Source organism: Enhydra lutris, unplaced genomic scaffold (genome assembly GCF_002288905.1).
Source record: "Enhydra lutris kenyoni isolate GAN:26980312 unplaced genomic scaffold, ASM228890v2 scaffoldscaffold26, whole genome shotgun sequence".
Taxonomy (NCBI): Eukaryota; Metazoa; Chordata; class Mammalia; order Carnivora; family Mustelidae; genus Enhydra; species Enhydra lutris.
Genome location: NW_019154110.1, coordinates 15,155,013 through 15,621,286, shown reverse-complemented (window position 1 = coordinate 15,621,286; position 466,274 = coordinate 15,155,013). Strand labels below are relative to the sequence as shown.

Sequence of the window (466,274 nt, the reverse complement as noted above, 5' to 3'; positions counted from 1 at the left end):
GAGACAGCAGAGGCTCAAAGATCTTCTGATGTCCTTGGACCCTGAGTGCATGACTTACCCTTAAGCCCGTGTTCATCCTGTGTGCACACTGTGATGTTGTCCGAAGCTTTGTATTAGGCGCCTCCCCAACCTCTCCTCGCTTGTAGCCGGGTTTCACTGTGAGGGGGAGTGAGAAGCAGCGTGTGCTTGAGAGTATGCACACACACACACACACACACGCACACACCCCACTACCACCACCATCACCTCCACCACTATACCAGCTAATTCTCTCCTTCGTCGTCGAGAGTCTGCCCCGCACTGTGTCCGCACAGACTGGAGCTGACGTCCCACACCGAATTGGGTGTCCTTCCCGTTTCTGTGTCCCATGGGGGAGCAGACAAACGGACAGAAGGAGGTTGACCGTTCCTTCCCGGCTCAGCCACCTCCAGATGAGCTCTTCGGCAGGAGAGGAGGCTTGCAACCTGTTGTCCCCGTGTTCCTTGTTTATTTGCTAAAAGAATACTTTGGATAATTAGTCATTCATGCAAATGTTTACTTACTCAACAGATATTTTTTGAGTTCCAAGAGACAGCAGAGGCTCAAAGATCTTCTGATGTCCTTGGACCCTGAGTGCATGACTTACCCTTAAGCCCGTGTTCATCCTGTGTGCACACTGTGATGTTGTCCGAAGCTTTGTATTAGGCGCCTCCCCAACCTCTCCTCGCTTGTAGCCGGGTTTCACTGTGAGGGGGAGTGAGAAGCAGCGTGTGCTTGAGAGTATGCACACACACACACACACACACGCACACACCCCACTACCACCACCATCACCTCCACCACTATACCAGCTAATTCTCTCCTTCGTCGTCGAGAGTCTGCCCCGCACTGTGTCCGCACAGACTGGAGCTGACGTCCCACACCGAATTGGGTGTCCTTCCCGTTTCTGTGTCCCATGGGGGAGCAGACAAACGGACAGAAGGAGGTTGACCGTTCCTTCCCGGCTCAGCCACCTCCAGATGAGCTCTTCGGCAGGAGAGGAGGCTTGCAACCTGTTGTCCCCGTGTTCCTTGTTTATTTGCTAAAAGAATACTTTGGATAATTAGTCATTCATGCAAATGTTTACTTACTCAACAGATATTTTTTGAGTTCCAAGAATGATAATAATTAGCACTCACTGAGTGCTTACTCCGTGTCAGGCACAGTGCTAAGCCCTTTGCAGTCTACTGTGAGCCAGATGTTAGGAAGACAGAAATAAAAATGCACGAACTGCCTTCAAGTTGTTGAGAGGCCAGTAACTGACATTGTGTTGTGTAACCTTCACAACAACATCCCCGTGAAATCTTATCCTTGAGAGGAAGTGGGTATAATGGTTAAGAGTAGGGACTTTTATGTCAGGGACCTGGATCTGAAACCTGTTTAGATCACTTTTTAGTGGTGTCGCCTTGGGCATAGTACTTAACCTGTTGAAGCCTCAGTTTTCCCATCTGTACAATGGACGAGGAATTAATAACAGCTGTGCTTTATGGAGTCATGAGGATTAAAGAAGGTATTGCATATAAATTGGTAGCATAGTGCTTGGCATGTGATGAGTTATTATTAAGGTACTGTGGATATTATTACTATTAAGTAACAGGTACTAATACCATTAAGGTACTATTACTAAGGTACTATGGGATCCCAGGAATTCACTTAGGATTATATTAAATTAAGGCCACCTGAAGGCATTAATACTCACTGGATTACTGGGAGACAAGGGAAAAAGTGGAATTAGGATAAATGATTATTCTGGTCGGAAGCCCAACATTGGCCTCTAGCCCTCCATTAGTATTTCTGTGTGATAACACACACCTCTTCAGTTCCAGGTTCTGCCAGCGTAACACAGTGTGTGATTACAGTAGGCCTTGGAGAAATCTCTTCTTGCTTCTGAGATTCGGATTCTCCTTTTTTTTTTTTTTTTTAAATTGAAGTGTAGTTGATGCACAATGTTACATTAGTTTCAGGTGTAAACCACACAGCACTTCAACCAGTCCAGTGTTCTGTTAGGCTTAGCTCCAGTGGGGGGGGTCCCATCTGCCACCCTACAATGCTGTTACAGCTAGATTCCTTGTGCTGTAGCTGTTGTCCCCATGACTTACTTCATTTGGATTCTTCCTCTTTCACAAAGTAAAGGCTGTAACAGTCCCACTTAGGAATTTATCCTCCAAGTGTGTCCACTTCAGCATTGTTTACAATGGCACAGACTTGGAAGTGTGTCTATTCGCGTCTATCAATGGGGAAATAGTCCTGAATTATGACATTCAGAAAGGAAGGCTATGTCACTGCTAAAAAGATAGAGGTAAATCCATGCGAGCTGCTATGGAGAAACTACTCTATTGAGCCGTAACTTACATGCAATGAATACACCCACTTCTGAGCATGTAACTCTGTGCCTTTTGGCAAATGTATTCCCCTGATACCATTACCCCATTGAGCTAAAAAAATGATTTCCATCCCTCTAAATATTCCCTTATGCCACTTTCCATCAATCCCTCCCCACCCACAAAAAGTCATCATTATTCTGATTACTTTTTTTTTTTTTTTTTTGAGATTTGTACATTTATTTGAGAAAGAGAGAGAAAGTGCAAATGGAGGGAGGGGCAGAGGGACAGAATCTGCAAACAGACTCCCAGCTGAGGGTAGAGCCTGTCACAGGGCTCCATCTCACAACCCCGAGATCGTGACCTGAGCCAAAACTAAGAGCTGGATGCTGAAATGACTGAACCACCCAGGCGCCTCAGTCATTATTCTGACTTCTGATACCATAGATTCGTTTTGTCTTTTCGTAAACTCTGTGTTTTTGGAATTATAGTTTTAGAAAAAGTAGTCAGCCATGTTGTTGCGAGTAACAGTAGTTTCCTTTTTGTTGCTGTTGTGCCCAGTGTATTTGTGTCCCGCTCACCCCCCAACCCCCACCCCACCCTGAAGCTTTAAACTCCAACACCCCATCCCCAGTGTGGCTATATTTGGAGATGGGCCCTTTAAGGAAGTAATTAAAGTTAAATGAGGTTATAGGGGTAGGGCCCTGATCCCATAGGATTAGTATTTTTTTTAAAGAAGAGATACCAGAGAGCTTGCTGTCTCTCACTCCCTCCTTCCCTCTCCCCACTTTCCTTCTCTCTCCTTCCCTCTCCCTCTCTCCCTCACCATCTCCCTCCCTCTCCCTCTCACTCTTCGCCCTTCTCCCCTTCTTCCTCTCCTTCTCTCCCCCTCTCCCTCTCTCTCTCTCTCCCCCTCGCCCTCTCTCTCTCTCTCCCTCTTTCCCTCTCACTCTCTCTCTGAAGGCACAAAGAAAAGGTCATGTGAACACAGAGCAGGATGGTTGCTTCCTATAAGCCAAGAGAACAGGTCTCAGAAACCTACTTTGCCAGTATCTTGATCTTGGACTTCCCAGGCTCCCAAATTGTGAGACATAAATTTCTGTTATTTAAGCCTTTGGTATTTTATGGCAGCATGAGCAGACTTTCTGAGTGGTATTATGTGGTTTGTTTGTGTACTATAGTTTCTTTATTCTCTAGAGAGGGACATTTGGGCTGTTCCAGTGTGGGGCAACATGTATAACGTGTGTGTGTGTGTGTGTGTGTACATGAGTTCTCTTGGGTGTATACCTAGGGAGTGAATTTCTGTGTCATATGATAAATATATGTTGAACTGTATTAAAAACTGTCAGTTTCCCTAGGTGATAGTGCCATTTCACACTGTAACCAGAAATAAACGAGAGTTCTAGCTGCTCTTGACAGCACTGAGTATTTTCAGTCTTTTAAATTTTAGCCATTTCACTGTGTATAAGTCTATCTTATTGTGGTTTTAATTTAATTCCTGATGACAAATGATGTGGAACAGGTATTCTCTTGATTATTAAGTTTTCATATTTTTGGAAATACTTTATTAAGTGTTTTGTCCTTTTTTTAGATTTTATTTATTTATTTGACAGACAGAGATCACAAGTAGGTAGAGAGTCAGGCAGAGAGAGAGGAGGAAGCAGGCTGTCCGCAGAGCGGAGAGCCCAATGTGGGGCTCGATCCCAGGACCCTGAGACCATGACCTGAGCAGAAGGCAGAGGCTTTAACCCACTGAGCCACCCAGGCACCCCGTCTTTTTGTCTTTAATTTGTAGTAGTTTTTATATACTCCAAATATAAGTCCTTTATCGACATACATACCTCAAGTATTTTTGCTGTTTGTCTATTGACTTTCTAAATTGTATGCTCTGAAGAACAGAGTGACACACAGTTTATGCTTCTTTTATGGTTAGTGCCTTTTGTGCCCTAAGAAATTTTTGCTTACGGTGAGGTCATGAGGATATTTCCTGATTTAGAAGATTTTTCTATAAACCTTAGTTTCTGCTTTCATACTTAGGCCTCTGATCCATTTGAGTTAATATTTGTTTTTTTTTTTTTTTAAGATTTTATTTATTTATTTGACAGAGAGAGACAACAGCGAGAGAGGGAGCACAAGCAGGGGGAGTGGACAGGGAGAAGCAGGCTTCCCGAGGAACAGGAAGCCCAATGTAGGGCTTGATCCCAGGACCCTGGGATCATGACCAGAACAGAAGGCAGACATTTAATGACTGAGCCACCCAGGTGCCCCTGAGTTAATATTTGTGTATGGTGTAAGGTCCAGCTTAAGGCTTGTTATTTCCAGTATGGATATCAAGTTGTTCCAGCAACATGTGTGGAAAAGACGATCTTTTCCCCATTGAATTACCTTTGAAACTGTAAAAATTCAATCAGTCCTACCATGTGTATTGGTCTGTTTCTGGACTTTATTTTGCTGCCATTCATCTTTATGTGAATACCAGAGTAAATCTTGAAAGCAGGTAATACAAGTCTTCCAATTTTGTTGTTTCTCATAACTGTCTTGACTCTTCTAGGATACTCTCATTTCCATATAAACTTTAGAATAAGCATGTAAAAAAAAAAAAAAAGCCTGCTGAGATTTTAATTAGAATCTACAGATCAATGCATTGAATGTATAGATCAATTTGCAAGAAAATTGATACCTCAACAATAGTGAGTCTTTCATTCAATGAACATGGTATACCTTAACATTTATTTAGATCTTATAAATTCCTTTCAGGAATGTTTTGTGGTTTTCCTTGTATATGTCAGTTTTGTTAAAATTTTCCCTATGTATTTAATTGCTTTTGGTATTTTTGTTTTTTAAATTTTGTTTGTCAGTTATTCATTGCTAGTATATAGGAATACAGTTGATTTTTGTATATTGTCTTTGTATCATGCAAATCCTCTTATTAGTGATAGTGGTGATTTTATAGACTCCTTTGGATGTTCTATGTATTAAATCATGTTATCATGAAAGAGTTAGTTTTATTCTTCATTTTCAATTTTTATATATTTTATTTCTTTTTCTTGCCTTATTGCACTGATTAGGACCTCCAGAACTATGCAGTTGTGGTAAAATACACATCTTTGTTTTGTTCCCAGTCTTAAGGTAAAGTGTTCAGTCTTTCAACACTAGGTAGGTATTAGTTATAGGTTTTCATAAGTGTCCTTTATTAGGTTAAGGATTTTCCATGTTATTTTTGTTTGCTGAGTTGTCTTTCTTTATTATTTTTTATCTTGAATCACTTTGAATTGTTGTTTTTCCTGCATCTGTTGAGATGTTCATATATTTGTTTTCTTTTATTCTGGTAATATTGTGAATTACACTGATTGAATTTTGAGTATTAAACCAGTCTAAGCATTCCTGGGATAAACCATATTTAGCCATGATGCATTTTTTTTTTATGAATTAGTGGATTTAATTTGCTAATATTTTGTTTAGAGTTTCTGTGTTTATGTTCATAAGGGATTTTGGTGTAAATTTTCTTTTCTTATAATGTCTTTGTCAGACTTTGATATCAGGATTATGCTGAGATGGAAATTGTTTTCCTCTGTTCTCTTAAAAAATGTTTCTATAAAATTTGTTCTATTTCTTTCTTAAAATTTTAATAGAATTCACCAGTTAAGCCATAGGGACCTTGAGTTTTCTTTGGGTGAAGGTTTTCTTTTTGAGAAAGTGAGAAGGTTTTATTTTTATTTATTTATTAAAAAAATTTTTTTTAAAGATTTTATTTGTTTATTTGACACACAGAAAGAGACAGCAAGAGCGGGAACACAAGCAGGGGGAGTGGGAGAGGGAGAAGCATGCTTCCTGCCAAGCAGGGAGCCTGACTGGTGTTCCATCCCAGGACCCTGGGGTCATGACCTGAGCTGAAGGTAGAAGCTTAACAGCTAAGCCACCCAGGTACCCCTGTGAGAAGATTTTAAATTACGAATTCAGTTTCTTTCTTTCTTTCTTTCTTTTTTTTTTTTTAAGATTTTTATTTATTTATTTGACAGACAGAGATCACAAGTAGACAGAGAGAGGAAGGGAAGCAGGCTCCCTGCTGAGCAGAGAGCAAGATGTGGGGCTCCATCCCAAAGCCCTGGGATCATGACCTGAGCTGAAGGCAGAGGCTTTAACCTACTGAGCCACCCAGGTGCTCCTGAATTCAGTTTCTTTAGCAGATACAGGATGAGTCAGATTTTTTACTCCTTCCTGGGGCAGTTTAAGAAAGTTTTGTTTTTCAAGGAATTTTTCTATTCCCTTTAAGTCATTGAACTTGCTGCTGTAAATCAAAGTCAAGATGGAATAACAGGGATCAGATTTGCCTTCTGCCTGAAGGGACCAACCAACCAAACAAACAAAATATGTGAAACAATGGTTGTCATTAGATAAGACATCAGGCAGCAATAGTTAATGACAGTTGAGAGTAAGAAAACAAAAAGGTGAGCCTCCTACAATTACCTGAACTTTTTGCCTGGGGAAAGATTCAAGACCCACGTGGAGTCCAGCCATTTCCCTGAGTTGAGGGGACAGAGCTGAGAGTCTGGGAAGGTAGAGGCGGGTGGAATTTGCAGGGCAAGGTACTAGAGAAAGCAGAGCTGTGTGGATGTGCATACACAGGCACACGCAAGTCTTCAGCTAAATCCCGGCTAGTGCATGCACCTGAGGAAACTATCTGAGGCAGAAGAAAGAACTACCCAAAAGCATTAGAGAGAACAATTCCTGAAGTTTTGCACGGAGCTTGGAATAGGACCTGTTCTCACCAAAAGGGACTAATTCAGAAAAAGCATTCCCAGTCGATGTCCTCAGAAAAGTCTTTCCTCCATAGTGGGGCAGCATCAGATCTAGACTAAACGTTACTCAGCACCCACCTGACGAAGTTTAAAAACAAAACCTGAATCAAACTGTGTCTAACTAACTTAATCACATCACAGAACAAAGGTCCAGCATATTTATAGGAATAGAAAAATAGGTAGTCATTTTTCATTACACTCTGGATATTATGATTAATGTAGAATAGAGACTGTGCGGTTTTGCAAATCCTCTGCTACCCAGTGGTGAATGTTGTTTTGGAGGGCAGTTAAATTTTTGATGGGTCACCTTGCCCTTGTCGAGGAGTGGTTTTACTGTTTTGTTAAGGTGGGTCTAGTTCAGTGTTGCTCTTACTCCTGGGGCAGAGTGCTCACTTCTAGGGCATGGGCCTTTTTCCTAAGAACTGTCTTCCCTGAGCCCCGTGTATTTCTCCACTCTGGCCGTATCCGGCCTCCCAAGTTCTTTTCAGTATTCTTCACTGTCTACGATCTCTGTATATCTCTCAGCTCCTCAGCTGTTCTCCGCTAGACCTCATGAACTATGGCCCCGGGTCCTGACAGCCCTTCACAGATTGCTGGGGCCCCCCCTGGGCAGTTAGGGTTAGAGCGGCACCCTGTAAGCCCCGCCCCTCAGCAGTCCTGCGCTCTCACCTTGTTCCCCACTCCGGGCCCCTGCTTTTCTCCCAGGGCAACCACTGCTCTGGGCTTGGGCCCTGCTTATGTCCCTGAAACTTGGAGACTATCTTCCTCCGAAGAAAGCTGCTACCCTTCTATCAAGGCAGCCCCTCAGCCCCTGCTCAATGCCTGAAATCCGTCGCTTGGTATCTTTTGCTCACTTTGATAGTTACTTACAGTGAGAAGTTAAGGCTGATGTCCGCTACTAAGTCATGGCCAGGACTAGAAAACCCGTGATATATTTTTATTCATTTATTTTTATGGAGGTAAAATTCACAAAAAAATGAATCATTTTAAAGGGGACAATCCAGTAGCATTCCAGGGTGAATGATGTTCACCCCGTTGTATGACCACCACCTCTGTCTAGGTCCGAAACATTTTCATTACTCCCAGATGAGACCCTGTGCCCATTAAAAAGCTCCTGGCAACCACCAATCTTCTTCTGTTTCTGTGGATTTAGTCATTCTGGGTAATTCATGTACGTGGAGTGATGTGGTACGTGGCCTTTTGCGTCTGGCTTTTGCACCTGGCATGTTTTCAGAGTTCCTCCACACTGTAGCATGGATCAGTACTCCATTCCTTTTTATGGCTGAGTAATAATCTATGGTATGGATACGCCACAGTTTGATTGTCCAAATTCATCAGTTGATGGTCATTTGGGTTGTTTCTTCCTTTTGGGCTACTGTGACAAGTGCCGCAATGAACAGATGTGTGCTTGTATTTGTTTGGGAATTCTTTGCAGTTCTTCTGGGCATATAACAAGGAGTGGAATTGCAGGCTCATATGGTAATTTTTTTTTTAATTTAAAAATTTTATTTATTTATTTGACTGGGAGAGACAGTGAGAGAGGGAACACAAACAGGGGCAGCGGGAGAGGGAGAAGCAGGCTCCTCACTGAGCAGGGACCCCAGTGCAGGGCTCGATCCCAGCACCCTGGGATCCTGACCTGAGCAGAAGGCAGATGCTTAACCACCTGAGCCACCCAGGTGCCCCTCATTTGGTAATTCTATATTTAACTTTTTAGAAACTGTCAAATTATTTTCCATAGCGCCTGAACCATTTTACATTCCCATCAGCAGTGAACAAGGGTTCCAATTTCTCTGCTTCCTTGTTGACATTTGTTATTTTCCATTAAAAATATATAGCTATCCTGGTTGGTATGAAGTGGTATCTCATTGTGGTTTTGACTTGTGTTTTTCTGATGACCAATGACTTCAGGTATGTTTCTGTGTGCTTACTGGCCATTTGTGTATCTTTGAGGAAATGGCTATTCAGATCTTTTGCCCATTTTTAAATTATGATGTATTTTAACTGAGAAGAGTTAATATGTATGCGACGATCCCAGTTTGGTAAAATAATGAACATTGTGGGTTATATGTGTACACACATATGTGTGTATACATGCATAGAACATAGTGGTTCGATGCACAAACTTTAGGGTAACATTGCCTGGTTTGTAACCTCATTCTAATATCACATGTACAACCATGGACAAGTTACTTAATCTCTCCCTGTCTCTTACCTTTGAGTCTTACCTTTGAGCTGGAGATAAATAACCTGTTTCTATTGTAGTCAGGAAGAAGTGAGGGTCCATGCAAAGGGCTTAGAACAGTGCTCAGGAACGCTGTAACTACTTGTTAGTGTTTTTTATTCATATAATAATAACAGCAGTGATATACAGTTATACACTGGCATATGCATAGATAAAAAGTGGGTAAGGGAAGACAAATAGTAACAGGAATTTCTGCTGGAGACTAGGACTGGAAGGGGATGAGGGCCCTTCCTCTTTCTGATCAAGGTAGTTTTGTACTGTTTGAATTTGTCAAAACGAGCATGTATTAAAACATAAAAAGATTTTTTTTTAAACTTAATGATGTAAAAATAAGGGAACTTGCTGCTTTAATATTTAACTTTAACCGTAATCCTCTGTTCAGGCTCTACAACTGCCAGATGGCCTTATCTTTTCTTATGGCTTTTCTGAGGCCGCAGTTTGAAGGCACTTTCCGGAGAAGGGCTGTGAGGTGGCCCCTGTGGGCCTCTCTAGAGACTCCCCCTCCACTCCCCATCTCCATTCTCCAGCTTCTCAGAACTTCTGGCTCCTGTCACACCTTGCCTTCTTATGCTTAGGAGACTTTTCATTCTTTGTTCCCTCTGCCAGGAATACTGCCTCGGACTCCACCCAACACTCAACTATTCTCCTTGAACTTACTTGCTTGGGTTGCTTGCTTGGGAAAGCCTTCCTTGAGCTCTCTTCCAAGCTGAGTTGTGTGTCCCACCCTTCCCCGTACTTGTCTACTGCTTTGTGTGATCCCAGGTCTACCTCTCGTTACACCACAATGGGACTCTACTCTCATAGTGAACTCGTAGAATAGGAGCCATATTTATTTCCATCATGGCTTTGTGGCCCCATCCTCAGAGGCTACATGTGACTGGAAACATGGGAAGTGCCCACAACATTTGTGGAATGAAAGAATGAAGGAGGGTAAGATGTGGTTCTCCAGTAAAAAGCCCAAGCTTCAGCCCTCCACTGTGTATCTTGGCTTATTTGCTATCCCTACATACACCTCACAAACACAGAGCTTTCAGGATCCAAAGAAAACCTTCTAGAGGAAATTTCCCCAAGTAGAAAGCTAAGTAGATCTTCACACAGTTGAGTTTCCAATAGATTCCAAAGAACCGATGATTATCACCCATTCAGTTCTCCTGGATATTACGGAACAGTCATATCCTTCCTTGAAATAAAGCACGAGGGTTTTTTCCCCCCCATCAAGCCTATGAGTCTCAAAACAGCCACCCCCTCAGGTTCCAGTGGTGGTGCAGCTGTTCTTTCAAAAAATAAAAATAATTAGAAACATATTTTTACTTCCCTGTGAAATAAATAACTTGAAGCCTCCAAAATTTCCAAGAGAAAAAAGTTAAGATGTACTGGCTGTCCAGTACATGTTCCTGGCATGGGAACACCCTAGGGTCGAGAAGCTAACCTTGAGGTAGGCCTCCAAGCATCCTTCAGAACAATGTTGCCCAAATGAGGCCCCACATAAATGCATGACCAGAACAACCGAACTCCCATGATGCCAAGCCAGGGGAGTACATCCTTTTAAAAAAAAAAGAAAAAAAAAAAGATTTGTCTATTTCTTAGAGAGAGGGGAAGAGAGGGAGTGGGTGGGGCAGAGGGAGAGAATCTTAAAACAGACTCCCCACTGAGCACAGAGTCTGATGCAGGGCTTGATCTCACAACTCTTGAGATCATGAATTGAGTCGAAACCAAGAGTTGGATGCTAAACCAACTGAGCCACCCAGGTGCCCCAAGAGTAGTAGAGCCTTCTTGAGCCAATGTCTGGATCAGTGTATTAATACTAAACTTGAAAAATTCATTGTAGGTTACTGTTACTATTACTATCATTGGTGTGAGCTATTCTAACTATGGTTATCTTTGGCTTGTGTGCTTGACAGCATGTATTTAGGTGGTTGTAGCGGTGATGGTGGGGTTGACTGTGTCTTCTGCTTGTTATTTTTTAATTCTCCTGGGATTCATGGGATTCTGGTGAATAGTGAACAGTGGCTCTTGTTATTCTGTGTGAATGAATCCTACAGTTATAGGTGCAGGAATGATCAGGCTCTAGAAGAACTTCCTGTATCCTCATGTAAGTGAGGTACTAATCATGGCCAACTTGGGAGAGACGCTCAACTTGTCTTGTCCCATGGGGTCTGCTGAGGCCCACCTCTTGAGCTCAGCTGCCCCAGGGGCTCACAGGAGATGAGCAGACCCTCTTGCTGAAGCGCCCTTGCATCTCTTGCTGCACACTTGTCACCTAACAGGTAACAGTGGCTGGGAGGCTGGCATTGTCGCCTGGTGTCCTAAGATGCCCCGGCTCCCAGCTGAGACTGGAGCTGGTCTCTCTTGAGATTTCTGGAGCAGCCAATGATACAGGTCTGGTCTTCACAAAGGGTCTTTTTGTAGCCAGGGTAGCTGTAGTCTGAGTTACATTTCTGCTTCTTAGTATCCAAGACAGACCTGAGAGTCTCACAGTGCCAATAATATTAATATTAATCACCACCACCAGCATCACAGCTAACATTTGAATGTTTACTGTGTGCTGGGCATTCTGCAAAACACTTGAGATGGAATATTTCATATGATCTTCCCAAGAATCCTATGGGGTTTACCCCCATCTTACAAATAAGAAAGATTATTTGTAAATAAGGCCGAGCAACTTGCTCAAGGTCACCCACCTTGTAAGTGGCGGAGGTGGGTAGCAGTTTGTGGACAGTGGTGGGCGTACCCTATGGGGACATCCAGTGAGTCATGCCTTTGCATAATCCTGCCCCCTTAATTGTGGGCAGAACCCATGACTCGCCTGTAATACACAGAAAATGCCAAGGTGATGGGCATCACTCCTAGGATTACACTGCCTTATTATATAAGACTCTGTCCTAGCCCACTAGAGCAAGAGAGAGCCTGCTGATGGCCTTACAGAAGCGAGCACCGGTTGTGGACTGTCTGCGGAGAGGGCCACATGGCAGGGGACGGTGGGCAGCCTGCGGAACCTGAGGGCCACCCCTCGCCGACAGCCAGTAAGAAGCTAGAGCACTCCCTCATCCAGCCTCAAGGGGGTGAATTCTGCCAATAACCCGTATGAGGTGGAGAGCAAATGGTTTCCTACGTGAGCCTCCATATGAGAACACGGCTTCACAGCAACACCTTGTTTATAGCCTTGGGAAACCTTGAGCAGAGAACCAACTAAGCCGGACGCAGCTAATGCCTGGACTCCTGGCCCCGGGGCCCCGTGAGCTAACAGTGTGTTATTCTAAACCACTACATTTGTGAGTCAGTGATGCAACCTGGAGACCTTGACCTCACACACAGCGCGTTTCACCTCCACCATGCCCACCTTGAAGCAGGTGTCTGTGCGCTGGTGCATACATCCTCCTGCCGAGTCCAGATTTCCCTTGCCAGGGAGTTCCAGCCTCATTTTTTGAGAAAGATTCAGAGCAAGGGAATCCCGAGCTTCTCTCTGATAGGAGGCAGAGAAGCAGGGGACCCAGGAACAATCAACTGTTTATCTGAAAGAAGATTAGCGGGAAGCCTGTGGAGCCCTCCTGCCTTGTGACATTTCTAGGCAAGCAGAGACTTTGGGTTAGGATTAAGGCGTAATATCCGAGGACTGAGTCTAGCAAAAAATGTGCTCTAATGATATTATACGGAGGGAAGGGGAGTAGATTGAAATTTGAACCTATAGTTCCATGATGATGGGGTTGAACTGGGCTAAGGCCCATTTCGCCATGACTTCCAGAGGTGGCATTTAAAGGATGGCCCGCAGGCTACATGGAGCTGGAGTGGCACGGCATCCGTGGGATCCTTGTAGTTTTTCGATTTTGTGGAGCATGGCACTGAAAGCCAATACTGAGGGACAGGACTGCCTGCGTGATCCTTCCAGCCCTATGGGTGGGGACTGAAAGGAGAAGATTCCTCGTGCTTGTCGACCACATGTGTGCTCCGTCAGGTCCGTGCAGAGCCATGTTAAGCAGGCCTGCTGTGTCAGGTCATTTAAAAAGGCATTTCCAGGATCTGCCCTGATCCCCCCAGGACATTAAACCCTTCCATGCATTGTCACCAGAGGCTGGGGGCCACGAGAGGGCCCACCCAGGGCAGGCCTGCCCTCCAAACCCTGCTGGGACTGTCCTGGTGGGCTAAGAAATCACCTTAACTGATCATATCTTCCGAAGAAGGGGAAGGAACGCCCAGAGCCTGAACGCGGAGGCCCGGGCTTGGAGTTGGTGTCTAGGGAGCTGGCTGGCCCAGCCTTGGGGTGGCGATTTGGTTTCTTAGTAAGCTGCCTCAAGAAGTGAGAACAGTTACTGATTCATCTCTTCATAGAAGCCACAGGACATTGGGGCCCTGCCTCTATGTGCATCTTAAAGGGACAAAACCCTCGCTTGTTCAAACTGTCTCTTATAGACATGGCGACTGAACAAGGCTGTCTTCCCTGCTATGCCCATCCGCTGTCCATCTGCCTTCCTAAACCAGGATGGTCTGGGGAGGTGGCGAGGCTCTGGGAAAGTGGCGGGTGATCAGCCTCAGAGAGGCTAGGGTGAGGAGGGCGCCTGAGAGAGCCTGGCCCTCAGAGGGCAGAGGATTCTGGGCTTCTGTCTACATGTGATGCAAGAGGCTGGGCCAGAGCTGGGTGGGTTGTCTGGGTCCTGGGGTCCTCCTGGGGAGATCAGGCACAACCAGTGGAATTTGTGTCAAGCAAAACCGAGACAGGCGTGAGTGTTAGCCAAACACTGATACGCACCTTGAGACAGAGGAGAACCACAAGACAAATACACACAGTTGTACAAAACCCAGCGTGCACAGCTCCCAGCCCCATCTGTGAGAAATACGTGAAAGAAACTGATGAAACAACAAATCTGCCAGAGGCCTTCGGAAGTACGAAGGTGGAGTGGCTCCCAGATCTCACTACCTGAGACAACAAAGGTGCGGTGGGGCTCATGGCACAGATTCCTTCTGAGCGCGAAGCTCCTCCTCCATCCTCTCGCCGTGGACCCACTCAGTGCCAAAGTCCGTGTGTGTGCTTTCAGTGTTTCCGTTTTGTGTGGATCGAATGTTCACATTGGTGCGTCCTCGTTTCCTATTCCCTGACTTCGACCGGTTGGGTCAGCTTCCCGTTTACTCTGTTTCCCACTTGCTCAGCTAAGGAGTCCTAATGAGCTTTCCTCGAGGGCATTCGTCTCGCCATGGTAGGGGTCGGTGTAGGGGCCCCGAGGCAGTGGGGGAGCGGTGGGTCGGGGGTGCTGGGCACGTCCCCATTTAGGAAAGTGCAATGGTTAAATGAGGGGACCCTCCCTTTCCTTCCATTTCAAAAAGAGCACAAATTTCTCTACTATTATTTGAAAATAACAGGCCAAGTGAGGACAACAGAACGCACATATAGACGGTATGGGTCCCCAGTGACCGAGGAGCCTCCATGTGCTCCCACGACCACCTACTTTAGGGTTTATTTTACAAAAAAGGAACAGCCTCTGTATCTGCCTCCGGTATTTGGGATTTTCTGTTATAGGCAGCAATGATGGATTATACTGTTCAAACATTTCCTCTCTATTCCTGTGGAAGGATGAAATATTCCCATTTTATTGAGGGCAGGCCTGGCCACATGTCTAGCTTTAGCCAGTGAAGACTTGGCAGAAGTGACCCATGCCATTTCTAAGAGAAGCCTTGAGAGCCACTCTGTCATTCCACCACATTCCCTTTTCCTGTGCCACAAGCCCACGAGGAGACACTCTCACTGTCCAAGTCCCAAGGTAGAATGCAGATGGAACAGAGCCTTAGCCCCCACCATGGACCAGCTGTTTAAGCAGGAACTACATCTTGTGAGCCCCTGAGATTTTGGAGTCACTTGTTAACACACATAACCCAAACTATTCGGACAAATACAATACTCAAACATAATCCTAGTTACTGGTGTTTGTTCCTAAAATTGATCTTACTCAACAATGGATCATGTCCTCTAACTATGTAATCACCACCCTGGGCTTACAGTTGCCCCCATTTCCCAAGAAAGCAGTGATGAGGACATGCAGAGATTAGGTCATCTCCCAGAACCGCACAGCCCGTCGGGGGAGCAGAGCCAGATTTCAAACCCGGGACTCGATCCCTTGATCATTTTACTGCAAGCAGCTGCCTCACGAGACAGGAGCAGCCTCTCCAGCATCACAAGCCTCGGGTTTTCTCACCCAGGTCCTTTTTCCTGGAGTGACTTATGTTTCTAAGTTTCTGATGGTAACCCTCGGAGTCTGATTGACTTATCACAAGATAAGGATCCCCCAGCCCCCAAATTTTCCATGCTTTTTCAAAAAAAGACAAAAAAGTTAACTGTGGGTACCCAACTCCCATTGCCAAATTGGGCATAAAAATGAACATTTAAGTTCAAGCACTCCTTACGCTCTGAATTAGAGACCTGAATAATCAGTTTTCTGAGTTTAGGGGGAGGTTATCCTCAGGCTCACCTTTGTGCAGTAATTCTAGGCTTCTTGCAAGACTCAGATCTCAGGGGTATATAGTTAGCAGAACAGGGTCCCCATTATCTGGGAGCCTGGGGCTTACTGACTCTCCTGCTTCTCACTTCTGAGTTTGGCAGAATGGCTGCCTCCTTCAGGAAACTCGGGCCGTCCCCAGCCGTCTCCCTGGGAGAGAGCAACACTTTGTCAAGGGCGCCTTTCATGAGGGGGAAAAAAAATAATCCAAAACCTCACAGTGGCATAAACCTAACCATTCAGGGTCCCCTCACAGATTTTTTACACAGGACTTCTCAGGGGGAAGCAGGAGGTGGGAACCCAATGGAGAAGATAGAAGAAAGGAGCTCCTTGAACTTGATTTTGAACATGAGCAAGAACTCTGTGCAAGTTTCAGTTTGATGGGGGAGGGAGGGAAGCAGGGGCAAAGCATCAACATTTCCATAGACAAGACCATCCATTTTTATCTTGATATTTTCTCTGTCTGAATTTTTATGTAAGTGGATTTCTGAATCTCTGGGCTATAATTTGGGGCATATTTCGTCATGAAAAAAGTTGGCTTGGACCAAAGCACACTCAAAAGCTTTGCTTCTCTAAAGCTGATTTATTGCCTCCTGCTTCTTCTCAGGGACAGTGCAGTTTTCTGATCAAGGCTCTTTCTGACTTTCATGTCTGTTCTGAGCTGTACAAATTAGAGACTGCCTTCCCCCAGGCTGGGCACAGGCCCACTATAGGGACTAGCGGGAAAAATCTGGTGGGCTGGAAAGGGTAAAATAAGGGTGGGCCAAGAATGGTATTGAAGCACCAGAGGTCAAAAATCATTTAGAGTGTTTGGGTTACTCTCTGCATGGTGGAGAAGGGGCTTTTACTAGCTCACCCATGAGAGAGGTGGGTGCCCTGGGATGGGTGGAGCCATCATATGGTGGTTTGGACTTGGATCATTATTTTTGAGATGGCTTGAAAAGTCAGATGCTGGGGCACATGGGTATCTCACTGGGTTAAGCCTCTGCCTTCGGCTCAGGTCATGGTCTCAGGGTCCTGGGATTGAGCCCCACATCGGGCTCTCTGCTCAGCAGGGAGCCTACATCCCGCCCCCCACCGCCTGCCTCTCTGCCTACTTGTGATTTCTCTCTCTCTCTCTCTCTCTCTCTCTCTCTGTCAAATAAATAAATAAAATCTTAAAAGAAAAGAAAAGAAAAGCCAGATGCTAAGAGGTATCTAGAATCACGGCACCAAGATGGATCACAGAACCCTAGAAGAATGAGACTGGTTTCACTGAACTCCAGGCTTAACCTCTTCATGTTCAGCCTTTGACCCTATCAGGTAGCCAGGGACAGATTTAACAGAAGAGTCCCTGGCCCTGAGAAGTTACTCTGGGTTAATGGCACGGATGTCTTTAGAGCTTGTGGGTTTCATAAAGGCTCAAGCAAACCCCAATATCACCAGTAAGACTTTCAGCAGGACTCCTTACCACATACTATGCAGAAACAGAGGAGATGGTAAACCTCTCTCCCTGGTATTTAAAGCACTTTCTCCCAAAGAGAGGATGGGTGGGGAAGAGGCTCAAGTCACCTCTGTAGCAGATGGGGTATGAGTGAAGGACTGTTGTGTAACCACCTCAAAACAATAACGTTAGTTATTCCTCGAAAGTCTGTAGAAAAACTATGGTTCTCTGGCGTGGCCTAGATGAGGCTGATCATGGCTTGGCTTGCTCATGCTCTTTTCTCTCTTCTCAGCTGGTACGATGGCTAGAGACTGACTAGTCTAGGATGGCTTCAGTCCTATGTTAGATGATTGGCTCGCTCCTGGCCACAGCAATAGGGTTGACTGAGTCAAGTGTCTCTCAGAATCCAGCAGGTCAGCCCAGGCTTGTTCTCTGGGTGGTGGCAGGGTTCCCAGAGAATGAGAAGAAGTATGAGAGGCTCTGAAGAACCAGCTCAGTGTCACTTACTATGCTCCATCAGCCAAAGCAAGTCTTGTGGTCAGCCTGGATTCAAGGATTGGGGCAATCAACCCCATCTCTTGATTGGAGGAGCTGTGAAGTCCCATTGGCAATGGCATAGGTGCAGGCAGATGGAGAATTAGGGACATATTTGTAATCAGCCTACATGGAGGAATAGGCTGTGAGACGGCTGATCCAGACCATGGGTGTGTCATGTGACCTGGAACCCAAGCCATCTCTGTGTGAAGTGAGAAGACCGGCAGAGGAATCAGACCACAGCCCTGAACTCCATGGGGTTATCTCCCTAAGCAAGCAATGGCAGGGCCAAAGGATGTCCCACATTCGAAATATCTTATAGGGGCACCTGGGTATCTCAGTTGTTAAGCATCTGCCTTTGGCTCAGGTCATGATCCCAGGGTCCTGGGATGAGCCCCTCAGTGGGGTTCCCTGCTCAGGGGGGAGTCTGCTTTCCCCTCTCCCACTCCCCCTGCTTGTGTTCCCTCTCTTGCGATGTCTCTGTCAAATAAATATATAAAATCCTAAAAGAAAACAAAAACAAAAAATATCACCTATGGTTTCTTCTCTCAGTACCTTCCCGAGTGCTTCTTGCATTTTATAGAAGGGGAGGCCATAAAATCAAGGCATTGTTTTTTCATGAATATTTCTTTTTGAATTAAGATTTGAACTCACTAAGCATTGTTTTTTTTGGAAACACCCCATCACAGTATGTCTGCTCTGTAGTTTGATGGGTTCTTGCTGACTTCCTAAGACACTCTACCCATGGAAGAGGTAGGAGGAGTAACCTAAGGCTTGTTGCTGAAGGGCTGTAAATCAAGCTTCATAAATCTAGGTCACAGATGTGACCTACCAAGGACAGTAGTGAACCACGGCGCCCTGTCCACAGTTGGTAAGATCAGAGCACTCCATCATTTACCTCGTATGTATGAGTTGGTCTTGAAATGACCTTGAAGATCTCTAGGGCCACCTGCACAGGCCGATGATTCCTCCATCTCTGAGAGAAAAGTAGCAGCACTGGGGCGTGGGAGGGGGCAGATTCCCTGATCACCCCACTTCCACCCTACAGTGAGCCTATTGGAAAAATGGAAAGGTCTTCTCACCAAAAGGACAAAACGGCAGATATTGCTGGTTGCCTGCCAAAAAGCTCTTCCTTACTACCTCCCCTCCCATGCCAACAGAACATGACTTTGGTTCCAGTACAGTTAGCAAAAGCTCCGTGTTTCGGCAAGGTGGTACCTTCATTCCTACCTTAGAGAATGAATGATGATTGGTCCAAGCCAACCACCGCACTCCCTCATTGCTGTGCTAGTGACTGGTTTAAGGATGGACAAGTGACCCAGTTTCTGGCCAATTAGTACTTAAGAAGTCAGCTGAGGGCTCCTTGGAGAGATGTTCCCCCTCCTGAAAAGAGAGATGCAGCGAGCAAGACCTTCACTCCTTCCTTCCTGCTGTTAGGCTTCGTCGTCAGGTGATGAAGTGATGTTTTGAGGCATGGCACTCAGTGACTCACCACAGAGGGAAGGCCAAGAGAATCTTTTCAAGCTGACCTACGCTCTGACGTCGCTGAGCTGTGGAAGCAACCTGGAACCAGGACCAGGATTGTGCAGACGTTCTGAGGCAGCAGCAGGTGAGTGTCACTGTGCTATCCGTTCGGGCATCGGTTCTGATCTGTCAGCACCTGTGTGATACTGACTGTTGAGTGGTTTTTTTTTTTTAATATATATATATTTTTAAAGATTTTATTTATTTATTTGACAGAGAGAGATCACAAGTAGAGAGGCAGGCAGAGAGAGAGAGGGAAGCAGGCTCCCTGTTGAGCAGAGAGCCCGATGCGGGACTCGATCCCAGGACCCTGAGATCATGTCCTGAGCCGAAGGCAGTGGCTTAACCCACTGAGCCACCCAGGTGCCCTGTTGAGTGTTTTGAATACCACCCTTGTCCCTTACTTGGAACCAGTGGCTCTGGATTTATTGAAATTTCGTTGAAGCCACATTAATTGAGTATTCAGTTACTTAGAGCCAAAAACATCCTAACCGATGTGCTTAGGGATCATGGGAACTTGGTCATGTCTTGAACATGCCTGTCAACTGTGAATATTTCACTTGTAGGCTCTGGGGGATGGTAGCCCTATCAGCAACTCCCCTATTCCTTCCCCCACCCCCGTTTCCAAATATTAGGCAACAATAATGTTTCCCCCCCATGTTTTGGCTCCGTGATATGTATATATATTTAAAGGCAGTGGTGGTGGAGTAAAGGCAAGCTATCTAATATCTGTGCTTGGAAAAGGAAGCTATCGCAGCTTTATCAGTGCACTGTATCTGCTCTTCATGGAAGGGTTGAGATAGAAATTTATCCTCTTTGGCAGAAAGTAGGAGACTTAGCTAAGTTCTACTTAATCTGTCCATTTGCTGTTTTGCTATACCATTTGATTAGCCATATTGATAATGTCCTTTTTAGGAATGAGGCTTGGGTATCCATCAGTCAACCAGACAACCAATCAATGCCATTGATGCACACCATCGGTAGAACAAACAACTTCAGGGTTAAGGTCTATGGACCCGCTGACTGCATTGTCCTGCAATTATTTTTTTCTGGGACCATCTTCCCTGTTGGACTGTAAGCAACTTAATGGCAAGGACCACGTCCTTAATCTCTGTACTGTTAAGTTTGGCAACAGGGTCTTGCCCATACAGGGTACTTGATAGATGATTTGTTGAAAGAAAAAAAGAACGTATTATGTACAAAATTATTTTAAAATGCACATCCTGCCAAGAGTAGATTACTTTTATGGCCACAGAATAACTTACTTTCTATCTGGCTGCCTGAAAAAATTCTAATTAGGGATAATGGAATATCTTATCCTGTTTTTAAAACCAAGACATTAAAAATGCACTTCAAGGGGAATCAGCTTATCTTTCCATGTGCTTTTTGTGGCATATTTGTGCCTGGAAAGCCTTTTCTTATGAGAAGGATGATGCTTCCTAAAGCAATGCTGTTCCTAAATGAGAGGACGAGAAGCGGAAATATTCTTAGGGTTAAAAAAGAAAAAAAGATTTTCTATGAATCACTAAGTAGTGTGTTTGAACTAACTTTAAAAGCTGACTTAAGAAACTAGATAAAATATATTCCTATCTCCGCTAACCATCTCTCACCATGTCAGCTCATGTGAAGCCTTCCTGAGATCCGTGAGGGACAGCATGTAAGCTGTGCTTTAGATGGCCATCTGAAAACTCATCAAATAGCAAGGTATGAAAAACAAAATCACCTCCCAAACTTTCGAATTGCATTGATCTGTGGCATAAAGCCCTCGCCACAGGAAGGGAAATGATGGATTTGAGACTCACAGGAGGGTTCGTTTAAAGTGCTTTGTGTGTGTGTGTGTGTATGTGTGTGTGTTTAATTTATGTATGGAATTGCCCAGGAGTAGTAAATAGACTTTATTTGCTATATTTTGAGGAAGATAAAATTATCAGGACTGTCTGTGTATTTCAAAGCCAGGGAAAACAAAAACAGCTTTGAAGCCTCTCCTTCTGGATTTTTTTGTCCTAATCTTCTAAGAGATGGTCTTGATAATGTTTATTCTTTTCTTCTTTCTAAAACAGCTGAAAGTACTATTTTTCTCAGTTAAAATAGCAATCTGATTTCTAATTAGGTCAGGTAAGTTACCCATTGAGCACCACAGATTATCTAAATGATTGCAAAGAGGCAAGCAGGAATTTCTGACTAGCATCTCCCCCCTTCTCCCCAGATCTCTCTCCTCCTCCTTTCCCTAACCTTGCATGGCTCCCCCTGCTCTTTGTGGGGTGGGCTTCTCATTTGGATTTCTAAACACCATCTGGACAAGTTTCTCTGCTGTATTTCCCCAATAACCAAAGAGATAAGCCATTTCCGTCTGCTTGGAGATAATGTGTAAAGTTTTTATTTCAGTTGGGTGCGGGGAAGGGGACACACAGCCCATACTTTGTGCAGCCGCCCAAAGACTGATGGGCGGGGCTTTCTTTTCAGTTTTCACATACTAGGAAATATCAAGTTTTCACCAAATCCCCTGAGATTATCCCCCACAGCCTGGAGCAGTGCTGGCAAACTTTTTGTGTAAAGGGCCAGATGGCAAATACTTTAGGCTTTGTGGGACATTTGGTCTCTTTCACGACTACTCAAGGCTGCACAAAGGCAGCCATAAGCACATGGAACTGAATAGGCATGACTGTGTTCAATAAAGCTTTATTTACAAAAACAGGTCATGCTCTGGCTTGGACCATCTCCTAGTGCTTTGCCTGATGGGGGCCCAAGCCATAGTTTTTTGAGTGATGGTGCCCTGCCTGCTCTCATGGGTTGGGGTAGGGTGGCCCAACAGTTGTTCTGACTCCTTCAAATAAGCCCATTGCACCACCTGACCTGTGCCCAGGCCACACCTTTGCTTGATGGAGACCTGGTGGGTCTTATAGCAGATAGACCCTTGGATTAATGAGCTTGCCAGCTGTTCTCCTTGAGACCCTACTAATGTCCCACCCCAGTCATGGTGATCAGCTTCTCCCCCCTTCCAAAAATTCCATTCTTTGGCCTCTTCTCCACACTCTCAACTAGGGCTAGCTTTCTGGAACACAATGGAACTCCAATCACAGAGTTCTTACTTGAACAATGGCTGATAAAGAAAAGTCCAATCACATCTAATCATGGCACTCTAGACTCTTTCTAAGCTGGTAACAGGATGACTTCTCCATTAGGCCTCGTATGTATAGTGCCTGGAGCCCACGATACTTTTAGGAGCCTCAAAATATGCTTCAATTTATTTTGAAGTAGGAAAAAATGAGTATAGTAATAATAATGAATATATAATGAATCCAACCTCACTCTTAATTCAACTTTATATCCATGCTGTCATAAATATAATTTTTTAAAATTTCATAAATGAAGAGGCCCAAGAATGCAAAAGTATATAGGGCCTTTTCTAAGATTACCATATAAAAGATTGAATGCCTGGTTAAATTTGAATTTCAGATAAGCAATGAATAATTTCTTAGTATAAGTATACTCCCAATACTGCATGGGACATACTTATGCTAAAACGTATTTGTTGTTTATCTGAAATTCAAATAAACTGGGCATCCTGTGTATCTGAAGTTTAAGCTTTTATTTGCAAAATCTGGCAGTGCTATGGGATTGTCCTCCTGGGGCCCCGGCTGGCACCAGCCACAGCTGCAGCCTTCTCTCCCATGGTTCTGGAGCTAAAAGTCTTAGCTGTCAGGTCCCCAGGAAGCAGATCTTAAGATGAGGATGTATGGGCAAGTAATTTATTTAAAGAAATGCTCCTAGGGGAGACTCATAGGTGTGCGTAGGAGAGTAGGAGCATAGGGGAGAGAGGTCGAGGCAGGCCAGGACAGGGGAGGAGGCTGAGCCAGGCTCTGGCAGGCGATGTGGGGTGGTGCATCAGCCTGACCCCACAGGGGAGTGTGAGTTGCACCCCAGGCACGTCCCAAAGGGCAGAGTGCTGGTATTGTCATCTACGCAGGCCAGAAAGAAGAGGTTAGCCTGAGTTAAAGGCTTGGGAAGAATAGTCGCTCTGACCCTGTTCGCTTACTTTCCTTTGGTTTTACTCTTTAACCCACAGGCGATCAATGCAAAGGAGAAAGATGAGGTCAGCATGGGTGATGGCAGGAACTGAGGGTGCTCTCTCATGTCCCCCCAGATCTCACCGAGGGAGCCTCTCAGAACGCAGAGCTCCACCTTAGTGTGATCACAACCTTTTCTCTCTATGGGGTGCCTGGCTCTCTCAGTCCTTGAGAGCATGTGACTCTTGATCTTGGGGTCATGAGTTCAAGCTCCATGCGGGGTGTGTAGCCTACTTAAAAAAAGAAAACTTTATTTTCTTTCTTTGCCACTGTTCTTAGCTCTATGTCTTAACCCTTGCTGCACCATCAAGCACGTTCGACATTTAGTTCTGCGGGCTGACTGAGACTCTGCACCGCTGCCAACACCCCCCACCGCCACTCACCCAGCTCCCCATTATTCTCCATAAGTGTCACTCACTTTCTCGCCTCTGTTGTTTTCCTTCTGTCATTTGCTCTGCCTGCAAACCCCTTCCACTCTTTTCCATCTGGCAAATTCCTGTCATCTCTGCTGGCCTGGGAACATTCCCTCTCCTCTGTGATGTTTTCTCTTACCCCTGTCTTTGAGGGACACGTTGCTCCCAGGCCACCTCAGACACACCTTCAAGGTCACTGATCCCTTGTGCTACAATTATTCACGTACACATCTGTTTCCTGGCTACCTCTGGCCTCCCCTCCGTCAGGGATTTGGTTTTAGTTGTCTGGTTATACCCAGTACCTTGCCCATGGTAGCTCCTGAAATCTTTGCTGGGTGAATGAAGGAATACAGAAAGTCATTTGGTGGCTTTGCACACATGAGCCCCGTGCTGTGACCCACCGGCCCCACACTCCTCTAGGCAAAGTGTGAGCGTGTTTACAGCACCAGCAAAGCAGAGACACCAACACTGTAAGTGGGAACATGAAAAACGGTCCCCCTCAGATGCCACTGAGCTCCGTGAAGCTTCATTGAAACTAGATGGAGGGAGGGAGCAGTGGCCCCTGGAGACGTTGTCTCAGTCTCTTTTCTGTGTGTCTGGGCTCCCTGATGCGGGTGTTCCCAACTCCCACTGGAGCGTACCATCTGATGACTTGAATTCTGCCTCCATGTCCAGGAGCGGGAGCCTGGCTCTACTATAGCTACAGTTACGGGCTGGGGGCTAGTCTTTCCAATCCCCTCTTCTGAGGGCTTCTTATGACACCCTGAATTCCCAGCTCTAAAACACCCAAGCCTGGGGTGCCTGGCTGGCTCAGTTGGTTAAGCATCTGACTCTTGATTTTGGCTCAGGTCACGATTTCGGGGTGGTGAGAATGAGCCCCACATCGGGCTCTGTTCCGAGTGTGGAGCTTGCTTAAGATTCTCCCTCCCTCTCCTTCTGCCCCTGCCTTTGCCCCCACCCCGCAAATTGTACTCTCTCTCTAAACAAAAATTTAAAAACAAACAAACAAAACACCCAAGCCTGATGGATAGTAGGTAGCCTGAGATGAGGAGCACCATGAACTCCCACGGCCAGACTAGACCCTTTGGACTTGGACGTGAGCCTTACCCAGACATAGGCTCACCCACCCCTTTGGATACCCACAGGGTCTGTGTCTTTCCCCTCAGCTTGCTGGGCAGCCCGCTCCCACAGCCAGAGGCAAACAGATGCTGGAGTGGACCCATCTGGTTGAACATTGGCCCTGGCACTAACCAGTGGGAGGAATCTTGGGAAAGTGGCTTCATCTCCATTTCCTCACCCGCCAATGGGAATAATGCTGTCTCATAGGAAAGACAGAATTAAGTGAGTTCACTTAGATGCACAAACAGCATCAGTTCCTTTCCCTTCTATTTGGGGGGCTCCACCTTTTCCTAGATTTCTCCCTCCCTTTCCCCTCTTGGCGCTTGAAGGCCAGGGTTCAAAATGCCTCATGGTCTGAAAGAGAAAAGGAAAAAGAAGCACTCTCCCAGAGTCCTGCTGCATAGCTGAACTCTCCTGGGGGTCCCCCCTCTCCTGCTCCCTGGGGAAGGCAGGGCCACATTAACCCCAAGGACCATAGAACACGGGGAGCTGAATAGGGCACGGACTGCGCAGCACATTTCAACCAAAGTGAAAAGAGCCACATTATTAGGAAGTGTCACAATGGAATATTCCTGCTGATGTGAGTGGGCAAAAGGGGATGAAATGACCCAGGGACAGGGAGGTGGAGGAAAATGGAATTTTCATTTTCAGGTGAGTCTGCAGTCCCTCAGGCTGGATGGGAGGTTCCCCTCGTACCAGATGGAGCGCCGGTGGCTTTCTCGGAGACGCTGGTAAGATTCACTGTGTGATCAGTTCAGTGTGCACAGGGCAGGGTCCTTCCGGCAGAGAGGTACTCGGTAAAGGCGAGGTGTCCATTATGTCGTTACAATTTCCCACTCTTCCCACTTGCTTCAATTTCTGATTCCTTCTCTACCTCTTTCCTTTCACCACAGCCAAGTAAGTAGAATGACTCAGAGATTCAGTGACAGCTGCTCTCAATCTTCAATTTAGTTCAGATAGTTTCCTCCTGTGCACCGAAAATTTCCCAGGTTGCTCCTTCCAGACAAATTATTTGGTTACTTTTTTGTTTATTCTCCCAAATCACATGCAGGGGTCAGGGGTAAGAGGAGCTACTCCATCCCCACATGGTCCAGTAGGAGAGACAGGGAGGTAAATAAATGATCCAGGACATGTGCTAAGAGCTGTCACAAAGTGCTGTGTGAGGTGCGGTGGGAACATGGAGAAATGAGTGACTGAGGGCCACAGAAGATTGTGCACACTTGGACAGCGTCTTCAAGGGTGAGTCCAAGCTTGCCCAGATTGACAGATGGGGCAGAAGACATACCTAATGGAGAGACCAACGTGTCCAAGGCTTCCCATGCCCAGGTCGGTTTGGCTAGAATACAGGGTTTTTAAGGAGAGAGCAAGAGCTGGAGCTAGACAGGCTGAAGCCTGATCAATTCACTCAACAAATGTTCACTGGGTACCTCCTGGGCACCAACAATCGCACCCCGTGCTGGGGACGAAACAAGGTGTGGTGCCTGCCTGCTCAGGGCGCACCCATCATGAAGGAGACACAGGGAATCCAGTGGTCCATGCCCCACCCTGAAATGCCTTTAGAAGCTATTGAAGGAATGTGGTTTTTCTGCAGTAGGAAATTAGGAACCGTTGAAGGATTTTGAACAAAAGAAAGTCACACCCATTTTAACATTTTAATTGGTAGAAGATGGAATGGAGATAGGTAACACCAGGGAGAAGAAGCCAGGTAGGAGGCCGCTGTGATAATCCACATAGGCTATGACAAAGGATTTAATTAGTCAGTAGATGTTTATCAGGAAGTGATCTGGCTAAGCAGTCATAACCTGACTCTTTAACAAAGACCCCTCCTTTTTTATGATGGTAAAATACATATAACATAAAATATACTATTTTAACCATTTTACAGTGTACAATTCGGCAGCATTTAGTACATTCACAGAGTTGTATAGCTATCTCCACTATTTAGTTCCAGAACATTTTTATTACCTTAAAAGGAAACCCTATAATTATTAAGTAATCACTCCCTATTTCCCTTCTCTTGTCTCCTGGAAACCACAAATTTACTTCCTATCTCTATGGATAGGACTACTCTGGATATTTCATGTAAATGGAATCGTATAATAGGTGACCTTTTGTGTCTGTTTGTTTTTTTTTTCCACTTAGCATGATGTCTCCAAGCTCTATCCACATTGTTATATCAGTAGCTCATTTACTTTTTATGGCTGAATAATATTCCATTGTATGGATATGCCACATTTTCTTTATCTATTCATCTGTCATGAACATTTAGGTTGTTTCCACATTTTTACTATTGTGAATAATGAAGTCATAAATGTTAATGTATAAATTTTTTTATTGCCTTTTTTTTCTTTTTTGGCACTCCTGTTTTCAGCTCTTTGGGGCATATACCAAAGAGTGGAATTGCTGAGATTCCTTCTTTTAACTTAAACATTTTAGTTCCCAGAGAAATCTACTTTTTGGAACACATACAGGAAAGTTTTCTTCACCTGCCTAAAGATTATAAATGCCAATGGTGGCATTTCTTTCGGTTTATGATTTTAGTGGTATCAGGTTCAATCCTAGACTTTTGTCTAGGGCCTGCCTCCCTCTCATCAGCAAGAAGTGATCTTCAGGAAGCGTCTGGGTTTCTGAAGTGGTCGTGGAAGCAAATTGACTTAGATTCCTTGACCTAAAAACATATGGTCAAATTCTTTGAATACAACAGAGTCCATATTGTTAGTCCTGATTTGCCTGCCTGGATTATTCAAAGAAGGCCTGAGGGGACCAGTGTTGATAATTAGAGACTCTCAGCTTCTGACCTCAGCACCTGCTTCAGGATGTAGAATTATCATTCCATGGTCATTTGAAGGATAGATGCAACACTGTTTCTTCCATTGGCCCAAGTATGGTCTTCTACAATGGCTAAATTAAATGTTGAAATACCTTAGCCCTCTTGGTTTTATATGTGTGTTTGGGGAACAGTAATGTGCCCAGATGTTTCTGTCTGTACTGATGTGACCTAGTGGGAGGAACACTATCTTTGGACTGGACAGAACTGAGTTTTAATCCTGCTACTTCCGAGTTGTATGACCTTGAACAAGTTCTTTAAATTCTCTAAGACTAACTTCCCTCATTTGTAAGAGAAGTTGTAATACCATCAGGATAAGGATGACTTAGTTTTGACTAATGCCCCAAAATGCTGAGAAAAAAAAAAATAGATGGCAAGAATCTCCCTCATTCCAAAAGTGAGGTGCTAGGACACATACGCAGGACTTACAAGAAGGCATCCTGGAACCAATGTTGTGATCCCTATCCTCTACCTACCGCTACCTCCCTTGCAGTATACAGAGCCGGAAGCTGTCAAGGCCAGAAGTTGAAATTAGATTTCTTTGGATAGACTTGTCCCTGGGTAAGGGTTGTACTCTTCCCTTGGGAGAGAGCTAGGGAATGTCTCACTCCCACTACAAGTTTGATCAGAAGGTTCCAAGGAAACTCTAACTCCTAAAATTGGGAAGAAGGCAAGACTATGTGCTCTCACCATGGCTTTACAACATCTATTGGAGTTCCCAGCTAGTGCAATAAGGCAAGAAAAAAAAAGTCCTAGATTGTAAAAGAGGAAACAAAACTGTCTTTATTCAAAGATGACATAATTATATACATAGATGATCTCAAAGAATCTGCAAAATAAGCTACAAGAGCTAATAAGTGAGTTTAGTAAGATTACAAGGTAAAGATTAAAACCCCCAAATCAACTGTATTCCTATACATTAGCAATTAACAGTTGGAAACTTATGGATTTTAAATACTATTTCTGATAGCATCCCAAACCACAAAATCTTTAAGTATAAATCCAATAAAATTTGTATAAGATCTATATGCTGAAAACTACTAAACACTCATGAAATAAAAAAGACCTAATAAATGGATGGCTCATGGATTAGAACACTCAGTATAAAGATGGCAGTTCTTCCCCAATTAATCTATTGATTCAGTGCAATCCCAATCAAAATCCAGGAAATTTCTTTTTGTAGAGATTGACAAGTTGGGGGACACCTGGCAGGCTTGGTTGGTCTACCAACCATGTGACTCTTGATCTTGGGGTTGTGAGTCCAAGCCCCACATGGGGTGTAGATATTACTTAAAAATATAATCTTTACTTAAAAAAAAAAAGTAATTAAGGTAGAAAGAATACTGTTAGGTACTCACCTAAGGAGGTACATAAGCAGTTAGCCTAAAAGACGTACTAGCTGGGCCAAAGGATTCAGTTGTAGGGGAACCTGGAGATCCCCATGGAAGCCCATGGAAGAATTGCCAGCCCTAGGCATCTGCCCCAGTGGCACCACTGTCATATCAGAACTTTTTTGCCCTTGATCGTTCATCTTCTCATCCCTGTGACCCTGGGAGGCCAAACAGAATTTCGTGAGGTGAGTGGAGGTGATGGGAGGAACCCTCAAGGGAAAATCATCAGGTAAACCTGCAATGGATTTCTGGAACCTCTGGACCAGGAAATCAGTTTCTAGAACTCAGTAAGAGATGAAATGTAATGAAAGTCATTATTTTTTCTTTTAGATAAACATGAATTATTCACCAAAGACCTAAATTCTGTTTTATTACAGCTTCACATTTATCAAGGAGATAGAACTTTTTTTTTGTCTCCATCTCTGGGAGGGAATATGACCTCACCTTGCTCAGTGGAACAAACACTGAGTGTCGTGGTCACTTTGAATTGTGGAAGAAGGTGAACTGACCATGGGCCAGGGCGCTAAACATTGTGGTTATTTACATACTGCTTGCGTCTGTCCTGAATGATAATGCTCTTATTCCTATGCTGCCTGAAAGTGGCGAATTGTCCTCGCCCACAGAGAGAAAAATATACGATTTTTTGTGATGATCTTAATGTCAAATTTTACATTCCTTTAAGAGGATGTTAATGGTTTGATTGACTTAACGTGCTGATTTGGAAGTCTGCCCATAAGATGGAAGGTAGGAGGGTAAAGTTCTTTCTGAACCTGGTTGGGGAGGAGGATAAAGAGGAAATGTCAGGGAGTTAAACCCAAAGATGGATTTGAGCCCATGGCTTGATTGAACTCCGGTAAGTAACTCCATTTTCTCCAAGGGCTGCATTAGTCTCTCATGACAAGGGTCTTCTAGAGGCTCAGTCACTTTCGGAGGTGACTGAGGTACATTTGTGGAAGGGAAGAAGGTGATTCTAACCCCCAGGGGGAGAGAGCCCTCAAGTGTCTGAGCTCACTTTATCGGGACACTGCAACAGTGTTTGTCAACCCCAAGAGTGATGTCAGATTTAATTTTGCTGTCAAGGGCTTCATAAACCTATGATGAAATGTATCCCAGAACCTAAATTACTCTTGTTGTTGTGATTGTCATCCCTGAGATCTGGTCTTTTGTGATAATCTTTCATGACATCGGGTACACCCACACCTCATTCCCCATCTCCCCTGTGAAGGATGACTGCGTTGGTCTGTGAAAGCATCAAGGTAATCCATGACTTTCTCTCTTAGTTTTAATTTATCTTCTCTGAGATTTGAGACCTAGGATGGGATAGGGGAAAAAATTAAAAAAAACCTCACTTACATGTGTCCTGAGTATGTTTAAGTACATCCTAAACACCCACATTAATTTTAGTCCTCATCACTTAGCTGGTACAATAATTATTGAATTATTTTTATGTGTCCTTGTATTAGCTAGGACTCCTTTTTGCAAATATTAGAAATCCAACTTGAGGCTCATGTAACTGAAAAGACCAGACATTGGGTCAGGCTTCAGGCATGACTGGATCCAGGGGTTTAAATCAGGGCTTCAGGACTCCATCTCTAAATTCTCTCTCTTTAGGCTCATGTGTAAACCAACTACTGCATCCAGGAGGCTGGAATAAAATAAATGGTCATATCCTCAGTCCTTGAACCCAGGAACAGATAGTTAGCTCCAACTGACACACAGGACCAAATGTGAGAAGGGGAGAGACTCCCCAAAGGAAAACAGAGTGTTGTGACCTGGAGGAAAGGGACTGGAAGTTGAGCAGAAAAACTTAACATCTGTTAAGAGCAAATCTTGGCTCTGTCTTTTCTGAGCTCTGCCAGCTTGGGTAAGTTATTAAACATTGCTGTGCCACTTCCTCATTTTTAAAATCAGGGAAATAGTAGTCGACACTCAAGGATGTCAAAGGATTAAATCAAGTCATCTATGTGAAGTGCTTAATACAAATAGTAAACAGTTAAATGTCAGTTATAATAATATCAATTATTACTATTTTTGTTAAAACTCCCTAACAGTAAATTAATATTTATATTTCTGGCATCTCGTATAATGCCTAGCACATAGTAAATATGTAACAAACGGCTGTGGAGTAAATGAATGGATGAATAAGGACACATGAAACCTTGAAATCATCACATTATCTCTGATTATAAAGAAAGTATACACATACACACACACATCCATATATACATACATATATGTATGTATGTGTATATATATATATATTTTAAAGTATACATAGTTTTATTTTATTTTGGATTTGTTTAGGTTAATTTTATTATTTTGAAATGTGTCATACACCTAAGTGAGTCAAAAAAACCATGCAAGTACATGCTAAAGAAAAATAATGAGTTGAGACCCAAATGACCAGCAGCTAGGTCAAAAATGAAAATTGGTGCCCTTCCCCAATTGCAGTCTTCTTTATCCAGCAGACGTATCCATTATCCTAATGTTTTCTAGATAATTAGTCTCTTGTTTTACTTTATGGTGTTACCAGTTCCATATCCATCCCCAAATAATATAGTCTTACCCTTTTTTTTTTTTTAAGATTTTTTTTTTAATTTATTCATTTGACAGATAGAGATCACAAGTAGGTAGAGAGACAGGCAGAGAGAGAGGAGGAAGCAGGCTCCCCGCTGAGCAGAGAGCCCGATGCCGATGCCGGGCTTGATCCCAGGACCCTGGGATCATGACCTGAGCCGAAGGCAGAGGCTTTAACCCACTGAGCCACCCAGGCGCCCCCCCCTTTTTTTTTTGTAACTGTAGAGACATCAGAATCTACTGTATGCAGTCATTTTTGTTTGGCGTCTTTTGCTTCAACATTGTGCTTTGAGATTCTTCTTTGTCGATGAGTGGAGTTATAGTCCATTCCTTCTCAATGCTTTATGGTATTTCATTTTAATTATATATTTATTGGGCATTTGACTGTTACTAATATTGCTGCTACGATTATTCCTTACATTTCTTCTGACATATTTTTGGGAAAGCTTCTCTAGGATTTATAGCTTAAAGTCAAATTATTGGGTTGTTTAGGCATGTATATATTTGACTTTACTTGAAAATGAACTTTTCCGTAAGTGCTTTGAAAAATTCGCACTCCCACCTGCCATCGATGAATAGCGGACAATCCCATTGCTAAACACTTTCTGCAGTTGTAATTATCAGACTAAATTTTGCCAATCATGTAGGTATGTAATGAGATCTTCATATGGTTTTAATCAGAAGTTGAGCCAGTTTTTGTATGTTTATTCGTCATTCATGTTTCTCTTATGTAAAGTCTGTAAAGTTCAAGTCTTTTGCTTGGGGAAGATTATTTGTTTTCTTAAAAATTCATAACAGTTATTTCTGTATCCGGGATATTTCTTCTTTAAGAGTTATATATGTTAAAAGCAGAAAATCCAATGTAAGCAGAAGGAAGGAAATAATGATAAGATCAGAAATTGCTGATATACAACATAAAAAACAGTGGAGAAAAATCAATGAAACCAAAACCTGGTTCTTTGAAAAAATCAATAAAATTGGTAAACTAGGCAGACTAATGACGAAAAAAAAAGAGAGAGAAAGAAGACATAAATTATTAACACCAGGAATAAAAGAGTATCAGGAGTTAAAGATGTCATTTTGCAGACATTAAAGAATAATAAAGGAATATTATGCCAACTTTATGCCAATAAATTCAAGCAATTTAAATGAAATGCACAAATTGTCTTAAAGAACATGAGTAGCCAAAGCACAATCAGGAAGAAATAGATAATCTGAATAGCTCTAAATCTATTAAAGAAATGTCTACTTAGGGGCATGTGGCTGGGACATTTGGAAGAGCAGACAACTCTTGATCTTGGGGTTGTGATTTCCGGTCCCACGATGGGTGTAGAGATTGCTTAAAAATAAAATCCTAAAAAAGAAAGAAAGAAATGTGTACTTAAAGTCTTCCCATAAAGAAAACACCAGTCCTAAATATCTTCACTGATGAATTCGAACAAACACTTAGGAAGAAATAATACCGATTATACCCAATCTCTTTCAGAAAATAGAAGATGAGGGAATCCTTCCCGACTCATTTTATGAGGCCAGCATTACAAAGATAGCAAAACCAGACAAAAACACTACAAGAAGGGAAAACTACAGGCCAATATTCCTCAGGAACATAGAAATATAAATCCTTGACAAATACTTAGCAAATTGAATGCAGCAACATGTAAAAGGATAATACATTCTGAGATCAAGTGAGGTTCATCCTGAGAATGTAAGATTAATATGACCTTCAAAAATCAATGTAATTCATATTAATGCAGTAAAAAAGAAAAGCCATATGCTCATCTAAATAGAAAAAATATCTCACGAAACCCCACATTCATTCATGATATAAACTCTCAGCAAACTTGGAATAAAAAAGAGCCCTTAACTTGGTCAAAGATGTCTTCAGAAAATCTACAGTTAACATTATTCCTAGTGGTGAGATGTTGAATGCCTTCCTCCTAAGACTGAACAAAACAAATGTGTCTACCCTTCCCACTGTATTCGAAGTTTTAATGGAGGAAAGAGAATTAAGCAAGGGGGGGGGGAAAGGCGTACAGATTGGAAAAGAAGAAATAAAACTGTCTTTATTCACTGGTAATGGATTATCTATATAGAAAATCTTAAGGAATCTACAAAAAAGCTACCAGAACTAATATAAATTCTATAAGGTCACGGAATTCAAGTTGAATACACAAAATTCAATTGTGTACCCATACTACTAGCAACAAAAAATTGAAAATTGAAACTTAAAGATCCTGATGTGATTTTGATTGGGATTAAATTGATTCTCTAGATCACCTTGAAGAGAATTGATATCTTTACTAACTTGTGTCTTTCAATCCATGGACATGATATAACTGACTGAGCCACCCAAGTGCCCCTTAATTTATATCTTAAAAAAAGATTTTTATTTATTTATTTCAGAGAGAGAGAGAGAGAACAAGCTGGGGAGACAGGCAGAGGGAGAGGGAGAAGCAGGCTCCCCACTGAGCAGGGAGCCTAATGTGGGGCTCTATCCTAGGACTCTGGGATCAGGACCCAAGCTGAAGGCAGACACTTAACTGACTGAGCCACTCAGGCACCCCAGTAAATAATTTTATTAAAAAAAAAGAGTGGGGGGCTCCTGGGTGGCTCAGTGGGTTAAGCCTCTGCCTTCGGCTCAGGTCATGGTCTCCGGGTTCTGGGATCGACCCCCACATCGGGTTCTCTGCTCAGCGGGGAGCCGGCTTCCCCTTATCTCTCTGCCTGCCGCTCTGCCTACTTGTGATCTCTCTCTCTGTCAAATAAATAAATAAAATCCTTAAAAATAAGAATGGATGGGGGCGCCTGGGTGGCTCAGTTGTTAAGCGCCTGCCTTCAGCTCAGGTCATGATCCCAGGGAGCTGGGATCGAGCACCACGTTGGGCTCCCGGCTCAGTGGGAAGCCAGCTTCTCCCTCTCCCACTCCCCCTGCTTGTGCTCTCTCTCTCGCTATCTCTCTCTCTGTGTCATATAAATAAATAACATCTTAAAAAATAAAAAAAAATGGATGTTGAATTTTATCAACTGCTAATATAGCTAATGATCACATGATTTTTCTCTTTTATTATATTGCTTTGCTTGTAATGCATTGTCCTTTTCATATATTGCTGATTCACACTGCTAATATTTTAAAAAAGATTTTATTTATTTATTTGACAGAGAGAGTTCACAAGTAGACAGAGAGACAGGCAGAGAGAGAGGGGGAAGCAGGCTCCCCACTGAGCAGAGAGCCCGATGTGGGGCTTGATCCCAGGACCCTGAGATCATGACCTGAGCCGAAGGCAGAGGCTTAACCCACTGAGCCACCCAGGCACCCCTCACATTGCTAATATTTTGCTTATTATTTTTGAACCTACGTTCATGAGAGAGAATTGCCTGAATTTTTCCTTTTTTATACTTTCAGGCTTGGATATCAAGTTAATGCTAGATTCATAAAATTAATTGAGGGAATGGGAGCTCTTTTTAAAATTCTATGAAATAGCTCATACAAAATTATAATTATTTATTCTTTGAATGTCTGTAACTACCCACATCACCAGATCTGTAGTCTACTGTGTAGGCAGGTTTAAATTTACAAACTCAATTTTCTTTGAGGTTACAGAATTGTTCAGGGTTTCTATTTCTTGAATCAGATTTTCCCAAGAATGTGCCTGTCTCATAAAAGATCTCAAATGTAGTGACATAAAAACTTTCAACAATGTCCTCTTACTTTGTTTCCATGTCTGTAGTCTCTGTATTTATATCACTGTTTCATTCCTGGTATGGTTTATGCTTTTTCTCTTTATTTCCCAGTCTTACCAGAGGTTTGTCACTTTTATTAGTCTTTTCAGAGGATCAATGTTTGGCTTTGTTAATTTTCTCTATTGTGTTTATTTTCTGTTTCATTAATTCCTACTATTAGCTTTGTCATTTCCTTTCCTACCTTTCTCAAGTTTATTTTGCTAATCTGTTTCTAACTTCATAAAATGGAGGCCAAGTTGGATGGTGATTTTTTTTTCTTTTCTTTTATTAAACATACTATTTTAGGTCTTACATTTCCCTCAGTATTATTTAGCTCTATTCAAAGGTCTTGCTGTGTCTTTTCACTACAGCTTAGTTCTTAATATTTTCTGATTTCTACTATGTTTTCTTCTCTGATCCCTTGGTTATCTGAACATGTGTTTCTGAGTTTCTACGCATAGAAGGGGTATTCTAGTAACTTTTTGTTGTCAGAGAATGCAGTTTGTATGATTTTAGTTCTTAAAAAAGGCATTGAGATTTATTTATGACCCCAGTATATAGTCCATTTCTGCAAATGTTCTGTGTATACTTGAAAAGATGATATTTTTGCAGTCTTGGGAAGTGGTGTTCTAAATTCATCTGTGCTGCAGCGAAAAGGTGCCACTCCGATCTGATAAAGATGTCTATGGATGTCATGATCATGTACACTTCAGCTCTCTTGTTAAGGGGAGCATAGTCGACCGGAGCCCTCCTTGCCATGTGCCTCTGGATCTACCAACACATCTTTGCGGAGACACTCTTCCCCTGGGCTGTTCCCAGCAAGTAACTGAGCAGATCAAGGGCTTTATAGCGCAAGTTCATTCCCCTAATGGGCAACTTTGGCTGAGAGCTACGCCATCAGTCTGGCCAACACATTTGTAGAAGCACACTGGAATCTGAAACTCTTCCTGCTTGTTTTTCCTTCTTTCTCCCCCTCCTTTCAGACCTGTCTACCACTGCTTCCTTCCCTCCTTCTTCACAGGCAGTCTCCTCAGTAAATGTCTGGAACATCTAATCCCATCTTGGGATCTATTTTCCTGAACTGACCTAATGTCCATCGGGTTGTTCAGATCTCCTATGTCCTTATTGATGATATTTTACTGTTTGTTCCACCAGTTAATGGAAAAGATGAGTAAAGTGTCCCATTATGATTGCTGCTTTCTTTCCCTTGGTAATTGTCATTTTTGGCTTAATATATTTGGAAATTTATTGAGTATATAAATTTAATATCCTGTTTAGCTGAATTGCTTAACTTTCCTTGTCTGAAGCATGCTTTTTGCCTTAAGTTTATCTTGCTTAATATTAAGATAGCTAAACCTTTTCTTAGTAATCGCTTTCATTTTTTTGCTTTCAAACTCTGTATGCTCTCGCTTAAGATACATTTCTTAGGGAAAAAATGTGTTTCTTAGGAGCAGCATATGGTTAGTTTTTAAAAAAATATACCCAGTCTGACAAGCTCTGTATTTTAGGGGAAGCATTTAATTCATTTACATTTGTTATAATTATTAATATTTTCAGGTTTATGGCTATCGTGTTTTTAATTTCCTGTTTTTTTATTTCTGTTTTTCACACAAGTTCCACTTATCTTTCTATCTTCTCTTGCCCTCGTCTAGATTGATTTGTTGTTTTTTCCATTTTCTTTTTTTCCCTTCCACTGGCTTAAGAACTGTTTCTGCTCTGTAAGTGGTTTCTCTAGAAACAGCAGTAAATAACTTACCAACATCAAAATTACTCAATAATTTTAGTCTTCTGAAAAATATAAAAACCTCACCACCTCCATTTATACTTTCCTGATGTCTATTCTGTTATTGCTGTGCTCCTTAATTCCCTCAGTTTTCCTTTCACAATTCCATGCCTATTACATTGTTGCTTTCTATAGTCAACATTCTACCTGCTTTTCACCTTGTATGTGCCTTATTCCCTCTTGCTTCTCACACCTTACGTCGGGACTCATTTTTCTTTTGCCAGGAGTGAAGGTTTGGTACCCAAGTCTCTCATTTTTTGTTTGTCTGGAAGTGATTTTTCCCCTTTCATTACGGATATGGAATTGACAGCGACCATCATTTTCTCTCCACACACGGAAGATATTATACCCTGTCTTTTGATTTCTGTTGATACCAGTGAGTAGTAAGTTGTCTCTCACTCCTTTAAAAATAATCTATCCTGGGGCGCCTGAGTGGCTCAGTTGGTTGAGTGTCTGACTCCGGGTTTTGGCTCTGGTCATGATCTCATGGGGTGTGGGCTGGAGTCCACTGACGGGCTCCGTGCTCCGTGCTCAAGCCCCTCACCCCAATGCTCATATTTTCTCTCTTTCAAATAAATAAATCTTAAAAATAAAATCTGTCTTTTCCCTCTCATTGCTCTTAAGATATTCTCTTTGTCTTTGGTGTTTTGCAATTTCACAGTGATGGATATTCATATTATATCATGATGGTGAAATAGCAGAACACCAAAGACATACATCTATCAATCTATCTATCTACTTATCTACCTATGTGTCTACTATCTACCTACCTACCTACATAGCTTTTCCTTGGGATTCCTTGGATTTCTTGATTCTCTGGGTTGGTTATTTCTTGAGTTCTGACAACATTCCGTCCCGTCTCTCTGGATGTTGCCTCTGCCCCATCCTCTTTTCCTTTCCTTTTGGAACTGTAATTAGACATTTGTTACAATTCTTGATCTACCCTTCCTGTCTTTATTTCCTCTTTCATTTTGTCTTGGTCTCCCTGTGCTGCAATTTAGAAATGTTTTTCAGACCAGTCTTCCAGTTTACCCATTCTCTTCACATGTGATTTTTCTAATAAATCTGTCCATTGAATTGTTTGTTTGTTTTTTGGGCCCACAAGGGCTCTTTTGGTTCTTTTCCAAACTCACTTGATCATTTTTTATAGCTTCTTTTTTCTTGTATGTGTTTTCATGCATGGACTTTGTTTGTACCCAACTTGTAGACGTGGTTATTGTATAGTCTCCATCTTACTGTTCCAGGATCTGAGGTTGTTCAGGCAGGTCGTTCCAGGTACCGACTGCTTCTTACTCTTAGTTCTCAGTGCCCTGGTCTATGTGTATTTAGTATCTTCCTTTCTTTCTTTTCTCCTTCCCTCCCTCCTTCTCTTTCTCTTTCCTTCCCTCTGTCATTTAACTTTAACCTGATCATTTGCCTTGACATTTTATAGGTGGGACTACTTTGAGGTCTGGGATAAATGTGGCTTTCTCTATAGAGGACTCCCTTTGTCTTCTGCCAGGTGCCAGAGGCGTTTCTATATCCTGGGAAGACTCCAGTTACATTCTCCACTTGGGGTGTTCAGGCCACCCAGATAGTGTGCATTTCTTGCTATAAACTGTCATGGACAGCCTATAGTTTGAAAGTTTTGTGGTGAGGGACCTGGGTGGCTCAGTCAGTTAAGCAACTGTCTTTGGCTTAGGTCATGATCCTGGAGTCCAGGGATCGAGCCCCACCTTGGGCTCTCTGCTCAGCGAGGAGTCTCTTCTCCTGCCCCTCCCTCCTCTTGTGCTCTTTCTCTCTCTCATTCTCTCTCTTTCAAATAAAGAAATAAAGTCTTTTTTAAAAAAAAGTTTTGTCAGCATGGAGGTTCCTCAAAAAGTTGAAAATAGAGCTACCCTATGACCCAGCAATCACACTACTGGGTATTTACCCTAAAGATACAAAGGTAGTGCTCCAAAGGGGCCTGTGCACCCAAATGTTTACAGCAGCAATGTCCACAATAGCCAAACTATGGAAAGAGCCCAGATGTCCATCAACAGATGAATGGATAAAGAAGATGTGAGATATATATATATATATGAATACTATGCAGCCATCAAAAGAAATGATATCTTGCCATTTGCAACAACGTGGATAGAACTAGAGGGTATTATGCTGAGCAAAATAAGTCAATCAGAGAAAGATAATTATATGATCTCCCTGATATGAGGAATTCAGGTGGCAAAGTGGGGGGTTTGGGGGGTAGGGAAGGAAAAAATGAAACAAGATGGGATCGTGAGGGTGACAAACCATAAGAGACTGTCAATCTCACAAAACAAACAGGGTTGCCAGCGGGAGGGGAGCATGGAGAGGGTGGTTGGGTGATGGACATTGAGGAAGGTATGTGTTATGGTGAGTGCTGTGAAGTGTGTAAGCCTGACGATTCACAGACCTGTACCCCTGGAGCTAATAATACATTATATGTTAATTTTAAAAATCCCTTCCCCAAAAAAGTTTTGTGGTGATTCCTGGCATGTATGTGCATGTGCACACACACACTCATACACATCTATCCTCTCAATTGTAAGGTTTGAGGAAGATTTTCCTTGCCTCCAGGAGGAAGTTGGAGGTATTTCTGAATCCATGTTTTCACTACAGGAATAGCTTTTGGAGATATCCCATCTTTATGCTGGAGGATCTCTTGTTAGACTCCCCATCGTGGGCATACTTGGGGCTTTGGCTCCTTTTTTTCTAAGTCTTTGAGGCCCTGAATGTCAAAGTTCAAGTTCACCAGGTTCAGCAAATGTCCTTGGAGTGCTGTGCTCAGTTTACAATTCTGAGCTCCACATCGTTCAATCCCTGGGCTAAGGATCCTTAACTTTTCTGTTCATTTATTGATGCCCTTCAATTATTTTAAATCCATAATGTTTAGTTGTTTTCAGTAAGTATATTGATTCACTTATAGTAAAATGGAAATGGAAATTAGTTTCATGGAAAAAGAAAACACTCATGTTTTATTATTCAGTAGTCTTCATGTAAATAGTACAGATAGTATCTATTGAAAATCCATGGCATTTTTGTAGATTAATCATACTGTGTATTTGAAAAGAGCTTTTAACTTTTCAAATTGCTTTCACATGTATCTGTGGTTCTCAAGGGGGGTGGTGCTGCCCTTCAAGGGAGTTTTGAAAATCCGAAGGAGTTGTTTTGGTTGTCATTATGAACTGGACCTTTAGCAGCCTTCAGTGGGGGGGGTGGGGGGGTGGTGAGCGTCGTCAGACTCCTACAATGCATAGGAGAGCCTGCCCGAAAGATAATTGTTCTGAGTCTCCTATGGCTTTTGAGTATCCCCCGGACCTTGAGACCCTGAATGTCTGGAGAGATTTCAAGATAGGAGGTGTGTTTCTTCTCATATTTTTTTAATAGCTTATCCCATGTCATAACATACAGAATTATTTTACTACTATACTTTTTAATAGAGCCTAGCTTATTTGGGAGAGTATCTTTTATTTTCTCCATTTTGATAATTTTTAATCTGTCTTGGTATGTTTTTCTTGCTTCAATTCAGGTTCGATCTCTCTGTTTCTTATCCTATGCCTACAAATTCAGTTTGTTACCACTTCTCCTGAAATTAACTTCATTGTGGTGGACACCTCTGCTTCTTGTTTTGTAAGTTCTATCTCCAAACTAATATGTTTGTTATGACCCATTGCTGTCATCTTACTCCCTCATTGTGCCTCATAATGGCATCATGCCAGGGCATTTATAGATTGAACTAGAAATAGCCACAAATAACTTGCCAAGATACTCAATAACTCAATGTACCAGGAGAGCAGCCGTAGTGATACATCACCAAATGGGGGGTTGCACTGCAATAAAACTTTATTTACAAACACAGGTGGTGAGGGCCGCCTGGGTGGCTCAGTTGGTTAAGCAATCATTGGACACTTGATCTCAACTCAGGTCTTGGTCTCAGGGCTGTGAGTTCAGGCCCTGCACTGAACTCACAAAACAAAACCAAAAACCAAACAGGTGGGGGGACAAACAGGTGGGCTATTGTTCCCCCACTCCTGCTCTATATCATGCCTTTCTAAGCTCTCCAGACAGATCCACAGAGATAACCAGGAAAATCATTATAATTCTCCCCTTTGTACTTCTTTGTATTTCCCAAATTCCCGAACGTGTATTGTTACTTTTATGCATGACTTTTATATGTGTGCATTGATTTATTTTCACAGGTCCCTTTATTTTCTGGAATGAGGCCTATTCCATAACTCATGGACATAGTCCAGACTAAAAAGGCACAAAGACCGTATTATGAAGAGTCTCCTTCCCACGTCTGTTCCAAGCCACCTATGTCTCTTCCCCACAGGTGAGCAGTGTTACTCTGTTCTTTGTGTTCCCAGAGACATGTTACCACGTGCAGTCACGTGTCCAAGAGACCCCATTTATATTGAGCTCCTGGGATGCCACTGACATAGAATACAATGGAATTGTGTCCCCTGGAGTTGTGCCATGCGGTGGTGTGACCAAAGTTTATTGTGTATATGTGTGTGTAAATACATGCTTACACATATACATAGATATGTATGTGCATGTGTATTTTTTCTACCCCTCCTTTTCAAAACCAAGGCTAGCATATTATGTGCATACTGCTCTACCTTGACTTTTATTTCCATTTAATAGACCTTGATACTTATTCTGTATCAGTTTGTAAATGTCCTCAATTCTTTTGGATGGTGGTGATGCCAACAAGAAGGGTGGCGATGGTGGTCCCTTACTGAGTGTTGTGTGTGTGCTGGGCATTATTCCCAGTACTCTGCCTGTATGAGTCCTACAGCATTCACAACAAGCCCATGACACAGGCACAGGGAGCTTGGGACCTAAAGTCATAGCTGATACGTATTCACCCTTGGAGGTTAAAAAAGAATTCTCCCCTGATTCCTTCTAGTCCTGGTGTGGGGCTGTGTTTCACACTTACATTTCTTTTCCATTTGGAGTTCTTCCTGGTATAAGGATGAGATCAGGAGCCAACTCCATTTCCCCTGATGGTTCCCAGCACGGTTTCCCTGCTGTTTCCAGATGCCACCTTTCCCGCACATGAAAGTCTTGAATGATGTGGCCTATTTCTGGACTTTCTATCTGTTCTATTGTCTGTGTAGTCAAGTGCTGGCGCCACACTGTTTTAATTCTTGAGGTTTTATAATTTGTGTTACTATCTTGTAGGGTTTTATCTCCCTATTACTTTCCTTTCTCAGAGCTATCCTGGATATTCTTGACTTACTTATTTTTCCACATTAATTTTTTTACTGTGGTAAAATAGACATGATATAAAGTGTCCCATTTAACCATTTTTTAAAAAGATTTTATTTTATTTACTTATTTGCAAGACAGAGAGAGATATCACAAGTAGGCAGAGAGGCAGGCAGAGAGAAAGGGGAAGCAGGCTCCCCGCTGAGCAGAGAGCCCAATGCCGGGCTCGATCCCAGGACTCTGAGATCATGACCCAAGCCGAAGGCAGAGGCTTAACCCACTGAGCCACCCAGGTGCCCCTCATGTAACCATTTTTACGTGTACAACTCAGTGATGTTAAGTATACTCACATTATTGTGCTGTCATCATCACCATTTACAGAACTTACTTTTAATCCATTTCCAGAACTTTTTAATCATCCCACACTGAAACTCTGTACCTATTTAACAATGACTCCTGTTCTCCCCTCCCCTCAGACCCTGGCAGGCCCCATTCTACTTTGTGTCCCGTGAATCTGACTATTCTAAGTACCTCTCATCAGTGGACTCATACCATATTTCTCCTTTTGTGTCTGCCTTATTCCACTTTGCATGATGTCCTCCAGGTTTCCCGACACTCTAGCCTGTATCACTTCTTCGTGGCTTTTCATAGACGCATAATATTCCATTGCATGTATGTGCCCCGTTTTGTGTATGCATGTATCTGTTGCTGGACACAGGGCTGTTTCCACCCTTGGGCTGTTGTGAATAGTGCTGCTAAGAGCTTGGGCGTGCTCTGCATTGATTTCAGAATCAGTTTGTTCAGCCCCACTGTTCTTTTGCTTTTATGATTACTTGCTACCCCAAATCCCCCCATACATATACCTTCCAACTGTTACTTATACTTCGTTCAATCACAACATGCCCCAAATGTGTTTCTGGATTCCTCTTCCATCACTGCAGGGTGGACGGCTTGTGCTTCTGCCCGACATCCCCTCTTTCCTCTTCCTCTCCAGAAAGCTGTGAGATTGCTTTTCACTCTTCTCTGCTCTCTGGTTCTGGCTTCTCAGATCGGTTCTGAGGGACTTTTATTTTTTTTAATTTTTATTTTTTTTTAAGATTTTATTTATTTATTTGACAGACAGAGATCACAAGTAGGCAGAGAGGCAGGCAGAGAAAGAGGAGGAAGCAGGGTCCCCGCCGAGCAGAGAGCCCGATGCGGGGCTCGATCCCAGGACCCTGATATCATGACCCTAGCTGAAGGCAGAGGCTTTAACCCACTGAGCCACCCAGGCACCCCAGTTCTGAGGGACTTTGCTGGAACTTCTGGTAATAAATTGTTCTTCTTGCACTTCTTGCAGACCCTACCCTCCTCCAGCCTAATAATGGAGCTCCTGGGCATTCCCGCCCTGGCCTCCCTGCCTCTGGAAAGCTCACCTGGCTAGCCACCTCAGTGCTGGCCCCTCCTGGAAGCCTTTTTGCTTCTCCCTTATCTGTAACTGCGGGGCTGCTGGTCTCCTTCCCTTGCCACTCACCCCCTCACTCTTGTTGAAGAGCCACTCTGCTTGGGCACTGTCCCTGCCTCTCACCCCCTCCATCACCCACTGCAGGTGGCACAGTGCTTTTTGCATAGTAGCTGCTGATTTGAATTGTGTTAAACCAAGATCATCTTCCTCTGCACGCTTGGGTTCAAGTAAAGCACCCAAAGCCCTCCCACTGCACGCACAGGACCTCAGGGAATTGCTTCTGACATCATCCTGTTGGGGATCTGTGATGTCTGGGCATAGCCTACTTCCCCTTAAGGTCCAGCTCTCCAGGTCTTGATTTTGGGGTCTTGGGGTCCTGGGGTCCTGGATCCCTGTGCCTGAGTTACCACCTTCCCAGGTCAACTCTGTGATGAGTTCTGAAAAGCAGGAGGCAGATGGGCTACAACTATGATCCAGTTCATGCCTGGGTCATTGTGTGGTGGGCTTTCTGCCCTTCAGGCCACAGTTGTTATCCTGAAAAGTTCTCTGCAATCTGATTTTTTGTGAACGTGTGTATGTTTGTGTGTTTCATTACATTTCCTGTGCATCTTAATTTCTTCTTTCTCTTTATTTCTGAACATTTAAATTTCACTTGTTCAACAACTGTTTACTGGGTACTTCTTTTGTGCTGGGCACGTGCAGTGAACAAGACAGACAAGATTTCTACCCTCATGGATTGTACATCCTTGTGGATGGGGGGAAGGAGCCAGCAATTAACAAGGAATCAGAAATTAGTGCAATAATTTCAGAGAGTGAGAAGGGCAAAGAAGAGAAACAAGGATAATGTGCTAGAAAAGGATTTGGGGATGCTGGAGAACATTTTGGATTTGGGTGTTTCTTCTTCTTCCCTTTTGAGATCCAGCTTCCATGCTGTTAGGAAGCCCATGCTGCCACATGGAAAGACAGAAATAGAGGCTAATTGAGGCCCTCAGCTGGGCTCCCAGCAGGAAATAAATACGGCAATGAACTAGAAATCGATGGATGGGGAGGTGACTTTAGAGAGGCTGAGCAGAAAAGGCATTTGTGAGGAAGTGATATTTGAACTAAGATTTGGAAAGTAATAGGGACGTGTCCATTCAGTGAGTGGAGAAAGAACATTCCAAGCAGGATGAATAGCATGTGCGAGGGCCTCAGGAGCGAAAGTCATTTATTTTGTTTGAGAACTGGTAGGGGGTGATGGCATGACATAGATTGGAAAACCAGGCCAGAATCAGATCACGTAGGGCCTTTTAGGCTACACCAAAGGGCTTGGTTGCAGTGGGAAGCCACTGGAAGGATCGGATTTGTATCCTATAGGGACCTCTCTGGCTATTCCAAGGGAAGTCCCAGAGGGTAAGTAAGAGGTAGAACTCATCTATAAGGTGATTCCCTTTGCAAATATTTAACCTATGAAAGAAGCCAACATAGAAAAAGATACATTGGATGGGATACAGATGGGGAAACTCAAGTCCAGAGAAGTCAAATGATGGGAGCGATTGTAGAGAGCAGATCCAGGAGTTCACGTGGGACTCATGATGTGGATCAAGGAAACTGGGGGATACACAGCCAAGGGCGCCATTTACTTTAATTCCCCCAATTTTTCTTCAGTTACCAGTTTAGTAAGAAGAGAATTTCAACCATCTGCAAATAATCCAAAAGCCTTACTAACCTGCCCTCCCACCCACCACCACCCCACCCCCCAAAAAGAGAAAAGAAGCCAACCCCAGAGCTTGTATGCCTGTATTCTCCACAATCATTTCTCTGTATTACAGCTCTCGTCATCTTGCATTATACATGAATAACTAATCAACCAAACACAAACCCACTGATGAAAAAACACATGTTGGATCTAGAATGTGAGCAGGGTAAAGAGTAATATTAATCTCACTGGTAAATAACAAAATGGGAGCCAACATGAGGGATGTTAAGACAAGAATTGTGTTTCCAAACACTTCTATGAAAGGAAACTTCCCAAGGGACATGGGGAAGTGGAAGACTAGGATCAGGTTCACCATATTGGAATGAACTGCCGCCATCTTTTCTTCTTCTGGCTTTCATAAGCATAAGGAATATCATGGGCCAACAACCGGCCATTTAAGCCATTGTCTACCTTACCCAGCTGGACAATTTATGTAATAATCGTCTACTCTTCTCTAATGATTGTATAGGTGTTAGTTTTAACTCACTAGTCATTACTGAAGTGGGTTCCAACAAAGTCTTATGCTTTTCCAATTTCCGCAGTGCATAGCACCATGCGAAGTGTGCAGTAGGTGTCCAATAAATACATCCTTCCACAAATATTCTAAATGAAGTCCATCTCTGCCTCTAGCATTTTTCCAATAAGGTGTTTCTTGACCAGTAAGGATGAACTCCTAACCTCCACATCCAGGGAGTGGTTTGGAAATATTTCAGCTTTTCTCCTCTTCCTCCTGGATTTCTTGGTGGCACCTGACAGTGTGGAGACCTTTCAGCAGTCTTCCGTGACTCTGAAATTTCCTGGTTCTAATCTTTCCTCACTCATGGACTCTCCTCTCTGACCTCCAACAATTCTTTTCCTTTGCACTTGCAAGTACATATGCCCTAAGACTCTCTTTTTGTCTCTTGTCATTATTTCCCGATAAGAAATTAATTACATCGGGGTGCCTGGGTGGCTCAGTTGGTTAAGCAACTGCCTTCGGCTCAGGTCATGATCCTGGAGTCCCAGGATCGAGTCCCACATCAGGCTCCCTGCTCAGCAGGGAGTCTGCTTCTCCTGCCAACCTCTCTCCTCTCATGCTTTCTCTCTCATTCTCTCTCTCTCTCTCAAATAAATAAATAAAATCTTTAAAAAAAAAAAGAAATTAATTACATCTCATTTCAAATCAATGCATGTATCTATTATCATCTGTCATGTTATATGCAAGATGCCTGCTTACGGGCCTGTGGCTCTAACATAGACTAGACTCCAGGTGCCCTCATGCCCCACCCCGAGCTGGGAGCAAGGAGATGCTCAGTATACAAGCCCAACTGAGCAGACCTGCCTGATCGAGGGAAGAGTAGTACCCCCACTCTACAGAAAGGGCACCCCATCCGGCTCAGGGAGGCTAAGTGAACACTGAAAGCACGATTCTGGGTCCTAGCTGCTGAGATTTTGTCTTTAATGCAATACGCATTCCGATTCTGCCAGTTGTAAAAGGACTGTCAAGCTAATCTCGATGCTGTCTAAATACTGGCATCCAGTCCTTTTCATGCTCTTCTGAACAGGCTCGAATTTGCCAGTGCCTCTCTTAAAATATAGCCTGCAGGACTGAGCATAAAACTGCATGTGGCCTGACCTGCCAGCACGCGCTGGGATTATGGCCTCCCTCCTTCCACACTCCGCTGTTCTATTAATAGAGCCTAAGATTGCATTAGGGTTCTCAACAGCCTCCTTGCGCTGTGGGTTCACATCAAGCTTGTGATCAGCTAACCCCCCAGGTCTTCCTCACGAACGCCTTCTGTCAAGCCAGACCTCCCCATCAGCCACTTGGGCAATTGATTTTTTGAATGTTCATGATTATCTGTGATCCAGACTAGAAGATACAAAGCCGGGGCTCGCCCTCTTTTCTTGTGTAGCATCTGCCGAGTGGGTGATGGGGTCTTGGGGCCTGCTCAGAACCCAGAGGCGTGGCCATCCACTGCTGGGGGCCCTCCAGCATCATCGGATCCACAGAAGCAAGACGATGGTGACAAAATTAATTTTCTGGTTCGCTTCAAATTACTCTTATGTTCATTCCTTCTCCTCCTGGGTGATGATCCTTTCTTCATCTTGTTCTAATTCTGGGTGTTTATATGCAGAGCCTCGTGTTCCTCCCACCCATGGGCACAGCAGCCACACTTTTGTTTCTTATGCCCTCTCCAAGCGGCATTATTTTTAGCACGAGTATCTTACTCAGCAATTTGCTGTAAAGTCTGTCCTCTATTGTCCTCACTCCTGATCTTTTCTCTGATTCCTTTCTTCCCTCTGTCTCTGTGGGTCCACACCACGTGTAGCTAAATAGATGGAATTTCGGCCAATTTGAACCCCCTTCGGCGGTTACAGTGCTTTCTCCCTTCCCCACCCTTCCCTTCATTTGTTTTCAGCCACTTGGATTTGGTAACTGTAGAAATTGCAGTGGTGGGTCTCGGTTTCAACTTCAGGAAACCTCAGGATCTGCGGGGCTTGGCTCTCGCAATTTGACGGCAGGCCCCAGCCCCACCCCCCAGCTCTGGAATCTGGGGCCTGGAGGCGAGAGGCAGCCTCTCTCTCTCCACCGCCAGTAGAGGGAACTGAAACGCATGGGCGCAACTGGCGTTCCCAGCATCCACCAGAAGAGGGCGTCATACACACGGTCCTCCAAAGCTGGAAGCGCTCACACAAGAAATAGATCCTGGAGGGGTTGGCCTCCAGAAGACCCAGAGATGTGATGGGATGACACTGCAGCCATACTTCCTACTGATGTTTTGGCCACCTCTAATACTGGATGAATGGTAAAAAGCAAAGGATTTTGAAGACGTGGACCGAACATTGGTCCAAACTAATGGGTGGTTTTGTGCATTGAGCTAGGAGCTGGTTGCTGGCACCCTGGCAAGCTGATGGGCTCTGGGGTTAGACGGTGAAAGCCTAGGGGAGTGTTTGGAGGTCCCAGACATAACTACGGTGTGTGTGAGGGGGCCTGGGTGGAGGGACCGCTGCACGTTTCCAGCTGTCGCACCGAGGTTTCTGTTTGGCAAGGCAGAGCCCGGTGGGGATGAGGCAAGTGCTCTAACGGATGCAGAGGCCTAAGGGAAGGTGACTGCGGCACCAAGTCAACCATTTCCAGGTGGAGTTGAAAGGCATAGCCATTTTCTCCTGAAGGCCCCGGCACCTTTCATCAAGACCAAATTGGTAACTGATTAAAAAAAAAGAAAAAAAAGAAGAAGAAATGGAAGATTAAGCCCGAGAGGCCAGAGGAGAAAATGGTTTCCAGGTGGAAAGGACCACCGCTCTATTAACACCAAGGAGCCCGCTGTTTTCCCACCCTCCCGGGCAGCGCTGGTCACCCGCCAGGTCTAAAGGCAAAGGGCTCCCTAACTGCCAAGCTGCGGAGACGCTTAATAAAATATTTACCTACATGTATAAGAATAATGATGACTGAATGACAAATGGCTGTTAACCAGCTTTCAGCTGCAGGGGAGAGCTGCTCTGGGATATTACCTGTGAAAACGGGAACTTTGTCTTTGATTCCAGAGGCTTCTCTCCTGTGCCTGCCACACCTACACTCAGGTGAGGAAGCCACGGTTGGGGAGGGGCTCGGCAGCCTGGCACAGGGTGTCCCCTACAGGGAGCTGTCACCCAGAGGGGCTGGAGCCTGCCTCGTACCCAACCCCAAGCTACTGTCCACCTCTTACAACTCCTGACGAATAGAGATGCCCGGAGCCCCTGTCCGCCACTGCGCCTAGAAGGAGCCTCGCTGCGGTCACTCCATAAATGATGTTGACATTTATTAGGAGTCTGACTTTTTCTCACTCAGCTAAACTTGTAAGCAGCATCTGCCCCGTTGGATGTGATCATTTTGAGTTGGGAACGAGGAACGTGGAAGGCAGAGGGGACAAAAAGGAGCAAAAGTGTTCAGCCACCACACTAGATTTCTAGCTGTGTCCTATGGGAACATGGAAAGGCAAAAAAGAAAAAATTCAGCTAAAAATGTGTCCCCTACCCCTCCTTCCATTAGGGAGCTTTTTTGTTGTTGCTTGGTTTTTTTTTTTGCATTTCCTTCCCTAATCTTGGAAAGAAATAACAAAGTAAAACAAATTTTCTCCATCGTTTAAATAGACTTTTATGTCTCTAAGTATACCGGACAATGCTGGGAATAAATTCTACATAAAGATATTTATATGTTAGATAAGTAAAGAGTGTTTGAAAATAGTTTCACTTTCAGCCTCATACCCTCTGCCTTTGTTCTTGTTCTTCCCAGATATTTTATACCTCCAGTTACGACTGTTAGAAAGATACCAATCCTGGCTTTCCCATTTTACATCGATCTGGAATAAGGACCAGCCAACGAAGGGTGTGTATGCACATGCATATTTTCCATTTCTTGGAAGAAAACAAACTAGCTTTGAATTTAAGAGCATGCTCAGAAGTTGTAATTCTTAAGGAAAGAAGCTATTTATTTATTGAAGGGAAATACAAAGGGCCCATTACTTCCAGACACAAAATTTATACTTAGTGAAATTTTCATGAATAAAAACTCATTTCACTAAATAGTTTCTGGTAAAAATATGGTTTGCTTTTTTGGTGCAAAGTCTGCCATATCTATTCTTAAAGGGAGGCTTGTAAGAGACTATGAGAGATGAAGTGAACACACTCTTTAATCAGAGACACACTTGGCTTGGCAGTGAAATGCAATCCTAAAAGTAAATAAAGTACATTGTGTGAAAAAGAGCAAGTTTAGATTAATCTTGCTTTTCCAATTTGAAAACATGCTCACGGTTGTTAGCAACTGAGTCAAGACGTTTAAATCATATATATACTTTTATATCTTGACAGTGACCTTTTATAAGTGTGCAGTGGGGATAAGATGATGAGCAAAGCGATGCTCCAGAAAGAGCATTTTAGGTAATTGAACATGAAATGTGTTGCAATCTGATAACATTAATAATACGCAATCGCTACTTTATATCTAATATGCAGTTCATTTGGCCTGAGTCTAACTAAAACACTCTATAAATGTTAGCATATGAATCCTGGTGCAAGCCTATAAAGTGAGCAGCTCTATTTTAGTGCGTCGTGAAGTATCTTTGTATTCGTTATCTATTCTGGACAACAAATTATCCCAATTTAGTAGCTTCAGACAACAAGTCTTGACTATCTCACACAGTATCTGAGGGTCAGGAATTGGGAATGGCGTAGTTGGGAGGTTCTGGCTTAAGGTTTCTCACGAAGTTGCAGTCAAGGCATAGGCCAAGGTAGCAGTCATCTGAAGATCTGACCGGGGCTGGCAGATCTGCCTTTAATGTGTCTAGCTCACAGTCCTGGCAAGATTGTGTTGCTGGTAGCAAACCTCAGTTCATCTCCACGTGGGCCTCTCCACTGGGCTACTTGATCATCTTCATGATATGGCAGCTGCTTCCCCCAGAACAAGTGATCTAAGAGAGAGCAAGGCGGAAGCCAGGATGCCTTGTGTGACCTAGCCATGGAATTCACCCCCCATCATTTCCCTCACATGCTGTTCATTAGAAAGCAGTCACTAAGTACGGCAGACACTCAGAGGGAGGGGAACCAGGCTCCATTTCTTAGAGGAGTATTAAAGAAGTTGCGGTCATATTTTAAAACCACCACGACCCCCTATTTACAGATGGGGCAGTTGAGATGGGTGGTGGCTTATCGGCTCAAGGTCACCAAGCTACTAGTATGATCCTATGTGCCAGGTGGCAGGCTGTTTTATTTTCCCTCTGCTGTGCCATCTACATACAAAAGCAAAGCAGAAAACCTCACATTCCTAGCATCACTGCACACAGAATCAAAATCTCTCTCTTTAAAATGGCCAAGATTGTCTAAAAGAAGTGGTGGACTTTAGGTTTAGAAATGGATGAAATGGACATTAGACTGGGAGGTAGGCGTCGGGTATCCTCTGAATCAGGTCTGTGACTTTGTGAAGAAAACACTTCTTTCGGGGTTGGTTTCCTCCTTTGTAAAACAACATGGGTTAGCTAAATGGTTTCCAAACTTGGTTTCCCATCTCAGTCTTTGGGGGAATGAAAGACTCACTGGCCTTGTAACTTCCAGGAATCTTTTTTTTTTTTTTCCCTTTCTTTTTAGAGAGAGAGAGAGAGAGAGCATGTGCACATGTGTGCCTCTAGGTGGGGAGAGGGACATAGAGAAAATCTTAAGCAGGCTCCACACCCAGCACAGAGCCCAAAGCGGGGCTCAATCTCATGACCCTGAGATCATGATATGAGCCCAGATCAAGAGCTGGATGTTTAACTGACTGTGCCACCCAGGTCCCCAGTAATCTCCAGGAATCTTTATAATTAAAAGGCCCTTGGGAGTCAGATGGACAGTTTGGTGTATGCGTATGCTGAGCTAGATTACTTCTCATGCTTTCAGCTCAAACATTATTTGAACGCTTCCCTTGGACTGCATGTGCCCAGGAAAATCAATGGTGCTCAAGCCTGCAATCATCAGGGAAATGTCAGAAAAATATGATGCCTGGGGCCCCACCCCAGGCAAAAGACATCAGACATTCTGGGGTAGAGCCCTGGGATCATGATGGCTTGCTTGTTTTCATCAGTATGTTTTAAATAATTGTGTTTAGCCTCGGTTGCATATTAGAATCACTTGGGAAGTTTTAAGAAAGACCCCTGCCCAGGTGGTCTCTGAACCAATTAAATCAGAATCTTGTGGGCGGAGCCAAGCATCCATATTTTTTTAAAGTTTCCCAGGTGATTAGAATGGATAGCTGTGAGATAATTCCAAGGCCACCTCACCCATAAAAGATTATTCACAAGTTCAACTATACTTCAATTTAAAATAACAATTAAAAAAAGATTATTTAGAGAAGAAATTATTCAGAAGTCTTAGGTACCGCAGTACATGAAGAAAAAATGCATTTGCAATGGAAGACATTAAACATTTGAAATGGAAATGAGTTCCATTTCTGGCAATATGGCGGATGAAATGATGTCAATCATCCTCCCACTATAGCCCATCTCTAACCACTGGTCAAAATGCAATAACCCCTCACTGAAGTGAGCTCATGAGACAGTAAGGACAGGGCCCCCGGTGCCAGAAGCAAGAGGGAAATGGCAGTTAGGATGGGTGAGCTAGTAAGTGGAGATGGAGCAGGTCTTGGGCAAATCCACATGGCAAGGAGACTGTGGCTTGGGCCCATTCAAAGTGAGAAGGTGGTACCTGGGATTGAGATCCCCACATTAAGCTGGAACCCTCAAAAGGATGAGTCATTTTAGAAATAATTCACTGGGGGAAAAAAATCGCCCTAGGGGTGCAGGGAGATAAGAAAATTTCACTGTCTTGGCATGACTTGAAAGTGGAGAAATTATAGCCATATCAATTTGGGGCTGGAATTTACTCTACCTGTATGATCCAGGAATCAGGAACCCTAAAACTGAAAAGCGAAGATAAAGATACAGAACCTACTCCAAACTACAGAATGCACATGGATGTAGTCTACCATAACCAAGATGTAGGAGACACAAGTGTTCCAAGAACCTCAGGAAACAGAACTACTGGACAGACTTATAAAGTACGTAAGTTTAAAATTATGAAAGACATAAAAGAGCATTTGGACCATGAGAAAATAACAGAATTTTTAAAAGGTAGATTGGAAAGAGAACTAAATGGAACCTTTGGAAATGACATATATGGTCCCTGAAATGAAAAGCTCAGTGGATGAGTTGCGCCGCGGATTAGCCATCACTGAAGAAAACAACTGAGGAAATTGTCCAGGAAGCTTCATAGAGAGACGAAGTGAAAAAAAGTCTGAGAGAAAGGTTCACCTTTACAGGCACCAGAAGGAGAACATAGAATGTAGGGGACACAGCATTTATACAAAGACTGTTGGCAAATTTGATAAGAAAACATGTATCCTGGGATTCTGGACGTACACTGAATCTTGAACCAGGTAAATAAAAACAAATTCACATCTCAACACAGCATGTTAAGACCATGGGGAGCCAAAGACAAAGAGAAAATCTTAAAACCAGAAAGAAAAACCAGATTACCTATAAGGGAATGATAGCAAATGTCTCAACAATAGAGGAACAACGAGATGTGTCTCGAGGGTAAAATCATTTTCTGTCTAGATTCTCTCCCCAGAGAAATCATCATTCGAGGATGAGAGGGCAGTCAAACCATTTTATATTAATGGAGAAAGTGGGTCACTCACATAACCTCCCTGAAAGGAATACTAAAGGGTATGTTTCAAGGAAAAGAGCTAGTAATTAGAAAAAAGGAATGATATGCCAGAAACAAAGGTGAGGAAATTGGTAAACATGGACAAATCTATACAAGAACGGGATAAAATGAAAGGGACAACAGTGATTAAATTCAGGGGTATTAAAAGCAGGTGGGGCCTAAAAAAAATAACAAGCAACAGTAACATGTATGAGGAAGGATATAGTTGGAGGGGGATTGTTCTTAGTGTATAGTTGTAGTGGGGTTGGACCAAGTGCATATGTTAAAATTTCTAAAGTAAAAAAAAGTTTCTAAAATAACCAATATAAGAATAGAAGTGGAACTTACAATTTCTTTCTTTTTTTTTAAAAAAGATTTTATTTATTTATTTGAAAGAGAGAATGATGGGGGCGAGGGGGTACAGAGCATGAGAAGGGGGAGGGTCAAAGGGAGAAGCAGACGCCCTGCTGAGCAGGGAGCCTGAGGCAGGACTCAAACTCGGGACTCCAGGATCATGACCTGATCCGAAGGCAGTCACTTAACCAACCGAGCCACCCAGGCGCCCCAGAACTTACAATTTCTAAATTAAGAGGAAAGGGGGACAAAGAATTCTTGATCAATTCAATAGAAAAGAAGAAAGGAAGTAAACAAAAACCTGAGAGAAACAAAATAAGCAAAAGGTGCAAAGTGAGACTGAAGGCACAAATTCCAAAACATTGGTCATCAGTAGATCAACAGGTTCTCTTACATGTTGCTAGTGGGAGCACACACTCAAACAGCATTTTGGAAAACTGGTTAGCATTATCTTGTATACTTTTACATTACATACCTTATGACCCAGTCATCACTCCAAAGAAAAATTCTTGCCCACATGCACCAGAGGACAAGAATGTTCACTACAGCGCTGCTCATAACAGCAAGAAAAATGGAAACAACCCAAAGTCCTGTGACAGAAGAATGGACAAAATAAACTGTGGTAGCGGCACACAATAGAGTATTATACAATCAGAAATAAGAATGAACTACAACCAGGCGCGATTGGGTGGCTCAGTCCGTCAAGCATCTGCCTTCAGCTCAAGTCATGATCTCAGAGTCCTGGGATCGAGCCCCATATCAGGCTCCCTGCTCAGTGGGGAATCTGCTTCTCCCTCACCCTCTGTGTGTGCGCATTTGCTCTCTCTCTTTCTCTAATAAATAAATAAATCTTAAAAAAAAAAAAAGAATGAACTACAGCCAGATGTAATATTCTAGCTGAATCTTAACAATATGATGTTGGGTAAGAAAATATAAAACTCAGAAATATTTCGTAAGAGCTTAAAACAAATGTGTGATAAAAATTTGGTAAAAATTTTTAAAAAGCAAAAACAATAATAAGTACAAGATTGAGATTAGTGGTTACTTCAGATGGAAGAAAAGGTAAGAGAGAAGCATACAGGTAGTTGTAAGTTGTTGTTCTCTAATTGAATAACAGGTTTACAGGTGTTAATAATATTAAAAAAATAAAATAAGGCCATGAATATACCCAATGATGACAGTGTGTTATGTTAATCCCAGAGACTGTGGATAATATATTTTTGTACCCCTAAGTTTCATTAAAAACATCACATTATATGTAAATGGACAAAACTTACTACTCAAATGAATAACTGAACGAGATCTAGCTATATGCTGTCTATAAGAGACACACCTAAAACTTAAAGACATAGAAAGGTTGAAAGTAAAGGATGGAAAAAGATATGCCAGGCAAATGCTATGCTCGTTAGAAGTTGGAGTAGTTGTATTTTTCACAGGCAAAGCAGACTTTAAACCCAAAGTCCTAGGGTTAAAGATCATTTGTGTATAGTTGATCCTTGAACTATGCAGGGGTTAGGGATGATGACTCCTAAGCAGCTGAAAACCTGCATATGACCTTTAGCTCCCCCAAAACTTAACTACCAATAGTCTATTGTGACTGGAAGGCATAAACAGTCAATTAGTATATATTTTGTGTATGTGTTATATACCATATTCTCACAATAAATAACAATTATATATTTTATATATGTATTATATATGGTATTTTTACAATAGATAGCATTAAGTTGATTAACACATACTTTGTATATGTATTCTATACTGTAGTCTCACAATAAAGTAAGCTAGAGAAAAGAAAATGTTATTATGGAAAGAAAAAGAAGAGAAAATATACAGTAATTTCACAGTACTATACCATCTTTATTGAAAAAAGTCTGTATATAATCAGACCTGCACAGTTCAAAAAACTGTGTTGGTTAAGGGTCAACTGTACATATTTAAGAAACAATTCACTGGGAAAACAGTATATCTAAGCTTGCATGTGCCTAATAACATAGCTTCAAAATATACAAAGCAAAAAGTAAGACAAATAAAATGTAAAAAATAGAAAAACTGCACAGCCATAGTAGGAGATGTGAACGAACAGACCTTTTTGACATGCCTTATCACATACTTTTAAAATGCAGAAAAAATGAAATTTGAGGAGATTTTTGGGGCGCCTGGGTGGCTCAGTGGGTTTAAGCCTCTGCCTTTGGCTCGGGTCGTGATCCCAGGGTCCTGGGATCGAGCCCCACGTCGGGCTCTCTGCTCCGCGGGGAGCCTGCTTCCTCCTCTCTCTCTCTGCCTGCTTCTCTACCTACTTGTGATCTCTGTCTGTCAAATAAATAAATAAAATCTTAAAAAAAAATTTGAGGAGATTTTTAAGAGAAATTGGCAAATTCCATCATAAAAGGAGATTATGACACACTATGATAAACGTGATAGATCAAACAGACAAAATATTAGTAAGGCTACAGAAAAATCTGGAAAACATAATTAAGAAGCCTGATATAATAGGTCTATATAGTATGCTACACTTAACAATTAAGGGATACCCATTCTGTTTGTTTTTTTCTTTTAAGTAAGCTCTCTGCTCTCTGCCTGACATGGGGCTTGAACTCTTGACCCCAAGATCAAGAGTTGCATGCTCCACCAACTGAGCCAGCCATCTGGAATATTCTTTTCAAAGCCACATGGAATATTTATAAACATTGACCATTTGGCAAAGCAAGTCTCAACAAATAACAAGAATCTGTTTTATACAGACTACCTTCTCTGACCCTAATTCAATTACGTTAGCTATTAATAACTAAAAATCAAAACAAAAAAACTTGTGTTTAGAAATATGAAGATACACAGGTATTGAGCCAAAGAAGAAAACATATTTGAAATCTATTCTTTGCCTGGGATGATAATAAAAATTCTCTATATCTTGTGGAATGTCGTTTGAGTGGTACTCAGAGTGAAATCCAGAGTCTTCTATGTTACAATCAGAAAACAGAAGACTGAAAATTAATTACTTAAGCCACCAATTAAAAAAAATGTTTAAAGAGCAAGAGAATAAACACAAAGAAAGCAGAAAAAAATAACACCAAATATGTATTATATTCTTACATATTAATATATTATATTCTTACAGGTGCTATATATTATTTGTATGGTATATATGCTCTTATTCTCTTATACAAGAATATAATATATATAATAATATATAAAGATAAAAATTAATAAAACTAAAAAATAGTGTTAGACAATCTAAAAGCTGATTCTTTGAAAACACTAGCAGAAATATTAGTTAAATAGAGGGAGATCTCTGGCACCACTAATCCAGAAAAAGAGAAGACACATATACAATAATACTAAGAATGAAAAAATGGACATGATGGATAGATGCAGCAGAGATTAAAATATATTAAGAGGAAATTATCAACAGCATTTTATTAATACATTTGGAAACCTAGTTGGCATGAATTATTTCTTTGAAAAGTATAATGTGTAAGAACTGACTCAAAAAGAATATAAAACCTAAAGAGGGGGTGCCTGGGTGGCTCAGTGGGTTAAAGCCTCTGCCTTTGGCTCGGGTCATGGTCCTGGGGTCCTGGGATCGAGCCCTGCATCCTGCTTCCCTTCCTCTCTCTCTGCCTGCCTCTCTGCCTACTGTGCTGTCTGTCAACTAAATAAATAAAATCTTTAAAAAAAACACAAACGCAAACAAAAAAAACTAAAGAGATCCACAGCCACTAAAGAAATGGAATCAGTATTTAAAAACCAACCTAGGAAGTGTTTATCCCATACCCAGACATTTTACTAGAAAGTTCAACCAAACATTCAAGGAACACACAATTCCAGTTTTATACACACTGTTCCAGAAAATGAAAAAAGAAGAAACATTTACTAGTTCATTTTATGAGGCCACTATAGCCAGACAAAGGCAATACAAAAAGGGAAAACTGCAGCCAATTTGACTTATGGACACAAATATAATAAATCCTACAATTAAATTAGATGTTGACATTCATTCATTTGTTCATTCATTCATTCATTCACCCTTTCATTTGTTCAACAACTATTTATTGTCAACCATGCACTAACAGGCACTGTGCTAATATGTGGAAGGTAGAGCAATGGTTTGATGGAGGTAATGTAACGGTGCCTTCCAAGGGGGATTTGACCCGGTCAGAGAATGCTTTCCAGTTACACTAATGGAGGAAGAAATGGTTTGGGAAGAATGCTTAGAAGGTTATTGCAAGGGCTCAAGTGGGAAATGTGAGATGCAGCAGCAGCAAAGACGAACTTGAGAGACACTTAGGAAGTGAAACCCACACACTTTCATGACGGATTGCATATGGGAAGACATCAACCTGGAGTAGGGCCAACCTTGTCTCTAGGATGGCTGGGATTCTGCTGACCCATATAGTGAAATTTAAAAGTTTTAGGTTCAAGGGGAAAACACATGCATGTGTGTTTGGACATGCATGTTGAGTTTGGGGTACCTCCAGGAAGGTGAAGTGGAAGACAGTGAATAGGAAATTAACCAGAGCCTGGAGCTTTGTGGAAAGCTCAGGCCGGAGATTTTAACTTGAGTAGCATGGGCAAGTAGGTAGTATTTAAACCCTGGGTGCAGAGGAGCTCATCCGGGGAGGGTGTGTAGCTGGGGAAGAGAATGAACACTGGTATTTAAAGGAAAGGCAGAGGAGGAGTCAGGGTAAAGAGACGAACGAATGGCTGGAGAGGTAGGAGGAAAACCAAAAGAATGTGGCCATCAAGGATGCCAAGGGAAGAGTGAGTTACGTGTAGGGAGTGTCTAACAGTGTCATGGGCAGTAAAGAAGGTAGAGGACTGACATCGCATGCTGCTGGAATTCTCCTGACCCAGGGGCTGCATTAAGCAAATGTGCTGGAGAAGAAATGCATAATAAATAATTAGTTATTCCAAATAACGTAGTGCAAAAGGGCAGCAAGAGAGAATTTTTTGGGACAATGGAACTCTTCTGCATCTCAGATGGGTTATCGTGGAGACAGCTCAATTCTATGCATTTGTCAAAAACTCAGAGAATTATAGCCCAGGAAGAGTAAGTATTACATACACCACATAAATGAAAAATCAATAAGTAAAAACAATGTAGTCATGGAAATAGAAGATCAAGCTCTCTCTCCACCAGTGACTTTATAATTGCAGTGCTAGCCCCTCTCAGGGTTTTAATTCAGTTCAGTGTCAGCCTGTGTAGGTCGACAACAGGGAACAAGGACACCCCACTCTTGTCTTGTGAAGGACAAAATGAATATGCATGTAACAGAGCCAAAGGGCATCAGAGTGATGGCCGCAGCCCCTCTAAGGAGCTGACTGGTGGGGGTGGGGTGCACCCTGGAGAGCTTGGCTCCTCTGGGACCCTGATGAAAAAATGAGAGGGTTGGATCAGAAAAGGCCTTTCTACCTCTGAGGGTCTGTGGTTCTAGAGCAAAAATCCCAAACAAAATCCAATTAGCTCTGTTGTCTGCATTTTGTTATTGAGAATAGTCATAATAAACAATCACCATAATAAGCAGCTCTTCAACACACGGAGACCCCAGATGATTTGGGAAGCAGCTTGGAGTGACGGGAAAATGCTTGGGTTTGTGGTCTGAGGCTCTAAAGTGCCTTCCAAAAAGTCACAGTAAGTGATGATTGATAATAAGCACAACCTGCAGAGGTTTCCAATAAAAAAAATAGACTTTTATATTTACTTACTTCAATCTCTCCTTTCACTCCATCAATCCTGTCAGTGAGGAATTATCCCAAATTTAGGAGGCAGGGAGATTAAGAATCTGGTCATTTAAGGCTTTGGCTAGTGTTGGGATTTTCCAAATATTCCACTTTGCCACGACCCACAGTGGATTTGGTATGGTTTTGGTGTTGAGTGTATTCCATTGTGTCCTAATCCTATGAAAATTAATGGAAAGGTGTTAATTGGGCATCAATTCATACTTAAGATTAATCTGAGTATTTGATGAACCACAACTTTGTGTTGCCCCTCATGCCATATTAACTCAATTTATTGTAATAATTTAAAACAATATGGATAATTGTATCCTTATTGTTTTCAATATCCCATAAATTGAATCCAGTCTGAATCTGGCCAGCCTGGAAACTGCTGGGGAAGTGTGCGATGACTTTGGGAAACTACCAGCATCGTCTTTTGGGGGTTTTCAGGGCGGGGAAAGATGAATCCAGTACTTATTACGCACCTACTGTGTGCCAGGACCTGTGCAGCACCACACTGCTACCAAGGTGGTAGAGGGTGAGAGTGTCTGAAGCCTTCTGCTATCCTCAGCCACCTCCCCAGATGGGGGTGGGGGTCCTAGGCTACTTCAACCTCATGCATTTTACTATCTCAGCATAGAAATAATAAAGATATACAAGGAACCGGTTGGAGAGGGGTTTCCTGAAAACAACCACCCTTCCCAGCCATCCCAGAGATGCTTCAAAACTATTGCTCACTATAAATAAAAATTTACTTTGAACCCCAATCATTTGACCTTGACCCCTATAAATCTATTTTATTATATTTTTTAAACTCTGTACGATTAACGCGGAAACCCTTTCTTCGGCACTTTCTCACCCCTGGAATCGCGTCAGTTTCTCAAAGTTCCAAAATAACCTTTCCCCGGCACGGATTCGTACCTCTGCCGGGGAAGGGCGGGGAGCGGCGCAAGACGTGCCGGTGTGGAGCGAGAGCCAGAGAGAACTTCCAGCGCCAAAGGAAAATAAAACTTGTGGCTGCTGTTTGTGCGGGAGGGTCTCCGCAATCCTGAAGCTCCCCAATCCTGGGGGGTCTCGGGGCCCGCCGAAGAGCGCCAGGGTTTGGGTTTGATCCCGACGTCCTTGACCTAAATTTCTGCGCGGCGGCTGGAAAAAAAGGGCGCAGAGCTGGGCAGGCGGCTAGTGCCATCCCCGGATCCCGGAGGCCGGGGCCGGCGAACTTGAATGGAGAGGCCGAACTAGAGGGGGTGGGGGGCGTCTTCTCCCCTGCCCGAGCGAGGAGCGGCGGCGAGCTCCCCGCGCCTCCCCCTCCTCCGATCCACCCGCCCCCCGCAGCCCATGTGATCCAGGGAAGTCGGGGTGCGCTCCCCCTCTGCCGGCGCCTGGCCCGCCTAGAGGCGGGGCCCCCTCTGGCCGCGGGGTTCGCGCGCCGCCCCCGTGGGTCCGGCCGCGGGGGGCCCGAGTGTGTGCGCGCGCGGGCAGGCTGGGGCCGCACCGGGGTGCGTGACGTCACCGGCATTGGTTACACGACGTTCTAGAACTCCGCCCCACGTGCGCTGGGGAGGAGGGGGAGGAGGAGGAGGAGATGGGGGTGGGGAGGAGGAGGGGGAGAGGTGGGGATGGGCCGGGGGGGCGGGGACGGGGGGGTGTGCGAGCAGCGGGGCTGAGCTAAGCCGAGCCCACGTGTGACGGCTCTCGCCGCTGCCCCGGCTCCGCCGCTCGCAGAGAGATTCGGAGGAGCCCGGGCGGGGGGGAGGAGGAGGGGGAGGAGGGAGCGGGAGATCTCGGGGCTCGGAGCCGGCCGCCGCTCCGCTCCGATCGCTGTGGGGCTCGGTTTTTTGGGGGTGGGGGGGCGGGGGGGCTCAGATATGGAGGCAAATGGGAGCCAAGGCACCTCGGGCAGCGCCAACGACTCCCAGCACGACCCCGGGTAAGTTTCCAGCCGCTGCCCACCGCGCCGCCTCGGGCTCGCTCTCCTTGCAGCGGCGGGGACGGCGGTGCGCGGAGCCGGGCATCTCCCGCGCCCCCCCCGCCCCTCCCGCGCGCCCCCCCCGTGGAAGTTACACACCTTTGGATTGCATTTCGCCGTCACCTTCTCCCCCACCCCACCTCCCGGCTCTCGCTCGCTCGCTCCCCCCCGCTTTCCTTTTAGCTTTTGTAAGTTACACGTCAAAATGGCCGATCTGACATCGGTGCTCACTTCTGTTATGTTTTCTCCCTCTAGTAAAATGTTTATCGGTGGACTGAGCTGGCAGACCTCACCAGGTAAGGGAGGGAGGGGGGGACGTCTGGGTCCCCCCCTTCTTGGCTTCTTTATTGCTCTTTGTTATCCCGGTGTAGGAGCCCCCCCCCGCCATTGGCTCCCCACTTCTCCTGTGCAAGGTTATTTTTTTAAATAGCAAATCCTTTCCGAGCCCTCTACGCGACCTCTGTTGCCGAATTTCCCCCGCGTGTGCAAAAAATGCAAAAACAAAACAGAATAACAACAGAAAACTACTTTTGGTTTTTGTCCTTGATCAAAATTTGCATTGCTTTTTTTTTTTCCACACCTTCTCTCCTCCCCCCCCCATCTCTCTCTTTCTCTCTCTACAGATAGCCTTAGAGACTATTTTAGCAAATTTGGAGAAATTAGAGAATGTATGGTCATGAGAGATCCCACTACGAAACGCTCCAGGTAAACCATTCCCTTCTGGATTTTGTCTTTATTTTAGAACAAAGTTTAAGTGTTATTTTTGGAGGTGTCTTCGGAAGTAGCTAAGCGGATTTAGAATGGGGCTCAGGCATGTGGCTGGTTTCGAACGTCTCTCTATTCCACCCCCCACCCCCGCCCCCATCACCCGAAAGGTTATTGTTAATTGGGGCTGAACTCTGGCTACGGAGATGCCCATCTCTCTGCTTTAAGTCCTTTTCCCGTCGCTTCTTTTCCTCCGGTTTAAAATGACATTCAGCTTCATTCACTTTCTACATAGTTTTTTTTTTTTTTCTTTTAATGTATGCTTTTCCCACACTCCCAGCTCCCTAAACTCTTCAGCCCCTTTTAGAAAGCTGGATGAATCTCTTCTGAGCGCCGGGTTTTCTTCGGAATAAAACAAAGCGTTAAGAAAGGGAAGGGGAGGAGGAGAGGAGACTGAGGTGGCGAAAGAGTGGAGACACCAGCATTTTCCAAGTTACCTCCACCGCCCTGCCCCCGTTCCACTTCCCCCGTTAACCTTGATGGGTTTTCTTGCGAGGGGGGAGGGCTGTGGGCAGCCAGGGTGCGAGGGGGCAACTTTGGCTCTCCATTCTGCAGGAGGGCTCACTCCTTGTTGCTTTCAATGGTGTCACATTTTCTTGTTTGTTTTTCTCCCTCTTTGTCTCATTTCAGAGGCTTCGGTTTCGTCACGTTCGCAGACCCAGCAAGTGTAGATAAAGTATTAGGTCAGCCCCACCATGAGTTAGATTCCAAGACGGTAGGTTGCTTTCCTTCGTTGTTGTTGTTCGCCCCTGTTCAGGACCCATCTGGGCATTGACAGCCCCATTTAAAGGGACCGTGCTTTCTTTTGCTTCTGTGCTGAGAACCGGGTAGTGATGAGCAGGGCTGGCGAGTTGGCTCTGAAGTTTGCTGCCATGGCTGGGGTTGGGGTTTTCTCTGCAGAGCCTGTCCCACTGCAGCTCCAGATGCTGCCGATCTCGGGCCTGGGGGAGGGGTCCGCTCAGGGAGAGGCATCTCGCCGGCCCAGGGACCATGCAAAGAAACTGCACGACAGAGCCAAGGCAACTTTTCTTTGTCAGCCGAGCACAGCACGCGTTACCAACTGTGGCTGTGGGCATTGTATTTTAGAAGGCACAGCCTGCTTTGTGGCCAGCGGAGAGAGAGAGGGATGGGGGCCGTCAGGAAGGCAAGGGGGGGCGCTAATCACAGGCCCAGGCAACAGGTTCCTCCTGGGGCACCTCGGATTCGGAATGCGGTTTGAGAGGGGAAGGAGACCTCCCAGAGCCAAGCGGGGCGTCCAGGGGGTGACTCCAGATGGAGTGAAATCTAACGCTGATAAGGCCTTGGGTTTCCAAGTGATTTGGTTTTGCTTTTTTCCCTCAGATCCTTTATTTTGAGTGTGGGTACTTTTATAGGATTAGAAGCTTTCAGAGACGTGTGTGGGGAGGGGAAAGTCTTTAGGTAGAGCTTAGAGAAGAAGGGAAGAGATATTAGTACAATCATTGGGGGGGGGCGGACAGCTCCTAATGTTTTATTTAGACACCTGTGTTGGCTTTGTGGCTTTCCCCCTTCCCTTTATGCCTGTGAGAATCTTCCCCTGGTTTTTATACATCCCTCAAAACAGGGGCCCGGAGGTGACATTGGGATCCAGTGCTGGGCTGCTTGGGACTGGGGTCGGTGGTGGGGCAAGGCAAAGGATCAGGTTCTAGTCCCGGCTGCCCTTTATGAACTTGGGCAAGTTGTTACCTGCCTTGGGCCCTCAGTTTCCTTTTCTGTAAAATATAGGAGTGGAATAGGGTACTCTTCCAGCCCCTTTGGCTTTAACATTGAGGGGAAGTGGGAAAAGGGCAGGAAACCTGGCCACCTTTGGTGCAGGTGGATACATTTTGTAAATTAACCCTTTTACTCTGATCAGAGGTCACGTGCATGTTCCCTGGCCCCCCCAGAGAGGACCCCAGACACTTTTTAAGTTGCTTTATGAATTGTGCTGGATTTGTCATAGCTGGCAGCCCAGCGTTTTTACGCTTTTAGATAATTTAATTTTAGGAACAGTCATTTGTAGGGTGATAATGGATGTCTCAAGAATTTTTTTTTCCCCTTGACTTCTTGGTCAGACGTTTCAAAAAGCGAACAAAATTAAAGAGGAAAATATTTCAAGGCAAATTCAGGAATTTATTATTCACTCCGTCTCCCCACCCTGGGTAGGAGAAATAGTATGTGGTTTCTATGGTGCTTGGGGGGTCATAGCCCTCAGTGTCAGGTGCAAAACGTGCGGTTTGTCCCTCTGTAATTGTTTGTGGATATGTTTTGGTCGCTATTATTTAGTATAACCTAGATTTTGACTTTGTTTCAACGTTCAGTGCAGGAGGCAGAAGCGGTTGGTTTATTGACATGGAAACGAGGATCTTGTTTACCGTTACCTTAAAAGCTTTGTTTAGGTAACGGCCATTCACATCCAAAATAGTACCCTAGTCTTTTCCTAGAGGATTTGTAGCTACAGTAAGTAGAACTGTACCTAACTAACTAATGTTTTAATTTTTGGTAGCTTTCTTTTTTGTTTGTTTAAAAAAAAAAATAGTTGACAGGGATGTGCAAAAGGTTGGGATTTGCCATACTTACCTTGACCTGGCCTCTCCTTTAGAGATCGCAGCGTGTAAACTTTGCACTCCGATAAACACGCCTGGTGGTCTGACACGCTGCTGTCACAAACCCGCCATCCAGGAATTCTGAATTGGCTTTGAGTTTTGTAATTTTTAGTTATTTTTTGAGTGTCCTGCTATCTTCAGGTCTTCCTGTCCCTCTCCTCCAGCTCCTGGTCTCTCTCACGACTGTGTCCCTCACTTTTTACTCCATAAACAAGGTGACCTCTTACCCGCAATTGTGTGCTGGTCAGCTCAAAAGCCGTAGTCAGGGGCGTGTTTATAAAAAGACACACCTGTCTTACGTTTGGTCAACAGAATGGAAAATCCACACCTGTTGTATCTCTCTCGTAGACAGCTCTACTCAGTGCTGAACACACCTGTAGATGCGGTAATGTTAATCCTGATTGAGAGGGTAGTTTCCTAGATCAGAGATTTTTGTCTATTTTAGTTTTTGAAAAGTAATCCCTCATTTCTCAGGTGATGTTTGAAGGTTAAAAAAACAAACAAAAAACCCAAAACAACAAAACCATGCTATGGAATTTTATTAGGTCTTTAAACCACCTTAGTAAAAGTGGTAAATCTTTGTTTGTTTTACCAGCTGGGGTGTCCTAAGGGACGTAGGTCTGGGCTCAGGAACTCTCTGGTGTGCTTTGCCCCTGCTCTGTGCTTCATCCCACAGCCTTACTCTTTTTGCTGCCCCATGGCAGAACTGAAAACAAGGTTCAGGTTTACATTTTAAAAGGGGGCAGATTGTACTCTGAAAGCCAGAGCCTATGAATAAATAACTGGTAGCAATATTCTGTGTTGAGTTTTACCCAAACATTCGTGACATTTAGAAGTCTAATGAAAACCAATAATGGGGATTTTAAAAATTCTTTCCCTCCCCATATTTTCTGTCCAGCGACCTCCCCCACCTCAGATCAGCCTATTAGATTCAAATGCCTCCCTGGGAATTGTTTTGCATTTTAAAGCCATTCCCCTTTTGAGAATCATGTGTTCTGCTGAGTGTCTGATCTGGGGTGGAGGATGTTTTACCATTCTGATTGGGGTTGGGGTAGAAAGAATACCCTAATTGTTACAGTAGGTTCTAACTTCTTTTTTTCAGTGATTTTTTTTTTTTTTTAACCCTCTCCCCTTGATGGCCTTCCTTTTATAATTTGGGTTTAGGTTGCTCATAGAATTCTACCCCCTGTGATTTTTAAAATCCAGGTGGTTTTGGCTTATGTGTTTTCTTGTATTATTATTATTATTATTATTATTATTTTTAAGAACTGGGTTAGGCTCCGTAGCTTTTGACACTTGCTTTCTCTTGCGGTCTAACTACAGAATGAACTTTTTGGCTAACTCAGGTGACTGTACTTTTGGCAACACGAATGAATGAACTCAAGCTGAGCCTCGTGTTGGATGTCTATGGGGAGTTTTTAGATGTTGATGATTTAAAAAATTTTTTTGAATCCCCTTTTCCACCTGCCTTGTTTAGTTATCCTCGGGGAGAATATCTCCTATCTAGTTACTGACTGCTGAAAAAAAATTTTTTTTTTTAAATTTTAAAGATTTTATTTGTTTATTTGACTGAGATCACAAGTAGGCAGAGAGAGAGGAGGAAGCAGGCTCCCCGCTGAGCAGAGAGCCCAATGCGGGGCTCGATCCCAGGACCCTGGGATCATGACCTGAGCCAAAGGCAGAGGCTTTAACCCACTGAGCCACCCAGGAGCCCCTGAAAAAAATTCTTATGTTTAATTTTTCAGGTTATGATTTTTTTTCAGGGATGATGTCCCCATCTTTTCTCCTAGTCATGTACTGCCAATTAGATATCGGTACCATTCAGTGTTCAGTATCTGTGGAAGAGAAACCTTTGCTTAGATAAGGACATGTGAGATCTGATTTATTAAGACCATCGCACATTGAAATACATGGTAGGATGTTTCAGAGAGGCTAGCTTTATTTATTACATTGCGGGAGGGACGAGTAAAGTTTGGATCAAAGTTTAAGGAACTTTTGAGTTGCCTGAGAAGTTACTAAAAGCTGGGTTATAAGCCTGAGAAATGAGTGATTAATAATTAGGTGATTTTTTTTCTTCCTCGCCTCCAAATACTGGAATTGACTCTTCCTTTCCCATTTTCCCCTCCAGATTGACCCTAAAGTTGCATTTCCTCGTCGGGCGCAACCCAAGGTAAGTAGGAGAATCAGTAATAGGATTTTAGCCCTCAGAGATGGTTGCCAAGGATTTCGAATTTCAAACAGAGTACTGGCAATGAAGTGTTGAAACCTGGTGCCTTCAGGTTCCTTTACGGTGTCAGCACGTGGCTGTGAGAGTCCAGGCCAGGCCAGGAGCTCCACGAGATAACTGCGTGCGTCTGCAATTTAGCTCTCCCGAGGTGGGTTCTGAGCCTCCAACAGGGGGCAGGGGCAAGCCTGATCCTTGATGGCAGGACAGAGCTCCGTCTGTTGCAATATTTATGCAAATGTTCTATTTATTTTTTAAGCATTGCCAAGATCTTATCGGGAGAACTTGGACCCTAATTATTTTCCCTGTGACTGTCTTTCGGAGGGTTCTCTTTGAAGGCCCTTACAACTTGGAGTCTATGGAGAGGAGTAGAATTTGAGTACACAGCCTGTCTTTTCTTGGAAAAACAACTTCGTAGGCCCATGAAGCTCTGATTCGGACAGAGGCGGCAGCGGAAGTCTTGGTTTCAGGTTGGTGGGATCAATCAGGCCACGTTTGAGACCATCTGTGCTGCCTCTGTATGCAAGTGCTGGGGTCTGGGAGAGAAGTTCTGAGTCTATTATAACCTTGGAGGAGTGGTGCTACGAGATTTGCCTGGAGGATTGAGATCGGCCTTCACTTTTTCACAAGTGTGTGGCTAACACAGTTTTCGCTGAGCTTGCCAGCTCTGGGTATGAGAACAGAGCTACCTGGAACCGAAGGTGAAATTTATGGACTTGACATGTTAAAATCACACATTTTAATGATTTTTTTCTTCCCTGTGTAATATGGAGAGGGACACTTTTTCTGTAACCTGTGGCCTTGGCATTCCTTTAGGGAAGAGGGGAAAAGGTGATGCTTCCGATTACAGGTCATAAAGGGGAAAGCGCTGTTGCTTTTGCAGAGTCCCTGTATTTCTTCAAGCATAGTCTCCCATAGGTGGAACCTTTTCATTGTGCAAAGGGAGGGATGAAGCACTTTAATGAAGAAAAAGTTGGCTCTTGTGGATGACATTTTGAGAATTTCAGGTCTGGAGCCTGCCATGTGATCCATCCTTCCTTCCTTCACCCCCCCCCCATGTAATTTTTCTTTTCCTTTTCTTTCGAAGGAAACACAAATCTCTTAAGTAAATAGAGCAGAAATACTTTAAGGCATTTTTCCCCCCTAATGATTAAGCAGATCATAGGAATCAATGAACCAAAGAGGTTATATTATTTCTGTACTGAGCACAAACTTTGGGACTGTTAACTGCGTAAAGGTTGCTTTTCAAACTGTGTGTGATCCTTGACATTTCAGAGGCTTTCCAGAATTAGCAGTATTTCCTGGGTTTGGAAGAATTGCTGTTTCTTCCATAAGTGTGAATCTTCAAATTTCCAGGTTAGTCATTTGATCACCCAGAACTAGGATCTGATTACCCTAAAGGGAAACTGGAAAAATCCCTGACTCGGTCAAACCATGGGTTTGACCTGTTTTCTCTTCCCTCTTGCTGCCCACCCTTCACTCCCCGCCACTTTTTTTTTTTTTTTTTTTTTAAACCAGGAAGGCTATATTTCATTTTAACATACTCTGGCATTTGGTTTCTCAGTGATGCATTCAACTTGAAAACGAGACAGACTATTTCTCGAACTTGTCGAAGCGTGCACCTCCCCCCACCCCACCCCAGAGTCTGGGATGTTTTAGGTGGATTGTCAGACTTTTAGATGTGAGCAAATATTATACCAGCTGGGGGAGGACATCTTTCCGTGGAGTTCTAGAGGTTGCATAACAATACCTTGCTTTTTATGGCACCCTTTCCCAAGGACTTCCTTATCTGTTATCTCCATCTGCATCTCAGGTCCCGAGACACTGAGCAAACCTCTTTGCTCCTCGGTAAAACACGAGCGATGGAAGTACCCCTCGCAAGGTTGCTGTGAAGAGTGCAAGAGCCCTGGGCTGGGTGAGGAACCCATCCCTCCTCATTGTCGCTGCTACCATTAATTTCCATTGGTTTAATCATCCTTCTTATTGTTGTATTCAAGCACCACAGCTTGGGTTCAGATCCTGGCTCTGCCCCTCATTTGCTGTGTGGATGTGGGCAGATTGTTTGTTTTTTTTGGAATTTCATATACCCCATCTTACCGAGTTTTTGTGCGGATTAAATTAATACAAGTAAAGTGCTTAAAAAGAAAAAAAAAAAAAAAAGGACCTGGTACGTGGTAGTACCATATGCATTACCTGCTGTTTTTACCATGAATTTTGTTAGGCTCTCATACCAATGGCCAAGAGAGGTCTAGTGATCATAATGACGTTAATTGAGCTTATGTGCCAGGCACTGTTGTAGGCTTCTTACGTTTACCAACTTACCCAGTCTTCCCCTGTGTCTGGAGAAGTGGGCACTAGGATTATGTCCAATCTATAGATGAGAAAACCGAGGCACACTCGGGCTGAGAAGTGGGGTGTGGGCAGCCTAGCTCCAGACCCGGCCCCCCGCCCAGTGTGCTGTCCTGTGTCAGGATCCAGGGGTGTCACCTGTCCGTTCGGGCAGAGGACGCAGCTCAGGATGGTGGTCAGGCTTGGAGGAGCAGAACCACAGCGCGTGCAGACTTAGAAGGTCTCTGGTTGGGTGATTGGCCCAGCCCCCATGATGTCATCCCGTGAGGTGACTTGGGCTGGCTGTGTGGAGGGGCACCCTTTCACAGAGCTCTGGGTTTGCTCAGCTCCAGGGAAGTGGCTGGGGAATTGGTGAGGTGTGTGCTCGTTGGGAGTTGGGGCAGAGTGGGGAGAAAGTGCCTTTCTTGTCAGTGGTTATTTTCCAATAGAATTTGAGCCCGGCGGGGATTTCAGACCGAAGTTGGTGTTGGAGGCCAAACCCTGGCTGGCAGGGGAGTCTGGGAGTTTAAGTCAAGCCTTATTTATTTTTTGTGCATCTCCCTTCAATAAAACTTCTGTGTGTGGCTGTGTAAGGGTCCCGGTGCAAGGAGAACTGCGCCCCCTCCTCGGGGGCTGGGTGAGGAGCTTGTAAATGATATGTCAGCGTGGGCTTCGGTTAAAATGCATTTCTCTGCTTTCTGGCTGTCCCTCTTTTGCTAGCACTCGCCAGAGAAATATTCGTGGAGGTGTTAAAAACAAGACTAGTGGAAAGAAACTGTAACTTAATACGAAAGCAAAGCTGTGGCACTGAGCAGAGTTCACATTAGTACTGTCATAATATTCTTTAACGTATCATATAAATAAAAACCCATTTTGACCAGAATTTTAATGAGCGACCCGAAGGAAGGGTTTTGAATCCCGCAGTTCATTCATACCCCTTTGCCATGTAAATGTTCACATCTCAAGTGAAGTATAATGGGGCTTTATTAACTAGTCGAGGGGCGACTCTTTGGAGACTAGTGGCCGTTAATTAGCGAAGTACATTTTGATCAGAAGACGATGGGTCCGTTCTGTGTCTTCCTATTTCGCCGGATGATTATTTCATTTTGTTAAATATGCAAGAGTTTCCTCCCCTCTGTCTTTTAAAAAATTAAAGTGGTCGTGCTCTTCTAAAAAGGACGACTTAATTTGAAGCTGTTGGAGGAAACGGGCATGATTGGGATCAATCACGTCATATCATTTTGTCAGTCCCTCTGGGCAGAAGCGTTGGCTGCCTTCAAGAGTTTTGCTCAGGCTTGTGGGTTCTTTTCCTCGTGCAGAAAAACCAAGAGGCTGTGGAACCTCTTAGGGCACGGGAGAGTCTGGGTGTAATTCCCCATCTGCCCCAATTATCCTCGTGCGTAACAAAGCCTTCTCTGCTCCCCCGGTTGCCATTTTCCTCCTTACATGTTAGGGGCCAGAAACTTATCTGTCGATCGACGGAGATCTCATTTCTTCAGCCTATTTCCAGTTGCCTTCAGCGGCAGCCGGGTGACCGTTGGGCACCCCATGTGAGCCCCTCTGTGCCTCAGTTTCTTCCCGTTCACAACAGGGGTGTAGTGCCCAACATGGGGTAGTATTCAGCCTGAATGCAGAGCTCTTTGCTGGGAGCCTGACACAAGGGATTGCCAGCAGGTGTCTGCTGGTATCATTAGTATAGGATTATCTATCATTACTATGGTTTTTAAGTCATCTCTGTGCCCAGCGGGGGGCCCGAGCCTCACCCCAAGATCAAGAGTCACGTGCTCTAGCAAAGGAGCCAGCCAACCCCCTACCGCCCTGGTATCAACTTATCTTTGTCGAATAAGAAAAGTTACAATGGAAAATGACCCAAGAAAAGTCCTGATTGGAAGGTAAGTCCCCTGTGAGCAGGGGGCTGATGATGGCCGACATCACCAGATGCTGACTTCCGTCCCCCAGGTGAATCCAGCCCGCCCTCCTTAGGGCGGAGGCACCTGAACACGCAGGGAAGTGAGGTTTGCAGCTGCAGATCACACAGCTAAGTTGTGGCAAGGCTGAGCGAGGGCCAGGTGTTCCTGCTCCTGTCTCACCCACTGATGAGCTCTGGGGCCTGGAAGGTTCTCTGTTACACACGTATCCGTCCAGCTGGGTGCAGCACAGCATGAGCGATTTGCACACGCGCCTCCTGTTCCGGGGGCGTGGTTCCTTGGCAGCCTCTCAAGGGCGGGCGAGGGGTGAGTTTTCGGCATCTGGCCTTCCCCTGCCGCCGTGGGTTGGGTCCCTCTAGCGTCGTGCCATCTTGGGTGATCTGCAGCTGTCACCTCACTGGCCACCGTTAGCCAGCCTGCCGGTGGGTTTCTGGTTCCCAGTGAGGATGTGGTGGTGTGTGTCTGCAGCCTCGTCCACAACCGTGAGGACCCTGGGGGATTCGTGGCTTAGCTGCTTTCTTGTTGGGGAGCGAGGCTCCATCCTGTCCTGCGTCCCCGTCAGCAGCAGGTGTTAGCTCAGAAGGAGGGGCATCTCGTCCTACAAATGTCCTTTCCCGAGATTTTTGCCTTTCCTTGCGTGCTTTCCTTTCAGCGTGAAGGTCAGTCTGCCGAGAAGCCGGAGCGCCTCTGTTCTGTGTCAGATGTTTTTGGCAGGTGGGTGAGACCCCTCTGCCTCTCCGAGAAGAGAGGAGGCGGGAGGGACTCTCTGAGGAACCAGCTGACCCTCTTGGGTGCCCCTTGAGGCAGCATCCGTCCTTCCTGTCTTTTTGTATTTTTTAAAACCTGAACATTCTCTGGCCGAAAGTCCCAGGAACCCAAAAGGGAGATGTAGTTCATCATCTCTTTTCTTTTGTTTGATCTGGTATGTTCACTGAATAAGAGTTTGTTTAATTGTTTTTAATGGCTGACTCTGCACCCACTTTTGGGGGGATTCAGGAACCCCTCGAAGCCCATCCAACAAAATCTGAACTTCTTAGCCAGCCAGTTAGGGTCCTTCAAGATCTGTACAAGGAGTCTCGTCTTCCAACTTACCTCGTGACTCTTCTGCCTTTTGCTGCCTTGAAACTGCACGTTTCCCCCTTATCTGAAGAGCGACCCTCGTGGGTATCCCCACCTGCGCCGTCCTCTCTCCTCTGGCCCTTGTACGACACACTTCTCTTTCAGAGCCCGACTCGGGTTACCTTTTCCACAGAGCTGTTTCTGCTCTCTCTTCGATGTAATACTTCTTTCTCTGGATTTCCTTAGTGGTTTCCCTTTTCTTTGGTTATGCCAAACTATAATCATAACAACAGTAAGACTAAGTTAGCAAAGAACAAGAAATAATACATTCGCAAAAAGTTTCTGACGCACTCATCAGGCACTGTGCTGGGCACGGATGCATTCATTTATTCAGCAAACAGTTTTGAGCACCTACTGTGTGCCAGGGCCTGTACGAGCTTCTGGGGACAGTGGGGAGAATAAGACCACAAAGTCCCTGCCCTCCTGGGGCTTTCACTTTGCCGGCGGGGTGGGGGGGTGTATATGAGTAACGAGCAAGTGGCCAAGTACTTGACATGCTGACAGGTGCGCAGCCGCAGTAGGGTGAATGCGAGGGTGGGGGGTGGGAACAGGCTGAATCTCCAGTGCACTCCGTTGCAGTTCTCCATCCTTTGGCAATTATTTACCAAGTTTCTGCTTAGCACCAGGAACTGCGCTAGGCACTTTGTTCTGAGTTTTATGGTTCTTTAGGTTCATGCCTTACTGCCTCCACTGGACAATGAATTCCGAGGACACAAACATGTTTTATTAATTGCAAAAAAAAAAAAAAAAAACCTCCGCTTTTCCTGCTGCTCTTTCATGTACCATCCGTCTCTGTGCAGGTGGAATGAATGCAGAATGGCAAAGGTGACTCGGTTCTTGTCTTCAAGGGTCTTAGCTTCTGGTTGGAGGGGGAGTGTTACCTGTGGTCCAGGAGAGGATGTGAAAAACACAGCAGAGCTGCAGAAACGGGCTTCAGAGGAAGGAAGAGCTAAGATAGCTTCTCGGAGGAGGTGGTCTTTGCCCTCGATCCTGCGGAACAGGAAGGAGGGAAGAATGGCAGGAATGTGAGGGGCTAGGAGAGGTCAGCGGGCCAGGACAGCGAAGGGTGTGTGTTGCACAGCACTCGGGGCGGAGGCGTGGAGAGCAGGCTGGGACCAGGTGGTGTTGCCTTGAATGTAAGGCAAAGCAAACGAGTCTGGCCTTTGTTTGTCATGTTCTGGGGAACCTGTTTTGTGTGTGCACGATCACCGAGATGCCCCGTACAATGTTCTGAGCTCCTTTGGATCCATCTGGAAGCCGGGGTCATGGATAAGACTGTGGCTGATGTGGTTTCATGGAGACCCTCCCACTCTGGACTGGTGCTGTCAGCATCACTCATACTGTGCTCTCTCTGGCTGGAGACCCTTATCTAGGAGTGATGTTCTTGGCAGATAACCACCCCTGCTTTTTGGGGTGTGTGGCAACTGCAGAGAGAAAACTGTGTTTTTCTCTTGCTTCTGTCCCCTCCCTTGCTCTCTGCTTTACCTACTTAACTAGGGGCCATGATATAGACAAAAGCCCAGAGTTCTATACTCTGTCCTTGCCTAAGCCGTGATCTTGACCTTGCTATGTGTAGACGATGAGATGTCATTTCTGGGTGTGGAAATCACAGATTTTCTGTTTATCACCAGGCTGTGTACCCCATGGCTCAGAGCGGCCTGAGTTGTGACATCGAAGTGGCTTGGGGTCACATTTCGCTTGGCGTGGCTCCCTGGTGTGAGGAACATGAGATTTTGGAACCATGAGCTGTGCCTACCGCATGATACGAGAGGTGTGAGCACGTGTGGTCTTGGGACTGAGACCTCGTGGTGCATGGTAGGGGCAGCAGGCTCTAGGTTGGTTGGTCCTACTGGGGCACGTGTCCCATTGGGCCCCACGTGTATAACAAGATACCTCTGTTCTCTTTCTCTCTTTCAAGGGTAGATAACATCAAGTGCCCAGTGATCTGGAAAGTTATTCTCAGGGGGTGTGTCTGCCTGCTACACTTCTTTATTTTATTTTGAGACCTTCAGTGATGAAGAATCCTGGCCCAAAATAATGGCTGTTCCTTGTTATGAGTTGGTATGTCGGAGGCAGTGTGCTAATAAGCCTGTGTATGCTTCATCTCCTTCAATTTCATCCTGACATGGCCCTTTGCCGTGCCTCGTGTTCTCACCACCTTGCAGAATGGTAAACTGAGGTCCAAGGAGGGTAAGCAGCTTTCCTGGGGCCGCACTCCTCGGAAGGGTCAGTGTAGGCCTTTGGATCAAAGTCTGTCTGAATTCCAAGTCCTTGCTCTCTTAACTTCAAAGCCCCGCTGAACCCAACCTCAGCGGGTAGATTTTAGGTTCGTGAACTTTGCCCGACAGCTATAAAGTGCTCAGGCTGAGGAATAAGAATAGATTTCGGTGTAGTCCGGCCGGGAAGCTTCAGGTTAGTTACTGTTGGTTGCTTTGTAAGAACCTTTTCAGCGTAGTTGAACGCCACTTCCCCACGAAGGAGTTGTGGATGAATCGCTTCATGGTGTCGTGCCTCTATTTCTTCACCTGTGAAATGGGGCTTTTCACGGTAAGTCCGTCCTAGATTTGTCCAGGAGATTACATGGGTTAATGCACATGAAGGGCCTAGGGTGACCCAGTGTAAGTATTGGTTGTCTGTTACTGTTCCCAAGGATGGCGCCGGCTAGATCGCACGAGGGCCTTACCTAACGGCTGCGGGTACTGTTGTCCTTTTTCGGGGTGACGTATAGAATAGCACGTTGAGATTTGGGAAATGGTCTGGTCTGGGAATTGGCTGCGTCTGCTCCCAGGGTCCTGGCTCTCGAGGGGGGAGATAGCTTGCATCCTTCATTGTGGGGCTGCTTTGGTGGGCATGGGGAATGCATTTCCTTTTCTGTTATCTGATGGCTGTTTTTGCTGCCTTTGAGAGTGAAGTCCTGGGGCGCGGCTAGGGGACAGCTAAGGCACCGCTGTGTGAGAGGTCTCTTCATGAGCCTTCTCTCTCCCAGGCCTGGTCTTTATCTGCCTGGGGGTAGTTCCACCAATGACTGATCTGAAAGCATCACATTCATTTATTTGTCACTGACTGTGACAGGCAAGTTAATGCTAATGGATTCTTTTTTTAGCCTGTTGTCTGGGATGAGTTTCTCCCAAATGTCCTGAAATCTAAGGCATTAGGGGAATGTGTAACTTTTATGGCAAGGGAGGATTTAAGAGATAAATAGGGTTTTGTGTGCAAGGGTCTTAAATTTAGGTTAGGGGCAAGAGCGGCCAAGGAGGGGATGTGGGGGCCAGCCCAGAATCTTCTTTTTAAGAAATCCATTCGGAGCTCTCAATTGCTGTTTCTGTTTCAATTATGTGACAATTTCAAGGGTTTAGAAAAATCTAATAAAATGGTCTTGATGATGCATTCTGGGGAGAGAGTGCTTTAGAACATCCAGGAGAATAAATTCCTTGGGGTCAAGAGATTCTCATTCCTGCCACCTCGGGCCTTCTTTTGTCGGGGGAGTTTTTACATTTTTATTGTTTTGAAGGGCAGAAAATGGTGTTGGAAATGTATTCAGGGCTTCATCCATATCCTCCAGCGAAATGAATTATTCTCTTTGGGCAGTTGCAGGTAGATGGGCCACAGCGATCACTAGCTCTTTCTTTTTTCCTTTCCTTTTCTTTTCTTTTTCTTTTTAGCTGCCATGTTGTAAATGACTTTCAGAGCGTGGTTTGTGTGTGTAGTGATTTTGAATAAAGCAACCACAGAGTAAAAACTTGGAGGGGCGAGCAGAGAGGGCTTCTGGAAGTTTTTCTCTTCTCCAGTCAAAGCTTTTGATAGTTTCCCAAGGAACAGAAGTTTACAATGGAAGCCGGCTTTGGGCTGCCCACGGGAACAGCGTGCAGAAAGACCTAGTGTAGCAAAACCCGATGCTGAGTGACATTAATGAGATGACCGCTCTGGTGGGAGGGAGGCAAGGAACCAGCAAAGCAGCAGTTCCCATGACTGGCTCTCTGCTGAGTGTGTCTCCTTCTGCATGCTTGCGTGGGCTTGTGTGTTTGTGTGTTTGTGTGTGTGTGTGTGTGTGCGTGGGTGCGCGTGCATGTGCACACGCTCTGCTTCCCAGGGACCTGTGGTGAAAGTTGGAGCACCAAACCCTGCTCTGTTGGCTGCAATATTCTCCATCCTAGAGAGGCCATGTGTGGCGGGTTCTCAAATTCCACCTACTGAAAAGTAAAGTTTTAAACCTGGGAGGCATTTTGCTTTACCTTCCGGGTACCTGCAGGAGCCTGGGTGGGCGGACGGGGAGGCTCTCATCACAGCGCTGGGGCCAACTCTTGGGAACACCAAAGCCAAGAGGGTGAAGAGTCAGTATTTGTCGCTCTGGAAATGGATTCCAGGGAGGCAGGAGGAGAAAACCTGCTCACTTAAAATGTTTCTTTCTTTCTCTTTTTAAAGCCCTACCCTGATAACATTTCATGTTGGTGGTAGAAATGGAGCATGGTAGCCACTACTTCTTAAATATTTTAGTGCCCTGGAGTGCATTCTGTATTTCCATGTTGCTCTTGGGCAAGACTTTCCAGTTCCTCAAGAAAGCAGCCACATTTCAGGTAGATGAGCTGGTCAGGAGGTGAGGAACCTGCTGTCGCTGCCTTCCCAACAGGACCTTGGGATTCTCAGTCTGCTGTCGCCCATTCCAGGAATGAACCTGCTGTCCTCTGCCTCTTTCCTCGGCATGGCACTGGAGTAAGCATCCTGAGTGTCCCAAACAGTCCTGGGCAAGGGTTTGAAAAACTGCTGTGAGATCTTAAGCAAAAAAGCTCGAGGGAGCCTGGAGTGGGGAGGGGTGCGTGGACATAGTGTATTTATTGATGGTTCCCCGGTTTATTTTTTTAATCCCTTCAATTCTGTTCCCTCTGGGATCTCTCTCAAGTGTGTCCTTTTTGTAGTTAAGGGCAAACAAACAAACAAAAATGTTTAAACTTATACACATAACGCTTAATAAAAACCAGCTAGTAGGTTTACCTTCTCTTCCACTCAGGGAAAAAGGATCGAATTGGGGTTGCTTGAGCCTGGACAGAAACCGGGCTGTGAATCTCCACAAGACTGTTATATGTGTATGTTTCCTCTTCTGTTTTCAAAGCAGATAATTGGTTTTAGTAAGAACTTCTGACTTGATTAGGGGACCCTTAGGAAATTAAAGTGTGTTTGAATTTCACAAGTATAATTTTAATTATACAAATTTTGCGTTTTCCACTAGGGAGCTAGGTTCAGAACTTGTTTTCCTATACTAATAGGGGTAGTAAAGCTGATTATGGCAGAATGCCTCACTTAAATGGCTTTGAAAATAAAAATCCACGGATTGGATCATTGTTTTTCCCTGCAGAACCTGACATTCGGGTTCATGTCCACACGCGTTCCCATATCCTTGTTAAAAGTGATTTTTCAGTGGATCCACAGAAGTGGAGAACTGAGTGACATAGTTCGGGGTGGGGGTGTACCTCATTATGAATTTTTCTGCTGCACTTGCTGAAAGAATTCAATTAAAGTGCTTTTGAGCCCAAGTCCTGCCTGGGCAGCTTGTGTTTGGCACGTTGCCACGTTGGCATGTTGTGATTGCCTTTATCACCCTATCACCCTGTTTGCTCAGAGCCTGTGCATTCACAGCATTTTAGCTCTTCTCGCTGCCCCTCTCCAGCAGGACCCCAGTGGATTAGAGCAGAAGGCACCGTGGAAACAGTCACCTGAGTTCTTCCCCAAGCTGCAGAGAGATGATGGAGAGGGGATGAGCAGACCCCCCCTGGGCATCCAGGAGAAGGGCTGACTGCGTTAATGGGAAATGGCTGTTTCTCAGGGCCATCCAGACAAAACCCCCATGTGTCAGGGAAATGCTTTGAGGTTGGAACTCAAGCATCCTCCAACGTCTCCCCCTGTGCAGGGGCTTTCAAAGCTGCCTGGAGGCCGGCTCCTTGGTCTTCCTGGGCTCTCGTCTCAGATTTTCACAGGAGAACTTGAGCAGAACAATTGTTCACTGAAGAGGAATCCTGGAAACAGCTTGTGGGAGAGGTGGCATCATCTAGGTCAAGGCCTGAAAATTGGAAAAATAAAGCTCCGGCGGTAGACCTGAGCCCACCCCACGGTTAATCAGCCACTTCATTTTTCTTTTTTCTTTTTCTTTTTTTTTTTTTTTTAAAGATTTTATTTATTTATTTGAGAGAGAATGAGTGAGAGAGAACATGAGAGAGGAGAAGGTCAGAGGGAGAAGCAGACTCCCCAAGGAGCTGGGAGCCTGATAAGGGAATCGATCCTGGAAGTCCAGGATCATGACCTGAGCTGAAGGCAGTCGCTCAACCAACTGAGCCACCCAGACGCCCGCCACTTCATTTTTCTTACTCCTTTCTCTTGCACTGGTGTTGCTCAGTGTTGAAGGGCCTGGACTCTGGAAGCAGGCTGAGTTTGAATCCTTGCTCTGTCACTTCCCAGTTGTGTGACCTTGAGCAAGTCACCAGAACGTTCCAGGCCTTCGTTTTGTTGTCTGTGAAATGGACGCAAGAATAGGATCTCCTTTCTGGGGTTGTTGTGAGGGTTCCGTGAGCTGACAGAGTGCCAGTGTCTGGCACGTAGTAGGCGCTTTGGGTGTGTGAGTTACACTATTGTGAGGAAGAGTCAGGCAAAATGCTGACTGTCTGCCTTGGTAGCTGGGAAATGATTCAGTGACGCGCTCTCCCGCCTTATGTATTTTTTTTCCTTCAGCAGTTGAGGAATTCAGAAGAGCATACATGTGCGTATGTGTGCGTGTGAGAAAGAGAATGTATGTGATTGGGTGGAATCACGGTGTAATTCAGATTCAGAGGTGTCCCGTGCCATCCCATCACCCATGAGGCGTGTAGTTTGGCAAGCTCCTGGCCCTGGGGCTCCAGCCTCTGGAGTGAATTTGGTGCTGCCGTTAACCTGGTGACCTTGGGAGAGTGTCTAAACTTTTCCAGGCTTCAATTCTGCACCTGAAAGCTGGGGCTAACGGAGTTGTGGGATGAGATGAGACCCTGTCACTCAAGCACCCAGTGTGGTCGGCACAGTGGGTCGGCACTTAGAACACGTGAACTCCTTCTTCCACACGGAAGGGGGTTCCTTCCTTGTTTTTTTTTTTTTTCTTGGTTGTTGTTGTTTTGTTTTGTTTTGTTATGTTTTTGTGGTATCTTGGAAAGTGAGGAAGATAAAAAGAACTCTATTTGCTCTTCCTGGAGATTCTGGAGTTAGTGGCTGAGTCCCTGATAAGCTGACTGTAAGAGGGGGTGCTCTTATCCTTAATCTACATGCAAAAGGGCTGTCTTAGGGACTTTGTTTCACAAAACCCGAATTTTCCAGTGGTGGGGAAATGATTTTGTTTGGTCAGGAACCTTAGATGGTGTCCACAAGCCTTTGAAGGTGGCTTTGTTTGTTCCTTTGACACTTGGTGGTAACCGGAAGGACAGGGTAGTGTGGTTGAAGAGGTGTGGGGGTTGCTTGGATTTCCGACCTCGACTGAGGGCAGTGGGAGGGGGGGAGAAAGTCAGGGTGGGGGATGGTGTCTTTTCACAGAACCTTTCCTTGGGGACACAGATCAGGAGTAGGGTTTTGCTCTACAGACGTGAGCACCAGAGCTCCGGGAAATGCCCCCTGTGCCCGGCCATCAGTCTGGTGAGCCTGACCCTCCGATCAACTGGCCTGGGAAAGGCCCCCCGAGATCTTGGGGCATCTGCAGTCTGTGTGTTCAGATCTCGGTGCTCATTTTCCAGATCAGCCCCCTCCACTTCAAGCCCATCAAGTGGAATTTTCTGGATGTTTCCAGGAATGAGGAGCAAGACGATGGTTATGAGTGGATGCTAGGCCGGGAATTGGGTTGTATGAATGTGAGTGTGTAGAGGATGGAAGGGGGTGGCCAGGAGGAGGGGAAGAGTGGAAGATTACACTGACTAATTATAGGGAAAAAGCCATATTTGCTGCTCCATTAAGTGATCGCTAGGCTATGAAGCAGTTTATTGTAATTAATGCAGAAACAGCAAATAAGTGTTAAGTTTGGAGTGGAGGGTCTCCAGGCACCCCTACCCCCTCTGCTGCTCTGTTCACTGACCCCCCTTCATTATCCTTGGAGGTGAACAGTCTTGGGGGACACCTTCCTCTGAAGGACCAAGGTGGAGACTTGGACCAGGTTTCTGCTTCCTGGTTTAGTCAGACAAGGAGGATGCCTTGCTCGATCTCCTGCAGAAGCTTCTGCTGGGGTTTTTGTGTTTTCCGAGGATGCGGGAGGAGGGCCAGACCCGTGCCGTCATTGCTATTTTAATTTCAGCTCATGAAAGCGGCAGGTTACACGTCCAAGTCCATCGAGCTACGGGCCGTGTGGAGTTGTGATTGCTTTCCTTGATGGTTTCTTGTTCAAATCAGCGGTGCTCTTAATTTTCCAGATGAAGTAAAAAGAAAATTGGAGACTCCCCTCCCGCCCTGTGTCTCTGAATCCAGGCTTTTCTGAGCATGACTCTGATTTGGAGGGTTAATATTAATTAGGAGCCAGTTCAGACCTCGCTTGCTTGATGAGGGGAGCTGAGGCCGTGGTGACACGGGTAGCAGCTTCTTTTCGTGGGCGCCTGCTCCTTGTGGAAGTTTCTGGATTTAAAAGCCAAAGGGGTAAATACAGAGAAAGGCAATGAGGGGCTGCCCCTAGAGAACCGGGACAGACCCTCCCTGGCCTTCAGGGAGGAGCTGGATGGATGGGCCTGCAAAGGAGTCTGGGGCCCGAAGAAGTTCTGCCTCTGTCTACCCACTCCCTCTCACCGGCAGCCGGGGCCTTGACCACATGGCTTTCGCTGCTCTCTGCCTCAGTTTCCTTACCCGCAGGTGTGTTTATTTGGCTTTCAAAAAGAGGCAAGGACTCATGTCTGTAGTTTCCAAATCGGATGACACTCGGATTTCTCTGAGGTGGTCCCCTGTTCAGTGCCATGTCACAGAGAGGCTCTTAGTGTGAGCAGAGGCTCAAGATCCCTGCTTCCCAACCTTTCCCAGGGCTGACTGGGTCTTCGCAGGGTGGGCGATGCAAAGGACAAGGACACAGACAGCCGGCGAGCTCTGCTGCACAGTTAGGAGATAGGAGACCTAGAGAGGAAGTGACGTGCTCTCCTTAGGTTGGATCACGTTAGGGATCCTTCTTCTTTGGCCTGTGGGTTTGGATTGGTTCTCTTTTTGATGGGGTGCTTGGGGCCGGAGGAAGGATGGCTGACTGTGGGTGTGAATGTTCCAACTGTGGTAGGAGAGACCTGGCTTCTCATTCTTAGCTCGATGCCGAATAGCTGAATGTGACCTCGTACCAGTTGTCTTGCCACTGTCTGCCTCAGTTTCTCCATCTGTGGACTGAAGGAGAATGAGGGAATATATGGTGGGAATCAGCAGTGCTGCGGGTTTAAGAGAATGGGCTCAGGAGGCAGCATTAGGGTTTTGTTTCTAGCCTAATGATTTTTTAGCTGGGTGACCTCAGGAAGTTCGCCTAACTTTGCTAGTCCTCAGTTTTCTGACCTGTAAAGTGGGGGGAAGAGGATACTACTCTCTACCTGACAGGGTTGTTGCAAGGACTGCGTGCCACAGTGTTCAGACAGCGCTTAGCACCACGCATGAAAGGGGGTTAGTGCTTTCTCTGTGGGAGCTGCTCTCACAGCTACGTAGGGATCTGGCCAAAGATTTCTGAGACAGGAAGGTGTGGAGCAGAAGGGCCACAGCAAGAAAACAGTTGGGCTGTGAAGGTTGGCTTTCTGATCTGGATGGAGCTTCCCACAGAGGCAGATTTGTGCTCAGAGAAGCAAGGCCCCCCGAACTGCCTGGTCTGGGGCCTTGGGTACTGGAGGGCCTGTGACCAGTCCCCGAGCCCAGCGGGGCGGAGGGACATCAGGAGTCGGCCGGCCCCTTGTCCCCAGCTAGAGGTATCCAACTGTGCTGTGGGCATGGGGATCGGGGCCGCCCTTGTCTGACATCTTAGTGCCCCAGCATCAGGAGAAGGAGGCGAGGGAGAAGTGGAGGGGAACCGATGGCCGAGGGATGTGAAGACCCACGTTCGTTTTTGGAAACCTACGTCTGGTACTGTCTGAAATACAGAAGCTTTGTGTGACGGAGGCAGGACTGATCAAAGGCCATTTGCAATTTCAGAATGTTCTGGAGTGTGTTTGGCAGACGGAGTTCCGTGTTCAGATGGCTTCCGCTCCCACGGTACTCCCCCACTTTGGTGGGGCGATGCTGGGTCGGCAGCCGTGCCTGCCTCTCAGGCCTGTGTGTGCGTCAGGGGTGCCAGAGTGGGGGTGAGTCTGGGCCCGGGGCAGCCGGGTCCCTTCAGAGGCTCATCTGTCTCCTTTTGGAGGGAAGGCCTGAGTAGGTTTTGAAGATGGGGAAATCCTAGGAGGTGTCATTAGACTATTAATATTACTCCCTTGAAGGGAGGGTGGAAAGAGGGACTGTGTGGAGAGCATCTTGTGGGTTCAGGAGAAAAGGATATGCTTGCCCACGACGCAGGCCAGGTATTGGCCAGACAGAGATGCTTGGGGGCGCCCTCAGGCCCTGAGGAGCCAGAGCCGAAGATGTTGTAGATGCTCGCCTTGCCCTCTGGCTGCTCACAGGGAGGCAGGTGTAGAAACAAGGCCGTGTGCTAGTGTGGGGTTGGCAGCTGTGTGTGTCTGCCACACACAGGGGACACAGAGCAGGGAGCAGGCAGGGCAGGCCTCATGGAGGAGTTCCCCCGTGAGCTGAATCTTGAGAGTGGGGAAGAGCCTCCGGGCGAGCCACCTGTGGGAGCAGTTAGGAAGCCTGGCCTTTGGGGGGTGTGTGCCAGATTGTTCGTCACAGGCCAGAGCATAGTGTGCAGAGGAGGGCGGCCTGAGGGAGCAATTCACCACCACGCAGCAAATGTCTGCCCTGTCCTGAGCCAGGCCCTGGAGCTGGGTACTGCGGTCCAGCCGTGAGGAGGCTCACCCCATCCCTGAGTTTGTATCTGGCAGGGACACATTGGTTAAACAACCTATCATGGGATCCGTTATTGGAGTACAGTTACAGGGAGTGCTACGAAAACCCGTAGGCTGTTTCAGGGGGTGTGTTGGAGACACCGGGTCTTCTGTAGGGTTTCGGGAAGGCTTCCCAGAGGAGTGCCTAGAGGCTGAGTGTAAGCATGACCTCAGGATGGGGGATCGGGGTGCGTTTCTTGTGCTGGAAGGCAGAGGGCAGGGCGTGGAAAGCGGCACAGTGAGTCTGGGCCATGTGTGTGGGGTTGGGTTTTATTTTTACCCCAAGGGGGTTTTGGGGGGAGCCCGCTTAGGGCTCAGGAAGGGGTGGGAAATGATCAATTCTGAGTTTTGGAAAGATCTGTGTGGCAGTCTATGTGGGGAGGGCTTGTGGTTGCCCCGGGCTGATGTGGGGGGACCGGTAAGTGACTTGCGTGAGGAGGCAGGCAGCCTGAGTTCTGGGAGGTGGAGGTGGGCAGAGCGACGGAGGTGTGTTGGTGAATTAGCACAGCAGCAGGGTGATTTGGCAGCTGAGTGGGCAGTGCTAAAGGGGAGAGGCAGGTTGGGCTGGTGTGTGTAGACAGAGCCCCCAGCCCTTGCTGAGGTCAGGAACGTTGGTGCCCACGGCAGATGGGCAGGACACATGGGCCTGACTCAGGGTTGAATGTCACCTTCTGGTGGGAATTCTGCACACTCATGGTGATGTACCCCTCTTGGTAGACCTTTATTTGAATGTATACTTGTATACTTACTCATAAATGACATACACGGGCTATTGTGTTGAAAGTCTACGTTCCCTGTAAGTCATAGGCAAATAATTAAAAATGAAAAAGGATGAGAAAAAAGTTAAACCCAGGGCACCTGGGTGGCTCAGTCAGTTAAGTGTCTGCCTTCAGCTCAGGTCATGATCTTAGGGTCGTGGAATCGAGCCCCACGTTGGGCTCCCTGCTCAGTTGGGAGCCTGCTTCTTCCTCACCCTCTGCCCCTCCCCCTGCCTATGCACACGCTCTCACTTTCTCTCTCTCAAATAAATAAATAAAATCTTAAAAGCTAAACACACAGGAAAGTTCGTCTTTTCCCCCTAAACCCTACCTTGGGGACTGTAGCTTTAGGCCGTGGACAGCCATTAAGGAGCTAGGGTGGGGGTGTCCTTGTCAGGTGGGTGTTGGGGAAAGAGCATTCTGCAATCTAGGGGTCCTTGGATGAAGTCTGTGCATGCCAGGGGTCTGTGGGGAGGTCCCTACACAGTTCGGTCATCCCGTGTGGCCTGCCTAGTTGGGTGTGGGAGCACGCAATAACATCCCCGAGAGGAAGCTGTGGTGTTGCAGGAGGGTGGGCTCCCTGGGGCTCGGCCTTTGCTGGTCTGCGTGGGCTCATCCTCTTGCATACATAGACACCCAGGCACACTCCCATGTGGACCCGGTGTCGCCTGTCCCGTTCAGTTGAGAGGGCCAAGGCCACCCTTGGCCACAAAGAGCGGATCTTTCAGAGCGAGCTTGGCGTAAGTGAGGGATGTAGATTCTGGCCCCGGCACTTCCGGTACCTGCGGTGTGACTCCGGCCAATTCTGAGTCCTCCTGGGCCTCTCATTCCTTTCGTCCGCTGGGATGATAATAGTACCTTCCTATCAAACTCCAAAGGCTGAAAATGATTCAGAGCGAATTGTTTCTGTCTTTGCGGTTCAAACGCATCTCTGACTTTCCTCTCCCGGTCGCTTCCAGCAAATTGGTCTTGCTACTCGGAGGGTACGGCTGGGTTCTTGGAGGCTAATTCCGTTCCAGCCCGCTCCATTTAGCTCTTCCTTCGAGCAGAACCCGAGCGGGGGATCTCACCTTCCAGAGCGTGCTTTAAAAAACCCTTGTTTCTCCACAGACTGAATTTCAGTCTTTTTCCCCCGAGCGCAGCCGTGCTCAGCAGAGGCCTCTGAGCTGTTTTTACATGTGAGAGGTGAGCAAATCAAAGGTGAGCCCGTTCTGCCTCAGTGAGGCCTTTTGTGTGGAAAGGCCCTTCTGGAGTAAAGCAGTCAGGATGACTGACAACCGCCGGAGCTACCCAGTGACAAACCCGCTCCGTGGGGGGATGCCAAGAGAAACCAGGGCCAACGGCAGACCAAAGGACGCCCAGCACCCCAAGTGGAAAAGCCTGATGGAGATAAAACGAGCCCGAGAGTCTGTCTTCAGTTCGGCTGTTCCACGGAGCCGGGTTGAAGTGGCCGACCGAGGACGTCAACAGTGACAATTTGTCCCTGCGTTGACTTCTCTGGCTTTATTTCCTTTGAGATCAAAGCCGGGAGACCGGAGTTGCTAGCCCCAGGCTCGGTTTCAGTCCGCGTTGGTGTCCCTTGCTTTGTGACCTTGGGGTTTCATGTCTTTGCTTGGGGTGACTTTGTTTCAGACACAAAGTAGGAGGTATGTTGCAGTCTTGTAGTTAGAGGGAGCTCTTAGGAGCGCCTGGAAAGGACTCGGAGAGGACCAGGGAAGCACCCTGGAGGGCCAGCCCCGTGTTTTCCAAGGATTCCCAGATCTCAGGAGTCTGGAAGTTTCTGTGTGTTAGCCACACTGCTCCTCGGGGAGGCCGTCCTGAAGGCACTGTAGTTCTGCACGGAGAAGAGGGACAGGCCTGAAGAGTCCCTGCCCCCTGCTGCATAATAAATCTGATACTAAAATTAGTGCCGGCCTCCCGAGCCGTAATTCTTGCTGAGGTGATAAAGAAGCATGTGTGGCCGGCTTGTCTTTCAGGATTGGGGGATGAGTGTCCAGGCCTCAGAATCCATTTTTTACGCAGTATCTCCCCCATTTGCCTGCTTCCTCCTCCTCCCCTGTGTTTTGCAGGGGTGGGAGGAGGTGGGGGTGGCGGGTAGAGGGGAAATATTTGAGCTCCACTTTGGGTTTTGCATAACTTGCTGTCATAGTGGGTAGACGTTCCTTGAGAATCCTTCTGAAGTTTTTATAATTGAGTCTTTTACCTCAGCCACAAGATATTACTCACTTTCCCTAAAGCGTTTACTTCATGCTCTGTGGAGGGAGGGAGAGAGCGAGACTTTTTTTTTTTTCCTGGAAAAATATGTGTATGGGAGAGGCTTGCCGTCCAGGGCAGTTGGGTGGCCGACTATTAAAGTCTGAATAATGGGGGCGGCGTCTGGGTCCCTCCGTGGAAGGCAGCCCTTCTGGCTGGGATGATTTTGCTTTTAAAGTAACGCGTTCACCTTTAACTGCTAACGGCTGTGACAGAGTGGTATTTAATTTTAAATTGCCCATGTCCAGAAACCCTCTGCTACTCTTTAAACAATAAAATGTTTTTCATCTTCCTGCAGCTGCGTTCTCTGTATGGGGGCTTGCCGTTTTTGAGGGGGAGAAGGAGCTCATGTGTCCCTCTCCACTCCCCTCCTTTTCCCTTTCAGAGTCATCAGGGTTTCTAGAAAGCTCTGTTCCACTCGATGTGGAGTCCCACCTGTACGCTCTGCAGAGTGAGTGGCTGGGAAGTTTATAAGCAAAGGCCAAGTGGGGTCAGGCAGTAACGTCAGCCCCTGGGGCTGAACTGCTTCCTCTGTGGGTAGAGCCCAGAAGTCAGTTTGTGTCCCTGACCCTTTCAGGGGGCCTGTGTCTGGTTTTGCCTGCATCTGCCCCCCAGCTTCAGGGGACCTTGATTTGTTTGTGATAACCAGAAACAGATTTTGGCTCCTGGTCCATTATAGATGTGTTTGAGATGGATGCCAAACCTTAAGCCATGTAAAGAGCATGTGAAAATATATTTAGATAAAAGAAGGAAAGGAAGAAAGGAAAGAAACAGGCTCTTCCAAATACCCCTGAACCCAACCAAAAAAAAAAAAAAGAAAAAGAAAAATCCCGAAATGACAATATATATAAGAGCAACAAAAAAAGGCCTCGATCCAGGTCCCAATGAAGAGAGAATTTGGCTGGGATGCCTGGGTGGCTTAGTCAGTTCTGCCTTTAGCTCAGGCCATGATCTCGGGGTCCTGGGATCGAGCCCTGCCTCTCCCTCTCCCTCTGTCCGTCTCCCTGTTCATGCTCTCTCTCTCTCTCTCTCCTCTCTCAAAATGAAAAAATAAAATCTTTAACAAAAAGAAAGTTTTGCTCCAGAGCCAGCAGAATTGGTGAACAATGTGCAAAGGATGGGGGACGCTCGTGGCCACCTAGAGACGTGGTCTGGGGGGGTGCGTTCCCAGAGTGCGGGGGGCTGTGTGTGCCCCAGGCTTCCCAGCAGAGGTGGCAGGTTGGTGGGGACACACTGGGAGCATTCACCCCACTCCCTCCCCCATCGTGCCCAGCAGGACTCTGTTTCTGTTCAGGATACCCTTGAGTTAGGAAATATCGATTGCTCTGTATTTGTAAACAGTCTTTAAAGGGACCCAGTGCCAACCAAAATAGCCAACTTCGGGCGATTAAAGTGTGTTCGGGGAGGCTCTCACCAGGGAAGCCCCTTGGTGTGATGTTCTGGATCAGCGTGGCTCCAGATTTTATTTTCCTTTTTAATTCTGAAAAGGGGCCCGCGGAGTCGAGCCATGTCCGAGTATCAGTGTCTTTTCATCCTTGTCGAATTTTTTTCTCTTTAATGCGAGTGCTTGATGGGGCCCCGCTGGGCCCTGCACCCCAGCGTGGTTGTCCTGGTGATGCCTGGCCTCTTCGGTGTCTTTAAGGCTTGCGTCCGAGTATGCTGGCTCCCCCTGCTGCCCCCGCCCCGGCGCAAAGTTTGCAGGCCCAGCTGCTGGCCCAGAGCTGCTAGCCCTGTGTCTCTCACTCCAAACAAAAAATAAACCCACTCTCTGTATGTATCTTAGAGGTGGGTGTGTGTGTGTTCTCTTGACAGGTTTGTTCCCTACAGCTGTGCAGCCGCAGCTGGCTTTGAAATCTGGAATTTTTTTTTTTTTTTTTTTTTTTTTTTTTTTTTTTTTACTTTAAGTGACTGGGGGTAAGGCTGGAAGGAGGAGGAGATGGGACGGTGTGGTTTGACTGCAGTCACACCTCAAACACGCGGACACTAACTTTTTAAGAAAGCACTTAATTAGAATATTGTAAAAGACAGTTTTTGAGAAGGAAGTTTTTGTTCAGGATTCCTGTGTATCTTGGTTGAGGAGTGGTCCGTGTGTTTTCGGTTGCTATAGAGATGAGAAGCATGGGGCTGCGCTGTGCCATTTTCTTCCCCTATGGTGGGTGCGGGGGTGGGGGTGGGGGGCGGGCCGAGCTGAGCTCAGGGACATCTGTGGGGGACAGAAGAGGGCTTCAGCTGGCTCTGGCCTCTGTACTCTTTGCTAGCATGAGAGCTGCCTTTTTTACCTCAAGGAGGCAAATTGGAGGAGTGATCAGTTTCTGGATGTGCCTTTGCCTTCACCTTTCTAGAAGCCTCGTAGCAGGAAGGGAGGTTTCTGTGCCCAGATCAGCTTCAGTTTCTCAGAACTTTCTTCTTTGCAACTTTTACAAAATGGCTTGCATCTCTCAGCTGGGACCCGTCTTTTCAGATAAGGATTCCTCGTCTTGGCTGTTGGAGCCGAGAGCAGAGGCCCGCAGACACGCTCTGTTCTCAAGGTTAGGGAGCAACAGACACGCAGGGGAGGCGAGTATCAGGGAGAGTTCTTTGGGTTCAAGGAGACGTGTTTTCCCCCCTCCGAGGAAGAAAGCCTGGGTTTGTTTTCATTTGCTTTCTTCTTCCAACTGCTTAGAGTGAATAGATTAGCAAATGGGCTGAAACTGAAGGAATAAAGAAGTTTGTGATGTGCTCTGTGCCAGGTGGGGGGGGTTGGGAGGGGGTCTGGTTTGTATCTTTACAGTCTCCCCTTGACCCGCATGCTTCCCTTTAGTACTTGCAAATCAGAAAGAGAAGAGTGGGTCCCGCAGGGTTTCGGGACTGAGGCCCAGGTGGTGGGGGAGGCATGTGGAGCTGTTGAGCCCTTAACCACCTTCAAGGGGAGTCAGCTGTGGAGGACAGGGGCGCACCCCCAGTGGTATCTGGGAAGCTGCTGTGTCCTCGGGGCCTGTTTTGAATTCTGTGGTATAGAGCTGACTGTTGAGAAACAGTTACAGGAACATCTCCCCAAAGAGATATTCCCGCGAATTTCTGTGTACCCGGAACCCCATTTTCCCAGCAAGCATCATTATATTTTTAGAAATGTTTCCTTTTCTCGTTGCCCTGTCAGTTAGCAAGGCTCTGAGCACGTTTGGCCGTGTCGTTGTGACTTCCTGAACAGGTGTTTGGGTGGGTGAGGGGGGACGTGAAAGAAAAAAAATACTGCAGGATACTTTTTGTCTCAGGAATCAATACCTTTTCATCCTCACGGATGCAGTGGGAGTGGGGACCCAATCTGTTTTCTGTCCCTGCCTCCCTGATGAGGGCAAGAAGAAGGGTCACACTGCTCATTGGAGCCAGCTAGCTTCCCTCCCTCCCTCCCTTTTCTTTACTTTCTTTCTCTCTTTTGACAGATACCTAACTCCTTGTCCCGTGTCCAGGATTTTGAGAGAATGATTTCATGTTGGCCAACAGCATTGGTGGCTGTAATTTCACTTGTTTTTTTGGCATTTTCAGGAAATAAATTACCAAAGCTTTTTCTTTAAAGGCCGAGCACAGACTTTTTAAGGGTCTGAGGGAGAAAACTCCGAAGGTGGGTCTTGGGCGATTTTTTGGGGGGCCCCCCTCCTTGAAGCTGTGTGCCCTTGCGTGTTCCTCGAGGGTCGCTAATAAGAACTGCTGGCCTAAATCAGTGTCTCTGAGAATCATTGACTCACTAATTGCTCATAATCGAGTCCTGGCTTCCCCCTCCTGCTGAGAACGCTTTTGTTTTCCAAATTCTGAAGGGGAACTGGACAGATTTCTGGAGTGTTTAAGAGGTACCCCATAAAAGAGCTTGGTGTGCCAGTGTTGCTGGCTGTGCTCTCAGAGGTGACCACACCACTTGTCTCTGGGCTCCAGGAACAGGGGCTGCCCGTGACCTTTCCCAGGGTTGCTTGTCTGAGGGGGAGTGGATTCCCCAGCCCGCTGTGGCCTCAACTTAATTTGTTCCTTTCCTAGGGCAAAATGACCTCGCAGTAAACCTGCCCTTTTTTTTTTTTTTTTAAAGTGAACAAACAAAATTAGGAAAGGTGTGTTCTAGTAGAAAGCAGGCAGCTTTGGGAGGAAAAACCAGTAGCCGCTCATTAAAATGCCAAGGGTAGGGTTAGGCGGATGGGAAGTGCAGGGCTCTGCACATTAGAACGAGAGGCCGGGGACAAAGAGGAGGCCCAGAGAGGGCTGGCCTGCAGAGAAACAGTGCAGGGATTTTTGAAGCAACATTTCTCTTGGCATTGGGAATTAGAAAAAAAAAAAAAAAGCAACCCCATTTGCTCCATATTCATGGTTTCTTTTTTTTTTTTTTTTTAAAGATTTTATTTATTTATTTGATAGACAGAGATCACAAGCAGGCAGAGAGGCAGGCAGAGAGAGAAAGGAGGAAGCAGGCTCCCTGCTGGGCAGAGAGCCCGATTCGGGGCTTGACCCCAGGACCCTGGGATCATGACCTGAGCCGAAGGCAGAGGCTTCAGGCACCCCCATATTCATGGTTTCTATGGACTCTGCAAATTAGTGGTCTCAGAAAGCTCTTTTTTGTTCCTTTCCTTGTCTTTCTTTTTCCTTGTCTTTACTTTTTTTTCCCCCTTGGCTAAACTAGGGTATTAAGACCCTTCCCTAGGGTGTCCTGAGGAGCCCTAGAGTAGCTCCTTGCTGTGTGAGTGTGGGAAGTTGGTGCTGCCCAGGGAAAAGGAAGCGCTATGCTTCCTTCCATGAACACCCAGCCCCGGTGGGGTCACCTGAGTGTCTTGGAAGGTAGTGAGTTTGGAACCCCCTCATGCCTGAGTTTGGGTACCGTACGACTTGTTGACTTTCATCTCTTCTGCAAATCCTTTGTGGTCAGTCCTGGGGGAAGTGTAGCGAGGAAGGAGAGCACGTCAGAGGGGGTTTTCTAATGGAAGACCACCAGCGGAGAGGGGTCAGTCCAAATTTGGATCCTGGGTCCTTGCGCCTCGAGTGCTGATTCTTCCGTGACTCAGTTGGCCGAACGCTTCTTGGCTGTAGCGGTTGCTTTGCATCTGGTGTTTGATGTTCTGCTTTGCTTTGGGTGTCCAGCCCGAGTTCCTAGCCCTACCTTTTGTGAGTTACAAGCAGTCGAATGGGCTCCCTCCACGGGGAGGCAGGATGTAGGTTTTGGTGGGCTACGGGTGAAACCAGTCCTGTGTTCCGTCCTTTGCTCCTGGTCAGGCCAGAGAGCTCCTGCTTGACAGTGCCTTGTGTCAAAGGACTGGAGGGTCACAGCGGGCCATCTTCCTAAAGGGACCTTGTCGTCGAGATGGAGGCGGTCAGACTCTCCCCTTCTGGAAGCAGCTGGAGGGCTGGTTGTGGGAGAGCAGTTCTGCGGGGGAGGTGCTAGGAGCAGCAGAGTAGCCCAGGGGATTTGGGACATCCTCTTTCTCTATTTCTCCATCCCTTTGTGCTGGGATGTTTGGGAGAAGAGATGCAATGCAGTGTGGTGGGTAGGGCTTATTTTTGAAGACACTTCTGGGATCGAGTCCCAGCTGTGTGACCCGGCCAGATTACATAACGTCTCTGAGCCACATGTGTGTCATGTGTAAAATGAGGATATTAAGACTTACTTGGTGGCTGTGGGGACAGGTACACCTTCAGTAGAGCACCTGGTACAACGCCTGGCATTCAGTTGGTGCTTACTTAGTGCCAGTTCAACTGGGCTGGATCCAGCCGTTGATGGGAAAAGCAGGAGGTTGTGCAGGAGTCCCACTTACACTAGTCGGTTCATCCCGCTGACTTGGCCCGAGGGGCCACGGCCTGCTGTTGAGGCTTCTGGGCCCTGGAAGGTTAGTTGTTCCGTCCTCTCTTCTCTGCAGAATCTCCCTGCACCCTCACTACCTCGGGTTTGGCCGAAATGAGGATTCACTTCCCAGTCGATCTGAGACCGTCCCAGCTTCTGGGAGGCCCTCCCTCTCTCCCCTTGCTCCAGCGTCGGAGGGAGGCTAGGGCTCTGCACGCAGTTCACAGGTGGCTCTGGGCTGGGGTCTGACTCTGTCTGATTTAGTGGGGGTGGCGGAGACCGGGGTGGTGCAAGGGGCAGAGGCCGTGGGAGGATCGTGTGAATGTGAACATTTCATTACTGTCAGTAATTAGCCCAGGGTTTCCGGACTTTGGCACTGTTGGCATTTTGGGCTGGAGAATTTTGTGTTGCCGAGGTTGGGGAGGGAGGAGTGGTGGGGTGTGTCATGCATATGGGAAGATGCTTAGTGGTATTGGCTGGCTTCTACCCAGCGGATGCCAGGAGCACCCCTCCCCAGCTGTGACAATTAAAAATGCCTCCTGGGGTGCACGGTGGCCTCTGGGTGAGAGTCACGGGCACAGCCTCACAGGAGGCTTCCGTACAGGTGCAAGGGGAAGGGGTGGTGTGTGTGCTGAGGTTCTGTTTGGCATGGGTTGGAACCTGGATCATGAAATATTCATGGATTTTAGGAGCTGGAAGGCACCCAGAGAAGTCACCTGGGCCGGGCCACAGACCCTGACGGTCCTCTCTGTGGCCAAGGGAAAGGGCAGGGAGAGGGACATTTTCCTGGGCCGGCCTGTTGTGGCAGCAGCTTCGTCCTGCTCCGGGGCTCTTGGTGCTCCCGTGTTTCCAGCCTCTAGTAGGGAGAGGGGCTGCGGGCTTCTCTGAGTCTGCTCTGCTCTCTCCTCCCCTGTGCACAGGGGTTTGGAGGAGCTCAGAAGAACGGGTTCCTCTGTGCACACAAAATGGAGTTTTATTTGAAATGAATTCAGTTGGGGGAAAAAAAGTTTCTCTGGCCAGGACTCTGCTGTCCCCTCTCCCCCTTTCTTCCTTCTCTGTCTTCTGTTAAGACAAGCCTGGAAGGTGCTGTCTGGTGAGACTGGTGGGCCGAGGATTTTCCTAGACCCTGATTTAAAGGCAAGTTATCCGATGGAAGCTGTGTGTGGTTCTTGTGCTTGTAAAAAAGTCAGTTGTGGGACTGCCTGGGTGGCTCAGTGGGTTAAGCCTCTGCCTTCAGCTTAGGTCATGATATCAGGGTCCTTGGATCGAGTCCCGCATCGGGCTCTCTGCTAGGCAGGGAGCCTGCTCCCCCCCGCCCCCCGCTTGCCTCTCTGCCCACTTGTGATCTCTCTCTGTCAAATAAATAAAATCTTAAAAAAAAAAAAAAAGTCAGTTGCGTGCAGGAAAACCCATTACGGCTCCTTTGGTGAGAGGGAAGAGGGCCGGGAAATAGTGATGTGAGTTTAGTTTCCAATGGTTTGGCTTCCGTGCTGGGGGAGGGTGGCCTGTCGTTACAGCGTACGGGGATCTTGTTTTCTAGTTTTGGTAAGCGAGTGAGGGAGAGGTGTGCGTCATCTGGTCGGCGGGGAGCTTAGAGCTGGGACCGAGGTATTGCTGCAAGTTGCCAAGCTGTAGATTTGGATCTTAAACTTGGGGGAACCAGATGGCTTTATGGGCTGGAGGTGGGGCCCGTGATGTCTCAGTGACTTTTGCCTTCCGTTTATTTAGAACCAAACACACTTGGGCTCCGAGAGGCAGGCTAGCCTAGTGGCTGAGAGCACACGTGTAGGGGACTGGACTGGCCGGCCAGGTAGACAGGGCACATTATGTCATCCCTCTGTGCCTCAGTTTCCTCATCTGTAAAATGGGGTGAGGGTCACAGTACCAGCTTCAGGGAGGTTGTGAAGAATTAACTGAAGGGGCAAACCTAGAGCCTTGTGGGGAGTAAGGAAGTCACTCTCTGTTACGTTGTGAGTAGTTCTGTTATTCTGGAATGGACGGTTAGCTTTGCTTCCTTGGTTCTATGACAGTGGTTCTTACACGGCTCTCGTGGAAAAAATCACACGGGCCCTTCCGTGGACGTGTGGAGATTGGGGTCTCAACGGAGGGACCCAGGAATCTGCACTTAGCGTCTTGGGGGCCACCGAGGCGAGGCTTTGCAGAGAATTTGCTCACTCTAGAAGGGCAGCATTTCTCAGACCCTCAAGGATTGAGGCTCCCCCATGTCATCACGGTGTCCTCCTTTATCTCACATGGTCCGGACACCGGCTGCCAGATCTGGGCCCTGCCGGGTGTGATGGGTGTGGACGGTTACAAGCCGCCTGCTTCTGCCCTGGCCAGGTCCCGCCTGCGACATCTGAGCACAGGGCCGGCCCCAGCAGCCGTGGGCCAGGGGAGGACCGGCCGGCCTGGCCTGTAAGCACATCCCCGTTCTGGCGAGGCCAGCGTCCCACACCTCACTTTGCCGGCGAGAGCGGCGGGCCTGTGTTGCAGGCTGTGTCGTTTCAGTGGGGCGCTGGTGTGTGTGTGTGTGTGTGTGTGTGTGTGTGTGTGTGTGCGCGCGCGCACGCGTGTAAAAGAAAACATCAAAATGTTTGGGGAGTGTTTTAGGAAAATAGCAAGGAGCAGATTGCCAAGACTCGCTTATATGTTTCTTTCTTTCCTTCTTGCTGGGTACATGTGTGATCAGAATCCCGGAGCATCTGAAATATAGCTTTGGCTTTTCTTACCCCAACTGTTCTTTCTTAGAGTGGAGAGGATACAATTCAGCACCAATAATACTGAGCAATAAATAACCCAGAGAAGATGAATAGCCTTGTGTGGTGGTAAATTAAAGTTGATTTATTGCATATAATGTATACAGGTGCTCCTAATGTAATTAAGCAGCGAGCCTTTTAATGCCGCAGAATCTGAAAGAAGACCCAAGAAAATTGGGTCTTAATAAGGCTTATTGAAATAACAGCTAAACATGCTGCTTAGTGCCGTCACGGGCTGCTGAAGGATGGGTTCCTTTTGCTGCTTTTTCTTGTGCGTGGCCGTGACACGCCTGACCCGCTCTCAGCAGGGCGTGCACTGCAGCTGTCTCCCCTGCACTCCCACGGGGTTGTGTGGAGCTCTGTGTGCACTCTGGCCTCGCCCCTCTTGTGACCAGCGGTCAGGTGGCGAGCCACGGAAAAGGCTTTTTGCTAGCGAAGGGCAAGGCTGCCCAGGGGTATGGAGCTCATGACCGTGGCCTCATTAGCATCCTGTTCTAACTGACCGAGAAGAGAGGGTGGGTGAATTGACCCACTGACCCTTCCTCCCTGCCCCTGTGGGCTGAGCATTGTGTTAGAGATGGGGAGACCCTAAACAGCCCCCTTCCTTAGACCTGGAGAATGCTGTCGTCAAGGCAGAGGCAGGAGAATAGGGGAGGGGATGACGTCATGGGGAAGGTGCATTTGTGGGCAACGATTGGGGGCTGGGAAGACCTTTGGGGATACTGTGAGCGCAGGCCAGAGAAGTGGTACAGTGGTCTGGGAGAAGGGGGCTGGAGGTTGGTGGGGTCAGGGTTTGGGTGGGAGAGGAGGCTAGACGGTGGTTAGGGGCAAGAGCAGGTAAGATTTTGTGTTTCAAACCAAGATACAGAGCCTGGACCTGAAGGCAGTTCTGGAATTACGGTTTGTGAGCGCCAGCAGGACCAAACTCATGTCTTAGAAAGAAAGTTCTTGGCAGCATTGTAGGGATTGGGGGAGACCAGTTAGCTGAGAGGGTAGGGCCTGCATGAGAGCTGGAGCCAGTGAGTATGAAAACGGGGTGAGGGCCAAGATCCCCCATGTGCCCGAGACCTACTGACTGCAGGTGCGTGGGGCGGGAGCATCTGGTGAGGGGAGGAGACGGTGCTGAGCCAGTGCTGCTGTAAGAACTTCCCCTGGGAGCTTGTTAGAACCAGAGATAGGGGGGCCCTCCCCTGGGATCTCCAGCTGCTGAGGTCCCTGGTGTCTAGGACCGTAACCAGGGCCCCCAGAGATGCCACCTGGAGAGGCGGCTCCAAGCTTCCCTTGGGATCAAATGGGTTATTCCACAAAGAGTGTTTGGGACCAGGAAGGATGGAAGAGTTCCTGCAGCCTTTCTGTGAATTGCCTTAGGGGCTTCAGACTTTAGGGAGCTGGAGGAAGGGCCCGTGTACCCCAAAACTCTGAGAAAGGACCTTCCCTCTCACTGGTGTGCCCCACTTTTAAGAAAACCCATTATAGAAAAACCTTGAGTTCCGGAATGAGCGAAGTGAAGGAGAGATCATTATTCCTGGTACCAAAGGTTTTAGAATAAGACCCTTTTGAGCCATGAGCCGATCTTTCACACCAAAACATGAGATTCTGTTTTCTCTGTGGAGGGCCTCTATTGCAAAACGGAAGACGTTCAAACAGTTTACTGCTTATGTTCAACAAGTTTTTTGTTTTGTTTTGTTTTTTTTTAAAAAAAAAGGTCCATCTACGTGGTCAGCGGTCTTGAGTGCCAGTGGCTTTCCTGGGCGCTCCTGGGTGAATCTGGAGTGGAGTTTGCTCTGGAGCCTGGGGCGCAGCTGAGAGGATGGGGAGAGAGAGATCAGGGCCCTTACTGGTGGAGGGACCTTCATGTGACATGTCTCGCTTCTGGCGTGGAGTATGGAACCACCAAGAGGTACATGCAGAGTTTGGGGCTCCTTGCCCTGAGGGGCTGCTGTGAGCTCCCGGACTGTGAAGGCCTTCCTCCCACCTCTAGCCCTCTCGCCCCCCACCCTCACTCCCCCAAGGCCAGGACAGTGCTTGGCTCTACCTTGCCATTATTTGATTATTTGCAGCATTAGAAAAGGCTTCAGTATCTGACTATCATTTTTTTCCTGGGTACATAATACATCTGTGAATATATAATTAGTGCTTCCATTATTATTATTTTTTTTTAAAGGAGTTCGGGATGTTAGATGTCACAGATGGATACGTGATCCATACTGCCCTCTTTTGAGGATCGGTCAGAGAAACTGAACAAAGTTCCTGTGTCTCTCTCAAGTGTATTTGGTTCTACCTCTGGTTCCATCTGTGTTTGTTTCCATCTCTGGTCCTGCCTCTCCCCAGGGCTGTGGGGTGGGGAGCCAGGCCCCGCAGATGACCCAGATGAAGGCTTTCCCTGAGGCGGGCTTGTTTATTTTTGACCGGTAGAATGAATCCCAGCCTTGGGAGCATCCAGCTCCCAACCAGCACCAAATCGAATATTCGTCTGACCTTTTTATTCCTGTGAGTGGGAAGAGATCGGGTGCTCCCATTATCATAAATCTTGCCTGGCTGTTTGCTCTGACACAGCACTCCAGTTGGGTGCTGTTTGAGCACCTGGCTTGGGGGTTTAAGAACCGGCAGGTGCAGGAGGCGGATGAGTGAGTCGAGGCGTGACCCCCTCAGGGTGGGCATCGTGGGAGAAGACCGAGTTGAGTTTGTCCTTGGGTGACTTGGCTGGTTCTCCGGAGTGCGTCACACAAAGCCCAGCCCAAGGGGGCTCCTCGCTGTGGGGCGGTGAACTTGACTGGTAAAGTCTCTGGGCACTGCCAGCTGCAGGTGGGGGGGCATGAGGCGTGGGGTGTGGCTCCCCTCCCCCCTGCCTCTCCCGCATCCCTTCAAGACGGAGTTGTCTTGTCTTTGAACCTTCGGATCACAGCCACAAGCCAGTGGATCCGTTCTTTGTGCTCCCAGAGGACTTGGCAACTTGGCTAACAAGGAGCTACTTGTTGGTTCATTTCTTCATTCATTATTCATGCAGCGAGTGGTGATTAGCATTGAGTAATGTGGTTTCTGGGGGTAGTTGAGTTGTGTTCATTCATTGAACAAACATTTGTTGATCCCTGCTCTGGGCTGGGTGCAGGGCATGGTTCGAGGGTTGCAGAGATGGGGAAGGGGCCTCCTTCACTCTGGAGGGTGCGGTCTGTTCGGGAAGGCAAGTCACCAACAGGCATCAGTGCTGAATCAACAGCTGAAGGATACTAGAGGTGTAACAAGTCCTGGGGGGGGGGTCCGTGTCGGGGAGAGTGGGGGAAGGCTTCACAGAGGAAGTGACATTTGACTTGGGCCTTGGGGAGCAAACAGGAAAGAATTACAGTGGGGGAAAGTGCTCACCCTCCAGGGCAAACACGGTTCTTGGGGTTTTGTTTCCCATGATGGATGGTCATGTGCCTTCCTGTCCTCCTTCCTGTCCTGGAGCCTGTGTCACTCAGGGGGAATTAATCTGGTGGTCCTGCTCCTGGTGAGAGAGGGAGAGAAAAGGGTGCCGATGACTCACCCAGGTTCCCCGTGGCTAGAAAGAGAGCAGACTTCAAAGCCCAAGGCATATCAAAGATGAATTGTGTCACACCCACTGGGCGTTTTACACAAATAAGAACCCGGTTTCTGGCTCTGCAACAAAAAGTTGGTCTGCTGTGGGGAGATTCTGTTTGTTTGTCTGTTTTACAAGTGGGATAGGTTGCGGAGGCATCATTCAGAGGGAAGGGGGCTAAGTTGGTATTCTGATGCTGGGGTGCCTCTCTCTCTTTTTCAAACTCTGTTTTTCTTTGTTCCAGCCAGTGTTTTATTACTGATAGGAATCACGGAGGGGCTCGGAGGGAGAGAGAGAGGAAAGGGTTTCTGTATAAACAGCTGTCTTGCTGATTCAATCTACAAAGTGGATTTTGTAGCTAAAGCATTGGTTCTTGCTTTAAAATGCCAAAGAGCACTGTCATTTCCTCAGCTAAAAGAAGGGTCTTTGAGAATATGGGGGCCTTTTCCCATCACAAACCTCTCTTATGGGGAGAGGAAGACGGAATTCCAAAGAACTTTCTTTGAATCAGTTGTTTCTCAAATAATCTTCTGCTCAGAGGAGAAAAAATTTCGAAGTTGGAGTTGCTGGTTTGTGTACCTTCCTCTTTCTGCCCTTCTGCAAATTCTGGTTAAAAAAACAATCCTCATCCTCTCTGGTCATCACAGCTGACTACCTGCTTAATGTTTGTGTGTAGATATTCCATTTTCTTTTTTATGCAAGATTTCATCTTTGCATGATCTGAGATAGTCGGTTGCCCTGAGATTATTAATAAATTGAGACGGTTAATGGTGTGTGACTCAGAACATATATTTAAAAACAAGTTGGAATAAGAAATAGGTCTTTTACAAAATTAATTTTTTGTGAGGCTCCTCTCTTGAGCCCTTTTGTTTGAAGCCAGCTTCCTTTGTAATGTTCATATATGCCCGGTTGCAATTAACATAAATTACTTTTAAATACCAGTTAGTTGCCGTGGAGAGAGGCAGGGTTGTGGCTGCTTAGGGAGGGTTAAGAGGTTTGGTCATTGTCTGGGTTTTAATCTCACTGTAGATCAAATTCTGTTCACTTTGGAGGCTGGCAGATTGTGTCAAGGATTGCTTTCTTTGATGATGAGGAGAAGGGCTAAGTCTTTGCCCTGAGTGCCAGGACGTTTTCTTAACCAAGAAAGAATAAATAATCATAAAATGCTTGCTTGTTTGAAAACGAGTCATATTAGATGCAACTGTGGTATCCTAGATGGGATCCTGGGCCAGAAAAAAGATATCAGTGGAAAAACTGGTGAAATCCAAAAAATGTTTGTAGTCAATAGCACTGAATCAAAGTTCTTAGTTTGCTAGAGGTATCATGGTTAACGTAAGGTAGTAACGTTAGGGGGAGCCGGGTGAAGGGTATGGGGGGATAGTCTATCTTTGCATTTCTTCTATCACTCTAAAATTATTTCAGAATAATAAGTTTCAAAGAGAAGGTGTATCGGGGGTTTTCCTTTTGTCTTGGTTGGGGTTATATTTGTCTCAGAGGCATCCAGATACCGTCTGCCTACAGGGAGGGCAATTTATTCCATTACTGTTTTAGAAAGACCTGAAGGTATGAGGGAGCCCCTCACTCCTGGCTTGTCCCCCTTTCCATGCTGTTCATCCCCGCCTTTCTCCGTCGAACCCCATGGCAGATCCCTCCCTGCCTCCATACCCTTCTGAAAACTCGGTGGCCTGCTGACCTGTCCTTCTCATTCCACTGGCATTCATTGCCTGACACGGACAGCTGTTACTCTGTGACACCCCATCCTTCTCCTGGAAGGAGTTTGTGGTTGGATTATTTATGTTGTCTCATTCCTCCCCACCCCCCCGCATGTGTTAACTTGGACTTTCAAAGCCAGATTGGAAGCTCCCTGAGAGTTGGAATTTTGTCTTGCTCTCCTTCTTTTAAAATTTATTTTAAAAAGCGTCTTCATTATATAAATAATGCATCTTCATAATAAAAAATGAAACATTAGAGAATTTATAGCATCCAAAGTCAAAGTTTTCCATGGGGTGCCCTCCCCTCTCTACCACTGTTAGTGAATTAGAATACATTCTTTCATACCTTTTTCTTCCTGTATAAACTGTGAATATGTATTATGGTTTCCAACTGTGAGATCCTGGGATACATATCACTTTGCAGCCACTTGTTTCAGTTAACAAAATCCCTTTGTATGGCTGTGCATTTGGGCACCCTGTCTCCCCCTTTTTGGTGACCGCCATTTTGAAGAGTGCCATTGCTAGGCTGTAAACGTGCAAGAGGTATGTATTATTATTGTTATTATATGATTTGACAGAGGGCACATAGTGGGTGTGTGTGCTCCGATGAGAAGTTGCAGGGAGATGTGGGAATGGTTTATGATAGTCTTGTTTTCCCTGGGAGACAGATGTGTTTCTGTGCTTGGTACCTGGGATCAGCTTCCTGGAAGAGATACAGCATTAGAATTTCAGGAGCTCGAGTTGTGACAGGAAGAGGACACACCAAATCCTGGATCACTTGTGCTGTGGGTGGCAGACTAGGGGTGGATTCTTGGCACTTCGAGAAGATGACTGGAGGCACAAGAGATGGACATTTGGCCACCAGTAGTTTTTGGGGTGTCCCGGAGCAGAGGGGGGACGATAGTGATATGAAGAAGGTTTTGCCAGATCAAAGGGTGAATGAGCAGAAAACGATTAAGAATTTGCTGATGTCAAGAGGGTGAGCCCTTTGAAGACTCTCTTGGTGAGGGAGCCCGTTTCCACTGGCAGTGCTACACGAGAGAGGCTTGCTAAAGGAAGCTCTAGGAACTGCCTGCAAGGTGTCCTGCCCGCAGAGCGGGGGACGGAGTCTTTCTCTGACCTGCTAGGTCCTAAGAAGCCTTGCAAAGTCCTGGTTCTTCCCTGCAAGAGGCACGGCACTCCCGGGAGTGCCCACCCGTGGGCGCTCCAGGCTGCTGTGCCTGGAGCGCCCACGGGTGGGAATCCTTGCGAGGAGAAATCGCAGACACTGTCCATGCTGACGGGACCCCTGTGAGCCATGTGCTGTGGTTGCAGAGATTTCACTAGAGTAGATTCTGCTTTGTGGTATGAATAGATTCATTTCCCTTTTGGTTTTGCATCTCCTTGATAGAATTTTTGACTTGACTCGGGGGAAAAGGGTGGTAAGTAAGTACTGAGAGCCCTTCACAAGGTAATTCCTTTAGAGAGAGTGAGAGGTCCCAGAGGGGGAGTGGTGGTAGGGAGAGGGAGAGGCGTTTCACCGGAGTGTAGTTGATTTTTATTCTCCCCCACTTATAAAATGTTGCTTATATACACACACGTGAATGCATGTGTGAAGTATGAACAACGATAGGTACCTCCATGCTCACCGCAGGGCTGGGGAGTGGAATATTGCCAGGCGCTCACTCCCCTCCTGTGGGAGCCCCCCAGCCACCCACCGTGGGTAAGTGTGCCTGCTTCCCACCTTTATAAGAATAACTTTGTTTTATTCAGCTGAATGTCTGCGCCTCCACGCCTGTTGATGCTCATAGCTGTGGTCCGTTTGCGTGTGGTGCTGGATAGGGTTCGCTGCAGCCGTGGGTCATCATTCTTTTCCCTTTCGAATGGACGTTCGAGTTCTTGGTGGGGTTCTTTGTTCACTCGGTGTCGCAGTGCCTATGCTTGTCCACATCTCCCTGTGTATGTATTCCACAGTTCCCCCGAAGACACCCGTAGGAGCAGGGCTGCTGAGTTGGGGTATGTATAACTTTAGTTTACTGGAAATCGTGTTCTAAAGATCCCCCCTTGGCGGCATTGGTTTTTTTTTTTTTTTTAAGATTTTATTTATTTATTTTAGAGAGCGCCCGCATGAGCGGTGGGGGAGGCAGAGGGAGAGGTTGAGGGAGAAGCAGGCTCCCTGCTGAGTGTGGAGTCCGACCAGGACCCTGGGATCCTGACCTGAGCGGAAGGCAGACACGGAACTGACGGAGCCACCCAGGTGTCCCGCCCCTCCCCCTCTGGCAGGATGGGATCATCGTCATTGCTCCGTATTCTCACCAACAGTTGGTATTATCAGACTTCTAAACTTTTGCCAGTCTTGTGGTATCTCGTTGTGGTTTTAATTTGCATTTCCCCAATCAATAATGAGGCCGAGTGGCATGCTTGTTTTCTTAGGGAAAGACGTGGGAACACTGAAACATATTTCTTATTCAGCGCTGCAGAACCCGGTCTTTTGGTAGCACTCATCTTCCCGAATGCTGTTTTCCTGCCTTGGGACAGAATCAGATGCATTCATTTCATTTAGTGGGAGAACTTGGGGGAGCATCTGTTAGCTGGTGATGCTTTTCTTGGGTTCTGTGGAGTGTGTTTGAGGAACCCAGCGGACGCCCTGTCTTGTTGACCCTTTTATTTTATGAAAAGCTCCTGAATGACAGCAAGGCGGCCTTTTCCTTGTTTGATGGAAGCGTGTTGTTCCTTTTCATGCAAATTGGCAACTAAAGGAGAGTCCGGGCAGAATCCCTGGGGTGTGTGGTGGCAGCAGATCCTGGGCAAGGGAGTGGCTTTCCGGAGACCCTGGGGGATAGTCCCAGGTAAACATCAGGAACGGTGGTGATGACTGGCTTGCTCTTGAGTGAGGAAGATGAGAGAGGGAGAAGTCATGCACTTGTATGTGGGTACAAGAGAGAAGTGGGACCAGACTCCCCTGGGGGGTGGGGGGAAGTGAAGGGGAGGGTCAGAGATCCATGAAGGGTTGGGCAGGATGGTTGGGGTACAGGAGTTGGGTCTTCATGGGGTGGGTGCCAAATGGGCACCAGGGACTTGTTGACCGGAGAGGATCTTGCCATGGGTGAGGCTTCTGGGGGAGGGCAGACTTTTACTTCATGTTCAGATGAGTGCTTTCATGTGAAAATAGATCTTTGATGTTTTGGAAAACGAGAAAGAAAATCTGCTTTAACACCTGGGGAAGAGAAGCTGCCTATGGAAAAAAAAAATACTCTGTTATGAAGAATGGAATTGCACAACTCGACATATGCTGGGTTGGTTGTTCTAGTAACCCCATGAGGAGACTCGCAGGACAAAATATAGGCTTCCAGTCCCCAGTGAAAGCCTGTTGAGACACATAGTGTTAAGGGGGACTATCAGAGGCTAACGTTGTGTTTATATTATGAGCACAGCTATGTTTATAAATCTTACCTGTGCTGTGGACAAGGTCTGGGAGGGAGCCGGGAAAAATCACACCAGTAGATTTTGTGTGAGAGATAGTGAATGTTGTAGAAGCTCTTGCATTATTATCGTATAAGAGCAAGACTTAGCTAAAATGAACTTGGCCTCAGCAGCTTGTTCTTTAGGACCCCGCTCAGAATGCCTGTCGGCAGGCTGAGTTACCGAGTTCCTGGTGTGATGGGCACTTGGAGGAGGAAGAGCCTAGTTGCTGTCTTGAAGAAGCTTACCCAGGTTGTGAGATCCTGGAATGTAAAATCCCAGGATGTAAGCGTTGGTTTCCCAGTAGGGTCATGCGTGTCATGGAAGACGATGCCCGGGTCACTGCGAATGAAGGGGACAAGAGTGCAGGCTCTCGTTGGGGGCTTCCCAGAGGACCTCTCTGAGGAGATGGTCTCCAGGGAGCCCTTGGGGGCACCTGGGCATCTGAATTACATGGAGGAGGGAAGATCATTGGGAGGGGAAGGGAGCGTCATATGAAGGGAAGAGGCCACGAAGGACTCCTTGATGGCTAGGGCAAAGGGGAACGGGTAGGAATTCACCTCCTGCCATGGAGCTCAGACTTTGTCAGCAGTGTTAGGCTCTTTTTGGGTAGGTGGCCTGTGAGTGTCTGGTGAAACTTTGGGCCCTCTCCTAAGAAAAGTGGCCGCATACACAAGCACTGAGAACCACAAGAGGCCCCCGCCCAGAGGGCTTTGCCTACAGAGAGGATTCTCATCCTTGAGGAGCCCAATTCAGTGTAACAGACCTGTAGTGAGCACCTACTGTGAGCCCAGCGTTTTGTCGGGCTTGGGGTGTGCAGCAGAACTAGATGGGCCAGGTCTTAGCCCTCGGGGGAGCTTCTGGTCTGATGGGGAAGGACAGACCCTGTGCAGAGGCGATTCCAGGCAGGACCGTGTTCTTAGGGGCACACCGAATGCTTGAGAAGGACCGTAAGTCACTTTGGCCTCTGGGGAAGGTGCCCTCAGGATTCAGGGCTGGGATGGGTGGGGTTCAGTGGTGCAGAATCCCACAGGGGATTCCCCAGAGGGACCTGGGGTGTGTCTGGCAAACCTTGTCATGGCTCAGCGTGCGGGAGCGAGAGCCAGTCCGCCGGGGTCTCAGAGAAAGCAGGTGTCTCTGGGGCCTGCGGCGTTGAGGATGAGGGTAGGAGCGCTATTGTTTTCTGGGCTTTTTTTCTCCCTTAGCAACACCCGCTCACCTGAGCCGGTGGTGCATTCTTCTCCCAAACAGATAGCTTTCAGGAAGAATTAATAAATTAATCTTCTGGGAATAGAATCTGCCTCAGCAACCCCGGCCGGGCCCCTGGCTCATGTCGTCAGACACACGTTGATCACAGTGAGTCGTTGCTGACGAGGCGAAGGGCAGCTGGCTGCCCGCCTCGGACATGAGGCCCTCCTCCTTGTGAGTCTGCCGCTCGGGCCGGGGAGGAGAGAGGCAGCCAGTGGGTGTTAAGCTGGGTTCCACAGCAGCCATGTGAGGAGATGGTCCCACTTTCCAGAGGGGGAATTGGACGCACAGGTTAAGACTCCCTTGCTTATAAGTCAGAGCCATGGCTCCCCCGAGGCCCAGGTTTGTATGTTCAGTTTCTTTTCCACCATTTGGTTGGCCTTCTTCCCTCGATCCCATTCTTCTAGCTCTGTATAAATGGGTAGCACGACGCACACGGTAGCATGAAAGGCTCTGCGTGAACTGTCTCTTCCAGCTGGAAAGGCATTTCCAAACATCCACTCTCTATTTGGAGAGGATATGTTGCCAATACTGTATTAAGGTTTAGATATTCACAGAATGTTGGCCGTGTGAATGACACCAGCAAGGAGCCCAACCTGATGGGCCTTGCCTCCTGTCCAGTCCTGCTGGAGTAAGAGAGGCCCGGTGCCCGCCTTCTGGGGTGGGGAGACACGGCGGAGCCTGGGGTAGGCCCCACCCTTTCCTCCCTTGGATGAGGACGAGCTGATGTGGCGATCAGGCTGCCTCTCGCGTTTGAGTCTGCTGTCCCTTACCGCCCGCAGGCCTTCTGGGGCTTGGAGTTCACAGCTGTCTGTAGAGAAGGACCTTTCCTGCCTGCTAATGAGAGAGAGAGGGAGTCCTACTGAGATCTGCTTGTTAAAAAGTTACACTCATCTGCAGTTTCACCAAACGGACGATGACCTTACTGTGACTGAGTAACCAGATGGGGTCTCGTCCTCTTCTTTGTGTCCCCTTTGGGGACATCCTCCCATGCCCTGTTGTGCTCCCACTCCTTAGGTGTGGATCCTGGAGTTCTGGGCAAGGGTCTGTGGTTGCTCAGATGAGGGTGAGGTTGGGAGGGTCAGGAGGGATGCTGCTGTTTGTCCTAAGGGATGGGCAGCAAGGAGTCTGCTGAGCCACTGGGGGTGCCTGGTGATAGGGACACACACAGTCCCCATCTTCTTTTGCTTGTCACTATTCAAATGCTCTGCTGCCAGCCTCCACATTCCTTGGTGGACACGACTGTGACTTACAGTGAGAACATGGTATAAGTACTCCTCCCCTATCATGTTAAAAAGCAAGTGATGGACTAAGTAATGTTTTGTTTCTCAGAAGGATTCGCTGGGGCTCTTGTAGCCAGGGCATCCCTCATACAATTACATGAGGACTTGTTCTTTGATGAGTATGTTTCCTTGAGTTTTGAGGAATATTTTGAGCTCTCATGTCTGTGTATTCCTTAGGCTTTCCAGTATTTTCCCTAAATCCCCAGGTTTCTTCTCTGTTTTTCCTTAACACTCCATATACCCCTTGATGGTTAGTGGCCATGGTGCCCAGTTGTTGTTCAAACCACTGGTCTAGATACTGCTGTGAAGGCATTTGTAGATGTGATTACAGTTTCTTTGAAAGATTTTATTTATTAGAGAAGAGAGAGTGTGCACAAGCATGAGCAAGGGGTGAGGGAGCAGGAGAGGGAGAAGCAGACTCCCTGCTGAGTGTGGAGCCTAATGCAGGGATTGATTCCAGGACCCTGAGATCATGACCTGAGCTGAAGTCAGACGTATAACCGACTGAGCTTCCCAGGCACCCCAGATGTGGTTAACATTTTTAATCAGTTGACTTTCAGTAAAGCAGCTTACCCTCAACTGTGGGTGGGCCTCATCTAATCAGTTGAAGACCTTGAGAGCAAAGACTGAGGTTTCTGGAGGAAAAAGCAATTCTGTCTCTCAGACTACCTCTTAGAAAAACCCTCTATGAATTTTCCATCCTGCTGGCCTGTCATGAATTTTAGACTTGACTGCTCCTGTAACTGTAAGCCAATTCCTTGAAATAAATCTCTACTTCTCATAATATTATATGATACGATGTGATGTAATATAATGTAATATAAGAGGAATCTTCTCTGGGTTCCATTTCTCTGGAGACCCCTGACTAATCCACCCCCTGTCCAGTAATTGCTTGTTTAATTGTCTTTTCTCCCTGTTGGACCATCAGCTACATGAGAGCAGGGACAGTGTCTGTGTTGTTCACTGTGCTACTACTACAGGTGCCCCCCCGGAGCCTGACCCATGGAACGTGGTTAGTAGATCCATGAAGGGCGAGTGAAGGCGTCTGCATGCACTGAGAGGCAGTGGGATTTTGCCCCTTTCTGGTCACACAAACCTGAGTCACAGTCCTTGGCTCTACCACATACTAGCTCTTGGCTCCCCGGTTCCTCATTTGTAGCTGAGGGGCAGTAGTATCTGTCCTCCACGTGGTTGTAAAGACTGGATGAGGTGATGTGTCTGCCACGTGGGCGTTGTAAGCCAGAGGGTACCAAACAGTCATAGCAACTCCTGTTGCCACCACCACCACTGTCATTGCCACCCACCATCATTTTCAAGGTCGTTTCAAGGATTCATGAGAGTGACATCATGAATATAACCTTCCCAGCACACAATAGAGGCTCCTAAGTGCCGGTTCCCTTCTAAGTACCAAGCTCTTTCCTAGGCATATTTTCATCAGTTTCTGTTTAAATCCAAGGAAGCAGTTTTAATTGCTCCCTGTTCGTGACAAAGAAACTGAAGCCTAGTGCTGGGGTAAGTGACTTGTCCAAGGTCACCTGCTAGCACCTGGCAGGTTTCCTATACTGAGGGCGGCCTGTCTGTTTGTCACAGCATGGGGAGAGCGCGTCCTCAGCTGGGAGCCTGTGTGATCCTTCTGGGGAATGCTACCCCATCTTGTCTGTGGACTGGAGAAAGCCTTTGGAAAGAAACATTAATGCTCTTTAATAAGTTAAAATGTACCGCACAGAGACTCTTTGAACATAAGCACGTCTATAGATCATCTATTCTACTGGGCTTAATAGTCACAGGGAATTTTAGCCTCAAGTTGGGAGCTAAGGAACTTGTCCCTGCTTCTCTCTTTTCCACGAGGTGGAAGCTGTGTTCAGAGCAGGCTCCTCTGGTTACTTGGATCACCCCTCCCCGCCTCTCCCCCCCTCCCCCCACCGCCCTTGCCCGTTTATTCGGAAATCTCTTTGGGCCTTCTGTGATAGCTTACCTTCCGCTCTGCCGCCAGGTATGTTTGGGTTGGGCTCGCAGAAGAAGCGGCTTCAAACCTCTCTTGGGCACTCGTTGTAGGTCCCCACCATGGGGAAAGCTGTGTGATAAAACATGAATATGTGTGTGTGTGTGTATGTGCGCGTGTGCACACATGCGTGTGCATGTGGTATTGCAAAGAAGGTGTATGCCATAAGCATCCGGAAATACTTGCACAAATAAAAGGGGATTTAGTCTCTGTGACTTACTCGTCCTTGAGGGGAATTCCTTCTCAGAAAAGCAGGTGTCGGCTCCAGATGGTCACGTGCTAGTTCCCTGAGATCCGAGCCGCTCGGGAAGGAGCTGTTGGGGAAGGGGAGGCTGGGCAGGCCCTGCCTGTGGAGGCTCGCTGGAGGGCGGCCAGGCTGGAGGAGGGAGAAGTCACGACTCGATGGCAGAAGGGTTCTTGAGGCCAGAGTAAAGTGCTGTTCGTAATCAATAGACTCAGGAAGAGCCTGGGCCTGCCGTGAGACACAGGTGGGCAGTCTCTGTCTGGTGGCGTCAGCCACTGTCCTGGTGCACGTGGTGGTGGGGTCGGGAGGGAGGGAGGCGCCGTGGGCTTCAGCGAGGGAACGCGCTCACACGTGTGTGTCTGTGCAGCCCGCGCTGGCCTGGACGTCAGGGTGGGAAGGGGTGTGTCTCCTCTCCATGGCCTGTTTCCATCCTCCTTCCTGGCCGGGCAGTCCTGCCTGGACCTGCATCCCGCCTCAGCCCTGTGGGCTACTGCTCGCCTGCTGCCTCCTGTGTGGGTGGGCTGGGGGCAGGTGTCACTCGGCCCCTTACCCTGGATGGGGCTGGAGCGGAGCACCTGCAGGCTGCCCGCCGCAGGCCCGGGAGCTGAGCTCAGCAGAGACGTGTGGGCCCCGCAGACCCTGGCCTCTTGGATTTGAGGCACTGGAAGGGACTGGTCTTCTCCCTCCAAGTGAGGGGGAGGTGCACTCTCTGCTTCGTGAGTCCTTGTTTTATCCAGCAGGGCAAAGGGGGGCTATTGGTGAGTGGCCCACCTGCCTCTGTCCGCCACTGGGGTCCCATACAGATCAAGGGCAGACAAGGAGAGGCCCAGAAGCCTTGCCGGGGCTCTGCCAAAGAGAGGAACCTTGGCGTCAGACAGGGCTGAGTTCAAATCCCTTTTCTGCTGCTTCACTCTCTGGGGATCCGGGACAAGTTGCTTGCTCTTTCTCAACTTCGGTTTTCTTCCCCCTATAAAAGGAATAACATTAGGCAAAAAAAGAAAGTAAGAATAAAACCAACAGCTAGTTTCATCGAGTGGAATGGTGATGCCTGCCTCTCAGTGCTGTGAGGATTCCAGGAGATTCTGGGTAACGCATGTCAAATTCCTGCAGTGCCCAGAACACAGTAGATGCTCAGGCAGGAGTGAGTGACCCTTGGGAGGACTCCTGCTGCTGTGGTCCTGGCTGGTGGGCTGCAGAAAGTCATGCTTGCTGGCCTGTTCCCGTGGTGGTTGGTGCCCACGGAGGTGAGGAGAGTTTTGGCCATTGAGACCAGCTTTGGGTGCGTGTGAAGCATCATGTCTGCGGTCCCTCCTTAGTGCGTGATGGAGGGGAGCTAGAGAGGAGATCGAGTAGCTCAGGGATGGACATGCTTCTTTGCTAAGGAGCAGGTTTCCCTGGATTTTGAAATCCCATCTTGCAAAGGATAAAGAGAGGAAAGAGGGAAATTATAGCAGTTCCTTGTGCAGTAAGAGACCCTGCACTTGGGTTCTAGGAGGTCCAACAGACTGAGGATTGGAGGTATGATGCCCTTTGCTCAAGAGAGGTGGGAATTCTCTCCATAGGAGCGCCTGGGTGGCTCAGTCGGTTAAGCGGCTGCCTTCGGCTCAGGTCCTGATCCCAGGGTTCTGGGATCGAGCCCCACATCGGGCTCCCTGCTCTGCGGGGAAGCCCGCTTCTTCCTCTCCCTCTGCCTGCCACCCCCCCTGCTTGTGTTCTCTCTCAAATAAATAAAATAAAATCTTCAAGGAAAAAAAAAAGAATTCAAGCCATAGTAGTATCTTTGACATCTGCTTTCTCAGAAGACAAGCTGTCATGCTCACATCTGGAAGGGTAACTGTTGAGTTCAGGTGGGAGCAGAGCTCGGTGGGAGCTGCTTTACCCTCAGCCGTGCTGGGGAGCCCCGGCTTTGCCGTTGGAGTCATGGAGAGTGCCATGTCGGGGAACCGAACCACATTCATTTATGGTTTATTGGTGCCTGAAGGCAGCTTCACAAGAAAAAGTGCCTGAAGTATGAAGCCTGTGTTGGGATGGGTAGCATTTCCTACCTCCCCTCTACATCCCCTCCCAGATCTCTTGCTCTCAGACAAGCAAGTGGAGGAAACCCGCTCTGGTGGAGTCTGGGGGGCTCCGGGTGGGCCCAGACCTCTGGATTCAAGGCCACAGGCTCCCCTGGGGGGCCCCAGGTTGGAAACATTCCCTAGGGAGGCACCGGCCCAGGGATGAAATGCTGTGCCGGAGTTTCAAGGCTGGCCAGCCTCATAACCTTCAAAAGAGCAAACCCTGCAGTCTTCAGAGTATAAATCGACCCCAAATAAAAAGTGACCCTTTCATATTTCAGGCTCTGTGTGAAAAAGAAAAACAAAAATTCTGTGACGGTGCTTGGGCTGTTCCTTACCGGTGTGGAGGGCGCTGTAGCTTTTAACTCAACTCGCCCCTCTTCTCTTTGAACAAGAAGGGTCTCGCTGTTTTATATTGGTATGAATTAATGGACCTGTTTTGGATCCCCCTTTACAGCACAGGTTTCCGGGCTACCGTCTTAGCTGTGAAGAAGAAGTAAGATTTCCCTTTTGCAAAAGGTGGACGTTCCTTCTGTGACATGGCAGCCGTGCTTGCAGACTGGGGCCAAGTTTAAACACAGTGAGGTCAGGCAAGGGCTCGGTCCTAGAGAACACGGTTAAAATGTGTCCATCTGATTTTCTTTGCTTTCCTCTCCCTGCAGGCCGGGAAGCGGCAGCCTAGACTCCTCCCTGCCCAGCGTTCAGTTACCACTGCCTTTTGACAAAAGAATTACTTTCTCTTCCTGGTTTTGAATCAGGACCTTTTGTGTATTTACTGCAAATGTGATAAATGCTAGTCTGTAGAAACCAGCTGCCCCTGGAGGCTGGGGGCAGCATTTTTAACACCTGGCAGTTTGCATTTCAATATGGTGGCTTAAAAACCACACACAATAAAAACAAAACTCAGCTCAAAACAGTGATCATTCTTGGCTGCCTACCGGGAAACCAGACCCGGGGAGGCTGCTTGCTGGGTGCCTCACCCCCATGCCAGCCGGCAGGGGACCTGGTGGGAAGAGACAGTCCTGCAGTTCTGTCCGGTTCACATTTGTGGGCACCTTCCCTGTGCCCTGCGCGGCGCGAGGTGTCCAAGCCCCGGATGCTGGGGGGACAACTCACGTGGAGTGGGGAGTCTGAGGAGCAGGTGATGGCAGGACACGCAGCCATGCCTGCAGGCACCAAGGGTGGCCATGGTGATGGGCTCGCTGGGGTCGGTCAGGGCCACCTCCCAAAGGAGGTGGTGCTTGGATTGGCTCAAGCAAGGAGGTGACTTAGTTTCCTAGGGCTGTTGTGACAAAGTACCCCTCACTGGGTAGTTTACACAACAGAAGGTTATATAGTCTCATAGTTCTGGAGGTCAAGATGCCTGCTGTAGGCAGGGTTGTTTCCTCCTGAGGGCAGGGAGGGAGGGATCCATTCAGGCCTCTATCTTTGTCTTGTGAAGCAGTGTCCGTCCCCTCCGTCCCCCCCCCCCCCCGTCTTCCCTCTGTACATGCACATGTACCTGTGTTTGTGTCTACATTTCCTCTTATAAGGACACCAGTCATCTTGATTGGGGACCCACCCCGAAGACCCCATTTTAGCTTAATTCTCTCTCTAAAGTTTCTCTCTCTACCTCTAAACAGTTACATGTTGAGGTGCTACGGGGCTAAGATTTCAACCTAGGAATTTTGGGGATGGGGACACAGTTCGGCCTATGACAGATGGTAGGAGATCTAGGAGATGGGGTAGTTGTGGGAAAAAGGGCTTTCCCACCAAAGAGAGTAGCAGGTGCTCAGCTAACAAGGAGAGAAATAGCTCCATGTATTTTGGGAGCTGTATGCGTTTTGGGGTAAATGAGCTGGGCAGGGGCAAGAGATGGAAAAGGGAAAATAGAGAAGTCGGATCGTAGGTGTCTTGAGCCAAAGAGTTTAGGCTTTGATTTTAGAGCCTCGCAGCTTGGAGAATGGTCTGTGAACCAGCAGCAGTAGCAGCAGCAGCAGCGAGCCCCCTGTGAGAAGCAGAATCTTAGGCCCCACCCCAGACCTGCTCAGTCAGCATCTGCGTTTCAACAGGATCTCCAGGAAATTCAGGTGCACGTTCATGTTTGAGAAGCCCTGGTCTAGAGGGTCTGGGGCCGTGGTTCTCAGCCTGGGTCGCCTGGGCGGGAGGGGGGGGGGTGAGGGTTTGGGGGAGTGGTAGGGATTCCCTCCCAGTATTCTGATTCACTTGGCTTGGGGTGTGGCCTGGGCTTTGTTCTATGCTTTTGGGTGTCTGCTGCCGGGATTGAGAACCACTGTTTTTGGGTAGTGGGGAGCCATGGCAGGATGCGGTGTGCGGGTTAGAAGGCACAGAAATGGCTCCTGTCCTCTCTTTCCCTAAGAGCAGGAACTCCTAAGCTTCAGAGGGAAAAGGAGCCCCATCCTACCCCAGTGACGGTCCTGCTGTCTTTTGCCTGGGGCAGGTCAGAAGAGTGAAGGGCAGACCCCAGGCCCTGCTCACCTGCCTGTGTCCGGGGATGGGGGTAGGGGAGGGCCTGACTTGAACGTGGCTCAGTGATGTCAGGGGGCATGGCGTTGCATTCCACCGCTGCCAACACTTCAGGTCCTGTGGAGGTGAGCCTCTAATGGGGGAGGTGGGGCAGATGTGTGTGGTTGGAAGAGGAATTCCCAGCCCGGTTCTCTGGAAATGGTATTCGTATTTCTTATTTCCCATAGCACTGAAGGTTCTTGAAGGCTGAGCCCACTCCTCGGAAAGGATGCTTTTTATGGCTGTTGCACACACCAGATAAGCTCTCTAAAGCCCACTGGTGATAAAGGTGATCTAGAGAAAACAAACACGACTGAAAAAGCAAACAGACCCAAACACCCAAACAGCGTTTATCCCAGTTTAGCGGTGAGACTTGGATTAGGCAGGTCATATGGCCCACAACTTTTCTTCAATCCTTGGGAGACTTCTTCCGTGGAAATCTTTTTCGGCAGCTTTGCAGTTTTGATTTTCAGTTAATTAGATTTGTGCTGTTTGGGAGACTTGGTTAATGCATTTCACCCCACGGAGCTAATTTGCCTCCGTCTAAATTAGGTCTTTGCCACGGTGGAGGGTGTACATGGGATATGTGAATATGGACTCTCACAGGGGTAGAGGCCTCCAGACAGTAAACAGGAGAGGGCTTTGAAAGCACCACTTGTCGTCATCATCATCATCATTCCAGAGTTTCTGGGGGCCCACTGAGGGGATGGAGGTGTTCTTCAGAGAAGGGCAGCCTGTGACTACCGTGTGGCCTTGTTACGTGCTTCTCGAAAGACAGCCGATGTCCTGTTGTCTTGTCAGCCCAAGGTTGCAACGGTGACGACGGGAGAGATCTGTTTGGAAGGCACAAAGTTGTAGATGATGCAAAGCATAAATGCACCGTCCTTCAACCTCTTGGAACTGAGAGGGACCTTCTGAGCTGGATCTCTGCCACTCTGTCCTTCACAAGCCCAGGAGGATGAGGCCGGGGGTCATTCCTGCTCTTGGCTTTGGAAGAGCATATGCGTTTTTGCTTCCTTTTCCTTGTGCTTGCCTCTCCCCGACCCCTTTTGTCTTTGGATGGACATGAAGCCAGGGAGGGAGGTTTTATCTGACTGTGTGGATATTTGAGAGGTGGCTGTAGGATCAGAGTGACAGCGTGGGGTCCAGTTTTATGGATTCATCACAGATTCTGTCCTTTGTTCCCTTTCTCCTGTGTCAGAGATTATAGACGGCTTGTTAGTGATATGACACGAGGCATCATAATTTAATAATTTACATCCTGCTGATCTTCTCAAAAGGCTTTGAGGCAGCAAAAAAGGAAGGTAGATAGAATCAGGCTGTTTGTCTCCACTGTTCATAGGCATGCCCGGAGGCCATCTGTGTAGGTGGGCTGTTTTTGGAGTACCTGTCAATGGTTGGGACTTGCTTATGTCAGTGTTCTTGGGTACCTTCTAGACTAGGGGCTTAGATTCCCTTTGCTTCCCCTCTGCCATGTCTGATGGATTGGAAGTGGTTTGCCTGCCGGAGTGCTGCTGATCAGCCAAAGGAGCACACGCTCGATTAGTCATGCCTGTCAAGGCCAGGAGGTGGGGTGGCAGCGGGCCTGCCCTCCATTGCCAGCTCCTCAGCCTGGTCACCAGATGAGACTGTGATGTGTGGCATTTCGAAAAAAGAAGGAGACCTAACCTCTGTCCTTGGGGGAAATCACAGTCCCATCAGGGAGGCAGAATATATGCACAAAGAGGCCTTAATGCCTAAAAGAATTTCGACATTCTCAATTAGCACTATTAGCATAATTTGGTAATAACTGCCGTCTAAGACTAGATCACATTTTGTAGTTTTGACACACGAAGTGGGTAGGACAGAAATGGGGTTTGATGACAGACAGAGGAGTCAGGACACTGAGATAGGCACTTCGTTCCTGAGGCCACACAGCTGGCAGCCGTGGAGCCCAGGGTGTGCAGAGCCGTGGAGCCCCATGGCCTCTGGCGTGCCTCTTGGGAAAGGTGCCCCGAGCTGGGGTTTACAGCAGGACTGCAGGTGGGCAAGGGGGACCCCGAAGGGGAGGAAGGAGGTCCAGCAAGGGTTTTCACTGCTGGTGGGTGGGCGTTCTCCTCTGGGTAGTCTTCTGGAGCCTTTCTTCCATTCTAGAGTCTTCCCTGGCTTTATCTGCGTCTTCCTCATGAGGCAGTGTTCTGAATGGCAGTCTGGGGGCTCTTGCCTTACCTCAGAAGGAAGAAGTAATGGCCTTCCAGGGGCTTCTCCAGTGTCATTTTCCTCCCCTCCACCTTGTTGCGGGGGCTCCGGAGGGGCCAGTGACCCAGGTGGGTGGACGGCTTTGAGGGTGCTGGCCTTGTCCATGAGTAGCTTGAGCCGAAACCACCGTGGGGACCTCCTGTCTGAACCCTGGGTAGGAAAAGGTGCCTGTGGGGGTCTTGAGGGGGTCGCCAGACATCAAAGCACTTCAAGCTTGTCCCGAAATCCAGGTCTTACAGAAAAGGGAGTGTCTGAGTTGCAAGTTTCCCCTTTTGTGTTTTCTCGTGTTGTTTTGCCTTTTAAGTGCAAAGAAGAAACTGCACAGCAGGAACATCTGTGCTCCTTAGGATTCTGTGGCTGATTTGTTAAATGTAAATGTCCTAATGTAGGTTATGGAGCTGGTAGAGGAGAGAAGCAGAGAAGCTGGCTGGGGAAACAGCTCTCTCCACCAGGCTTCGTGTGGTGCCTGTGGCTCCTGGGCCAGCCTTGAGGAAGGGCAAGTGCAAGGCCACCGCTCCCTCTTTCCCCAAGCTTGGCCCTCTGCCGTGGGGTGTGTGGGCCCTGAAAGGACAAGAATGCGTGGGAGCGGCGGCCTTGGTGGCGCCACCTTCCAAGCTGGTGAGGGGGCGGCCGGTGGTCATGCAGAAACAGCGCCTTCTGGCCGGGTGGGCTGAGGTCATTCTTCCGATGGTTGTGAAGAAGGTGTTCCAAAATACGCAAATCCTGTACCGTCACCGGTGACTGGGGATCCTTGTTAGAATTTTTATTATTTTAAAAAATTTATTATTTATTTAAAGTAAGCTCTGTGCCAAACGTGGGGCCTTGAACTCAAGACCCTGGGATCAAGAGTCGCGTGCTCTACCATCCAAGCCAGCTGGGCGCCCCCAGAAGTTTTAAACGGTTATTCTTTCGGCTCACAACAGGGAAACCGAGATGGAAGGCGAAGTGACCTTCTCAAGCTCACACAAGTGGTTTGGTGGCGCGGCCAGGACAAGAACTTGAACGCCCAGATTCCCGCTGGAAACACATATCATTTCAATTCAAGAGGCATTTTCATTTGCATTAGAGAATCAGGAGGCGTTGGGTCAGGATGGTGGATCTGGCAATCCAGGGGGCCTTGGATTCAACCAGATGGTTTTATCAAGAGCTTGCTTTATGACGGGTGTTGGGCACAGTGCTTTGGACGCGTTTGCCTGATTCCATCCTCAATAAAACTGAGCCCTGTTGAGTAGGCTTTTTTTGGATGCCCATTTCTGAGAGGGGGGGAAGCCTCAGCTCCTCTTCCAGCCACACTGCTGGTCCGTGGCTGCGTGGCACCTCCTCCCCAGACTGCCTTTCAGAGGGACCGGGGTGAGGCTCGCTCCTCAAGGCTGGCCTCAGGCGGGTTGTGGGTACGAGTCCTCCACCCTCCCCCGCCCCCCGCCCCCCGCCGGCCCCTGCCGACCCCTGCCTCGGCTCCGTCTTGCTCTCTCCTCTGGCATGAGAATGCTTTCTTCCTTCAAGTGGTCACCAGGCTGCCGCCTGTCACTTTTCAGGACACTCGCTGCTGAACTGTGTTCCGATCGAAAGAAACACAATTACTCTGAGACTTGAGGGCAATTGTGAACACTTGCAGTCTGCCTTCTTGTTCAATACTTCGTGGAGTGTCTTGTCTCGAGAGGACTGGGAAGCCGTCTCTGGGTGGAGAATGACCCGTGTGGCATTGGCTCTATTGTGGGGACTGGGATGGTCAGCTTTGTGCCTCTGCAGGGGGAGGGGAGAGAGTTATTTTTATTTAGGCGTTAATGTGGGGACCGGAATCTGGGCCCGAGGTGATACCTCACCTTCTTTAGGTGCAAGCCAATTTGTAGGAAGGTAGCTGAGGGGATTGTTAGGTATTCGGGGGCTGTTCGGAGAGGCCTCCGGGGAGGGGACCTCAGGGGGAGGCGCTGTCAGATGTTCCTTGCAGATTTGCAGAGTGCTTGGAGGTAATATTTCAAGACAGCTGGGGAGGGTCAGAGGTTCCTACTCTTAGAGTCTCATCAAAGAGCTAAGTGACACCCAAAGGGTATGAATAATTCTTCCAGAATTCTAAGTCCCAAGCTTCCTTTGCTTTCTTCTCTTCGAAATAGGCGATCGTGTAGAGGGATGCCTCTGGTCCCCAGCTTAAGGTGCCGATAGAAGAAGATAGTAAGCAGACTGCCATCTGTCTTTGTAACTACGCAGGGGCCCTATGGTGGATGGCCCGGGGAGGGGAGGGGACAGGAAGAGACATGGGGGCCTAAAGGGCTTTGGCAGCTGCCTGAGCCCTGTGGTCATACCCAGACATGGAAAAGGGGCATCTAAGCCTTCCCCTTTCCCGTTCCCTGCCGCACTGTTCTACTTCCATCTGGGTCCTCTTTCCTTCCTCCTGCCCTGCATCCAGCCCCTGTGGACCAGGGGGTGGAGGGTGCAAGGACACTCCACTGGTTCTCTTACTTGGGCTATAATGGGGAGCCATTGATTTGGAGTTTGGAGGCACTCCCTGCTTCCCATGGACCCTGATTACCCCCGAACCTTCTGAGCGTGGCTTGGACAGACAGGCTGGCAGGAGTGACCACGAAGGAGCCTCTTATTTTAGCTTCTGAGAAAGCCGTGTTCTCGTCGAGCTCACTCCTGTGGCTTCCAGGCCTAATCTCTCCGTTATTACTGTGCACCATCAAGCAGATAGCAATGGTAATTATAAACACTTTGAGAGCCGCCATTCGCCTTCCTTGGCAAGGTGACTCAGAACATTAGATCAGAATTAGGGAAGGAGAAACAGCAATCCAAGGAAGCCCCCCACCCCACCCTCCTGTGACGTCCCAGCTCTCCCGTGGCTGTCCACGATATCCCGTGGCCTGTCCACGATATCAGTCATGGAAATAGAGCCAGCTTCTCTGGAGACACAGAGCGCTGTCATAGCCAGCTTCGTTCAGTGCTTTCTTCTGGATGAGGCCTGTAGATTTTCGTGGGGGGGGGGGCGGGGGTTTGTGCCTGCTGTGTGTGTGTGGCGGGGGGGCGCAGGGGTTTGTGCCTGCTCCCCTGGGGAGCTGTCAGATTTGTGCTAAAGGAGCACACCCGGGAGGGGAGGGGAGCTGGAGAGGAAGATGTGGTCTTACAAGGAAGGGCCTGACTGTTCGTTGGCTGTTCTTATGCAACAGGCAACAAAGAAATCCTTTTGAGTTGGGCTGGGAAGCTTTGCCGTAGTTTTAAAAATTTTAAGTTCGTGAGGGTAGGTCAGGCTGGGTGTTGTTTGCAGCTGTACCTGCAGGACCTAGACCAGAGCTTGGGAAGTATTTGTGAGAGCAGGATTCGGGAATGGACCCAGCACGCCACGAAGCAGGCAGCTGCTGCGAGCTCCTCCAGCCCCAAGGGCAGGAGCAGACGGACCTCATCCCGTCTCTTCGGGTGTCCTCTGCACTCTGTGCTCAGGTTTTGGCCTGCACAGCCTGATTAGAAGGACTTGAATGGAAAAATTTATTCCTGTTTCAGGAAAGGGCAAGAAAAATATTTGTTCCCATCATCAAAGGGGAAATTTAAGTCAATGACAATGGAAACTATTTCTGGCCATTCACAGACTAGGAAGAGGCGGGAGTGGGTTGACTCAAACAGGGCGGAAGAATTCAGGCACTGTAAATTTTAGGGGTGAAATAACAGCATAGAAATAAAAACTCCCCGAGGAAACATAAACCAGCCCTTAATCAAACATAAACAGCCAGCCCCAGGCGACTCTCTGGCATCACTGGCAGGTGGGGTTTTGAGCCCGGTTATCGGAGTGAGGTGTCGTGTGGGAGAGCTCCGGATATCTGGGGAGACCTGGGTTTTCTTCCTTCTCCTGCAAGGGAGCTGTTGATAGCAGCTTCTCAGAGTGCTCAGAAACATACCCACTCCTTCGTACCCTTGCTCTGTTTTCAAGCTGGAAAACCCGGTTGTGAAGGTCATAGGTCTCTCTGGATTGGTTGGACACTGGAGGGTTTCCAGATCACCATGTGAGGGGTGCATGGCAGGGAGCAGAGCCCACTTGGGAATTGTGTGTCATGTGGGTTAAAGACCGGTTGAGAAAGAAGCCATTGGTTAGGATAGTCTGGTCGCTGCGAGGCAGATGAGGCAAGGTGGACCTGGCGTTGGTAGTGATTGATGCTGGGTGGTGGGTACAAGGGGCTTATCGCATTAATCTCTTTACTTTTGTGAATGTTTGCAAGCATCCATAGTACAAGGTCATAAAATAAAAGAAGTGGCTGACCCCAAGAACCCCTGGCCCCGCTCCGGAAATCACCCCCTCGCGTCAACCATAAGTCTATTTCTTCATCTCTTCTACACAGACCGACTCTTCAAAGACGCAGGTCCCAAATCCTGGAGGGAAGTAGGAAAGAAAAAAAAAAAAAAACATGAGACACGCTTTTATCAGGGCTTTGACCAAGAGCATCACTTTGTCCCATTGGACTTTTTTTTAAATTTTATTTATTTATTTGATAGACAGAGGTTACAAGTAGGCAGAGAGGCAGGCAGAGAGAGAGGAAGGGAAGCAGGTTCCCTGCTGAGCAGAGAGCCTGATGTGGGGCTCGATCCCAGGACCCTGGGATCATGACCTGAGCCGAAGGCAGAGGCCCTAACCCACTGAGCCACCCCCCCATTGGACTTTTGGGAGATCCATGCTTTTGGAGAAGTACTTTGGGTTTTCCTTGCCCCCAGGGTTGATGGAGTTGGGTGAACGTCCAGGGAGGGAGAACGCCTAGCCAGCTGGACACTGGGTAGATCCTGCCAAAGCTCCAAGTTCCCAGTTCCAGAGGAGGCCTTTGCTGTTGCCCTAGCAGCCTGTTGGGGGATGTGCGCTTCCTCTCATGGGCACCACGTCCCTGGCAGTGCTGGGGCCCAGGTTCCCGGGGGGTCACCATGGCTGCGTAGGAGGGCTCTTGTCCAAGCCAGTGCCTTGTGGCCTCAACAGGAGGGACTCTTTCCAGTTGCCAGGGTGGGTAGGACAGGAGGGATGAAGGCCGGCAAACCTTCTGCCCCTGCAGTGGTCAGGAAAGGCCTCCGGGTGGACCATGCACTGGCTGTTGGCTACACCAGTGCTCGCTAATGTGAAACACTCTCTAGGTTTTGAATTTGAGTGTGTGTGCATGTATGTGCATGTGTGCTTTTGTTCATTTACTCATCGCCCCCGTTGGTTCCTGCTCTACAAGGAGCCTTCTTCCCACAGGTTCTCCTGAGATGGTTTTCTTTTGGGGGATGGCTCGGTTTTGCAGGGGATTATGTTTAGGATGATGAAAGGAGGAACGGGTGGTCCCTGTTCTAAAGGATTTGGAGGTTTTGTGTGTGGAGCCTGAAGCTGCGGGCAGGGTGGGGGCACCAGGGGTGGCAGGTGGGTCAGGTGGTTCCTCCAAGTGGTCCTTGGCCTGGTCCATCACTTCCTCTCCGTCCTTTGATGGTGGACCCTTCTTTTCAACCCTCAGCTTTTCAGTACCTGGAGGTATCGGTAGGTAAGTTGGGGTATTAGAGGGGGGAAGAGCAGTCTCCCAGATGCCGCTCGGAGCTCTCCCGTCTCCCTGAAATAACTCCTCTTCCCTGGCTTCAGGCTAGGGTTCTGTTTTAGTTGGTTTTGCTTTCCATTGGGGGAGGGTAGTGACTACATCCGAGTGGATGGCTGTAGGTCATCTGCACGGTCAGAAGAGGCTGACTCCATTCCGACCTTGACCTTCACCTCTAGTATCTCCTGGTCGCCCTGCTCGGCAAATGGAATGTCAGCCCCATGGCTCAGAAGGACGGGTGGCAGATGCTGTCCCCACCTCTGTGACTCACTGCTGGGTCTTCTCAGACTTCTGAGATGCAGGCGCCAGGACGGACTCGGGTCACGTGTACCTGACCACTGTACTTTCCCAACCAGCTGTAACCTGGAGGAGGGAGGGGAGAGGGAGTAAGGATTCGGGCTGCTGCAGCTCACATCTGGGGCTGTTAAAATTGTCACTTTGTCCCTTGGTACATCAGAACGTGGCCTCTGAAAAAGGGCCTCGGTGAGACCTTGCCTGTGACAGGTCTGGGCTTTCTGGCACTAATTACCTCCTCAGCACAGTTGGAGGTGAATGTGTGCACCTCGAAGGTGCTGTCCCTTCCCTTCACTGCCTGCGTGGCCTGCGTTGGCATCACTGTCTCTTCCCTGACCGCAGGCACAGTCCCCTGGCTGGGCACCTCCTCCCTCTCTTCCTCTTCCTGCCTTTTTACTGGGTGGCCACCCAGGGGGATTTCACAAAAATGCCAATCTGGTCCTGTTCTCCCTGCTTCAGATTCTGAAGCTGAGGGCACTGATGGGAGTTCTTCAGGGCTCCTGGGCCATTCAGGATCTGACTCTGTCCTCATTCCCAGCTTCTCCTCCTGCCCGCCCCGTGCACACGTCTAAGGTTGGACCCTTCAGCCTGTTGCCAGTTCTGAACGTTCTCTGCTGGCTCTGACCTCCCCGCTTGTGCATCTGCTGGCCAGAAATACGCACCCACCTAGTTCACCGGGGTTCCTGTTGCCCGTTCAAGTTTCATCTTCAGTGGTGCCTTTTTGGTGAAGCCTTTTCTGTCGCCCGCATTTGGTTTGCTGTTGCTTTATTGGAGGACCCCTGATACCTTGTGACTATATGGCATCAGTTTGCCCTGTATATACGGCATGTGCACCTGTTACCTGTCTGAACAGAAACATCTCAGCCTGAACCTGTCTGGCTCAAGGGCTTTGGATAAGGGAGCATGGACCTGTATTTACTGGTTCAAGTTGGCTTTTTCCCACTAGACACTAAAGGTCTTGGACTGTGTCCTGTTCAACATTTTCGTGTTCCCTTAGAGTCTTCAAGAGTAACTGGCACTGTTAGAATAAATACACAGTAAGAGTCCATTGGATGAATGGATAATAACAGCTAGCATTTATTAACATTTATTAAGTGCTCACTGTGTGCCCGGCTTCGTGTTAAATGCCCGCTTGTTTCCACTCATTTGACCTTCACAATGGTCTGATAAGAAGGTACTTATTTTATCCCTGTTTTATAGATGGGGAAATTGAGGCAGCTGCTGCTTAGGTAGCTTGCCCAGGATCGCATGGCCAGGAAGTGAAGGGATAGGACTTAAATTCAGACAGCCAGATTTTGTTTTTTTTTATTATTAACATATAATGTATTGTTTCAGGGGTACAAGTCCATGATTGATCAGTCTTACACAGTTCACAGCGCTCCCCATAGCACATACCGTCCCCAGTGTCCATCACCCAGCCACCCCGTCCTTCCCACTGTCTTCCCTCCCAGCAACCCTTGGTTTGTTTCCTGAGATTAAGAGTCTTTTATGGTTTGTCTCCTTCTCTGGTTTCATCTTGTTTCATTTTTCCCTCTCTTCCCCTGTACTGTCTTGTTTCTCAAATTCCACATACCAGTGAGATCATATGATAATTATCTTTCCCTGATTGACTTATTTTGCTTAGCATAATACCCTCTAGTTCCATCCACGTCATTACAAATGGCAAGATTTCATTTTTGATGGATGCATAGTATTCCATTGTATATAGATACCATATCTTCTTTATTCATTCGTCTGTTGGTGGACATCAGGCTCTTTCCATAGTTTGGCTATTGTGGACATCACTGCTATAAACATTCGGGTGCACGTGCCCCTTTGGGTCACTACATTTGTACCTTTAGGGTAAATGCCCAGTAGTGTGATTGCTGGGTCATAGGGTAGCTCTGTTTTCAACTTTCTGAGGAACCCCCATACTGTTTTCCAAAGTCAGGCAGCCAGATTTTTAACCACTGGGCTCCTCTGCCTCCATGGAGGCTTGGGGTGTTGTGCTTAGTAGCTCAGGTGAAGTTGTAGGAGAACGTGGAAGCATTGTCTTCGCTCTCTGCCTTGTCTTAACTACTGGGTTTACCGTTTCTTGTTGCCACAGAGTTGGAAGAGTATGTTTCATCCCTGGAGCATTTTCGATGGACTAGTAAAGGGATTGGATGTAGGAATTAAAAAAGAAGAAAAATCTCCGTGGTCATTGAGTGTTTTCCTGAGTATGAAATGGACTTGCAGAAACAGATCATCTAGAGGAACAACTATCTTTGCATTCACCTTGTCCAGCATATAGAAAGATGACAAACCTGAGACCCAGAGAGGTAGAGTGACTTGCCTGAGGTTGCACAGCTGGTGTGCATTGCAGGGACCCAACTCTGATGCCCCGCTCAGTGGGCAGGTGCCTTTTCTCTTGCCCCAGGACAGCCCCTGAGGATGAGGGCTAGGCTGTGTGGTTTTCGGCCCTGACTCTGGAAATGCTGCGGTGATCTGTTAGTTCGTCGGCTGACCACCTGAGTCCTGAATAGGTAGCAGACAGAGTCCGAGAACACAAGAAATGTTCCACACTCACCACTGCCTTCTCTGCAGCATCAAGGAGGAGTGTGGGGTGTGTGTGTTGGGGGGACGGGTGGGATCTATTCTCTGAGCTTAGCGCAGACAAAACTGAGGATTGATCATGTCTATTCCAACAGTTACGGTGGCAGCTGCTTTTATAATCATGTCACAAAACCAGAGCCTCTCCCAGATGCCCTCGAGGTTACTGGCTGATTGGGTTGTACTGGGAAGGCCCTAGTTTGTGAGTAGACCCTGCTAAGAGGGACCTGTGGCACAAGCTCCTCATTCTGTTCAGGACCAGAAATTTGCCCTTGACTGCAAATAGGTAGAGACCAACTGCCTTTTTCCAGAATGGGTGAGAATTTGCCTCCCCCCAATTCTTAGCAGATTAAGTATGCAGAGGCTTTGCTGTTAGTGGGGATGGGGGCAGGGCACGGATTTGTTTTTTTCTTGTTTTCTTTATTAATGTATTTTTTCCAAAGATTTTACTTTTAAGTAATCTCTGCACCCAGCGTGGGGCTCATACTAACAACCCTGAGAGCAAGAGTCACGTGCTCCACCAACTGAGCCAGCCAGGTTCCCCATCTTTATTCATATTTTTTACTGCCCGTTGTCCTCAGCAAAGTTCATGCTCTAAAAAATACACTGGGCTCAAAAGTAATGTAACAGAAAAAGATCCATGATAAAATCTCCCAAAATACCAATATCAGCTCTTACCTATCTCTGTAGTCCATGCATCTGGCTAGCTGACTTCTGTATTTCTGTCCTTCTAGGTGCTCCAGTGTAAATATAGATACAACTTTGCATATATTTCTGTTCTTTAAAAATAAAAAAAAAAGACTTAATTTTTAATTTTTTTTTTTAATTTTGTTTATTTTTTTGGGAGAGACAGAGCATGAGCATGAGTGATGGGTGGGGAGGGGGCAGAGGGAGAGAGAGAAGCAGACTCTTCACAGAGCCGGGAGCCGGATGCGGGACTCAGTCCCAGGATCCGGGGATCATGACCTGAGCCGAAGGCAGATGCTTAACCGACTAAACCATCCAGGACCCCAAGATTTAGTTGTTGGTGTTTTGTTTGTTTGTTTGTTTGTTTGTTTTTTAAGATTTCATTTATTTATCTGAGAGAGAGAGCGAGAGCGTGAGAGGAGAGAGGTTAGCTGGAAAAGCAGACTCCCTGCCGAGCAGGGAGCCTGATGTGGGACTCGATCCTGAAACTCCAGGATCATGACCTGAGCCGAAGGCAGTTGCTTAACTAACTGAGCCACCCAGGTGCCCAAGACTTAGTTTTTTAGAGTGATGTTAGGTTTACAATAAAATTGAGAGGAAGATTCAGAGATTTCCCATCTATTTCCCCTGTCCCCACACCCGCAGAGATTTCCCCCATCATCTATACCCCCCACCAGAGCGGGACGTTTTTTTGTTTTGTTTTGTTTTTTGTTTTTGTTTTTGTTTTGTTTTTTTAAGATTTTATTTATTTATTTGACAGAGAGATCACAAGCAGGCAGAGAGAGAGGAGGAAGCAGGCAGAGAGAGAGGAGGAAGCAGGCTCCCCTAGAGAGCAGAGAGCCCGATGCAGGGCTCGATCCCAGGACTCTGAGATCACGACCTGAGCCGAAGGCAGCGGCTTAACCCACTGAGCCACCCAGGCGCCCCAGGACGTTTGTTATGATTAACAAACTCACACTGACACATCGCAATCACCCAACGTGTATAAGTCACCTTAGGGTTCACTCTGTGGTGTACATTCTGTGGGTTTGGACAAATGTAAAATGACACATGTAGCCACCATGAAAATATCATACAGTGTTTTCACCTCTACAGAAATTCATCCCCATGCCCTCCCTGGCGACTACTTCTCTTTTTATCGTCTTGCTAGTTTCACCTTTTCCAACGTGTGGTCTGGTTGGAATCATGCAGTAGATAGCTGTTCTTAGCCCGGCTTCTCCAGACTCATGAATGTGCATCTACTTCTCTTTTAAAGAATTAGATCACATCATACACACTCTCTAACTTGCTCTGCCTGCCGTTTTTACCCTGTGTACACCCCTCACCATCAAGGTTTTCAGTGGCTGCAGAATGCTCCGTTGTATGGATATAACCTCATTTAACTAATCCTCTGGGGTTGGACAGCTGGGTGGCTCAGCTTTGCCTGGATAAACAGTGTGACAGTGTAGTTCCCTGAATAGCCTCCCCCACTTTAAAAAAAAAAAAAAAACCCCACTTGTTTGATTATTGCCTGAGGAGACATTCCTCTGTGTGGAATGGCTGGCTGGGTCAGAGTTTGTGTGTTTTTGGGTGGGGAGCGAGGGCTTTTGATGTATTCTGCCAAATTATGTGAGTGCATTTGGTTATCTTGCTGGCAGTTTCTCACTCATTTGGCTTCGGGGCCCTCTGCTAGGAATCTAAGCTCATTTCAATATTTGTGAATGATTAAGAGAGGAGACCTGTCATGGGCAGGAGGGGATGGGAGACACCAGCAAGTGTGTGCCCAGGAATTGTGCTGTGGGTCGCGCCCCCCACCCCCAACCAATGAGATACTTGGAGGATGCTGGGAACACAAGTTACCTCACCTGCAGAGAGAAATGACTCCAGGGGCTTATTTGAATTTCCTCCTGCAAAACAGCTCTACATTTTGTAGAAATGGGATTATTAAAGAGGTTTTCAGCACCTCCAACTACATTTGGAAAACACTGTATTTCCTTTGGCTTGGTTGTAAAAGACAAGTAAATAAACTTTTTTTTTTTTTTTTAAGGTAAATGGCAATATTTTGCATTCCCAAGAGCATGTTCTGTCCTTGAACCTCGGAGTGTTCAACAGTAAATTATTTGATTCCTTCTAACGATGCCCCTACGTGGGAGGCACGTATAAACCTCCATTAGGGGCGGACAGCACGGTGAACCCAAGCTCCAAAATGTGCCATTTCTTACCCAGTGTGGGTGGCCCAGAAATGCGTGGCGGAGTTTTTACTGGGGAGTCCGTCTGCTGGTGTTTGGGGAGGGGTCGCTGAGGGTGTAAAGAGGTTTCTCAAAGATGTATTTACACGAGTTAGTGCAAAAGGGTTTGTGCTGCTTCCCTCTCTCCTGCCCGGCTTCTCCGTGTTTGAGTCCCTTTCTCCGTGTTTGAGTCCCTTTCGGGGAACGATGACGTGCACGGTGAACTTCGCTCAGCCAGCCGGCTGCCGAAAGCATAATCAAATCAGAGCCTTCGTTTTCTGAGTTATGTAATTTTGCAGAACGGACACAGAGGCTCCTGGGAAAAGCTGCCTGTCCTCCTGTTAATTTTAAGGTCCATTTATAAAATCAGAAGCTGTGTTGAGCAGAGGAATATGAAATGAAACTTGCCTATTAAAAATTTTTTTTTTTTTTTTTTTTTTTGGGTCCGATAGCTTTGTTTAACCTTCCTGCGTCTCAGAGGTTGGTGGCCTTTGCCTAGGGCGCCTTCATGGAAAAAGTTCTAAAAATAGCTCCTGTTTGTTGTTGAATAATGATTCGGGAGGGTGGATGATAGAGTTTCCAACTTCTTTTAGTCAGCAATCTGGACAGAAGGCCTCCAGTGCAGGGGAAAGCTGTGGCCCTGAGCGTTCAGCTCCGCCGCGGTTTCCCGCAGCTCTGGGCCAAGTGCATGTTGCACACAGCATGTCCGTGCCTCTTGATTGCCCTCTGCTCCCCACCTGTGCTCCAAAAAGCCTCAATGCATTTCTGCCTTCTAAACAGATAAAGGACCCGTGCATGATTCAGAGCCTGGTAGGACTTGTTTCAAGTGTTCCTCATCCCCAGGCGCTAGGAGTCCTTGGTCTCTATCCTAATAGAGTATTGAAGAGGATGGGGAGTTTCAAACACACTTGGGTTTCATGTTTCACATTTCAAGGCAGCATGATAATGTGGTAGAAGGAGTACCGGCCAGGGATGGGGACCCTGGAGTTCAAGTTTCCAGTGCATGTGACTTCAAATAAGACTTTGATGTCTTTTCTTGGTGAGATGGAAGATCGGATCACATTCGGTTCCTAACTCAAAGAGATTCTGTGTCTTTGTGTCTTAAAGCACTTGAAACCAAATAATGAAACTTCTGAAAGTACTGACCCAGGACACCCACTGGCCAGTCTTCCCATCTGTGTTTCCAGGGGGTTTCTTGATGAACCCTGAACCAAATGCAGACACTTTGTTTCTTCAGGCCTCTGCGCTGGGGAAGGAGCCAGGCTGAGGAGATAGGAACTTGGGTTTCCAGTAGCTTCTTCAGTGGCGGAGTTGAGATGGCACAGAAAGGAATATGCTGCAAGGGTAGACTGTCACTTATTGTGGGTAAACCATGTTGGGGCTTGGTCATGCAGATGGCTGTTGCTTTCCTTCTGCCACCGCCAAGCAAGACCTGAAAACCCCGGGAGATGCAGCTGAGCCGTAGGGATGTGGGCATGGACGCCCTGCTGATTCCTGAAGCCCTGTTTCATGGGGCTGCCTGGTGTGTAAGCTTCCTCTCTATTCACCTGCCTCACTGTCTTATGTTCCCCAGGGGCTTCTTAGAGCAATGAAGGCACATCAACCACTCCCAAGGATCTGCTAATTTATGGAGAAAAGTTTTTGTAATTCTTTCGATTTTGTAACTTTATGCCTCTCTAGCATCTAGGGTGATGCTCTCTCCCCAGAAAGCTATATCCTCCCACTATGACCCCAGCTGTTTATAGAATTGCCTTGTCCTGAGTTGCTTTTAATGTTACAGCCTTGTAAAAGCCTACCAAAAAAAATGTCAGTGAGGACATTTGTCTATAACCTCACTGTATTCTTTTCATATTACTCAGTGAGAAATTCTACAGAAGTTTAGTAATAAGAAAAGTTTGGTTCTTTTAGAGAAACTGATAAGCTTTTCTCCTTTTGATATACACAGTTTTCTAACTGATCATGTTGCCTTTTTTACCTGGGCTGCCAGGAAGCTTAGCACCAGATGTGAATAGTCATCAGCCTCATTATTGGTGTCTTGGTAACATACCTTGGATTGTGCGGGATTTTAAAAAAAATTTAATTTTATCGTTGGTTTTATGTCTCTTTTTGTTCAACATCTCAGAGCTCTTGTGCAAAGAGTTGTGGTAAAAAAAATAAACACACACACACTAAAAAGGAGATTACAAAGATTTCATGCTGCTGGAAGAATATATGCAAAAGCTTTCTGAGAGAGACCGAGGCTAATTCTGATGAGTATAATATTTAAGAGTATGGATTTAGGGGCAAGACGGAAAAGGTCCAAATCCTGACTCTATCACTTTATTGGCTGTGTGACCCTGGGCAAATTATTTAACTTCTCCATTCCCCAGTGTTCTCATCTGCAAAATAGGGTCGATAATATCTCCTCCTCACAGGGTCGTAGTGAGGATGAATGAATTAGGTAACACCTAAGACCCTAAGAACTGTGCCTTGGCACATATGGACAGCCTGAATGTTACAGCTGTTACTAGCAAATTACTACTCTCTGGCATTAGGTTTTTGTTTTGTTTTTAAAGATTTTATTTATTTATTTGACAGAGAGTAAGAGAGCATGAGCAGGGGGAGTGGCAGGCAGAGGGAGGAGGAGAAAGCCCGATGTGTGGGGCTCTGTCCCAGGCCCCTGGGATCATGGCAGATGCTTAACCGACTGAGCCACCCAGGCACCCCTCTCTGGCATTAGTTTTTCCATTTCCTTGGAAATTTCACGATATCTGATCCCTTTTTTCCTTGTCCTCTAACTCTGATTTTTCTTAGACTAATTCTTGATCTACCAAGCCCACTTTATCCTGGTATAATTAGCCAAGGTGTGGTCGTACCTTAAAAACAGTTTTTTTTGTTTTTTTTTTAGGGGCGCCTGGGTGGCTCAGTGGGTTAAGCCTCTGCCTTTGGCTCAGGTCATGATCTCAGGTCTTGATCCTCCCGGGATCGAGCCCCGAATCGGGCTCTTTGCTCAGCAGGGAGCCTGCTTCTCCCTCTCTCTCTGCCTGCCTCTCTGCCTACTTGCAGTTTCTCTCTCTGTCAAATAAATAAATAAAACCTTTAAAAATTTTTTTTTTTTTTTTATTAAGGGGGAAAAAAAAAGATTTGTCTTCTAGGTTTGGCATACTTCTCCAGAAGATCAAGAAAATGATAAACTACTATACCTTGTTTTCAGCTACCATGTGACTGGCCCGGCCCCCATTTCTCTGTTTGGCTTGGCAGTGAGGGGTTCACCCTCACTGGCCACTTTTCCTTAGAAGGTCACTTTGCTCCTCTCTGGGCCGTAGTTTCCTTATGGTACCATGGAGATCTGTTCCACCGTCCTGTTACCTCCCGGGAAGCGAGGACTATCCTCCCTCACCCCTACCTACACATTCTCAGTGGCCACGCGGTCGGTATTTGCGGAACACGTGGGTGCATGAAGATTTAGGCCTTTGCTCTGCTGCGTGTGAGTTTCTCCTGAGTTTGAAATAAGATAACCAAAGTTGAGAGTGGGTTGAGAAAGTCAGAAGTACTCTGGAATGAAAACGTTTTTGATTCCTCTTTCTTCCCTGCTTTTTGACAGTGGCAAAATGCTGATAAAATCTGAGAGTGGGATGAAATGAAACAGCCCATCAGGGTCCCCTGCCATCTGGGTAGGTGGTGATTAAAAATGGCAAGACTCACAGCTTTCCCGGGGGTGCTATCTGGGCGGCCACCGAAGGTGAATGTGCACAGAGCCTCAGCTTTCAGGGCGCCTGAGGACTGGTAGGGCGGCTGGGGAGCACCTTTGAGAGCAGCACTCCCTGAGATCTCATTAAAGTGTCTCCTCCAATGGATTGCGCTGGAGCAAAAGGGCTTGGAAAGAGAAACAAGCTAAGGCTAGTAGGAGACACCGAACTATGAATTTAGCGACAATTAAAGCAGAAAGATTTGAGCATGTGCATTTTTTTTTCTTTTAAGCAGTGCCCTGTAGGTATCCACCTTTGTTCTTGGTGGTGAATTTAACATAAGTGTAATTTTTGTCGAGTAGTCTGGCTGCCAGGTTGCGTGTTTGTTTTCACGCTCGTTCTTTGACGTTGCGCCGGAACCCATCGGTGGCCAGGTTATTTTCCTCTGGACATATTTTGGCCGCATTGATGTCCTCCTGAACCCCCCAGCTCACCCCTGACTCCACCCTTGAGACGTTAGCGAGCATGAATCGTAGGTTTTCTCCTGAAGCAGATAACGTAATAACTGGTTAATGTCGTTCGAGCAGAGGTGGGACATGCTAGAACTTAGACCTGGCCCTGCCTTGCAGTCCTCAAGAGACTATGAAAGAGGTGAAGCTGGCCCACTGCCTGCCTTTGGATCAGCCACCTCCTGAACTGGATGAGAACATCTAATCTGTGCTGAAAGACCCCAGAAAATGATGAGACAGCCCATTGTCCATTTGGGTTTTTATTAAGCATTTCACTACAAGAGAACGCTTTGTGAATTCTGCCCAGAGCCCTGAGAGGTGTTTTCCATCTGTCCTTCCCTTATTATCCAGCTTGAAGATGGGAAACAGTCGTGTTTGAGTGGCAAATGTATGTTGAATGAATGAATGAGGTATGTCAGGGTTGGCACAGTACAGCCTGAGGGTCACATGCGGCCCACCACTTGTTTTCTTAAATAAAGTTTTATTGGAACTCGTCCACACTCACTTGTTTATGTGTCCTCTGCCACTGATTTCGTGCTCCTGCGGCAGAGCTGGGTAGTTGCAGCAGAGGTTGTAAGGGATTTACTGGTCTGGCCCTTTATGAAAAAGTTTGCCGACTGTTGGTGTATATAAAGAGCACGTCTTCTGTGCCAGGAGCTGGTTTAGGCACTGGTGATGTTGCAGTAAACTTCACAACATCTTGACAATGGAACATTAGGAGAAATGCATATCATATGTCGGTTATGAAAAAAGAAAGCTGAGTAAGGGCATAGAGACTGCGACGGGGAGGAGAGTGTCGTTTTAGGGAGGATCGCCAGGCAGGACCTTTATTGGGAGGTGTTGTTTGTGTGGAAACCTTTGTGAGTGCTCCCTGGGGACAGTGCTCCAGGTGGAAGGCACAGGGAGGGCACAGTCCTGGAGGCAGAGGCTTGCTCGTGTGACGAACAGCAGGAGGGGCTGTGTGGCCTGGGTTAGGGGCTTGTGGAAGGAGCCGGGCTTGGTCAGGCAGGAAGACCAGATTACTAAAACCCTGGTAAGGACGTGGGTGTTCATTCTGCTTACAAGGGGGAAGCCACAGTAGGATCTGGACAGAGGATTGATGAGAGACGGCTCATACCTTGGAAGGACCTCCAGCTGCCGTGTGGCACGTGGACTGCAGCGAGGCAAAGGTGGAAGCAAGGAGGCCAGCTTGGAGGCTACTGTAGTTGTCCAGGGACAGGGTGGTGGTGGGAGGAGCTGGTGAGAAGTAGTTCGATTCCAGGTACATCCTGAAGGTAGAACCTAGAGGATTCTTTGAAGACTGGGGTGTGGCCAAGTGTGGGAAAAGGAAAATCCAGAGTAAGGCCAAGGTTTTTGGCCTGAGCAGCTCGAGGCCTATTCCAGTGCTAGGGAAGAACTGAGGGAAGAGCTGGAGGGAACAGCTGTGGAGGTGGAACTCAGCATTTGAAAACCTTTCCACTTTGGGTGCATCGTGCAATTAATACAGTGGCATTTTTTTTAAAAGATTTTATTTATTTATTTGAGAGAGAGAGAGATCACAAACAGGCAGAGAAGCAGGCGGCGGGGAGGGGAGCAGGCTCCCTGCTGAGCAGAGAGCCTGATGCGGGACTTGATCCCAGGACCCTGAGATCATGACCTGAGCTGAAGGCAGCGGCTTAACCCACTGAGCCACCCAGGCGCCCTTTTTTTTTTTTTTTAAATATTTATTTATTTATTTTGAGAGAGTGGGGAGGCAGAGGGAGAAGGGGAGAGGAACCCAAGCAGACTCCATGCTGAGCGTGGATCCTGACACAGGGCTCGATCTCACAACCCTGAGATCATGACCTGAGCTGAAACCAAGAGTCTGTTGAGCTCTTCTGTGCTGGAACCAAAACCTGAATTAGTTACACACTGCTTTGTAACAAATTACCCCAGAATTTAGCAGCTTAAAGTAGTAAACGTGTGTTCTCTCACCAGAGCACCTGAGGGTCAGGAATCTGGAGTGGGTTCATCAGGGTGGTTCTGGCTCAAGGTCACTCAGAAGGTTGTAGTCCACAGTGGTTCAGGGTTGCAGTCGTCTGGAGGCTTGCCTGGGCTGGAGGGTCTGCTTCCAAGTTCATGGACAGGGTTTTTGGCTGGCGGCCTGAGAGTTCTCACAGCACTGAAGCCGGCTTCTCCTGGAGCTTCACTACTGCCATTTCTTCCAGCTCTTAAAATTGTCTTCTCCGGGAGTGCCTGGGTGGCTCAGTGGGTTAGAGCCTTTGCCTTCGGCTCGGGTCATGATCTCAGGGTCCTGAGATCGAGCCCCACGTCGGGCTCTCTGCTCAGCGGGGAGCCTGCTTCCCTCGCCCCCCTGCCTGCCTCTCCGTCTACTTGTGATCTCTCTGTCAAATAAATAAATAAAATCTTTAAAAAAAAAATTGTCTTCTCCGTTCAGCTTTTCAGCTTAGGTTTCCAGTGGAGCAGACAGACTCGGGGACATTGGCTACACAGAAGCCTGCTAATCAGCCTGGGACACCGTCCTTGCTCAGAGGGACCTCATTTTCTTTTCGAAGGCCCCACTATGTTGCTCATGATCTTCTAGTGCTGTGATCTAGGATTGACACCAGGAACCCTTTTGGGGTCATGTTTCGCTGGTGCTGTTTGGTGGCGTTGGTGTGGTCCATGCTAAGAGGCACAGCTTAGAAATCGTCTTGTTGTCTTTGAAGGCCATTTGTCTTCAGGCCCCGCCTCACAGTCTTCATTTTCTTTCCTCAGTGTCCAGCCCTTGTGGCTGGTGTGTTCCAGAAGCTGGGTTCTGTCCTCTGGGAAGGCACTTGCCCCTAAGTCGCCGGCTAGCCTCGGTGCTCAGGTGTGGGGAGACTCCCTGGTGACTCTTCCATGGTGGGGGCCCCTTTGGCCCCAAGCGGCTGGTGTTGGCACCACTGCTGAGTCCTCCGCTGGGCAGTGACTTGGGTCGGGGTGGGGGAGGGGATCCAACTTCACATCATGGGTTGGCCTGCTGCCGGGCCAAAACTGTGGCTTCTGTCTTTCCAGGAGTAACGGTTATTAATGTGTTTTTCCAAATTAAAGAATGAATGTCTGCTCCTTACGGAAGAGGTACTGCATTATAGAAAAGCATAAAGAAAAGAAGTTCGTAATCCCGCTACTTAGAGATAACAACAATTTAATGTTTGGGTGTCTTATCATTTTTATGTGTACATGTCTATTTAAAAACAGAACTGGAAAAAAGCTAGAATTGGAATCAAACCATGGGGTATGTGTGTGTGTGTGTTCAGCTTTTCTCATTTAAGATCACTCTATAATAATTTTTACATGTCGTTAGATGGTTGTAAAACCACCATTTTAATTGTGGCGTATCACTGCATCATCTCAGTGAAAAATACAGGTATATTTTGAATACAGCTTATTGCAAAAGACAAAGTGGTGCATGGATTTAAGTTCCTACCACGTGGTATGGCACAGGATAGAGGAGAAAAATGATACAGCTTGGAAGTTGGAGGTCCTGGACCCGAGTCCCAGTTTTGCCACTTTGACAAATTATTTCAGTTCTGAACCTCCTTATTTAATAAATAAGGGCTGAATTCTGAGTTTTCTTACCTGTCACACACAGATAATATTATATACCTTACCGTGTGCGGAGTTAATGAGCTATTGCCTGTACCAGTCGTTCATAAACTACAAGTTGTGTTACTTTTGTTCAAGACCCTGTTTCCATTTCTTCCATGCCAGTCTCCTGGATGTCCCGCACTCACGCCTTTGGAGTCAAGGCTTTGGAATGTTTGCTGTAGGTATGGTTTTCAGAAGACCCGTTACAGGGGGTTATGTTTAAGTTACGGAGGGGTGGTCGGGGAAATAGCTTATTAGATTAGATGATGTCTCTAGGTGAGCAGGTAGGGCCAGGTTTTGACAATATAGGGGAGCTTACGGCAGGTGTAGGGAGTCACTGCGTGGGGCTGGTACTACAAGAGGTGTCCAGGCTGAGCTTGACCCTGACTGTGGTTTGGGGTTTGTTTGATATGGGGTCAACACCCATCCATCCTTCCTTTCTCTTCCTTCCTTCCTTCCTTCCTTTCTAGTTTTTATTTATTTATTTGACAGAGAGAGAGAGAGAGAGAGCGAGCGAGCACGAGCACATACAAGCAGGGGGAGCAGCAGAGGGAGGGGGGGAAGCAGGGTCCCTGCTGAGCAGAGAGCCTGATGTGGGACCCGATCCCAGGACCCTGGGACCATGACCTAAGCCAAAGGCAGACGCTTAACCAACTGAGCCACCCAGTCTCCCCGACACTGTTTCTAGTCAGATAGATAAATGGGAGAATCATCTTTCTGGACATGCCCCTGCTGGGAACGGGGGCCCGAACCAGAGAGAGAGCCCTTTCCTGGCAGAACTGTAGGGCCCCCAGCTGGTGGTTGCGTGGGGCTGTTTCCCACAACAAGGAGCATCCTGTAACTTCATCACTTGTATATTGTGCTGGGGCCTCCCTAGAAGGGACAGTGGCAGGGGTTAGGCATAGGTAGATGGGTCTGGAGTTACGAGAGAGGAAGTGGAAATTAGAGCCTGCGTGGGCTCCCGGGGGCTGATGGAGGAGCACATGTCGGCATTTGTGGACTCACGCATGGTACTGCTGGGCCACTTTTGTTTGTTTTGATCCTTTTGTCCCTTTCTACATTGAAGATAGGTTTGCTGGGAGGGAACCCCCTACCTGTGTTGAATGCAGTACATTCTCAGCGCCTAGAATGCTGTTCTCCAAAGAACAGGTGCTCAACCAATGAGTGCTGGATGGCTGGCCGAGGAAAGGGAAATGTCCAGAGAAAAAGGCGACCGGCCCGAGCAGAGGCCATGGAAATATGTAGCAAAGAAGGTTTAGAGTACAGACTCGGGGAGGATGGTGGGACCTTGGTGGGGGGAAGGTGGGATCGTGGGCAGTTGCCCTGCGCTCACGTTGCTCCTCGGATAAGTGGGGATGATAAACCCACCCTGCAGGGATGGGTCATTTCCTGACCCAGGGTAGCCACCCCAGCCTGCGGGCCTCTCCCTCCTAGCGGCCAGGAAACTTCTTTTCCTCATTTTGGCCTCCAGTATGGCTTTTTGTTCAAGGCTACGGTTTCAGGGTGCACCATTGCATTCTACCACAAAGGCAGATAATGTGGGATGAACAGCTAACATGGCGACTTCCTGCCTCCCTCTGACCCCCTGCCACACCTCTAGGAGTCCCGCGACGGGGTGGGGGGGATGCGTCTGCCTTTGTTTACCTTGTCGCCTTTGCAAGGAGAGTCCTTTATTCTTTTAATGCAACTGGCCTATGAAAATCTTTCCAGATCAATTTGGCTTGTCAGAAGTGCCAGCCTTAAGTTTTGAGTCTTGTAAAGGAGAAGGGGGAAATGCCCGGGCCAGGGAGGGGGGTTGGTGTGTGGTGCCGGGGATCAGACTTTCTTTCTCTTTGTGGCTTTCAGAGAAAATCACGCATGTTAAAATAAACGATGCAAATATCTGTATTTTCTGTATCAAAGAGACAAATGGCATGAATGCTGATGAGAGGGTATTCCTTAGAACTGTCCATTGCCCGTGCGCTCCTGGGAAAGGCGGGTAGGCACAGCCACTCCTGCGGCCAGGTGGCTTTGCTCTGGGGCGGCGTATTTGGGTCATAGTCTCGTGGATTGATCAGGAGTGTCTTCAACGCCAACCGGTTTTCCAAGTGTTTCATGTTACGTGGACACGTAGAAACACAAACACCATTTCTGGTCTCTTGTGATTAGCCCTCCATGTCTGCCTCCACTCGGGCAGGTCTTCCTCTTCTGGCTGAGGGGCGGGTGGGTTGGGGGGATCTGGTATGCTCCCTCCTTCCCTCCTTCAGGGTTCTGGGCCAGCATGCGCTGCCTGTGCTGTTGTGGATTCTGCTTCTGGGTGGAGAGGGGTAGACTGTGGCTTTCGAACCTGGCTCCTCTACAGCCCTTTTCCCTCCCGGGAGAGATCCTTCTTATAAGCGTCTGAGGCTGTGCCCCGTGCTTTTCCCGTGCTTTCTTGGAGCTGCTGCCCATTCCGCTGGTGGTCTCCATTGCCAGGGAGGACCTTTGGACCTGTCCCTCGTGGTGCCTTTGCCAGCTTCCACTGTCCGTGCTCCATGTGTTAGGGTTTCAGACCACTGTCTCGTGGAAGGCGGCTCCCCAAGGGCCCCCACCCCCTTCCTCAAACAGGAACGAATTCTGCTGCTGTCAAGTTGTGGGCCTGCCCGAAACCAGTAGTCACATGACGCACAGCTGGAGTGCTGGAACCCAGCCCTGCCCCACTTGTTGACCGTGGGTGATAATGAATATTTCTTCGATTGTGTGCCATAGGCCAGCTCACTTTCCCTTCATAATGTCCCTTGTAGTCCTCACAACAAGCCTATGAGGAAGGTTTTGTTCTTTACCCCATTATATTTGGCTTAGTGAGGCCCAGATTCACACAGTCAGAGGCTGGACGTCTGTCTCCCCTCGTGGAGGGTGCCTCCAGGTGCCGCACTCTGACAACCACAGCACCGTGACCTGACTGCCATGTGGCACGAAGGTTTGCCTCTCAGAGCCTCGTTTCCCTGGCTGTGGCGTGGAGACCAGTGTCAACACTGCAGGGTTCTCCTGAGGATGGAATGGGATGGAATGTAATGGCTCAGTCTTTGGCACACGGGGGGGGGGAGCCCAGCAAATGTTCATTCCTTTCTTTTGTTCCCCTGGGACAAGGGATGAGGCACAGAAAACAGATGGACATTCATGGCCTGCTTAGTGGCCTTGGTTGTTAGGAGGAAGGCAGGACCAGAAGGGGAGAGAGCGGGGATCCTCCATGATTGTGGCCAGTCATCATTTCACCATAGAAGTCTTCCCGGCACTGGCCTGAGATGTTTTGGGGCATGGAGTGGTCAGCCAGAAACTAACTTACTTACTTACTTATTTTTTCTTTCTTTCTTTCTTTCTTTCTTTCTTTCTTTCTTTCTTTCTTTTTAAAAAAGATTTTATTTATTTGACAGCGAGAGAGAACAAGCAGGCAGGGGACAGGCAGAGGGAGAAGCAGACTCCCTGTTGTGCAGAGAGCCTGATCTGGGCCTCAGTCCCAGGACCCTGAGATCATGACCTGAGCTGGAGGCAGGGGCTTAACCAACTGAGCTACCCAGGTGCCCCCAGAAACTTCCTACTGCTGGAACGTGTAGTAGGAAGTGTTGGCAGATAAACACTGGGGACTTACTGGGGTGGAGATTGGGTGTTTGTCCTGACTCTGGAGTGGGCTTGGCATTGGGCCCTGGAGATGGAGTGCGTGCCCATCTCCCAGGATTTCTAGGGTATCCTGTGCTCTCTTCAGCACGGAGGCTGGTCTCCAGTCACTGTTGTCATTTTGGGCTGCTCCCCTGCATCCGCATAGTTCTCGCTGCCATGGTGCCAGGAGGGAGCCTCAGCAGGAATAGGCTGGCCTCTGAACCCGGATCTGCCTTGCTCTCTAAAGATCCCATTTTGTGGTACATTATAGAGAAGTTCAGGTGCTGCTGGTGGGGCATGGGACTGGGACTGTTCCAGACCTGGCATGGGAAGATGGTTTGACTTTTCCCCGGCCCTCTTTGTTGTTCTTCTAGAACACAGACGTTGTGGGAGGGCAAGGATGGCGCACTCCCCACTCAGAACTGGGGCTGGGGTGGGCCAGGGAAGGGGTTCAAGTCTGGACAGAGTCTGGGAGGACAGTTAAACCAGGGAGAAGAAGCTGGGAAGGGGACCGTTGGCTCGGTGGGGTCCCAGCCTCACCTGGGAGCCTGCTCTGAGCACTGTCCCCTCCCCACTGCCCCAGACTCAGGCTTCAGGTCTGCATCTCCTTAAGTCCCCCAGAGACTGTGCAGGGGGAGGCATGAGCAGCCCTGCCTAAGGCTTTCTTTGGACCTGTCGGGAACTCAGGTTATACCCTTTCATGTGCCTGCATTAAGAAAAGTTAAAAACTCAGTGGTTTTGGAAGATTGAAATTAATTCAGCTTAACTAGAGTGAAGGAACACAAGCTGAAGCCAGGCCCCAGCTGTGCCTGAGCGGGAGACGGAGTCAAGACAGTCCTTCCTGGCTTGGTCCTCATGCCCTCAGCTGTCTGGACGCTGGCCCCCTCTGAGGCCAGGACGCCGGCTGTCCTTTGGTCCTTCTCCCTCCTCTTCCCCTGGTTCACGCCGAGTGCCTGTAGCCAGTGGGCCCTGCGGGTAAGTTACCTTGCTGGCCACGTTTGCTTTTCTTGCCTGTGTTGGGATGTTAATGTGATGCTGCTTTTCCCAGATAATGGCAACATCACTGCTTGTGGGCACCGCCACAGAAAACACAGGAAGGCCCTTTGAAGAGAGCTTTATCTGAGCACAAAGTACTTGGAATCGAAGACCCCCAGGGATTGGCCAGAGTCCCTCCTCTTTTCTCTCTTCTCTCCTTCCCCTTTCTGTCCTCCCGCTCCCCTCTCTTCTTGCCCTGTCCCTCCTGGTCCCCTCTCTGTCACTTCCTTGCTTCATTCTGACTTGCCTGTGGAACCAGAGTGAGCTCCATATTGCCCTATTTTCGGCTGATTTGCATGTTAGAGAGAGCAGAGTAATTGGTGTTTAACCAGAACAAAAGAGGATCTGTTTTCTAAAAGAAAAAGAATTTTTGAAGTAGACCCTATCACATCTATTGCCTTTGTCTTTCCTCTCATTAGGAATTGAATAGGACGGCCCCATAATGAGGATGTGGGAGATACTGCTTTGGTTGTGAGGCTTTTCGAGCTAATTGGTTTGAAAATTATATTTGATGTGGATCTGAGGGATGTTGGCAAAACACCTCGTTGGGACATGGACATCCCATCCCCACATCAGCAGGAGGGTTGGTCGGTAAGAGGGAGGTGCCGTTGAAACTCAGTTTACCTTCTGAATGGGATGCCTCCGCTGAGCTTCTGATCTTTCTCCAGACCTTTGGGTTGGGCCGCTGTCCTCTGGGTATCGTCCAGGGGGGCCCTGTGGGGCCGAGTTCAGTGGAGGTATCCTTGGCTGATGTTTGACTTCTAGTGAAGAAATGTCCGTTGGTAGATTTGCGGGATTTTAGTGAGGGTGTGAGTTGGAGCTGACCTTTTCCCTTGGTCAGAGGGATAAGATCCAAGTCTGGACTAGGAAATTGGCAGTGAATCAGGTGAAAAGCTCCAGATTGCCCATTCTTCATTTCATAGGCAGAAATAGCTTTGTCCTCTCTCTCCCTGAAGTTCACCAGCATTGGTGGTGCCCTATAATTATGTGAAAGTGGGTGCGGTTTTGAATACAGTAGGTCATGTTTCAGTGGCCACAGAAATATCTTTAAAAATTAAAAAAGCGAAATAAATAATGCTATATAAACTTGGAAGAATAGCAGGGGAGAACGAGCTATACTCCTATAATCATTCTAAACAACTGTTTTAAATTTTAGCGTGCTTCCCAGTCTTTTGCCCCCATAAATCTTACTTATGCACACGTGCACACATGCACACACTCACACAGGCACCTGTGCACACACATACTTTTCGAAACGATCCTAGGACACGTTGATTTCTTTGGGGATTGTGGTTAGGCACATATTTATTTAATAATACCCATGAAAGAGTTCTGTGACCTTGAATTCCTCTTCTGAAGTCACTCGAATTTGCAAAAGTTCAGTATTGAATCTTGCAAAATCTAATGCCAAATAAGAAGGATACGGGTCGTAATGCTGTCCCTCAGAAAATAGGATTAAAATAAATTCTGTCTTTGTGTGTTCATTATTTTCTCTTTCCGCAAAGCCTGTGAGGTAGGTAAGGGTTAAGGCATCTTGCCCCACTTTACAGGTGAGGAAATGAATGAAGAGGAGTGATAGGTAGGATGTTAAGCCAGTAGGTAGTCCTAGTCCTGGGCTTAGCCACTGGATCCCTCCCTTCCTTCCCTCCTCCCCCTTTCCTACCTTTTCCCTCTCCCTCCCTTCCTTCTCCCTCCTCCCTCTTTCTTCTTCTCCTCTCCCCTTACTTTTTGTTAGGAAATAACTTAAAAAAAAAAATTAGGGATCCATGGGTGGCTCAGTGGGTTAAGCTTCTGCCTTCTGCTCAGGTCATGATCCCAGGGTCCTGGGATCGAGCCCTGCATTGGGCTCTCTGCTCAGTGGGGAGCCTGCTCCCCCCACCACCCTGCTCTCTCTGCCTGCCTTTCTGCCTTTTGCCGACTTGTGATCTCTCTCTCTCTCTCTCTCTATGTCAAATAAACAAATAAAATCTTTAAAAAAAAATTAAAGAGTAAGTAGGAAGAACACCCATATGTCCTCCACTCAAACCTTTGTTAGCAATCAGCCTGTACACCCCGGCCCCCATGCTCTGTTAGGTGCTCTTTTTTTTTTTTTTTTTTTAAAGATTTTATTTATTTGTCGCAGAGAGAGAATGTGCAGGCAGGGGGAGTTGACAGGCAGAAGCAGACTCCCCACCGAGCAGAGAGCCCGACATGGGGACAGATCCCAGGACCCTGGGATCATGACCTGGGTCATAGGCAGATAGATGCCTAACCGACTGAGCCACCTGGGTGCCCTTTTAGTGCCCTCTTGTCTCTATACAGACAATTTCCTGCCCTGAATCCTTTGGGAAAAATGTATACATCATGACCCTTCACTCCTAGATACGTCAGTGTTCCTAAGAATGGGGTATTCCCTTACACAGCTCCAGTCCAGTTACACATTTCAGGAAATTCAACATGGTTACAGTGCCCTCTGTGTGCTCTACCTACGGTCCATACTCGGTTTTATCGGCGGGCCCTATCTGTTGCTTATAGAATTCTTTTTTCCTCAAGTGTGGGATGTTCCTCGGGACCAGGTAATCCGTTTAGTTTTTAAATGTGTCTTCAGGGGCGCCTGGGTGGCTCAGTGGGTTAAAGCCTCTGCCTTTGGCTCAGGTCATGATCCCATGGTCCTGGGATCCAGCCCCACATCGGGCTCTCTGCTCTGCAGGGAGCCTGCTTCCTCCTCTCTCTCTGCCTGCCTCTCTGCCTATTTGTGATCTCTGTCTGTCAAATAAGTAAATAAAATCTTTAAAAATAAATAAATAAATAAATAAATAAATAAATAAATAAATAAATGTGTCTTTAGTCTGCTGTAATCTGGAATATTTCCACAGACTTTCCTGGTCTTTTATGACATCTATAAACAATATACAAGTTGGTCCTTAAATGACACAGATTTGAACTGCATGGACCCACTAACACATGGGCTTTTTTCGATAGGTACAGTACAGTATGGTTAATGTATGTTCTCTCCCTCGGGATTTTATTAATATTTTCTTCTCGTTAGCTTCCTTGATTGTAAGGAATACGGCTTGTGATACATACAATGTTCAAAAGTTCTGTTAGTCCACTGCTGGCGTTACAAGTTAAGGCTTCGGGTCAACAATAGGTTGTTAATAGTTCAGTTTTGGGGGGAGTCAGAAGTTGTACGTGGAATGTCGACTTCACATGGGTTCAGTGCTCCTAACTCCCACGTTGTTCAAGGGTCAGCTGTAATCCCATTTTGTCCAGGAGAACATTCCTGCCTAATACTTCTTCATGATTAGATTCAAGTTATGCGTTCCTGGCCAGGATGCTACACAAATGTTTTTACATCCTCCCCAGGGGATCACATCTGCAGGCACTTGATGTCCATCTCCCCCTCTGTAATGGTGTTAATCTTGATCCGTCTTGTCCAGCTGTTGTTTTTGTTTTTCTCCCCTATATCGTTATTATGTTTTCCCTAATATGCAGCCTAGGGGAGACCCATCAGAATTTTCAGTTAGTAGTGTTCACTGATGATTTTTGCCTGAGCTGGTCTTTACTATGATGGTTGCCAAATGATTTTTCAACTGCTACACCCCATCCGTGTTTACCAGGTGGCCCTTGGCATTCTACTGGAAGCAAGAGCCCTTCCTTCTCTTCTGTTCCTCTGTTGATCTACTTGCATAGGTAGGGGCTCACGGAGTCCTGTTTTTTTCAATAGCTTGTAATTCATTACCATGCTTAATTATTTTGGTGCTAAAGTTGTCTCAGATTTGGCCAGTGGGAGAGCCTTTCATCTGCTTCCATAGAACATGCCCCACAAACATTTTCGGGAACACGACTTTCTGGCATAACAAGATGTTCAGGCTTATCTTGTGTCCACTGTGCCCCAGCCCTGGAGTTAGTCATTTCTCCAAAGAGATGGTTTCTTTGACTGGGGACTGGATTTAGAGAGCACAGGCAGAGTGCGAGGTATGTTTATTGCTACTGGAGTGTCTTTGCTGACAGGTCATGTCTGTGGGGAGATGGAGGAAACGGGAGGGTGGACATACTGACACACGCACGCACACGTACATAGGGATGTGAACTTGCACCACACACGTACGTGTTTTAGAAATCTTGAGTTCATGCCGTACCTCCGTTTCCAGTCCCTCCGGGTTGGTTTCTTCATTCACTCCCCCATTCCATATTCCCGTGCCCTTCTTTCTCTGTGAGAACACTGGCTCACAACATCGGCACAGTGACTGCTTCGCGCAGTCCTAAAATACACCTCCAGGAGAATCAGAATTGCCTACCCATTCCGGTACTTATAAAAAAATCCAAGTTCTACTAAGAAGAGTTCAGGATTTGTTAGCCGTTTGCTCCCATCTCCCTCCCTGGCCCACCCCAGCTAAAAGCTGAGAGTATGCAGTCAGATCCTGTGTTCCTAAGATACTTAGAGTAGCTGTCCCACCCAGCTGCCTCCCTTTCATGGCTGTTAATGTTTTTTTCTTTTTTTTTAAAGATTATTTATTTATTTATTTGACAGAGAGATCACAAGTAGTCAAAGAAACAGGCAGAGAGAGAAGAGGAAGCAGGCTCCCTGCTGAGTAGGGAGCCTGATGCGGGGCTCGATCCCAGGACCCTGGCATCATGACCTGAGCCTAAGGCAGAGGCTTAACCCACTGAGCCACCCAGGGGCCCCAATAATGTTGTTTTTTTTTAAATGATTTTTTTCCTCTTTCCATCTTTGTTAATTGAATTTTGTTTACTACACGGGACATTAACATATATTTACATATACTTAGAAGTTTACTTAGAGACCTGCTACTCTCATATCCTCTCCATCCTGCCCCATCTTACTACCCCTGAGAGGTAGCAAGGGATTACCTTGTCTTTCTTGCATTTATTTTGTAAAGATAAACAGATACTTGCATGTTTTACATCCCCTTTTTTTCTTGTGCAAGAGTTAGCAGAGTATATATTCTTTTAGACATCTTTATTATTTTTGTTTAAAAATTAATGATTTTTTTAAAAGATTTTATTTATTTGACACAGAAAGAGAGAGAAAGAGCGTACAAGCAGGGGGAGCTGCAGGCAGAGGAAAAAGCAGGCTCCCCGTTGAGCAGGGAGCCCAATGTGGGGCTCGATCCTGGGACCTTGGGATCATGACCTGGGCTGAAGGCTGATGCTAAACTGACTGAGCCATCCAGGTGTCCCTAAGGCATCTTATTATTATTTTTTTTTTTAAAGATTTTATTTATTTTTTTGGCAGACAGAGATCACAAGTAGACAGAGAGGCAGGCAGAGAGAGAGAGAGGAGGAAGCAGGCTCCCTGGTAAGCAGAGAGCCCGATGCGGGGCTCGATCCCAGGACCCTGGGATCATGACCTGAGCCGAAGGCAGAGGCTTTAACCCACTGAGCCACCCAGGCGCCCCAACATCTTATTATTTTTAATAATTAACTAAAGTCCATGCTCTACTCCGATTTCCTCAGTTTTTCTTTACTGCTCTTTTTCTGTTCCAAGACCCCATCCAGGACACCACATGACATTCAGTAGCCTGGTTCCCAGGTTCCCTTTGGTGGTGACAGATGCATCTTATTTTTCGAGACAGATTAGGTGGTGGATGGAGGAGAAAGAGGAAGGGCACGATGAGAGATGCAAAATGTTAGGTCCGTATTCCCCAAATGTTATCACCTCCGTAATTTTTACCATATCCTCATGCTACATGTATTATTACTTACTTCATCCTTTGCTTTGTATTGATTTACTTTTGGCCAGAGGACGTTCTGTAAGAAGACTTGGTGTCGCTGTCACAAACGAGAAGCCACCATCTACTTGTATCTGCTGAGAGTTGCATAAAAATCACATCCTTCTGAAGTTTAAAAACTTAGAAGAGACGTAACCTCTTCTAATGTTTATTCTTAGCAAGACTCAAAATGCACAGCTAGTAATAAACATTTTTTTGGTACTGATTTTTTCTTAATGAAGATGCAGACCCGTCGAGTTCATTGATTTGACCCACTGATCTCATATGTGTAAGAAAACGTGGCTGGGCCTGTTGGGATGTGAGAAAGAGCTGTGTCGTAGAGGGCATAAAATGAAAACATGAATGACTAGAGTCCAAGACGAATGAGTTGAATGTCGTTAAAACAAGGTATTCCTTCTTTTTTTGTTGTTGAAGCCATTAATTAAACATTTTGCATGGTGTCCCATTTATAATAAAATCTGAACAGAATATAGGGGTGTGTGTGTATGTGTGTGTGCGCACGCATTTTAAATTTACTCTGGTTAGAGGGTGTCTCGTTAGTGCAGTAAGTAGCTCAGCAGTCTCATAAATTTACTCTGGTTATCTTTACGATAGTGCCTTACAGAGATTCTGGGTCCCATGTCGTAGCCACATGAGATATATCCTGTCTTTGTCAGGGAGCCCCACAAGAGAATTTGCCAGCATTTTACAGTAGCAGATTTCTTAATTAAGCCAGCCAAACATCAATACTTCTCTTCGCCGTTGTTCCTGGAAATGAGTCATGACAGTCCTGGCCCTTCCTACTTGTTCTTATGGTGCCATAGATAATAGTGAGGGGACGTGTTCTGCACTTGGATTCTAGAAAGGAAGTGGGAATTAATGGAGCACGCCACGGTGTGCCGTGTTATCTGGATTCGAAGCGTGAGGCTTTTATTCCAGAATAGCTCTTTAAAAATGATCTTAACCATTCGTATAATAATGGATGCAGCATTATCACAGCACTTTTCCAATGCTAAGGGAAGGAAGAGCAAGTGTTCACGCACCGTCTTCTCCATGCTCTCCTTGCTTACCAGGGCTGTCCCCTGTGCACACGCCCATCTGTGTGGGTGTTGCTGTAATGGAGATGCCCGGTCTTCTGTCCCCATCGTCCCTCTTAGCATCTTGTGGGTTGTACCCCGTGGCTCTTTTGTGGGGGGTGGTTCTGTCTCCATGAGAGTGAATGGGAGTTCAGAGAGGTCACCTCCCAGGGTTTCTACCCAGAGCACCCCATACCCCCCAGTGTGAGGTGAGCAGAGAAGTGGGATTTTGTCCCTGGGTCCCTTGACAGTAAGTTTGTGTCTAGGTTCCCCACATTGTCTGCTTCTATGGAATTAGCTGGGACAGATGTTCCCAGTTTGTCCTCCTCACGTTGTCTCAGTGATCCTTCAGTCTTTTTTAGGACATTGGGGTTCCATATGTCTGGTGTTTCCTCCCTTCCTTCCTTTCTTCACTGAAGCCACATTCACAGGCCGTGCCCTCTGCCAGGCCCTGGGCTAGCACTGGGTGAGATGAATGCTCTTGGTTTCTGCCTTCCTGGAGCTCCTGGGTCATATGCAGGATGTGGCACAGTTCCCTGGGGTTGTGCACGTCTGGCCCTTTCTGTCCTATTTGGATACCCCTCACAATGGCTGTGCCACCTGGTGTGAGGGCTGTTGGCCAAGGGGGGACTGGGATGGCGGCTCTGGGGAGATAGGCAGGGGGTGACGGACTGCCTGAGCCGTATCAGACTTCAGGCCACAGCTCAGCATTCAGGTTGCTTTTGTATCCAGCAAAGGTGACCTGCTGAGGAGTGGTAACGTTCCTAAGTTGGTGTCCCCCTCTCCCCCAGCCATACCCCGTCCTGGGGTATTCTGTCTTCTCGATTTCCCACTATACCTCAGTTTGGAAGGCTCTGATAGTGTTCAGACTCTGGCTCCTTAGTTCTCCCAGTGAAAGCCTTTTATCTCAAATTGTGGACCCAAAGGCATCGTCTTCAGTTGGGAGGCTTAGAGTCCTGGCCAGCACGCCGAGTGAGGAGCTGCTGGGAGTACAGAGAAGCCTTCTTGAAGTTTCTGAAGTAAGAGCAGACACAGGCTGGCCCTCCGTCTGGGTTTCTGGCTGGGCCCCGCTTTCCTCCGCCCTGGGTGGAGAGGCCTCAGCTGTGGGGGGCGGGGTGCTTGTCTCTAGTGCACCCCCTCCCAGTGCTGGCTTTCCCCGCCTCCGCCCCGTCCTGCCATCCTCTCCCCTCTGGTGGCCACTGCTGCCCGCCTCTTGACACAGCTGGGTCAGGATATGTGTGCATGCCCCTGCACACGCGTGTGTGCTTGGTGGGTGGGCGTGTGTACGCGGGCCGTCGGAGGGGGCGGGGGAGCAGACCCAGAGAGGGAGAGCTCACGGGAAGAACATGAGATGCTCAGAGGTTCTCCATTTGGCACAGTTGGGGAGTAACCTTTAAATCTTCTTCTTAATTAACATTTATGAGCCATCCTGACAGTGATTAAAGAAATACGGGAAAGCTCTCCGCTTCCGAGTCCATCCTGTCTGCCGGGGGAAGAAGAGAGAAGACGGGAGAGGAAAAAGAAAGCGTTGGAATAACTTGCTTTGGAAGCATGAATGGTGTACGTTTGTGTTTAAGTACCACGTAACCAGCGACAGGGGCATAAATACTTAAAGAGACAAGAAGATTACCTTTTATTAGTGTGACAACAGTAGTCAGTTCGGTACACGCGCGTGCTTATGTTCCCGCCTGGCTGCTTGCAGAGTCCGGGAGCCGCGAGGGGAGTGAGAATGCTGGTCGCAGGGAACTCACCGAACAGATGGACTTTAAAAAATTATTCTACCTGAAGCCTAATTAAAGCCAATTTAAAAAAAAATTTTTAAAAAATCTATTTATCTAAAAATCCAAAAGAAGAGAGGGAGGCCAAGAAAATCATGTTCAAATCCAAGAATATTCTAGAATCCGGTAGTACCTGAAAATCTCTTGAATATGCCCTTCTTTACTGCCCTTTTGGAGGACTAAAAGCCTATCTGGTGCCTCCAGTGTTTGTCATCTGAACGGATTCTTGCTGCCTGATGCCACGTGAATTATAAATGAACCATATGGAACCACTTTATATTAAGTAACTTATGTGTTCCAATGATAGTTATGTAGGTTGTAATCTTCTCAAAATCTGTTGTTAATGACTGGTGTGTTTTCACCTGAGGTTGTTAATGCTCCAAAGCCTGTTGTTAGCAGTGCCAAGGGTGTGTGTGTGCGCGCGTGCGTGTGTGTTCATAGAAGGATATTACAGCGAACCATATTTCATGGTCTGATGGCTTTTATTTTTTTTTATTTTTTTTGCCTCAGATTCCAGACATGGTGCTCTGAAATAGCCGTTTTAGGGATTATGTTTATTTGTCCTAAACGAATGCCAGTTTTCAGTTTGTCCAAGGGAGGATGTGTCTGGAAACACATGGAGTATTGGATGGCACCACCATGTGATTGGCGTGGGAGACCGCCCGTTGCTTCGGGATGAAGTCCAGCTGCCTTAGCGTTGCTAATAAGGCGTGCCGTCATGGTCTCCTCCTCTCAAGCATCGCCGCCTGGCTTCCCCACACCCCGTCTACCAGGGGCTGCTGCAAGTCCCCTGGTCCCTCTGGTGTGTGATGCTTCAGTGCCCTTGTTGATGGGGCTCCTTGGCCTGGAATGCTCTTGCCTCCGTCTTGCTTACTTGGCTGAAGCATCCCCTCGTCTATGAGCTTCTCTCAACCTCCCTCTCTTCTCTTGTGTCTGGAGGGCAGTGGGTTTCCTTGCCAATACCCACAACATTCTGGAGACTTTTTTGTTCACCCACTTGTAGCGTCATAGTCAGGGTCCTGGTAGGAAACAGATGCTTCATGGAAGGGGGTAATTGAAAAGATTGAGTGGCAAGACTATTTACAGAGGTACGGACGGAGTGAAAGGTTCAGCGAGGAATGATGAGGCACCCAGGGACTGTCAGCAGCGCTGAGCAGCTTCTACCCCTCCGTCTAAAGGGGCAAGACGGGTGTAGTTACTGGAATGAAGCTGTGGGAAGAGACTCCTGACAGGAGCCATGGCAGAGGACGAGAAAGGGGAAGGTCACCCAGCAGGCAGGGAGGGACCGTACCCCGCTTTTTCCTCTTCCCCACCTTCTCCTGACAGTGTCTGCTGTTGGCCAGACCCAAGCAGAAGCCAAAGAGCCAAGGGAGCCCAGGGGAGACCCATCCCATAGAGATCAGTCTTGGCAGGCGCCAAGCGGAGAGGAAAAGAGCAGATAATGGTTCTCGGGGGTCAGGTGCAGAATCACTAGCACACCCTGAGGTTGTCTGTGGGAGTATCTCAGAAAGGACATCAGCCCCATCGGCCTCATTTCCATATTGCCAGGGCCCATTAGTGTGGAGAGCCGGGCCGGGGGTGGGGAGGCTTTGCTGTCTTCCCCAGTCTCCCCTAGTGCCTCCCCGCCACCGCTGCTAAGGACACCATCAAAGCAGAAACCGAGTGCTCGTAGAGCTTCAAGACAGATCCCCCTTCCGACTTCAGACGTTGAGGCTCTGAAGCCCCCGCTGCCTGTAAGTTCTGGAGCTCCCCTGACCTGGCTTAGGGCCTGACCCACGGTTTGCGTTCAACAAACACTGGTTGAGGGAATGAATAAGTCAGTAAATGAATGAGATCTGCTGTGAGAACAAACACGGAGGGACAGGTGGGACGTGGGCCATCTTCTCTTGTTCCTTTCCAATCTGCGTGGTGTGGAGGCATCTGAAGGTAAGTCCCAGGAAGGCAGGTGTTCAGTGTTTTGGTTGCTGTCGAGTCCCCGGCATGGTGCCAGCACACAGGTGCTCAGCGAGTATTCGTTGGATGAAGGAATCTGGATATTAAGTCACAGACCTGGCCAGTGTCTTCTTGAAATGGGCTGTCCTCTGAGGTTCATCAGTGCGTGGGTGAGTCTTGGGCCACCGTCTCTCTTTTGGGACCTAGGGCTGTTTTGGTATTTGTCCAAACTAAAAAAAAAATCTATGGCGGCCCTTCCAGTTGGTTCTTCGGATTTTTGGAATGTAGAAGCCTGAATAGAGGACTCTAAATTTTCTCCCCATGTTTTGGGGAGGAAATAGCAGAGAAAATAGGTCTGTAAGACTGTGGGAAAGAGAAGGGAGGCAGAGGGGCTCCCGGTGATAGTGGCTGGAGGCTCTGTCCCTACGGGAACATGTTTGGGTGGCCTTGACCAGTGCAGGACAGCAGGGTGTCTCTAATTGCTCTTCTAGGCTCATACGGGTCTATAATGTTAGGAGGTATTGAGGGACCCCGGACAAGAGACCAAGATCAGTGGGATAAATGCCAGCTCCTTCCTGAGTAGGTGTTGCAAAGGCTGTACCTGGACTAAGTCTTAGGTCTTGAAGCTTCTTTTGTGTCTTGCCACAGGGATTAATTTGGATGGGGTTCCTGAGGTGAGCAGTTTGCTCAGGCCAGGAAGGGCTCCTCGATGCCTCCTTTGCGGTCACGGGCACATAGCAATTTTACAGGGCGGTGTTAAGGATCAGGGTGTGGAAAAGTTGGAAATTAGTAATGACTGGACTGGGTGAGGGTGATTCTTGTCATTTTAAAGAAATGCTTAAAAATTAATTGGTTCTCTGCTCCGCGGCTTTATTCTGCCCAAGCCAGAAAGGAAAGTCAAGATGGAGCGTTTCCCACTGTGACGCCTTTTATTTCTGGAAATTTGAGTCATTTAATGATGATTTGAATATCAACAACCCACTGGCCCATCTTTCCCCAGACAGCTCCCCGTCAATGTGCTCCCTTCCAGGGAGGGACATGTTTCTTTCCTTTCATATTCTGGCAACTCAAGTAGAGTCCTGACTCCTGTGTTTCCCAGACCATTCTCGGAATTTTGCTGCCCGGGGTGGGAATGGATTAGCCTTTGACTGCTGTTCCTGTTTAAATCATTCTTGGACCAACCTTGGGGTGGAGCAGGAGCCCTGCACCTTTTGCATTGGGTGGAAGCATGTTGGTTGATTTAATGTGATTCTGAAGTGCTGGGTTTTCTTGGGGTTGTCTCAAGGATCATAGGGCTTATGGCAGACTCAAGGCACTGATGTTAGGAGCCTCATTTAGAACACGTAGAGAAGCCCCTCAGAGACCCTTAGGTGAAGCGTGGTTCTTAACAGATTTAGGAGGTGGGTGGCGATGGAGGGTGGGGCAAGGGATGTGGTCATTTCTCCTGTAGGTGTCTTTGCTGAACCAGAATATCTATTTTGTACAGAGTGTCTTTGAATTTTAAGAGCTTTCTCTAGAGGACTTCATCTGATTACTTTTTCCTGGGTCCCAGGACATCAAGAGCAATTTATGAGCCGGTCTTGTTTCCTTAATCCATTCTGGATAGTGCCAGGGTTGGACTGACCTGTTAAATCTTTCTTGCCTCGATAAATAGTAAAATTATAGCAGGGGTTGGCAAACTTTTTTTTTGGTAAAGGGGCCAGACAGTAAATATTTTAGGCTTTGTGGGTCAAGAAGCAATATTGAGGCTATTATATAAGTACTTATATAATAAGAGAGAAAACAAATTTATTCATATTTTTTTTTACTGATGAAATAAAAAATATAATAACAGGAACAGTATAGTTTTTTGTAATACCATTTTAATAGCGACAAGAATGGGTATTATTATTTTGGGGGTGGTGGATAACATTTTGCTGAATTGGAGTTCTAAGTTATTTTTTTTCTAGCATACAATCACACTGTTCCTCTGTTAAAAAACAACAGCAAAAAACCATTCTTGGTTTACAGATTGTACAAAAGTAGACAGCTGGGCTCACAGGCTATAGTTTGCCAAGCCCTGGTCAGGAGCATACACTCTGACGATCTTCATTTTGGGATAGAAAGCCCGAGGATATGGCATGGCCCAGGATTCCATGCTGGCCTTTTTTGGGGTGCCTGGGAAATGTGTGGACGGCATGATTCTGGAATTTTGTTTATTGGGCTCAGTAAGTAGCACCAGAGAGGGTAGGCTGTGGGAAAGAGAAGGGAGATACAGAAGTGAAGAAGATGGTTAAAGTTAGCGCCCCGGAGAGCTGACATTCTAACTGACATTCTGATTGGAGAGACCGTAAGCCAGTAACTATGATTCCATAATAGTGATTGAAGAAGTGGAATAAGGGGATATAAGTAATGCCTGAAAGGTATTTAAGGGACTCTGGGAGGTGACTGAGACTCTAGTTAAGAGGGGGAAGGAGCCACCAAAGCTCTGGGTGGGCAGCCTTGAGGCACAGGCAGGAAGTCCAATGTGGTAGGTGTGGGGCCGGGTATGGTAGGGAAGATAAGAGTGGAGTTTGGAGAGGAAGGCAGGGGCTCTGATAAGAGGAACCTTGAAGCCGATAAAAAGGAGATTGTGAAGGGACATCATGGGAAGGATCTGAGCCAGAGAATGATGTCATATGATTAACTGTTGAAGAGGAGTGCTTCAGCTGCTGGGCCGACAGTAGCTTCCAGAAGGCGAGAGTGAGTGTGGAAGTGGTTTTATGGAGCCACAACACTGGGCATCGAAAGTGGAGATAGTCTGGAAAATGTGATGTTTGTGTCTTCAGTGTGTATTTAACATTGTCTTACATGTCGTAAGTCAGCGTCCTTTGGGGTTATGGATGACCCACGGCAGTGATCCCGAGGAGAAAAGGGAATCTGTGGTCTATGGAACTGTCGGGTCCAGGAGTTTTCCTGCCTTCATCATAGTCGGTTCCAGAGGACTTAGATGATGTCATCATGGCTTTCTCTGACCCTCATCAATCTCTGTCCCTTCCGTCCCTCTGTGGGTTGGCCTTATTCGCTCCTTCTGGAGATAAATGTTTTCCATGAGTGGATAAGATGGCCGTCGGAGTCCTGGATTCTCATATTAGCTTGGCAGCTCCAGTGGAAATATTACTGCCTTCCTTCAGCATCTGCCTGTCCCTTTCAGGGAAGTTCCCCAGTGGGCCTTGCGTAGGTCACAGACCGTTCTCTGATGGACCGTGCCATTAGAACAGCATGGGGTGAAGGAAGGCTGTTCTCCCAATGGTAAGGGTGCCGAGCGGACAAACACCACACGTCCGTGATACAGGGATCATCCCTTTGGTCTGTCTTTCTCTTCCTTTCTCTGGGGCCTTTCTGTTGGGGGTCATGCCAGAGCTCCTGTAAGTACCATGTTGTTACCCTCAAGGCATAGACTCAGGGCGAAGTACGATCATGTGCGGGTTCTTGGTTACCACTGTTCAGCTCTCATGATTCTCTTGCTCCATGGGCCAGGCCAGATCCCCTCCCTTGTTCTGGCAATGCTATTTTGAGAAGCAGTGGGGCAGGCCAAGTCTGGCAGGGCTCCAGGCTCTGGTCTGTCTCTTCCTAACTAGCTTGGGGACCCTGGATGGGCCATGTAACCTCTTGGAGACCTCATTTCCTTATCTTCAGGTCACTGAGTTGCCATATGCATCAGCTAAGATAGCCACCAAGCGCATTGTAGATGTAAAGTGCCATTTGGATGATAACTGTTAATTGGTCTTTTTTAATCCTTTGCTCAGGAGAGAATGTGGCTGGGGGAGAGATGTAACATTTTAATTCTGGACCTTGTTACCTCTCTGTACTAGCTCTCTGCTCTTGGCGCAACTTCTTTCCCCGTGGGCGTTCTTCTTGGTTTTTATCTTTTTGGTACTTTTACTCCTGGGCTGGACTTTTAAGCAGCTATCCTTGGGTGGGGATGCTGGCCAGGGAGAACCACCCAGATTAAGACAAGTTGTGTTTTGTCTGTCAGCCGCAAGTGCGCAAGTGTGCTTAGCAATTTGACACAGACATCATTTTAGATTTACGAAGAAAGGACAACACGTTCCGTATTGATAAGATTTCAGCAAAACTCAAAAAAAAAAAAAAGGAAAGAAAACACGCAAAACTTACTGCATTACTATGTAATGCCTTGATTCCTAGTTCCTTAATTAGGCCTGTGGTTTAGCGGAGTGCACCGTCTCAATACACAGATGGTTTTTATGTAAAAAAATTTTTTTCAAATGTTAATTTCCAGTGACTGATGTTCTCTGCCTAAATCATTTTCCATTGTTTGTATTTGATAAGAACTGTATTTGAACTGCTCCTTTATAAGTTGGAGTCTTTTGTAATGGGATTTAACTTAGTGGTTTTACAGGTGTATGAAAATGTTAAGCTGTGTATTGTACTTGAGAGTTTGAAAATTCTTCATTGCAGCTAATTTAAGAAAAAAAAATTAAACAGGTGATTAGCAGCTGCTTTCGGTTTTGAATGTCTTCGCTTTGGGGTTTTGTATTTGCTTATTCGTGTGCAAATTGGTGTGGTTATTTTGGAGCGCGTGAGATACGCCAACAGTGCACCTCCCCAGGCCAGCTGCCCTCCCCATTCAACGGACCCTGCTCCAGTTCTCCAGATGGATTTGTGTCCCCCGCCCCCCCACCCTGATCGCTAGAATGCCCGGCCCTTGCTCTCTCCCTCATGATTCAGGCCTTCCTGAGAAAACAAAGCAGGCCTGGCCCCGTTCGTTTCTCCTGGAGGACAGCCTCCTTCATTGCCACAAAGGCCCCCCTCGGCCCCTTGCAGAGGAGTGGCCTCCTGGAGCCACCAAGAACCACAGGTCAGGCATTCTGAGCTTCTGGGCTCCCAAGTGACGGCTTCTAGATGGCTTTAAGCTCTGGGACCCTCCAAGGCCCCCAGCTTCGGGGTCCGTGGCTGGTGGGAGAAGCAGCACGACGGGGCGGTGTCACGGCAGGGGACCAGGGAAGGATGCCGGGCATTGGAGCTGGATTCTTGTCACCCCGTCGCCCTTGGGCAGCTCCCGGAGCCCTCAGTGTTCTGGGCTCGGCCCTGAATCCTGGGCTGCTTTGGCAGCGGTGGGCTGCGCTCGCTCGGCCCCGCCGGTGTGCTCGCCAGGCGAGGCGAGCTCTGCACAGGCCGCTGCCGCTTACTTATTAACGATGACGCCAGCAGGAGCTGTGCCCCCGGCTCACTTTCCAGCCCTTTGTGGCTGCATCCTGTTCACTCAGAGGTGAAATCACGACCTGCTGGACTTGATTTTTCAGTTGAGGGGCTCCTCTTTGTATGTGTGTGTGTGTGTCTGTCTTGATCTAGGAAGAGGGTTGTTCTCTCACTCACAGAGATTTGATCAGTAAACACGGAGAGAAGACGCTCAAGGAGAAAAGCCTGCTGTCTAGATTAACAAATGAATATTTATTTATTTGTTCATTTTTGATGAGCCATGGGCACTTTGCTATTTTCTCTTGATCGAGTGTGCCGTTTGGCTTTACCTTTGACCTTGGCTGGGCTGGGTTGCTCAGCCAGGATTCCTCTCCATGCCCATCTCCTGCCTGGGGGTCAGCTGGTCACACTGGCGCTTTCTTGTTTCTTTCCTGAATGGCATTTCTGTGTACCCCAAAGGAGGTAGCTCCTGGGGGGCTGCCGTTCCAGGGACCCACGACTTGGCAGGCTTGGCTTCAAAGGGAGTTACAAGGCTCCCAGTCACAGACCTTGGCAAGCGTTTGCACCTGAAGAAGAGCATCAACAAGAAATCGAGGGCAGAGGGAAGAAAAGAGAGCCTTTGTGGGGTTTTCTTTTTTCTTTCTTTCTTTTCTCTACTGGACAGCATTTTGTACCTGTAAAACCAGAATGACTCCTTCGGGCGTTTTTCTCTAGGCTGGTTCCAGTCATGGGCTGAAGGTGGCTTTTCTGACAATGGCAATGATGTTTAAGGTTAAGTGTTTGCCAGGTAGCATGTTTAATGACTCAAGTCTGTAGTGGGAGCCTCATCTGCTACAATCTGCCTTTTCTTGGAAACTTAGAGCTATTCTCCGTATGTGGGTGTTTGTTTTTCTTTTCTTATTCTTTTGTGTGTGTGTGTGTGTGTTTGTGTGTGTGTGTGTTTTAGAATAAGACGTAATGGTAAGGATCGCTTTTAGAATTTAGAAGTGGTCTGGGGTGCCTGGGTGGCTCAGTCCATTGAGCATCCAACTCCTGATTTTGGCTCAGGTCATGATCTCAGGGACGTGGGATTGAGCCCAGCCTCAGGTTTGCAATCTGTAGGCAGTCTGCTTGTCCCTCTCCCTCTCCCTTTGCCCCTCCCCTGTTCTTGTAAGCCTGCACCTGTGGGCTCTCTCTCGCTCTCCAATAAATAAAACCTTTAAGAAAAAGAAAGAATTTAGAAGTGGTGTGCCCTGACAAATCAAGGTGCTTCTGCTGCAGAATCCTCAGGTGTGGTTTCGATCAGAGCTTCTCAGACAGGGGCAGGGGGAGGTAGCATCACCTACTAGGGAAGAACCCGGAGTCTGCATTTAGACAGAACTTTATATAGAGTCCGGCCTGCCTGTAAGTACCTTGAGAGCAGGGCTGGGTCTGCCTTGGTTACTTCTCTTCCTTTAGCCACACTGCCTGGATGCATTATTATTATTATTTTTATTTTGCATCTCTGAGTTTGAATTCCAGCTGCACCACTAACCATCTGTGTGACCTTGGCTAAGTCATTTAACCTCCTGAGGCCTCGGTTTCTTCACATGCAGAATGGGGCTGTTGGTATCCATGTTATCACTGATATTACTCTATCATTGTAGTAATAAAGCACTTGCTTTATTACTGTAGTCGCTGTTAACACTGTTGATTTACACATGTGTGTTGAAGGAGACTAGCAAGCATGGAAGAATACTTACACTATGATTCCTTTTATAGGAATGTTAAAAAATATGCAGAATTCATAGTGGCAGAATTATAAGGAAAAGTGAGAGAGTGGTATCCATACAATTCAGATAATGGTTACCTCTGAGTAAGGAGGGAAGGGTATGGGATTAGGAAAAGGCAAAGTTAATATTTTGATTGTTTCTCAAACTGGCCAATAAGTATCTGGGTACTTATTGTTTAGTTTACATGTATGTTAGTAATATTTTTTATGTCTGTTCAATAGCATTTAAAACAAAAACACAGTTTCCTCAGTGTCTGGGGCATATAATACAGTCAATGTATATTAATTGCTCTTTTTGTTATTGGTGGCAGAATTGAGTTACTATTAACCCTCCGTCACTTTCAATGAAAATGTACAAGGCTGTCATGCATGGTTGTTCAGGTGGTCTACTGAACAAGACTTCTGATCAGCTGTGGGCTGAAAGCCAAGCTCTACTCGGAGGCAAGGCTGTGTCCACAGTAGCGTCATTTTCTAATTCCCACAAAGGTGTTTTATGGCTTAGTGGTCACACTGGAGAGGCATCCCTTAAGTACCAAAGATCTTTTAGAAAGGGGAGATGGGGTTGGGTTCAGTACAAGATGGTATATCAGAAGGTAAATACGGGATTTGGGATCCTGATCAATAGAGTTTGGAGGGGACCTTGGAAATTGATTAGGTCAGAACACTCATTAGGCAAATGAACAGGCCCAGGGAAGTTGAAGACTAAAGGTCACACAGTGCTTCTGTGAATACAGTGAGTACAAGGCTTAAGGAAAATAATTTTAGGGCAAAGAAAGGAAGTACTGATTTTCATAGCACTTCTAACTGTTGTGTAGAAGTTATCGTACCTGAAATGTTGAAATGTAACCGTGTAGGTAAATTCAAAGGTGGTACAGCACTAGGATCCTTTGAGGGATGTTCCTGATGCTTGAGATGGTTTTATGGGGAGCAACTATAGGCACCCACAAAAGTCCCTCGATGCCACTATCTGTCAGAACTTACAGGAGAAGGGGAATTGCTCTTCAGACAGTTAACAGGTGGTCCTGCCATCCCAGTGCCCAGAGAAAAGGTTTTGTGTCTTATCCAACCTCCCCAGGTCCCAGAACCCCTGAGATCCCCCTGCTTGGGGCGGAAGGTGGGGAAAATCTCTACTGAGAGCCGCCCAGTCAAAAGCTGGTCAGGTCCCCACCATGGCAAATCTCTGTTCTGTTAATGTTTGTTAACATTATTATGAATCTAGCTGTACGGGAGAGAAAAACGGTTTGCCGATTAAGAGCATGGACCAGAAAGACAAGGGTTTCAAATCCAGGGACCACCAGCTGCCACTTCCCTGCCTGCGGCCTCAGTTTCTTTATCTATAAAACGGACCTCCCAGAATGCCCAAAGATACTGCTTCTCCCCCAAGGTTGTGTAAGTGAGCTGTCAAGAACAGCCGGTCATGGCCTTATTAATGCTAATTGATGGCAGGGTAGATGGGGGAGTTGTATCTGCCATGTCTGTGGTCAGCTAGTGACATCCCAAGCTAGAGGGGCATCCCTGTTGCCGAAATGCTGCTGGGCCCACGGGGACTCCTGCTACCCTTTCCTCTAGAGTTGACCTACTCTGCTCTCTGCAGCGAAGACAGCTTTCAATCCTTTATTATTTTCCTGTAGTCATTGTCTTGGCCTGTCAGCGCCTATGCTTAGCTCCCTAGCCCATGGCATGTGACTTAGCACTCTTATTTGTTACTTAGGATATTTTGGGAAACTCCTCTCCAGCAACTTAAGGGAGCCTGGCCCTCTGCCTTACTATATAGGAAGTCTTCTTATGGTCTCCTAAGGTTCAGTGCCAGAGAAGTGGTTTAGATACGGTGTTCTAGAATATTCTTTGCCTTCACGCATGGTGAAGAAATGGATACTTGAAGCAGGTGAAGAGACCACCGAAGTTGGACTATTGTTTTGTTAGGATAGGGCTTCAGAAGCCAGCCATCTGGGGATCGCCCATATACTGAGCCTTTAGGGCCTGTGGAAGGAGCTGGGCTGCTGTCACATGCTGGTGCTGGTATATTCAATTTGATGGTCAGTGGGATTTGTACTCCGCCTCATGTCACAAGGTATTGAGGCCCAGGGGTGCAGCAGTTCAAACTTTTTTTTTTTTTTTAAAGATTTTATTTATTTATTTGACAGACAGAGATCACAAGTAGGCAGGGAGGCAGGCAGAGAGAGAATGGGGGAAGCAGGCTCCCTGCTGAGCAGAGAGCCTGATACGGGGCTTGATCCCAGGACCCTGTGATCATGACCTGGGCTGAAGGCAGAGGCTTTAACCCACTGAGCCACCCAGGCGCCCCAGCAGTTCAAACTTGTGAACAATTTTGCTTTTCTTTTACTTTTCTCAGAAGCCTCTTGTCTCTAGGAGAGGCCACTCAGTGGGAGGTGACGGGCTCTTGTCTGCTCTCTCAGCTTCACTGAGGAGACTGGAAGGGCCAAGCAGAGGTGGCCTGGGGGTCAGCAAGAGGAAAATTTGTCCAGGGGCCCTGAGTTCCATTTTCCAGCTGCAGAGCTGACCTGCCCCCTGTCCCTGCATCTCCCCTGGCCTGTGAGGGCCCACAGGACCCCGCTTTGTTAAATCCAGGAGCCCTTAGGTGGGTGCTGTTTTCAGACATTTATATGAACTCTCGAAGAGAAAATGTTGAAACTAAGCTTTATGCTTAGTGGAATGCTGCTTCTCCGGTTTCTCAGTTCTCTTCAATTTTTAAAATATCTTACTGCTTCTACAGAGGAAAAATTTTAGAATATAGGAAAAGCACATATAACATTTTGCTCCGTATTAAAAGTTAATTTAAGACAGAGCCCGAGTCTAAGACAAGTGTCTTGTCTTTTCTCCATTCAGTGATGTAATTGACCCTTCATACCTCCACAGGACTTAATATTCGTTCAGCAGAGGCTAATTATGGGGTGTGAAGGTGCTGCACGGTTAAGGTGAAGATACCGGTTTCTGTGTGAACTGCTTAATTCTGATGATTTATAACTTGTCCATAAAGTTTGCTATGGATTGTAACAAGTGGAATACTGACTCTGCGTACGGTGCGGGGGAGGTCCGGAAGTAACTCCCATATTGGTTCCCTTCTGAAGGGAGCTCAGTGGCACTGAATGGGGTATATGTTGTGAATGATTCATGAACTTTTGGAACCCAAAATTGGAACACGTGACTTACCATAATATCCCTTCCCTGCATCAATCTACATATATGTATATGTGTGTGTGTGTGTGTGTGTGTGTGTGTGTGTGTGTATGTGTGTTTTTTGTTTGTTTTTCCCTCGTCAGTCTTACAGGTGGAACAAAGGAAATTTCTTTTCTTAGCTGGTCCACAAATTATCTTGGCTGAAAATAAGGAAATAGATAAAATCTTAGCTCTCCTAGACAAGTCCGAATTTCTCTCAGGGGTTGGGGTAATTGGCTCTTGGGAAGGGGGTATCCCTTGGTGACCTGTGATCCTGACTTCCCTTCTGAAACTGAGCAAACCCTTACCTCCGCTTGGGCCCCAGATGTGTGTGTGGATGGCCAGAGATCTTTGTAACTAAGTGAGGTTGACTTTCAGTAGTAGAGTAGGAATGTGGATGTGAAATTGCAGTTTGTAGCAGCAGAGCTGGGCTCAGACGTTTAAATTAAATGTAAATTTCCATTTCCATTTCAATATCGCAGTGTGATAGGGCATTCTAATGGGAAGTCTTTACTTTGCTTGTACTACGGGGAGGACTGCAGCCTTCCTTTCGTAAACCAAGGATCCCGTGGCTTTCTTGAGATGAATGCTCACTGGATGAGAGGAAACAGAACATTGTGAAGTAACTTGTCTCTAGTCGTGCTCCCCATTGTGGAAAATTAATATCTGACCCAGTTCTTGTTGCCCCGTGTGTTTATGGCTTGCATAAGTGGCTGTTGTAATGATCTATTGACTGTGTTTCCTGAGAATTTTATTTTATAGTTCTGAAGTTGTAGTCCATAAATCTTTTGAACTTGAGGGTCTGAGTTAAAGAAACCATGTGGTTCTAGGAAACTAAAAGGTGCCACGTTTATTTTTCACACCTGTTAGCTCTGCCTTTCTCACATTTCTTTCATTATATGCCACCCTCCTGATATTTCCTCCAAAAAAAAAAAAAAAAACCTGCACTAAAGTGTTCATGTTCTTATAATACCCACTCATACACTGTTTGTGTGAAGAGAAAAAAATCAGGAGAGGGCAATGTTTGGCGTAAGCGCGTGCATTATAATTGTAATGTTTCTATTTGAAAATGAAGTCTCTCAGAGCTCCTGCATATTGCTGGCGGGCTTCTAAAATGGTGTAGCCACAATGCAGAACCGTACGGCAGATCCTCGGAAAGATGAAACATGGAATTACTGTATGATCCAGAAATTCCACATCTGGCTGTATGCGCAAGACAACGGAAAGTGAGGACCTGAAGAGATATTTATACACCAGTGTTCCCAGCAGTGTTATTCATTATAGCCAGAAAGTGGAAACAGCCCAGATGTCTATTGACAGATGAGTGGATAAACAAAATGTGTGTATGCATACAACGGAATATTATTTGGCCTTAAAAAGGAAGGAAACTCTGATCCATGCCGCAGTATGGACACACCTTGAGGACATTATGCTAAGTGAAATAAGCCAGGCACAAAAAGAGAAATACTGTATGATTCTGCTTATGTGAGGTCCCTAGAGTTGTCAGATCCATGGAGACAGAAGGAGTGGTGGTTTTATGTTGTGTTTATTTTAACACACACACACATACACACACCCACACAGAAATCAACAAAGGCCAGTCGGAAGCCCTATGTGGGTAGGGACCATTGTCTCTCTGAAACCAGGCAGGTGAGAAACTGCCCTCCAGATGTCCTTGGAAAATTTGGCAGTGCCCAGGCTCATCTGTCAGGATTAGCAAGCTAATATGGACCCCAGGCCGCCTCCCAGTGTCGGGGTCCATCCCTGCACTGACCTAGAGTATGGTCTTTCTGGGTGGGGAGTTTGGAAACAGAAGCAGTTTCCACCTGAAACCCGTGTTCTTGGTTGCTCTCTGCGATAATTATTGTGTTCTATTTTAAGCTGCGTCTCTGCATTTGGTAACCGTCTGGGGTCCTGTTTTGTTAGCTCCATCCCTGAGACACAGTAAAAGAGCAGAAAGACCTTGCGTGGGTGGCGAGTCCCAAGGCTGTGCTGACTGGGTTTGGAGACATGCTTCCCTCCCGTGCAGCCGCAGACTTGATTCCCTTTGGGTGAAGACTGAGAAAAGGCGAGGCTGAAAAATAAAAGAAAATATATATTTTTCCCTTTCTCTCGAAAGGCGCTTGGTTCCCTCACAGCAGGTGGCCGGGGAACTCAATCTGTGGAAGGCATCGGCGCTTTCAGCGCAATCAAAGTTAAGTGCAGAAATTTAATTAAACGGCATCAAGGACGGCAGAAACTTTGTAAAGCTGCAGTGCATTGTCAAATTCAACAATTATTTCAAGGAACACAATCCACAGATGGCGTCTAATTGATAAATTAAGGCTCTGCTTCTCTAATGGGCTTGCATTTAAGCCCGCTTTCCACCCCTACAATAACCATCACCTCCCTCACCCCTGCAGGAAAAAAACCCCCATGTCGTGCCCCCAAACAGCTGTAGGATTGGGTCTTGACTATTTGCTGTGAAAGGCCTCTGGCTTCTTTCACTGTGGTCCCCAAGCCTCCATCTGGGGATTGAGTCTTGTCCTGTAAACAGAAACCCTAGGATTTCTTCAGGCCTGTGTGTCCTTTCTGCTCCGCTGACCCGGATGTGTTGCTCAGAGATGCTGGGGCAGGTTTTTTTTTTTCCTTTTCTTTTCTTTTCTTTTCTTTTTCCTTTTTAGTATAGTTCTGGCTTTTATCCTTCATGGCATAGGATTTGGCCCAAAACAGAAGTCTCAATTTATTTATTCCCTACCAAAAAAAAAAAGCTGTTTTTAAGACCCGTGGCACTTCCTGATTTCCTGTTAATAGCAGACACCCAACTTATTTTTATTCCAGAAGAAAATATTTGCTGTCTCTAAAGATCCAACCTGGTCAGAGAATATCCTGTATTGAGACTTAATTTTTTAAAAATCTCGAGGGCTTGAATGTTGACCAGAACTTTATTTTGCAGACGAGAAAATTGAGGCGCCGTGGTTTTTACATGCCTTGGGACTAGTTCCGTGAAATTGTTGCTAGAGACAGAGGGGAGGCCTCTCCATTAAGTGGTTATTTCATTCATTCATTCATTCATTCCACCAACAGATCAGATATGCAGGTCCCTACTCTTGCTTTTCTAGATGCTAAGGTGAAATTCAGTGGTAGAGGAAGACACCTGCATGAAGCCTACAGGAAATTGTGGGGGGCAGACGCTAACAGAATCTCACGGATAGATGCGTCAGTGCGACTTGTGATCAGTGCTACAGAGGAAGGATAGAGGGTGACTTGAGAGCCCAGTACAAGGGTGTCTGTTGGGAGGCATCCAAGAGTGACTTAACATGAATGGAGTTAGGTCAGAAGGGGTAGAAAGGGGTAGAGAGGGGAATAGCCTGCCCAAAAGCCCAGTGTACTAGAGAAGCCGAAAGAGGGCCACGGGAGCAAGGAAATGGTGTGAGGGAAGGTGGAGGGTGTCATGGCAGCAGCGTCGCTCCCCAGCACCGGGCACTTACCATGTTCCGGGTGTTGTCCAGAGCCTCATCTGGGCCATCTTATCTAACTCTTCTTTTATCTTTGCCCTATCTCCTGAGCTCCTCTAGTGCCTGGCCTGTAGTAGTCTCAATAAATGTTTGTCTAGTGAATGAAAGAATGAATGAATCCTCCCAATGATGGGAGTTATTTTCATGACTTTATAGCTAGGAAACTGAGGCCCATAGGCTGTCAATTCATTTGCAGCCTCTAGGAGGGTTGGTCTCTGTGCCGAGTCGGACTTCGCTAAAGGGATGAGCTGTGTGAACCTCTTGGTGAAGGGGTCTCTGATGAGTGGCCCTAACTGCCCCCTACTCGAAGTGTTTCCATCGCTCCGAAGAAAGAAGAGATAAGAGAAACCCCTCTTATTTCCACCTGTGTAGCCGTTAGTGGTGGAAAGGGCCAGATTTCAAACGGAACCTTTGCAAAAGCAGAAGCACCAGGACTAAGGCTTTGAACTCTGTGACCTTGGCCTTGTTCTTGCTTGATATTTGGTTTGTCCTAGAAAGGGACAACAGAGGAGGAGGAGTGGGGATGTGTGGGGGGCGGGAGTAAGGGTAGTAAAGGAGCAGATATATTTACTTATTTGATTATTTCTAAAGAACGATTATGGGGAATGCCGTGGCAGAACCCTTTCTAATGCCTTTTTTTTTTTTTTTTTTTTTTGCAATAACGTGGGAGGCTTTTGAAATTCTGTCTTTTGGGAAGCGCGGGTTCTGCGCCTGGGATGCCAGATGATGTAGCTGGATGGCTGTCGGCTGTTTATTTGCTAGTCTGTCGTCACCAACACCGAATTCTCGAGTTCAGTGGCACGACACGGCTTCTCCCCCCACTGCTTCCCCAAATCTAAATATATCCAACTAGTCAATCAGACTTGGCAGCCGTCAGGGCTGTGGTTGTCAGATTGAGTTTGCCTTGGAGCCTCTGAGCTCTTGGCTTGTTCTCCAAGCTTGGACGTGGATTCAAATAGTGATATCGACATCAGACTTGCAAGCGCGGGCCCAGGTGGGGGCCCTGTTGTAGGGTAAGGATGAGGCAGCATTTTGGTATTGAAAAGGCATTTCCTTCTCCTCTGCTATGAGTTGTAGAGCAGAGACAAAGCCACGCCGCAGGGATTGGCTTCGAGCTCGGAGAGCAAGATGCGTGGGTGTGTTTTCCTGAATCGTGATTTTTTTTTTTCCCCTGAGTTCTAGGAGGAGAGAACCGGGTGGCTGGTGGAAAATACTCTGGGGGAAAAAAAAAAAAAAGAAAGAAAAGAAAATACTCTGTGTGTAGTAGGTGAAGGTGGGGGTGTGGCTGGCAGAGGGAGATGGGATGGTGCAGAGCTGGAGGCTTTGCAGGAAGGACTGGTCACCGTGACGGTGTTGCCCTGGCTGGGAATTCCGGGAGTCTTGGGCCTTTGTTTCTGTGGCCTCCCCGCCAGGCCCACAGGAGCCCTTTCCCCAGCACTGCATGACGCTTCTCCGGGAACCTGGGAACGCTGGGGTGAAGCTCCCTGGTCTTTCCACGGAGGCTTTTTAGGGGCATCGGTGGAAAACAAGTTACAAGATTTTAAATCCCTGCGTTCTCCAGGGAGTGACCTTATATAAATAAGTGCGGCAAGGGCTCGTCTCCCCATTTGCGTATCTGCAGAGAAGCATCACTCTGGGAGACGGGATTGGGGTCCCTGTAGCGTAGGACTGTGCTCATACCAGCCCTCCCTCTCCTTCCAGCCCTCAGGAGTCTTGGTGGGAGATGGGGTGTCCAGCAAGTTCTTCTCCAGTGAGGGGGAGCCACAGTTGGTTTTGTGGGGTTCCTGTGCCTCTGATAGGGTGCAGGGAAGGAGAGGTGAACACAGAAGAGATGTGAGCTATAAACCCTTCCTTCAGGCTGCTCCCAGAATACAGAAAACACAGACATACAAATGAATGGAACTAGAATGGTGGTTTCCAAATTGTGGTTCAATTCTGGGCAGCCCTGAGACCATTTCAAGGATTCTGTGGTGTTAGAACTTTTTTTTCATGGTAACCCCAAGACTCTTTGCCTTTTTCACTCTCATCCTTCCATGAATGTATGGTGGAATTTTCCGGAGGCCTCATGACATGTGTGTTGATGTCGTTGTTCGGATGGCTTCTGGGATGTGTATATTCCTGTTTAAAAATTCTAATACAGGGCGCCTGGGTGGCTCAGTGGGTTAAGCCTCTGCCTTCGGCTCAGGTCATGATCTCAGGGTCCTGGGATCGAGTCCTGCATCAGGTTCTCTGCTCGGCAGAGATCCTGCTTCCCTCTCTCTCTCTCTGCCTGCCTCTCCATCTACTTGTGATCTCTCTCTGTCAAATAAATAAATAAAATCTTAAAAAAAAAATTCTAATACAGTAAACACCGACCTATAAACAAAAACTCTTGGGTGGTCCTTGGTTTTCTAAGAGTATAAATGTGTCACGATACCCCAGGGTTTGAGAACCACACAATTAGAATACGTGCAGGTAAGTGACAAGTTGAAGTTGTGTATGAGGTACTGGGTAGATGACAGGTACTTGTGCAAGTGAGCTAGGAGGGGGATTGTCAGGGAAGGCTTTCAAGGAGAGTTACTGGGGTATTGGAAGGGGTGAAGAGGAGTTTCCCAGATACACAAGGGAAGGGGAAAGCATTCTACAAAGGAGGAACAGCTTGTCTGAAGGAACTGGGGTAGAAAACATCATAGCCTATTGACCTTTCCCCACCAGTCTGGGGGACAGGAATGGTTTCATATTGGCCTCCCCTGGGCTTTTTTTCTACCCGTGATTTCCAAGGCTGCATCTTGGAATCACTTTATAGTGAGCCGTATGGACATACTGGTAGAGCTTGTTCTCAGGCCTCTTGATCTGTTGACGGTGGCACTTTTGACTTCTGGTGGTGGAAATGACCGGGAGCTCTTTATACCACTTTTTGTTATTTTGTTGAGCTTGATATCGCCGTTGACATCGCCGGTGTCCCCGCCAGCAAGCCTAGGACATGCCCAACCATTGGCTGTCCTGTAGGATTACAACGGATGTCGCTGGAAACAAACATTCCCTCCTCACCTCACCTGTCCCCTTCCATCTGGGAAACAGATGAGAATGCCAGGTAATGAGAGGGGCCATTTGTTGTAGTTCAGGGACCGCGTATTCTGAGATCCGTTTCCTTCTTGCTGCTGAGCGGTGTGACCTTGAGAAGGCTTTGATGTCTCTGAGCCTGTCTATTCCCCTGGGAATAAAGCATGTTGGACAGACGTTATTTAATAGACATGACTAAATGTGCCAGCGAGAGAGACCCTCCTGTTGATGAATAATTCATTCTGAGTTTGTTCTTAGAAAGTATTCCGGGGGGCCATACTGCCTTCTCAGCTATCCTGGTTTTGCAAAAGAAAGATATGGAAATGTTCAGATTAGCAACGTTAGATGGCTTCCGAACCACGAACCACGGAAGAAGGGAAAAGAGGAGGCCAGGACTCCCTGGGCTCTTACTCTGGGTCAGGTTCTGATCTGAGGGTTTTTTGTGCCTCTCATTCAGTGGTCACACTATTTCCTGTCTGTAGGTGCTACCATCCCATTTTATAGATGGAGAGACAGAGGCTCAGGCAGGTTACCTCAGTTTGCCCAAGGCCAAACAGATTTCCAGGCATTCAGGCTTTGTGCCTTCTGTTCTTGATGTCATCTCCTGTGCCCCTGGAGAAGGAGGGGCTGTCATCTGGAGCTGCTTAGGGGAGAAAAGAGGCAGAGGAACTAGAACCACCCCAGAGGAACCGGAAGGCAGAATAAAGGGTGCAGGAATAAAGTATCATTAACCAGACTGGTAAATCAATAGACTAATTAAAAATCAAACACCTTAAAACACTGTTGCTGGGTTAATTGTAAACCAACATTGAAACGTTCAAACTTGCCCAGCCAATGGCTTTGAATTATTAACTGAGCGAGTTAATTTCAAGCCGTGGGTTTTGAGTAGCTGTGAAAACAGCTTTCTCTTCCTTTCAAAGAAGGGAAATTCGTGTGCTATTCTTGCTCGGGCCTGCCTGGCGCCCAAGATCTTGTTATGGTGGCTGCTGTTTTCATTTGTAATCGAAATACCTTAAACACGTAGACCTCACAAATTCAGATAGATTGTGGGAGAGGGCAGTTTGGATCGGGAGGGAGTTAGATTACATACATCTTTCCAAATGGAAGACATGCCATTGTGTCTTACAAAATTATTATTTTGTAATAAAATGGAACCCCTAGGAGGGAAGGCCCCCCCTTTTATTTTGAAGATTTTATTTATTTATTTGACACAGAGAGGGAGATCACAAGTAGGCAGAGAGGCAGGCAGAGAGAGAGGGGGAAGCAGGCTCCCCACTGAGCAGAGAGCCCAATGCGGGGCTCAATCCTAGGACCCTGAGATCATGACCTGAGCTGAAGATAGAGGCTTAACCCACTGAGCCACCCAGGTGCCCTGGGGAGAAGGGCCCCTTTAAGAGTCCTTTTGGCTTGCTGTGTTTGACCCGAGGCTGATGTTCCTTCCACCTGCCTCCTCCATTTTCGTATTCCTTTCTGCCCAGAGAGAACAGGTCCTGGGGTATGTGTCATTGGAATTTAGCCCTAAGATAGTCTGCTCTGCAGTGAGACCTTTGGGATATTCATGGAGGGCCAATGGACCACGGGACGTTTCTGTTAGTTTTTAAGTAGAAAGACCCTGCTGGACCTGCTTTGATTATAGATAAAACTCACCAGCAACTAGCTGCATCGATTTTCCTTGTGTGAGCTGTATTCCTGACCTGTCTGGGATCATGGATCGCATGGGGAATGTGGGGGCGTTTACTCTGAGCAGTGCTGGATGCCCCAGTCATGGGGAGTTTTCCCTCTGCGCTTGGATTGGGCTTTACTAAAAGAGTTAAGAAACTCTGTGTCTAAGTCACGAAACAGCTGGACTTTAAGGATAGTGAAAGTATTTTACTACTACTTACAGAGCATTTTATTTTCTTTCCAGAGTTCTTTATAAGACAATCTCCTTTGACCCTCATGAGAATTCTGGAGTTGGTATTTTATATATGACATATGTGGGCGGGTGCTATAACTTCCCTGAATGTTGCTGTTTTCTTGTTAATTTGCTAAATGGGCTTTAAAAAGGGAGATAAATGTAAATTTCCAGCCCCATAAAATAGTCTCATTTCAAATGCTTGTGACTCAAATTAATTAATTTAAAAACAGCGTAAAATAGTACCCCAGCCACAAACATGGCAAGTGAGTAATGTTTGTTCCATTCAGGCAGTTGATGGGGTAAAATTACGAGATTGGTCTGTGATAAGAAAAACACTTTTGACTCCAACATGGGTGTTTACAGAAAGGAGAGACCTGGGCAGTTTCTTTACTTAGAACATTTATTGCAGCTTCTGCTCTACTCCAATTATAAAAACTTGGGGAAGTTATGGAAAACCACAAGAATTAAGTAAAAATCTCTCTAACTCTAGTATTTACTATTTAGAGATGACCGTTAACATTTTGGTGCATTTTTCTTCCATCCTTTATTCATGGCAGAGATAATGGCAAAAAACAGACCCTTAAATGCACATCATTCACTAACTTTCTTCTACATCTTTTCCATGAGTATTTTCCTCTTATAATTAACTATTTTTTGATGGCATGGTTTTGATTGCCTACATTGTTTTGTGACTTACAGCTTTATTTGCCAAAGCCTGTTGTTGAATAGCTTGCTAATGATTTCTTATAATTACCAATAACACTGGGGAAAAGGCTTGTATGGGACCCCTTATCAACATCTCGGACTGCCTTTTTACACCATCTGCCTAGAAGTGGAATTTGGGGCTAAAGGCTACAGATACTTTATTTTATTTTAAAGATTTTATTTATTATTTATTTGACAGACAGAGATCACAAGTAGGCAGAGAGACAGGCAGAGAGAGAGGAGGAAGCAGGCTCCCTGCTGAGCAGAGAGCCCGATGTGGGGCTCGATCCCAGGACCCTGGGATCATGACCTGAGTCGAAGGCAGAGGCCCCAGCCCACTGAGCCACCCAGGCGCCCGAGGCTACAGATATTTTAAAGGAGAACATTACCTTGGGGAAAAATATAATGTAGTGAAATATATATAATGTTACTTTAAAAAATACATAATGTGTTATATATACTTGAATATTTATAATCTCCTTATAAAATATATTTTTATTTTAATTGACTCTATGAGGAGAATGATACCACTTTATGACCTCGCTGGAAGCTTGAGTGATTAGCTTAATTTTAAAAAATTAACTGGATTTTATAAACATACATACGTGTGTATGGTCAATATCTTTATTTCTGCTGCCTGGCAGGGCGTAATTTTTGGAAGGACTTGGTGTTTCTCTGCTCAGCTTACACTGTATTTATTCTTTGAACTTCCCCCTTCCCTAGTTCAGTTTGGCACAGCTTTCTCCTTAGAGTTCATTTGTTTACCTACCTGCTTATCTCCAGCAGGCTGACCAGCCCACCTGTCTGTCTCACTTGGTTAACATTTATTCAAGTTTGAGGGTAGAAATAGCTTTCCTGTGAATCAGAACTTGGAGTGTAACCCTTCCACAAAGCCACCTGCCCAGACACGAGGGGGCTCCTCGCTGGCCTCGTAACTCACTGGGTTAATAAATGTGGCTAATTTGGAAAACGCCCAAGAGCATAAAAATGAAAACAAGTGTCCCTGAAATCTTCACTGAACAGAGATAATCAACAGTCATTGTACAGATCTGTTTCTTCTTTTTGGGATGGAGAGATGGGAAGAGTACATGCAAACAGAAATTTGAAAGCAAGCTTTGCCTGTTTCCTATTTATTTAATTATACAAAGAATCAATGAGTAATTTCTGCTTGGAAAAATAGAAAGAATACAGAAACCAATACTACTGCTTCCCTTTCCAGAAGAAACCATAAAGGAATAAATATTATTCACCACCTCTACACACACCCTCCGCACCCCCCTGGTGCCCCTGCCACTGTGGACTGTTCTTCAAAGGAAATGTTCAGCCCCACGTGACAGCTGAGAGTTTCTGGGTCTGGAATCCTGGTGTCCCAGAGTATGATTGGAAAGCCATCACTCTATTCAGAAAGAAGAGATTTTTTTTTCTTCCTACCAAGGGGCACTGATCCGATTGATTGCAAAAATAAATTCAGATTAGGAAAGTAAAGGGCATCTGAATTTAGAAGCCTTCAAGGTTAGGATGTTAGGGACCTCGGAGACCATCTGGTTTTACCCTATCATTTTCTGGATGAGAAAACTGGGGCCCAGTAAACATTAATAAGGACCTTGTCTCAGGTCATTCAGCCAGTCAGAAACATGACTGAAATTTCAGGGTTCTGGTTTGTGCCTTTCTCCTTAAATGAGGATGTTGATCTACTTTTAAAAAACAAGAACAAAGGCCACATTTTGGTCTGGTTTCAGCTGCAGAGGGCTGAATCCACTCCTCCCTAGTTTAAGCAGAAAGGAATTTGTTGGAGGGTATGAAAATGCTGGCAGAAATCATCAGGCAATGGAGGAAAAAACTCTAGGTTGTGTTTTTGGGAAACGACTCTTGGAGCCTTGCAACGGGTCTGGGTCTTCAAGTAGCTGCTGCCTTTCCTGTCACCTGAAAGCCACTTGGCAAATTGGGAAGCTTCGCAGTTCGGATCCGTGCCCGGGCTGCCCTTGTGAGAGGCGCCTTGGTGGCTGCTGCCTCACCTTCGTCTTTTCCAGCAAATAAATTCTCCACGAGGGCTCAGCTGAGATGCAGGATGTAGCTGCCGAAGAGCCACATGCTTCCTGGCCCTTCCTCACTTTTCCATTGCCTGGGTAGCAGGGAGCTTATGGGAGGTTGTTGGAATGGACGATGGACACCGATTTACCATGAGGACTCATCAGTTTCGTAAATGGGTCAGATACACTTGAGGTCTGTGTTACAGTTATGGAAGGTAAACTAGCAGAGTAGCAAAAAACAAAAACTGGAGGGTTGTACAAAATATAAAAGAGATTTAAAAAAAAGGAGCGGCTGTGTACAGAAACATTGTCATGGGATGGCAGTACTACTTTATATTGCTTTAGGATATGTCATTTGAAGTTCAGTTGCATTTTTGCAACAATAGGCATAAATGATGCGTGGTAATTTAGGACTTGACCTGACGGACAATAAATTCAGGCCCAGACCCAGTCCTTGAACTTGTAACCTGATATTGATCACTAAACCTTTAGCATACTAAATAATTTTTTCCTGACCTTTTCCTGGTGTGATTCCCTTTGTCCTTGAGGGAACCCTGCATTCCCTCTCAAAATCCAAAATGTAGAAAGATGTTTATTTTCTCTCATCTATCAAGGAAACCACTTAATGTTTACTCTGTGCACAGTTGACAGTTGGGAACTGCTTTTAGCAAGATGGAAGCAGAACACAGGTCCTACACACTATGGGAACAGTCATCTTGGTTTCCATGTCTTCAGCGTGGCCACTAGGACTCCTTGTCACTCCTGGGAATTCCCCATACAGATGGAACATCATTCTTTGCTGTTCTTGGCCATTGTCTGCTTCTGGGGTGGCAGCTGAGTGCCCAGTGTTTACAGCCCTGACTTGGCTGGGTTACTGTGGGGTTTATTGAAGAACGTCCAGTGCGATTAAACTGACAGTGAGACTTATGGGAGAGGAAGGAAGGGAATAATGGGTAGAGGGTCAGAATCCAGAGAGTCATGCCATGCAGCATAGGCATTGGCAGATCGAAGTCCCTGGGAACGGTGATCAGCAACCTTCTCAGGCCCTGAGCTGGTCAGGTGGGTCAGCAACTCTTACTGAACATTCTGTTTGGAGCAGGGGAGGGGAGACCTATGAAAGATACGATTCTGTCTCCAAGGGAGCTTACTTTTCTGTGCAAGTGCGTGGTAAGCCTTTTTTAGGTGGCCTTTTGTTGGGTAGCAGTGGTAGCATCTGCTGATCATGAATGGCATCTTCTGGACAGGTCTCTCCTCATCAGGAATGTCACTCGCGCCCCCTGTGGTCTTCAGTTTCCCCCTTGTTTTCCTCACCTCCTGGGCCGTGTGTGTTCTAAGAATGGGTGGCTTGGTGTTAGAGGAGCTCCATGTTCCATTCATCCGGAGGTGGGCAGCTTGCAGCTGGGGAGAGCCATGTACCCGTCAGTACTGTTTTTGGACCAGGCTGGGTGCTTTTCAGCAATGTTAGATGTCTTTGGACCTCTCCATTAGATGGCTTTGGGCAAGCGATTTAACATTGGGAATCCTCAGTGTCCTTAGCTGTGAAATGGGGATGATGAGGAGCCTTAGTTCATTGAGTTGCTGGGAGAATTCCATGGAATAATGCCCGTAAAATGCTTAGTCCAGGGCTGGGCTTGCGGGGGAGGGCTGGTCCCATTCTGTAAGCCGCTACCGCGGTCCATGCTGCTATTGTTCTTGCTCTTCTGACCTTTACAGCCTTGACTCTTGACTCCTCATGGCACCTGCCGGAACAGGAATCCAGCTCTAGATTCTTGACTCCAGAACCCATGACCTGGACATGAGACCTCTTCTCTCTGCCGGCTCCTTCCATTCCTCTTCTGCTTTTCTTCCTCCTTCCTGCATCCCTTATCTCATTCCTTTCCCGTCTTTCCTCCTTCTCCATTTTCCCAGAACTTGTTGTGTGCTTGATAAAAAAGGACACCCACTCATTGCGTTCTTGGCGGAGAAGATGGGACACCTCATCGTGTTCAGAAGGGGTAGTGTAGCCTGATGGGTGAAGCGTGTAGACTTTGGAAACACATTGCTTGGGCTCCTGATCTAGTTCTGTCCTTTACTCTGTGTCTCCGTTTCTTTTGTCTGTACAAGGGAGAGCATGATGACTCCCACCTTGTTGGGTTGTGGCGGGAGTTCAGAATGCCAATATGCGTCAAATGCCTACAGCAGTTCCTGACACACAGTGATGAGCTCATCACACTGATGATGATGAAAGTTGGACGGTGTCACGTTATCCCCTCTTCCTGTGTAAGACTTCCGTGAGGATGGAACGCAATGCCCTCGAGGCACACCCAGCAGGAATAAAGGCTCTGAAGCCACTCTGAGTTTGGGGGCCCCTGGATCCAGCAGCCTGGTGGAAATGGGGAGTTGGTGTAGGGAACAAATAGGGGATGAATTTAGAGGTGGAGGTGGCCATATTCCCCTTACTCTTGCCTTCTCCCTTCCACGCAGGGGGCCCTCCCAGCTGCTGGGTGTCTACCCCACAGCAAAGGCACGCTAAGCCCCATCTGCTGATTCTTGCCCTGGCCGCCATGCTGTCCTGCCATTGAGCTTGCACTCGCCTGCCTGCTTTAATTAGATAATATGTGCTTCCCCTTATCTTCCTGAGAGATTTCTCTTTCCATGATCACCCATGGACACCAACGTGAGATTAGAGTCTTGCTCCCTTTGCCCCCTGCAGCTGTGACGGCTGTCTGAGATAGAGCCATCACGTGTTTGTGCAAGTGCTGGGGGAGTTGCTTGGTGAGTCCACGTGACTGGTATCTCCACTGCGTTTTCAGGAATACAGAACACTTTCGCATATAATCTGATTTGATCTTCACAGTAATGCTGTCAATACTGGGAACACGATCCCATTTCATAGATGGGGAAACTAAGGCTCGGAGAGGTAGAACATCTGGCTCATGGTCCAACGGCCAGCAGGCAGCGGAGCTGGGAGCCAAATCCGGGTCTGGCTCCGGATCCTGGCTCTCTCCTCTGGGTCATGCAGGAGCCCACGTAGATTTGTTTTTCAAAAAGACTTTACTCTTGCTTCAGTTCAGCCCTGCAAGTGTGTTCTGAAACCATGAGTTGGCTTCTTCGGTTAACACACAACCGCAAAGTATCACTTTTTCCACCAGCCAGCGCTCAGATCCTTTCCCTAGGTAGGGAGTCACTGAGAGGTGCAGTGAAATGCGTCAAGCATGGGCATGTGAGGTCTCGACCTCTCCCTGACCCTGTGTTCTGGAGGTGGAGAAACCTCCATCCGGTGAATTCACCCGTGGTCTAGTTTTTAGTTTGGGATTTTTCATTGCACGTAAGCTTTAGACGACAGGAATCAGAACTCTGAGGCCCAGCTTTGTCTTCCCAGCTCTTTTCGAAGAGTGCTCTGTTTCTGAGCAGCTGATCGACTAAGCATTAATGTTTCAGAAATAGTGTCCTCACCATTTGGGCAGATTTGGTCTCTCATTTGCTTTCCTGAGTCAAGAATTTCTGCCTTTGGCCTTACGCCACATTTGCTGCAAAAACTTACACATGTGAATGAGATTCTGCCTTACCCTCCGATGCCCCTTCCCCTCACCCAAGGGGAGGGGAAGTGTGTGGTCATTCCAGGCAGCACTCTGACCCATAAGTGACTTTCTTTCTTTCTTTTTTAAAGATTTATTTATTTATTTAACAGAGAGAGAGAGAGAGAGAGAGCACGCGAGCGAGAGAGGGAACATACGCAGGGGGAGTAGGAGAAGGAGTAGTCCCACCGAACAGGGAGCCCGATGCGGGGCTTGATCCCAAGACTCTGGGATCATGACCTGAGCCAAAGGCAGACGCTTAACGACTGAGCCACCCAGGCGCCCCTCCGTAAGTGCCTTTTTGAAGGTGCTTGGGATAGAGTCAGAGAGGAAGGAATTAGCCAATCCTAATTTCAGGAATTAGTCTGACAGTCTTTAACTCTGGCCAGAACTGGGGAGCCCTGTCTTCCATGGCGTTTGCTCAGAAATGCTCCTGGTCTGTTCCTTCACCCTCTGGTGTTACGTCACAGGGCCTGGCTCCTGAGTTGGAATTGGGCAGGGACTCTGGACGGTGGCCCGGTGAACAAGGCTCCCACACAGTTCAGTCCAGCCCGTGCATGTGGAGGGCCTACTGTGTTCAGGCATCAGGCCCTTCCTCTTGGCAGGACTCGAAAGGAGTCCTCTTCCTGACCACAAATCTAGTTCTCTGGATTCTGCAAATGGCAGAATTTGGGAAGAAATGCATTTATTTCTCTTTCCGCTTTCCATCACTTAAACACCCCACAGAGCGAATTTGTTTAGATGAGTAGGGCAGAGGAAGAGCTTCGTGTATAGAAAGAGCCCTTGTGCTATCGCTGATCCTGCCCCACAGACTGAGGCATTGAAGGAGTACCTTCCTTCCTTCCTTTCTTACTTTCGTCCCCAGCTTACTGTGTTTGGGACATCGGCATGTCAAAGCTTTGAGAGTGGGACACGTGGGAGAGAAGGTTCTAGAGTGAGCCGGTCTTTCCTGAGGAAGGAAGGCCATACCGCACCCTGAGCGCCCCTCTCCCTGACTTGGGGAGCAAGTGGGAACGTCAGATGAGAGAAAGCTGCATTCTTCTGTCACCACTTGGGCCCGCCATGTTACCTGTGAGAGTGGCTGGGCTTCTCTGACGGGGTGAACCTCCCTGTGATAAACTACTGGCCCGCGGTCTGAGGTTCCTCTGGTGGAGTTGGCCCACTGACTTTTCATCTTGGTTTTACCCATTCTCAGCGTTTTCTGTAGACCCGTCTGGAGTGCTTCCTTCGCCCCTGATCCCCTGAAAACCATCCCCACACCCTTCAGGACGCAGCCCTGCCGCCCTGGCTCATGCGTTTGTTCTCCTGTGTGCCTTTGCTCCTGGGTCACCCCGCTTCTCCTGGCTCCTAGGAGCCCATGGTTTGAAAATCAAGTAGGAAAATGATCGCCTCTCTCCACTGCTAACTCTGCTTTCCCCGAGCCCTTCTCTATCTCAAAGTTCAGTCCTCCCTCCTGCCCATCCTGGGCTGGGGGAGATGGCGTGTCTCAGCTCTTACTTTACAGAAGGGTGTCTTTATTCAATTTGACTGTTACTATTATGTGGTGAAGCATTCAATAAAAGTTGTGATTTATGAGATGTGTGTGGCTGTGGTTGTTTCTTCATTTTCTTTCTTCTTTTTCTTCCTTTCCTCTTCCTCTTCCTCTTCCTTTTCTTTTCTTCTTCTTCTTCTTTTTTTTTTTTTTTTTTTTTTTTGCCTTGTCATCTATCAAGGGGAGAAAAGCCAGGCCTGATAATTTCTTGGCACATCCTGTGTTCACTTCAGAATGTCAGCTGTCGGCCTGTCAGGAAGTTATTTCTCGGATTGGTTTCTCCCTTCTTTTACTTCTCCCCACAGTCCCCCTTGTACACAGGCAGCGGCCCTGCTCCATCCTGCAGGCTGGCGATAAGGGGAAGGCTGGACGTGGTGGGGAGAGCAGCGTGGCCCCCTGTGTGGCCCTCGGCCTCCCACACTCCTCAGCGGCTACATGTCCAACGCTCTGTCAGCTCTTGATTGCTTAATAGGGTGAGACAGGCAGGGTCCTTTCAGGAGGTTTCCAGAATTTTCTTTGTTCTTGAATACAGCACCACCCAATCCTCTTAGTTTTTTTTTCTTTTGGCCTGGCCACTTTAGAAATCCTTTCCTTTTTCTTTTCTGTAAAGTATGTGCATGCGAGATAAAAGGCTCTTGAATAGCGGGCCTGGCATATTGGATATTGGCTGCCGAAAATAGGCTAATTGGAGAGAGAAGCCAGTTGTCACAAAGGTGCCTGTGGTGGGGGTGGGGAGGAGGATGATCCCTTGTAAAAATGCCGGGTTGACTTTTTCCACCTCTCCCCTCCTCCTGCTTTTATTATTAGCTGTTTGCTGAAATGTATCCGAGTTTTTGTGGAGGCCTACAATAGCATTAACCAAGTTGTGCCTTGCATTCTAAGCACCTGGTTAAGGCCTTGTTCTGTGTCTGGAACTGTTCCCCGTGGAGCCCCCAGAGTGTGCATAAATAAGTCTTTAACCCGCAGTGGGTGGCCCGGGAGGGACTGGGGAAGCTGGGCTGCTGAACTTGAACAGAGCATGTAACCCTTGGCTTTGAAAGCGGCAGCTTGGGAGGCCAGCATTGGATTTTGGTTGGGGGTGGTGCTTGCCAGCGCCAGCGCGGAACTTGGAAGACCCACGTCTTTCCGGCCTCATGGCAGTGACGGTGACATGGGAGCAGGCTGAGGAGCACACGCAGGTCCGCCAGGCTGACTGATGCAGGATCTAGCCACACGGAGCTTCTCAGACTTCGAGTGAGCAAAGCATGGTGGCCTCGGAGAGTGGTCTGTGAGCCCCCCACTCACAAGCTCTGAGCGAACGTGAGTTTCACCTTCTAGTTGCTTATGCTCTAAGGCGGATTCTGCTTTTGTGAGCGCCTGGATCTTTTGAGTTTGAATGTTCTGTCACCCCCGAGGGTCATTGCATACCTAGCCGTGCACCTCCTGCTGCCACGCATCTCTTTGTTTCTGTCTTTGCTGCCACCTTGCATCAGGGCCTCTCATCTAATTGGGTTCTGACTCTGTCTCTGGTGTTCCCCCCCCCCCGATAGCCCCCCCGCTCTCGACTCACAGGTACGCTGCTTCTGGCTGCCCACGGGGTCTAGCCCAGGCGTCTCTCTGGAATCCCAGCCTCACCTAGGCCCTTCCAGCCTCGTGTCACACAGGTCTCCACGTACCTGTGCTCTAAGAACCGTGCCCCGGTGCCCCTCTGCCTGTGAATTTCTCTCTCCAGTCTTCCGGAATAACCCCCCCCCTTGTCTGCATAAAACCCCCAACTCATTTTTAGAGGTTCTCCCAAGTATCTCCATCCCTGCCTTGAAGCCTCTCCTGCTTCTTCTTCTCCCACAGGCAGTGGGTGACCCCTCTCCCCTTCAACCCCTGTAGCCCTCTTTGGTTCCCTTATGACCGGTTAGCAGATTGTTCCTCCTGGTCCTCCTCATTCTTGTCCCGTGGCCTTCAGAGGCAAGGATTGTGTGTGTCACTGCTGTCCAGTAGAATGAAGGACATACGCGTTCTTCAGCATCCAGTACATGTGGCCACTGAGTATTGGAAATGGGGCCAATGCAACTGAGGAACTGAAGTATTAATGACACTTAATTTTAATTAAATTTAAGTAGCCACGTGTGGCTAGTGGCTGCCGCCCTGAACTTTACACATGTGTATCATCTTGCTTCTCCTGATATTTTCAGAGACTCTAGCGCTGTACGTAGGTACTTTGATATATTAGCTGTGTGTTCTTTGCCTGTTTTCCATGCAATTTGATTTTTACATTAGATTCAATAGATTATCTACTTGAGCAGCGCTAATGCTTTGGGAGATACAAACATGAATAAATATGGTCTCTTCCTGCAAGGAACTTCAGCCTCACGGGTAAACATCATTTAGTGACAGTGGGAAGCGGAATGAACTAGAGTGGCACCGTTCAGGTACAGTTGACATCCTCGCAGGTGTAGACAGAGGAGTCGTTCATGGTGACTACAGGGACATGGTACTACACTTTAGAATGTCCATTCATGCACGTATATCAACTACTTACTGAATATCCCCTATGACCCAGCTCCTGGGAGTGTGTCCGTGAGCAAAATAGACACAGTTCCTGGCCTCATGAAGCTTACTTTCTGGCAGGAGGGAGGCAGATGATAAATAATATAAGTAACCTCTGCCTTCAGCTCAGGTCATGATTCCAGGGTCCTGGGATCAAGCCCCACGTCGGGCTCTCTGCTCTGCGGACAGCCTGCTTCCTCCTCTCTCTCTGCCTGCCTCTCTGCCTACTTGTGATCTCCGTCTGTCAAATAAATAAATAAAATCTTTTAAAAAAAGATTAAAGAAAAATAATATAAGTAAATCAGAGGGTGTGTTAGGCTATAGAAGCTGGGAGGAGGTCCGCAGGTGCTGGGGAGTGGGAGGGCTTGTGGTTTTTTAAGTAGGTTGGTGAAGGTGACATTTGAGCACAGACGTTTGGACTGAGGTGTGATGGGAGTTCCTGGGTGAGGGGTGCCGCTGGAACAGAGGCCCAAGGACCGGGTGTGTGTGCCCGGGTCAGAGCGGCAGTGCGGTAGCCGCGTGGAACCTTGGAGCCTGTGATGATGGTTTGCGGTGTCCCTGCAGATGTTCTGTCTCCCTAATGAAACGGTCAGCCCGCCCAGGACGGTGACTCTAGTTCTTTTTATTTCTCTTCCCAGAAGGTTTTATTCCGAGTAGCTGTTCAGAAACTGTGTTGATTAAGGGACAGTTAAAACTAAGGCAAATCTGGGCACCTGGGTGGCTCAGTTGGTTAAGCCACTGCCTTCGGCTCAGGTCATGATCCCAGAGTCCCGGGATCAAATCAAGTCCCGCATTGGGCTCCCTGCTCCATGGGGAGTCTGCTTCTCCCTCTGACCTTCTCCACTCTCATGCTCTCTCCTCCAAATAAATAAATACAATCTTAAAAAAAAAAAAAAAACCAAAAAACTAAGGCAAATCTATGATGAGATTTGGCAAAAGGGAAGGTCTGAGAAGGTCAGGTCTTTCCTCTGGGTTAATTGTACAACAGACTCTTTGTTTCTGGGTCTCTCTTTGTGCAGCTTGAGTCTTCTGCAGGGTTCAGGTGGCTCAGTCCCTGTGTTTTTAAACATTCCTTTGATCTGGGTCATCTCTGGGACACAGAGAAGGTTTGGGGGAGCAAGGGCCTATGAGCAGCAGGAACAGAGTGGAAGACCAAGCCGGCCTTTTGGCCGGGGTGTGGGGCGGCAGGGAGAGACAAGATTTGTCTTGTCCGGGAGATAGGACAATTTGGGAGAGGAATGCCTTATTTTCCAGCAATGACTTTGACTTGGCTCTGGGTCCTTAGACAGGAAGTGAGCTGTCCTGAGCTGCAGAGCTGTCTGGAGAACAAGTGTGCAGGATGATCATAGCTTCAGGTGTATCCCACGTATTAAATCCCGATTTTGCACAGGAAGACAAGAGGGCTTCTGGCCAAGGGCAAGAAAGGGCTCTCAGAACAGATTGCTGTTTTGAGGTGGCCTCTTGGAACTGTTGCTATTTACAGTGATCACAAATACAAAAACCATTTCTCTCTAGAAAAAAAAAAATCTGACGGTGTTAGACTTCTGCCTTTCTAAAGACAAAGTTGACCACGGCAAGTGTGTGGTGGCGTCCCTGGGGGGCCATTCTCATGTACATGGGTAAATCTTCAGTGCCAGTTGCCATCTGCAGTAAGGTTTCTCCCTAATGGAATGATTGCAACTAAGCCCAGACTGCCAGCACTCTGGGGCTCGGCACACCCTTGGGCCTGTGTGGGAGGCGTCCGTGTGACACAGCTCGGAGCTTGCTGTCCAGCTCCACACACTGCCCGCCCTACGTGTCCTAAAATTGACCACGGATACTGTGTGCCTGAGGTCTGGACCCAGCGACCCCGAGAACTGATGCCTGTTTACCTCTCTAAACATCTCTGTGTTGTTGGACACCGCCAACCACTGCCTTTGGTTTGAAATGCCCTAACTTTACTGTAACAATTCTTACTGCTCTGTTTCAAATTACCCCTGAATTTAGCAGCCTGAAGCAACTATTTTATTGTGCTCAGGAAATTACTGGGTCAGGAATTTAAGCAGGGCTCGGCAGGAGACCTGGTTTCTGCTTTGCTGTGGGTAAAACCTCAGCTGGGAAGGCTTAACATGTTGATGGTAATCTGGTGGCAATGGGCTGGACTTATCTGAAGGCTTATCCACTCATCTGTCCGGTGCCTGGGCAGGCATGGCTCAGAGGATGGAGTTCCCACATGCGGTCTGTTTGTGTGGCTGGGCTTCCTTACAACATGGCAGCCTTGGGGTGGTTGGACATCTTACCTCCTGTCTTTGGTCCCCAGGGATGCGTGTTCCAGCGAACAGGCTGGAAGCTTTAGCACATTTTGTGACCCAGCCCTGGAAGTCACACACCATCTCTTCTGCTGTGTTCTCCTGGTTGAAACAGTCACAGACTTACTCATCTTCAAGGGAAGGGGCATAGACCAAGGGGCCGTTTGCTGTAGTTGGCGAGACGATTTTCTCTTGCTTCTCTACTGGTTCTCTGGCTGTGGCTTTGGGTTTCCGGAAGATGGTGGGATTCCTCCTAGTAAATTCACTCTAAGTCATCCGTCCTGATCTTTCTCCTGAGCTCCAGAACAGATATGTAAATTGTCTTCTGGGGACGACAAATTTAATGTACCCAAACTGAACACATCTATTGTTCCTCTGCAAACCTAAGTCTTCTGCAAGTCCTTATCATGGTTGGTGACTTCCTCTCCCCCATCGCTGCATCTGGCCATTTACCCAGGGCTGATAATTTTGTCTCCTACTCTCTCTTAAATCTCTTCCTGCTTTGTTATTCAAAAGAACCTTGCTTTAGTTGAAGGTCCCTTCATCTTGGGCCATTATGATAAGCTTCTAACCGTCCTTACAGTCTCTGTGTGCAAGCTCTCCAGTCTGCCCTCTACGGAATGACTTATCTAAAACACAAAGCTGGCCGTGTTATTCCTCTGCTTAGAATCATTGCACCCTTGTCTAAAGGATGAAGGTTAGTCTCCTTGGCTATGATCTACAAGACCCTTTGTGATCTAACCCTTGCATCAGTCCTCATCTCCCATCAAATCCTCCTTTCCACTTGATTTCTGATCGTACCAAACTTTTGGTGCCTGAAACAGTGATGTGTCATGCTGCTGTGATTCCAACCACTCTTCTTTCTTGCCTTCCTGGAACACTCCTACTTATCCTTTAATCCTATCCCCAGTTAGGCCTCTCCTCTTTGAAGCCTTCTCTGACTCTTCTGACAGTTTTTCATGGGTTTGTCTTTTTTTGCATACTCATGTCATTGGGTGTTTTCATCAGGTCCCTGTGAGAGCTCTAAGGGCATTGAACTAAATCATTTAGTTTGGGCTCCTTTGGGCCTGGGTAAGTGACAAGGGTGGTCATTAACATCTGATGTTGAATAGAATTAATCAGGGGCTGGTGATACACACCCTAGATGTTGTCATTGAATCTGTGATAGCAAGGTGTTTCAGGCCCTTCTCTATTTGATGTGGCCTTTTAAGTGGTTGGCAGAGGTATCAGTTGTCCTTTTTGTATATCAAGGTGCCTCTCGGGGTGCCTGGGTGGCTCAGTAGGTTAAAGCCTCTGCCTTCAGCTCGGGTCATGATCCCGGGGTCCTGGGATCGAGCCCCACATCGGGCTCTCTGCTCAGCAGGGAGCCTGCTTCCCTTCCTCTCTCTGCCTGCTTCTCTGTCTACTTGTAATCTCTGTCAAATAAGTAAATAAAATCTTAAAAAAAAAAAAAAAGATGCCTCTAACAGATTACCAGCTGTGTGTGTCTCACTAGTAGGGGAAGGTTTGTCTGCCTCCGTCCAGCAGGGCCTTCCAGTGCAGTGGTTTGTGTTCTGGGGCTCTTGGATAGAACTTTGGGCAGCTCTTCTTAGGAATGAAGCCTGTTATCTCATTGTGCCAGCAATAAGGAATGCTCAGAATGACCTAAGGGGAAAGAAAGAAGACAGGGGGCGGGGGTGCTTAGGAACCTGGAATCATCCATAGACTGGGTAATTTAGGGCAGGAAGTATTCATTCACTCATTTGTTTAGCCTATATTTATTCTGTGCCTGCTATAGGCCAGGCCTTCTTCCAGGTGTTGGGTATATACGATGAACAAAACAGACCAAAGTCCTTGACTTATGAAACTTCCATTCTGGGGGCTTGATTGACCACGGCTCTCCCTTAGGAGGCTTCCATTCGGGATTGAGAGGTGGTGGTGGGGGCCTCCTGACCACAGTGGATTGGCTGTGAAGCCCTAGCTCAGTACCTTTATGCATAGTGGGCACTGAACAAATGTTTGTGGAGGGAATGAATGGTGTGGGACAAATGAGGTTTTAACTGGGCAGATTGTCCTTCCTTGACGGAAGAGAACTGGATTTTATTAAGCGCTTGCCAGGTGCAGAGCAATTTTCCCATAGAAGACCCTGGTCTTCCAGGATGAAGTGCCCTTCCGAGAGACTGTGCGCCATTTGCTGGGCCGTGTAGCCGATTTGACAGCCCTCCGGAGTGGACTCTGAAATGAGCCCTCCACGTTTTGGTTGACAATTACAGGTCCCCAGTTACCTCTTTGCCTCAATAAACATCCAGCCCAGACCAGTTAGCTGGGTTGGGCACGTTGGGGGACATGTCTTTTCTTTCTTTTTCTCTTTTCTGCTGTTTGGTTGGCCTAGTGCAAGTGTTTTCAATAGAACAGACATCATGATCGTAAAACATCTGTAACACTACACATTTAGTGAAGTTCCTGGCAGGCAGCGTTCTGTTTGATTGGTGAATGTTTTTTCCTTTCCCCTCCCTCCCCCCCACCTTCATTTGTCCCTCCAGAAAATAAAGTTTTCTTTTATGTGAGGATTTATAGAAATATGTTCCTGGCATGAGGAGAGCACAGACATACTAGGATATTGGTGTAGCAGAGAAATATTACCTCTGAGGCACAGACCGTTTTATCTCTTATGGAGAATGACCTTCCTCTGTGGAACAGTCTGTTACTCTTCGTAGGGTAAGGGGCTGCCTAGGAGAAGGCAGATAAAGACATAGCTTTGCGCCGAGATAACATCCTTTTTTGTGAGAGCATCTTCAGCCCATGGAAATACCGTGGTTGCCCAGTGCTGCCACTAGAGGTGGGGCTGATTTAGGGTGGTGTCTGAGAAATCTTTGGGAAGTAGAATAATCGTTGGCCATTACATTTACAGAGTGTGCCTCATGCCTTTTCCAGCTGCTTTTTTTTTTTTTTTTTTTCCTTTCCTGTGGTGTATTCTGTGGGGCAGGCAGGGTAGGTTTGATCCTCATTCACGGCTAAAGAGAGCTGAAGTCACTGGTGGGGAAGGGAAGGCATTTGGGAGGGGAAGAGGAACTTTTACGTACCTGTCATTCTGCCCCATGCTAAGCACGTTTCATGTGTAACTCTTTTAATCTCATTTTGTCAAGGAGAAACCCAAGTTCTGAGAAGCTTGGTCGGGGTCACCTAGTGTATATGGTTGGGATGGAACTTCCTGGGTTGGTCTTCTTTCTACTTTATCGCTTGCTGGTTTGGGGTGCTGGGGTTGGAACCAGACCCTTCCATCTCCAGAATCTCTAAATCTGATGCTCTTTCAGCCTCTAAAACCCTCTTGGATTTAGAAAGATCACTTTCCATCCCTTTAGGGGTAAGACATTTAATAAATGGTGGAAAGCCTTGCTCATGGTTTTCTTGGCTTCTCTCCTTCACAGCAAACACTCCTTGGCTCCCCCCTTTTCCTCAAAGGAAGTTACTTGTGGCAGGTGGTAGGGGCCAGACCAGCGTATCCTTGGGGTGGGGGAAATTTGATTTTGTTTTTCTTGACAAGTAAAATTTATGACCTCACAGATGGCTGAGTGTGTTTCCAAAGACGACCACACCAAGGGTGCAGTGTGCTTATCTCTCCTCTGCCTTCTCCACCACCTGCCCTCCTCCTTCCCCCCTACTCCCTGATGTTTCTGGAACAGTGGATGGTGGAACAGGGAGGGACTTGATGAGGCACACTGATCCCAGGCCCCGTGCTGGTCACTAGGACTGGTGTTTAGGTGCCTTCCTTCTGGTTGGTGCTTGCTTTCCTAGCCACTCTTGTCCAGGCCTCCCTGCCAGCATCTAGCATTAAAGGACCCCACCCCCCAGGATGGCCCTGCTTTTTCTCTTTCTTGAGTGAAGAGTGGCTTCCCTGTTTCAGCCTTGTGTAGGTTTCTGCTGCCTCCCTGGCTTGGCCTGCAGGGCCTTCCCCGTTGGGCTTGGCCCCTCTCCTACTTTCATTCTAACACCTTGGCCACAGTCATTCATATCCACCTGTGGCCTTTTGGCCAGTGTGGAAGACGCCGCTGCTCCTGCTGGGGAGGTCCTTCTCCCCTTTCTTTCCAGGCTACTCCTGCTGTTGATCTTCAAGCCTCAAGTCATGTCCAGCCCAGTGCCCCCAAAGTTCCACCTTGCTGTCATAACACAGCCTCTTCCTTGACAGGAAGTAGTACCTTCAGAGCAGACGCCAGATCTCGCTCTGCTTAACGTACATGGAGCTTAGTGCACAGGACTTGGCTCACAGTAGGTCCTCAAAACAGGTCTGATGAGAGAATGAATGGATGAGTGTGTCACCAGAGATGATTCTCCACCATTTGTTTTCTTGTCCCTCTCGGGCTCCAGTGTCACTCTCCTATTCAGCATTTTCTGAGCTCCTACTGTGTGCCAGGTGTGTTCACAGACTTCTCTCTGGTGATCCTAGAGCAGTTCTGTGGCATGTAGCTCTTGCCCCCACTTTTCCCATGGCTTGCCTGCAGTTACACTAGGGAAATGGTTGAGTTAGGGCTCAAGCCAGTGCTCCCTGGTTCAAGCCGCTTCTCCTAGAGCCCCGCCGGCACCTTAGAATCTTCTGGAGAATGTTTAAAAACTATGGATGCCCAGGCTTCACCGCCGACCAATGAGATCAGCATTCCGAGGGTGGGGCCGGCCTCTCTAGGTTTTCAAGACGCCCCAGAGATGCTGGGGTACTGCTGGGCCTGGCGGCGGCTGCACAACAGGACTGTCGGGGAGCCTGCAGCCTGGCTCGGCTCGTGGATTAGGTAAAACTTGCTCATCAAGAACTGATTGCCGTGTGCATCTGAAATATGCTAATGAAGGTAATCAAGGCTAAGGGTTAAGGCTGCCATTTGTTCTTTCGGCAAAATCAACTAGAGGGCTTGGGGGATGGGCGGCCTTGGCTTCAGAGCCTGCCTGCCAGCAAAGTTTCTCTGCTTTCCCTTCCTAAGAGAAGCCATTGCGTGGTTGCTGATGAGAAGAAGGGGTCTAGTTCTCACTGGGGTGGGTTCTAGAAGTCTCTCTCTCAGGCAGTCTTCCCCAAAGTACAGAAGAGGGAACTCCCTCCCAAGCTTGGTTTTCCTTCTCAGAGCGTATGTGCGCCCTCCCAGCCGGCAGGCAGTCCGGGAAGGCATGTGTGTTGACTTCTGGTTCCAGCGAGTTTCGAAGAACCTCACTTCCATGGAGAAACCATCTCTCTGGCATTGGCTCCCAGCTGACCTGAAATGTCTTAGGAAGGGAGCAGTTTGGGAACCGGGAGCTCTCCTGGAGTTCCTGTTCTGCATTCGCTGCCTCAGTTGGCGTTGCCCATGCCGGGGTCTGTGTCCCAGGGGTCAAGGGGAGAAGGGAGGCCCAGAACTGCGACTTGACCTCCTCTCATCCGACCCACCAGGGCTCCGGTGCTCATTTACTCTGCCTTAGTCGACACAGATGTGCTTGGCGATGCGAGCAGGTGGGCGGAGAGAGCGTGTTTGTAAAGTGAGGACCGGTGTGTCCTTTGGATCACTGCCCTAGGCCGGGTCAGCCCGGACCGTGGGGTACCCTGGACTGTCGTCGGAGTCACCACCTCCAGGGCCCTAACCTCACCGTGAGGCGTCCTCCAGGTGTTGAGAAGAATCCCACCAGGCTGCAGGGCGGGCGGCCGTGACAGGCACAGATGGAAGGCACAGAGTTCCCAACAGCCCCACCATCCCGGCGGGCCCTCCTTCCTCACCTCTTTCTGGGGTTCACTCAGAATCTGCTTCCGCTGTCTCGCTGGGGCTTTGGAAGCACCTCTTTCGTATGCAGGGATGCACAGCTTCCTCGCAAATTCAGCAACAGTAAAGGGTACTTACTTAATTTTGCTTAATACCGCTGCTGTAAAAGCTGATGGGTTTTAATTGCATCTCCGTATTGGCAATCATTAGAACACCGGAGAGAGTTGTTGGAGCCTCCCGTGACTCACTCTGTGGCGAGTGTTAGGGAGTGGGGGCTCCAAGAAGGGTGGCGTGATGGAGAAGCTACCTGTGGGTGCAGAACAGGTCGGGTGCCTGTGATCGGGGTGATGGCCAGCTGGCCGCTTCGCCCCCCAGCGTGGATTGACGCGTGGGTCGTGATCTTTAACTTCCTGGGCTTTGCGAGGCAACACTCCGTCTCTGCATCCCTTTCTTCTGCCCCCCCGGAGTCCCCTGTCCAAGTGCCACTGACTAGGATATGACTCTGTTACTGATCTGTGGACAGGTCACCCATGTGGGCTACAGCTTTCCCCCCAACCAAGTGTAAAAGGAAGTAGTATTTTTAAATTAGCCTGGGAGGGAGCCAGGCAGAGGGCTCTGAGCTGGAGGTGGGAGCCCGCCGGAGCAGCCTGATCATTTCATTACGAGATCACGTTCTCCAGTAGGTGAGTTACTGTTGTTTTAATCAGAGGTAATGTTGTAACCTGACTATGCCGGATAATTGTGTGTAAATTATATTCCAGCCCCATATAGAGGAAGGCTATTTTTTTCCTTCCAATTTTAAAGCTATTTAGAGGGAATGCCAAATTGTAGCCTGAACCCCAGTGCTCTCTGGCTCGTAGCTATAGATGGGGAGAGAGAGCTCTGAAAAACATTGGCGGTTATATTTATAATTAGTTTCCTCTGAAGTTAAATTAATTTCTGCAGTTGGCAACATCAAATATTGTTACACCTTTGTCCATTGGTCAACCAGGGGATCATTACAGAGCACGTGGATGTAGCTGGTGGATACAGTAGCAGGCGAGAGCATGCTTTCTGGGACACGTGGGTTTATTTTTAAACCCTTTTTGCATACAGACTCTCTATTTAGGGATCTTTTTGGCCTGTCATGGAAAAAAAAAAACAACAACCCACAACAGCTTATTGAGATGTAATCACGTGCCGTACAGCTTACCCATTTAAGGTGCAGGTCAGTGGTTTTTAGAATATTCACAGATACATGCATCATCTCCACAATCCATTGTAGAGCGTATTCAAAACCCCCAAAAGAAACCTGCTACTCTTTTGCCATCATGATCCCCGCTCCCCGAGCCCTGAGCAACCACTAATCGACTTTCTGTTTCTGTGGCGTTCCCTGTTATGAACCTTCCTGGGCATGGAGTCCTATAGCATGTGTGATCTTTTGTGACGGGCTTCTCTCACTTAGCATAATGTCTTCGAGGCTTATCCATGTTGCAGCATATGTCCATATTTTGTTCCTTTTTGTGGCTGGATATTACTCCCTTCCACAGAGCATATCGCACTTAATTTATCTGTTCATCCTTGCTGGGCATTTGGGTTGTTCCAACTTTTTGACTCTTACGAACTGCAACGAACATGTTGTGTGAGGCTTTGGGTGGACAGATGGGTATGTACGGGGTGGTATGCACTGGGAGTGGACCTGTCTGTTGGTCACCTAGTAACACGCCGTGTAATCGTCTGAGGGACGGCACCATTTTACGTCCATCCCCACCAGCAGCGTCTGGCTTGTCATTTCTGCATCTTTGCGTCAGACTTGCTCGTCCTGGTGCCCTGTCCTCTCCCATGGCCCCGCTGTACTTTTCCGCTGGGAAGAAAGAAGACCACCTTAGACACAAATGAAGGGGTGAGACAGTTGAATGAATAGGAGGGAGATTTTGACTCTGTCTTTTGTCATTCTGGTGCAGTGAGCCATCAGACACGTACCATCTTCGAGTCTCCATTTCCTTGATTGTGGGAGAGAGGCTGAGACCTGACCTGGGATTGACAGGAGGCGGAGTAAGGCAGCTCGTGAGGAGGGCATAGCCCTCGTGCAGGGAGTGCGCGATGAGAGCAGAGCATTCTGAGCACCAAGGGAGACGCAGGAGACCCCGGTCTCCTCCCAGCCTCTTGGGTGGTATCTTGTAGGCACCTGTTTGTGAGCCCTGGCCCCGCTTGTAGGAAGTGTTATGCCAGGGCGATCTAGACTCTGTGGGCAACACCGAGCAGCATTTGGGTCGCTCCCTCATCTCCTAGTAGGTATCGCCTTACCTTCTGAGGCAGAGACTTGCCCCTGTGGTCCCCTAAGGCGGGTATGCACGTGATGAGCGTGGACTGCCTTCCTTGGGAGGGTAGATTCGGACCGTCACATGTGGGAGCAGTGTTCTCCTCTACAATGGCAGGGGGCCTCCATGTGGACTTCTGCTCCACGGTCACCAAGAAAAGGTGAGGCCAGGGCTGTCATGTTGTAGGGCGCCTGGTCCAGGTAGGTCTTCATATTGGTTTCTTAACAAATTAAGATAGCCTGCAGGGATTAACGCTTAGAGATGTCTTCTCTCCGAGTTCGGGAGTCCAGAAGTCTGCAGTGAAGGCATTGGCAGGGCTCATTGCTTCTGGAAACTGTGAGGGAGAAGCCATCCATGCCTCTCTGCTACCTTCTGGTAATTGCTGGCAATTCTTGGGGTTCCTTGGTTTGTAGACACATCTCTGCTCCATCTTCACATGGCCTTTCCAGGGGTAGTGTGTGTCCCTTCTCCTCTTGGAGAACCCAGTCATTGGATTTAGGGCCCTCCCTGTACCCAGGATGATTTCATCGCAGGATCCTTATGTTTCCAAAGACCTGGGTGGACGTGAATTTTGGGGGACTCTAGTTAACTGGTTCACTGTGGTCTTTTTCCACATACGATTCTAGAATCATTTGGAGATAATTCTAGTACCTGGGTTCTGTTTTTGTGTGCTCAGTGAGTTTTGCCACTGGGTTCAGATACTGTGGCAGTAGTGGTAACGAGTGGTAGTTTCGAGGCAGGAGGGAAGGGTGGAAACAAATACTGGGGGAACTTGGGAGTTTTAGAGGGCATGTCCCTCAGAGGAAGCTCCCTGTGGAACGGGGCTGTGGAGTTTGGGACTTCTGTGACCCTGGTTAGCCCTGCGAGAGCTTCTTTGCCATACAAAGACTGGGCTTAATTTTCAGATGCAGGGAACCGACACTAGAATGAGAACATACAGTTTTACCCAAGAATCTGAAGAACAAAGTGTTCACCAGATTCAGAGTCTGGGATGGAATTTGCATGGTACCCACCCGCACATCCATTCTCCCTCATCATTCTGCTTTGCCTTTAACCAGCACATGAGCCATGTTGCTGGGGCTTGACTTTTCCATCTGTATGATGGGCAGTCAGGCTTGCAGAATCCTGCCCAGAACTAGCATTCTTAACATCTTCCCCGGGCTGTCTCCACCTTGGGGCTCCCAGAGATGGGAGAGCTTCTGTAAATGAGTCAATGCTCTTGGGCAGTGAAGATGACTCATCTGTGTCACCAAAGGGGGAATATGAGCTCTTTGCAGGAACGTGGTATTGGCAAGAGCTGACTTAATTTCTCTGGGCTTCTCTCCTACCCATTCAAGACTCTCTAGAGCCACGTCCTACCTTTCCATGCATTTGTCAGAAGGAGAAACATGTTTAGTTATTGTGTGTGTGTGTGTGTGTGTGTTTAAAGATTTTACTTATTTATTTGACAGAAGCACAGCGAGAGAGGGAACACTAGCAGGGGGAGTAGGAGAGGGAAAAGCAGGCTTCCCGCCGAGCAAGGAGCCAGATGTGGGGCTCGATCCCAGGACCCTGGGATCATGACCTGAGCTGAAGGCAGACATTTAATGACTGAGCCACCCAGGAGCCCCATAGTTATTGTTGTTTTACTGTGTGACAACTAATATCTTTGGGACAGAGCTCCTAGAGCTAAGTTCTCCCCATCAGTCTCATTCTTCAAAGTACTTTCTCCTTTCTAATACCTCTGCCTTTTGTTTTGAGCGCGCGCGCGCGCGCGCGCGCACACACACACACACACACACACGCACATTCATCTGCTTTATCCTGTTTTACAAAAATACAACCAGCGGCCCCACTCTGAGTGACCCTTTCAGATGCAAACACATTTTTTAAAAGGGATTTTTTTGAAACTTCAAAAAAAAAAAAAAAAAAGCAGCTCTGGTCAGAAGCAGGAAGGTGGGGTGTTCTGGGCAGCTCTGGTTAGCAGCTGGCTTTGGCCAGTTCTTATGGGTAAACAGCAATTTTCCAAACTGGAATGGGTGCTGGGGTTTTCTTTGTGGAGCCAAGAGGTGTGGAGAGCAGTGGTGTTTAGTTAAATTACGGGTCTAGATGCAGAATGTGCAGCCGTGATTTGTGAGAGCCTGAACCCTCCCAACCCCCTGATGCGTGTGCACACACACACATACACATCCCACTTCCCGGAGTGCTGCCCGAGACTATAAAAGGAAGGGCATCTGTTTGGAGAGGTGGCTGTCCCCAAGGGCGCTGGGCTCTTGGTGGGTATCTAGTGTCTTAAAGAGTGGAAAGCATTTGCACGAAGTGTTTTCTACAACCCCTCCACCAAAAACTCCATGCAAAGGACATTTAAGCTTATTTTCCTAATGGATTTTGGATTGAGCCTTCTCTGGAACAGATGGATGGCTCTTCCCATTTGGGGTCACGGTGGGGACCACCTGGGACCTGCCTGAGCATTTTGGTGCAGTGGCCAGCTTCCCTTGCTTTGTGTGGTTAAGTGCTATATGGGCGTGAGGGCTGTGGGTCAGGAAACAGTTACCCAAAGGGCCTGGCGCAGGAAGAAAACACAGGTGGCTCTCTCCACTGTGGGTGGAGAGGACTTTTTATAACACAAAGGACTGTGGAGTCGGGGGACCCGCGGTAACGTGTCCTGCTTGCCGTTTCCGAGGTCAGAAGAGGGTTTAAGCTCTGGGGATGCTTGGGCAATTCCTGGGGCAAGTAGCAGCCAAGATGGAAGGTTCAGGACTAGAGACTTTCCCCAGACACACATACATACGCACGCATGCGCACAGACGTGGACACAGAAACTTTGATAGTATCAATAAGAATTTGAGGACCTCCAGTGAGTCCCACTGGGAGCCTGGACATGACAGCTAGCCCTGCCCCTGTCCTGTCCTCGCCAGCAGCCCTGGAGGCGGAAGGAAACAGGGTAGAATGTGTGATTCTGGAGTCCTCTCTGCCTGCCTCCCGTGTCCCTCTTCAGAATGCAAGTCATCAAGCCCTGCACTGTCCATTTAGCAGTGATGGCGTCAGGATTCCCAAAGTAACCCCCCCATTTCCTCCAGTGTGCCCCTGGTGTGTAGAGCCCTGTTGCCCCCTGGCCTTGCTCTCCTCTCCCAAAGCCAGGACACTGTTGGGTAGCTAACTGAGGGTTGCACATCTTCCCACTGGCCTTTTCACGTCTGGAAGGTTTTGATTAAACCAGTTTCCTTTTAGCGTTTGCTGAAGAGTGGGATCACTGTATCTGAGCCCGTTCCTGGAGAGGATGTTTTAGTAAGTTGGACTCTTCGGCATAGTGTCTGGGGCCTGGGATTTCTCATCCTCCTAAAAAAAAAAAAAAAAGTACTTTACAGACTTTTTGGGGATGTGTAGATTTATGGCTGGCTGTCTGCCCCATTGTCTAAGCTCTGGCTTGATAGGTTTATGGCTGTTGAGCAACTGTAGAGAGTGTAAGGGGGGTCTTTCCATTTAACCAGTTACTGGGGAACGAACATTCTGTTGAGTTCTATTATCTGGGACGAAGACACGTTACTCATTTAATTACCTGGGTCCATGTGAACATTTGGAATATAAATAGAGTCTGCTCTATACCCACCTGTCTCTAAACAATGTATAAATGGCACCATCGGGTTCATTTTATAGAATGCTTCTACAGAGTTTCTTTAAGTTGAGAATTCCACTAATGCATGTTTGTGGATCATAGTAGCATGTCTTTATAGATATTTAATTACTTGGCTGGGTTTAAAAAAAAAAAGGAATGAGAAATCGGAAATGAAACTATTGGGGAGTCTTTGCCCATCTGAAATCACGCAGGAAAGTGGTTTTGAAATTACAGTGGAAGAGAACGGGGCACCCAGACTTGATTTATCAAAGATTTTTGTGTAAAATATCTTTCTGTCACACATTTATTCTGAGCTTGAAGGATGAATGTAGTAATTGACTTTGGATTCAGTTACGGTGACCACTTACCTAGCATCTGCCTGGTGTCCTGCTAGACACTTTGGCATATGTTATTTAATTTAGTCCTAATAGGAGCCTTGCGTGGTAGGCTAATTATTGTATCTCCATTTTATAGTGGTTTGAATTCTACATTGTATTGGAATGTAGGCTCCAACACCTAGCACTTAACGTATCTATTGAATGAATGCCATTAGGAAAGTTAGGGTAGTAAAATTTGGCAGTCAGTGAGTGTCGGGAGAGATTGAAATCTGGAGAGAGACTGATGGAGTTTCATGGGAAGGTGACCTTGTCCTCCAGAGGGACTTACGGAAGGCCTGAGAAGGGAGGTGGACAATAAGGAGCAGAATAAGATGCCCACTGGTTAATGAGAGGTTCTTGGAGTTGAAACTGTAGATGCTGGTGGGATCTTCGTAGCATGTTCTCACGTCCATGATCTCATCTCCTCTCCCGTTCATCTGAAAAGAGACGAAAAGTGGTAAATCACAGCTTTAAACACGTATGTAATCACTGCATGCCTCTCAGAGCCCATAGGAAGTGTGCAGAATTGCTAGCACAATGTCCTCGTAAAATCGTGCAGCAAGCCCGCTACAGGGGCCCTCCAGGTGGGGCTCCGTCAGTGGGCTGTGGTGGCACGTGTCCCTCCCAGAAGCTGCTAGGCCACAGCCGGAGCTCCTTAAAGTCTGGGAGCCTCCTTCTGTTCACAGCTATCGTGAGTCCTGATTGATGGGAGTTGGGGGTTAGTTGGGACCGATGCACCCATCTGGGACTGTGCAGTGCAGAGCATGGGGCCATACCTCAGGGGGGCGCTCCTCAGCACAGCCCACCCGTCCCCACCCAGGGGGCTCTCAGCCAGGGTGCTCCTCGGAGAGGTGGCTTGGTCCTCTGTTCCCTCAGCCAGGGTGTCTCAGCCTCGGGGACAGTGGGGATCCTGGCAGCCACAGCCCCTGTATTTAGGCCTCCCACATCGAATGTCATGGACACAAATGATATTGTGTGTGTATATGTGTGTGTGTGTGTTTAACATTCTCGGCTTCATCTTATTCACTTATTTTTGGGATTTCAGTCATGCTTTTATTTACATGTTCTCATAAAACATTTCCCCTCAGTTTTACTGAGGTGTGAATTGACAAAATTATGAGATATTTAAAGTGTACAAACATTATGATTTGCTAGATGTGTACATCGTGACAGTTTCTCTTGTCAGGTTAAGACTTTGGGCTTTTATTATGTGCAGCCAAATAGGTGAGACCCTGTTCTTATTTAACATTTAAATAAAATTTTTCTTAGTAGCACATTAAAAAAAAAAAACCCAAACTGAAACACACACACAGCCTAGACTCAGTGTTCAGAACAAAATTTATTTTCTTGTTTCACTTTTCGCTCCTGCCCAGGATGTTCATTTCTGTCTCTGAACCGTTTATGTCATTTGTTTTGGAACTGTTGGGATTCTGAAACGTGACCACAGCCATTCATTCTTCCCATCGGAGAAGACACTGGGGTGGGATTCTCTGTGCCTGGTGCCTACTTGGCATTGTGGAGGGAGGGTACCGAGAGGAATCAGGAACTGTGTCTGGGGAGCAAGTAAGAAAGACAGGATCACCCATGATTTCTGCACTGGGTGGGAAGAAGTGGGTGCCAGGACAGGCTGGTGGGTACGGTGTTAGGGTTTCAGAAGGGGGGGGACAGCTTCTGGACGTGGTGACGGCATAGATAGCTTGTGTTTTGGAGAAGGTCGTTGGATCTTGAGGGATGGTTACGACTTGCTGTGGGAGATCTAGGCACAGAGAGGCGTTCTCGGGAGAAGGGCTTGTATGGATGAAAGGGCAGATCCTGGGGGCTTAGCGGGGCTTGACTGAGTGTAGAGTGAGTCAGGGCGAATGGTGAGGAATCAAGAGGGGAAGGAGAATGAGGTCCGAGCTCAAAGGGTGGCCCCTGTGTGCAGGGCCGGTGTCTGTCAGCTCGGTGTAGACAGCCCATCCATATGTTTGCATGATGTGTGAGTTTCTTGTTCTTTTTTCTTTCTTTCTTTTTTTTTTTTTTTTTTTTTTGTTTTTTTTTTTTTTTTGACAAAGAGAGAGAGAGAGAGAGAGAGATCACAAGCAGGCAGAGAGGCAGGCAGAGAGAGAGAGAGAGGGGAAGCAGGCTCTCCGCTGAGCAGAGAACCCAATGCGGGGCTCCATCCCAGGACCCTGAGATCATGACCTGAGCCGAAGGCAGAGGCTTAACCCACTGAGCCACCCAGGCGCCCATGTGTGAGTTTCTTATTGACAAATTTTATGGTACTTTCTGGGCAGCAGATTTTTATGCACATGATTCTGTTCTGTTCACATCTCTTAGGTTGAAAATAGCTTTGATGTGCCACTTTTCTCTTTGTGCCAGAAATCAGAATGAAGCTGTGTATGGTGGCTTAGAGGTTCTGAAGTCCGCTCTGTGTCTGTATGAAACCCAGGCTTGCAGGCTGTGGCCCGAAGGCCCGAGATCTCCAGCGTGGCTGTCTCCAGTGCTCTGAGATGTCTAAAAGGCCCGCGCTGTACAGCTCGAATTTATCTGAAGTTGCCTTCCTAGAGGAACGTGGAGAGCGGCTTGTTTCCGCGCCTTCGCGAGCGTTGCTTCAGATAACCTGGTTAACCCGTGTCCTCCTCTTGTTGTTTCTTGCAGATGGTCACAAGAACAAAGAAAATATTTGTAGGCGGATTATCTGCGAACACGGTGGTGGAAGACGTGAAGCAGTACTTCGAACAGTTCGGCAAGGTAAGCGGCGCGTGGGGCTAGTGGCCGCTGCGGCCCCTCCATCTGCCGCAGCTGCGTCCTCAAGAACCTTGTCCTTACACACCCTTGTCCTTGCACTGGGTCGTCGAGATCTAAGTGAAATCTGTCAGGAGCTGCTGTGGAAGAGTCCGGCTTGTGGTCAGCGTGGTGCCGCACGTGCCTGCAGGAGCAGACAGAACGGCCTTTCACTGTGGTGTCGCTGGCATTTGCTGGCCATGTGGGGTCTGGGCTGGGAGCCGGTGGTGCTGGTGGCAGCGGCTGGGGAGGGACGCGGGGCTGTGACTTCACAGGACAGGAGCTCCCGCGAAGCTGCTAGAGGGCTGTGAGTCGGTGCTGGGCGGCATTCTGTGCCTTTCTGGAAGGTGCATTAAGAGAGGAGGCTCCCTGGGGTCCTGTGCTGTTCAGCCTTTCCCTGTCAGATGCCCAAGGAGACTCGGGGAAGATGCTGGGCCTGTACCTGTCAGCGTGTGGGAGACAGGAGTAAAATGGATCCCCTGGGCTCTGTTGCTGAACCAGCCTGGGAGCAACACAGAATACATCCGGTCAGCCAGGAATTGGAGTGGGAATATGTAGGGGACAGACACAGTCAGCAGATGGACAGACAGGATATGCCACTGTGGGCAACGTGCTTAATTCAGCCTCTCTCTAACTGGTGAGGAGCTGGTACCTTGGAAAGCAGCGTTCCTCTGATGGCTGCATGGTCCCCGGGCTCTGACAGGGCAGCTTGGGGCGGGGAGACTGGCCTTTTGGGCCTTGTGTGGTACCCCTCCTCTGGCTGCTGTGTCCTAGGAGGCTGGCAGCTGGTTGGCCGCGGTGGCCCTCTGCTTTCTGTCTTCGAGTCGCTGTAGATGTTGTCCTGGGAGTCCAGGTCCAGGTGTGCGAAGGTCCCCCTTGCACAGGTCCACATCCCTGCTGCTGTCGGGCTGATATGGTGGCGGTGGGGGGAGGGGGTGGAATGATATGACACTGTACCTGTTCTGAGCTCTGTCACTCATGTCACCCCTGGTGACGTCTATTTTGCTGGGCCTGGGTGGTACCAGGCACCGCTGCCCACTGCCTGGCCTGAAGGCTCTGTGCTTTTATTTGTTTGCTCAAGGTGATGGGCAGCTCAGACCTCAACCCTGGGTGTGTCGAGTTGTAAGCCGTGATGAGGGCGGTGATCACTATGTAGCTTTAAAACGGGAGATTTTTCCCATCTGTGGTCATCTCCAATTTCTGTATGGATGGGAGACATGCAACAAAGAGAGACCAGGCTCCTCCAGCCGGGCTTGGCATTCAGCATGGCACTTCACTGCCCTTCCGGGTCGCTTAGGAAAGACGCCCTCCCCATGGCACCGTCTTGCATTGCCAGTTGGGGGTGATTCATTCTGGCCGTTTTTGCAGAACTGCTTAGTGTGTCGGTGACCATGTACTTCTCTTCAAGACTCGCTCAAAGCACGGGTGGGGGGGGTGGGGGGTTTGGTCCCCCGCCCAGCCCCACCCTGCCTGTGGGGAGAGACTGGAAATAATCACAGGAGACAGGCCCAGCTTGTGTCATGGAAGGCTGGCAAGTGTGAGCCCCCTTGCTACAGTTCTGCCTCTAAAACAAGGCCAGGAGCAAACATGAGGTGGGGTTTCTTTTTTGAGCCATAAACTGGAATCTTGTGGTCCTATTTGTGGGTGTCAGGGAAGTTGGGCTGTTAGAATATTTCGGACAGGCGGCACCTGCCGGACCTGTGCTTGCTCCCACTTCCAGGCTTCTGTCTATTTGTCTCTCGTTCTCCCTTTCTCTTTCTGTCTTTTTCCATTAGCACTTACAGCTGGGAGCCGGTGAGCCAGCCGTGGGAAGCTCTGCCAGCTTTGGACGGGCCCAGGGCCGCAGCCATCCCGGCCCTGAGAAGAGTTTGTCCCCTTGTCAGGGAGGTAGTCACAGCCCGTCTTCCCTGGTGTGGCCCGCGCGGGGGCTGAAGCTGCTCGGTTAATTTAGCAGTAACATGTGTAGATTCCAGCAGGACGTGTAAACTTATCAGATGTTTTATTAAAGGACTAAGGAGGCTTTTGAATGTATCAAAACCATAATACACTTCTTAGGGCTTGTTTCGTGCATGTGCTCGGTGCGTTGTCTGGGTCTGTCTTCAGAGGGCTTATTCCTCCTTGTGCTGGTGGATGGTGTGTCACGTCTGTGCCCCCTTGGGCAGGGCCCACCACCTCTCAGGATTCTGGTATAATTCACTTGGAACCAGAGCCATCAAAAGAGAGGAGACGTGGGGCGCCTGTGTGGCTCAGTGGGTTAAATCCTCTGCCTTCAGCTCAGGTCATAGTCTCAGGGTCCTGGGATCAAGCCCCGCATCAGGCTCTTTGCTCAGTGGGGAGCCTGCTTCCCTCTCTGTCTCTGTTTGCCTCTCTGCCTACTTATGATCTCTGTCAAATGAATTAAAAAAAAAAAAAGAGGAGACGTGCTGCGAGGCCCTAAGGCAGTCTCAGCCCAGTGACGCATGGGCAGACCGCCTCCAGGCTTCAGCAGTTTATATTCTGGTTGAAGAAAACGGAACACACACACCCCTGTGTCAGCTAGACTCACGTACTTGTAAACATTCTCATCTGGAAAGTCGTTGGGGGCCCTTTTTGGTTGGTTAACAGCAAGTTAGCAAGGGGGAATTTTTATTAGTGACTACGTACTGCATTAAGTCCTGGGCCAGGCCATTGACTTGTATTATCTCATTTAATTCTTCTCCAGGAGGCTGGTGGGGTCTTGCATTGTTTTTGCAGTGTGTTAAATGGAGTCTAGGTGGGATTGAGTCTTTGACTTGGGGTCAACCCCTCCCCCCACCATGAAAGGTAGAGCTGGATGCAGGCTTCCCTTCCAGGCTTGTCTGATACCAGAATCTGAACTCTGGGCCTGTTGCAGCCTTGGATCAGTCCACACGATGGGCTTAGGGTGGGGAGGGTGCAAAAGAAAGGAAGAGACTGTGTTGGTCCACAGGCCAGGGCAGTGCTGGGAATAGACATAGATTGCCTCATTTTACCTGCATGGCGGATTTGGGTGTCATCCGGCCCTTTGACAGAGGTGAGCATTAAAGGTCAGGGAGGTTAAGTCTCAAGGGAGGTCACCCAGGTAAGGCAGGATAACAGCTAGAATTCAAACCCTACTTCCTCTTCCTCCACTTCCAGAACTTTCCATCCTTCCAAGCCCCATTCGGGGTTTGCCACCCGCGTTTTAGGTTTCCCTCGCTGTCATTCCTCTCTCCTCTCACTCTCCCCATTGTGCCTGAGGTGGCAGCTGCTTCAACTGTTTATTTCAGGTGGCAATCAAGATGGGTAAGACTGCTATCATGGGGCTGAGCTAAGGGAGTTTAAATATGTCATTACTGTAAGTGGAGTGGGTGCAGAATGACACACCGAGAACTTTAAATAACTCAAATTGGAGGTTTGTAAACCCTTTTGTGCTTTTCACCCACCTTCCTCCCAGAAACTTACCCCCACCCCCCTGGTTAGGGATGCCATTACTTGTTTATATTTAAGATGAGATTATGAAGTGTGGCCATTGGCATAAGGGTTCTGCTCACTTGGATGGCCGTCCTTGCCCCTTTGGATAGCTGTTCTGATGCTGTCATTAGAGGAAGGTAAGGTAGAAGTATTCCAGGCTCTCGTGCTGGGCTTGACCATGCAGTGACCCCACTGTGACCCCTCAACAGGCCACATCTGTCCTGGCCTCGCTTTCTCCTCTAAGGGAAGGAATTGGAAAAGGTTGTAAAGGGTCAGATAGTAAACGTTTTTGGCTTTATGGAGCGTATGGTCTCCATCATAACTGTCTGCTTTTGTATGGAGGAAGCAGCTATGGCATAGCCATAATTAGATGTGGCTGTGTTCCAATAAAACTTTATTTATAAATACAGGTGGTGGGCCACATTTGTCCTGTGGGCCATGATTTGCCAGCCCTTGGACTAGGTTGGTTTCAAGCTTGCAAATTCAATAATCTAGAAAATACGTTTAAACGTACAGGAGCACCTGGGTGGCTCAGTTGGTTCGGCGTCTGCCTTTTGCTCAGGTCATGATCCCAGGGTCCTGGGATTGAGCCCCACATCGGGCTCTCTGCTCAGCAGGGAATCTGCTTTTCCCTCTCTCTCTGCCCCTCCCCCTGCTCATACATGGTTTCTCTCTCTGTCTCTCTCAAATAAATAAATGTTCAAGAAAAAATACAAACGTATATAGGTGGATAGATGGATAGATGCGTACTGAAGGTATCCATAGACTGTAACCAAAACAAGGTATTATCAATAGTAGTAGGCATGATATAATAAGTGAAACCGTCCTACAGTGGTAGGGTTAGTTTCTGGACTGCATGATGCTGGAACAGCGAAGGGATTCTCTATTTGGAAAAAGCTGCTATTTATAAACCAGAATCTTCATCCTATGAGTAAGATCCAGGGACCCGTAGAGTATTTCTAACTCCTTATTCCATGTGCTAGATCTGAGTTAATGAAGAGTCAGACTTCGTGAAGTTCAGATTTTACTATGCAGATTCTTTTGCTGTGAGTTGGTGTTTCTGACTTGGAGGGATGTGTGCTTTGTGTTGAGCCCTTTGATGCATTTTAAAGTCCGATTCTCAGGACCGTCAAGCAGGACGGGTGGACTGTCTATCATGTAGATGACCGGACTGATGTGGAGGAAGGTCCTGAGTCGTCCGAGATCACACAAGCCCATGCTGGGGAGGGCCCAGACAGTTGTTCATTTTTGTACCATCAGGCCTCTTTTCACTGTTTATAAAAACCTCATCTCCTACTTCACTGCGTAGCAGCCCTTACACTCCGAGGGAGCCAGTTTTGTTCATTTGTCAAGAATGTCGATGTGCAGGAATTTATTTCGGCACGTCAGGTTCCCTAGCGGATGTTATCTGTGCTCACAATTTTCATACGTCCAGGAATGATGTACACAGACCATTCCAGAAAGTGGCACGTGAGTGATGCCCTGGTTGGCACGTACAGACCCAGACGACCGATCGGAGGGTTTGCCACCTTGCTCCCCGCATCGCCATCCGGAAGAGCCCCACTTGGTAATTAACAAGCACTGGGATCAAAGAAGCTCCGTGTGCATGGGCTTCCTCCTTCTCCCCTTTCGGCCCCTCCTTAAAAGTACCGGTTTCTTAAATTCTCACTTATAGGATTTGGGAGATCAAACAGAGGCCTTTAAACTTAATGAATTCTCGGCTTCGTCCCGGATGGAGCAGTTCTGCGCCTTTCAGCTGTTCACCTCGATGACAGGGCTGTTCAGTGCCGAGCTCACTAGGTAATTCTCACTTTATAGAACTCCTGTGAAAGCAAAGCAGCCCGCATCTGGAGGCTTCCAATTATGCTTAACATGGTGAACTGTGTAATTAGTTTGGAAGACTTGCGCTCAGTCGTTGGTTTATCCTAATCGGCTTTGGCTTTCCCCACCAACAAAGTGAGCTTATTTTGCTAAGCTGAAACGACTCTGCACCCTTTGTTCCAGCCTTTTATTGTCTCATTCCTTTCATTCTGTTTTACTGCCAAAGTTCTGTTTCATTAGGCCTACAAGTCATTTCCAATTCAGTGGGCTGCTACAATCCGGCCTTTATCACTGGCTGCCCTGGTTCCCATGTCCCTTCTGGGCCAGTGCCCGAGTTTGCGGTTTGACATGAGGGCTTTAACCCCTTCCTGGGCCAGCCCCTCGCCCTGGTGGCTGGCAGGAGGAGGCCTTCAAGGAAATGGGGTCTGGAGAGTTGGAGCTCTTTAGGTCCCATCAAAGGGAACCCCCATGGAAGTGAGGTGGAAAGGGTCCTCTGAAGTCCTTTTGCTGGAGTGGGTTTGTGTGGGGGCCTCCAAACTTGAGCTACAGGGGAATGGTGCTGGAAGGCTTCTGGAGGAAAGAAAAAAATGGAAAAAAAGAATGAATTGGCGTTTTAAGATGGTGGGATCTTTTCATATATCCCGCCCGTGTGTGGGATGATCGAAGGGTGTGCTCGAAGGCCGTGTTTGACACCGATGGCATCCTCGCTCCGGGTTGTATGTGCAGGTGCGGTGTTCGTGGCCTCTGTCCAGATTGTCCTTTTGATACTGCTTGTGAGAGGAGAGGAAGCTCTAGCATAAAAATATTAGAAAGCCTTTGAAATTTGAAAGGCAAGCGTTTCGGGAGAAAATAAGCAACTTTGCCGTGTTTCTGACGGTGGACTGTGATTCTGAGGTGACGTTTTATCGCTTCCAAATGTGTGTTGTAGATAAATGGGGCTCCGTGCGGTGTGTGGTTTGCTCAGACCAGGCCTGGAAAACAAGTTCCCGTGTGTCCTTTGTGGGCACCAAAGCTCCCAGGAAGCGTTTGTCTTCTGAAGTGGTTTGTCCAGGTGGACTGACTGGAAGGTGGCCAGCGTGTCCACGCCTCGCCTGTCTTCTGCTCGCCTTTGCTCTGGAAAGCCTTGATGTTCCTCAGACCTTCTTGAGTTACAGCTGTGGAGTGGACCGGGAAGGGCCCCCGTTGCTCTTCCCTCCCTGGCTGGCCATGCTGAAGGCTACTTTTGTGTTCAATTTTCTTCCTGTAATAACCCAGAACAAGGCCAACACTGTCCTCATGTTTTATTAATTCTCTGTCTGGTTTGTGTCAGTCTCTCCCTTCGGAAGTGTGTCATACGGGGGGGAGGGGACTTTATTGGCCCTCTGACCCCTGGCAGAGCTGCTGAGTGCAAAGAGCCTCAGTTAGCCAGAACCTCCCTTGTCTGTCTGCCTCAGCTTCCCAGACCCGGCGGCGGCAAGCAGACAAGCAGTACCCACAGGTAGTGTGATCCCTGGCCTTTGCAGGTAAAGCCTCCTACCACACAGAACAACTTTGTGTCTTCCTGATGAACTTTTTCCTCCATAGACCAATTTCTGCTACAGCCAGTGGAGTGAGGCAAGTGAGAAATTGAGCATTGCAGCCTCGCCATCTGACTTCCAAATCCTACCTTTTCTTTCCTTTCCTCCCCTCCCCTCCCCTCCCCTCTCCTCCTGCTTAAAAAAAAAGACTCCTGAAATAGTAGGTTTCTAGGAAAACTTCACATTTCCTTTTTAGTGTATAAAATACAGCCAGCTGTTTGTTGGGCAAATGCAGCAGACATTATTACTGCTCTGTTAACAATGTTTTTAAAATATACAAATAGCAAAACAGGATGCCTTCTGGGTAGCAAGCTGGGAAAACTTTGAGATTATGCTAATGAAATTCCATGCGTCACATGCCTCGTAGGTAGAGGAACCAGCCCCAAATTTACTGGTGTGGCTGTTTAACTCTGCTTTCCCAGGATGGTGGAGTTTGATTTAATTTTCTAGCCCGCCCCCCCCACCCCCAGAAGCAGAAGGCCAAGGAAGGGGGAGGCCCCCAGGCAGGAAGGAGTTAATGAGCCTGGGGGGTTTGATGGGGAAGGGGTATTAAGCACTCCCACCGGCTCACCTTCCCAGAGCCCTCCCGGCAGGCTCTGAAGACGGCACTCACAATGGAGTTGTTAGCATGAGAAAGAAAGCCTTTCTCCCCCTGGACGGACTTCAGTGGGAACTGCAAGTGTCTGAGAAATCATGGTTCAAGCTTGTGCCAGTGGGTGCAAGGAGTGGTTCTTAGGGAAGAGAAAGCTCAGTTCATTTAGACTTGGCATAGAAATGGAATTCCATTGTTTGGTGGAGTGAACATTGATATGGAGACTCCTACCCACCCCCTACCCCGTGGATTGGATACCCCATTACATGGGTCGGGTATGCTTTTCTTTTCTTTCTTTTTCGTCTCCTCCCCCCTCCCCTTTTGTCCTCTGAGAATTAGTCTCTCTGTAGAAGGGCCGGATCCGTCAAGTTACCACCCTCTAAAGTTTTACAGCTCTGTATATTCAGACTGGGTATTTGTGAATTAGCGCAAAGTGGGCTACCAATCGGGGCTTTATTTACATTCGAAGCCATAAGAGGGAGAGCCCCAGAAAAATGTTAATATGCAGGAAGAGGCAAGAAGGGTTGAGTTTCTGACTGTTGCTAACCTCACCACTGCCTTTAAAACCAATCATGAGGCACACGGCTGATATTTAATAGCTTTTAGCTGATTATTTTTCTTCTCCTCCTCTTTCTTTTCTATCCAAGTTGACCTGGGTGTACTTGAGCGGAAATGAAGTCATCCAAATGCTGAATTAGAATAATCACAGGCCTCCAAGAATGAAATGGAAGCAGAGATTAAATGGTAGAGGGAAAGCTGGCATTAATAAGCACCAGGAAAACTTTGCATAAAATAAATAGGAGATTTGATAGATTGAATTTGTATATCCCATTTCCATTTTCCTCCACTTGGAGCTGTCCTCCTAGAGTGGAGTCCCTGGCAAAGAGGGATTTGTTTCGCCACGAGTCCACGTACCTTTCGCCGCCCAGGTGACGGTTCCTCTTTGTGGAGCGTTTGTGTGACGAGGACATCTCTGGGATGGAAACATCTGAGTGGAGGGGCCATTACCGGGAAGGGTTGGGTGATTACTTGTTACCCATGCAGGGTGGGGGGTGGTGGTGGGAGGCAGCCCGCTACAGGCAAACAATGAATGGCCTAGACAGATTCCCGATTATAGGGAGAGAAGCAGGGCTGGATTAAGGTAGGGTCATGGTCCTGGTTTGGCTGGGACTGAGAAGTTGCCAGGAACTCAGGGCATACAGACCAGAAACGGGAGGTGGGAGGTGGGAGAAGTGGAGATATTTGGCCTGTCATTCCTACAGGGATGAAACCTTCTTGGACCACCTCCAGGCAGATTTAAATATTCCTTCCTCTGTGTTCTAGAATGCTTACTTCAGACCCATTTTACAGTCTCCCTTCCTGATAGCACTCAACCACGGGAGGCAGGAGTCAGCAAGTGTTAAGGGAGCAGCGGCGTATGGAAGGCAGGGCAGACAGACGGACCCGCAGACCCGCGGCAAGGGACTGCTGGTCATTGACTTGGAGCATACGGCCCTTCGGGCTCTCCTACCTGGGCTCCTACTTGGGGATTACTTCTACATCTCTTAAAAATAAAAAAAATTCTGCCCCATGTCGCAAAAACTGAGTTCCTTGTAGTTAAAGAGCAAAATAAGGATTTAATTCAATTAGAAAACCCAGCAGAGTGGTATGTTTACAGGAAGTCGGTTTTTTAGGTGGTCTGTCGTTAGAAGATGCAATTTGGGCAATCGGATTAGTTGTAAATTAGACATTTTTGGTTGTTGAGGTTGCTAACGATCTTTTATGATTGGCAGCTGAGCTAAATATTTTCAGACTTATTGTTTGCAGACTGTTAGTATTTGGGAAGAAAACAAAACAATGTAGGAGGCTTTTCACTTCAGGAAACATAAATAAGAGGAGGGGCTGACCAGAGATGGCCTTCCGGATCTTATTGTCACCTTTCTCAGGGAAGGGGAGAAGGCAGGGTGGGCGCAGGTGGAGGCTGCTGGAGGAGGGGTGAGGGACTTGACTTGACTTGGCCGATTCTCTAATATGGAAACACATTGTTGTGATTTTTGTCTTTTAAGAAGACTACTCCATTTCCTTTATTGATATATCTGTTTTAGTAGCAAAAAAGCAGGATTTCTTGGTGTCCCAGCTCTTCCTTCCAACTCAGCTGGCATCTGTACTCAGATTCAACAATTCCTGTTCGCCCACAGCTTTCAAGTGTCTTCTGACTTCTCTCTGCCCCAGCAGCCCCAGGAGGGAGGGGGATGCTCTTGTTTTTAAAGTTAGGAGAGAAGGGCTGGGAGAGGGTAAGTGACCTGCTTTGGACACCGCTGCGGGGTTGCAGTAGGGCCCCAGGTGCAGAGGTCCTGTGTCTGCTGTTCCATCCGAGCTGCTCACGAGGGGTGCCTCCCTCAGGTGGGCTGCCAGGATGGGCATTCATGGTGCCGTCAGGTTATGGTGATTCCTCTCTCGGGAAGCGATGACTTTATGGAAGTTTGCTTCCGACATATTATATTAGAAGAAATGTTATGGCACAGAATGCAAAATTTGCATAATTGTGTTTGAAAAAACCGTGACACTTGGAGACATTTCAGGAGAGCTGCTGGCGGCATTAGCCCCTGTCCCCAGTCATCCTGGGCTGTCCCATAATTTACTTGACCATTAGGAGTACTTGGGTAGAAACATTGTGAATTACTGTTTAGCATAGAGGTTGGCATACTTTTTCTGTAAAGGGCCAGATAATAACTATTTTCGGTTTTGTGGCCCAGATGGTCTCTCACAGCCATTCAACTCTGCCACCGTAGCGTGAATGACGGCAGCCAGAGACAGTATGAAAACAAATGGCCGTGGCTGTGTTCCAATAAAACTTTATTTACAAAAACCAGAAGGCTGCTGGGCTTGGCCCTCAGCTGCAGTTGCCGACCCTCTGGTTTAGCTTAATGCCCGGCAGTAAGGGCATGGAGTTTTTAATACTTGGGCTGTTTGATACCAAATCCACCTTACCTGTTCATTAGCTCCATAACCTTGAACAGGTCATTTAACTTCTTTCTACCTCATTTTCTTCATCTGTGAAATAGAAATAAGGATGGTACTTATGCCACAGGATTGACATGATGATTAGATGAACGAATACATAGGGATGCCTGGGTGGCCCGGTTCATGGAGCCACCAACTCTTGGTTTCAGCTCAGATTGTGATCTCAGGGTCACCGGATGGGGCCTGCTGTTGGGACTCCATGTGGTCAACGCAGAACCTGCTTGGGATTCTCTCTTCCTCTCCCTCTGTCCCTCCCACTGGTGCACTCTCTTCTCTCTCTAAAAATAAAATAAATAAATCTTTAAGAAAAAATGAACTAATACCTGTATCATAAGTTCTTAGCTTTCTTCTAGAAACCCAGCAAGTGCTTAATAAATATTAGAAATAGCAGCTGCTGTAACTTTTACCCTCCGAGACCCAGGGTCAGCCTCTGGAATTGCCTCTCTGGTCCTGTCCAGCAGTAGCCATGACCTGGGTGCATGTGTGTGCATGCGTGCACACACAAACACATGCATGCACGCTGTACAGGCCCCAGGCTCTTCCTTCTTTCCCATCTGTCTTCTGGGTGGGCTTACCACTCAGTGTGCCCGCCCACCTTGGGGATAACACACGTTGCAAAGTCTTTCCTGGGCCCTCTCAGCCTAAAGATGAAGATTCAGTGTCTCGTAAATGTCCATGGCATGTACCTCCAGTCCAGTCCAGCTACCCTGATGCTTCCGGTGTGTGGAATTAACTTTGAGTTGCTCTGGCTTTGATGGAAAAGGTTGAACTGATATGGGCCAAAGGAGAATTCTTCTGGTTGGACCCTGCTAGATGAACTCCTTAAACTTGTTTGAATAATTAAATTTGTGTGTGTGTGTGTGTGTGTGTGTATGTGTGTGTGTGTTGGGGTAGGAGATACAGTCTGGAAATTGACCCAATATCATTTAGCTGATGTTTATCAAAATATATTTTTATATATTGATCCGTGGATCTGCTTATTGAATTTATTGAGCCTCTTGAAAGAGCTTTTTATATCCTCATTTAGGTCTTCTTTCCTTTTCCTTTTCATGGGATTCTAATAAGCTTGTTTTTCTGGTTTTGAATTTAGAGCAATTAAGGGGTGGGGAGATGTAAATAAGCTCGGTGTAAAGAGGACGCTGAAAAAAAACCCTGTAAAAACAAAAAGATTTAGATCTTTAGAAGTACCACATTGTGGGACCGTTTAGTGCAGGGAAATAGCCATCCTTCTTCATTAGGTCCAGAAGGCGTGTTGTCTGCAGCCTCGTGCATCATTCATTGTTCATTGATTCGTTTACCAGATCTTGATGCTCTTCCAAATGCCAGGCACTGAGCTAGGAGCCAAGGGTGCATCAGTGAATGACACAGACAAGATCCCTGCCTACTTGTGGTTTCAGTTTGAGGATGGGGTCAGAGAGGGCCAGCCCAAAGCAAACAAGTAAATAACAAAAGTAATTACAAATTGTCTCATAAAGAAAACCAACCACGAGCTGAGAGAACCCATAATGGGAATCTTGGTGTATCAAGAGAAAAGGCAGACATGTGTACCCTCTTTGCCCTGAGTAGACCATCCATTCTGCCAGCATCGAGTGGGGTCTCTTTACTCACTGTATAGCCCCAGGACTGTCCCAGCGCTGGGCAGTAGTTGGTGCTCAGCAAAGAGTGCCAGAATGAATGGGCCCTCTGTATCAGAGGGCAGAGCTGTGCCAGTCATTGGAGAAGGAGTTTCAAATGGTAAAATTACAATTTTACTTCTTAAAAATGAGGCTACCAGAGAATATATTCAATTATTTGGCGCATTTCTTTACATGGAACCTATCATTCCCCTGAACCCTGGATAAATGAGCTATTTTTTTTTAAAGATTTTATTTTATTGTATATCTTTTAAGGATTTTATTTTTAAGCAATCTCTGCACCCAACAAAGGGCCTGAACCTAGAACCCCAAAATCAGGAGTTTCAGGATCTATGGACTGAGCCAGCCAGGGGCCCCTACATGAGCTATTTCTACCCTGCAGTAAAGGTTTAATAGAACTAAGGGACTATCTGGGCAGGTTGCAGCTGACAAGCATGGCCTTGTGCAGAGCAGGTAGCTTCTCAGGTGGGTCTTGGTGTGAGGGGTGGGCACAGCTGTCCTGGCAAAGGGAGGGATAAGAGGGGGGTAAGAACGGGTATATCTCTTCATGTCTCACCATCTCCCCTGCTCTTTTTACTTTGGTCTTAGAAAGCAGTGGGGCTGCTGAGTGGGAGGTATGGAGTAGGGTCTGTGGTGGGATTCGTCTTGGCTTAGCGGTGCATGGATGCTCCCACGCTGGGGACCCTAGGCACGCCCTGGGCAGCTTCCTCCCCAGACTTGTTCTGTGACCGTCCAGGCTGGGCAGTAAAAACAGGTCCAACAACGTTAAGCCGAAGCACAAACATCTGATGTTGGTAAATCTGGCTGTGGACAGAGAGAACTCGTTTATGGATACATTTTTCCCCCCTCTCGAAAGAACAGAGGGATACCATTGGCATTATATTGCCAGGCTCTTGGGATTGGTTATGTGGGATGGAATCTAATGATTCTGGACTTTGGACTCAAGTAGACCGGAGCTTGAATCTGGATGCCGTCGTTGGCTGTTAACGTTGTGACCTTGGGCTAGTGATTTTGCTCTTTTGAGCCTCATTTCTTGTCCTTGAAGTCAGGATACAATTTTATTTACGGGGGGCTGTGAGAGTAAAAGGAGACAAGGTTTCCCCTGGGTCTGTCACGTGCGTGTTGAGTAATAGGGTCCCCTCCCCACATTCATCCCCCCTCACCCCCCTACACACCCTTGTATCTAAAGTCCCAAACTCCTGACCTCCGCCAGGTTCATCTCCCTCCTATAAACTCTCTACGATAACCTGCACGATGCCCTTCTTGGATGCTGAACGGGTGGTTCTGAGTTTCTAAGGGACTTGTTTCTTGGCCCCTCGCTGTCTCTGCCCCTCAGTGCCTCCATAACCATCAGTTCTGTGACGGATCCTGAACCGCAGAAGTTCTGCCTCTAAGATCCTGCTAGATTTAGCCCAGCTGGAGCTCCTGTTGGGGGAGGCCAATGGGAGGATTTGGCTTTTTTTCCTCTTATGCTAATGAAGTGAATATGGCAAGGAGTCACAATATTTTCTTTCCAGGCAAAGAAATGTTGTCGTAGGAGAAACAGCATGCAGGGGAAGCAAATGCGATCTTACTGGATTCTCTCAAGGGAGGCACAGGACAAATTGTCAGCTTCTGTTGAGAAGATAATGCTCTCGCTATGATAAATGCCAAGTTTCTATTGAAAACCACCGTCTTAATGGTGGCGTCCCTAAGAACTCGGGGCATGCCTGGCAGCAGAGGCCATGGACGCAGGAAAGCAGAAATTTGTAGGGGGTTGGTTTGTTTGCAGTGAGAAATCCGTTTAAAGCAAATGAGACAGCGCATTAAAAATGTTCTTTTAAGGCAGCTTTATAGAGCTAACTGGAGGGCTCCAGCACGGCCGTCACTTAAAACACACCTATGGGGAGACTTCCACCCTCAATAAATATTTCTTGCATATGACTCAGATTAAAGCAGCACATGGGACTGGAAAGCCGCCCAAAATAATTTCCCCTCCCATAGGAAGTAGCTGCCGTAATTCACTTGCAAGTTCTTTCAAAGGGCCCGTTTGATAGAAATGTCTGCCTTCTCACGGATGGGGATTTTTCTAGTTCTTTCTGTTTGTAACCTCCCTTCTCAACAAGGGCACGTCTGGTTGTATTTAATTTGATCAGCACTCCCTTAAAGGGCTTCTCGCTTTTGGGTTGCCTTGCGAGGGGTGCTCTACACCGGTTCCTCTTAGTTTCCTCACTGTAACTCGTCTGCCTCGTAGGCCTGTGCTCAGGGAGGTCTTCACATCATGGGGTGGGCAAGTTCCTGCAGGGCTGGGGACACTGCATTCAGGAGCCCTAAGGATGCACAGCCGTGGCTGGCTGGGGACCCTGGAGCCAGCAGGCCGGGGCCAGGGCGGTGGGTGAGGGAAGCGGTCCCCATCAGCCCTGATTGAAAAGTCCTGAGATGGACGGTCCTTGCTTGCCCTCCTAGGGCGGTGGTGCTTGTCCAGCCATCCAGACATTCAGTAACCCAAATCTCGAGGGCCTGCTAGGTGTTACACACCGCACTGGGTTCGTAGAGGTCAGCAAGGCAGGGTCCCAAGGAGTAGAGATGCGGGTAAAGAGAACGGCAGTGTAGGGAGGGGAGGTCAGGAGCCCACCATCCATCAAGATGGGTGGGGATGGTGGTGGCTGCTGTGAGCTCCCCCTCTGTGCCCCCCATGCTTTCACATCTTGCCTGTTCCCCACAACGGCCTTTAAAGGTTGGTTATGTCTTAACACGGCCTCAGCACCAACCTGAGTGTTGACCTGGAAAGGGTGCTTGGCAGACGTTCTGGGTTCTCTCAGTTGGCATAGAGACTAGGGAGGAGCCCACCGTGTGTCTTGCCCCTGGATAGAGCAGCCATAACTATGCCCACTTTGGAAAGAAACAAATGGTGTATGCTCACGTCCGGAGACCTTGAAATAGCGAGTTTGATTTTGTCATCAGCTGGACAGCGGAGGGAGAGGCCAAGTTCAAATCAGATGCCTGCATTCTCCTTGCCTAAATATATTAACTGCTGAGGACAGGCCCTATGATTTCAAAGTCTCTCCTCTTCTTGGCAAGTGCGCAATTCCTCTCTGATACCTTATCCCTCGACCCCAGCAGCAACTGTGAGCCAGGAGAGTTTGTTTGACCTGTGGGTGGGGCAGTGAACGCTGTTGGTTCAGTGCCGGAGAACTTCAGAGCGCGTTAGTCAGGCCGCCTCAGTTACATTCAGCCTCATTATTGCTTCCCAGATGCATTTGAACCTGGGCCCTGCTGGCGAATGGACTTGGCAGCCTGAGGAAGTTGACAAAAATGACCCTTCCAATGCACCTAGGACAAAATGATGGTTGGAGTTAGTGGTTCTCTGCAAAACCCATAGCTTGTAACCTCTGGAGGGAAAGTTTGTATAAAGTATTCCAAACGAAGTGTGTTCATTGTGGATACCTTTGTTTTTGTTAAGGCCACGAAAAGAAATAGCATTTTTATATGTGTTGAGCCCCTTCCAGTCTCAAGAAATCAGTCACACTTTCTTACTCGTATTCTCTTTCCCAGTAGCATGCTTATGTAGAAGAGGGGTTGACAAACTGTAAAGGGCCAGATAGTAAATATTTTAGAATCTGTGGGCCATGTGGCCTCCATTCCAGCTACTCAGTTCTGCTACTGTAACACAAAAGCAGCCACAGACACATGTAAATGAGTGAGTGTTGGCTGTGTTCCAATAAAACTTTATTTAAAAAAACAGGCACTGGGCCGGGTTTGGCCTGTGGGCCATAGGTTCCTGTCTCCTGCTATGGACATTCCCAGTCTCTAACTTGAGTCTCACAGAAAGTAAGGATTTCATAGGACTGTGGGTATTTTTAGAGTTCATCATAAACTCATTTGGGGGGGCGCACGGATACTCCTTTTGAAGAATGGCCCTTTCAGTATAGACGTGCGTCAGAAAGGTACATTGTGTGGTTTCATGCTGACCCTCCCATCCATTTAAGGAAAGTTCTTCAAAGTAAGGAGCTGCAGATATGTGGCCAGTCAGAGAGGGTAGACATGCAAGGAGCATTATGGTGGACAGGCCAGGAGCGATCCTGAGGGCTTGCTTTTCCTTGGGTGGCAGGTGCCGCTGCTCAGCGCTCCCTGTGACTGTGACAGCCGCAGGCTAGAGGAGCCCATCTGAGAACATGTGTGCAAAGTCCTGCTCCTCTCGCACCACTTGTCCAACCACATTCCTGAATGTGGAAGGTCAAAATGGAAACATGGGTGCAGCTTCATGGAGCGGATCCTTTACTCTGCTAACTCACGCCCATGAGCTGAGAGTTTGGTTATAATCATTTTTCTAAGAGAAGGGAAAAAAAAAAAAAAAACAGATCCACACGGATTAATTTGCACTCCTTAGCTCTGTAAAAACCCAGTGACATTGACGTGTCGATGAAAATGTGGAAATTAACACTTGGAAATTTTTATATAAAACCTGCTTTGAAATTTCAGCTAAACATTCACACACTAAAAAGAGCTATATACTTATACCTGAAAAACTCAATTTGATGCAAGCTGCTTATTTCTCCATTGTGGTCACGTGGGCTGAGGTTCTTGGTATGAAATGTAATTTACGCAAATTAGTCCAAGGCAGGTAGAGTGTGAAATTAAATTGATGCCTTGATTTCTGTATTCTCTAGTAAGTGTTTCTCTGAAAATTTGTCATTTCTGTCCTAGGAACTTTGAAGTATGGGTGGTTGTTTTTTTTAACAGCAAAGAAGTTCTTATTGGCTCAGGACATGAAAACAACCTTAATTACAGGCTGAAGAGACATGTTTCGTTTTGTTTTGTGGCTAAGTATTAGAGTAAGCCCAAACGGGGCTACTAGTAGAGGCAGAGAACTCAGATTTAACTTGGCTGTTACGGTTTCAACTAGCTGGACCAAGTTGTTCAATTTCTTTGGCTGTGACTAGACCCTCCAAGCCGTGTAGACATGTCAGGGGTGTTGGAGACCCTCTAACAGAGGCGGAATCTGAAGTTCCGGAGTAACATGGGGACCTGGGCCCCGTCTCCCGGGGCATCCTGGGGCTTTGACTGGCCTGCTGGTACCACCGAGGCCCAGCTGCTGCTTCTCTCAGAGGGCAAGTGTCAGGATCTGGTGCTCCTGCCTCAGCAACCACAGCAAGAATGAGTCAAGTACAAGGTGTCTGGTTCGACTTTGATTATCCAAGAGGAAGGAGAATCACCGTGTGTTCAGAACTGATCCCCAAGGCCAGCAGAGAGGCCTCATTAGAATGTTCTGACAAAGGCAGGCACAATTTGACTCTACCTCGTCAGCAACACACCAGCCTCCCGGGACTGAGCCCATCTGTGGAATCTCTGGGTGGTTCTCTTGACCACCCTCGGCCGACAAGGGGTCAGGTTGCATTTCCAGGGGCTGGGATGTCTGCGGTAGCATTTTATCCATGTCTTTCTGCCGGAGGATCCCTCGGCAAGGTAAGCCTGGGTCAGCCCTGCTGCCTTTGCTGTGAATCATTCCTGCTGGATAACTAGCGGCGGATGCTCAGGGCACTCTGGAAAATGAATTATGGGCTCGCATGATTTTTATTTGTCCATGGTGGCATGGGTGGTATTTATCTCTCTCGTCCCCACTCTCCACCCCCCTCCCCGAGCCTTTGTCTCCATCTGAGTCAGCATGACATGGTTTGAAAATTGCCTGTTTGCCTTTTAATGATGATTAATGTCCATAGCCATGTTGCAAATTTAGGATCTCGTGAAGAGTCTCAGAGACCGTTACCAAGAGCAACCTGCTGAGGGGAGTTGAATGCGCAGAGCTCGGTCTCTCCTGCCTGGAAGAGAGGCTTCCTCAGTTTCTCCATCTTCCCTCCGGCCCCTCTCGGACCCTTCCTGGATCTTTGGTGCCAGGAGCTGAGTGGGAGCGGGTGGGCGGGCCCCCATCTGACGAGCTTCACCTCCCCTCCTGGTCACTTTGGGTTAGTACCTCACCACGGGGGTCTCTGGAAGGGGCCCCCTCTTCTTGCCCTTCCCTCCCTGCCCCCAAATCAGAGAGGCCAACGAGGAGCTAAATTTCCTCCCCAGCAGGTGCCTGTCATCTATCTGAAGATAGTTGCCAACATCTGGTACAATTGTCGCCGCAAACGCAGTAACAAGGCGGCCCGCAGTTCAGTCTCAGAGCGCGGCGTGGCTTTAATGATAACAGGCTGTCGGCCCCCCCCCCGAGATGAATCCACCTCACAGATGTTTGTCTAGTTTTGGCAATCGGATCGCGCTATAGCTTTGGTGATTATGCTCAACTGGAGACTATTACAATAAAAGAAGTTTGAACTTGTTCCATTTTTCCGTCCCACCCCCTCCACCCCTATTCTGAGGTATAATTTATATCGGCGGCTGTGATGGTGGTTCCATTACTGAGGCCTCATTACCTTTTATGATGTCGGTGGGGCTGCAGCTTAGAGCCTGGCTTCCTCTCCAGGTTAATGTGTTGCAGTTACATCAACGCTTTTCATGGCCTCATGTAAGGGCCCCGAGGCGGACCTTCTCACCTTCTGTCCGAGTGCTGGTGGACGTGGAGAGGGCGTGCGAGCACTCTGTTGTGGGATCTCCGCTCACGTGTCCAGGTGGGAAGTGGACATGGGTCGTGTGGGAGGCTCGGGGCCTGTACAGGACAGTGAGTGGATGGGAAGGAGCAGCGGCAGTGGGGGACAAGGCCTGGACATATAGAACCTTCTAGATTCCTGTTGGCTTTCCTCTCTCTTTCTCTCCTCTGGCATTCCTTCTTCTGTCCCTCCTCCTACTTCCTTTAAGAGGGCACAGTGTGTTTCTATGAAAACAAGCCGTTGACAAAATAAATAAAAACCACAAGTTGGGGGGATGGCGTTGGGAGGCCTGTTGGGCAATTACTGCCACAAGGTTCCATATTTTGGGCTTCCTTTTACACAGAGGTTTAATATTTAACACTGTTTAATAGTAGACATATTTTCTATTAGAACTCTTTATTTGAAAGCTGGACAGAGCTACCAACTATCAGTTATATTTAGGGATAGCAAATACTAGGTATTTTTTTTTTTTAAGATTTTATTTATCTATTTGAACGTGAGAGTAGGAGAGAGCAAGAGCAGGGGGAGGGACAGATGGAAAAGCAGACTCCCCGCTGAGCAGGGAACCCGACTCGGGGCTCCATCCCAGGACCCTGGGATCGTGACCTGAGCCAAAGGCAGACGCTTAACCAACTGAACCCCCCCCCCTCCAGTTGCCCCAACAGCTGTCATTAATTGGGTTTCGGCTGTGTACTAGTCACTCCACTGACGCTTTTATTAATATATAGATACATAATTCCTACACCACTCCTACATCCATCCATTGTCACCAGTGAGGAAAATGAGGCGTGGGGGCACAAAGAGGCCAAGGGACAAAGGAAGCTTCTAGTCCAGCGCTAGCCGACTCCAGTCCCATGCTCGCTCTCCTGGGGTCGTTGTCATCATTAAACCTTCTTGCTGCCTGGATTGATGTCATGGAAAAAATCTGCCCATACGGGAGCTGGTACAAGATAAATCACCATCATCATTTGACATTTCAGCCTTTTTTCATTTCAATCTGGATATTACTTCGTTAAAGATTAGGAACCGTAATTTTGGCAAGGTGTTATTTCTGGCGTCGGGTTTACAATGGGTGAGTCAGCCCGGCTATGGATGGATCCTTGGTGGCAGGATACCACGTGTTTCTTTCCTCGGCCAGAAATAGATATTGGTGTCTATGCTGGTGACACACGAGGAGGCCCTGGACAGCTGCACTGGGCATAGTATAGGAGCTTTCTACGAGGCACCTCTGGATAGGACATGGCTCTGTAGAGTTCTTTAAATGCGTGGCTCTGGGTCCTCAAGGGAGAGAGGAAACTTACCCTGAAAAATTAAAGTAGAATGATCTTTTGTGATATATATGAAAATAAAAACCATTGGGTGACTCATAGAAAATAATGGCTCTCAGAAATGGCTAACAGTGTGAACCTCAAAATCCAAAAGATGACTGAAGACTTGAAGCCATTGTCTTTGGCCTCAGCCTTGGCTTTTAAGCATATGCTTTTAAGCTGGGCTATGCAACGGAATAGAAAAAGCCCCATATAGAGATTTAAAGACCTACCTGCCAGTCGTTTTGTGACCTTAAGCAGCATTTATCTTCACTGGGCCATGGCTGTCCCTTCGCTAAAGTTGTACTCAGTGATATTTTGAATCTGTTCTGGCCCTAGAGTTGTGTCCCATTGCCTGGGACCTACCCGTGACTTTTCATGATTAAGGTGTCTGGTTTACGCATGACCATTACTAGCTTCCTTCTGTGTCTGAACTAGATCCCAGGTTGCCTGACGTCAAGTCAAGTCAAGTCAAGCAGAATCGACCACAGAGGTTGCTTTGTTAACTTGGCCTTTTCTCTTCCTCGACCTCCCTCCCTCAGCATAGGACTCCTGTGCCAGGCATCAACTGTACGATTTTTCACACCGGACACCAAGTGGTCTCCATCCCCTCGTGCTTTCATCAGAGCTCATCGTCCCCTGCCCGCCCCCTCACACCACATTCGTTCTTCCTCTACATCGCTAGAGCCAAACCACTAGCAGCAAAGACATGTGGTGTGGCTTTTTCCAGTTTTTCTCTTGCGGTAGTTACAATATTATTAAAAATCCATTAAATTTTAATGTACCCTATAAAATATGTGCTCCTGTGAAAGCAAGCACAGATAATTATTTCTGATGAATAAACCAAGAGGACAAGTATGTATGAAGTTCATGCTGCAGCATTCAATTTTTATTATATACATCTCCTGCAGGGGCAATCATTGTGATGTTCCAGCTGGTTGTGTCGAGGGCCAGTTCTTCTCGCGGATCCTTCGGGGCGGCGTGAACCCTGAACTCTCCAGAATGTTCTCAGAGCTCGTTTTTGCATGGAAAGAAAGCCATGTGTGGTAGCTGTCTTCTGTTAAACTCTTCAGACCAAAGAATGAAGAATAAATGGCTCAGGAGGAGAAAAATGCTATCCCTCCAATGTTGCCAGTAGCCTTGTGAGAGGAAGGTCAAAGTCAGACATACATTTGAAGTTGTGCTCTGTGGCTCTGTGCTCTTGAGCCAGACTCTTGGCTCCTCTTGGCGTGATAGATAGCTCTGTGTGCCTTGAGACTCTGACTTGTAGTTTCTTCTTTCCATCCCCATTCTGCTTCTGAGCATCCCTTGAAACTTGTCCGTGACTCCAGAAGTGGGAAGGCAGAGCTGCCTCCTGGCTTCCCGGAGTCCATATGGTGTGAGGCTTGGGATCTGGTAGCACATCACTTGGTGGAGGCTCACTGCCTGCAGGTTCTGGGTCTTCTGGTATGCTCTAGAGGTGGAGGCTTCCATGTTATTTTCCAGGGGCTACCCTGCCATGTGGATGGAAGCGTTTCCCATGGGGGATAGTGGGAGACAGCTGGCCCTGCCTCCACCCCTCTGGCTGCCTCTGCTTCCAGTGCCCGATGACTCCAACTGCAGCAGCAGAGTCCTGTGCTTAGAGGTGAGGGGTCTAAGAACCAAGAGGGTGGGGCTGTGTCCATCCCTTTCCCCACCACCACCTTAGGGAGACTCTGGGATTTGTCTGAGGCTGTGCCTGGGAACTGACACACCTGATCTTTGCAATTTAATGAGGCCCAACTCCTGATTTTTAGCTCGGCCCATTACCTTCCTGGGGCAGTGTTAGTCATCAGCAGAAACTGGCTCTGTAGGAGGTGGGGCAAGATTCAGGAAGCACTTGTGACGGTTTGAAAATCACTGCTGGCTCCTGTAAGCATTTCTTTCCAGGACGGCACTGTTGCCTGACCCTCACATCCAATCCCGTTCCTCATGCTGAAGAGCGAAGAGCTGGGGTTGTAGTTGGATGACAGGGAGGTGTTCTGGAATATTCCACAAGAAGAGTTGAGAGTCAGCTGCTGGGGTCATTAGTGAGGCAAGTGCAACACGTGGCACCAAATTGGGTGCTTTGTAAATGAGGAAATTTATCTTTAACACTGTTATGATTTTATTTAAAAACAAAAGGCATACTAGGAGAAATGAAATACAGGAGTGAACAAAGAACTGAAAGCTTCTTTCATGTTTCATTGCCCTGAGATAACCCACAGTAACGTTTTGGTGCAACTTTCCAGAGTTCTGTCTGCACAAACGTCAGCCTGTGGTTGTGCGCACGTGTATACGAATGGGGTATAATGTGGTGTTTGCCGTACTGCTTTTCCTGTCCACGATGTGTCAGAGCCATCTTTCTGTGTCACTATACTCTGTGTGATCATATTTGATGCCTGCACCGGTTCTGTGATGTTGATGTGCTGTGATTGATTTACTCAAACCCTTAGTAGGAACATTTAGGTTGTTTTTGTATCATTGTCTTTATTGGGTCTTATAACCAGTGCTGCCCAGACTGCCGTTGAGAAAGCATTTCTGTCCTGCTTGCACTAGACTTTTGTCCCAGCCGTTTCACTTTTAGGAATTTACAGGAAGGAGATACACAGTATGTTTTACGATTTGCTATTTGTTGCCAAACTGCCACGCCTCTGCCCCCTAACCAGGGAGGTTGTCCTAATTGACATCTCTACCAGTGGAAGATGGTATAAGCCTGATCCTGATCTTCAGTGCTCCCAATTTTGTGCCCACAACTTACATACCTCTGAAATGTCTTATTTGAAATATTAAAAAAAAAAAAAAATAGATCGCAGTGGCGTCCGTTTTACCGTGACTTTTATTTATTTTATTTATTTCTTTAAAATTTTATTTATTATTTATTTGACAGAGAGAGATGCAGGGAAAGAGGAAACACAACCAGGGGGGAGTGGGAAGGGGAGAAGCGGACTTCTCACCGAGCAGAGAGCCCAATGCTGGGGGCTTGACCCCAGGACCTGAGCCGACGGCAGACGCTTAACCAACTGAACCACCCAGGCACCCCTTACTGTGACTTTTAAATACTTTGCACTGTCTGTCTGTTCCCAGATGGTCGGTGGAGTCTTGCATTACTTCCACCAAGGGTGATGCACGGAGAGGGGTTCAGGACAGGCCCAGGGAGGAGGGGATGTTTCAGGTTGCTGTCCTGAAACAAAAATGGTGGCAGATAAAATGTTTCCAATGGGGTATGTTCAGTTGTGATTTTTTTCAGTGGATTTTTGATCATTGCTCCTAGCCTCATACCTGTTTTGTCCTAGAAAGGATATAACTGAAGACAAATGGGGACTTTTTTCCTCCATATAATACATTTGACAATTACATCCTGCCTTGTGAAAGCATTCCCATTGTTATTTAAATGCTGCATTGGTCTTTAAGATAAAGATTCAGCTTGTTACCTGTTTATCTTTTCCTTCCAGCTCAGTGGGGACTACAGACTGCTGCTTGTGTATGTGTGTGTGTGTGTGTGTGTGTGTCCCATGGCCTGGATGCAGTGCCATGCACTCAGTAGACACCCAGTGTGTATTTTGTGACTTTCCTGTAATCACAAAGTTTTAATGTTGGCAGGTCTCTGAAAGTCCAGTCTTAACCCCTGCATCCCCGTTGTAGACCTTATGTTAATCGATTGCCTATTTTAATTTGTTTCTTTTGTTCAATAAATAGTTGTCAGATGCTTTTGACATACCAGGAGTGGAGGTGACAGAGTCCCCGCCCTCATGGGAGCTGCAGACAGAGCAGCGTCGGTCTGGGACAGCCTCAGAAGGGCTGTAAGGGGGGTGAGCGCATAAGCCGTATTTCCCATCTCGTTACCTTTTATATCTGCATTTGATAAAAACCTGCAGAGAATCAGAGTCCACAGAACCCATATGTCAGTATAGGTCTGTGCTCTTCCGTCCTGGCATGAAGGTTTAGTTAAGCATGGCCTGGTGGAGAAGTGTTTGGGGAAAGGATTAAGAAGAAGCTGACTCTTTCCATCCAAGGGGAGAGCAAGCAGCACTAGGTGTCCCCAAGGCCCAGGGCTCCTGAATTCTAAAGTCTGTTTTCCACAGCTCAACTCTCAGGGGTGGGGATCCAGGAAAGGTACTGTGATTGCTTTGCAGGTTCTGATTGAGAGAAACTCTGGTTTTCTTGTCTTCAGTGGGACTGGCATGAGCAAGGCAAGGAGATGATATGAGGACCTTCCTGGATGTGAGGAAACCAGCCTGGCAGGGGCGGGGGGCGGGGAGGGTATGTTGCGGACCCAGCCTCTTTCCTGCTGGTGGGTGAAAGGGATATAACCACCTTCCTCATTGTGTGGTTCTAAGAAATAAGTGAGGCAATATAAGTAAAGTACCCTACACAAAGTGGGGGTAAATAAATGTTATGGGATCATTAATTATTAATGCATTGCATCAAAAAGTGATTTGGTCCAGCCTTTCCGTTCAGTCCATATGGGAATCTCTTCTGCAGTTTTCCTGGCAAATTTATTAGATATCTCTCGCAACCTCCCAAGGCATCAACTTCCATCTTAGACTGGTTCTTAAATGTTTTAAGGAAGAACTTTCCAGGAGTGAAAATCTGCTTCCCTACTTGATGAGCACAGAGTTCCTCATTTTGGCTTTTTGAGCTCTGCATCAGAAAAACTGTGCACGTAACGTACTTTGAATGGTGTTTTAATATATACAGATAGAGTTAAAAATATAGTTATATTTTTATATATGTAAGAGTATATATATATATATATATATATATGTCATTGGCTTGCTCTCTGTATATGTCAGTGGTTCTCAAATTTAACTGTGTATCAAAGTTACTTAAAGAACTTTAAAAAAAAAATGGGAATTCATGGACCCTTCTCTGGGGGGTTCGATGATAGGACTAGGTTGAAGGCTGGGCATCTGTTTTTAAAAGCTCTGATAGGCAGCTGGGGTTGGAATCATTGGTTACCTGCTTCCATATTTAGCATAAGGGCACTTACTCACTCTTCTAGGAGCGCACAAAAATTAACTGAGTGCAAACAGCAGGGTCTCAAACCAAGGCCTCCTAATTTTGAATGTTCTGTCTCGTCTGCTTTATCACAAAGCTTAGTTGTCTCAGCACAATTACGAGGTCCCTTTGTCCTCTTACCACCCCCCACCCCCCGCCCGCCGGCCGCAGCACCTGTTTCCCAAGGCAAACATCCCCGGTGGCTTCAGTGATTCCTACTCGGTTGATTTTGAGAGCCCTCCACTCTCCTGGGGAAGACCGCATTTCCCCGTTCAGTCTGTATTTGCATGTCAGTCATGGTGCATTCCGTGGGTGGGACACAGAGCCAGCCTTGGAGCCTCGGGGTCCAGAAGAGGAAATTCCCAACCTCAACACAATGCCTTAGACAGAGCTCTTGCCCATGATCAGATCTTTCTTTGCATATCTGGCTCTTCCTAAGGTGGGGAGTGGCCCTTCCCTAATCTGAGAAGCTTTCTCAGTCTAACCCGGGCAGACCTCTGCCGACCTGGATATGGTTGGGTAGGACCTTCTAGTTGGCACCTGGGCTGGTCGCAGTTAGCCCTGCGTTTCAGCCTTATTCCATTGTCACTAGGATAACACAGCATTCATTGCTCTCAGATCACTTGGGAAAGAGGCTGGCGCCAATTTTGGAAGCTTTTTGCTCTCCCGTGTCTAAGAGATTAACTTCAGTGGTTGTGTCCTCCTAATAAGAGGAAGAGAAGCTGATAGTGTGTTGTCAGACTCTGGGAAAGGCATTCTCGCAGGGCGTTCTTTGTGCTGATCGGAAGTCGCTCCTGCTGCCACTGTCCTTCCCGGCTGGATGTTTTCTGGAGCATCCACTCACCCAGCATCCGGGGAGGCTGTGATGAAGTGAGGACCATCTGTTAGGGCCAGATAGTAAGGGCGTCTGCATCACATGGAAGTTTGGTCTAGCTGACCCGAAAGAGTTTTGCGTGCCCTGTGTGCCTGGACTCCCACCTCCCCACCTCTGATTCGGCTGCTGGATAGGGAAAGTTGTAGCCAGTGAAGGCTGTAGTCCTTCATAAGCCAACCCCCCCCCCCCCCCCGTAATTCATTATGGGTTTTTTCTTTTTTTTCAGTTATGCAGATAAAGTGAAACAAAAGGAAGAATTGATAGTCTCATCACTGAGAGCTAGCCACTGTGAGCATTTTGGTGGGCACTCTTCGGGACTTGTTTTCTGCACATTTGCTCTGCGATTGTCATATTGGTGATGAATGTGGATACTGGAGGCCGGCAGACCTGGCTGCCAGTTCCTGACCCCATCACTTCCCAGCTGTGTGACCTCGGGCAAGTGAATTTCTCTATAAAATGGTGATACATGTAGTAGAACTCCTACCTTATTGTAGGATTGGGAGTCCTACATGTACATCCTCTGTGGCCGACCTCACACGCAGACTGCTCAGGACAATGTAAATTTAAATCATACCTGCATGATTATTTATAAGAACGGGACTCTCTCCAGTTTCTGGAGGTGGTTAGCAGACACCCCTGAATAAAAGTATCTATGCATTTGCCCATTCGTTGGAAATTCTGTTGCCACCAAAGAAAACTCGCCCCAGAGTTAACGTGATGTGCTTTTAATGGTAAACACCATCATTTTGCTGCACAGTAATTAGGCATGAATGGCAAACAGTTCACATCAGTGATTATAATTAATTAGTATTGCTTTTAAATATTTTTTTTTTTCCAGCCAAATCCAAGCTCACTGTCTTTCTCTTCTCGTGTGGTTCTCCGCAGTCTTAGTAATGACAGCGTTGATGGTGCCCCTGTGGGCATGCATCTCAAGGGCAGGCATGGTGTTTTCCTCTTCATACCCCACCTGTCTGGCACACTGGGGTTGATAGTGTGTTCGTGATCCAGGACAATGGTCCGTCCATTCATTCCCTCAGACGTCTTCACCGAACACATACACCCCTCAAGGTGATTCCGTTCTTTCCCTTGGATTGATTTTTCTCATTCCAGCTTTTATCCCCTACTGCCCGCCCCCCCTCCCCCGCCCCAAAATCTGGCCATGTGAGAGACTCTGGGGCTGCCCTCAACAGAATTCATCTGTCTGCCTGCCCCTCAGGGCTAAAGGGCGCTGAGCACCCACTCACCACCTCCTGAGGGTCGAGACTGTGGCCCATGCTCTTACCCAAGAGGCAAATGGAGGAAGTAGGGCAGGGCCGTGGTGGTGGCTGGACGGAGGGGGTCAGTGTGGAGAGCCGGAGGCGGCCCTGGTTCTCTGGTCACCAAGGTGAAGGGGCATTAGCAGTTTAAGGGTCTGGCTTGACTATCCTGCCTGCCTCGCCTTCCTGAATTTGGCTGTGGTTACAATTTCAAGAGCATGGAGAATGTTCCTTCAAGAACCACGAACAAGGGGCACCTGGGTTAAAACCTCTGCTTTCGACTCAGGTCATGATCCCAGGGTCCTGGGATCGAGCCCCGCATCAGGCTCTCTGCTCAGCAGGGAGACTCCTTTCCTTCCTCTCTCTCTGCCTACCTCGCTGCCTACTTGTGATCTCTGTCTGTCAAATAAATTAAAAACAAAACAAAACAAAACAAAACAAAAAAACCACGAACAAGAGGAAACTCCATTTGCTGTGCCTTTTTCTGTAAAGCCTTTAATGCAAAACTATGTGTGTTATTCTACTATTAGAGAAAAAAGGCTCCCAGTGGCTGAAAGCAACTCCACAGGGAATGGTAGCCAACCCTCTCCCTGGCTAACTGGAGGATAGTAAGGGGAAGGCCTGCAGGAAGTGCCGTCATCACGCGGGTGGGGTGGGGGGCGGGAGTGTCCACCCAGGCACATCCCTTTCGGCCATGCTGGGCCTGGGTTGCTTTATTCTCTTCCTCAGCCCTTTTAGAACTCACACCGAAGTCGACAGACTGGGGTTGGGACCCACTACTTCGTGGCATGTGGGGCTGAGTGACCGGACTCCTTCGATCTCTGGTGCCTCCCCCCTTTGAAAAGTGAGGATGCTGGCAATGGTCAGGCTCAGAAGAGAGAATTTATATGAAATCCCTGTCACAGCTCTTGGTATAGAGTAGATGCTCAGGAAATGTTGATTTCTCATCAAACTCTCATGGGAGTATTTTAGCACTGCTGATGCCTTTATGGAAAGGCCATGCCTTTATGCAAAGTTCCAGCTAACTTCGGTTCAGCTGGAGTATGAAGGCTTTACCCCCTCACCCAATACAGTTGCTCTCCATGATACCATAAATGTAACCAGCTGTTGTTAAGGGAAGGGCAAAAGATTGAAATCCATAAGATTCCAAACACCAGGTGACTTCCTCTTCTTATCTACCCCTCGCCCAGTGGCCCTCTTCCTTGACCTTGACCGTGGGCATCTTGCAGCTACGGAATTTCAGTTTCTTACTAGCATGTGGTCCAGATAGGGCCCCTCACTTGGGTGCACCAAAGAACAGACCATCGGAAGGGGAAGTCAGTCTCAGATCAGTTCCCAAGGGGAAGACATGTTCGTATTAATGCCTACATAAGCATCTCATCATGGCTTCCTCGTTCAAGTATCTCCAACCCATTTCTTCATTGTGACCCTCCTGCCTTGAAGAATGACTCCCTCCAAGGGCCAGCCTTCGTAAAACTGGCACAGACTCGCAGCCGGGGCGGGTGGGGGCAGTGTGCCCACGAGGGATCAGCCCTTTCTTCCTCCTGATGCTCTGAGCCAGGCCCCTCCCAAGCACAGAAATCAGAGCGCTGTGGTTGGAAATGGCCAGCACGGAGGGTGTGGCCTGGCACCTGCTATGTGCGGCTGAGCTGGCAGCCTGGCCAGGGCGGACTCCTTAGGGAAGTGGGTCACTGTTGGCGTCATCCCCTGAGTACTACATTGTGGGTGTCACATCTGCCTGCGAATGGACAGGTAGAGGCAGCCACGGGAGCAGGAGGCCAGGTCTGAGGGCCTTGAGACCAGGTGTGTTGTAGCATGATCGGTGTGGCCTGTCCTTTTGTGCACCCTCTGCTGGGTTTCTGGAGGCCCAAAGCACCTGTGGTCCAGGAGTCAGTCTCCCCCTGACATGAGAAGGCAGAGATGCCTAAAGAACCCCTTGAGGTTTCTGGAGCAGTTTCTCAGGGCTGAGCCATCCCCTCGTTTTGGCTGACCAATCCCATTTCTTCTCTGACCTTTACTACCTTCTGGAAGACTTTATTGCCATGGAAGGATGATGGGACTGCAGGTCTGAGTGGGCCTCATTCCGGCTCTGTGCAAACAGGCTCTGATTTGCTGGTGAGACTGGGAGGAATCCCACTTGGCAGCCTGCCCCCAGCAGTGACCTGTGGCACCACAGGGCCCTCCATTGGAGCACAGACTCTGCCGGGCCCTGGGCTGGGGTGTGGAATGTGGAGAGAAGACTTCGCCCAGTCCATGTGAGTGACTTGGTGTGTCCCATGGAGCACAGCTGTGTTTCCGCAAAGCCGTGCCTTTCTCCCCTCAACACATTCAGCCTTTAATTGTAACTATTAATCACCCTGAGTTGTGTCGCACTTCATAACCCTTCCATTAAATAGTAAGGTTTTTTTAAAATTGAGCTTTCTTAATTGAATTATTGAATTACCAGGCACTTAATGTGGCTCTGGTGGATGACAGTCATGGAGTCCCAGCATCGAGAGGGATCTTAGTTTCCTCATCGGTGACAGAGAGGGTATGTGGGGCCCAGGGTGGCAGCCGGCTCGGGCCCTCTCCCCCCTCCCTGCCCTCTTCCCCTCGCCGTTCCTGGGAAATAGCCCTTCTCCCGTTGCCGTCTGTGGTTTCCCAGTTGTTCCTAGCGTTAGAGTTGCATTCAGGTGGAGACAGTCCCATCCAGAGGTTGGGAGCCCTGCTTCTGTCTGGAATCAGGCAGTCGGTCCTCTGGATGAGACGCCCGCTGGGCCTCGTCCTTGCCCTCGGCCCTGGCTCCCGCACTGCTTATCCCTCAACCTCTTCGTGCCCATGGCCTCAGCCGCCATCCCTCTCCCTCCCCAGTTTCTACCTGCAGCTACAGCCCAGCCCTCTCCCCACCTGACCCCCTGCACCCCTCATGTCAGACACCCCCATTCAAATGTTCCAGTTCCAGCTCGTGCTCTGCCCTCCTCAGACCAACCTCACCTGCTCCAATCTCGTCTCCTGCTCTGAATTCCTGCCTGGGAGAACAACAGTGTTACTGAAGGCTCTTCCTGACTCATTCTTGAGGCTGATGTTTATCTGCTAAGTGGCTCTCTGTCCACGCCTTGTCTCCTCCTGTCTTCTGTCCCCATCCAGGCAAGGCTGAAGCACTTCTGCTTCTTGTCGCCTCATTCCTTCCTGCTGAAAAGTGTCTTGCGCTCGCCTTCCTTAAGCCCTGTTTTTGCTGGACGGTATCCTCCCCGGCTTGCGGTGGCCCCTGCTTCCAGCCACAGCGACCTGCTGTCCTCTCAGCTCCACTCCTGTGGATGGACCCTTCCAGCGGGTGGGCACCGGGACCAAGGCACCCACCTCCCTCAGGGTGGATTTGAAACCAGTCGGGGAATGATGGGGAAAGGGAGGCTTAGATGCCTTGGTGGCTTCTCCAAGGTCACAGACTGAGTCAGTGGCTGTGCTGAGTTGAACGGCGTCTTCTCCAACATTCACGTCCTCCTGGAACCTCAGAATACGACCTTATTTAGAAATGGGGTCTTTGCAGATGTAATTAGTTAATGTGAGATCCTTCTGGATCAGAGGGGCTCCTAACGCAATGGCTGATGGTCTTATAAGAAGATGGGGTTTTAGATGGAGAGGATACACACACAGGGAGAACACCACGGGAAGCCGAAGAAAGGTCGGCGTGATGGGTTTCTAAGCCAAGGAACCCCAAGGATGGCTGACCTCCAGCAGCTTAGAGGGAATGTGGGACAGAGTCTCCCCAGAGCTTTGGAAGGAGCCAACCGCTGACATTGTGATCTTAGACTTTGGCCTCCAGAGCTGGGAGAGAATACATTTCTCAGGTGTGAAGCCTCCCCACCCCCCCGCCCCCCGGCTGCAGTGCTTTGTTTTGGCAGCCCCCGGACACTAACACTGTGGGCAAACTGGGGTTTGATAGCAGGTCCCCAGTTCTGTGTGGGGATTTTTCATGGACACAGCCACCACCCAGCCCGGCCTGCCTCATGGTCTTCCCCGGTGCAAACTCTCCCTGGAAATCTTACCCATGGTGATTCCCCAGCGTCTGCCTTTGGAGTTGATGAGCCACAAAGCAGCGTGTCTTCTTCGTGTGTCCTGCTCATGTGTATTCCTGTGCTTTGCCTGTCCTGTTGTTCATGCCTGTCATCCCCTCCTCTCCGAATAAAGTTTTATTGAGAGTCTGGTGGATGCCAGGTGCTGTGTTCAGCACTGGCGCTTATAAGGTGGACAAGGTTTTTGCTTTCATGGAATGTACATTTCAGCGGTAGGTCGAAGGGGAGGGCTTCAGAGGACATGCGGACAAACAACAGGATTGTCAGGTAGTGCCCTTTGCTCTGAAGAAAATAATACTGGATCGTGAAAGAGAGAGAGAGTTCAGGGTTACTTTTGGTGCAGGGGTCAGGGAGGGATTCTCTTAGAAGCTGGCTTTGAAGCCGAGACCTGTATGAAAGAAGGAGCCGGATGTGTGCAGATCTGAGGGAAGATGGTCCTGGTAGAAGGAACTAGCAGTGCAAAGGCCTTGTGACGGGGCTGAGGTGTGATGGAGAGTGGGAGAAGAGGCAGAGAGATGATACAGTGCCTCGTGAGCCATATAAAGAAGTGTGAATTTCATTCGAAGAGCCATGGAAAGCCTTTGAGAGGTTTTAAGCAGACAGATGACAGGATCCGTGTTTTTAAATGCCACTCAGACTGTTCCGTAGAGACTGGATAGTGGGGACCTGGGGTTACCAAAGGGGATCTGGCCTTGATGGCCTAGTGTGATTCTTTCTTTGTGGACCTCGCATTTACTGTCTTCTCCACCTGAGCTATTGTTGCACTTGAAGGCAACACACCACTTAATTAGAAAATCGTTCCCACCTGTTAAAGAGGCCACCCCAGCCAGGGAGGGCCTAAGGGCTGTGCTGTCTCCCCTCTGTCCCCAACAGCTCCTTTGGAATGCCCTGTGGCATGGGTGACGGATTCATTGCTCTTCAGAAGGGACTGAGTGATTGATCCGTGTTTTATGTGGATTTTCAGAAGTGCAGGGGATACATTCATTCCTCTTAGGAAAAGGTTTATCTGTCCAGGAATTGCTGCATTCCTGTGATAACCGGCTTGGGACCTGCGGAGACCTGGGGTGCTGTCAGCTCCACACTACACAGGGGAAACTGGAACTTGGGGGAGTTGGGGGACCTTGACTCAGGATTGGAATATGCAGGTTTGCAGGGCCACGAAACCCACATCTGCTTTCCGGCACCACAGCGCTGCACGTGGGAGCATAGCTCTTGAAATGAATGCATGTCTGAAAACTGTAACTGAGTGATGAAGCAGTCAGAATTGGGGAAATTCGTAATGGATTGTAAAAGCAGGTACCACTCTGCAGAGCAGTGTTGTTAAGAGCTTTGGAATGGGGACACCTGGGTGGCTCAGTCAGTTAAGTGTTTGCCTTTGGCTCCGGTCATGATCCCAGGGGCCTGGGATTGAGTCCCACATTGGGTTCCCTGCTCGGGGGGAACCTGCTTCTCCCTCTGCCTGCTGCTCCCCCTGCTTGTGCTCTCTCTCTCACTCTGAAAAATAAATAAGTAAAACCTTTAAACGTTTTTTTTAAAAAAGCTTTGGAATGAGGGGAACCAAGTACGGAATCCTGGTATAGCCTTGAGCAGGTACCGTGATCTCACTGAGTCTCAACGTGGTGATCTGTATATAAGATGGGAAGAATAGTAGTCCGCTGCCTTGCTAGGGTGTGGTGAGGAGTAAATGAGAAAATTCACAAGAGGGCTTAGCACGGAATATGTACTCAGTAAATATTTCCTGTTATGACAAGGACTCAGAACAGGTTATAGAAGGAGGAGGAATGTACGTTCACAGATTTTTCTGGGAAAAACTGTTGCATTTGTGTTCTGGGTATTGGGTTCTCCGAAATGTATGGATGAAAGAAGACTGGGTGCCCCCCTGTGGGGAGGTGTGGGGGGGAGGGCCACCACGGGCTTTGCTCTGCTGAATGGGGGTTGGCAGGTATGGAATGGAAGTTGAGAGATTAAGGTGACTGGGACAGAGGAGCCCCTGCGTCTGGGCACCCTGTCCCCGGAAGGCACGGGAATGAGAGCTCGCAGGATTGGGAGCTGAGCCCAGGCTTGCATGGAAGTGAGAAATTACCGAGTGCCGTGGGTATTCCAACAAAACTATTCCTGGGAGTAGGACAACCGTGAATCATAAGATCGTTAAAGTTTTAGAATTGGAAGAGCCAAGGAGAGCATGGAGTCCTGTCCAAGGTCAGAGAAGGTTTATTTTGCAAGCAGAGATGAGTGCTGACATGCCCAGGTTTTAGAAGGAAACGTTTCCCCTATCTTTTCTGTCCCTTCTCCTGGGTTGACTCCAGCAACTCTCCTCTCCCCAACTGATAGCGCTTGACACGGGTCTCAAGGACATGAGAGACACTTGTAGCCTGGAGCCTAGTGTGTGCATTGTTGACGAGTCCCCAAGGCCGAGCCCAGACACTTGCAGGGTGGTTAAAGTGTCTGTTGAATATCACCGCAAATATTTCCCATCTTCCCATCGAGGATGTGACTTGGGAAAGGAGGCTTTTGCATCTCATGTCTGGGGAATGCCGTGATCTATTATAATGTCTACTTTGGGGCAGGAATCTTACTTTTAGATTTATTTTATTTCCCCTCTTCACTCAGTGCCTCATTTATTTTGATCGTGCTGTAGATATTTTGGTAGGATACCTCCAATCCCTTTCGGAGCAAAATGAGGTAGAAATAAATAAATGAATCTTTCTTGGCTTTTGCTCCTGGGACATCAGAAAGACGATTCGATGAGCTGAACCTGTTACACGCCAATAACAGACTTGAGTCAGGAATTCCAGCTCCGGGAGGGGCCGGCAGGAACTGCCGTTCCTGGTGATCATGGTAGGGCAGTGGAATGAACTGGGAATTGAACTTGTGGGTGTGATCAGGGGGGGTGGACGGGAAGGTGAACAAGGGACCGGGGAGAGGAAGGAGAGGATGTTTTCATGGCTTGCCAGGTAGAATTCCAGTGTTCACTGCAATGAAACTTTGAAACCTTTGTCCTTGGCTCTGTCTTCTTTTCAGTATGAGGCAGGGAAACATTTTTCTGGCATGTGACCTGGGCAAAAATAATGAGAGGTATGAGGAAAGGGGAAAAAAAAAAGAACCCCGTAGGTTCGTATAGTCTGTCCTCTGCGTGGCAATGTGGACCAAACAGCTCCCAAAGAGGCCCCACCAAAAATAAGTTCGTATCCAGTTTCTCGTAGCCTGCAGTAAAGTGGGGATTTTTCTTACTTATTTATTCAACAAATATTTATCAAGTGCTTGATACTGTGGGGAAGAAGGAAGTCTTGTGGCCCTCATGGGGCCAATCTGGTGGGGCACAGTGACATTAAACAGATGCACAACTGTGGATTGCCATGGTCCTTTGCAGGGAAAGCACAGTGTCTTCTTGGAAAAGGCGGGGGGGGGCTGCTGTTTAGTGGGTGGTCACAGGAGGGTCTCTCTGAGGCTGTGGGCCTTCACTTGTCTCTGCACCCTCTACCTCCCCATCTTGTTAGCCAGGAGAGGCAGTTTGAGCCGGGAGGCCTGCGTGGCACCATGCAGAGGGAGAGGGGTCTGGCCAAGGGCAGGGTGGGCTGTGCACAGCAGTCATTCCACTCCCCGCTCCCCGGCTGGGCCACCTGTCCCAAACGGTTGTGTCCCACCCTCTGCGGGGGGGGGGGGGGGGGTTTAGTAACAGGCGCCATTTCTCAGAAGGCACTGGCCACAGAGATAAGACCGCAGTGACTAGGGGGCCATAAATTGTTACCTGTGCCACTTGGTTACCCCTCTTCCTCCATCACCTCCTTCCTGAGCCTGTGGGGTTGGATTTAGCAACAGGGTTCCTGTTCCTGGGCTGGATCAGAAAGCGGACTTTTCTGGTGACTGGGCATAATCACCGAGATGCAGGGCACTGATAGTGGGAATCAATTTAATTTCTGTTGCTCAGTGACAGGGGGCTGGGGAACAGGAAGGTCAGGACTATTTTGAAAGCTACAGTTCGGTTAAGAAAACAAAACTCTACCCCTAAGGAATTAAAAACGACAGCATTTGAGGGTTGAAGTGAAGGGTTTAATCAGAGGGTGGGGGAGAACAGAGGCAAGTTGCCACCAGGAAGAGCCCAGTCTGCCGGGGACCCTGGGGCCTGAGAATTTTAGCTCATCCATGAGAGAGAACGGGGTTGTAAATTCGAGTAGCCAAGCCCCTCGAGGCTTGTTGAAGTAGACAGTAGGCGTCCCTTAGTTGTCAGTGTCAATTAGCTGACATGCGATTTGAGGCACAGCCCTTGTCCCGCTGCCAATGCTGGGCAGGTCCTGGCTTTTCCAGCAACCTCTGGTTGCTCTGCCCAAACCTGTGTGGTATATGGGATTTTACAGAGTGGAAGCGAGGGGTGTTTGTAGGCCTGAATGAGGATTCGCACTCAGTGTGGTTTGTGGGATTTTCTAGTCTGGCTCTGGTCTAGCCTGACTCCGGACGAGGGGAGGCCTTGGGGAAGCACCTCGTTGGCTGATGATACAGAACAGATATTTTGGAGGAAAGAGTTGAGCCAACCTAAGCCTTTGTCACCAGGACCACAAAGACCTACCCCGACAAGGTGACTTTCATTCATAAATCAAGGGTGGCTTTTCCAGGTTGTGTACTAGGCACGGGCGGGGCAAATGGTCCCTTTCCTGAAGGAGGTGGCCATATAGGAGAAGGCCCAGATTTAGGGCTTTTCCCAAGCATCTGATGAATCAATACATTTCCAGGATTCTTAGGGTATGGCCAAAGTCTGGGTTAATGTTTGAGGGCCTGAGGGAGAGAATTTGAAACAATGGAGAAAAATGGGAGGCTTCTCACTTTCTTAGCTGGGTATTTTGTTGCCATAGCAAAATACCGTAGGCTGGTGGCTTACCCAACGGAAATGTATTTCTCACAGTTCTGAAAACTGGAAGTTTGAGATCAGGGTGCATAGTCAGGTTCTGGTGAGAAACCTCTCTCTGGTTTGCAGACAGCTACCTTTTTGATGTGCCCTCATCTAGTAGAGAGGGAGCAGCCGTCTCTTCCTGTTCTTACGAGGACACTAGTCCTGCCACAGGAGCCCCACCCTCATGGCCTCATTAAACCTGATGACCTGCCAGGGCCCCTCCTCCAGATACCATCCCCCTGGGGGGAAGGGCTTTAACCCAGGACGCTGGGGGGATATAGACAGCCCATGATACTAAGAGAGCAGGTAAAGGCACCCTAGCGTACGTGGTGTCCTGGGATAGAATGTTGGTCAGATGCTACTGATACCATGAACGAGGGTGAATGGAGACCACTGCCTGCACCTCCTGTCCTTCGCGCTGCTCTGCAGACCTGTGCCTGGGGTGCTCAGCGTGGGGCCGGGCCGGGGTTGGGGGCTGCGCTGGCCGAGGTGCGGAACCAGGAGGACCTCCTTGTCATGGCTTCTGCTGAGGGTGAGCCGTCTGCAGACAGCTCCGGGCTCCCCAGAGTGAGGTGGTTATTTCAACCTCCCATCACCCCTTGGTGATCTTGACTAGAAGCCATGCGAGGCCGTTTGAACTGTGCTTGGCAGGCTGGGGCGGCAGGGATTGTTCTGGACCGTGAGCTGAGGAGGTGGTGATGGGTACAGCTCGCACTAATGGAGGGCTGAGGAGTGAGCCCAATCGCCAGCTGAGTCTCGTTGCCGCGCCTTGGCCGGGGCGTCAGAAGCCGTGCCCCTCATTCCTTTCTAAACAGCTTTGTGTTTGTCATTCCTGTGACTTGGAGACCTCTTTGGACCCTGTATCTCTGGGCTGAGCATCAATCAGATGCTGCTTATCAGACAGTCATGGCTGGGGTTTGCTGTGAGTGTGTGTGCACGTGTGTGTGCACACACGTGTGTGACATGACTGTGCTTTGCTAGTGCAGCTGGTCAAAACTGGGCTCTCTGTCGAGCATTTAGCGAAAAGAGGTTAAGAGGAGGCTGGGCTCACGCCACTGCTAAAGGCCAGAGAACTTCGCTGAAGAGCTGGTCATCTTAAAAATGAGCCGGTCTATTTATAATTTGGCTGGCTGCCACTGGCCTTTAATGAATGGCGGTCTGTGCGGGCGCACACACTTTGTGTTCTGAATCTCAGCGTGTGTTTGTTCATTTATGTGCCTCTGTGCCATGGGTGTGGACGTGACTTCCCAGCCACCCCTGGCTGAGCATTGAGGCCCCCACGGGTGTGGGCTCAGCGGGAAGGAGGCCACAGCTGAGGCCTGCGAGTTTGGGGCGAGCGGAGAGACTGGTGAGGGAGTAGGCCTGGGCGGCCCATCTTTACTCCTGAGGTGGCAGCAGCCGGGAGAGGTGCCCAGGGCTGCAGTCAGGCTCGGGTCAGCCCCCCACCCCCATGTCGGGGTGGGGGCTGTGGCTCTGGCCAGCTCGCTCCTGACAACACTGCCCCCTGCTGTTCTGCCCGGGCTGTGGGGGCCTTACAGCCCCGAAGACTGCTGGGGCTTATTGTCTGCACCAGGCCCTGTGCAGGGACCCTTACTCGGGGGGGGGGGGGGGGGGGGGCAAGGGGGGGGGGGGGGGGGGGGGGCGGGGGGTTCACAGAGGGGGAGGATGGAATCGTTGTATCTTGTTTCCAGGGACAGGGATGGGTCGCAGAACCACCCACACCCACACCCTTGCCTGGCCCTGGTGATTTATGTGCATAAGACGGCTGACCGGGGAGAGAGAGGGGGTCCCCCGGCCCCGGGGAGGCCTCTGAGGATGGGTGCTCATGCGTGAACTTCTCACCAGTGGGGCTGCGTTAGGAGACAGCTGTCCACCCTGAGGCTGACACTTCTTAAGACATTTGGCATGAACGCTTGTCCCAACGGCTTCTGAGTTTTAGTGAAGTCTGGCCTTGCCAGCCTCTCCTAGAGTCCAGACCCTATCGGGAAGCATCCCCCCGCCCGGCAGAAGCCGGCAACAGCTCAGTCCCCCTGCAGCCTGCACTGGACTGGTTGGTGGTTACTGTAGAGAAGAGGTTTTTTTTTTTTTTTTTTTTTCCTAGAGAAGCATAAAGGTATCACCAGCTTGTAGACAGACCTCTGCCGTCAGGTGGAACTGGGTTCAAATCTCAGCTGCAGGGTTCAGTTTTGTACGTCCGTGAACTCAGAGCCCATTTCCTCTTCAGTAGAGGGGAATCCTGTAAGACAGCCCCTGCGTGGGGCACAGAGGGCACGTCTTTCTCCTTCTTGCCTGCTGGGTCTCCTTTTTTACTGTTTCAAGACTGCTCATCAGCTTCCTGGGGAGGGCCCCAGAGCAGAGGGATCTCAGTGAGGTGTCTCCTCCCTCCACCCAGCACACCCCCACTGGAAGTCTCTACTTTTTAATTTAATTTTTTAAATTATTTTATTAACATATAATTACTTTTTTATTTTTATTTATTTATTTTTAAAGATTTTATTTATTTATTTGACAGAGATCACAAGTATGCAGAGAGGCAGACAGAGAGGCAGGTGGGGGGGAAGTGGGGGGAAGCAGGCTCCCTGCTGAGCAGAGAGCCTGTTGCAGGGCTCTGTCCCAGGACCCTGAGATCATGACCTGAGCTGAAGGCAGAGGCTTAACCCACTGAGCCACCCAGGTGCCCCTACTCTTTTATTTTTTTTATTTTTTATTTATTTTTTATTTTTTTATTTTTTTAAAGATTTTATTTATTTATTTGACAGAGAGAGACCACGAGTAGACAGAGAGGCAGGCAGAGAGAGAGAGAGGGAAGCAGGCTCCCTGCTGAGCAGAGAGCCCAATGCAGGACTCGTTCCCAGGACCCTGAGATCATGACCTGAGCCGAAGGCAGTGGCTTAACCCACAGAGCCACCCAGGCGCCCCCTACTCTTTTATTTATTTATTTATTTATTTAAAGATTTTATTTATTTATTTGAGAGAGAGACAGTGAGAGAGCATGAGCGAGGAGGTCAGAGGGAGAAGCAGACTTCCCATGGAGCTGGGAGCCCGATGTGGGACTCGATCCCGGAACCCCAGGATCATGACCTGAGCCGAAGGCAGTCGTCCAACCAACTGAGCCACCCAGGCGTCCCTCTTTTATTTTTAAAAAAGATTTTATTCATTTATTTTAGAGAGAGAGCATGAGCAAGGGGAGGGGCAAAGGGAGAAGGAGAGAAAATCTCAAGCAGGCTCCCCACTGAGCACGGTGCCCGACTTGGGGCTCCATCCCAGGGCCCTGAGATCATGACCTGAGCCGAAAGCCAGAGTCAGCCCCTCAACCCAGTGAGCCACCCAGGTGCCCACTTTTGAACTGGGATCCATGTCACATTTGTGGTCTTGTACAGCAGCTCCGCCAGTTGTGATGAGTCTTCCGGAGACACTGACCTTCTTGGTTTTCAAGCATGGATAACTTCACTTCCCTGAAGGGGAGTTGCTGTAAGAGTCAGAACTTGGAGAGGTTTTTGCTTGGGTGTTTATTTTCCTTCAAGCAACATGAGGCTTGTTGACTTCTGTAGGGTTTTACACGGCCTGTCTTCTTCATCACCCCCCTTCTCCCCCAGAAGAATCCAGTGTTTTGTTCTCCGCTGGCCTCTCAGTGTGCTCCTTCTTGGGGGAAACAACCCCTAGGCCAGGTTGCCCAAGATGAGCATGGCTGAAAATTGAGAGAGGTTGTTGAAAAGACTTTGGAAGGCTCAGAGCCCAGGATGAGGTGGGGCCGGGGACGGTGGTGCTGGCGGGACGCCATCTTCCCCTTCCTTTCTTCCTGACAGGTGTGTGGAATGGCATCTCCTGCTGGCAGTCAGCGGGCCTGGCATATCTCTGGCAGACAGTGCTGGAAATTTGATGCTCGGACTCTTCCTAGGCACAGGAGAGCACCGGAATGCCTACAAAAGTTGCCCTGGTCAAGATTTGAGGGCGGTGAGAAAAGGCGGTGATGGAGGAGACTCCTAGTCTTTCAGATAAGCTGCAGAGCGGTAGAGGTTACCTCCTCCCACTTGACTGGCTCCTTCCCAGCCCTGGGAAACAAAGCCAGCTGGCTGGGGTTTCAGAATCTTCGGAGATGCTTTGCCTGCCTCCAGTGCCCTCTCTGTCCTCCTGGCTGATGATGCCAGGGGACATTTCTGACTAGAAAATCCAACCAAGCCCATAGCTGGGGCTGAGAGAAGTGCGTGTTGCAGGGGGATGGGAGGGGGTTTCTGTGGAGGAGGGGAGAGCCCATACCACACACACAGCCCCGGGGAAGTTCTGGAATCCCTTTCTCCTGCTCTCTCCACACAGTAGAGCCTCGGGTGGGTCGCCTTGGTGCCACATGTTCTGGGGCAGCAGCTGCTGGTGCTGACTAATGAGACTTCCTGGCAGCTGCGTTGGGCACACTTGGCCCCGGCAGGGACTGCCTTTCCTCACTGCCTACCCTACCCCAAGCATCCGAGGAAGGCCTGAGAACAGTGCCCGCGGGCTGAGCTGCAGAGGGAGGCTGCTGGCGTGAGGAAGGCCTGCAACTTGGTGACTCATGGAGCCACAGAATGACGTGGGAAGGGCCAGCCTCCCTCGTGTGGAGGAGAGAGCCTGGTACTGGGAGGGTGTTGGAGGTCAGAGGGCAAGCTGGGGGCTGAGTGGACACTTCAGACCACGTCTCCTTTTTGGCCTCTGCATTAGGCTGCTCTACCTTCGTGAGGCAGCCCTGTCCCGGGGTTTTTTCTCGCTCTGTGTCCCAGCCTGAATGCTCTTGCTCACTAGCTGTGTGTTGTTGGGCAAATCACTTCACCTTTCTGGGGTTCAGCATCCTTGGAGGCCAAACAGGATAATGATCGTCCGTACCTCGGAGGCTTGTGGTGAGGGCAGAGAGCCCAGGGTAGCATACCGAGCACAGCCCTCTTCTCTCTACCTCGCTGAGAAACGGGACTGAGGCACATCTGCCCGTAAGCCCAGTGGCGCCCTGGCGGGTGCTCCAGGATGGCAGCTGCCACCCACTTAGTCTTGGGGGTGGGGGTGGGCAAGGCGCAGAGCCAGGGGAGGAGAAGGGGTAGGCGATGGGGGGGGCAGGGTGAGGAACGGGAGAACCGGAGTGCTTGCAGATTCCTGCCCCTCTGTGCACACCCCAAGCCTCTTCACATTCAAGTTGCAGAAGGGACTCGAGGGGCACGAGTGACTGTAAAAAAATTCCTGACAAACGGCCAGGCATCCCTTGCCTGATAACAACAGCCACTACTCAGGGAGCTTCTCCAGGACACCGTCAGCAGCCCTAGGAGGCAGGTTTTGCTAACACCTCCAGTTTACGGACAAGGACACAGAGGCTCAGAGTGGACTAGGGCGCCTTGCCTAGTGGCAGTCACTGCAGAGCCACGAGGTGACCCTGGTCTTTCCACCCAGCTGTCCTGTGGTCCGGCTTCTCTGCTAGCAGTGTGGTCCCCTGGAGGGACAGGAAGATGACTCCGATTGTCCCAAGACCTCTGGGTCGCACATCTGGGTAGCCTGGTGTTGAATGTGGCCCAGGCAGAAAAGAGAGCTTTTCAGGGCATGTCTGGAGCAGCTGAGAGGGCCCTGCAGGGCCAGGTCCGAGCCGGGCCTGTAATTAAACCTCCCTGCCTGATCGTTTCAAGCACCAGCTTTTCAGGGGTTCAGATAACACAGCTTTGTGCTCAGGGCCCTTTCTGTGCTTGAAACAGGAGGATCTGTTTTGACTCTCAGGGTGCCTCTTTTTCTCCCCACGATGCTGACTTTTACAAAAGCAGGGTATTCACATTGGAGGGGTAGCTGACATCTGGGCCTGTTTCATAGAAATTCCATGCTGTTTTCCCCAGGATGCACAGTCGTGTCCCAAAGAGAGATTTATCAGTTAAACCTGCCTGGCTCCAGAGGGGTGACCACCGACTTCCTGGTAAATACCCACAGGCCAGGAATGCGTTTGTGAAATTTTTCAGAGATGATCCCAGAAAATCCCTCTGCCAGTCACCAAACCATGTGTTTGTGTCTGGAGGTGAATTGTGCAAGGGAAGATGTTTGCTCCTGAAATAAGACATTTTGTACAATACACACAAGCCTTTAATTTTGACATTGCAGTCAGATACTGTCAGATACTGGGTTTGAAGTTGAAAGTTGACTTTCCCCCCTGTAGCTAACAAAAGTTCTGTGTCGGCCCGAATTTCAATATCCTGGGATTTCTGACTATCTGCAACTCAATTTGGTGTTCTCAGCACTTCTGTTTCGTTGTCGTGTGGTTGGTGTTTTGTTTGTTTTTTGGTGGTGGTGGTTAGAGGAGGGATGGGTTAGTGACAGGGCAAGGGGAGCATTTAATCACTTATTCTTTTAAGTAGGTTTAATTGTATAAAGATTATAATGCATACAAACGTCTGTAATTAGGGGAGTTGGTTCTGTTAGACAGTGTTTTAGTGAAGAAAATTATAGTGTTCATAAGCTGTTTAAGGAGGAGGCAGCATATATTAACATGCGACTAGTTTTGTGAATCCATGCTCTGTGTTTACCAGTGCTCCCCAAGGTGTGTCCCTGAATTCCAGAGTATTCCTAGTTCCTCTGTGCCTCTCAGACTGGTTGTTGAACCAGGCCATTTTCCAGAATACTGAGTCTTTCTGTAAGGGGCTTTGGGGAGCAAACTTTGTTCAACAACGAGATGAGTTTCACTCATTCATGAGACTGATGGTTGGGAGTACCTGCCACGTGCCAGGCACTGTCCTGGGCATCGGGGATGTAGACGTGAATGAGACAGCAGGCTCTTAGCCCTTGGGAAGTTGTAAGCTACTGGGAGTCAGACTGTAGATGCAAGAATGAATAAGGGAGTACACTGCTTACAGACCCTGATCCAGACAAAGAGGAGGTAAGACAGAGCGGCTGGCTGGGGAGGGACTGGGGAGCCGGGTAAGGGTGTGAAGACGCTCGTTTAGGCAGAGTGGGCACGAGGCTTCTCTGAGGCCGTGGGACTGTCCAGGGACGGGAGTCTCGAGGCAGAAGGGATGGCCCATGTAGTGTCCATGGTGAGGTGAGCTTCGTGAGTTCAGGGGACAGAGGGAGGGGTGCTGGGGCTGGAGGGCAGGCGAGCAAGGGAGCCACTGATGAGAGATGAGTCGGAGAGTTGGGCGAGGGGGTGGGGGTGGGGCTCGGACACGTTCTCGGTGTGCTGGCCAGGGAGAAGCGAAGGGATTTGTAGTATGTGTTCTGTATGTGACCGGGTGGCCCCCTTCGGGACTCTGCCACATGGTCTCGGCATCAATCCCCGGTTGATCTCCTGCGTTCTCTGCCACTTGTCGCTGTGGAACACCTGCTCGGCTTCCCCAGTGTCACTTGGGGCCAGCAGCGTAATTTACTTCTGGTCGAAAGCCTCAAATACCGAGAAGCACGTCGTCTGAAATATCCCTGACATGTCTCTCGCCGTCGGCGTGCGGCAAGTCGTGAGCACCAGAGACTATCCGTTTAGATTTCAGCCGAAGGACAGCGGAGATGAAGTTCCCCGTTAACGAATACGAGGCAGGCATCTGGGGGCCCCGTCCACAGCCGGCCGTCGCCGGGCTCCCTGGTGGGCACACTCTTTCTGGCCTTGCTGAAAGACGGTTTGCTAGGATGAAATAAATACGCCCCTAATTGTTTGTGGTGCGGAAAGCAATCCCATAAGCATTAATTTGCCCAAGCCCAGAGTGTGTGAGCAGGAGCCTGCCTGACATGTTTTTCTTTTCTATTAACACTTCTGTGATAAACAGCTTAGATGCACTGAGAAAAATTAATGAAACTATTGTAACAACCATGCACATGTAGGTAATTTATTAAGGACAATTAAAAAGCTTTAAAATCATCCATGGGGTAAAATGAACAGGAAGACGGTGTGTAGAGGATTTTGGCAGGGAGCCTGCCCGCGGGGGTGTGGAGCGGGTTTCTCCTCCCACACTCCTCACCCCCATTAGAGCCAACAATGGCGGAGAGCGTCGATCTCGGCTGGCGAAACTGTTAATGATAAATTCCAGGTAGAGTCCCGGTTCCCAGAAGCTGGGTTGGGAACCGGGCATGGGGAGGTGTGAGGGACAGATTTGTGAGGTCCACGAAAGCGGTCTGGGACCTGTTTGGCTTTGAGGTCTTTGGGCACAGGTACGTTTGTCCCAGGACCAGGGGTTCCTGGATCGAGGAAGGGAGTTCCCTCTCTCCTGGATGACAGTTGGCCGTTTCTATAAGGACTCTCATTTGGGTTGGCTCTGAGAGCCTCTAAAGCAGGCGAGGAGTGGAAGAGGAAGCCTAGAGTGGTCAAGGTGGCACTGTTATGGTGTCGTTAGCTGTTTATAGCTCGGACCTTGGGTTGACCTCTGCATAACCACCCTGAGCCTCAGCTCCCTAGTTTGCAAAATGGGGATAATAGATGGGAGTGGGTGTGGGGGTGGCTGGGGTGAGGGTCACCCAAAATCATGCATGCAGAGTGCTTTGCATGAACCCTGACACCTAGGTAGTCAGTGCTTAGTAAATGTGAACTAGTCTTTGTCAACATCCAGGGCTTCATTGTTGGGTTGTTGACTGAAGGCCAAGCTGGGGGTCAAACCCACTTCCCTGCCCCCCAGGCCAATGCCCTTCTCATGCTGTGGGGACACCTACTGGCCCACCCTGGGCATCCCCCATCACAGATCTCAAGTGACAGGAACCCACACTTAATGGCCAGTGTGAGCACTGAAATGCCCTCTACTGGACCTACTCAAAGATACGGGGCTGCCATGCTTCCTCCTGGTCTCAAGTCCACCCTTTCTCCATCCGCATCCTGTTTTTAGACCCAGAGTGACAGATCATCCCCAGCTTGGCATTGTCTTCACATATATATGAGACACTGGGTTTGCTAAGATTTTTTTTTTTTTTCTAATTGATTGATGACCCAAGAAATCTTTGACCTTGTAGACCAGCAGCTTCTCAAACATGGATGCATTTAATAAAGCAGACGTCTGTTAATGGACGTCTTGTCTCACTCTGTTTTTCCCAGCCTTGATGATGGACACATACATCGCGTGTCCATTATAGACCTGTGCATCTATTTGCAAGAAGTAATTTTTAGTTCACTTACTAACTAGAAAGGAAAATGAAGTGTTTTAGCGCAGACACGTCAGACACGACAGACTTTTTTTTTTTCCTCTTCCCGTGCCGCAAATGAACAGTGAAAAATTACTCGCTTTTGCTATTAAAAGCTATAGAGCCTGTAAAAAATAGTAAATTATGGAGACATTATCAAAGTTTATAGGCACTAGAATTTGACCTTCAGCAAATTCAGCATGGGAGGGGAACACGGTTTTCTTTGCCTTCTTCAAAAACGAGAAATAAGAGCAAGGAAAAAAGATTTATTTCCTTCTGTGGCTAGAGCAGCCGCTGGAAATGGCATTCCCGGGTTTAGAAAAAGGAAGAAAGCTTTGTTAAATTACATAAAGTAATTCAAGAGGAGCGTCTCCTTGGAAAAAAACGAAAACCTATAGAAAAAGCGAAGTCCCTTTGGACAATTCACTCCTCACTCCCTGCTCCCTGTCCTCTGGGCACCCCACCCCCGCCCCCCGCTGGTACTTCTTGTTCTTCCTTCAGTGAATATTCCTATGGTGCCTTTTCTGTATATTTATGTATGTTCGTATATGGTCAGAGGAAATAATAGAGTATCATTTTGTCTTTCCCGGCTTTCCACTTTCCCAAAACATTTCACTTTTTTCTCTGTCCTTGCCTGGGACTTAGCTGGGAGAAGAGCGAGGTCGGATGAGCCAGTGTAGGGGTTGGGTGGCCCGGCTGATAGCGGTGGTGTTTCTCTGCTCTTAGTTCTCCTTGGGCTTCGTGATGTTTCCTCAGTCGTTAATAATCTGGGTTTTAGGGGCACCTGGGTGGCTCAGTGGGTTAAAGCCTCTGCTTTTGGCTCAGGTCATGATCCCAGGGTCCTGGGATTGAGCCCCGCATCGGGCTCTCTGCTCAGCAAGGAGCCTGCTTTCCTTCCTCTCTCTCTGCCTGCCTCTCTGCCTACCTGTGATCTCTGTCAAATAAATTAAAAAAAAAAAAAATCTGGGTTTTAGATGGAGAAGGTGGATGGTTGGGAGATGCGGGTAAGTATCCAGAAGGAGCAAAATTCTGCGGGTTAATCAAGGGCTTGATTATTTAGGCTTGGTGTTCTTTGCTTTTATCTACAACGTGACATTCTTCTGAAGCAGGAATGCTTGAAACCGCCTCCCAGACGCTAGCATCCGTTGTGTGTTTTTGAGCATGCAAACATGCGAGAGCGAGGGTGCACGTTTAAGGTGGGGCTTCGTGGAGAAGTCTCCTATCTCCTTGGCAGGTGATCTTGTCTTGCAATGCACAAATGGATCCTTAGCTAAAGACGTCCCCGGATATAGTGATGGTGTTTGGGGAGGGCACCGTCAAACAACTCGTGGCTGTTTATGAAACCGTGGTTTGATCTGCCCATAGTAGGCTTCCGAAAACCTTCTGAAAGTAGTTCCCTCCATCCCGTCCTTCCTGTGACACTTCTGCAGCCAAGGCACCAGCCCGAGGCGTAACATTTCTGGACAGTGAGACACTTCACCCTTTTTCCAAGTGCAGAGGCCCCGTAGCTGTTGCTGGATCTTCACAGAGAGTGGGTCCCTAATCTCATTCTCGCCTGCTTGTACCTCTGCTCAGAGGCCAGCAGAGAAAATTGCTTTGGTGCTTTGCTGCTCTCTGAGATTTAAGGTGGGAAGTTGAAGATGCAGAGCCCTAGGAAGGCAGATGTGTGATTTGGGAGCGACAGTGAAATTGGCACAGCTGTCCAGCCTGGCCCATTTCCCTCCTCACCTCCTGGCGGAGCTCATCTTTAAAACTCTTCACAACCCTCCACGGAAGGGGCACTTTGGGCTTTTCAGAAAGGGGGAAGGGATAGGTACGATCTGTCACCTCTGTCAGCTGGCTCTGGTCCCTGAAATGAAGCCTGGTGGGAAAAAGAGCATCAAGGGATCCGGGAATTAGGAAAATGGGAAGCCTTGACCCCTCCAGGCTTTACTGACTGTGACCATGACTGATGCTCCCCCCCCCCTTTTATTTTTCTTCTTTTCTGTCCCATGTGCTCCCATCCATCTGACCCAAAGATGGGCCTCTCTGACCCCTTATTCATCAGGCTCTGGTTAGATGATGTATTCATCAGGCTTCACCTTTGGTACCGTATAAACCAGTTTGGTGACTGTGTGCTCTGTGGGAGTTTGTCCAGCTGGGGTCCTGGACAGATGTGGCTGGGAGGTTCTGGCCATCCTCATCTTGCCTCTGGGCCAGGGACCACGTGGCCCTCCTTGTCCTCACCAGGAGGGTAGGGACCCTCTCCTCCACAGGGGGAGAAGGCAAGTGGCACATGGTCAGCTGGAAGGGCCCCCAGGGACCCATATGCATCCTTGCAGAGGGGAAGCGGCTTGCCCAAGCCTCGCCCGCCAGCCCTGGAACCAAGACTCAAAGCCAGACCACCTCCTGCTTATGTGTGCCCCCCTCTACGCCAGGGACCCCAGACTTCTGAGGGGCAGGCAAGTTGTCCTGGCAGTCTTTCCAGTCTATTTGCTCATTTTTGTTCTACAATGATTAGGATCATTAAATGTGGACTGAAAAAGCGGGTCTCCAAGAGGGTTCTAATCTGCAGAGAGGAGGCCTGATTTCTTTCATCTTTGCAACAAGGCTAGCTCCTGTTTATTCATTACCTACAATGTGCCAGGCACAGAGTCGGACACTGTCTGGTCTCATCTTACCTGTTTCTCCTGCCCAACTACCCTGTAGGTGGTCTGGTCATCATCCCTGTGTTACAGATGAGGACCTGGAGACAGGTTCACGCCTGCCCCCTGGGACGTCGAGCCGAGTGGTGGGGAACTGGGATTTGGATGCGGGGTCCAACCTCAGCCAGGAGGGGCTCCCCATGGCAGATGCAGACCAGAACCGCCCGGCCAGACCTGGGCGAGGGGCTTCTCACCCCTGCACGTCATCACCGCGATGTCACCTTCCTGATTTTTAGGGCGCCTTGTGACCATCTGTGAGGCTTAATGTCCCTTTTCTGGCTGTCTAGGTGATGGCCACCAAGGCTCCATTTGTAACCTGATAATTTGGGCTCGAGCAGTGTCTCTGGAACTCGCGGTGTGATGAGTAGTCAGTGGGATCACGGGGTAGTTGATGTCATTTGGTCACACGGTGTTGTAGAGGGGCAAAGCAGGAAACTTAATTCCAGCATCAGAAGAGCAGACACAAGCACTCCCCTGTGCAGAGCACGCACCCTCATCCAGGAACCAATCTGGATTCGCTTACTTGATCTTCACCGTGGTCTTTGTGGTGGCTGTTGCTGCTCTTCCTGCTTGAGGCGTGAGGAAATGCAGGACAGAGAGGTTAAGCGACTTGTTCAACGTCACACAGCCAGGAAGTGGCAGAGCTAGGATCCAAACTGTCCAACCCCAGGGCTCCTGCCTTTATCTTCTTCCTCAAACACCCCTGGTGGGATGAGTCCTGGCCAGGCCGAAAGGACCGTGTTCTGTTACCCAGTTGGCCGCCTAGACCAGCCTCTAGAGGGGAACCGTCATGCAGAGGGCATAACCCTCAGTGAAACGAGCAGGGCACTGAGCGCTGAGTAAAAGGACTCCCTCCTCACTCTGGTTCTGTGTGGATCTGGAGCAAGTGCCCTCGGTGTGTTATTGAACTGAGGGAGCCTCCAGCCAAGCAACGAGTAGGACGTCTTTGCCGGCCCCTGAGATGCCCAGGAGCTTCAGAGAGTCAGGGTGATGCTGCTGGTGTGTGGAGGCCACGTGTTTCCACGTGCCGTTCTCGGGGGAGGTCATGAGAGGTTCCGGCCTGCCTCGCCTTGTCTGTGTGGCCATAGGTGGCCCATTTTTGGAGACCTGCTTCGCCCTGACTTTGGACTACGGCCACGGAATGGAAGAGTTCTTCTTAGCCATGTGGCGCACGTGGCACTTGAACTCTTTCCTGGGTTAAAGCCAACGGAGTGACGAGTCCGGCCCCTGGCCCAGGAGGCAGGGGTGCTAGCGTGGCTCTGCTCTGGGGGTGACAGCCCCCTTCCCTCCAAATAGGTCCTGTCTGCCCTGGCGGGACCCTTGCTTCTGCCGTCATTATTAGTTTTACACCCTTGCGACAGTTAAGTTACTCCCGAGAGCCCCGGTTTCCCCACCTCCCCTCTAAGGTTCGGTAAAGCCCCTAGCAGGAGTTGAGGCCTCTCAGAGATGCCCAGGGACTGTCTTGACTGTCGCCTCCTTTCTCGGGCCTCTTCTTGTGGCTCCAAGGCCTGTGCTAGAGCTTCCTTTTCTTTCAGAGTCCAGCCTCTCATGTCTGAAGCTGTCTCTGTCTGTGGTAACTTGGTGCAGAAGCTGGTTTTGCGGTCCGCCTTGAATAATGCAGCGAGGCCCCTGTCCCTCGGCCCAGACACAGGCCGCCGCGGTCACGGGCCGGCCACTTGGCAACAGAAACAAGCCTGGAAATGGGGGTCTTGAAGCCATTGCTTGTATATTAGCATGTTTTTCTCTCGTTTGCTTTTGTGAAAACCGACTTCCTGTACAGCCGCTTGCGTTTAAAAACCCTAGGAAGTGGGGTGGGTGGGGGGCCCTCGGCCCTCATCATGGTGTGCCTGGTTCACAGGACGGTTATGAATGAAAGATGACATCCGTTAGAAGGAGATCGTCTTCAAACAGGCTTGGTTCCCTCTCTCCATGCCCCTGCAGTGTTGAAGTTTTTGTGTAGAGTGAGTCCAAAGCAAACAGATGTACTTGAGGGATGTGGTGAGCAGGGCCCGAGCCTGCAAGGGGAATGTGGGCAGCCCCAGGATGCCGTCGGTAGCGTTGGCCTTCCGTCTGTGGTCTGAGAACCGGGACATCGTGGAGGGCTCCGCAGAACCCGCTGCACGCCGATTCGCTCTGTGACTCTGGGGACACGTCAGATTTGCTCCCTGCCCAACACTCACAAACACGTACACCCTCATTTGGTCCTGTGAATGTGCACACACACATCCCATCCCGACCTCTGCCCATTTGCTGGTGTTACACACAAGCTGCTGTCTGAAAAGGCTCTGGGCTCTTCGGACAAAGCTCTGAAGATGAACTGGGGGAGAGATGGGGAAGAAACATGATGAGCCTTATCGTGGTGCTTGAAGACGGACCAGCGGCCCTAATGAAGACGACCATCCTGGAACTCACCCGAAGTAGTTGCCAAGAAGGGAGGGATTTCTAGGCAGACAAATAAACTCATCCACCACCACCGTTTCCCAGGAAGGATGAGCAGTATCTCTGAGCTCATCCCCGGGGATGCGAGGGTGTTAAGAACAATGCCTGCCCTTGGCAGGAGCTCATGGTGCAGGGGGAGAGACAGACGGGCAGGAAGGGGTGAGTCCATAGCACTATATATTCGTACCTCCCCCGCCTCACAGTGTCTCAGAAAGGGGATAGGAGGGCACCGGAGCTGACTTCTCCTATTTTGGAGATGGGTATGTGGACTCTTAGTCTTTGCTCCAGGGTCATGGTCAGGATCAGAATTGGGGCTAAATCCGAGGCCTGCTGCCTGTGGGTCAACAAATCTTTCCTGCAAAATGTTGGTGTAGTTCCCAGGGCTGCATCATCTTAGAGTTTATTTTAGGCGGATGATTGACTTCTAGGTCATTCTCAACCATTTAAGAATCCTTGGCAGGAGACTTACCTGAACCTCCCAGGGCTCTTCGAGATGGGAACGAAGCATGGCATTTCTCTACCCTATCTCCGTGCACCCTGGACCCTGTGTTTTTATTGGCATCTTGTATGGAAAGTTCCTGGCTATTGGGAGGGAAGGGGAATGAGAGGTTTGGCAGTGTCGTGTTCCAAGGCCTCAAGTTTTAATGTGTGGTCAGACTGACCACCCCTGCCAAGTTCATCACTTCTCTGGGCAGAATTGTACTCTAGATGGAAGACTGGACATTTTCGTTAAGGCATCGTGAAATGTTAGGAGACACAAGGACTCTGTGGCTAAATAAATGTATTTATAAATAAATTTAGCAATTGCTGAATAAACATTCACTCCCGCCCCCACCCCTGCCCCATGCAGGACTTCTCAGTGCCTTTACCTGCTAACAAGTGTTCTCATTTTTCTAAGATCAAGTTAAGGTAGATAGTATTTCCTAAACTTATTTGGCCACTGAACTTACTTTAAGGGGTTACCTCTTGGGGCTAATGTCTTTTGGAGCATTCCTTGAGAAACTTTCTAAAGTCACTCCCCCCCCTTTAAGGCTGTGAAATGATGGGACTTAACTGCTGGAGTATCCTCTAACTTCTTCTAACTTTTTTTCAAATTATTTTTTTCTCCTATTGGCTGAAAGTATTTTTCTCTTAAAAATCATTCAATAAATATTGAGAAATAAGGTGAATTTTGACTTGATGAATCAAGTCAGGTATAAATTTATATATCAGGTTGATACATAGCTATCAGATATAGTACATATACTGTTGGCCTTATGATAACACAGTTCAGCACAGATCCACTTACATGCAGACTTTTCCCCATAAATACAGTATAATATTATAAATGAATTTTTGCTTCCTTGTGATTTTCTTAATATTTTACTCAGATTACTTTATTGTGAGAGTGCAGCATATGATCCATATAACATATAAAATATGTGTTAATTGACTGTTTATGTCATTGGCAAGGCTTCTGGTCAGTAATAGGCTATTGGTCGTTAAGTTTCTAGGGAGTGAAAAGTTACACTCAGATTTTTGACTGTGCAGGGAGATGGCGCCCCTACTCCCCACATTGTTTAAGGATCAACTGTATTTAAAAAAGGGATATTTAAGTAAAATGTATCAATTTAATATATTTTCTTTATACATACACATTTATATGTGTATATATGCAAATGTGCACATAACCGTATACTTTTGTAATATATAATAAGTATTTTGTGGTCTATATTATGTTACATAATGGAGTTACTGTGACTTATATAACATTACACATAATGCTATGTTACAATTTATAAGTATAATAAGTATAAACATATATAAATATACATGGACACATAAATATAATCAGTGGCCATCAGAGTTGCAGATCTACTACTGTTATCATGCCTGTTGATGCTTTGAGTCAGCGTGCAATTTCTGGTTGACTCTTAGAGGTGGGCAAGCTTCCTGGTCAGTATCATCTCTCGATATACAAGGACTCTGGGAGCCCCTGGATAAGTGGGTGGGGAACCCCACTCCAGCCCTGATAGTCTTCATGTTCCTTGCCTCTGAGTGATGAGTGAGCAGCCTGGCTGCCCAGCCCTTACTTGGGCGGGCCACTGTGTATCCCCAGAAAATAATTGAGCCCTTAATTGCTCCTAATCCCATGTCTTGCAGCAGGCCTGGTGTGTGGGGAGGGTGCCCTTGCAGGCCACGGGAGGATAATTTGAGAATTCCCTTGCCCACGTCTCTTTGCGGTTGCCGGGCACCTGGCAAGTGTGTTGGGTTGTTTGCTCCCGGTAGCTATGGCAGCTCCTAATTGCCACCAAATAACTTGAGCCCAGCCGCGTACTGGCTGTTTGGCTGCGTCGCTCCGAGGAATGGCTGCCTCTTTGTAGGAGCCACACAGAAGCTCAGCAGAGAGGCCCACGCCATTGAACACTTTTCTTCCCATTTAACAAGCAATGAGTACAACTTGAGTTTCAGAGTATTTATGGGACACAGAAGTTAAACCATTTGCCGTGTTTGAGGACTTGGGCTAAAGATCTCTCAAAAACATCCCTGTGACATTTTTTAAGGACTGCCTTTGTGTTGAGCTTGGTCTTTGTCAAATTTCTTGCGAAGTGCTCCCTGCTTTATTCTAACGGGGGCAGGAGGGAGGATCGGAGGGAAGGGAGAGAAAACAGGGCAGGACATGGGGGGCACAGGGCAGGGCGTTGGCCTGCGGACAGACTTTTCCAGAAAAGGGCATTGAGTGGCCCAGTGATAGAAAAGGAGTGATTTGAATCATCTCCTGTGGCTTCTGCTTCTCTGACGTCAGAATGATGCAAGGCCCTGAACCTTGGACTCTTGGCTCTGAGTTCGTAACTCTACGCACTCCCAGCTTGTTAGGGCTGGAACTCTAAGACTTGATTAGAGTGGTTTTTAGTAAATGCTGCTGCAAATGAGAGAGAGCGTGTGTTTACTCATGTATCCCTTGAGGTCTGGAGGTCTGGACAGGGGTCAGACCTAGTGCTAGGTACTGGAGATGGGAGACACAGTCCACACCCCTGGGGAAGTCTGGTAAGCTAGTTGTGCAGAGCAAGTAGGTAAACTATAGTGTAAGGTGTCCCATGATGAGACCTTGGTGGGGGGTGGGGGGCAGCCACATCAGGCACGGGACCAGGGTTTCATCCAGAGTGAGCACTGTGGGGCGTGAGTCCTGAGCTGCGGGGGTCGGAAGGACAAATCAGCTTCCCCGGGTAGAGGGGGGCTGGCGAGGATTCCAGATGGAAGGAGCTGCTCTTGCAAGGGCCTGGAGGGGTCCCACCGGCCACCAGTTTGGAGGACCGCCTGCAGTTTGCTAATGTGGAGAGCCCACATAACCAACCGAAGGGAGCTAAGCATGGGTGACATTGGGGCCTGAGGGGCAGGGCCAGAGCGCAGGGCTGCTGTTGGATGCTGAAATTTGTCCTTCATCCAGGAGGGAAGGGGAGCTGAGGAAGGGGGTGGGGAAGAGGTTTGAAGCTGAGAAGAGAGAAGGGCATTTGGGGCTGAAGGTGGGGTTGACAGGATGTGCTCCCGGGAGGGCGGCAGTCTCTGGCCTGTGCAGGGCCTGTGCTTGGCTGAATGACAGAGGTGAGGTGGGAAGCTGTCTTCTGCGGCACGCTCACTGCCGGGGCTCAGTGCCGAGCTATCTGCAGAGGCTGCACCCTTTTTTTGAGCTCTTGAGTGGAAAGTTAGATTCGCACATCCTGTGGGCCAGCGACAGGGCCGAAGTCTCCCCTCGTCTCCGTGCCCCGTCTCCTGTGACATGTCAAGATGGGTGGTAACACCCGACAGGGCTGAGCGTGTGTACCCAAGGGCCTGCCAATAGCCCTGCCCTTGACCCGGCCGCAGAGGGCAGGACACAGATCCCACAGACACAGAGCCGTCCCCCAGCCTTTTCTCCAAGCCCCACACGACAGCATTCCGTGGGCTCCCTGAGGGCCACATGGTCAGCCCAAGCAGCTGTGCAGCGGTAATTAGTCAACCCAAGCCTCGCAGGTTCCGTGACTCATTGTCTTAAATTTTAATAAGTACAGAAAAACAGGAGTGCTGATTTATTAAAAATTAATCCTCCTAAGAGGTAGCCGCAGCTGAGGCAAAGCAGAGGGGCTGCAGCACTTGGAGGGCTCGGAGGGAACGGGCCAGGGAGCAGGGACACCCTCCCTCTCGGCCCCCTGCTGCTGCCATGGGAACAGCGGGGCACCGCCTGAGCCCCACACCCAGTCCCGCCTAATAATATTAAGGGGGCCGCAGTTCCGCCTGATTTTCAGGGGGCGGTAGCGCTGCACAGATGTCCTCTTTGCCTTCTTTCCTTTCCCTCGGTCCTAGTTTTCTGGGGCTGTTGCAGCTAAGCCCCCGGACTGAGTGGCTCCCTCCACGGACGTGTACTGCCTTGCAGTTTTGGAGGTCCAAGGTTGAGATGCCGGCAGGCTTGCAGGCGTGAAGGAGGCCGGCGGTTCCGGTGGTCTGCAGTCAGTCTGAGCATTCCTCCGCTTGTGGGCGCATCGCCCTCCCTTCCCGCTCTCAGGGCATCCTGCGTCCGTGCCGGTCTGTGTCCAGATATCCCTGTTTTCAAAAGACACTCATTGTATTGGATTAAGGACCCGGAATTCCGGAGTGATGCCATCTTCACTCTCACATTTGCCGGGACCCTGCTTCCAAGTAAGGTCAAGTTCTGATGTGCTCTGGTTAGGATGTCAGCGTGCCTCTTTTAGGGGCTTAGAGGGACACAATTCAACCTGCAACACGTTCTTTCCCTCTCCCCTCTCACACGCTTCCTCTTTCTGCCCCAACACCCTCTGGTTCTCTTGATCTCTCCACTCCCTCGATCTCTCTCTTTCGGTCTGCATCTCTCCTGCCTTAGCCCCTCATGATTACAATAAGATTATTATCGAGGCCACAAACATCCGTCAGCGATGAGTGGATGCCCTCCGGTATGCCTGCCCCCACCAGGACTTCCTCCCCTGCCACCTGCCGTGGTGGGTGCTGGGCCCACGTGAGCCCAGAGCATCTCAGCCCGCAGTTGCCGGCTTCCCCTGCCAGTCTGAGACATTTTTTTCTTCCAGGAGGTTGAAGAAGTCCCCCTTCCAGGGTTTGGGTCTAAGCAGGGCATTTGTGGGGGGAAACAGGAAAAAAGATAGATACTGTGAGCCTGCCTTGGAGAGAGAATTTCCTTCTGTTGATCAAAAAAATATTCCAGCACAGGGCAGGGACATCCTCTGAACGAGCCTTGTCATGTAAAGCATTTCCTCTTCCAAAGCAATCAATTTAGGCAAAGTACAGAGCAAGTGGTGTTGAAATTCAACAAGAGGGACATGTGGGCCCCCAAAGCATCATGGGCCATTAAGTCCGTAATGGAGCAGCGGCCTCTGGGTAGCTGGAGTTCCTTCCTTCCTTGTTAATGGCAGGGATGTCACAGTCTTACCCTGATGCATCCAGCGGTGTACCCACCAGCGCACACACGCATTCTCCTGGTGTGTCCTCCATTGCACCTTTGTGGATGGCAGAGGCTGGAGGTAGCTGGCGGCTGCCCCCTTGGATTTTTCTCTGCCTGGATCTCAGTGGGTGCCATCGGGTCCCTCCCAGCACAGATCTCTGGTGGAGGAACTGCGGTTTCAGAGCCGTGAGCACCCCTTTGCCTCCTTGCATGCAGGCCCGGGGCTGTGGGACGGGTGCAGACAATCACCTGACTGCTCCTGCTCTCTCCCTTCTGCTGGGGCCCTGGCCCCACTCAGTTGCCCAGGATGGGCTGTTTTCTCTCTGGAGTGTCCAGCACCTCCACCAGGATTATGTCTGTAGGGGTGTGGGTGGCGGGTGCAGTGCAGTGGGGGAGGACCTTGGTCAGAGGAGCACCAGTAGTTTTGAAATGACTTGGAAAAATTGGGTCTTGGGGAATTTCCAACCTGAGTAAAACCTAGAGGATTCTCGAGGTTTTGAGAAAGGTCTCCGGTTCCTGTCTGTGAGAGCTCCGTCCCTTCAGTCCAGGTCTCTTCCTTCCCACTGACGCTGCCTCTGGTCGTGGCCCTCGTCACCCACAAGCCTCGGGGAGCGGGTTTGCTCTCCTCACCCTGCAGATCCTCTGCCTGCCTCCCCATAGACGTGACCTCCACGGGATTTCCAGGGTATTCTCTTACCCCCGGGCCAGTCCAGCTGCTTCTCCCTTCTCTCCCCCTTCGGTTTCAGAGGGTGAACTCGCTGCTCCAGCCCCAGCTTTGGGACACTGGGACATGTCTACTGGGCGCAGTCTGCAGTGGCCGCCCCCCTCCGATCCCCAAAATCTGGTCAAACTTGACCCACCCTTCCGTGCCAGTTCTGTTCACTCATCAGCCATATTATCCAAACAGGGTGCCCTTTTTTCTTTGTCATTTTCTTGAAGCCTGCTGGATTCTTAGAACGGAATAGTACGTACAGAAGGGGGTGTGACCTGAATACCCTTAATCTTTGTCACCCCCCTGGACGTTGCCACCTTGGTGCCCCACCCCCACTGGGCACGTTAGAGTTTGGTTCAGTGTAACAGTGTTCAGTGACTATTTTCTGGATTCAAAATGATGGTAACTCTTTTTTTTTTTTTTTAAGATTTTATTTATTTGTCAGAGAGAGAGAGAGAGAGAGAGAGCACAAGCAGGCAAAGTGGCAGGCAGAGGCAGAGAGAGAAGCAGGCTCCCCACTGAGCAAGGAGCCCCATGCGGGACTTGATCGCAGGACCCTGGGATCATGACCTGAGCCGAAGGCAACAGCCTAACCAACTGAGCCACCCAGGTGTCTGATGGTAACTCTTTTGTTGGTATTTTTGGGACTAGGGTGGAGAATTGAGTGAGAAGGGGAGGAAAGAAGTGACCCCCAAAGAAGCAGCAAAGCAGAGTTGTCTTAGGAGTAGAAGCAGAAGTGAGAAACAGGCCATCTTCCCAGGGGTGGTCAGATCTCAAGCCTTTAGTCAGAGGCACGTAGAACCTGGCTAAATCCGTTTCTCTGAGGAAGGAAGCAAGAAAGAGGATAGCCAGTCCGTCCACTGGGTATGGGCCAGGCTCTGCAGCTGGAAGGAGGACATGGGGGCAGGTGGGCCGTCCTCCCACCCTGGTGCCTCTTGGTGTACTTTTTGGAGCCCTGAGTGATCCTGGCAGGCTACTGTCTGTTCCCACCCTCCCTCTTTTCCTCAGATAGTTCTGGCAGGCGGGCTGCCGAGCCTCCTCCTTCAGCTTGACAGGAGGACGCCTGACCTTGGTGAGAGTCCTCAGGTGGAAACGGTCCCTCTCACCAGATAGGATGGAGCCCCGTGAACAGTGCCCGCCTGGCATGAGGTACTGGCTTGAGGGAAAGTGTGTCGCAGACTCCCCATTAGCTGGTGAGGCAGGTTTGGCTTCCTGCTGACCAAGTCCATCTTACACCTTCCCTGGGAGATACCCCCATTTCAACCACGGGAATGTTTTTCACAGATGGGGGAAAAATATGTTTTTGATGGAACCACCTAGAATAGTTTTAGGCCTGTGACATTATGATTATTCTTTTCATTACAGCCATACTTCTGTTTAACAGTTTGGTGACTTGTCCTGGAAACCTAAATCAAAGCGTGGAGGAGGTATTTTGCTTAGACTAGAGCCAGCCCTAAGCCACTGGACGGACACCCTGGTCAGTGGCAGTAGTCTTCCTGGGCTCCTGTTACTAAGCAGGGAACACGAGGCAGATGCCCATCCCCATTTTCTTCTGAAATAGCTTTGATTCCCAAGAAATGAGTCCTCTTGATCCCAAAGGCTACTGGACCTGGGGGAGCCAGGGTGGGGCGGAGGGCGGCGGAGGGGAGAAAGGAGCCAGTGTGTCCGGAGGCTCTGCTGTTGGGCAAAGAGCTCTTCATGCATCATTTAGAACTTAACCAAAGCCCACAGTGGCAGGGGTGATGTCTGTCCCCTTTTACAGGGGCCACCAGGCTAGAACACTAGGAGTGTTTTGTCGGAGGTGAAGGTGGGGCTCCCCCATGCTCTTCTTAGCGCCGGTGGCCATCCTCTCCTGACTTCTAGACTTTTGCTTCCCCCTCTCCTTCTCTTCTACCTTTGTGGGGTGCACATCAGTTTCTTTTAAAACCCGAGAATCTGGAAGAACAGGAGGCTTTACTGTGAAGCTTGCAGGGAGCGTTTGTTCAGCTGAGTCCCGTGGAAGGTCTCTTAAGCGGCACGCGCTTTGGAATCACAAGGCTGATTTGAAAAATTGGCACCTAATGGCTTATAACTGGAATAAATTTCCTGAAATTGGACCTCAGAGGGAGGCTTGAGTGCACGCACGGCGGCCTCTCCCTGCGGCCGCCAAGAAAGGGCGTGTCCCCTGATTTTAGGGGAGAAGCCTTGCTACTCTTCATTTTTTCAATTTGGACCCAACATGGACAGGGAGCAGACCGTGGGGAGACTTCGGACCGGAATTTCTCCCACTGGTCTTTCAAAGGCCAGGGCCTGAGAATTCCTGAAAAATTAATGGGGTCCCTGTGGGTTCTTTACACTTGCGGGTAACCTCGCCTCTCCCAGGCCCACTGCGGCTTCGCAGCATAATAGCAGCTCAGCTGCTGGTCTTTTGTATGCAAATATGACCTAAAGAAGTCCGGGAGGCAGCGGTCCATTGTTGCCAGAGACTGTGCGATTTCAAACAGACACGCGGCTTTTAAAATATTCCAGACAGATATTGAAAATGTCAGCAGCAGCTTTCTCCCACTTACTTCTTGCCCAGCTCTCTTTTTCCTCTCTTCCTCCCCTGCCACCCACCGCACCGTAAAATATAATCAAAAAGCTAGTAAATAATTTAAAGAATTGCCTCAAAGGATTTTCGGACTAGAAAGAGACTCCCTTCTCTGGTTTAAGTTGGGAGAAACTGTTTTCATTTTTTTTCCCCAAGATGTTTAAAATATTCAGGAGTGTCCCACAGGGTCTTGAACTCATAAGTGTCTGCATTTTTCTCGCTGTACGTTCATCTCCTCTTTTCTTTACTGAATTTTTTTTTTTAAGGTAGCTGTTGGCAACATTTAGGTCCAACTTTCAAATGAAAATCTTATTTGAGATACTGGTCTCAAGCCAGACCAACCTAAGGTCTGTTTCGTTCATCTGAGTTCTACGTCCTCTGCTCTTCATTTCAACCAGAGGATGGAGCAAATCTTGGATGCTGTGATTATTTTCATCCTATTAACTCCTTTCCAAGGGGTCCCTCATCTCCTGAGCAGAAGGGAGTGAGTTGCTGCATATCCTCTTCCAGAAACATGATCATCCAGGACTGGATCTTCCGTCCCTCCCTGTTCACTCAGAGAAGGGAGAGAGGTGGTCAGGCCTCTGGCGAGCCAGGAGCTTGGACTGGGGTGAGGGTGCACGAGTTGGAAAAACTTCAGATACACCCAATTCCCTCCGCCCCCAAGATAGGCAGGTCCCTTCCTGGAAGAACTTTCAAGTGGGTATGCATTTCTGGGGCTCCCGGAAGTCTTGAAGCCAAGAGTCTGGCTGGCCGGTTGGGGATTTTTGTGCCTAGAAGATTATCGTACCTCTTGATAATCAGTATTGGATGGATGGATGGTTGAGTAGATGGATGGATGGATAAGAGGGAGGGAGACAGGGAGGGAGGAATGATCTCCTTGGGTGAAGGGAAGGAAGGAAAACAGGACGGATGGAATGAAGGACAGATGAATAGATGGATGGAAGGAAGGACAGATGGATAGATGGATGGAAGGACAGATAAAGGGTAGATAGAGGGACAGATGGCAGGAAGGACAGATGTATTGACAGAAGGACAGATGAAGAATGGATGGGTAGAGGGATGGCTGAAAGGAAGGACAGATGGATGGATGGAAGGACAGATGAAGGGTAGCTAGATGGACAGATGGAAGGAAGGACAGAGGGATGGTAGGTACCTGGTTTCCCTTCAACATTTGTGCTCTCATGCTGTGCTCAACGAGAGGACATCCCTTAGGCCTGTCTCTAGAAGCTGGGGAGAGGTGATCTAGAACACTCGTGCCTGGGACTCCTACAGTGTGCTGTCTTCCTGTGATACTCATAAGTGGCACGACTGCTGACCCTCCAAGGCCATTCTCATAGAGTGTCTTTTCCCTGTAAGGGGTGCTGTACGCACACTTCACTCACCCCACCCGACATTACCCCCAGAGGACCCACTCGCTGACATTCTCTGGCTCAGGGTCAGGGTATCTGGCAGCCTCCTGCCACAGAGCCAGATGTGTCCTCTCTAGGTCTGGCCAGCAAACATCACATCCTTGGCACTGTGACCTGTTATCCAGAGCGGTGGTTTCAAGCTCAGGGCTGTAAGTCATAGTGGGGAGCTCAGCCTCTGGAAGCAGGTGGAGTGGGGTATGGATCCCTGGTGCCACTCGAGGTGAGTTAGGTAACCTCTTGGAGCCTCAGTTTCCTCTCTTGTACAGTGGGGGAAATTGCCTCCCCTCCGAGCATGGTGAGGAGACGCACAGGGAGTGCTGAAGCAAGCGCACCTGGCCCGTGGTGCCTGCTCCCAGTGATGCGTGGGGCGTGGACCGTTGTTCTTATGGAGGGAGACTGCCACTTCCCAAGGAAAAGACGGGAAGAATCCTGAGCCGGGCAGGGGATGGTGCTGACAGTCAGCGCCTTGTGTCCTGTTCAGGCACTCAGCTTTACCCAGTGCCTTGGGGAGTCCTCGGGTGCTGGGGGGGACACATGATCCATCTGGCCCAGCGAGTGCTTACAACATGGCTTCTCACGCCTCTTCTGGGCATTGTCCCTGGCTCCGTGGCCGCTTCTGTGGACAGCTGAAACTCCAGAGCCCTGGGAAGATACTAGAAGGTGGCCCAAGAGAAGTCCTTAGCTCTGCCTCTCCCTTCTTGAGGTCCCAGTCTTCTTGTTCTCTTAAATGATCCTTTGACAGCTTCTCCCTTAAAAGTTAAAGCCCTGGGCGCCTGGGTGGCTCAGTGGGTTAAAGCCTCTGCCTTGAGCTCAGGTCGTGATCCCAGGGTCCTAGGATCGAGCCCCGCATCGGGCTCTCTGCTCAGCAGGGAGCCTGCTTCCTCCTCTCTCTCTGCCTGCCTCTCTTCCTACTTGTGATCTCTGTCTGTCAAATAAATAAATAAAATCTTAAAAAAAAAAAAAAAAAAGTGAAAGCCCTAAACGCTTCCTCTAGGGGTCCCTCTGCCTGACCCGTTGGGGCTGGACTCTGGACAGGCTGCTCACACCAGCTCGAGTCTCTTTCTGCCTTCTCGGGAGGTGGCTCTCTGGGTGGTAACAGCCTCTGGAGCCTGGGGCTGGCTCTAACCAGGCTCGAGATCCAGAGCAGCCCTGCCCCTCATGGGCTCTGCAGAGCCTTCTAGAAACACAGAAGTTCTGAACTTTGCTGCCTTGCCCTCCTCACTCCTGTTCTTTTCTATTTTAGAGCCCCCAGGAAGGGAGGGGGCAAAGTCCACGATCTGTACGCATAAAGGATTTTTAAACTAAATAAGAAAACCAATTATTTTTCTAACTGCTTTACTCCTTCAAATCTTTCACTGTAATGGAGATTTAGAATCCATCACAGTTGGGCTATTATTTCTGTGTAAGCAGTGTCATGCCCTATTGCACCAAGCAAACAGTCAATTTTTTTCATTATGTTTAGACACAGATGACGAGGGTGCCCAGTCAGTGGTCTCCCTGAGCAGGGTCTGGTGGGTGGGGAGTGCGTGACCATGGTCAGAGCTAAGTCAGGGGGGTAAACCTTGCAGGGGATTTCAGTTCCTGGCGAGGGGGTCACCTCTGTAAGCCCTGGCTTGTGACCCTCCTGCATCCAGAGCTGGAAGGTTGGGGAATCGGGAAGAGAAGTTGGAACAAGGTGGAGAAATAGCTCAAAGTTTTCTTTCAACAGTGGGACCCAGTGTAGTTCCAGTCTCCCCATCTCCAACCTGTCCCATCTTCCAGACAGTTCTGCTCTAGGATCTCTCTCTCTCTCTTTTTTAAAAGATTTTATTTATTTGACAGAGAGAGATGCAGTGAGAGAGGGAACACAGGTAGGGGGAGTGGGAGAGGGAGAAGCAGGTTTCCTGCAGAGCGGGGAGCCTGATGCGGAGCTCGATCCCAGGACCCTGGGATCATGACCTGAGCCAAAGGCAGATGCTTAACAACTGAGCCACCCAGGTGCTCTTCTCTCTCTCTCTCTTTTTTTTTCTCTCTGTCTTTTTAAAAAATGTGTTTATTTTAGAGAGCGAGAGAGAGAAGTGCACACGCACAGGGAAGGGGCAGAGGGAGAGGATCTTCAAGCAGACTTCCTGCTGAGCGGGGAGCCTGACATGGGGCTCGATCCCTGAGACATGACCCTGAGATCATGACCTGAGCCAAAACCAAGAGTTGAATGCTCCACCGACTGGGCCACCAGGGCACCCCTGGAGAATCTTTCTAAAGTGCACATCTCATGTTGCTTCCCGATGCTTGTCGTCCTGGGATAAAATCTAGACAGCTCACATGGCCCATGGGCTCCCGTCCTCTATTGCCCACCTCTTTGCCCCTCCAGCACTGACCCTCTTGCAGCTCCCTGACCTTGTGTGCTGCCTTGTGCTCTTTGCCGAGAACATGCTTCCCCTTCTTCCCACTTCCCCCTTTCCTCTGGCCTCCTGCCTTTTTATCCTCTGGAACCAGTTCAGATGCTGCCTCCTCCAGGAAGCCTTCCTTCACCCAGGGCTGGTACGTGTCTGTCCTGTGCTGCCCTGGGTTTCCTCTCCTCTACCACCCTCCACTCTATATACTAACTCTTGGTCTGGCTTCTTCAGTAGAGTGGAAACCCCTTGAGGGCAGCCACTGTCTCCTTTCTATTCCAGTGCCGGACCCAGCTCTTGGCAGGTGGTACCGTCTCAGTGACTATGTGTCCAATGAATGCCTGAGGCCCCAAACATGCCCAGAGGCAGGGGTGGGTCGGCTGAGCGAGTGCCCAGCTGTGTGTCACACGTACCCATGCCATGCGTTAGAGCGGGGTCAGCCCTGCTGGCCACAGCCAGGATGGGGACGGCAGCGTGCCCAGCAGCCAGCAGCTCCTGGTGGAGGGGGCAGAAGACAGTGGAGCAGCATGGTGATGGAGCATGGCAGACCAGAGCCAGACTGCCTGGATTCAAATCTTGGCCCCACCACTGTGACTTGGGCAAGTTACTTCAAACTGTCTGTACCTCAGTTCCCTTATCTGCAGAATGGGGCTAATAAAAGTACAAGTTCATAGGGCTGTTAACGATGATGACATGCGTTACCACAGTGCACGTGAGGCACCTGGCCCAGTGCCTGGCACAGCTGTGGCCACCACAGGAGTGAAGGCTGTTGTCCTTCTTCGTAAGGCTGCTGCTGCTTGGGGGTGGCGTGGAGACAGGGGAGGTCAGGGACCTCCCGTGGGATTGCACATGGTTGACCCCTGGGTGATGGCTGCCCTTTGGAACAGGTCACCCCTGCCCTTACCATCTTGCTCTCTCATCTGTGCCAGCTGTCAGTCTCTGTGGCCCTGGAGTTTGTAGCCTCTGTGCCGACCTGTAGCCCAGTCTGGGCTTCTCGAATCGAGCTGATACTGGTCCATCCGAGTGGTTCCCGGAGCACCTTGCGTGTAGACGTGCTGTACTCGTGGAAGACGTGTTTGTCATAAATGCCGAAGGAGCCCATTTGTCTGTTCCCGGGTCCCGTGAGCTAGGTCAGTCTGGTATTCTTGTTTTTTTCCAGACGAAGATACTGAGCCAGGGGGTTGCTCGAGGCGTGCAGCTGCAGGAGAGGGTGTAGCTCTGGGCCTGTCCCTAGCCCCCCTCCTCCCACACCTGCATTTGCTTATCTGGTCCAGATGGGCAGCCACCCTCTCAGCCTTTGATTCTGCAGAAAGTTTCAAGGTCCCCACAAACCCAGGAACGTGTGCCTCCGGGAAAGTCATCAGCATCCTGGATGACAGAGGAGGACAGGACAGGAGAGGTGAAGGGAAATATCTGAGCTCTAGAGCGCCTTACCCCTGACCCCAGGGGGTTGTCCCACAGATTTTGAGAAGCTGAGGGAAGGGGACGGAAGAGCAGACAGGCAGCTTCTCTCGGTTTGGGTGGGCTCACCCTCTCGGACAGAAGGTGGTTGTGAGCTGAGAGAGAGTCAGGGCAGAGTGCAGGACTCCCTCATGCCGGGCCTTGGAGCTCCTCCTTGTTCCTGCCACTCAGGGGCTTTGCTTTAAGACAGGTTGAGAGCTGAAGTGGTGGCATCCCACAAAGATAAATGAGGTGGGGATTACTCTGTCCCAGAAGAAGTCTTTAAAACACACTCACGAGGATCCATAGTAAGGGGGGTTTGTGCAGCTTGGCAAGAGCACCTGCTTCTTTTCTGGAAGGCTGCCTCCTTGGGGAGTGGGTAGGAAGGACAGTGAATGTGGCTGCTTGCTTTCTCTAACAGCCGATCCGCGGAGAGGCCCTGCAGGTTCCCTGGGTGAGGATGGGGTAACTGTGGCCCAGACATGTGCAGTAGGCAGTGGGGTGGAGACCTTCTGACCTCTTTTGAAGGTGATGAGAAGGGGATCGCTGTGTCTCAGAGTTTGGGAACTGGATTTGGAACCAGCCACGTCTGGGTTTGCATCTTACCTCTGCCAGCTGCTTGGCAGGTCTTATGACCTTGAGCAAATCCCTTGATTTCTAAGGCTTATTTTGCTCATCTGTAAAATGGAAATAATCACAGCAATAATAGGGATATGTGTTCTCCTTTGGGTTGTTGGGAGGTTGAAATGAGCAAATATATGTGAGTGTGTAGCATGGTTCTTGGTATGGGATACACAGCATGTGGCTATGGTCTTGTTATTTGTCCGGTTACAGGGTACCCCTCTTCCCATTCACAGGGCCCTGCGTGGCACTGAGTTTTGCACCAAGCCACTTCCGTCTAAATGTCCTTTGAAGCTACCCAGCGCGTCGCCTTCTCTTCTCTGAGGCTCAGGATGCCTGTCTAGGGACTCTCCCCGTGTATTTTGTCTGTAATGCATAATGTATGTGCGTGTGTGAGTACGTGTGTGTAGGTCCCCCCCACACGGATGTATATATAACTCATTCCCCAAAGAGAGATTTATTTCAGGGAACAAATGCTTCTGGTTAGCTTCTGTGTGGATCGGATCCAGCCCCCAGCCGTTGCCATGAGTAGAATTCATTGACGGCTCAAGGAAATGAAAACAAACGCTCCCTGACAGGGGGCATTTCCGTTGGGGGGCCTCTGGGAATTCTCCTCCTCTATTAAAATATCTACCAAATGGGATGGAGGAACTTGGCAGCCACGGCCTGAGCTCTTTAATTGTTTCTGTGGGGAGAGTATGGGCAGAAGCTGTGCACAGGCCTCCCTTCCAGAATCTTCTTGTCCTCGTTGCCATATGGGAGGAAAGGGCTGCCTGAGACGGGAGGGTGGCGTGGTGCTCCTGGACTCCCATGCCTAGACAGCACCTTTCCCTTGGCCTTCTGGAAGCAGCTCTTTGGTGGGGATGCTGGGAGCTCACATTCCTCAGAAGGTCCGAGGCCTTCTGTTTAGCCCCGGCAGACAGAATGGAAATGCACTTTTAATCACAACCAGCTGAAGGGAGCTTCCCCAGACTTATTACCATTTGGCTGTTTTTTGGGTTTGTTTTTTCCTTCTTCCTCTTCTTCCTTATGGAGAAGATATTTCTCTCATGAGGGAATTTGCTTCAGGGGACAGAGTTCAGGACGGAGGCAGATGGTGAGACACAGGGGCTCTCACGCAAAGTCGGGGGTATTCGCCAATGGGCACCATCGCGACGGCGTTCTTTCCCCTCCGTCCCCTGAAAAATAGGCCCGCAGTGGTGCGTCCCCAGGGCTCTGGACGCGTCCTGGTAGTAACAGTGGTCAGCATGTTGGTGCTGGACATGGTCATTTATTTGGCATCTTACTTAATCCTTCTGCCGAGTGGTTGTGACTGGCCCCATTGAAAGTATCAGAAAGCCAAGTCCCGTGTGGTCAGATATCCTGCCCAGAGGGGCTGAGCTGTTCGACTCAGGCAGGTCAGGCTCTTCTTCCTCCCTCCCTCCCTCCTTCCCTCCCTCCCTTCCTTTTGAAAGGTCTTTATTTATTTGAGAGAAAGAGGGCACAAGCAGGGTAGAGGGAGAAGCAGGCTTCCCACCAATCAGTGAGCCCCTCGTGGGGCTCGAGCCCAGGACCCCAGGATCATGACCCGAGTCAAAAGCAGACGCTTCACCGACTGAGCCACCGAGGTGCCATAGGTCAGGCTCTCTGGGCCAGGGTTTCTTCCATCTCAGTCCCTCAGACATTCTGGGCCAGATGATCCTTTGTCACGGGAACTGTCTCACGCATTGACGTTTATTTGTATCTCTGGTCTCTGCCCACGAGAAGCTGGGAGCACGTCCACCTTCTTCGTGACAGTAAAAATGTCTCCTGATATTGCGGAGTCCCCTAGGCAGTGAAATTACCTCTGGTTGAAAAAAAACCCTGTTTGGAAACGTTCTTTCTTCTACTCATGGCCTGCGCTGTGCCCTGCTGCTCCGTGGGAGAACATGGCTCTCTGTCCTTTTGAATCTAAGGTGACTGGTGGATGTGTGGGGCTCCTGGTGTCAGTTTGCCTGCACATCTTCGGCAAACATACAGTCACCTCTCGGTGAGCACCTGCTATGTGTGAGGCCCCGTGGGGTATCAGGGACACCAGGGGCAGGAGCTGCGGACGGTGCCCCGGAGCTAAAGAATTTATCAAAAAGACTAGGAGACGCTCTTGTCCTCACAGAGGACCCAGTTCAGCGGGACGCTCCAAGGTTTGCTGGGTAGCAGATGCTGATTTCCAGTTCTCCGATGGTCAGAGGATGAGGACCGTAGGCGAGTGTTGGGGGAACCCCAAAGACGCATGCACACATACAGGAACAGAAAGAATAAAACGGGGGTGGGGTTCTGGACATTGGGGAGGGTATGTGCTGTGGTGAGTGCTGTGAAGTGTGTAAACCTGGCGATTCACAGACCTGTACCCCTGGGGATAAAAATATGTTATATGTTTATTAAAAAAAAAAAAAGAATAAAACACGCATGATGCCAGGGCAGGGGGCTGCTTCTGGTCATCCCACATCGGGACCTGAGAGGCGATAGACTCACTTAAAATAAACTCCCCCTCTTGCTTTATCTGAAGCCCTGGATGCTTTCTTATTTCTGAAAACCCAAAGCCTTTTTTTTTTTTTTTTTTTTTTTTTTAAATCTCTCACTGTTTTGGAAATTTGCCTTTAAAACAAACACACGAGGGATAGCTCCTGGGCCTTTGCCCTCGTTGTTTCAATTAATTGGTGCCAAAAATATCAACTAGTGCCACCTAAAACCTCGTATCTTAGGGTCTGTCAGATCCCCGGAGAGACCAGGATTCCCTGGGACTCATTTCTGAGGAACCCTCCCCACCCAGAGGCACTGGTGAGAAAGAGTGTGTGTGTCTGTGTGCGCGCACGCGCGCGTGTGTGTGTGTGTGTGTTCGCCCTTACAAGGTTGGACACACACACCCACAAGAAAAGAACATCAGCTTGTTCATTTTTCTTCTTTAAAAACTCCAAGAATGCATCTCAGACTCCTCCCGTCTGCCAGTCTCCACTCCTCCCCCAGATATCCTTGGTTAAGTCTGAAGACATGACAAGAGCAAAGAACAAAGCCCCAGCCGCTCTCCCCTCCCAACAGTGTCAGCTGTGAACTGAAGATCGGAATAGCCTTTAAAATTGTTTTATTGTTGTCAGCGCTGGAGAATGGTGTGTAATCTTTGTGTTCTGGAGAATCTTTAATTGGCACAAAAGGGCAGTTTAGGCAGCATCTTGTAGGAGGTTTGTCATGCAAACGGTTAGGGCCTGCCGCTCACCACATATAGGGCTCTCCAGGTTGATTTGCATCAGTAGCTCCCTTGGTTAATGGCCTTGGATGTTTCCTGGGGACCCTGAGCAGAAGCCATGGGGGAGAGGAGCCTCCCCTCCTCTGCTTCCACACTGCATCCCAAGCATCCAGGACCTTCTGGAGTCTTTCTCTGCGCCCAGCGGCAGGTGCAGGCTGGGGGTGGGGAATGTTCGGGATGGGTCCCTCCTGTAGGTGGGAGCTTCAGTTGTTTTGTAGGGATCTTGGGTCCCACCCCAACCGAGAAGGGCTCCTTCTTGCTACCTGTATTAGGGTGACACCTGCAATGATGACACCCCCACATTTCGGTGCTTAACACGCAGAAGGTTATCTCTTGCTCGCTTCGCAGTTCGGGTTGGCGGTTGACCGTCCTTCTGCGTGGTGATCCGAGGCCGCAGTTCCCTGCCATCGTGTGGCCTTCCCATCCCGCAGGGCCTCAGCGTTGTTGCAGGGAGACAGTAAGGACTGAGGCTGTTCCATCTCACTTCATGCTCACAGCAGCTTTGAGAAGTTGGCAGTGTTCTCATTTCACAGGTGGGAAGACTGAGGTTCAGAGAGACGAAGGGTTTTTGGGGGGGGATCACATGGGAGCAGCATAGGTCCTCTGGAGCCAAGTAAAGGACAAGCTGGAACACCTCTGCCTGCCCCACCCCCCTCCCTAAACACACTTCAGCGGACTTACTGTTCTCAGTCTTCCTCACTGAAGACCTGAAAAAACAAGGCCTCATCCCCATGTGGCCGGCTGTCCCTGTGGCTCCCCTGACTGGTCTAAACTCTTTGCTATGGGGACTTGGCCCTGGGTGGGGGGCAGTATGGCAGGGAGCAGAGGAACCCCAGTAAACGGCACCTGGCCTAACTTTGGAAAGGCAGGGTGGGATGGGGAGAAGACGGCCAGGCCCTTCCCATGTTCTGGGGCGGAGGTCGGATTCATAGCCTCGGGGGCGGGGTGGGGGGGTGGGTGGGGGGCTGTGTGTATGTGTTTTCCTGGGTGAGGAAGGGGGGAGCTGCTCATTTGAACTCGGGAGAGGTAAACACAGCATGTGGGCTCCACGGAAGGAGTTTCTGTTGACAAGCTGGGCTCTCTCCTGACACCACTGCCCCTTAATGGATTCAGAGTTTGGAGGTTGTGTGGAAAGCTGACTGCCAATGAGCCGGGCGGCTCCAAGCGCCTGACACCGCCGATCAGATACGGGTTTCCTTCTGAGCCCTGCACGGCTGTGGGGGTGGCTCTGACCAGCCAGAGATGTGGTCAGCCACCACTGGTCTTGAGGCCTCTCCCGGGGCCCCCACCCCCGCCCTAGCCCTGCAAGCCCCCACCCCACCCCCACGCGCCTGCAAAGCCTCTGCATGTGGTTTGCTTGCTCTGCAGTGTAAACCCAGCCAACGGGTGTTGACCTAGCCAAGGAGAGCCCCAAAAGGAGGCTCGACTTTGTGTGCTGGGGAGCTGGGATTGGTGAGAGAACAGCACCCCCCCCCCAAAGATGCTAGGGCTCTTGGAGAAAGCTTTCTCTTCATAGCTGTCAGGGACTTGGTTGTCCTTGTCCCTCCTGGGTGATTCCTGGTGGAAAAGTCGCAAGTATATGGCAATTAAAAGTGCTAGGCATTTGAAAGGCTGGAAAGTGAGAGACTGTCAGACTGACGGCCCAGGGTTAGTGCATCCAACGAAGGCCTCCTCCAGCAGCCTGGAACATCCGGGCAGCCACAGCCAGCTTCCCTTCTCCTCCCGGCTGGGGTGCTGGCTGCGGCTCATGGTGGAGCTCTCGTGTGTAGAGAACATGGGGCTCCAGCCCCTCCCCTCCGCCTGGTCCTGTGAGGACCCACTTCCCAGAAGGGCTTTCCCTGGCATCTCCTTCCCAGCTCTGTAGCCTTTTAACAGGGGGTATACCATGCCAGACACGTTCATGGTGGGCCTGTTGGCTACAGGTGAGAAGCTAGCCAAGGGTCCATCCACATGCCCCCCTCTTGAGCTCTGGGAAGGTTGGCCTGTGTTAAAGACAAGGAGCCATTTATCAGAATCAGAAAGTAAAACTGATGATGCCTTGTGGGCCCCGGCTTCTTGACTCCTCCATACCCTGTTGGCTTCTGTTTACATCCTTTAAGAAATTTTTGCGGTACAAAGCACAGTTAAGTCGCTGTTGGAAAGGACTTTGTTGCTTAATTCTTGTGTTTTGTTTCAAATTACAGGACACGAAGCTTTTTTAGGATGCACTGCCAAATATTTTAGTTTCTTTTCTCAAGAAAGAAAAGGCCCCTAGCCTCTGAAGCATGTGTTCTAACACCATCTAGCCCCAGAACCAAGTGAGATAGATCGATGTCTACTGACATCTCTCTTCCTTTAACGCCAGCACTTATGGGACTGGGCTTCTGAATTCTTGTGTTGTTGAGCCAGAAATGGTGAGGATGGCCACTGGCAGCCACAAGACTGCCCTGGGAGAAGCACAGAGTGGTTCTCAGAGTCCGAAGGAGTTCAGGGATCCTGTATGAGGTTCTGGTGTGAGCCCGTCCGTTTTGACCTTGGGCAGGAGTCCAAGCCATTTGTTGCTTTGTTTCCTTTTCCTGCCACTGAAATACAAATTTCTTCTCTTTCAAAAACCAGCAAGGACTTGGCCATTCCATCCTTTGAGAGAGGAGCTACTTGGCAGCTTTGCTACCTCGTTTGTTCATTTGTGCATCCAAATGGTCATGGCATGCTCACCGTGTGCCAGTGACCTAGGCCCTGGGGACGTGTCACCACACAAACCAGACAAAACCTCAGGCTGCGTGGAGCTTCCGTCGGTGAAGGTTTGCCCACCAAACAGGAGACCTCGTGTGCTTGGTGGGGGTGAGGGATACAGGAAAGGCCCCACAGGGTAGCAGCAAGGGTACGGGCCGGGCCTAGGTCATAGGCCTTTTGCGTATATGACCCATTTGATCCTCACCAATAGGCCTGAGTAGTGAGACTCCACTTTCTACACATGGGGAAACTGAGACTTAGAGTCAAGTAGGGTGTTCAAGCCTGCCAGCACTTGCACCCAAATCAGATAAATGGAATAATGCCAGTAATCTTCCCACTTCGCGTCACCGACTCAGTGCGTCCAACCTCTAGGAGAAAGGGCTGCTTTGAGTATCGGTCTGGTAAAGGTAGGGTATAAAGCCTTAGTGTTCGCATCTGTCCATGTAACTAGTGAAAACGAGAAACAAAATGAAACTGGGAAACTGTAGCTTCCTTAGTGTTTCCGAAGCTAGCAAACAGGACCCGTGTTGGCATTAACTGAGGTTCCTGCTCCAGCCAGCCGCGTGAGAGCCTGGAAGCCAGAGGAGAGATTTCTTGTCACCTTCATCAGAGTAACTGTCTTCCTCTAAGCCCTTGAGTCATATATTCAGAATTCTGAGACTGAATCACGTGAGCAGGACTTACCAGGCCTACCTCTGCCTGGGCTTGGCTGGCTTTCAGTCCTCAGCTGTAGAGACGGTGTGTTATAAATAGATGAGGGGAAGAGATTGAGCACAAAACCCCTGTGTTCTCAGAACTGCCACGTTCTACCTTTCGGGCCGAGCTGTCCTAGTCCTGGGGCCGTGAAGTTTGCAGAAGTCACATGCCTGTGTCCGTTTCCACACCAGCCCATGCTCCCATCACAGAACTGTGCCTCCATAATGGCAGGCGACAGTCAGCAAGGAGGTGACTTCAGCCCTTGCCCTCGGTGTCCTGGAGATGTTACAGAACCCCCTGCTAATAAGCAGCAGTGACCATTAGGGGACAAAGGCTGGAGTGGCACGGGTAGAGGAGCTACCTGATGGCGGTGCAGGATTTCAGGGGCTCGTCTTGAAGTGTGGCCAAGCACACCAGGCGCTGGGGGCTGAGAGGTCCATTTCCTCTAGGTTCCTGAAAATCCTGCACTTCAGCAGGGCTCTCCCCGTGGCTCAGAGCTGTTCTGGATGTAAAGAAGGCTAAGTTCTCAGTAACAAGCCGTTAAAACCTTCATTTCCCTGTAGTTATTGGTTGCCTCTTGGTTTTCTGGAGGGGAATTACAGAGAAGCAGGCGGCAGGTAATGCGTTTCAAAAGAACACATCCGTTCTACTGAAAAGCACAGAACCAAAATAATCTGTCACCTATTCCACCCAAATAAAGAAGTCAGCAAATAGGTCTGCTTTCATTGTATTGTTTTCTTCATAAATATCCTTTAAATTGAGGCTGAGTGACAAGATGTGCTTCCGTCACTAAAATGCTATCATTGATGATACTGAAAGAGCTTTTAAAATACCACAATTGTCATTGAAACTATACTTTGTTGCCTTTTTTTTTTTTTTTCCCTCTCTCTCTCTCTCTCTCCTTTGCTAGTAACTAGGTCTCCTTGGGGAATTTTTAAAGTGACAATTGGTAGATTGTAGCCGGTGATATTTCTTCCACATAATACTTCTGAATGCCACTCAACTCTGTCGTGATTGGCTTCAGACGTCCCAAGGAAGGAAGACGTTTCATTTGAAAATGTGAAGCTTGTTGGAGGTCATTTGCTTCCTAACTTTTACCCCGTTGTAGAAGGGGGTGAGGCAGAGGCGGCTGTGGGAGGACCTGGCCTCCAAGGGACAGAACGGCCACCAGGACTGACCCATACCCGTCAGCTTGAGGACGTGGTTGTGTGTGCGTATTCGATTTCTCAAACATTATTCAGCCTGATTGCAGCTTTTATACAAAGGAGGGAAGACGCGAGTAGGAAAGATAATAGAACTATAAATTGCAAGATAGGTTCTTATGAAATCAGTAAATTATTCATTTAACAGTTCTCTCCTTGTTGATTTGGTGTTGCTATGGCACCTCAAGATGGAGGCGAATCAGTCATCCGGTCCAAACAGGGGCCTTCCACAGAGGCACAAATCCTGGCGGAAGGCAGATAATGCATTACATACAACCTTCGGCCACATGATAAATTGCCTCTTTATCTGGCAAATTCCAAGGAGATCTACTGGAGAGAACTGAAAGAGATATCTCACGGTGGCTAACGTTTCTTGGAAGGGGCCCAGCTGTCTCAGGGTTTGAGTCAGATCTGTTTAAGAACGCATTAAGAATGCATTGTCTTGGAGTGACTTGCCCGTCTCCCGAGATGTTGAAAACACCGTGGGCTCACAGTTGCTTTGGCGTCCACGCTACAGTAAATGCCTGACTTCATTTGTTATTTTGATGGGCAAAGAAAACTGCCTGCTGACAGTCACGCTCCCTCCTAAGCTCTTCCTGGCCTTGCTTTTGTAGCCCCCTGTCCCCGTTTACAATTTGGTTTCTTGCTGCTTGTTAAATGATGGTACTTAGGAAATCGAATGCTTTGGCCAAGCCTGTCACTCATCTTCGACAGAGTTGGAGAGACTTGGAAGGCTCAGGACGGGTGTTGGCCGGGCAGCTGTTGGAGCTTAGACGTGCCCCTTCACCTCACGTGCCGCGTGAGGGGTCCAGGCTGGTCCATTTGGGTGGCCCTTTCCTCCTTACCATCCTGAGACCTTGAGCCTAAAACTCGTGTTGGTGCCTTGTGTGTGAGCGGCAGGCTTTTAGGAGGACTTCTCAAGGCCCTCTCGGTGTGCCTGCCTCTGGAAAGTTAGGGCCGGCCCCCGCAACGGGCGTCGGATTATGTGGGCATTCTGGTGAGAGCAGCTCTGAAGGATTTTGCGGTTCGTTCTGCCAGCTGGAGGGACAGAATGTTTTGCGTGGCCTCCATGTAGAAACTGACTGGGAAGGAAGTGTTTCCTAAGAGAGTCTGGCTGGCTGTGTGTGTGTGTGTGTGTGTGTGTGTGTGTGTATTTCCCCCCTCCAATCACATTTTAAAACTGTGCTCTGAAAGGTGAATAATAATAATTGAATCCAATATTCTTTTATTGATTCTCTTGGCCATAGCGTCTCTTCATTCTGCCTTTGGCTTCTGTGACCTACTCTCCTAATGGTAGTAAGTATTAGTATCATGACGTAGTTACTATCACTCCTATTGCGTGAGCTGAGGTCCAGACAAGGGACTGAGAGGCCATACCAGTTATCTGTGCAGAGAGAGTTCAACCAAAGAATTGTTAACGGGATAGAAAGTGAACAACTTATCTGGAAAGGTTAAAGGGAAATTCTGAGGCATTTGTTCTCGGACGTCAAGGTGCCTCAGATAACCTGTAGGGTTGGTTTGTTTTTATTTGTTTATTGGGGGTGAGGAGCGGCAAAGGGAGAGGGAGAGAGAGGATCCCAGGCACAATCCCTACTGAGTGCAAAGCCTGATGCAGGGCTCCTTCTCACGAACCTGAGGTGAAATCAAGAGTTGGACGCTCCACTGACCCAGCCACCCCAGCACCCCACCCATAGGGCTTATTAAAACACAGATGGGTGGCTCAGTGGGTTAAAGCCTCTGCCTTCAGCTCGGGTCATGATCCCACGGTCCTGGGATCGAGCCCCCGCATCGGGCTTTCTGCTCGGCAGGGAGCCTGCTTCCCTCTCTCTCTGCCTGCCTCTCTGCCTACTTGTGATCTCTGTCTGTCAAATAAATAAATAAATAAATAAAATCTTAAAAAAAAAAAAACAAAAAAAAACCCACATACACAGATGACTGGGCCCCACTCCACATATCTGACCCAGAGTCTGGAACAGGGCCCCCCAGTTTCACATTTCTAACAAGTTTTCAAGATGCTGGGGGCAGGGGACACACCTTGAGAACCCTGCTCTGAGGTACCCCTGGGGTAGCAACCGCAGGAAGGCAGCCACCACCCCAATGACTGACCAGGTCAGAAGTATTAAAACTTGGATGTTTGCAGGAGAAGGGCCCCAGACCTCTGAGGAGGGGGTCTCGGCCTCCCGTGCTGACGTCTCAGGGAGGGGCAAGGGAGCCATGTTGCTGGTTCTGCAAGTGTTGGGAGAAACAGCAGACTCAGCTACTTGTACAGGAAGGCACTTGGTGCTGCCAGGATGAGGAAGCCTTGCTGGGGCGATGATGCTCACAGGAACCGCAAGCTCACAGGAAGCCCCCAGGAAGTGGAAGGGAAGGGGCAAGTCCCTTCTTCTTCCTCCAGCCTTAGAGGCTCTCTTTAGCGCCCCCTATTGGCACAGCCTAACAGGGACCCGGTGGCAAAGCCACAAACCCAAGTGTAATAAATGAGTGGATTTGGAGCTGAGAGCTGGTTTTACAGATGGGGAAACTGAGGACCGAGACAATAACAAACTTTCCCAAGATTTCCGAGCCAGTAGATGGAAGAGCTGGGATTTGACTTTGGCTCTAGAACCCACACTGAATCCCTCCCACCAGTCTGTGTGTCAGGCTGCTGGTCTGTCTGTCTTCCCCCTCCGTTTGCTTCTGTGGTTGCTTCTCTTTTCCTGCCCCTAAGGTAGGTGTCCTTAGGGCTCTACCCTATGCACCTCCAGCTCCAGCATCACCGTTGCAAGGATGGGTCTACGTCTGTACCGCTACCCTGGTCTACGTTTTAGGGTGCCGGGCTTGGAAGTCCGGTGATCTGCTGGACATTTCCCCTGGGATGTCCTACAGAAATCGAATACTTCTTTTCCTTTTTCTGTCATCCCCCCCTTCCCAAATTAGTAAAAAATCTGATCACCTTCCCCTCTGCCACCTGGTTCTCTCTCTGACTTTGGGGCCATCAGCTTTACAAGCTTGCTCCCCTTATTTCAGATTCTAAGTACATTTTTGACTTACACCAGCTCAGGAGCCTATCTGTTGTCTTCTTTCTATACTGCTCCTCCACCGGGGTTTACCCAGTAAACTGCGATGGGAGAAATGGGATTTAAAGAACAATTTTGTTCATGTCATTCCTCTGCGTGGAAATGCTTGCTGGTTGCCCAAACAAAGCCTCCTGAACAAAACCGCAGCCTCCCAGAAAGCAGGGCAACTTTACTGGTCGGCGGTAGGGCCCTGCCTCCTTCCTGTGGTAGTTTCAGCTTCTCCAGAGCCCATTGGGCGGGCTGTTGGTGGTTCCTCTGACTTGGCCCTGGGGCTGTCAGATTGCTTTGGTTGTTCCTGCCCTTCCATTTCTACCCCAGCAGAGCTCTTGCCCTGACTTGAGGACCCACTTCTAATGCTGCCTGCTCCGTGCAGCCGTTCTCCTCCAGCTGGGCGAGGGAGGGTATCACCAGGTGGACAAGGCTCTCGGGGGACATGGCACCAAAGCCCGAGCCCGTGGTTCCAGCCCTTTACATGCTTGCAGACCGAGACTGTCAGGCCCTGCCAACACACCAGACTTGGCTTCCCTCGGTCAGACCTCTGGAAGGCCTCTGGGGTGGGGGTGGGGGGGTCTGTTCCTCCAACCAGACTCCTTCCCTCCGTCCCCTCCCAAGGATACGGTGCCAGAATACAGCTTCTGCGGCCTCTGAAATGAGGCTCCCTCCACTCATGCAAATGATTCTCAGACTTAAACAGCCATGTGGCTGGGGACAGGGTTCTCGCTGGCCAGTTGGTAAAGGAGGAACATCACAGTGCTTTTTCTTCTCCTAGCAAATGCAAATAATACCCTTCCTCTGATCAACAGGTTCCCAAGCATTTGTTTGAGAACCAGAAATGAATTTCCAAGGAGCTCTCCCTGCCTTGTGGAATTAGAGCAGAGATACTGCTTTCTTTTCACTTGAGTTAATCCAAATGAGCTGAGTCTCCTTTCTATAGGGAAGGGCAAAAACAAAACAAAGTCCCATCCCAGCAAAAACAAGGTTTGCTTGCTACCCAAAGCGGGCTCTGAAATAGTTTGGGTCATTGGAATCTTGAAAGAAACAGTGTTTACGTAACCTCTCTCTCGAAAAGATCCTGGAAGTGATTTCCTTACCTTGTTTGCGAAGAACCTATGCAGTTTCTATCACCCATTTTTGTCAACCTCCTCCTCCACGTTTGGAAAGCTAATATTTGCTGGTAAACAGGCTTCTTATTTTTTCCTCTGGATAAGTTGTCTTTCAGGTTATAAATTCCAAGCTCTGTGGTTCATTCAGAGTGGGAGGTCTAGAAGTAGGGGCCCCACCCCAAGTGTGGAAATGAGAATTTGAGAGAGCTCCTAATCTCTGCCACCTGGACTTTTTATTATCTGCTGCTGTTTTAGTGCATTGCCAGACTTACTGAGTACCTAGTGTGTCCACACTCCACGAAGACTGCAGAGATAAACCCAGCCGTGTCCTTACCTGCAGGGAACTTAGAGTCTGGTGTGTGAGACAGTGACAAATGACATACTCCAGGGAAAAGACTGGGTACACGCCAAGTCAAAGAGCAGGAGAGAAACCCAGAGGGTGGGGAGGGGATGAGTTGGCATGTGAGCAGGACTTGAAGGATAGGTGGTCTTTCAGCGGGGGGGGGGGGGGGGGGGGGACGTGGCCCAAGGTACAGATGTGGGAAATGCCTCAGGACCCATGAGGGCTGGCTCATAGGGCATGTGGGGAGTTCCAGTTGCATGGTTGGGGGGACACCAAGGTGTTCCAAGCAGGTAATGGGCGTGGCCACATCCTATTCTTGTGGGTTCCACGTCTGTGGTGTTGGGACCCTGGGGGTCGTCTCCCTGTCCCCCCACATCTACCATCATCAGTCTTTCCAGTCCTAAAAATAAGCTTGCACTGATGCCTCTCTTCAGGGGCTCTGCCACTGGGTCACTCTGCAATTCCTCAAGTGCCAGAACTCTTCTCCTCATCTTCAGCCGGGGCCTCTGGTCAGCCTTCACATGCTGCCAGATGATGGTTCTACAAGGCTGTTCTGGCCACGTCAGTCCCCTGCTCAGCTCCCTTCAGTGTCCGCAATACCAGCAGGCAAAGCCCAGGCTCCTGGGTGTGGCCCAAGAGGCCCTCCAAGGGCCTTCCTGCTGCGCGCTCCCTGCCTCTGCCCTCCCCTCACGCTCAGCTTCAACCACGCCAAACCATGTACACTTTCTGTCTCCCTCTTTAACTGGGTATGCCCTCTGCTTGGAACTCTTTTCCTTCTGTGCACCCCGTTTATCCATCCTTTAGCCCACAGACACGTGCAGCCTGTGCCTCCCTGACCCCGTGCATTTGGCTGTGTCTCCCTCCCTCCATCCATATAGCACTCTGTGGCCCATGTGTGCACTTTGTGGCCCGTCCCTCCTGTCTGTATACAGTGAGCTCCTCCTGGTGCCTAGCTCTGTGCAAGGCCCATGGCGGGCCGCCCTGAAATGTGTGCAGAGATTAAGAGAGTGGGAGATGGAAGTCCCCATTTGACCCTAGGGCAGTCTTGCCAGTCTCATTTTGCCTCATTTCTCCAAAGGGTGGTGGTAGGATTACTGGAGAAAACAATCAGGGGAAAATGCCTTCATATGTATCAACACCGTCTCCCTCCTCCTCGTCCCAGGAGGAAAGGATATTTCCATACATCTTAAACATCCGCCGCCTTCCAGAATCTACGGCAGCTCAGTTGAATAATGAAGATAATCAGAAATGGGTTGAAATTTCCTCTCCTTGGGTGGATCCTTCTTTCCTACTATTCTGTTTAGCTCTTTCCACCTACCCACTGGGACCTTTTGGCCTTCCGTTTGTGGAGGGGGGGCTTTCTTGTTCTTGCCTTTAGTTTCCTGGGGTGCAGTGGTATGTACCTCGCACCCTTCAGAGCCAAAAATGCAGCTTAGAAATGTGCTCAGATCTGCACAATGAGGGCGCATCAGAGCTGGCAGTGTGCAGACATGGCAAGAAGGAAAATTGGACGTCCTGGCACAGAGCACCAGCGTCCCCTCTCGGGCATGCCGCTCTGAGAAAGAACACATTGCCAGGAGTCAGGCAGCAGCCTGAGGCCGTCACTTTTGGTTCTTGCCCGGAGATGCAGCCCCTTTGTGCTCATTTATGTGTCATCAGAGTCATAAAGGATCATTAGGAGTCTTGGGTTCGCGTCTCAGCTCTGCTGCCATCTAGCTGAGTGGCCTTGGGCAAGCCACATGGCTTCTGGGCCCCAGGTAGCCCTCATCTGTCAAAGGAGGGATTTGGATGAGACCCCAGAGGAGGGCCTTTCCAGTTCCCAATTCCATGAGTCTATAAAAAAGCCAAGAGGTGGGACTGGCCTGATGGAACTTCTCGAGGGAGAGGTTGGCCCTGGGAGAGGTGAGCAGCAGCAAGGGGGAGGATGGGAGGTGACAGGGGTCTGGGGATAGATGCTCTTTGGTGCGTGTGGAAGGAGCGGAAGGGAGAGAGGCATGCAGCAGGAAGGGAGGTCTGCTGGGCACGGAACTTGAGCCAAACAGCTCTGGGGTTCTGAGCACCAGCTTTGGGGTTTCCAGTTAGCCAGGGAGGTTCCAGCACAGTCAGTATGTCCATGGATAGAGCCCCCAGATGTGCCTGTCCTAGATGACCGGCTGGTATCACCCAGCGGCTTTCCCAGAAACACTGTGGTTCAAGCACCTCGAAGCACTTAGTCCTCTTCTTCTGGGCCCTCCTCCTCCATCCTCTGGACTTTCTTTCCAGGAGGACTTCCTGAGCACCTGTGGCTCCTTCTCAATCATTTATCAGCCACAGCATCCATAAAGAGCCCACTGTGTGCTGGGGGTAGTGCTGGCACGGGACCCCTGCAGCTAGGTGGTCCTTATCCTGCTTACCTAACCCCACACCTGCCATCCTCCTGTGTGTCTACCTTTGGGGGCTGTTGACCCAGCTGGAGCTGGCACCCAAGGGCATTGACCTCTGCCCTGTGACAGCTGCATTCTGCAGATGGTAAAACATTTGCTCAGAAACAGACCCTGGGGAAGAAGGACAAAAGCAACACATGCATCTGCTTATAAATCCAAATGTGTCCGGGGCAGCAGGCCAGGCGGGCGCCGCGGATGGTGACCCTTGATAGCACACAAAGGACAAGGAATTGAGTGGTCAGGGGGTTGAAGAGAGGATCGTTGGAATTTCCAGGTGATGGAACCTTAGAAGTGAATGTGTTTGCTTTAAATTCCCCCACATTTATCTAATGGGAGTCTCAAGGACGTCAGAACTTCTTTGGAAAAGCCCTCTTCCACTTCCTGGCAAACAAGAATGTACTTCCTCGTAGCAAGCTATGGCAGTAAGATCGTGGACCATGGAGGAGCTCTCCCAGAACAAGCTGTTTAACTGCCCTGAGCCTCAGTTTCCCCATCTGCAAAATGGGACGTGTCCAGCTTCTCTTGGAAGGGCTGCAGTAGACACATGAATGAAATGGTGTGCATGAAATGCATAGTACTCAATAAACTCTCCTCCTTTCTTTCACTTGCCGAGAATGGTTAGCAACAGGCTCTCCTCTTAGGCACCCTCAGGCCCTCTGCTTTGTTTGCATGAGCCTGATATGTTGAGTTCTCTTGCTGAAACCTGATGAGGTTTGCCAGGTGTCTTGGGCTGGCTACCACACCAGAGCACTTGCCCTTGGCATGCAGCGTGTTGTCAGCGTCTCAGATCTCCTCTGGCAGGAGTCCTGCGGGCACCCTCTAATTAGAGCCTGGACAACCGGGGGCCATTTAAACGCATTCTCACACGGAAGGTAGTAGTGCTCTGCCTTTGAAAGCCATGCTCAGCCATCTCGGGAGGGCTTGGGGTTGCCCTTAGGACAGGCCAGTGAGGATAGAGGGGGCCTTAGTTGTGTTGGGTTCTCATGTGTGTCCTGGTTTCAGAGCAGATGGATTTTCTTTTCTGTAGGGGATACATTGGGAATAAAATGCCGTGGCTCTTGTTTCAAGATATCCTCAGCACCAGAAGTGACCGTTATCTCGGTGAGATGCCTTGATATTTTGTTTCCATGGAGCAAAAGTGGGGCACATTACAAAAAAAAAAAAAAAAAAGAAAAGAAAAAAAACCTTTGGGTAAACAGTTTGGTCTGTCCCATTTCCCAGCTCTGATCTTCTGAATTGTTCTGAGTGGCTGAAATGCCTTCTGGGGGGATTTTTTTCTTTCTCTGCGTGTTCTCCCCCTACTCCACCCCATCCCCCGCCCTGTCCCCTCTGTCTTTTCCTTCTTAACTGGCAGCGGCAGCTTACGATTTGGAACCAGTAGCTCAGAACGGCTCAGACTCTTTGGAGCCGAGGTGCATACTGGCAGCGTCCGAAGAGCACCTGGCCCGGGTTGCAGGGTGGGGGAGGCAGATGGGAGGTGCCACTGTGCCCCTCATGGGCCTTTTCACAGTGGCCCTGGCGCCAGGATAAAGGGCTTGCCCTTCAACCTCAGGTGTTCCTGCTAAGCACCCACGTTGGTTAGATTATTTTGATTTTACCATAGAGGGGAGTAACCTACTTCTTCCTCTTTCCTTTCTTTATCACAAGACCTGGCAAGAGGCCTCTCTCCAAGCACACCCAGGCACAGAGCTGAGCGGGGCAGTTGCAAGACAGCTCGTGGAGTGAATGAGGGAATGAACCCTTAGATTCTGGGGAATTCGTTCTTAGAATACCACATCCTCCATAGCTACAATTCAGCAGAACATTGACCCTGGCATCAAAAGTAACTTTCAGATTGGTTGCGGTGCTGGAAGGCAGCCCAGGAGAATGCTTGGGGCGGCAGCGGCCAGCCTGGGGTTAAATGTTTGTGGCTGATCATTGACTGTGGATACAATGAATGAACTCGGCAGCCGGTGGGGAGGGCCTTGGCCTCTTGGGGCTCTCTGGAAGAGCCTGGGGGTTGGCTGGGGTGCACTTGGACATGAGTTTATCAGAGAAGGTGTATGTCTGGGGAAGGTAGGGGAGGGAGGGATTGAGATCACGGTTCCAGCTCTCACAAAACCCTAACTTCCCATTCAGGAATCACTGAGCATTCTGGCAGAGGAAGGCCAGCACCGTAATGATGATGACGATGGTTTTTTTTCACAGGACTGATCTAATGATAGGAATATGAAGCCTTCTTCCTGCCACCCTTCTAGCTTGGCAGCTTTGTCTCATTTTTTTCTCCCTGGATGATGAATTCATAATACCGGCCAGAAGGAAGATGAACATTGCTCTGAAAGTCATCATTTTGCTCTTTTAAAACTTATTTTTCTTTCTCTGAGAACTGTATTAGTGTTGTAATTTGCTCCTGATACCACCTAAACCAGTTGTGATGAAAGCTTTTTCTTTTTCTTCTTCTTCTTCCTTTTTTTTTTTTTTAAAGCCAGGCTTTTGCCACCTGGAGTTCACACATTAGCAGAGATGAAAAGATAGTTTCTGATTTATAATGTTCTGAATTGCTTCAGTCCTTCATTTGTATTTCCTGACAGTATTTGTCTAGTAAAGCAAGGCATCCGCTCTGTTGTCAGGGTCTCCATAATCCCCATGAAAAACGGGGGAAGGATTTGTGAGACAACATCCTGTGTGAGCGTTAAGAGTGATGGACACATAAAATCAGGACAATGTAAATTACGGAGTCTCTTTCTTCCCACAGTTAATTTCACTGTAGTACTACTATATTAGGTAGGCCCTCCGGGACCGTCTAAGGTCGAGAAATCAGGAAATAAAAACCTTTTAGCATTTGACCTAATCGATAGTGGAGGGTTCTCAAATTGATATCTTTGTCTTTGGCAGCCAGTGCTGGATGGGCAAGGGGAAAAAAGTACTTTCTGATAGATACCAAAGAGATCACGGGGCAGCTGGGGAAGCTGTAGTCCTTCCTCACTGGTATGACATGCCCCGGGCCAGTCCCCGGGTGGGAGGGGACAGTCCATTTGGCTTCCCACCCTTTTTTGGGTATCTTTGTTATTCTACCAATTCCCATCAGTTTTCTACTTTGGGGAGCTGAAAATTACGTAGAATGGGGTGAGCTAGCATCCAGTGGGACGAGGCCCTCTGCAGACCTGGTTGGTATGGAGGAAACCCAGAGTCCTGTGTCAAAGGAGGAAACGTAAGGCGCAATCTTGGACCCCTGTCCCAGCCACGCCTCCAAACTCCCAGCACCAGCCAGCAGGTTTGCAGGCCCACCGGGTGGGCGCCATGGAGACATGGGGAACAACCATTTTTCCTCCAGACCCTGTCCGTTTGTCATCTTTCAGGATTTGGGGGGCAATTGTGTCATCTGCATCTGTCAGACGGGAATGGAGAGGAGTGATTGCAGTTTCCCTGGGGATTTCTGATTTGACTCACCATAAACTCTGGTTGCATAGTTGATCTACAGCAAAATAGGAGAAAGAGGTGAATGAAATCACTGTCCTCACTTGCCACCTCCTGATTCTTGTATTCTTTGATTGTTAAGTGCAGTAAAAATATCAATAAAGAGGCTGGCCATTCAGACCTCTGCTGAAGTCAAGGAATTTGCGCCCTGGACAGGATAAATACCCTCCCAGGAGAGTTCTGGTCCGCATGGACATTGTTGCTTTGCCTGCAATTTGAGACATAACATGTTTTGTTCTTTAAGATTTTATTTATTTATTTCAGAGAGACAGAGTGAGCAAGAGTAGGGAAGAGGGGCAGAGCAAGAGGGAGAAGCAGACTCCCTGATGAGCAGGAAGCCCGACGTACCGACGTAGGGCTCGATCTCAGGACCCCAGGGTCATGACCTGAGCCGAAGGCAGACGATTAACCGGCTGAGCCACCCAGGCTCCCCGAGACATAACGTGTTCGATAAGACTTCTGTTCCTTTGCCCTCTGAGCATTCGAGATCCTCGGTTAGGTGGGAAGTAGTCTCGAACAGACTGAAGATCTGTCTCCTAATGGGGGAATAGTATTAACTATCAGGTCTTCCACTTTGCCCATTGGTATTCGTGAACCCTTTGTCAGCTGCCCATACCGCAGTGAGCAGGTCGGCCCTGCCGTTCCTACCCTTGGGGACGTTTTTGTACCCTGTGCACGTGGGCGTGAAAGTGATCGGCAGCCTGTGCGGGGCCTCTCCCAGCGTCACCCAGCACCACCAGACAGTTGCAGCCCACAGGCCCAATGCTCCCATACAGATGCAGACTCGAACCTCCCGGAGGTTAGTGGTTTGCACAGCGCCTGGGAGCTGGCACTCCGGGCCAAGCCTCCCACCACAAGTTCTGTGCTCCTGGAACCGTGCCATTTGCTCTGGCTGCTGTCTGAGGCTTCCAGGAGCACATCTGGGTTTCCCCACCACCTCGGGGGCAATGGTGCTTAGGGTTACTGTAATACCCATTTTTACAGATATGGAAACCAAGGATCAGGGAGGGTAAGTACCAGGATAATTGTTCTTATCGGAGTCTGTTCATTCGCTCTTTTCCTCCACGCCGCCTGCAGTCAGGAGAGGGGCCGTTAAAATGCAGTCTCCTCGCTTGATAGCGAAGGTAACCCCAAGGGCAAGAGGTTTATGATGTGCCCAGATGCTTGTTGGCCGCCTGGGCTCCTGTGCCCAGAAGTCTCCTCAAGGCAGCAATGCCTCACAAGTGCTGTTTTGGGGTCCTTTTCTGGTGCCTAGAGTAGGGTGGGGGGCCAGAGGAGTAGAGGAGATGGAGGTTTTAGGAGGAGGGCTGTGGTGATAGTAATGAGACCAGTGGTTGAATAAGGCCCTGCCTTTGTTCTGAGAAGTGAAAACTGTATTTCTAGCCTTACAGGAAGTGTCGTGTTCCTCGAGAACACAGCACACCTGGAGCGCCCCTGATGGGCCAGCCCCCAGGCTGGTACCTGCTCCTTAATCCCCTCGCCAACACTCTCTCTGCAGTTGAGGAAACTGAGGCTCAGTGAGTTGGGCCACATGCCGTGTGCCAGACCTGGTTCCTGGACACCAACACACATCAGTGAAAAAACAGGAATCCCGGTGTGTGTAGAGCTAAATTCACGCGGAGGGAGACAGAATGGTAAACAGCAAATAGAAGAAGGAAGCAATCACATAGCGTGTTAGAAAATGAAGAGAACCATCTAGAAGGAGCAGAAGCAGTGCGAGGTGAGGGGTTCTTGGAGCACTTGGGGCCTGTTGGTTCCAAGCCCAGCCCAGGGAGGGGACTTGACGAAGGAGAGGGAGTGAGCCCTGCCAGATCCACATGTGCGTCTGACCTGACGCCTGCCTTTGAGAGAGAACGGGAGGCCCAGAGTGGGAATGGCTTGGCCAGGGTCACCCACTGAGCTGGTGTCCAAACCATATGGAGAACCTGGGATTCTCATTGATATGTTGGCAAGTCTCACTTTGCTTCTTTGTTTCCCCTGCATGCCTCTGACTTTGTCCCCTTGACAGGTCTCCCATCTCTACCCCCACATTGCCATGACCGTTGGCCGCCATCTTCCATGGCATGGCCTCTGGAGGCTGCACTTTTCATGCTTTGGTAGCATTGATTTCTGGTGGTCCCCCACGAGCCCCAAAGTCTTCCCTATGCTCAGAAGCCCCAGATAGCTCCTTCCCCCATATAAACACACAGCCCCTCGCACTAGCCTCCCAGCCCCCAAGTGGGGGATTGATGCTTTTTTACTTGAAGAGATCTGCTGCTGTCATTTCTGCTATCTTCTGGTTTTGTATGCAGGAACGCAGAGCACAATTAGAATACAGTTATATATCCTCATAGTTATTAAAGCTTGGATTAACATGACATAAAGTTTTGTCTGGGGAGTCTTTTGCTATGGCTCAGGGAGCATTTTTTGTGACAGTAATAGGCTACAGTTAATATACTTGAATGATACTAGAATCTGTGTTATAAGGCAGAACAAAAGGGGTTTATCTGAAGCTGAATTACAAAGGTGGAATTATCACGGTGAACGATCCACAGAGATCTGGGCTTAATTATTGTCACTTGTGTCATTTCGGCATAATACGGGTAGTTACTGGAGCAGAGTAGGAGTGCGGGAGGGCCGGCTTGTCAATCACCCGGTGACTGCCCGGACTCTCTCCCCTTCTCCTGAGTTCCGTGGGTCACTTGTCCTATAGATCCGCAGACATTGGGACCTTTTGTCGCCCAAGGCCATGTGATGCTTCCAAGTATTATGTTTCTGACAGATGGTTTTAATGACTCCCCTGTCCCAAGGTGAGCAGCCCTGTCCCTTGTCCCTCATTTGGGTCCCCTGTTCTCCCAGTCCTGTCGCCCCATCCACGAGGCTGATGAACAGGCTTGATACACTGATTGTGTGTTCTCGGCCCCAGTGCCGCCGCTGCCGCCTTCCAGCGCCTAATTGTTTTGACAAGTAGAGGAGGTGAGCTAATGCACTCTGTCAGCCATTTGGTGGCAAAGCCCGGCTATGGCTAGCCCAGGTGCCCAGCTGCAAATGGGCGCATGCAGGTCAGCTCCTTCCCCATCTGCTCCCCGAGGAGGGAGCCTGGGTGGGGGGTGGGGGGCAGCCCTTCTCCTCCGGCTCTGGCGCCCCATCAGGACGTTCCGAGTGGTCTGGGCTGCGGTCCGGTGGGAGCGTGACAGCTCTGGCCTGAGCAGGGCAGGGCACCGAGAGGCTTTGGAAATGCTATTCACGAGGATCATAATCCCCTTTTTTTGGTTTGTGTTTTGTGTTTTGTATTCTCCAGCTGCCAGGTGTATGATTACAACCTGTTGTGTTAGTGGCGGGTTTCAGCTCTCATCCTCACCTGTACTGTTAACTAAGAGCCATGTGGCCGGTCACGTGGCCCGGGCACTGTCATTGGCCCTTGGCAGTGGGGTTTTTCCTGCCCTGCCGGTCTTCTGAGAGGCTGTTGCTCCGTGGTTCCCCACTTGTGGAGCGAGAGAGGAGCAGGTCCGAGTGCCACAGGAAGTGGATGGGGACTGGGCGCCATTTTCTCCTGGAGTGCTGTGAGGCTGTTGTTTCCTTGGAACGGAGAGGTTCAGAGAAGTAGTGTACCTTGCTCAAGGTTAAGTGGACAGGATTCGAGACTTAGCCTTTCTGCTGCTTTCAACTAGACTGGCATTAATCTAAAATGCAGATTCCTGGGCCCCACCCTAGAATGACTGAGGCCTGCTCTCTGGAGGAATGGCCCAGGACTGTGCACTTAGCAAGGTCACCAAATGGCCCGTGGACACACAGATGGTTGAAAACCATTGCTCTGTTGGACAGGTTCTTATAGAAGCCAGTGATGACTTCGGACACCATGTGCCCGGAAATACTCTCCATTCCAGGAGTGCTAGTCCGTGGTGCCTTATAGCCCACTGGACTGGGGTGACAGGAAGTGAGTGGGAGAGATAACCTTGCATTATATTAGAGCCAAAGGGCAAAGGGAGCATGTGGAACTTTCTTCACGTTCCCTGGTTTATAAACGAGAAAAGAGACTTGTGAGATACCTGCCCAAGGGCACACATTCCTGGTAGAACCAGCCCTAATAATGTAGACCCTTGTGCCCAGTGAAAAATAAATGTCTGTTGCCCTTTGCCTTTCCATTGCTAAGATAATTTTAAAGAAGTTTTGGTTTTAATTAGAATAAACACAGTATTTTTTTTGCCGCAAAAAGGCCTTCAAAGAGAAAAGAAAAAACCTCAATACCCCAATTATGCTAAAGCATTCCCAGTTCTATCCAGGAGTAATTAAAAAATACAGCTGACGCTTGTTCTCTCGCTTGTTTTTAAATGAATAGCTAAGTATCTGTCAAGATGATGAGAGCTCAGGCCACTGACGGCCTTACGATCTCAATTCGCTCCCAGGAACCACGGTGATGGGAACAGGAGAGCTGTGGTTTTGAACTGTGGGGCATGCTCGTTTTGTGGTCGGTGGAGAGGTCTTCCCCCACCTGGTACGGAGGGCGGGTGCAAGGCCAGACCTGTGGATGGATGGGGTGAGCTCCTGCCGCCTACAGGGCACGCGGCTCCCCGACCCCACGCAGGACTTTGTGGTCTTGAGGGTCTTTGATGGAGTTAACTCGGCGTTGTGGGGGGAAACCCTGCTCCTGCGAGTCACTGTTCCATGAGTTCATGGAATCTTGTTTCTAAAAGATGCTGCCAGGTGAATTGAGATGTCATTGTGTGTATTGACAGCATTCATTTGGTGATAACCGGGCTTTTTTTCTCAGGGGCTAAACAGAAATCTGGATGCATTCTCCCCATCCCCGATGTACGTGTTTTTTCCAAAGACAAAATCAAGGGCAGATTGAACAGGAAATAATGATACAAGTTATTATAGCATTAGTAGTTCTTAATATTTACCCATCAGGTGACGGCATGCTTTCCTATGCGGGGTGCTCCAGTTACCTGTTAGCGCATAACAAATCATCCCAAAGCCTACTGGCTTAAAACAACAATCATTACATTCTCGCTCATGGTTTCTGTGGATCAGGAATTTGGGAGGGGCTCGTCTGGGTGGTTCTGGCTGGGGGCTTGCAGTCAGATGGTGGCTGGTGCAGCAGAGGGCTGTGGCCAAGCACCTCTCCCTCTCTCTGCGTGTGATCTCAGGGCTTCTCTCTATGGTCTCTCTTCACGAGCTCGTTTGAGCTTCCCCACATCATGGCAGCCTCGGGGCTGTCGAACTCTTTATACAGTAGCGTGGGGCTTCAGCAGGAGGGTTCCAGCAAGGAAGACGGAAGTGGTTTCCCTTTGTCTGACCTAGCTTTGAAAGTCGTAGAACATGAGTGAGTCACAAGCTCACCTAGAATAAAGGGGCATGGGGTAGAGTCCTCACCTCTTGGTTAGAGCCAGAGTTTGGCCGCCACTGTTAGGTGAGCAGGAGCCCTCTGGGTCTGTACAGTGTGGCTTTACCCATGGCTCTGTCCCGTCCGTTCTGATGATGCGGGCACACAGGTAAGGAGAGACTCAGCTGTGGTCTTGAAATAGAAAGACTAACCCGTAATAATGATAATAACAACAGCAGCATCAGAAGCTGACCCCTTTCCTATGTCTCCCTGGGTATCGTGCACCATCTCATTGAACATTGTTTCATTCTCCTTTTATTTGAAAGACAGAGAGAGATCACAAGTAGGCCGAGAGGCAGCCAGAGAGAGAGGGGGAAGCAGGCTCCCCACCGAGCAGAAAGCCCAATGCGGGGCTCGATCCCAGGACCCTGGGATCATAACCTGAGCCAAAGGCAGAGGCTTAACCCACTGAGCCACCCAGGCGCCCCTGTTTCATTTTCCTTTTAACAACATTGCATTCACAGGGGCCCAGGGAGTTGAGTAACACGTTCTGTTGCTTGCCTGAGGTCAGTGTGTGGTTCCCCAGTGTCCGATGTGAAACCAAGTCTCTACGACTCTGGGCTCGAGCCCTTGACCAGTCCGCTAGTGTCCGAGTTGGCCTGCATGGAGCTGGAGTGTGGAGGACCAGCTGAGGACATCCATGGGAGTGTTTACCAGGCTGAGCTAAAGCATCTTTGCCAGACTTGTCAAAAACAAACATGCTTTTATGTGTTTATTGCCACACACGCTCAGCCAGAAGCTCTTGTGTTATCATCTAGTGTTGGGCGAGGGGAAGAAGGGCCATTCACAGGGGCCTAGCCTGCTCTCCATCCACCTCCCTCCCCGCCACTGCTGGAGGCCAGGCTCCTCCTCGGCTTGAGTTCACCCCTAATGGTGGTGCTACCTCCAGGCTGCCCTGCCCCCGTCGCCCTCAGGGCTGGCACGTAGGTCTTTCAAAATCCTCCCACCTCTCGGTGCCTAAAACAGATTCTGGAATGCTCCGAAAGGTGCTTTAGTGGCCAGAGTAGTGCGTTGGCTGTCACTCCCCTGCACTACTGTCTGTGTGAGCCCGAATGTGGCTCCTGGCGGTGAGATGGACCTAGAAGGGCAACGACCCCTGGAGATTTAACCTTCAGCCCCCCCACCCCCCCCCACCCCAAGAAAGCCTACCTTTGGGCAGTCGCCACTAGTGTGCAGTGTTCCGGGGGCTCCTTGCAGAGTGTGGGGCATACGGGAGCCTAGTGGGGGGTGGGCGCTGTCCAGGGACCCCCTGGGAGGGACCCCACGGGGAAGGCCGGGTAGAGGAAGCAGCTACGAGTCGGTAATTAGGGTTTACTGAAAACGACGTGTTGCCGAGTGACTCACACACATGACAACTTACCTCTTACCACAGCGTGGTGGGACGGGCACTCCCTTTCCCATGGCATAGGCCACGTGGCCCAGGCTTGAGGAGCATGGGCCCTGAGGTCCATGGCAGGGTTTAAACGAACGCACTGGTCCTCCTTAACCAGGGCGAGTGTGGCCAAGCGACTCTATGCTCTGGACCTCAGCTTCGGCATTTATAAATGGGCATGAGCACAGTACCTCCTGGAAAGGGTGACTAGGAGCATCAGGGCAGAGCACGGAATGAGGACTAACTGCTGTTATTGTGGTTATTACTATTACCAACTTGAGGAATGGGGACAGAGAATGGAGGAGGGGTCTGTGTCCTACACGAAGTCACCAGCCGTTCATCTGCCATACAGGAAATTCTGGCCTCTGGGCTCAGGCCTCTGAAAGGATGTCATGGTGGATCGCTGCTGTGGCCAGAGGGTCTGGTGCACATCTGCCCTATGTCACCTGCCCTCCCCCGGCACTGACCTCCCAGCCCCCCACCTGTGCCCCGATGTGGCCTCAGGAGTGGACATGCGGCTGGTGGCTTGGGGCTGGCCTCCCGCTTGCTCACCAAACCCTGAGCTTCTGTTTGTGACTAATTGCTTTGTTTGTTCTGTAGGAGACACTTAATTTTTTTTTTCAGTGATTTACTCCTCTTTGTAATTAGGTGTAGTGATTAGAATCTTGTTCCTATTACAATAGAGTTTTCCCTTTAATTCATGCACATTCGCCAGGCCTGTCTCCCATCTGTTTCATTGATTGTCCCCAGTTGGCTTTTCCCAAGCTGTCATATAAATCACAGTTCAGGGGTAGCTTAGAGACTGATGGGAGTCTCAGGAATCAAAGACACTGACTGGGAGTTTTGTTATATTCAGCCTGCAAATAGTGATACGTACTTGGGGATAAAATCTCAGTGGTTCAGGAAATGAGGCATTGACAAATAACTTTAACAAGTATTATTTACTCTGTTTTCCCCACTCATTCTCCCTCCTTTATTTAATTAAAAATGTTTCACACAGACACATACACATTTTGCTAGAAAAAAGTCTGGAAAGATCAACACCAGAATGGTAACGATGGCGAATTGTATTTTCCTCTGTTTTGCTCATTGGCAGTTTCTGCTACGTATGTGGAATACGTGTATTAACCAATACATGTTTTGCAAGCCCTCCGTTCTAACAGATTAGGCACGGTACGTTTGTCAACTAGTCCTAGGTCACTTCACACATCAGCAAGAGCCCAGGTCTTAAAAGTCCCAGAGCCATGGCTCAGTCCCCAGAACTGCCCTTCATCTGTCAGTCAGCCGAAAACAAGTCACGAGCCCTTGTTCTGGGCTGAGCCCCTGTTCACAAAGTGTGGATGATTTGGGGAGAGAAGTTTCTGTTGAAACTTTCTGTTCCCTTGACCGTGACTCAGACCTCTGCAAGTCCCCAGACTTTGGTTTCTGTTGCATGATGTTAGAAAAGTAGCAGGTGTGGGGTGGTTGCCTTCTCTGTCCTTATTCCTGTAAGCCCCTCCTCTCCCGTGGCCTCAGGACAGCCTCCTTGTTGAAAGCTCACCAGCCCATGTGTCCAGCTGTCATGGCCTTGGAATACAGCTCCCAGAGCTGGCCTCCCTGGGGGTCTCCTTCTGGAGTTTCTCATTGTCTTTCTTCTGTTCTCCACACCACGGTGGGTGGACAAAGGCTCGTCCCCTTCAAGCAAAGGGGCTGGAGGACACTCAGGAGAGAGGATGAGCCAAGGGACTGGCGTCTGTTGGGGACAGAGAGATGGGAGGCTGAAGCTAGCTGGTACTGGGCCTGGAGTGCTTGGACATTTCCCTGGGGGGGGCTCGGACACCTGGAAGGCTCAAAGTGGTCCTTCAGGAAAACTGGCCATATTGAGTGGAATCGTTTGGTCGGAGGGAGCAAGAGTGGTCAGGAGCCCCAGGAGGTCGGTCCCCTTATATTAGTACTGGACCTACAGCAGCAAGGTCCTAAAGCTATGAGGGGTGCAGGGAAATAAGCAAAGGTGGGATAGAGGTCCCATCAAAGGAAGAAATGACAGAATGGGGTGGGTGGCTTGGCTGAGGGAAGGGTGACCGAGAGCATAAAGCTTTCAGCCCGTGAGAGGTGGGGCCCCGCTGGGGGAAAGGGGGTTTGGGAGGAAGGGGGGGTTCTGCCCGTGTGAAGGCGTGTTGGGTGTTCAGGTCCAGAATGGGCATGTGGCCAAAAAGCAACGGCAGGCAGAGGAGGCAGGGGGAGCGTTCTGGGGACAGACATGGGTGTGTACTCACCAACCCATGTGTCCAGCCATCATGGGTTGGTGAGTGCAGGAGGCCCCGGGAGAGGTGGGTGTCTGCGCAAGCCATGTGCTTGGGTGAAGAACTCAGAGGGAGAGGTCGGAGTGGCGATAGGGCGGAGTGGGTGGTGAGCTGGAGGGGACAGGTTGGGAGAACAAGCAGGAGGCAGGGGAAGTTCCAGAGGAAGGAGCAGGATGCACGGTCCCCAGAAACCCTGGGAACAACCATGGGCAAGTGAGCATCAGGGAAGGATGGGATTTGGGGTAAACGCTGAGTTTTCCTATTTAATAAGAATGGGGATGGAGCCCTCCACATTTCTCTGAACGCATTAACAGAGTAAATAATCATGCCTTAATATAGATGAATATACCTTGCTTTCCAAAAGAATGCTTTACCCGGGTTCCTTAAACAGGAATTCGTGCACCTTTGTCGTATGTGTTCGATTTTGCCAGGGGAGGTTAAGCCCAGAGAGGATGAAATTTAAGATAAAGCTGTGTGCGTACTTACTGGGTAGGGTTGAGTGGCGTGGTGCTTTGGGGTGGAAGGTGGTAGGACATATTTATTCAAGAGTTAGTGTATAAGTTGGGGTGGGGAGGGCACAAGATGAAAGTAAATAAGGAGGTCATAGCATCTGGAATTCTGACACTGTAGGTCTCTTTCTCTGGAACCAGAGAGAAACTTCCATGAGTTTTCTTTTGCAGGTAAAGCTCAGTTTTATTCTGTAGCTGAGACTTTTTCTAAATAAAGCAGCTTCCTTTTAACTTCCCCTCCTCAGGCCTCGTCCCCCTCCTCCAGACTCTCTTTAAAATAGACTTTCATGCATGAGGAAGCATCCTAAAGTAATCCATGTCTTATCGGCACATGGACCCAGCCAGCACGCCCAAAAGGACATTGGGCGAGCCTTAGATACCTCAGTGGCCAGGGAAGGTTGGACATTTTCTTTTGAGGCGTCCTCACCTGGGTCTGTCTGACGTGAGACCCTGACTGTGTAATTAGCCTTGTCCACAGCCCCAGCGCTCCGGTTCCTTCCCTTTGAAAGGCTTTCTCAGGTTGAGCCGCACAGGGCAGAGTGTACCGAGCACTTGGGGAAAACCTGTGGCTCATGTGGTAGATGAGAGGGATCTGTAATTTTCCGTTGTGTATTTGTGTGCACTGAGATGTGGTAAAGATGGCTTGTGGCATCCTTCATGTTCCACATGTCTCAAGAGGGCATCAACAGCCCTTCTTCTGTTGGCTGCGGGGACCCTCTCTCTGCTCTGTGTATAGTGCCCTGTCCCCTCACTCGCCCTGAGGACTAGCTGTTCTGCTGGAAGATCCCCTCTGGCCCCCGTGCAGGGGGGGGTGGGGGTTGGTGTAGGGAGAAGGCTGCTCGCCAGACTAGCCAGAGTGGTCTGAGGGGCTCTGTCGTGCTTTCCTGAGCTGTTAGAACATCTGGATGTGTTCAGCCTGTTTGATTAGTGTGGAGCAAAGCTGGACCTTGTCTCTCAAGCCTGTTGAGGGAAACCTTCTGGTGTCCTCCTCCGTGCACGAGGGTCAGCCTGGGCTGCTAGGTAGGGAAGGCAGATCTCTGACAGCTAAGAAATGCATGGAAAGGATGTGTGCTGAGGCCCGGGTGGGGGTGGGGAGGGTCCTTAGAGTGATTTGCAAGCAAGTGCGGGTCTAGCCCAGACTCACAAACCTCCTGGTGCTTCGTAAACACATCCTGGGGAGGCTAATGCTGTTGTACACTGAGACCGTGAATGTTTCCTTACAGCTGAATCCATAATTCATTTGCTGTGAGGCTGTGGAACATCCTTTCTGATTTCACTTCCTTTCATTTCACCTCCAGAAGCCTTTCATGATGAATCAGTCTTTCTCAGTCTGTCTCTCCTGTCCGTCTGTATTTCTGTGTGTATGTGTTTCTCTCTGTCGGTTTCTGTCTCCCTCTATCTGTCCGTATTTCTCTCTTCTCCCGCCTGTTCCTACCCCCGCCTCTGGCCTCTCTCCCCGCTCCCTCTTCCCCCCCACAGTGACTAGAAGCATTAAGCCCAGTGCTTTTTCCTACAAATGCAATGTGTCCTCTTCAAAGTGGGAGTCTGTGTACTTATTCCAAAGATCTCGCCTTTGCTCTGAGCGTTTTCAAAGCTTTCACTGTGAAGTCATATTCAGACTCTGTGGCATTTTCTTCTGAATATCCTCACTGGTGATAAATCTTTAGCCTTTGAAAGTGGATGTGATTTTTGGAAACCATCACCAGCCTTAGCTCCAAATGACTTGTGGCCAAGATTGATTATGCTGTTTTTGGACCAAAATGCAGCAGGACTATAAAATAATAAGACTAGTTGTCTTGCATGTCTTGAGAACCAACTGGAAGGGAATCCCCAAACCTGCCCCCCCACCACCCCCACCAAAAAAATATTCGAAGTCGTAGTGCATGAAGACAGGGCTCTCCACTGTGAGCTCTCTTAAGGGGACAATGACCATTTGGTACCCATCCCGATGTGTTCATTTATTAAGCAACAAGATGGAGGTTGTATTTTATTGGGTCCTTACTGCACATTAGACATTGGACCGAGCCAGCTGACACTAGATAAAAGGCCAGGGTCGCCTATGAATTAGTGAAGATTCAGCGTGGGGACAGCAGAAGTTGGCCTTTTGAAACTCCTGCTGCACGTCAGTGGTGGCTGTATTTGGGAACACCGGGGGGTGGGGGACAGGATGGTGGAAGAGCCACCTGGTGGCCTAGAGCCTCCTCTGGGGGCAGTGATGGGCAAGCAGCTCTAGGAAGGCCTCCGCAAGGGACATGCAGTCCCAGCACTGACCAGAGTCTGCCTCCACCTGGGCCACATGCCGTGACCACACCATCCCTTATCTGCTGCCCTTGCCCACATGGACTCCCCAGACTTCTGGCCCCTGCAGTGTCCAGAAGCTGAGGTATGTACACCAACAGCCCATTCTTCCTCATCCTGCCCAGGGGAAAATCAACCCATGGGCTACACGAATTACTAATAAAGGGAAGACTCAAAGGACAGGAAGCTACAATCTCATTTAGAAGTGATGAATGCAAAATCCACCTGAGGGCCACAGTGTGGGGTCCTCTGTAGGACTTGAAGGACATGATGCTGGCTGTGAAGAAGTCTTGGGGTGTTTCCTTTTAGGGAGGGAGGGAAAGCCACACCACAGATGTAAACCCATTTGGAAGGCCTCCTTCTGAGCCCATACCTTGTCCCAGAAAGGGGTGCTTTCGTCCTAGATGGTCTCAGGTGTGCAGGATTGGAGTGACATGGAAAGGGAAGCTGGGCTCATGCCAGTACACTAGTGTGCCCAGCTGGGCTGGTGAGGGACGATTGGGACCTGGGGGACATGGGACACTGCTGATGGCAGGAGTGTCCTGCGAGAAAGACATGCATCCAGCTGGCTATGGGGCCGCAGGGCTGTCCCCGGGCCCTCGAGAACAGAGGCCTACATGCTAAGCACAGAGTCCTGCTCATTGGAAATGGCACGGGGTCCAAGTGAGAGGGTGCCTGGGTCAGGTCTGCCTGATGCCCTTCACCGCAGAAATCTCCAGGGATCCTGGGCAGCCCTGCCTCTATCTTCCAGTCTGAGAGATAGGGTAGAGCGCTGGCTCCTTGCAGGGGGTTGCGGGGGAGCATCAATGAGCCGACTTTTGAAACCTGCTTGGGAGATGAGTTGGAAGTGTTAAGTATTACTATTTCATGTGGAAGTCTGAAAATAACCTCACTGAAGCATTCAGATAAATAACTCAATCGGGCTGGCGAGGGAAAAATTTCAGCTGTCTAGAGAGTGTTTCTCTTAAATATTTCTCCCTTGAGCGGAAAGGCGTGTGGGGGAGTGCTGGGGGGGGCATGCGTCCCCCACATTAGCCCGCCCACGCGGGGAAGGAGATTGAGTCATGGGAGCCGAATCCTGGTAGTATTGATGCTCTGTGGACCCTCTGGTTTCTTTTGCTCCTCCTTGATCTCCAGACCCAAGGCTTTTCCAACCAAATGAACCCCCCAATATTAACATAGTGGTTCCCTGGCACCCCACCCCCCTTCCCCCTGCAGGCACACGCTTTCCCAAACTCTCTGGCTTTTCAAAACTTTCCCATCTTTCAAGATCTGGCTCCGTTCCGTCATCTGCTGGGAAGCCGTGCCTGAAGATTGTGGCCAAATGGGGTTTTCTCCATTTCTCTTGTTCTAGCACCTCATTTTGCCACGATAAGCTGCTGTTTTTGTCCTTTGATTCTAGGTGTCTGTTGCGATTTTCTTCTCCAACCGGGGTAGCAGGAGGCAGAAAAGTTACCTTGGCGGCGTGTTGGTTGATTGTCCGTTTGTTCTTGAACGGAGGCCTCCTCTGCTCTTTCAGACTCAGGTCCCTGGGACTCGCAGCCCCTTGGGTGGTGGGTTCCCAGCAGCTGCTTCGGGGGCTGGCGTGGATGGTCCTGGGAGAGGAGTGTGCTTGGTGAGCCGGCCTTGGCGGGTGTTGGGAACGGTGCTTGCCCCCACGTGGCCTTCCCAGCTCTTCCCACACTGATGCTTCAGAGCGAGATGCTCACAGGGCCTGGCTCAGCCGGTGTGAGGTCATAAATCACGCTGAGCTTCTTGCCCCCTTCTCAATTTCAAAAGTCACACAAGCTCTGAGGCTGCGGGAGTTGGCTAGGCAGGTACGAGCATCTGGAAGTACCTTTAAAAAAAAACAGGTTTATGTTACATTGCGTTTTTCCCTGGCTTTAGCCCCAGCATGTAAACTGGGATTAGGAGGCAGGCAGCTTAAATCCCAGGGTCAGCCCTCATCCTGCTTTGGCTGCTCTCCATCTCGCTCTCCCGGAGGTGTGCCTGCCGCTGCACCCGGCAGACAGATGCTTCGGCCCCTCTCCCATCTTTGTGTGGGGACGGGAAGCTCGGGGGTCATGTCTTGCTCAGCCCAGACCCGCTGGAGGATGTCACCACCACAGACAGGCAGGGATGGGGCCGCTGGTATTTTCCACGGATTCCCGGTTCTAGTGCTGGACGTGTCAGCCTCATGGCATCCTGAGCCCCCCAGAGAAGGGTCCTTGCTCCCGGGGAGCCCACCCTCTAGTAGGAGCACAGCCTGGTAACACAGGCCTAAGTGTATTGATCCGTGGAGCAAGAAATCCAGGCTAACACACTTTGAACAAGAAACGAAGATGATAAAAAGTAGAGTGGGGATCGACTCACTCAAATAAATCAAGTCGCTCTCGCCACCCCACCCCTACACACCCTGAGTCAGGGGAGAGGCTCCTTGAACTAGAAGTGTTCTCCCTCCCTAGCGAAGGCCTGAGATGGGGCCTGCAGGACGTGGGAGCTCCTCGGCGTTCCAGGCCGTGGGGCTCCACGGCCGTCAGCTCAGAATGCCCCCGTTTATTCCCCAAGGGATGCTCCTTGGGTCTGGCATTGGCTTGAGGAGGCAGATTCCTTCCCACCTTGCTCTGTTGTTCATCGTGATGCCATTTCCTGGGGTGATGCCATCTGCCGGCCACAGGCTCTGCCCCGACCCCTCGTGTAAGTGGGGGCAGCAGAGGGTGAAGCCCCTGACCCCTGAGCCTCAGCTGGCACCGTCGGGTCTTCCCCCAGTCCATTCGGGGAGCTTGGTTTTGGCAAGGACTGTCTGTGGGCGCTCTGACTTCCTTCTGGGTCCTCTGGCTCCTTCTGAAAAGCCAGCCCCGCCCTGACGGTAGCCTGGGCTTCTCTGTCCCTCCAGACTTAGGGCTCCAGCCCCTGGGGGCTCTTTGCCTAGAAGACCCTCCCACCACGTCCGCAACAAACTGTGTCTCCTCTTGCTAAGTTAGTGTCATTTTTACTTCAAGTTTCCTGAGCCCCAGAGACCAGGAATGAATGATTGAAGACTGCAGAATGTCTGTGTGCGTCCTGTAGGGGGCTGTGCCCTGGAGCATTGTCACCAACCCAGCAGTGACTGTCTGCCCTGCTGGACCTCAGGGCCAGAGATGGGTCTTCCTCATTTGACCATCTTTGTGCTCATGAGGGTAGACATAGTAAATGTGTGTTGACTGAACGATTTTTTTTTTTTTTAATGAATGAATGGGGGTGCCTGGGTGGCTCAGTTAGTTAAGTGTCTGCCTTTGGCTTCAGTCATGATCCCGGAGTCCTGGGATCGAGTCCTGCATGGGGCTCGCTGCTCAGAGGGGAGTATGCCCCTCTTTCTGAGTCTCTCCCCTCTCCCGCTCTCTCTCTCTCAAACAAAAATCTTTTTAAAAAAATGAATAAATGAATTTTAGAGATTACACCACCCCCTGTTCCAAACTAATTTCTTTCTGAGTTAGGGTTTGTTGGGTCCATCCCTGGCCAAGGATGGAATGCGCGGTCTCTGATGGTCTTGTCGCGTGGTGTTGTCTGGCAGAGGTGGCCCCTCAGGGACAGGGCGAGCGACCTCTGGGGTTCATTTCCTCACCCCAGAACTTAGGAGCTGAAGAGTGTCCATGAGGACGTGGTTTCAAGTAGCGGCAGCCATGCATACACGTGCTTGCTGCGGCCTATGTGTCTCTCTCTCAGCTCGTTTTCCACACTTCTGAGCCCCCATTGGAGGGAGGGCTGGACAGATGGTAGAGATCCGGACCAGATCAAGCACGTCGTTTTATCCTTGGTACTGCTCCTCAGGAAAAGCCACCCTCTCCGTGGTTTCTGATTTCACTTGGCATCAGTGGCCTAACAGTTGGACTAGGAAGGGCCTGAGGTACAATGAGCAACACCAGCCATCTCCTCCTGACCTGCTCACTCAGGTGACAGTGACCGAGGATGGCTGTTCAGCTCTTCATGTGTGCCAGAAGGCTACATGTGAGCGAACTTCTCTTAATGCTCCTAATGGCATTCTGACGTAGGTAACAACTTAGAGGTGAAGACACAGGCACAGAAAGGTTAAGAAACCTGTGCAAGGTCACACAGCCAGTGAGTACTGGCGCCAGAATCTAACCCTTAATCAGAACCCCAGAGCTTTTGGCCTTTCCCTTTTGCCAAGGGGTGTCTGTCTCAGCAGCCGCGCTGGGACCCAGGTAATGGCACCTCAGTAGACACTGTTTGTGGGTACCTGCATCGTTGGCACAAGAAAGGACCTTGAGTCAGATGGGATTCTGCCAAAGACAGTACCACAGGTCCACTTCTCCATCGACTATTTGATTTAAAATTGGTAGTGGTGGGGGGCCAGGACAGGGTAGGGGATGGGGCGGGGGCATCCTTTTACTCTAGGAGCTCGAAGGAGTCCAGTCCCCTGGGCTCTCACAGCCTCTGAGCAGCCCCTGTGGTTCTCCTACAGCATGGTCAAGGGTAGGTTCCTGAGTGTCACAGAGCACCTGAGGTCTGCTGAGGCATCCTGGCTGTGGAAATTCCCGTCACTCTCTCAAAAATCCCCAGCCCAGAGCTAAAGTGGGGGGAAAATTACAGATCTGAGCAGTTTGAGGAGCAATTTAATTAAAAACAAAAAGAAGTATAAATGAATTAACCAAAAAATCTTCATGGGGCGTCCTCATTGGCAGAGGAGGACCGCAAGAGGAGATTAAGGCTTCCTTTTATTTATTAAGTTCGTTGTAATGGACCCCTTGGGCCTGATGGGGTAAAGCTTTCTCACAGTCTGGCTTGTGGCAAGCATTTGTCTTTGTTCATTTATACAGGGAAGGGCAGTAAATCTAGGAACGGGCTACCGGCTTCTGTGCTCTTTCACAGGGGTATTTAAAGTAACAGCACCTGACAGTTTCCCAGCAGCAAAGAGGTTTTTTCTGCTTCAGAAAGCAAAATATTGTATGAGTTGTGCAACACGTATAAATGATTTGAGGAATTAAGGGTGCAGCAAATAGTACAGTTTGCAGCAACGAACTAAAGACTTCATCAAATCACAAAGTTACCGAGCAGAGGGAAGAGGCTGGGTGGGCCGGCGGGGCCCAGCCCAGGTGCGCTGTGCGGCCTGTCATCCCTGTTTAATTTCCTTTTTCCCTGGTCCCAATTTGAATTGCCAAAATATGTTAGATTGCAGCGCATTATTTCGTTTGCCGGCTTTGTAATTCCTCTTTACGTCAAACAGATGAAACACATGTGGCACTAAAGCAAATTGACAGCTCTTGAAATGAGAAAGATCTTTATCCTTCAGAGTGTTGATGTAGAAATAAATGAAAGAAAAAAATGCTTGTTGGGTCTTGAAGCAGCTTGAATTGGTAGTTTTTGTTTTGTTTTGTTTTGTTTTTTTCTTTTTGTAAGGGTAGATGAGGGTTTTTACCCTCCCTTCTTCTTTATCCTTTAAGGAGCTGTACGGCTCAGGGATTAAGTGGGAGGGTTGGTTTTTCTGTCCATACTCATTTGCAGAGATCTGAGTTATTCCTTGGACATTGGGAGCGGGCCAGAAGGGGTGAGTGGCAAGAATGTGGGGTCCCCAGGTTCACCTCATGATGGGTGCATTTTGGAGACGTGGTGGGTCTCAGGAAAGCAAGTCAAAGGAATTTTTTGGTTTTCTGATGCTTATGAAAGTTACATTACACTATCCTGCAGTCTTTAAGTGTGCAGTACCTTATGTCCAAACAAACACCATACATACCTTACTTTAAAAAATTACTTTTCTATTCAAAACATATAAATGATACAAATATGTAAAATGTACATAGTAAGTTAATAAGTTAAATGTGTTTAATAAATAAGTAAATGTATTTACCATTTAATGGGTAAATGAAATTTGTAAAATATAAGAATATAATAGTTAGAAATACGAGCTAAGACATGCTCACCACCCTCCGAGCTCCTGACGAGTCCTAGTCCACAGATCACAGAGCTTGACGAGTCCTAGTCCACAGATCACAGATCTCACCCTAACAAATATGAGAATAATGGGAAAGTTTGAAATATCGTGAGAATTACCAAAACATCATGCAGACACACGCAATGAGCAAATGCTGTTGGAAAAACGGCACCGGTAGACTTGCTGTACACAGGGTTGCCACAAACCAATTTGTAAAAATCGTAATATCTACGAAGTGCAGTAAAGTGAACCGCCCGTAAGATGAGGTGTGCAAAAAAAAATCTAGCAGGACCTTAAAAAAAGGAAAGAAAGAAAATCTGTCAGACATCATGGTTACCCCATCCCAGACAGCGTGTCTGCCGACTGAAATGTCGGGTGTGCCTGTTTTAGACAACGTACCCCGACTCACTCGGTCCCTGGTCACCTCCTCCTGCTTCATTTACAGTTATGGTGAGTGTTGATAACCACATTCCCACGAAAATCCCAAGACCCATAATATCTGTGTTTCAAAAATGAAAGAGAGGATCTTGATGGCTTAAAAAAAGAAACTTTGGAAACCACTAGACATGAGACTCTTTTCTGTCTGAAGTTTTTTCCTTTATCCTGCAAAATCTTTCTGAAACTCAATCAGGAAGCACTTAGAATCCTCTCTCTCTCTCTCTCTCTGTCTCTCTCTCTCTCTCTCTTTTTAAAGATTTCATTTATTTATTTGTCAGAGAGCACAAGCAGGGGGAAGGCAGGTGGAGGGAGAGGGAGAAGCAGGTTCTCCACTGATCAGGGAGCCTGATTCGGGGCTCAATCCCAGGACCCTGGGGTCATGACCTGAGCCAAAGGCTGACCCTCAATTGACTGAGCCGTCCAGGTGTCCCTGTACATTCATTTTTTATTAGTTACTCTAGTAGGCGCTGCAGGTTTGCTGGGTACAGGGATGGTGATGAGACGGGGGCAGTGGGGACTGCCCGTACAAATGCCCATGTGACAAAATAATATTTCAGAGTCCTTTTTCCAGGGCCAAGTACAAGATACAGGTTAAGGGATCCATCTCCCTACGATAAGCATACCGTATGTATGACTACTTTATCCAAATGAAGAGAAATTAGGGCATCCTTATTTGCCTTATAAACTGATCTGTTAGTGAATTTCTTGAAATAATGAGCCCCCTTGTGGTTTTTAAAAAATTATTATTATAAATTTTTATTTTTAAATAGTGTAGGACTCACAGTAAGTTATATTAAAAATAGTACAAAGAGCCCTTGTGCACCCTTCACACAGCTTCCCACGATGATAATATCTCATGTAACCATAGCACATTGTTAAAACCAGGAAATGATGCTGGTACATCATCAGTTTTAATAGCCACCCCTGTTTGTGTGTGTGTGTGTGTGTGTGTGTGTGTGTGTGTGTGTGTGCATGCGTGCACAGGGCGGGGGGTGCAGGGCGTATGTGCACACAGGCACAGTTCTTTGGAATTCCATTGCGTGTGTGGATTGGAGTGACTGTCCCCATAACCAGGGTGTAGAAGTGTCCCATCACCACGAAGAAATTCCTGCACCCTAACCCCTGGCAACCACCACTCTGTTCTCCATCCCTATAATTTTGTCATTTCACAAACGTTACAGAAATGGAATCCTATGGTATGGAATAAGCCTTTGAGATTGACTTTTTTCAGTCAGCATAATTCCCTTGAGATCCATCCAAGCTGCGTCCCAGTAGCTTGTTTCTTTTTATTTCTAGGAGTTCTTCATTGTAGCACGCACCACGGCTCGCTCTTCCGTTCCCCCTCGCTGTCTAAAATATGCTTTATTTGCAGACGACTCATTACAGCACAGTACATAAAGCAAGGTGCCCTTATGAGGGTAAACCTCACTCGTCTGTACTCATCTCTCTAAATCGGAGCTTGTGGTCGTCGGTGCAAAGCCTGTTTTCCCGTTATGCAGTCCTCAACTGACGGAACTTTGTGGGGGCACTGGTGTATGCTGCATATTGGCAATAGCAAAGGGCAGTCATTTACCACTGACCGAGAGCTTTCTTGTATATTACATTAACAATTTCCACTTCCCAAGCTAGGCGGAGGGTTAATAACGATCATCACCCTTTTTACTCACAAGGAAACTGAGCTGCCTTGGAAAGCCTTGCCCAAGAATGAGCATAGGTGGGAACGGTGGGGGCGGGATTTGAACTCACGACTTGGGATGCCATACCAGGCTCCTTCTGCTCCACCACTCCGGCTTGGGCTGGACTCCTCTCTGTTTTGGGGGTTTTCCAGCTCAGAGATTTTATGATCTTCTCTGAACGAGAAGTAACTTCAACAAGTAACTGAATCCTGTAGCCCGTTACCACGCATGAACTTTGTTCTTGGCAGCGTAGGTTTAGCCGTGGTTGGAAGACACTTTGGGAACTTAAAAGTAATGAAGTAGGGTTCCTTTAAAAATAGTATGTAGTACAGACTTTCCTTAATTTGTTTATATTTCGTAAAGTCTTCGGGTCAGGGCTGGTCCTTGGGGTGACTTCAGGGACCCCAGGGGGAACCAAGGAGACGGGCTCTCAGGCCCCTCAGTGGGAAGGAGCAGCGGCTTCCTCAGATCCCGTAGCCCCATTAGGAGGCTTTGGGGTGGGTGGTCCTTGGTGCTTTGGTTGAGGTGCCTGATGCCATGCGGTTCACAGGACTCTGCCGCCTGCTGAAATTGGGCTTCAGATCAGAGGGAGCTGCTATTTTGGGCATCTGAGTGCCACTGCTCTGAATTCAGGCCTGAGCAGGCGGCCGAGGGGGCGGGGCAGAGACGCTCTCAGAGCCTTTGAAGCTCCAGAGAGGGTTCAAAAGAGCCTTGGGAAGGGATTCCTACACTGGGCGGGAAGTGGAGAGGTGACCTCTGGGTTGCTTCCAACTCCCAAGTGTGTGGTTCTGAGAGGGATGGAACCTCCCCCCAGTTACCAACAGTCTCTGCGAGGCTGGCGGAATTTCTCAGAATCACAGGCTGGCAGAGAAGAAGAGCCTGAGCTTCAGGACCGCGTAGCAACGTCCTTGTGACCTCTGGCCCGTCACCTCACCCCGCATCGGCTGTAGTCAGGGAGAGAGGTGGGACTCTGGAATCTGCTGGTCCCGTCTGCCTCCTGTCCCAATGGCAGGGGGCAGTGGGAGAGAGGAGATACTGCAGCATGGGCTGTCTCAAGGGCCAAGGGTCACTCTAAACCCACATTCTTTTCATCCATCCTCTGCAGCTCTGTGCTGGGCAGACAGTAGAGCCTTAGGAGGTATTAGCTTAATGAATAAATGTGTCATCTTGGCAAACCTCTCCCTCTCCCTCATCCTCCATCCTCGCCGGCCATTCTGTTAAAGGGGACAGACCGAGGGCCTCTGAAGCTCTGTCCTAGAGCGTCATGCGCTCAGGTTTCCTGCCCAGACTCTGGCCTTTCCTAGGTACACACAGGCCCTCTGTCCCATCATCGAATCACGCCATTTACCCACCCTGTTTTCCAGGCAGAAAGGAGATGCAAATGACCCAAGGGACTGAAAGCAGGTTTGGGACCTAGGCTTTCCAAGCTTGCAAAACTTCTTTTTCCCCTTCTCCCCAAGCGTACAGCTGTAGCTATGCTTGTCACCATTCGAGATTACATTAGCCACAGGAGATGTGGCTGATTTTTCCATTTGGTCCTGATGTTTATTTCATGCCCATCAATATCAGCCCATATTAGGACAGATGAGGTGGTTATTTACAGGCTGTGCATTTTCACACTTGGTAATTATAAACCCTTCCCCTGTTCGGTCAGAGTCTTGGAGATCTATTTTGGCAATTAGCAGTTTAGTATTTGTTTAATGGGAATGCAAGAGAGTGTTACGGCACATCAGTGCTCCACTAATGATTTGCCTGTCTCCTCTGGAGCTGGCAGGTTTGGGCCTTTTTCACGGTAGGTGAGGCCTGATGGGGAGAGGCTGGAGTGGGGAGACAGGAGCATTAGGCAGCCTGCCTGTCTCTCCCCTCCCCTCACAGCGCACACGTGCATGCACGCACAGCCCGTGCTGTAAACAGGCCGTGCATTTCCAGAGCGCAGCAACCGCCACTCGAAGGCACCTCTCACAAGAGGCCGTTAGGCCAGATGCCATTTCCGTGTGACAGCTGTCACGCCTGCCAGAACCAACTGCTTCTCCTTCAGCTCTCCCTTGGTATCCCTCTCCCACCGCCTCCCTTCCTTCGCCACCTCCTGTCTTGAGCCCTGGCTTGGATCCGCCCCCCAAGAGAGCCTCCTGCCACACCCTCCTCCAGGGTGGGTGCTGGACACCCCGCTTCACCTGCTCACCCCGAATGGAGCCCCCACCCCAACCACGATTCACACAGGCTCTTGATGTCCCTGCGTGGTTTTGAGAGGGGGCTTCCTGGGACTGCTCTCCCAAGGACATACTGGTTCTGTGAGTGGCTGTCCCTTGGTGTGGCCCGTTGGCAGGGGGAAAACGCACAGAGTTGGGTGCGTGCATGTGTGAGCACACGGGCGTTAGTGTCCACCGAGCCGGCTCTGCAAGGAGGTAGCCGGGGGGTAGGGCAGCAACAGCGTCTGTCCTGATGGCAGCGTCCTGCACGTTAGGGACTCCAGGGACTCACAGGGGCTGAGCCCCAAACTAGGGTTCTGGGACCCCTCTGCCACTTCAGCTCTGCCACCAGCTTACTCAGTGTGACCGCGGAACAGCTCGGTGATCTGTGGGCTTTTCTGCGTTTGCCCACCTGAAAGGGAGAGGCCCCTCTTTGGCCTTTTCCTGCAGCACACACCCGTCTTCCGAGGCCTTGTGAGGAAACACATGTCTGTCTTCCTGGTTCACCTCATCCGTTCTCTTAGTTTTCTGGTAGAGCTTTGAGGCGGTGTTTGTATGTTCTTTCAGATGCCGAAGACACTACCCTGAGCCCTAGGGACTCAAAAACTAGAACAGCATTAAGGGACACCAGTGGGAAGATGCCGGGACGCTTCTGGTTTCCATACTGGTTACTGCTGGTGTGATCCTCGGCAGGTCACCTAAGCATGACTTCCTCACCTGCATAATGGGTGTGATAATATCTCCTTCTGAGCTATTTTGATAATTAAATGAGCTTTGCCTTTGCCTGTGAAGCGCCATTAATGGTAGCTATTACAATAATCGTTTCTTGGGGGAAGGTGGAGGAGAGGCATTTCGGATGTGCCATGAGAACCTCTGAGCAGGAGGCTTTGCCTTCAGGTAAAGAAAATGCCTAACGTCCAGGAGAGAGCTGCTAAGAGAACCCACACTCTTCTGTTCCCAGGGGCAAGTGTCCGTTTGTTAAATTTGTAACTGCTGTCAGATCCACACTGGAGCGTGTTTCATTTGCTAAGTGGGAAAACAGACTGAGCCCACAAGAATAGAAAGAAGTAAAAGGAGGGGAACAGAGGGCTGGTAAAGAAGAGTCTTGCCAATGGGGATGGAAATTTCTGGCCATACTTGGGAATCCTCTAGCAAGAGTTTAGGAAATGTACTTAATGCACTGAACTGGGTACCAGTAAAAAATGGGTTGAAATGGCAAATGTTACGTTTTGTGTATTTTACTCCAAAAAAAAAAAAAATAGTTTAGAAGACTTATCAGCAGACTCTTTCTCTTGTTAGTCAGTTAAAAGGGTAGGCATGAGTTAAACTGTTTCAGGAAAATGCAGCCTAGAATTTTTGGACCCTTGGAATGAAGGGAAACATGCAGAGGGGCCGCGGTTACAAAGCCCTGAGTTCCTCGATGGCGGCAGTCCCGTGGGGGAAGATGCACAGAGGTCGGGGGGCCGTGGCCGAGAAGCCTGCGTGCCTGCAGCAAGGCCGTGACAAGAATCTGAGAGGGGCAGGCAGGCAGAGGCCTGGTGAGCTTCGGAATTCTGAGCCCCGCAGCTGAGTCCTGGGCCCAGCCCCCACCAGCTCAGGGACAGTCAGGGAAACAGAGGGATGTGTGCTAGTAGTCCCTATTTCCAGGGATTGTTGTGAGGACCAAAGCAGTAAGAGTGTTGCTGGAAATCTTGGTGACGATGGGAGAGGAGCACCGGTGTCATTAGTTTTTCTCAAGCCCTCTGTTCTGTTTTTGGCTAAGTGGAGCTGCTTCTAGGACGGAGCTCTGACTCTCTTGTCCTAAGACCAAGACAAAGCAGGGAGAGCTCCCCAAAAGCAGCCTGTGACAAAGGAGCAGCCCGCCCCGGGCTTTTCTGGCAGGGGTAGACATCCAATCTACAGGCAGCCCAAGCCCTATTTGGTGCCCCTTTTCCTTAAGGTTTATTTCTGGGATCCTTCAGCCCCTTCCACCTCTGCTGCTAGCTTGCTCTGTGACTGACTGACACACACACACACACACACACACACACACACACACACACACTCCCCTCAGCTGTCTTTAGCCATTCAGCTTTTGCTGCCCCTGACTGCTAGGGAGCTTTGAACACTCCTCTGCCAGGCTCCCCCTTCCAGAGATCCAACTGAACAGGTCGGGGTGTGGCCTCAGCAGCCTGAGCTTTGAAAGTTCTTCAGGTGATCCTGGGGATCAGTTGAAGTTAAAAAATCAGCATAAACTAATGGGATCTTCCAGCCTGCTTCCTTTTCCTCTTCCCACCTTTCTTTTGGGCAGTGATTAAAGGCAGACCAGCCTCCCTCTTGGCAAGACTGGAGCATACTGAAAAGTCTCATTGCAATAAACAGAGATGCCACGGCCGAGCTTGGGGACAGGAGCAGCTTCTGTCCGGCAGGTTGAAGGGGAAGGGGAGAGCATTGCCACCCCATGTCTTGAAACGGTCCTGGGTAGGGCAACCTCGGTCTCCTGCTCTTCTGTCCTGTGCAATCCCGCCTCCTCCACGAGCCTCCACTCTTGTGACTTTAGTGCCTTGAGTTTATAGAGCATAATAAGGTCCGTTAAGCCCTACGCACTACAGTATCACGGTATCGCATTTATGGGCGTTTATTTAAACTAACTCTTGAAGTGTTTGAGGGGGAGCAGGAAGCGAAATTCAAGGGCATTTGTTCTGGGGGAGTATGAAGAGCTGGGTTTCTTTTTTTTCCCTTTCCTCTCCCTCCTGTGTCTGACCAGATAATTTAAGGATCATTTGAAGTGCTATTTCCTGCTTTATTCTTGATATGTATGGCATGTGGGTGTACGTATTTGGATCCCAAGAGGAGTGGGAAGTTTCTCAGCGTGTGTTGGCCACAGCAAAGCTCTGGAACGTCCTGACCAAACAGTTTGTGAAAGACCAGTGGCGAATTTGATGCATGTAGATGTCCTAGCGGGCTCTGTGGTCTCTGTTAGTGGTCTGGGCTTAGTCTTCACCAGTAGATCTTAGGTGGCCATCTCATCGTTTCCTCCTCTTACAGATGAGAAACTAAGGACAGAGAAGGGAGGTGGCTTGTCCTCCGTAAGATCCCAGTGGAGCTGGATTAGAACCTGGATCCTACCCGTGCTCTGTGCAACGCTGCCTGCCACACTCCACTGCCTCCCAGCTCCTGTGGAGTTAGTACCAGTAACTCAGTTCCCTGTAGATTCCTCCTGGGGACAAGTTTTCTGTATCCCCAAATCAGCATCACTCCCCTACTGTGTCCTTGGGGAGCCGGAACTGCAGGCAGAAGAAACAGTAGTCTGAGGGCACACTCTGGGCTCCCAACTTTCAGCCAACGGAGTTGACCAACAGAATTTTTGACCTCTCTTTCTAGGAGCTTCTTTGCTTTGTGACCTGAAAGGTTTCCTCTTCAGGCATCACATAAGTTGGGCTGGCCGGAATCCCACCTCTGGATAGGGTCAGTACCAAATGGCTACTTCTAAATTCACCCAGCAAGAATGCCTGGCTCACAATGAACCTTTTGACTCATTATAAAGAGGGTTCGCTCATTCATTAAATGAATTAGGATTAGAGAGGCATCACCCACTGACTTGAGTGCTAATTATTGCCGATTTTCATGGTGCTCACTTAGTGAGGAACATGTTGCCAATTTCTCCTGGTGCTCCTAGGATCCCTGTCTCCAACCTGGCTGCTGGGGTGAGATTTCAAAGTAGTCCTTCCCACCCTAATACCTGTAGTCCACTTGGAGTATGTATCTTGACAGTTTCATGCTCAGCCCATGTCCCACATTTTACCCGGTTCCAATTCTTTTCTTGCTTTTGTTCATTGTCTAGTATTCTTTGAGACTGCTGAGTATCTTCCAGTAGATTAAAATCTTTCAAAACAAAACAAAACAAAACAAAACACAGGGATCATGTACAAGTTACCTATTGCCACAAGAATGCTGTGTAACAAACAACCACAAAACCTCAGCGGCAGACAATAGCTGTTTATTTCACCTGTGTTGAGTCCACTGGGAGTGGTTCTGCTGATCTTGGCTGGGCTCACCTGCGTGTTTTGGGGTTGACTAACTATCTGCTCATCTAGGCTGTCCTTGGCTGCGGCAGCAGAGGGGACTTGGCCCAGCTCCACATGCCTGTCATCCTCTAGCTGGCTAGCCTGGGCATGCCCAATCTTGGTGATGGTAGAGGTATAAGAGAAAACAAGCAGAAACACAAAAACCCTCTTAAGGGCTGACCCAAAACAGGCATACCTCCCTCATTTTGTTGACTATGAGAAGTCAAGTTCGGATACATGGGTTGGAGAGACAGACTCTGCCTCTTTGGGCAGAGGACCTGCAGAATTACAGAATAAAGGGTGTGGGGCCATTCAATCTGCAATCCAGCAGTCTACCAGGGATTGGTATGACATGCCTCTTATTTGTACTTAGGCCGATTCTCTGCAAATAGTGAATGCTCAGTAAATATATATCGCATAAAAGTAAATAAAGTTAACATTAGCTCAGTTTTCTAATCAAGATCAGGTTGGCCGGATGGCATAGACCATAGCTGGAGTTTATCTGTTAGAAGGAAAGTTTCTATCACCCTGGTAGCATCCACATTTTTCTTACACTGGCTGCAGGGACAGCTCGGTTGTCACGAAGATGTCCCTCTTCTTGTCATCTTGTGCATCATAGGTTCTACTGTCTTTATTTTCAGGGTCTTAGGATATAAATGGATGAGAGACAAGGGACAAAGAAGGGAGGACTTTTGCCACTCCGAAGTGTGTCAGCTGCCTCTGGAGGAGAAATTTGAGTTCATGTACTGAGAGCACTGATGTGTGCAGAAAGAGCAAGAAGCAGCCGTGTCCGGTGCCTCCAACCTTTGTTCCTATTTCTCCCAGAAAGTGGGGGCTCCAGGTCGGCCTCTGCATAAGTGCTCCCCAGGAGCTCTTTGGAAATGTCAGTGCCATAACCTCAGACGCTATAGGGGTGAGGTCTAGGAGACTCGGACAAGCCCGGTGGTTCTGCCGTGGATAAAGTTTGAGAAGCCCTGCCCCCACCCCCATGGGCCAGAGAAGCTGATGGCGTAGCTTTGTGACTCTCAGATGGGCTGTATGCGTGGTACACACCTCTGAGGAGGTTACAGTGTGGTCTGAACCTGGTGATAGGCAGAAGCATATGTTCAGGACTCACTGGTGCTGACACAAACAGGAGGGCATCCCCAGCCATCTTATTTCAAAGTTACTTTACCTTGCCTTTTCGTTCACCAAGATGTACCAGCAGGATGCCAGGTGGCATTTGAACCCGCCCTAAGTTATTAAAAGGTATGTCTCTCAAAGTTGGAGCGAGCTCCTTCTCTCAGAACAGACTGAGCGCATGCCAGGATGTGAGACAAAGTATGATGAGGTTCAGATATCTCCTCTCCTTCTTGATGCCTCCAGGGACACCCCCACGCCAAGACCGCTAGATCCATGGGCCCCCACCTCTGGTACAAGGAAATACATAAGCCTGGGAAGGGGCACTGTCAACACAAAATAAATACCAGTGCTGGTCTTGAGGAGACATCTAACAAGAGTTAATGGTGTTTCCTACTTGAGGTCAGAAAAATCCCTGTGTCCGGCCCCCAACTCTTTGTGTCCTACCTAGCATCCCCAATGAGGTCTGGGGTTCACATTGAACTTGATGACTCTGCACAGCCAACCAATCTACCTGGGTGTGTGAGAGAGAGAGAGACAGACAGATAGACACAGTCATCAGTCTGCTCTCCCTAGGAGTAAATGTGGGTTACCTTGACTGTGCTCCTCGTCCCCTCCCTGTGCTGTAGACAGGCTGCTTCTGTTTGATTCACAAGGAACCGTGAGAAACAGCCCCGTATGCGAGGCCGTGTTTTTCATTCTATTCAGTCTTTGTATATTCAAATTCTCCCAGTTTCAGCTCTTGCTGTTCTGCCAGATTTCCATTGCATTGATGGCTTCTCTGAATTAATAAGTGTTTTGCAATCGCGGAAAAGTTTTTCTCCACCAGCTTCCCCCCCCCCACCCACCCCAGCACCGGTCTTATCCATATTGATTTTTTTTTCTTTCTCTTTCCTCTCTAGCTATTTCTCAGATGTTTTATGTAAAGTGTTAATAGAATTTTTCTTTTGCCCTGACATTTTATCTATTCAGGAGGTCTCTGCGAGTCCCATTGTGCGACTGGACTGGAGAGGAAAGAGCTCTATTCTTGATGACAATGGTTGCCCTAAAAAACATACACAGATCCTCCCCCTCACTCCCCAGGATGGAACGAATGTCGGGAGGGTAGCGGCGAAAAACATCCAAACTTTGGAAGGGAAAGACGGAGCCAGTTACACCCTGTTGAGGGGTGGGGGTGAGGGGGAGCATTGAAAATACTTTTTTTTTTTTTAATTCAAAATATTTATTTCCTAAGGAGATCTGGGTTTCAATACCAAAACATGGCCAACACAGAAGGGAGGCTGTTTTCCTTACTGTTAGGCATTTTTAGCTCAAAATAAGCACTTGGCAAACGTCTTAGAAAATGTGGAGATGGGTGTGAAACAGATGTCACGTTTACCTGCACGACACGCACCCACCCACACCGCAGGCATTGGGATTCTTATCGAGGCCCTGGGGTCTGAGTGTGCGGGACCATATGCTCAAGTGTGACTGCTCTGTGTGCAAACAAACTAGTTGATCTTCTGCTGGTTTTGTTTGAGTGATGCACGGAGGTAGACGGCTGTGGTGTGTGTTGCCTCCGCAGGTGCCTGGGCGGGGGTGGGGGGTGGGGAACCATCGAGCCTGCCTGGCTGCAGAAGGGTCTGGTGAAGGCACCCCATCTCTACCCTAGCACCACCTCCTCCCCTCAGCCTGGTACCTGGCCGAGAGAGAGGAGCTCCCTGCTGGCGAAGCAGTAACCATGCAAGGCCATTTTCTTCCCAGTCACTGACTTTAGAAATGGGGACCAGAAGGGGAAGGCCCCAGGAGCCTGTTTGTTCAGACTCTGTTGCTTAGCAACCAAGGGGGGCCCTGACTCCGGAAGGGATTTTTTAAGCTAGGCCAGTCCCTAGGTTTGCGTCTGGCTTGCCTACCCCCTCTTCCGTTCTTACCTTGACTTTGCTTTTCCCCCTGTTCTATTTGATAGCGTCTAGAAAAATAGATTTGATTTGTCTGGAGGCAGCATTTTAAACCTGGTTTTATTGCTTTGCCCAGTGTCTTCCCCTCCATCAGAGATTGTAGTCTGGGAGGAGTGAAGAATGAATAGCCTATGATTCCATTTCTCAGCTGGCTTAGCACAAGCCCCCAAACTCATTTGTGAACCTTTGAGCTCCAATGAACAGTGCTCAGTCCCTCCCAACCACAGTGCGTGCGCGTGCACACACACACACACACACACACACACACACACACTCTGAAATTGCTCCAAGCTCAGAGCCCTTTGGCTAGCGGCTTTGTCCAGGACCACATGGGTTGAGTTATAGTTTTATCGACAATCTTGGGCACAGAATGAATGAAGAGACCCGGCTCTCACCTGGCCAAACTGAGTACCATGCCCAGATGAGTAGCTGACCGGCTGGGACAATATCTATACTAAAGTTGGGTATTCTGTCGAAGAATAAAGAATTGGATCCTAAGTACAAGGAGTGGAATTCAAAGCCAACTCAGGTTCAGTAATAGTGATGTTCTTGAGATCTGCCTAGGAATTGAGTGTAGATCCTGAAATCTTATTGCTAGAAATATCCAGAAGGGTTGCAGGATGCCTAGAAAGACTGAGGGAGAAAGAGGAAGAGAGACGGAGGATGGCTTTGGCGCTTTCTCCTCTTCGATCTGTTTGTAAAGGTCCTAGCATGAGTGCGGTATTCTCCTGGGGCATCCCTAACCAAGGACCACAGACCGGATGGTCAAACAACACAAATTTATTTGTTCGCTCTTGTGGACGCTGTGAGTCCAAGATGAGCAGGGTTGGTTTCTTCTGAACTCTCTCTCCTTGGTTTGTAGCCACCTTCTCTCTGTGTCCTCACATGGTCTTCCCTCTATATCTGACCAGATCCAAAGTCCCTCTGTGTATAAGGACCCCAGTCAGAACTGGATCAGGGCCCATTCTAGTGACCTCATTTTAACTCCATAACCTCTTTAAAGATCCTGTCTCCAAATACAATCACATTCTGAGATACTAGGGATTAAGACTCCAATATCCAAGTTTGGGGGGGGGTGGGCACAGTTCAGCCCATAGCAATCAAGACATTAAATTTCCATTGTGTAGAACTGGAAAAAGTTTAAATATCCACAGAAGGATAACCGAGTTAAGTAACAGTATGCCGCAGTCAATCGTATTCGCAATAGCTCACACCCGCTAGGATGACTACTGTCAAAAAAAAAAAAAACCCCCGAAAATAACAAGTGTTGGCCAGGATGTGGAGAAATCGGAACCTTTGTGCACTCTGGGTGGGAATGTAAAACGGTGCAGCCACTGTGGAAAACAGAATGGCAGTTCCTCCAAAAATTAAAAGTAGAGTTACCGTGTGATCTAGCAGTTTCATACACAAAAGAATTGAAAACAGGGACGCAAGGAGATATGTGCACTTTCATGTTTATTCACCACAACTCAAACTGCGTGTCCGCCGACGGATGAATGAATAAGCGAAACGTGGTCTATATGTGCAGTGGAATATGGATGAACCTCGAGGACATGATGCTGAGTGGAACAAGCTGGTCGCAGAAAGACAGACACTGTGTGATTCTACTTCTATGAAATCCCGTAGGCCTCCCTCCCCTCCATTCATGGCTTCAGTTCCCCGTGGTCCACCGCGGTCCTAATGCTGGTGACCCTCCTCCTTCTGGTGGATTCTCAGACGACCCATAGCAGCCAAAGGCTGCGTCACTTGCCTGAGTCATTCACCTCACTTCCTCTCATCACTTAGGCATCTTATCATCTCTCTTCGTCAGTAACGTTACAACCAGATATTTGGGGAAAGACCACATTCACATAACTTGTATTACAGCAGATTGTTGTAACTGTTCTGTTTTATTATGCGTTGCTATTGTCAAATCTCCTACTGTGCCCAGTTTGCAAATTAAACTTTAGCATAGGTATGTGTGTCCAAGAAGGAACCTGGTGTGTATTGGGTTGAGTACTCTCCACAGTTTCAGGCAACCATGCGGGGTCTTGGAATGTCTGCCCTGGGGGATGGGGGGACCTCAGTCACAGTCTTAGAGACAGAAGATGGGATGGTGGGTACCAGGGACGGGGGGTGGGGGGATGAAGGGGATGGGGGGGTATTATTTTTGATAGGGTAGAGTTTCAGTTTTACGAGATGAAAAGAGTTCCAGACATGAATGGTGGGGATGGTAGTTGAACATTGTGAATGTACTTAGGACCGCTGAACTATACAGTAAAGAACGGGGAGGATAGCAATTTTTATGTTATGTGTATTTAACCATAATTTAAAAATTGGGGGAAAAAACAGATAATATTTGTGACATAGTCATTTGGGAATTATTTGCAGTATTGTAGTATTTTTTAAAAATAATTTTATTTATTCATGAGAGACAGAGAGAGGGAGGCAGAGGGAGAAGCAGGCTCCCTATAGTGCAGGGATCCCAATGCAGGACGTGATTCCAGGACTCTGGGATCATGACCTGAGCCAAAGGCAGTCGCTTAACAGACTGAGCCACCCGGTGCGCCTGCAGTATTGTAATATCATATAAAAAAAGGGGGGAGAAAATTCCATATACAGTGTGATTTAAGCTATATTAAAATAGGCATGAGTTTTGTTTTTTTTTAAGGCAAAAACTAGAGGGAAGTATATCAGTTAACTGCAGTTGTTCTAGGCAGAAAGACAGTGATTTTTTTTTTCTTTCTCATTTTTTGTTTTCAAATAAATTGTCATGAGTATCCATGACTTTGACCACAGAAACCACCCTCCCCCAGCAGCCTATAGTATTTCGTATGTCTCGTCAAAATTCCTAAAGCAGCCTCCCTTCGGTTTGTTTTGCAGGTGGAGGACGCAATGCTGATGTTTGATAAGACGACCAACAGGCACAGAGGTAAGAGCCCCTGCAGAATAAGCTGGCCCCTTCTGCTGGTTGCCTGCCCAGCTGTTGAACATCTGTATTCATCATGGGGGGCCACCACAGCACGAAGAGTCCAGACCCTCTGACAGTTAAAAATCAGCCACGCCCAAAACATGTTCCGATGTCCCTTTCTGATCCTGGCTTTCTTAGTCTTAGTTTGAGCACTAAGCGATCCAAGTGGAAATTATTCATGGCAATTACTCAGCTGACCTTTCAGTTCGCATTGAAGGAGGTGGTTTAGAAGCACACTGTCAGTCTGAAGAGCCAGAAAAGAAAAAAAAGAATACCCTTGTTGTAGGTTTATTCGATGTGTACGGGGGCTTGTAGACTCAGCAGCGTCTGTGTGCACGTCTGGAATGTTTAGAAGGCTCCACACTTACTCCTTTTTTCTCCTGTGTTCTTCCTGTCCTATCCACATTTTAGAAAGTAGGTCTCAGCTTGGGGATCTGTGAACCCCTGAAATAATGCACAAAATGTGTTAAGTTTGTGCTGTCCTTGGGAGACATTCTCGCTTTGAACAGATTGTCGGAGGGGTTTCTGACCTCCATACCTCCCCTCCCCAAGAAAGGAACATGTTGAAATTATTGCTTTAAACGGAAAATTGGACGAGTCTAGAAAATCCTCCCAGAGATAGTAGAGTCCAAGGTTAAGACTTGGCATTCCATCTCCTGTTCTCCGGAAGCTCCTGGTTTCTGGGGCTCCTATAAACCGGGCGCTAATGAGCAGAGTCTCGAAAGGGAGGTGGCAGGAAGCAGCGTTCTTGAGAGGAGCCAGAGTGAGCGGTATTTCCTTGCCACTTGGATTGCATTTAGATGTTTCTTGTGTTGTTTACATTCTTGCTGTCACCTGTGATTAGAAGCAGTTACCAAGCTCTGACTATATGTCTCTCCTGGTGGGAGCAGGCAGGCTGAGCGAAAGAGGAAGGGGGTGGGGGGAGAAGGAGGAGGGGCTGTCCTGAGTGTGCCTCGCAGTCTGGCTTCCTGGACGTCCATCAACAGCGTCCTCCGAGGGGAAAATGGAAAACTGGATGGGAAACTGGGGCATCAATGGTGTACGGTGTTGGGAAGGGATGGGGAGGGTAGAGGATGAGGAGTAGGGGAAGGAGAGGGAAGAAAAGAAGAGCTTACACATGTGGAATGATTGCTTTGTCTTCTGAGTTGCTAAGCACCCTGAGAGCCGAGAGAGCAAGGGGAGGGGGCGGGCAGAGAGGGTCATTTCCCGATTATTCTCCGCCATCATCCTTACAGGGTGGGGGAGGGGGTTTCCGAGCCCTGCTTCCCTGTGCATTATCTTATCTGATCTTCACAGCAGCCCTGTGACTTTGGGAGAATCCCTTAACTTCTTTATATTGTGGATCTCAGTTTATGCATCTGTGAAATGGGGATAATAGGAGTACTTCCCCACAGGGTTGTTCGGAGAGTCTAGTGCCCTGCACATCATTGGCTCCTGGGTTAGCTCTTATCATTATTGTATTCAGTGTCCCCACCAGTGTTGGGCCTGAGGTGATGGAAGCTTAGAGAGGGTAAGGGACACACCCCAGGTCAGAGCAGGGGCTCATCCCTAGGACTGCTGTTTTCAAATTCTGCTCCTTTGTGGTCTCCACATGGGGACGGACTTGTTAAGAAGAGTGTTTTCATCTGCTTATTATCAGGGTGGGCGAGGCCCCTCTGAGTGCAGCTGTGGTGGTCAGTGCTAGAATTCCTGTTCCCAGAAGATTCCCCATTGGCCTTGTGGCAGCAGCCTTTATCACTCTTTTTTTTAATATCCACAGATAAAGGGCTTAAGGGCTTTCGGATCTGCTCCAGGTCAGGCCCTGTGTTGGGAGGGGATGAGAAGTTATCTCAAGCAGCCTTCACGGCAGTGCCTGGAAGGAGGCGTGTCATCTGCCCCCACCCCCACCCCCAGGCTGGTGACTCCATGCCACTTTATTCAGCTAGTAACAGACACAGGCAGGTTCAGGCTGAGGGTGTTGGGCACCCCGGACATAGCCCCAGAGGCGGTGTGGGAGGAGGCTCTCCCATAGTTCTAACCCAAAGGCTTCTGGCTATGGGTGGCACCTCTTCCCTTCTTCTAGGGCCCTGGGTGTGGTGATGGGGCAGGGTCCCTCCATGACTCCTGCCTCAAGGTGGAGAGAGGTCCCTCTCCTGGCCCTGTGCTCATAGTGGCTCCAGGGACGGCCGTGCTCTCCCTCCCGCATCAGGACTTCTGGGGGACACTGGCAGGAAGGAGGCTGGGCGCAGCCCCCTGTGTGTGCTCCGTCCTGCCCCCAGCCAGTTACCAGGGGGAGGACTCCCGTCATGGATGTAGGACTTGGATAATTTCATGGGGCCAGAACAAGAGGAAAAGTGGGGGCCTCTTAGTAAAAAATTATTAAGAATTGCAAGGTGAGGGGCGCCTGGGTGGCTCAGTGGGTTAAGGCCTCTGCCTTCGGCTCGGGTCATGATCTCGGGGTCCTGGGAATCGAGCCCCACATTGGGCTCTCTGCTTGGTGGGGAGCCTGCTTCCCCTTCTCTCTCTGCCTACTTGTGATCTCTCTCTGTCAAATAAATAAATAAAATCTTAAAGAAAAAAAAAAAAAGCTGCAAGGTGACAGCCAAGTGTTAAACTCAGAGTGGAGCCCTTCTGAGCGTGGGGCTGGGTCCAACCTCACTGGCTGCCCACCCTCAGAGCTGTCCTATGTCGATGAACCCCGGGAGGGGTGGGGGGGTCCCACTGGTGGTGGGGCAGAGAAGGCAGGAAGGAAGGTGTGTCAAGAAGTTTCAACAAGGAGGCTCTGACGTCCTGCTTCCTCTTTCCTCCTGTACAGACACTTTCTCCCTGGTGTTCTTTCCGTGTAAGGAGGAGCTTCCCCCCCCCCCTTTCCAGGCCCTCTAAATAGCTGAGCGTTTCTCTTTGAACTGGGTTCTGATGCTGGGGTAGTGCTTAAGTGGTTCAGAGCATTTAGGAGGGGAAAGAATTTAAAAAAAAAAAACAACCACCAAGGACCATGTCACCACGGAAGCACAAATCCTACATATGGAACAGTGGGCCCCATCCCTGGCCTGCTGGAATGTGCGTTTGGAATCAGGTGATAAGCACAAGAAAGAAAATCCTCCCGCAGCCACCTTGCCCCAACCTTCCCTTCACCTCCTCAGCTTCCTGTTTCCCATTATCTTATCAAGAAGAAAGTGCTGCAGTGGCAGAAGTTAAGGACACCTCTGCCGCTGGCAGGGCTGCTGGCTTTCTTCTTAAGGAGGTGCCCAGCATTAACCCTCAGTGCGGTCCACATGCTTGCCCGGCACCGTCTCACCCAGCTCTCAGCACAGCGCTGTGGGGCAGCCTGGACCCAAGCTTTCTGAAAACCACCCGAGTGCCCTTGGAGCTGGGACCGCCGACATCCGGGAAGGCTGCACTGTTTGGCCTGGGATTCTGGGAGTCTGGTCCGCTGGGCTCACAGAACCCACTCCCACTTCTCTTGCCACCGTGAGTCAGAGGTCAGGGCTGAGTGTCCTCTCGCCCCACAGTGGCGACGCCCCACCCCGTCCTCCCCGATGGTTCCGTAGGGACAGTGTGGCCCTCAGTGACATCTGTTCACAGAAACGACAGCCCGTCTTTCTTCCTGTGTTACATTTGTACTTGGAGCTCACTTGCACCCTGGGAAAGAGTCCAGGGGAACAGGAGACAATGAGCCCTCCCAGGATGTACGTCCTCCCCATGGAAGCAAGAAGGAGGTGGTTCAGCATGGGACTCACACAGCTGTGTGCAGTCTTCCCTCCCTCTCCGCCTAGAGCAGACCTCCCTCCAGAGCCTGCTGCTCCCTGACACCTGGCCGGGACACATTTCCTACCCGCTCTGACACCTCAGGTCCATCCTCTGCAGCATGGGGGAGCTGGGCTTGAGAAGCTCCAGGATCTCTGACATAGGGTTCTGGCTTTTAGCCTTTTCATGGAGAGAGTGTCCAAGTTTTTCTTATTTTGCTTTTTTAGCTAGGGGAGGGAAGTGAGAGGTTGTCTTGGGTCCGCAGCATATGGGCAGAGGGAGAAGCTGATCTGAGAGGCCCTGGGAATCCTGAAGCTAGGGCTGGCCCCAGTCGGGGTCATAGGACTGACCTTACCCCTGATGTTGATCCCTCACAGGGTGCGGCCCACCCTGGGAAGCACATGTGACTTTGGGCTTGCCCTGAGGACATCCTGGAATGAAGGGACAGCTGGGAGCCATCCTCCAAGAGCACTCTGGGCAGATATCCTGAAGGGGCGGGGGGATCTGGGGATCTGTGGTTGGTACAATGAGTTTTGTGTTCCCCAGGCCACGTTAACGTTCTTGGTGGAAACAGCCAGTGCTTCCTGAGCCATTCTGTACCCCGTGCTGCACCAGCACGTGCCGTCGAATCTTTAGGAAGGTCAGAGGTGGACCCAGCTGCCCAGAGTCCCTAGTTGCATATATACCCCGCCTGTTTGACCCAGAGCCCCTGCTCTCAGCTGCTCTGCAAGCCCGCTGCAAGGCAGTGGTTTATTTTTATTTATTTATTTTTAAGATTTTATTTATTTGACACAGAGAGAGCAGGAGCGCACAAGCAGGGGGAGTGGTGGAGGGAGAGGGAGAAGCAGACTCCCCTGCTGAGTAGGGACCCTGATGTGGGGCCCGATCCCAGGACCTGGAGATCATGACCTGAGCTGAAGGCAGTTGCCTAACCGACTGAGACCCCAGGTGCCCCAGCGCAGTGGTGTGAAGCAGGGGATTCGGTGACTTTAACTCTCGAACACCTCCTTGTTGTGGTCCTTTTGCACCTTCCCTTCTTGCTGGACTGTGATGCACCTCCATTTCAGACAGAGAAACTGAGGCATGTAGCGTTTTGGAGGGCCACGTAGCAGGTTCCTGCAGCCAGGTAGGAGCTACGCAGCTGATAAAAGCTTCCATGAGATTCTTTGTGCCCAAGGGGCAAGAAAGAAGGTGGCATTCCCATTTTCTCAGTCATTTCATTTGCTCTCTAAAAGCTGTTAGAGGTGGTCTGAAAAATATTGGGCTGATCATCAAAGGATTTAATCGTTGGGGGAAAGTTTGTTGCTTTATCCTTGCAAAACTCAGATAAGATCTTCAATTCAGCATTAGGTATTGATCCCAGAGTGGGGCTGGTCAGGAGGGGCTGGAGGGAAGATATACAAAGTGCCGTCCTTTCCAATGGGCCCTCTGGGAGGCAGAAGGAAGAGGGGTGAGCCAGAAGGAGGGAGGGAGGGGGGCCTGGTTTGGATCTGTCTCCACCGTCCCTGCATCAGCCCTGGTTGAGAGAGTGGAGGAACGTGGGGATGTGGGTTGTGGAAATACATCTCATGTTCACCTCCTCATCAGAGAAGGAAGCCCCCACCGTGAGTGTCATTCCAGGGGAGCCTCGGCTGTCCCTCTCTCTGACCCCAGGCCTCTAGATTCATAAGCCCAGCACTGCTGGTCCCTCCACATCTGGCCCATCCAGGGAGGGCTGGGTGGTTGGGGGCCCAGGGGAAAATGAATCAAGCCAGGTGATGGTCTGCTGGAGAGGGAGTGAGTATGGAGGAGAGACTTGGAGCCAGGCCTTCTCACCTCCCATGGCTTCCATTCCCCAGTAGGTCTGTTTGCTCCAGAATGATGCTAGAGGCAAAGGGATAGAGACACTGAGAGGATGGTCAAGCTCAGAGTGACAAGGACTCCTCTCAGTGCTGTTAAGGGCGTCCTGTTCAGTGCCATGCTCATGGCCATGGAGAGGGCCAGGGGTTCTGCAGTACTGATGGCAGCCCAGGTGGTTTCATGACCCCCCACCCAACCCCCGAGGGCACCGTCTCCAGCGGGCTCCCTACACGGAAGGTCCTTTGCCAGGGTGGCTGTGCCCTACCAGGAGCTGTGAGGCCAGAAGGGCACCCGCTGGGCCCGTGTGGCCAAGGGAGAGGCTTTCCGCAGGCTCACCTCCAGGCAGTGGGGCTGATGGAGCTCTGCTTCTCCCTCAAGGCTTGCCTGGCAACTCGGTCCCAAAAAGCAGTTGGCTAAAGTTGAAGGTCTCCATAATTTGTGTAATCAGTTTATTTATTAAAGTGGTGCCAGTAAGATGTCGCTGAAACTGTGCTAGAAGATAATGCTTTTCAAAGGAGGAAAAACAGCCCTTAATGTCCTGACTACCTGCTAGACACTCACTTTTGAAATTGACCTCTGACATCCAGACTGACTGTTTTATGTATGCTAGACATGGTTCATGATTGCCCTGTAATTATTTGTTCATTGGTGCCTACTCCCCAAAGCTGGCGGGGGTGGGGTGCAGAATGTAAAAGGAGTTCCACAAAGGCTGAAACTAAATGAAAAATGGAAAAGCATGGCTTCTTTCGTAGGTATGGGAGGTCAAAGATAATGTACGTGTGTGTTTTTCCTAATGAGAGTCTAGCATTCTGACCTTATCTAAGAAAGAAGGTTGGAACTCTACAGCCAGTAGGTGGGACTCTGTGGGATGGAGGAAGAAGTCCCTGTGGGCGGGAGAGGGTTGTTGGGAGAGGTAGGAAGGGCGGCAGAAATTCCTGGAATCTCGGCTGATGAGGACACCTGGAGATGCGGCTGGAGGGCCTCCGTGCCCACGCTGGAGTCCGGCTGGTAGAGTCATGCCTTTGCATGGTCCCCACCTCCCAGAGCTGCGTCTTGTCCCCTGGGCACACTGCCGGTGGCAGTGGGCACCTGTCGAGTGCCACCCCAAGTCCGAGATGTATCGAGGGGTTAAAGCCGTAACTTCATCATGATTAGTACTGATCCCAGTTCTGTACCTGCCGCCGGTCTGTTAGAAGTCACGCACCCCAGCCAAGGGATTTGGCCACACAGAACTTTCAGTCCAGTCTGTAGAATGGCGTGGCCACCAAGCATGCCACTCGGGCTCTTTAATGCAAGCGGAGGGTCTCGATCGCGTCGGGTGATAATCTTCTTTCCACAGTGGACGGTATTTGTGTGGGACAACTGCTTAGGAAGGATATGGATAAACCAGGATGCTTGGAGAGAGGGCTCAGAATGGGGTAGCAACTCAATATGATTGTGTCCTCCCCTGACCACCCCTGGGGGAGAAGGGACATGGGAAGCAGGGCAGCAACGTAGATGTTAACTGCTGCCTTTGGGCACTTGGAGGGATTCCACTGGGAAACACTTCCTCGCATTCTTGAAGTTGGTCACGCTCCCGTTAGAATGGGGGAGAACTGCCAAGTCCTGTAGTGCTGTAAATGGACCTCCACGCACCTCTCTGCGCCAGATGCTCAGAACCCGGGGTGCTGGCCTCCGAGCCGGTGTCATTCTAAAGCCAGGGCTGTATAAGGGCGGGGGGGGTGGGCAGGCTTGTATGTGCCCAGCATGAGGGGTGCAATCCAGCTTCTTCACTCCTCGTAGGGCCTTGCTCCCGGGCTGTGCTACTTTGTACCCTCCCCCCACCCCCACCCCCACCCCCAGCCAATAGCACATTTCCCTCAAGGCCTGACCTGTCACCTGAGCCATCTCAGGACCTCATCCGGTCTATCAGGGATACGTAGCAAGGAGGGTGGAGGGGAGGGGGTGGGGTACAGAGCCATGGCCCCCCAGCCTGAGCCATCTCTCAGAGACCAAACCCCGGAGCTGTCTGCACATTTATTTTCTCCTTAAATAAACACCATTAGCTTTCCTGAGAAATTGGTGCAAATATGACCTCGCAAATAACCAATTAAAAGGGCAGGGTTGAAGGGGAATGTGCATTTGAAAACATGCAGAAGAGGCCATTAAAGATTCCCGTAGATACCCCAGCCCTGGCAACATCGATCCGAGACCTTAATTTTATTTCTGACAGGAAAGCAAGGAGAGCGCTTTAATTTTTTTTTTTCCCCTGCGCTAAGTTCCGGAAGCGCCCATTCCGGCGCTGTCTCTTGAGATATTAATCAACAGAGTAGCTTGGTTTCTGTTCACCTGCTTTTCTTTATAGACTCGGAGGAAGACAAAGCCCTCGGCTCCCTAGCAACGGGGCTGGGGGATCGGGGCCCCAGTGCCAGAGGGAGCCTGTGTCGCCCGGGGGATCTGGCACCCCAGATGGACTGGGCTTTCTGGAGCTGAAGTATAAATCTGAAACTTCTTTCCTTTGGAATAAACGCCCTGGCACCAGAGGGGTGGTGAGCTAATAGGCCTTCCTGCCTCCCTCCTGGCGGTGGCCCACGGAAGCAGAAAGGGAGTGGGCCCAGGGTCAGCAACTTCACTGACCCAGAAATGGTGTTTTGTAGAGCAGGACAATGAGGCTTTTGTTGGGCCCTGTTCCCAGAGAGGCCCGGCTCCGACTCTCACGACCGGTTTGAAGATCTTGGTGAGGGCAGGGCGTGGGGCCCTGAAGGCAGACGGGCCTTCCGTGTGGCGACTTGATGGAAAGCACCCCATTTCTCAGCACCCCAGCACTGCTAGGGGCCCGGGAACCGGAAGCCAGGGTGGCCACCTGCCTTGGGGACTCTGGGTTCAACTCCCGAGGAGCCCCGTGGCTGTGCTGCTCCAGACTCCAGCGCCTGTTCCAAGCCTTGCCAAGCAGAGCCTGCGCGCTGGGCTGTCTGCCTCTCTGGGTGGGCACGGTATCCTCCAAGACCCTAAGTTTTGCAGGCCATCCCCACTTCCCACAGGTGTGATCTTGGGCAAGTTACTGGAGAGCTTTGAGCCCCGTTTGGCTCCATGGTGAGAGTAAGCCACTTGCTCCGTACCAGTTAAGTGCCCAGCATGAGCACATCTCATTTCTTTTCTTCCCCCCTTAAGGAAGACCGCTGGTTTAACTCCTTGAGGCAAAGAAACTCCAATCCATGTTTGAATTTGTAAGACCCTAATCTTTAAAATAATCTTTCCCTCCCCTTCACACACAAAACATACACTTGGGTGTGCCTAGTCTGTTTCTGCAAGGGTCCCCACAGACCTGGTCACAAAGCATTAGAATGGCCTAGGGGGTAATAGCACACACCCTGGAGTGTGTGAAGCTGAGCTCTGCGACATGATGGCTGTGTGACCTTGGGTAAGTTATTTACCCTCTCTGGGAGTCAGATTCCTCATTTGTAAAATAGGAAGGATGACGGGTTAGCCTAAGTCTTATGGCAGTTAGTAAGTGCAAGGGACTTGGAGGCCTGGCCACGGTGAGCACCTGAATGTGTTTTTGTTGTTGTTGTTGTTGTTGTTTTAAGATTTTATTTATTTTTTTGTCAGAGAGAGAGAGCAAGCAAGCGCACAAGCAGGGGGAGCAGCAGAGGGAGAGGGAGAAGCAGGCTCTCTGCTGATGCGGGATTTGATCCCAGGACCCTGGGATCATGACCCGAGCCGAAGGCAGATGCTTCACTGACTGAGCCACCCGGGCATCCCAAGCACCTGAATATGTTTTCTGCACATGCCTATAGATTCCCAGATGCAAATATACATAAACAAAAAGGAGCCTTCACTTCTGGGGAAGAGGATTAAATGCCCAGAGGTACAAAGATAGGAAAAAACATTTTATTGTATACCTGTTTACTTTTTGAATTTTTGTACCATGTGCATTTATTACCTGTTCAAACATTTACTTTTTTAGTGTAAGCGTTTAAAATTCATTCCAATATGAATTGTAAATGCAGTGATACAACAACATGAGAGTTTTCAGAAGAAAAAAATTCACCTCCTCCCCGCTCCCTAACACAGTAACAGTTGTCACTGCCGCCTCGTTCCTGACATTTGCGTAAATGTTTTAGAACTCGGTTGTAATGATCCGGCTGGTACAAGGGGCGGCGTCTCATGCTTGGTTGAATGAGGTGTGGGTCCCGGCTCATCGGAGTTTTCCCTCCTGCCAGGGAGAGGGACCAGGTTGATCTCAAACAACAACATTTGATTAAATGCAGCTTAGGATCCTTTTGCCTCTGAGTTTCCTTTTTCTTTCCATAAACAGAGAGTCAGAGAGATAGATGAAGATTTTCTTAGTAGTTTCTGCTCCTCCCAGACAATGTGCTATTAATAGAAGAGGCAGCCCGATCCCAGTCTGGAAAGAAACATGGTTTGCCTGAATTTATCTCAGGCGGGAGGGGAGAGAGGTCACATGGGAGACCCTCCATTCCCAGAAGTTTAAAGTGCTTTTTATTTTTTAAATACTTAATTTATATGAGAGAGAGAGAAAGCGAGCACAAGTGAGGGAGAGGGGCAGCGGGAGAGGCAGAAGCAGACTCCCCACTGAGTAGGGAGCCCAACATGGGGCTGGATCCCAGGACACTGGGATCAGGACCTAAGCTGAAGGCAGACGCCTAACCTACTGAGCCACCCAGGTGCCCCTCAAAGTACTTTTCAGTTAAAAAATTCTAAAAGCATTTTCCTAACCAAGTTGTGATTAATAAACATGTGGGAACCTTACATAATATGGCAAATACAGAATCTCCCTTATATCCCTCTTGCTTATAGTTTAAAAGACCCAGTAAGTACCCAGTTAATGAAAGTGGGGAGGTGTCTGGGCCATGTGACAAAGGGGTGAGAGCTTCAGTCTCATGTCACACTGCTGGGTTCAAATCTCAGCACTATGACCAATCAGCTGTGTGACCTTGGGCAAGTTAGAAAGCTTCTCTGACCCTCAGTTTTCTCATCTATTAAATGGGTAATGCTATTAACTCACAGACTCAGAAGGTATAAATGAGGTAATTCATCTGTGTGAAACATTTGTTACTTAGGAGACCATCTTTAAGTGTTAGCCTTATTACTCTAACAACTCCTGTTATTTTGCTCCTACTACCATTACTGTTGCTTGGGGGAGAAAGGCCAGGGCTTGCCGATTGGAGAAAATGTTAACGCTCCAGAGTGCTGCGTGCAGATGCTATCAGGTTGGCCAAGATGGGAGAGTATTGCGGGTTGAATTGCATCCCCCCCCCAAAGGGGGAGTTTCAACCCCTTTGAGCTCAGAATGACCTTACTTGGAAATAGGGTCTTTACAAAGGTAATCAAGATGAGGCCATGTTGGGTCAGGTTCACCCCCTGTGACTGGTGTCCTTCTAAGAGGAAGGACATGTGAAGGCAGACACATGAGGGAGAAGGTGATGGGACCATGAGGGCAGGACTAGGGGTGACACAGCCGTGAGCCTAGGATTGCTGGCAGTGCCACAAGCTAAGAGCTCGGGACAGGTTTGCTCATGGGGACACTGGAAAATGTGGCCCTGCCAACACCTTGATGCCAGGCTTCTAGCTTCCAGAACTGTGAGACACTCAACTTCCTGTTGTTTTTAGCACCCCCAGTATGTGGCAAGCTGTTAGAGCCACCCTGGGGAACACGCAGAGGGCGGAGCAGCACTTTCGGCGGGACAGGTGCCTCTTTCCGGGCCACGTGTCAATGGCCGGCTGGCCTCACTCGTGGCGCATCCCTGTCATGTCATGCTGCTCCCGCGGCAAAGCTGCGTGCAGGAGAAATCTGAGACCATGGCCCCCAAATCCTGACAGAGTTAGTGACTTTCCCAGGTTGAACTTAGTCAAAGACGTGAAATTGACCTTCGGGTGTTACATGTATTTTTCAGTAGAAACACTCAAAGAATTCTGAGATTTCATTTTTAATTTAGTCCTCTTCAGAGCTCAGTCATTTCTTTGGAAGCCAAAGAATATGCTTCAGAGTGGTGGATACACCAAGTACACTGGGGCGTTGTCAGAACCCAGCTCTCTCAAGAAGGCAAACCGCTCGTTAGGTGGATGTTTCCAGCTTGGTTCACTCAGTCCGGCTGCCTAGGGAAAGAAGAGGACGAGAGAAGAAAGTCAGGAGAGCTTGCGTGAGACGACACACTCTTCCACCCTGGAAAAAATAAAGAGAACACAGCGAGACAACGCTAAACTTCAGAACCTGCCAGACAGACTTCTTGATTTCTTTATGTCGTCCCAGAAACCCTTCCAGGCAGGAACATGAAGATTTTGCAATCCTAGAGTGAGTTTCTGAGCTGAATTAGTGCAGTTGAGGGTCAAGATGGCGATACCTACAGGTCTCCGGTCGCAGGACGAGAGTGGGCGCCACAGTCTGGGACCCCACGTGGACGCGCTTCTTTTAACCCGCAGGTATCGCTGGCAAGGCCGGCAGTACTTAAAATACCTGCCGTGATTTTCCAGTGGTCAAAGATGGGCACCTTCAAGCGCTCCCTACAAATTCGAAATTTCTTCCTCAACTCGCCTCCCCGTCTTGATATCAGGAAATCATTGAAAGCACAGCCTCGTGTCTGGATGTTTCCAGCGCCGATGCCTGTGTTCCGGCAGCCGCGGCAAAGCTGGCGCCTCTGCCCCAGGTCTGCGGAGGACGCGATGCTGACATCCGATTTATTATCTCAGAGGCTGGGCCGGTTCAGGGATGATTCATGACTCCCGCTTTCCACTGCCGCTGGAGGTGACGTCATCCATTCTGGGCCCAGAATAGACGCAGAAGCAGCAGCGGCCCCTGTGCGGTGTATCTCTCACCCGGCCTGGGCTCCCTCGTGCCTCACACCCAGCTGCTGTGTGTTCACCTGGCGGGCACGGCGGTGGAGCCGGGGAGACCCTCGGAAGCATTGCTTTGGGAGAAGGGCCCTCAGTGGGTTTGGATGCTGCTGTGGTCTGCGTGGTGAAGTTGAGCAGAGCTTCCCCCAAAGTTCTCCCCGTCCACTTGTGCTCCTGTCATTGGAACTTAGATTATTCCCATAACCCTAAGAGTTAAGCTTGACTCCCCGTGACTAACTTTGGCTTCCTTGCTTAGAAATGGGGTTGGCTGAGAAGACCAGGGTTGGGGGTGGGGACTTAGGGCATCCCACAGCCCAGCTGCTCTAAGAGACCCGTATGATGAGTGATGGCTGTCATGTCCGAGGTAGGTTTCGGGCCGTATCAGCGGTTTTCAATCCTGGTTGCATATTAGAATCACCTGGGGAGTTCTTAAACCTACCTGACTGCTGCCTGGGGCCCACCCCCAGATCAATTAAGCGAGGCTCGAGGCTGGAGTCAGGTCGTGGAGGTGATTCGGCGCTCCCGAAGCTGAAGCTAGTGTGCAGTTAGGGCTGGGAAGCCCTGGGTCAGACGCTCTCCGAGGGCCGTCCAGCTTTTAAGTTCACTGAGGCAGGGCCGCTGACCAGGTCGCATGCTCCAGTGCATAAGCCTGGCGGGGAGGACGTGTCTCCTCCAGGTGAGTGGCCAACGGTGATGTGGGCAGGGGGAGGTTGGAATAATTGCCGTTCTGTTGTGCCAGTTATGAATCGAGCTTCCGTCTTACCGAAAATTCGTTGCTGGCTTCCTGTCCCTGGTAGGATAAGGTGTAAGATGGGGACGCTGGTCTACAGAGGCTTTGCAGCCCAGCCCTTTTGTCCTGTCCAGCCTCCCCCGACACCGGGGTCGCTGCAGCCCCACTGACCTCCTGCGCACTGCCTTAACAGGGCCGCCTTCACACGCTGTTCCTCGGGCTGCCAGGAACAGTCTGTCTCCCACTTCCGGCCAGTTCTTACTCACCTTTCAGAAGGAGTCTTAAATATCCTTTTCCCAGGGAAATCTCAAAACCTCCAGACTGGGTCAGCTCCGTCAATCGCCTGGGCTCCCAGTTCCTTGTCCTTTTCCTGCATGGCATTTCTCAGTTGTCAGTGATTGTGTTATTGTTTATTTGATTCTTATCTGTGTCCTCCCCATCTCCCACCCATTATATCCCCAGTATTTGGCAAAAGGTATTCACACATAGGACAGAGAGTGGTTGGAAAATGGGCAGGCCCTCCTTGCTGTGGTCCCTGTTCTCGTTTGCCTGAAAACAGAGGTTCATCTCCACTCCCTCTGTTCTGTACCTTCCCCCTTCCCGAGACTTAACGCTCATAAAAGGGAGGTGCAGTGGTCTTGTCTGGAGGAGAGTGTAAGAGCTGCAGGTGTTTTTGGGAGAGAGCTTTGGTAAAGCCTTAACCTGAAGATGGAACGTTCAGGAACACTGAGGAGAAACAATTACCCAGCAAACTAACTGTGGTATATTGGGTGGGGGAGTGTCTTTCTTAAAAGTGAAAAAAAAAAAATGCTCTTGGTGGGGTTGTAGTTGCCTTTTACAGGTGACCTGGAAGAAAGACGGAAAATATTGGTCCAATTAAAAAAAAAAAAACTGCATTCCTCCCCCTAACCCATGATGCCTGGTGGGCCAGCAGGTAGCTCTACTTCAGCCAGTGTCTACACCAGAATTTAAAACACGTATGTGCTTCTCTCTGGAAGGCCAGGTAGAAAGGTGTGTCCTTAGATCTCTGAATTTCCTCCCCACTTCCCAAATCACTAGGCTTGGCATCTTAGTCTTCTTTTAATTAAGTTGATTCATTTGCCCTGGGAAAATTTCCTGATTCGGCTAGTATATTTGTGTATAAACTACTCTGGAAACACCTGGCAATTTTTCTGAGTGACAATAAGGAAACATTGCCTGAAAATTATGGTTTAATTTGCTCCCTCCCCCATGCTGTCTTACCTTTCTAAAAAATGGGTAAGATTTACAAAAGGAGCTTTGTACTTTGCCCATAGTACTGATCCCGTTTTACGACAGGAATGTGTATCCACAATACCTAATAATTTCCCATCGTGTATTTGTAGAACTCTAGCTTTTCATGGACAATGGAATCATTCCTTGGCAGATGGGAAGTCACCGAATTGCACATTTTTTTAAATTCTTTTAAAGATTTTATTTATTTGACAGAGATCACAAGTAGGCAGAGAGGCAGGCAGAGAGAGAGGAGGAAGCAGGCTCCCTGCTGAGCAGAGAGCCCAATGCGGGGCTCGATCATAACCTGAGCCAAAGGCAGAGGCTTTAACCCACTGAGCCACCTAGTGAATTGCACATTCTTATTTATTGTGAATTTTCAGGTAGGCTTCCGAAGAGATTGGTGAACTTAGATTAAAAAGTCAGAATAAAAAGTTAGAACAAATGTCCTAATGACTCTGTTTTTAGGAGGTTGCCATTTTAAGGTTGTACTTTGAATGGGAAAGGGAACTTTGAAGGGGGAACTTTGTGCATGTTGTGGGGTGGGGGGTCGGGGATGGTGCATACGTGAATGGGCTCTGGTCCTTGGTTTTAAAAATGCTGGAACTGGGGCACTTGGGTGGCTCAGTCGGTTAAGTGGCTGCCTTCAGCTCAGGTCATGATTCCAGGCTGTGGGATCGATCCGCCTCCTTGACAAGTGGGGAGCTTGCTTCTCCCTTTGCCTGCCATTCCCCATGCTTTTGCTTGCTCTCTCCCTCTCTTTGTCAAATAAATAAAATCTTAAAAATAAAAAGCTGAAATGAAAGATGTTACAAAGGATCAAAACAGGAAAGTAAGTGCCCATATGTATTTTTACTTTATTTTAGGCGATTCCTTTATGATCGGATTAATAAAATCCCTTGCTAAAACAAAGACTGGTGCCCTGGTCTGGTCAGTTAGCAGTCTGAACTTTTCCTGGGTGGTATAAACGGCTTCCACAAAGTAGCCTGAATCCTAAATTGGCACCTCCTGGGTCCAACCCTTCTTCCCCCAACCCCTTTTCTTTTCCTTTTTTTTTTTTTTAAGTTTCTTTAGCAAAATGGGGGTGGGGGGGGGGAAGTAACCGCAGGTAGCCTAGCAAATCTTGCTGCTGCCTGGGCAGTAGCAGCTGGGTGGGAAGAGGAGAGCAGCTGTGTCTGCCTTATTAGTCATTCCATGAAGAAATTGATTTGATAAATAATAAAGCAGTGATATTAGCAACACATGCTTGCAGGTCAGATGACTTCGATGAAAGCCCTTTAGTTAAGTGCGTGTAATGGTTTGACAATATATATGCCTTCTAAAAAACCACCTGTTTTAAAGTGGAAATTGGATTGTTGATGCTGTTCTTAGCCAATATGCCAGGCCTGTTACCAGACGGGCTTGGAGATCTGAAGGGTGATCCCTCTGTTTCATTTGGCCTCTGATCCCCGCCCCCTTTCAGAGGATGCTTAAACTTACTTTGTTTTCCTGTCCTTGCCTTTTCATTCTGCTGTTTTGATTTGTAAAATACTATGCCTCACACCACACTCCTTTATGATGATTTACTGTGCTGATTTTTATCTTTCATCCTAAATCCTTGATAAGAGCGTTTTAAAAATGAAATTGCTACCTGACGCTTATAAAATCCTATCTGTCAGCCAGGGAAGAAGCTGGAGTTGGGGGAGGAAATGGAACTAAGACTTGGAGGAGGAAGACTGTTTTTAAAGGAACCCTATCGCGCCCCCCCCCCACCCCCGCCCTGAATTCTAGAAGTTTTTTGGTTTATTTTTTTCTTTTTTCTTTTAAAGATTTTGTTTTTGAGAGCGAGAATTCATGACCAGGGGCAGGTGGGGGGCAGGGGCAGAGGGAGGAGCAGGGAGCCTGATGGGAGGCTGGATCCCAGGACCCTGGGATCATGACCTGAGCCGAAGGCAGACACTTATCTGACTGAGCCACCCAGGCACCCTAGAAGTTTTGTTTTGTTTTGTTTTGTTTTTAATGGTGCATTAACACAGCTTGTCGGTGTATGGTGAGCTGTGGGCAGGAAGTGGGTGAAACTCATGCATTTCCTTTGCTGTGGATTGAAACTTGATGCCTGGACAGACAGATGGCTGACATTTAACCACCTGCACATTTCTGTCCTGGGGCTCATGGCCTTCCTAACTGCCAGCATCCCCGCTCCTGTACTCTTTTCCTCCTCTAGTTGAGAAGCTGACTTGCCTGGAGTTAAGTCTGTGCTGTAATGGAAACTTTTTTGTTTGGCTGCCTTCTGTTCTGGAACTCTCCATTTAGCTACACAAGGCCTCGATGTTGGGGGGGTGGGGGCATCCGTAAATAGAGCTGTCTGCACCAGCAGGTCATTTAAATTCTAATACAGTGACTTAATGAACTCTTGTCTTTAATTCCTGTGACATGGAGAAGACAGGCATTCTCTGCTGGTAATGAAGCTTGTTAACCCATCTCTTTACTGACTGGTGCTTTTATTATTATTATTATGACTACTGGAGACGGTAACGTGCTAGAATAACAGGTTTCTGAGCGCCTGGCAGAGAAGCCGGTAATGGTGATCTTCGGTAGGGATCACGGTGGTCACTGGCTTATCTGGCAGAGGCATTATTATATCTGAGTTTTCCAAAGTGCTGTGCGTGAAGGCCTGGCATTTACTGTCCTAGATTATTGGGGTAGGGGCATGTGCCTGGGCAGCAGGGACATGGATCTCCTCCCCCACCTCCTGCCTCCCCCAGGGCCCTAATAGCAGAGGTGCAGCTGCTGGACGCCAAGGCCACGGTCAGTGGGAGGGAGGCCCCTGTGTGTTAACTGGCAATGCCGGAGCCATTATGCCTAATTTATCACCCACCTCCTGAAAATATAATCCGCCACCAAAATGACTGCTTTTGGAAACTGTCTTGTCTCTTTTGAGCTGAGACTGGAGATGACCAGACAAGGTTCGGTGGTGACGAATAAAGAAACATTACTTTCTGAACACAATCTTCTGTTACCAGTCACTTTTCAACAGACATTCAATCAAAATGCTAATTGCAGCGGCAACAAGGGAACGTGGTTATTGTAATACTAATTGATTGGTTGGAGGGTGGGTTTTGTTAAGTGCAGCTTAAGATTTCGGAAATATGATTCTCTTTAATTACAGCGGCACTAATAAAAATGAACAAACGATTTGATGATTTCCCAGGTAATGGCTTAAAACATTTTTTGAGTTTAAAATGCGATCTGGTGGAAATGCACCAGAAAAATGGGGCCTGGGTGGGTGGCCTTGCCTTTAGCCAACCCAGGCATCGAGATTCAAATCTAGAATGCCCTTGGAAGGCTGTGTGGGACCTGCATAGATGGTGGTGATGGGGGCTCTCCCAGCTGGCCAGGGGTGGTCAGGCAGTGGGTCCTTGGTATCTTCAGAGCTGCAATGGGGGCGGGGGTTGTACTGTTGCAATCATGTGTTCGTTCTGGGTTTCCTAGGATTGACCAGGGGCAGAGGGACACCCCCCCGCCACAGTACCAGCGGAGGCCCATCCTGTGCTGGGGGCTCTGCTGCGTACTGGGGCACCCCCTGTTCCGGAGCTGTTCAAGTTTTAGCAATACTACAGGGACAAAGCAGGCCTAATCCTAGCCCTCCTTCTTTAGGAGCTCCCCTTGTTTCGGAGAGAAGGAGCCTAGGGCCTGTTTAGGCAGGCAGGTGGCTGTGGCCTCCCCGAGGAGCAGATACTTGAATCAGGAGGCAAAGGTATTAGAAGGAGTAGGCAACAGTAAGTGCAAGGGCCCTAGGGTGGGCATGAACGTGGCATGTTTGAAGGGCAGAAGACCATGGCTGAGAGGGAAAATGGTAGGTAGATAATGATCAAGGGAGGTGGACAGATGCTGGACCATGAAGAGTTTGTGAGTCCGGGCGAGGTGGAGGGCAGCCGTTGGAAGGAGGGAAGAAGGGCAGAGACATAGGACTTCTGCTCTGCAAAGATCCCACTGGCTCCTGAGTTGAGGAGGGGTGACAGGGCCACATGGGCAGTAGGGGAAAGCCAGTGGGAGTTCACTGTAGAGGTAAGAGGAGAGCTGCCAAGGCCTTAGGCTGGAGCACAGGGGAGGAGGAGAGGCAGTTTTTTGGAGAAGAGACCCAAGATGTTCTCAGTTGTCTGACGCTGGTTATGAGATGCTGGCTCAGTCAAGGCTGACTATAGGTTCAGGGTGGAGCCGCTGAGGGGATGGCAGTTCTCCTCACTGATAAGGGGACTGCTTTGATGAGAGGAACCCATTTCAGGAAGAAAAATCAATAGTTGTTTTTGTTATTCCCATTGGAATCCATTTGGCGATTTGAATAGATACAGGAAAGGGACACCAAAGAAGAGGGCTCTCGAATGCAAAGAACCCACCTAGTCGTTTTTGCAGAACCCTCACTAAGGAAGGGATGTTCCAGGGAGCCCTGGGTCAAAGTTGATTTAGTAGACGGGGAAGCACGGAGATGCAGTTACTGTTTGGCCCCTCGACCTGCCAGGTTTTCTGGCTTGAGCAGCCCCTCCCCCACACTGCTCTGTCGGCTGGATTCATCCAGAGGATTTCAGGAAGGATGCTGTATCCAGGAGTGCAGGCGTCATTGCGCCTGTCAACCGAGGAATGAGGGACCCCGTGGGCGCTCCTCCTCTGAGTATGTGCCTTGGGGTCTGGGTTCCCTGTGCAGGTCAAGGCCGGCCCTGGGGTTCTAAGCCCCGCCCACTCCCTACTACTTTGATTTCAAAGACGTAGTCCCTAAAGAGGGGCTCGCCTTTTTGTGGCCCTCACCATGCAGACCAGACATGGGACCCTTCGAGGTGTGGGGTACCGTTCTGACAAATCGTCTAAAATCAAAAGGCAGGTAGTAGATTGGTGTTACTGGGGTGGGAGTGGGGGCCTAATTGGGGTGGGGAGGCAATGCTCGCCTTCCTTTCAATTTGTCAAGCTTTCTTTCAAAAGATCTGCCAAAGAAGAAAGGGTAATTAATAGGCTTGAAGTCATTTCCGATGTGTCAGGATTTCTGCCTTGCTTCCAAGTGATAATGTTCGCCGGCTCTGGGCCTCTGGGGAGCCTTCCATCTTATTAACTTGTCTGGAAGAAACAGGGAGTGGGGACAGCTCGGGCCAGTGGGTGACAAGAAATAAAGATTTGTGGTGTGGTGAGCTGTAAACAGTAGGGTCAAATAAGTTTGGGGTGGGGGGTGGGGAGGGAGGGTGACTGCTTGCAGGCGCCCGGGCAGCATGAGTGGGAGGGCTAGAGCTTCCTGGATCAGTGACCCTTCCCTTGCCTGGAGCCATCATTCAGGGGGACCCCGAGGGAAGATGGGCTTTTAATGAGCGACCTGGAGGCACTTAGCACATTTGGTGTTTGCCTCTTCACACCTGTTGTCCTTGTTCCTTAAACAAGATAATCCAGTACCCTCCCCAGCTCCCTCTGCCCACACGTAGACCCCAAGCTCTTAACTTAGCCTAGTTTCACGGAGCCCCATGGTATCAGCCGGTAATGTCTGGGTTCAGCATGTGAATAGGGAATCCTGTTCTCCCTTCACTTCTGATTGTCTTCATCGCCATGGCTTTCCTGTTGGGGTAACTCTTTGCCTCCTTTCCCACCTCCCCTTCATCCCTACCCTCAGCGGTGAAACCAGTCACCTTCAAGAATTAAGGGCTGGGTGTGTATCTTTTTTTTTCCCCCCCCCCCAAGTAGGCACTGAGCCCAGCGTGGGGCTTGAACTCACGTCCCAGAGATCAAAAGTTGCGTGCTCTGCCGACTGAGCCAGCCAGGCGCCCCTGGGTGAATAGTTTTTAAGGAAATGAGTGAATGATGACAGCCATTATGGGGCACTACTGAAGCTTGGTGCATCTCCTTTACCCCCTGGCCACTCCCTTGACCAAGGTCACTCAGCTAGGGTGAGGTGGAGAATGGGATTTGGAGTCTGGAATCCTGCTAGACCCTAGCTCCTTGGCCCACCCTGCTGCATCTGCGTTCAGGAACAAGGCTTGTGCACTTGACCAAGAGATTGTAGCTGATGCTTGACGCCCTGCTGCATGGAGGAAGAGTGGGTTGGAGACAGTCCTTTTAGTGGGTCCGTTGAGCCTGGCATCCAAGCGTTTAGAAGCTGGTTGATGCTGGGGCCACTTTACTGGCACTGGTCCCCCCCCCCCATATAAGGTGGAAGCTGGCCTGCTTCCCCCCCACCCCTAGCCCCAGCTGTCTGCAGACACCATCTTTTCTGAGCCAATTAGGAGAAACCTCAGCAGGATTGAGCGTAAATGCCATGGACAAATGCCACTTGTAAGTGTGACCAGTGCTAGGGAGAGGGGCTTTGCAGACTGTTGTCAGAGCCAGAGTGGGGGCTTTGGCTGGGAGCAGTAGCTGGCAAGGCCCCACAGCCAGCCTGGGCAGGAGAGCACCCTGGGCAACCCTTCGGGATCCACTGACAGATCTCCGTATCTTATACTGTTTGGGCCTTTACCTCTTTCTTCTCTTGTGTTGCAAAAGTGCTTAAGAAGTAAAAGTCGAGTGAGTATAGGAACCCCAAGGTAAATAATGCCGGCTTCAGCTGTATGCAAGCTGTTCCTCACACACTTTGCTTTTCTTTGTTTAAAATAGCAAGGTTTGGATTTTTTTTGGGTCATAAGGAAAGAACACGGTGTCTCTTACTCTGTATTTTCTCCCCCCTTCTTTTTACCATTTCTCTTCCAAAAGGAATTTTGGAGTCAGAATTGAAAGTTAAGCAGAAATCCAAATTCGTTCTCAGTCCTTCTTAATTCCCCTCTCCTCTTGTCATCTTTCTGTCTGATCTATTGGAAGCCTGGCTGGAAAATTTGGGAATTTTTCAGCCTGGGAAAAATAGGAGGCTGAGGACTTCTTTCTTTCTTTCTTTCTTTTTTTTTTTTTTTTTTTTTTAGGAATGCTTAGGGCAGGATTTAGAAGTTCACACATCCAAGATCTACACACACACACAACACTCACACGCTAACACACTCCTTCCGTCTCTTGCCTGACCAAATCCACACTGTAGACGTCTGAACCCCAGGCCTCACCTCACAGAATTTTTCGGCAGACATTTTTCTAATACACCGAAAATTGGGAATTGGTAGGGGAAGAAGATGGTTTTAGAAGATACAAGTAAAATTTGTGACTAATAACCATTCTCTTTCATCAGTATAATAAGAATGATCTCTTCCTATAGTTTTTTTTGTTTTTTGCATTTTTAAGAATTTTTTTCTTTTTTTCAAAGTGCTTTAGAACTGGCATAAAGGCTCGCTTCTGTGGGGCACTGTGGGCTTCTGCAAGCCGGGACTGAGAATGAATAAAGTTCTCTTCTTTCGGCGCCTGTAGGTAGATGGTAGTGGGACATGGGGAACAGTAGTATCCCGAGGACTAAATAAAGCCTCCTTTGAGGCTGAACCTGAGTGTCCAAGGGTTCCCCTGCCAGTCACAGCTACCTTCTGAATTCCTCCTGCTGATGTGCCTGTGCACTGAGGGAGAGGCCCTCCTCAGACTCCCCCCCACCCCGGGAGAATCCAGTTGGCCCCAGATTTAACTTGGCAGGTGCCAAGCACTTGTCCCCAGGTGGGAGGGGGCCGGTGTGAAGAGCAGCAAGCCGGGGTCCAGGTGGGCCGAGAAGACGTATTGGCGGCAGCCTGCCTGGGATGAGGTGGCAATTGGATTGGAAATTGGTGTTCAGCCAAGGGTAGAAATCAGGTGCGTGAAGCAAACTGGCTGCTGTGTTAAGTCTGTCGATCCCTGAATGCACCCGTGGGTCACACATGCACACACAAGCGCATTCTCAAGCCCTCCCTTCCCTCACTGCCATATCCCACCTCCTGTCCCCCACCTGCTGCTGAATCTTAGCTTCAGGTGCAGGTGTGGAGGTTAATAACAAGGCATTTCCCAGTTGGCCCTTTGCTTGAGAGCCTTCTCCCTAGGCTCTGGAGGACAGGAAAGGATTTAAAGGGACCACAGACATCAGAGTTGGACTTGAGTGTCCACTCCTGGGGACAGGGGTTGCCTGGGAGGTGGTTTTAGGCACCGGAGTCTCCTCTAAAAACAGAAGTTCAGACGGGAGTTGGGCCCATCTCAGCCTTCTCTCACCATTGGACTGGAACACCCACCCTGGGCCAACCAGCCTGACTTTTCCTTACCTCCTTCATCTTCCGGAAGGGTTGACTTCTCTACTCCACTTGCTGCCACGAGAGGCTCTGCTTTGTCCAGAGTGCTCTAGACCCGGGTCATGTGACCCTCAGTAGGTCTCCCCTCGCCCTGCCCCAGCACTGGTTACATACTGGGGTACTGTTCTCCCGCTTTCTCGTGGACCCACAAGACTCATCGTTCGTGAGACTTTACTGCCGATGCCCCCGGAGTAACCCACATAACCCACGGGGGAGTTTCTGTGGTTTAATTGAAGTTCAGAGTCCTGCTCTCTGGTGTGTAATTCTTAACTCCCTTTCCGAGGGGGTCCTAGGAAGCCCGGCTTGGCTTTCTGCCGGCTTCGTGTCACTGAACGAGGAAGCCAGCCATATTCCCACCTGCCTACTCCCATCCCGGCCTCCCCCTCAACTCAACATCCTGCTGCCTCAAGACCCTGCCTCTAGGGTGCTCTCTGCCCCAGGCCTGAAGTAACCAGGCCAGACGCTAGGTGTCGCCATCCTGGCCCTGACTCTCTGGAGGTCTTGGCTGATGGGCTTTCCGGAGCTCTGTGCGATGGTTTGTTCTAATCCCTGTTGACCGATGACCCCTCTCTAGTGTTTCCTCGGGTTCATACAGAAACTTGGTGTTCCAGTGTTTCCCTAATCAGAAGTTCTAGTCCTTGGGCTGCTCCCGCTCTGAGCCCCGACGCGGTTGACCATTCTCCCTGTACAGCCTTGATTCATGTTTTTCTTGACCACGGTTGTACGTGCTTGAGCATTTTAAGGCACCTCAAGTACTTTTAGAAAACCCAGGGGAATGTCACCGATAAATAACTCTGTAACCACATGACGGTGGGACCGCCTAGAATTGGTAGCGTCCAGGAACCAAGCTCTCCTAAGTTTTTCATGCTGATGCAGCTTGGGCTGGGGAGTCTTTTGAGAGGGTGATACTGGTCTTTGAATGAACCCTTTATCCCACCAAAACAAGAAAAATGATCCGAATGACTTAATTTTTTGTTTTAAGAATTTTGAGCACCCCTGGGAATAATGGGAGATGCCTGGTAGATTCCAAAGTGGGCTCAGACATTGCTGGGTTGGAGACGCAGCCTTTTGTCAGCCGCCCAGCCTGGACGTCCCCCCCCGCCAAGGCCTAGCTCTTAATGGCCCCAGTGTTTCATTTGGGCAGCCCTGATTGAACTGGACTGATGGGCACAGAACGTGGGACTGGGGGCTGTGGAGGACACCAAGGCTCGGCCAGCTCAAAATTACCCATTTGAAAGCTGTTTGGGAAGCCAGAATGAATGTTGGTATCATCTTTCACTTGTGCAATTTTTCAAAATTCAGCCACAGGTTTTCCTGGAGTCCTGGCTGGGGTTTGATTTTTTTTTTTTTTTTTTCCCCTAAGCTGGGATGAAGGATAAAAGAGACATTTATATGGTAGGAGGGGGACTGGGACATTGAACTGCCTTTAAACGATGTAAAGAAACCCTTTCTTCTCCCTCCTTTCCCACTTCTGCTCTGGTGCTGACTTTGAAAAACCTTCCTGGAGAGGCTGAGACCTGGAGCACTTTCTCGAGCTGTTTCAGAGGTGGGATTTTTGAAATACGCTGGAAATCTACCTGACCTCGGAATCATCTGTTGGTTCTCACAGCGGAGGGGCAGAAAGGGGGCTGCATAGGGGGCCCGGCCAGTGAGCCTTTATGGCCGTTCCTCCTCCTGGCCAAGAGAGAACCATGTTTTGAAGGCCTGTATTTATCGTGAGAGAGCAGTGTGGCCAGAGAAGTGGTCCCTGACTGAGGGATGGGCCCCAAACTTTTCTTGTGAAGCACAAGCAGGCAGCCCACAAGTTTGTCTTTTTCAGGAGGAGAAAAAATGTAAAACGTAGCTGCAGAGAGAGAAGTTTTTGCTTTGTTTTGTTTTGTTTTTCCGGTCTGGTGCTTCATGGAGGCTTAACGATTCTAGTAGGGCCCTGAAAATGGCAGAGACCCCAATCCCCCCCCCTTATGGGCTCCCTAACTAGAGAGGTTTGCAAAGCTTAAGGGGATTAATGCTCTTTAAACCTCTGCACTGTTTCCTGCTCCTCTTGGGATCCGGGTGCTAATAAAGATGTACCAGCTTGGAAAGGCTGGTAAACACTGCTCCATTGCCATGGCAACAGCGAAACAAGAAGGACACGGAGTATTGCTAACAAGAGTCCTTATGATCAAGAGTTTAAGGAGGAAAAAAAGGGGGGTTCTTAAAAATGCAGAGAGTCTGGGCGCAGTAATTAGACTTGGTGCTCTCAAAGTAAATTTTATAGTTTTATAGAGCATTACTAGAGTGCCTTGTTGCTTGCAAAGTCACCCTCCATCAAGTACCAGGAGCAGCAGCGCAGAGCCACCAGCGTCTTCTGCCAGTTGCTCTGGCGAGCCTGGGGCCGGCCTCAGAGACCTCTTCCCTCCCCGTCCTTGGTGAGGGCTCACGCTGTGTATTCCCTTGCCTAGGATGAGTTAAAAAGCTGTTTCCTACTTCTTTGGTGGTGAGAGGTATGAGGGGAATGTTCTGCACCTGCCTTACATCTGGGATGTTGTCGTTATTAGCACTGATGAGCAAGGAGAGCCCACTCTTACCAGAAAGTGTTCCCTATTCCCAGTCATGGGACTGAGGCTTCCCCTGCTCTCCCTCCCTCCCTGCCCCTTCTGGCTGCCTTGTGCAGCATAACTGTTGTTGTGCCCATTTTTGAGATGAAGAAACAGAGGGGTTAAGGACCTGGCTCGGGAGGACACAGCCAGCTAGGGGTTGAGCTGAGATTTGAACCCAGGAGTGGCTGGGCATTTGGCCCCTGGACCGTAGCTTCGTAGCCTAACTCCCAGCCAGCCATGCCAGCCGCTGAAGTGCCCGTTCCCAAGTCCTGCCTGAGCAGCTCCCGCACCCCTGCTAGGATCTGCCGCCCAGACATGCTGAAGTTTCTCAGGGAACCTAGGAACCTGCTCCCGTGTTCCCTCCCTCCATGGTATTTGGGCATTATGCTGAACTTGGAGAAGCTTGTGCTTCTCGTGTGTACTTTTCAAGTTCAAGTTCTAGGGACCGTGGGTAAGAAGTCAAGCAATGGGGGCGCCTGGGTGGCTCAGTGGGTTAATCCTCTGCCTTCGGCTCAGGTCTTGATCTTAGGGTCCTGGGATCAAGCCCCACATTGGGCTCTCTGCTTGGCAGGGAGCCTGCTTCCTCCTCTCTGCCTGCTTCTCTACCTACTTGTGATCTCCGTCTGCCTAGGCTGCCCAGGCTGCCCCACTGACCACCACCCCCTTCCTGGGTAATAGTGCCTGGCCACTCAGGCCAAACCTGAGGCTTCATCCTGGATGCTCCCCGCACACCTGGCCAGTTTCTGTTCAGCCCCAGTGTTCACTGGCATGCCTGCTGCAGGCGTCCATCACATCTCCTTGGCACCTGTGGTGACTCTCAGGGGACTCCTGCCTCAAGGCCCCCCCACCCCCTATCTGTTCAGAGAGATCTTTCTGAGCTACAATTCTGATCATGCCAAGGTCTGTGGCTTCCCAGCCAAGTGCCCTTGCTGCCTGAACCATCCTTGCCTGCCTCTCTGCTCCCCTTCAGCCTGGGCTGTCTGCTTAGTATGTCCAGAACCCCCCCCCCCCCGCCCACGCCGTTCCTTGACCACCAGGGTCTCTCCCTGCTTTTGCACTAATGAACCGCCACACACCTTTCCTTTGACAAACTCCTGAGGCTCTCCAGGACTCAGCCTGGGCCTACTCCTTCCTTCCAGATCCCTCTGACCGTTCCTCTGTCCATGTTTGCTTATGCCGCCTCCCCCCAGCCTCCGTAACTCTAAGGACCTTGCTAGTAGGAGACCAGATTCTGTTCTTCTTCGTGTCCTCAGCCCCTGACACATAACAGGTACCCGGTACGCGTTTATTAACTAGAACAAGAGTGTTTGGCCTCACCAGGTTGCCATGGCAACAGACTCCACAGCCCTTGAAGGTCAAGTGACTCAGGACCTTAGAAGTCCCAAGGTCACAAAGCAGTGGCCCCACCTGAAGTTCTCCCCCTACACCAGGCAGTCTGCAGAGCCCAGAATGACCACTTCCTGCTGTGACTGTTAAACCCGGTGTCTCTGAGGTGCCAGACCATGCGTAGACACTTCACGCCCTGGGCCCGTAACGGTAACACGTTATCTGAGCTTTGTCGCTTGTAAATTTCTTTTATGCTGATATACTTGGAGCTGGATTGGAATTGAACATGGGATGTCCAGTATCCATCAAGAATGTGATGGTAAACATTTTTCTTTTTTTTCTTCCCCTGCTCCTTCCCTACAGTATCAGTTTTCTTATTGAATTTGGGAAGCGATAGCAATGGATTAAGTTGCAGTGGCGATTGCCCTAAAAGGAAATGATTGATAATCCGTTTAGGTCTGAGTTGCTTGCTTTTCCCCTCCTGATTTTCTTGGCCACTTTTTCAATTACCAACTGTATTTAGTTTGGTTTGCTCACAGTAACTCATTTCCCCTTCCTCCAGGATCTGCAGGGAAGTTGTAATGTAATGCGGGAGTAGTGACATCTAATTATTTCCCTGAGACATCAGTTAGAAATGCAAGAATACATCTTCCTTGAGGTGGACAGGCAAGGCTCGCGGGGCTGTGAGGCAGAACGTGTCTGTCCCAGCACATCAGTCTCCGGGATACTGGGAAGGAGGTCAGGATGTCCCGCAACAGCACAGCCTCCCGGTCCCTGGACTCCGTGCCCACGTGGCCTTCTGGGGGCAGAGGTCATGTGACTGAGCTCCCAGGTGGACCAGTTGGCTCCCTCCTGGGAGGACAGCTACTCAGAGGTGCATGTCACCTTGTCAGCTTGACTTGGTTCTTGCCCTTGTCTTCTGAGCTTCCTTTTTGTTTAACGCCTGTATTTTTTTTTTTTTAAGATTTTATTTATTTGAGAGAGAGAGAGCGCGTGCTTGCACGAGTCAGGGGAGGACCTGAGGGAGAGCAAGAAGCAGGCTCCCCGCCGAGCAGGGAGCCTGATGTGGGGCTCGATCCCGGGACCCTGAGATCATGAGCTGAGCCAAAGGCAGACGCTTAACCAACTGAGCCACCAGGCACCCTGTTTAGCTCCTATCTTTAAAGTGTTATGCCATCTACAAAGTATTTTCCCTTGTCCAGTGTTGATAGCTTGGATCCTTCCAACAGAACTATAATGGTAAAGAGAAACCGCTTTGGCATTGGCCCTCCCGGATTAATAGGCATACGGTGTCTGCCCCTTGGTTGGTGTTCAGTAACGTTCGTTGCCCAGGCCACCTTCTCATGTGTGTGTATGGGTCTTGGGACTTCCCTGTGTCACAGATGGAGAGACCTGTCCAAGATGGTTCCGTGGCTAGAATATAGACCCCACGATTTAGGATCGTGAGGGCACCCCCTAATTAGATAACATTGCTCGTCCCTGCCTGAGGAGTGAAGTGGTGACTTAAGCCGAAAGAATGGCAGACGGCGTACCAGATTATCCCCTCACCTAACGTCTTACTAAGTCGAGGGCCACCCTTACTGGACCCCAGTAGTGGACAGACTTCCTCATCGTGGACAAGGCCTTCGGGGTAGGGGTGGGCTCATTCAAAGCCCAGGGAACGTGAGGAACTTGTAGTCTCTTCTGCCCATAGTATTCTTCCTGTTGACTACGAATAGAGTCATGCAACCTTCTACCAAACAGGGCAAGACCAGGAGTGTCCCTGAAAAAGGCAAGGAATCACCTGGAAGCTGGAGGCTTTCTGCAAGAGTCGTGATGGAGTCTTAAGGCTCTGCCTTTGGGCCAGGCCCCATTTCCCTCCTAACTCTAATGCATAATGTGTTCGGAATGAATTCAGTAATGCCAGCACCGCCCGGCTCAGTTCACGGCTAAGTCATTTTCAGTCCCTGTGGACTCTGTGAAGTCTGGTTTGCTGAAGGAGAACCCTATCTTGGAGGGCGTGGGGCCAAGGGCCAAGTCGGTGGGTGTTGGCTGGTCCCCTGTAGTGCTGGGCCAGGGGTGGGGGGGTGTCCCTTCTGCCCCCCGCCCACAAGGCAAGGCTGTCTGTGCCTAAGTCTGTCTGCAGCCACTCCCCATTTGAGGTTGGGAAAAGGGGGAGACTCAGAGTGTCTCTTGAGAGTGCAGAGTCCCTCATTCCGAAGAGCTGTTGCTGAGCGAGAAGCAGCCCCAGTTTTGGTCGGAGTTAATGGGGTGAAACAGAACCATTTTCCTGGGCGCCAAATATTTCTTCTAAATGTTCAGGTCCATAACCAAGGCAGCTAAGTCAGCGGATTGTCAGCATTCCAGAAAGCATGGTCTCCCGGGGTGCTGTGCTGCCCCCAGGACTGCAGCTGACTTAGCCCTCCCACACCGCCCTTTTTGGTTTTCACTTCTTTTGCTAAGAAGAATGAGAGGCCAGGAGGAGCATTTCTCGTAATAACCCCCCGCCCATTTTCCCAGCTGCCTGGGGTGGAGCGCACCGGCTGCGGGCCTGGGGAGCCAACAAAATATTGAAATGAAGGCTCTGGGGAGGAGGATGGACTTTGGAGTTATGGTCTTGGCGTATTAGGCTCCTCTAAGTCAACCAATTCAGCGTGCAGCCAGTGGAGGGAAGACAGGCCCGAGAGCAGCCTTTAAAAAGGTTGTTTTAATTCACAGACCTGTACCCCTGGGGATAAAAATATATGTTTATCAAAAATAAAATTTAAAAAATAAATAAATAAATAAAATCTTTAAAAAAGAAATAAAATAAAATAAAAAGGTTGTTTTAAAACAGCCTTTAAAAAGGTTGTTTAACCATCTGGAGCTATAAATAGTATCTTTCCAACAACTAGCCAAGATGGTCTGTTCCCGCTTTGGGCTCTGTTGTCGGGGCTCCATGGCCTGGAGTCCATGCGTGGGGGGCAGGAATGTGGACGCCTCCCCAAACTTTGCGTCTTGGGGACCCCCAGCGTTTGGTGAGACTCCCCAGCCTGTCGGACAGCATGGGGACAAGGCCCTTGGTGGCTCGAGCTGCCTGCCGGTCTTTCCCGGTGGCATAAGAGAAAGCCGCCCCTGTAAGTCACTTGTCCCAGACCCAGACCCACCCTGCTACCAATTCTAACCCACCAGCCCTGCCCAGAGCAGAGGCCAGGCTACTGGATTCTGTTGTATCTTTGTGGCGTTCCTGAGTCTCAGAGCCTTCCACGTTCTTTTTGGTTTGGCTCACGTGCATCAGGAACCTATAGGCTCTTCGACATTGCCATTTTAATTCACGCCCAGTCTCCATTGGCACCCCAGAAAGAACATTACTTACTGTCCAAACAGGCACATCCTATCCACGGAACTACAGAACGGGGTGGTGTATGCTGCGCCGACTTTGGAGAGAATGTTTGGGCTGGAAGACACCTATGTGAGGACAGCGTTTGGAAAGTTAGAGCTGAGGAAAGGAGGAGATGGCATGCACCCTTTGCCCACCCCTCCTGTCCCAACCCCCGCTCCGATGACAAGGCAGTTCCCCTCAGCTCATCTTTCCCGACCAGCAGCCCCATCTTTCCCGACCAGCAGCCCCATTGCAATGGGGGTCTCTCTGGTTGGGGATCGGCTGCAAGGGGAGGGAGGGCCTTGATGGAAGTTGAGGCATGTGAAGCAGGGCAGTCTGGTCCCTGTGTCCCAGAGCTTGCTTCAGCTCTACCCATGACTGCGTAGACCCTAATGGTAGAAGTGGAAAATCCCAAGGGCCACTATGAAGCAGCCCTGGGGCTGAGGAAAACTAAAGGGACCATGTGCTGATGACCGCCTATAGCCCGAAGGATGCCTGTCCCCATTGCCACGCCTCAGACAGCACCCCTCCAGCTCTGCTTGATGTAGCCCCTGTCTACCCAGGGGCGCCTGGAGAGAGTTTGGCTGCTGTGGCCCAGTGATTCCTTGCATGGGCTGGCCCATGCTCCTGCAGAGGTTTCCTGAAGCGGGAGCCGGGTCTCTGATCTGGGCCGGTCCATCTCTTCAGCATGGCTCCTTGGCCATGGTGGGTCAGTAGGAAGACGAGAAGGTGGAGTCATAAAATGGATCCTGCAGAGTGCCAAGTGGGTTGGGGAGGGCCCCCAGCCATCTGGACTTGCACACTGAACATCCATGTTAACAGGTTTCAAAGTGGAAACACGTGTAGTTCTGGAAGACTAGGAGTGGGGCAGCGAAGGAGACAGTTTAAGATTGCTGCTTGGTATCTCCCAGTACAGTAGCAAACGTGAGAAGCTATGACAGGGCCCGGGAGGGGCTCATTGCACACAGAAGTCTTCATAGCTTTGCCTTGCCAGCTGGCTTCTCTCAAGTCTTTGGAGGGAAATTTTGCTCTTTTAAAATATTTGGCGGGGGGAGGGGGGTGGTCAGGAGGAGATTTGTGTGTGTGTCCTGGGCCCCTCTGCTGAAGCTCTGGGAGTGGAGGGACTTGCGGTGTTCTCTGCCACCCCCCCCCCCCCCGGGAGCTCTGGAGGGAGGTAGGGCGAGGACCTGCACCAGACTCTGTGGGGGATTTCCGGGGACTTACAGAGCCTGCTTGGTGAATGTTGTCCAAAGCTCTTCTCTCTGTACTGCTTCTTCCCACCCCCTCCAAACCACTGTGTGTGGGGAGAAGAGTGCTTGGGAAGCAGGGATTCTGATAGCAGTGCCTGACTTCGGAAATATCTTCTACCCATGCCCCTGCTGAGCGACCTTAGGCAAGTGGCATGACGTCTCTGAGCCTCAGACTCTTCCTCTGCAAAATGGGATAACGGGAAGGCCTGTCCCCTCGGGTTTTGCAAGGTGTCATTCAGAGGATCCGTCTACAGTTCCTAGCAGGCCTAATCAGACCTCAGTGAAAGAGGTAGTTGTCACCAGCACAGGCGTGCCTCCTAGTGAGTTTTTGCTTACCTGACCTCTGCCAAGTGACAGATTGTGGGGATCTGTTTTGTGGGCACCTGGGGAAGGAGGCACGCCAGTTTTATCCCATTGGAAGTGTGGTAGGAGCAGAGGCATGGGGGATGGAAGGCCCACCATGGCCCTCCCGGGCTGTGCGGCAGTTGCTGTCCTGCTGGGAAGGGACCATGACTTAACAGCGCCCACCTAGTTGATGACGCCAGTCGTGGTAAGGTCAGTGCCTCAGCCCCCAGTGAGAGCTCTGTGCCCAGGCCAATCTGCAGGTCTAGGGAGTTAAGCGTGGATGAGGCTTTTTCTAACCCTGTTCTTGAGTGATGCTGCAAAGACCCCATGACCCAGAAGAAACTGCAGCCTCAGGGTGGGAGGACGCCAGCAGGGGCGGGGCTGGGTGCTTTGGAGAGGGCTCTGCCGAAACAGTAGGTGGGGCGTTTGATGTTCTCGCCCATCTGCCTCAAATATAATACAGATGGTCCCTGACTTACGATTTTTTGACTTTACAATGGTGGGAAAGCCATAAGCATTCAGTAGGATGTGAATTGTGAGTTTGGATCTTTTCCCGGGCTAGCGACGTGCGGTAGGATGCTCTCACGTGATGCCGGGCGGTGGGATGCCGCCCCCAGTCTGCCCGGAGATCGTGAGGGTAAACAACCTGTAACGACCGTTCTGCACCCGTACAACTATTCTGCTTCTCACTGTCAGTACAACAGTCAGTAAATGACATGAGCTAGTCAACACTTCGGCATAAGACAGGCTCTTGTGTTAGATGATTTTGCCTGACTGTAGGCTAATGTACGTGTTCTGAGCACAGCTCAGGTTGGGTAGGCCAAGCTGGGACGTCCAGTCAGCTTAGCTGTATTAAATGCACTTTCAACTTCCGGTGGGACACGACCCCCCTTGTAAATCAAGGAAGGCTGGGGTACTTGGGTGGCTCAGTCAGTTAAGTGTCCAACCCTTGATTTCAGGTTTTTCAGGTCATGATCTCAGGGTCATGGGATTGAGCCCCGAGTCTGGCTCCAGGCTCAGTGGGGCATTTACTCTCCCTCTGCCCCTCCCCCCACTTGCATGCGCAGGCATGCACACTCTAAATAAATAAGTAAAATCTTTAAAAAAAAAAAATCAAGGAAGATCGGTCTATCTGCAGCCGCTCTGCCCATGTCAGTCCTGGGCAGGTCCCAAATGGCACACAAACCTCTGCTCCCGCTCACGGACTTGTGGTTGACTGTATCCAGCTCACCCATTTCTAGGTGGTTGATTCTGGGAAATCCCACACGGGCTGTCCTGCAGCCAGTGGGTCAGACACCCCCCCGCCCCGGCCTCCCATCCAAGCTGCAGTCTGGAAGTGGTCTGAGCTGTGAGCCCAGTTGCTCCCTTTCTCCTCCTCGGTCCGCTGTCCAGAAAGGAGACTGTGCAATCAGGAGGCAGGAGGCTGTGGGGAGGGACAGCAAGGTAGGAGACCTGCAGCCTGTCTCGCAGGAAGTGGTGGCTTGTGTCACGGAGTGCAGTCTTCACGGGCCCTCATCAGGTAGTGTCCCATTTTCCAGAGAAGGATCAGCCTGCAGTCTCAGAGGGCTAAAGGGTACCCTCCTAGGCACCAGCTGGAGACCGTACCCTCATGTCCCAGACAAGGAAACAGACGGCCAGAGAGGATGGGTTTGTCCGGGCTTGAATTGGCACGTTTGGAGTCCAGCGGGCCTGGGTTTGAATTCTGGCTCCTCCCACTCACCGGCTCTGTAAGCGACATCATCTGGCTGAGCCTGTTTCCTTGATCTGTAAACTAGGGATGAGGCTACTTCAGATGGTGATGGCTGTGGATTAAATGAGAAACTCTATAAAAGGCCAGGTACAGGGGTGTGTCCATCAAATGGCAGGTGCAGCTTTCCATCCCTGCACCCAGGAAACCGTGAGTGAGCCCGTCTCATACCAAGTCCTGTGGCATCCCAAGATGTTCAGAAATAGATCCTGTCAGGTGCCTGGGTGGCTCAGTCGGTTAAGCGTCTGCCTTTGGCTAAGATCACCATCCCGGAGTCCCAGGATCGAGCCCTGCATTGGACTTCCCACTGAATGGGGAGCCTGCTTCTCCTTCTGCCTCTGCTTCTGCCCTGCTCATGCTTGCTCACTCTCTCAAAAAAAAAAAAAAAAAGATCCTGTTCTAGGAGCTCCTGTGGTCTGAGGTTGCACTCCTGCCCCCCAGACCTATCTATTTCTCTTCTCATGGGTCCTTCGCCTACAGATGGAGTATCTGTCTGCTGGCAGAGGCATCCCCTGCCGGTCCCCACCAGCCCACCCGGGGCTCGGGTCTGTGGGATGCCACCTGTCCTCACTGGGCTTCACCTATGGCCTGGAATGAATGACACAGCTCTTATTCAGGCCTGTGCTGTCACAGCGGGTGCTGGTGACCCCCGCTTTCCAGTAGGATGCTCTCACTGCTACGAACATTAGCTTTTCAGAGGTTGGAGGACAGCCATCTTTCACAACTGTTCCATGGGGGTGGGGGGGGAGTACCCTTGTTCTTATTCCACCAAGAGAAAGACGTGCTGTTCCTTCGGACTGTGACAGGCAAACTGGCAGCTAGCAAATCTGACCCGCAGGGCCTCACTGGTGGATAGAGAAGTCTCGCTGTGGGAACTATGTGTTCAATATGTTCATACCAACAGCTGCAAGGCCTTGGAAGCTAGTTCTCTTTCGTGAGTTAATTGTTGTTCCTGCTGGTTCCCTTGGAAAGTTCTCTTCCTTTCCAGTCCTATGCTTTGGGGCCATTTACACAGCGCTGGATGCCTCACAGACATCAGCTGGTCGGGCTTCCCCACAGCCTAGAAGACAGGAACCCCTTGTACAGATGGAAAAAGCTGAGAGCGGTTAGGCTTCTCGCCCAGGATCTCAGGCCAGTCAGCAGTGAAGCTGGGACGTGAGCTCCCAGCTCCCAAATCCCGAAGTACCATCCACTTTTTGCATTTCCCTCCCACCGCACTGCCTTGCCTTCATAAACAGTGTGACGTTGAATAAAGCTCAGCCACGTGGGGTCAATCTCCTGTCCTCCCAAGCGTGGACCACGCTGCTCTGGATCATAACCTATCGGTAGTAGCACATGTTGGTGGGACGGGGACACACATACACACACGCACACGCCTTATGTGTGCAAATAGTCCCATCCCCAAAAGGGAGGTTTTGCATTTTCCTTTCGTCCCCCCAGCCTCCACCCCTTGTCACCAAGCCGGCTGCCTTCCTGAGGATGCTGTGGTTCAGGAGTTTGCAAAGAACCCCATTGTCTGTGTGGAACAGCCCCCCCTGAGCCAGGATGGGACTGGGGCCCACGTCCAATGCATGTCACCTTGCCCAAGCATAGCCCAAGGAACAGGACGCCTTTCATGGCCAGGTCCGCTGGGTGGTTTCCTCACTGTTGCTGATCTGTTGTGCTCCGGACACACAGACCCTGTGTCCCTGGCTGCCCATCCTCCCTCCTTCTGCAGGGGGCGTGCTCTGTTTGTGGGCGTCCTGTTGGAAAGGGTCACAGATGCCTGGGTCTGAGCACATTGCTAATTAAGGACTGCCCAGGAGTGAAGTATTTGAGGGTGTGGGCCACGGACAGCCTAGAAGGTCACCTGGGACGGGTCTCATGTGACTCCTGCAAGCTGCTTGTTGGTCGGTCACAGCTTTGGCCTGCATGCTTTGCGCTTGTGGCCTCTCTCATGCCTTTCTGTAGACTCTGGAATTTCTGAATGTGTGGGTCCTTCCGTTGCCTGGGTTGTGTTTCTGGGCCTCGGTTGGTCCCAGTGGGGTGGCCTCAAAGCCTCCAGTGAAGCCCAGGAAGTTGCATTGGTGGTGGTGACCGAGGCCATCGACGGTCTGCTCCTGAGCCCTGAAGCGTCTCTGTCTCACCATGTCCTAGGACGGGTGCTAGATACCACGCCACCGGGAGCTCTTGCCCTATCCGGAGCTCCCTCGTCTAGTTGCCAACACTTACACACAGCCTTCTCCCAGTGCCAGTCACGGCAGTGGGCTGCTGGTCATTGTTCCATGTCCTTGTGGAGCTCCTCTCTGAAAGCTGAGGGAACAGAGACACGCAGAGGAGCGCTTACTTGCCAAAGACCACGCAGTAGGCACCCAGGGGTCAGACTCAAGGGCCAGGCCCGTGCCATCCGTGCTGTGTCTTAGGATTTCTTAGAAGACCCACAGTGCCTGGTGCTGTGCCTGGGTCACGCTTCTGGAGAGGGAAGAGATCGCGATGGATTTCCCGTGTGCTGTAGGATAAGGGCTGAATGTTTCAGCGTGGCATTCGCAGCTTCTCCTAACTCCTGCCCACCTGCCTGACCTCATCTTATCCCTTTCCCTGGTTCTTGAACCATGGCATCCTGCCTGCTGGTGGTACCCAGCACCCCACACCCCGGCAGACTCCCTGACTTGGTATGTGGCCTTATCTTCACCTAGAACGTGCTTCTCTGCCCCACTGGTGCTGGAAGCCGCCTCTCCCGTGTGGGACTCCAGTGGGACAGATGGACAGACCATGCCACCTGTCCGGAAGCCCTCCTAGGTTCTTGCAGGCGGTCCCCTTCCCTTTGCCACTCCCCTCCCCCCAAGCCTGCCCGTCTAACCCTTGGTGGTTTCGTGTTGGGATGTCTCCTCCTCCCTGTCCCTCTGAGGGATCTCTCTGAAGACAGGGACCGGTTTCATCTTCTCCCCCCCCCCCCGGGGGGGGGGGCCAGCACCCTGCCTGGCACACAGGCCAGGCTCAGCACATCGTCCACGAAGCAGTGGAGGCTGCCTCCCGCTGGAACCAGAAGCAGGGGAGGGGAAGGTGCTGCAGGCTGGCAGTGTCCGCTCCTTGCCACTCTCCTCGCACTCTGGCTCCCCAGGTTTGGTGAAAATGGGCTGTCGTCACGAGACACCTCTGTGGTGTCCTAAATAACATCCGTGTACTTTCCCCGGGCAAGTAGCAGTTTATGATAGGCGAGGAGACGTGAAAACTCCTCCTTTCAGCTGCCTGCATGTTGCTAGGGCCTTTGGGCAGGCCCCCAAAGACCTCCTCACGGACTAGAGAGAAATTGGGGTCTGCGTGAAGATGTGGCATCAGCAGATAGGGTTCGCGGTAGAGAAGCCTTTGGGGGTTTTCTCCTCATTTGGGGGAGCGGCTCGGAGGACCTGCAGGCCCAGAGCCCGGGTGCAGCTCGGCCCTGGAAAGATGAGCTCCTGCTCCCGCCATCTTCAGTGTGGAAATGGAGAGCAGAGCGAGACATACTTGAGGCTTCGCGTAAGTTAATTTTTTTTGGCCCGGCCCCAGATATCTTGATTAAATGGTCTGTGAAGTGCCGAGCTATCTTGATAATGTACGTTTTACATTTGATTATATAATCAATTATGTTGCTCCTAATAAAATGTAAAACGAGCCAAAAAGCCACGAGCAGGCTATCCCGGGTATCCAAGGAAGGTATCCAAAGGAGTCAGAGGAGGCCTTGTCCTCCGTGAGTCCCGCGTCATTGGGCGTTTGGGTCACGGTGACCAGCAAGGCATCCGCCATGCTTACCTGTGCAGAAGTCACTGTCTCTCGCTGCACCTGCGTTTTCGGAGAGCAGGAGCGCGCTGGAAATACAGGCCAGCATTGCTTTCCAAGGGGAAAGTGGGTTTATCCCCTCGGTAATTGAGGGAGTGAAGATTTGGCCCCGTGCTGGAAGCTCAGGGCAGAGTGAGAAAATTAACTCGGCAGAGCCGGGCTTGCCGCGAGGCTGCCGCCCATCAGGTCGGGCCCACCGGTTGGTTTACGAAACAATGAAAGGAGAAGCGTTCCGAGGCACAGCAAGGGCGTTGTACAGCCAGTTAGGAGAGTTGCCGTGTGGCTTTCCATGCCTGCCCGGGCAGTAGCCGCGCCCCGCCGGGCACGTGGCGGGATTTAATAGAAGAGCCATGTTCAAACCCATTCTTGCAGGGAGCGCTGGAGACGGACCCAAGCATTCCACCCATTGGTCCCCCGGTGGGTGATGCTTCTCCAAGGACACATGCATGAGCAGGGAGCCGGGGAGGCTCGAGGGGACAGATGCTGGAAGGGTCTGTTCAAAACGGTCTATTCTGTCCCACTGACAAGCTGCTGCAGCATTTTTGTTCCCGTTTAAAACATTGCTATCAACCAGTTGGAATATAGGCCCGGAGGATCGCAGGGAGTAATCTAATTAGTATGAAGTCAATTCAGTCGCTCCTTTTGTATCTCGTGATTAAATAAGTGGGGAAAATGGCTTGAAAATTAGGTGCTAGAACGACCCAATTACATTTCTGTAGCTTTTTGTATTCAATTTCATAAACAATTTTGCTCTTCGCTGGTTAATCAGTGAATGCCTTTTTCCAGTTTGAAAAGCACTTTTGAAATTATAATGCAATTAAATTGTGTGTGGATGTTCTGGCATAGCGAGTGTGAAAGCCGGGGGCTTGGCAGGCTGCCGTGTTGTACCTTGACTGTAATGAGTCCCCAGGCTGGCAGCTTGCGAGTGTCATTCATAATATTGTCCATGCTGGGTTACTGTAAAGTGCAGCTGCCTTAACCAGCAGTTAACCAGCAACTGCCAGTCCGCTCACTCTCTCGAGCGGGGTGCGCATGCCTCGTGACACGGCGCCGTGCCACGGAGACGGCAGAACGGCAGGGCTCCTCTCCAGGCTCGAGCGGCATCCCACAAGTCAGGTGCCTTCCTGACCGAGGAAGCCACTGCTCCCCGATATGGTCTGCTTATCTGTGCCTGGGATAGGGTGGGATGCATTTGTCCCCTCCCGTTTTGTGGGGGCTCCAGTCATCTCTGTCCGTAGTTTGCCCAGGGGAGGGGAAGGGAGGAGAGGAGTCTTGGACACTTTGCTGTATGCCTGGCATTCCAGTAAAGACCTTTACCAGATCCTTCCGGCAGCCCTGGGAGAGGCTGTCCCAGCTTCGTAGATGAAGACACTGAGACATGACACGAACTCCTGTAAGCGGGAGCTCTGGGGTTAGCACCTTGAGTTTATCTAACTTCAAAAGCTGTGCGCTTCTGCCATTTTTGCACCCAGAAGACAAACTGAAGGAAAGGCGGGGCATCTGGAAAGGGGTGCGGGGGTGCCATGAGCAGGCCCTGCTCTCCTGTTCTGGGAGGATGCCTGTGAGTTCACAGAGGGATGCCACGTGTGAGGAGTGTGCTCTAGATGTCTTCCCCGGTACCCTCATTCACGGTCCTGCTCCTTAGGAGTTTGGGGTGTGTTGGAGTGCGCTGTAACGTGGGTACGGAATACAGGACAGTGACCCAACATTGGGACGATCCAGTATGGGTTTGCAAGGACCTCTTCCAGTCCCTTTCCCTGCCTTATCAGTAGCAAAGACTCTCTTGCCTTTAGGGACCTAAAATACGAAGCAGGTAGGAGGCAGGTTTACCAGGGGCCTCAAGACTGGAGGTGGTTAAGCCACTCTGATTCTAGAACTTTCCTAGATGCTTTGACTGGCTCACCTCCTAAGAGTTAACACCTAGCTCTGGCCTCTGTCCTTGTCAATTCTTTGCCCTGGTTGAGGCCTTGGAACTAACCCTGGTTTACTGGAAACAAGTAACGTTAAACTTCAGGGAGGTCTTTTCAGCATAACCCTTCATGCGAAACTTGACGTAGACATTCAGCCCAAGGGGAGTGCCTGTGTCCCGCTGGGTGTGACGCCTCCTGAGCGGGGATGACAGGCTTTGCACCGAGGCCAGGAGCAGAGGTTGGGAGCTAGAAGGGAGCACACCTGGGCCTGGCTGTTGCTGGAGGCAGAAGGCGGGCAGGGGTGGTATTTACGGAGCTATCTTGGACTGGAGAAGACTGTTTCATGTTGTAGCCCCTTTTTAAAAGCTGTTTTGGCCACGTGCCTGGGAGATCTTGGGTCAGGTGCAACATCTGTTTTGCAGAACAGCTCGGCAAAGCCAGGATGGGGAGGTGCACGGGGTGGGGCGGTGTGGACTAGAGAGAAGAGGGAAGATAGGGCTCCTGAGACCGAGCTCAGTTTCGCCGGGAAGCATGTTCATAACTGCTAGCATGTGCTTCTAATCATCTACTTGCCAGATGTTCCTGGAGTGGGAGATGGAGGGTGCCTTGCCTGAGAGCTCCCTGATGGGGAACAAGTAGCTAGAAATTGGAAATGGGCCCCAGTTTGCTTGCCAGGTGTTTTTCCTTCGTAGAACATCTGGAGGGAGGATGGTAGAGAGGCCTCCCTGCCCCAGCCTGGTGTCTTGGAGTCAGCTGTCTTTCTGGTGGACCCTCTGGAAGCTGGACATTCTGGCTGTAAAAAGCCATGAGGACCCTCTGAAATGACCCCTCCTCGTGGCAGGACCGGGGAGGTCAGAACAAGGCCTCTTGAAAGCCCGTTTCTAGAGAGAGACAAGTTTTCCAAGTTACTCAGAGGGAGAAGCAAGAGAAACGGGTGTAGGAAGATGAAGACTCCATTCCTGACCTAATGTCTGACCAAAATGAAAAGATTCAAAATGCCTCTTAAGGGGGCGATGGTCCTAAGCCATTGAGCCTTGTGGAAACTCCAAGAGGAACTCCCAAAGCAGTTTGGGATCCTGTGGCCTGCCCCGCCACACAGACCTTCACTGAGGGCCTGCTGGGCGTACCTTCTCCAGTGGCACCGAGATGCTCCTCCCGGCAGAGACAACCAGGGTACCCAGTTGGTTAAGAATTCTGAGGTGTGGGGCGCCTGGGTGGCTCAGTGGGTTAAAGCCTCTGCCTTCGGCTCAGGTCATGATCTCAGGGTCCTGAGATCGAGCCCCACATTGGGCTCTCTGCTAAGCGGGGGACCTGCTTCCTCCTCTCTCTCTCTCTGCCTGCCTCTCTGCCTACTTGTGATCTCTGTCAAATAAATAAAATCTTTAAAAAAAAAAAAAAATTCTGAGGTGTGGTCCAGGCTCCCAGGATGCCAGGGCAGGACGCCAGCCCCCACTCCCTGAACGTATGCCAGTGGCCAGCCTCACTGGCCCCACAAGCTGGGAGGAGATCTTCAATCTGGACCCCAGCTACTTCTGGACGCTCTCTTAGGAGAGCGCTTTCAAATGCAGACTGAGAGGAGAAGATGGATTCTCATACACCCATTAAGGCGATGTTTACAAGGATTTTTTTAAATGACACCTGGAAATGTGGATGACCTACTAGTGCAGGAAGAGAGCTACGAACTACACACGTGTGCGAACCACGCTGGAATTCGAATCAGCTGGGGAGATCTTCGAGCGGGCCTCTTGCCTCACACCAACTCGGCCAGAGCGGCGGAGGGTGGCGCCCGCAGATCGTGGAAATTCCAAACTTTCCCCGAGCAATGGGGACACACTGCCTTGGCCCAGTGTCACTTTGGTAGAGTGGTATTCGTGGCAGGAGGGAGATTCTCCAAGCTGTTACCAGTGGTTTCCCTGGTAGAGGAGTCGTGGGCGGGTTCTAAGTCTGTGCCTTAATCATGACTGCATCGGCCAAGGCTTTGCAGGCAGCGTGGGAGCCAGGAAGAGAATGGGGGCCCCTGCCAGCTGCTGAAATGGATAGTTCCAGAGACGCAGCCCACCTCCCGCCTTCTCGTCCCCAGGCCTTGAGATGCTGTTGGTTGGCACATTTATTTTGGTGCTTTCGGTGATACAAGGTCATAACGCCTATTCAGAATGTTTAAGTGAACCTATCTGAGGTAAGGGGAAAAGTCCATCAGAGTCTGCACTGCCTTTGCTCGTTCAGGTGTGCCCAGGTCCCCACAGTGGGCAGCTTGGGGTGTCAGCTCCGTATAAGATGGGGCTCGGCAAGGTGGCAGAAGCTTGCCTGGTTCAGCTCCCTGGGGCTTCTGGGACGGGGACCGGCGTGGGACAGGTGGTCAGGGCAGCAATGACAGTCTCTCCCCTGCACATTAGGCAAAGCTCGAGTCACTGGGTAGGCTCAGGGCCTTTCACCTGGTGGCTTTCCACTCTCATGCTGGGGGAGACCAGGGCAAAAGCGTGCCATCAACCAGCATTGGCTGCCTCATTGACATATTGGGTCTGGCTCTCAGCTTTGGAACAGAAGGCCAGAATGTTTAGCAGAATTTCGTTTCTGGAGCCATGGCGGTTCTAAGTAGGAATCGAGCTTTCTGCCTGGCCTGACATCATTTTCTCATTTAGCTCCAAGGATCCAGAGGTGGGGTGGGTGGTGCCGCTCACCTTTTACAGCCTGTCGTTGTCAAGGTGAAGGGGCAGGCCGCCCCTGGCAACAGGAGAATCAGTCCACCACTTGTTTTCCTGGCTTGTTTCGTCTTTCCCCCTCGAATTCCAGGCCTAGGGGCCCAACTGTGGTACCGTAGAGGAGAGGACGCAGGGAGGGCAGAGAGCGCTCCTAGGGGACGGGCCCCGGCGCCCAGGAGCCAGTGGCCTGCCTCTGAGGCCTGGCTTGTCCAGGAGGCCCGTTTGACCCACTCAGTGCTGCTTTGCTTTAGGTACCTCTGGCTCTCTGGCCAGAGGCAACACCCCTTGTCCTTGTCATCTGATTCACGCTGTGGCCAAGATCAAGGGTCCCCCAGTTTATGCCTCGGTTTCCTCCTGGTTCACATGGGGCTAGTAATCCCTGTGGAGATACCCCATTGGATGATTGTGAGGATAAATTGAAATCACCTAAGGGAATGGTTTTTGAAAAGACAGTGGTAAAATAATAGTAATTATAATAATGACACATCAAGAGAGGATTCAGGTACTTGTCAGTTCTTTTTCTTCCTGCTTCCAGCTGGGCAGGTGAGCAAACGGGAAAGCCCATACCTTGTCCAGCTGCCCGTGTGCCTGTAGCTTCCCAGAAGTCAGGAGAGGGGCCCGAGTGCCTGCTCTGCTGGGGCCCACTTTTCCTCTGTATCCTCTCAGCCTGTCCACAGCTGCCCTTGTTGTCCAGATCCCGGAAGAAGGGTGCTGTATTAATTAGGGCAACTGATGGTTCCTTTCTGCTTTGCTGGGTATGGTGGAGGAGCGGGAAAGCTGGTCAGCCATTCCAGAGAGTAAACCAGTGGACCCTGAACTTGGGGGGTTGGGGGAGAAGCAGGCGACTCTAGCAGCGTGTGCCCCAGAATCAGACCCCAGGGCCTCAGCTTGCTGGGGCACGGGAGAGGCTTTGGCGTCACCGAGGAGGAATGTCACAGGCTCGGGCAAGGACTCAGAGGTTTAAGCAGCAAAGCTATTTAGGTCTCACTGTGAGAATTATTTTGAGCTTCATCCTGTTCTGGAAATGTTGGGTTTGCTAAGCAAGATGGTATTTGGCACCAGCAACCTGGAAAAGAGGAAGGACTTGCCATGGAAGCCTCCAGGATGAGAAGGGTTTCCAGAGCTGCGGAGCCCAGGGCCGCCTACCAGGAGTTTTTGTGGGGAACGGTCTCAGAACTCTAGCTTCGGAGGAGCTGCCTCTCAAAAGACCAATCTGTTTACCTTTTTCCTTCAGAAGATCTGTCCTGAATCAGAGTTGTTCTGTGCTCACTAATCCCTGTCTGTTTGGTCACCTCGAGCCACGGCTGATCCGGCCTCCAGGCCGTCCTGGCACGTCCGCGGGTGCTGGACCAATATTGATGGCACCTGAGCCGGCTGGCACTTTGGAGGGGATGCCGTCCCAGCCGTCCCACCACCTTCCCGCGGAGCTGCCGTCCCTGCGTGTTAGCATGCTGCCATGCTTGGGTAGCACCTGCTCCCCTCTCCCCCGCCCTGATTTAGAGGAGTCTGGATTTAGCTATCTGTTGTAAACTCTATTTTTAACAAAGCTGAGCAGAGACCTGGCCGAGGGGGCTTTAATTTATGGCATCAGGTGACCCGCACGAAGTTAGCAGGAGGCAGGCTCCCCTGCGTTGCCCCCCCGGCAGCTTGGCCCCGGGATCCCACTGGGCTCGGTGCGCTGGGACCTTCCCCTGCTGGACGCCCCCAATGCACGCAGCCTCCTGGGACACCTTTGCACTGGCCTCTGCCGTGTTACCCATGACGCTTGGTGGCATCCACCCTTATGGTCCAGGGTTGGCTACTGGTTAGAACGAAAATACTGGCTTATGTTTATAGCTCACAAATGCATTGGTCCTTAGGATGACCTTGTGAAGCGGGGATGGTGTTCCAAGAGGAAGTGTAGAATAATAGCATGAATAATAATCAGAAACTTCTGCTGATTGATCCTGCGGTATGTGTCATGCTCTGTGCAAAGTGTTCTGTGTTACCTAATTAATAAGACAATAGGGAGGATGTTCCCGGGATTTCGTTTTTCAGGTGTATTCATTCATTCCATAAATCTTGATCCGCATGTAAGTTCTAAGCACAGCAAATTTGGTGCTGAACAGCGAGGACTGAAAGAAATCTCAGGCCTCGATGAGGAAGCTGAACCTGTAGGTCAGGTGAGTTGCTCAGGGTGACACAGCCTGAGGACCCTCAGGGCATCCTAGGCCACCCTGATTCCCAGCAAGGACAATCGACCAGGCATTTGGTTTCCACACTGTCCTGTCTTATCTAGGGTTGTGTTCATGCTAGACCTTCCATTTATTCTGGTTGCCCTTCCAGGCGCTGATGGAGAGGAAAGCCCAGGCTTTCAGGACAGCCCAGCTACTCACGGAGAAACCATGGCAGGTGACTTCAGTGAGCGCCAGGTTTCCCGTTTGTCCGACAGGGATAACGTTACCTGCCTTGAGGGCAGGTGGAAGGCTTAGGGATACTGTATTTCAAAAGGTCGAGTTAGACTTCTGCTGAATAAGTAGTGGTGGCTGTGGTGACAATGAGGACGACCCAAGGAATGGGGCTCACCCTGGAAGAGAACCTGCCTGGAGGGGGCTCTGCCCCTGCCTCCGTGGGCCGGTATGGTGCAGTCCCAGGGTGGGAAGTGCCTCTCCAGCCCCCGCCCTCTTGTCCTCTATCCCTGCTCAGCGGTGCTACTGGTGCTCGGGGAGAGTGAATGGCCAAGGCAGTACTTAAATCCTGGCCTCTCTCCAGCCTTTGCTGAGGCCTCTGCCATTGCCAGCTTCTTTCCCCATCATGATTCGGTGATGTTCCTTTACAAGCCAATGAAACAAAATAAGCGAGGCCATTAGGCCTCCTGGCAGGCAGAAGACCAGAAATGAAGAACCAGAAAGCAAGGCCTTCCTGAGTCTGCAGCACGATAGTTGGGTAGGAACATCCTCCCTCGGAGGCAGGGGGGCAGGGAAGGGGTGGTTCCAGGTTGGGGCAGGGCAGACAGGCTGGCCCCTGGACCAAGCTGCGGAGCCCAGGGGAAGAACGCTGTTCCAGGTCCTCCCCTGCACACTCGAGCCTCCATTGGCCATCGCCAGCCTCTCCTGGAAGGTTGCCACTGTGGAAGAAAGGCTGGATGTGCTTGGAGGGCATAGCAGTAACACAACACTGGGTGGGGTGAGAGTCTCTCCCTGAGCATGGGGCTGTCCTAGCTCCTGCCTTCTGGCTTCTGAGTACAGTGGAACTCCTGGTTGGTCAGTCTTAGGGACAGCAGGTCCTTCCAAGAGCCAGAAATGCTGCGTCTTGTTTTATTTCTTTTTTTAAAGCAGTCCCAGCGGCAGTTGATTTCTGTCCTGGCTGCCTGCTGGCTGGTGCTCTCCCACCGGCGGCGGCCCGTTCATGGTAGGCGGTGACTGGGGGCCACGGTCCAGGGCGTTGTCTGGCTTGTGGTTTCTGTGGCCCCATCGACCCCAGATGCTTAAGCATCCGGTCCTGGCAGAAGCAGCATCACTGAATTGAGCTGGCTCCGTGTGGTGATTGAACAGGAGCAGAGCGCGCTAGACCTCTCCAGCCACATCTTCCGTCCCTGCGTGGGATGAAACGTGGACTTTTATGTAAGCCTCTGCAATGGCGCTTGTAAGAGGACGAAGATGGCTGTGTTGGGCCAAGCCTAGGGATCCTGGAATTGGCCTGCATCTCAGACCCTCAGCGGAGCTGGTCTTGTGCTCAGGGACGAGGCTCTGGGTGAAAATTTGGAAGAAGAGGCCCTGGTGGGCCAAGGGGGAGGTTCTGAGAGTCTTGTCCTCGCAGTTCATCCGGTACCGACTGCATCCGATTGTAGCTGACACCATCTTTGAAAAATAACATCATTTGTATGTACAGGCTGACCGGCTGGAGTGCCCTCCTCCAAAGCCATTCCCTGTGTCACAGTTAATTTGCTAAGCACCCACTCTGCCCTGGTTGCTAATCAAGGGGATGGGGACACAGGGGTGAATAAAGCCCAACAGCACTTCTGGCCCTCAGGCCCGGTAACTCCATTCTTTGCACGGCACTGGCTGAGGCTCCTCTCCACCGTATCCTATAGACTCAGCTCAGTTTCCTCCATCTAGTAGGTATCCGGTGAATGTCTATTAAAATGTCTATTAAAACACACAGGAATGTGTTTTCTGCATTTTCTAAGACTTGAATAGGTTTATAACTTTTATCCTCAGAAGGTGACAATCCAAGTTTATAGTCTAAAGAAAGGAAAACAAAGGAAGGTGCAGGGAGGGAATTTTGATAATGGTTGTAGGCGGCCCTGGGTTTTAATTGATGGCTATACTTTCTTTGAGGCAGTGGGATGAGGAAATTCCTAAGAAAGCCACTTAGAAGAAAGAGAAACTGCCTGAAGACGAGTCCAGTGGGTCTCAGGGTCTGCAGTGGTCCCCGTGTGAAGTATTGTGTCCTGTTCTAGGCGTCCCGGTTTAGGAGCAATGTTGACAAGGTAGACCGTATCTGGGAGGTCTGACGAGGACTGGAAACAGTATCCTGGAGACATTGAAGAGGAATCAGAAGAGGTGAGAGTAGGAAGGAACAAGGTGGCCATGGTAGAGCCAAAGGGCTGGAAGTGGGGCGAGTGAGTGTGAAGTTACCAAGAGGAAGATTAGTCAGTAGGATGAAGAATAGCTTAGCAGTCCCTCAAGATGCCCAGCTCTTGGGCGCCTGGGTGGCTCAGTGGGTTAAGCTTCTGCCTTCAGCTCAGGTCATGATCCCAGGATCCTGGGATCGAGTCCTGTATCGGGCTCCCTGCTCATCCAGGAGCCTGCTTCCTCCTCTGTCTCTCTCTGCCTGCCTCTCTGCCTACTTGTGATATCTCTCTCTGTCAAATAAAATCTTCAAAAAAAAAAAAAAAAGAAAAAGATGCCCAGCTCTTCAACAAGCCATCTTTATGAAGTGGTGAGGGCTGATGTCCTCTCCCCAGAAGATGTAGTCAGACAGGAAATCGAGTTGATGGGGTGTGATGGGCCCAGGAACCAGTGTGTTCAAGGGTCACTTTGCACATCACAAGTGGGTCTTGCTGAATCTTGTAATGGTCGGAAAGCTTGCCTTTCCAGACCCGTCAAACCCTACCTACCGATAACATGTCTGGAAATTAGGTCTTTAGGCTCTGGTCTCTCTGGTAGACACTGGTTTAGTGACTGGTTACTTCCAGCCTTGGTCTGTGTGAGATGAGGAAGGGAAAAAGGACAGAACCAAAGAACAGCCCATACTCTTGGAGATGGTAGGACCAGCCCCTGCCTCTGCTGAAGATGACGAATGAAATAAAGGAAAAGCCTTTCTTGGAGTCCCGCTGGAAGCCCAAAGGGAAAGGAGGTTTTTATTTATGAAAACGAGTTATAAGTTAAGCTGTCCAGGAGTGTGGCAATTACATGGAGTAAAGATGTCCCTTAATTCATGCGGCCTCCTTCGGAGGTGGCTAAGTAAGCATTTCTGCATCTTCCAACTCCGCTCCCTTCTTTGTACTGTTGCTTTTGCTTACAGCAGTTCACGGGGTCCCCCAGAGGCATGGTTGGCTGTGTAACCTCTCTTTCCTGCCACACCTCACCCCCTCCCCTGGCCCCCAGCAAAGCTTTGGAAAAACAGCCAAGTGTTGGGCAGTGTAAAGGCCTGGCTTTTCCTTCCTTCCTCCTCACTCCTCCCCACGTTGAGAAATCACATTATCTGAGAGAGTGGTTGTTAAACTCCAGTCTGTCTGCCGCTGAGCTGTGGGGCCGCTGTTTTGTCCTCGGCCGCCGCCCAGGCCCCCTTGTCTGTCTGCAGGGGGGAAGACCGAATATCTGTATATTCAGGCTTTAAGGGTCTATAAATCGGAGTTGATTCTCTGCTGGTGACAGCCCAAGCTCTTTACCACCACGTCTGACATGATCTAATGGGTTTCCAGTTGTCTTGAGTGTTTCTCCAGAGCAAATGAAAGCAAACGCTTAGTTAGGGGAGGCGTGAAATGGTATTGTTTGTTCCGGGGACCACCGCAAAGCCGAAGGATCATCTTCGAATTATCCACCCTCTGCTTCAGCTGCCCTCGGACGCGGGGGCGCTGCCGAAGGAGCCGCGGAGAGCGTTCCCACCGCGCTGGCCTTTCTCCCGGAGAGGTGCCAGGAGGCCGGCAGTGGGACTCTTCCCCTGCCAGGAAGCTTGGGGCTAATTGAGAACAGAAGGGATGCCCAGGGGATGAGGAGAAGGGATGAGGAGAGGGGACGAGCGGGAGGGAGGGTCTCACCAAGGTAGAGGAGTGACAAATATTTGCTTGTAGCAAAACAAGAGTGAAAACAAGAGACTGCTAATGAGGGCTTTGGGGCATTTTGTGCCTGCATTTCTCAGGGCCCAGCAGTGTGGGTTGGTGTGATTAGTTGCCGTGCTACTTGGCACAAGACCAATCCCTCTTTTCAATATCAAGTTTCATAAGCATGGAACAATAACAAATCATTATGAACCCTCTGGGAATGACGGGTGGGTGGCGGTAGGGGTCCCCCCCCTCCCTCAGATAAATCCATCTTTTCAGCTCAGGTACATTTTTCCCGTTGTAAATAGAGAATGGCAAGGGACGGATTGTGTCTCAGCAACTTGCTGTATTGTTAATCTGTTATTAGGCAAAAGTCTTAACACCAGGCTGGGTGCTCAGAGGCCTCATTGTGAGCTCGGGATGGAATTATGCGTCATGAATAAAAACCGCTGTCAACATGCATTGGTTTCAAAACATTAGAGCATATGGTATGTGATTATCTGTATTGTCAAGTGCAATAAAGTGAATTTGGATATAATAAAGAATGTAATATTTTAGAAATTTGGTAATAAACTAAGGAAGGGATGACAGCTGAGGTTCTTTAAGGCCCCAGACACAAATAAATTGAAGTTACTGGTCTCTGCAAGCCAGGCAGCCGAATGGCCACAACGTGGCTCTGGGGGCGCCGTGATTTTCAAATTGGGTATGGCTCTGCTGTCTCTCCTGTGCCTTCTCTGGAGAGCGGGGAGGCTCTGGCCCTTGGGTTTGATGGCGGGAGGGAGGCAGCGGCTCCTGGCAGAGACCCAGACCTTGCTTTCTTACCTGGCCTGCAGGTGTGTCCTGTGCCTGCTCTGGGCTCAGGAAGGGTCCATCTCTGATCAGGCATAGCAGTCAATGTGCCAAGTGTCAGGCCAAACTGTGGTTCAGCAATGATCCTTCTCCCTAGGGTTGGGGGAGGGTCCCCTCTCGCCAGTCTCCAGCTCTCTCTCTGCCTCCATCTGGTCAGTGGGGGCAGGTGGGATTCAAATCACCAGAGTCCCGTCCAGCCGCTTCTCAGAGGCAGCCATTTGCAAGAGCCCGCGTCCCATAGGGTCAAGTTCATGAGCTGATACAGCAAGTCGGTATAAGTAAGAAAACCAGATCTGCAGAGGGGCACCAGTGCTCTACCTTTTGACCAGGACGAGGAACTGTGCTAAGCTTCGTGGGCATTGTCTTGTTTAAATGCTCTACTTCCCTAAAATATTAGTTTCCCCATTTTACAGATGAGAAAACCGAGGCACAGAGAGACCTCGAGCAGCCATTCGGTTGTGGAACTGGGATTACAGCCCAGGTCTGAACCCAAAGCCCAGGCTCCACTCACGACCCACGAATAAGGAAGCTCTTTCTAGTCCTAACCTTTTCTACAAATAAGCAAGCTCTTTCCATTCACAATTCACAAATAATAGCCCGTATGAGAAGGTCTCCACACAGGAAACTTTAATATGCTAAATACCTGGGGCCATGAAAGAATGTTCCAGAAAAAAAAAAAAATGCAACCAGGTGATTTCTCTGTTCTCACTTGGGCCTTGGCAGAGGCAGGTCTGCATTTATTTTTTTCTCTTTTCCCTTAGCTTTGATTTTTATATCCTGGCTCCAGCTAGATGAAGTAATTTATCATCACCCCAGCAGTTGGCCTTGCCCCTGCTCTTCTCTTCCTCTGGGAAGGGCTCCTGCCCCAGCTAAAGTTTATTGTTGAAGGCTGAGGCAGAGCCCGTTTGCTTTTCCCGACTGCCTTCATATTTCTGACCCAGAACTTAACCTTGACTCCCAGCTTCTGGGAAACTCTAGGTGGGGCCTCACCACCATACCTGGCCTCCTCCTTCCCCCACTCATCTGTGGGGTGGGAGGAGGGGGGACTTCCAGCGCGCCCTCCTGTGCTGTCCAGGCAGGTAGACAATTTCATTACTGAGTGTGAAGAACTGGGAGTACCACCATGGGACCCCAGGCTAAAGCAATTTGGATGGCTGGAAAAGAGAAGACTTTTAATTCATTTCTTGCCAGGATACCTCTATAATTCCCAGGACAGGGTGAGCAGAGGTTTGAATAAACCCCTTGGTCCTAGAGACCGTATGACCAGGGTTCCATTGGAGATGAGAGCAAGTCCAAATCCACTTCCAAATCCCTTGGCGTTGGCAGCTCAGGATGGCCCCACTAGAGCCCATCCCACTGCAGTAAACGGTTAGGGAGCACTAAATCATTTTCAGGTCTCAGCTGGGGGCCCATTTATTCCAAGCAATGTTGGGGGTAGGATCCTTCTGTAGAAACTGCACGCTTGTGCAGGGATGACGACAGTGCACGTTCTCTCATTCGCTCCGTGTGCCTGCCCTGGGAGGTCAGCATCTTTATTCTTGCTTTACAGGTGGAGACCCAGGGTCAGGGCGGTTAATGGCTTGCCCAGCCAGTAAGGCAGCACGACTACAATGTCAGCCACATCCTCTGGGTCCAGACTAGAAACTTCCCTGGTCTGATTCAGAGGATGAGTTGCTCTTTCTGTTCTTCCCACCCAAACCCTCCTATGTCCAGCCTTTTGAGTAGCCTGCACGGAGTGATCCCAGATCTTGGAATGGTTTCCTTGGGCAAAATAGACTTTGAGTCCCTATTTCTTGAGTTTGTCTCAAAGACTGCTTCTAATGATCTGTGAGTGTATTAATCCTGCTTTCTGTTAATTAACAATATGATAAAACCGGCATTTCCTAAGTCATCGCTTAACACATGTTTTAGCAATTATGTACTTAGTGGTTCGGTTTCAGAATGCTAATGGAATAAAATTTTTTTTTTTTTTAAAGACCCCATTTATTTGACAGAGATCAGAAGTAGGCAGAGAGAGAAGGGGAAGCAGGCTCCCCGCTGAGCAGAGAGCCCGACGTGGGGCTCGATCCCAGGCCCCCGAGATCATGACCTGAGCCGAAGGCAGAGGCCCAACCCACTGAGCCACCCAGGTGCCCCACTAATGGGATAAAATTTTAATGAAGATACGATGCAATGAAAAATTTATTGAGAAGAATTCAGGTATTGCTGCCATTAATGTGCGGGGTGCAGGGTTCTCTGTTTGGAGGGTGAACCCTTCCCCCAGGGCTCTGAAGGAGCACTCTCTGGGCTGAGCTGTGAGGGCCCAGGAGATCCTGGAATTGGCTGATTCTGGACTCCCCTGAATTTCTCTCCCAAAGGCCCCTCCTTGAGGGTCTGTACCGGCTGGCAGTCACAGCAGGTCTTCCTCCCACCCACCTCCGGCCTCTGACTTTCTGTCATTTCTACAACTAAGGGACGGGCTGCAGACATAAGGCCCCCCCTTCTCCTTGGAGAGCAGGTGTCTCCAAAATTTTCTAATTGTGCAGAAAAAAAAAATTAACACCCCCCCCAGTAGCTTACTTAATTTTCAATTTCTTTACATATACTACTATGCTAATATATATGTATTATAAATCTATACAAAATGAATAGGAAATAGTTGAAATAAGTCGTACTTAGTTTATTAATAATTAAAAGATTTTTATAGAGTAATGTGGTTGAATAGGTTTCCTTTTTAAAAAAATTCTTTTTTTTTTTTTAAGATTTTATTTATTTATTGGACAGAGAGAGAGAGAGATCACAAGTAGGCGGAGAGGCAGGCAGAGAGAGAGGGGGAAGCAGGCTCCCGGCTGAGCAGAGAGCCCGATGCAGGGCTCTATCCCAGGACCCTGGGATCATGACCTGAGCCAAAGGCAGAGGCTTAACCCATTGAGCCACCCAGGTGCCCCTTAAAAAAAATTCTCAATGTAACACTTTGGGCTCTAGCCCTAAAGGATGCATTCTGAGATTGGTTTATTTTGGTGCATGGACTCCATGCCTGTCATAACTGAAAAATCCACCTCACGAGATAAACAGATCCCAGTGGAAGTGTATTCACTGTGCTGACTAAATCATGATACTAATTTTTCAATCCCATCCTCCAATTATGCAAAGGATTTTGTTGAAATTCAGCTTGTAAATTTCCATCTTCCCTGATGTCAATCAGTTTTTTAACGCAAACTAATCAAGTGTTGCATTTTTTATATTTTTAACAAATGGGTTCAAAATCCACTGAAATCTTTTTTTTTCTTTAAAAAAAAATGAGTTTTACAGTTCTGTTTCCAAGGTTTTTTTTTTTTTTTTTTCAAGATTTTTTATTTATTTGACAGAGAGATCACAAGTAGGCAGAGAGGCAGGCAGAGAGAGAGAGGGAAGCAGGCTCCCGGCTGAGCAGAGAGCCCGATGCGGGGCTCGATCCCAGGACCCTGAGACCACGACCCGAGCCGAAGGCAGAGGCTTTAACCCACTGAGCCACCCAGGCGCCCCTCCAAGTTTTAAAAGCCTTTATAGGATGAGAGCCTTTGCAGGCTGACCCAGTTACATCCTTTTTAAAAGCAACCAAATCACAGAAGAATAGAAATAGTTGGCAAACATTTGTTTTCCAGGTGTTTTCTCTACAGCACAAGTTTCTGTTCGAAAAGCAGGTTCTGGGGGCGCCTGAGGGGCTCAGTCGGTTGAGCGTCTAACTCTTGATTTCGGTTTGAGGCCATGATCCTCAGGGTCGGAAGATCAAGCCCCGCGTCTAGCTCCACAGGGGGCATGGGGCCTGCTCAAGATTGTCCCTCTCCCTCTACCCCTTTCTTAAAAAAAAAAAGAAAGGGAGGGGTGCCTGGGTGGCTCAGTGGGTTAAAGCCTCTGCCTTCGGCTCAGGTCATGATCCCAGGGTCCTGGGATGGAGCCCTGAGTCGGGCTCTCTGCTTAGCGGGGAGCCTGCTTCCTCCTCTCCCTCTGCCTGCTTCTCTGCCTACTTGTGATCTCTGTCTGTCAAATAAATAAATAAATAAAATCTTAAAAAAAAAAAAAAAGGGAAGGCACATTCTTTGTTACTCTCTGGGTTGTCACTTGTCCCACCTGATCAGAACGCATTTTGGGGGCACGGGGTGGCAGATGAGGAGACTGGCTGGGAGCCGGAGAAGGGTCAGCCCGCCGTTTTGTTAGTTGGCATGTGCTTGTATCCTTGGGGTTCCTTCCGGTCTGAGTGTTCTTTGCAAGGCCCATTTGCAAAGCCAGGCCACACGCTCTGTACATCATTTACTGGTCACCTGAGCAGCACCAGGTAGCAGCTCAGCTCGCAGCAGGTGAGTGAATGAAGTACCGCTCTGACCTCCCCCAGCTTTGGAGCATTTGTGGCCCTGCAGTGGTCTGGAAAACACTAAGACCCAAGCTTCTGCTCTGTGGGGTGTGTGGCACTGAGGGCACTAAGACCATTCAGTCCCTGTGTTAAAATGAGGCTGAAATTATTTTTAGATGAAAAATGAAAATCAGGCACTATAAAACTTTTTCCTTTTCCCAAGGTTTCTTGACTCAAACTGGATATCCAAATCACCTGGGGAAATTCAAGAACAGACAGATTCTGGGGGTGGGGCGGGGGCAAGACCCCAGACCCAACTCAGTTCTAAGGGTGGGATCTAAGCATCAGTATTTTTGAAATTTTTCCCTCAGATTCTGATGTAGGAACCACAGTTGAGAGTCCTTGTTCCAGACCCCAGTGCCTCTTAAATTTCAGTTTGCATTAAAGTCACCTGGAGAATTTGTTAAAAATGCAAGTTTGGGTCTAGGAGGTCCAGGGTGCGGTCTGAGACACTGCATTTCCAGCAAGTTCCCAGGTGGCGTTGATGCTGCTGGTTGGGGTGGGTCCCCTTGAGTAGCGGTCCCCGGCCCCTGCCTCTCCAGCCCCTTCCTCTCTCTCACCACCCCCCAGGCCTCTGTCTGGACGGCCCAGGAGCAGAGCAGAGCGAGCAGCAGCTTGGTCCCAGCAGAGCTGCCATTCCCTGCCAGGCTGTCTGGACGGCTGCTCTCGGCTTCTCAGAGATCTGGTCTCCAGATGTTAAGAACAGCTCCTTTAACAGCCCAAAAAATAGGCCAGCCCCTGCTCCATGGTGAATAAGCGCGCGTCTCTCGCAGAGGCACCATGATGGGCAGCTCCCTACCCCCGAGCTCCCGGCAGGCTTGCTGGCAGCACGGCCTGCTGGAGCGACGGAGATGCAGGCAGAGATGACCCCCCCCCCCGTGGGGGGCACGGAGGGGGTGGCAGGCAGGGCGGGCATCGAGCCAGGGCTCTGTCAGTTGGGACGATTCTGAAACCATACTTCATAATAAAAGTCATATAATTTGTGGCAGCACTGAAAACCTGCTTCCAAGTAGTGGTTTTTTGATGGAGTTTTGGAACCTGCTCTGAGGCCAGTAACCATTCCCTGAGGACTTGTTGGAGGGGAGGCAGGTGGACCTCTTGAGGTGGCTGCTGGGGAGGCTGAAGCTGTTCTGAGGGGTCCTTTCTCCGTACTGGGGTGAGTGGGGTGTGGGGCTTCTTCCAACCTTTCGGGGCAGGTTTTGTCATCTGTGTCCACCCCACCTTCCCCTTTGTTTCCCTTTGTCTCGTCCTTCATGTTCCCTCTTCGGAGGATACCCGGGAAGCCCCCTCCAGACAGAGGCCCTTGGCTTTTTCCTCAACAGCCAGGCTGCAGGCTCACTCTCGGAGCAAAGGCCAGAGCTACTGGCGGGCTGTCGGTGGTCAGGGTGAGGGAGAAGTTCGTGATTTTTGTTTTGACCCGAAAGGATGCACAGTAGGGTCTTTTCAAGGAGTAAGCCTGGGAATTCACACGATTTCTTTTACCTCTGTCTGTCCTGAATCTTGTTCCCACGGTGATAGTTGACAAAGCTTTGTGGACATCTCTCTGACACACATGTCAAAAGAATTTTAACCAGTGAGTCTCAGGGCACAGGGCAGGGAACTATGTGTGGAGATAGAGGTCAGGATAGGGCAGAAGTCATGAAAAGTCTCGTTCGATTGGTGGGCGAGGACAGCTAACCACCTCACGAGGGTTTTCAAGCAAGCCTAGCTGTGAGGCAGATTTCTTCCTTCTGTCTCACAGAAGATACTGAAGGTCAGAGTGGTTAAGGAACCTGCTCAGAGTCACACAGCTGGCTATTGCTGGAGCCAGGATTTGAGCCCAGATCTACCTAGATCCAAAGATTAAGCCCATCCCCCCCCCACACACACACACCCTCAGAGGGGACACTGAGATATCTGAGGCTCACTGTACCTTCCAGGATGCTCACTGCCTGAGTGGGGCCAGAGGGTATCAGAAAAGGTGATAGATTTGAAACCTACGCTGGGCGGCGGGGCGGGGGGGGGATGAGGGGGCACCGGGGAGGGCGGGGACCAACCTAAGTACCTCTGTGGGGAATATCTTCCAGCTGGTGTCTCAGCTCCCCTGAGCTCGGAATACCTAGGGATTTAGAAGCCTTGAAGGACACAGTCTTACCAGCGGGCCCATCAGAGCTGCCTGAGGCTCTGTGGTTTCTAGAACAGACGTGGAGGCGGCACGTCCTCGTGCCCTTGCTCCAGCTGTGCCCACGACCTCCGCTGCCTCCGCCCCGCTGGGCGCGCACCGCCGCCCTGGAACCTTCTGCCGGGGTCCTGATCCGAGCCAGTTGTCTAGCGATTTAATTTGGTGAATTTACCACTGCGTCCCAGAGTTTATATTGGCACTTAACAGCAGTAATGTGTGTCTCTCTCGCCAAGAACTGACTATTTTCCCAACCAAGATGGAACACCACGCACAAAAAAATAGGTTTGTGAACTAATCTGCCATCCTGACAAGTGTCATTCACAGAATCACTGCGACGGAGCACGCTCAGAATGAAATGAGGCTGGGCTTGTCTGGCCTGGATCGCAGGTGCATTTCCCCCTCGGTTAACGAGAGTCTGGGATGAGAACCCCCGTCCCCGCAGCCGCGGGCACTTTCAAACCATGCGATCAGTATTCATGGCAGATTTCTCTCTTAGAAAAATGGTTTAGGGGGGGCGCCTGGGCGGCTCAGTTGGCTAAGCGTCGACTCTTGATTTCGGCCCAGGTCGCGGTCTCAGGGTTGGGTCGTGAGATCGAGCCCTACGTTGAGTGACGGGCCTACTTCAGATGCTCTCTCCTCCTCTGCCCACCCCCCCCACTTGCCTTTGCTCCGTCTCTCTCAGAAAAAAAAATTAGGGATGATGGAGGGGTCTCTCTCCCTCCACCTGACCCCCTCTCTCTGAATCTCTTTCTCTCCTCCCTTTTCTTCCCTCCCCTCCCTCTTTCCTGGATGGTTTTTCACCCCATTGTAAAATTCTCTGTACATGTGTATAATTTCACAGATGGAAGGAGGTGCCTCCCCAGTCAGTAAAATACACACACACACACACACCACACACACAAACACACACACCCTCCTCCCACCCCCGGAAATTCTAATGTAGAACTTAGTGGTTTACCAAATCCTTACATAAAAGCAACTATCACCTCTGCCAGTGGAAGCAAAATCAGGCCTTTAGACTCTAGTATGAACTGGTCTCTATCCTTTCTTGAGCCTGGAACAGAGAAGCTACTGCTTTGCCCCTGATCTCCCCTTACCATGGATGAGGGCTGCCCGTGGGGCTAAGAGGTTCAGCTCTCCATGAGATTTTAGAGGCTTCTTAAAACAGCTTTAGTTTCTCCCTTCATGTTAGAGGGGAGCCTAGAGATTCTCTTTCCTTTTGGAAAGTTCTGGATTATTTTTAACCAAATGATCTCTGCTCAGCTCATCCTGAGTTGGGGAATATGGAGCAGAGTCAGACTTGGGTGCCCATCAGAATCCCCAGAGAGCTGGTTAAAATGCAGATTCCTGGGCCACATCCACAGAACCCACCTTTGGAGGCAGGAGAGCCCCCAAAGGGGGGGGGGTGAGAGCTGCATTTTTAACATGCCTCTCCCCTATCCAAACACTGCTGCGAGACTCCATCAAGAAACCCTGGCTTAGGAGCACACTTCACTCTCACTCCCAACTCTGTTTATGATCTGGGGGCCTCCGTAAACAGCCCTGAGGTGACTGGGGCCATAGAAGAAAATGACTTGTAAGTAAGCCTTCCTGAAACGCTTGGTGTCCGACTTCTGGAAGCTTGATGCTCACATTTCAAGGTTGGGTATTGGCTCCAGCATCCTTGGGCTGAGGAGGAAAGAAAAACACCTTTCCCGTTGAGAAATTGGCTGCCCTCAGGCAAATCCCACCAATGTAGCTTAATATTAATTTAGGGAATTCAGTCCTGTGCGGTTTCTGTGCACTTTCTGTGCACTAGATTGGAGACCTGATGGCACCATTTCTGTTATCTGACTCCCCCGCCCCCAACCCTGTGCACCTGAGATCACCTCCCTCCTGTTCCCAAGCCCCTCCTCCCCCCAGTCCCCAAAGGTGGCTGGAGAGGCGCAGGTGTGAGCTGGCTCCCCAAGTCCCTTCCCCCCCTGATTAAGTGGTATGTGGGAAGACGGGAGGCCCGTGTCGATTCGCACCGATCTCTGCCTTGCCGGCACGCCAGCCACTTGTAATTCCCCACAGCCCCAGCCAGGCTCTGCAAGGCAGAAAGAAATATGACCAGGCAAGTTGAGAAAATAAATTAAACTAAGTGTCAACTTTTCTTGTTTCTCTCCTCATTATTAAGAGACGGAATGGGGCTCATTTATCAAGCAGGGGAGAAATTAATTGACACGGCTTTAATATCATGATGGCTGGCGTGTCTGGTCACATTCCTTCATTTTTTGGAAAGGCATTTTATTATCGTTTACAGCAACCAGCTGCCAAACTCATGGTGTAAACGAGGAAGCAGGTGCATGAATGATGCCGCGATGGGAGGGCCGCTGTGCCGCCCCGAAGGGGGACGTGGCAGGGAGGAAAGGTCAGGTCAGAAGGGGTCCCCCAAAGAGGCAGCCTGTTGGCTCGCGTCACCGAGGTAGAAGGGGATGGGGTGTGGGGAGGGGAGAAGGATGTCTGCAGGCCTCCCGAGTTCATCACAGGCATGTTTGCCGGCCTCGGGGGAGGGTTAGTAGCAAGCATCTGCTTCTGCTGGCCTCCTGGCCCGCAAGTCTTTGTTCTGACCAGCCCAGAAGCTGCATCCCGCATCCATCACGGGTCAGTACACCTGCCCCTGTTCTTTGTTCTTAACCCATCCAGGGGAGTGAGTGCTCCTTGGTGAATCCCTCTGGGGTTGGCTGACTCACAAGGGAGGCATGATGGAGCCTGATAATCCAGCCTCGTTTCCTATCCTGCAGGTCTCTGGGTGGGTTCTAGAAACATCCAGGGAAGTCACTCAACCCCGTGCACATCCTAGGTTAGACTGGCTTAGGAGAGAGCCTCGTTGGTTTTCTTTATAAAAGTCATCTTTGTTGTGCATTTCTGAAAAACCTCAGTTTTCCCTTTGCTGCCTTTCTGTGGAAGGACACAGATGTCTGGGGCAGTGGGGGGAGCAAGGAGGAAATGGGGGCAGATGGACACGTCTCTACCCACCACCCCCTGTCTTGTGGTCCTCCTCCTGCTGGGTTGTTAGGGCGAGGTGCTGTTGCCCATTGGGTAGAGATTCTCACAGGGAAAGGTGACAGGGCAGGCTTGTGAGACCCAGGTTGCGGGACAAATTTAGAATCTAAGAGATGCCAGAAGCAGAGTGACCACCTTCATACGGAGGAAGTGGGCCATGGTGGGAAGAACACCGGCTCCCACCCAGGCCTCAGTCCTTCATCTGTAAAGTGGGAACATTCCTTCTCCACAGGAGAGGCTGGGAGGACAGAGTGATTTCACAAACATCCAGGTAACACGCAGGGAGTGTTCCAAAGTGACAATCGGTAACATGTCACTTCTTCTGGAGAGACCGTGTGTGTTTTTTTTTTTTTTTCTTGGAACAGATCCATCTTCTGAGTCACTTAGATGTTGTTTTAGGGCAAACCCAGAACGTGGGAAGCCACACCAGCCTGCCACACGTCTGTGCATACCTACCGCCTGCCTATCTCTTGCCCGACGGACCCGTGCGGAGGGGTGACACTCAGACCTTCTCCATCTGGGCTTCCAGGAAAACCCTTCACGGCAGACGAAACGGACTCGCCAAACCTGCTTGTTGCTCCTACGGGTGACCCAGCCACGTTCTGAGTTGGGGGTGGCGAGCAGCCGGAGATGACACTAGCCAGCACCCAGCTCGGGGCTGGCTGACTCAGGGAGCACGCGAGGCCCATGCCTCCTGGCCCAGGCTCTTACCCTCTTGAGCCCTGGGGACCACCAAATCTATCCCGAACATTCACAGACCCAAGGAAGTCCCAGATGTCTTGCTCTGGCTTAGTGGCCACGTGTCACCCTGGATGGGTCATTTGAAACGATGTCGAGCAGTTGAGCAAAATGATGATGGCAGAGCCTGCCTCGCCTCTCCCACGGTTAACTTGGGGAGAAGGATTTTGAAACCACAAAGGGCTCCCCACAACCGAACGCAAGAGGTTTGTGTTTATACCGAAGGCAGCCGGCGGAGACTACCGCTTCCTCCAACACTGGGCTGTTGGCGAGGGGGAGTGGGGGTGAGTCCTAAACAGGCTTGCGTACACATACCTTAAACACCTCATGGGATTCCCGGGATAAATTCGACAGTCTGGGAGGGGGGACGGGTTTCTCCATCCTCTTTTCCCCCATTAACCAAGTGCGTTAACTCATGACTTGCATTGATTTTCACTGAAAATGCATCAGGCACCACGCGATTGCCTATTGGTGTTCATTGACCTATATAAGAGAAGAGAATTATTTTTGAGGCGAGGACGCGGCCATCCCCATCTTGCCCTCCCTGACCTTAAAAAAAAAAGAGTTCTTCGAAAGTCACCTGTCCGAGGTTCCTCAGGGCCTGCATCTGCAATGGATCGTTTTAATTTTGTGGTATTCTTATTTTCAGATTTCTGTTCTCTTCTTCTGTGTGTGTGTTTTATAGCTTTGTGTTATTCAGATGAATATTCAGTTTTGTTCATTTGAATAAAAGAGGGAAAAAAGGTTTGACTGTTAAATGCTTATCTCTTAAATAGAGCTCACTTGTTAGTTTCCCATAATAGCTTCATTCAGGAGAATGCTGTAGAGTTTTCATTTTTAAACGCTCCCTGTCAACTCCTCTCATATTTATCTCCGTCCTTAAACCCTTTCCCTTTGGGGTTTTCTCTTTCCACCACCTTCTTTGTTCCAGATTTGCCAACTGCTGGAGGCCCCTCAGAAATGAGGGGTACAGTTCAGGTGGGGGCTTCCTGAGAGGCTGGTCAGGTGCCGCTTTGCTGATGACAGGTGGGAGGGTTTCTTTGGTGAACTGGCCTGTTTGCCAAATTTCCTCCCCACCCCAGTGGTCAGTCCCTAGGGTTCCACTTGGTTCTGAATGGCAGCTTGAGTGACTTTAAATACCTCCAGAGTTCTTTGGCTTCAGGGTGAGCCCTCCTTAGGATCAAGGGAGATGAGAGCCTGAGCAGGGGGTGGTCAAGGGGGCACTCCCAAGGGCCCTGATGGAGGGTGAGCCCTCCTAGACTCACCATGGGTCACAGTCCCTGCCTTGGCGGGGACCAGAGCAGGATGCCTCCCCACCCCCATCCCCACACACACATCCCTTTGGTTCTGCCTGCTTTTAGAGGCCCAGAGCACACAGCTGATTATTTTGTTTGGTCCTTGTTTTTCTTTCTTTTTTTCTTTTTTTTTTTTTTTTTTTTTTTCTTTTTTTTTTTTTTTTTTTTTTTTTGTTGTTGTTGTTTGGGTTTTTGTTTTTGTTTTTTTGTTTTTTTTTTTTGTTTGTTTGTTTTTTTGTTTTTTTTTTTTTGAGTGAGGATAATCCTGTGTTTCTTTTACCTGGCTGCTATGCCTCTGTTTGGTGGGCATTCGTGAGGCTCCATTTCTGGTTCTCTGTGGGGTTCTCCTTTGGAAAAATGGGAGGGAAATCTTAAGTCCTTCCTGCCCCTTCTCAGGAAGAATCAGATGTCCTGAGTTTCAGGAAGAATCCATACATCCGGCAGGCCATTCAAAAGACTACAGTGCCTTGGAAAAATATGCTGAGTGAAATAAACCAGACACAAAAGGGCAAATACTGTAGGATTCGACTCATCTGAGGTGCCTAGAGGAGGCAGATTCCTAGAGACAGAAAGTAGACCGAGGTTACCAGGGGCTGAAGGAGGGAGGAATGGGGAGCTGTGGCTTGCTAGGTACAGAGTCTCAGTTCAGGATGGTTTAAAAAAAAAAAAAAGTTCTGGAAATGGATAGTGTGATCATTGCACTATATCATGAATGTGCCTACTGTCACCGAAGTGTACACCAAAAGAAAAGAAAGAACAAAGGTTGTAGTGATAAATTTTATGTTATGTACATTTTACCCAATTAAATCAATTTCAAAAAAGAGACTTCGATGCCGAAAAAGGATTTTTCCCACCCACCATCCTCTCCTCCCCCAAATTCCTGACCCCGTTGTCTTGTCTTTTACCCTCCTGTTTAATTTATTTGGGGGCGGTTCTCCACTGAGTTACTAATTCGTTGTAAATGATAATGCACCTGTGAGGGGAAAATGATTATATGTTAAGGAATAACATTTATTGATAATTAAGTGTTTCATAGTTTCTTCGCTTTCTCAAATGGAATACATAAATATTTTAGACACAATCAAGTTTGTTTTCTCTATTTGGACCAAACAGACAGGGCTGTTGAAACGATATAGGTCTTTAAAATACTGCAAATGAGTCTTGACATCGCTGAATTGTTTTGTGTCCGAGGTACATAGGCTTGAGATCCAGGCTCTCTCCTTTGATCAGGAAAATCATTTTTGTGGTACTCAAATTTAGAGTCCTGTGGGGTTAGGGAAGGGACCCGCAGGGAGATGTAAGAGTCAGAATTCGAAACGATGGGGCAAGTGTTGCCTCTGCCCTTCCTGGTGCACAGTCTGCATTTAGATTCCTGTCTCCCAGCTCTTGGCACACCTCCGCCCAGCTCGGAGACATGGCATGGATTGAGAAACTGGGGCGACAGGGGGTCCTGAATGGTCCTGTGCCTGGAGTTCAGACAGGGATCTGCAGAGTAGACTGGGAAGGCATGGGCTACCGCAGGAAAGCAGCTCCCGTGGCCGTCATCTCAACTCGTGACCCCCATGGTGACTTGACTTACCCTGGGCATCGTTCCAGGATCTAGGACCTGTGCTCAGCAGCAAACTGGCTCTGAACCAGGCTGTCCTCTGGCTTGTGGAGCTGTGTCCTTGACTGGCACTGACTTCCTGTTATTTCCTGATGGCACGGATGGGTTGGGTTCATTTGTCCACACTCTCCTGCCTTCTGCCCTGCTGGGCCTGGCTGGGGGAGGTCACACGTGACCCACCCGTGGGGGAGTGGGCTAGTGGCTGTGGCCCTCTCTGTCCTTCCCCCCTCTCTGTCCTCTAGGTCTCAAATTTCCCCTCTCCTTTCTCTCCTCAGAGTGCCTGTCATTGGCTCTGGCTCGCCCTCCTTCTTGAGATCCTTAACTTCATTACATTTGCAAAAACCCTTTTTTTCCAAACAAGGAAGGTCACATTCCTTGGGTCCAGGGTTTAGGTTGGGGACACGGCTTTGGGGCGCCACGCTTCAGCTCATTACACTCATCCCAATTAGCAGTGAGGTTTTCCCTGAGTACCAACATGTCCAGGCTGGTTTAGGGATTCATGTTTAACTGGGTTTAGATACAGATTAGAGAGGTGACCTTCAGAGACAAATAAATCTCAGGCTGACACGCAGTCTGGAAGGGAGGGAGGGGCGAGATGCTCTCCTTGGGTGGGAACCTCTGACTTGTGCCACTGAGGGAGCCCACTGCTTCAGAAAAAGGACGTTGTCCTACTGATCTCTGTGCCCTTCAGGATGCCTAGTGCAGGTGGGAGCCTGTAAACGCAGAAGGAAGGGCCAAGTCCATCTTGAGGGGAGGCGGTGGTACAGGTGGATAATCAAGATACTCAGACCCCAGAGGGACAGAAATGGTTCATTCATTCAGCCGTTGGCAACCTGGCACGCTCTGTGTGTTAGGGGCTCTGTGAATCCTGGGGACCCAGCCCTGCCATGGTCCTATGAAGCCCGCGCTAGTGGATCCCTGCACCCTATAGCTTCCCCCATCCTCTGCCATGCCACCCCACCCTTCACGGAGGACCTTTTGAAGGGCCCTGCGTCTTCATCCTTTTTTGAGGGGCCCCTAGGATTTGGGCTGTAGGACATGGGCAGAAGGGAGGGGGTTAACCAAAGTGATGCTGGTCCCCTGTGTGCTGATGGGGTCCCTGCTTGGGCGAGAGACTTATCTGATGTTTTTCACACTCCTTTGAAGGGGGCATGGGAAGCCAGCACACCAAAGTGCAAAGAGAAATGTTGGGGAGACCGCCTCTGGGTGTAGCTCTTCCAGAGCTCAGCTCGCAGTCCATAGACCTGAGGGCCAAAGAGCAGGAGGTGCCCTGACAGAGGGAACCTGGAGGATGGCACTGTTCCTCCCTCTCCAGGGACCTGGTATGGGGCTGGTTGTATATCTGGTGGAAAGTTTTTTGTTGGGCCCCTATTTGGTGTGTGGTAATAAAGCACGTATCCTAGTGATGACTGTGGCTGCCATTCGTGTGCTGGTCCCGGCCCTCTGTTTTGTTGGACATTTTTTAAGACTAGCGAGTGGCCGTGTCCATCCCTCTCCCTAAGAATGTTCTAGATCCTGCAGGAGCCATGATGGAGGAGCTCAGGGTATCAGCTGCCTGTTCTCTGCTGTTCCTCAGAGATGGTGGTAGGACAGCCAGAAGGGAGAGACACGGAAGGAACCAGATTATCTCTCCACCCTGGGTTTCCAGGACCCACACTTGACACAGAAGCTTGAAGAGGAAAGACCTGTATTTTTTTGTTGTTGTTTTAAACTCATTGATGGGAAATGCTATCCTAATACAAAGTAGCCATTCTGACTTCCCTGTTCCTAGTTGGGGTCAGGTTCATGTCTTTGGGGACTGTAGAGTCTTGGTCAATTTGAGCTGCTATTTCAAAGGACAATAGACTGGGAGGCTTATCAACAACAGGAATGTATTTCTCACCATTCTGGAGGCTGAAAGTCCAAGGTCAGGGTGTCAGTATGGTCAGGGTTTCGGTGAAGGCCCTCTTCCTCGTGCAGAATAGTCATCTTTTCATTGTGTCCTCAACCAGCAGAAAAGAGAGAGAGAAAGCACGTGCTTCCTCTCTCTGGTGTCTTTCCTGAGGGCACTAATGAGGTGGCCACTCCCATGATGCCCTTTCCTCCCAAGGCCCCGCTTCCTGAAGCCATCACCCTGGGTCAGGATTTCAAGGTGGGAATTGGGGCTGTTTGGGGGTGGGGGGGACACAACCTTGAGTTCGTAGCCAATAACCTTGCAAATCCTGATCGGGGCTGCAAGCTGGGTGTTCGGTCTCACCACTGTAATCTGCAGGTGCAAAGCTCGAGGTGCAGAGTGGGGAGGGGGCTTCTCAGCGTACCACATAAGTTCATAGGCGCTGAGTCCGGTCTGCTGCCTTCCCATCCAGGCATCTGTCTGCACCTGCTGCACGTGTGTTTCCTCGTGGTGTTAGTGCTGTCCCTTGAGCGGGCCCGTGTGGTAAAGCAGTGCTTACTGAGTGGGGCCACAGATGGGGCAGCGTGCTGGAACCCTGTCCTGGGCGGGAGGAGAAGAAAGGGAGGGGCAGGAGGGTAGCGAGAGCAACTCAGGATGCTGAGCAGCGGTCGCCTGCCAGAATTCTTCAGTACAGCTTGTCTAGCAAAGCCGGTCTCCAGCCGAGTAAATACAGTGGATGGCTGACGGGCTGACAGCAGGCATCAAACAGTCTTAAACTGCCCAGATCCGCTGCGCTTTGGAAGCAGCGGTAGAAAAAGGAAGCCTGTGTAGAACAGAGGCCTGAAACTTTTAATAGTTTCTTCCAGGCCTCAGGATGTCCTGATGAGGTATTAGAGGAAGTAATTCAGGAAGAAAAGGACAAATAACCACCTCCGTCTGGAGGCCGACCCCAGGGCTGGCCATTCCAGCGCGGAAAGGGCACGTGTGGCCCCATGGTGATCCCCGCTGGAGCACGGGGTCGTCCGCCCGCCCGCCTCAGCGTGGAGAGCCGCAGGGCTCTGGCCCTTGTAAATAACAGACAAGTAAATTTCTTGTTTGCTTCAGGGCAGATGTAAGCCACACGGTGCCCGCTGCGTGTGGGTGAAATCGTTAACTTTTCCTCGCTGTCAGAAGGGTGCCCGGTACAAATTAGAAATCATTTCCCCAATCTGGAGGCCCTTCCCAGGGATCCGGCCCCCCACCTCAGCCTTGTCCCTGCTGCAGGACATCAAAGACAAACATGTGGCTGGCTGGAACCGAACTCACCACCCCCTCTGTTTTGTTTTTGTTTTTGTTTTGTTTTCCTTTTTCCTGTAGGGTTTGGCTTTGTCACGTTTGAGAATGAAGATGTTGTGGAGAAAGTCTGTGAGATTCATTTCCATGAAATCAATAATAAAATGGTAAGTTTGTAGGGCTCGCACTGCGATGCCTTCCCTCCCCTCAGTGTGCCTGGCTTTGTCTTGCAGACTTCCAAAGCCCGCATCCTCACATGAGAAGCTGGGCAGGGTGGGCATGGGGACGAGACTCTAAGGGTTCAGTCCTGTGAACGGCAAGAGTTGACAGACTCTCGGGGCAGGGCCAAGTGGTAAATATCCCCAGCTTTTCCGGCCATGCAGCTTATGGTCACAGCATCCCAAAGCCGTGGCGGAAGCGTGCGCGGACAGTCCCGCACGGATACCGCAGTGCGTCCATAAAGCTGTGCAGATGGACACAGACGCTGATCTCGTGTCATTATGCCGCCGAATATTTATGTATCTGTTTATATTTTTACCATTTGAAAGTATAGAAACCCTTCTTGGCCCTTGGGCTGTACATAGAAGCCAGCAGGGGAACCACAGTTGGCCTTTGTGTTATAATTTGCTGACGGGCAGCTTAGGATACGAGTTTGCTGTTTGGTTTGGCTTTTTGAGGGTTATCTCTTGGGAAGGAAGTTTACCACCCAAGTTCGTTGTGCGTTTGGGCCCTGCTGGGTAGATAACATCCTCCCCTTCCCATCAACTCGCTGGTTTTACCTTCAGGAGCACCCTCTTCCATTCCTCTGGATCTTAAAAGCTACTTTTCCTGGGAAGGCCCCCTAAACAGGTAGGCCTCCCAGAGAAGTGGCCACCAGAGGGCGCCAGCGTGCACATTGGTTTGGGGGAGGTCTCTAACTCCTTCAAATTGAATCTGTGGGCAAGAAACCCCTTCCTTCTTGGCTCCAGAGATGTGGGAGCTCAGCAGGTGTTCCTGGAGTCATCAGCAGGCCCTTTGGGGCCAAAATATTTTGGTTAGCCAGCAGAGCCTCCAGCCCCATGAGAAGAGGCAGGGCAAATTTGTGTTTCAATTGTAGCTGTAACTTTGGTATTTTCTCCCTTTAGTCAGAGCATTCCTGGCTTCCGAAACGTGTGTTCAGATGTGCATTGTATATTGGTCCAATATGTGTTCACTGACTTTAAATTCAATAATAGAGCTTTTAGTGGGGATAAGATCAAAGCAGTCTGCCTTGCATGTCGTGCTACAGGCCTGATTCAATATTTGATTTGCTAATTTTTCCCCAGGGCACTAAAATAATATTGTTCATATTGTTCCTAGCCATCATATGCATCTGAAGTGAAAATGCTGTTTCTTTGCATACTGTAAGTTGGACGTGTCAGCTCAGGCATTAAAATGGTACCAGGGAGATAAGCATGTAGGCATAACACAGGACCCCTTCCTCCGCATTCTCTGCACTGCCCACCGCCCCCTCTCCCCACCCGGTCGCCTGCCCCCAACTCAGTGCCTTCCAGTTAGTACGTTTCTCTTTTGGTAGATGCTGCTTGCTATTTTTACAAACTAGAGAGACAGGGGGCTTAAAAGGAAATGTAAAGCACAGTGCCCAGAGGCCTTGTTTCTCCTAGCCAGGCATGCTGCTGATGGGCTCCACGGAGGGCTGCCTGGGCAGCGGAGAGTGAAAGAGGCATCTGAGGGCACTGGCAGACACCATTCCTGTCCTGCCAGGACTTAACGGTTCATCAGGAAGGCCCTATGTCGACCGGCCAGAGACGGTGCTGTGTGCTGCCTCCAATGCATACATGAGGCCCTTCACTACAGACTGGCTTGGAGACCAGCCTCAAGCACAAGTGAGAAAGAGCTTTATTTTCCTCGGTGGTCCAGTGGGGAAACTGAGGCCCAGGGGATCTGCCCCCCTCCCGGGTTCCCCAGGCAGTAAAGGGACCTATGTCTTGAGCTTTCTGGTTGCCAGATCGGCAAAGACCGTTGTTTTGAGGGTGAATCCCCAGATGACATAGGGGATCATCAGAAGGTAGAATTTCAGCCCCAGAAGGATAATAACCCATGGACGGGCTGGCTGGAAGCCAGAGAGCGGTTTGTGGCTGTGGTCCCCAGTCATTTCCCAGTTGTCACCTTCTTTTCCACCCAGCTGGAGGCTGACTGGGGTGCATGCGGCTGTGTTCATAGTGGCAGGGTTTCTGGTTTCTTTTGAATCCGGGACTGGTACTTGTTCTTTAAGGGCACAGCAAAAATGGAAGTAGACTAGAGGAAGGGGTGGGTGAGGGGCGGTGAGGATCACACGGGCTTTGGAGGAGTCCCTGCACGTGCCCCAGCCCAGACCCACCAGTCACCAGCTCTAAAGGGGAAATTCCAGGTCCTGGAAGAAGCCATTGGAAGGGCACCAGGTGTCGCCGAGCTCCAGGATCACGGGGCCCGTGGGGACCGCCTGGTGGGGTCGCTGGGCCTCGGGGAGGTACCAGCAGCAAAGGCTGAGCACCTCAGTAACTATGAGCTTGATAACTTCGAGCTCTTGCCATCGGCCATATCGTCGTCACAGAAAGGACCCCTCCAGCGCGCCGTCCTCCTCTGAAGAAGCCTGAATTGGCTGAGGATCCTGGGATACCGGTTTCTACTTCTGAGGCCCACAGAAAAGGAAATGGATTTAAACTGCGCTACGGACAGAATTCAAATGAAGGATTGGAAAGACTCTGAGAACGCAGAGACTGCCAAGCAGAAACCCGGATGGTTGTTAGAAGGTCCGTAGGAGTGTTTTGTAAACTGGACTGCTGGCGAAGCTGTGAGGACTGGTCTCCTGGAAGCGCTCGCAATCTCACAAATTCTGCAGGGACAGATTACCGCGCTCCGCCCACGGAATGTGCCTGGAGCAACCGTTTTCTCCAATTCACAGATAAGAAAGGTCTTGCCACTGATGAGTCACGAAGATAAGACTTGAATCCAAATCTTCTCCATCTTAATCCAGTACTCCTACGGCTGGCGCTCTGTGGGCCCTGGATAAATAATTGTGGAATGAATAAAGGATTACATGAGGGACCACATGACGACGGGCGAGGGCGCATCATAATTCCCAAAGCCATTTCCCATCTGATTTGGTTGGTGAATCTCTTGGGCATTAAAAAAAAAAAAAAAAAAAAAAAAAGAGGGCTCTTCCCCCGCGTCGGAGAGAGCCCACAGCAGACACAAGGCCTTCTGCGTCAGGGTCACTGCCCTCGGGAAGCTGGGATCACAGCAGCCCAGCCCCCATTCCCATACAGACCCTCCCTTGAGGTCATGTCCGTGGTCATGGTGGCGGCGGGGAAGTGGGGGTTGTGTGGACCACAAGAGACCCCCATTGCACTCCCCTCCAAGAGATCCCATCAATAACTCATATTTTTTAGTGCCAACTGTAGACTCTGCTGAGAGCTCGCTTTATGCTTCTCTTTCTTCTGTCACAGACACACCGATGTAGGAGGTACTGATTCTCTTTCTTCTGTCACAGACACACCGATGTAGGAGGTACTGATCATTATCCCGCATTTTACTGATAAGCAAGTGAGGCAAAGAGAGAAGTTAAGCAGTCTGCCCCGGGGCCAGACACTCAGAGGCAGCCCCCAAGTTGAAGCCCAGAGAGCTCTTGTGCAGAGCTCGTGTTGGTCCCCCCTAAGCCAGCACCGCCTGCTGGAGGAAAGGGACTCTAATGGCCGAATGGTCATCTCGTTGGGTGGTGGGCTTCCAGGGCCGCTTACTGCGTCCTCCCAGTCAGCCGTGTCGTGGCCCCTGGTTCTCCCACGGTCTTCTAAGGGCAGAGGAGATGGGCTCACTGGGAGCCAGATTCCTGGCTGGTGTGAAGGGTCAGGCTTGGGTTTAAGGTGTCCCCATGGGCCATGACAGATTTCAGGCATCTCCCCGCACTGCCCCAGAGGCATGTGAGCCACATGTATGGGGGGCAGCTGTCCACCCCCTGAGCTCGGGGGCCCAAGCCAGGAGACTTGGACTCGGCCCCTTCCCCATTGTTGTGCGGGGCAGAGTGAGATGCAGCTGTGCTCCTTGTCAGGAAACACACACAAATGCCCCTGTAGGGCCACCCGATGATGCTCCGAGAGGGCTCCTGTCCCAACCGCTCCATGAGCCTCCTGCTACGAGCCCCTGATCAAAGCAGCCCCCCCCCACACCCCATGGCAGGGATGAGCCTCCGGCCAGCACAGCCTTCCACAAGCTCGCAGCCCCCAGGGAGGGAGGCGGGCAGTGACACTGACCTGCTCCCCTGGCTCCCTCCGAGGCCCAGCTCCATGCCCACCGCAGATGGAGCGGGGAGAGCCTTGCTGGTGGAGAATGTGGGGTATGATCTAAGGGCTGCCTGAACAAGGGCACCTCTTCTGACCCCTGATTCAACAACAGGATGTGGGCCTTTCCCGGGCACCGTGATGGGGCTTTACGTGCACGCGGTCCTCGTCCCGTTTTATAGAACAGGCTCCCAAGCTCAGAGCCATGAACGGACTTCCACAGTCCATGGTTCTAAGTGGCAAAGCTGGGATTTGAAGCTGTGGTGTTCTGGCTCTAACCCAGTGTTCTTCCCACTAAACCCTGCGGCCGACTTAGGCACAACCTCATTAATTGAAAATCCTGGGTTGGTTTGACCGATGAAGATAGAGTTTTTATTTGCTTTGTACAAGGATTTCTATAGGATTCCTTTAAATCGTCCTTTTCCTTGTTCCATTGAGGTGATCTGATTTTTGAAATTCGCTGGGCATTTTGCAGGCTCGTTAGGAACGCAGACTCTCGGGCCCCAGCCCCAGAGCTAGGGAATCAGAATCTGCATTTTGACAAGTCCCTAGTGATGTTTAAAGTCTGAGAAGCCCCAGGCAAGGATCGCTGCTAACGAGATGGTGTGGGAGCTGTGGGTCGGTCATAAATCATAAGGTGTCGCAAGGAAAGGACCTGGAGTGAGAGCTGAGGCCCCAGGAGCCTGGAGCTGGATGAGCCAGCCTGGCATGGGATCCCTAGGCTGGTCTCCTGCTCTTAGCACCACACTCCCTTTGTGTGCATGACACCAGCCCCCCCCCCACCCTTGCATCCCCGCCGTAGGAAGCCATCCATGCCAGGGACCATCCCCTCCCACACACCCCTGGTGCTGGCATGCTCTCCGCCTCGGACAAGGGTCTCACATGTTTGAGGCACATCCACTGGGGTGAGGAGCTGGGTCCTCCAAGTGACATGTTCATGCCCTTGTCCCTAAAACAAGACCTCCTGGTCACTTAGAAGCTCTCAGGGCTTTAGAACACGTGGACCTGAGCCTGAATCCCATAACCGTCACTGGTTGTCCTGAGCCCAGGTGAATATCCCACCCATCTGCGCCTGTTTCCTCCTCTAAGATAGGAAGGATGGAGACCACTGTCCTTTGCAGCTTACTGAAGGCCCTGGTTCGGTTCCTAGCCCTGGGAGCTCTTGGGCTGCTCTGGTGCAGGGTCTGTAATCTGGTAGCCTTGAAGGAATCACCCTCCTGAAAACCCCATTGGTTCCCGCAAGTTTCTTCCATTTGGCCTAAACCAAGTGCGCAGAAGCTTCGTAAAGAGCCAGGTGGTAAATATTTTAGGCTTTCAGGGCCCCAGGTCTCTGTCACAACGACTCAGCGCTGCCATCATAGAGCAGAACGTAGCCCCTATGATAGGTCTGTGGGCGGACATGACTGTGTTCACGGAAAACTCTATTTATAAAAACAAAGCATCTGCAGGATTTGCCTTGGGGGCCACAGCTTCAGCTCCTGGCCTGTACTGCCGTGGCCCAGAGCAGGTGCGGTCTGTTTATTTCAAGGGGCCTAAGGAAAGGCTCTTAGGCAAGAGCTCCCCTGTGGCCACTATGGACTTAGCTGGTTACTAGCCTGAGGCAGAGAGGGTCAGCAGTGCCCCAAACGGATGCTGGGGTTTGGGGTAGTAGGATGCAGAAAGCATTGCCTTCATTCTTAACGGACCCCAAGCACTGAGCGGGTAGGGAGCAAAGGAAGGGGCAGAACACAGTGCTGTCCACCCGAGAGGCCTTCCCAGAAGAGCGTGTCAGAAATCCCTCACTCCCAAATGCACCCCAGGACGGCTGGCTACTCATTGCTAGACTCTGTGAGCTTGTACAGGTTACCTGTCACCTGTGCGTGGCTCCCCCTCAGACAGGTAAGGATGGCATGTCTCTCAGAGACTGCTGGGAGCTGGGACTAGGTTAGCATGGTCTATCAAAGCAACGGGCCTTTTTACTGTTACTGTTCTAGTCATCATCACTTTCATTATTCTTTGGATCCTTTTACTGCACAAATATGTAATAATCCTAAGGGAAGGGGGTCCTGGACAAGTCAGCGAAATGCAGGGGTTGCAGACCCAGGCAGGTAGGAAGGTGTGAGGTGGGTATTTGCCATGCCCTGGCCGGGAGGCAGGCCCAAGGAGAGCAGGTGGGCTCGTGTCCTGGCCAGCTCAGCCCTTTGGCTGAATCCTGCAGCGGGGAGGTTCCGAAAACCCCACTTCAAAAAAGCAAAGCCTGCCAAGCACTCAGGCTTGCTACCTTCATCCCAGGGCACATCTGGGGGACTGGCGCCCAGAATAGGGGCTTCTGGGGTTGGCGGGGGCAGGAGGATGAGAGAGCAGGCGAGTCCTGGGTTGGTCTCTCAGGCTGTGGGTTTCAGCCCATGGGGTCCACCGAGGCCCAAGCTAGGGGTGGCCTGGGGCACTGCCTCTGGCAGGGATGCCCCGGGAGTAGGCACGCTCCCCTGCCTCGGGCCACTCCTCCGCAGCCTGAACCCTGACGGCTAAGAGCTGATTGGGAACCAGCCTGCGAGTGGGGGGCGGGGGCCGGGTGACGTGGGTGGATTTAACTAGGCTTCTGTGTTCACTACCCTATTTGCAGCACCCTCCTTTCTCGTAAGCTAATTTTAGCCATCCATTCTGCTTCTGTTACCATTTATAACATGAGAATGTCAAATGCAATATTAAACAAGCAGGATGAAGGCAAAAAAGGAAATGCCAGAGAGGCACTTAATAAATGAACCTCGTGTTTATGAGCAAGAGGGAGGTCCTGCCCCCCCCACCCCTGCATCAGGCACACACGTGTTTGCGGACGGGCTCTGTTCCTGCGGGTGGAGGGGCGCGTGTGCCGAGAGTGGAGGCATGGGGAGGCTGGGCTGTTGGGTGGTGAGTGGTGCTCTTTAGGCAGAAGTAATTTGTCTGGCAGGGAGGTTGCTTGGCTTCTGGCTCCTTCGCCCTTCATCCATCCTCTGGGAAGGTCACTGCAGGGGGCCTGGGGAGGGCGTGGCCCCTCTTCCTTGTCTCCGTGCCTGCCCCCCCCCCCCCCGGACTTTCCCACGCGTGGGGTTCCCTATGCCCTGCCCATAGGGTGGTGGGTCTGCAGGGGGCATGGAGACCCCTAGAAGAACCCGCACCCCTTCTCTGGGGCCTGTTCGTCCTTTGAGTTCACCCAGATGCTCTGCCCGACTTCCCAGGCAGGTGCAGGCTAATGATCGGCTGCACCTTTTTTTTTTTTTTTTTTTTTTCTTCTAATTTCTTTCTCTCTCTCTCTCTCTCCCTTTCTTTTAAATAGAGAAATTCTGTTGGGCTTGGTGCAGGGTCTCTGGCAAAGCCCACCCTGGGCTGGGGTAAGCACCCAGCCCTGCGGCTGCATTTAGGCACCTGCTGAAGGCAGAGGTCTCTTTTCACTTTGAAATGCCCTTGCAGGTTCCCAGAATTAAAAAGAGCAGCTGCTGCTGCCACCATCAGCTTTTTCCCCAAATAGTGCAGCCCGCGAAGCTCCTTTTGCACACCTTGCTGATGAAAGCAGAAAGATGGGGGAACCTCCCCGGGCGGGGGTGGGGTGTGTGTGGCGGCGGTGGTGGCGGTAGGAAGCATACCAAGAGTCTACCGGGCTGGGGGCGGTGGCAGCCCCTTTCTTCCTCTCTGCTCCCCGGGCTTTGGGTCAGAAGCACAGATGCAAACCAGCTTGTCACCTTCAGGGACGCTCCCCTAGACTCCCCGGCGAAGATGAAAGCGTGACCCAACCAACTTTATCCAGCACAAGCACTCACAGGATTAGCTGGTTCAATTTCTTAGCCCGCTGCAGCCTTGGGGACGGTCGGCACAGCTGTTGCTCTGTTTTACAGATGAGAACACTGAGGCACAGAGAAGCCATGTGTCAGGTTCCCGCTCAGGGGGGACAAGTAGAGCAGAGAAGTAGGGCGAGGAGCTGGCGGAGAGGACATGCCCCTGTCCTGAGATCCAGGTGGAGTGGGAGGCCATAGTCATGAGGGTGCGTGCCTTGGAGGGTGTTGGGGACCAGCCCCTCTGCACTCCTTGCCCAGATGCTGAGCCCCTCCAAGGGAGAGCCTTATCCTGCTGAATTCATCTCTGTGTCCATGCCCAGCCCCTGCCTGCTAACAAGGGGATGCTAATAGTGTTCATTTATAACCTCCTTCACTTTGTCATTGCTCATTTTAATAGGGGAATTAGCAGATGAAATTAGTTCTGGAACTAGGACTGAGGATGGCCTTGTGGAAGGGGTAGCACGTGAACTGGATAGAGGATAGTGGGGAAGGGCTGTGAGGGCCACACCTGCATGGCCAGTGGCCCAGAGGTGGGGACAGGGCATTTGAAGCCGGAGACCTAGGACTGAATCGCAGCTTGTCATTCCCTGGCTGCGTGACCTTGGGCAGATCTGTTTCCTCTTCTGCTGTAACTCCAGGGCTAATTAGGCCAACTCCGAGGAAATGAGTTGATTGATGAGAATATGGAGAGCGGTGGGCATTCTCCGAGGACCTCCGTGGGCCAGGCACCGTGCATCCTACATGTGATGTGTATGTGTCACTATGTACACAACTGTGTGTGAGATCATGTACGTGTACACCCACACGTACCCGTGAGGATGCCGTGGCCATGCCTGGCGTAGGAGGCGGCTCCATAGTTTGTTCCTTCCTCCCTACAGTAATCCCGCTGAGCGGGGAGATGGAGCCCAGATCCCCTGTCCTATGGGACTTTCAGTGCTTCTCACAAAGGGGTCTGGGCCGTTCGTAGCAAGCGAGCGTCCTTGGAAGGTGGATGTTTCTGCTGGCGGCCCTTGCCCGTCTTAAGCTGGTGTTTCCATTTGCTTTACCCAGTAGCTTCCAGAGACTCCGCGGGAGGCTGCGTGTCTGTGAAGACCGTTTTGCAGTAGGGCAAGACAAGTTACCCCGTATGAGTGGGTCCTCTGGTGCTTGGCCACAGGCTGGTCCCGTCTACAGGGACGGTGCCTGATGGAGATGTCGGGGAAGGGAGAGGCGAAGGGACGGAGCATAGAACTCCCTTCTGCTCACCTTCTAGGGCCCACAGTGTCCAGCTGAGAGGCCTCCCTGAGTCCGTAGAGGCTGGAGGCTGGTGCTGGCTAGGGGAGGTATGGCAGGGTGCTGAGGCCCCCTCTGCTGCTGGAGTCACAGACCAGCTCGTCCCAGCACGAGCGGGACTTCTGGGTGTGACTGCTGCCCCTCCCACGACAGTGTCTCTGGCTTGGCCCTCCCCCAGCCACACACACCTGCTGGTCACGACTCCATCCTGCCTCGGGCCATGGACAAGCACAGCAACTGGACACAGTGGGAACCCTGGACTGGACGTCAGAACCCAGATGAGGCACCCTGACTCTCTGCAGGTTACCCAGAGGGAGATGCCTGGCGGGTCTGTCTCCAGCGTGAGCTCCTTGCTGAGGAGGACCGTGGTCCTGCCTTCCCTCCCCGCCTCTCCTCACTGGGCTCTTTCTGTGCTTGTCACCCGCACCTTGCTGTTCCATCATCCTCCTTCTGCGGCTCATTCAGTGGCTGGCTGAAGCAAGCCAGCTTCCTGGATGGGACGCCTGTGTTCAGAAGAGCCCTCGCTGGGTTCGTGCTCTGCTGCTGCCATCTTGGAACTCCTAGTAATGGCTGAATAAAGGGCCTCTCGTCTTCATTTTGTAGTGGCCTGCACGCTCTCTAGCATGTTCCACTGCCGTCATGCCCTTGAGGCTAACTCCTGGTATGGTGCACAGGGCAGGACAGTGGAGACTCTGTTCTGCCCCCAAGTCGTCTACTTTGTGTTTGTCTTCCATGCTCTGTGGGTTCCTTGAGAGCAGGTCCCCTCTGAATCTGAGCAGGCCTCAGAAAAGGTCCTGTCCCCATAGTGTCTCCAGAAAGGCTTACGACAAGGGGGCAAGAGAGAACAGCAGGCAGGAGGGAGACCGGCATAGCCATGGGGAAGCAGCTGGGTGTGGTTTCTGGGCTGCCGCTAAGTCTTCCTGTTTGACCAGAGAGAGCTGGATAGCTGCAGGGCTCCAGGCAGGACTCCAGATCTTTACACAGTAGTGGCGGCTCCCTGGGAAGTGCTTGGGGCCTGTCAGCCAGAGGAGATGGACAGCTTGGGGCTTCAGAGGAGCAGTGTTGGCCTGGAATCTGCTGGAACTTGACTCGGGGGTTGGGGGAGCTGCAACTTGATTCAGAGGAGAAGCTGATCTTGAGGCAAGACTAGGTCAGGCCTCTGTCTTTCAGGAAGCTGTACAAAAGGACGGTGCCCACGTGGACACTCCCAGTCACCCCCCACACACGCATCCGCCAAGCACCCACCTGCCCAAAAGACCTGCCCTTTGTTCCCCTCCCGTCCGCCAGCTCGTCAGACCGGCTGGTCTCTCTGAACAGCAGTGAATTTTATTCTTTGAGAAGAGTCCGTCTCCCCCTGGAGGAGTAAATTGTGTCTAATGTGACCAGTTTGAGGTGAGAAGTGAAGCTGCAAACACTGGCCTCCAGGCCACACAGAGTTGCCTTGTCCTGGGTGGTAATCAAGGCCACGGGCACTGGGCTTGGGTTTCCCCAGACCGAGGCCAGGCTGGTTTCCCTCCTGGCCCCGGGGCCATGTACTGACTGGGGCTGTTATGTAGAAACCAGGGAAAAACAAAAACCTTTTTCACTTCCCAGACTTTGACCTGGTCCTCAAACTTCCAGTCTCTTCCAAAAGGTGCCTGGCAGGGAGCTTGCCTCAGCAAGGCCCGCAGGCCAATTGGGTGAGGGCAGCCACTCAGAGCAGCTGCAGGGAAGCTGTCCCCACAGAATGCCCTGAGCCTTCTCCAAAGGCCAATGCTGAGCCCTCCCCCGCCCCACCCAAGGAGAGGATGGGGCATGGGACGGGCTCCCCTGGCTTGGGTCATGGGGGTATCAGGCAGACCCGGCTTCAAACACAGCCGTAGCACACATGGCCTGGGCCTCCAGCAGCCAGTGTGGTGTCTGACATCCCTGGGCCTCAGCTTCCTGTTCTGGAAGATGGATTTCTACCTCTCAAGGACATCATGGGGTCCACTGACACAAGGCTGTGGAAGGTATGTTAGATAAAAGCATCCTATCTGCGTGTAAGAAAAATGTGTTTAGGAAACATGTACCACTGTGTATGCACCTTGCTATCAGAAGGTTCAGGAAAACGTGTCCACAGATACAGATACAGATACAGATGTAGACATACAGAATTGTGCTTTTTCCTATCCTTGCAACTCTCGCGCAAACGCAGAATCGTTTCTACATGAAGAGTTAGAAACGGAGCTCATTGCTGAATTGCTTTCGACCCTGATGGGCAGACGAGCCGCCTGCAGAGGGTCGGAAACCACACGCGCCAGCCCACGGCAGGCCTCGGAGTCATCGTCTGGAGGAACACGCTGCCGCCTGGACTGTCCTGTTGGGAAAGAGGGTTCGGTTGATCATTCTTCCTATGCTGTGTCTGTGCAGACAGCAAGGGAGCCGTCCCCTCTTCTGCAGGGCCAGGCTGCCAAGCAAAGCAGCATGTTAGGAGATTAAAAATCCCACCTACCTTTGGAGGCGGGATACATCCTTGGAATTCGGCCCCTGGTGTGGGGTTGCTTCGTGGCTTTGCCAGCCGTGAAACTTGGAACGGAGAGCTCGTCTTCCTAACGTGAGTGGTTGGTCAGTGCCTGGTCAGTCGATCTGAGACCTCTTACAAGCACAAATCCAAATGGAAATTCCTACAAAATCTCTTGGCCCACCAACCACATTGCCTTTTCCAGTCATCACTAGAAGCCATAGCCATGGTGAGGAGCGGCTGTTGGGGGTGGGGGGGTAGTTCTGAGCTGTTGAGAAGATTCAGGGACCAAGACTTGAAGCTATCCCTTCTTCAGAATCTGCCACCACCCTGGGCTGAGAAAGCACTTCGGGTGTAGGTGGTGGGGAGCCTACAGAACGGGGTTCTGTGGGGGCAGAGGTGAAACAGCTGGAACAGGAGGACTGGCCACACAGAGGCCCACTGCTTCTGTTGACCATGGGAAGCCAGGAAAGCCTCTCCAGGGCTGCCCCCAAAGGGAGCTCCCTGCCCGCCTGGTGCCCCATGGTGGAAACAGAACTCAGTGCCTGCTAGCCTGAGAACCCGGCCAGCCAGACGCCGCGGGGAGGAGGAGGGCCTCCCACTGTCCTGTCGGCTCGCCGCTCTTCACCCATCTCATGTGGTCGCTGCTCTCCGAAGCCGGTCCCAGCGATCTTCGCCTCCAACACCAAATCTAGGCTGACCCAGTGTAACCAGCAGAACGTGATGGAAACGGCAGCCTAACTCTCAAGCCTGGAGAATAAGCCTTGCAGCCTGTGCCTTGGTCTTGTGGAATTCTCAGGCTGGGACAGTCCCTGTCAGGATTCAGCCAGCATGGTGTGAGAGGAAGGAGTGCCCCGGAGAAGCCAAGAGCAGGCGCTTCCCGGTGGATGGTCCCAGCTGACCAGCCTTGGCTGCCCACTCTGTGTGAGAAAAAGGCACTCGAACCTCCAGCTGAGTCCAGCCTTTGTCTGGCTCCAGCTCCAGCCCCGGGCACCATCGAACTACAACTCTAGGAGCAACCGCAAGCAGGAGCCCCACTGGGCCCAGGCAGCTCCCAGAAGCACGAGAAGGAATGAGCCATTGTTGCTTGAGGCCACGACCTTTGGAAGTAGCCTGCTACACAGTGGGAGATACGTGGGACGTTGTGTGTGGTCACGTGCATTGAATGTGTGACTGGAGCTGGGCAAGCTTGGGCTGGTTCTCCTCCTTTGGGTTCTGACTCTAACTAGGGGTGTTCATGCTCCGTTCTCTAGCTTGCCTGGGGGCCTGGTGGGACGATAGTGGGGATGCGGGGGGTGACCCAAATGGGGTCTAACTCAAGAGGCTCCAGAGGCTGGCAAGCCCAGAAATGACAGGGGCCAGATTGACATGAGTACTTGCCTTCATGGTAGGGGAACAAGACGGTCAGAACCTGTTCTTTTCAACAGAATGAAAGCTCTCGAGGTGGAGGCTGGCCTTCTTACTTCTTACTATCTGCATCCCCCATGGCCTAGCACTTGCCAGGCACATGGAGTCCCTCAGCGTTGCTGGATCAGGAAGCCTGGGTCTGCTTGACCCTAGTGAGCACGGGCATCAGTCCATGCTCTGTACAGGTTGTCGCAAGGAACCCGGGACATAGACTTGATCCCTGCCCTGAGAGCTCACAGGCTGATGGAGGAGGCGGGGCTTCTGGTGGGGGTGGGGAGGGGGGAAGTGGTTTTCATGCTCAGCAGGCCCCTGACCCCTTGCAAGGACTCAGGATAGGAGCAGAGAATGGCTCTTCTCTTCCCCCGTTTTGTATGTTTTCAGAGGAGCTGGGGGCTGGCTGGGCAGGCCTCTTGGACCTGAGAGATCTTTCGGGAAGCCTTCAGTGCAGACCAGGCCAAGGCTCCCTGGTGCGGTGGCTACCTTTCCCTGTCACTCAAGTGCCCAGAACATGGGGATCCCCCCCCACCCCAAGAGTGCACGTGCCACAGCCCCTGGCCTCGGGGAGCACTCACAGTTGACATAGCGGGCAGCTGACAGGACCCGCACAGTGGATGCTGCCCAAAACAGCACAAGCGAAGACAGAACAGAATTAAACGGAGCTGCCAGCCCTGTTCAGTGAGAGGAAGAGTAGGTGGGTTTGTTTAAAATACTCCCATTACAGTCAGTTAACCTTTATGTTCCCTAAATGAAAACTGTATAAACCTGAAATTTGCGTTGATCAGGTTGCCTAGGAACAGGCGGCAGGTTTTCCTAAGACAATACAATAGATTGTCACCGATAGGGCCATTAGGAAGTGAGCTGGTTAGCAGTATTATTGTAGCCCCCGGTGCTGGCGTCGGGTACTGATCTGTCTGCTTCTGCAGAGCACGCCCATCCTCCCCGGCCCCGGCAGGCTCTCGCCAATGAGCTTCCTCTGCCTGCTTCTGAGTCCCGGGGTGGTGTCTAGGAGCAAACTGCCCCCCGCCCCCCGCCGGCTTATGAGAGAGATCTGAAAGATCTAATTCTGATGAATTTATTTCTTTCTCATAACCTTTCCCTACTACTGTTTGCAACAGTAATACTTAGAGCAGAAAACCTGGCAAATAAGTACCAGTAACAAAGTGCACCATGGAAATGAAAGAACAGAGTTACTCTAAAGCGACTTCGGTATGTCTTTTCAGTATGTTTCCCCTGTTTGATATGCATATACACGTGCTTATTTTCCACAGAGTCACAGTAGTTTACTTTTCTCCCCTTTACCTTTAGGGTGTTCGACCACCCTCGTTTGCCCAGGACCGAGGGTTTCCCAGCATCATTGCATCTTATTTTCAACTTGCTTTTCTGAAGCTTCACAGCAGCTTCCAGTAAGCTTGGGTGAACCAAACCTGGCTAACTAACTCCCTATTCTTGGATGCTTAGGGTATTTCCTTTAAAAAATAATAATAATAATAATCAATTGCTTCTCACCACAAGAGCCTTATCTGTATGTCCGTGCAGGATAAACTCCTGCAAGTAGCATTATTAGGTCAAACGATGTATGTTTGGATGGCTTTGGAACATTTGTCAGGTCACCCTCCCAAAAAATGTATGTGAAGTCCCACCCCTCCCCTTTCCCCATACTCACAGAGATTCTGACATCAGGAATCCTGTCGTCGTGGCCAGTCTGATAGGTGGCAGTATGTCTCGTTTGGGGATGTCATAGGTGACGTGTGATATGAAAGGTGTAAATGTCATTATTAGTTGTTTGTGAATTGCTTGTTCATGTCTCTCACCCATTTTCTTTCAGGGTGCTCATCTCTTCCTTTTTAACCTATAAAAACTTCGTGCCAAGCTTATCAGGCATAAATGTTGAGCCATATTTTCCATGTTTTTAAAGTATGTGTGGTTATTTAAAGAGCAAGAGTGAGTAATACTTGTTATCTGGTGTCTCTGAAGGAAGAGAAGTTAATATTTTAGGTAATTAAAGCTTCCCTCAAGCCTTAAGCACTAAGCCCCAGCATGGGGCTTGAACTCACAGCCCTGAGATCAAGACCTGAGCCGAGATCAAAAGTCGGCTGCTTAACTGAGTCACCCAGGTGCCCCTAACATTTTTTTTAGTTGCAGTATTTGGCATTAGAAGATCTGAGAGGTATGTACATCTCCAAAATGGAGAGTCCCATGTAGGTCCCTTTCAAACAAAGTATGAGGTAACAATTGAACTTCTTCCTTTCTCAGACACCCTGGGAACAGTTGTAATCTTCTGTGTGGTAGTGAGACCTTCGGCAGCTGTTGGGCTACGTGGAGTTTTGGCTCCTATACCATATGGCCCCTTTTAAATATGGGGACCTCATTCTTGCCCTTCCTCCCTCACTATCTGACTGTCACACTAACGCTTTTTGCCACCGTAAGCACCCTGCCCTGCCCCGCTGGGTCCCATTGCCATCAGCGATGGGGTGGGTTACCAGCTAACAGCGTGTGTTAGGTTTATCTGTAAACTAAAAGCAAGTAAGCACCGAGCAGGGGGCTGAGACACGCTCCTGAGAATGACGTAGGCCCTTCTGAGAGCAACAGTTTCATTTCCTTCTTGGAGTTTGTATTGTATACCATTAAGGCTGGGAAGTAAGTGACTTTTGGGTTGTGTGAGTGGAATGGGATTAAGAAATTCAGGAGGCAGGAGGGAATCAGGAAAGATTAGCAACCACTTGAAGATGTGGCTGCAGAATGAGAAGCCACTAATCCAGATGGACAGAAGTGGTGTGGAACGTTCCTTCTTCTCTCCGGAGCGTGCCAGGGCGGCTTTGAGGGAGCTGGGGGCGTCGGCGACCTAGCAATTTGAGAAAACTCCGGCTTCCAGGCCTGTCCCTGCTGGGCTGTGGCTTACAGCACAGGACACAAGCCTTCAGATGTTCAGTTTCGTCATCTGTGAAATGGAGCTAAAAGTAACCGGCCTGTTTAATATGAAACTTAATCAGGTGGCCCGATAGGAAGAGTCCGGGCCCACAGGCATTTGTAAACCTGTAAGGGGCCAAACGAGCAGGAGGGGGTATTACTACTGCTGTTGGTTTTCTTCACAGACCCACGCAGCGGCCCCATGTGCCTTTTCACCTCCCGGGCCTTCTGCACACGCTCCAGGCTGAGCTCCCGACCCAAGCACGCGTGTCTCCAGCCCACGTCCTTGTCACCCCTCAAAACCCAATTTCATCCTTGTTGGTTTTTCCAAAGCAGGATTTGCAACAAGTGGCGTGTTTTCTTAAATATTTGTTTTGCAGGCCATTTGCTTGGCTTGGCTGTTTTTACAGTGAATAAGGAGCGAGGCTAAAAATACCTTCGCGGGTAACCAGATCCGTTCTGCCTTTGACATTTACGTGGCATTCATTTGCATCTCATTTGTTCGCCTTTCTGTTGAACAGGTAGAATGTAAGAAAGCTCAGCCTAAGGAAGTCATGTTCCCACCGGGGACAAGAGGCCGGGCCCGGGGACTGCCTTACACCATGGATGCGTTCATGCTTGGCATGGGAATGCTAGGTGAGTCTTGGGCAGGGGTCCCTGGGGACACCTCAGAGCCACCATGCGCTGGGGGCTCCGGAGGCCTGGGCACCCAACTAGGTCACGTACCAGTTGGGCAAACTGCCTTTCTGCATCTCAGATGATAAACCCCTTTGCAAGGTAGTTGTGACCATTACAGAGATAGGTCGATTGATAGATAATCGTCTTGTCCCATGCCTGGCACATGGGGGTACATGATATTATTTTCTCTCCTTTCCACTCCCTTCTTCAAAAGGAGAAAAAGGCAGCCCCCTGCCTCACGCCTCTCTACTGACAGGGTGTTCCCAAAGACCCAAGGACTCCTGGCTGGCTTCCTGTGGGCCGAAGCTACATTTTCTAAAACTTGGAAGAGGAGAAGTGATGAGGGTGGGCTATAATCCTGTCTATTTAAATGATTAACATTTTTCTCTTGGGATATCAGAATTTGCATTTAAATGGATGTTTTAAATGGCCTGTTTTACTCTTTATTTGCTAAAAAAAAAAAAAAAAAAAAAGATGAAAGACAAAGTGTGTTTGTTCTGACGAAAAATGATCTCTCCTGGCTTTTAGAGAAATTAAGTTGCATATTATGCCCCTTCCTTAAAGGTATCTCTGTCCGTCCTGCGTAGATAATTGAAAATCTTGCCACTGAAATGGCATGAAAAATGAAGAAAGCAGAGAAGAGGCGTAATGGTGTGGGTCGCAACAATAATTAGAAATTTCAAGGCAAGAGAGCGGCATTTTAGTGCGAGTTATTGTGTGTCGGGAAAATACTAATTAAATGGGATAAATGGTAGTTAATGGTAAAATTCCATTCAGGCCCATGACCTGTCTGGTTTTAATGGATTTTCATTCTGTTTGGCTATGAGTCCCCCTTCTATATTGTTTGATCAGCTCTTTATGTAAAGATTCACAGCTCTTTAAATCATTCCCGGCTCCATTTGAAATGTATGAAACTTTTCTTGGTGTTACACATTCATAGAAAGCATTGTATCTATTTTGTCTCAGCAAATAACAAGGGCCCGTAAAGTTAGTTGGAGGAACTTTGAGAGACAGAAAGAGATGCCAGGAGAATCCTAAAAGTGGCAGAAATATTACTTCCTCTTGAATTCATGTTTTCGGCTTAATTGAGTTTCGTGGGAAATTCCTGTTTACTTCTTCCAGGATTGGCCAAATGATTCTAAGGCTGATCTGAAAGCAGAGACACATGAGAATAGATAAGAAAATGTTTTCAAAAGAAAAATGAGAAAAGACTAGTTGGACCAAATAGAACACGGCACAAAGCTACAGTAGTGAAACAGTGTGGTATATAGGATTGCCCCGTTGAGAGGGAAAGGGAGAGATCTGAAACTAAATGTAAGAGTGTAATCATTGTAAAGAAGTTACTTCTAAAAATCAGTTGGAGGGGGCGCCTGAGGGGCACAGTCAGTTAAGTGTCCAGCTCTTAATTTCGGCTCAGGTCACCATCTCAGGGTCGTGAGATCGAGCCCCACATCAGGCCCTGTACAGAGCGCAGAGCCTGCTATGAAGATTCTCTCTCTCTCCCTATTCCTCTGCCCGCTCCCCCCACCCCTGCTCACACTCTCTCTAATAAAACTAAATAAATAGATAAAAATCATGGGCATTAGCTCCTAATTGACTGTGAGACACTTGTCTACCTCTTGCTTAAAAAGTAATTTTTGTGTGGCCTTACCCTACATTGTATACCAAAAGAAGGTCCAAATACAGTAATAGTTTTAAATTTTAAAATCAACTCTTAAAGAGTTGCCTCCTACTGGTTTTTGGAGCCTTGAATTTTCAACAGTGAGTATAAAGGCCCTAGGACATAAGACGGGAAACTTTTTCGGATCAGATCTTCAGGAAGTGCCCTTTGCCTTACTGAGTCTGACTTGCTGCCCTCGGCTGCTGGGAAGAATGACCTGTTTCCTTCAGGGGGAAGCAGAGATGTGCAGGGAAGCCTTTCATGCCACTGACCAGAGAGCAAGGGTGCAGTGGTTCTGTTTGCCCCCAGCTGCAGTCCGGGGCTGGGGGCCCGCATCTCTCCAGAACCCTCAGCTCAGATCCCTGGCCAGAGGGCACCCAGTGGTTTCATAACGGGAGCCAAGGCAGGGAGGCTGTGTTGAATACAGGAGGTGCTCACCGGCAGTCGGCTTTGAGCGCCTGGTGCATGCCTCCACCCCAGCCCCGTGCTGGCGCTGGGAGACTGTGCTTGACAAGGTGGATGTGGTCCCTGCCCTCTGAAGCTTGTGGTCTAGTGAGCATGACAACAGTTAATGGCTAATTCTACAGTTAGTTAGTCGTGATAGAGTCAGGGGGTGCTTTAAGAGCACATCATGAAGAGTGGAAATTAGGCTGAGGAATCAGGAATACCTCCCTGAGGAGGTGACATGTTCACCGTGTTAAGAAGGATGAGCAAGCTCAGGGTGATCCAGACAGGACTAGCCTTGGAAGGTGAGGCTCCTGAATGGGGAGCCCCAAAAGCCCAGTGGCCTGGCTGAAGGGTGTGTGTGAGGAGTGCTGGGCTCAGAGTCTCCAGGATGGGCTCTGACCCCAGCTGATAGTAGGCAAACCCACGTGGTCCACGTGCTTCTCCTTCGCTAGGGTGGGATGGCCTGACACATCCCCATAAGTCACCTGGTTCACCCGCTCCGTGATCCGTATCCATCCTGGAATCGCCACCATCACCCATCGCCTGTCCATATCATCACCACGATCGTCATCAGCCACATCAGCCACAGTTTCATCAAAGCCGAGTTTGATGAACTCCGCCCAGGCAGAAAAACATTTGTTAAAAGTTCATGAATGAAATAGTTCTCATGCTATAAATGTTTGTTGTCAGAAGGGCAGAAAAGTGTCTAACACTTGGACAGGTGTTTAGAAGTGAGACTATACACCATTAAAGCTGCTCCGTCCATGCCCTCAACAGGTGTTTCCTGAGCACCTACTGAGGGCCAGGCACTGTCCTTGGTGCTGAGGCTGCAGCAGACTGTGAGGTCCCTGATCTCAGGGAGCCGACGTTCTACCGAGATGGCAGATACGCTGCTCTGTAAAGGACTTGGAAACTGTGAAACTTGCTTTTAACTATCCCTTAAGATTTTCTCCACACTGACAAGCGGAGAGGGACCCAATCATGTTTGTTTGCTGTCTCTTGGTATGGCTGCATCTGTCCTTGGGAGGAAACCTACAGCGGTTTTGGTTTTAGCTTCTACAACCTTTGAGAGAGTCATAGAATAATCAGCCCAATGGGAATTCCTTGAAAAGAATGTGGGAGAGAAGAGGAAGGGTCCTCCTCAGACCAGTTCTCCCTGCCTTCGAGCTGGACAGAATGAAAATCAACGAAGACCCTTGGAAAGATCTTTCGGCGGTCCTTCCGACTTGGTTCTGCTGTCTCATGGTGGCCAAGAGGTGCCCATGGCGACCCAGCCCAGTGCCCTAGACTCTCCAGTTTTTCTTCATGGAAGTGGACTTAATAAAAGCAAACATGATTATTGTTGGTACATTTTATTCCCTTTGGCCTACTCTGCCCTCAGCCACATAAGCCTACTGCCTCTAACTGTCTTGACCTCGCTGGGCACACACTACTGAACGTGGTTGATAACCGCTGGGAGAGGAGTACCTCATTGCTGGGGCTTTGAAGGATAGCTTCACCCTCCAGGCCCAGAAATGGTGGGACTATATAGACTCAGCTGAAGAAAGCTTGAGGCCTCCTTGACAGTGCTCCTACTGAGAAGTCCCCGTGAAGTCTCGACACAGTGTTCCCCGACACTAAGCCCCTCGGAAATGAAAGCAATTTTTTTTTTTTTTTTTTAAACCAGCATCTAGAAAAGATGAGCTATCATCTGCTGGCACGCACTAACAGGTCAAAAGGAAACTGGCTGGAACGTAGAGCTGCGTGTCTAGATTTATTCATAATTTCCACTGGGATTTGTCTTTCCCCAAAATGTCTGTTGAGGTCATTCCCAAGGAGGTCTCCATTTGTTCAGCTGTTTCCTGGTGGACAGAGGAAGCTCGAAATTCAGTTCTTCGGTTTCCTTCTAGAATAACACAGTGCCCCCAGAACTTTCTGTGGTTGGTGGAGGGGCCTCTGTCTGCACTGCGCAAGATGGTAGCCACTAGCCAATGTGGCTACTGAGCATTTAAGATATGGTTCGTACCACTGAAGAGCTGGGGTTTTTCATCATAGTTTAGACTTAAATTTAAACTGGGCAGCGTAGGCCTCAAGATGCATTTATGCATCGGGATGGCTTTTGGGGTCTGAGCGTCTGGGTAGACTTTGGCCTTTGCATGTCGGCCTGGGAAGGGCTCTGGGCACCAGGTGTTGCATCTGGATTCATCCCGCGTGGAACCAAGCATGGCGCCCCAGGCAGTGCTCTGCGTGCCACGTGGCGTGTATGTCACACTCCGGCCGGCCCCTGGATAAACAACCCTCATCTCCTGTCCTTTCAAGTCGGGGGCCTGGTGGGAGCAGTTTTCCATGACTAAGTAGCTGAGTCACCGAGCCCGGGCGAGGATGAGTCATGTGCCCATCTAGAATGCAAACATCTTCCAGCGTTAGAGCCAACAGCATCTTCCAGAGTTGGAGAAAGATCGAGAACCACAATTCCGAGAACGCAGCTAGCCTCCCCAAAAGGGGGCCCTGAAATGATCTGCCTGGCAAATTCGAATCATTGTTAATTTCTCGGTTTTTCTTTTTTTTTTTTCTTTTTTTTCTTTTTTTTCCCCCCCAGTGGAAAGCCTGTGTGCAAGAACGGTGGCCATCCAGGAGCAAGCTTAGTTTTTCCTTCAGTGACAAGAGATAATTACTGTGAGATTGATCAGGCTTCCAGAGTACTGGAGCCCATAAATTGGTCAGTGGCCGGTGTGGGAGGGGCCCAGCTGCTAATGGAAGCAGTGGCTGGGTCATCCCGCTGTTATAGGGCTTGATGGAGCCTCCACGTAGGTCTGCCGTAATGTGCTATTGACATGCGGCGGCCAATTTCCCCATGTGGCTGGGGCTGGGAGCCGTTGGAGCAGAGCTGAGCTGCACAGCAATACATGAAGAGGAAAATTGAAATAATGTTGTATTATAAATTTATGATTTCATCTGCCTGACCCGGAGGATGTGCGTGATGGGGGCTGGAGATCAGATCCCCCGCTCTGGCAGAAGCCAAATTCTCGTCTGGGTTGTGCTGGAGACCATATTGACATGTCTAGGAAGATTGGGGTGAGGCCCCCAAATCGGGGTGAACTCAACCGTGCTTGCCTCCCTTCTTGTCGAAGACTGTCACATGTGCCAGGAAGAAGGCAGCTAGGAAATGGTCCTGGGGGCCCCAATCGTCAGGGAGGCTGGGCGTCCTACCCCACTCCGCCCCACCTGCCTACCTGCCCAGAGATAGGCTTGAAGGTGACATGTGGGCCTACACGTCTGCTATCAGATTAAAACATTTCAGACCCCTAGTGCTGAAGTTACAAGCAAAGGAGTCATTTTTCACCAGGAAAGGCCCTAGGCAGTGGTGATTTGGCTGTTTGCATATAATCCGTTTATCGATATTGTTGAAATAATGGTTTAAGAAATCTAGTCATGAAAGATCTGATTTGAGAGCAGGTGATTAATTCAGAGGAGAACTGAGCTGGCCAGCCATGAAATAAATACCAGGGAAGAAGCCAGTGTGCGTGTGTCCCTGTAAGGCCTCTTGAGCTCCCGCTTCCTCTCCATCCCTCTGTCCCTTTGTTCCCCGACCGGGGGCCAGAGCCGAGCGTCACACTTGGATAGCCTGCTCCTCGTTGGTCAGGGCAAAGCCGTGTGGTCATCCCACTTGTCTGGGTGACCCTCTGCCAGGGAGACACCAGGCCCCACGAGATGGGTGCCCTGAGAGGGAGTAGGCGCAGGGCCTTTTTGAGGTGGAAACGGGTCAGTCGGCCAGTGAGTCGTGACTGCACGTTCGGAAAGGCTCTGGCTAAACGGGAAGGGAAGGGAAGCACGAGGGGGCCCCAGTCGAGAATGCTGCAAGGGACCCGTAGAGCTTTGTACAGATGGCAAGACTCAAGGTGTCAGAGGACCTTGGGCCAGAGGCAAACCTGGACCCCAAGTCTCCTGATGCCCACAAGAGCAATTCTTTCTTCTGGGTCCAATGACAGACCCACTGGTCAAGTGGAGGCCAAGACACCAACGCGCATGGGCAAGTGAGGAAAGGTGGGTCCCATCTCTGGGCCTCCGAGGCATAAAGGCTCCGTGAACAGGAAGACCTGCCAGCTCGAACGCACAGAGCTGGAGAATACCCAGGTCGGAACTGCAGGGATGGTCCTGTTCCTTTAGCCCTCACCGCACATCAGAAGGTGCTTGTGACGTACCCCCTGTGCACTCAGGACGCGGATGATGAGACCCCCACGCCCGTATCTGGGGGTGTGTCAGTGGTTATCTCGAGCTGCAGAGACACAGGTGGAGAGCTGTCACTGCTGCCCTCGTGGCTGAAGGGCAGGAAGACTCTTACAGAACTACCCCGCCCCCACCACATCAAAGCTACTTTCTACCAGCCTCTTGATGGCAGGCCCCGGAAACTCTGGCCTCTGTAAGCCGAAAAGGAGAGGATTGGCAGAGGCTCGTCAGCTCACAGAATTGCCAGGAAGGCTGGAGAATAGGCAGTAACTGGGTGGTCAGCCACAGCCGGGACCCAGGGACAACCCAGGAATGACCTGGTCGGGGTCGGGGCATCCGCTGTTGCCGCCACTGGGTGCTGGGCTCACGCCAAAGGCACCAGAATAAATTCCGAATCACTGTGTCCTCCTCTGCCCCACTCTCTTCAGAAATGGATCCAAGGAAGACTTCCTTGGGCCAAACCCAGGTTCACAACTTGCTTCCCAGCTGCCTGGCTTAGAGAGAGCAGGAAGGGGCCCTCTTCTGCTTCCACGATGAGAGGCAGGCCTCTCTCTGAGACCCAAACTCAGAAAAGGGGTTTAGGTACTGAGCAGCCAAAAAACAAAAGTCAAAGTCCAAGCCAAAGTCAGGCTGTTGGGGGTGGTTGGGTGGTTGGTGGTGGTGGTGGTGGCGGGAGATCAGCCATGGGGGTGTGTGAGAAGCAGGAATGGACTGGGATTCCCACACATCGAGCGGATGGAGGCAGCATGAGCCTGCTGGGATGGGAGCAGAGGGGGACCGTGGGTCTCTTATGACTGGCGGAATCGGTCCAAGAGGGCTACACACCAGCCTTCTCTGTCGCCTGAGCCAAGAGGCAGGGACATAAATGGTGAAACAGCCTGAGTGAGCACAGTGGAGGGTTGAGAGCTTGCTGGGGCTTTCATACTAGCTTACAGAGGGCCGCACCGGCCGCAGAACATGCCAGCAGTGTCCTCACACCCAACCCAGCAGCTCTTTCCACAGGCAGTCTGTAGTGCAGGGATCGTGCCCCCCCCCAACCCCCAGTTATCTGCTGAGATCATGTGGAAAACATGCTCGCCATGATGCACCCGTTAGTTACAACATGTGGTGTGAAGCTTCTGGGTTTGGGCCGTGTTTCCTGGAGCACATTTTTTTTTTTTTTTTCAAGATTTTTTATTTATTTATTTGACGCAGAGAGACAGATCACAAGTAGGCAGAGAGGCAGGCAGAGAGAGAGGGTGAAGCAGGCTCCCCGCTGAGCAGAGAGCCCGATGTGGGGCTCAATCCCAGGACCCTGAGATTATGACCCAAGCCGAAGGCAGAGGCTTTAACCCACTGAGCCATCCAGGTGCCCCCCTGGAGCACACTTTAACAAAATAGTCCCTCATGGTTTCTGGGGGTGGCTGGGGGGTGGGTGGAACCTGGGGACAGTGTGGGCACTCTTGAGTATCTGTGCTTGGACACAGGCCCCTGGGGCCATGCCTTCCCTGGGCCATGGCTCATTGAGCCCAGTGGTTTTCTAGAAGCACCGGGTCAGCCCCGAAACTCTGACCCCCGAGTGCTCCCGCTTTGTCTGGTGCTGGCCCCACTCTCTGCTGCCTTGGGAAGAGGCATTACAAGGACTTTAATCTCCTACTGTCAATAGCTTTACGGTAAAGTACACTCAGGGTTAGCTCTCCAAATGTCAGAGCCAGGCGCAGGCCCTCTGTTTGGTACTAATGTGTGGCATTTACTCTGCAGGTTCCAGAAGGTGCGTGGGTTTGGGAGGTCTCTCTGCCCAAATACAGGTTAATTACCAGCACGCTGACAGCAGTGCCCCCAGCCACAGTAGAGAGGGGCCCCGAGGCCTGGGTAAAGACCCTCATGGGAGGCAAATCGTTTTGTGCAGTAAAATGACCCAGGCTTGTCCTCATTTCTGCCCTCCCTGGGATTTCACCCCAGGCCTGAGGCAGCTGTACTAATGCCCCTGTGATCTTTCTCTCTGTGTTCAAGGCTACCCCAACTTTGTGGCGACCTACGGCCGCGGCTACCCTGGATTTGCTCCTAGCTATGGCTATCAGTTCCCAGGTGAGTGTCTGTGTCTCCTGGGGCTTTGGAAGCACGGGAGATGGGAGGGGAGGCAGGAGGACCCCTAAAGAGAACACATCTCGTACACGTGTCCATCCAGGGAATAACCTGTAGGTGCTGAAGTTCAAGTGCACTGAACTCTGGGGACAAGTGCGGCTCAGTGTCTGATGAGTCAGAATACTGCCTCCGTGCTGGGTATTTGAGAATAGCAGCTTTCTGGGGGTGGCCTGGAGGGAAGGAGCTGAGTCAGGAGCCCTCCCTCTGCCCACCCTTCTTGGTCTGGAGCCTGTTACCAGTTCTCTCGCTGGACTAGACTCTTACCCTCTGTCTCTCTCATCTCCCCCTCCCTCCTTCCTTCCTTCCCCTCCTCCAGCTCTGCCTGGTGGCCTTGGCTTTGAGCCCTTCTGTGTGTAGCTGTGGTGTGCTGTTGGGGTTTGGGTTAACTGTCCTGGGTGGGGGATGTAGATTCACCCTCCCCCGCGTGCAGGCGTCAGACGCTCGAGGCAGAGCCTATGATAGTGCCCGTTCACATGCCCAGGCGGCCACAACTCCCGTGTAGCCAGACCCAGAGGCCTTGGAGGCCCGGGGAGCATAGGCATGGCCCTTAGAGGCCTGTGTCCTGAAGCCAGGGAGGAGGACTGAGGGGAGCACATGATGATCTACCCCAGCATTTGCACATCTCTGCCGGAGTGTTGGGGTGGAGGAGGATGTTGTAGAGGAGGTCAGGAAGCGTTGGGGGCATTCAGGGCCTCGCCCTGTCCGGGACAGATCATCCATCGGCGATGGAAGCCCCAGGCCCTTGCCCGTGGCTGCAGCCGGTCCCCTGCCATCTCTGGGGCTCATCACTGTCTTCTGGAAACAACTTGTTCTGGAAACAAGGGGTTTGGGCAGGACAGCCCCTGGGGTGTGTGTACCTTTCCTACTTGGAGGGGAGAGGGAGGGGAGGCGGATACGGCAGCAGCAGTTCTGGCTGGAGCAGTGCGAGTGGGGGAGACTTCCCCATGAGCCTGTCCCCTGGGGCCAGCATCTCCACGAGGGCGGGGGGTGGGGGGCGCGATGGCGGCCTCTACAGCAGCTGGCTGCTTTGGGGAAGCTGCGGGCCTCTCACTACGAACAGAGAAGTCTGCTCCTCCATTAGATTTTCCCATCTACAGATGGGGACCCTGTTCCCAGGCTCATTAGCAGCAAGAAGCAGGTCTACGATTTAGACCCAGGTGGTCTGGCTCTTAGTTGCCACATTGCTTTCTCTCTCTGGCGTCCGTCTGTCCGGTAGGATCCCGCTAACCACACAGAGCTACTCTAATTTAGATTTAAGTTAAAATGAAGTAAAGCGGAAATTCCCGTTTCTCTGTCATACCAGCCACGCTTCACTTACCCAGTGGCCATACGTGGCTAGTGGCTGCTGTTAGCACAGCCTGTAGAACATTTTCTGTGAAAGTTCTGTTGGATGGCACCATTCTGGAGCACAAAGAAAGAGGTTGGGGGAGGTGTGCGTGGTCCACACTCCTATACACATGCATACACACTGTCCCTCCCAGGCAGACCTGGCATATCATCCCTAGTCATTTCTTGCCCACCTTCCGGAAACTGGTGGCAGTTTCAAGAAAGCCTTTCATCTCCTTCCCTCCCCGGGCTTCCTCACCAGGGTTCAGGAAGACATAGAGGCTCCCATCCTGGCTCGCTGAGAGTGTCTTGCCACTCTGCACACCTGGCGGAGCTTGCCTCCCTTCACAGTCAGGTTGCCATTTCCCCCTTGGTGCAGTACTAGTCCCAGGCAGGGAGAGCTGGGGGATCCTGATGTGGAATAATTTGGGGGGTGACAAAGTGGATCCCATGCTAAGCTGTGTCTCAGGGATCTGTGTCCTTGGATCTGTCCTCAGCAGACATATATGCAAGACAGAGATGCAAGAGTGACCAACCAAGGCTGGGTAGGATGAGATAGAGCCTCCCAGCTGTGCCCAGACCGTCACCATAAGCCAAGGCTTTAGGACCAGGGCAAGGGTATGAGGGAGCTGGTGCGGGCTAGGAACGACCATGTCCAGGGCCTGTGTGTCATGGTCCCTAGCTCCTGCGGCTTAATGTAGTCGGCTGGATTTGCTTAGGGCAGGAATGGGACATTAAAATGTCTCGACAGGGGCTCCCTGACCCATGGAACGTAGCTGTTCTCTCCTCCCCCGGCCATCAGATTCTCCATTCTCCATCCTTCCACTTCTTACCCTGGAGGTCTCTTGGGTGTCCTCACTGATGGCCACAAAGAGGCTGTCAGTGGTCACAAGAGTGAGGCCACGTGCTGTTAGGGAGGGGCGGCATGTGGAGTCTGCCCCTCCATCCAGGCCGGGAGGGGGGTGGCCCAGAGGCTGGACCCGGCTGCCATTCTGTCCACTGTCCCCAAGCAGCCTCGGTAGTCCCCGATGGTGTTCCACTCCAGAGCTCATGACGCGGTGGCTCCCCTCAAAAATGAAACTTGACTCTGCCTGGAGCCTCCAGCCCAGCACGGGGTCTCTGAGTCAGGAGTTTTGGAACATTCTAACATCCTTCTCCTGTCCCGTGCCAATAAGGAGTGTCTTAGACGGTCTGGTGAGGAGGAGGTTGGGGTGCAGTGGGATGGCCCGGAGGAGGATGGCTCAAATCTGCCCCCTGCTCACCCTGTCCGCTTGACTCCATTGACTTCTCCCGCACCCTGAGGTCCTGTGAGCCGGTGACATCAGCGCAGCTGTCACCAGCAAACTGCCCTGAGCTTTCTGCTTTGTGATCTTTCTCTTCCGTGTCCTCACCACGTACCCTCACCCACGTCCCACCTCCAGTCTCTCACAGTGTATGTGGACGCCACACCACCCCCCCAGCCTCTCCGTGGTCCCATCCTAGTGGGGCAGCATGAGTGTGAGCCAGGAGGAGTGACAGGATGCCCAGGCCCCCGAGAGCTGCTTAGGTCCTTCATCCTGTGGGTGTTCACTCACAGACCATGTCCCCAGTGTCCCCCATCAGGACAAAGGGCCCTGCGTTTGACCTGCCCTCCTGGGCTGCTCGCTGGCCAGCAGAGCCCACATTAGGATTGGATGCGATTAAGTGAGATGCTGCGATACAGAGGGCTCAACACTATGGGTAGTAGTTCGAGGGAGGAGTAGCTCTTTTCTAGAAAGACTGAGGGATGAGCCACGACTGTGGAAGCGGCTCCTTCTTCCCAGGCCTAGATGTCCAGCGTGTACACCCTCGCCCTGACCTCCACCCCGCAGGATTAGTACTGGGGCTCAAATAATCATGATTCTCATCAGTGGCCCCTGCTGTTTCCTCTCTCTTCCCTCCCCCCACCTCCCGGACTCATTTCAGTTTAATTTGTTAATTTCTGTTCTTATTTCACTTTGCAGACTATTTGCCGATTTCACAAGACATAATTTTTATCAACTAGCTCTTAAGAGAGGCCTAACACATTGGGGTTTGCTACCATTCCTCGAGAGAGGACACAGCCCCGGCTGGGGCCACCCCGGCTGTCAGTGTCCACTGAGACTGTCCTAGCTGCCTGTTTGAACGAATGTTCTTTTTCTCATTTTTAATTCTTGGAAAAGACTCAAGTCCTCCTTGCTTCACTCAGTGAAAAGAAAAAAAAAATTTTTTTTTTTCTTCTGCAGTCCCTTCCCATTTTGCTTCTTGTACATACTGTGAACACCCCCCTCCTCCCAGCACCCTCCCTTCCCTACCTAGAATGTAACGGGGCCCAAGGGCAACTTCTCACAAACTTCGTAGCGGCGCCTCCTCAGGAGAAGCCAGGAAACAGGCATCAAATTATTTTAAATAGCGACCAACTAGGCTTCTTGGGGCATTTCATGGGCTGAGCTTTTAGTGCTGGTGGCCCACAGGCATTGGGGATCTGTGACTTAGAGCACCTGTGTCCTGTGGTGGACAGTACCAACAGTGAAAACACACACACACACACACACACACCACCACCACCACCACCACCACCACCACCACCCCCCGTTCTGTAAACACATTACGTGAAAGACGTAATCTGGAAGAAAAGCTCTATCTGAAAAACCATCACGATCTGGTTGTCTTTGTGTCTGGGGGCCAGGCACTCCGTGGCTGTGAACGATAATGATACGTGCACGTGTCTTTGAGAAGGGACATCTCAGGCCCTGTGGCCACAGATCCACACCGGGCCCCTCCTTCCGCAGCACCCCATCCACACTGGCCTTGCAGTTCCTGCTGGTATCAGGGCCTCTTGGCGCCTTCAGGGTAGGAGGGGACAGAGCACACAGAGCCGGTCCTGGGCAGGTGGGCACCCCCCGATGATCCAGTCACTCGGAGAAGGGCTTGTGTCTCCCATGGTCCTGACCCCCTCCGCTTCCCCCATGTGAAGTAGCCCCACTTGCTGGGATTCCCGCAGTACAGCTCAGCAGCGCCCTCAAGAGCCACCCTGTTGTTCCCGCTCCTAGTTTGTGAGAAGTGACCCGCATGCTTCCACCTGGTGCATCTGATGGGAGCACATCCCTCTGTTTGGATGTCACTGTCCTTGAGACCCAACCTGGGCGGCTTTGCTCATCTCATGAAAGATGCTTGATGTAATCATTGGTTAGTTTCCTGTTATTTTCCTGCAGGCTTTCTCATGAGTGCTGGTGTTGTTGTTGTTGTTGTTGTTTTGTTTTTGTTTTTGTTTTTAATGATTCTTTGTGGCTCGCTGCTCCCACCCCTGCTTTATTTTGTTTTACTCTGAATTGCTTTGCTTTGGTGAACTTGCCCCAGTATGCTCGCCTCACCCGCGTTTTTGCCATTGTGAATTTTCTTCATCTCTGTAAATAGTTCATCTGTGCTGCTCCCTAATGACATTTTATTTTTTTCCCCCTGTAAGTGACTGAGGTAGAAAAATAAATTGTTTACCACGGACATGCTGTGTGCTGCCGTCTCTTAGCCTGACGGTGTCCTGTTCTCGCTCCCGGGGAGGTGAACGCACTACAGTAACAGCCTAGCCCAGTTTCTGAAAGCATGTGGACTTCCGCTGGCTGCCGCCTGTCCCCAGCCCTCCCCGCTGCCCCGCGTCCCCTGCACTTGCTCGGGCTGGTCCTGTCCCTGAGTGGAGGGGCACAGCAGCTGTGCATAGCAGCTGCACGGCCCGCCCTGGTGCCCCTTGTCTGCCATCACTCTTGCCCTCTGGGGAAGATGCCCCTGGAACAGCTGGAGCCCCTCACGTCTGTGCATCAGGTGTGTGTGAGCTCATGCGAGTATTTGTGCATGCTGGCCAATGTGCGGTTTGCCTGTGCTTTGCCTTGCTGACTCCCCTGAACGGTGCAGGTTGGGGGAGGCCCCAGTGTTTCTGGATGTGAAGCTGGGAGGACCTGATTGCCAGGTCCCCCACTTGGCCATGCAGAACCATGTGACCCGGAGCAAGCGATGTAGCCCTTTCAGCCCTGGGAATAGTAATAGTGCCTGGGTAGGTTGTTAGAATTAAGTAGGGTAACGGATACGTGTCTTGGGTATATGCTGTGTAAATTGGTAAATACTGTGATAAATACTAGGAGTTTTAGAAATTGTGTTATTCCACTCTGCAGAGTGGTTGTCTCTTCCTCGTCAGCCTCAGCGGAGCTGCCTTTTGGTGGATCTGCTTATCAGTGAAAGTAGTGCTATAGAATCCCCCAAGTGAAGCCAGAGAACTGCTGGGACTTTGTTCCGACCCTTATGCCCCACCCCTGCTCCTCCATCCCTAGCCATTTACTCATTGTCAGGCACTTGATCTGGACAGGAATGAGACACCCTCCTTCAAGATGCTCTTTGTCTAGTCATCAGACCATCATGAGGCAGGTGCTTAGCTAGAAAGAGGGAATTGCTCTTTGCTACGAGGGGACAACAGTGGCTGCTTGTCCAAGCTAGGGTGCTGTCAGGAATGGCCCCTCAGAGAAGGCGACATCAGAACTGGGTCTTGCAAAGTCAAATAAAATCAGCAATGTAAAGAAGGAAAAGAAATATATCCCAGGCAGAAAAAGAAAGAACACACAAATGTAAGAAAATGCAAAGTAGTGATGGCCTAAACAGAATAAGAATTTGTTTCTCTCTTTCATGTAAAAGAAGCCTGGATTTGGTTTCACAGTATTAGAGGTCTGGGTTTCTTTTATCTTCGTGTTCTGTTCTCTTCAACATAAGACTACCTCATAGTCGAAGAAGGCTGCCCGAGCTCCAGCCATCACATACTCATCCCACAAGAGCACATTTCTTCCCTTTAATACTACTTCTCAGAAGTTAAGTGTGGCACTTTGCTTAGATCCCATTGATCAGACTTTAGTCACATGACTAGCTTTAGCTGCAAGGGAGCCTCAGAAATGTCTTTGTTTCGGTAACCACCTGCCAGCTAAAAACTAAGGAAGAAAAGTGGAGTTTATATGGGATAATAATAATAAATAAAATAATAAATAATAGTAAATAAAAACATTAAATTAAATATTAATAAAATTTTAAATTAAAAATAATAAAAGTAGAATAATATAGAATACTTAGCAATCTGGCACAAAGCTGAGAGGGGAAGCAGCACAGATCCCATGGATTATGCAGATTTCAGAGTATGGGCAGCTGGCAGGAGCAGTTCGGGGTGGGGGCATGCAGGGGGACAAGGCTAAAGAGGGCGGCAGGGCTGAGTCATGGTGGGCTTGTGAGTCTGATGCAGGAATTCAGATTTGATCCTGAAAGCAAGTGGAAAGTCCTTAGGGGATTTTAAGTAGAGGAGTAAGGTGATTCGATAGCCAAAGTGAATCGTAGAGGTGGGGGCCAGTGGAGAAACCACGGGGTCACCTCTGTTCCCTTCTTCCTACACCTTTACTTTCTCTACTCACCGCTCCCCTCCACCTCACACTGTCTCTTGACTCCATTCCTCTCCCTGCCTCAGGCTGAATGGTGGCCCTGTGAGGGTCCTTCAGCTCTGCTGGGGACCAGCCAGGTTGGTGCGGCATAGCTCAGTGCTCCCCCCTCCCTCCTAGGACAGTTCATAGGGGAGCAGCCAGGCAAGCCACCTTCTGGCTGGGAACACCCTGGGCCTCTGGTCCTGGGAGTTCCAGTTTGTGCTTGTACCTCTACAGCAGTGGAAAACAGGTTCTGCCTCAGATGCGGCTGTTGACGGCTGGCTACTGGCTGCCTAGAGAACTGGCTTCAGAGCGATTTTGAGGCCAAGTCCTCACTCAGCAGAAAGCCGGGCTGTGTGCCTGATTAGCAATGCCTGCGGGATTGCTGGATCTGGGACTCAGGCCCACTCGCCACGGATTTTGCTTTCCTTATTTGTCTAATGATGGTTCTTGGGTGCCGGGGGATTTTCGGTCACTCTAGGAGATGGCCGTTCTGTTTCACATGAGGGAGGCGGGGTGGTCTGAGGAGAGGTGCAGGAGCTCAGGGACACCCGGTGCCCTCTGGTGGAAAGGCCTCAGTAGGGGCTGCGGCAAGGTAGGCTCCAGTCAGGCCTGGCCGGTCCGAGCAAAGACAGAGGCTTCATGGTCCGTCTTGTCCTGATGGTGGTGGCTTGAATGTGGAAAGCAGAGCGTGGAGAGCCCCAGTTCTCCTTCTCGGGAGGGGAAGGAGTTTGCAGTAACCTGGATATCGGGGTGGGGGAGGAGCAGCCTTGGCTATGGGGGATGGGCTGCTCCTGAACCTGCTCACACCCAAACTTGTCGGTTTGGTCCGGTTTATGTCGTCTTGTGAAGTGTCTGGAAATGCCGTTGGCTGCCACCCCACAGGCCTAGGATCCTGCCTGGATGGGTCCCCCGGACCCCGGCGGGGAACAGCTCCGGAGCCCTTCCATCTACCCCTTCTTCCTGACCCCACTGTCCCCCCAACTCGGCTGATCTTGAACTACTAAGATGAGGTGGTTGGTTTCCCAGGTACGCAGTTGGGACCTCAGGCCCCTGTGCCCTGGGTGCCCGCAGCGAGGTGTTTCAGTTCTGTAAACGAACACTCCCTTGTGAAGAAGGCTCTTCATGACGCAGCAGACCCCCCCACCCCCGCCGCCGCCCCTGCACATCTGTTCCTCGCCAACCCTGATCCGCACAGCTCTGCAGCCCTCACGCTGGTCTGCAGAGATTATGCTCTTCACAGGCTCGATCCAGGGGCCCATTTTAAATCACAAGCTTGCTCCTCCTACGGCCACCCCCCTCCCGGCCCCCTGGCCCTGTGTGCCCTCGGGCTTCTCCTCTGAATGTGGAAGGCAAGCTCAGTCAGTGAAACTGGTCTGCTGCTCTGGAAGAAGACAGGGGAGGCACCACCACCCCAGCCCCAAATCCTGGCTGTGGGCCGTCGAGGGGCCGTGGGGGTGGCGGCCGGGGGGGGGGGCTGTGCCTGGGCCAGGCGGGCATGCATGGGCCTCGCCGTTGTGCCTTCTCTTAACGTGGAGAACCAGGAGCTGACGACGCTATTCCCAAATAAAAGCAGAGCGCAGGGCCTAATAGGCACTTAATAAATGTTTGCGGAAATGATTCGGAGCGATCTGAATTGACGTGAATTGCAGGTTTCACTTTCGATCAGCTTTCCGTGCCTCTTAAAGCTCTTGTGCATAAATAAAGGGAAATGTAACCAAAGGGAGCGCTCAGCTCCCCACGCCAAAGCCCGGAGCGCAGCCCGGTACTCTCCCAGGGCCAAGTCCAGAGACCCAGTGCTTGCTCTCAGCCTACAGGGAGAGTAGGGCCTCCTCCGGGCTCCGTGTCCACAGCTGTCCAGTGGGGCTGTTGACCGTTGCCCTACTCCCTTTCCTCACAGGTTGCTCGGAGGGGCACTGGGATCAGGCATGATCCAGTGCTTGGGGAAAGGCTGGCTGGGGCCAGGGGCGGGGGTCGTGACCGAGGAGAAGGAGACCCTGTAGAGACAGGGCGGGGACAGCATGAGGGAGGCTGCGGGCCTGGCTTCATCCCTCCTCATCCTGGGGGCTGAGCGCCACGCCCACCGATCCCATGTCCCCCTGCACTGCCCCCCTTGCTCTGCTCCCACCTTCCAGGGTACCCGTACCCCAGCTTACAGAGTCCCGCTCAGCCTGCCAGCTCGAATGTAATCACCTTGCTTCAAGCCCTTCAGGTTTCATTTCCATCAGCAAAAGCACATGAAAGCCGGCCACTTAAAACACAAAATAACCACAAAATATCGCATCTGGAATTACAGGCAGGTGGCAGTGGCCGGCTTGAGGGATGGGCAGTCATGCCTTCCACGACAGCCCAGGACAGACCAGAAGGCAGAGGTGCGGCTCTCATGCCCTCCTCCTCCCCAGGCTGAAAAGAGGAAGGAGGGTCCCGCCCAGAGACGTTGCCCCAGAGTGCAGCCCAGCTCGGATCCCCTGCCCCTACGAGATCCTGACCCGTGGGGTCGCTCCCTCTCATCCCTGCACCTTTCGTTTTGAGGGTGGGGGCACGGGCACGTTTTCTGCAGCGTGCTGGAGAGGGTCTTCGGGGCCTGGCCCAGGCCGGGTCCTCTCCAGGCACAGGAATGCCGAGTGAGCAAGCAAGGAGGTCGGTGCCTGGAGGACATCCCACACGTGGCCAGATGTGTTCCTATGCAGTGTGACTGGTGTGGCGTGACTGGTGTGCCGAGTGAGCGCGGGGGAGGGAGGAGGGACTTTGCTTGGGAGGCTCTCAGGAAGGGGTGGCGCCTGACCTTGGTTTTGAGTCGTAAACAGAGTTTCACCAGCAGCTGATGAGGCAAGGGTATTCCGAATCCAGAGACTAGCAGGTTAAAGGCATGAAAGCATCCTACGTCTTCCTCCCTTGCATTCCTGCCTCTGTCCATTGTAACCCTCCCTCCCACCCCGGGCAGATTCTGTGCCATTACCTGGGCCAGGACAGCTGGAGAATAGACTTTGTCATGGAGAAGCCAGTGTCACTTGCTTCCAGACCCAGGGAGTGAATCTGTGGGCCAGAGATGCTGTGCATCTCTGCTGTGCCTTAGGAGGCTCTTCCTGGTCAAGGCTTTCGCAGATACCACTGAGCCAGCCTGGCGTGCCCTAGACGCTGGCTGCTAGGACTGGTGTCTTTAAGGGAGAGCCTTGCCCAAAAGCACTCCCTTGCGGGGGCCGCACCCCATAAAGGTGCCGCTGCCCTGCTCTGAGCCTGAGTGGGTGGGTGTTCAGCTGGCCCTGGGGCACCCCTAGGATTTCGGGGGAGTGTCGAGGCCAGTGCCACAGCCATCTCAGTGGTCCGTGTCTCTTGGATCTCTCCAGACTCTTCATCAGGGCTCTGGTACCAGCCTTGAACAAGCTAGGATTCGGGTAAGGCTGGGAGCAGGAAGGGCACCTTCTTCCCCTTCTTCCCCGCCCCCTTGCTCCCACCTGCTCCCCTCGTCCACCTACCCATCCTTTCCGCACCCAGTGCATAGTTACCAAGCGCCTGACCTGTCACTGGCCTGCCCTCTAGGCTGGACTTGGTGCCGAACCACAGAGACATGCTGTTGCCCTTTCAGGGCATTTGTTGGGGGGCAGGGAAGAGAGCAGGGTTCCACTGAGATGGAAGGACCCAGAGAGGCTCCGCTAGCCAGGGCCTCCCCAGAGGAGCTGTGAGGAGCCGAGAGCGCCAGAGCCCCGGGATCCACATCCACACCCGTGGTCCCGCTGTCACAGGGACGCGTCCCTCCCTGAGCCCCCGCGAGCCCCCAGCCTCCCCCGGTCATGTTACCCCACAAAGTTAGCTGTTGCACTTAAGATAAAACCTACCCTTATCACTCACAAGCAAATTATAAATGTTATCTACGAAAGCCCTTTGGATGTGAAATGTCATGTAAATTAATAGGATTTTAGAATAGGAAGTCTCCAGAGGGAGTTCTCAGCTCCACTACTGTTATTACCTTGGGCAATAATAATAAAAATAGAAATAAAAGTTCTTACTGCACTCACTGATGGCTTGCCTGTGCCACATAACTGCGCTGAGCACCCCGTACCATCATGTCGCTGAGTGTCACAGCTGCCCGGCTAGGAGGTGCTGTTAGCCACATTTTCAGGGGAGCAGAAGGAGCTGGGGATGGAAGTTCCGTCTCTTGTCCTGGGTCCCAGCGAGTGCGAGAGATGGCATTTTACCACCGTGCTGTAATCGCTGTCTGTACGGTTCCCTTGAACCACACTGGCCCTGGAGTCCTTCCTCTGTTAAATGGAATTAGCGACATCTTCCTCGCAGAGCTGTGGGGCCGGCTTACGAAGGGGACCCCAGCCTCTCTAGGATGGGCCCAGCTGGAGAGGACTTTCTGGGTCCTTGGCCTTGGAAAGTGCCACCATGGCAGCTGCTCTTATTCTCTGGCGTGCGGTAACAGGTTTCTGATTGTCAAAGCCATGTTCTTCTGTTGTACAGGTGAGGAGACAGGTGTAGAGAAGGTTCCAGCATTTGCCCTTCCAACTCGGGCTGGCGCAGTATGCCGTGCTGTAAAAACTGTGAGATGTGTCTGTGCCGCTTGGTAAATAACAGCGGTCCTGTGTCCCCAGGGCATCTCCCTTACCACCCCAGGCTGCCCCCCCAAGACTCTTTGGCCATTCCACGGTCCACCAATCCCAGTGATGCCCCAGTACAGCAGTGGTCTGCCATTCAGCACCAGAAGCACCTATGTCAGGAGACAAAAAGTATGTGTGTTTTTGGTGGGAGGGGCTACATTTTACGCCAGGGAAGTTGAGGTCACAAATGTTCATTTACTCACGGAGTTAGTGATGGGGCCAGGATGGGGGCCTGGGGTGTTTCAGCAAGAAGTCTCGGGGTGCTCCAGGCTTCAGTGTTCCCTGTCCTGGTCCATAGAGGTGGGTGCCACAGAGGTGCTCTTTGGAACTGTGCTGGGACAGAGCCATTGCAGAGTCCTGTATAGAATGAGGCTCCCCAAATTTGGGGAGCCAGGAAAGTGTGAAGAGCCATGCAAACAAAAAGCCCTAGAAGGGGCAATAGTCAGGCCAGTGGTTTGTCGTGACACCCGCTGGGGGCAGGTGGCTGAGCATCTCACAAGCAGAGACCGCAGTGCTCATGAGCGGGGGCGGGGAGGACACGCTTTCATGGAAGGAGAAGCTCCCAGAATAGTTGCTGCTGTGTCCCTTGAAATGACAATGTGGAGTGCCTTCTCTTGAAGGTCTTGGTCCTCGGTCTCAGGGAGTCGGGCAGATAGTGCTGGCCCAGAGCAGCGGGGAGTGGTTTGGGAACCAGCTCCCTGCGGCCATCCTCGCTCTTGAGGTCTTGCTGGAGAGAGAGCGTGATGTGGAACGGAGTGCCCTTGGGGGGCCAGCAGCCAGAGCCAGAGCACATGTCCTACGTCAGCTGCTCCTGGTGCTGGCCCCCTTCTGGAGCAGGATTTGGTGCAGCCACATCGGGGCTGGAGCTCAGCTAGGAGACCCTAGAGCAGACACAGGCCTGGTTCCAAACTCGGCGGGTCCGTGGTGGAGCCCTCCCTTCTCCCTGGCAGAGTGAGCCGTAGCTCCGCTGGGTCCAAGGCCCCACTTCTTGCTGGCCAGTTTCCTCTCCTTCCCAGGGAGCTGGTTTGTGTACAGTGTGGCCTCACAGACAGAGCCCCCCTTTCTTTTCAGAGACTAGCAACTGTGGGCTCCATGAGGGCAGAAAACATGGGAATCTCAGTCATTGCTCTCTCTGACCACCATGCTTAGAACAGAGCCTGGAGTGTAGTAAGTGCTCAGTAAATACTTATGAAGAAAAAAGGGGTCTGGAAGTGGGGAAGGCTCGAACGTAGCTTCCCTGCAGAAGTTCTGGGTCAAAGAGAGGGGCTGCACCCCCAGCTCTACCAGTGAGGGGCTGGGAAGGCCCAGGGAGGAGGATGCTGGGCCAGAGCCCCCCTTAGAGCACTCAGCTTCCTTTCTCCTGGAAGACCCCCAGCACCTGAGCCAGCAGGCCTTGAAGGGTGTTCTCAGCTCTCCTCCTGAAGCCCTCAGCCCCACGCTCTGAGCTGGGAGCCAGGCCTGGGTGGAGACCAGGACCCGTTCCTGAGTTTCGTTATCCGGGAGCAGGAAGATGGGAAGCCACAAAGCCCCATGTGGGGGTGAGGGGCAGGCCTCGCCCCACTGCTGGCACTCAGGGGCACAGTGATGGTAGGCGGTGTGTTGTGCTCCCTGAGCACCCTCTGATCAGGAAGACACACAGCTTTCACTGCTGGTGGGCACCCAGGGGCTGGGCTCGTCTCTCCTGAGAAGTTTCTTGTCATTTCCAAAGGATGCTCCCTGACTTGGTCATGCTTCCACAAACCCTTTCATCCAAACCAAGGCTCTCTGACAACCAGACTGTAAAACCTCTCGAAGGTTTGATGTGTAGTGTACCTTCCCTTTATCCCCGTTACGACATCTGCAGAGAAGATGAAGCTAAACAGCGACTGCATTAAAAGTTGTTTGGGAGGAGTGTTGTGCCATCCCTCTGCTCTAGGTGCCAACACCCTTAGGGCTCTCTCACTTTCTCTCACTCTCTCAGGCAACACCCGGAGCCTCTCGCTTCCTTTGGGCAACTGGGAGGACCCAGGACCAGGCCTGAGCTGCCTACCCTTCCCCTGCCTGTGCCCAGGCAGGGAGGCCTGGCTTTCTCGTTGGTCCCTCCACCTTCTACCCCACACTCTCTCCAGCACCTCAGCCCCAGCAAGAGCCCTAGCCCTCTCCTGGGGGTGGGGAAGGCAGTGGAGAGGGGATCCCTTGGTGTCCTTAGGGAATGTCAGTCTTGCTCCTAAAATGGTGGGTGGAAATCAGATTCCTATTTTGAATGCCAGGAACTCGGGTTTTGTTTTGTTTTTTCCTTTTTTTCCTAATGGACACCTATTAGCTTTCTTCAGAGCAGAATTTTACAGCTTGATCACAGCCATGGGCCCCGTTGGTAATCAGTTATCCCACCTCTTCAGGCCCTCTCTAGACCCCCTAGGTCCTCCTACTCCAAAAATGCACCATCCATCCCCTTTCCACTCACACCCCCAGTAGCCGCTGCTCTCTCTGCACAAAGCTATGGATTTCCTTTCAAAGAACCAGCCCGGGGCACACCAGGCAGGTCTGCCCAGGAGGTGGGCAGGGCCCTGGGCCAGGGGTGTTTGACAGATGGGAGCGTTTTCTAAACTTTTCCACGGCGTGTTTCCTACGTTCTAGGTGACCATTCCTTCTCTGGGTGGCTTCTTTTGGAGTGTTTGGATTCAGTGAGCAACAGTGGGTTTAGCCAAGAATGTTGGAATCATCTGAAGAAAGTGTTGGTAGAGGGAGATGCAGGACATGCTGGGGAAGGGGACAGAGAGTGCTCTGAGCAAACACAGCAGAGGAAAAATTGCCTTCCTAATGGACCCTTCAGGATGGGAACACACATTACAAGAGACCATTATAAAGACTCCCTCAAAGTCCCAGCTTGTTGGAGGAGCCCCCAGAAAGCTCCGGATTCTCTCATATCCTCTTTCTGCGAGAGGCACAGAAGCCCGTGGACTTCTCCAAGGTCACAGAAATAAGTAGTGACCGTGCCGGAGCCGTCTCCCTGGCAGCCCGCTCCCAGGAGGGCATCTTTTCATGCCGTGCCGGGAGGAGGATATAGGGAAAGAGGTGCCCAAGCTGACACCCTGCAGCCCTCCGGAAAGGAGCACCGTTTCAGTGTGGACTGCCAGCTAAGCCTTCCCTAAGTCAGGGGTCTCTGCCTCCACAGTGCGTCAGAAGCATCTGGAAGGCCTTTAAAAGCTAGCGATGGGGGCCTCCCCTGATTCTTAGTGTGTTGTGAAAGCTCCCCCGGCCAGGCTGGAGCCCCGCTGCTCTCCGCGGAGGCCCCGCCGTGGGTCTCAAAAGAGACATGGTCCTGAGGAGAGTCACTGCTGAATCGCCGGGAGGGCCTTCCTTTCCACAAGGAAGCAGGATGACGGACTTGGGCAGATGTGCGGTGCCATTGAACGTCTTAAAATTTTTGAAAGCCTTTACACCAAAGGTGTGAGCCCTTGGCCGTGCCCTGGGATCACCCAGAAAGCAGGGAAAGGTCCCACTGTGCATGTGGGCTGCAGCCCAGAGCAGCTAAGTCTGATTCTGTGTGGAGCCAGGTCTCAGGATTTGTCAAGGCTCCCCGGGGGCCAGGGAGCAGCACCCCACCCCCCAGGTCTGATTCATTATGCTCCGGTGCATTTGAGCTTGTCCCCCTGGGGCTGGAGGGTTGCCGGAGGAGAGGCAACTCCACGTGCAGTGACTTCCTGCGCCGGCTCTCAGGCACCCTCCCCGGGTCGTCCTGACCCTCAGCAGCTGGTGCTCCACCAGAACCTTCTTTGGGGCAGACTCTGCACTAGGCCTTAAGTGGGACATGGGGCTCAGGCCCTGCCCTAGAAGAATTTGTCAGCAAGCAAGAGAAGATTTGCACATCAAAACACCTGCTTCAGGGAGGCAGGAACCAGTGCTTCCCAGGAAGCATCCAAAGGAGGTGTGGTGCCCTAGAATTCTCAAAAAAAATCTAAAGTGCCATTAACTTCTAATTTGCCGTCCAGTTTCTCCCAGCTTGGAGAAGTCCAGGAAAGTGTCTCATTCACGGTCAATGGGATGGTGACAGCTTATACTTAGATGAGTTACGAAGCCCAGAGGCACCGCTTTCCAGGGCCAGAGACCTTGGCATCAGGAAGATGGGTTCATGCAGGCTCAGAGGTGAGGGGACAATAGTGGTTCTCCAGCCGCATGAGCTGGTTACTCAGGGCCCAGAGAACGGAAGCGCCGTGCCCAGGTTACGCAGTGAGGCCAGGGCAGCAGGGGATGGAGGCTGGGCTCTGACTCCAAGCAGGGTGACCCTTCTCTTCTCCCATCTGAGGGCTAGAGGACCTTCAGACTAGCGAGACTGGGTCTTCGGATTTGACCTCCATTAAATAAGGCATGGCACCTGTGTGTACTTGGAGTTAAGCCTTAGCATCATTCTTTTGTTCCCAGGTACCCTATCTGTGCATTCAGGGGGCTCGAACGGGAGGGGCAGGCCTCATTCCTAACACCCAGGCTCCTGGGCGGGCAATCTATGCCCCCAGACTCTGAGTTTCTGTCAGCAAAACATCTGGTTCTTTGGTGCCTGATTTACTGCTGAGGAAGGAGAAGTGTTAGAGCAGGAAGGTCCCGCCAGCCCCCTTGGCCCAGTCACTGTAAGAGCTGAATGGAACGCATATGCTAGTCTTGAGCTAGGGAACTTTAGCTCTGCTAGAATGACATTAGGAGGCTGGGACAGTGTGAAGGATGACAGGCCACTGTTATGGGTAAAGCATTCCAGCCTCCCCCGTGTGCTTATGACTGTCTGGCCCCATGGCCCATCATGGGGAGAGTGGAACAGCCCTCTGTGCAGGGGAGTCCTGTCTTAAAGGTGGGGCTGATGGCTGGACAGGCCTCCCCAAAATGACACCTGACATTCATTGAAGCTTACCCCCTGGCAGGAGTTCATCTGAGCATTTTGTGTATATTAATCTTGCACTCATATCATCACCTCCTTTACAGATGGGGACATGAAGGCACAGAAAGGTTAAGCAACTGACCCAAAGTCACACAGCTAGTAAATGGCTGAGCCAGGATTTGAACCCAAGATTCGTGCTCACCTGCCTCACAGGAGGCCTGGTTGCTCCCTTCCCATTGGCCAGGCAGGCTATACTAAGCAGGAAGCCTCTGCCCACATTCCCAGCAGCAGAGAGGAGATGGTCATCTATTCTGGGCAGTGAGCAGGGTGCTGGGGCAGCCACGGGCACTCCGGGGCCAGGGGTTCTGCTGCCTGAGCCCTGTCAGCCCTTCTGCCTAATTCCCCCAAGGTCTTCTCCTGGGTACCCCTGGCCGGAACAGGGCTCTCCTCAGTAGCCCAGACCGCCTCTCCCTTCAGAAGTAAAATGAGAGGTTTCCCAGACAGCTAGGCCACCATAGATGACCCCTGGCTTCTCAGGGCCTGGGGAGAAAAGCTGAAAACAGGACCATGAGGCAAGTCTGGAAGGCTTCTCCTCCCTGCACCCGCAGCTCTTCCAGGTCCGGGTCTAGTCCAGGGGGCTCATCTCTACCACAGTCCCTGGGCTGGGGCCTCCTGGTCCTCAGGTGCCTCCCACTGTCCTAGAGACAGGCTGTTCTCCATCAGGACAGCTTGAGGCCCCGGGCCATGATGCTGCTTTGGCTTCTGATAGCCCCTTGTGTCACCCCAACACATGCACACGTGTGCACACACACACACGCACCCCACCGTTCTTGGATCTGGGTCTGCCCATCCCCAGCAAGCCCAGCCACCAAGGAGAGTCCGTGGGGCCCCCCTGATAATAGCATTGGGCTTATCCACTAGGTCATCTGAAGAATACGTGTGGGGTGACCAGTGCAGCAGAGCTGCCTCGGAGGACGGGAGGGGGAATGGAAGGGAGCTGGGGAAGTGATCCGTGACAGAGTCCCACAGAGGCTGGGCTGGGGCCCTCGCCCTGGCACGTCTCAGATGCAGTCACTGCGAGGGCTGCAGGCTCCGCTCTCCGGTGTCTCTGGTGTGGAGACCGCGCTCTCCTCCCTGGCACTCTTCTCACACCTGTCAGTCTGCTCAGCCCTGTTTGATGGTTGAGATGAAATTCTAGCCCTTAGCGGTGTCTGATGCTCAGTCTCCAGCAGAAACCTTTATCTGAGATTAAGGATAATGGATTTCCTTTCTTGGATAAGTTTTTTTTTCTTCCTCTTTCCTCTCAGACTCTTTTTTTTTTTTTTTTTTTTTTTTTTTTTCTGGTCAAAAATGCGCTTGACTCCAGAAAATAGCCCTTTTGTTAAATGTCTTTTTTATTGACTAAACTTGCCTCCCTCTGGTTCTGCCCCCCACTCCCTTCCCCTCCGTGGACATCTTTTCAGGCTTCCAAGGAAACCGGCGAGGAGTGCAAAAGAATAAGTTGACCTTCCTTCTCTCCCAGCCCACTTCCTTCTCCTTTCGGGGTCCCCTGAGCTCTGCTGCCTGTGCCTGCAGCGGGGGAGGGGGGTGCCTAGTGTGCAGAGGTTGGGACAGGGAGAAATAACTCCAATTCTTCCTTATTTTCCTTCAGCACTTTCTTCTATCACCCACATTTCCAGAAACCTAGACCCTGCTTGGAAGAAAGGGGGAAAGGACTTGGTGGGGGAATGCCTTCGTGGGTCTCAGGTGGCAGGGGGCCCTGGTAGCCCCCGTGGGGGAGGGAGTGGCCTCCTGGCACGTGTGGGGTCTTCATGGGAGCTGGGAGACCGATTCCAGCAGCCAGGGATGACCTTGTACCCTTATTTCACCTGGATCTTTCTTTTTCCCCCTTCAACAGCCCTATTACCATATTTAAATGCAAGTATGTCTTTTTTCATTGACATTTTAAGTAGCTTAGCCTGACCTTTTTAGAGTAGCTCATTCCCTTTTGAACTTTTTTTCCTCCCCAGTAGTTCTGTGTAGCTAGGATAATAGTCTTAGAGTTTAGTGGGCTTCTATTTCTAGTTTCTGCTGTGTTTGGGGGATGGCTCTCTATCTTTTTTTCCCTACTCCCACCCCGCTCCCTGCCCCCCATGGTGCATGTACTCCCCCACTGTGTCCTGTAGCAGGTCCGTATTTGGAAGGCCCAAAGGCTGAAGCCAAGTGAGCAGCTGTCTGGTTGCCCGTGGTTTGCTGCTGGCTTCTGGCCCATCGTTTAAAACCACAGCCTTTGGAAGTGGGGCTTGAAATCAGGCCTCGAAAAGTCTGCCTGGATGGCAGATGGCGATTGTTCCGTGTGTGCGTGTGTCTGTGTGCGTCCCCACGTGTGACTGTGCATACGTGATGCTAGTGGCCAAGAGAAGCCCAGGGGAGAGGACTCGCCCACCTCTTCCTTCCCCTGGACATTCTGTAGCCACGCTGGGTCACTTTTTCCCTTCCAACCTTCAGTCCCATTTCTGGGACAGCCTTGCTGCTCCAGGTGTTCTTAGCTAGGCAGACACTTGATGGAGACCCCTAGGACACCCTTCACTGCTAACTTGGTCAGGATGTGGAGCTCAGACAAGAGGCAGATTGAAATCCCCATCATGTGCCTCAGGAGGTTAAAATGGAGAGACAAAGCCACAGGGCTCACCTCACATTGGTCCCTGTGGCTACCCACTCCCTCCCCCAGCTGCCTTCCCGTGTACTCAGGCAGTCAGTGGGGCCTCCCAGCACACCTCACCCTCCGGCATGGGGCTGAGACGATGCTAGTACAGGCTTTCCAGAGTCCGGACCAGCAGAGCCTCAGGAGAGCAGCTGGAGTTCAGCCACCTCCTGGCCCAGGTGCCTGTGCTGCCCAGAGGCTCAGGGCCACCTGGTTGGGGCCGGGGGCGGGGGGGGGGGCGGTTCCTGGGCCATACTTGGCGCTGCCATGGACACACCCTGGGGGACCCCCTCAGTCATGGCAAGGACAGCAGGGACCCTGCCCTGCTCCCAAGAGAGGATCCTCCTCATCCTCTTAGATTATTTCGGTGTGCCTTCTAGAAGTAGTTTCTGTGGTGACTTTTGTGTAGGAATCAAACACACCTAAAGGGGCTATGCCTTCCAGAAGCATGAGAGCTGCTGACCTGGGTCCCTCCTAAAGGCTGCCCCGAGGAGATCCCTTCTGGCTCCTAGCCTTTGGAGGAGGGGGTGGTGCGAGGCCTGTGAGCCTGGGCCGTGCCGGGGGGGGGGGGGGGGCCCTTCCAGGGTCCGACCCTCACTCCAGCTCCTCTCTCCCCGCCAGGCTTCCCAGCAGCGGCTTACGGACCAGTGGCGGCAGCGGCGGTGGCGGCTGCAAGAGGATCAGGTAGGGAGGTGTGCGGGGCAGGCGCTCCCAGGCATGCCCCAGTGTGCGGGGGAAGGTAAAGGCCCTGTTGGATCTGTGTGGCTGCGTCTGTCCACTCCTGTCACCACAGCCCAGAGGGTGGGGACAGGGGGGCACGGGCGAGGCCCTGCCACCCCGGGGCAGCTCCCAGTGCGGATCAGTCGCAGGACTGCAAACCAAAGGTAGAGTCTTACTCTCTCCTCGAAAACAGAGCAGTGACCTTGGTTTTGACTTTGGACGACCCCCTCACCCAACAGCCGGCTTCAGGCACCCGCAGCATTTCCCTCGTTGGCTTTCACTGCTTCATGAGGCTCCCTTCCTTGGGCCTCTGACCTAGCCAGAGAAGATCCGGGTTGTGCAAGGGAGGCTCCTGGCCTCCAGGGCCCTGCTGCACCTGGCAGGTGGCCTTGCTGATTCAGCTCAGACCCTGGTGCCCGGAGGCCAGAAGTAGGGCCAGTCCCGACCTCTGTGAAAGGGAGTGATTTCTTGAAGCCCTTGTTGCCTCCCAGGCTCTCCTCAGAGCAGAGACTGGAGAGGTCCTGGACTCCACCTGCCAAGGGAACTGGGGTTTTTCCTCTCCCACAAAACTGCCCTGGTCCTTTTGGTCTCTAAACCCAGCCTCTTAGGAGGTCTAGCGCCCCTCAAGTGAGGTGGGAGCGTTTTCCCAGCAGCCCTGTGGGTCTGGCTGGAGCTCGTATGTCCACAACGCGGGCCCCAGAGCAGCCTCTGTCCCTCCCCCCCCAGATGCTCCCCGCCTTGGCTAAGCAAGCTGGGCTGCCGTTGTGTGCTGGGCTCCCCGGGAGGCCGCCTGGAATCTGCGCCCCAGCCGCGGAGGGGCCCCTGCTCCTCCAAGACTCTCCCCACCATGTCCCTGGGACAGGGCAGCAGAGCACCCCAGGGAGCAGTTAGGGACAGGGCTCTGAGGAGGGTGGGGGAAGGGAGGCACTGGTGGGGTACCAGGAAATGGGGCATTCAAAGCCCGGAGGGCAAATGCCAAAACCCAAACCCTCAGTGGTAAGAGACTGGCACAGTGAGGCCCTTTAGAAACATCAGTAAAAATCCGTTCCATGCAAACTGGCGCTGCCTTGAGCTACAAAGGAGCCACTCCCTGGAATCACCCACTGGGGATTTGTTTGGAGGGGCCAGGAGCTCGCTGGGGGCTGCTGAAGGCCAATTAGCCAGAGAGCTGGGCACCCGCTCAGCCTCCAGCAGCCCCCACCTGCCCTCTGGCCAGTGTCCCCTGGTGCCCCTGCCCTGGGGGCAGGCGCGCCGCTGCCTGGTGTCTCCCTGTTCTGTTTGGTTTTTTTAACTTGAGTGCTTTTTGGTATCGTTACAAACAAGCCTCTGTCCTACCTGTGCCTGGTGGGGGGGACGACAAAAAGAAAACTCGAGATTTTTGAGTGTTGGTTGTTTTCTCCGTTCAGTTTCTTTCTTATTATAACTTGGATTATGAAACTAAACTTTAACCCGAAATTAACCCTGCCTCTCTCCCCACCCCCATTCTCCTTGACTTCATGGCAAGTTTAAAGGGCAGCATGGGGTTCTTCGCAAGTCTGAGAGCGGTCTCCCTGTGGCCTGTGCCCCCCTCCGCCACCCCCACCCTCTCACGGACCCTCCAGAGCCAGGCGGGAGTCCCACCCATCCCTCCCCAATTCCTAACCCCAAACTCCAGAGCCATCTCCAACCACACTTTTTTTTCCAGGATCAGTGGTGTTTTATTTGTAGCCATTTCCATCCGGAGCCAAGTCTCCCAGGGGCCATTCGAGGTCAGCCATGCTCATCGCTGCACTGTTAGTGAATTCTATTCAGGAGCGTGCTCCCAGACCACCTGCCCCACACCAGACTAGGTTAGTGCAAGGAGTAAATCCTCAACTCCGAGGTGCCTGGCCCCAAGGGTGCAGGCTTGGCCAGGAGGCCACAGGCACCCGGCAGTACTGCCTGGGGGTCAGGGGCTTGGGGTGAGCCGCAGGGCGACAAATAGACTATGCCTGCCAAGGTCAGAACATCGCGTGGGCTGGAAGACACCTGCCTCTGTATAGACAGGGTAGCTCAGCCCCTCACCCCCATCCCAGGTTTTGGACCTGGAGCAGGGTTACAAGGTTGGGGAAAGAAGATCTCTGCCTGTCTTTCTTTTAGCGCATTTTGGCCTGTAAGGACTGTCCCCTCCCTCCCTCTAGAACATAATCTGGACTCCGAGCCTGGTGAGACGGCCAGTTATTTACCTGTTGTGGTGGCCCCTCCGTGGCATTTTGGCAAACGCGTGAGAGGGACGGCACAGACTGGTTTGCGTTTGTGCATCAGCCCGGGCCAGCAGGTGATCGCTGAAGGCTGACTGCCCGGTTCTCCCTTCCCCTGCTCCTGCAACCCTGCGCACCCTCCTCCCGTGCCAGCTCCTTCCCGGGGGACAGGGGTGTTCCTTCCGCCCCCCAAGCAGCCAGCTTCGGCTGTTGGAGGGTATCACAAGCCCAGGCACTTCGTCTTATAGGAAGAAGCTGGTACAGGGAGTCTGTGGAGTACCGACCTTGAGTTTGGTACTCCCCCGAACCTAGCAGGGGACTCCAAACCGCAGGAAGCGTGGCCTCCACTCCCCAGGGGCTGCCTGTCAGGCTTGGTCTAGGGATCAGGCATCCTGTGAAAGGAGGGCCTTTCGTTTTTGTCCAGCTCCACAGTTTTGTTTTGTTTTGTTTTGTTTTTCTGCTTCCATATTTTGATGTACCAGGGGAGCTTCCTGAGGTAGAAGCACCTGCTGAGGGCCGTGGTGGGGGTGGGGAGCAACTCGGATTTCGCTCAGGTTGGCAACTCGTATCTGTCAGGGCTATGGTGTCAGGGTAGGAGGTCCAGGGGGGCCTTGAGCTCTGCACCCACCTCAGCCGACTCCTCGAGGCCAGCCTGCCTGCCTTTTCCTAATTCACGCAGGACCTGAGGTGAGCAGGGCTCAGGAGACCCCCCGCCAGGTGAGGTCCCTGCCGACTCCTAGATGACTTCACTATCAGTGGTCACTTTTCTTTTACCTTCACCGGTAGTCTGAAACGTCATCTTTTCTTGTGCTCAGTCGAGAGTTTGTTTGTTTATTTTGATCGTACTCATTCAGTTCTGATGGCCTCATCCCGTCCTACCCAAACCTAAGTCCAGTTCAGTCATCGACCCCCCGACACACACACACACACACACACACACACACACACACACACACACACAGGTGAGGGGAGTGGTTTGGATGCTCAGGCTGTTTTATTTCCGGGTGACATCACGGGGTGGGTCTGTGTATCAGTCGAAGAGCTTCTGAGCCCCCTGCCCGCCCCCCCAGCCCGTCTCCGGCCCCAGCCAGGACCCCTTACTGTACTTTATACTTGCCAGCTTTATTCCAGTCTAGTAACATGAGCTCCTGACGGTGGTGGTGAGTGCGAGAGTCATGTTTCTGTTGTCTTTTCTCTTGCTTGGTTGGGGCTGCGGTGAGAGAGTGTCTCTGAGGCATACTTTCCCGCCTCTCTTACACTAGGATCTGCACACCTCCTCTCAAACACTCTTCTGAGCACGCTCAGCGGGAAGGTTTGTCCACACCTATTAATCCTCTCTCAGTGTCCAGCTTCCTGTTAGTACCAGCTGGTTTGCATGTTTTTGCTTGTTCAGATGAAAACAGTTCAAGAAACAAACTCATATCCAACTCTCGAGAAATGTCTTTTTTTTGTACACTTTCGTTTTTGATTTTTTTTTTTATTAGTCACGACTCCAAAACACCTGTTGTCCAGTAAAACATTTCACACCTCCCCTGCCTGTTCTTAGAGTGTATGTCTCTGTGGGACTGAACTAAATGCATGCACTGTAGTAGATGTCCTGGTATTAGCCGTAGCCCTAGAACATGCATTGTTGAGTTGATATTACAGGGTCTCTGACAGCCCGGCCCAGCACAGCTGCCGGCAGGACAGCGCGGGGGACCAGGAAGACAGGGGGCTCCATATTTTCAATGTTGCCAAAGGGCTTGGATCCATGTTCTCGCCATCAGCCACCACCACCTCCCCTCACGCTCCCTGCTCCCCCAGTCCAGCACTGGGCCACCACCCCCAGCTCTAGCCTTCCTCACTGAGCTCGCTGGCGACCGTGTCTGTGAACAGAACTGGGATCGGAAGGAGTCTGACCGTTCATCCTTGTTCTCATCTTCCTCGTAGGGTTCTTGACCAGAGCAGGTCTTCTCTTCTTTGTCAAGGCCCACCGGCAAGGCTCGTCCAGGCCCTCAATGCCTTGGGTCCTTTGCCAGCTCACGTCCAGCCTGTTGAGGGGAACAGGTCCATGTGGCGGTCCTGTCTGCATGGTCTGGTCCCCAAGGCGGAGAGGAAGTGAGACGTGGTAGGGAATGGGATTCTGATCTTACAATCCTGGGTCTGCAGACAGGGAATGCGTTGGGTCCTGGCGAAGGTTAGCATCTGTTCTTATGGTTGGTGAAGATGAAGGAGAAGCCTTTATGTGTGCCCTCCAAGGAACGGGTGGGGGTGGGAGGGGGGCAAGTGGCGTCAGAGTGACAGCCTTTCTAGTGTGGAGGTTATCAGCACAGCTCCGTGGGGGGGGGGGGGGGGAACGAGAGGGAAGAGGAACCCGTGACATTCAGAGAGAAGGCTGCAGTTTCCCTCCACCTCGCCAGGAAGATTCTCCAGTCCAGCAGCTCTGCCCTCGGCTCAGGGGCATGGGCAGTCCGTGTCCCTGGACACACCGTCTCCCCTGCATTTGTGGGGACAAGCCATACCAGAGTACCAGAGGTCTCTCCGAGCTTTTGGACATGGCCCCAATCTTCACAAATTGGTGGGCTGTGAAATAGTAGTTGCTGCCTGGGACCTGCTCTTCAGTCAGGCTAATTGGTGGCTCTGACCTAAAGCCACAGGAGGACACCAGGAGGACACGAGCCTTCAGGGGATAAGTTATCTGTTGTGGGAGACTGAAGCCCAGGACGTCACAGCGTCCGTGGCGTTCCCAGAAGAGTGTGAGGTGACAATGGAATGGTGGCGAGAGGTCAGTGGCTGCGTCAGCATGAGCAAGGATGGCAAGTGAGCGGGCCAGTCAGCCACTGGACAGAAGGAGGCCCCCAAAGCCCAGGAAGGGAAATCTGGGAAGAGCCGTCCTGCAGGGGCGGGGGGGGGGGGGGGGGGGGGGGAGGCAGAGGGAAATGTCTGGAAGCAGTAGGCTTCCAGGGCTGCCAAAGCTGCCTACTGACTCAGGCTGCTGAGCAGGAAGCATGGTGGGACAGAAGGCAGAGAGAGCGAAAATCCCCCTTATTGGCCTACATCCGGGGTCTGGCTCTGCTCGGAGAATGGCTTTGCTACGCTGTGACTAAACATCCTAACCATTTCGGTTCCAGTAGGTACAACGAACAAAAGTAAAATTCAACTCATGAGGGAAAGGAAACAGTTGAACTTGAACCGTAAAGGAGAGTAGATGCAGGTGCGCATGAAGCAGGCCTGCCCATCCCACCCCTCCCCTCCTGGGTGTTTTCCATGTTCCCCATGACACCTTCCACCTTACGTGTGCTGGGGTCCAAGGGACATGAACAACAGCGTCCCGCACACACTCCTCCAGCTGCCGGAGGGATCCGGAAATTACTAGCATCCTTTGTGGCATACGGTTTAGGGTTCCTGGATATTGCTTTCAACAAGCAGGCGTTGAAGGTCTGCTCTGTGCCAGGTGCCAAGGAATATAAAGGCAAACGTGTTTGCCTCCAGTGGTCTGAGAATCCAGATCCCTCCTGCTGAGAATCCCTATTTCCCATGACGCATTGCTTCTCACACTGCCAGCTTCACGTAAAAAGGAAAATGGATCCATGTGCTGCCTCCCTTTCTGAAGCTGGCTTTTCTGCTTCTCCATCAGCAGGCTCCGATGTGCAGGAAGCGGAGCTGTAGGGCAGTCGTCTCTTCTTTGTGCTAGCAGCAAGCATTCTCGGGGGATGGCGGCCCCAGGATGGCCCAACTGGGGGTAGGGTCATGGGGACGCATCTCGCTGGGAAAGAGCCCCCATCTGTGGCTGCGGCACAGAGCCAGCATGGCAGCCCAGAGGGAGGGCAGATCCCCGCAGCCAGCCAGGCTTACCTCTCAGTCCACTGCCTCGTGTCCTGGGGATGGGCAGCTCGTTTCTCAGTTTGTCACTAAAATCTTCGTTTCTGGGAGGGCCAAGTCTTTTGCCACCAAGAGACCTGCCTTGGATTTCAGTAGATCCAGTGAATTTATAATAATGTGTGGAGCTGCCCATGGCTGACCTCTGCTTCGTTCATTTTCCAAGGGCTTTTGGACCAACCCTGTTGAGGATAAAATACATCGGCTGGGATCAATAATTTTGTAATAGAAACACCGTGCACTTGATAAATCAGCTCTAGTGCAATTAGTGACTGGCCTTGAAGCCCAAACCTCAGTAGAAGTTAATCCTAAAGTGAGTGGAGTGGGGGGATGTTAAGGGTCTTTTAAATCCATGGAATTCTTTTCGGAGGAGACACCACCTCCCGCTGAGCTTAGCCCTCTCCCGCTGGCTCAGGATCCCAGGCCCTGCCATCTAGAGGAAGGTGGAAAGTGTGGTGCTGTCCTTGGACACCCCGTAAGAGCAAAGGGAGCCCCTCCTGGCACCCTGGGCTGGGTCGGGCCACTTGAGGGTGCAGGGAGCCCCAAAAGCTGGTGAACCCACATGGTGGTGAGAGTCATCAAAGGAGCACGGGTCTCGGTGTGTCGTGACTCCTTACGTTTCTGCAGAGGTCAGCTGACCACGTCTCTGACCCCAGCTAGCCCAGGAGACAGGCAGGAAGGCAGAGGTTTTTGGCCTGGTGTTGTGTGTTTGGTTTTGAAGAGAAAGCAGATCTGCAGAATGGTTGCATGACTTACCCAGAGTCACCCAGCTGGTTATGCGGGGAGCAAGGCTTTGGTCAAGGATGAAGAACCCTGACCTTGAACCCAGGTCTCTGGCCTCCTTTAATAGCCCTGCAGAGAAACCGTGTTTGTTCGTGAAAAGGTCACCTGCTACCCAGATGCCCCCAACATGTGGGGTGTGCTGGAAGAGCCCAGGAGCCTGGGGGCCCACCCTGTGTCAGCCAAGGACTCAGGCCCATAGATCTCACAGGTCTGTCTCTCAGATGTAGATTTCAGAACTGGGTGCAGGGCGCATCTACCACGGAATTTAGTTCAGCAGATAGGTAGTAAGTGGATAACAACAGTAGTTAATTAGTACTTGTGGCAGGCACTGTGCTAGGCTTGAGTCAGGGTGCTTTGGGCTGGATCAGAAAACCCAACTCAGCATGGTTGAATGTCATGGGGGACTTACTGGCCAACATCCCGGGAGCTCCGTGGAAGAACCGGCTTCGTGTGTCAGACTACTGGGCTCTTTCTCTGCGGTTCCCTTGGCTTTGTACTCCTCTTTGCTTCCATATTGTCTTGATGTTGGCTTTCCTACAGTAGCAAAATGGTCACAACAGTCTCCTGCTTCATGCCAACCTGCCTAGAGGAAGAGGGGGTCATCAGATGGTCCTCAATTTTAGCAGAAGTCCCGAGCTTTGTGCTGCTTGGCTAAGGCCTGGTTTGTGAGAACCAGTCACTGAGGGAGGGATCCAGCCCTCTCTGAGCCGACTAGCAGGAGAAGGATGGATTTCCAAAGGACAGTCTGGGTGCAGATAAAAGAGGGGAAGGGAGAATGCTGCTGGGTGGGCAAGCACGAAGCCCACCACAGCCCTGGAATCTCCTAGATGAATCCAGAGCACAGTCCCTGCGCTCAAGCGTCTCCCAGCCTAGTGTGGAGGCTAACGGGTACTTCTGGTATGATGGCAAACGTCCAGTCACAGAAAGGCACAGAGGAGGATGTAGTTGGCTTCGTCTGGGAAGTCAGGGAACGTTTCACAGGGGAGTGACTCTTTCCACTTTTAAAGGACAAATAGGAGTTCCCCAAGAACCAGAGGGAAAGGCATGTGCAAAGCCCCCAGAACCCAAAACAGAGGAGTGACTCTGAGGCCCTGCAAACGGTTCGCAGCAGCGGGAGAGTAAAATGCACTGGGGGCGGATAGGGGGCCCAGGGTGGGGGGCGGCTGCAGGTGAAGCTGCTGCTTTCACGCAGGCAGCTGGGAGCCTGAGAGAGGCCTGAACCTGGGAAGTGACCTCAGATTTGTATGTTAGCCAAGTCTTGACAGCAGGGTGGACTAGGGAGGTGGGACTGAAAGCAGGAGGACAAGTGACAGAGTATGCAGAGTAGACGTGCCATAAATGTTTGCCTGTCACTGCCTAGGAAAAGTGGCTTCATGCCTTTCGCTCTTACCCATTAGCTGATGAACTCTGGGCTCAGCATCGTGCTGGGGTCGGGGGTGGGACACAGAATTTCAGGGCGCAGTCCTTGCCTTCCACAAGCTCCCAGTCTTTGGGGGGAGGACACAGCACACAACTGATAGAAGAGCCGGTCTTCAGTGAGAATGCACGGCCACTGATCAGAGAGCACGCAGCAGCCAGGGAGGCTCAGACGGGAGGCTGGACACAGCTGGGCCCTGTGGGATTTGCGGTGGGAGATGAGAGGGCATTGCAGGCGAGAGGACTTGGGTGAAAGGTTGGCAGGGGATGAGCATCCGTGCTGGGGCAACAGTGGGAGTCTGTCTGGTTGGCAGTGGGGGTAGAGGCTTGATGAGGTCAAGGCAGGCTGGATTCTCAGGGACCTTGAAAACCTGATCCCTATGGTCATGTTGGTGGGAAAGATCCATATGCCTCATGGCAGTGGAGCTTGGTAAGGACGAAACTAGCTAAGGAAGATCAGCCTGGCAACGGTCCCACAGAACAGAGCTGGACCCCTCCCTAAGTCCTGGGGCTGGGGTTGGCTTCATGACCTGGAACAAGGAGCAGGGCTGACACGAGAGGGCATTCCCTCACAGGGCTCCACCTTAGTTTTCTGTGACTCTCCTTCCCTTTTGCCAACAAATTGTTATTCATTCCCTACCTGGGGCTGTTGGTCCCCACTCCTGGGCCCTCATGGCAGCCACTGCCAGTCTACCTCCCTCTGTCCTTGTCTTTGCTCCCTCATTCAAATTGTTTCAGACTGCCAGGAAGCCACACCTGATTAACCCTACCCAGGTGTCCCTCCTCAACACAACACCCTGTCCTCGGTCTCCTTCGTGACTGGTGAGGTCTTCTGGATGAAAGGCGGGATTCTGACTCTATGGAACATGTTTTGCATATATCTCCGAGTGGTGCCCGCCTTCTCCAACAATATAAACCATCCAAACTCCAGGAGGCAAAGTAAGCCTCATTCTTAGTGTAGATGACTAATTATTTTGCAATCGGAGAAAGCAGAAAATAAAGGGGCCCTTTGTTCCTGGATGCTTATTATAAATATTAATAAAAAGGTCTCCCCTTGCCAGCTTGGAATCCTGCAGAACAGGAGGTGGGCAAATAATGCTTTTGAAAAGCTGTGATTGGCTTTTGGAATTAGATCTGTCAGGATGGGGGAGCCACAGTGAAATCCAGTCTGTGGCATGAATAGGAGGGTTCCAGCCATTATCTCAACATTCACACCCACCTGCAAGGTCCCAGAAGGGAAAGATAGCTTGCAAGTGGTTGATAGAATGCTAGAGACACTTCCCAGCCAATTTTAATACATGATGATGATACAAGTAATATGTTTGTAATAACTTCTGCATTATGAGTGAGCCAAGTGCTGTGCTCAGCCCACCTGCCTTACCCCATCTAATTCTCCTAATCCTATGAAGAGTGTACTATCATTCCCATTCCCATTTTTTAAAATCTTAAAACTGTGGCTTGGATAGCTTGTCAGAGGTAGTAGAGACAAGACCAGAACCTGGGTCTGTCTCATTGCATCTGTGCTCTCAGCCATGTCAGTGGAAGCTCTGTGGTGCCAGCCCTTCCGATTTGTGAGCAGAGGTCTGCATTTTTAACACACACTCAAGGGCAAACCATAGCAGCCCATCGACTTAATTCTCCTATCCTCTGGGGAAGAGAGAAGCCAAAACCATTTACAAGAGGCCTCAGGAAGCATTATATGCACATTTTGCACCTGCTTCTGCTGTTGCAAACTTAAGGTCATGGTGCTGTCTGGCTTTGGCTGACATTTTTGATCTGGCTTTCAGTCCCTGAATCCTTTTCAGACCACAGGCAGACAAAGGAGCCCCAGAGGAGGCGTGGTCGGGTAAAGGAGCCAGCCTGAAGGTTATTATTAGTTGAAAGGAGCCTTTAGCTAATACAGGACTGGAGGACGTTAGCCACTGCCCAAAAGAAACTAGAAGATGGAGCAAGGGAGGGCCTCTCTGGGCAAGACAGACCCGCTCCCTTTCCCCTTAGGGATGAGTCAACATCCCTTCCTGTGAGCCATGAGGACTGAATCTGGAAGGTCGCTGGGAAGCCCAGCCTAGCCCCGGGGCTGGGAGCGGATTGGCCGTCCAGTTGCTGGGGCTTTGCTTTGGACCAATGGCCGCGGAGGGGCGGGGCAGGAGGCGGGAGCAGCGGGACCCTTGGCCAATCGTCCTTCAGGGAGGCTGGGCTCCCGGTACTATGGCAACCGCGAGCAGGGGCTCATTTGTTTTGTAGATGAGTAATTACTACGCAATTAGAGAAAGCTAAAAATAAAGGGGCCCTTTGTTCCTGGTTACTTATTAATATTAATAAAACGATCTGTCCAGGTCTGTGGTAAGCAATCAGTGCAGACCTGTGCGCCTGTGGCAGAGCACTGTGGGAGGCAAAGGCTGCGCAGCCCCACTTTCTTCTCTCTTTCTGGAAGTCGTTTCTGACTGTAACCTGCCAGACGGTTGGCTTTTCAGGCCTTGGGGGAAAGAGAGGCAGAGTCTTACAGACACGTGGGACCCAGGAGGCCCTGGAGTCAGGCTTCAGTTAGGCACCGACCCAGGTGGAAGGGTCTGGCGGTGTCGACCCAGCCTCCAGGAAAGGTCACAGCACGGCAGCCAAACCGGAAGACCTGGACCGATGTGGGAAGATCACTGTTTGACTTTTCTGGGTCCAGACTGTTCTGGACCCAGTAGTCTTCAGTTCCGAAACCTTCCACGGAGGCAGCCCCTGAGATCTCAGCGTCTTCCCAACGACCTGGCTTGGATATGACTCGCTGGAGGGTTACACTGGGTTCGGGGACTGGCCCCAACAGCTGTCAGTGTTCTGACCTTGGGACAGAAACAGCTCTGAGGCTTCCCTTCTATCTCTCTCACCTTCCTAGGGGGCAAGGTTGCCTTGGGGATTAATCAGATAAGAAAAGATGATAAACAATTTTTTTTAAAGATTTTATTTATTTATTTGACAGAGATCACAAGTAGGCAGAGAGGCAGGCAGAGAGAGAGAGAGGAGGAAGCAGGGTCCCTGCCGAGCAGAGAGCCCGATGAGGGACTCGATCCCAGGACCCTGAGATCATGACCTGAGCCAAAGGCAGAGGCTCAACCCACTGAGCCACCCAGGCGCCCTAAACAATTTTTTTTAAAGAGGATGAGTGCATGAAGGAGTGGGGAATCAGAAAGACTCAATTCCGGTCTGGTTCCAACACTCAGCAGGCTGGGTGATTTCAGAGCTTCAGACTGGAGGGTGCTTAAGGACCTTTCAGCTCTGTAGCTCGAGGTGGATGCTGTTTCCACAGCTCTCGATCCCTTGTCATGGGGGGGGTCAGCAGGTGATAGTGAAAGTGCCTTAAGAGCTAAGAAGAGTGACTGGAGAGAACGCCAGGGGCTTCCAAGTGATGAGAATGTGTTCAAAACCAGTCAGTGCTGCATTTTTTTTTTTCCATGCATGGAGGCAGTGAGAGGGACAGAAATGTTTCCAGAAGCTAGGGTATCACTGAAAGAAACTGGGGTCAAATTTCCATCCTCGGGTGTGGCCGATTAAACATTTAGGGTTTGGCTGTCTGGGTGGTATTTATTAATAAAGGCGGACCTGTTGATAGTTACTGCCGGTGAGCAGATCTGAGAGACCGGGGCCAACACGGTGGTTCGGGAGCTTTGCTGCTTGTTGGAGTCACCAACAGCTCACTCCTTGGAGAGTTTTTTAAATTCCTGGTATCCAGGCCGCACTACAGACCCATCAGCTCAGAATCTACCACCCGGGTGAGCCCCAGGCCCCAGTAGTAGTGACAGCTCCCTTGGTCAAGTCCATCATGTAACCGTGGACTCAGGTACCATCGGCTTCCTGCCAGATGTAGAGCCTTGCACCAGCTCTGTGACTTTGTCACCAGTGTCCCTACCTCGCAGCGTGTACATAGAGCCCAGCCAGCTAGCTCACCCCCACCTCCTCTGGTGACCAGGAGAGCTGGCCTGGGTTCTCAGCCCGCAGCTGGCTGTCCTGCCCGCAACGGGTCCTCCCAGCAGGGCCAGGAAGTCCATCCCTCCAGGGCAGGCTGAAGGGGTCTTTGTCCTCACAGATGGATTCGAGGACAGGCCTGTCCCGGCTGAGATTAAGAGCATGTTCATGTAGAACCAACGGCCCGAAGCAGCCGTAAACATGGAAGCAGTCGCCCTCCTCGACTGTCTGATGAATGGGGGCCTCTTGGTAAGGTCGGAGTTTGTTTGTTATTAAAGACCTAATTAGAAACATGAGAGGGAGCTGAATGGCTCTGTGCTTGGCTAATTAGTGACATGTATGCGCCCGCTTTGAACTTCAAGGACACAGAGCTATTAGTGCTTACATCAAAAATGGATTAAACTCCTGTGCCTTTATAATCATTAAAGACAGGCTGCTTGAGTAGAAAGCCTTTCGTCCAGGTCCTCGAGGGGCTGCCCCTTGGGCCCCCCCCAACCCGTCCCCCCTGGTTGTGAAGCCCAGAGCAGTGAGTTTCCATGCAGCGGGATGGGGCAGTAAATACTGATGGTCCTAGGGCAGTCCAGCTCCCCACAGGACGGCCCTCAACAGAACACAGTGCTCTTTCGGGCCTGAGACCAGGCCTCTGGGCACACATTCTAGAGGAGTCCCTCTGTGGGCGCACGTACGGGAGGGCTTCCTTTCTGTCTGGCAGCGCCCTCTCCTCCCCACCCTGACCGCAGCCATCCTGCCTGCCTGCTTTGTTCCACCCAGGCTTGTTCTGGGATGTGGCACAGAGGAGGGCGGTCTAGTCCTTCGGGAGAGACGCTGTCCCTTATCTCCTGTGGCCAGCGTAGCCCAACCCCAGGAGTCCCAGCCTTATGGGGGAGACGCCACCACCAGGGAGCTTCCAGGGTGGAAAGGGCAACAGAGCCCATGTCTTCGGGAGCTGGCACTCCAGCAGGGGAGGTTTGGTGTCTTGTCCTTGTGACCTGTCTGAAGCAAAGAAAGATCGAGATAAACCTAAGGTGTTCTGTCAGACTATGATGCAGGGAAGGACAGCCGAGCAGCGGGATTCTGTTTGGAGAGCAGCTGGGAGTTGCCTTAATGTCCAAGCGAGCGCTGGGTTCCGTCTGGTCAGAGACACTCCTGAGACCCGTTCCCTCCCTGCTATAGCCCTCAGTTTCCTCATCTGTAACCCACGGTGATAGGACCCATCGCCCAGGTTGTCAGGATCGTGAAAAAAGATGGCATTGAACACCCACACAGTAGGTGCTCAGTCCATATTAGTTCCCTTGCCGGCCTGGCACCTTTAGAAGCCACAGCTTCTAGAACTTCATGCCTCTCACCTCCAGACCCTATTCTGCCCACAGTAGTAGGAGGCTTCCCCCGCTCCACCTTCCCCGACTGGGACAGGGGATTACCAGATTCTTTCAGCGCTTTTTCCTCATGACTGCGAACACTACAGGTACGCAGTGCTGGCCTTGGACTTCATGATGCTTTCTTTTGACAGGACGTAGTGCGGGGAGTGCACAGCGAGGCTGCAGTTGGGGGGGTCACTCACAAGATGCAGGCTCGGACCCGAGGCCTGTGGCTGAGGGCAGGCAAGCTGGGAAAGAGCGAGTAAGCGCACACAGCCCAGCAGCACAGGGGGTGGCTGGATTCCCAGGGGGAAAAGCCAGACCTGTTTCTTTTTTGACAAGATAGAACTGGATGGGCCTTAGGGACACAGGCAGTCCCCAGATCAAAACGAAGCAAGGGGCGTTCTCGGGGTTAAACTAAGAGACGCTGCCGGAGCCGGGCAGCCTGCTGAGGTCCCTTGAGCTGGTGAGGCTGTTAGAGCCCCACAGACAGTTCCATTTGGCTCAGCCTGTGCCAGACAAGCCCCAGTGCCTCACATCATGGCCCTTCCTTTCCCGGGCGCCCCCCCTCCCTCAGACACATGCAAACGAGGGCTGTCCCTCAGTACCCTTGGGGTCTGGGAGAAATGGGAACCTGACAGTGACTCCAGAAAGTTCCTTCTTTCCCCTCACAACAAAGCCCGGTTTCTTTGGCCACCAGCCGGAGGCCCACTCAGGGCTAATCCATCTCCAGAATTTACCCCATAAGCTGGTGGCAGCTAACCACTCACCCCATCCTCATTGCCCCCCTTCCCCACCAACCCCAGCCTGGTCCTCTGTGAGGAGGAGACACATCCACAGACCCAAATCAGGGCTGATAACAAAAGAGCATCAAGATAGAGAACAAGCTATTTATTTTCCATTGAGATGGTATCTCCACATAATATCGTCCTAGCCACAAAGCTTTCCTCAGGCACGTTCATTCTGGGTGTTTGGGGCTTTCGCCTCACACTGATCTGCGTGGTAGCACACATCTCCCAAGTTCCCCTCTAACACGTGATGGGAGGGCTGCTGAGCAGCCAGTAGTGAAGTTGGCTCTGCAGAGGGGCGTGATTTGACCAGAAGCTTCGACCATCATTCCACGTAATCGTTAGTCCCAAGTCCTTGGTTCTGCAGCCCGTGCGTTCCCTATTTAAGATAGGCCCTCGGCAACCTGCAGACGTCAGCACCAGCCGCACAGCGGTGCGAAGCGGGTTAGGTTTTGAGAGAATAAGCAGAAACTGCAATCTTACAAGACCGTAGCACCGCTGTAAATGACATCCGGAGTGTTTGTGACACTGACTTTCCCGTCAGCCCCGTGCACGAGCAGACACTGTCCACATGTCCTGTGCAGTATTTAAGATGAGCCCGGCATCCCTGGATTTGTCCAGACTTGTTGCTGTCGGACTGAGTTCGTACCTCTGTAATACATTCGGTTTGTGTATGGAGACAGGGAAAAGGAAATGTCATTGCATTACTCTCTTAATCCTCTCCTAGGTTTGAAGTGTTCCTTCCCTCACTCTTCTGGAATGGCCTGAATTTCAGCAGATATATATACATAGATATCTATCTATCTATATAATATTAAATTGATTGTCCCTGCATCTGGGTCCCTGAGCTGATTTGACTCTTAATTTACTCTGTCATACCGTTTTCCCAGGTTGGATGTAATTGCTGGTCCTCTCTAGGTCTCCCACCTTCACGCTAAGCTCTAGAAGGAAGGTTAGAGCCAGGATCCCTGGAACCTAGTGGCCAGGCAGACTGCAGGCATGTAATTCCTCCTTGCTCTGCTGGAGACATGCTGTAATAATTCACAGCTGAGGATTTCTCCTTCCGTGAGCAGGAACAGGGTTATCTTTCCGTGCTGACCTTTCGCATTTGACCATCTGCATTGATTTATAGTGGGCCCTACTTTCAGAGGGCACAGAGAATCAGAGCGGGGTCCTCAACTCTGTTCCCAGGAAGGCCTTGGCTGCCCAGCTGCCATTCTTCAGAGCCCATGAGCAAGGAGCAAGTGGCTGGCTGTGAAGAGGGACCCGTGAAAGTCTGCACTGTTGATAGCCAGTTGGCATTACGGACCCAGCATCACTGGGCACCCAGTGTTGTCGGAGAGTCTTGTTGTTTTTTTTTTTTTAAGATTTATTTGTTTTTAGAGTGAGAGCATGCATGAGTCGGGGTGTGGGGGCAGAGGGAGAGGGAAAGAAGGAGAGAAGCAGACTCCCCACTGAGCACGGAGCTGGACACAGAGCTGGCTCTCACAACCCTGAGATCCTGACCTGAGCTGAAATCAAGAGTCAGACGTTTAACCCACCGAGCCACCACGGTTGCCCCTGCTGTGGAGTTTTTAATGAAGGCAGATAGAAGCATGATAGGGACAAGGTGGAGGTAGAGGGAAGAGTTGGAGGGGTGATGACCTTGACCTCTTTTTTTCCTCTGGCATCAGCCTGTCAACATAGCCCCTCTACTCAATCCCTTTTCAGTTTCTTTACATTCTTTAAAACAAAAAAAACCCGTAAAATCCAGTGTGATGAATGAACACAGGCCTGCCTTCAAAGAATATCACAGGGACTTCTGTTCCCGGCCCTCCTATCTGCCGGGAGCTGGGGGTTGGGAATGGGAGCCCTGACAACAGACAGCCCAGACTCCCTTCTCGTTGGCCCTAAAGTGCCCTGTGTCATGAGCTCTGTTTCGGCAGCACAGTACCGTCAGCTGGACTGGGCGAGGACGGGCCCACCGTTCCCGGTGCCATGTCTTCAGCAGCCCACACCCCGGACATGTGCTAGGGGCCATCAGGTTTTCCCGTCCCAGATGAAACCTGGCAGCGGCGTATCATTCACAAAGTAGATGACTGCAGTTGTCTTGAAGGCTGGCCCTGCCCTTTGGTGACATGTGAGACCCACCAAACCAAGACCACGGTCTAATAGCTGAGACTTGGCGGAGCCCCGGCTTGTCCCGGATACGTGGGCTGAGCTCAACTAGAAAGGATTTTGTAAACAGTTCCTTCCTCTGAATCAGTAATCATCCAGTTTTCAGGTCTTGGGGCAAGACACTCCCAGAGTTGTCTATCCCCATACATACATACCTACATACACACACACACACACACACACACTCTCTCTCTCTCTCCCTCTCTCCCCCTCCCCCCCCCCCCCCCCCCCTCCCTCCCCCCCCCCCCCCACCTCTCTTTCTCGGGCTCTAGCTTTCTGGGGCAGGTCCAGGGACCCTGCGGACATCGGCACTTTTGTACTTTCAAGGCTGTTCTTCCCCACCCCCCAGGGACCAATTCCGCTCTCAGCCCAGCACCTTCTGGCCACAGTTGGGCAGAGCCACAGGCAGACCGTGTGCCAGTGGGAAGGCAGACTCCTCCCTGGGTTTTTTTTAACACCCTGAGGTACCCATGAGCTTTGGATCGAGCTCCTGTAGGTATGGGCCTTTGTTAGGGTCTCAGGGGTAAGATTCCCTGGGATTTCCTGGCTCGGCCATCAAGGTCTTTCATCCCCTTGCTAGGCAGAAATTCCTCCTTTAATCCAACTCAGAATGCCTCCCACTCTAAGTCAAATGCATTTCCTCTTGCTGGCCTCGGTGAGATTCCCCGCCCTTGCTTTCCTGTCCCCCGTGTCTCCGAGTCCTTCGTGTCTCAGAGTCCTTCATCCGGGTACAGCATGACTCAGTGCACTGGGCCGGTGAATTGGGCCCTTTTGTAAGCAAGCCACTTCCTGATTTGTATGAATTGTGTTTTCCTGTATCACATTTTCCTAAATCTGCCTATGGCACCTGTCTTACTGGGCTCTGCCTACAGAACTATTTTAAAAGTTAAAATAAGTTACAAAGTGCTTTCTCCCATCCTCACGGAGCCCACCGAGAGGCAGGCAAAGGCAGACCACGCTCATGTGGTATAGATGAGGACCCCGGCCAGCCAAGGGGCTTAGCCCGAGGCCCACAGCTGGAAGGTCAAGGCTGGGGTCCCACTCAGGTCTTCTGACTCCAAGTCCAGTGCTCCCTTTCTCTGCACCACAGCTGCCTCCCTGAGCATACCAGCTGCCTGGACCCGGAAAGTGTAGGGGACACTGGGGACTGGCAGCTGGGGGCGAGGGAGGAGGAACTTGCCCAGAATTAAACCACTGGTGGGGGTGCTGCCCAGAGCGGCTGGCAGGCATGTGGGCCTGCTCCCCACAGCGAGCCCACAAATTGCCCACTTAGTGCTCATAGCTTCTGCGAAGAAATGCCAGGGTGTTCGCAAGACGGTGTCCTCTCCTGACACGGGAGTCGGGGTGTCCCGATTCGTAAATCTCAGCACTGTTTATTCAGCAACATATACCGAGACCCTCTCCCTCTCCGCACACATGCGCGCGCACACACACGCACACACACCCACGCACACACACCCAGCTGAGCAGTACCCAAGGTACTCTTGTCCGCTGAGGGTGCTGTCCTGTCCTCTCTTCCTGCCCCATCCTGGTCTGGGGGACTGTTTCCAGCCCTTCCAAAGGAGGCTCAGTGCCTGGGGAAAAGGAACCCTCCACCAAGATCCTTCCCCAAGCATTGCAGCTCCGGGGCTGCTTTCTCGTGCATCTCGCTCCGGTCATGCCCCTCAGAGGGAGAGAAAGGGTCCTCAAATGACTCCCCTTCCGGTGTAGCCAGCCGGTGTTCAGTACGAACTTCCCAAAAGAAGAGGACAACCTTGTCCCTAATGCCCTCCCCCCACCAGACAGAAGGAACAGCTGCTGACAAGTTTGCATGCCAAGTGGCACTCCCCCCTCTTTGCTAAGCAGTCAGGGCTGTTTGCTTGCTGTGCATGGGTGTCTGGAGGGGCTGTCTAGGGACTTGAACCTGCTTTCTGGAGCCTGGGTCTTCTCCCCACAGAGAGATGAGGAGGGAGTTGGCGGCTGCAGAGTACTGAGGCCTGACACCCCCCCCCGCCCCCGCCCCACCGCACGCACGGAGCCAGCCGCTTGCTGTCTGCCAGCTGCGCCCTCTGGCGGGGACCCAAGGCCCGATCTTGCGCCCCTGGCTGGGGGAGAGCCACAAGGTGACTTTGAGCAGGGATCAGGCCCTATGAGGAGAGAGTGTGTAGCAATATGGGACTTGGGGTTTCCAAGCTGTCTTCTCATCGGGTGCCTTCTTCTCAGGGTCATTTGCTGACAGGTGACTGAGCAGGGAGGGGTGTTGTAGGCTAAGAGGGGCTGCTTACTGTGAAATCCCTTCAGACCTCCTGGGCGCACAAGGACTGGGAGAGGTAGCTGGGATGGGCAGATCCCACTGGCCCTCTTAGCTCCTAAGCACACAGAGGGGACTGTTTCTGGCCAGCATCCTTCTATGGGCCTGCTACGTCCTGTCTCCCAGGCTGCTGCTTCTGGCTGGATCGGTCTCTGGTTGGCTTTCCCTGCTGAAAGGAGCCAAGATCAAACCCCCCTTCTCCCCAGCCCCGAGGTGGGTGGGCCTGCCTACCATCTTCTTGCATCTTCCATCTGGCCAGAGGAACAAGAAGCCAAAAAAATCTTCCCATCTTCCACTGTGGGGTCCCTTCTCTAGCTTCTCTTTACCCTGAAACAGAATTGGCTAGTTACTGTGCATAGTGGGGGTCAGCTGCCTGGGTAGACCAGGAGTCCACTGTCTGAGCTCGTTCCATTTTCCCTAGCCCAAAACAAAAAAAAAAAAACAAAAAAAAACAAAAAAAAAAAAACCACGTTAGACCAAGATAATTCTGCCTTTGAATATCTCAGCTTGGTATTTGCCTCCATGAGTGAGAAAGGCCAAATGTTATCTGCAAATTTAATCTCCTGTATTCAAAATTCCTGCCCCCTTTGTCTGCTCGTGCATTCGCAGACCAGCCTTTCACTTGCTCTAAGCCTCTGTCGGTTTTTTGGGGGTTTTTTTGTTTTTTTTTTTTTCTCTTGAAGCTGTTTCTTCCGTTGCCAGTTGACTCATTTCTCAGCTCCAGCTTCCAAGGGACCTCACCTTCGAGCCTCCTGCCCCAAGGGCACCTGGAGCTATCAGCTTCCCTTTTCTCTGCTCAGTCAAGGGCCAGATGCCGCTTGGTTTGATCTCCTTTCCGTCTCCGTCTCCTGCCAGCCTGGCGTGGGCGCGTGGTCAGTCTCTTCCCACCCCGGGCGCACGCCGGTAAAAATCAATGCACATCTGGTTCTTCGAGGCCTGCCAGAGGTCTGCAGTCCAAGGGCTGCAAGCACAGGCCCCGGGGCCAGGCCGTGGCCAAGAGCGAGGCTGCAGATGTTGAAAGCACCTGGTCACAGGTCAGAGAGTGAAATGCCATGGGAAGCAGAGGGAGAAGACTGTAGTGAGAAGCAGCCCCTTGGAGCCAAAGTCATGGAAATATGTAGTGTCCAGATTGTCTCGTTCTTCTGCGTGGGTTAGCTATAGTCCCGAAGGGGCTGGCCCCAGACTCACCTTCAGCTTTCACAATCAATGAGAACCTACTTCGGCAATTAAAAAAAAAAAAAAAAAAAAACCCCAGTTTGGGAAAGAAAAAGTTTAAGCGCCTAAGGGGAAATGAAAGATGAGACCAAATTAACCTGGTTGCCGCTGTGGCCCTCACTGAAGAAGGAATGATGGAATTTGGGGGGGCGGGGGCGGCGCTACGCCCAGGCAGTGTCTCCTCCCGCTGCCTCTCCTCACCACCACTCTCAGGATCTGCGGCTGGGAAGGCGCCTCTCTAGAGCACAGGTGCATTCCGAGCTCTTTATCTCAGCCTGGAGTTCATAGGAGGCTGACTAACAGAAAGGCATTTCGGTCAGATATGCTGTAGCTGTAAATTGGTTCAGTCGGTATGCTCTGCATTCACACTTCTTTGTCTTTTTTTTTTTTTTTTAAACAAAAGGAAAAAAAAGTTTAAACCCCCCCTTTCCTTCTACCGCAGGAGGTGAGTGCATGGGTGTCCTGTAGAACCATTGGCATTCACCCAGCTTCGGCCCCAGCCTCCAGATTTCGCCTTCCCCACCCCACCCCCTCCCTCCATCCCCTGCTCTCCACCCCAGAAGGGGACCCCTCGCCACCATCATTACAGTTACGTTAAGATGCCCAAATTTTCCATGACATATCCCATCCTCCGACCACGTTCAGTAGTGACGACTTTCATACAGGGATCTAAATGGGGGTGGGGGGAGGACGTAGCCAGTGGGGAGGCGGGAAGTGGTTTTGGGGGGGGGCGGCTGGAGAATGGGGATCTTTTTTTGTTTTTTCGTTTTTTTTTTAAACAAATTTGTCATTTAATGGATCCAAAAACAAGAAAAAGCGAAACCAAAAAAAAAAAAAAAAAATTTAAAATCCCTTCCCCAAAAGATTTTTTTTTTTTCCTCCTGGACACAAATTGCTTTGTTTCCTGTCACGTTTTAATATCAATATTAACACAATGTGTAGTCTAAAACTAGTTCCTTTGTAGTTTGCATGGGATGTGAATGCTGTCTCAACGTGCCCAGATCTAGACAAGACTGCATGAGCACCAATTCAGATGTGAAAACCAATCTCTCTCTCTCTCTTCCTCTCTCTCTTCCATATATATCTCTATTTCTCTTGTGATAATTTGGTGGGCAGTGAAGCACCTCCGGTTGGTTGCTGTAGTGTGTTGAATGATTGTTTTTTTATTCTCTCTATTTTTGGAGCTCCGAGCTTCTTAGTAGTAGCCTGGGCTGAGTATTCTTGAGTCCCTGCTGATGTTTTCGCATGGCCTTGGTTGAGTGTTAGAAGTTGGGCCTCAGCTGTTTTTCTCGAGTGTTTGGCTTGTAATGACCGGTGCATGCCTGGCTTCTGGCCTCATACCCAGCTCTATTCTCTGCACACCAGTCCTGAATAGCTACAGTGCTCAACCGAATTTTGGCGCGCCCGCTTCCCCGGCAGGCTCCAACCCCGCGCGGCCCGGAGGCTTCCCGGGGGCCAACAGCCCAGGACCTGTCGCCGATCTGTACGGCCCTGCCAGCCAGGACTCCGGAGTGGGGAATTACATAAGTGCAGCCAGCCCACAACCGGGCTCAGGCTTCGGCCACGGCATAGCTGTAAGTACCTCCCACCCCTTCCCTCCCGCCATCTCCTTTCCCGCCTGTCTCCCATGGGAGAGTGTGCCAGAAGAGCCCAGGGTTGGGGGCTGAGGAGAGGACAGTGGGTCCCGCGCCACTCCCATCCACTTCCGCCAGCCACCTGGGGCTGAAGCTCCGCTGTTTGGATTTTTCCTGAGCAACCTTTGTGCGGCCATGTGATGATGGAGTGGAAGGAGCCTGAGCAGGTCAAGTTCAGATCCCCACTCCATCACCTTCAGCGCGTGCAACCTTGAGCCCCTTATGTAATCCATCGGAACTTCACTGCCCCGGCTGCAAAGCGACAATTAAGTATGCCTCCCTCAAAAGATGGTGTGAGAATTAATGGAAATAGGGTACGTCACCTGCTAGCACGTAACAGGCCCTCAGGATGGGCCCCCCTGCTTGACCCCCATGTGGGCTGGGACTTGAGGGGCTGGGGGACCCTCCCACCTCCACCTCAGAATAGCAGCCTTGGTCAGTCGAGTCCCCGGGCCTGAGGTCCAGAGGTAGCACTTGGCCCCGGGACCCGGTGTGGGGTTCACGCTTCCTCCCGGGCGGTTTCCTCTGCTAATGTTTCTTACAGTTTCCAGGTTCCAAGTAAGTTCCCATTTGCGTTCTTTAGCCGCAGCCCTGCGGAGGCCAGATGCATTTGATATTTGTAATGCTCTGTGGTTCTATAATCTGACTAATCCAGGCAATGGAAATTTGCTTAACAGATTTGCATGCTGTTTTCAGATTGTATTGTTCTTCCCCCTCCTGGTGTGTGTGAGCATGAATGTGCCTGAGCCCACTCGCTCCATGTTCCTTCCATTTGGGAAACCGAAATTCGGCCACCCTCCATTCTAGTCAACCTCAGCATTTTGTAGGTGGTTTGGTTTGGGGGCTAAGATGGGAGTGTCTGCTGTTCCAGGTCCTGTCCCGGCCAGGTGAACCCTGCCTCAGGGGCTGAGCTGGAGAGAACAGAGCAAGTACAGACAGCGTGGGGCACTGCCTCCCCGCCTACTCCCCACCCCAGCACTGGACGCCATGCGCGTGCACGCGCGCATGCACACACAGACACACACACACACACGCAAGAATGCACACATACAGTCTAACATGCGCGTGTGCGCTCTTTCACGTACTGTCTTACACACGCATGTACACACACACACACACGTGGCCATCACCCCTGGCCGGTGCAATCTGGGTCCTTGCTCTATTCCATTCCCAAACCAGTATCACTGAAGTCAGGAGTCCGATGAGTCAGATCCCCACAGGTGAACTCCAGCACCGAGTCCGCGGTAGCAGTATTCCGTTTCAAGTTGCCCCGTTTGGGAGACTGTCTGTCACCACCCAGAGCACGACTCGCTTCCATTCACAGCGCCTGGAAACACAGACCCGATTTGTTCTTGAAAACCTGGGTCTCTTGACCTGTGGGCCGTGGCGCTTTTCTGAAATGACCACACGTGGCATCACATTTTGTCTGCGCTGGGCTTGCTCTCTCCCCAACTGGAGCTGTTGGGACTGTGGGCAGAGACACTGGGATCTTTGCCCTCCAGGGTCAGGGGCAGCAGCGCCCAGCATTTTGGGCTGAGGCCTCCCTTTGCCCTCAGCCACCACCCCCCCACCGGTGCACCTGGCTCTCAATTACCCCCTGGGCAAGCAGACGGGCTTGGGTTAGGGTGTGGGGGCCCCTTGGGGCGCAGTGTCTCAGAATTACATATTCATGCTGGCAACCACGGTCTAGTCCTAGAGATAATTTCCTTTCCCGGAATATGACAATCTGTTCCCGTGTATAGCGTGCTGATGACCTTAACAATTGTGCAATTTTAGGGACCTTTGATTGCAACGGCCTTTACAAATGGATACCATTGAGCAGGTGCTTCTGTTGCCAGCCCACTCTGAGGTACTACCTTCTCTGCCCTGTGTCCCCGCCCTGCCGGGCACGTCACACCTGTGTGCGCCCCGGTGTTCAAGTATGCACAGGCCCTGGCCTCATCGCGCTGGCGCCTCTCTCTCCTCCTCCCCGACCCCTTAGAAGTGGGGTGGGGGCCAAAAATCCAGTCTTTTACTCTCTCATCCCTTTCTCCAGCTGTAATCATGACCCCTACCTGTTTGTTTTTTTTTTCTTGATTTGAGTCTTTTGATCCCTTATCTTCTTCCCCATCTCTCATCTCTCTCTGTCTTGAAATTACGATCAAGAGTGTAGGAAACTGGAAGGTGATCTCGTGCTAGATCTGTCCCAGGGGGACAGAGGTAGGAGAACCCCAGGGTTCGGCCAAGCCGGGGACTGGGGCCAACCCCTCCAGGGTCCCGCAAGATGGCCTTTCAGGTCCCTGGATCCTTTCGGTCCCCCAACGCTCTCTGGCTTTGGCTCCTGGGGTTCATGCAGTCATACAGCCAGACTCCATCTTTTAGTGAAAAGAAAACATTTTTGCCAGTAACTACTGAGTAATTATCCAGATTACCGCACGAAAAGCAAATTAAATTAACGACATCACCTGCGTAACATGGATTTGGATCCCTGCCAGTTTCCTAACCTTTTAAACTGAGCTCAAGTTAATTAAACTTTTTTTTTAAATCACTTTGATGGGGATATGGAAGGGGCGGAGTGGAGGAGAAGGGGAGGCTGGGGCAGTCAGTGAGGGAGCCTCTTGCCACAGTCTCATTGGAAAATAAGTATCTGTTGCTCTTGGGAAGAACCCCAAGAAGGTAGAGGGGTTCTCTCGTGAAAGCTGAGTGCATACTGTGTTCGCGCGTTAGCCTGGGGGCTTGAAACGTGGGTCTGTCTCTCTGGAAGGGAGAGGGTGACAGCTGAGGCTGGGCCTGGGTTCCCACTGGGGCAGAGCGTGCTCTCCCCCACCCACCCCGGGAGCTGGGACAGAGGAGAAGCGAGGCTGAAGATGGACTTGCCACTTTGGTTTGCAGTTAATGGGACAGCTCTCTCACAGAGGGGGGTCACTCTAAGCCCCAAGTCAGCCAGGACTCTCGAGGGTGGGCCCAGTGGAGAGGACCAGATTGAGTTGAGTTCCATAGATCTCTCTTGGATTTCTCTACTGTTGCTGCTAAGGAATCAGCTCAACTAATGCAACTGCCTCTCTTAACCAAATAAAGCCCGTGTGTGATTCTCCCCACCCCTCACCTCCACTTCCCTTCGAGCACTGACCCCAGCCATTGCTGGCCAGCGCCAGAGGCCACTAACAGTTTGAAGGAGAGCTACTCACTACTAATTAAGCTGGGTTTGGGGGCCCAGGGGAAGTAAGGTTCCTCTGAGCAAAGGGGACTGAACTCCCCAAGAACTCTGGGGATTGGAGGTGGTTCGAGCCCTTTGTGGAGTCAGATGAGGAGGGGATGGAACAGGTACCGGGCACAGCAGGTCCCCGCAAGGTCAGACCCCGAAGCTGCCCTGCCCCACCGCCCTGGCGCTCTTCCTCCCCTGGAAATGAGGGTGGGGTAGGGCTTCCCACCACAGCCCACCCTCCCTTCCACAGCCGCTGTAGGAGCCGGGGGAGGGCAAGGCACCCACCCCATCCTCCTCATCCAGCTCTAGGACCCGGTTCCCACAGAAGGGATATCACATTTGAGAGATTGATAGTAGCACCCCACCCCCAAAATGGGATCACATGTACAAACCGAAACACGCAATTTGTCCATAACCGAGGTTTCCTTCTCTGACATTTAGTGCCCTCCACAAGGGAGGCGCCCAGGCTTGATTCAGGGAGACTCAAGTCTGTGTGAGTCGCGGGTCTCTCTTTGTTTACTGTAACCAAAGCTGGTTATTTGTTGCATATGTTTTCCTGACTTCAAGCCCTTGATATGAGATATAATTTTTTTAGATTTTTTTTAATTTGCATTTTCAGTTATTGGCAGTCATTGATGGTATTTGATAAAGCAGCTTTTTTAAACATTTGGCTTTGAAGACCAGAAGTTTAACCAGAATTTAAAAAAAAAAAACAAAATCCCTTGTCAGTTTGCAATTCACCAATGGAGCCGAACACCCAGTGTGGCCACATCTGCTGACCACATTTCCTGCCACTGCCCACGCCCAAGAATTCAACAGTGCTGTAGCAAGTCAGCGGAATAGCAAATCAGCAAAAATGAGTGGCAGGGCTGTCCGCTCCCCAGTGTCAGGCGTGGCGAAGATGCCCGATTTTCCAAGCAGTGATCCCAGGAAGCTGTTAGCCCCGCCGTTTCCAGTCATGAGTTGAGCAGCCTGTTGTAGTTCTACCCTGAAAGCACTAGTTAAAAAGTTGGACTAAATAGTACGTCTGCCTGACACATCTTCTCTCTCCTCCCGCTTCCCACTTTATGTTCTCCTCTGGGCATCCGTGACCTTCCGCACCCTGCAGAGCATACCTGGATGTCCAGGCAAGACTGGGCGAAGTTTCTGAGTGGCCCTTTGTTTAGGTGATGTCATCAGACCTGGACCCCCACCAGCCTCACTCCCCATCCCAACCAGAGATGGCTCACTTCGGATCGAGGGTTGACTACATCTCATCATCTCACGAATCTGCTGTAATATAAGACAACAGCTTTTAAATGTGTATATAACCCATGATTTTTGGTTTTGTTTTGTTTTGTTTTTTCTTGATGGTTTCCCATCCTCTTCTCTCCCCCACCCCCGCCCCGCCCCTTCTCCTTTTAAATCTCTTTGAATCACATTTGGTAGTGATTTTGACTTAGTCCGGTAGTCATATAGCTTTAATATCTAGTTAAAAGCTAACCATAGTATAATTGTTATATTAAGGTATTATTTTTTTCTTAAAAAGATTTTTTTTTTTTTTTGCTTGTTTTGATTCTGTTCTCACTTTTAAAGGATGCTGAGATGGTAATATTACTCTCAATATTTTGGTACCAATTCTGAGACTGTATGGCTTTTCCGGTGGAGCGCGTACACCCACAGAAGCAAAGTTGTGGAGCGGGAGGTGGGCATCAACTTTCTCCTTTGCGTCGTATAAGAAGTGAGATGTAGTAGGCTAATTAACAGACTCTATAGCGGTTCTTTTTTGTGACGTCTCTTTGTTAACCTAAGTATATCTATTTTCGGCAATAAGGTAAGGACGACCATGTTTTGAGTGTCCTCCTTTTCTATAAGTGCTTTTTTTCTGTTGAAAGAGGTGATATTATAAGGTTTTTTGAAATTGTGAATTCTAAAAAAAAAAAAAAGCGTTGTAAATACAATTCCATTAACTACATAGAAACTATTAAGAAAGAGAGAATCAAAAAATATTTTTGTGAGGGAGTCGGTCCCAGGCAGTTCGATGCTCTGTGGAGGGAGGAGGGGAAGGCATGATAACCCAGTCAGTTCCCAGGAGGAAGGACACCCCTGTTGCCCGGACGACCCCCGGGAAAAGTTAGAACACTGTTTAGCTCCTTCTGTCTGTGTGATAGACCTAAGAACTGTATTAGTGTCATACCAGCATATTAACCTCTCGTCTGTGCACAGCTTCAAATGTTACCGTCTAGTTAGATTTTTATTTAAAATATGAAAAACTGCTTTTCCCAAGACGTTTTTTAAAAACAAAGCTACAATTTTAATATTTAACATATTTAAAGTTTCAAAGCACACCTGTTTGGCTTGGGTGGGGAGGGGGTGGGGGGACATTCTTTTTCAGTCTTAATTTTTAAATATTTGATCATTTTCTATTGTCCAACCATTTCAGCACCTCCAAAGGTCCCTAGGACACTTGGCCTCTCTTTGCTTCCCTGCCCCGCACTGCCCCCCCCAGGCCCCGGGGAGCGGGGGAGGGGGGCCCTCGGGCCAGGGGCGGATAAGCCTGCATTAATGAAACCTTTTCTCCATTCACTTCCTATTTACAAATTAGGAGAGCAACCTTTTTTGGTTTATATATTTTTTTTAATACCTCAGTGCTGCAAGTATCACCAGAGAGGCTATGGAAGAATTTTTTTTTTTAATTTATTGTAGATGTAAACAGAATTTTAAAAATAAAAAAAGTATAAACATCGCTGCACTGTGACTGGTGGGAAAAACTGACAGTTTCCTGTTTGCACATGTTTAACATTTGGCTGTTATAATATATGGTCCTCGGTTGGGGAAAGATACTTATGATGAAGGATATTTTTTAATTTAACTTTTTTTTTAATATTGGTAATAGGTCGGCAACAGCAACTCTAGAAGTACAACTCAGTAGATGGCATTAAAACATATTGTAGTGTGGATATATATTTTTTTCTTTTTTAAAATGTGATATTGATGTTTTATTAATATTTTTTAAATTGTTACGTTTATAAATTTGGTACTTAAGGCACAGCCAGTATGAGACACTGAATGCGACATTTATTATAAAAAGCTGCTGCACTCCTATTTTTATAAATTTTACTAACAAAGTAGACTAATGTAGACTTCACAGACGTGGTAGGGCAAAAGCATCTTCAAACAAAAGGCTCCAAAATGCTAACTCAGAAAGAAAGAAAAAAAGCCTTTTTCAATTCTAATTAAACAGCAACAACATTTAAAAAAAAAAAAATCTGTTTTTCCGATTAAATGTTAGGTTGTTTGGTGAGGGGTTTATTGTTTCGTTTTTTTTCTTTTTTTATTTCCAAACAACCAAGTTGAGTAAAATGCTGGGCGCTTTTAAAATATCAAAACGTGTTCGAGGGATAAAATAACAAAATAGAAAAGTTTTATTAAAAAAGAGAAAAAAGACCATAAATTCCCAGAAATTCAGTGTCTAGACTAGGGAATTTAATTACTCTTTTGTCCATGTTGGTGATGTACTGTAGGACCCTTCCTTTCTCTGCACCCCCATCACCTCATAGAAGACTCTTTGTTGATCACTGTCTGTTAATAATGTATAAAATGGCTATCTTGTAAGCGTGCTGTCCTCGTACTAGTATAGTGACTTTTTTTCTTCTCTTTCTTCTAGTACATATTGATAGGTATAACGTAATTAAGGTTTAAAAAAATTAGACATAGTTATTCAGATTTAGGACCAGTAAGGATAGAACTTTCTCTTATTTATGGAAAAAAAAAAATTGCTAATAATTTTGGGGCAGGTTTTTCCTTTCAATTTTTTTTTTTCAATTTCAACTTTTTATTTTATTTTTGCTGATCTGATGTGGTTTCAACTAACCCAAGGTCTCATGATGTTCAAATGCCGGCAGACTCCGCGGCGTTTTGTAGATTCCCACCCCCCCCCCCAAACTGTGAAGGGGTGTGCCATACTACCTTAAATGCTAATGCTAGATATGCAAAACTGGATTTTTTTAATTTATTTTTTAAAAGAGGGAGGCATGGTATATTAAAATGATTTTACTAAGAGAAAAAATATTTTTTTAAGAATGCTCAGAAGAAATTGATAATCTGTGTGAATATGTTTTAGATGTTTATAATACCTTTTGAAGAGACCCAGTAGCCCATAGCACAAATCTCGTGGAAATCTGATATGTTTTAATGTGGCTACCTAGGTTAAGGTTCACGTTAGTCCCCCCACTCATCTAGAAGTCCATTTTGAAAGATTTTTGTAAATTATTTTAGCACTGATGTTCAGCCTTGTCTTTGTTTCAGTTAAGCTCAATGGCGACCATGGGAACCACCTTTTCGCCTTCCCTGGGGGAGAAACCCTCTTGGCTGATGGCTTTTCCCCCCGGAATCACTAAATAGCCACCGGGTGACTTTCTGGCTTCCAGATCCATCTGCCTGGGACCCCCGAACTCCTCTCCTCCCAAGCAGAGGGGAGTGAGTGGCATTAGCTCCCGGACCCATTCCTGGTTCTACCTGGACCTGGAGCTGACGGGGACGGCCAAGCCTTTGGTCCCCTCCCCAGGAGCTTTCTCAGCCCTGGTTTGTGGCCTTCCTCACACCCATTGGGAAAACCAAACAGCCTCGTGTTCTATCCCAGTCGCTCATTGGCTTAATTCAAACGAAATCCCGACAGGCCTTTTTACGTTTCTCTCCTTCATAACCGTCATCCTAATTTGAATCTGTAGCTTGGACTTTAAGGTAGCATGGCTCTATTGCTGTCCATTTCCTGTTTCACTGCACAGCAATTCACAGCCAGTGAATGTTACACACATCTTGCTAGACTAGTCTAAAAATCATTGGGTAATTGTTGGTTCTAATGACCTGAAAGGTGTTCAGTTTTTGTTTTCAGGTGGTTTTTTTGGGGGGTTTTGTTTCGTTTTTGTTTTAGGGTGTTTTGTTTTTTTGTTTTGTTTTTGACAAGGGGGGGTTCTTTTTCATTTGGGAGATTTTGAAAAAAAAAAATTGTTTTTTCGTTCCAAATAGAAAAACAAGACCTATTTTGATCTTTAGTGCAAACGAGGGCTAGGGACTTAGCCACCACCACACCACACTGCTTCATCCTGCCGTTCGCTCACTGCAGCATAATCAAGAATAAAGCAATATAGTTTACTACATTTTTTATTGAAGGTCAGCCATGCTTTCTGTATTATATTGCATATGAAATTGTTTACAAAAGAAACACTAACTCATACTTCTCTTTATCGGTTGGGAGTGGCACGCAGAGACAGAGGGAGACTGTGCCAGGGGGGTAGGGGTGCGGGGCAGAATTTTCTTTCTTCAGTGTGCTTCAACAAGCCGGGCTACCTTCCAAGGAAGATAAAAGTGGGGGGCAGGGGGAGGCAGAGGGATGGAGGCTGGCAAGCACATTGAAGAGAGATGCTGGTGGGCTCCTCTGCCCTCCCCTAAGCAGAAAAGCAGCAGAATCAGCTCAGCCCGGTCCTGGGCACAGACACTACACAAGGAGACGCTGTACGTTAAGCAATACTTTAATACTGTAATATGTTTGTTTTCTTTTTCTTTTAACCAAAAAGTAAGTAAACTCAAACAAAAAATATATATATAAATAAAACCCACCCCTCTGGGGAAGCAACCTTAACTCAAATACTTGGCTATCAATCAGAATGTATTGTCTCAGACAGGACTTCATTTCTGGGAGGCAGGGGCGCGAGGGGGGAGGGGGAGGGGGTCTGAGAGCCAAAAGTTCCAGAGCCTCCCTAGAAGGCTCTCAGCTACTGTATTCTGTACATACTGCACCATCCTGTGTGGAATCTGTGAGTGTCCTCTCGAGTGGCGTGGGCTAGCCAATCTGCCGTTCATGGTGTATTGTAAACGCGGAATTCCATATGTAATAGGATGCAAGTCTAAGCGTTTCATGTGGACATAAATGTATCTAAATAAAACTTTCCCTAGCACTGTGGCTGACCTCACCCTTACTTTTATACTTTAGTATGAAACTGATGACAACTTTGGTAGTGAGTATTTTTTTTATATATATACATATATATGTATCTATCTATCTATCTATATATCGCAAGCATCTTTCAGGTCTTTGTGTGTGGCTTTCTTAAAGCCCTGTTGTAAAAAATTACTATGTGGATGGCAGTCTCTCACATCACAGATGTGGAAAGTATAATTTTATATTTGTATTTTCAAATAAATAAGTTTGTGAAAGGTTTCCATCCTCTACTGTGGTCCAGAAATCAATGTGTTTGTCTGACAAAAAAAAATAAAATAAAATACAATAAACTGTTTTGAACAGAGTTGTCTGGTGTTCTTTCACTTACAGGGGAGGGCTGGGGGGGGAAGTGTCCCCAGTCATACCTGCGTCCCCTTACCTCTCAGTGCTGGCCGCAGCACCTCCAGTGGAGAAGAAGCCCTTCCACTGTGGAACATGTTTATGAAGAGACAAGAGAGTGTCGAAGGAGCTAAGTGGCTCTCCAGGTTGCTGGCCTCTGCTATCAACAGCCTGCAGGAGAAAGCACAGAACCAATTCCATGACCCTTGAGTAGGAGTCTGAAAGGGTATGAGGAAGCCCAGCCTTGATCCTCAAGTTCAAAGTCTTGCTTAATGAAGAGAATTTTGTAGGATCACAAAATGAAAGGTGTAGAAACAGACCATCTATGACACTTCTGCCTTCTAGCAAATCACTGAGAGAAAAGAACTGAGACACAGTTCATTGGGGGCAAGCGCCAAGGCTTGGTGGTAGCAGTCCAGACATGGTCTGAACCTCAGGGTTCCATGGGTTTTAAGCTCTGGAGATAGGGATGAAGCTTCCTGTAACTGCTTCCTCAGAGCATTAGGTGGAGCCCTCAGAACATGGCCACCTTGGGCCCCCTCCTCCAATGTCCTGTCTCCCACTTATTTCAGCTTTACCTTTAGGGAGGTTTCTGCTCCACAAAGGTCCGAGAAGATGAGAAGGTGTCCCTTTCGATGCAAGGCTGGAGACAGGAGAATTTGTTTCTAGGCCCATAACCTAAATCCACAGGCGAAGCATCAGCATTCTCCAATGTCTTGTTAATCTTGTTTGAGGATCAAAGAGCATAACCTCTGCAGTCCCCTAGAAATGAAAGACCAGTGAGAGCTCAGTTGAGAAATCCTTTTAGGAATTCTGAGAGGAGCGGACCAGAGATATGAAGAAGTTCATCTTCATCCTCATCCTGACTGCTCAGCTCCATCCCAGAAGCCCAAGGAGAGAGCTGGGAATGGGGGCATCAGCAGTATGCCAGGTGAGGCACACACATGATCTGGTTAGCCCCTTGTGTGTTGTGTGACTGGCTACATGTTCATGGAGGATAGGAAATTTGCAATCTGGAGAAAAACAAAACTTTAGGGAGAAACACTAAAAATTAAGTAGAAAAAATTAAGTAGAAAACAAATCAGCAAAAACTAGGAAAAGGAAAAGAACATCAGGGTTAATCATAAGCATAATAACCGAAGTAGGACCAAAGGAACGCTAGCGAGGTAATCCGTCATTATCTAAATACAAACGGATTGCATTTTCTACCATTGTAGAACAGGTGTGTTTAGGAAAAAAAAAATTATCTGCTATTATAGAAATTGTTAAATGATAAAGATGGCTGAAAATAAAGGGGTGGCAAAGAGAAAATAAGCAAACACAAAAAAGGGCAGGACTTGAAATGTCAATTGGTCAAACGGTGGAATTTAACATTAAAGCACTCAATGGAATATTCTGTAATGACAAAAAACACAGGAAGATCTAGAGGTGATAAACCCTGTGCCTCAATTACCAGGAAAACTGAACACTTAAATCAGAAACTGTTAGAATTGCAAAGAGAACTTGATAAAAATTAAAATACAATTATAGAGACTTTAATGCACCTCTCTTGGAACTAGACATGTATAATAGACAAAAATAAAGACAGAGAAATTGTATAATGCAATTAGTAAATGATCACCAGACTATAGAATCTTTAAATAGAGAATGTACATTTTTTTTTGGCCATTTATCTATGGAATATATGCAAAAACCCATTGTGTGGCAAAATATTAATTATGTATTAACTGATAAATATTAATCGTGTAATTATTAATGCTTAAATATTAGCTGAAATTATTAAACAAATAGCAACTTTGTGGTCCACATCCCATGATCACAATCCTGTATAATTAGAGATAATTAAAATGTGGTTATTACCATTATAACTGCACAAAAATTGAGAGACCCAATTCTGTACATTCTTGGATCAAAGACGAAAGTTCAAATACAAATAAATGGTCTAGAAAGCAACAAAAAGCATACATTCTATCTGAACATGTAACAGAGCAAAAGCTGTTCTCAGAGAAAAACTTACAGTTTAAATGTCTTCAATGGAAAAAAATTATTTTTCATTGAAGAAATTTATTATTCATATTAAGGTAGTAAACAGCACCAAAAGAACTAGAAAGGAGAAATTGGTAGAAGCTAAAAGCTGTAAAATAGAAAACAATAAGGGCGTCTGGGTGGCTCAGTTGGTTAAGCTTCTGCCTTCAGCTTGGGTCATGATCCAAGGGTCCTGGGATCGAGCCCCACATTGGGCTCCCTGCTCACTAGAAAGCCTGCTTCTCCCTCTCCCACTGCCTCTGCTTGTGTTCCCTCTCTCACTGTCTCTCTGTCAAATAAGTAAAATCTTTAAAAAAAAAAAAAAAATTGGATGTAAGGGGCACCTGGGTGGCTCAGTGGGTTAAGCATCTGCCTTTGGCTAGGGTCATGATCTCAGGGTCCTGGGATGGAATACCCTGTCATCAGGCACAGTTGGGAGCCTGCTTCTCCCTCTCCCTCTGCACCACCCCCCCACACACATACACAGCCTGTGCCCTCTTGCTCTCTCTCTCAAATAAATAAAATACATTAAAAAAATAGAAAACAATAAAATCATTGATGGGATGAATGAAACCAAAAGCTGGATTTTTTTTTTAAAGATTTTATTTATTGGGGCACCTGGGTGGCTCAGTGGGTTAAGCCTCTGCCTTTGGCTCAGGTCATGGTCTCAGGGTCCTGGGATTGAGCCCCACATGGGGCTCTCTGCTCAACGGGGAGCCTGCTTCCTCCTCTCTCTGCCTGCCTCTCTGCCTACTTGTGATCTCTCTCTGTCAAATAAATAAATAAAATCTTTAAAAATATATATTTTATTTATTTATCAGAGAGAGAGAGGGAGAGCACACAAGCAGGCAGAGGTGGAGAGAAAAGCAGGCTCCCTGCTGAGCAAGGAGCCGGATGCAGGACTCGATCCCAGGACCCTGGAATCAATACCTGAGCAGAAGGCAGTGGCTTAACTGACTGAGCACCCAGGCATCCCCAAAAGCTGGATTTTTACAAAGACTAATAAGACACCCTGAATAAAGAAAAAAGAACAAAAATATGCAATCTGAGGAATAAGAGATAAGAATGAGAAAAGAAGAGCCAGAGCAACAAATCTAAAAATTTTTAAAAAGCAGAAAGTTTTCTAGCAAATCCAAATTTGTCAGAAGTAGAAAACCAGAATAAATTTGTTACCACAAAAGATATTGAAAGGGTAATTAAAGATCTAATATTGAAAAAAGGACTGGGTTCAAATGGATTTACAAATGAGTTTTATCTAACTCATAATTCCATTGCTACTTAAACCATTCCAGATGAGAAAAAAATATGGAAAGCTCTCCTGTTTTATAATGCTAGCATAGCCTTGATGTCAAAACCCAATATAGAGGGAAGGAGCAAGATGGCAGAGGAGTAGGAAATCTAAATAACATGGGGCCCCAGGAGTTCAGCTAGATAGTTATCAAACCATTCTGAACACCTAAAAATCCAAACAGGGGATCGAAGAGAAGAAGAGCAGCTATTCTAGGAACAGAAAACCAACCACTTTCTGGAAGGTAGGACGTGCAGAGAAGTAGATCCAAGGCAATATAGGGGAAGAGAGACTGTGGCGGGGGGTGGCTACCAGCAAGTGGTAGAGCAGCAGAGCACAAAATCAGAACTTTTAGAAAACTCCTCCACTGAGGGACATCACTCCAGTGGCTAAGTGGGAGATGGAGCCCTCCCATGGACAGCGTGGTCTCAGGACCCGTGGGGTCACAGAAACACCAGGGATGCCTGAGTGTGGTCCAGAGCTCCCAGGTATTGGAACGGGAAGCTGACTACAGAGACAGAGCCAAGGAGTGAGCTCTCAGCTTGGGGTTTCCTTAAACTGTGATCTGAGCCACACTCGGGCCACTGCAGGGACCCCAAAAGTGGCAGGTTTAGGGAGACCCCTACCTCCCTCTCCTGGGAGGAGCAGCATGGGAGCTCGCAGCAGGAATCTGCTGGGTTTAGAGACTCCAAAATGGGGCCATGCACCAGAGACAGAAACGCTCTGTCACAGGTTAGGTGAGCACGGATTACGGCCAGAGACCAGGGAAATGGCGGAGGGATTGACTGCTTTCCTCTGAGGGCACACTGAGGACTTGGGGCTCCTCCTGACCAGATATTGGGAGGCCACCATCTTTATTCTCTGCCTCCAAACTCCACAGAAACTGTTCAGGGAACAAAAACTGCCGAGAGCAAAACCAAGCAGATTACTCAGCCTGGCCCCTGGTGAGGGCAGTACAATTCCGAGTCAGGCAAAGACATTTGAGAATCACTGCAACAGGCCCCTCCCCCAGAAGATCAGCAAGAACATCCAGCCAAGACCAAGTTAATGGATCAATGAGAATTGCAGCTCTCCAGAGCTAGGGGAATGCAACACGTAGAATTCATGGCTCTTTTCCCATGATTCTTTAGTCTTTCAAAGTTAAATTTTTTTAATTTTTATTGTTTTCTTATTCTATTTTTTTTATTTTTCTTCTTTCCTACTTAAACCTTTTTAATTATTTTATCTTATCAATACCTTTTTTAAAAATATTTTTCAATTTTCATTGTTATAGTCATATTCTATCCCTTTATTGTATTTAACCTTATTTTTTGTATACATATAGGTTTTTTTTTTTTTTCTTTAAAATTCTGGGATACAGTTTCTTCTAACAGATGAAAATATACCCTAAATCTAGCACATGGCTTTGTTCTAGTCTCCAGCCTGATCAGATTCTTTCTTTTTTTTTTTTTCTTTTTTCAACCAACTTCTTATCTGATCAGTTCCTTTTAGAATCTTTTTTTTTTTTAAGATTTTATTTATTTGACAGAGATCACAAGCAGGCAGAGGCAGGCAGAGAGAGAGGAAGGGAAGCAGGCTCCTCACCGAGCAGAGAGCCCGATGCGGGGCTCGATCCCAGAACCCCGGGATCACAACCCGAGCCAAAAGCAGAGGCTTTAACCCACTGAGCCACTCAGGCGCCCCCTTTTAGAATCTTTTTAAATTTTCATCTTTACATTTGTATTCCATCCCTTCATCATGTTTACCCTTATTTTTGTATATATATGTTTTTCTTTCTTTAAAATTTTGGGAGGTAATTTCTTCTAAGACACCAAAATACACCCAAAATCAAGTGTGGGGCTTTGTTCTATTCATCAGTCTAATATGTGTGTGTGTGTGTGTGTGTGTGTGTGTGTGTACACACATATATTTCTCCCCCTCCTTTCTTCTCCTCCCGGTATCAGGTCTCTTCTGATTTGGTTAGTTTATATTTTTCTGGGGTCATTGCTATCATTTTAGTATTTTGTTCTCTCATTCATCTATTCTTATCTGGATAAAATGACAAGGCAGAAAAACGCACCTCAAGAAAAAGAACAAGAGGCAGTACTGATGGCTAGGCACCTAATCAATATGGACATTAGTAAGATGTCAGAACTAGAGTTCAGAATGGTGACTATCAAAGTGATAGCTAGGCTTGAAAAAGCATGGAAGATAATAGAAAATCCCATTCTGAAGAAATAAAAGAACTAAAATCTAACCAAGTTGAAATTTTAAAAAGCTTTTAATGAGGTGCAATCAAAAGTGGAGGCTCTTACTGCTAGGATAAATGAGGCAGAAGAGAGAATTAGTGATACAGAAGACCAAATGATGGAGAATAAAGAAGCTGAGAAAAAGAGAGATAAACAACTACTGGACGACGAGGGGAGAATTCGAGACTTAAGTGATACCGTAAGATGAAACAATATTAGAATAATTGGGATCACAGAAGAAGAAGGGGGGGGGCAGAAGGTATATTGGAGCAATATAGCAGAGAATTGCCCCAATTTGGCAAAGGAAACAAGCATCAAAATCCAGGAGGCAAAGAGAATCCCCCTCAAAATCAATAAAAATAGGTCAGCACCCCATCAACTAATTGTAAAACTTCCAAGTCTCAGAGACAAAGAGAAAATTCTGAAAGCAGCTTGGGACAAAAGGTCTATAACATACAATGGTAGAAATATTAGATCGGCAGCAGACCTATCTATCCACAGAGACCTGGCAGGCCAGAAAAGATTGGCAGGATATCTTCAGAGCACTAAACAAGAAAAATATGCAGCCAAGAATACTATATCCAGCTAGGCTGTCATTGAAAATAGAAGGAGAGATAAAAACCTTCCGGGACAAACAAAAACTAAAAGAATTTGCAAACACCAAACCAGCCCTACAGGAAATATTGAAAGGGGTCCTCTAAGCACAGACAGGCTGTAAAAGTAAAAAGACCAGAAAGGAACAGAGACAATTAACAGTCATCTTACATGCAATACAGTGGCACTAAATTCATATCTTTCATAGTTACCCTGAATGTAAATGGGCTAAATGCCCCAATCAAAAGACACAGGGTGGGGCGCCTGGGTGGCTCAGTGGGTTAAGTCTCTGCCTTTGGGGGCGCCTGGGTGGCTCAGTGGGTTAGGCCGCTGCCTTCGGCTCGGGTCATGATCTCAGGGTCTTGGGATCGAGTCCCGCATCGGGCTCTCTGCTCGGCGGGGAGCCTGCTTCCCTCTCTCTCTCTCTCTCTCTGCCTGCCTCTCTGTCTACTTGTGATCTCTCTCTGTCAAATAAATAAATAAAATCTTTAATAAAAAAAAAAATTAAAAAAAAAAAAAGCCTCTGCCTTTGGCTCAGGTCATGATCCCAGAGTTCTGGGATTGAGCCCCACATCGGGCTCTCTGCTTGGCAGGCAGCCTGCTTCCCTTCCTCTCTACCTGCCTCTCCGCCTGCTTGTGATCTCTGTCAAATAAATAAATAAAATCTTAAAAAAAAAAAAGACACAGGGTATCAGAATGGATTTTTAAAAAATGAGACCCATCAATATGCTGTCTATAAGAAACTCATTTTGACCCAAAGACACCTCAAAGATTTAAGTGAGGGGGTGGAAAACAATTTACCATGTTAATGGACATCAAAAGAAAGCTGAGTGGCATTCCTTATATCAGATAAATTAGATGTTAAGCCAAGGACTATACAATAAGAGATAAGGAAGGACACTATATCATACTTAAAGGGTCTGTTCAACAAGAAGTTCTAACAATTTTAAATATCTATGCCCCTAACATGGGAGCAGCCAATTATATAAACCAATTAGTAACAAAATCAAAGAAACACTTTGACAATAATATAATAATAGCAGGGGACTTTAACACTCCCCTCACTGAAATGGACAGATCATCTAAGGAAAAGATCAACAAGGAAATAAAGGCTTTAAATGACACACTGGACCAGATGGACATTACAGATACATTCAGAACATTCCATCCCAAAGCAACAGAATGCACATCCTTCTCTAGTGCACATGGAACATTCTCCAGAATAGATCACCATCCTGGGTCATTAATCAGGTCTCTATCAGTAACAAAAGTTTGGGATCATTCCCTGCATATCTTAAGACCACAATGCTTTGAAACTAGAACTCAACCACAAGAGGAAAGTTGGAAAGAACTCACATACATGAAGGCTAATGAGGATTCCTACTAAAGAATGAATGGGTCAACCAGGAAATTAAAGAAGAATTTTAAAAAATCATGAAAATGTAAACACAACTGTTCAAAATCTTTGGGACACAGAAAAGGTGGTCCAGAGAGCAAAGTATATAACAATACAAGCCTCTCTCAAGAGACAAGAAAGGTCTCAAGTACACAACTTAACACTACACCCAAAGGATCTGCAGAAAGAATAGCAAAGAAAGCCTAAACCCAGCAGGAGAAGAGAAATAATAAAGATCAAATCAGAAATCAATGAAATAGAAATGAAAAGAACAGTAGAACAAAAAGATGAAACCAGGAGCTGGTTCTTTGAAAGAATTAATAAGATCGATAAACCCCTGGCCAGACTTATCCAAAAGAAAAGAAAAAGGACCCAAATTAATAAAATCATGAATGAAAGAGGAGAGATCACAACCAACACTAAAGAAATACAAACAATTATAAGAACATATTATGAGCAACTATATGCTAGCAAATTTGACAATCTGGAAGAAATACGTCCCACTCCTAGGGACGTATAAACCACTAAAACTGAATCAGGAAGAAATAGAAAACCTGAACAGACCCATAACCACTAAGAAGATTGAAGTGGTAATCAAAATTCTCCCAACAAACAAGAGCCCAGGGCCAGACAGCTTCCCAGGGGAATTCTACCAAACATTTAAAGAAGAATTAATGCCTATTCTCCTGAAACTGTTCCAAAAAACTGAAATGGAAGGAAGACTTCCAAACTCATTTTATGAGGCCAGCATTAGCTTGATCCCAAAACCAGACAAAGACCCCATCAAAAAGAATTACAGACCAATATCCTTGATGAACAACATCCTTGAGATGCAAAAATTCTCACCAAAATACTAGCCAATGGGATCCAACAGTACATTGAAAGGATTATTCACCACTACTAACTGGGATTTATTCCTGGGCTGCAAGGTTAGTTCAACATCTGCAAATCAATCACTGTGATACATTAATTAAAAAAAAAAAAAGAACAAGAACCATATGATACTCTCAATAGATGCTGAAAAAGAAATTTGACAAAATACAGCATCCTTTCTTGATCAAAACTCTTCACAGTGTAGGGATAGAGGGTACATACCTCAATATCATAAAAGCCATCCATGGAAAACCCACAGCAAATATCATTCTCAATGAGGAAAAACTGAGAGCTTTTCCCCTAAGGTCAGGAACATGGCAAGGCTCTCCACTATCACCACTGCTACTCAACATAGAACTAGAAGTCCTAGCCTCAGCAATCAGACAACAAAAAGAAATAAAAGGCATCCAAAAAGGCAAAGAGGAAGTCAAACTCTCACTCTTTGTAGATGATATGATACTTCATGTGGGAAACCCAAAAGACTCCACCCCAAAACTGCTAGAACTCATACAGGAAATCAGTAAAGCATCAGGATATAAAATCAATGCACAGAAATCAGTTGCATTTCTATTCACCAACAGCAAGACAGAAGAAAGAGAAATTAAGGAGCCAATCCCATTTACAATTGCACCTAAAACCATAAGATACCTAGGAATAAACCTAACCAAAGAGGGAAAGAATATGTACTCAGAAAATTATAGAGTACTCATGAAAGAAATTGAGCAAGACACAAAGAAATGGAAAAACATTCCATACTCATGGACTGGAAGAACAAATATTGTGAAAATGTCTATGCTACCTAAAGCAATCTACACATTTAATGTAATCCCTATCAAAATACCATCAATTTTTTTTAAAGAAACTGAACAAATAATTCTAAAAGTTATATGGAACCAGAAAAAACCCTGAATAGCCAGAGGAATGTTGAAAAAGAAAACCAAAGTTGGCAGCATCCCAATTCCAGACTTCAAGCTCTATTACAAAGCTGTTATCATCAAGACAGTACGGTACTAGCACAAAAACAGACCCATAGATCAATGGAACAGAATAGAGATCCCAGAAATGGACCCTCAACTCTATGGTCAATGAATCTTCAACAAAGCAGGAAAGAATGTCCAGTGGGGGGCGGGGGAAGAGTCCCTTCAACAAATGCTGTTGGGAGAACTGGACAGAAACACGCAGAAGAATGAAACTGGACCACTTCCTTACATCACACACAAAAATAGACTCAAAAGGGAATCCATCAAAATCCTTGAGGAGAACATAGGCAGCAACCTCTTTGACCTCAGCCACAGCAACTTCCTCCTAGAAACATTGCCATAGGCAAAGGGAAGCTAGGGCAAAAATGAACTTGGGACTTCATCAAGATCAAAACCTTTTGCACAGCAAAGGAAAGAGTCAACAAAACTAATGACAACCAACAGAATGAGAGAAGATATTTGCAAACGACATATCAGATAAAGGGCTAGTATCCAAAATCTATAAAGAACTTATCAAACATACCCAAAGAACAAATAATCCAATCAAGATATGGGCAGAAGACATGAACAGACATTTCTTCAAAGAAGACATTCAAATGGCCAACAGACACATGAAAAAGTGCTCAACATCACTCAGCATCAGGGAAATACAGATCAAAACCACAGTGAGATACCACCTCACACCAGTCAGAATGGCTAAAATGAACAAGTCAGGAAACGACAGATGTTGGCGAGGATGCGGAGAAAGGAGAACCCTCCTACACTGTTGGTTGTTGGGGAATGCAAGCTGGTGCAGCCACTCTGGAAAACAGCATGGAGGTTCCTCAAAAAGTTGAAAACAGAGCTACCCTACAACCCACCAATCACACTGGTGGGTATTTTTCCTAAAGATACAAATGTAGTGATCCAAAGAGGCACGTGCACCCAAATGTTTATAGCAGCAATGTCCACAATAGCCAAACTATGGAAAAAGCCTAGATGTCCATCAACAGATGAATGGATAAAGAAGATGTGAATACACACGCACATATACACACAATGGAATACTACACAGCCATCAGAAAACCCAAAATCTTGCCATTTGCAACAACATGGATGGAACTAGAGAGTATTATGCTAAGTAAAATAAGTCAATCAGAGAAAGACAATTATCATATGATTTCTCTCATATGAGGAATTTGAGAGGCAGGGTAGGGGGTCATGAGAGGTAGGGAGGGAAAAAATGAAACAAGATGTGACCGGGGAGGGAGACAAACCATAAGAGACTCTTAATCTCAGGAAAAAAACTGAGGGTTCCTTGCGGGGGGGTGGTGGGGGGAGGGGTAGGGTGGCCCAGTGATGGACATTGGGGAGGGTATGTGCTATGGTGAGTGCTGTGAATTGTATGAAACTGATAATTCACAGACCTGTGCCCCTAAAGCAAATAATACACAATATGTTAAATACATAAATAAATAAATAAATAAAACCCAATACAGAAACAAGACAAAAGTACATCTACTGACTTTGCTCAGATGCAAAAATTCTACAATTCTACAGCTGTAGCAAAGAGATCCATTTATATCTCAAGAGTATAACATAATATGACGAAGCAGGATTTATTCCAGAAATGCAAAATATTTCAGTATCACAAGGTCTTTCAATGTAATCTGTTAATATTAGCAACCTAAAGGAGAAAAAAAGACCATGTGATCATTACAGTAGGTGCTTACAATGTATTTGAAAATACAGCAGCTATTCCTAATAAAACACAGAAAGTTGAAACAGAAAAGCGGTTGCATACAATATAATAAAGACTATCTGCCAAACCCAATGGCAATTATCCTAAACAGCAAAACACAAAACCTATTTCAATTAAAATTAGAGATGGTGAGGGGTTCTGCTATCACTTAATATTTAATATTGTGTCAGATAAGCAATAAGCATAATGAAATAATATAAACATTGAAAGGAAAAGACAAAGATAGGATGGCAGTCCTAGAAATTTCAAGAGATTCCAGTAAAACAAAACAAAACAAAAAACAAATACATATGGGTACCTGGGTAGTGCAGCTGGATAAGCATCTGACCCTTGGTTTCAGCTCAGGTCATGATCTCAGGGTAATGAGATCAAGACCCAAGCTGGGCTCTGTGCTCAGCATGGAGTCTGCTTGAGATTCTCTCTCTTCCTCTTCCTCTGCTCCTTCCCCTGTTCTCTCTCTAAAATAAATAATCCTCAAAAAACCCCAAATATATAAAATTGTTACTGGAATTGATATAAAACTTTGATAAGGCGGCTAGATGCAAGACAGATATACCCAAATCAGTAGCCCTTCTCCTACTTAGTGAAAAATACCTAGTAATGATATTGGGGGGGGAATATTTAGAGATAAACATTAGGAGAAAGGTTTATGACCTATAATAATCCAATCATAGAATATCATTAAAAAGCCATAAAATAAGATCTGAAAAAATGGAAAGATCCTGAATAGAAAGATCTACTCCTAAAATTTCAGTGCTCCCCCCACAAAAATTTGTTTAAGTAGGCTCCACACTGGGCATAGAGCCCCAGTGCAGGGTTCAAACTCATGACCTTGAGATCAAGATCTGAGCTGAGATCAAGAGTCAGAAGGCTAATTGACTGGGCCACCCAGGTGCCCCAGTGCTCCCAAATTTTATATGTACTGCTAAACATACAGAACATAGGAACACAATTCCAATAAAAATCCTCATGGATTTTAATTGTTTATGTAAATCTTTAAGTTATATAAAAAGAATAAATGCTCCCAAGATAGCAAGAGAAGTGTTAAAAAGGATCATAAAGCTGTATTACCAAATCTCAAGATTTGCCCTAAGTCACTTTGTTCTCATCAGTATAGCAGAAATATAGAAGGAATTAAATAGGAGGCCCCTGGCTGGCTCAGTCAGAGAAGCATGCAACTCTTGATACTGGAGTCATGAGTTTGAGCTCTACATTGGGTGTAGAGATTACTTTTTAAAAATAAGTAAATAAGGGGCACCTGGGTGGCTCATTCGGTTGGCCATCCAACTGGTAATTTCAGCTGAGGTTAGGATCTCACGGGTGGTGGGATCCAGCCCCCATGTCAGGCTCTGCTCTCAGTGGGGAGTTTGCTTGGGATTCTCTCTCTCCCTCTCCCTCTGCCCCTCCCTCCAATTGCACAGACACGCTCTCTCTTTCTCTAAAATAAATAAATAAAACCTTTAAAAATAAAAAAAAATTTTAAATTAAATTTAAAAATTAAGCAACTGGGGTGCCTAAGTGGTGCAGCGGTTAAGCGTCCAGCTCTTGGTTTCAGCTTGTGAGATGGAGTCCTGCATCAGATTCCACGTTCAGCATGGAGTCTGCTTGAAATTCTCTCCTTCTCCCTCTGCCCCTCACGCTTGTGCTCTCTCTCTCTCTCGCAATATAAATAAATCTTTAGACAAGATGGTGGAGGAGTAGGGGACCTAAATATAGTCAGGTTCCAGGAGTTCAGCTAGATAGTTATCAAACCATTCTGAACAGCTACAAACTCAACAGGAGATAGACGAGAAGAAGAGCATCAATTCTAGGAAGAGAAAATCAACCACTTTCTGGAAGGTAGGATGTGTGGAGAAGTGAGTCCTAAGCGATGGAAAGATAGAACACAGTGAGTGGGGCTAGCTCCCTGCAAGCGGTGGAGCAGCAGAGTGCAAACTCAGAACTTCTAGAAGTCTGCTCCACTGAGGGACCTCACTCCAGAGGCTAAACAGGGGGTAGAGCCCTCACAGGGACAGTGTGGTGTCAGGACCCGCGGGGTCACAGAAAGACTGGGGGTGTCTGAGTGTGGCAGAGTTCCCAGGTATTGGAGCGGGGAGCCAGCTACAGAGACAGAGCCAAGGAGTGGCTGTCAGCTCAGGGCTACCTTAAACCATGATCCAAGGCACAGGTGGGCCACTGCCCTTCGAGCAGGGACCCCACAAGTGGCAGATCCAGGGAGACTCACCTTCCTCCCTGGGGAGGAGCGGTGCAGAGCATGCTGCAGGAACTGATGGGTTTGGAGACTCCAAATGGGGCCGTGAGCCAGAGACAGAAACACTTGGTCACAGGCCAGAGACCAGGGTATTGGGAGGGATTGACTACTTTACCCTGATGGCGCACTGAGCAAAGGGGCCCCGAGCTCTCAGCTCCTCCTGACCAGATATTGAGAGGCCGCCATCTTTATTCTCCACCTCCAAAGCTCTACAGAAAGCATTCAGAGAACAAAAGCTCCGGAGAGCAAAACTGAGCAGATTACTCAGCCCAACCCCTGACAAGGGCGATGCAATTCCGCCTCAGGCAAAGACATCTGAGAATTACTACAACAGGCCCCTCCCCCAGAAGATCAGCAAGAACATCCAGCCAAGACCAAGTTCATTATCAGTGACAACTGCAAAACTCAAGAGCTAGGGGATAGCAACGCATACAATTCATGGCTCTTTTCCCATCATTCTTTAGTCTTTCAAAGTTAAGTATTTTAAATTTTATTTTTTCTTATTCTATTTTTTAATTTTTCCTCTTTAACTATTTTACTTTTTTTAAAAAATCTTTAATTTGTTAATTAAAAATTAAAATTAAATTTAATAATTTTTAAATTTTCATTGTTTCATATTCTGTCTCTTCATTGTATTTAACCTTATTTTTTATATACACATATGTTTTTCTCTCTTTAAAGCTCTGGGATACGATTTCTTCTAACAGATCAAAATATACCCTCCCTAAATCTAGCACATGGCTTTTTTCTAGTCTCCAGCCTGATCGGATTCTTTCCTTTTTTTTTTTTTCTTTTTTCTTTTTTCAACCAACTTACCTAATCAATTCGTTTTTTAGAATCTTTTTAAATTTTCATCTTTACGGTCATATTCCATCCCTTCATTGTGTTTACCCTTATTTTTGTATATATATGTTTTTCTTTAAAACTTTGGGAGCCAGTTTCTTCTAACAGACCAAAATACACCCAAAATCAAGAGTGTGACTCTATTCTAGTCACCAGTCTAATATA

The 466,274-nt window shown here is 49.5% G+C and overlaps 1 protein-coding gene across 5 annotated transcripts; it reads left to right on the top strand.

The window, feature by feature from the left end:
* Nucleotides 1-61,763: 61,763 nt before the first annotated feature.
* LOC111151236 (musashi RNA binding protein 2) lies at nucleotides 61,764-446,908 on the top strand. Of its 5 annotated transcripts, none has more exons than XM_022509070.1 (13): nucleotides 61,764-61,837; nucleotides 62,132-62,172; nucleotides 62,500-62,581; nucleotides 63,272-63,356; nucleotides 67,373-67,414; nucleotides 195,646-195,738; nucleotides 310,778-310,826; nucleotides 375,926-376,008; nucleotides 392,514-392,628; nucleotides 400,976-401,050; nucleotides 420,623-420,685; nucleotides 442,173-442,327; nucleotides 444,164-446,908. In XM_022509070.1, the coding sequence occupies exons 1-13, from the start codon at nucleotides 61,776-61,778 to the stop codon at nucleotides 444,203-444,205; spliced, it is 987 nt and encodes a 328-aa protein (XP_022364778.1). In that variant the 5' UTR covers nucleotides 61,764-61,775; the 3' UTR covers nucleotides 444,206-446,908. The 5 variants fall into 5 exon arrangements, with proteins under 5 accessions (XP_022364778.1, XP_022364776.1, XP_022364779.1 ...); XM_022509068.1 differs by having other exon boundaries at nucleotides 442,119-442,327; XM_022509069.1 differs by lacking the exon at nucleotides 61,764-61,837 and having other exon boundaries at nucleotides 61,993-62,172; nucleotides 442,119-442,327; nucleotides 446,680-446,908.
* Nucleotides 446,909-466,274: the final 19,366 nt, after the last annotated feature.

What these genes read in the sequence shown, in the direction of transcription:
- LOC111151236 (XM_022509068.1), top strand. Translation starts at nt 61,776, where the DNA reads ATGGAGGCAAATGGGAGCCAAGGCACCTCGGGCAGCGCCAACGACTCC. An exon ending in GCTTGGCATGGGAATGCTAG is followed by an intron (nt 392,629 to 400,975) that starts GTGAGTCTTGGG and finishes TCTGTGTTCAAG; the next exon opens with GCTACCCCAACTTTGTGGCG. An exon ending in CTATGGCTATCAGTTCCCAG is followed by an intron (nt 401,051 to 420,622) that starts GTGAGTGTCTGT and finishes TCTCCCCGCCAG; the next exon opens with GCTTCCCAGCAGCGGCTTAC.